Genomic DNA, 452,388 nt, shown 5'->3' with positions numbered 1-452,388 from the left:
AGCTACAAAAGAAAATTCAAAATATATAAAGAATGCGTTCTCATTGTTTAAAAAGCATTAGAAATGGGCATAGTGGTGCACGCCTTTAATTCCAGCACTTGGTAGGCCGAGACACGTAGATCTCTGAGTTCTAGGCCACCCTGGTCTACATAGTGAGTTCCAGTATAGGCAGGGTTGGATAGAGAGACCCAAAGCTGAATAGTTTTATGTCAACTCTGCGTGGAGGGAGCCTCAGCTGAGAAAAAATGCCTTCATAAAATCGGGCTGTAGACAAATCTGCCAGCATTTTCTTAATTGATTGATTAATTGATGAGGGGACGGGTCCCGACTTAATTAGTGGTTGATTGTGGGGGGGTCCCAATGAATATCCTATCATCCACATTACCTAGATAGAGCCTGTGGATTTTAATTGTTCTTAGCTTTCAACTTATTGTTGCCTTCTGTGTGCTGTTCCCCTATCAGAAATTCTTGTATTGTTTTAACTTCCAAGGACGATATCCTCCGTAAAATCTTTCCTAAATTCAACAAATCTGTATGAAAGTCAACCCAAGTATCAGGGACTCTTCAAGGCTATATAAATTGAGCAGAAAGAAAAAAAAAAAAACTTCCTGTCTTGAAGCCTGTATTCTCATGGAGGGGAAAAGCACTGAGCAGAGACACACCTTGTTGATGAGGATTAAGAACAATAATAGCTGTAAGGAGACCCAGAGCAAAGGGAGGAGGTGTGATCCTGTGTCAAATGGTACAGGCCACAGTAAGATAGGTTTAAAAAAAAAAAAGTAGATACCTGTATGGAGACAGGCAGTCAAGCCCCCTGGCTTCCTGGGAAGGAGCTACTTGACTGGAAGATTAGGAACATGCAAATGGCCAGAGACAGAAGAGTTGTAGGCACCGAGCTGCACTTAGCGTGAGGGGTGGACTGCAGATGAGCCCAGCGGCATTGGGAGAGAGGGAGGAGAGTAGAGCTAATGACAGCTTTAGACAAGCAGCTGCTTCAAAGACTGTAACTCACATTATGAGTCAGTTATCTGACTACATAGCCAGTTTCCCCAGAACCTTCAGGAGGCCACACCTTCATTTGGTTTATCCTTCACTCCCATCTATCACATAGTGCACATCACATAGTGCACAATATCTTTCTGGCCTTTGGCAAAAGAAATAAAAGGTTTGCTATCTGCTTGCTAGTACCATTGGCAGCCACCGTGGTCATCTCTATTTTCATTGTTTTGTGAGTTTATAATAAAATTGGGTGGTTTCATGAGACAGTTGATTGCCTTTGTATAGAGCAGGCTATTTTTTCTTCCAGTCTGGAAGGAGTTTGCCTTTCAGAATATTGTTTATACTAAACCATTGTTTAAACCAAAGAATTTATGAATGATGATGGACGCATTTGAATTGCCTGTGTAGCAGAGGTAGCACTTGAGCTAAGCTTTGAAATGATTTCTACAAGCAGAGAAGCCCATAAATCATTAATAATCATCCTTAAAAGGCCTCTTCCTTCCTCCCTCCCAAACAGAATTCCTTGTATGGATATGCTTAACCATATGGCTATGGTTTAGGTGTCTTTATCTATCCATTTGCCATGGGAAACTTCAAAGGTAAGTCATTTGACGATATATAGACCACCTCTCATTTCCTATATTATGGCATCATCATACTACAATATTTCATTTATCCTGAATATGTTTTCCATTTCATTATTAATATGATTTATTCTTAGCAGCAGTAATAACAAGCCTGGTAGTACACACTTGTCTGCCCAGGTGTTCTGGAGGCTCAGGCTGGAGGTTCTCACAGGCTCACAAGTTATCTGCATGGGCAGCATAGTAAGACTCCACCTCAAAATAATGCTGATAATAATGATATATTTTAACATGATACAGGCTCTTGAGAAGTGCTGAAAAGGGATGCATAATTGTAATGATTAGATAATAAATTACCATTAAGATGATGCCGAGAAGCAGGTATGGTGTCAGATGCCTTTAAACCCATCAATCGGGAGGCAAAGGAGGGTAGTGAGTTTCAGGACAGCCCAGGCTATGTAGAGACAGACCCCATCTAAAACAAACAAACAAGATGATGCCAAGAGTTAAAATTAAATTTAAAAGTCATGTTCAGTAACTAGTCTGTGGAAGTAGTACCATGTTTATACAGGTATTTTAAATGGATAAATTGCTTAGGTTCTATGTCGCTGGGGTTTTTTTTGTTTGTTTATTTGCTTGGTTTTTTGCTGATATATGTATATGTCACTTAAATAAAAACTCTGTGTTCTATAATTTACACATCAATAAATCCATATATTAATCAATGTTTTTATATCCACTTATTGAAAGGATAGCAGAGAAAACGGAGGTCTCAAACATGAAAACATTTGATTAGGGATTGGGGCGATGGTTCAGTGGTTATAGTAATTGTCATGTGAGTGTGAAGGCTAGAGCCCAGATGCCCAGAACCCACATTAATGCTGGCTGAACTTGTCAGTCCACCTATATATATAATTATAGCCTCAGGTCTGGGGTCCCCAGAACAAACTTACTAGTAAGACTAGACATACTGTCAAGTTCTGGGTTTGGTTGAGAGACCCTAAATCAGTGAATAAAGTGAAAGAACAATTCAGAATTATTCCCAACATTGACTTCAGGCCTCCACATGCTTATGCACATATATGTGCTCGCACACCTACCTGAATGCACACATGTAGGATACAATTTCATGGAAAATGGACAAAGAAAACATTTGACTAGATAGAGGCAGGCTGGGGTCCTTCTGTGCACTCAGCCTTGTCTCCTTGAGTAACTACACCCACTTTAAAAAGAACTTTTCTCTTAAAGACACTGTTTTGAGGAATTAAGCCCCAGTTACTGCCCTACTCCCTGCATCTTAGCAGCTTTTTTTTTTTTTTTTTTTTTTTTTTTTTTGGTTTTTCGAGGCAGGGTTTCTCTGTAGCTTTGGAGCCTGTCCTGGAACTCCCTTTGTAGACCAGGCTGGCCTCGAACTCACAGAGATCCGCCTGCCTCTGCCTCCCGAGTGCTGGGATTAAAGGCGTGCGCCACCACCGCCCGGCCTATCTTAGCAGCTTTTGACAAGAAGTTTTCGATTGCTACTTGTTTCTGGAATGTTGCGTCATTTCCCATTCACTTCTCTGTGGCTGTGTGCCTACACCTTTGAATGATAAGAAGGCGGTGGTGGCGCACTTGGGAGGCAGAGGCAGGCGGATCTCTGTGAGTTGGAGACCAGCCTGGTCTACAAGAGCTAGTTCCAGGACAGGCTCCAAAACCACAGAGAAACCCTGTCTCGAAAAACCAAAAAAAAAAAAAAAAAAAAAAAAAAAGGAACCATTCTTATCTTTGTCCTCCCGGATCCTGGATCCTCATGTCATTGTGTGGGAAACCAGCACTGCATCCTATACCTAAGCTCTGACCACACCTACAGAGGATATAGACATGATTTTTATAAAGGATGAGACTTAACGGCCATTTCTGGATAGAAGTAAAGAGACTGCTTTACTCTCAGATCTTCAGGCAATCTTTATATTTATTAAAATACAATTGAAATGCCACTACACCTATGCCTATAAAATCCACTGCCAACATCTGTTAGGACCTCCTACAAACTGTACACCAAATCTGCCCACTTTTCGATACCTCCACAGCCACCCAACAGTTCCAGGCTCACAGATTTCAATGGCTGTTTCTGAATGTAAATAGAAAGCTAAGCTTCCTTACTCCTGGCCTACTGGCTACATGTACAGCATGGACCACCCAAGATTTATACTGCGCATGGTTTAGAGTTTTAAAATATGTTAGTTGGCCATATTACTACTATGGACCGATTGTGCCCCAAAGCCCCTACCCCCAATTTCTATGCTGAAACCTTACATCTACTGTGTGATGGTATTTAGAGAATGGCCTTTAGAAAAAAATTAGCTCCTTGTTAATGGAACGGAGATTACTGACCTCATAAGAAGAGATAGGAGAGCTAGCTGTGGAGTCTGAGATAACATTGCCAATTCTTTGGCCCTTTGTAGGCCATCACCAGGGCTTTGTGGGTGCTGGGATTAAAGGCGTGCACCACCACCGCCCGACTCTGTCAAGTCTTCTTACGTGGGTTCAAATCCAATAGATTCTTTTTTACTGGCCTTTCCCTTCTCTGGCACTGATCACCGTTGGCCACTCTGTACTCGAAATGTATTTCCCCTGAGACTTCTCACGTGGGTTCCTCTTCTGCATCCTTCCCCCAAGATTGCTCTGAACTTTCTTCATCACATGCTTATCTTCTATATTCTCCTTACTCTCTTAAAGGAGCCTCAGTACCCCTATACTAATGATTCCCAAATCGCCAGACGTCTCTCCTGTAAGATAGAATTATATATACAACAAGTGGTACTCATTTCTAACTGGATGTCTGTAGCACAATAATAAAAACCCAGAGACAGATATTGGGGTTCAACCTGAAGATCAGAAGAGCAAAGCAGCCAGCCTCTGGCTCTTACCTCTACCTCAGACCAAAATGGCTATCCTGCCTCCACTAATCCTCAGAATGAGACTGAGCTGTCTCCTTCCTTCTGACATTCCTTTCCAGTGCTGGGATTAAAGCTGTGCACCACTACAGTCCCGCTTCTTTGGAGAACTAGTGTGACTACTGAGATTAAAGGTGTGTCACCACTGCCTCGTCTATATGGCTGACCAGTGCAACTGTTTTACTCTCTGATCTTCAGACAAGCTTTAGTTATTAAAATACAAATGAAATTTCACTACAGATGTCTCCAAGTATTTTTTCAATAATTCACATCTTCACCTATTAGATGGCTTTTTTTTTTTCTTTTTTGGTTTTTCGAGACAGGGTTTCCGTCCCAGAACTAGCTCTTGTAGACCAGGCTGGCCTCGAACTCCCAGAGATCCGCCTGCCTCTGCCTCTCGAGTGCTGGGATTAAAGGCATGCGCCACCACCGCCCGGCCTAGATGGCTTCTTGAAAGAGATTTCGAAAGCATGTAGAAAAGCTAGAATCCTTGGGCATTGCCAGTGGGAATATAAATGTAACACCTACTGTGAAGAACAGAAGTTCCTTAGAAAACCTAAAAATATTTACTACTTGATTCAGAAAACCTAAAAATATTTACCACATGATTCAATCAAAATGATGGAAAACAAAATCTGTAGACTATCTGAGCACCTATGTATAGAGCAGTATTGTTCATAAAGGCCCCAAACTGGAAAAGCTCAAATCTCCATTGATGGATTAATGACTAGACATAATGTACTCTATGCATACTACAAAATATTATTAAGCATTTATAACAAAAATTAAAGCAAAAACTGGGGCTAGAGAGATGTCTCAATAATTTAGAGTGTTCAATGGTCTTGCAGCAGGTCCAGAGTTTAGAGTTCAGCATCTACATTTGGTGACTCACAATCCTCTATGATTACAGCTCTGAGGGCAAGTGTATTTACACACACACACACACACACACACACACAAGCGCATACACACTTAAAAATAAAAGACTTTAAAATGAACCCAAAGGCACGTGTCACAATTAGATGAACATGAGGATGTTAAGTGCAATAAGTCAATCAAAATCAAGCAGACAGTAAATGAACCCACATACATAACCTACAGTTATCAACCCAAAGAAAACAGAATTAAAGCAGAGGCTGCAAAAGGGTATGGGGGTGTGGGAGATGGAGGCTGTGGGTGACAATGGGAATCATTATTTATAGGGTATGGTTTTGAAGCTATTTTAATTTTGCAAAATAAAAAATTCCAGATATTGGTTGTATGTAAGCAGAAGTTTCTGTCCCACTAGGTCCTACTGTCATTTAGTCTCAAAGAAACACATAGTTTATAAACTGTTTGACCAATAGCTAAGGGTTATTATTAACTAGCTCTTATATCTTATATTAACCCATAATTCTTATCTGTGTTTAGCCATGTGGCTTGGTTCCTGTTCTCAGTAAGGCATTCTCATCTTGCTTCCTCTTCATGGGACTAGTGACTGCATCTCTGTCTTTGCTCTTCCCAGAATTCTCTTAGTCTAGTTGCCCTGCCTATACTTCCTGCCTGGCTACTGGAAAATCAGTATTTTATTAAGCCAATACAAGTGACAAATCTTTACAGGGTACAACAGCATCATCCCACAGCAGTCCCTCCTTCTTCTTTTCAAAACAAGACCCTGAATCTAATCTTTTTTGTTTAGATTTTTTCCTGACCATTCTCCATAACAACTTGTAATCAACAAACTAAACAAAGACAAACATCCATACTCCATTTTTTTGGGGAATGTGGGTGTAGATTTCTAGGCTACTTCTTGCTGATTGACGGTGCTTGTAATCTTATGGGGACACAAAAAATTTAGGATTATGATTAAGTCCTGACTGGAGTATTCTAAGGGGCCATATCATCTCAGTCAGCAGCCTTGAAGTTGTTATGGATGCAGAACCCAGAAGAAACTGCAATAGAGGTGCTCTGAAATGTTGGATCATCTGGGCCATTCATTCCCATTGGAGATTTTTCAGGATGTCTTCTTTGATCAAACCTTAGTTTTCTTAACCCAGAATGAATCCACAGCCTCTTATTTCTTGTGGAAATAAAAACAGAACTTCTATACTTTCTGCCTGGCTACTGACCAATTAGCACTTTATTAAACCAATACAAGTGACAAATCTTTCAGTGCACAAGAAATACAAGAGCATTTTCCCATAGCAGTTTCCCCCTTTTTCCTTTTTCAATCTTGTATGAGCAGCATAAATATTTTTAATATTATTGAACTATAAATTTAAAAATGATTAAGAATGGTATTCTGGTTGACTTTCTGTGTCAACTTGATAAAAGCTAGAGTCATCTGAGTGAAAAGAGCTTTAGCTGAGCAAACTTATAGAAGATCTAGCCTTAAGGCATTTTCTCCTCAGTGATCAATGGGGGAGGCTTCAGCCCATGATGGGTGATGCCATTCCTGGGCTTGTGATCCTAGATTCTACAAGGAAGCAGCCTGAGCAAGCCATATGAAGCAAGCAGTAAGCAGCTTCCCTTCGTGATCTCTACATCAGCTCCTGCTTCCAGGACCCTGCATTGTTTGAATTCCTGTCCTGACTATGGGTTTGCAGTCAACTTGGTCTACATAGAGAGTTCCAGGATAGACAGAGCTGCATAGTGAGATCCTGTCTACAAACACACACACACACACACACACACACACTCAATCAATCAATCAATAAATGTGTTTTAAATAGTTAATTATCTTATGCATACTTCCACAATTCAATAAAACAGGTTCCAAATAGAGATCAATATAGTTACTCCTCAATCTTGCTACGTTTGCTAAACTTTACTAGTTGTGAAATGAGCAAAAAGACCTTTGGATTGTGTGTGTGTGTGTGTGTGTGTGTGTGTGTAAAACATTTCAAATTAGTTTTTCACATAATAATCTGGAGCCCCTTTTCAAAAAACCCACAGGGTAATAGATTATTTTTGTTCCTTAAAACCAATTAAAGGTTCCTACTACTTTAAACCAAAAGTAAAGACTGGCTCTATTCTTGTGTGGTTTTATTTTCAAGTTCCTTGTCCATGTTTCTTCTGAGAACTTTTCTTCATATATCTCAACTATAATAGTTCAGGTTTGGGGTGTTTCCAGTCCTGTAGTGTACATCCTAGTGATAAATATGTTAAGAAAACAGCTATATAAGAACTTTAGCTCATTGATGTGATAAGCACTTTTAGTAAACGACTTAACTATGTGCTATATGCCAGTCAATTCTGACAACAGTCTAATAGAGGCGATGATGAGTTAGGAAATACCTTCAGCCAAAAGGTAGACTTGGAATTTGTTTTGAGAGAGCAAGATTTATGCGGTGTAAATTTTTGAGCATAAGGAAGTGGTTTCAATTGGTCATTGGATCTTTGATGTTTGGCGAGCAGAAATGGTGGGGAATCATCGTAGCTGTCCAGAGGTATGATGATATTGGCTAGGGGGATAGCAAGGAGAAAGAACTAGAAAGTAGAAGTTTTGAAGCAGATGAAGATTTAGATGTAGGAGGAAAGATTGAGAAAAGAGAAAATTTTCATTATGTTTGTGTATGTGTGTGTGTGTGTATTTGTGTGTTGTGTTGGTTGCGGGGGGGGGGGAGATTATGTGCTTGCCATAGGGAGATCGTGGGGACCGCAGAAGGAAACCTTTCTTAGAGTCCTTTCTGAGAGGGGCCTTGGAGTCAGCATAGAACACACCCAGACACCAAATTCTCAGGACATAGATTTTGCTACCCCCACCCTGGCCACCCTGTATAGTGCAAAAAACAAACAAACAAACAAACCCACCCTGTATAGGTGTTTCTTCTGCAGGAGTGTTTTTGTTTTTGTTGTTTTGTTTTTGTTTTTTTCGATACAGGGTTTCTCTGTAGCTTTGGAACCTGTCCTTGAACTAGCTCTTGTAGACCAGGCTGGGTTCTCACTCACGAAGATCCACCTGCCACTGCCTCCTGAGTGCTGGGGTTAAAGGCGTGCGCTACCACTTTCCGGCTGCAGGAGTGGTTTTTTAGAAGAAAAAGAAGTTTGTGTTGGGACGAGTTGGTGACATGTTAGCTAGTGTAGGTAAATAATGAATTTTCATTGCTGGACCTTGGTGTTTTGATAGGTGGACCTTGGAGTTTTAGTCAGGCATAAGGAAGTGGTCACAGAAGAGAACAGACCTTGATGGCTAGCTTTAGGAATATAATGTAACGGTGTACCAAGGAAGAGGGAAGGGGAGAGGGCAAGAACTGTGGACTCCAGGTTTTTCATTTTCTCTTTTTCTACATTGAGTTCCAAGGATTGAACACAGGTCATCAGGCTTGTGTTGCAAGAGCTCTCACACGCTAAGCCATCCTGCTGGTCCTAGCAGGTATTTCACGAGGCTTGTGTGCGGAAGATAACTTGAACACAGAAAACTACGATGTAGCAGCAATTTCATTATTTTCTCTGGCTGCTCAAAGTTGGAATGGGGAAGTGCCTGTGTTAAGGATAGTAAAGTTCAGGATAGATTTTTATTATTCCTAAGAATCCTTAACCGAGAAGAAAAGGTGGCGTGAGCTGACAGTGAGGAACAAACAACCCCTTTCAATTCCTTCCTAGAAAGCAGAAGGCCCCAACCTTTCAGGATGACTGATCTCTACGTACAGCGGGTTTCCACGCCCAACATAGAGATTCCTCCCGCCAGCCCGCGCGCCTGGCCAGCCAATCAACGCCTGTTACGTCATCACCGCGCGCGCGCCCTTGGCGAGTCACTGACTGGCCCACGTGGACTGTGTTGACTGTCAAAGTCTCAAGGTACTCAGTGTCCGGAAGCTCCGAGTTCGGACTGAAGTTCTGCCCACCACCCTGCAGATCCCCCGGCCCGCCGGTGAGTCCCGAACCATGAGCGCCGCGGGCGTCCTGTCCTTTGCCCAGCAAGGCTGGGAGCAGGTGCTGGCCAAAGTGAAGTGGTCCGTGGTCTACCTGGACGCCGCCTGCGCCGAGAGCCTGCACTGGAGCTGCGGCTCGAGCAGGCTCCTGGAGGCGGTGCAGGGCCCTGCATGCTCCCTGAGGGAATTTGAACCCGGGGCCATCGGCGGTGGAGCCGAGCAGCCCCGGGCGGTGTTCGTGTTGAGCTGTCTGCTGAAAGGCCGGACGGTGGACACTCTCCGAGACATCGTTCGCCGCAGTCACTTTCAGTACTGTGTGGTGGTCACGGCCGTGAGCCACGCCGTCCACCTCACTGCTAACCACGTACCAGCGGCCGCAGCGGCCGAGCTGGAGGGGCAGCAGCCGGTGTTCGAGCAGCTGGAGGAGAGGTTATGTGACTGGATGGGCAACGTGAACTACACGGCCGAGGTGCTGCACGTCCCTCTGTTGCTCGCCCCTGCTGCTCCCCACCTTGCCTTCACTCCCGCCTTTGCTACCCTTTTCCCGCTACTACCTGGGGATGTGCATGTCCTTAATAGTGCCAGACAGGATAAGAGGAAGCTGAGCAGCTTGGGGGAAGTGGATGCCGCTGCCCTGACCCCCGAGCTGCTGCTGCACATCAGATGCCTGGTGTCAGGCCTCAGTTCGCTGTGTGAGCATCTTGGGGTACGAGAGGAGTGTTTCGCTGTGGGGTCCCTCAGTCGGGTCATCGCTACGGATCTGGCAAATTATGCCCCTGCCAAGAATAGGAAGAAGACCTCTACCGGCCGGGCTTCCGTGGTCTTTGTGGATCGAACTCTGGATCTCACAGGTAAGTGGAATTTCTGGTTCTTCTTCTTGGCATTCCCAGATACAGGACCCTTGCATTGATCCAGCCTTATTGGCCTCATATTGAGCTTGACAGTATAAAGATGAACTAAATGAATCAGCTCCTAATTTGACAGCGTCTGGAGTTATTTTGTCTGGTGGAGGAGGGGTGGACATAGACAGAGTATGGTATAATTTGTTAAATGCTTTAACGGGGCAAATATGGCCGTAGTGTGCATTGTTGAAAATATTATTACCTCATCTTTTCCAGTAAACATTTGTTGGATATCCACTGTGTTCAGCACTGTTTCAGGTGCTAGCAAGACAGTGATGATTACGTTACATAGTTTCTTGCCCTTTAGAGGCAGTTGATAAGCTCCAAGGTTTTTAAAAAAATGTAGAATATTTGCAGTTGTTTGAGAATTAAGCGCGTTCACTTTCAAGAGAGACCTTACTGGATCCAAGTTGTAATTTGAATAGAACAGCTATTGTTTAAATAATCATAATAATTCACACTTAAAGATTTGTTGTTATAATTAACCGCAAATTATAAATTAGAAGTACACGGGATAGAATTTGATACATGGTACATCGGGAGCCCTGGGTAGGTAGTAGTTACTGCCATGAGCGGGTTGATGATGGTGATGATGATTCCTTGATTCCTGAGGGCCTTCCTGTTTAGTCCTTCTGTCCCATTATTATGACATGGCAAAACAGAGAGACAGAGAGGCACTGGGAAGTAGCATGTGAGCAGACTGGAAGTGACTGAAACTCGTATTCATAGAAAAAGCATCGACTATATCTTTGTCTTCACTTTCAGTTAAAGTACATTTATTGTTAAAATTTTGATATTACTATTCAGATAGGATCTCAAGTATGTAGTCCTGGCTGGCCTCAAAATCACTGTGTGGCTGAATTTGATCTTGAACTTCTGAATGTCTTGCCTCCATCTCCCAAATTCTAGGATAACAGGTATGGGCCACCACCACTCTTGTTTTATCTGGTACTGGAAACCACCAGGCTTCACACATGCTAGGCAAATGAGGTACCACTTAAGCTGCATCCTCTGTCCGTTGTTTACCCTTATCCCTGGAGTTGATACATACAATGACAGATCTTGATATACAGAAAGCGTTCAATAAATGTTGGTGAATGTTTTTTATTATAAGCTGTTACCATGTGTTTACTTACTCTCCCTCTTATTCAACAAATATTTAGTGAAAGTCTGCTGGTTGCCTTTCTATGCTAGAGCTTGTGAATACCAGGTAAACTAGAGGAAGGGTACCTTTGTCATCACAGAGATAAGGCTGTAGTGGCAGGAAAATCGGTCATTCCTACTTGACCTGCAAGCTTTTCCTGGTCGTTGTGTATATTTTTAATTTATTATTATGTATATAGTGTTCTGGGCACCAGATCTTATAATAGATGGATGTGTGTCATCATGAGGTTGCCGGGAATTGAACTCATGACCTCTGAAACAACAGTCAGTTCTCTTAACCTCTGAGCCAGCTCTCCAGCCCAGGCCATTGTGTATTTGTCATCAAAATAAAAATAGAATTCAGCTTCAGAATTTCAGGATAGCATCACCTATGACAGTAGCGAACTGACTGACTACATGCTGATACTTTACTTAGCAGACTGTTATTGATGCTACAGGTCTGCTTACTGTACTAGGTTCTGGAGATATAGCAGTAACCAAGGCATATGAGAAACCCATCTTCATGAACATTGCATTCAATCCATGAGGCACACATTGACTGGGTAGTTGAGAATATGACTTACATGACAAACAGCATAATTCTAAGTTGTTGTTATTAAGCATCAGTTGTTTTATTTTTGGTAGAAGAGACATCGTAAAGCATGCATCCAGTCAACGTTTTTCTGTCCGCTTTGAGTTTATGTTTGCTTGTGTGGTTCACAGGAGCGGTTGGACATCATGGAGACAACTTAGTAGAGAAGATCATTTCAGTGCTTCCACAGCTTCCGGGCCACACCAACGATGTGATGGTCAACATGGCAGAGCTCACCGCTGTCCAGGCCACGGAGGAAAATCAGAACGTGATTGCACCAGGCTGCCTTGCACAATCCAAGTAAGACATGTGGCTTTGCTTTGTTTTTCTCTCATTCTCTTCCTCTTCCTTTTTTCTTATCTAAGACAGAAAATCTCTATAGAGAAGAAATGAAATGATAATCCTGGCACTTGGAAGATCAAGGCAGCAGAGTCAGGAGTTAAGGTCATCTTTGCCTAGTTAGCCAATTCCAGGCCATCCTGGCCTACATGAGATCCTGTTTTTAAAAGAAGAGAAAAAGAATGAATGCATGAAACAATACTCAAGTAGAAAAGTCACAATGGGTAATATTTAGGAAAATGCCACTTTTAAATATATAATTAATCTTACCTACTAAATATACTAAGCGATAGAGCATGGCATTTTATAGGAGTGCCATCAGATATAATATTAAGATTTTTCCAACATCTGAGAAGTGAGTCCATGTATTGATTTCTATTTAATAGATAGTTTTATAGGAATTAAGTCTGGGGTTCTATAGTTTCTCTTCATACATGGCTTTCTCAGATGATTAAATGCAACCCAAATAGGTATGAGTCAGAGCCATGTTTTATATTTAAATAATATGCTTTTGGGCACCACTGGATGATGTTTTTGTTTCAAGGTATATATCTTTTTTTTCACACCCTTCGAGAAATCAAACAAAGAACATGTGTACTTGAAGTCACGCAGTGTTTCAAAAATACAAATTTTCTATAGACCTGACAATAAAAACATACATGGCCACACTTTTTCAACTCTGTTCTTCATTCACATTCTTAGAAGAATTATTGTTGTTTTGTATATTTACTTATTATTTTTGTGTGTGTGTGTGAGTGTTTTGCCTGAGTGGATGTCTGTGTCCATGTGTGATGCCCATGGAGGTTAGAAGAAGGTGTCAGAGCTCCTGGAACTGGAGTTACGGACAGCTGTGAGCTGACATATGAGTGCTCGTGGGTCCTCTCCAAAAGCACTCAGTGCTCTTGAACAGCTGAGCCAGCTCTTCAGCCCGCTAGTTTTTAAATGCATTAGAAGTGAAATAAGAGTATTTATTTTCTTTATCTATCTTGTATTTTTAAACAAAACAGGTTTTTTTTTGGGGGGGGGGAAGAAAATTGGGAAGTTTTGTTTTTGTCTTCTTGCTGCTTAAATAAATAATGAGGAACTAGAGCAAGAGCTTGCTGTTCTTCCCAAGGTCCTTATGATGGCGGTGGGGTTCTCAGAAACTAACAGTTAAGTACTTTCTGTGAGCTGAGAAATCGGAGGACACAAAAGAAGGCAAACCAGCATTCCTGTCTTCATGCAACACTGTTCTTGTTGTGGTGTCACGGGAAGAGCTCAGATCTGACCTGACCAGAGCGGAGCTGCTACCCGTGACCACTCCTACAGACAGGTGTCAGGTAAATGCAGTTAGGTTGACCACACCTACAGACAGGTGTCAGGTAAATGCAGTTAGGTTGACCTCATGGAAGAGTGGGCCTTAAGGTGATTGTGTCTCAAAGATTGGAAATAAGGTCCACATGGACAGGGTGCTACTCGGCCTGACGTGATGCCGTGAAGAAGAGACATCCTTACGGGGAGGGCACCACTGTCATCAGCTCTGTAACATTGTCCAGAACCTACTATTGTGTCAGGCTCATTCCCAAGCATCTTGTGGCTGGGAAGTCATTTTAAGTTTTACAGTATATCAACTAGGATCATTTCCCCATTTTCCAGGTAAGGAAATTGAGATAATAAGACAGTAAATACATAGATGTGGAGCTAGAAATGCCCCCAGAATGTCTGATTTCAGAGCCAGTGTCTTCCCTTCTGTGCTGCCATATGGGACCCAGAGGAGAGACAAGCTCTTGACCAGACTCAGGGACTCAAAAAGACACAAAATCAAGTCACTTCAGTATTTAGTATAGGAAGTCCTGTTTGTTCATGATGGGTTTTTATAGAATAATAGAAAAAAATTGTAAATTTCAGTAAAACAGGGGAGTGGTAAAAGGTGTTTAACAGCTAATGAAATCAAAGGAAGAATGTTGATCAAACTTTTGAAAGTAGAAATAGTTGGAGTTTAAGGAGCAAGAACTCAGGAAAAGCCTCTTCAAGGCTTTGACATCAGAGACACTTAGTTTTAACAGCTTCCTTTCTTTTAGTTCCTCTGCTTAGAATGGGCCTATCTTGACATTTATCCCCATTTTGCCTGGTGGGGGTTGGGAGCAGTTCGTAGGAAGAACTATGTTGAGATCATTGCATGGCAGGGAGGTAGATATCTATAGACAACTAGAGAACATAAGAGACTAGACAGGAGATACCATTAGGACATAGAGCACATTTAAGAGAGGACTTGGCATGTCTCTTCTGAACACTTAAGATATGTTAACTGATTTCATGTCTCTCAAATCTGTGAGACAGATTCTGTCATCCCTCATTCTAACCCTGTCAGTTTCGTCATGTGACTTAAGGTGTCATGTGCAGTTGGAGAGGTGGAGGTCTGGTTCTATGTCAGTGCTTCCCATACTCCTTTTCTCTTTTGTAGAAGCCTAAAGGCAAAGGACAAGAAGGATCCTGAGAAAAGGTTGTAAAATAAGAGGAATTGGGGTTGATTAGAGGACAAGAAAACATGCGAACCCTTACACATTCAACAGCACAGCTAGGAGTGGAAGCAGCCTCAGACCCTTAATAGATGTTTTGATTTGGCAGTGTATTTAGTCTTTCCAGCATCCATTCTACGTCAGACTTACTTCAGGACTACAACTGGACCTTTCCTAAAGTGCCTTTTCCCTTGCCAGCGATTGTTTAAGAAATGGGTATAACACCTGAGACCATGCTGGTGTCTGAGGGCCTTGCTACCACCGGGGTCATACTGATCTGCATGGTCTGTGCTGCCACTGGGGCCATGGTGACATCTGGGTCAAGCTGCTGCCGAGGACCATGTCTGAGTCTGTGTTCCTGCTGTAACTGGGGTCTGTGATGATGTCTATGGCTTGTGTTACCATGTGGGGTGACTCATAGGAGCCTTGAGATCCAAGGGCCATTCAGAGCTGGCCCCACCCCCTCACTGGCCCTGGGATAGCTGGCCCTGCCTCTCTCTGGATAATGTAACAGGAGAACTGGCCCCATCCCATAGATGGACTTTTCTTTTTGGGCGGCCAACTCAAAAAAAATGACATGGACTTTTAATAATAATATTTTTAATATTTAATAATTAACTTATTAAAATGAGATTTATTCTAAGGCTCATCCTTAGCTTAGTTTGTTTCTAAGTAGCTCTTATAGCTTAAATTAACTCCTATTTTTAATCTACATTCTTCCACATGCTCCTTACCTCATATCCATTATGCCCTTTCTGACTATTCCATGTCTGACTGGTGACTCTGACTCTGCCTTTCTTCTTCCCAGAGGTCTCTCTGTTTAGAAGTTTTGCCTATACCTTCTGCCTAGCTATTGGCTATTAAGCTTTTTATTAAACCAATCACAGTGACACATCTTCACACAGTATAAAGTGTGTGAATAAAAAAAATAAAAAATAAAAAAAAATATTCTACAACACTGCCCAACCACAGAAGAGCTGCCCCCCCCGCAATCAGTATGACTTCCACCCCTCAACAAAGGCGGGTGACTGCAGTGGCCCCAACCTACCAGCTCAGCTACCACCCAGACCCACATCCTGGACCTCGAGTTGACCCACTGTAACATCTACCCCATCTATGACCTGCTGGAGCACGTGAAGAGTGTGGTCCTTCAGAGTGATATCTGCAGGATCTCCATGACTGTGAGCAACAGCAGGATATGAGAGGAGCTTTGGTGAGGGTCCAGTGATGATGGTGTGCCAGAGGTCTTGAACCAGACAAATGACTCATTGCAATGAACATTTTGCGGGTGGGGCTGATTGGTCAAAAGGGTACACTGTGTGACCCACATAGCTCCCAGTGCCACTAGGATGGATGAAGAGGTGTTGGAAAGATGAGGAGGGAGGTAGGGTTTTTTGTTTTGTTTTTTAATTAATTTTTGGAAGGGTTCTTTTGCGGGGACATGCTGCAGGGGTGGGGGCAGTTATGGAGGGACTGGAACGTGAGTGGAATTGGAGTGTATGATATAGAATTCCCAAAAAATCAATAAAGAATTATGTGATTGGTTTTCTTTTTCACTCTTTTCTCTTTGGGAGCCCACCGCCCAGCTTCCAAATAAATACACTGAAACCTATTCTTAACTTACAAATGCCCAACCTTAGCTTGACTTGTTCTAGCCAGCTTTTTTTTTTTTTTAAATTACTCAATCTACCTTTTGCCTCTGAGACATTTACTTTTCTCTATTCTACATCTCTTTCTTCCCTTCTTACTCTGTGACTTGCTGTGTAGCTGGGTGGCTGGCCTCTGGTGTCATCCTCTCCTTCTCTCCTCCTATTTATTCTCTCTGCATGGCAGCCCCACTTGTCTCTCTCTCCTGCTTTGCTATTGCTGTTCAGCTCTTCATTAGACCAATCAGGTGTTTTAGACAGCAAAGTAACACACTCTCAGAATTAAACAAATGCAGCATAAAAGAATGCAACACATCTTTGCATCATTAAACAACTGTCCCATAGCATAAATAAATCCAACACATCTTCACCTAATATTCCACAACAGAATTAAGTTTAAAGAGTGGGTATGAGGCAAGTGGGACTGTCAGATCTTTGTTTCCTGAAGTGACTCAAACATAGCCCTAGCTCCTTCTTACTACTCTTCTCCCTAACTCCCAGGACTCCTTAAACTGCTGCAACAGGGAAGGTCAGTGACTCAGATTGTTGTAAATAAGAGCAATTCTTGGGTTCTCACCTACTGTTTGAGTCTCAAAATATGGGATAAAATATACTTCTTCATTGTTTAAGCTAAATTAAATTGCTGTTTTTAGGCAATCACAACCAAAGTCATGCTGACACATTTTCTGTACCTAATTTCATCTATAAAATGAGGGCATTGCTCTAAATGCTATCTGTGCCTCTTGTATTTTAAACAAAAGTCATCCTACCTAAGCTTCTGCTGTGATCTAGCCCCACCACTGAGCAAGTACTTAGACTGTGTCCATTTATATTGGCTTTGCGTTCATTGGTGCTCTTTTCTTCTTATTAGACTCTGAAAGAATGCCACAGAAAACGAGTTTAAGTGCCACCCAAAGATGAGAGTGTGACTACAAATGTCAAAGATGAGGTCTAGAGAGGTCTGAGTAAAGCAGAAGGCTTCAGTGGGGCAGGACTGGAGAAACAATGGCAGTGGTAGTGTGAAGGGGAACGTGCCAGATGAAGGGAAATGCACAAGATGAAGTAATCCCACACTAGCTCCAAATAGGGTATAATAAGGGGTTCTTTATTTAACGGGAGGACTCACAGATCACAACAGGGAACAGTAAGAGCATCCAGATATCAGAGCAGAAGTGAGAGAGAGTGCGTGGGTGGGCCCGCATCTTTTTGGTACCCAAGGCCATGCCCAATCTGGTTCAGTCTCTCAAAGGCCATTGACTGAAGGAGGTTCTCCATCCTTTTGTCTAAATAAGAGATTTCTAAACCTAATACAAAACTATATACGATAAGAATATATGTCAAGTATAAAAATTAGAATTACAACCAGCATTAACAATATTAAGCAAGAAACATATGATAAATGTTTTAATAATTATTCTATATTAAGGGAGTCCAAGTCTTGATTTAGAAATGGCTTGGCTAAGTTATAAGAGGAAAGTAACTACGACTATCTAGTCTTCAACCCCATTGAAGACCCGAGAAGGCAGATAATATTACTTGAGTAGGCAGGAAATGCAATCAAGCAGTTTCCAAAATGTGCAGTAGATGACAGAGACAACTGGCTACCTGGGCAATCACCCAAAGTCTCATTTGCAACATTGGAGCAACCAACTTTGGCTAAGGCCTAGAGTAACTGACAGACTATTTTTCAGAGGCAGGAAAAAATTTAAAACCATCTTACCCTGTCTTGGCAAGGTTTGACAGTCTTTTTCCTTGTGTCCTGCTTGTGCATTTTGTCACTGTGCACTTTGTCAGTGGTCAAGGCAGGGGCAGTTCCTTGCTCAAAGGCCAGTTTTGCCAAGAAGAAAATAAGCTCCAAGTGGAGTGTCTTCAGTGTTCAACATTCTCTTGGGAATAGATTGGTGCTGCCAGGAGTAATCGTGTCTCATGTCAACAGAACTCTAAGTTATTTAAATGCCATATTCTACAGTTGTTGAAGATTACCTACCTATGCAGTCTCTATACATCAAAATAACCTGATTAGTCTAACTATAAGTATGACAAACATGGATGACTATTGACCTATAATTCTTAATACCTATATAGCTGAAACACTAAAACTTTATATTAGACAATCTTTTTTTAATTTTTTTTATATTAGACAATCTTTAAACAACTGTGCAGCAATTAAGGACAATGGTCTCAAAATGTAAACAGTGTATAAGTATCTTGATCAGAGGTAAATGTGTAATATAATATGATAAATATATCCTAAAATTGTATCCACATGCAAAATGTCTTTAACAGAGGTAGAAACATGCATGCATACAATATGACAAAATAACTTTGCATATGTGTACAAATATTTTAAACAGAAATAGGAGCATACTCAATATAACAAATATAATTTGAATTTGTGTCAATATATAAGAATCTATACCAATGTAAATTGTCTATAAATAATATCTCACAAGTATTCACTCTACTATTATTATTATTATTGTAAGCTAACACTAATCTACCTATTTTTTTATTTAAAACACTGCTTGAGTAATAGCTTAAGCGTATTGCTAGCTAACTCTTATATCTTAAATTAACCCATCTCTATTAATCTGTTGTAGTAGGGGCTGCGGGCCTCTTCCCACAGCCCGGCTCATGGTTGCCTGGCTAGCTTATGCCCCAAAATAACGACACACAAACTCTATTCTTTTAAACACTGCTTGGCCCATTTCTGTTCATGTGTGTAGCACCCCAAGGAGCGCTTACCGGGAAGATTCTAGCCTACGTCCATCCTGGGTCAGAGCTTTATCGCGTCTGCCGGGGAGAGGGGAGCATGGCGCATGGCGTCTGCTCCAGAGAGCAGAGCTGTCGAGTCTGAGCTCACTTCCTCTTCCTCCCAGCATTCTATTCTGTTCACTCCACCCACCTAAGGGGTAGCCTATCAAATGGGCCAAGGCAGTTTGTTTATTGACAAATGACCTTCCTGCATCATTTCCCTTTTTTCTGTTTAAACAAAAAAAAAAAAAAGGAAGGCTTTAACATTAACATAGCAAAATTACATATAACAAAACAGTTATCAAGTAAAAATTACAATATTTACATCTATTTTATCTTTATCATAACTAAGGAAAACTATAACTATAACTATCTATCTATTATTCAACTCCATCAAAGACTCCAGAAGAATACAATATTACCTAAGCAAACAAAAAGTAAGCAACTTCTAAACTCTAGAAATGACAGAGACATCTCACTGCCTGGACAGTCACCCAAAGTTCCTCTGTACCGTTGGGGCATCCATCTTCGGCCTAAAGGCCCATAGTATCCAGAGACGTTTCCATGAAGCAGGAAATTTAAAGGCAGTTCAGTCACTATCTGCTGTGTCCTGCAGAATGTCTCGCAGACTCTTTCATGAATCAGGAACCCCGAAAGATCATCTCACCTTTAGGCAAGTTCAGCAGTCCTCTCTCTGCGGGTTCTTTGTGTCCAGTTTATAAAATAGTCCCGGCAAGAGCAGTTTCTTGCCCAAATGGCTATCAAACTCCATAAGGATCCTCTTCGATGCCCATCTCCTTCTTGAAGTAGATTGGTGCTGCCAGGAGCAGAGTGTCTCATTGTCATGAAAAACCCTAAGTTATTAAAACATTTAAAATACCATATTCTCTAGCCTTTGAAAGATATGATGAATGCCTATCTGAAATATATGCATGCACATCTAGAAAATCTAACTAACATGACTACAAACTTGACTATTATTGATAATTATCCATTAACAACCTATACACATTACATTTTTAAGTGAACTACACAATCACAATACCTTAATCAATATCAGAAATACATATACATATAATAAAATTGACCTTAAATTAATATCAGTAAACCAAGATTCATATCAATGCAAATTATTCACATCTATATCATCTCCCTCTTGAAATGTAAAAGAACATTTATAAACAATATATGGGAATATGGGCGCAGTTATTTCTCTCCAAACTGCTTCCTGCTGAATGGGGGCGCTGTTAATCAGATATTTCAGGGTATAACCTGTGTGCTAGGTTCATCTCAGTTGGCAGTTGAGCGAAGCAATTTTTTAAGGGTGTTCACAGCAACCCTTCAGGAGGGCGTGGTCTATCATACCATATCGTGATCAAAGAAGCAATCCACAGTGTCTCATCTGTGAAAACAAAAGAAGAAACTCTTTTCCAAAGTATCATATCCTTAGATCCAAATTCTGAAGTCAAGGTATTTTGAAAATATCTATCTTGGATTAGTTCAGCAGCATTTATAAACAAATATCTTTTAGCAGATGTTGCTCTTTCCTCAGCATTCAAACAATTCAAAGAGAGCATAATAGCATACAGTATCAAGATTTTCTGTGTACTTTCCATCTTTGTGCGGCTTTATTTTAACTCTATTTTGTTTATTTTTACTTTTGTTTTATATTTTCTGTATATCTTTGTCCTGGAATAACTCTTTAGACCAGGCTGTCCTTGAACTCTCAGAGATCTGTCTGTCTCTGCCTCCCAGGCATTGGGATTAAAGGCGTGTGCTACCACACCTTGAAGTCACAGAGGTCAATCTCCCTCTGTCTCCTAAGTGTTGGGATTAAAGGTGTGTACTACCACACCCAACTACTCTCTTTCTTCCTTATTTTACTTTTAAGAACTTTATCTTTCAGCCTGCATATATTTTTAAACACACTGTAAATCATTTAAAGTTTTCTTTGTCTTTGAATCTCTCTTTACTGTATATCTCTCTTTTTCTGACCACATGAGTCTTTAATTTACCAAGCAATATCAGTAGGATGAAAGCCGTGGCTTTGACGGCTGGATCCAGCACATTCCTTAGCTTTCCAGCCTCATGGCTGAGGTACTGGCTGTAGCCATGTTTATCACCACAACTCTGTGGCGTTTCAAGGTCCTTGTCAGCAAACAAGCTGCAATACTATATCCACAGACAACATTCAAGTCCTCTCTCTGTAGTCAGCCCTCCTGCCTCAAACAGTCAGAGTTTGCCCTGGCAGGATGGCCCAGAAAGCCGGCATTTTAAAACAGCACAACTTTTTTCCTGCTACGGCTGAAAACCGAAAAGCATGCCTTCAGCTTTTCACCAACACCGTTTTAAGTGTTTCATGGCAGGACCTCTTAAATGAGCTGCAAGTTTTCACAGCTGAAGCTGAGTCAGGAAGCCTCTCTTAGATGAGAGCACTTGCTTGCCTCTAGCAAGCAGAGCAGACCCGAGAAATTGCTGCTACCAAGAAAACACGCTTTACTCTATTCTTTCCCAAGCTTTCTCAGGCTTTCTGTGGATGCAGTTATCCACGTGGGCACCATCTGTAGTAGGGGCTGCGGGCCTCTTCCCACAGCCCGGCTCATGGTTGCCTGGCTAGCTTATGCCCCAAAATAACGACACACAAACTCTATTCTTTTAAACACTGCTTGGCCCATTTCTGTTCATGTGTGTAGCACCCCAAGGAGCGCTTACCGGGAAGATTCTAGCCTACGTCCATCCTGGGTCGGAGCTTTATCGCGTCTGCCGGGGAGAGGGGAGCATGGCGCATGGCGTCTGCTCCAGAGAGCAGAGCTGTCGAGTCTGAGCTCACTTCCTCTTCCTCCCAGCATTCTATTCTGTTCACTCCACCCACCTAAGGGGTAGCCTATCAAATGGGCCAAGGCAGTTTGTTTATTGACAAATGACCTTCCTGCATCAATCTGTGCATCACCATGAGGTTGTGACTGACCAGCAGGGTTTCATCCAGTGTCTGTTTCCTGCAGGGGCTACATGGTGTCTCATTGACTCTGCATTCTTTCCTTCTCTATCTGATTGGAATTCCCACCTTGTTCTATTCTGCTAAGCCACTGCCTGAAACAGCTTTATTCATTAACCAATAAAAGCAACACAAACAGAAGGACTTCCCACACCATATCTTCTTTTCTGTTCAAATAAAAAGGAAGGTTTTAACTTTGATATAGTAAAATTACATATAACAAAACAGGTATCAAGTAAGAATTACAGTTACAATATTTATATCTATTTTATCTTTTATCATAAATAAGGAAAACCATAATTATAACTATCTTCTTCAACTTCATCAAAGACCCCAGAAGTATATAATATTACCTAAGTTATCAGGAAGTGCCTTGTAAGCAATTTCTAAAACTCTAGAATTGACAAGACATCTCGCTACCTGGACAGTCACCCAAAGTTCTTCTGTAACATTGGGGCATCCATTTTCAGCCTAATAGTATCCAGCAGACTTTTCCATGAAGCAGGAAATTTGAAGATCTGGTCATGGCAAAGCCCATCAGTTTCTTTCTTCTGTGTCCTGCAGAATGTCTGGCAGACCATTTCATGAAGGAGGAACCCCAAAGGATGGTCTCACTTTTAGGCAAGTTCAGTAGTTATTTCTCTGTGGGTCCTGCATGTCCAGTTCATACAGTATAACATCAAGAAGTCCAGGCAAGAGCAGTTTCTTGTCCAAATGGCTAACCAACTCCATAAGGAGCCTCTTCGATGCCCATCAAAAGTGCATCATAAAAGACACAGATATATACTGAGGAAATTGTAAGCAATAATTAGGGGGAATATGTTAGCTTCGATTCAGTTGCTTGGACGAATGAAGGATTTAACATAGAATGATTTGTCCACAAAGAAGGAATTGAAATACATCTCAGTTTTCTGAGCACATACCATCTGTCCATCACAATAGCAACAACTACTACTACCTGACAGCTCTGTAGAAGCTTCTCGGTGAGAGCAGTGAGGATCAAATGCAGAACAGATGTGTACTTGGCAAAAAATGTGCCTGCAATGGAATAGCATTTAAAAAGCAAGTTTCTAAGTATGATATAAGCTTTTATAATAACAATTTATTGCTAATACAGTTTTTATAATAGGCTGTTTGCAATTACAGCCATTGAAGTCCCTGCCAATGCAAATGAGAAACCGAGAACATAAATACATTACAGCATGGCATGGCCATCCCTGTCCACCTTTCCCTGGATTTTGTAAAATAATTTTGGCAGGAAGAAGGCAGAATCCTCTTTCATATTGAAATGGGTTTCTGTTCTTGGCCCCGAGCCCCACTCTTTCTAATCTCTTAGACTTTCAGTGTCTTCAATTTTTACCTGATTGTCAATTGCATGTACTCCAACTGATTATGGTCCAGGGCTGCTGAGTTTTCTGGTTACAGTACCCATTTCTCCTGTTCTTCCTACACTCTTCCTTGTGAAAACCAAGGACTTACAGTGGATTTCAAGATGGAGAGCTACCTGGCTTCCTAGGACCTTTCTTTCTCACCTCCTTGTCTGCCCCTTTCCAGTTGAGCTGGTCTTACTATCCTCTGCATAGGCCCTGCGGTGTCCTCCCTCCTGTCCTTGACTCCTGATGGTCTTTGCTTTGTTGTAAAATGGAGCTGTGGGCCACTTCCCGCCGCCCAGCTCCCAGCCCTTGGCTAGCTTATACCCCGAAATAACAACAGACAAATAATATTCATTTAAACACTGCCTGGCCCATTATTTCTGGCGTCATATTGGCTAACTCTCACATCTTAATTAACCCATCTCTATTAATGTGTATCGCCACTTGTCTGTGGCTTACCTGCATGAGTCTAACCAGTGTCCGTCTCGGAGAGGAGATCCATGGCGTCTGCCTCACTGCCTTCTTCCTTCCAGAATTCTGTTCTGTCTATTCCACCCACCTAAGGGCTGTCCTATCAAAAGGTCAAGGCAGCTTCTTTATTTACCAATGAAGGTACCACATAGACAGAAGACCCTCCTACACCATTGCTCCTGGATCCTTCTCACATACTTGCCCCAAGTTTTTCCTCATTTTCAGCAAGTCCTTTCCTACTGTGGTGTAGGTGGAGCTCAGGCTTGTTACTTGCTAACTCTTACATTTTAAATTAACCCGTTTCTATTCCTTTCTTGCTCCTCTTGGCTCATGGCTTGTTACCTCATTTTGTGCATGTCCTGCTTCCTTTGTGTCTGCATGGAAACTCCTCTAACTCTGCCCCTCCTCTTCCCAGCATTCACTCTGTCCTGAAAATTCTTCCAGCTATTTGCCAATCAATTTTTTTATTAACAATGAGAGAAACACATTTTCACAGTGTACAGAAGGATTATTTCTGTTCACAGCACCATGGTCCTGTCACAGCCTGGGTTCAGATCCTGAGATGGGGAAGGGATGTAGGCATAAAGAAATGAATTGTCTGACTACCAGATGAATTTCTTACAAGTAGCTGGCTTCAAATATCTCCAGCTGTCTTTATTTATACATCAAAAAAACAAGCATGTTTTTCCATACTAACAGACAAGTTTTTTTCCCATCCTCCAAACTTAACCTCCAGCAAAAACAAATATGTCAAATATGTTTTTCCCAACTTTTTTATATCAAAACATCTTTAGACCAAAACCAAAACTTATCACTTTGCTGGTTGCCCAAATATTGAGCCAGGTACATCCTGTCTTTTCAAAACTAAAAAGTGATAAACATAGGCACATATTTTTGAGAACAACAATAATGTTCAAAACTTTCTGTTTCTATCTGCTCTGAATCAGAACAGCTCTCAGGGTCCAGAGTGACTATTGTCATACCAAGACAAGAAACCTGAGAAGCATCATCTCCCAAATGATTTTTAGAAGATAATCGAGAAAAAAATGGGTTTGCAGGAATGTCACGTCTGTTTCATGCATGACTGACAAATGACACTAAAACCGCCTTTAATATTACAAGAGAGAAGAGTGCATGCTGACTACATAGTCCCAGCTGTATTCTATGCTGTCCTGAAGTCCACTGGTCCTTTTAGCATGAGACTGTCCATGTGGCCTTTGCCTCATCTGGAGTCCTGTTGGACAAACGCTCATGTATTGGTTGGAAATGAGGCCGCATGGCTCCCAAGACTTTCCCGTCCACCTTAGCACTTATTTGCTGTTTAACTTGCATTTTTCCCTCAGCACTTCTCTTTCTATTATAGCTGTCTATGCTCTATTTTTGATTATTTCTTTCTGGTAGAGAGAGTCATGATAGTAGAGATACTTATCAGTTTCATACGCCACTTTATCCCATACCTGGAATAGGTCCTGGCCCTTGAGATATTGAATGAAAAACCAAATGAGTGACTGAATGAATGAATGGTTGTGGGTGCTCCTTTTATACATCCAGAACAGCATCTGGAGATGGGATGAATTATGGACTTAGAGAAGGTTAAGCCAATGAACAACGTGGGCTTTCTAGATTATACTTATTGAATAGTTAAAAAAAATAGTCATTGTGTTAATAAAATATTGTGACAAGGAGGGGCAGAGAGATGGGCAGAGAGATTGGAAAGGTGCTTGCCACCAAACCTGACAACTTCAATTAGATCCCATGCGGTAGAAGTAGAAAATGAATTCCTGAAACTGTCTTCTGACCTCCACATAAGTGCCATGGCATGCATGTGTGTGTGAACACGTGCACACACCCATTGTGGGATATTTTACTCTTTTGACTTTTGGGGGGCCTGTCACCCAGCTCCCAGATAAATCACACACAAAGGCTTATTCTTAGTTATGAATGCCTAGCCTTAGCTTGGCTTCTTTTTTGCCAACTAAATTTACCTGACTACTTTTTGCCTCTGGCTTTTATATTTCTCTATTTCTGTATACCTTTCTTTGCTTTTTTCTCCGTGACTTGTTGTGTAGCTGGGTAGCTGTCTCCTGATGTCCTCTCCTTGTCTCCTTTGCTCCTTCTTCTCCTCATATCTCCATTTATACTCTGCCTGCTGGCCCCCTCCTGTTCTTGCTTTTGCCTCACAATTGGCCATTCATCTCTTTATTAGGATCATCAGGTGTTTTAGATAGACAAAGAATCACAACTTCACAGTTAGTCAAATGCAACATAAACAAAAGTCACACGCCTGAAAATAATATTCTACAACATTCCCTCTCTCTTTCTGTGTCTCTCTCTCTGTCTCTGTCTGTCTGTCTGTCTCTCTATCTCTCTTTCTCTGTGACAGGATAACAAAATAAGGTATACAGCCTAAAATAATAAAAGTAAATTCAGTGCGTACATCAACCCACTAACAGTTGTTGACTGAGTTTTTTGCCATTTGTTGTCAGGGTTCCCGCAATCATTAAGTCCCAAAGAAATCACACAGAGGTCTACGTTAGTTATAAACTGATTGGCCTAGTATCTCAGGCTTCTTATTAACTCTTATAACTTATATTAGCCCATTATTCTTATCTGTGTTAGCCACATGGCTCAGTACCCTTTTCAGCGAGGCAGTCACATCTTGCCTCTTCTGTGGCTGGGCTAGTACTGCCGAGGAATGGCCTTCCTTCTTTCCAGAATTCTCCTGTTCTCCTTGACCCGCCTCTACTTCCTGTCTGGTTGTCCCACTTATGCTTCCTGCCTGGCTACTGGCCAATCAGCGTTTATTTAAAATATAATTGACAGAATTCAGATCATTCTCCCACACCAAACAGTATTTACTGTGATCATCAAGAATCAGATATGGTGTATAATTGCATGCACTATACTCGTCTAGAATGTCAGCACAGTATGGTTGACTGAAATAGCACTGTATGTTGTGGGATTGTCTTATGTCTATTTGATTGGTCTCATAAAACTCCTGATAAGACCATTTTGTTGTTTTGATGCTAAGGGTTGACATAATGCATGGTGCATGCTAGGACTTGACCACTGAGCAATGTCCCAGCTCTGGACTGATGTGTGTGTGTGTGTGTGTGCACGTGCATGCCTGTATGTTTCTTGATTTGTTGGGGCTTTGTTTGTTTTGCTTCTAACAACTATTCTTCCTTCCTCCAAATGCATTTTGTTGACATGTCACTTTGAAAGAAAAAAAAAAAAAGAATCACTCCATATCAGAGTTTTGTTTTAAGATATATTGTCACAATTTATTCAAAAGCAACTCTATAAGGCAGGTCATATTCTTTTGTTTATCTACTTTTGTAGAAGTTGAAAAAAAGATAAAGACCTGGAGGTGCTCTGGGCTCAGCTACAATTTTAGAAAGCAGAATTTATGAATAATTTATGGATTCTTCTCTAAAACTTAAAGAATAGAAGTGCCCACTGTGAAGTATTAAAAAATTGAAGATAACAGAACCATTATAGGCTGTTTTTTTGTGATGGAGAATTGTGTTTAACATATATACTTTTTTAGAATTCTGTTTGAATTACATGTTAAGCAGAGGGGTTTGCAGGTAGATTTGTCTTTAATTGCTAACATACTGTCCCATTGACATAAGGAATGCGTAATCAACCTCCTAAACCTCTTCCATATTGAAGAATTCCGAATAGCTTGTGATCTCTGTGTCGTGAGAAGACTGAACTCTTGGTCAGTGTAACTTTGGTATTTATAATTTAAATGGAAATTATGGTTCCTTTAAATAATATCAGGAACCCTCTGAAGTTAGCCACATTGGAAAAAGGAGAAATGGAAAGACTTACTGCAGTTGAATGACAAGTAAGTAATTGATGTTCCTAATTGTCTGTGTTCACTGCCAAGGAAGAAATAGGTACCAACTCTGAAAATGAAACTCTTGGGGACTTAACAAATTTCAGGCTGTATTGGGTTCTGTCTAAATTTCATGCTTTAGAGATGGGGGTTATTCAGCACAATGCCCAGATTGCCCTTCAACTGTCTTAGCACTTGCTGGCATTCTTGCTAGAGAGGGCCTTTTCCTGTATATAAAATCAAAGTTTAATATAAAAAATGGGTGTGTGTGAGAGAGACATTTATAGGTGGCTACAGAGGCCCAAGGACTGTTAAATCCTCTGAAGCAGGAGGCACTGGTGATTTCTGGGTGAGCAGCAAATGCTCTTAAACAGAGCACCACCTGGCCAGCCACCTCCTTTTTTTTTTTTTTTAAAAGTATGTATGTGAGTGGACACAGATTGCTTACAATGATCTTTTCAGTTACTGAGCCCACATGAGAGGTTGTGTGTGTTGCTATGAGTGTGTGTTTTTGTTTGATTTTGGTTGTGCTTTTTTTCTATTCTTGAGCAGCTTTGGAGTTCTTGTCTTCTAAAGCATAGTGACTTCAATGAAACCTTTATGACTTGACCAAGGTTTGTTTTTGTTTTTGTGTTTTTGAGACAAGGTCTCTCTGTGTGGCACTGCTGTCTGGGAACTTGCAACATAGATCAGGCTGGCCATGAACTCAAAAGTCACAGACCCCTCTTCCTTTGCCTCCTGGGAGCTGGGGGTTAAAGGCTCGTCACCACATTTGGCTTGACAACGGTATTTTTGATATATCAATATTATAGTAAAGAAAGTATAGGAAATGACTTCTAAGGAATGGTTTAAGATCCTTAGTCTAAAGTAGAGTGCCTGGTACATAGTAGACACCCAAAATAATATGTTGGTTAAATAAAGCGCAAAATGAGAACATTCAATAGGAAGAAATGACTATTCATTATTCTCTAATATGATGATACATACAGACAAGGAAGCACATTTCTTCTGTGTGCAGTTAGTGCTTGGTCTGAGTCCAATACCCTGGGAAGGTCTCTGTGGCTCTCCTCTGCCCTTTGGGAAAACACTTAACTTCGAGTTTGAGGAAGTCTATGGATCTGCTCTGTCCTTACTGTTTCAGCTCTCTCTCCATCTTCTTCGTTTCTTCCCTCCCACATCCTGGTGCTTTTGACTGCAGTTGTATTTAATGCCTTTTAGGTGCTCAGTGTGCTTCACCTGTGGCCTTCCTACGTGCTGCTGCTTCCTTTGTGGCTGCCTTTATATTTGCTTCTAGTAAATAGTGCCGTCTCTTTTCTGTGTTAGTTCAGACTGGATGACTCGTTCCTCTCTCTCTCTCTCTCTCTCTCTCTCTCTCTCAAATCTATCTATCATCTCTCTCTCTCTCTCTCTCTCTCTCTCTCTACCTACCTACCTACCTACCTACCTACCTACCTATCTATCTATCTATCTATCTATCTATCTATCTATCTATCTATCTATCTATCTACTTATCTATCTAATCTATTGAGGCAGGGTCTCACTATGTAGACCAGGTAGGCCTGGAACGCATAGCGACCTGCCTGTCTTCAGAGTGTTGGAGTTAAAGGCAGATGGCCTCATACTGGATGACTTTATCATCCCTAGTTTATTGTGACTGGACTTTAAATGCTTGTGAGAGAAACTCTATACCCAACCTTTCTACTTTCTATTCTTTTTTTTTTTATTGAAAAAAAAATTTTCCGCCTCCTCCCCGCCTCCCATTTCCCTCCTCCTCCTCCCACCCCTCTCCCCCTCCCCCCACTCCTCTTCTCCTCCCTCTCCAGTCCCAGGAGCAGTCAGGGTTCCCTGCCCTGTGGAAAGTCCAAGGTCTTCCCCCCTCCATCCAGATCTAGGAAGTTGAACATCCAAACTGTCTAGGCTCCCACAAAGCCAGAACCTGAAGTAGGATCAAAACCCCGTGCCATTGTCCTTGGCCTCTCGTCAGCTCTCATTGTCCGCCATGTTCAGAGAGTCCGGTTTTATCCCATGCTTTTTCAGTCACAGTCCAGCTGGCCTTGGTGAGCTCCCAATAGATCGGCCCCACTGTCTCAGTGGGTGGGTGCACCCCTCGTGGTCCTGACTTCGTTGTACATGTTCTCCCTCCTTCTGCTCCTCATTAAGACCTTGGGAGCTCAGTCCGGTGCTCCAGTGTGGGTCTCTGTCTCTATCTCCATCCATCGCTAGATGAAGGTTCTATGGTGATATGCAAGATATTCATCAGTATGGCTATAGGATAGGTTCATTTCTGGTTCCCTATCCTCAGGTGCCCAAGGAACTAACTGGGGACATTTCCCTGGGCATCTGGTAGCCACCCCAAGTTCAAGTCTCTTGCCAACCCTTAGGTGGTTCCCTTAACTAAGATATGAGTTTCCCTGCTCCCCTATCCAACATTCCTATATCCCCAATCATCCCGTTTCCCCAAGTTCCCCTCATCCTCTGGAAGCATCCTAGGTGTCCTTCAATGGAAGAATGGATGAAGAAAGTGTGGAATATATACATATTAGAGTACTACTCTGCAATAAAAAACAATGACTTCTCGAATTTTGCATGCAAATGGATGGAAATAGAAAATACTATCCTGAGTGAGGTAACCCAGACCCAAAAAGAAGATCATGGGATGTACTCACTCATAATTGGTTTCTAGCCATGGATAGGGGGCCACTGAGTCTATAATTTGTGGTCCTAAAGAAGCTAAACAAGAGGGCAAACCCAAGGAAAAACATATAGTTATCCTCCTGGCTATGGGAAATAGACAAGATTGCTGGGCAAAAAATTGGAATCTTGGGGGTAGGGTGGGATGGGGGTAAGGGGAGATGGAGAGAGAAAAGTGTGAACAACCTTTCTATTCTTGTATGCTATCAAGCTATAATGCAGAGCCCATAAGGTGTTGGTGACAGACTATGACTATCCATGCACCCAGGATGGTGACATTCAGTTAAAGCCAGAGTGCTCTGTTCCATTGCTACCTTTATCCCAAAATTTACTGAGATAACTTCCTGTTAGTGACAAATATTAGAAATATAAAATAGGAAGAGAGATTTGGAACAGGGTCACATTTGCTAGGGGTCTAGGAGGAAATCCATTTATCTGTCTCTAGAACATTATATTATAGGTTATTAATAAACACTGAAGCTAGACCTAGTGATGGTGTCTTCTACTCCAAGAAACTCATAAGGTTCAGTTAAGAGGACTGCAAATTTCAAGACCTGCCCGGGCTACCAAGTGAATTCAGTCTAGACAGCTTAGTGAGACCCTGTCTCAAAGTAAAGTCAAAAGAGGGAGAGATGTATCTCAGTGGCAGAGGACAGCTTCCAACTCAGTCCTCAGATCCATTTGGCAACTGTATTCCAAGTGTATTCCAAGTGACAATGCAGTCAGTTGTTAAAGACCCTTCTGTTGCCCTCAGTAGAAGTCAGCTATCTCTGATGTGAGTCAGCGGGCCTGGAGTGACTTGATATTTGCTCAGGGAGCTGTCAAAGTGGATCAGTTGGCTGCACCACAGTTCTTTCAGCTCCGTGCAAGGATTTCTCAGGCCACTTACCCCAGCTTCTCTAGCTCAATCTACTCTAGTTCCATTCTGTCTCTCTACTTCCTGCCTGCATGGCAGTTCCTGTACTACATCCTCATCTTCCTTCTGACCTTTACTCATCACTTAGACCACTGTTTTGTCTTCCCCGAACCACTGTTTGTGTCTCCTGTAGGAACACGCTCTCTTCTGGTTTCTCTGTTAGATCTAGCTCCAGAGGCTAGAGTTGCTTGCTCCATGAATGTTTAGCTGCAGGAAGTGCTGACATTTTGAAAGAATGATGAAGGGAAGACTGGTTTCTAGTTCAAGGATCTACTTCATGTCTCCTATATTGTAATTCTTTCACTTTTATTGAGATGAAGATTGAAGGATATATTTCTTAAAGCTGAATTGTTAAAATAGCAGTCAAGAGTAAATGACTACTGAGGTCTGAGTGATTTATTTAGCTCATCAAGTTTACACAGATGGAAGCCATTATTCCTCCAAGTAACAAACTATGATTCAGCTTGCTCTATTTAAGACTAGTTAAAATATTTGCCCAGTTTATCACTGCTATTGTTGTTATTGTGTTTCTGTTGGAATACTGACACTGGTGACACAGATCCCGTGAGTAAGCTTAGCTTCCCTGCACACCATGAAGAAACCATTTCCCCAAGGTTAGTCATGAGATGACAGTGTGCATTCATAATTCAACCTCAGCCTCTTAATTACATGCCTTCTACTTGATCGAGTAGTTCTATGACTCAACATTCAAGCACCTTTTAACAATTAATGCTGCTGTGTTTGGGTTTTATTTGGTGGTGAATATTTCCTGTTTATTTCTAGTAGACTGAATCTGACATTTCATACTTGCCAAACCAAGTCAACTTCTAAAATTCCATTATGAGCCTGAGCAGTCATGGTGAATAAAGAGCCAGGAATGAATGGAAAGTACCATATCTTCATGCAAGAAGTCTCTTGGAAGATTTTAAGATGGTATCTGTAACAGGTTGTTAGCTTGTAGTCTTCAAATGTGGTCATCTGTCAAAATAGTGTTAGTTTTAGGGATACAAGATAGCTTAAAAAAATATACGTTTGAATGTATTTGGCATTTTACATAGTTACTCATGATATATAAACTAATTACATTATATAGCAACACAGTGGATCTTTTCATAAGACAAACATATATTTTACCATATACTTCAAAGAATAAATTGTAACAAAATTCTACTTTAGTAACCACAATGAATTAAAACTTATGTCTGGAAAATATGATTTTAAAAGCAGAGGAGATGGCAGAAAAGTGCTTAATTCATATTCTACAAATTCGTGGGATATCTTTTTGTTGTTTCTTTCTGTTACTGTCACTAGATTAGAGAAAGGGAAAATACTTTTTTATTGTTTTTATTGAGCTGTAAATTTTTCTCTGCTCTCCTACTCTGTCCAATGATCTCTATGCTCCCAATTTGCTCAGGAGATCTTGTCTTTTTCTACTTCTCATGTAGATTAGATCCATGTATGTCTCTCTTAGGGTCCTCTTTGTTGTCTAAGGGTTGTGAACTGTAGGCTGTTTTTTCTTTGCTTTATGTCTAAAAGCCACTTATGAGTGAGTGCATATTTGTCTTTCTGGGTCTGGGTTACCTCACTCGATATGGCGTTTTCTAGATCCTTCCATTTGCCCACAAGTTTCAAGATGTAATTTATTTTTTTCCCCTGTGTAGTACCCCATTGTGTAAATGTACCACATTTTCGTTATCCATTCTTCGGCTGAGGGGCATTTAGGTTGTTTCCAGGTTCTGACTGTTACAAATGCTGCTCTGAACATTGTTCAGATGTCTGTAGCCTGCACTATGGGATGGTGCGCGAGCCAGGCAAGGGGCTGGGTATTCACACACACACACACACACACACACACAGAGACAGAGAGACAGACAGAGAGACAGACAGAGAGACAGAGACAGAGACACAGTTCATCTTTGAAACAAGAATGCCAACTTTATTGTGTTCCAGGGCAACTTATTTAGTGCCTTCCCTGACCAATGGCCACATTCTAACCACCAGAAACCACACCCCTGCCATCAGGATCTCATGCTCAGTGCAGCGGCAAGCACAGGAAAACAAGTTGTTTTGCTCAGAGCAGCTGCAAGCATAACAGGTTGTTTACTCTGGCAGGCAAGGGGGGGATCACAAAATTTAGGGTCTGGGGTCTGTAGTCCCCAACACATGTTCTTGTGGTATGGTTGAGCATCCTTTGGGTGTATATCCAAAAGTGGTATTGCTGGGTCTTGAGGAATGTTGTTTCCTAATTTTTTGAGAAATCACCACACTGACGTCCAAAGGGGCTGTATTAGCTTATACTCCCATGAGCAATGGAGGAGTGTTCCCTTTACCCCACATCATCTCCAGCATAAGTTGTCATCAGGGTTTTTGATCTTGGCCATTCTTAAAGGTGTAAGATGGAATTTCAGAGCTGTTTTGATTTGCATTTCTCTAATGGCTAAGGATTTGAACATTTCCTTAAGTGCCTTTCAGCCATTTTAGATTTCTCTGTTGAGAGTTCTCTGTTTGGGTCTGTACCCCATCCATTTTTTTAATTGGATTATTTGTTCTTTTAATGTCAAGTTTCTTGAGTTATTTGTATATTTTGGAGGGAAAATACTTTTAATACTTTTAATAAAAGAAATAACATTATTGGACAATCACCCATCAGTTGATGTACTTTGGGGAATAAATCAAATTAACATGTGAATCTGGAATAACATGTGGTTATTTATCTTCAGATACTGGCATTTTAGCTTCTTTTCTTTTGCAGAATTATATACAAGAAAGCTTAATATATGGAGTTTACAGGGACATGTATTCAAATAACAATGTATTGAATATAACTTGTGTTTTTTTGTTTTGTCTTTTAAGCTCAAGGACAGTTTTATTAGACTTAATTTAAAAGAAAAACTCCCCGAATAGACAAGCTGTCAATCAAAGCAGCTGCTCAGAGGAGGAAGGTGGCGAACAGAAAGAGGGAAAGCCATGGCATTTGAGTTAGAGGCTTGAAAATCAGCCACAGGACAAAAACGCAGGAGGAGATCTTTAGAGAAAGAGTAAGAAAGCCCAAAGTACCATAAAAAGCATACGCAGGCTCTAGCCAGCATCCAGAATCAAGAGACGGGAAAGATGAAAAGGATCCCTTTTGAGGCAGAGATGAGAAAGGCGGGCAGACCCAACAGAATCTTGTGGTGGCTTGGAGGGACTCCACTTAATCTTCTTAAAGAATCTGCTTCTTCATTTATGAAATGGGGTTATGATACCCTGGAGAATTGTTATTCAATGAGATAGTTATATTACTTATGACGTAGTTCTTAATAAATGGAAATAATGTTGTAACTCTTAGAAATATAACATCCCAGGGAGATCAAGTGAATTGTTCAGCAGCACTGATAGCTCCTTGGTACTTTGGAGTGTTAGAATTGTGTTCTAATGCTCCTTAAACTATTTTTATTATGGAGAGACTATATATGGTATATATAGTATGTAGAGCCCAGCTTTGCCTGTCTAAGATCAGAGATTACAATCCTCATCACTTAAAAATAATTACTAAAACCAGACTGTTAGGTAAGCGGTATCACTATGTCAATTTTAGGAATCAGAAAATAACGAAAGGATACGTTTTCTATCCTTTCAGTGAACACAAAGTAAGAACAGAATTAGAAGTGACCTCTCTCGGCAACCTAGACTGTGATATTTTGGCTTTTCATTTTTAAAAATTATATAATTTGAAAATTCAGAAAGTTAAAAAAATTTTCTCTGATGTACATGTGTAACAGTACAGTGCATATATCCATGGCATGCATGCAGATTTCAGAGGACAACACCAAGTGTTGGCCCTTACCTTCTATCCTGTTGAGACATGTTCTCTGTTTGTCACTCTGTATACCAGGCTAGCTGGTTCACAGTTTTCTGGGATTCTCTTGTCTCTGCCTCCTACCTTGCCACAGGAACACCAGGATTACAGGTATATGTTACTGGGTCCCATTCTCTTCATGGCTTCACACTTCTCTGGCAGGTGTTTACCCCTGGATCATTCTCTTCATCCTTAGAAAGTTGGGTTTTTTTTTTTTTGGTTTTTGTTTGTTTATTGTTTTTTAATATATTTATTATGTACACAACATTCTGCCTCCGTGTATGCCCACACGCCAGAGGAGGGCGCCAGATCTCATTACAGATGATTGTGAGCCACCATGTGGTTGTTGGGAATTGAACTTAGGACCTCTGGAAGAGCAAGCAGTGCTCTTAACCACTGAGCCATCTCTCTAGCCTGAAAGTTGTTTTTTCGGGGAGGCATTTACACAGTAAACTTGAAGTGGAAAATAATTAGCATTGTGAAACAGCATGACTGTTAGTGACTAAGGATGACTGTGAGGGGAAAATATGATATGATATAAAACAAGACAAAAGACTATAAAGCTTGAGACAGTCTTACCTTTTCTATATGTTTATGTAACAATAGAAGAAGAGAGTGTGAGAAGAGAGGAGCTGAATTTAGTTGCTCTTCCAGCATGAGATTGATTAGCCAGTAGACAGGCCGCACAGCACAGTGATGGGGATTTATGGCAGGGGCTTATGTGTGACACACATGTGATGGTAATCATGGAGCATTCGGGCATTTGGATGTGTCCTTTTCTTGCTCCCAGCCCTCATTGCTTAGGGCCTGGTTTTCTGGAGGGCCCGTGCTTTCTGACATGTTGGTCTCCTTCACTATTTGTTCTTGTATTCTATCCTGTCTGAGGCCCATTATGTCAATTTAAAGGCAGAATTGTGGCTATTAAGGAAATTAAGGATGGAAAAGAACCCAATCTAAAGTGTCGAAGTAGCCAGCATTCTCCTAATTGATCCTCTTGATCATTTGTTCACTGAACTTAAAAGTTTCTTATCTGAATATGATCTCCAGTTTTGCCCTCTTCAGGCCGCGTGTACGCCAGTTAGTTGCTTGTCTTCTCTGAGGATCTTTAGATTGAGTCAGTGATCATGACATAGAGCCTGAGGAAAGGGTCAAAGCAGTATGTTTTATAAATTCCAAAGTGCTTTGAAAACAGAGTGTGATGAAAGTATTTGAAAATATTCTTTAAAACTGGTTTATTTATCTTTCAAAAGTCCTTAAAAGAGTTAAGGTATTTTTTTGATTGATTTTTATTGTGCTCTACATTTTTCTCTGCTCCTCTCCCTGCCTCTCCCAAGGTCCCCACTTTCCCAATTTACTCAGGAGATCTTGAAAAGAGTTAAGTTTTAAGTGTGTGTGTGTGGGGGGGTCTGTAAAGGCTAGGAAGCAGCTAGAGTTACATACAGTTGTGAGCTCACATACAGGTGCTGGAAATGAATGTGGGTCTTCTGTAAGAGCATCAAGTGCTCTTAACTGATGAGACATCTTTCCAGCCCACAGAAATCTTATGTAGCAATAGGGGGAAAAGCTGTTTCAGGCTAGACGGATTAAAAGGATGTTGATCAGCTATTCCCAAACTTAAGAAAAGAGATTGAGCAAGTTGAAGTAGATTTAAAAAGGGTGTTGATTAGGTGTAAGTTTTATTTGAGGTTGTAGTAGCAGGTCTTAAAGGGACATTCTTATGGGAATGTGGCAGTGGAGGTTTGGCTCATCAGGTTCCAGAAGGGAAGAAGAACTCTGTTGGGAACCACACCAGAGACCATTTGTGTTGCTTTCTGATGAATGAGCTAGTTATATTCTGTTTTTGCCGTTAAAATCTGTGTGAGATTGAGTTAAAAGCTAACAAACACATTTGCTTTTATGAGGACCTTTTAAGATAACCTAATGTCCATGTTGCAACATGATTACTGTTCGCTATTCTTAGTTCTACTGCAAGAGACAGCAGGTGAACATTGTGCAGCTTGTTTGATGAAAGGAACTTGGATGAGTGTAAAGTTCCTAAGAAGGCTATTGCAGAGAAAGCAGCTATAATTGTTAAAGACTCATGCCAGTGACCAGTGTCTTAGTTAGAGCTTCTATTGCTGTGAGGAGACACCATGACCACAGCAACTCTTATATAGGAAAACATTTAATTGAGGTGGCTTATAGTTCAGAGGTTTAGTCCATTATCATACTGGTGGGACATGGCTGTGTGCAATCAGACATGGTGCTAGAGAAGGAGCTGAGAGTTCTACATCTTATCCATAGGCAACAGGAAGTTAACTGGGACAATGGGCATAGACAGAGCATAGGAAACTTCAAAACCTATCCTCAAAGTGACACACTTCCTCCAACAAGGTCATACCTACCTACTAATAATTCCATGCCCTAACTTATGGGGACCAGTTACATTCAAATCACCACATTCTACTCCATGGCCCCCATAAGCTTTTAATAGTATCATAATACAGAATGCATTTAGTCCAACATCAAAAGTTCTCATAGTCCATCACAGTCTCAACAATATTTAAAAGTCCAGAGTTCAAAGTCTCTTCTGATACTTCATGCAATCTCTTAAATGTAATCCTCTATAAAATCAAAATTGAAGGGCAGATCACATACTTCTTACATATAATAGTACAGGATATACACTACCATCTCAGAACATAGGGAAGGGAGCATAGTGAGGAAGTACTATACTAAAGCAAGAGAGAAAACCAGCTCTGCAAACTCCAAACCCTGGATCTCCATGTCTGATGTCAAAATGTTCTTCATTTCTCCAACTCCTTTCAGCTTTGTTGACTGTAACATACTTGTTTATCTTGGCCTGGTTCTACCCCCTGTTAGCAGTTCTCCTCAACAGATATCCCACAACTCTGGCATGTCTATCATTTTGGGGTCTCCAAGGCAATCCAGGCTTCAACTTCACAGCTTCATATAATGGCCTAGCTAGGCCTCCATTCAGAGGCACCCATAACACATGCCTGACCTAAATTGTGGAGGGAGATTCCATAACTTCTTTATTCTATCTTTGACTCTAAAACCAGAACCACATGGCCAAAGTTGCCAAATTCTACTACTTGCTTGTGGCTGGAACATAGCCCCTTTGTTCAATTACATTCTCACCAACCTTCTGTTTTTGATGGTTTCCTTCACTGCCTAAGCTTGGCTGTCCTGAAACTAGCTCTGTAGACCAGGCTGGTCTCAAACTCAAGAGATCCGCCTGCCTCTGCCTCTGGAGTGCTGGAATTAAAGGCGTGCCCACCATACCCGGCTCTAAACCTTTCTTTAGTCCTCTTCACAAGTTGGAAATTTATTTGGGTAGGATCTTGCTCTGAGGTTCACTCCCTTGATTACATTTCTTACTTTATCTTCTAAAACACAGGACTTAACTCCATTCCATTTCCTGGTGTTCCTTTTCTTCTCAAATTATACATTTTGTATTATTGTTTGCTCAGCTTCCTCTTTTCATTAGAGTGAACGCTAATAACCACATAACATACTAGGCTATTCTAAAGCTTCCTCTACTGATTGAATTAATCAGGATTCTTCACTTTATCCTCAGCCAATTTTTCAGACAGGGCACAAAGCAGCCCTTCTACCCTCTCCCATGATGCTCATGCTCCCAATTTACTCAGGAGATCTTGTCTTTCTCTGCTTCCTATGTAGATTACGTCCATGTATGTCTCTCTTAGGGTCCTCTTTGTTGTCTAGGTTCTTTGGGGCTGTGAATTATAGGCTGATTTTTCTTTATGACTAAAAACCACTTATGAGTGAGTACATATTGTATTTGTCTCTCTGGGTCTGGGTTATACTGATTATTTTTTAGTTAATCTTGTATTCTGCCACTTTGCTGAAAGCGTTTATCAGCTATAGGAGTTCCCTGTAGAATTTTTGGAATCATTTATGTACAATGTCATATAATCTACAAATAGCGATGTTTTGACTTCTTTTTTTTCAATTTATTTCCCCTTGATCTCCTTTAGTTGTTTTATTGCTCTAGCTAGAACTTCAAGTATATTGAATAGATATGGAGAGCGTGGACAGCCTTGTCTTGTTCCTGATTTTAATGGAATTGCTTTGAGTTTCTTTCCATTTAATTTGATGTTGGCTACCAGATTGCTGTAAATTGCCTTTATTATGTTTAGGTTATGTATTTATTATCCCTATCTGTTCAAGACATTTATTAGGAACGGGCATGGGATTTTGTCAAAGGTTTTTTTCAGCATTTAGTAAGACGATCATTTTTTTCAGTTTGTTTTTGTGATGGTGGATTACATTGTCTGATTTTTTTTTTAATGTTTTTTATGATGAACCATCCTCGCATCTCTGGAATGAAGCCTACTTGATTATGGTGGATGATCTTTTTGATGTGTTCTTGAATTCGGTTTGAGAACATTTGATTGAGTATTTTTGCATCTATGTTTATGAGGGAAACTGGTCCGTAATTCTCTTTCTTTATTGAATATTTGTGTAGCTTTGGGTGTCAGGGTGATTGTGGTCTCATAACATGAATTTGTCCATGTTCCTTATGTTTCTATTTTGTAGAGTGATTTGAGGCATATTGGTATTAGTTCTACCCAGAGCCCCAAATATTGGACATTGTAGCCTACATTCTGGTCAAGTCTACCCTGCCCAGCTCACTGAGTCTCAGGAAACATGCTCACAGAACTGTGAAATGTGCTTTACTGATTTCTGTGTATCAGTCAGTTCACCAAGTTGTAGCCAAGATAAGCATCAGAGGAGTTCTAGTTTTGAGTATTTAAAGATGTTTCTTCACTATGGGAAAGTAGGTAGTAATAAGAGCTACCACTCTATTGAGAGGTTAGTGTGTGAGTTAGGGGGCTTTAAGTGGAGAAAGGACAGAAATCATCCTTGTTTCCTTTGTATGGAGTTTTGAAAACGTTACTACAAATGTGTATACTTGGCTTTGTGGCAGCGGCCTTCCGGAAAGAACACTGCCCTCATTTATAGTGGGAACACAGCATTGCGGATGAGACAGAGAGCTACTGGGAAGTGAACCCAGATGAGACCCTGCATAATGCAGTGCTTGGGGCTGCTATCAACAGAGAATTGTAAAGGCCTCCATAAGTGCCATCCTTCAAACTGAAGGCCTGGAGTGGAATACTTCAGAGCCTGCTACTGGGTGCAAGTCCTCATTCTTATTCCGTAGGAAGTTTGCTGATGAGGAGGTCTATTGAGAATTCACACAAGGATTCTCTTTAAGGATTTCTCTGTGCTTCTCAGACAGTATGCTATCTCAAGTTCACAACAGTGTTTATCACTATCGTTAAGTCATTTTGAGCCTTACATTTAATTTTGGCTTATATGACATTCATGTTTCTTTAGCAATGAAACATGTGAACTGTGAACTGATTTTAATTAAAAAAATCTCAAAATAATCTAACATAGTTTTCTCACATTTTCATGGATCAATGTAGTCTTTCTTCTCCCCTATGTTTTGATTTTGTTGTCCCCTGAATTCCTCAATATTCTGCCCATTAAATGAATTTGCTATCTTGTATCAAGTTAATACTTGCCAGTGGTAATGACTGTATCAGTGCTTATAAGATAATGCTGGCTTTTTTCTTTTCTTCTAGTTTTTCCCTTTCCCCAATAAGAATTTATTCTGAGCTGTTTTGTGCTTCCACTGTAGTGACACCTCAGCCAAGGCCCTGTGGGAAGCCTTACTGAACACCAAGCACAAAGAGGCAGTGATGGAAGTTCGGAGACATCTAGTGGAAGCGGCCAGCAGAGAAAACCTGCCCATCAAGATGAGTATGGGTAAGCCTCTCTGTCCACTCCTAGGGGAGCCATGGCAGTCTGAGGAAACGTCTCTAACCTTCTCCTGAACTGTGGCCGCCCTAGCCAAAATGGAATTTAGATAAAAGTATTGACTATTTGTGAACCATTGACAAGGAGAAGGAATATGTGCACACTGTTCCTGGGGCTCAGCACTAACTGCTTTTCTAAGTTTCAACTTGAAAAGTCCAGGAGAGTCTTTGAATATGTGGAATAATTTTTTTGTTGTTGTTGTTTTGAGACAGGGTTTCTCTATGTAGCTTTGGAGCCTGTCCTGGAACTCACTCTGAAGACCAGGCTGGTCTCAAACTCACAGAGACCTGTCTGCCTCTGCCTCCCAAATGTTGGGATTAAATGTGCACGCTGCCACCACCTGGCTGGAATAATTCTTTTACTTTCCTAATTGATGATTGTTCAGAACCACTGTCAGCAAATTCTATTTTATATCTACTTTCTCTCCCTCTTATGATAGATAAATGTGCTTTCATCAATTCTGAATCAATGTTTAACTATTATAAAAATCAGTAATTGAATGGGCAGACAGGCTGTCCTGTCCCTTGTCCTCCATGGTCATCCGGCTGATTGTCCATGCACATGATGGGTGGTTGAGCCTTGTTCACCAAGAGAATACATTGCTTTTTTTTCTCCTTTGTCCCCATTCAGCTTTGATGTTTGTCTTATACAATGGAATTTATATCTTAAATATAAATAACTTTTTGTTTTGATCAAAAAGAGAATAACACAGCAATACTTTGATTTAGAAAAAAAAATTCCCTTTTATTTCCTGTTTTAGTATGTGTGCTGCCAAAGTAAGCACCCAGTTTTTGTTGTTGATGGGTGCTGAGATCTGAACTCAGGTCCTCGTACTTACACAGCTTACCCACTGAGCATCTCTCAAGCTCTACCCCGCTTTTACAGTTTTTGTTTTCTTAAATAAGACAATGATTTAAAATATAGAAATATTTTAATATGGATATTAGATAATAGGTAGAATTTACTTTTAGAAACATGAAAATGTATTCCTCTTTTAGTGATAAAGTTTCCTTCTCTCTTGTGGTGTGCTCTCTGCTAGCTTGTAAGTATTAGTGTGCCCTTATGGATGGGAGTGAGGGCTGGTCTGAGTGTCTGCTTGTTGGGATGCGGACTCAACAGGAAACAGCCTCCGGTGCTTTAAGTTAATTGATGTGGGAGGATCCATTCTAATGTGGGAGGCCTTCCTTGGGTCGAGGGGCCTAGACTGGACAGAGAAGAAAGAAAGGAGAAAGCAGGCCGAGTCTCAACCTTCCTTTCTGTCTGCTTCCTGGCTGCAGATTTCCTGTGACCCTGACCAGTCACCATGTTGAACTGCATCCTGAAACCATCAGCCAAAATGACCCCTTCCTTGTTTCTGTCAGAAAGTGAATAAGAAACTAACATACGCTGGGGGGTGGTGGCGCACACCTTTAATCCCAGCACTCGGGAGGCAGAGGCAGATGGGACTCTGTGAGTTCAAGGCCAGTCTGGTCTACAAGAGCTAGTTCCAGGACAGACTCCAAAGCTACAGAGAAACCCTGTCTCAAAAAACAAAACAAAAATAACAACAAAAGCAAACAAACTAACACAATGTCTAAATTCTTGATTAATTATGGGTACAAGTATCATCAACTATCAGGATGAAATAAATTTTGAAAGTAGAAGAATGTAAATGAAGCTAGGAGGAAACCAATTAGAGACCATGACATGAAAATTCTAAAACAAATAACTTTTAGTGTTTGGTGACTGTAGTCTGGAAAGATGGAAAGTAAAAGAACTGATGTTTACTGAGCTCCTAGAAGATGTCCGGTCTTCGGGTTATAGTGCCATCCTGTGAATCGTTATAGCACTTGTAGAAGTTAGCCACCAGTCACTCTGTGTAACCATTGTTTTCCACACAAGGACCAATGTTCGCCTTCAGTTGCCCGTCTCTGAGGAGTAGGGCTGGAATTCAGATGCAGACATCTCCTGTCAGAGAAGATGCACTCTGTCCTCAGCTGCGCTAACTCCTTGTAGACAATGCACAGCCTGTTTTGAGTACAAGTTGTTCCTTTAAAACCATTTTGGTGTTTGACTATTAATTCTAGTTCCTGCAGTTCTCCTTTTCTAGCTTCCCTTTTATTCTCTAACATATGTACTGTGAGGTGTGTGTATATGTAGTGCATGCATGTTTGACTGTATATGAGTACTTGTATTTCTCAGTATGCTACATATGAAGACTTGAGGCTGACATCATTGGGTATCTTGCTCCATAACTTCCCATATTATTTACAAAGTCAGGTCGTGCAGGCATCTCTTATCTCTACTTCTTGAGCATGGCAATTACATGTCAGACTTTTAATGGGGGTTCTAGGGATCCAATCTTGACTCCGTATGACTCTAATTCATCTAGTGGATACCCCATACCTGCCCCCCAGTTGCATGCCTTGGAAAGAATCCTCCTTTCTTAGCTTCCCCAGTGTTGGGGTGCACCACCACCATGCTGGCTGGCCTCTTTGCCTCACTTTCCTTTCCACAGTCCCGTATGTGATACTACCAAGTGTGCTTCGTTTGGAGTTCTTACTCATAAGTACAGTGACACAAGAACTAATTCATACTGTGAACTAAGAAGAGCCAGAGTGCACAGACGATCTGCCTGACGACTTATACTGTGTTTTTTTGTGATATCGTAGAGCATAAATCAACTTTTATAGCTCAACACTGGACTCTTTAAAAATCAATAAACTTTACTTTTCCAAAGAGCTCTATCTGTGAAAAATAGCTAAAGCCAGAAATTAAAAACAAACAAACAAACAAAAACAAACCCATGAGTAACTCCATGAAGAACTCAAATTAAATGTTTGATTTTTTTCCTATCAACTCCCCCCACCCTAAAAGACATAAAGTGGTTTTCTTTATCCCAGAACTCCAGACAGGGAGGTGGGGTGAGGGAGGGAAGAAACAGTCGCCTGTGAGCAGGGCCAGCTCATGCTTTATCCCCGTGCCAACTTCAGTTAGTGAAAGATAACACAGCGTGGCTACCCATCTCTGCGTGTGCCACTAGCCAGAGTTTCTCGTGGGTCTCATTCCCATATACAGATCCATAACCATGAGAAGTAAGAAAAAGAAGAGGACGTTTTAAATACACCGAGACATCAGTATTTGAAAGCTGCCTGCCATCCAGCTAAACAGTCACATGTCTGTTGCCTGGGGTCTCAAGTGGCTGGGATGCTGAAAGCAGCAGTCAGGACTTCAGAATGTTCTCTGAACTCCTCAGGACTCCCCGGCCCTCTGCTGTAAATTTACTAAAGTATGAATTTTCTGCCTGTAATCGAGGCTTCTGGTGTTTTTGAGACATTAAACAGATTTGATTCTAGACCGAGGATTTGCTTGTGTTTAAATTTATGAGAGGGTTTTTCCTGCTGGAAACCTCAGATCTTCAGTATAAAATCTCTCAGCATTATGAGCACCAATAGAAATAAACTTCGTTCTCTTAAATGATAAAAGTAATTGCTGCAACAAAGAAAAAACTTTATTTTATCATAGTATATCTAAACATCTGTCATCTTACTGAGAGTTTGTTATGAAATTGTCAGTTAAGTAGATACGTTCCAGAAAAGTGATTTTTAAAACCCTGGAAAGTGAATTGTTTTTTCTCACTGACTTTCACAAAAGGAAAAATGTATTCTGAAAGTAAAAAAACAAATAGGCCCCAAGAAATACATTTGTTTCCACCCTAGAAGGCCAAGCAGAGGAGACAGGAATAGAAATTCCTAGCTCAGGTTCTGCTCCGTTTCCAGCACTCCCCTCTCTGGAGTTCCATCACGTTGAGAGGTCTTCAGGGCTTGGCATTTTGCTCTCTGCAGAAGGACATTCTGGTGCTGGCCTTGTGGCAGTGAAATATTGTTGTCCTTTCTTTCCCCTAGATGTCTTGAAAGACTGTTCTATGCTTGAGAACTCTGTTTATTATTTCAGTGCTTTTTTATTTAAATAAAAGAAAGCATTTAGTTGGTGCTTGCTTTTAGTTTCAGAGAGTGAGTCTGTGATCATCACAGCCAGGAGCACGGCAGCAGACAGCAGGCATATTTTAGTGGTGAGGACGGTGCTCTCAGCCATTGTCCTTCTCTGCTTTACGAGACATCGTGTGCCTGTAACCTTCGTTTCTTCAGACTGTGAAGGACACAGTTATGTTTGAGGGCGGGCCACACTTGTGTTCTTATTAGCCCAATTTCAGTTTACCACAAAACGGGGGAAATGTCCGCTCCCTGGAGTTTGAGAATGGAAGCTCTGCGCAGCATGAGAGGACCCTGCTGTCTGGTGTTGGCCCTGAATTCACTCTGTTTTGACTGGGTACCAGCCATGCTTCTGTCGCATTTGGATTTTTTCTTTATTATGAAGAATTTTGTGATGAAGAGAAGAGAGGGGAGAGGGGGGGACAGTATTTGTGTGTGTGGATATGTATGTGTGTATGAAAGAGAAAGCAAGAACAAGAGAATGAGAGAGCACAGCTCAAAGGGAGGAAGAGGGGGATTGGAAAAGTTTGCAAGAGGAGAGATTAAACACTAATTAATACCAATACATCATGCAATAAGAGTAATTTACAAAATATAAGAAAATCTAGGCATGTCCTGGGCTCCATATACTGACTGAGTCTCACATTGTTTTATGTTTTACTTGTTATTAATTTTTGGAAAGGACAAGAGAAGTAACCTTTGCTGTGTGTTACTGAATTTTTAGATAGTTCGGTTATTTCATGCTCCCAATAATCATGTGAGTTTGCCATCCATTTTCACACTCATTTTACAGACCCAGTAAACTGAGACCTAGGAAGGTTGAGTTTCATTTGCAGGACTACTGTGCCATTGTGTTGTCTCTCAGATTAGGGCTCCACGTCTGTTTGATGCCGCAGGTGCTGGGACTCTGCAGAGCACAATTCTCTTCCCTCTGGCTCCCTGATAGGCTATGCTAAAAAGTAGTACTGAGGAGACCGTGGGGCTGAAGGGCAAAGAAGGTACTTGCTCCTTGTCTCTTCCCAGGAACGTCTGTTCTGCCCGTGTTGTGTCAGCAGTACTCCCTCCACAGGGTTGTCCCTTCCTGTGCTCCCCAGTGCAGCTTGCCCAGCGCTTGGAGAAGCAGTGCTGTTTCCACTCCTGAGAGGGACCAACAGCTGAGGAGTGCCCCGTTCTCGGGGGTCTAAGGTCCACCCGTAGGTCTCTTAACCTTTTGTTTTCTCCACTATGGTGTTGTAAACTGCATCTTCCCATGATACCCTTAGGTTCCTCTTATTCTTTTATTTTAGACAATTAACAACTGTATATGTTAAGTTTCTATGTTCAAATAGCTGATCTGCTTTGTGTCTACTGCAATGGTTCTCAACCTTCCTAACGCTGCAACCCTTTAATACGGTTCCTCATTTGTGGTCACCCCCAGCCATAAAATTATTTTCTTTGCTACTTCATAACTGTAATTTTGCTACTGTTATGAATCATACTGTAAATATCTGACATTCAACCCCTCTGGAAAGGGTTGCCGCCCATAGGCTGAGAACTGGGCTGTGACACTGTGACACAGAGACTAAGTTACAAGCCTGGGTCTGTCTAACTCCCTTCTGCAGTCTCTTTCTAGAAAGCGGGTGTGTGCACTGCTGCAGGTGCCGCTATGACAGTGCCATTCCCTTGCTTAAAGCCCTCCGAGGGCCACTGCCTCAGGAAGTCCCACACCTATGGGACTTTCTAAACCACCCTATGTCTTCAGGCCCTACGGGGCACCCACACCCACAGCCTCCTCTTTTGTTCTATGCCTTCAGGCCCTTGGGACACCCACACCTACAGCCTGCTCTTTCTGAACCGCCCTATGTCTCCAGGCCCTGTGGGGCACCCACTTCTCCCCTGCTTTCTCCCTCTACACCTTGCTCATCTATGTGAGCCTTCTCGGAGGAGGCAGGTCTCTGCTGTCTGCAGTATTTCATTTATCTGCTCTTCCAGTTCTGCTTTCTCCCCTTCTCTTCTCACCCCTGGAGGCTGACCTCCAGGACTGCCTTCAGTACCCTGCAGTCAGGTGCTAACAAGAGAGAGAAAAGTGTGCCCAGGGCAGTCTGTGAGTCCAGGACACATACAGTTAGGGTTATTTATTTGCCTGGCTTCTTTCAGGTGAATGTGCAGTTCTTTCCATTTTTATTAACACTCAGGGTTTTCTCAGCTTATGTTCTAGTAAGAAGTCCCTTCTTTAAGGGTTGCGTATTTTCCTGTTGTGTGCTGTCATTTTCCTGCCACCACCTTGATTCGTCTAAGTACTCACTTCCCAACACGCAGTCCCAAGCACATGTCTACTTAATCTTACTCCTTTGTCTTTTGTTGTAAAACCTGTGTTATTTTTCATGACCTAACCTGGGTGTTGCTTTCTTTGTGGAGTTAGTGAGTTATTTCCATCTTCCCCGCTTCCCACCCCTTCCTTGGTAACTCTGGTTCTATGGAACCACCACTCTTTTCTTAGCCCTTGCCACGGTGTAATGTGCATTAATCTAAAGCCTTTCCAGACAGTGTCTTCGTCTGTCTTCCCTGGTCATTCGGAGAACTGGTACATGGTAGTGTGTAGCACTTGGTTCAGTGAATGGGTTCTCCTGAGTATGGGCGTGATAGAAAGGAACCTTCAGTATTTCTGCTCTAGCATGATGTGTGACTGCTTATGTTTCCAGATTTCCTTTCTGATGCTTTTGTTCCACTTGAAGTCTCTGGGGCATCTGTCATTTCTTTCTCCTTGGAACTTCCCCCATTGTCCGCACATCATCTGCCTTTTTGATCCCTTTCTCTTTCTAATAGGTTCATGCCTTCTGTTCTTTACTTCCAGTTTGCTGCTGTCTAGATCTGTCATTTGTGGTTATGCCTTGCATGGAGTTCAGCTAATGCGTTTTATGGACCTTAGAGTCTTAGCCTCTCATCCTATTTCCACTTCACTTTCCAAAAGAAGACCATGTATTCCCTGCACTTCAATTCTGGATTCTGGAGACACAGTGCTGTGCTAGGTTTCTCGGGTCCTGGTGACTTGAGCTAAGGTCTTCACTTTGCATTGTAAGTGCTTTGCTTACTGAGCCATCCCAGCCCTCTATATGCTTTCTAGTTTCCCTCTTTCTCTTTTGTAGACTTCTAACTTGTCCTTGCATTCACTGTACAGAATGCAGTTTCTCCTTGTTGCCCCGACCCTGGTAGAGGGGCACAAAGGATGTTTCTGTTCTGCCCCCTTACCACCTCCTCTCTGATTGCTTCCCAAGATTGTAATGTGCCAAATGAATAACATTTGCATCATGGCCATTCTGAAATGAAGCTGACTGCTTGTATAATTTGATGCCACTATCTTGATTGGTATTAAGGCCCAACACTTTTGACCACAATCATTTTTATGCCAAAAGTACAAAAACAGTACAGTAGCAGAACTTCAATATTATCAGCATAGTTTTGACTTTGCCTGGAAGTGTGTCAGGAACATGGGTTCATGGGACATCTTTGAGAGTCATTATTGAAAAGATTGCCATAGTCTATGTGATTTAAAATTGACACAATTCCATAGAGTTCAGTGGAGTCACTGTTAGATGTGAAAAAGAGACAGTCCTGTCTGGTCATCCAATCCCAAGTGGTCAGCCTCAAACACATGAGCATATGAGCAACAGATGGACTCAGGAGAGAGAGGGAGAGAGAGAGAACACTTGTAACAATGGTAAAGAAGATATCTTGAATTTGAGAGGGAGTGCATGTAAACAGGAGAAGTTGAGGAAGAAATGATACTAATACAGCCCTCATGCATGAAATTTTTGAAAAAGTAAAATGTAAAACATATACATTAAAAAAAGAGTTATAACTCATGGCATTTTTTCTAGAGACTAAGCTGAGGCAGGAGGAGGAAGAGTTGGAGGATAGCCTGGGCTAAGTAGAGAGTTCCAAGCCAGTATGGCATGATAAGCTAGACCTTGTCTCAGTTACTATTTGAATTTTTTATCTATTAGATTCTTATAGGGTATGGACGTCCAGGTTGCAGACTACTTAAAATTATTCTATATCATATAAAATTTCAGCTTTCAGGCTGACTTTTTTTTTTTAAGGAAATGTTACAGCTTTTTATTTGATTTGGTACTTAATAACAATTGTGAGTACAATGGCAAACACAGAAAAAAACTAGTAGAAATGAAAAGGACATTTAAAATCAGGTTTTGTCAAAGGATGTTACAAGTGCAACATTATCTATTAAGCATTCCTCTTAAGGCATTTTTATTGTCCAAATAGCTTAACGTGTACGTCAAGGTTTATATTATAAAATGGGCTCTTTTTGTGATATTGATATTCAAGACCTAAAGAAAAACATATATCTCAGGACAAATAGCTGTAAAGAAAACAATTCACTTTTCTCATAAAGAGTAACTTAAAGTACAAAAGTAATTTAGAATACATAATTCCCATTATAATTCCAGGTTTGGTACAGTATTGATTCACTTCCTGACATGACCTCTTTATACTACTATCCTAAAGCGGAGCCTGCTGGTTAACCAGCAGGACCACTTCAGCTGAAAGTGATGCATTGAAGTGGAGTAGGCCGACCCTGAGAAGAAGAGAAAACCAAGTGAATACAATGAAACTATTACAGTGTTCATAATTCATTACCTTCCTCATACTGTTTCAAGAAAGGACTAAACAATAACCACAAGAACTTTTTTTCTAGAAAATCTAGTTCAGAAGCAGATTTCGTAGGAAGCTAAGCCAAATGGAAATGAACCAGAACTGATTTTCTAAACAGGCTTAAACCTGCCTTTAGTTGTCTGGTTCTTTCTATTCCTTAACCAACCCCTAAACCTCTAAGAACACTTAAAAAAAAAAAAGCAGAATACCAGCACCAGCCCAGAACTGTAATAATATGCCTCCTGGCTGGCCATGGCAATATTTTGACCCAAGTTTTTTGAGTTGGTGGTTACCAAAGAGTTCACAAGACAGGTTCATGTGTAGCACCTTTCATACAAGGCATGTCAAAAGCCTATTTAAAAATCACTGTGTGTATTATAGAATTGTAGCCACCTCACAAATGGAGCACTACAGGCTGACTTTTGAATGACTGAATGGGTTTGTGTAAGTAAACACTCATTGTGTCCAGCACAAACAGCGAGCCATAGACTGATAAAGGAGTTATTTACACAAGCAAATCATTACTACCTATACCAAATTAAACCAATACCACAGAGACACATGAATATCAAAATTATATCAGAAAGCCAGGCCTGGGAACTCATTGAGCACAAAATACTAATGAGTGATTCAGCCAACTACCTGGGTCATATAAAAAGAGGGTTCTGTTTTCAGACCATCTAGAGTAGGTAGTCATCACAGGATAGCAGATGATGAACTTCCAACCTGGTGGTCTTTGGGTCTTGAGTTCAGCACAAGCCTCCTGCTTAACAGAGCCGCTTTGCGTTGCTCTTTATCCAGGCCCAGCTTTGTGTGGTTTCAAGCTCTGTACCTTCTCCTGAACCAGACCCGTGTGCCTCGAAGAGTGCATGGGTGCTCTTTCTCTGTCTTTCTTGTTGAATGTTTGGTTTTGTTTACAAGAAACCAAGGCAGGTTTCACTTTGTGTGTGTGTGTGTTTTCTATTTTTTATTGGACTTACTTTGTTCTTCTGATCTACGTTATTTTCTTCCTTATGCTAAATTAAGGTTTGCTGTTTTTCTAGTTCCTTGGGGTTCAGTGTTAGACTATTTAGAATCTATAAGTTTTTATTGGTGTAAATTTACCATTTAGATTATGATCAGTTGGGCTTGTTTCTTAAGAATTTTTTATTTTTATTGTGTTTGTATTGCAGAGAGAGAGGAAAGAAAGGAGGGAGAGACAGAGAGGGAGAGAGAGACAGAGAGAGACAGAGGGATACACACTGGGAATGGTACCAGGCTTTGAAACCTCACCCCCCTGCCCCAAGCTCTACTTCCTCTAACAAGGCTACACCTCCTAGGCCTTCCCAGACAGCACTGTCAGCTGAGTACCAAGTGTTAAATGTTAGAGCCTATAGGTGATATTTCTTCAAGCTAAGCTACCATAGTGTGTGTGTGTGTGAGAGAGAGAGAGAAAGAGAGAGAGAGAGAGAGAGAGAGAGAGAGAGAGAGAGAGAGAGTCAGTCCCTGAGGCCAGAGGTAAGGAGGTTGTGAAGCAAACTCTGGTAACTGCTGAACCATCTTGCCAACCCTGTTTCCTTTTCTTGTTTTTTTTTTTTTTTCCTTTTTGTCTCAAATCACTTCTCAATTTCCCTTTGGGGTTTATGTTATATATTGGTTTCTCAAGTGGAGTATTTTGTTTAATTCTGAATGTTTGTGAACTTTCTAAGATTCCTCCTGTTGTTGATCCTAACTTCTCACTGTTGTGGTTGGGAAGCATTTACCAAACTATTTCAATCTTGAATTCATTAAGACTTGTTTTGTGATGTAATATTCTATCTCTCTTAGAGAATGTTCCTTCCTACAGTGTTCCTTGAGTGCTAGAGCAACATGCATACTTCACTTCTACTGGATGGATGGTTTCATACATGTCTGTTAGGTCTAATTGGGCTAAGTAGGGCATTGAAGTCTCCTGTTATTGAACTAGAGCCTAATTCTCTTTCTAGATTTATTAATACTTGGTTTACCTATTTAATGCTTTGATATATATTCATACATGAAATCTAAAGATTTCTTTAACTCATAAACACAAGTTTTTTGCCTGCATATGTGTGTACCACTGCATGTGCCTGGTACCTGTGAAGTCAGAAGGTGGATCCCCTTGTACTGGAGTTAGTTGCTGTGAGCCCCCTGTGGGTGCAGGGAACCAAACCCAGGTCCTCTCCAAGAACAAAAAGTGCCCTTAACCCTTGAGCCATCCTTCATCTCCTTGACATATTCACACTATGTATACTTACTTCCTGCAGCAGTCTTAGATTGAATACTGTTTTGTCTCATAAAGTTTAGACCACTGTTTGTTTTCTTTTGTCCAGTGTGTGTATGAGCTATCTTCATCTTTTCCTTTCAGTCTATGTGTGTCTTTTAAGCTAAAGGGTCCCTGCTGTAGACAGCATACACTTAGGTCTTGTTTTCCACCAGTTCAGCTGTTTTGTATTCTTTGGATGATCACTTGAACTCTTTGTATTTCAAGCTCTTTTTTTTTTTTTTTTTTTTTTTTTTTTTGGTTTTTCGAGACAGGGTTTCTCTGTGGTTTTGGAGCCTGTCCTGGAACTAGCTCTTGTAGACCAGGCTGGTCTCGAACTCACAGAGATCCGCCTGCCTCTGCCTCCCAAGTGCTGGGATTAAAGGCGTGCGCCAGTATTTCAAGCTCTTAACTTGTTTTCAGGGCTTGTTCTTCTCGTTTGGTTGTTTTCTGGTTGTTTATCTGTTACCCTTTGCTTGTTGTTTACCTTTGTGCTGTGGTGTTTGTTCTGCAGTGTGAAGCTCTAATTCCTGTCGTTTTTCTGTTTGAGCATCTGCTGCAGTTTTCAGCTGTGTGCTCACCACGAGCTTACAGAAGACATATTGTTATAATAGACTATTTTAAGCTCACAACAACTTTGATCACAAACAAATGCCTAGGCTTTTATCCTATTCCCCAAATGTATATTTTTGTGTTTACAATCAACTTATTGTTTTTATATTCTTTAAACTTACTCTAACTGCAGTTGTTCTTGAAAATTTCCACTTTTGACTTCATACTAGAGACTTAACGGCTTCCACGCTGCCATTGCAATAACAAAGTATTTTGAATTAGACTATGTATTCATCTCTACTAATAATGAGTTTTATAGTTTTGGAGACTTTCCTGATAGTAATTAACATCATTTCCTTTCTAAACGAAGACTTTCCTTGAGGATTTCTAATGAGGACTGGGCTGTAGCAGAGTTTTGCCTAGTGAGCATGAAACCCTAGGTTCAGTCCTCAGCACTGCATAAAACTTGGCATGGTGCTTAAGAGCTCAGACCGTTGCTCCAAATTGAGACTCTGTCTCTACCTCGATCCATCGCCAGATGAAGGTTCTAAGGTGATATGCAAGATATTCATCAGTATAGGATAGGGTCATTTCAGGTTCCCTCTCCTTAGTTGCCCAAGGTACCAGCTGGGGACATATTCCTGGACACCTGCGAACCCCTCAAGAGTCAAGTCTCTTGCCAACCCTAAGATGGCTCCCTTAGATAGGATATATACTTCGCTGCTCCCGTATCCATCCTTCATGAACTGGCTTTGTGGGAGCTTAGCCTGTTTGGACGCTCACCTTTCTGGACGTAGATAGAAGGACCTTGGTCTTCCCGCAGGGCAGGGAATTTGGACTGCTCTTCAGTATCGAGAGGGAGGGGGAATGGAGTGGGGGAGGAGAAGAGGAGTGGGGATAGGGGGAGGGAAGTGGGGGGAGGGCAATATTTGGGAGGAGGGGAGGGAAATGGGAAATGGGGAGCAGGTGGAAATTTTAATTAAAAAAGAATAAAAATAAATAAATAAGTAAAAAAAAAAAACTTGGCATGGTGGTATGTGCTTGTTGTGATCTCAGGCCTCAGTAGGTAGAGGCAGGAGGATCAAAAGTTCTCGTAGGTTGGACTATATGAGTACCTGACTGTAGCAAAAAAAAGAATTTCTTATAAGACAGGTCAATTTGGAGACTGGATTGCTATGATTCTGAGGCTAACCTGGTCTATCTAGTAAGTTTTAAACCAGCTTGGGCTATAGAGTCTTTTCTGAGGCTGACTTATTTCACGCAATATAATGTTCTTTTGTTCTTTTCATTTTGCCCATGATTTAGCATTTTTCTGCCATGGTTTTATTTTTCTTTATAGCTGAATAAGAATCCATTGTGTGTTTGTACATTTTCTTTATCCATCTTCTGTTGGTAGATAGGTAGGCTTAGTTCCGTTTCTTAGATGTTGCTATTATTATAGCAGTAAGTGTGGATGCAGTAGGATCTCTGTTGACTTAGTGATGTGGGAGGTCCTTCTGTCGGGGTGTTGCTTTTATTTATTTATTTATTTAATTTTTTTTTAAATATCAGTGTCTTTTGATTTTTTTATTTAAGTATACAGTGGTCTGCCTGCCTGCATGCCTACAGGTCAGAAGAGGGTACTAGATCTCATTACAGTTTTCCTAAATATAATAATCTTGGATGATAGTTACTCAGTTTCATGACTTAAAATAAACTGTTTTCTGCTCTCCTGCCATTTAGGATTGCTGGTGAGATCTCATATTATTCTGACATGTTTTTCTCTGCAGATGAGTTTATGTTTTTCTTTTACAGTGTGTGTTTTTTTTTTTTTTTTGCTTTGTATTTTGACATGTTGTGGTCATACCTACTTGAGTTTCTGAATGCTTCTTTTCTAGATTTGGGGAAATTTATACTATGATTTCATCTGATATATATTTTATATCTTTAGTTTTTATATAGGCTCCTTCTTGTATCCTGGGTTCTCTTAGGCCTGGTTTCTAGATTGCTCCCATAGTTCTTGGACATTCTGTTCATGTTTATCTTTTCTTTCTTCTTATTGTTTGAGTATTCTCTTGGCTTTGTCTTCCATTTCTGATTTTTTTTGGTCTTGTCTATTAGTTTTTCTTTTCACTGTATTTTCTGTTTGACTTCTTAACTCATTTCCAAAATTTGTATTTATTCTCCAAAATCTCAATTTTATTGCTGTTTTTTCCCTCCACACTGGCAGTTTTTTAATTCATGTGCTGATTTTCTTACCCACTTTGCTGGATCCCTCAAGCCCCAGGCTGCTGTTTTTCTTTTCTCTCCATGGTCTAGATTGGATTCATTTGCTTGTTTGTACTCTCTTTGAGGTGACTGATTATTTTTACTAGTTAATGTCAAAGTCTTCGCACAGCATTTTATCCATTTTATTGTCTATTATTTCCAGCAGTTGGATAATTATGATCTTTTAAAGAGATTGTGTTGACCATCACTTTTATTCTTTTTTTGTTTTTACAATGCAACATGCACATCTGTTTAGTATATCCTAGGATTTATTTAGAGATCTTATCTAGGGATTGAACTATCAATCCCTAGAATCACTCAGTGAAGACTAAGTAACAGCACCACCACCATGTATTCGATACAACAAGACTGTGTTGTTGACGCATACTAGTATGCCATCAAGTACTATAGGTCAGACAACAGGATAGGTAATGTAAAATTTTCTATGAGGTTAAACCTTATTTATGGAAATGTGGAAGTAATAGATTGATATGGGAGTCCCCTCTGTGTGCTATGATTACCATTAATGAATAAAGAAACTGCTTTGGACTTATAGCAAGGCAGAACTTAGGTAGGCAGGGAAAGCTAGGTTGTATTCTGGGAGGAAGAAGGGCGGGATCAAGGGGACGCTACAGAGCCACCAGAGTCAGACATGCCGAAACTTTGCTGGTAAGACACTGTCTCGTGGTGATGCACAGATGAAAAGAAATGTGTTAAATTTATATGTAAGTTAGCCAATAAGAAGCTAGAGCTAATGGGCCAAGCAGTGATTTAATTGATACAGTTTCTGTGTGATTATTTTGGGTCTACGCTAGCCAGGCAGCCAGGACAAACAAGCAGCACCTTCCTGTTACAGTAGATGGATGAAGGAAAGAAAAGGAGGTACAGAAAAAGAAAAACACAAGGGAGGGCTGGAGAGATGGCTCAGTGGTTATGAGCACTGCCTGCTCTTCCAAAGGTCCTGAGTTCAACTCCCAGCAACCACATGGTGGCTCACAGCCATCTGTAATGAGATCTGGTGACCTCTTCTGGCCTGCAGGAATGCATACAGGCAGAACACTGTATACTTAATAAATAAATAAATCTTAAAAGACAAAAAAAAAAGAAAAAACACAAGGGAAGCGAGGTTATATGAATGAAAAGGAGAGAAGTATGGAGGAATATTATGGGGGAAGAAAAGAGAAAGAGGTTAGAAAAGAAGAAAAATCAAAACAAAATTCCAATCATGGGAAAGATTGAAAGCAAAATTAGAAGGAGCAGGAAAGATGTTCATCAGTTAAATGGCCTGCTGCTCTTACAGGGGATCTGGTTCATTCCCAGTACCCACATGATGGCTCATAACCATCTGTACCTCCAGTTCCAGGGTATCTAATGCCTCCTCAGGAATACATACAGGTAAAATATATACATAAAATAACTTTAAAAAAGTATGTTCCCACCTCCCAAATTAGATAAATGTAAGAAGGAGAATAAAAGCCGGGCGGTGGTGGCGCACGCCTTTAATCCCAGCACTCGGGAGCCAGAGGCAGGCGGATCTCTGTGAGTTCGAGGCCAGCCTGGTCTACAAGAGCTAGTTCCAGGAAAGCTATGGAGAAACGCTGTCTCAAAAATAAAAAAAAAAATAAAATTAAAAAAAAAAGGAGAATAAAAAAGATGCAAATTTCTTTCTCTCTCTCTCTCTCTCTCTCTCTCTCTCTCTCTCTCTCTCTTTCTTTCTTTCTTTCTTTCTTTCTTTCTTCTTATTTAAGATAGAGTTTCTTTGTGTAGCTTTGGTGCCTCTCCTGGAACATGCTCTGTAGCCCAGGCTGACCTCTAACTCACAGAGATCCATCTGCCTCCGTCTTCCAAGTGCTGGGATTAAATGAATGCACCACCTACTCCCAGAAAAAAAGGATGCAAGTTTAAAATGTAAAGTAGTAGCAACAATAAAAACAACCAGTGAGATAAAGTTCAAGTACTACAGTAAGTGCACTGTGCAGTGGAGTGCATCACGACACACTGTGAGCTCCTTCTCTGGAATCACGAGGTGACTCTCACTGTAGTCAGCTCAAGACTGCTCCCTGAGCTGAGGTCAGGACCTGTGCCCTGCATGATTCTATAGGGGTAAAGACTGTAGAGGTCTGCAGCAGTAATGTGGACCATAGGAGCCCTGTGCAACTCCATTAGGAAGGTGTCCCAACTGCAGGGTTTGTTGTTGTTTTTTGTTTGTTTTTTTAAAACAGGATTTATTTCTAAAGCTGTGTAGCTTTAGAGCCTGTCCTGGAACTCTCTCTGTAGACCAGACTGGCCTCTAACTCACAGAGATCCGCCTGCCCCTGCCTCCTGATTGCTGGAATTAAAGGCATGTGCCACCATAACTGGCCTTTTTTTTTTCTGTTTTACTGGAAGCAGGGACAGCAGAAGAGGAGTTTTCTTTGCATGGCCATCCTGAGGTGTTGATGCAACACACTCAGAGCTCTTCTTCCCTTGGCCTCTTTTAAAGGGAGTTGTTTGTTTATTGGAGAGCTCCTTTATCTGGAGGTGGAAGGTGGGCGTGGGTGTTCGGCAGCTGCAGTTAGCCATCTTGATTATACAAAGGGATTCTGAAGAACGGAATTTGGGGCCAGAGTTAGAAAACAAACCTAAGAGCATGGAATAGCAGGAGGCTCCTGCTCCTGAGTGGGGCTGTCTTTGTTTAGAGGTTCTTTTTAAGAGCAGAACTTCTTTGCACCAGAGGGGACTCAACAAGAAAGAGTTCCTCTGGCACCTGGTGTTCTGTCCCTGGCTAGCCAGGGAGTTTCGTTCTTGCTATCCACTGAGTTTGTAATTACTGCAGCAGTGTTAGCCCTAGGAAGGCGGGAGTTTGTAGAAAGACAAGCCATAACTGTTTCTGGTGGTTTTATATTTCACCGTTTTGTGTAACTTTAGTGAGGGCTGTTTATTTTCTCTCTGAGACTGTGATTCTGTGATGGTTGTACTTTATTCCAGAGCAGCCTCAGAAAGGATTCCCTGGCAGATTTCTTTGGCTCCATTGAGTTGATTTGCCGCATAGAACTAAATGCTATTTTCACATTAATTTCTTCTTCTCTGATTATGTATACTGCGACCAGAGCTAAAAAGCATGTGCAACAAGAACATATACTATCAAAGCATATCCCCCACGCCTCCCTGAGTATTTATGGTGTTATAAAGTGCTCATTAGTGCACAGCTGTCCTTTGTCCAAGCTTCACTATACAGATGGCTGTATAGACCGCCCTTCATATCCCTGTGGAGGAAGATTTATGTGGTCTTCTCGCCCTCTGTCTCTTCCTTTTAATAATTTGTTTCTGTGTCATATAGTCATCATGACCAGGAAATGTTTTTCTCATGTGTTACCTAAATCTCTCCATCTGTACCTTAACCATATTTCTTTACCCTTTGACCTCAGTTGAGGTGGGAAGCAGGTAGTTATTATTACTCCTCAGTTTCTGAGGCTGTTGAAAGACAGAGCTTTACCCATTGTACAAATCAGTGCTAGTAATAAAGTCAGATTTCCCAGGGAAAAATAAACATGTCTGTTCTACATGAAACAGACATTACTTTGTTTCAGAATCAAGAAAGTATTAAAGAAGGGCTAGTAGGACAAGCTACAGGAAACCCACGTGACCACACGCATAAAATAGAGCACTAGTGTACAATCCTCCACCCCTGCCTTCACCATCGGCTTCCCTATGTTACCTGTGAATAAGCCAGTGTGACTACAGTATAGTTGAGCTTTGCTGTGAACAGTTCCATAGTTTACATTGATGTAAAAACAGTGTTGATTGCTTTTGAACATTTAGATATGACCTATAGAAAAAGCTCATAATACTAAAACTATGCTTGTGAAATGAAATATTACTACTAATAAATTCTGACCAGGCCAAAACAAAGAGACAGATGATTTGAAAGGCAGGAAACGGAGAAGTAAAGTGAAGGAAAAAAGTCTTAATATCTTTTTAGGACTTGAACAACTGATACCTTTTGTAGATGATCGCAGATAAAGCAGCTTAAGCATATAATGCAAGCTATGATAGACAACAGGTGCGGGTATGGACTGCTTTTTGTCTGTTTGTAGATTGCATCATGATCTCTTTTGTTGCCTCGCTTCATTCCTGGGGTTCCCCTGAGAAACCCATGTATTCAGGGTAGACATTCAGCCTTTTTTTTTTTTTTTTTTTGGGTTTTTCGAGACAGGGTTTCTCTGTGGTTTTGGAGCCTGTCCTGGAACTAGCTCTTGTAGACCAGGCTGGTCTGGAACTCACAGAGATCCGCCTGCTTCTGCCTCCCAAGTGCTGGGATTAAAGGCGTGCGCCACCACCGCCCGGCTCAGCCGTCCTTTTTTAAAATTGCCTTTATTCTTTCATACTTAAAGTGTACTCTGATTATATCCTCCCCATCATCCTCTCTTATCTCCTAGTTGAAACCCTTTTCCCAATAAGTCCACTTTCTACGTTATGAATATATAACATTTTGGCTCTTCATGTTGTCCATTAATCAACATTTTGTTTGCTCTAATAGTGCTGTCTGCTATGATGAGTTACATTTAGCAGAGTTGCCTCCTGGTCTATATGTTTTTTATCTGTAGTTCTGAAAAAAACTTGCATTTTGAAAGAAATCACTTTAGGTTAAAAGAGAATTTACCTTCAGTAACAGCCCATTACTTACACACACACACACTCACACGCATACACACCCTTGTAACCAGAGCATTAACAAAAAACAATAAAAATCTTAATAGAAAATTGGTACAGTTAAAAAGACATATTTAATTTCTACACATTAATCTTCTAGCGAATACAGGATTTGATAGAAAGTGTTGAAGGTGGCTCCCTGGGAAGTGATAGGGAAGTGGTGGCTGTTTAGCACTGGAGACAAAGTCAAACATACTGAAGGCAGTGGCCATTGAAGAGGTTGCAAGGCAGGACAGCATGGCCAGCAGAGCCGAGTGGCAGACTGGCGATGGGTACGGCTTCTCTAACACTCAGCTCTTTTGTAGCTTGCGCTGCTCAGCACTGTCCATTTACCTTGTATTTCCCCAAGAGATAGCTGTATTTTAGTGAGTTATATTTAATGTACTGAATTAGTAGTTTAAAGACTTAAAAGCCACGTGTCACTTGTCAAAAAGTTGCAGTATAACATTGTGGTCTTGATATAAAGTAACCTTTTTTATGGTCCTTAAAATTGTCTTGCAAAGCCTCTGAGTTGGCATTTTGAATTTACCATATAAATCTGTCCAACAGTTCCCCTTTCCTTTCATAAAGTGAAGTATGGCCGACTAGTCCATTACCTCTTCCATGCCTGGTTCTTATTGCTTTCTCTTTAGTCCATGGGAACTGGGGAGCTTTATTTAATTTCCCATGGTAGCATTTTGAGGGGGTGGGTTGGATGACTTTACTTGACATGACATCGATACAAAATTACTTCTGTTGCCGGGCGGTGGTGGCGCACGCCTTTAATCCCAGCACTTGGGAGGCAGAGGCAGGCGGATCTCTGTGAGTTTGAGGCCAGCCTGGTCTACAAGAGCTAGTTCCAGGACAGGCTCCAAAAGCTACAGAGAAACCCTGTCTCGAAAAACCAAAAAAAAAAAAAAAAAATTACTTCTGTTTAGTTACTTGGAACTTTTATTACAAACATGAAAAATAGAATATTTACAGCATTTTAATTTGGAAATGCAATGCTTTAAAACTCATAAAGCACCATAGTAAGAATGGTTTGCAGATAAAAGGTACAGAAGTGGGGAAATCCTACCTATAGCACAGTTCTCTGATGGAGTCATCTTGGGAAATCACCAAGGCATGATCATGGAAGCAATTTTGTTGGTTAGCTGGTTGGTTTACATTTTTTATAAGGTTGTGGTTTAATTCCAAAAATATCACAACTCATTTTAAAGCATCTGTGTGAAATACTTTTCTGCCAACTTCTAGTTTGTATGTTATCCTGGTTAGAAAAATGACCTACTGTCAGGGCATAGCTAATGACATGTTGGTGGCTTCGGTAAGGAAGACGGGCCTGTACTGTGGACCAGAGCAGTGATGCTTAGTGATTATTAGCTCATGGTGTGGGCTTTGGTTGACAATTCTTGAAGACATATTTTGTTTCTTTAGATCACCTACATGCCTTATGTGAGAAGGAGGCATTGCCTAAATACTGTGGCTTAGTAGCACTGCTAACAGTAAAAGTTCTGTCTTCTACTTGAAGACACCCTTATTTTTAAAATGAACCTAGGTCGAGGCTAGGGCATGGCTCAGTAGTAGATCGCTTGCCTAGAGTAGGTGAGGCAAAACTAGAACATAGAATTATTATAGTAAAAATCTGAAGAGATCATTTGGCAAGTTCTTTGCTGATTATCCTTTCCTGTAGCCTCTTTAAAACAGAGGCACATGACACACATGGATCCTGTCGCACTCTGGAGACATCTTTTTCTTTATTGTTACAATCATGTTGAATAAGATGATTGCTGTATGGATCACCCCATTCTACTCCACCCCTCACTCTCCTGTGGTGCTGGAGAATGAACCCAAGGTTTTCTGCATTCTAGGAAGCCCTCTAGCAGAGAGCTATATCCTAAGCTCATTCCACCCTTGCCCCAGCACCAAGATTGAATTTAGAGCCTTGCTCATGCTAGGAAAGCATGGATGTCTCTTTCAATGGATTGAAGTCTGCCTTTCAGTAGCCACACTGCCACCATCTGCAGTGCAGCACACAAATAAATGCATCTAGAAGGCTAAGGGTGTAGTCCAGCATGATTTGGGAAACAGTGGGCTAATATACAGAGTTCATGCCAATCTTGGAATCTAAACACTTTAGAACAATGTTTGTTTTCACATATATAAGTGTCAGCATATTGTGCCACAAAATTACAATCATTTATGCAAAAAGTATGTAGCATTACATGTAAATCATGAGAAAGGCTGAATTAATCAAAAGAACATCAAGGAGACATTTGTCCAAAGTTTATTTCCAATAGCAATGTGTTTATTTCTGTGCCTGGCATGAAAATATATATCGAATTAATGGATAGTTGAAAGTTAGTGGTACAAACCAATAAGAAAAATAATTAAGACAGGGAAAGGTTTGAATGGACAGTTTACTTGAAAAGTGTTGGATGTCATATGGACCCTGAGAAGATGCTCAACTTCACTCTAGTCCTTAGAAAAATGCAAATTCAATCCACAAAGAGCTGTTAGTCCACACACGTTAGAATAGCTAAAACAGATGTAGCTGACACTATTTCATGCTGGTGAGGGTATGAGGTGACTTGAGCTTTCATACATTACATTGATGAGGGATACCCATTTTGCCTTAGGTTGCCAGTTTTTTATAATAAGTGTACAATTAGCATACGATCCTAAATCTTGGAAATTTACCGAAGAAATATGAAAACATAGGTACATGTACACACATGAAAACCTGTACTCAGATGTTGGTGAAGGCTCTATTTACAGTTTTAAGAACGAAGATAAGTCCAATGATTATTTACTTGTGGAAAGATAAATAAATGTGTAAGCTATAATAAATCTTTTACAATGAAGTAATAGTTAATAGTCAGCAAGTAAAAGGAGAAAGCTATTATTATATTCAAGAACATGGATGAATCTCAACTACACTATGTTGATGTTAAAATAGCCAGACACAAATAGCTACATTTGTGTGGTCCCATTTATAGGATATTCTAGAAAGGAAAAACTAGCAAACAGAAATCAGAAAAAGTAACATGAAATATCTTGGAATAACTCTAACTATACAAGTGAAAGACCTGTATGACAAGAACTTTAAGTCTTTGAAGAAAGAAATCCAAGAAGACACCAGAAAATGGAGAGATCTCCCATGCTCTTGGTTAGGTAGAATTAACACAGTAAAAATGGTAATCTTACCAAAGCAATCAACAGATTCAATGCAATGCCCATCAAAATCCCAGCAAAATTCTTCACAGAAGAACAATACTCAACTTCATATGGAAAACAAAAAACCCAGGATAACCAAAGCTATCCTGTGCAATAAAGGAACTTCAGGAGGCATCATCATCCCTGACTTCTAACTCTACTATAGGGCTACAGTAATGAAAATAGCTCGGTATTGGCACAAAAATAGACAGGAGGACTGTAGAAGTTAGCTCGATTCGGGAAATAACCAGGCTAGCTTAAAGATAGACAATTATATTTTTACTTATTATAAGGGGGAAACTTACACCACAAGAATGGAAAGTCCAAGTTCCGCTGTGTCCGAATAGGAATCACCCAGAGAGAGCAAGCACCTGGTCCATCCCAGTTTTTCTCCTGGGCTCCAGGAAGCCACACCTTAACTAGGTTCCACTTTTTTTTTTTTTTTTTTTTTTTTTAAATTTTCGAGACAGGGTTTCTCCGTAGCTTTTGGTTCCTGTCCTGGAACTAGCTCTTGTAGACCAGGCTGGCCTCAAACTCACAGAGATCCGCCTGCCTCTGTCTCCCAAGTGCTGGGATTAAAGGCATGCGCCACCACCTCCCGGCTAGGTTTCACTTCTTAAAAATGATTGGTTAACAAAGCTTTCTCCATCACCTTTCCCTTTTGTCTAAACAAGATCCATCCAAACCCAATACAACTATATACAATAGGAACAGATACCAAGTATAAAATTACAAACAACATAAGCAATATTAAGCAAGGAACACATGACAAATGTTTTAATAAACATTCTATTTTAAGGAGTCTAAATCTTACATCGGAAATAAGCTTGGGTAAATCATGAGGAAGATAACTACGATTATCTAATCTTCGACCCCATCGAAGGCCGAGAAGGGAAATAATTTTACTTGAGCAGGCAGGAAGTGCAATCAAGCAGCTTCCAAAGTGAGCAATATATGACGGAGACAATTGGCTACCTGAGCAATCAACCCAAGTCTCATCTGCAAGATTACTGTCTAGCATAGTTGTAAACGATTTCCAATCAGTTGGTAGGGTTTTTACCAAAGTTTTTATTTGGAGTTCTGTCCAGAATGTCATGAGAAGGTGCACCATGTCAGCAGCTAGTACCTAAAAACCGGTCTTATAGTAATGTTACCAGTATCATGATGTCATCTCAAACAGGTGGAATTATTGCTGTAGGGGAGGACCAATGGAATAGAATCAAAGACCAGGATATCAATCTATACACCTACGAACACCTGATTTTTGACAAAGAAGCTAAAAATATCAAATGGAAAAAGAAGCCATATTCAACAAATGATGCTGGCATAACTGGATATCAACATGTAGAAGAACACAAATAGATCCATGTCTATCACCATGCAGAAAATTCAAGTCCAAATGGATCAAAGACTTCAACAGAAAACTAACCACACTGAACTTCATAGAAGAGAAAGTGGGAAGTATACATGAATGCACTGGTACAGGAGACCACTTCCTAAATATAACCCTAGTAGCACAGACTCTGAGAGAAACCATTAAATGGGACCTTCTGAAACTGAGAAGTTTCTGTAAAGCAAATGACATGATCAACAAGATAAAATGGCAGCCTACAGAGTGGGAAAAGATCTTCACCAACCCCACATTGGACAGAGGACTAATCTCCAAAATATACAAACAACTCAAGAAACTTGACATCAAAATAACAAATAATCAAATAAAAAAGGGGGTACACACCTAAACAAAGAATTCTCAACAGACGAATCTCAAATGGCTAAATGACACTGAAGGAAATGCTCAACATTCTTAGCCATCAGAGAAATGAAAATCAAAATAACCCTGAGATTCCATCTTACTCCTGTAAGAATGGTCAAGATCAGAAACATTGATGACAGCTTATGCTGGAGAGGATGTGGATAAAGGGAAACACTCATATATTGCTGATGGGAGTGCAAACTTGTAGAGCCGCTTTGGAAATCAGTATGGAGATTTCTGAGAAAATTAGGAAACAACCTTCCTCATGACCCAACAATACCACTTTTGGGTATATACCCAAAGGATGCTCAATCATACCACAAGGGCATGTGCTCAACTATGTTCATAGCAGCATTCATTAGTGTCATAGCCAGAAACTGGAAACAACCTAGGTGCCCCTCAACTGAAGAATGGACAAGGAAAATGTGGGCTATCTTGAAATTTTCAGGCAAATGGATGGATCTAGAAAAAGCCATATCAAATGAGGTAACCCAAGACAAATATAATATGTACTCACTCATAAACCAAAGAAAAACCAGCCTACAATTTACAATCCCATAGAACCTAGACAACAAAGAGGACCCTAAGAGAGACATACATGAATCTAAGCAGGAAGTAGAAAAAGACAAGATCTCCTTGGGAATGTGAGGGTCACGGGAGAGGATAGAAGGGGTAGCGGAGGAAAAGAGGGGAGTGGAGAAAAATATATAGCACAATAAAAAATAAAAAATGCAACACACAAAAAAGTCAGAGAAAGACATTTTAATGTTCATCAAGGATTAGAGTTGGAGAGGTGAAGTTGACTGCAAAGAGGGAGAGTGTGTTAGAATGATAGAAAAGTTCTACAGCTAGGTTGTGGGTAACCAACACAAATACTGTCTGTATTTATCACAACTTGTAGAACTCCATCCCAGAAAAGGATGGAGTTTAACTATATATAAACAATATTTTAGTAAACCTGATGAAGAGAACAAGGGAAGAAATAGATGGTGAAATTTTTCTTTTTCATTTAGTACATGTGTAAGTAAATTGGAAGGCTGCACTTTGAGAACGAGGAACAGGAAAGAGTAGTCCAGGAGGAGAATGAAAGCAAAATTCAATGATATATGATATGAAGATGTCATAAATGAAACCTGTTATTTGGTATACTAACTGGAGAGATACACAGAGATAGCTATAGATGAATGGATGGATGGATATCAAGATGAGTCTGTCCTCAGGAGGTATAGTCATTTCCTCTTCTTTTTCTTTTCTTTTTTCTTAAAGATTTACTTATTTATGCACAGTGGTGTTTTGCCTGAGTATATGTCTGTATGAGGGTGTTGAATCCTCTGGAACTGGAATTACAGACAGCTGTGAGCTGCCGTATGGGTGCTGGGAATTGAACCCATGTACTCTGGAAGAGCAACCATTGCCCTTAACCACCGAGCCATCTCTCCACCCCCTGTTCTTTTTTTTTTTTTTTAATACGTTTGCCATGATACATAGATAAGAAGGAACTAAAGTAGTCTTTGTAATCTTTTCACAAAAATTTGTTTTAAAAAGCAGATCTGATTTGGGCTTTTAAGTTTCTCATGGCTGGGTCTGTTTTGTGTGTCATAATCTTCAGCAACAGCTACTTATTAGGTGGTATCTGCTAGCTAACACTGTGGCAGACTTAGCTCCGAGCCCTTGGGTGAGGTTAATAGATGCTGTCTCATGTAGTCGCTGAGAATCAGAAGAGGGCATGTTTCTTTAAGTTCCTGCATGTGCTGCGTCAATGCAGGTGGGTTTTTATGACTAATTAAGGAAAAACTGTAAATATAACTTTTCAATAACAAGTTGAAATTCAGTTTCAGAAAACAGGTTATAAGCATGCCATTGGCGATGTCTACAGGAATGATCTCTTGACTTACAGTTGGGTTTGCCTCAGTGTCTTCTTTTTGTCTGATGAGGAGAATTTGGTGTATAGGAAGGATCCTTGTGTAAAGCATTGATGACTATTAGCTATGTAATGTAACAAACCAGAGAGTGGGAGATGAGTCCAACAAAGGACTCTGAAGGAGTGGATTGGTTCCCTGTGTGCATGTGATTACATGCACTTTGTACATTCACTTTCAGTTTACCCTCATTTGCCATACACTCTTGTGCCATGTAACAGGCAGCCTTGAACCTCCTGAATACAGTTATGAAGTGATACCAGTGATAAAGGTTTTAGCCATGATTGTAATGTGCTTTTTATACATGCACACAACTAAGAAACTTTCCATTTGCCTCTTAGATTCTTGTGTCATATACCATTCATAGATACTCTATGTTGAGATGAACAAATATTTGTGTGCCTTTGTTTGAAAACTTCAGGATATTAGGAAAGTATAACATGAGTTCTACTAGCAATATGACTTTTGCCAGTTGACTTAATTATTTTCTTTCTTGCAAAAGCTGCAAATATGATCAGTTTTGATGTTGTCCTTGTGTTGCTGGAAGAATCTTAATAGTTTCAGAATTATTGATCAGCTCTGGAATTGTCTGTGCATCTAAGACAGTGTTTTTTTCCCAGCCTCCTTGTCGTTATTTAGTAAAAGCGAAGACAGTGCTCTGATAAATTTGTATGTTCCTCCAGGGAGAGTCACACCAGGGCAGCTCATGTCCTATATTCAGCTCTTCAAGAACAACCTCAAAGCTCTTACAAATCATTGTGGGCTCCTACAGCTTGGGATGGCCACAGTTGAAACTCTGAAGCACCCACAGACTGCCAAGTGGGATAACTTTCTGGCATTTGAAAGGCTTCTTCTACAGGTATGTTCCTATGTGAACTTACTAATATGTTACTGATTGAAGTTTTGACTTCCAGGAAAACACTTTGACATCTGTTATTATCTGAGTAATCATATTGTTGACCTGTGCAAATTTGATTTGAATGAGAATGTTCCACCGAGGGTCAGATGTTAGAATATTTGGTCCCTGGTTGGTGGTGTTGCTTAGATAGGTTTAGGAGATGTGGCCTGGATAGGAGTGCACCACTGTGGACAGACCTTGAGGACTGAAAGTCGCATGCAATTCCCAGTTTGCTTTCTCCACTTCGTGCTTGTGGGTTAAGTTGTGAACTTTCAACTTGCTGCTCCAGCCACCATGGCTGCCTGCTGCCACTCTTCCCTATTGCAGTGGCGATGGATGCTTATTATTTAAGCCCAAATAAAGCCTTATGTAAGTTGCATTGGCCGTAGAGTTTTATCATGGCGATAGGAAAGTAACTGATGCATGTGCCCTGCACCCATCCTCGATGTACCACCCACTTAACACTCAACCGAAAGCTTCCACGTTATTATACAAATTAGCATTGTTACCTTTGACTTCTTGAGCATAGGAAAAATCTGACCATTTTGCTACCTTCTGAAAACCTCGTTTAGTTGTATGCACTCTGGATCTTTATACATCTTCATAGTCTTTATTAATTCTCACTACTTTTCCTGTGAGAACCTCCAGCCATTTAGATTTCCTTTGTCATTACCTAGTCTGTAATCTTTAAACATCATAGACCACATGCCTTAAAATAATGCTTGGTGGCATATGAAGGGAGGGAAAATTCTATTTGTAGTGTTTAGCAAGATATCTGTTTGTAGGGGAGGACTTTCCATGTTTTATGAAATACCTTCATAGGAAGCTTCTAAAAATGTGTAATTTTATATTATAGGGCATAAATTTAGGGCATTTACACATTATATGTATTTTTAAAGTATAGTACTATAAAAGATAAACTTAACATAATATAGTTTACATCTATTAACTTTCCATTCAGGTACAATATAATTTACCATTTTTCTCATAATTACCCTTTTAATTAAAGAAATAAAAGTAGAGATAAATGAAGCATCTTTGATAGATATTTTTCCCTAATCTGGTTCTTTTTTCCCCTCTAGAGTAGTCCTAGCTCTGTTTCTTGCTTTTTTATTTTCTCTAAATATTTATTTTTCTATATAAATAGTAGACTACAATTACCATGGGCTTTAATTTTTGCACAAGTTACATTATATTGTAAATATTATTTAACAATTGATTTTGTCTCTGAACTTCTTATTTTCAAGACACCCCAAAGTGATGTATATATTATGCTCATTTAAACCATACCATGAGTATAGCAGTGATATATATAGCCACAGTGCTGCTCAGTAGGGCTGCTTCCCTTAAGAGTGTGTGTGAGAGCGGGTGGATGAGTACCTAGTCCATGTCTTCAGAAACCCTTGGGAAAGAGTTCCTCTAGGGCGTCCACTTTGGAGAGGATTGTGAGGTTATGGACTGTTCACATTATTGATGTCACTAAGTATCATCACATTGCAGTAGGTGGTGTTTATGCAAAAGATGCCTGTTTGCTTCTCACTGTGGTGGCCAGAATTTTAGCATTATCCAAATTATTCTTATCTTATAGCAGTCTGTCACTACCTTCTGTATAAATTTACAATTGTAGGCAATAAGCCTGAGCAGCTTATATTTATTGGCTATTCATTTTTCCTCTTGTTTGAATTGGTGTTTTTTTTTAAAATCATTTTGCCCACTTTTTATATATTGAGTAACAAAGAATTTTTTTTTCTTTTTTGGATTTTTGAGACAGGGTTTCTCTGTGTAACCTTGGAACTCCCTCTGTAGACCAGGCTGGACTCAAACTTGCAGAGATCCACTTGCCTCTGCCTCCTGAGTACTGGGATTAAAGGTGTGTGCCATTACTACCCTGTGGTAGACATTAGGCTTTAAAAGTTATATAGTATAAATATTTCACCCAGTTCATAGCTTGTCTACTGACTTTAATTCCTGTTTACATAGTCTAGTTAATAAATATTACCCTATATAGCTTGTGTGTATTTTAATCCCTTTCTATCCTCAATTTCTAAACATGTTTTTTTTTTCCACTAAAAATTAACTTTTATTTTAACATTTGAATTTTGAATCCATCTAGAATTTATTTTTACACATGGTCTGGTTAGATCTAATTTTCTCTTTGTGTGTGTGTGTGTGTGTGCATGTATACACACACACACATATGTAACAGTGTCAGGCTTTTTCTTTTAGGTCACCAACCAGGTCCCAAATCATGACACAGAGACTTAATATTAGTTATGAATGTTCAGTCTAGCTTAAGCTCTTTTCTGGCTAGCTCCTTTAACTTAGCCTGTTTCTCTTTACTTTTTGCCTCAGGGCTTTTTACCTTTATTTCTGCATGTCCTATTCTGTGTTTGTTGGCCTGGACTATTCCTGCTCTTTCTCCTTGGTTCTCTCTTCCTCATTCTCTCTTGAGTCTAGATTTCTCCTCCTATTTATTCTCTCTGCCTGCCATCCCCTCCTGTCCTTACTCTTAGACCAATCAGGCGCCTGAAGCAGCAAGGTGAAACAGATGCAGCACATCTTTATGTAGTAGGGAGCTGCGGGCCTCTTCCCACAGCCCGGCTCATGGTTGCCTGGCTAGCTTATGCCCCAAAATAACGACACACAAACTCTATTATTTTAAACACTGCTTGGCCCATTTCTGTTCATGTATGTAGCACTCCAAGATGCGCTTACCAGGAAGATTCTAGCCTACGTCCATCCTGGGTCAGAGCTTCATCGCGTCTGCTCTGGAGAGGAGAGCATGGCGTCTGCTCCAGAGAGCAGAGCTGTCGAGTCTGAGCTCACTTCCTCTTCCTCCCAGCATTCTATTCTGTTTACTCCACCCACCTAAAGGCTGGCCAATCAAATGGGCCAAGGCAGTTTCTTTATTAGCCAATGACCTTCCTCCATCATCTTTACACAATTAGACACACATCCTTACATCATTAAACAAATGTAACACACCTTTACACCATTAAATATTTCACAGCATAAACATATGCAACACATCTTTGCCTAGTTAAAATATTTCACTACACATGACACACATTTTTTTTTTCAGTTTTTGTTTGCTGCTGGCCGAGAGGAATTGTTCAGCTTTGAATACTGATCTTATATCAGTGACATAGTTGCCTTATCTTGCTTTTTTTTTTTTTTCCTGCAATAACATTAATATATTTAGTGTCTCTGCTGTGTGGGAGTTATAGATCTGGGTGTTGAAGATACAGTATAGAACAGTGAGAAAGCTCTGTGTTCATGGAGCTTGTTCTCTCTGTGTTAAGAAAGATGTCTTTTTTTTTTTTTTGCTGTATTATTCTTTTCTTTTTTTTTTCTTTTTTTTTATTCTTTTTTAATTAAAATTTCCAACTGCTCCCCGTTTCCCATTTCCCTCCCCTCCTCCCACACATTGCCCCCTCCCCCCACTCCCCTCCCCCATCCCCACTCCTCTTCTCCTCCCCCCAGTCCATTCCCCCTCCCTCTCGATACTGAAGAGCAGTCCAAATTCCCTGCCCTACAGGAAGACCAAGGTCCTCCCACTTCCATCCAGGCCCAGGAAGGTGAGCATCAAAACAGGCTAAGCTCCCACAAAGCCAGTTCATGTATTAGGATCGAAACCTAGTGCCATTGTCCTTGGCTTCTCATCAGCCTTCATTGTCCGCCATGTTCAGAGAGTCCAGTTTCAACCCATGCTTATTCAGTCCCAGTCCAGCCTTGAAGAGCTCCCAATAGATCAGTTCCACTGTCACAGTGGGTGGGTGCACGCCTCGTGGTCCTGATTTCCTTGCTCATGTTCTCCCTCCTTCTGCTCCTCATTTGGACCTTAAGAGCTCAGACCGTTGCTCCAATTTGGGTCTCTGTCTCTCTCTCGATCTATCGCCAGTTGAAAGTTCCTGTGCCATTCTCCTTGGCCTCTCGTCAGCTCTCATTGTCCGCCACATTCCGAGAGTCCGGTTTTATCCCATGTTTTTTCAGTAGCAGTCCAGCTGACCTTGGTGAGCTCCCAATAGATCGGCCCCACTGTCTCAGTGGTTGGGTGCACCCCTCATGGTCCTGACTTCCTTGTTCATGTTCTCTCTCCTTCTGCTCCTCATTATAACCTTGGGAGCTCAGTCCGGTGCTCCAGTGTGGGTCTCTGGCTCTATCTCCATCCATCACTAGATGAAGGTTCTATGGCGATATGCAAGATATTCATCAGTATGATTATAGGATAGGTTCATTTCAGGTTCCCTATCCTCAGGTGCCCCAATGAACTAACTGGGGACATTGCCCTGGGCATCTGGTAGCCATTCCAAGTTCAAGTCTCTTGCCACCCCTTAGGTGGCTCCCTTACCTAAGGTATGAGTTTCCCTGCTCCCCTATCCAACCTTCCTTTATCCCCAATCACCCCGATTCCCCCAGTTCCCCTCATCCTCTCCTTCACACTTTTCTCTCCCCCTCACCCCTCATCCCCATCCCACCCCACCCCCAAGATTCCAATTTTTTGCCCATCAGTCATGTCTATTTCCCATAGCTGGGAGGATATCTATATGTTTTTCCTTGGGTTTACCCTCTTGTTTAGCTTCTTTAGGATCACAAATTATAGACTCAGTGGCCCCTATCCATGGCTAGAAACCAATTATGAGTGAGTACATCCCATGTTCTTCTATTTGGGTCTGGGTTACCTCACTAAGGATCGTATTTTCTATTTCCATCCATTTGCATGCAAAATTCGAGAAGTCATTGTTTTTTACCGCAGAGTAGTACTCTAATGTGTATATATTCCACACTTTCTTCATCCATTCTTCCATTGAAGGGCATCTAGGTTGCTTCCAGGTTCTGGCTATTACAAATAATGCTGCTATGAACATAGTTGGACAAATGCTTTTGTCATATGATAGGGCATCTCTTGGGTTTCTTTTTTTTTTTTTTTTTTTTTTTTGGTTTTTCGAGACAGGGTTTCTCTGTGGCTTTGGAGCCTGTCCTGGAACTAGCTCTGTAGACCAGGCTGGTCTCGAACTCACAGAGATCCACCTGCCTCTGCCTCCCGAGTGCTGGGTTTTCTTGGGTTTCTAAGCATAAGTAACAGCGAATGTGTGGTTGGAACAGTTGTTTTTTGTTTCTGATCCCACTTCCATCTGTGTTGCTGCCAGCTCCCAGGACTGCCCTCTCTCCACCTCGTTCTCTTCCTAGTCAAGGCGGTGGCCAAGTCCACACAGATGTTCCTTTAGGTCTAGAAACCCCTGGTGACACTTTCCCAGTAAGTGCTTGCCTTTCTTTGCTGGAGCTCAGACATCTGTCGCTGTTCTGGCCTTGTTTCTAACTGGTACATGGCATTCTCCTCTCGCTCCAACTCTAGCTCCCATTGCAAGCTCCACTGCTCTTCCAAGATGAAACTTCTGGTACTCCATGCCAGACCTCTGCCATTGCCTCCATATCCTCATCTACTCAGGATCTAATGCTCTGTTCAGGGATGTTGTGGCTCCCAGCCTCTTGTCAGATCCCTTTTCATCATAGTCACCCTTGAGTGTCTGTATCCGCCTCCCTTTCTTCCTCAGACCCTCCCTCTACTCCTCTTCATTACCATGTTTATGCACATCAACCCTTCCTCTGCTTGCTGTGGTTCCAGTACCCAGCACTGGGATGTTCCTGTTTCCGTCGTCCACACGGATGTCCCTTCATCCCCATGGTAGGCCTAACTACCCCTTGTGCTTAGATGACCTCCTTAACAGGCTGGGCTCCAACAGCCTGTGCTGGGCTAGTGCCGCCTCTCCCGGGGCTCATCATCTTCACCTGGTAACTAGCTCTAGGTCACTGGGGCAGCCTGTCTTGTGATCCGTGCTATGCCATGGGCGCAGACTCTGCTCCTGTATACCAGTCATGTCTGCTGGATTAGCCTAGGCTTCAGAATGAATAGAAGTATCTCAAAACAAGATTCGATAGAGATTTTATCCTCAGGATAATAATAATCTGTCAACGTACTACAGGTTCCCGAGGAAACTTGAAAGTGTGGGTTCTGTGTCTTCTCATTCGTAATGAACTATTTGAGTCCTTCATTGCGTATTAAACTATTAGATGGCTGGTGACATCAGTGTGTTCCTTCAACAATTGGAAAATGAGCAAAAAGACAAAAGAATAAAACACTGAACTTGTCAAAATTCTGCTACGGTTCTAGTTGCATATCGCTCTTGCTGGTGCCGTGTGCTCAAGGTTTTAGCCTAGGCGGACCTGTAAATGAACCATTATAATTGCTTTTTGTTTATGAACATTCTTATTTTATATAGCTCACACTCATCCATTCATGGAACAAGTAAAAATATATGCTCAGTGTCCTTTTATAGATTTTGAATAGAAAGTAGAGCATTTGAGTTTATTTTGAGCACAGGGGCAACATTTATCTTTTCCCAAAAGTTTGAGAAGTCTCAGTCAGGGTTGAGAGTTGCTTACTTGGTTGGAGACTCATTTCCACCACTGCCCACCAGGCTTCCGTCACTGCAACCTTCAGCTTTGACTTAATGGCCTAAGTCACCCAAGAGACAACCCTGGGGAAGAAAAGGATTTTCTTGGAAAAGTGGCACTTGGCACACTCTCTCCCCACTGATTGGTTTCAGAGCTGCTGTGAACACCTCCCTCAGGCTCTGGAATACAAATCTACTGAATCAGGCTTTTAATTAAGAAAGACAATTATATGTATTCAAAAACAAACTCTCTGGGGGAAGATCTCATATTTACCAGCAGTAATTATATTTCAAAAAATTGGAGCTAAAAGGTCTTCATAACTCTTTCTTTCCTTCTTACCCCCATGGCCCACAGCAGTGTTTTGTATATTAAGCATATGTGTAGTAATTACCAATTAATTCTGTTTACACACAGAACAGGTGAACCCCGACACTCAGAGACTTCGATGCTAGTCATGGGTTTGATCACAAAGCAACTTCCTTTTCGTAACAAGTTATATTATTTTCAATTCTTTTTCATTTTGTAACTGGAGCACTGATTTTTAAAAAATTTACTTTATTACTTTATATTCTATGTGTGGGTTTTTTGCCTTCATATTTGTGCTCATGGAATCGAGAAGAGAGTATTGGGTCCCCAAGTTACACATGGTTTGTTGGTGTTGGGAATCGAGCCCCGGTCATGTGAAGGAGCAGCCCGTGCTCTTAACTGCTGAGCCACCTCTCTAGCACCCACACTGATTTTTTTTTAATGTGTTAAAAATGTGCATATGCATAGAATAAATGTTGTTTTGCCTTATGTGTACATTGTATAGTGTTCAACTCAGACTACATGTAGCTCTGACATTATTTTTCATGATAAAAACCTTGCAGGTCCTTCGACAGGTCCCCTGAAATGTGTGATCTGGTCTGCCGCTGCTGTTATGTAGAGCCGCGTGCTGAACAGCAGCAGCACACTAGGACTATAGGGCTCTTAAATCAAAATCTAGATTTACTTAACTTAGCATTAAGGACGTGGAAATTTCCATTTTTATAGTATACCTAGAAAGTTTAGATGAGAAAGTAAAACCAGAATACAAATGCAGTATCTTCTTCGCGTTGTTTTAAGGCTGAATGAGAGTGTGTGTACTCAGTTCAGTGCTGGGCACATAGCAAGTGCTCAACAAGTGGGAATAATTATCATTTGTTCTTTCAGATGAGCAAAATGTTTAAAATATCAATCTATTTTATGCAAGTAATAACTTTAATACATTCTCCTCTGCACTTTATTTTCCTATATTAAAATTTATTGAACAAAAATGAGTGCCACTTAGAAAAAAGTTGTATTTTAAAAGTTACTGTTTGATAATGCTCAGCACTACTTTCCTTTATATCTGTAGTATCTAGCTGATGTTTTTATGCTAATTGTCACCGGAAAAAGCTTTTATTAGGTGTAATGTAATTTATGGTGGTTATAAAATGCTAGCAAGCTATGGAGTAGAGGAAGCAGCTGTGTTTATACTTCTTATAGCACACGTTTTGTAAATATATATGTATTATCCTTCTTTTGCTGTTGCTGATCCAACTTGGAAAATCAGTTTTAAATGAAAAACTAAATGAATTATAAGTCAATTCAAGTTTTTACAGGTATAATATTGCTGTAGTTTAAATTTTATCTGTCTTTGCATCAATTAGCATGTTTTTTTTAAGTTTCTTTTTTTTTTTTTGCTTTTTCAAGACAGGGTTTTTTAAAGTTTCTAAAGTACTTTTTAAAGGGTAAGATGTGTTTCTTTAGTCTATTAAATTTAGATTAGATTACTCTTTTCCAAAACAAACTACATTTAGTAAACTAAATAGTAGTGTGCGTGCTAGTCCTGTAACATTGGTGGCTGTACCTTCTGAATTCCCTGTTGCTCGTATTAGCTTTCAAACCACAAGGCTTGGCTCAGAAATATAATGGTCATTATTGCACTGTTCCTGATTGGCCATCGCCTTGGGAGGTCCTGTTTTATTATGCCTGTTTTCAGCCATTTATAATAATTAAGATTGAATTTTTCTGGGAAGGCAGTTGACCAGTCTGCTTTTCTTTGGCCAGAATAGCGGAGTCACTGTGTCCCACAGATCTGTTGCCATTTTCAAACCGAGATGATAACATTTGAGTAAAGACTGAACAAAGTAGAAAACAATGACCCCTTAACTTGGGCCTGGGTGCTGTTCCAGAGAAGTAAGGAATTACGATATGATTTTTTTTCCTGAGGACAATTGTATAGTATGCTTTTCACAAAAATACACAGAAAAATAATCCCAAAGTTGGAGAGATGACTTAGCAGGTAAAAGCATCTGGCTGTTCTTCTGGGGGACCCAGGTTCGAGTCCCAGTGCCCACGTGATTGTTCACAGCACTCTCCAGTCTTAGGGGTTCTGATGCTCTCTTCTGGCCCCCACAGGCATTGTATGCATGTGGTGTTCAGACATACATGCTGGCAGAACACCCATACACATAAAAATAGTACATAGATAAATTTTTTTTTTTTAAAAAGAAAATATTCCTAGAGAGAAGCAGCAAAGACCCCATCCTCAAAGGGTATTCTTAGCACACTCATGGCCTTTCTCATCATCCACGTGGTCTCCTAGTAACAGTGGTGTTTCACCTCATTAGTAATCTGGGTAACCCACTGGGTTTAGCCCTACCTGTTTTCCTCTTGGAAGGGCCCTGCCCCCAAGGGTACAGCAGTGCTTTGTGCTCCTCTCTAAGATTAGGATCTGCTGTCATGGGTGCTGTTGGCTTTCTTCTCCTCTCTTCTTTGGAGCCAGCTGTCTGTGTTCAGCTGCTGTCCTGCCCTGTGTTTTCATAGTACTGCACTAGGCTTCCAGCTTTGACCTTCTGCCACCAAGGCTGCTCCTCAACTGTGTATTCATACAGTATACACATGTGTCTTCATGCTACATGAAATTTGCTTATCCAGATTGATGGTATTAAGATGTTTTCAAAATCCTGATGAGTTAGGAATTGAAGAGGTCTAGATATCGTAGCATTTGGGCTCCTCGGGTGCTCATATGATGACATTCTTGATGATTAACATAACCTCTGACGAACATCTGGTTTGGTGAAGGACACTCTCGCTTTTAAGTAGGCGAATTAATAAGCTTTAAAATTTACCAATTTGAAATTTTTTTTCTCCATCACTTCCTCATCTCTCCATAGAAGCCCTTGACTTCTCATCTTTTGCCAAGAGATGTGACACTTCCAAATCAGAGAAGGAAAAACCAACCTAAAAAGTTGTTCCCAAAAGAATTGTTTCATTCCATGTAATAACCATTTCTTGAGTAAATGCAGTCTGCAGACAGGGAAGCTGTGAAAGCAGAAACCCCTGTGGCCTCTTGACTATGCCTGCTCTTCCCTCTGCAGCAGGCATTAGATGTCAGGGTTAGCAGCACTGTGGTGGGATCTGTAGGGACACTCTGTGTCTCAGTGCTGTGTCAGTAGTCCCCTAATAAAAACAAGTCCTAGATTCCAGTCAACCCATTTTTAAATGAACTTCATGAACTGTTTTGAATTAATCATGTACTTGAGAATGAATAAGTTATGAGTTTGACCTTGATCTCATTGCTAGTGCATATGGAAGCTAAATTGCAAGCCAGCCTGTCCAATGCTGAAACCCTTTCTAGCTATATATTCCTGGAGCATTTGTACTGGGTAGGTATAGAATGACTATTGGTCCCTTTTTATTGTATGCTTCTACATATTTATTCTCAAGAATGAAGATAAGAAGTTGTCAGAATGTGATAGTCTTTGTAATCTGTTAATTAAATGATTAGTTTATATAAGTCAGTAATTTTTCCTACTAATATTAGGATCACTAAAGTCCAACATTTCCAACTAGTTTTTCTTTGATACTTGGTGTATTTTGTGTGTGTGTGTGTGGGGGGGGGGTGGATATGTGCATGTGGAGGCCAAATGTCAATCTTGAGTGTTTTCCTCTATTAACTCCATCTTACTTTTGGGAACACCATCTCTCACTGAATCTGAGCTCAGCATTGTGCTAGGCTTGCTGGTGTGAGAGCCTGTTGGGATGAACCTGTCTCTGTCTCTCAGGTCTCGGGTGTGTGTTACAGACCTCCACTACACCTGGCTTTCCCATGGGCTCTGGGATCTGAATCCAGTCCTTGTGCTTGTCTGGCAAACCCTTTACCCATGGAGACATCTCTTTAACCTCCCTCACTTATGCTTCTACCTTAGGTTTTATTCCTTAGCCAGCCTTGGATTGGACCTCATGAGACGTAACACATTGGCCATAAAGATATTAACCATCTCATTTTCAGCTGTTTTTACAGAATATTTTATTTTAATGCTCCTCTTTCCCAGCATATCAACTCATTAAGGCATTATAATTTTGAATAATGAGGGAAGAGGGGGGAGACATAAAAAATCTGAAATAAGAAACAATGTCCATGAACTTCTTGTTCTTTTGCTGAGTGTGGAGGTATTGCTAAGTTAGGAGCAGGCAAATCTGTGCCAAGCGCCTGATTAGAAAGGGACTCAGAATGTAGGTCATGTAAACTATTGCTCTTAAACTGGGCTTGTCTCTGATGATATCATGTGTTATTCCAGCTGGGAGCCAGAGCTAGTAATCAGGCAAAGGTAATTTAAGACTGACAGTTTTGTTTCTAGTGTGTTGTGGGTCAACCAAAAATGTTGATGTACAGACTTTGCTAGTAGTTGAAGGTGCATACATGTAGGTGGGTCTTCATTTAGTGAAAAAGAGTAGCATAGCCTTTCTATTTTGCTTGACCAAAAGAGAAAATAACTATGTGTGTTCCCCTACACTGAACCTTCTGTTCTCAGCCTTTACTCCTGGCGCCACGCTGGCAACACCAGTGACGGATAAGATTATTATTTTCTTTTTCCTTGTTAAACATCTATAGGTTTTTAGGAGCTCGATGAGTCTAATTCAATGCCTTGCACATGCTAACCAAGGACTTTACCACTGAGCCACACTCTCAGCTAAATGTCTAAGAATGAAAGGAAATAACACTGTATAATGGTGTTTCTTTTGACATTATTTTCCCTTGGAGAAAATGCCTTGCTTATGTCCATGTATAGAACGTCTTAGATATAATCTAAAGGCATGGTTTTATTTTTAAATATTGCTTATTCTTTGACCGTTCCATATATGTGTACACTCTATTGATCATATCATCCATGTTATTATCATCCTCTAATTGCTGCCAGTGCCTCTTTCCCCATCTCCCTTTAAGAGTCATGTATTTTTGTGTTGTTGTTAATAACCCTCTGAGTTTAATTTCTGCTGCCCATATACACATGGATGTGTGATGATCCACTGGGGCATGAGCAACCTACCAGCAGCCACATCCTCAAAGGATAACTCTCCCTCCCTCAGCAGTCATCAGCTGTCGGTACCTCCTCTGGTCGGGGCTGAGCTTCAGGGACTTCTCCCAATCTGTGCTTGAATTTTGACTGCTTTGATCTGGTGCAAGTTACCGTAGCTGCTGTGAGCCGATGAAAACAACAGTGATGTCATGCGCAGACGTCAGCACTGCCCTGCACTCTGTCTGATTCAACTCTTAACATTGTTCCTAAGCCTTCTTCCATGAAGTTCCTTGAGCCCTGGATGGTGGAAGGCTGTATGGATGACCATCCACAGCTAAGCACTCAGAGTTATTTATACTTAGTACTTTGATCAGATGAGTCCCCACAATAACCACTACAAAAGAAACCTTATTGACCAAAGTTGAGAGAAGCAAAAAAAAAAAAAAAAAAAAAAAAAGTGTTGAGTATAAATATAAGTATTTAGGATGCAGTCTGAATGACCATTTCACAAAACAACAGTAGGCTGTTCCCTATGGCTTATGGTCTCCCTAGTCATTGGTTTTTTGTGAGGTTTGTTGTTTTGAAATATTAAATTGTGTTGCATTCATTTATGCTGTGGAATATTTGTTTAACTATGTAAAGATGTGTTACATTTGTTTGATCAAATAAAATTAACCTGAGGTTAGGAGGTTGAGATAGCAACTAGCTGGCAGGAAGTGGTAGGGAGGAACCATGTGTAGCTAGGGTTCTTAAGTGGGGACTGAACAGAAGGACACCATGATTTTCAGGAGATGCAAGCTGGGAGAGAAGGTTATCTACTTGATATTCAGCCTCTCTGAGTGAGCAGATTTTCGTTGCGACCTTTGAATCCAGAGTTCTATAGAGGAATAGAGCTCTAACTAAAGTTTCCTTTAATGGCTGTGATAGAGCCGGTGCCTGAGGGAAGAGAATTTCTACCAAGCTACATCAGTGTTGCCGAACTGTTACTGGGTGCAATTGCTGATTAGGACAGCAGTTGTTTAAGAGGCAGCTACTGAATTTAATGAAAAACAACAGTTTGGAGTACGAGACAAATCGATTCTGTGGAACAGTCTCATATCTAATCAGAAGCAGTTGGTTACTCCACAACTGCTGTGCCACTATTGTATCATGGGCACATAAGGGCATTAATATCTTTTCTCTTCCAACAGTGCATAATACATTCTAACATTAAGAAAACTATCCAGTAGGGAGAAAGATTCCTAGTTAATTTGTGACTGATTTCTTGGTCTTGCATCCAAAGTAAGTTGTGTCTTTAGCAATAGGGTCTTATCATCCAGTTATGGTGGGCAACCAAGAACAATGACAATAGCTTGTGTTGCTTTGACTGCTTCTGAGGCCTCATAGGGAGATATCCTGCACTTAGCACTAAGATTTACATTTAATTCCTTAGGGGAGGAGCATTGTTTACTTAGAGAACATCTACTCAAACTCCCCTTTCCCAAAAATTAGATATAGAACTAATGTATAACTCATAGTGTGTGCGCACACACACACACACACTCACATACACGCATGTATATCTTAACAATTTGTTTTCGTTAACTCACCTTCCCAGTTGCTGTATCCCCACTTAAACATTTAACATCTCCTTTCATATTCTCTTTTCCCTCTTGCAGTTTTCTTGGGTTGGAGGATCATAGGCTTCCATGTAGCCTTGTCATGCAGCCTTTGTTTTGGTTTCACATTGACCAGTACCTCATTTCCCCCTTCCACACCTCATCTGTGCTTGAATTTTCTGCCCCTAGTCTTCCCTCTCTCTAGTTTGTCTCACCTGCATTTTGTTATTCCTGTCCCCTTAAGGTCTCCACCCCCAGTGGCTCATTTCTGTACTCCAGGATAAACACACAAAAGATTCAAAGTTATGATCCATGTATGAAAGAAAACATGTGTTATTGGTTTTTCTGGGCCTGGGTGACCTCACTCAGTATAATTTTGTTCAGATCCATCCATTCACCTGAAATTTTCATTTTTCTTTACAGCTGAGTAATATTCCATTGTGTATATGTACCCCATATTCATCAGTTAATGAACATCTTCATTGATTATATTTCCTATTTATTATGACCTTAGCCACAGTGAACATGTAAAATATAAAGTGTTTTGTGGTTTGAAAGAAAATGGCCACCAAAGAGAATGGCACTCTTAGGAGTGTGGCCTTGTCGGAGGAAGTGTGTCACTGTGGAGGCAGACTTTGAGGTCTCATGTATGCTCAAGCTACACCCAGTGAAACAGACCACTTCCTGTTGCCTGCACAAGATGTAGAACTCTTAGCTATCATTCCAGCACCATGTCTGCCTGCACACCACCATGACCTACCATGTCGATAATGGGCTGAACATCTATAAGCAATAACTATAACAACTGTAAACTACCCAATTAAATGTTTTCTTTTATAAGAGTTGTCATGGCAATGGCATCTCTTCACAGCAATAGAACACTGAATAAGACAAAGTGTTTGGATGTATGCTCAGGAACGAAACTGCTGGATCATATAGTTGTACTGCTTCTACTTTTGAGAACCTCTAAACTGATTTCCAAAGTGGCTACAGTAGTTTACACTCCCACCAACTGTGTTTAAGGGTTCACCTTTTCCCACATCCATGCAACTACTTGTTGTCTTTGTGTTCCTAATCTTGGCCATTCTGACTACATAGATGGGATCGTAAAGTAGTTTTAATCTGCATTTCCCTATTATCTAAGTGTGCTGAACACATCTTAAAGTATTTGTTGGCTATTTTTACTTCTTGTCTTGAGAACTTTTCTTTCAGTCCCATAGCCCATTTTTAATTGGTTTGTTTGTTTTCTTGATGATCAGGTTATATGTTCTTTGTGCATTCTAGATACTAATCTCCTGTCTAATGGACAGCTGGTAAAGATTCTTTCCCATTTTGTAGGCAGCCTCTTCATTCTGTTGACAGTTTCCCTTGCTGGGCAAATGCTTTGAAATTCATGAGATCCTAATGAATTGCTGGTTTTACTTGTGTTTTTGGAATCCTATTCAAAAGTCCGTACTTATGCTTTTAGTTGAAACATGCTCCCTACTTTATCCTCTAGTAGTTTGAGACTATTTGACTTACATTGAGTTCATTGAACCATTTGCAGTTGAGTTTTGTGCATGAAGAATGATAAATGTCCAGTTTCATTATTCTGCATGTTGAATATCTAGAATACGCTGCCTTACTGGTTCTGAGAGAGCTGGAGTTAGCTTAAAGTTGGTGAGGATCTGAAACTAGACAGCCTGATTGGGTATCTATGTGTATTCCTCCTCTGTTTTCTCCTTTTTCCTATCCTCAAAGAGCTGGAATTACAGGTGGGCTGCCCCACTTGCCCAGCATTTCCATGGGTTCTAGAGATCCAAACTCCAGTCTTCTTGCTTGCGTGCTGAGCACTTTAGCTGCTGTGTCCTGTGCCGGCCCTTTTGTTTTAAGTCACCAACGAGCTCCCAAATCATTTCTCGGAGACTTCTTATTAGTTATGAATGCTCAGCCTAGCTTAGGCTCATTTCTGACTAGCTTTTTTCCCCCTTTAAATTAGCCTGTTTCTCTTCATCTATGATTTGCCTCAAGGATTTTAACCTTTTCTTTTTATATATCTTACTTTTCTGCTGTCTCTATGTCTGTCTGTCAGGTGGCTGCCTGACTTCTGGCCCTGGTTGTCTCCTTCATTTTCTCCTGTCTTCTTCTCTCTCATTCCTAGATTTCTCCTACTACTTATCTCTTTGCCCCCAGCCATGCCTATCCTTTCTCTGCCTAGCTATTGGCTGTTCAGCTCTTTGTTAGACAGATCAGTTACCTTAGGCAGGCAAGGTAAAACAAATGCAACTCATCTTTACATAATTAAGCACACATCCTTGCATTGTTAAACAAATGCAGAATAAACAAATGTAATACACCTTTATATGGTTAAAGTAATATTCCACCCCATAAACAAATGTATCACATCTTTGCCCAGTTAAAATGATATTCCACAGCAGAGCCCTCTCTCCAACTCTATTTTTATACATTTTAAGTGTAGTTATATTTTGGGCCCATAATTATGAATGAGATTTTCTTAAGGAGTTAATGTGGTATTCAGCATAGAGCCCCAGATATGTTAGCTGTCATCAGTATTATATTAGAATAGGAATATGTTGGTGAATTCAGTACTAGGGAAGCAGCTCAAGGGTAGAACACTGAACTAGCATATACAGGACCCTGGGCTTGATTTCCAGCTTACGAAATGTATTGATGGATTTATATGCAGCAGTTCATCTTAAAACACATACTTTGGGGACTGAAGAGATGGCTCAGCTGGTAAAGTGCTTGCTCTGGGCATGAGGATTTGAGTCTGACCCTCAGAACCCACATAAAAAGGCCAGACATGGTGGGGTAGGCTTGTGATTCCAGTGCTGGGGATTAGAGACAGCTCATTGGCCAACCCTCCTGCCACTAGATACACAGACATGAGCATACACACACACATGTGCGTATACATACAAATATACAAAGACATAATTTTTAAAGATTTATTTTTACTTTTGTATCTGTGTATCCATGTGCATGTATGCTGTATCTGTACCTATGGAGGTCACAAGAGGGTATTAGATCTCCTCGATCTGGAGTTAAAGATACCCTAGAGCTGGAGTTAAAGACAGCTGTGAGTCACCTGATGTGGATGCTGGGAACTGAATTTAGGTCTCCTGGAAGAGCATCAAGCACTCTCAACAACTGAGCCATCCAACCCATAAAGACATACTTTTGACAGTGCTATCCAAAAGATTTTCTCACAAGCAATTGACATTTAAACTGTGTTTTGAAGGAAGGATACTCAACAGGTAGAAAGGGTGAGAGATTGGTGAGGCAGTTCTAATAGGTGAAATATCATTTTATTGGAATGGGCCGGATATTGGGTACATATTTGGAGAAAGGGATGATACTCAGGGAGGAAGGACAATGTTCAAAGGATGACACGGACACAGAGTGCACAGGCTTTGGTGGCTAATTTGCTGTAACAGTTAAGAGCTAAGGCGAGCAGCTTCATTGGCCCAGCTAAAGCAATCTCAAGTCATTTTCCTTTCTTTAAGTGCCCACATGAACATTGTTTTAATTCAGACCAAGTAATGAACTACATGTGGGTACATTTCTTCTTGCAGTAAAAGTTTCAAAAATGAAGGATTTTTTTCTTTAAAAATGAAAGATTTGTAGAAAACAACTGACCAAGTCATATTTCTGGTTTTAAATAGTGATTTATGTATTTTTTCGCAAGACAGTCAGTCAACAGCATCAAACATTTGTCAGTCATCTCAGTTCCTCCTGCCTGCTGTTCTTATTAACTCCGTTCTTATTGTTCCAGGGCTCTTGTGTGCTTGTGCCACATGGGCCTCACATCTGGTGACCAGTCCGTGTTCTTCTCGGGGGTGGGGACCCAGTACTCCCTTTGAGGAACAGCACAGATACAGCTCTGGAGAATTCAGTGCTGCCCTTGTCTGCAAATATCGGGCCCCACATTAAATGCATAGCACTGAAGTTATATTCCTCTTCCGAGCTCTTGGTAACTAAACAAGACACAGTACAAATTAGGGCTTTAAACTATTGGGTACCAGTTTTCTCCCAGTACATTACTTTCGATATCTCTTTGATGTCTTGACATATCTCTGAAATCATGATTAAATATGGTTACCAGAGCTAGTTCTGACCTGCACTGGGAAAGTCATTTGGAATCAATACTAAAAGGGAAATGCTTCTTGGAATAGGTCTTTTAGCTTTAATGAGTTTAAGTGGTATTGAAGTTTCAAGTCTTTTTTCCTCACTTCCTCCAGAGTTGTCATTAGAAAAGTTATCATGATCTGTTATTAAACTAAATCTGCACTTCAAATAAAACAGTAAGTCCAAGATATTATTAGCAAATGTTTGTCACTCAATGTTTTTCAGATTTATCTTAGACATTCATGGTCCCATTTTTTAAAATGACCAGCTTTTTGGCAGGCACGCTTAGCAGTCTGTTTGCAGTCATTTGAAAAAAATGTCTTCAGTCATAGCCTTGAAGAGTGTCAGAACATATACATGTTCTCGGCAGGTGCCGAATATTGTCTTGGCAGTTTTAATACAATTATGTGTTTCACCACTGAGATTCTTATTCTTAACCCCAGTCGTCGTTGCTTCTCTCACTGTTTTAAAACACAATTACGAACTGTGTTAGGTTCGTAACAGAGAGGGACTAAAGGGAAAGACACAATCCAGATGATAAGGTTGTGTTGGAACATATTTCCCAAATGTTCCATGGTGTGAAAATCTGCTTTAGTAATGAGCTTGATCGGAAAACAACATGGCCAGGGAACTCACTGATACTGGAATTTGACTCCTTCAAAGTAATGTCTGGTACACCAGGAACAGAGGATGCAGCGTGCACAATCACTTCCACCTGTTGCTAAGTTGTTTTCTTTGTTGTTCCTGTGATGCCTCTTCTGGGAGCCTTCCCAGTGTGTGGTAGCATCCAAGGCCTGTAGGTATCCCTAGGCTTCTTGCTTCTCATCTTCTCCTCACCATCTACCAGCAAAACCAGTCTATTCTTCGTCCCATTGGCCTCCTGGAAATACATTTAACCATAACCAGTTCTTCTCTCCTAGTACAACACGTCTTGATTTGAAATGTGTATTGTTAGTGGCTTGGGGAGAGAGAGCAATCACTGCAATAACATCAGAATCTTAAGCCTGGAGAGTAGTCATTGGATGCGGTTCCTGTCACAACTCACTTTTGGAGGGGTTAGAGGTGAGGAGACATTGCCACTTAAGATTACAGTAGCATTGCTGTGACTGGATTATTAGCAAATTCTTTTAATAGATAAGATTTGTTTTGAAGGACTGGGGATATGGGTGCATTGGTATAGTTTCTACTTTGTAAGTATGAAGACCCAAGTTGGGAACCAGTGCCCAGTAAAAGCTCTGTAGCTTCAGCACAGGGTGGGGAGAGAAAGACAGAGCCCTGAGCCCATTAGTTAGTCAGCCCAGTCAGCTGCTGAGCGCCAGGCTCAGTAGACAAGGACTCGGCAAACAAGAATTGAAGGGCGTGTGTGTGTGTGTGTGTGTTTGACTTTGCTGCCAAGTTATCAGGAGAAGAAGAATCCCTCTCAGAAAATAAATATGCTTTACTGAAAAGCAATTAATTCCAGATTTAAATTACATTACAGGGTATAAGAAATGCTTTATCTGTCCTTTCAATAAAGTGAAACAAAGTTTCCTGTGAAGAATGTGGTAGAAATTCATTGCAGTGGTAAAGGTGTTTATTTCAATGACAGAAACATCTAGCATTATTAACATACTGGCTAAAAAGGAGGTGGTATCTTAATTTTTGAGAGTGTGTTTTTACTGAAACCAGACCTTTTGTTTTTACGTAGGCTAGCTGGCCAGTGCTGTTTCTGCATACTGTCACACCTGGCCTTTTTACTTTACATGTGTGCTAGACATTGGACACAGGTCCTCAGCTTGTTCTGCAAGGCACTTTACCAACTGAGCCGTATTCCCAGTCTCTTGAAGTATATTATCTTCAATTGTTAAATACTTTTATCCATAGTATTTTTCATTTAATGAAATAAGATGTTGTTTGCACTTTTTATTTTCTTGAGGACAGTCTGAATGGTCAGGATTATCTCACTCATGGAACTCCAAGGCGAGGTGCTTGACCTTTGAAAGCCATCTCCCCATGTGTGGAATCGAGGTGACTTTGTGTGGTTTTAGGGAAGGTAGTACATGCTGCTGGTTTTAGGTGCTTAGAGATGTAGTTATGGCAGTAACTGCTATCTGTTTTGCTCCTAGATTGTCTACTACCTCCTTTTTAGCCAGTATGTTAATAATGCTAGATGTTTCTGTCATTGAAATAAACACCTTTACCACTGCAATGAATTTCTACCACATTCTTCACAGGAAACTTTATTTCACTTTATTGAAAGGACAGATAAAGCATTTCTTATACCCTGTAATGTAATTTAAATCTGGAATTAATTGCTTTTCAGTAAAGCATATTTATTTTCTGAGAGGGATTCTTCTTCTCCTGATAACTTGGCAGCAGAGTCAATCAGAACTGGAGTCCTTGGGGTCCTCATCATGCATGTGAAGGCTTCTTTATAGGCCTTTAATATATTAAAACCATTAATACATTGAAATATTGTTAGTGGAGTGTTATTAATGTACAAAGTCTATAAGACCACATTGCATATGAGTTTATATGATCCAAATAACACAAAACTTGGCCACATTTCACATTAGAATACTTCTTGAGTTTCTCATGAGTTATTAGAGCATTTTAACATACAGGCACCCACAAAAGCTCAGGTCAATGCTATTAGCACTTACCGTGCGACTGGTAACCATTGTTCATGTGGTTGGGATAGAGCAGTGTCACAGGTTTCCTGCCTCCACAGAACCTACATTCTGAGCAAGGGAATAGACGGTAGATGAACCCACAAATGTGTGAATTGTGTCACAGGAGTAAGGACACGTGACCATTAGCTTAGAGGTTTCATTGGTTGGTGCCCTTGCTGTACTGGCCCTTATAGTACTTGATGCCATTGGTGAGATGTGCAATGATGGAAGGCAAAGCTGGAAATAACAAGGAGCAAGGGTTGGAAAAACATTATATGTATGACATTAGTCAGGCTTTTTGTCACCTTGGCAAAATACTTGAGAAAGCAGCTTTCAGGAAGGGAAAACTTGCTCATGGTTTCAGAGGGATCAGTTCAGAGTCATTTGGCCCCATTCACTTGGGGTAGGGACATGTGGAAGAGAAGGTTCTTTGTCCTGTGTTGGGGAGGAAGGAGAGGGGGGAGTGGAGGACAGGGAGAGAGATCCACAACTAAGATATAGTCCCCAAGAATACTCAACAGTATACTTTCTCCAGCTAATGCCTAACCTTGAAAGTTCCCAGAACTTCCTAAAATAATGTCACTAGTTGGGGACCAAACACTTAATAAATACATGATCCTTTTGAGGGGACACTTCCTATCCAGTCTGTGATTTGTGATAGATTTTGAATGACGTATTTCTGAAGGAGTGACATTTGAGTGAAACCTGAATGCAGGGAGGGAGTGGGACATAAGCTCTCTAGACAGAAGCACCAGGAAGGCAAGAGGCTGTGGCAGGTAGGAGTCCCTCGCTGTTGTAGAGTTTTGGACTGGAGGAGGTGTGTCCAGCTGTGTGGTGGTGGGGTACTTTGACCAATTTGAGGACTTGTGGGCTGAAGGGGTGCTGATTGTGGTTGCAGTGTTAAAAATCATTATTATTGCTACGTATATGTTGTTCTTAGTATATATTAAAATAATAGTAAGCAGTGGAGACCATATGGCATTCTTAGTTTAATGAGTAGGAAAGTCTGAAGAACTTGTGGTCTAAAATCTCTCCGAGACTCTTTATGATGTTATCCGACTGTACATCTTGATTCTGTAGCCTGACTTAGCATGAAGCTTTTGTGTATGGACTCAAGTTTTTCTATTTTTTCTGTTAGCAGGGCCTGACTGAAAACAGGTAGGGCTTTGGAGTCTGGTTTTAATTTCAAACCCCTCTTTGTCAAATGTCACATTTCTGAAGGAGAATGAATTAACTCTGAGGCAGATTTTTTTTTCTCTATCCCAAAGAAGGTTTTGGAGTTTTTATTTTGGCACTGTACATCTCCAGGGGAATTTTTTCTTATACACCTGCAGCAATAAAATATAAAAGCTAGTGATCATGAGTTCTGTCTTCACTAATCTCTTTTTGCTTATGCTTGAGACAGAGTTTTATATGAAGTTGGGTTGTCTTTAGATGTCGACTCCATAAAAGAAAAAGTGCATTTTGCACAAAGCCTACTAAATAATTTTAGTGTAATCGCCATAGCTGGAAAGTTTTTATTGGGACCATATGTGTTTACACACACCTCATCTATCATTATTACTGAAGTGTTTCTGTATTTTAATAACTAGACGAGCTATGATAATATACACAGACTGAGTGCATGCCTTGGTCACCTGCCTACCTGCACCAGCTTAACTATTTAGTTTTTTCTTGTGTGCAGACTTGTTTTAATTTTTTATTTTTTTAAATTAACTCTTGTTTTCTTTCTCTCTTCTTCTTCTATTTTTTTAAACGTGTACAGATGTTTTGCCTGTGTGCAGCATGTGTGTGCTTGGTGCCCTGAAAAACCAGAGAAGGGAGTCAGATCCTCTAGAACTGGAATTGTAGACAGTTATATTAGTGCTGAGAATTGGGCCCGCAACCTCTGGAAAAGTAGCCAGTGCCCTTAATTGTTGAGCTATCTTTCTAGCCCCTATTTTTTTTTTTTTTAACTTTTGAGATAAAGGAGGCAGCCTCCAGCTCACAGAAGTCCACCTGCCTCTGTTTTGAGAGTGAGGAAAGTAAGATGTGCGCCACACCTGACTTAGCTCTATTTTGAACAAGACAGAACAAGTAAACAGGGCGTCTGAAGAGTACGGATGGGTCTTTGAGAAGAATTAAGTTCACCTGGGAAGCAAAATTTGATCCATTTGCCTTTCCTTTTAAAACTACAATCATGTCAAGAAAAAAGATGATTCTAGGTGATTGTTGAAAGCAACTACCCTAAAACCCCATTTATAATATGAACGGTCCTTCCTATATTTTAATGTTAGTCATTTGTCTGTAATTCTAAATGATCTCTATCTTTCCCCATTCCCTCCCACAACACTTCATTGTGCAGTTTTCTCTTCCTGTATATTCTCTACTTACGGAACACTCTCCCTGCCCTGAACTGTGTTCTTGGTTTGGGCTGTGAGATACGCAGATAATTACTATCGGTTAATTGTTTTTATTATGATTATAGCGGCCTGGGGGTGCTAGAGGTGACACCAACCTGAATGGACTCCCTACCTTGTGTCCCTTAACTCTTGCAAGATCCTGATACTGTGATTAACCTCATAGCTTTGGGAGGGAAAGGAACACTTGTTTTCAAGGGGCAGTGTTTCATGACAGTGAATTCTATTAAGTTTTGAACAAAAAAGATGCTTTTCCTGCATCTTTAAAACCTAGCTGGAGGAACTGTTGCTGAGGAGAACACAGTACTGTATGACAACTGAAGAGGGAAGGAAAGCAAGCAGGAAGCAGCAAACCAAAGGAGGCATGGTCTTGTAAGCCTGGCCTTCAGACTCCCTGGCTATGCCGATGGTTTTAACACATATGGTCTAACCCAATGGATTGCAGTCATTTTCATCAAAGTACTCTTTTGCATTCTTGAATATTTTCATGAATGTCAAGGGAGCTTTTGCTTTAATAGATTAATGATATTTATTGATACTAGCCACCTTAGAAATTAAAACAGCACATTGAAAAGTACTTATTAAGTATTAAAAGAATAATCATTATTTGTTCAAATAATTGTATGTATATTAACATGAATACATTTTCTCATGAAAATAATTCAGTTTTCTCAAATCAGAATTATTTAGTAAGAAGAATAACATTATTTTGCATCTTGAAAATGCCTTTAATGTCTGACTTAATAGAAGACAGCTGCATTCCCCTGTACACTTCTGCATTCAATCTGTTGTCAGGTCACACATCACACGGCTTCTGGAAAACTTCACTGGGAACTCCAGAGAACGAGAGTGGAAAAGGCAGATAATGTATTCATATAATTATGAAAATAATTTTGACCTCATGGACCTCTGGAAAAGTCTTGTAAGATTTCCCTGACCGCAGAAATCTTTGCCTCACCCAATATTCAGAGTCACCCATTTCCATGCACTTCCTCACAGTCTCTCTGGGCAGCACCAGCTCCCTCTCCCATTGCTTTCCCAGCTGCCTGCCATTTAGGGAGCGGAGTCTTTTTTTTTTTTTTTTTTTGGTTTTTTTTTTGGTTTTTTTGAGACAGTGTTTCTCTGTAGCTTTGGGGCCTGTCTGGAACTAGCTCTTGTAGACCAGGCTGGCCTCGAACTCTTGTAGACCAGGCTGGCCTCGAACTCCCAGAGATCCGCCTGCCTCTGCTTCCCGAGTGCTGGGATTAAAGGCGTGTGCCACCACTGCCCGGCAGGGAGCGGAGTCTTAAGCATGGAGTCAAGTATGGTCTACAGGACAGATGTCGATCACTGGAGGGGCATTCACTCTTTCCTTTAAGCAAGGGATTAATTCAGAACAAATGGGCTCACTTTTTACAGTTAAAAGCTACAGTTGAAATCCTTTCTACAGTGACCAGGGCATGGAGGTGATTGGCTAACTGAACAGTAGTTCAAAGGAGAATCATAAAAAGATGCATATATTAACATTTAGAAATTATAAAGTATAATTTGTTGCCACTATGGGAATATTTTGATACAGATCTCAAGTCTAATGTTTGCTGACTGGAGTTTTTCCTTTTCTTTGTATGAGCCACATTAAGCCTGGAATTTGTGGTGCATGCTTTTATTTATTTATTTATTTATTTATTTATTTATTTATTTATTTATTTATTTTTTGGTTTTTTGAGAGCTAGCTTATGCCTGGCTAGCTTATGCCCCGAAATAACAACACACAAACTATTCTTTTAAACACTGCCTGGCCCATTATATCTAGCCTCTTCTAGGCTAATTCTCACGTATTAATTTAGCCCATTTCTAATAATCTGTGTAGCACCCCAAGGTGCACTTACTGGGAAGATTCTAGCCTACGTCCATCCTGGGTCGGAGCTTCATCGTGTCTGCTCCAGAGAGCAGAGCTAAGGCATATGAGCTTACTTCCTCTTCCTCCCAGCATTCTGTTCTGTTTACTCCACCCACCTATGTTCTAACCTATGAGGCCAAGCAGTTTTTTTTATTAATTAACCAATGACCTTCCTCCATCATTTCCCCTTTTTCTGTTTAAACAAAAAGGAAAGGCATTCACTTTAACATAGCAAAATTACATATAACAAAACAGTTATCAAGTAAGAATTACAGTTACAATATTTATATCTATTTTATCTTTTTTCATAACAAAGGAAAACTATAACTATAACTATCTATCTATTCTTCAACTCCACCAAAAACTCCAGAAGGATATAATACTACCTAAGTAAACAAGAAATAAGCAACTTCTAAAACTCTAGAAATGACAGAAACATCTCGCTGCCTGAACAGTCACCCAAAGTTCCTCTGTACCGTTGGGGCATCCATCTTCGGCCTACAGGTCCATAGTATCCAGAGACATTTCCATGAAGCAGGAAATTTCAAAGGCAGTTCAGTCACTATCTGCTGTGTCCTGCAGAATGTCTCGCAGACTCTTTCATGAATCAGGAACCCCGAAAGATCATCTCACTTTTAGGCAAGTTCAGCAGTCCTCTTTCTGCAGGTTCTTTGTGTCCAGTTTATGCAGCAGTCCAGGCAAGAGCAGTTTCTTGCCCAAATGTCTAACAAACTCCATAAGGTGCCTCTTTGATGCCCATCTTCTTGAAGTAGATTGGTGCTGCCAGGAGCAGACATGTCTCATTGTCATGAAAAACCTAAGTTACTAAAACATTTAAAATGCCATATTCTATAATCTTTGAAAGATATAAAGAATGCCTACCTAAAATATATCTATGTACACCTAGAAAATCTTAACTAACATGACTACAAGCTTGACTATTATTGATTATCCATTAACAACCTATATACATTACGTTTTTACATAAACTACACAATCACATTACCTTAATCAAGAACAGAAATACATCCATACCAATGCAAATTATTCATATCTATATCATATCTCCCTTTAAATGTAAAAGAACGTTTATAAACAATATTTGGGAACATGGGTGCAGTTTTTTCTCTCCAACCTGCTTCCTGCGGAATGGGGGCGCTGTTATTCAGATCTTTCATGGTGTAACCTGTGTGCCAGGGTCATCTCAGTCGGCAGTTGAGTGAAGTAATTTTTTGAAGGTGTTCACTGCAACCTTTGAGGAGGGCGTGGTCCATCATACCATATTGGGATGGGAAACAATCCACAGACTCCCATTGTCTGTGAAAACAAAAGAAGAAACTCTTTTCCAAAGTATCGTATCCTTAGATCCAAATTCTGAAGTCAAGGTATTCTCAAAATATCTATGTTGGATTAGTTCAGCAGCATTTATAAACAAATATCTTTTAGCATCTGTTGCTCCTTCCTCAGCATTCAAACTATTCAAAGAGCATAATAGCATACAGTGTCAAAATTCTCTGTGTATTTTCCATCTTTGTGCAGCTTTGTTTTAACCTCTATTTCATTCATTTTTACTTTTAACTTTTTGCTTTTTGAGACAGGTTCTCTGTATATCTTTGACCAGGAATAACTCTGTAGACCAGGCTGTCCTTGAACTCTCAGAGATCCACCTGTCTCTGCCTCCCAGGCATTGGGATTAAAGGCGTGTGCTACCACACCTTGAAGTCACAGAGGTCAATTTCCCTCTGCCTCCCAAGTGTTGGGATTAAAGGTGTGTACTACCACACCCAACTACTTTCTTTCTTTCTTTTATTTACTTTTAAGAACTTTAACTTTTAGCCTGCATATATTTTTAAACACACCGTAAATCATTTAAAGGTTTCCTTGTCTTTGAATCTCTCTTTACTGTATATCTCTCTTTTTCTGACCACACGAGCCCTTAAATTACTGAGCAATATGGGTAGGATTAAAGCCGTGACTTTGCCGGCTAGATCCAGCCCATTCCTTAGCTTTCCAGCCTCATGGCGGAGATACCGGCTGTAGCCATGTTTATTGCCACAAGTCTAAGTCTATGGTGTTTCAAGGTCCCTGCCAGCAAGCAAGCTGCAACAGACAACACTCAAGTCCTCTCTCTGTAGTCGGCCCTCATGCCTCAAACAGTCAGTTTGCCCTGGCCAGAAGGCCCAGAAAGCCGGCATTTTTAAACGGCGTAGCTTTTTTCCTGCTATGGCTGAAAACTGAAAAGCATGCATTCAGCTTTTATCAATACCATTTAAGTGTTTCGTGGCAGGTTATGTGTTTGTGTGTTGTTATTTCGGGGTGTAAGCTAGCCATTTAAGTGTTTCTCTGTGGTTTTGGAGCCTGTCCTGGAACTAGCTCTGTAGACCAGGCTGGTCTCAAACTCACAAGAGATCCGCCTGCCTCTGCCTCCCGAGTGCTGGGATGCTTGGGAGGCAGAGACAGGTGTATCTATGTGAGATCGAGGCCAGTCTCATTTATAGAGCAAGTTTCAGGACAGACTCCAAAGCTATACAGAGGTACCCTATCTTAAAAAACAAAAACAAGCAAAACAAAACAAAAATCAAAAATGTTTTTCCAGTTTTTTTTTTTTTTTAAGAAATGAGGTATGATTTTCAAATCATGTTCAAGACTATCTGGGTTCTGAAAGCAATGCTTTGCTACTTATTCATGCTGTAGTTTCTTTAGAACAAAGACCAAGTATTGCCCTCTCTTTCTAGTCCTGACACTGTGGCTGGTCATAACTGACAGAGTTGATATGTGTGAGAGTTTGTTAGTTCAACAGGTATGCATGCATGAGGGAATAGAGCAGAGCTTATATGACAAAAGTCTTTCTTTACACATAATATCTTTTTTTTTTTTTTTTTTTTTTTTTTTTTTATTTTTTATTCTTTTTTTAATTAAAATTTCCACCTGCTCCCCGTTTCCCATTTCCCTCCCCTCCTCCCAAATATTGCCCCCTCCCCCCACTCCCCTCCCCCTATCCCCACTCCTCTTCTCCTCCCCCCACACCATTCCCCCTCCCTCTCGATACTGAAGAGCAGTCCAAATTCTCTGCCCTGCGGGAAGACGAAGGTCTTCTATCTACGTCCAGGAAGGTGAGCTTCTAAACAGGCTAAGCTCCCACAAAGCCAGTTCATGTATTAGGATTGAAACCTAGTGCCATTGTCCTTGGCTTCTCATCAGTCTTCGTTGACCGCCATGCTCAGAGAGTCCGTAATCAACCCATGCTTATTCAGTCCCAGACCAGCTGGCCTTGGTGGGCTCCTAATAAATCAGTTCCACTGTCACAGTGGGTGGGTGCATCCCTCGTGGTCCTGATTTTTTGCTCTTGTTCTCCCTCCTTCTGCTCCTCATTTGGACCTTAAGAGCTCAGACCGTTGCTCCAAATTGAGACTCTGTCTCTACCTTGATCCATCGCCAGATGAAGGTTCTAAGGTGATATGCAAGATATTCATCAGTATAGGATAGGGTCATTTCAGGTTCCCTCTCCTTAGTTGCCCAAGGTACCAGCTGGGGACATATTCCTGGACACCTGCGAACCCCTCTAGAGTCAAGTCTCTTGCCAACCCTAAGATGGCTCCCTTAGATAGGATATATACTTCGCTGCTCCCGTATCCATCCTTCCTATATCCCAACCATCCCAATCCCCCGAGCTCCTCCCATCCTCCCCTTCTCATATTTCTCATCCCATTTCCCCTTTGCCCCATGCCACCTCACCCGCAAGTTCCCAGTTTTTGCCCTGCAATCTTGTCTACTTCCCCCTCTCCATGCGGATGACTATATGATTTTCTTTGGGTTCACTTTCTTATTTAACTTCTATAGGATCACACATTATATGCTTAATGTCTTTTACTTATGGCTAGAAACCGATTATGAGTGAGTACATCCCATGTTCCTCTTTTTGGGTCTGGGATACCTCACTCAGGATAGTGTTTTCTATTTCCATCCATTTGCACGCAAAATTCGAGAAGTCATTGTTTTTTACTGCTGAGTAGTACTCTAATATGTATATATTCCACACTTTCTTCATCCATTCCTCCATTGAAGGGCATCTAGGTTGTTTCCAGGTTTTGGCTATTACAAACAATGCTGCTATGAACATAGTTGAACAGATACTTTTGTCATTTGATGTGGCATCTCTTGGGTATATTCCCAATAGTGGTATTACTGGATCTTGGGGTAGGTTGATCCCAAATTTCCTGAGAAATCGCCACACTGATTTCCAAAGTGGTTGCACAAGTTTGCATTCCCACCAGCAATGAATGAGTGTGCCTCTTTCTCCACAACCTCTCCAGCAAAGGCTATCATTGGTGTTTTTGATTTTAGCCATTCTGACAGGTGTAAGATGGTATCTCAAAGTTGTTTTAATTTGCATTTCCCTTATCGCTAAGGAGGTTGAGCATGACCTTAGGTGTCTTTTGGCCATTTGAATTTCTTCTGTTGAGAATTCTCTGTTCAGATCAGTGCCCCATTTTTTTATTGGGTTCATTAGCATTTTAAAGTTTAGTTTCTTGAGTTCTTTATATATTTTGGTGATCAGACCTTTGTCTGTTGCAGGGTTGGTGAAGATCTTCTCCCAGTCAGTGGGTTGCCTTTTTGTCTTAGTGACAGTGTCCTTTGCTTTACAGAAGCTACTCAGTTTCAGGAGGTCCCATTTATTCAATGTTGCCCTTAATGTCTGTGCTGCTGGGGATAAACGTAGGAAGTGATCTCCTGTACCCATATGTTGTAGAGTACTTCCAACTTTTTCTTCTATCAGGTTCAGTGTGTTCAGACTAATATTGAGGTCTTTAATCCATTTGGACTTGAGTTTTGTGCATGGTGATAGATATGGATCTATTTTCATTCTTCTACACGTTGACAACCAGTTCTGCCAGCACCATTTGTTGAAGATGCTCTCTTTTTTCCATTGAATACTTTTAGCTCCTTTATCAAAAATTAGGTGTTCATAAGTTTGTGGGTTAAAATCAGGGTCTTCTACTCGGTTCCATTGATCGACTTCTCTGTTTTTATGCCAATACCAAGCTGTTTTCAATACTGAGGCTCTGTAATAGAGTTTGAGGTCAGGGATGGTAATGCCTCCAGACGCTCCTTTATTATATAAGATTGTTTTGGCTATCCTGGGTTTTTTGTTTCTCCATATAAAGTTGATTATTGTCCTCTCAAGATCTGTGAAGAATTTTGATGGGATTTTAATGGGGATTGCATTGAATCTATAAATTGCCCTTGGTAGAATTGCCATTTTTACTATGTTGATCCTCCCTATCCAAGAGCAAGGGAGATCCTTCCATTTTCTGGTATCCTCCTCAATTTCTTTCTTCATTGACTTAAAGTTCTTGTCAAATAGATCCTTTACTTCCTTGGTTAGGGTTACCCCAAGATATTTTATGCTATTTGTGGCTATCGTGAAGGGTGATGCTTCTCTGATTTCCATCTCTGCTTCCTTATCCTTTGTGTATAGGAGGGCAACTGATTTTTTGGAATTGATCTTGTATCCTGCAACGCTACTAAAGGTGTTTATCAGCTGAAGGAGTTCTTTGCTGGAGTTTTTGGGGTCGCTTATGTACACTATCATATCGTCTGCAAATAATGAAAGTTTAACTTCTTCCTTTCCGATTTGAATCCCTTTGATCCCCTTATGTTGTCTTATTGCTATTGCTAGAATTTCAAGCACTATATTAAAGAGGTATGGAGAGAGTGGACAACCTTGTCGTGTTCCTGATTTTAGTGGAATAGCTTTGAGTTTCTCTCCATTTAATTTGATGTTAGCTGACGGCTTGCTATAAATAGCTTTTATTATATTTAGGAACGACCCTTGTATTCCTAATCTCTCTAAGACCTTTATCATAAAGGGATGTTGAATTTTGTCAAATGCTTTTTCCGCATCTAATGAAATGATCATATGGTTTTTTTCTTTCAGATTATTTATATGATGGATTACATTGATAGATTTTCGTATGTTGAACCAGCCCTGCATCTCTGGGATGAAGCCTACTTGATCATAATGGATAATTTTTCTAATGTGTTCTTGGATTCGGTTTGCCAGTATTTTATTGAGTATTTTTGCGTCGATGTTCATGAGTGAGATTGGCCTGTAGTTCTCTTTCTTGGTTGTGTCTTTGTGTGGTTTTGGTATCAGAGTAACTTCAGCTTCATAAAAGGAATTTGGCAATGACTTCTCTGTTTCAATATTGTGAAATACATTAAGGAGTATAGGTATTAGGTCTTCTTGGAAGTTCTGGTAGAATTCTGCATTAAAGCCGTCTGGACCTGGGCTTTTTTTGGTGGGAAGGTTTTTTATAACAACTTCTAATTCTTCGCGACTAACGGGTCTATTTAGATTGTTCACCTGGTCCTGGTTTAACTTTGGTATATGGTACTTATCTAAAAAAGTGTCCATTTCTTTTACATTTTCCAATTTTGTGGCATACAGGTTTTTGTAGTAAGATCTAATGATTCTCTGAATTTCGTCTGTGTCTGTGGTTATGTCTCCCTTTTCGTTTCTGATTTTGTTAATTTGCGTATTCTCTCTCCGCCGTTTGATTAGTTTGGATAGGGGTTTATCAATCTTATTGATTTTCTCCAAGAACCAGCTTTTTGTTTCATTGATTCTTTGGATTGTTTTCTGTGTTTCTATTTTGTTGATTTCAGCCCTCAATTTGATTATTTCCAGTCTTCTACTTCTCCTAGGTGAGTCTGCTTCTTTTCTTTCTAAAGCTTTAAGGTGGGCTATTAGGTCTCCAATGTGTGCTTTCTCCGTTTTCTTTATGTGGGCACTTAATGCTATGAACTTTCCTCTTAGCACTGCTTTCATAGTGTCCCATAGGTTTGAGTATGATGAGTCTTCGTTTTCATTGAATTCAAGAAAGACTTTAATTTCTTTCTTTATTTCTTCCTTGATCCAGGTGTGGTTCAGTAGTTGACTGTCCAATTTCCATGAGTTCATAGGCTTTCTGGGGATAGCATTGTTGTTGAATTCTAACTTTAATCCATGGTGATCTGATAAGACACAGGTGGTTACCGATATTTTTTTGTAACTGTGTAAGTTTGCTTTGTTACCGAGTATGTGGTCTATTTTCGAGAAGGTTCCATGAGCTGCAGAGAAGAAGGTATATTCTTTCTTATTTGAGTGGAATGTTCTATAGATGTCTGTTAAGTCCATTTGATTCATTACCTCCCTCAATCCTCTTATTTCTCTGTTAGGTTTCTGTCTGATTGACCTGTCCATTGGTGAGAGAGGAGTGTTGAAATCTCCTACTATTAGTGTGTGTGGTTTGATGACTGCCTTGAGTTTTAGTAACGTTTCTTTTACATAAGTGGGTGCTTTTATATTAGGGGCATAGATATTCAGGATTGAGACTTCATCCTGGTGAATTGTTCCTGTTATGAGTAAAAAATGTCCATCTCCATCTCTTTTGATTGATTTTAGTTTGAAGTCAACTTTCTTAGAAATTAGTATGGCCACACCTGCTTGTTTCTTAGGTCCGTTTGCTTGATAAACCTTTTCCCAGCCCTTTACTCTGAGTAGATGTCTGTCTTTGTGGTTGAGGTGTGTTTCTTGTAAGCAGCAGAATGTTGGATCCTGTTTTCGTATCCAATCTCTTAGCCTGTGCCTCTTTATAGGTGAGTTGAGTCCATTGATATTAAGTGATATTAATGACCAGTGGTTGTTAACTCCAGTCATTTTTCCTTTCTTTCCTTCTTTCCTTTGGTAGTAGAGTTTGTGTGTTTCCCTTCTTCAAGTTGTGCTGGTGAAGGGTCATTAGATGTCTGAGTTATTGTGGGCATTGTTGGACTCCTTGGTTTGTGATTTTCCTTCAATTACTTTCTGAAGGGCTGGATTTGTGGCTACGTATTGTTTAAATTTGTTTTTATCCTGGAAAATTTTGTTTTCTCCATTTATAGTGAACGAAAGCTTGGCTGGGTATAGAAGTCTGGGCTTGCATCCATGGTCTCGTAGTTTCTGCAGTATATCTATCCAGGACCTTCTGGCTTTCATGGTTTCCATAGAGAAATCAGGTGTAAGTCTGATAGGTTTACCTTTATAGGTAACTTGACCTTTTTCCTTTGCAGCTCTTAATATTCTTTCTTTATTCTGTATGTTTTGTGTTTTGATTATTATATGACGAGGAGATGTTTTTTTCTGATCCAGTCGATTTGGTGTTCTGTATGCTTCTTGGACCTTCAAAGGAATATCTTTCTTAAGGTTGGGAAAGTTTTCTTCTATAATTTTATTAAATATATTTTCTGGACCATTGAGCTGTAGATCTTCTCCTTCTTCTATCCCTATTATTCTTAGGTTTGGTCTTTTTATTGTGTCCCAGATTTCCTGAATGTTTTGTGATGAGAATTTGTTGGTTATGCTGTTTTCTTTGATGAGAGTGTTTATTTTCTCTATGGTATCTTCAGTGTCTGAGATTCTTTCTTCTATCTCTTGTAATCTGTTGGTGGTACTTGTCTCTGTAGTTCCTGTTCGTTTATTCAAATTTTCCATCTCCATCCTTCCCTCGGTTTGTGTTTTCTTTATTACTTCCACTTCATTCTTCAAGTCTTGAACCGTTTCCCTTACCTGTTTGATTACTTTTTCTTGTTTCTCTTGGTTTTCTTGGGTATCTTTGAGAGATTTATTCATTTCCTCTACCTTTTTGTTTGTAATCTCTAATTGGTTGTGGCAGTTTTTCACCTCCTGTTTAAGGTCCTCTATTATTTTCATAAAATTCACTTTTGAGTCGAATTCTTCTAATTCTTCTGGATTAGGGTGTACACTTCTCATTTCGGGATTCCTGGATCCTGGTGATGTCACGTTGCCTTTCAAGTTGTTGGGGGAATTCTTGCATTGGCGCCTGCCCATCTTTTCCTTCAAATGGAGCCAGGAGAGGCCTGATGTCTTGGACCAGTCTTTGCTGTGACTAACTCTCTAGGTGTATCTCCTCAGTGTAGGGGCAGGAACCGTTCCCTTCCAGGTGAACTCCTCAACACCAAAACATGGATGCGTGGTATTCCAATGACCCGCGTAAAGAAGGCCGAATGCACGGGGTCGGGCGGGGTCGAGTAGAACACAGGCGACACTGCAGTACAAGCTGGAGGTGCCTGCGCTCCCTTTCGGGGGTTGCTGAGGCCTGCCCGCTAGGCAGGCACTCACTGCTCTGGTTGGGTATCCTTAGTGTAGGGGCGTTTGTGCTCTCTACCGGGACCGTCCGCCCCAGGATAGTACACACTCACCCGTCCCGATGAAACTTCTGGCACCTACACAGGAACTCCTGGATGCCCCAATGAGCCAGGGACTAAGGGAAGTAGGGCGCAGGCAGAGCAGGTCCAGGAGATCACAGCAGAGACTGCAGCCCCAGCAGCAGGGGCCCGTTTTCCCTGGCGGGGACCTTGAGGCCTGCCCTCTAGTCAGGCACTCACTGGTCTGGGCTGGTAGCCTTAGTGAAAGGGCAGGAAACTGTTCCACAGCTAAGGACCTTGCAGACAAGGCAGGCTTGGGGGTGGGGGTGGGGGCGGGTGTGTAGGAGAGAAAGCCTTGCAGCAGGAGCTGGGGGAGGGGCGTTTGTGCTCTCTACCGGGACCGTCTGCCCCAGGATAGCACACACTCACCCGTCCCGATGAAACTTCTCGGCACCTACACAGGAACTCCTGGATGCCCCAATGAGCCAGGGACAAAGGGAAGTAGGGCGCAGGCAGAGCAGGTCCAGGAGATCACAGCAGAGACTGCAGCCCCAGCAGCGGGGGCCCGCTTTCCCTGGCGGGGACCTTGAGGCCTGCCCTCTAGTCAGGCCCTCACTACTCTGGGTTGGTAGCCTCAGTGAAAGGGCAGGAAACTGTTCCACAGTAAAGGACCTTGCAGACAAGGCAGGCTTGGGGGTGGGGGTGGGGGGCGGGTGTGTAGGAAAGAAAGCCTTGCAGCAGGAGCTGGGGGGGGGGGGGCGTTTGTGCTCTCTACCGGGACAGTGCGCCCCAGGATAGCACACACTCACCCATCCAGATGGGACTTCTCAGCACCTATGCAGGGATTCCTGGTGGCCCCAATGAGCCAGGGACCAAGGGAAATAGGGGGCAGGGAGAGCAGGTCCAGGAGATCACAAGCAGAGACTGCAACCCCAGCAGCAGGGGCCTGCTTCCCCTGGCGGGGACCTTGAGGCCTGCCCTCTAGTCAGGCACTCACTGGTCTGGGCTGGTAGCCTTAGTGAAAGGGCAGGAAACTGTTCCACAGCTAAGGACCTTGCAGACAAGGCAGGCTTGGGGGTGGGGGTGGGGGCGGGTGTGTAGGAGATAAAGCTTTGCAGCAGGAGCTGGGGGAGGGGCGTTTGTGCTCTCTACCGGGACCGTCTGCCCCAGGATAGCACACACTCACCCGTCCCGATGAAACTTCTCGGCACCTACACAGGAACTCCTGGATGCCCCAATGAGCCAGGGACAAAGGGAAGTAGGGCGCAGGCAGAGCAGGTCCAGGAGATCTACACATAATATCTTATGACTCTATTAGCAGTACACGGAATAGTCAAGTAGACATTCTTTTATACATAAGATGAACAGCTTTTAGTTTGTTAGAGACAAAATAAATACATCATTCCTCTGTACATGAAATAAATATCTTCTCGTTTGTATTATAAATGAAATGAATGCAATACTAACCAAAAGTTTGACTGTTACTAAGAGTTCAAACCATGTTGGCTGCCATCACTTCATCTAGAGTATGCCATTCCTTTCTATCCATTAAGGATTGTCTCTAAGTCTCCTCCCCTCCAGCCCTGGGAAGTAAGTCATTGAGTACTCAAGTCATTATATAAAATAGCATGGCATTTGCATATAACCTCATACATTCTCATGCAGTTTTTAAATCATCTCTGACTTATGTCTAATGAGCACTACTGTTGCTATGAAAACAGTTGTTTTGCTGTAGTTTTAGAGAATAATATAAGAAAGGAAAGACTGTGTGTTCAATTCAGATGCAAGCATCTTTGGCCTAACTACTTTGTACATGAACAATAGGCTAGGCATTCATTGCTCAAACTAATGCTAACGAGACTTGAGATCTGTGAAATGGTGGGCTGCCACCACAGGCTGCCAACGCATAGCTTTATTGGTATGGATTCTTCTTTGTGAAGCATGTAGCAATTTCAGATCTTCACTTTTGGGACTTTCTAGAATTGTTTTCTGAATATTTTTCATCTAAAATTGGTTGAATTCAGAATGTGTGGATATGGAGAGCTGGCCATATTATGGCAAACCCACAAAGTTGTTCTGATTATGAGCATATATAACTTGTCCTAAATGTATGGTACACAATGAGTTTTTCAAGTAAATATTTTCAGAGTCATTTCTGATTATAAATGCATTACCCAGTCATCACTCCCCTGATAGACTAGTTTATTGTTCCATTGTCAAGTTTTTTAGTTCTTTGCAAATGTAAGCATGTAAGGTTGCTAATACTGATTTTCCCCCCAAACTACTCAGACTTGGTCTTTTCTTCTTTTCTTGATTCATGATCTTTATAGATTTGATTTTTCTGGATATTAAGAATTACTAGTTTGGTCTGGAGATGGCTCAGCAATTAAGAGCCCTGGTTGTTGCTCTCCCAGAAGACAGGATTCAATTCCTACATGACAGTGTTCAACCATCTGTAACTCCAGTTCCAAGGGGTCTGACATCCTCTTCTGGTCTCCTTGTGCAACACCTACATGTAGTGCGTAGACATACATGTAGTGCATAGACATACATGTAGGCAAAGCACTCATACACATAAAATAAAGAAAAACATTGTAAAAAGAATTATTAGTTTTGGTAATACAACACTGTAAAAACTGTGGGGCTGGGAAGGTGGCTCAAGGGGCATAAAGCTGCTTGTTGCTCATGCCCAAGTCTGATCTTCAGAATTCATGTTGTAAGAGAAGCAGTGGCTCCCAGTTGTTCTCTGACCTCTACAAATATGATGTGTCTGCCCATACTCATATAACTGTCCGTATATTCTCTCTCTCTCTCTCTCTCTCTCTCTCTCTCTCTCTCTCTCTCTCTCTCTCTCTCTTTCTCACACACACATTTCATCATAAAATAATAAGATAGAATAATAAGAAGAAAAATGTGAAGTTTTTCATGATTCTTTTTTAAATAATACTTTTTTCCCTTAAAGGCATTTAGAACATTGATTTTAGAAGGTAATACATGTAGAAATTTCATAGTCAAATATAAGTAGTTCTCACTGGCTATACTAGAGGACAGTAAAAGTAATTCTAATCCTTGGGGAAAATTACAGTTATTCCATGACCTCTGACGTATTTTGTCTAAACTTTGAAATCTCGTTTACCCTGTTATACTTCTATAGGGAAGCTAACATTTGTTTAGTATGTTGTTGTAGAGTGCTGTCTTCTGAGCACAACAGCTGTTACCATGCTCATCAGAGCAGTGTGACTACTTGCACAGGACCTTCTAGATCAGGCTTGTTGATGATGTTCCTTTGAAGAAGAGGCTCGAAACTCAATGGACTGTCACCTGAGATTCCAGCTACTGCCTGTGTACCACCCCCCTCCCCGTGCCAACAGTGTTATTCTTTCCTAATTGCACATGGCCTTGTGGTCTGAGAAAATGCTGGAGCACATAGAGGGTGGAAAGTTAACTGAAGGAGTCCTCTGTCTGTGCAGAGAGGGGATGTTGTCATCCTTGCTGGGGTCACCCAAAGAAAACACCCCCCCCATACTCTGTAAACAGCCTGTTAAACTCTTTGGTTTGCCCGTTAAACTTTTCTGTTTGCTAGAATCACTTGGATCTGTGATTTGTGCCCTTTCAGGGGTGAGTAGTAGTTCACATCTCTTCAGGAGAAGGTCACACAGACACCATATGATTTCAAGCAGCTAACATGATCTCATCTTCCTCCCATTTATACAGTGATGACCAAAGGCTATCTGATATCTGAGTATTACTTGCTCTTTGTGTAACTTCTAGCATGGACCATGCATCTTTTCTATGACTTGATGGCTTGCCATTATCCTTTCTCATTTTAGCACAACTTATAATTTTGTTTTGAAAGTTGTTCTATTCTTCATCTTGCATGTTAAAAGCTTTTTCAGACGTAGATTCCTCCTAGTTGTAAGAGCTAAGAGCAGAGATCTAATGTAGCTGGTTGAACACGATGAGGTTTTAGTGGGCTTGTTGGTTTGTGGTTGTTCAGAGATGCATACATACATGGGCGTCAGGTGGATGATCTGTTGTCGAACCTTTTGGATCAGTATAGACTTTCCTCCTGAACTAGGCATATTTCTCTATAGAGTGCCCTTCTGATATCTGACATGGAATAGAAAAGTGTGGATGTCTGTGTTGAACTTTACAACCATACTGTTACCTCAGCACCTTCCCCTTGTAGAGGACCTTCCACCTGCTGTGCCTGATTCTCATGAGGCTGCTCGAGTGCCAGCAGGCCTGTTCTTAACTTCCAGCAGCTGCAATTGGCTCTTTTCTTTCTTGTGACTGCTTTAACATGTATCTATCTGGTTTTAGTTTCAGAAATTGTCCTGGTATCATCTCTCTACACTTTGTAATCATAGAATGGCTTACATAAATAAATAAATAAATAAATAAATAAATAAATAGACTAAAACCTGGATTTTCTTTTCTTTTTTTTTTCTTTCTTTCTTTTTTTTTTTGTTTTTTTTTTTTTTTGTTTGTTTTGTTTTTCGAGACAGGGTTTCTCTGTGGTTTTGGAGCCTGTCCTGGAACTAGCTCTTGTAGACCAGGCTGGTCTCGAACTCACAGAGATCCGCCTGCCTCTGCCTCCCAAGTGCTGGGATTAAAGGCGTGCGCCACCCACCGCTGGATTTTCTTTTTTGCTATTCTTAGTGGAGTTTGTGAGGTAATATGCTTATATGCATATTCAATTTGTCATCACCAACCCAAATTCCTATGATCTTTCTAAAACTGACATAGCAGGTAAAATCTTCAGTTAGTCCTAGTTATTTCATTGGAGTAAAGTCCCACTTAAAGGACTATCTGACCACACTGACTCTAAGAAATGAGCTCCTAGTAATTGTAAATGATGGTAAAAGTTTTATTTTCTAGTGAAAACTTTACTCAAAACTTTACTGGATTTAAAAGTTTTGACATAGAGGGTGAATTGACATGGTTTGGGTTGAGTTATCAGTGGAAAAATTAAATATACCAAGGACTGAGTGAGGTCATTAAGCATTTGGAGATGCGCATGTGCCTTCGTTTGTTGTTTGGGGGAATGGGTGATTGAGTGTTAGAAGCTATACCAGAAATAATGTAAATTAATGTCCATTTATCTTTCAATAATAAATATATTGTCAAGGTTTGGTTTGAACACACTTAGACTAAAGCAGACTCTGCCTGTGATGGAGGCACACTCCTTTGGTTATTAGCAGAGTGCTTGCCCTGTCTTCTCCCTTTCCATACAGGAAACTGCAGGCTTTTTTTCCCAGGAAAAGATTAGTGCTTTCCCTGTGAGTGGAGGAGCTCCGCTGTCAGTCATGTAGACAGTGCATGCGCCTTTGTTCCAACTCTGATTAAATCAGAGTGCCACAGCTCCTTTTCTTTTCCATTTGCAATCCACTTCAATAGTTTGTAATGTTCATGTTCCTCTTTTAGCACTTTAGTTTTTGTTGAGGTTTTTTGTTGAATTTAGAGCTGCAAGATCATAAGAGGGTAGACTTTGAATAGAGAGTAAAGCCTGCATGCATCATAAGAACCCGGGTTCACGGGCTTACTAATAGTCTGTCAACAAGCATTCAGGTACAGAAGGATTACCCATCCCCAGGAGGGAGGGTCAACCCTCACTTTGAGCAGAAGTTTTGATTTTGTCCAGTGATCACCATGCTGTGATCTGACCTGTGCCTACCAAATCTACTGTGCTTAGGTCCTTGTGATAGCATGAGGCCTGTGAGAGGTCATTAAGTTTAGATGAGGTCATGACATGAATGTTGTTGTGTCAAGATTAGTGCTCCTCTCAAAGGAGGCAGCAGTTCTTCCTCTCTTCTCCATGTGGGAACACACAAAACTCAGTCACCTCCAGGCAAAGAACTCTCTGTCACACCTGACTCGCTGAAAATCTACAATTCCTGTGTCTAGAACTGTGAGAAAAATATAGTTTGTGTTGTCAAAGCCACCTGACCCGCAGTATTTTTGGTGTGACAGCCACAGCTGATTATTCAGATATCCTGTCACTGATAATTGGGAGACATCTGGCTTAAGATTCTCCATGCTCTGGAAATGTATGTTGGGGGATTTTTTTCACCCTAAGCTTGGCTCTGGTTCTCTGGATACCGACTGCTGTTTCTAGCTGGCCTTCGTGTCAGAGCTGACAACTTACAAGGCTCAGCCCACAGAGCGATCCCCTTTCCAGATATCTGTGACAAGCCTGGGCCACTGTTTCTTTTGACCAGCTGGGTTCATGCTCAATAATTTGTTGGTATTAATTTTAGATGATAAGAAAATATGTATGTTTATTAACTGTTATAAAGAATATACATCATAGCCAGCCAAAGGAAGACAGGGAAAAGGGCAGAATATTTCCTAGTCATTTACCTGCCCCAGCAAGTCCTTGTGTTCAAGCAATACGGTCACAAGATCTTGTTAAAGAGCTCTTGCAGAGCCGGTCTCCAGCTCCACATGTTCCCTTTGATTGGTGGGTGAAGACGAGAGTTCTAGGACCTTAGTTACTTGGTCTTTCTGGTGATCGACCTCATCATGATATTATCTAGGGGTCCTACAGTAGGTCCTGCATTAGTGTAAGCTTCTGTTCAGTCAAAGGGGCTTATAGGAGTAAATGAAGACACTTTAAAACATTTGATTTATTTATTTTGTGTATGATGATTCTTGCATGTATGTATGTACACCATATGTGTGCCTGGTGTCCATGGAGGTCATAGGAAGGCTTATATATGGAGCTCGAGTTACAGATTCTTGTTAACTACCATGTGATGCTGGGCCCTGAACTTAACCCTCTGCAAGAGCAGCAAGTGCTCTTAACCGCTAAGCTGTCTCGCTTGCCCCTGAAGGTGTTTCTGTTTCAGGAGATCTTAAGGGGTTTTAGGAGCTCTTTGTTAGGAGTTAGGGACAAATCCAAAATACATTTCCTACTATTTCCTACAATGCCCAGCTTATACCGTGTTGTTCCCATTCGTCTCCTCATTCATCATAAGATGTGTGAAAAGGAAGAGAGATGAGAACGTAAGCATCTGTGTAGTCTGCAAAGGCTCCTTTTGACGGGGAAATGAGGGAAGTAATAGGTAAAACATGCTCTTCTTAGGAGAAAGCCCTCCGTTTTTTCCATCTCAGGACCATTATTGGGAGATGAAGTAAGTATATGCTTTTAGAGGGGCGGAGTGCTTGCATCAGCTTGACTACAGAAGAACCTTGACCCCTCACCTGACTCAAAGCAGCCTTGGCAGTGATACTGTGGTTGGTGAGAAACTAATTAGAAGATGGGACTTTTTCGGGTTTCAGACAGATGTTTTGGGGAAATGCATACCTGGGGAAGTGCTCTTCCATTAGCCAATTACTTCGTTGCAACTGTCACAGGCCCCCTTTTCCAATAATTATGAAGAATTATGTCCCATCTGGCAGCTGAAATTTTGAGCTCAATTTGAAGGAAATTTAGTGGTAATTATAGGGCCAGTGTTTCTGTTAAGTCTTGAAAAGAAACCTATCCCAACTGCAGAAACTTTGGTGAAGAAGTGCAGCACATATGGAGGCTGGACTCACAGAAACAATAAGCAAATGTGATGTCCTCACAGACACCCCTGGAAGTAGAAAAGAAAGAAACTCACAAGAATGTAACAAACCACAGTAACAAAGTACTAAACTTAAAAGCTATAGTATTTAAATATGACTCTATGGATTCTTGCTGACTTACGATATTTCATTAATATTTTTGTATTCTTAGAATCCCTTTATATATTTTAAGACATTAGCTTATATGTCTCTACAGTCATGGTTTTAATGTTTTTTCCTAGTGGAATTATGAAATTAAAAAATTAATTTTTGTTTAAATTCAACCTTATTTCTTAATGTGAGTGAAAAACAAAACTTAAAAGTGGAAATTGAAGAAAAAGATAAGTAATCACTTGCTAAGATTGTGGAATGTTTGACGAGTATTTCTATATCACATAGTGGAGGAGGAGTAGATGGGGTGGGAGGTGAAAGGGAGGGTGGGAGGATGACCTGGGAAGAGGGAAGGGAGGGGAAACTTTGACTGGGATGTAAAAAAAAATAAACAAATAAATACAAACAAATTTCTGTGTCTGTGTGTAGTCTGCATGAGTTTATGTGTCCCACATGCTTGCAGTTATCTGAAAAGGCCAGAAGAGGGCATCAAACCTGTCCTTAAAACTAGAGTTACAGGTGGTTGTGAGGTATCTGATGTGAATGCAGAGAAGTGAATTTGGGACCTCTGTAAGAGCAGTCAGTACTCTTAACTGTTGAGCCATGTTTCCAGCCGCTAGACTTTTTTTCCTTAAAGTCAAATAAATGAATTTTTGTTTTATTCATTAACTTTTAGGTTTTCAAATATTACATAAAAGTTTTATTCAAGTTAGTAGTGTATTGAGATATATTTCAAGTACTGCTATGTAAGGTAAATAAAATTATTGTGACGTATGTGCAAGTTTTATTCTTGGAACCTGAGAAAGGCTTTGCCCCTCCTCCCTCCCACTCAAAACTCCAAATACTATTGGGAAGCAAGCATGCAGTACAAAGTATCAGTTTCCATACTTTCTAGCAGAGTCATCTAGGCAGATGGAAAGAAAAAGTTTATTTCTGGAAGATATGAAGACATTTTTGTACATGTAAATATATTTTTCCCCATATCTTAAAAATTAACATCTAATTAGCATAATTGGTCTTATAAACCAACTCTGCATTTCATTTTAGACCAAGATAAAATATTCATTCATTTTTTAACCCTCTCTCAATGTGATAGTATATTTACAATAAAGACCATCTGGATATTTTCCAGTGGAATAGTCTTTGTGTTTTTGAAATAGAACCTCCAACAAATAGTTCTTCTCCTGGTGAAGAGCAATCATCATGTCTTGGATATTTGGTTAGATTTGCCTTTGTTATTAAAGTATTTGTTTTTGTATCGCTTAAAACATCTTAATATGGCATGTAGGTGGTGAAAAGGCAGGTTGGGCTACAAGGGAAAAGTCTGAAATTTTATAATAAATTAGGGTAATTATTCTAGGATGGTTAGCTTTAATGAAGAATAATGGCCATTTATTTATTTATTTATTTTTTCTGCCTTTGGTTTGGCATTGATTCAAATGAGAGCAAGGCGGTGCAACACTGCCCCCTACTGTAAAACTTGGCCCTGCCCTTTGAAAGGAACCTCACGGGAGCAGGGGAAGGAAGAAACCATCAACTTGGGGACAAGTTTATCCTATTACATTTGCTATTTTACCAGCGCATTCTGGAGAGTAGTCTAGTCTCCCTTAGTACAGAAACCCAGAACAATAGTATAATCCAGGCGTTTGTGTTCCTGTTTGCTTTCTTAAGTCAAGCCCGTTGCTGAGTGAAACAGAGAAAACATTCTTTCCCCAACGGATGGTACTGGAGGGTTTGTGAATGTGTTTTTGTTTCAATTAGTGCTTTTGTCAAGGAATGCTGCATCTTTGAAGAAAGCACACAGAACATCTTTGAGGCTGGAAAGAACAGGGCTTTTGTCCATTTCATGGTGGCTCTAGTGTTTTTAATAATAGGAGCAAACCTTGTGGTATAGTATATCAGCTTAACCAATCACGTCTTGGAACTCATCCAGGCTTAACTGTCTATAAACGATTTTTGTCTTATTTTGCATAGTAGAACCCTTAAATTTATTTGCATGAGCCTTCTGCATGAGTAACATTTAGATTTTTATTTTGATGAAAAGTTGAATTCTTTTTCTTTTTTTAGTGGGTATTTACTTTGTTATTTAATGGGTATTATTTTGATGACATGTCCTTTGCAAATGCATATTTTTGGACATTAAAAAACAAATCTAAAGCCACTTATCATATGAATCATTGTTAAAGTCAGCTGTAATCCACTGTGCAAAATCCCCCTGTAAAGGCACACAGGCTGGGGGCTTAAACCTGGAGCACATTAAATTAGTTCCAGTCTCTGGCGAGTGGATTTTGCCTGCCCTGCTTAGGCAGGCAAAACGGAAACAGGCAGTTTATAACAAGAAGTCGGCTTTGGAAACATGGGGTCTATTGGAGGAAGATTTATAACCCCCACTTACATAAACATTACAAATGTGGGCTCCGAGTAGGAGGGGAACTGTTATCGAACTCTCCCGAAGAGCATTTTCATTGTGAGTGAAACGGACAGTGTGCACTGTTGTTTGAAGATACGCCAGCCTTTCCACAGCCGTCCCCTCCACTGCTTTGCCTGATTAAAAATGTAGCGTTGTGAAGACTAACCAGACCACCTACTTCTAATTTGTTTTCACAGTGAGACTCCATTGGCATCAGACGTGGAGCCAAAGAAACTCTGTGCCAAAGGAGAAAATTATCATTTTAGAGTTAAAGAAAAAGCAATATAATTATATGAAATCTAGGGGTAGTAGAGTCTGGACATAAGTTTATACCATTGACTGATTTTAAATGAATTTTACATATAAACCCTTTTCTAGATATCATGTTGTCTTTGAGATTGTAATAGAATCCAGATGACGCTTGAAATATTTGGCCCCATAAAATGAGGAAGGCTGAAAGGAGAGATTAGCATTTGCGATTGGAGTAGCTATTTATTTGATACTTCACATATGGTGAGCTGAGGTCCATGAGCTGCACCACTCTTTTCTTCTTGTTTGGCTTTATCTCATTTATAATGTCTTGAAACTTTCCACATAAATACACGTTCCTTTGCCCCAAATATGTCTAACAGGGCACTAAAATCAAATCCTCTTTCTTCTTCTGGGCTTGTTAATAGTAGCTACTGTTTTATGGGTACTAGCCTCAATCCAGGTGGTACTGAGTCCACTTTCCTTAGGTTCTCTCCACTCTTCATGGAAGATAGCACATCTGTTTTTAGCATTTTTAACTTGGTCCAAACAAAGTTATTTGAAATGCACCTTTAAGTTAGGACCACTGTAAGAAGGAACATGCTGTGAGGATGTAATTGACAAACATGAAGCCAGGACCCCCAAGAAGGGTGTGGAGTTGAATGTGGTAGACTGTACAGCCTCCAGAATGGTCACATGTTCTCTACCAGGTCTATTTGTTTGCTTTGAGGGCAAGAAAAGCCACTCCTCTGACGACAGCAGGTGTGCTGAATGAACGATCTGGTGAGGGCTACTGATGAAGAATAGATAAAATCAAACTTGGGCTTTTTGACTGGTACCATACTACTAACACTAATGATAGCCCCGCTGGGTCTCTAAACTTTTATTATTTTCATTAATTTTTGAGAATTTCATATACACATGCTGTGTATTTTGATCATATTATGGGCCTCACATATCAAGGTCTACATCCAAAAGTAATTGCTCCTGGTTTTGTTTAGTCTCTAAAGTTCCCTTTGTGGGTTAGGTGAGGGTTTCCAGAAAAGACATCCTTCATAGTCCACTCGGCTAATTAGGCCAGCTTTTCTTGATGACTAAATAAACCTGACCAATGACCTGTGGACCATTTTGATTAATCTTCAATCCCAGGTTACTGAGCTCCATAGATTTAAATGATGGATGTAGCGACACAAGGCCTCAAGCACTTCTTAGATTATGTTTGTCTTTTTGTTTTGCTGCCATGATGTGCCCGTACCCTGTAGGTCTGTTTCTTTGTAACAGATAAGCGCACACCAGTTTTGACTGTCTGGAATTTTCAAGCTGGTAAACACTTAGTGAAAACTTGTGAGTTCTCTTTGGAGTAGTGGTAATCCCAGCCCACCACATGCCTCTCAACATCAGCATTTCTCTTAGTCTCCTTCGCAGACTGTCTTTAGCTCATTTCTTCATTGCTGTTCCTAGATAGGCTTTTTTGGTCATGTCTATTTTTCCTAGAAACCTATTTGGCTGAATTTATTTGACCTAAAACTTATCTTTACTTCTCAAGAATTTCAGTCACCTTCCAGTTCAGCACTGAGACAAGTTAGATATTATTTATACTCATGGTTTCTTTCAAAAAAAGAGATCATTTTCAACATGTATATTTTTTTTAGTTCCCTGGGTGTGTAATCATAGGCTTAGTTTGTTTTATGCTAGTAAACATTCTCGGTGCATCACCCTTAAATTTTCTCATAGATTGCCGTATTTTAATGTAATTTCTTTTTTGATTCTTTGGGAATTTCACATCATGCACCCTAATTTTGCTCACCTCCTAGTTCCCCAATATCTTCCCCTCACCCCTGCCGTGCCCCTCCAAAAGAAAATTGTAAAAAACAAACCAAAGCAAGCAAGCAAACAAACAAAAATAAGAACAAAACAAACACAAAGTAACAAAACCCTCACCCCTTTATTTCTTCTTTCCCAACTCTCTAACACCTCTTCATTAGTCCTGTGGCACTGGGAGCGGTGTCACATAGTGGCCCCTTTGTCCAATCAGCTCTACTAGCACATGTTCTTTGCAGTGAGTCACTGCTCTGGCTCAAGGCCTCTGGTTTCTGGTCCACCATCCTCGCTGGATACTCCCCGGAATTCCTCTGGGATATCCTGCAGCCGCCTGCAATCATGGAGACCCTGCTGATATTGTTCCACAGGACCAGTCCCTTCATGAGCTAATGTGATTTTCACTTGCGTAAGCTAATCATATCTAAAATGACCTAACTTCCTTAGACACTCCCCTCAGTAGGCTTAAAAGAAGCCCCTACCTCCCTCTGGGACTGCTGCCATCTTGCCTTTGTCGGCCCCAGCATGCTGGAATAATAATAATAAAAAATCTTTTTGCTTTTGCATCAGATCTGATCTCTTGGTGGTCTTTGGGGGTCTGGGCTCTGGGTACAACAGGTGGAAGCACCGACCACTTAGATTGGGATTCTTCTGGAAGCAGCATGCTTCCCCATATCCCCAAGGCCCCAGATTGTGGCTCCAACACTGGGGTTCTATGTGACCTTTGGTGGTAATATGGAACTTGGACTTCAGCACAGACCCCACCTGTATTAGGACCATGGACCTAGACATGGTCCTCAGGTGCACCTCTGGGCTGGACATCAACATGGGACTGGGTAGCAGCATAGGCCACTCAGATTTGCATGGCCCTCAGACGCTAACATGAACAGGAGCCACATACGTCCACCCTAACCCTAACCACTGTAGAGACACAGACATGACCTTCAACAGCAGCCTGGGCCCAGATGACACTATGACCCCAGGTGGCAGCACAGGCCTCCCAGATCTATATGACCCTGGCTACAGCATGGCCCTCAGACCCCAACAAGGCCACAGGTTGCGACCCAAACCCTGGACCTCTATGTGGGCTCTAGTGGCCAGCTGAGCTGTAGACTTCTACACAAATTCCAGCTCCAGCTAGACCAAGGACCCACACATGGCCTGGCCCGGATATCACCATGGCCCCAGGTGGCAATCAGGTGTCCCATATCAGCCTACTCCTCACCGCCTTCATTTTTGCCTTTCTGCCTCTTTCCACAGCACATGAACCCTTCTGCTTCTCTTTCTCTCCCATTGCTTCCCCACATATTTGCTCATCATGATGGGACCCACCTGCCTGGTGTCGAGGACCCTGACTGGCTACCCCTCCCCCGCAGCTGAACTGCATCTGTGATTACTGTTGTTTTACAATGTTTTCGTGATGTTGGGACTCAAACCTGTAGTCTCACATTTAGCAAGTCAGTTGTTTTATCACTGAACTATACTACCAGCCTTTATAATATTTTAGAGATATTCAGTCATATTAAAAGGTAAGCATTTACTGGGTGCTAATACATTTTTAAATATCCATTATCCTTTTTCTCATCACAGAATAACTTTGAGGAGAGTGAGCAGGCTCCATAGGCCCAGTTATAGATAAGGGAGAGCGATGGGTGACTTGGGTAGTCACTCTGTCCCCTGGCCTTGCTTTCATGCTAACCTGCAATAGGATTGGAATCTCCTGCTGAGTAGACAAAAGCATAATGAAACATGGTGTTTAGACGCAGCAATACTGCCCCTAAGACAAGTTGGTACTAATGTGGTTGGATGTTGCAGTGACAGACCTGACCATGTTTTGGGGAGGTTTGTGCAAGAACTTTGAAATTTTGGGCTAGAAAAGCCATTGGATGTTGAGAACGTGATGTTCTGTAGGAGCTTGGAAGATGAGAATGTTGAAAGCAGTGCAGAGGACAGAGGCCTGACTTGTGATGTTTCAGAGGCAACTTTAAAGACTGTCAGAGTCGGTCAGGCGGAGGTGGCGGACGCCTTTCATCTCAGCACTCGGGAGGCAGAGGCAGATGGATCTCTGTGAGTTCGAGGCCAGCCTGGTCTACCAAAGCTAGTTCCAGGACAGGCTTCAAAGCTATAGAGAAACCTTGTCTCAAAAAAACAAAAACCAAAAAAACAAAACAAAACAAAAACGACTGTCAGAGCCATTTGCTATTTTGAATTAAGATTCTGTGTTCTGGTCAGCTGGGGCTGAAGAGTCAGCAGTGAGTAACAGGAGACTAGCACTATTGAAGTGAAACCATTGAGTTACTGGGACAATTAATGTTGTATAGCTGGAGCTAAGAAATTCACGGTGATTAGGAAGAGACCAGCATCACTGAGGTGACATCTTCTGGGCAGTGTTTCCTCAGAACCAGCACACAGAGGCTGTGTCCTGGAGATGGCCAGCGTTGCACCTCATGCTGGCAGCTGGACTTGGTAATTAAGAGACACCCAGCTAGTACTGGTTTTGAAGACATGAAGGGGGTCTTGGAGAGCAACTGATGCTGGGTATTGAGAAGCCAGGAGAGGCCACTGGTGAAGGTGCAGCGGCAGAAGACCCCAGTGTTTTGGAGATGCCAGCACCATGGGATGATGATCATCAAGAACATCAGTAGCAGTGGAGTGGGGCCTGCTGGAGCCTAGACGACAAGCTGTGTGTGCTGCAGAGGGCAGAGTAGAGAAGTGACCCTTTGGAGGATCCCAGAAGGTCAGACTGAATCCCAGGCATTGGACATTGGAATTTGGATTTGCTCAGATTGTAGCTGTGCCCTGGTTCTTCCCTCTTGAAGTAAAGAAGTATTTATTTTTTATTTTCCAGGAGCTCATTTATAGGAGACTGAATTTTAAAAGAGATTTTAGGTTTTAAAAGGGACTTTGAATTTTAAAAAGACTGAATTTTAAAGTGTTTGAATTTTTGAAGACTGGACTTTTTAAGTTTGTAAAATGTTTTATACTGTGATATTGATATTAATGCATTGGGGATGAACAAGAAAGGAAAGGTTATGGCTTAATAGTGATGTGTATGTCAAGTGGTCAGTTGTACTGGCTAGGTTTTTTTGTTTTGTTTTGATTTAATTTTTGTTTTGTTTTGTTTTTGAGACAGGTTCTCTCTGTGTAATATGGCTGTCCTGGAACTTGCTCTGCAGACCAGGCTGACCCCTCAAACTCACAGAGATTGGTCTGCCTCTTCCTCTCAAGTGTTGGGGTTAAAAGTGTGTACCACTACAACCTGGCTTGTTTTTTTTTTTTGTTTTTTTTGTTTTTTGTTTTGTTTTATGTTAACTTGACACGAGCTAGAGTCATCAAAGAGTAGAGAGCCTCGATTGAGAAAAATGCTTTCCTAAGACCAGGCTATAAGGCATTTCTTAATTAGTGATTAATGGGGGAGCGCCCAGCCCATTGTAGGTAGTACTATCCCAGGGCTGGTGGTCCTGTGTTTTTATAGAAAGCAGGCTGAATGGGCCATGGGGAGCAAGCCAGTAAGCAGAGTCCCTCCATGGTCTCTGCATCAGCTCCTGCCTTCAGGTTCCTGCCCTGCTTGAGTTCCTGTTCTGACTTCCTTTGATGAAAAACTTGTTATATGGAAGCATAAGATGAATAAACCCTTTCCTCCCCAAGTTGCGTGGGTCATGGTGTTTCATCACAGTGATAAGTACTTGAAGACATCTTCTATCATTCTTAAAGCTAGTCAACAAAGTGTAATTTTTCAGGTTACTCCCAACTTGATTTTTCTATATCCCACAACCAAGTACCTTCAGAATAGGGTCTTACGTGGAGTTAAGGTATGCACCTAAGAACAATAATAGCCTGTGTTGTTTTGAGGGCTTTGGTGGGACTCTCTGAAGAATCACTTATGGAGGGGTATCCTATGCCCAGCACTGAGATTTTCATTTAACAACCCGTGTCTTCTATGCCTTGTCCATAAAAGGCACCTCCATTCAAACTCCTTAATCTCTCTCTCTCTCTCTCTCTCTCTCTCTCTCTCTCTTTATCTCTCCCCATTTTAAATTTTGTTTATTCAACATGTATGCATTTTGTCTGCATGTATGTCTGTGCATTACAGGCATGCCATGCCCATGGAGGTTCTGCAGTTACTGATGCTTTGTGAGCTACCATGTGGGTACTGGAAATTGAACCTGAGACCTATGAAATAGCAACCAGTGTTCTTAAGAGCCAAGCTCTCTTTCCAACCCCAAACTCCTTTTTTGTAATGTTAGTTTATAAATTATAATTTTATAAATTTAGTTTATAAAGTAGTGGGTTTCCATCATGCTTCTTACCACTTCCTTAGTTTTGGCTAACCCACTGTTCCTGCCACCCGTGTGTTTGATAAGCCTGGTTCCTCCAACGCTTTCTTTAAGCTGAGTACCCTACACTGTCTCATCTTTGTTTAAACCTTTAGCCCCAGCATAACCCTTTCCTTCATGTTGCATGTGTTTTGCTGCCCTTCCCCCAGTCAGTTCCTCTCCCACAGACCCTTTATAGCTTCCTGACTCCTACAAGCACTCCAAGTTAAACATAAAAAGAAAATTTAAATTCCAAAGCAGGCTCTAATATGAGAGAACATGCAGTGTTTGTCTTTCTGGGTGTGTGTTACCTCACTTAGTGTAATTTTTTCTGGTTCAATCTGTTTTCCTTCAGATTTCATTTTTCTTTAGAGCTAGACAAATAAAGTTGCATTGTGCATATGCACCGTACTTTCATTATGCATTCATTAGTCGATGCACATCTAGGCGGACTCCATTTCCTAGTATGCACAGAGCAGCAAGGAATATGGGGTGCAAGTTCTCTCTAGGAGGTGACGGAGTGCTCTCAGCGTATGCCCAGCACTTGTGTAGCTGTGTTATATATTGAGCTTTTGGAGAAACCTCCACACTGATTTCTGTTGGAATTGCAGCAGGTTAGCAGATAGTCTTGCGGATTTTCCCTGTGGCTCGTCCTTCACCTTTGGCACTGTAGAATCCTCTTCATCTTTCTTTGAGGCATGGGGTAGGGGATGCAGTGGTTCATGTTATTGGTTAGTTAGCAGAGGTTTTTGCCACCATTGCTGCTGCTCCTCCCTTCTCCCCTTCTCCCCTCCTCCCCTCGCTCCTCCTCTCCTTCTTACTGCTCTGCAGATCTTTACTGAATGATGTTCTATTCCAGCACTAAGCTGATCTTTGACGTAAGCAAAGGTATGTGTCTATGGATGTAGCCAACAATCTAGTGACATGTGCCAGCACAGTGACAAGTGCACAGATATGCTTGGAGGACCACAGCATGACCAACTCCAGTCCATGTTTTGTGTTGAAAAGCAGTTTAGGGACTGTTAATGGACTGGACGTGTAAATTCCTGTGTTGAATACCTACTTCTCTATTTGATGCTATTTAGAGGAAATGAAAAGTTATGGTTCATAAGTAAACCAGAGGCTTTTGAGAAGTAATTACATTTAGATGAGGTCATCAGGGTGGGAACCCCATACTGGGATTAGTGTCTTTATGAAAAAAAAACCAGGGTGTCTCTCTCCTCTTCCTCCTCCTCCCCTCTCTATGTATGTATGTATGTATGTATGTATGTATGTATGTATGTATGATTTCACTCTACCTCTGTCTCTATTTCTTTTTCCATTTTATACACTTAAATTCCTGAGGACACAGAAAGCATCAATGTCTTGGGGGTCTAACTAGAACCTGTTTTGCTGGCACCTTAATCTCAGATTCCCCTAGACTCTTGTACTATGAGAACACATGTCTATTGTCTGGAGCATTTTGTTATAGCATCCAATGGTTACTCAACTGAGGAAAGGAGGCAGCCATCTAGCCTCCAAATCCCCCATATTTATCAACTCCTTTTGGCTTCCTATGACAAAAGGTTGTGATTTATGGTTGCAGGCATGGTTAAGTCTGGCTTCTGAAGTGGCTTATCAGAAGTGTCTTTCTTAGTTCCACCCTCCTCTTTAGTGCCTTTCTTTAGGGGGAGAGGCTCTTTCCAAGTAGAGGTGAAGGTGCCAGTAACAGTGAAAAGTTTGGATGAGCCACAGGGAAAATTCCCAAGAACTTAAGGGGAAGTGAAAGGCCCCCGGTCCCTGTCTCCGTCCGGTAGTCTGCCTGATGCAGATCATTCCATCAAGGGAGGGAACTTCCTATGTGGCCATTGCTGGGCTACTTGTCATTTAATAAAATTGGAAAATGAACTGAAAGCTTCCATAGGAGCTGACATGATCAGTAGCCACCCAAGAGAAAACTGAGTGCCATTATGTAGCGGATGGGCAGTCAATAAACAACTTAAACTGGTATTTAATTGATCCCTCTTTAATATTTTCAGGTTTAATTTGCTAGATGATATGGAGTCTTCAACTGGGTCTCCTCATTGGTTTAAAAGTACAAGTCTGGGCTGCCCTCTCCACACTAGTGCGCCAGCTCTCACCCCCTTTGCCTTTTGGACTTTGGAAAGGATTGTCAGGAAGAATGAATGTGCACTCTAGTAGCACCATGCTCTACTTGCTTCTTTGTCAGCTGAGGAGGACAGGACTGCCTGCATCTGATTGCGTATTGGCTTTGTTATGAAATTAGACCATTTTGATTATGCAGCTGGAAAGCCACAAAATATGCTCACATACTGACATACACACTAGCACATACTCACACATATTTAGTGACACACAAACATATATACATATATCCTCTTCCAAGTTTTTAAGCATGGACTAAATTTTTTCTTTGCTGTGACCAAGTATTTGCACCGAGGGCCAAAGGACTTTCTTCAAATGTGCAGAAAGCAATGAGTTATAGCCTAGATAAACACAATGGAAGTATTTCTACAATGTGACCATACAGAACACTAACTCTTCCATAATTAATGTTTGTTTTTGTTTTTGCTGCTGAGTAAGCACGAGAGTATGACTTTAGTTTTATCCACTATTATTTAGTTTTCTTTTCTTTCTCTTGCCAATCTGAGCCTTAAGCATGGGCTATTCCCTTAGCTGCTTTAGTATTTAGTGGGACTTTATCACTGTATGGTTTCTATGGTTTCCATAGCCAGAGGGAGCTCAGCATTATATTCTTTTCCTGAGGAGCACAGTGCAGCAACTATCAAGGGCATATTTTATTGTCAGAGCCTCTGAGGGGAAAGATTACAATTTTCTTAATTATGAAAATATGCTTATCAAACAAAATTAAGGCATTTCAGCTTGCCAAAGTGACCTACAGTTTCTGTATCTAGTGATCCTGTTAGTTATGTTGATATGTTTCTATTCAGATCCTGTCTACACATACGCACAGTTCATTATTGTTTTAATGAAGACAGAACCATTCAGCAATGCCCATCTTTAGTTTTCTCTGTATTCATGCCATTATATGTCTCATGATCATACCCTTTAATTACTAAAATTATTTATTTAATTATTATATTGGATCAGTAGTTCATGCCTAGGTTTTACCTTATAAATAAGGGTGAAGTTTATGCCTTTGTAATATTAATAATTATGTCTTTAACATAAATACCTACTTTCTGTATGTTACGAGGCATTTTAAGCATTTCAGTGATGGCAAATGTCCAACAGCAATATACCAACTTAAGTGCTATACAAAGTTCCAGAAGTTGCTGAGTCACTGTACCATCATTAATACTGCCAACTTATAAGCAAAATCTAAAACTAAATCAGCCCTCTCTAATACATTGTAACCCATTGTCAGGTGCGATTTTTCATGTCTGCTTATCCCAGCTGCCTACATTAACATTCTTTGAAATGCTAAACTCTTCTTTTTCTTGAGGAGGTGGGGTCTTCTTTTTATCTTATCTTTTTTCCCTATTGAAGTTTTCCTCTAACTTGTGAATGATATTCATGTACATGTACTAGCAATATTCTATTATGTCTCATTTGATATTGTTTAACTATTGATGATATTTTTATGCAGCCAAATCTGTTTCTTCTTTCCTTAGTTTGTTTTTTGAAATTTCATGGGAGACATTGTGCAATGCCTTGTGTCATCCATTTATCCCTGCACCTATGTGCAGCGGCTGTTGTTGCCCTTACTTTCCAGGTAAGTAAGACAGACTATTTCAGTAGCAAGATGGGAGTTGAGGTCCTGAAGCCTCACGTTGAGCTGGCTCTCTCCAACTTAGTTCCACTTGGTTCTGCTTTTTTGGTGTTATGTTGAAGTTTTCTACCTCTCGAGATGATGTCATTTACCTGCCTTTTCTTTCAGTATAATTATGACGTAAGGCTTACCTCATATTTATGTTTATACCATAGTTCCCGAGATCACTTTTGTTTTCTCATCTACAGACACAGAATAATTGCTTGTTGCTTCTTATTCAAGACTCTTCCTTTGTTCTCAAAGCTGTTGCTAAATTTCTTTCTTCTTTTCCCTCATATTAATACTGTTAGTTCAACAAACTTTTGTTTGTTTTGTTCCTTGTGCAAGAATCTCTGCTAGGCACTGTAGGGATGCACACATGAGTGACAGAGAGTCCATCTTTGGTGAGGAAATATAAGAGAAACACGCAGAGGGAACGTCAGGGTGAGCTATGATGATTATGAAAGAGCCACATAGGATAGAGTGGGGCCACAGGAGGCAGAAAACAGAGTTGATGCAGAGGGTGAGAGGCATTGAGGAAGGACTTGTAGGGGAGTGAAATTGAAAGACAGATTTTGAAGGACGGGGAAACTTAGCCTGTCAAGTGGGAATAAGCATAGAGCCATCATCTCACAGGGCTGCAGTAAAAGTCAAAAGAATGCATGTGCACGTGTGTGCCTGTGTGTATGCATGCATGTGTGTATGTTTAATATGTCTGGTATACAGTCAATGCTAAGTTAAACGCTTCTCATAATTATTACTGAGTAAAGTATGGGGAAAATGCTAACTGTGGAATGAGTTCCACCTTGAACTTAATTGCCTAGCAGAGTCTCCCTCTTGACGATTTTGTGTTAGTAGCTGGCTTACAGTTTCTGTGCTTTCCCAAAGCTGTTCATACTGTGTTTGAAGGAGGTCAGGATATCACAGAAGGAAAATAAACTTAATTAACTTGGAGCCAGTTTTATTGAATTATATATATAATGATTTTATTTTGAAAATTGTCCATTTATTGTGAATTAACCTTAGAAAGAAGTTAATTAAGAAAGGCTAATAGTCTCAGTTATAGATTGTAATCACAGTTAAATTGAAATAATTCAAATGGTGTGTGTGTGTGTGCGCGTGCGCGCGTGTGCATGCGTGCACTCTCGCTCACGTATGTGTCTTCCATTTTTCTAAACAGTGACTGAAAATAATATTTGGGGTTATTGCATTTTATTTCAGAATGTGAATGAACGTTTTAAGAAGCATTCTTGATGGTTTGTCATTGCTGATTTGTATGTGGAGGATTTTCCTGAGTGGAGGCAGCCTCACCATCCACTCCTCCTGGAGAGATGCAGTAGGCATTTTGAACTCCATAGTTCTTGTGCAGGATTGTGTTGCACACTGAAGGACATTTTGTGCAATGGACCCACCTTCTACCTCCAATGCTAGTAATTTTTGTAAGGCTCACAATTTTCTATGTCACTTCCAAAATCACTTCCCCAAAGGTCAATGTCACCCAATAGGAAAGCTCTGTTTTAACATCCCAGTATCAATCTTCTTGAAGGTTCAGCATATAAAGTCTCATCCTTGAAGACCTAAGCTCTCTCCACATTACCTCCTTTCCAAAGACTTTGGCTTCCATCTGGACCCCGTTCCTCCTTCTGTGTCACTGCATAGCACCTGTTAACAGACCACACACTGCATTGTGGGTACCTTTGAGAGCTGTCTCCTGTGTCCCTTCACCTGGATTTTGGTGCTGTCAGTTACCCACTAAGAAGTCTCTGTCATCCTAACAGCCAGGCTGTGCACAAGGTGGGCACTCACACGGGCTAACTGTCCAGCTTTGTTCTTCTTGCTAAATGACAGTTTTCATTTCTCATGTTTCAGAATCTTTTTTTTTTTTTTGGTTTTTCCGAAAAGAAAAACTTGGTGCATCTCCTACCTCACTTTTAGCTGTCCCAAGCTTCTGCATGGCCTTGGTTTCCACTAGGAGGCTTTCGTAATCTGACATTGCAACCTGCATGGTTTGCCCCAGACTCTGGGACTCTGGGGATGCTGTCTGCTGTTTCCAGACTAATTTTATGTTTTGTGACTGTTTATGGGTCACTATCTGGCACTAGTCTCTTAACTGTGTAAGGTGATGGACAGTGTTCCTTCACCAATTTATCCTCTCTCCAGTGCACAGCACCTGGATATACACTTGTTAAATAAACAAATGTGAGAATTAATGGGTGTAGTTAAAGGAAAGAAAAGCTAACAAGAAGGACACAGGAAAGTTGAGAGAGATTGCAAGAGCCAGTAATCATAGACACTTGAGAGGGTGAGGCAGGAGGATTGCTGAAGTCTAGTATTTCAAGGGATAGCTAGGCAAAACCTGTTCTGAAAAGAAAGCAGTGCTGTCTCGGACAAATAAGAGAAAGAAGTCCATTTGATTTCGTTAAATTGATCTCTTTGTAATTCTGTCTGACCCATCCAAATGGCAGAACCTTCAGAATTGTGTTTTTTGTTTTTTGGTTTTTTAAGACAGGGTTTCTCTGTGGAGAATTGTGGTCTTGAAGGCCTTGTCTCTTCAGTACCTACTTGCTTACCATGGTCATTCCTTGTGCATGTTCAAGTCCCCACAAGCTTATGGTAGGAAGCAGAGGACACCAGGGCATGGTGGATGTGATCACAGTTCTGTATTGGGTAGCTAGCTGGCTAAGGTAACAGTCCCATTTCTTCCCTAAGATGCCTCATTAGTTCAAAAATGACCTGGAGAGTTCCAAGAGGCTTAAGGAGAAATTGAGCAATGCTTTAGCTAGCTGCTATATTCTATCATTTCACAAAACTAAATTTCCAGGATATTATCTGAACCTGTGAACATTGCTAATTAAACAAAACAACAACAACAACAACACTATCCAGGCCAGGCATGGTGGCCCACTTCTTTAATTCCAGCATTGGGAGGCAGAGGCAGAGAGAGGCAAATGGATCTTCGTGAGTTCAAGGGCAGCCTGGTGTATATAGTGAGTTCCAGTACAGCTAGAGATATGTAGAGAGATATTATATATGATATTTGTGCCTTAAGTTGTAGGTTTCAAAAGATGTTTATAAGTAAGCATGTTTTTATTTGACTGTTATTGAATTTAAATTTAAGTATTAAATGACACTTTTTTAAGATTTAGATTTTTTTATTGTTTTTATTGAGCCATACATCTCTCCTCCCTTCCTCCCTTCTTCCCTTCTATTCCCTCCTGTGACCTCCACATTCCCAATTTACAGAATTTTTAAGTAATCATTGTTTAAGAATGCGAAGTGATGCTTGAAATTAACTAAGGATTTAGATCTCTTTTTTTATGTGTATGCATGTGTGTCTCTGTGTGGATTTGTGCCCATGTGTACAGGTACTTAAGGAGGTCAGAGCCATTGGATCTCCCTCGAACTGGAGCTATAGGTTGGTATGAGCCACCCAAGCATGGATTCTGGGGACTGAACTTGGGTGCTTTGTAAGAACAGTATGTGTCCCTAACTTCTGAGTCATCTGTCCTGCCCCAAGATAACACATTTTTATTATGGTGTATTTCGTTATTATCTTCAGCACTGATGGTTCGTTCCCAACTGAGTGATCCTGCTCTCTAAAGAAAGTGAAGATAGCATTTTGGTGGATGGAAGGCTCGGAAGGGGGCAGGTCTACACTGTATAGAGAGATGGGACAGAGGACAGCAGAAAAAACAGCAGTGTTATAATCCACAGTTTCACACTTAGATACTTCATGACTAAAGAAAGATGTCTCGGTTAGAAGCTAAAGGAGTTCCATGTTTGCCGCAGGACTATAAAACAAGACCTAGAGGCCTTTAAACCCTCCTGAGCCGTGCTCCCCTTTAATAGATGAGAAAGCCTAAGGGACGAGTCCCAGGTCCCCTTGAGTGGCATGTGTCTCACATGCTGGCTACGTGCTCCCACAGACTGTAAGTGTGCCACCCATGGAGGCAGACTGAAAGATGGCAGTGTTCTGAACCAATCATTGACCTCTTTATAGGTGTTCTGAGAGGGAAAGACAAATCTCATCCATGGCATGGCACATTCAGTCAGCGTAGGACTGATTTCCACAGAGAAAATGAAAAGATTCACAAGTTATAAAACTTGTTATAAAAACTCAACAAATGATTTGCACATTAAAACACTGTTTAGTCTTATTACATGAACAGGGAAAATTAAATTTAGTATTTTAGTTATAGTTGATCAATTTGGAAAACATTACCCTTTTTGTATTAAGTGGATTTGTACATCCAATGTTTTTCATCTCTAAAGACAGGAAACTCTAAAACTTGAAGCAGGCTATAATGTATCTTATTACGTGGTTTTAAGAAAGTGTATTTTCTAATAATATTTGCTCTTAAGTGGAAAAGTTTTTAACTCTAAAAGTGATTTAAATGTTTCTTGGTTAGTTAAGGCAACTTTTGAGTTTCTATATTTCAGTTTAAACTCCTCTGGAATCCCATGGAGATGGCTAAAATATGCAGCCGTTGTTGTTGGGAGGTTTTATCTGCGGTCAGCAGAATATGAAACCCCAGAGTAAACTGAAATTGGAGCTAAGCCTGTCTGTAGTCAACATGGGCTGCGGCAAATATGCACAGCGGTTGTGTGTGCTGGGCTGCATGGGCAGCAACATTTGCATGGCTGATAGGAATCTTTATTATGCACAAAACTCGCCATGCTAACTTTACCGAATAAAAGGCATTTCTTTTGACTGGGGACACAGGGAAGGACAGGGCTGTGGGGACTCTCTATTTCATGTCAGCAGATGTTTCTAACTTTGTGGTGAATTTACTACACACCCCCTCTAAATCCCAGAACTCTGACAAAATGAGAAAATAAACCAATTTCAGACATCATTAATGTGTGTCTCATTTTATTCTTCCAAATGTCTGATTTAATCGTTTGATTGAAGTAAAGATGGGCAATACAGTTGATTTATTCCATCAGCATTTTCAGTGTATGTTAGCGTACATTTAGCATTATAGTGAAGGCTAAGTGCTCAAAGATAACAAGTGCTTGGACATTTTCCTGTGTGTGTGTGTGTGTGTGTGTGTGATGCTATGGCACATATGTGAAAGTCAGAGGACAAGCTTGGGTGTTAGCCCACCTTCCACCTTGTTTGAGCCAGGTTCTCCCATTGTTTACCACTATGTACAGCAAACCAGCTGGCTCGTATGCTGTCATGGATCTGCCTGTGTCCACCCATCACGTTACAGGGGTCAGGGATTACAGATAAATGCTACCACATCTGCCTTCGCATGGGTTTAGGGATCAGAGCTTTGGTCCTCATGCTCAGCACCTGCTTTATCCACTGTGTTGTCTTCCCAGCCCATTACTTTGTGTCCGTCTACTGTTGTTCAGACATCTGTAACTGTTAGAATATTATTTCTTTGTATGTGATTTATATTTTAAATTGCTTTTCCCACGTTTGAGAGTATGGTACTTCCCTCCTCTTCTTCCCTCTCTTTATTTTCATATTTTTTAGTTTTATAATGTTTAATTCTGAATGTTTTTTTTAACGGTCACCCTGCTTGGTATATATTGCACATCCTATATCTGGTATTTTATGCTTTTAACCAGTCCTGGAAATTTACATCTATTACTTTATCCAGTGTGTTTCTTCTCTATTTTTTTAAATTCTGGAACTCCTACTAGAATATATTATAGGGTTGGCATGCTGGCTCAGCTGGATAAGTCACTTAAAAGGCCACAAAAATATCTAAATAAAATTTAAAAGATTGAAGTCACAATGGCATGAAAATCAATAACAGAAGACATTTCAGAAAATTAACAAATATGTGGAAATTAGACAACTTGCTCGGGTAAAAAAAATATTTTGAGACAAATAAAATTGGGCAAACACCATTATAAAATTTGTAAGATACAGCAAAAGTAGTTTTATGAGGAAATTTCATAACAATAAACACCTGTAAATTCAATAGTTCGGGGGTCCTGGCATTCTTCTTCTTATGTAATTACGTTTGTGGCTTCTTAGTGTCTTTTTCTCATTTTCTTAGGAAATAGAGTCTATGGCAGTATTTATATGGAACTACTTTAAAGAAAATCAGACATAATTCCAATGTCACAAGAGCGAGGGAAAAGGAAAGTCACAGAGGAAGGGACAAAGCAAATCTAAAGGCTTGCATCTCTGAGCTTTCATTGTTGCACAAGGAACATCACACACTGTTGAGCCTTGCAGGAAACCTGAGGGAATCTACATGTTGTAGCTGCTCCTGCCAGTTCACAGGGGCAGAGCTGTGTTTGTCGTCCAGATCATGCCTCTGTCCCCAGGGTCTCATTGTTTTTAAAGTTTGTCACAAGAGCTGTTACCCACCTTTACTGGGAGCTGGATCCTCTAGTGTCTCTACATGGCCATGTAGAAAGCCAGAGGCTCCCTGGGATGGGCTGGGTTGGACGTAGTCATCAGGTTCTTGGTTTGTGTTGTGGTGGATGGTATACATCCGTGTCACAAGTTGTTCCCCGGGCAGCCTGAGGGAGTTGCCAGAGGTCGGATTTGGCAGCGCAGCACCTTATTCCATTAACCAATGCCCAGGTCTTGGTGTGGGTGTGGGTAGTGGTGGTGGAGGGTAGTGGGCCAGTAAATCCCCAGGGGTGTGTAAATGCATCCAGTTCACCAGCCCTCTCTAAATAGAAGCCTCCCTTTGGAGAGCAAGGCAATGAAATAGTAATAATGCTAGTGCTAAAGAAACCACACACACTTGAAAGTTGAGGGCTCATCTTTTTTATTGTCCACAAGAGCCTGGTGTGGGGTACAGTGCAGGAATTTGAGACCCTGAGATTCAAATGCATTGCAATAGCTTAAATTATAGCCTTTGGTACTGTTCCTTTGCAGAAATAGGAAATATACCTTCTAAATTTTCCCAGTGCACTTTAAAAATAGGAGAACAATACTAAGAGCCCTTCAGTTAATTTCTGTTAAATCTAATTTGAGGAATCCCAGAAATATTTTCTATGCCAAAATGCTTCCCAGCCACCATTAAATCAGAAATTCAGCCACCGAGGAGTCATCTCGCTTCCTCTCAGGTTGCCTTTCCTCTTTTTAAATGTAGTTTTGTTTTGGAAGAGGCCAGCCTTCTAGACATCTTTGTCTTAGAGGAGGAACTGCTTGATTTGCTGAGTCCAGGAGGGAGCTGATTAGCTCTGAGTGGAGACCAGAAAGAGGCAAAGTCAGGATGGCGAGCAGGGAGTACAGGCAACCTGCTGACCTCATGCTTTGTCCCATCATTCAGTAGAGAGTGTTGAGGGAGCTGCGGGCCGCTTCCCTGCCGCCCCAGCTCCTGGCCGCCTGGCTAGTTTATGCCCCAAATAACAACACACAAACTGTATTCTTTTAAACATTGCTTGGCCCATTATATCTAGCCTCTTTTTGGCTAATTCTCACATATTAATTTAGCCCATTTCTAATAATCTGTGTAGCACCCCAAGGTGTGCTTACCGGGAAGATTCTAGCCTACGTTCATCCTGGGTTGGAGCTTCATCGCATCTGCCCTGGTGAGCAGCTGCATGGCATCTAAGCTCACTTCCTCTTCCTCCCAGCATTCTGTTCTGTTTACTCCACCCACCTATGTTCTAACCTATGAGGGCCAAGCAGTTTCTTTATTAATTAACCAATGACCTTCCTCCATCAAGAGAGGATTCCAAAACCATTTCTGAAGCTGAGCTAGTCTGCAGCGCTGCTCACTGCACCGTTGCTGGAAGACACGAAGACCTTGTCCTGTGCCTGAGCTGGAGGTCGTGAATGTGAAGAGCAGTTCTGTTACTAAGAAGTCTCTCTCCTAAGGGAGCCCAAGGCCTTGCCCACTAAAGGGCCGTTCTCCTCTCTTCCAATGTGGGGTGTGAAAATCACTGAAACAGTTCTCAAGGTAGCATCTTTCCCATTGGCCCTTTCTCTCCAGCCAGTTTCCCATCCTCCCCAAGCATTTGATCTCTTAGCTTTGCCCTGAATCCTGGAAGTCAGTTTCTGCACAGGCTGAAGAATTTGTTATCACATTCTTCATGGAGATAACGAACGTCTATATTTTTGTGTTTTCAAATATCTTTTAGGTTGTTAAAACTAAAACTCATATCATTTTTGCTGCTGGCTAAGCGTTGTAGGATTGTTGCTTGGCCATATTAAAAAGCAAGGAAGAGGAGTGAGAGATGGCTCAGCAGTCAGGAGCACTGGCTGCAATTCTGAAGGACCTGGGTTTGATTCCCAACACCTACATGGTGGCTTACATCCATTGCTAACTCCAGTTCCAGCCCGTCCAACAGCCTCCATACACATGATATATAGACATGCATGCAAACAAAACAACCATACACATAAAATTAAAAATAAAAGAAAAAAATTGAAAGACAAGCAAGGAAATAATGAAATAAAACAGGTTTTAAGCTAATGTTCTCATATTGTGGGATGTTTTGTGATCGGTACAGAATCTACCGATAGTTCAAGCCAAAAATGGGCCCACTGAGCTGGTACCGATTAGAAGGGTGTGGTTTAGTTTTTCTTAGTGAGGCTTTGGAAGGCCAGACACTGGCCTGTTTTTATTATTTATATTGATTCCCGTGGTGATGATAGACAAACAGGCCCAGACCTGGGGCTGACAGGACCAGCAGGAAATTTAGGTCACGGATAGTTGCATTTTAAAAACTTCAGTTCTGAGACCTGCTCCATCATGGTAATAGATTGATGATAACAGGACGCAGAGCTCTTAAATCATTAAAGGTGGCCAGATAGAGACAAATGGCTGGCGGTTTTGTTGGATGAACACTTTCCAAATCCCCATGGTGCTCTGTGGTGCTCTCAGAAGTCACCTGCCCCTCATTTCATGCAACTTAAGGCTCTGCTGGCCTGTTTACAGAAGACAGCTGCTTAACCGGACAGCTCTGTCTGAAGGGCAGCTTCACACCATTTCCCAAGAGACGGAGAAAACATTCCAAAAACATACCTAGCCCCCCCTGAAACATCTGCGTGTTTTGAACTGAACAGCCATTGAAGCTGTTCTTTTCCTCTTCCCCTCAAATCAGGGCCTTTCCCTATCCCCTTAGCCAAAGGTACAAGTGTCCCAGGGAGATTGCTTGCTGAAACCTGTAAACGTTTTATGTTTTCCTGCCTTTGCTTTGGAGAAATGCTAATTTGTAATAAGAACTCTAAGCGGATGGCTCTGTTCTTCCTGGGATGCAGGAAGCATGGCCTGGTGTAGTGGCATTTTAAAAACATATTGAGGTAAAATATAATATTGAAATGTACAGCTTGATGAATTTTGACTAAGCAAAGACAGCTGTGTAATCACTACCCAGATCATCCTGGAAGATTATCAGCAGTCCTGGAAGGCCTGCCTTCCTCTACCCCACCACTCCTTCTTATCACAGGGCAGGGATTGCTAAAATCAGATTATTTTTCCATGGTTTCTATAATTTACATAAAGGGGATAATACAATGTTATTTTTCTAAGTTTTTTTATGCAGTGTTATATTTGGAGATTGATCCTTGCCCTTGCTTTATAATATAGACCATTCATTCTCACTGTGATGTTATATTCCATTGGATGACTATCTTAGATTTCCCTCAGGGCCATTTTCTGTGGTGAGTTGTTTTATTTTTTGAGATAGGGTCTCACTGTGTGTTCCTGACTGGCCTAGAACTCACTGTTTAGACCCGGGTAGCCTCAAACTCACAGGGACCCTCCTGCATCTGCCTCTGTAGCACAGGGATTGAATGTGTATGGCACCATGCTCGTGATGGGCATCTTTAATAGGAGAGAAAACTTGGTGGAGCCTGTTTTCATAACTACGAGGATATCGCTATCTCTCATCCATTCTGCAGGCACAGAAAACCAATTAGTTCCAGATCCCCCAAGCAGAGAGTACACTAGGCAAACCCTTGTGCTGTGAGATCACCCTCCCCCAGTCTGCTTTCCATCGGTTGCAGCTTCTGTGTGCTGCTCTTGACTTTCTGTTCCTCATGCCATTATTTTATTACTCTATTACACTATTACTTCTGTGCTTCAACAGCTCCCTTTCTAAACGTTCTGTCCTGTCTGGCGTTCCTCTGAACCACCCCCTTCTGATCCTTTGAGTAAAACCTTCTCTACTCTCAGCCTGTCAGCACACTGTACTGGCATGAACATCAAGGTACTTCCCAGTCCAACGGTGACAGTACCTTCCATGCTCCTGCCTTGGCTCCAGCCTCAGCATTTGTCACTTGCAGTGTTGAATTTGTTCTTATCTTCCTGCTTCTACCCCATCTCTCCGTGCTCTGTTTTCTTCCTTACACCCCGAGCGATCATCTTTAAAATAGATCAGATCACAGCAATTCTCTGCTCAAAATCCCTGTGAATTCTATCGCAGAAGAAAAGCAAAAGTTCTAGCAACCAGCCGCCTAAGCAGTCCTGGGCCTCTGCTCTTTCTGCCTCGTCCCTCACCATCCTTCTACTCCCCTGCCTAAGAGCACTTCTTGTCCAGACAGCTTTTACCTCGTTGGTATGACTCGTCCTGCTTTTTCCTGTCTTAGGCTCATGTCATAGTACCAGTCTCCCACACTTCAGAACACCTCTATTGCAGTTTCTTCTCAGTTCTGCCTCCACAACAGCTACAGGCTGCTCTCTGAGATGATGCAGCCTTGCAGAATATTCCAGAGGATTGTGAGTCACTAAATGTAGATGCTACGCTCTAAACTCTGGTCCTGCTGCAAGAGTATCGAACCCTCTGAATCACTGAGACATCTCTCTAGCCTCAGCTTTTGCTTTTATTTTTCATTCTATATATAATATAATGCTGAATAACATTTGTAGTATGCATAGAGCACATTATGTCTATTTATTCATCCATCCGTGGAGACTTAAATGAGCTGCTTTTAGAGACCATTGCTATCCTGTGTTCAGACTTGAGATTGGGTTCCTTTTGATGCATATCTCTTCAGTTCATTACATTCCTTTCCACATAGAGGCAAGCACACGGTAAACATTGTGCGTTTATTCATTCTTTTATTTTGTTCATTCATTTTGTGTCGGGGGAGGAAGAGAGAGAGCATGTGCCACGACACCCTTGTAGAGGACAGAGTACAACTTACAGGAATCAGTTTTCTCATTTCGCTCGGTTTGGTTCAAGGATTCAAATGTGGACCATCTAGTTTGGTAGCAAGTGTTTTCCCATACTGAATTATCACACTGATTTGACAGATAGAATTTTGTGCTGTTTATACAGCACAGATCGGTTACTGCTGTATGATAGAACGCGGGACCAGTTCTATCTTCTGTCTGAGTCACTTTTGAATGAGTCTAGCTGCCTGTAACTAGGGCTTAGGAGTGAGGTGAACATGGCATAGTTACAGTCTACTTTAATGTTTATGTCTGGAACTACCTTAAGGGTTTACAGCTAGTTATGTACCTTGCCAAGGGGCTTTAAGGAACTGTAGATATACTGTGGGTCAGGATATCCCCTCCGGTGGGTTACATTTGCCTACTGCTGCTCTTATCTTTAAGATTTATCTATTGTCTAGTGAGTTGGACTCCCTTGACTGTTTTAGCTCAAATCATTGGAACAACTTTCCTTTCCCAAGGGTTTAGATTCCCCTTTCCCGTGAACATAGCTCTTTCTCTGACTGGAGTACACTGGAGAAGAAATGTGTGCCGGACAATGGTGGGCTACACCCCAGTTCAGGGCCGGGAGGATGGTCCAGGCAGTAAAGCGCTTGCTACATCAGCATGAGGATCTGAGTTTGGACCCCTAGGACCCATGTGAAAAGCTACCCTTCCTTCTGATTTCACTATGCGGGGAGGCAGAAACAGTAGCATCCCTGGAACTGTGCTTGTCACAATCTGGCCAATCAGCAAGCTCCAAGTTAAGTGAGAGACCCTGCTTCAAGAAAAAAAATAATTAAAAAGGTGTCGGGGGTGGAGAGTGACTGAGGCAGGAAATGTCTACTTCTTGCTTCTGAGTACACACACAGCAGCACACAATGTGCACACATAAAAGTACACACACATGGATCTGCCATACACAAGTCTACCAGCTCATCCATTTACCACCTGACATCCTGGGAAACTCAACCTGAATTTCTTCTGACGTAATAGTATCTATATCTAGGGCAATTAGGACGAGTGAGAGTCTACAATTGTATGCTTATCTTATTTTTTTTTCTCTCAAAAGGGAACTAGAGATGGGTAATAAAGTTCAGGATAAAAGGACCTAAGAAGACATACAAGTTTCTCTAGGATCATAAATTGAACACACTTAACTCAAAACCAGAGGTTAGAAAAGATAATATTTGAGTTGAAACTTCAGACTAAATGAAGAAAGGGGAAAAGTACATTCTATACAAAGAGATAAGCATTGTAAACACAGAGAGGCAAGCGGAAATGAATCAGAGGGATAAACCACAATCTGTGAGGAAAAGATTCATGATGGATGGGGCTCAGCAGTTAGTTAAGGCCAAGAAGGTAAAAGGCATGCATAGTATTAAATAATTCTAAGAACTTTGTGTTTTTATTCTAGAATGAGTCCCATCGTGGCTCGAAGTAATGCTAGTTGTAACATAGACAGTGAGAGAAGGAATGGAGGAGGCAGGATACCTACATACAATCCCCAGGCTTCACTGACTGACTCAATGTGGCAAAGACAAGGGAGAACTCCAGTGCAGTCTAAATTTCTTACGTGGTCAACTGGGAAAGTGATGGCTCTGTACAACAGCCATGGGTACGGAGCATGGGTACGGAGCATGGGTGCGGAGCATGGGTACGGAGCATGGGTACGGAGCATGGGTGCGGAGCATGGGTATGGAGCATGGGTACGGAGCATGGGTACGGAGCTTGGGTACGGAGCATGGGTGCGGAGCATGGGTACGGAGCATGGGTACGGAGCTTGGGTGCGGAGCATGGGTGCGGAGCATGGGTGCGGAGCATGGGTACGGAGCATGGGTACGGAGCTTGGGTACGGAGCATGGGTACGGAGCATGGGTGCGGAGCATGGGTACGGAGCATGGGTACGGAGCTTGGGTGCGGAGCATGGGTACGGAGCTTGGGTACGGAGCATGGGTATGGAGCTTGAGGGTACAGGGAACTCAAAATCAGAGGTTAGAGAAGGCAGAACTTGAGACCAAATGAAGAAAAGGGGAAAGTACATTCTATCCAAAGAGATAAGCACATGCAAACACACATTGACAAAAAAAAAAAAAATGGTTCAGAAGATTAAACCACAGTGTATGAGCGAAAGATTATAGCTGTAGATCTGTTGAATTAATTTTCCTGGTTACATGTCGAGAAGGAGAAGTCCAGTAGGCTGTTGATTGGGTTTGGAGTGGGCGGAGGATTAGAATAGAGCTGATGCATTCAACTATCAATGTACAGCTGATGCATCTGTCAATTTTATAGTTAGCAGTTAAGGATAGATCACTGAGCTAGGAGATGCCATACAGTGACTTGATTAGGATTCTTTGTTTCACTTTTATGCTGTAGTCTAGAAGGAGTTAAGTGTCCCATTCTAGAATAAGAGGATTCATGGATGAACAAATGACATTGAAACCACCCTAGAAACTTGTTCGAGAGACACCCTTACCAGCCTCCGTCTCAGATTTGATGAATTTAGCAGGAATCCCAAGCTGTTTATGTACACATTATATTTGAGAAACTGACTCAGGGAATCCATTTTCTTTTTATCTTATTGCTTGGCCCTCTTCTCTAAAAGCATGGTGACAGTTATGAGGAAGGGAAGAAGAATAGAAAAGATAAATTTCCTTTAGAATGTTACTCAAATTATTAAATATAATATCTACTGTGTCATTAAAACAGAAAATTTAAAAATTTCATATGTTACTTTAAAATGAGAAGTTCAACCACCCATTTGTGGTAGTGCACGCCTTTAATCCCAGCACTTGGGAGGCAGAGGCAGGTGGTCTCTTGGAGTTCAAGGCTGGTCTGCTCTACACAGTTCTAAGACAGCTGTAACTATTTTTTTAAAAACAAAAAAAGATTAAGTGAGAGTGTCATTGGTTTGTGTTATGTTTTTGAATTTTAAATCTCTGTTGATAGAAACCAGGCAGACATATTTGTCCCCGTTTACTGGCTGCCAGATGCCGCTTTGGAGAGAATGTAGGAACAGAGTCCTTGGAAAAGGAGGGCTTTGACAGCTCTTCCAGATGTTTGTGGATATTAGTTTTGATACCATATTTCAACTCTGAAAATACTTATTTCTTGAAATTTTAATGTAGAATTGGAAAACATTTCAGTGAGTTCAATGGTTAAGAGCATCGTCTGTTGTTCCAGAGAACCCTGGGTTCAGTTCCCAGCACCCACATGGTAGTTCACAACTGTCTGTAACAGTAGTTCCAGGGGATCCAACACCCTTACTACAGACATGAATGCAGGCAATGCACCAATGCACATAAAATAAAATTAAATAAATAAAATTAAACCACTGTTCTATATTTTGGATAAACTTTTTTTTAATATATCTGATTTTAGAAGCTTTGGTTCACTAAAAGTTATAGACATTACAATACATTTTATTGTGTATTTTTTAAAACAAAATCCACATTTCTTTTTTTTTTTTTTGGTTTTTCGAGACAGGGTTTCTCTGTGGCTTTGGAGCCTGTCCTGGAACTAGCTCTTGTAGACCAGGCTGGTCTCGAACTCACAGAGATCCACCTGCCTCTGCCTCCCAAATGCTGGGATTAAAGGCGTGCGCCACCACTGCCCGGATCAAAACCCACATTTCAATGTCTCTACTGATCAGAAAAAAAATGTAAGAGTAGAGAATTTGGCAATAACAGATAGATCTTTTTTCATAATTTAAAGTTTTGCTCACAAGCTAAGATTCTTACCAACTGTATTCCTTTTGTTGGTGTTGTTTTTCTCCTTGATTCAGGGTCTTGCTGTGTAGCCCACACTTGCCTCATGCTTGCTGTGTATTGCAGGCTAGGTTTAGATTTGCATTCCTCCTGCCTCAGCTTCACAGGCGCTGGAATTATGGGTGTCTGCCACCATAGGCAACACGTCACTTGATCATTTGTCATTAGTCAAGAATAATGGGTTTACACAAAACCAGAAGTTAGTTCAGTTCCCACCTCATTCTTTGCAAAATGCTTTTCCGAGAGAAAAGTCACTGTACAGAAGAAGGGCCAGCTTATGCATCATTTCCATTTTGTCGCATACACTATTAAAAATATGGTTGAAGTCTCTCCTCTTCCTTTTCCACTTCCTGCTCAAATCTCTAAAGGACTGAGATTATTACTCTGCCCATTAATCAATTTTAACTCTCTGTACGTTCATGCTGTTAGTGCCATTGTGCGCCCAAAGAATATGGTAAGAACTGCCTTGGTATTGTTATGAAAGTACTTTTGAACTCCTAGTCCTCTCAAAGAGTCTCTGGATCCCGCTTAGAAGGCCACTGCCTTGTAAAATCACATAGCTGATGAATGTTCCAAGACATGATTCAGGGCTGACAGGTAACAGTGCATTTGAATTCTGGTCACTCTATGCCTTTTCTTTCTATCATTTTCCTAAAGACCCTCACTGACCCCCTAAGGACAGAGATGAAATGAATGCCACTGAGCTCTCTATTCATGCTGGCTCTTGCTCGTTTGTCTAATCATTTGACAATCATTTTATCGATTCCCATGTTTTAGTTCATTCTGTGCTAACACAATGGAATAATTAACTCCGGATAACATAGTGAATAGAATTTGGTACAGGTTCAAAGTTATGGAGTCTGCAAAGTCTGGTCCCAGGGTATTAGCATCTGTGAAGAACCTCCTTGCTGCGCCACGCCATGATGAAAGTTGCAAGAGCCAGGAGTGAGCCTTTTAAACGGCGTCAGTATCATTCCTGAGGACTAGCCTTACAACACAACCTCTTAAAGACCTCACTACCTAGTACTAATATACTGACAATTAGGTTCCAGCTTGAGTTTTAAGAGGATAAACATTTCAACTAACAGCAAGCAGGTTTCTCTGTGAGTGCTACGTGCTCTAATGTGGGGCTTCTCATTTTCTACTCCACAGACCTCTTACATTAATTCATCATGACCTCGAACTTCAAAACACACATTTATTGATTTGTAATTCTGGAGATCTTACTGAAGTAGCATTAACTCTAATCAGGGGTCTCTTTCTCTAGAGGTGTAGCGGAGAGCTTGTTTCTTTGCCCTTTCCAGTTTCCGTGGGCCTCTGTGTTCTTGGCTTGTGCTTTCTCTACTCAGTCTTCAGGGACAGTGTTGTTGCATCTGTGAATCATCTCATCTCTGGCCAGAGCTGGGAAAAGCCCTCATCTTTAGAAGTCCTGAGATTAGGTTGGATCTACTCAAATAATGTAGGATCAGTGATTGCCTCATCTCAAGATCTGCAGTGTTAGAGCTTGACCTTCCAGTGCCCTCCAGGCTCTTGTTTTTCATGACGAGGCCTTAGCTTGTGGTGCTGTTCTGAAAGTTGTGGACCCTTTGGGACATAAAGCCTGGTTGGAAGAAGGCACTAGGACTGAGCCTCTGAGGGTTCTAACTACTACAGATTCCAATCTGCCTTTGCAGCTTCCCATCTGTTTAGTGTGACTGGTCTATAACACAAGTTCCTGCTGTGGTGTTCCTGCTGTGGTAAACATGACCGCACAAGCAGTTCCAGTTAGGCCTTTGACCTGGTTTTCAGAAGTGTGGAGGAGTTTGTAGATGTAGGCTAGAGAAGCTCCAAGATGATATAAAATTTTTTCCTTTTGTTGAGATTTGTTTGTGTGTGTGTATGAGAGAGAGTTGTATATATATGTGAGGGTGTGCTTGTGTGTCTGTACCAGAGGAAGCCATAGATGATACTGCATTCCTTAGAGCTGTAGTTACAGGTGATCTGGTTGCTGGAAACCAATATCAGGTTCTCTAGAAAAGTAGTAAATGCTCTTAAACCACAGCCATTTCTCCAGCCCCTGAAAGCTTTTCGTAGTGGGGTGTTCTGATGGGCTCCCACAAGACCAGACTTTCAATAGAAATGAAGAATATAAAGATTGCTCATGAAGTTTCAGGTGGGAATATGGATCCTATTGGGATTTGGACCTTCTGGAAAATAATCTGACTAGATTTTTGCCATAGTTTGAAAAACTGAATGTAACCACATTAAAAAAATATTGGACTAATTTTTTTGGCAGATAAAGATTTCAAAGCACAATATCCATGCTGTGACATGGTAATTCTTTGCTAATTTTTGCCTGGCTTATAGTGAGGGTCTAAAGCAAAAGCAGAACAGAAAGATTTAAAACACATGGCACCTGTCAAGCAAAAGAACAGTTGTGGGCAGAGTGGGCGCAGGTACGGCAGATATAACTGTGAGGCTCTAGCGAATTAGAGAGAAGTGTATATTTTGCACTGGGAAAATAGGAAATGTTTCTTAAGGGCAAGACCTCACATATAGAAAGCCCCAGACTGTTGAGCGCTTGTGCATCTGGACCTTGGAAAATGTTTCCTTGGAAGTCATTTTCTTTTTTGAAGCAGGCATAGAAGTTATGGTTTGACTAGAGTATCCGAGCAGACTCATGCTTCAGCGTATGGGACTGTTTGGAAGGCAGTCCAGCTAGTATTAGCAGAAGTGGGTCACTAGGAATGGGTTATACCTGCCCTGGTCCAGCCTAAGTCCTTTCTTTCCGTCTGCCACGATGTGAACAGCCTTTCCTCAGGCTGCTGCCATGAACTGAGCTGCTCCTGCTGTCATGCTTTCTCAGACACTGTACATCAAAACTGTCCTCTTTTATGCTACTTCTGGGTGGCATTTTGATTGTAGTGATGAAAGTAACTAACACATAGTCTTCATCACATCTGGAAGGCCTCTGGCCACATGTGGTAACTAGTCACTGACTCCAGGAAATGGGGCATTATCCCACCTATCCTACCTTCTTGGTAGATGTACATGAAATATTTACGGAAGGGAGGGTCTTACCCTATAATTCATTTCTTAGAGCTTTGTTCCTCCCTCATATTGGATGTTGGATCTTTAAAACCCATTTGGCATGCGCCCCATCAGGATTTGGGTGTTTCCAAAGCAAATGCAGATGCCTCTGTTGAGAACTTTCTTATGAGCTGGCGGCTGTTCAGTCCTCCTCCCACTCATCTGAGTCCCATGTAACCTGTGTCTCACTTTGTTGTGTAAAGTTATTTTTACAGTTAATTAAATTATGTACTTATTTGGTGTGTATCTGTGTGCACAATGTTGGGCATATCGGTGAATTATTTTACATTTTTACATTCTGCCTGGGGTGTACAAAAGGAAATTCAGATTCCTTCAGAATTATCCAAAATAACAGATTGATTTTAATTTTGGCAGGTACTCTTTGGAGACAAGATATTTGAGCATCCATTGTCATATCTCAGCAGCCTGCACACACTGGCTGAGGGAAGCCCATTGTCATATCTTAGCAGCCTGATCATACTGGCTGAGGGAAGTCCATTGTCATATCTCAGCAGCCTGCACACACTGGCTGAGGATTGCTGAGAAGTGCTCTCTGCTAGTAGTTCAGAGTGTCTACAGGTTCTGCTCTCAGAGGAGCAGGTGTGGGGCCAGCGTGGACCAGCCTGCCACCATATGCAGTATATTCCTAATGCCAAAATGGAGACCAGCTCTTGACTTCACAGTCAGCCTTTCTAAGTACATGGCTTTTAAAGAGGGCCTTTGTATGGAGTTGCTGGGGACTGATTCAAGAATAACAAGAACCCAGACTGCAGAAATAACAAAGTACTTTGTCACCCTAGTCACAGCTCAGGCCCTCTTCTCCCCACTAGTAGGCCTGCTTGTGTGAAGGTGAATAGGAAACTTAATCCCAGCTGCTTTACAAAGAAACCATTTTTAAAACCCTCCACTTCAGCTAGGGTTTGCTGTGCTTGTGTCTTTCAATAGCAGCATTTAGTAATATTTGATTTTTCCTTGGCCTTTCACTGGCTGTTGAAATGAAGTCCCACGATAGAGTTTTACACCCAGAGTTTGTAGACTGTCCCTCCTTCCTCTGAGGCTGCCAATGTCCTTTCCTAGAATACATGCCATTCCCATACCAGTGTTCTTAACTAGTCCTTCTGGGTGGAGGAGATCCTAGGGCACTGGGTAGTGGTAACAGAATAAGTGCCAGGTGCTGCCGTGTGACCTACTTTCATTATGAAGTTCATAGAACAACCTGGTGAAGAGTAGCCATGGTTGTATCTTCCTAAATGATATCAAATGTGTTCTACAAAATTAGCCCTCAGAAAACGAGTTAAGTTTGAGTCTATACGAACACTATCTTGTTGTGGGGATTACTTCATTTTTAAAGCAGAGGGGCTGACACAATTTGTGTCAGTGTTGTATAAATGGATACCTGTGTAATGGGGCTAGCTAATATTTAGGCGTTTTTATTTCCTTTCCCCAAGGTCATACAGCCTATGACACAGGTCCCCTCCAACACCACCTTATTCACACATCCTGTTACTCCTGCTGAAATGAATGTCTTTTGATCTTTTCTTGTTGTTAAGAAAAGCATACATCAGAAAATGACCAACAAGGTAGAAGAGATGGCCATTGGTTAAGAGTGCAGACTCCTTTTTTGGAGGACATAAATTCTGTTCCTAACACCTACATCAGATGGTTCAGTCGCCTCTAACTTCAGCTTCAGGGAATCCACCACCCTCTTTAAATAGGTTCTGGGGATTGAACTTGGGACCTTATATTTGAAAGGCAAGAACTTTATTGACTGAGCCATCTTTCTAGCCTTAGTTCAGTCACAATTATGTCAATATGAACAGATGGATACTTTTTTTGTATTCTTTAGGTTATTTGAAAATACTACTTCATGTTGTTTTTAAAATTATTCTGGCTGTGGTCAACTGGGAAGTCTTGCTGTTGACTGTTGGGTCCTTTTGACATATCCTTAATCTCTTTATGGGGGTGGGGGACACTATAAGATCTTCCAGGCTTTTCCTGTGTTTTCCTTCCATTTCCTAGGGTCAGTCATCTCTTTGGAGACCCCTGGTTTCTTTTACCAAAGAAAGACAGCAGAGACTAGGATCTGGGTGTGTTCATTGCCACTGAGGTGTCAAGGTTTTCAGATCACCCCAGGGGAAAGAGCTGGAATACATCAGCCTACCTATTTTACACACATTCTCATTGGTGTTTCTGAACTTCTCTGCCTGTCTATGGTAAAGCTAATTTTTTTTGAGTAGTCTATATTTTGCTGAGTAGGGAACAGTAATAATATGACTAGCTGCCTTCTTCTGTCAGTAATGAAGTAAATGGAATGCCTGGAATAATGTGGCTTCCTGCTCTGCCATCCTATGGTCCAATGGTTCTCAGCCTTCCTAACGATGTAACCCTTTAACACAGTTCCTCATGTTGTGGTGACCCCAAATAAAAATTTTTTTGTTGCTACTTCGTAACTGTACTTTTGCTATTGTGATGAATCATAATGTAAGTATTTTTAGAGATAGAGGTTTGCCAAAGGGGTCATGAGCCACAAGTTGAGTATCACTGCTCTAATCAGGTCATATTATTTAGACATGAAGAGATCCCACGATGTTAAGGAACAACACAATGGGACAGTCAGAACTGGAATTAGGTTTTCAAAATGGGTTATTTTTATTTTCCCATAATTCTTACATCTTTGTAACTGCCCACTGTTTTTGGCTTTGTATCAAAGACATCTATTGGCTGCTTGGGATGCTTAAAGCATATTTTGAATGTCGTTTTGCTGCTGTGAACAATGGAGGTCATGCTTGTACCTCTACTGAAGGATTTCTCTCTTTATCATGTATCATAAACCAAAGACTTGAAAATGCAGGCTCAAGAGGCAGATGCTAGCACGTACATCTTTAAATGAGTCTCCTGCCCTGACATACTCTTCAGACCCATCTTTTAAAAGGCTTTCTTCTCTGAGGGTACAGGGCTCCTGCAGGTAGACACATTGTATATAACCCTGGCTGTCAGGATATGGGATGGGAGGCAATGCAGGAATCATCTCGTAGTCCAAGAAGTTGGCAATGGAATAAGAAACAAATAGGCAAGCTGCAGCCTCTGTGAACCTCTGTGGTCAGGCCAACCACATGGCTCCTTTCTTTAAGGGACTTTGGCACCTGGAGTAGCAGGGAACCCTCTGCTCCGGGTGCTCTGAGGGTGAATTTGCTTTTATTTTCTAAACCACATCTTGTTAACATATGCCAGTAAAATCTCTACTCTTTCCATTCCTATCTACTCCAAAGACTTAGCACTTTATTTTTTGTGTAATATGCCATAAGCATGTAATTATATTAGAAATAAATGGTAGCTGGGTAGTGGTGGCACACACCTTTTATCTCAGCACTTGGGAGGCAGAGGCAGATGGATAGATCTCTTTGAGTTCGAGGCCAGCCTGGTTTACAAGAGCTAGTTCCAGGACAGCTAGGGCTGTTACACAGAGAAACCCTATCTTGATCTGTCTGAATTTGAGTGGAAATGGCTGGAAGAGCTCTTTTGGGGTGGCCTCTCCTTGAGCGGAAATGGATAGAAGAACTCTTTTGAGGTGGCCCACTCTTTGCAATAACCTTCAGCTGTTTGCATCTTTCTATTTAAAGAGCATCTTTGCAGGGTTGTTCTGTCCCTGTGTCCTCTTGCTTTGACTTCTCCCATATAAAGCGTGAGAAGCCTCTGAAGTCCTGCCTCTCCATCTCCCTTTCCTGCTCCCCTTTTCCCCGGTAACACTTACCACCATCTGCTGCACCACAGCATTTACTCTCTGTTTTCCAATCGTGTTTTCCCCTTGACATGAACTATGAGAGTAGAGAATGTGTCTGCTCTGCTTCTCAGGCCTACAATAATGCAACATAGTAGGTGTTCAGGTGTTGAAGGAGGCCGCTTGTTGGTTTCCGACTGCTCAGCTCCAAAATAATCACACACAGAGACTGTATTAATTAAATCACTGATTAGCCCATTAGCTCTAGCTTCGTATTGGCTAACTCTTACATCTTATTTTAACCCATTTCTATTAATCTGTGTATTGCCACATGGCTGTGGCTTACCAGTTAAAGTTTCAGCATCTGTCTCCTAAGGGACTACATGGCTTCTCTCTAACTCCACCTCTTTTCTCCCATCATTCAGTTTAGTCTTTCCCACCTACCTAAGTTCTGCCCTATCAACAGACCCAAAGCAGCTTCTTTATTAACCGATGGTATTCACAGCATCCAGAGGGGAATCCTGCATCACTCAGGGAACACATGAGTGATGGAAGTTTCAGGTTCTGATAATTTGGATTTTAATTTGTTCAAGTTTTCAAGTTTTTGAAATGCTTACATTTTCTTACAGAGCTGGGGATCAAACCTGGCGCCTTGTGTGTGCTAGGTAAACATTCTGCCACTGAGCTACATCCCTTGCCTTTGAACCACTTACATTTTATTTTCAAAAAATTTCCATCTCATTTGCTCAAACCACAGTAGGATCATTATCAAAGGGCCTGCAACTTTACTTGTCATTTTATCAAATATTTTTCAGAATAAAATTTCTAATGCCAGACTTCTTGCAGTGTTCTCATCAGGATTAATAAACACAGACCTGAAAGACTGTGGTCAATGAGTACCATAAGGATTTCACAAGCATCTTTGATCTAATGTTCTGTCTTTGTGGAAGGCTGATGTACCCTCCTGACCTTGCTTCTGTTTCAGAGCCTTGGCGATTCAACCATGGCTGTTGTGCTTAATCAACTGCTGCCTATGATTAAGTCCCCAAGCCAGAGGACCAGCGAGGACTACAGCCCTGAGGAGCTGCTAATCCTCCTCATCTACATTTACTCTGTCACTGGAGAGTTCACCCTGGACAACGACCTGAGAGAAGCTGAAGAAAGGGTGAAGACAGCATTGGCCCACGTCTTCTCTGAGGAGTCCCAGTTGTCACCGTTGCTGCAGAAGATCACAGGTGAGTGTGAGCACCATTGTAGACCTCAGATCCTGTATGTACAGAAACTAGGGTTCTGAGTAGAGACTGTAACGGGAAGAGCGGACCATCTCCAGCCTCCTGCAGGGTCAGCCTGTCTCTCCCACAGTGTCCTTTTCCACTAGTGGTGGTGGAACGGTTTGCTAAGTCCCTCTCAGAATTTATGTTTGTTGGTGTCAAAGCCTTGGTCAAACAACAAAATCCTCAGAGAAAAATTGTTTTGTAAGGTGCTAGACAGGGTTTTGGGATTAGAAATCGCCATTTTCAGGAGTTTGAGCCTGCAATACTTCATTTGAATTTTAATTAATTAGTACTATTCTAAATGACACACTAGCTTCCCAGTAAAGTAGACTGTGCTAGTTTGGGGAGAATCTACAATTACCAGAGACTGTAATGATCCACCTCCACATGTAGTATGTTGACTCCTCTAATAGCTTATATTTGTATAGTGCTGATTTCAGTGGTATCAGTTATGCCTAGAAGCTACTGAAGCCTGTACATAAAGCATGGATACTTTAAAGCAGTCCAGGTTTCCTTTCAGTAACTTGAATGTGCGTGTACGTACATGTTTACATGTGTGTAGACATCCCTGCTCAGATAAGTTCGAGTGAGGCAGATTATGTATGTTTTAGACCCCTGGGGGCCTCATTGGGGGAAGGATGGAGACATCTCGATATAGGCCATGGTGCTGGAGATCTTAGTGTCCCATGCATGTGTGTTTTGTTTTATTCTGACCTTTCCTGTGGCTGGTTATGAACAACAAAACCCTGATGAGATGGAAACTTCATTCAGTTTCCACAGACGGGAAGCATTTTCTTGCCTGGCATGGAACCTGCTTGCCAGTTTATAATCTACTTAAGTAGAACTTGTGGAATTCGTTGCCATTTCGTTAAGTACAACACTATCTGCCATTACGTGTGTTTGTTTGGTTGGAAATAAATATTGACTTAGAATGGCTTAATATGGTTTATACAATGCTTAGAAAAGAGCTTTGATTTAAAGTAAATTTGGATGCTTGGAGAATTTCATTGGAAATTATGTTTAAATGAGCAAGTCCCAAGACAGACAGCAAGGCCAGTATGCATGTTCTAATTACATTTGTTTGGGTAGGCTTTATAATGTTTGTATGTTGACAGTTTATTGTTGGAACTGAAGTAATGCTCTAGGAATATTCTCTTAATATTCACTCAAGGTGTTCATTGACCCTGCAGTTCATTTTTTATTAGTTTCTTTACACTTGCTCAGGATATTGCATTTTCTTGCTTTGAAAACATTTCTGTGAATTCATGTTTGTATAGGAAAAAATTGTTAGCTCATAATTTAAAAATTAAAAAATAATAAGTTGTGGAATTTTTGAAGTTTTGTTTAAACCTTTATTTTACAATATTAATCATGCATTTTTTCCAATATTAACTTTGGGTATTTAGTGTAAGTAGTTAAATGGTACAGAGGTGTTTTTTGACATATGTGAACTAGTCACTTGAAAACATACATATGAATGCCCACACACATTCCTTCCCTCCCTTCCTCCCTCCCTCCTTACCTCCCCCCCCCTTTTTTCTTTTTCTTTCTGCTTCTGAATACACCAAAAGGACTATATTCCTCAAGCTAAATTTGTGGTCGATTAGTATGGACGTGTCTTTATTAATTATGTTGAGAACTCAAATGTCCTAAAGAAGGGTTTATATTCATAGATGCTGCTAAGGAAAATGTGACATTTGGGTATTGGGGTGAAAACTTAATCACATAGTATTGGAGTCATTGTGACTCAGTTCTATTAGGAACAGATACTTCAACCTGTATCTGAAAACTGCATTGTCTTCCAGATATACATAGTGCCCTGTATCAAGGTTAATGGCTTTCCCAGGGAGCCTGTGATCAGTACTGTTCTTTCTTTTTTAAATTTTTTAATTGATTTTATTGAGCTATAAATTTTTCTCTGCTCTCCTCCCTTCTTCTCCCCTCACCTTCAACCCTTTTCCATGATCCCCATGTTCCCAATTTACTCAGGAGATCTTGTGTTTTTCTACTTCCCAGGTAGATTAGATCCATGTATGTCTCTCTCAGGGTCTTCATTGTTGTCTAGGTTTTCTGGGATTGTGGTTTGTAGACTGATTTTCTTTGCTTTATGTTTAAAAACCACTTATGAGTGAGTACATGTGATAATTGTTTTTCTGTGTCTTGGTTACCTCACTCAATATGATGTTTTCTAGATCCATCCATTTGCCTGCATATTTCAAGATGTCATTATTTTTTTTCTGGAGTAGTAGTACTCCATTGTGTAAATGTACCACATTTTCCTTATCCATTCTTCAGTCAAGGAACATTTAGGTTGTTTTCAGGTTCTGGCTGTGACAAATAATGCTGCTATGAACATGGTTGAGCACATGTCTTTGTGGTATGATTGAGCATCCTTTGGGTATATACCCAAAAGTGGTATTATTGGGTCTTGAGGAAGGTCGCTTCCTAATTTTCTGAGAGATTGCCACATTGACATCCAAAGGGACTGTACCAGCTTGCATTCCCACCAGCAGTGTAGGAGTGTTCCCTTTTCCCCACAACCTCTCCAGCATAAGTTATCATCAGTGTTTTTGATCTTGGCCATTCTTATAAGTGTAAGATGGAATCTCAGAGTTGTTTTGATTTGCATTTCTCTGATGACTAAGTATGCTGGGCATTTCCTTAAGTGTCTTTCAGCCATTTTAGATTCCTCTGTTGAGAGTTCTCTGTTTAGGTCTGTACTCCATTTTTTTTTATTTGAATTATTTGTTCTTTGATGACCAATTTCTTGAGTTCTTTGTATATTTTGGAGATCAGTCCTCTGTCTGATGTGGGGTTAGTGAAGATCTTTCCCCATTCTGTTTTGTTTTATCAACTGTGTCCTTTGCTTTACAGATGCTTTTCAGTTTCAGGAGGTCCCATTTATTAATTGTTTCTCTGAGTGTCTGTGCTGCTCTGGGCTAATATTCAGGAAGTGGTCTCCTGTGCCAGTGGTCAGTACTGTTCTTATTTTACTTCAAGGCATAGACTTGACTTTCTTGACTCTGAGTAGCAGAATTTATTTGATTTCTTATGTATATTCTTTGGTTAATGAAAATATTTTAAAAAATAATTTTGAAAATAAGTAGTCAATAAAAGAATTATGCATCAACTATTTTACTTTACAGGATAACAAAATGCCCTGTTTTATCTGTTGAAAACTTCATCAAACTGTCTTTTCTCAGTTGCTAAGTGGTAGAACCAGCATTTGACTCTGGACTTTGTGGATATGAAGCCCATGTCTTTAGACATGCGATACAAAACTGCTTCAAGCCCATGTCACTGCTACATCCACTGCATGCCACAGCTCAGGCTTACTCACCCACACTCTTTCATGCCATGCATGCCCAGCCATTCCATTAGTATCTGGAGAGAAAACCAACCTGTGGTTGAAATTTTAGATATTGCCTTTGTTTTTTATCTGTTACCATTATATAGTTGTATATGTGTGCCATACCCCCCCCATTTTTACGAATGCATCCTCTTTTCTCTGCAATTGTAATAAATTACAATATTATTTATAGCCATAGAAGTCTATTGGTTGCCTGACTTTTAGAAGCAAGAGTAACAAACTTTAATTCTGCTTATTTCAAAAATATCTTTTGACAGCAATTGCCCATGTTTAAAATCCATATTTTTTTTTATCTATTCATTATGTAATTTATTTTTTGACAGTTGCTTTTGTGTCTCTGTATTCTTCCTTTGTATAGGAAGGATAATAGGAAAGTGTGATTAGTAAAACAGAACAAAAGCTGAACATGTCGGTCAGTGGCAGCACACTATTTTCTTTTTAATCTGCACTCTTTAAATGGATACTTCCCAGGCACGTTTCTAGAGCGGTGGGTGATTCTTTTCTATTCATGCAAAGTAACTAGGATTGGCTTTGGGGGTTGTGGGTGGGAACCTGGAAGGAGAAAACTGGCCTGGCCTGCTTATGCTGGTTGGTGTCCTCAGTCCTGCTAAGTTCAAAGAGAATATGAGTTTCTGTATACTTCAGTGTTCGCCTGCCAGCCACAAGAAAAATAAATCCATCTGAACTGTCTTCAGAGAATGAAATTTAATGCAGATTTTGAAGTGCATGCTTGGAATGTCGTCCTGCAGAGAGGTGTACCGGAAAAAGCTGAAGGTTTGAATACAGAAAACCATGATTTAAAAGTTCTGGCCTGCCGCTTCCTAGCAGTGTGATGTTAGCTCCCTGGCCTCGAGCCTCGGTACTGATTATCACTGTCCTTATTGATCACCTGTGATTGCTGAGCATAAAATAGGAACTGGTTTTGGGTCCATTTGGGATTATAATTAAAGAATTATTTTGCTAGTGTGTGTCACAGAGGGTTGAGCTCCTCAAACGTTTACAGCTGATGCACGTAGGCAGAGAGATGTTTGCATGGCTTGCTGACTAATTTTTTTTTTTTTTTTGCCAACTTTACACAAGCTAGAGTGTCGAGTTTAGAAAGGAGGAACCTTAATTGAGAAAAATTCCTCTACCAGATTGGCCTGTGGAGATGTTCTTTTTGAGTGTCCTGGAGCTGTAGTCTTGAGATAGAAGTTTCTCCAGAGACCGCCTGTCTAGGGTTTGGATAAGACGAAGGGAAAGAAAAAGGGAAAAGGCAGTTATTGGTTGTGTCTCTACCCCACCACCATTTTTATTAGGGAAACAGCAGTTCTCATGAAAGCTTCATCCAGAAACAACAAGGTGTTTTGTTAGAAGAAGGACTGAGGGGATGGACAGTTGGTAGGAACTTATGTTTGCCACGGTTAGCACTCTAGACATTCTTGGCAGGGAATTCTAAAGCAAGATGAAGTACTTGAAGGTTAAACAATAACCTACATGCCCTTATTTTATTCTTAGAATATTGGAATTGTTTTTATTTAAAATGCTAAAAAGATATATTGTCATGTACTGGCAGCATTGGGCTTATATCACACTTTCAATTTATCAGCATTGACTGGAACACACCTTTTCATTTAGCATTATTCTAAATTCTTCAAGCATAGAAACTCTGGGGCAGCAGCAGCATTAAGTGTTACAGCTCTGAACAAGGACTTGGTGCAGATAGGTCTAGCTTCTGATACTCAGTAGTTGTGGATCATTTACTATCATAGATTCTCAGCTTCTTCATAAATAAAATACATCCACATGAGCTAAGATGGACAAAGTGCCTGGCACACAGCCTAATGCATAATGTGTCATCGTTGTTGTGTATCAATAATGCACTTTATTGTTGCGTTAAGTCTGACTAAATAGGATTCCTTAGAGACAGAATTTGGGTGCAATACCAGGCAATGATGCCTGACAGTCCTAGCTAATAAAACTGTAGTGTTAAAAGCATACTTTGATATATTCCCAGGGATAGCAACAAATACAAACAAGAGTCTATAAACTCATGTGTCTAATAAACATATCATTGACATCTCAGCTCCAGTGAAGTGTACTGAAATGCTAACTTCTTTCCCTCTGTGATAATCTCTTCACAACGCACTACTAGGTTTTGAACATGTTTTGGGACAGAAGGCAAAATTATATCTAAAACAAAAACAGTAGAGTTTTAGTTTTGACCATGTTTTCATTTTTCAGTGACAGTGTTTGTGGGGGTTTGAATGTGAATGTCTTCCATAGGCTCATGTGCTGGAACCCTTGGTCCCCAGTTGGTGGTACTGTTAAGGGAAGGCCTTACTGGAGGAAACATATGCCTGGGAAGGCCTTTGAGGTTTCAAAGCCTCATGGGGCGCTCAGCATTCTGCTCCACCTGCCATGTCTACTTGCTGCCTTGCCTCCTCTCCCTCCAAACAAGCCCTTCCTTCTATAAGTTGCTTTGGTCATGGTGTTTTACCACAACAGTGGAAAAGGAATACAGTTGCTTTCTCTGATAAATCTAGGCACACTCTTTGGTGGTTTTGTATTTGCCTAGATTTTTACGCCTAGGATTCATGAGGCACAGTATTGCTATGCTTTGATAGAGGAACTGTTCTCAGCAGTTATCCATGTATTCACTTTACATACAAAGAAATCAAGACAACCAACAGTAACTGCCTTTCCTCAAACCACCAACCAGATATCCTGTTGAGTGAAGGAACTGGACTAAATCCTGTCTCTGGATTTTCAGTCTAGACTTCTTAGTAGGCCAGTGGTTCTCAGCGTGGCTTTGGATTTCCTGCAGAAACTCAGGACTTGCAACTGAGGTCCATCAAATAGAGTACTTCAGGAATCATCTAGAAACAGAGTTACTTCTTGCATATGAACACACAAATATTTGCAGGTCTATTGTGATTTATTAAGCCTTTTCCTCAGGTTTGTAGAAGGTAATTCTTATAAAATGTGAAACATTTTCAAGCAGAGAGTTGTAAAAGAAAAACTAAAAGAGGAGGTAATATGAGTTTCTCCTTTGAGATTTCTTTTACCATCACGTCTGCATCCTTTTCTCGTCTCAGGGGTTTCTCTTAGTAATACATCAAATTTCAGATGATGCATTTCTCTATATTTTCGTTCATCTGGATACCATTCCAATTTAGAAAAACAACAACTCTGCACATCTTTCTCTTGAGCATTTCTTCTGGCTTGGTAATAACAAAGGATTCCTATGGTAACCCTAAGAGTGATTCTGCAAGTCTGTCAATGGCCTTTGCATTATATACAAGAATGGTAATGCTTTATTGTAGGTGATAGTGTACCAATCCATGACCGCAGAGTCAAGACACACAGCTAAAGAAACTCATTGGGATTAATAGAAAATTCCATGCAAGCTTTTACCTCATCCCTTAGGTCTAACCTATGGATTCTCATGTATTATGGCATGCAGGTATCAGACATTTCCACGAAAGACTGTACTTTTCTCTCTTGTCTCGGGCCTTCCAGAGCAAAACAGAGACATTATCAAGTTATTTTCTATAGTGGCTTGCAATCCTGTTTCTCTGTCTGGGTCCTTACTTTTCTTGATTTCTAAGATTTCTGCTGCAAACTCTGATGAAGAACATATGTCTGCTCCCCAATCACTCCCCTGAGAAATGTTGGAACTGTTACATTTGGTTTTACTCTCCAGCATATTAAAACAGTTAACCACAGCACATATTACTAAATAGCCATATCAAGTGAAGTTGAAAATGTTTACTACATATTTAAAATACATCACGAGCTGTGCAGAAAGAAATGCAGAGCTGCCTGTGGCGCTAACCAGCAAAGCAGGCTCCCTAACGCAAGGGATCCGTACAAATTACTTTTTAAGCACTTCATTTTTCCCTGACAAATCATATAAAGCAATCATTCTTAATTGTAACACTAGGACATATCTTCTTGTGCTGATATTTATGTGTATATAAATGCATGAAGTATAATGTCTTTGCCACCACTTTTTGTATCTGTAAACAGTACAAACTGTATTGCTGTCATGTACCAAATAATAATGATGTTTCAGTTAGCCATGGACAGCATATGTGACAGTGGGTTCACAAGGGTCTCATGCTTACTGTCTCTTGATTGCAGCAGAAGCCATATAGAGTATAACCTACACCATCTAAATGTGTGTTGTCAACTCTGGTGTTCACATTATGATGTAATCACCTGATGATGTATTTCTTGGAACACACCCCATTGTTAAGCAGCTAATGACTAGATGAATGCATATATGGTATAAATTTCCAAATAATAAAAGATGTGTAATATACAAGGGTAGTTGTTTTGAAAACATGGCTATATTTTCAAAACAGGTATGGCCAAAAATACCACAATGGGGAGAAAACCCGCTCCCCTAGTATGTATGCCCATTGGAAAACAACCTGAATTTTTCAATGTTCAGTGGTTCTCAATCTTCATAAATCTGTGACCCTTTAATATGTTCCTTATGTTGTGGTGACCCCTAATTGTAAAATTATTTCATTGCTACTTTGTAGCTGTAATTTTGCTATTGTTATGAGTAGTAATATAAACATCTGATGTACAGAATATCTGATATGTGACCGCAAAGGAATCACAATCCACATTTGGAACCCGCTGCTCTAGTGTCTTATAAAATAGCATCAGAGTAGGCATTGACTGAAATGATATCTGAAACAAATGCCAGGCATTGTGGCATGGGCTTATGATCCCAGCACTCAGGGGCCTGAGGCAGGAAGATCAAGGTTAGCCTGGGCTACACAGTGAGTTCCAGGCATAGGAAAAGAAAGAGGATGGACAAAGGATTAAAGCTTCTCGAACCTTGTAATTGTCCCTCCACATTCAATTAACTATAATAATTGTGATTGTCATGTAATTATTTATAATTCTTTGGCTATAAGTTTTTGAAGAACAGGGATTGTTACTTGGATGAAATTTCATCTCTGCTCTATTTACATTTCCTTAAGATGATTTATAATTGGACTTTCTTGAATACTAAAGTCATACTCATTTTGCTCCCTGATTATCATAATAGAACTTAAAATCACTTGTAAACTCACTCTCCAGAGAAAGCGTCCTATAATTTTGATATGTACTGGTGCAAAATCAATCAGTAAATAGATATGTGATAAATGTCAGGTGATAGTGTCAGAAAATATTTTGTTTTACATGTTTTGGAGTTGGTCTGTTGTAGCCATGGTGCCTTGGATAAAATCACAGGTATGTAGCATGATAAATGTATTAAAAAGTAATGTTGTGAAGGAAGATCTTGAGAATGTTGGTTTCTTAATATTTATGGAGAGTGAAGAAAAACATTGTGGTACAAACATTTCAGCCTAAATTTATATCAAAGTTGGAAGATAGATAGATAGATAGATAGATAGATAGATAGATAGATAGATAGAGGCAAAGATGGATGGATGGGTGTGGCTGGGTGGATGATAAGAAAGAGATACAAAGCCGGGCGGTGGTGGCGCACGCCTTTAATCCCAGCACTCAGGAGGCAGAAACAGTCAGATCTCTGTGAGTTCTAGTCCAGCCTGGTCTACAAGAGCTAGTTCCAGGACATGCTCCTAAAGCTACAGGGAAACCCTGTCTCAAAAAATCAAAAGAAAGAAAGAAAGAAAGAAAGAGAGAGAGAGAGAGAGAGAGAGAGAGAGAGAGAGAGAGAGAGAAAGAAAAGAAAAAGAAAGAAAAGAGAGAGAGGGAGAGAGAGAGAGAGAGAGAGAGAGAGAGAGAGAGAGAGAGAGAGAGAGAGAGATACAACAGACTTTAGGCTGGACTTCTTGGATGATGGGAGAATGAAAGACCTACATGTAGAATGCTGAAAAGGGGCATGTATGTGTGCAAGCACAGTGAAACTGACTTGTGTTTTGAAACGTAACTATAAATGTAGTCAGAAATGTAATTCTCATAGAAGCTGACTGTCTTCATGTGTTGCCCGTTTACTCTATCCTTAGCACCTGGACTGAATTGGTCCCAAGCAGAGTGGTGATTTTCACTGAAGCAAATATAAAATGAAGCCCCTCCTTTTTCTTACTCCTTTCATTTTTTAAAGCAAAACACATGGCTGCACCTTTTCTTCAGGCTCTTGGTTTGTTGCCAAGCTGACAGAGCCAACTGGAACAGGAAACTGATATGGTGCAGTGCTCATTAGCAATTTCCATTTTCTAGTGCACAAGAGTTAGTGTGTTAGGTTTGAGAGGCTGTGGCTCTATCCAAACCATTCACCAAAATGAGTGGACTCTTTCTTTCTCTGTGTCATTCTGGTGAAGATCGCTTAACCTGAGCAGTTCTTTTCACAGTGGTGTAGGATGTGAGGTTCCTCCCTGTGTATTCAGCACCATCCAAGAAATTCAGTCACTGGCCAAGAAAGCTTTCTTTCTAATTAAACGTGTTTGGATACTCTTCTGGTCTGGAATGCACACCCTTTTGTGAGTGTGGAAACCAAACACTGGAATAACTGTAGTTACAGCTGCTAGTGTTTCTTCACCTGCGTGTTTTCTAGGAAGCGAAGCAGCACACTTGTCTTTACACTGTGTTCCCAGAAACTGGTTTCCATATAGTGTATAATTGTATTTTTATTAATTTTAAAACTTAATCTCTGTCCTGCCATCGCCTTCATCCTTTCTGTTCCTCATCTCATACCTCTCTGAGAGAAATCAGAAAGCAGCCACAGAGCACCTTGGTGACTGGGAGCTTAGGGGGTTAGTGCACTTCACCTCGGTGACTGGGAGCTTAGGGGGTTAGTGCACTTCACCTCGGTGACTGGGAGCTTAGGGGGTTAGTGCACTTCACCTCGGTGACTGGGAGCTTAGGGAGTTAGTGCACTTCACCTCGGTGACTGGGAGCTTAGGGAGTTAGTGCACTTCACTTGATTTTTTTCTAATTATTCTCCTAGGGAACAGGAATCCAGACAAGAATGACATCATCGGCCTCTTTAGAAACAGGCATTTGTAATCACTTTTGACTCGGGGTGATTATAGCATTTCAGAGGAGCAGCCCTGCTAGGTACAGGCTGGAAGTGTGGGAGCTGTTATATGTCTGGGAAGCCATCCTCAGAGTCTCCTGCAGAACAAAAGCCAGCCAGGGGTGTGTGCCGAAGGGGTTTGTGGATGGTTCATGCGCAAGGAAAACTAGCATTAGCTATTCTTATTGTTATTATCTTGGCAGTTTCTGCTTGAGCCAAATCATGCCTAAATTTATTTTAAACACATATTTCACATGTAAAAAAAAGTCAGGAAAATATTTCTGAGGAAAAAAGTATCTGTGTCCTCCCTATGTTTGCCTCTCCCAGTGTGGGGATTAAGCGTAGGACCTTGATGGTGCCAGGCAACATTCCAGTGCTGAGCTATACACCCAGCACCATGTTTTGTGTTTTTGATCGGTTCTTGTTTTTCTTTCTATTTGACAGTGGGGAAAAAAAAAACAATATTTTTTCCTAAAATAATAGAATAGTAAAAGTACACATGATCAGGCTGAAAAAAATCTGGGCTGTTAATCCTCAGGGTAGGGAGGAGCCCCACACAAAGAGGGCGTCCTCTGTGTCTGGGTTCAGCAGCACACCCTCCATACTGGGCCTTGCAGGGCAGTGGAGTTTCATTTTCCATAGTCACCTTTCCCTGGGGGCCATTTTCTTCTCTCAGTGCCTTTGTTCCTACCAGAGTCTTGTGCTTAAATGTATTATACTCCCTCGGTACAGAGGTTCTCCAGCTGCTTCCCCAGAGCAGTACAGTTAGCCCCTTTAGAGTTCCAAACCACAGCCTGCAGTCAGCCCCCCTCCCTCCATACTACTGCACTGCACCCCCATCCCACTGTGCGTTTTATTATTATTATTATTATTATTATTATTATTATTATTATTATTTTGGTTTTTCGAGACAGGGTTTCTCTGTGGTTTTGGAGCCTGTCCTGGAACTAGCTTTTGTAGACCAGGCTGGTCTCGAACTCACAGAGATCCGCCTGCCTCTGCCTCCCAAGTGCTGGGATTAAAGGCCCCACTGTGTGTTTTAAAGTGAACGTGGTTCATTATATAGTTGTGCAATAATTTCATCTGTGTTTGGCCTTCCCTTCTGGACAACCAACCCCCTGGGTTTTGCACACCACTGTACCTCAACTGTTAATCTTGTCTACAGGCACATAGTAGGCTCTTGCTGAGTATTAACTGAGCAATAAATGCTAATGAAAAAGGAAGCTGTGATTCTGTTTTAAAGTTTCCTGTGACTCTTTGCAAGAACACAGATGTGGGGCAAGTTCTGGTGGGCCTGATCTGGACAACAGAATGGTGTCTGAAGAAGAACATGGACCACCAAGAGGAACGGGAGTCTGGACATCGAGGGGAATGGGAGTCTGGACATTGAGGGGAACGGGAGTCTGGACACCGAGGAGAACGGAAGTCTGGACATGTCACAGTGGAAATACTGTCAGGAAAGCATTCTGTGTAGTGAGAGCAGAGAATGGCAAATGTTGGGGCAAATCCTGTCCTGCATTTTGTTGTTTTCATACATCCAAACCTTTTGCATTCTGGGGACTTTTGGTTCAGTTAGCTGTGTCCCCCCCTCCCCCCATTTCTCCTGACTTTTCTTTTTTTTCTTTTTTTCTTGCCTTGCTGGCCTTGCCTTCTGTCCCATTATCTAGTTTTCCTGGCTAGACTTGGAACACACTACTCAACACCTCCCATCTAAACATTACTAAGTCCATCTTATAACCTCCTGGTCTTCTCCAGTCTGATCGTTGTGGGAATGGAACTGGTCAAGGAAATGTGGGAAGGAACTTCGCTCATGATGTGTTGAGAATGCTGGCTGGAGAATGGTCAATAGAGTACTCCGTCTATAGGAGTTAAAGACAGACAGCACAATGGTGGCCAATAGAGTACTCCGTCTATAGCAGTTAAAGACAGACAGCACAATGGTGGCCAATGGAGTACTCCGTCTATAGCAGTTAAAGACAGACAGCACAATGGTGGCCAATAGAGTACTCCATCTATAGCAGTTAAAGACAGACAGCACAATGGTGGACATGAATTAGAGCATTTACAACTTTTTCACAGCTCAGAAAGGTTTTATTTGAATGAATAAGATACACTTTTAATATTAAAAATGAGTGCAGCTACCATTTATTAAGAACCTTCCCTACATTTGGTCCTCACTGAAAACCCTTACCCAGTCTCACAGAGGAGAAAATGGGGTTAGCCAAGCAAGCTAACTTTTGTTGTTGTTGTTGTTGTTTTGTGTTTTCGAGACAGGGTTTCTTGGTAGCTTTAGAGCTTGTCCTGGAACTAGCTCTTGTAGTTCTTGTAGCTTTCGTAGCTGACCTCGAACTCACAAAGATCTGCCTGCCTTTGCCTCCCAAGTGTTGGAATTAAAGGTGTGTCACCCCCCCCCCCCCCGCCATGGCTTGCAAGCTCTCTTATTTAAAACACTGTTAGTAGCGGAGCAGAAGTCAAACATTGCCCATGTGGGGCCAAAGCCAAGGTTCTCTGCCTCCGGTAGTGTTGCCTACTAACTGGACTGAGCTCCTCCACCGCTCCCCTCCCCCTTGTGTGCTGTTTCCTAATGTTGATTGTCACACAGCTGTTCCGTTCCATTTAGTAGCTGAAGTTCTTGGCAGGACAAGAACTCTTCCTTCCCTTTCACACAGAGAGGGCTAGAGCTTGTCAGGGTTAGAGGCTGAGCCCAGGATTGGTTTCCTCTCAATCTTTCTTTTAGTACATGAAGCTTAGAAAATTATTCCATGGATGTGGTCTTACTGGGTCTGTTAAAGGTTTATATGGATGGTGTGATATGATGATGGGAGCTGAAATACTTAACCCATTTTGGAAATGAAGGCCAGAAAAATAAGATCTTGGTAGGCACTTAGATTAGTGGGTACTGATTGATAATATTTGCTTTAAAATAACAGTAACTCTGGCAGTGAAATAATCATTGAACCAGCCACAACCAGTTAGTGAGAGAGCATGCAGTCAGGATGGCGGGAATGATACTTTGCCCCACCACAGGTGTCAAGAATCACATTCTCTGCAGCTTCTCCCCATCGCTGTCTTCTCAGTGCACTCCCGCTGAGTACATGCATGGCCCTCAGCTGGTTTCCCAGTAACTCACGGGCTCACTTGTTTATTGTACTGGAAAGGACCTGAAGGAATTGTATATGACAGCATCTACTGGTCCCATCCCTCCTTCCCTTTCCTATCAGAGGTAAACTGGATTGTAGACACACAGTCATAAAGCCTTCATGTTCAGTTGGCCTACTCGGTGTTTGTGAGAACTTTGGTTCCAAAGTCAACTTGAAAAATAGACTTTATGTGACTAGATAGTTAGTAGATTGGTTGGTTGGTATTATTTTTATGTTTGAAAAAAAATATTAAGCCGGGCGGTGGTGGCACACGCCTTTAATCCCAGCACTTGGGAGGCAGAGGCAGGCGGATCTCTGTGAGTTCGAGACGAGCCTGGTCTACAAGAGCTAGTTCCAGGACAGACTCCAAAAACCACAGAGAAACCCTGTCTTGAAAAACCAAAAAAAAAAATGTTAAAAATGCAAGGAGTGGCCGGGCGGTGGTGGTGCACGCCTTTAATCCCAGCACTTGGGAGGCAGAGGCAGGCGGATCTCTGGGAGTTCGAGGCCAGCCTGGTCTGCAAGAGCTAGTTCCAGGACAGGCTCTAAAGCTACAGAGAAACCCTGTGTCGAAAAACAAAACAAAAAATGCAAGGAGTGGTTGGAACTGAGTGGTAGCTGCATCTTAGGAACCTACGCTCCTCCAAAATCTGTTCGTTGCTTCATTTTGTAAGATTGCCTATCGCCCACAAATGCCATGGAGCATGCGCTTTGGCTGAACCCTCGCTGAAGTGCTCGTGGCCACCTCACTGTCAGTGGAATGATAGTGACACACGGTTGGGATCTACTTGGAAATGGTCCACTGGTTTTGTCATGTTACTGTAAACAGGAACTTGAGACCCTCACAGGCATAAGTGTCCTCACAAATTCAGAAATGCATCCAGCGCTGTATGTGGCACGTGAACCACTTGGCAAACATTTGTTAACTGTGTAAATCTGCCACTGGAATCCCGAGTGTTTGGGGATTCAGGGACATTTGCTTAGTTGGAAGATGACATGAAGAAGCAGCTTGGGAATATTAATTACATCCTTAAATACCTGCAGACTTTGGATGGTGACCAGTAATTTTCCATTTACAGAAAATCCGGGCTTTTGTTTTTATTTGTGAAAGGTTACCTTGGCTACTGTCTGTCAAAAACCATTTGGGGAATATTGAACTTTGGTGACCTTACAAATTTCAACACACTTTCTTTTCATTCAAGAAAATGTCCTCTTGAGTTCAATCAGGCCTGACCATCTCTAACCTAGTACTTTTTCTGAATTAACAAGGAGTACTTGTTTCGTTAACACCCAGGCTCTGCCTTTCCAGACAAAGTACAGGTTAGCTATCTCTTCCACTGTCTTAGGAGGAGGGTTCTCAAATCCTTGGCTTTCCATACTGGTTGTGTTAATTGTCAGTGCTCTCAAGCAATTTATGACACCTTTTTGGGGTAGTTTTCTTAATTAGTAGTGCCTGGATCATGACATCAACAATATGTGGTATGTGAGTATCTGAGCTCATTTTTGGGTTTTTTTGTTTGTTTGTTTGTTTTTTAAAGATTTATTTATTATGTATACAACATTCTGGCTCCATGTATGCTGACACACCAGAAGAGGGCGCCAGATCTCATTACAGATGGTTGTGACCCATCATGCGGTTGCTGGGAATTGAACTCACGACCTGTGGAAGAACAGCCAGTCCTCTTAACCACTGAGCCATCTCTCCAGTCCCCTGAGCTCATTTTTGAAATTTAGTTTTGTCTCCCATTTTCCTGGCTTTAATGAGGTATAGTTGGCAAACTGAGCTGTGCACGCATGTGTGTGTGTGTGTGTTTAAGGTATCTTTTTTCTTAAATGAATCTATTGATTTAAGAATTGCTACCTCTTGTCATCATATTGTAAAAATGTTGTATGTTTTCTTTTTATTTATTTACTTTTCCAATGCTGGTGATCAAACCAAGGCCCTTATGCAGATTAGGCAAGCACTCTACCACTGGGCTATAACCCCAGCCTATTTTATCTTTTCTCCTTCAACTATGATCAAGCTTGGTATTTGTGATGAATAGTTTTATTTCAACTTGACACAAGCTAGAGGTGTCAAAGTGGAGGGAACCTCAATTGAGAAAATGCCTCCATAAAATCGGGCTGTAAGCCAACTTCTGGGAAATTTTCTTAATTAGTGATTGATATGGGAGGCCCCAGCCCATTCTGTGTGAGGCCACTGGTGGACTGGTGGTCCTGGGTTCATAAGAAAGCAGGCTGAATACGGACTGAGATGTAGAAGTATAAGCCCAACAAAACCTTTTCTCCTCAGACTGTCTTTGGTCATGGGGTTTCATTACAACAATATAACCCTAACTAGGATAGTATTGTAAAGCAAGAACTTTTCAGTACATAATTCACGGTGCCCATTTCCTTCCTGGTTATAAAAGACAGAATAGGCAGTTTCTTTATTCATTAACCAAGAAAAGCAACACACAGACAGAAGTACCTCCTACACCATTTTATCACTGCTTCTTACTATTGAATACCTCCTGTGTGCCAGGCAAGAGTAGGTTCTGGGGATGCTGTCGACAAGGTGGAAAAGGCCCATGTCCTCAAAGAACTTATGTCTTAATGGTAACATCCTTTGTTATTCATGTTTATGTTCCTCTCATATGGTATAGTACGTGGTATGCAGTAAGTCCTTCGAGTGGGTTTGGTTTGGTATACACTGAGTATAACTCAATTGAAATGGAAATCCAATGAGCTCTGAAGGGAAGAAGAATAATCTAAGCTTTCTCCACTTGCAGGCTCTCTTGTCTTGTTGTTTTATTTGTTTATAGTTTTTTCATTATAAAAGCATTTCTTTATTAAATTTCATCTTAATCAACCCTGAATGAAAATGAGGACATGATCACTCCTAGGTATGGTTGATGAGAAGGTTTATACTTTAGGTATGAGGGAGAGGCATCTGGAGGAGTCCTGACTGCACCTGGCTAGAAGAATAGACTGAGAGGAGAGGAAAGGGGAAGAGAGGGAGAGAAGAAGAGGAGAGAGGGCAAATGGGCAAAGAGAAGAGCAGAGGACTAAGAACACCAAGAGGCCCAGAGCAGAACTAAGAGAGAGCGCATAGCCAAAATAGCCAAATTATATAGGAAAGAGAATCTAGGGAAAGGAAAGCAAGGCAGAAGCTGGAGGGGTTTAGGGTATGGGCCCGTGGGAAGTTCTGAGAGGAGCCAGGACTCTATCACTGGTACTTGTGATGCTGAGAACTGGCAGACTGGTGGCCAGGGCCCGCTATGGAATTTTAATAGGCTCCTCAGTTAGCCATTCACCCAGGTTTCCTAGGGACCTTTGTTCATTTTGAAGCTCTTTTTTTTTTTTTTTTTTTTTTGTATTGGTTTAAACAGAGCTTAGTTTTAAAAAGGAACTACTAATAAAACTTAAAATCAGTGCTTAAACTCTAAATTGTGGCAGATTCACTTATATATTAGCAAGTGACATAGGTCAGTACGACCTCAATAGATAGACATCCCATCAGTATACCTTCTTGAGATCATAATATAATTACATAACTTCCCTTTCCCTCCCTTCCCTTCAAACCTTCCCAAATGCTCCTCATTGCTATCTTTTAAATTAATGCATTCCCTATTTTCTATTAAGTGTGTGTGTTTCTAAATGCATAAATATAATCTTCTCAGTCTATATTATGTTACTTGTATAGGTTTTCAGTGCTGACCATTTGATATTAGATAATCATTTGGTTTGCTTTTCCCTGGGAAGACTATTTCTTCCAATCCCACGATAGTTGACTGAAGTTCTTTGTGTAGGGTTTAGGCCTCATGGACTTTCTCCAACCACGTTAGCTTATCTTGGTGGTCTCGTTCAGCCATGGTTAGGCAGTCAATTTGGTGAGACTTCATGGGTACAGTTTTTGACATTCTTAGGAGACACACTCTCAAAGCAAGTTTCCTGTCCTCTGGTGTAGAGACTTATTTTAATATTAAGCATTGCCAATGCCCCTGCACAGCCATCACTGTCTGCTGTCTACTAGTCCTCTGTGAAAGAGTGTTTTCTTTACATCTCGCCAATATACCACAGTATTAAGCTTCTGAATTTTTGCCACTCTGTTGGGCTATTTTGGTATCAGATATCATTCCAACATGATTTTTTTCTTTTAAGTAAGTGAAGTTGATCATATTTTCATATTTTAAATTACTTTTTCATCTTTGTGTGAATTAAAAATTAAAAATTGTTATTTTTTATGTCTTTTAAATCAAATTTTAAAAGTTGTTTATAAATTAGAAGCATTAGTTCTCCATGAGCTATCTGCATATAATTTGACTATGACTTTATATATAGTGTTTGGTTCCTTAATATGCAAACATACTGATTTTTATTTTAAATTCTGTCTGAATGTTGAGTCATGATTGCAAAGTCTTTTCTACCTTCAAATACAGAAGAACTTTCCCAGTCAGAATGTAATTGTGTAAATTTCTTTTTGTTTTTATTGGATCACTTTGGAATTTTTTTTTATAATTGACATGAGGAGTAAGTCAAACTTTCTTTTGATAAATTACTGTCTAGTTTTCCTATCATTGTCTGCTAAAAGGTCTAATTTGGGAGCCAATGGGATGGCTTAGATGGTAAGTATACCTGATGCCAAGAGTTCAGTTAACCTGAGTTCAATCCCCAGAACCGAAAGGTGGAAGAGAATCAGCTCCATAAAATTGCCCTTTGACCCTAACCCCCAACAAATAAATGTGATAAGTGGACAGATGATAGATGGGTAGGTAGGTATGTGGGTAGATGGATGGATGGGTAGGTGGCTGGCTGGATGGGTAGATGAATGGGTGGGTGGATTTTAAAGCTATATTTTTGGTCTCAGAGCTGACACACCTGTTTTCATGTATTAGAATTTCCCCTTTGGTCAGGTCTCCTTGTGGGTTTGCTGTTCCATTTCACTGGTATGCATGTCTCTTTGTGCTTCTGGGCTCATAGTTAGCTGTAGAGATTTCCAGGAAGGTCTCAATATCCCTGCCTGGCCATTCCTCCTCATGGGTCTTCTTTGTCACCTGATAGTCTTTGGTTACTTTCTCATATGAAATTCTATGTAGTGAAGTCAGTTTATCTATTTCCAGGAGAAAAATAATTTAAACTATGATTTAAAAATTATTTACTGATATGCCGGGCAGTGGTGGCGCACACCTTTAATCCCAGCACTCGGGAGGCAGAGGCAGGCGGATCTCTGGGAGTTCGAGGCCAGCCTGGTCTACAAGAGCTAGTTCCGGGACAGGCACCAAAGCTACAGAGAAACCCTGTCTCGAAAAACCAAAAAAAAAAAAAAAATCACCAGAAAAATTATTTACTGGCTCAATTAGAGGAACCATTTTGACGGCACAGAAACATCCTTAACAAGCATTGGGTCATTGCTCCATTGTTCACATCTGCATTTTTCTTTGTTCCTGAATGTATCAATTCCTTAAGTTTGTATTCCTAAGAATTAAATCTTCCTCTGTAATTACTGCCAGAGGAGCTTTCTCTATCACTATATGTTCTTAAAATTTTAGTCTAAAAGTTTGCTTTTTGTGGTATTTTTATTTCTGTTTTTGTTTTATTTCAAACAACCATCACAGCATGGTCAGCCTATGTTCAAGGGTCAAAGAAACTTCTTCCATGAGTATAACTTCCTCAGTATCAATGGAAAAGCGTAAACTCTCACATGTGTCCTGTGAACTAGGATCTAATGGAACCCTGCTCTATGGAACTGTAAAAGAAAAGTATTGCTAAGTGAGAATAGCGTGCTGCAAACTGGCTTTGCCTTAGATCCGTGCCACAGGAGCGTAGTGAGAAGAGTCGAGTGAGGGAAGGACTAAAGGAGGTCCCGGTGTCCTCATAACCACACCAGCACTTGGAAGCACAGCTCTTCCCTGGTGCAGGAGTGACTTGTGTGACCCCACAAAGCCACTGGTCCTGAGTTCCCATTAGCTGGGCTTTCTTATAATGTACCAGAGGTGAGTGTGTTAAGTACGTTAGCACATGGGAAACATTGGTAGTTTCTTTCTGCCCATGGGAGCTGCAGTGCTTCAATGTAATCTTTGTGTTTGACATTTTCTGTCTTCCTTGAGGCATTTGAAGTTGTGCCAGAACTGGGGATTTTTCTCTTCTGTACTTAATCTCACAGCTGTGGGTTTGCATGATTTATTCTGAAGTACAGTTTAGAAGTAGTGATTACATATGTAAGAGTTATGAATGGTTACATGCTCATGAAAATATTACTGAAACTTGCAATTATTTTTATTATAATTACTTTCAGCTTTGGGATATCTTGCATGCACTTATAAAGATAAACACTAAAAACTGCATTTTAAAAAAATTAAAATTTTAAGACCCAGAAAAATGCTGGAGTAAACCCAGAGACTCACTCTAGCTACCTACTGAGTTTGGCCTGGTCATATGAATATGTTCACTCATTCCTCATCCAGACAGTATTCTCATTGAATACTTTGCCAGAATCCCAATAAGCCATCCTTTAAAGCATGGGAATATGTAATGTAATCCTAATAACTTTTCAACACTTAGTTTGACAAAGGCTACTAAATATTGCTATCAAGCAGGGATGGGAAAATGGTTTCGTGAATAAATGATCATTTTAAGAACCTATTCCTTTGGCACAGAAATGAGACAGTGTATATGTCATAAAAGCTTAAGGACCTGAATTCAGATTGCCAGTACTCATATAAAACCAGTCACAGTGGCACACTTAAGCATGGAGGAACATGGAAGTGTTGGGGGCAGGCAGGATGGTCCCAGTGTGGCTGAAAAGGTGAGCTCTCAATAGAGTAAACAACTCTGCCTCAAAAAATAAGATAGAGAGCAATAGAGGAAGATACTTGACATTGACCTCTGACCTCCATATGTGCATGCACAAGCCAACATGCCTGCACACACACACACACACACACACACACACACACCATTTCTCTTCCATGGAGGACCCTATGAGGGCTGTGGGATAATGCTCGTGTACCCTATAAAGATTTGTTACATGTATTGGTTTAATAAAATGCTGATTGGTCAGTAGCCAGGAAGGAAGTATTGGTAGCATGACCTGACTAGGAGAATTCTGGGAAGAAGAAAGGCTTAGTCTGCAGTGGCCACCCAGACACAGGAGAAGCAAGATAAAAATGCTGCACTAAGAAAAGGTACCAAGCCACATGGCTAAACATAGGTAAGAATTATGGGTTAATTTTAGTTGAAAGAGCTAGTTAATAACAAGCCTGATCTAATACACTGAAGTAAGTTTCTAAGTAATAAAAGCCTTTGTGTGCTTCTTTGGGACTGAATGGCTGTGATACCAGGCAGGACAGAAAACTTGCATCTACATAAGAGGGAAACATAGATTTTCCTGGGAAGGGGAATTAGATGAGATCCCCTGGGTAAACTGGGGATGAAGCTGGGGCAGTAAAGGGGAGGAGATGGTGGATGAGAACATGAGGGAATGGGATGGTGGGGGGGGGGTGGAGTAGGAGAGCAATGAAAGGGATATCTTGATAGAGCCAGTAAGGAGGGAGAAACCTGGTGCTAGGGAAATTCCCAAGAATCTCTGCTAAGACTCATAGCAGTAGTGGAAGAGTGAGCCTGAACTGGCCTTCCCCTGAACCAGATTGGTGAATACCCTGTCATCATAGCTTCTTTATCCAGTAACTGATGGAACCCGATGTGGAGATCTACAACCAAGCACCAGGCTACGCTCCAGGGATCCAGTCAAAAAGAGGGAGGAAGGACTATATGAGCGAGGGAGGCCAAGATCATGGTGGAGAAATCTACAGAGACAGCTGAACCAAGATGGTGCAGACTCCTGAACTCTAGACCAACAGCTGTGGAGCCCCCATGGGAAAAAACTAGGCCCTCTGTATGTGAGAGACAGTGGTGAAGCTTGGCTACCTGAGGGGCTAGACACTCTGAGGGGCCCCTGGCAGAAGGACCAGGATCCCCCGGTACATGAACTTGCTTATGGAGTTCATTTCCTATGATGGATGCTATACTCAGCCTTAATGCAGGCAGAAGGGGCTTGGTCCTGCCTCAACTTAATGTGCAAGACTTGTTGACTCCCCATGGCATTCCTTAACCATTGGGAGAGGAGAATGGGGAGTGGACTGGAGTGGGGAGAAGAACTGTGGTTGGAATGTAACATGAAATTTTTTAAAAAATCTCCCTTTTAAGATACTGAAAAAATGGGAGCTCTTTGATGTCATGCATTTCATCATGAATTTTGTGTTGTAAATTCAGCAAAGATTGATGTAGTTTTGTCACTATATGTTTTTCTAGTACAGATCCTTCTACAGCCTGCAGATATTGGTTACATGAAGCACAAGTGTGTTACAATTTCATTAACATGCCATCTTCTAATTTTTAGTTTAGCTTTTACTCAATGGGATTATTTTTATAATGTGATAATTTCGGTGTCTGCTTTCCAGCCACACTTTTGTAAGACCCTCCAGTGATGCTTGACTTGACTTTGGAAGAGCATTCCTTTTCTTTCCTTCTCCCCAAACTCTCACTCTTTCCTTCCTTCCTTGAACCCAGAGCCTTTTGCTTGCTGGCCATATAAGGGGCCAGCCCCTCACATGTTCATATTTGTCAAATCATTACAACTGAAAGAACTACTTTAAGAGAAAAACTGCATTATAAGAGGTAAATGAATGTAACCCAAAGCGTCTCAGTGATGAGGCAAAGTTGAACTTAGTGCCAGACTCTATAGTCCTGTGCTTGGTAGGACATTCCTTCTCGGGAAATCCTCTTGGCAGCTTGTGAATATAGGTCACCTAAGTGCTTTTATAAACCTTATATTGTAGGATTCAGGAAGGACCTCTTTATATATTGAAAATTTGGACTGTTAAGACTTAAACTTAATTTGGCATTTTATGGAACAGTAAGTGGTAGTCAAATTTACTTAGCAATAATATTTATGTCAATTCTGGAAGATTGTGCAAATGCCTTGTAAGGTATTTGCCAGAATCTGAATTAGGGGAAGGCATCATTGGCAAGAGTGTATATTCATATGACTTTTTTAGTCTTTGCATTTTGAATATCTTTTAAAAATAATCTCTTGGCATTGCCCATGCCACCCAGTATTCCTCTTACGTCTGCGTTCTGAATTTTCCCTTGTGGGAGAGAATTCCTTCCATCCTAAAAATGCTCCTACTCTGTTCCTGTTCCATTCTGAGCATCTGTTATGACTGCTCCTAATTCTCCTCTCCTTCCTGTGGAGCAGTCACCAGAAGGACAAAGTTGCCTTTCTGGAGACAGTGCATTTACACTTCACAAACCTAAGATCTTTCCCCCTCATCTCTGAATGAGTGGAATGATATAATACAGGACTATATGGCATAACACTAATTTGCATAATTATTGCCCCAAACTAAACAGTATATCACAGTGATTATAAAAGTAAGGTCACATGACGAAGTGGTGATGAAACTGTGCAGATGAAGCTGCACATGGTGGCTAGGCAAACCTGTGTTTATGTCACCGATTCCTAGATCATGACATATCCCTACCTGCACTAAACTCATTTCTGTCCGATAAAAATCTCAGGGCTCTCTGCTAGTCACTCCTTATATGTATTTAGCCAGCACTGAAGTCCTAAGAGTGCAGAATAAACACACAGTTTGCTCTGAAAGAGCTTCTGTCTTCTGAGATAAAGCCAACAGTTGCTCCTGATGAGGCTCCCTCCCTGGCTACTCTTCCTTCTCCATTGTATCTCAGCATGTTCAGTGAGCTGAGCCTGTGCGTTTGCTAAAGCAGCGCCATGCCTGATTGATCCAACAGAAAGCTCAACTGTTTGTTGGAAGATGTTTGTTCTGAGTTCCTTATTTTTTGTTTGGCTGCCAAAATATTTTCACTTGTCATTTTTTCTTTTTCTTTGGATTGGCTTCCAGAAGAATTGTAGATACAAGACAACAGATGGCGGGGGGTGGGGGGGTTGCAATGTCCCCTGGGCCCAGTGAAATCCCTCTAGCCACCAGCCTTCAAAACCCCCCTAGTTTATTTTCCATTGCAAAACTATATGGTGCTTGGAAATCACCACAGCGTGTTTCATTATTACCAAGGAGAAGTGCTGGCTGCTGGAGCACTGTCTAAAAGAAGTAAATATATCAAGTATTTTGGCATGGATGTCTGAAAGTTAATTTCATTTTAATGACTGAGCATGTTTTGAAATGTTGTGGAGCAAATATGTTTTTATATCTTCACAACTTTAGATGGCACAGATTTTCTGGGGATTAGTACTAGTATTTAGTTCATATGTAGATTCTAAAACAGTTTTTAAACAATTATTTTATGTATATGGATCTTATGCTTGCATATTTGTCACGGCACCATGTTTGTATCTGATTCAGGCCAGATACAAGCACTGATTCCAGGCATTGATCCCCTGGAACTGGAGTTACAGATGGTTTTGAGTTACCATATGGGTTCTGGGAATCAAACCCAAGTTCTCTAGAAGAGCAATCAGTGCTCTTAACTACTAAGCCATCTTTCCAGCCCCTCAAGAGAAAATTTAAGTATGGAATTCTGTGAGCAGACAGGCTATCTAGGCACAGTTATAACTTAAACTGCCTAGATTACTCAGTTCTTTTCCTAGGCAGTTTCCCTGAAATTCTATTGCAAATATAAAAGCTACTATTATACACGTATCTTGACAGAGTGGACTTGTAGCTTCTGTGACATCTTAAATCCATCTGCTTCATAGATGTGTCTCTTTTGTGACTCTAGAAGAAAAAGAAATTCTGATTTCTGTGCTAGTAGAGGGGGCTATAAGATGATTTCTGATTTTGTTATTTGTCAAATGAATAAAGTAAAACAAGTAACTCCATTTTAGTCACTGTTATCACAGTGGTCAATTTCACTACAAATTTCATATTTAAAAAACTCAATTTGACCCCATCAGAGTAACATACTTTGCTTCATAGGACACTAACAATAGCAAGAAAGACAATTCAAAGAAATCAGAAAAATACTGCAAATCATATGTCTGATAATAGTCTAGTGTTAAGTTTACATGAAAAATTGCTCATAACTCAAGTGAAAAATACCAATGAATGAATCTATTTAAATAATTATTTTACAACATCTTCATCTTGGTCTCTTCAGTTGCTAATACAAAGTGCCGTAGGTAGGGTGGCTTATCAGTGAGAACTTTTGTCTCAGTTCCAAGGGCTTGGAACCAAGTGCCGGCATGTTCAGTGTCTGCCTGGGGCCTACTTTTAGTTCATAGATGGCACATTCTTGTTGTGTCCTCACGGTATGAGGGAGCTTTCTGGAGCTTTAGTCCTACTTCCCAACCTATTTCCCTCCCGAAGCCCACCTCCAGCCACCACACTACCTATTTCCCTCCCGAAGCCCACCTCCAATGCCACCACACTACCTATTTCCCTACCGAAGCCCACCTTCTAAGGCCATAACACTGGGGTTAAAATCTACCTCATGGATTTGAGGGATGCATAGAGTCATAATGATTTTTTTTATCAACTTATCCCTTGGTCATTTAATTGTCTCAGAGTTTTGAATAACGTGTGGCTCAGGAGTTTATATACTTTAGCTGTCATTCTGTTTCCTTTGGCTTAAAATTGGTCTAAAATTGCCCACCACTAGTACCTTCCTTCACTTTATGTTCTTACATGCAAAAAGTATTCATTTTATCATACCTGTACCCCCAAAGCCATCAGTCATTCCTGTATCAAATCTGGAGCCTAAAATTCAAAGTGTAACTAAATATGACTCATCTCAGTTATGGAGAGCAATCAGAATATGGTTATTCTGGAGGTAACTACTCTCTAGTTATAAACTAAGAAACTAAGCAGACTATATGCTTCTAAAACATAATAGTAGGATTCATCTATAGTAAGGGAAAAATGGGAAGAAAGATGGGGATAATAGAGCCTAAATAAATTCAGAATGGAAGATGAATTCCAGGAGCTCTTAAGGGTTAAGAATCATTTTTCTTTACTTTTGTGCCTTGCTTTCGGTGCCCATGAAGCAGGGATCCTGTTCTAGACCTACCAAATTAGTGGAGGTTCTGCCTCTGCAGCTTTCTTTGCCAGACAGAGCTTGAGCCAAAGATTTTAGGTGGGCTTGCTTCCATGGTTGCAGGCTTTTGGCAGAATTTTCCTTATAGCTCTGTATGGAAGTCATTAGGCTGTTGAAAATGGATGATAATCATCCATTCTGAAATTCAGGACTCCACCAGCAGTGTCATTCTTCTGTTGTCCAGAATTCTCCCTTTCCTGTGGCGGTAACTGGTCGGGAATGTCCTTATCAACTTCTTTCTTGAACAAACCCTTCATTTTATTTCATTAACATAGAATGAGCTTTTTGTAAATTTTAAATTAATACTCTATCTCCTTTTGTCTTAAAAAGTCAATGATTTAGGATTCTTCTCATCTCTGGTTTTGTTCTAAATGATGAGAAATAATCAAAACTTACATTCAGCATTTTGCTTTGAAGTAACTTTAGGTAAACAGAAGCACTTAGGAGATGATACAGGTTGAGTTCTAGACAGAACAAATACTACAGAGAGGTGAGCATATGTGTGTGTGTGTGCTTCTCCCAGGGCTTACAAAAACTTTATTTTATATATTATTTTATTAAATATTCAATAACACCAGTTCTTTAACAATGTCTCTGTCTTAATTAAAGATAATTTATTGTAAAATGCTAATGATCACCTGGCCCTTTGCTTAGTTATATTCTCTTCACAGGTGTTGAGTCTGACTTCAATGATAATAACTGCTGAAAGTTGAGGTGGCTGTGGGACATTTTGAATTTTTTTCTTTATTTTGTGAAAATTTCATGTAAAAATTAAAGTATGATCATAGCTTAAAATCGTGACGGTGTTTGATGCACCCACTAGCCCTTCCTTTCATGAAAGATTTCTCAGTAGCATTAGGTGCTACTTGGTAGTGTTTTATACACAGCAGGATTGTTTTCAAAACTGAAGTCGATCTTTTCAAACTCATTGCCATTATTCCAGCAGTGGCTGCAGGATCTGTAGCAATAGCAGATCCTTTCTCAAAGAGCCATATTCTGTGCCCATCCCTGAAAAACAACTTGGTCTCCACGAATGTTTTGCATGTGGTTTCAGAAGTTCAGATACGTCTTCAGTCCACTGCTAATTCTACTGTTAATTCTTTTACTGTTTCCAACACGGTTGCATTTTAGTTCCCTCACTGAAGTCTACTGCTCCTCAGAATCATTCATAACAATTGGAATCCACTTTTCCAAATCACCTGTTACTGGTGATGTATTTTGACATCCTCTTATCAATTACCAGCATTTTTAATGGCATCTAGAATAAGTTTTTTCTTTTTTTTAATATTTATTTATTATGTATACAATATTCTGTCTGCGTGTATGCCTGCAGGACAGAAGAGGGTACCAGATCTTATTCATTACCGATGGTTGTGAGCCACCATGTGGTTGCTGGGAATTGAACTCAGGACCTTTGGAAGAGCAGGCAATGCTCTTAACCACTGAGCCATCTCTCCAGCCCGATAAGTTTTTTCTAGAAGATTTTCAATGTACTGTGCTCCAATCCATCAAAAGAATCATTACCTGTGGTAGCTCTAGCCCTATGAAGTGTATGTCTTAAATAATAAGACTTGAAAGCAAAAAACACTCCTTGATCCATGAACTACACTGTGGAAGCAATGCGAATCTCCCTGTATGTCTCCATTAGAGGTCCTGGGGGACCAGATGCATTGGCAGGACCAGTAAGACTTTGAAAAGACACCCCCCTCCAGTAGGAGCTTAAAATATCAAGTAAGCCATGTTGTGAGCAGATGTGCTACTGCCATGGAGGCTTTGTTGTTCCACTCTCAAAGCAGGGAGCAAACTTAACATCTTTTTTAAGGACCCTAGGATTTTTGCAAATGGAAAGAAGCACTCAATTCTGTTTATTAGATTCTAATAACAGAAAGTTTTGAATACAGGCATTGACTTCTCTCTTACTATGAAAATCTTTGATGCGATTGTCTTCAGGAATAATAATGATTGATTGAAAAAAATCTGTTGATGGAAAAGTGGTTACTTGTGTTAGAACTAAGTTCAGGATGGCAAAAAAAGAGAATTTAGTTGTAGTGTCTGGACTTGGGAAAACTTGACCCTTGGTCAAGAAGGTGGTCTGAGAAGAGGGAGTTACCAGGGAAACTGAAGTTTTCTTTTCTTTTCTTTTCTTTTCTTTTCTTTTCTTTTCTTTTCGTTCTTAGTCTCATTAATAAAAGAATTTATTTTTACTCACAGAGATCTGCCTGCCTCTACCTCCTGAATGCTGGGACTAAAGGTATGTGTCACCACTGCCCAGCCACATTAATAAAGGAATTTAAAAACAGACTCAGCAGAAACTCAGGGACAGTTTTAGTAGAATTTGAGAGAAAAACCACAAAGCAGAGTCACAGAGGTGGGATGGAGAAAGAGGGTAAGAAAGTGGGCTCCAGAGAAAGAGCGAAAAGATCCAGAGTGCGAAGGACAGCATGCTTAGACATTTGTCTAATAACCAGCATAAAAATCTTTTTAAAAAAAGAAAAAGGGAAAGCAATGCTTTTCTGACAGACATGCATCCTGTGTTGGAAGGGCTGTGGCCAGCTGCACACAGGGAGGGACTTCCAAGAAATATAAGTACATCACCCATAAGGGGATACTCAGTCCTCCTTTCTCCTTAGCACATTTTCAGATAAACTTCTTAAAAAGTTAGGTGAGTGTGTGTGTGTGTGTGTGTGTGTGTGTGTGTGTGTGTGTGTGTACTCCTGGCCAGGTGACCGACAGTCCCAACTGGATTAATGCATAAAAGGAAGAGACAATAGTACATCATGTTTTGGAAATTTAGAATGACAGGTCACCCAGAGCCAGGGGTGGAACTTGGATAGTACTTTTTGACCAAGAGAAAGTAGATTCCCTTAGTGGGGTCAGCAAGCTGAGGTATCCCCATCTTTTCACATGGTAGTTGAAATCCTAAGGAAGGACTTTTTAGTGTTACCAAAGAAACAGGAAGTGGGATCCGAAGTTGAGGAGAAGGTCTAGCCTTGTGGCTTCCAAACCCTCTAAGACCTGTCTAGCTACTTAATTCTATGAGTAACACTTTTCTTTTCCTTTAAAAACTTTTCTTTTCCCTGTTGACTTGGTCATATTTCTACACAAGAGGCCCAACTTTCAGCCTGTCGGCTTTTAATAAACTTTCTTCATTACATTACTCATATCTAGTTTTTATTTAAGGGGAGTCGTGTTCAGCTCTCCTTTTTTTGGCAGAAAATCATAACAGGATTTATAACTCAAATTGTCCTCTTTTCCTTCACTCTTAAACAACAATACATTTAGAATTTGAAAAGAAGGCAATAGTTTATGGATGTAATGTTCAACTCATCTTGTTTAAGCATCAGTGAGATGGCTCAGTGTGAAATGTCTGTGGTGTGCACACTGGAGCCTGACCATGGTCACCATCTGAAGATGGCCAAAAGATCCCACAGAGTTGTCTTCTAGTCTCCACACATCTGCCATGGCCTACAAACCCAGAGTCACATTACAGACACATACAAAAGAATTTTTTAAAATAAATCTCATTGCTGTTATATTATCTGTCATCTATGGATAATCTGCTTAGAAGGCAGTAATTCAAGATGAAGTGACAAATGGAAAAGTAATGGGGGCATGAAGAAGAAAATAGAACACTAAATAATATATACATATCCATAGCATATCAAGCTATGTTATTAGATATAGAGTTTATTGCTGATTATCCTACTGTAGTACATATCAACCAAAGAAAATCCTGCTTTGAATATGCATACGAAGTATTTACTGTTCATTAGATTCTCTAGTCTTAAGTATTTTAACGTTAATATTATTAAACCATGTTATATCACAACAACAGAAAAGACACAAATACACACTGATAAACTTTTACAGGTAGATTAGATATTTAATGCAATTGATAAGCAGTGTGAAATCCAAAAGGGTTACATAATTATTTAAATTTGCAGGGCTTTCCTTCATATGAGTTACACAGGAGTTTTGATTCTGGAGAAAAAATTCTGACAATATCAGCAATCTGTGATATTTATAGCGTCCTTTATGTTATTTGTACCAGCTCCCTTCTTCTGGAGTATTTAAAGGCCGTGGAGGCTAATTTTAAGACTTGTGTGTCTTGGAAGATAGAGAGATCTAAGAAGAGATGAGGGAGTGGCTGATTGGAAGAATAGGCAAAACACACTTTATCAATAAGATATTTTATTTTATGTGGGCATGGTCTAAACAATTACAGTAATAACATCAGTGATTATCATAGATATGTAATAATAGTGTAAAAATGATTATTATAAGAATTACGAACATATACCACAAAATGGGCACATACTGTTGCGAAAGCAGCATTGACAAGCGTACTCAGTAGAGCTCCCACAAAGGTGTGAATGAAGAAAGAGCAGTGTCTAGAAAGTGCCATCTAGTGAGTACAGTCAGTGTGGGCATGCTGCACATTGCTTCAGAGTTTCTGCCTATGAAGTTCATTCTCATTTTACAACAGAGATGATGTTCCTACAGTCATCAGTAACATCCTCATTTTAGTCTAAGCCACACCCATCGTGTTGCTACCAACATTCTGTACATGATCACTTAGGTCTTTTTTAAGATACTGGGTTTTTCTCCATGTTTCTTCTCTTCTGAGCCCTAACCAAAGTCACTTTTCAAATTTTGTTTACAACAATCTATATTTTTCTAGCATGCACCTCGAAATTTTTTCCAGTCTTCATCCTTTAGCCAGCTCTAAAACTACTTCAATATTTTAGGCATCTGTTATGGTAACACCCCATTCTCAGTTCAAAATCTGTATTTGTCAGGGTTCTCCAGAAAAATAGAACCAGTAAGAGATATGAATCAAGAGATATGGAGGCTTGTTTAGGTTTGGCTTATGTGTCTGTAGAGGTTGAAGAAATGTACATTCTGCTCTCTGAAAGTTGAAGACTCACGATAGCCAGTGGTGACTTCTTAAGGCCATGAACCTCACTATGGACAGAAGATGGAAGTCCCAACTAAAGCAGAATGTGTATGTGGTATTGCCCAGGCTTTTGTTCTGTTCAGGCTTACAGTGGATTGATCTTTGTTACTCAGTCTACCTACTCCCTGCTAATCTCTTTTGCAAGCAACCTTACTTGCACGCATACAAGATACAAATAATGTTTAATGTTTACCTGCTCTCAGGGCATCCTTTCGTTCGGTAACATATAAGATTAAGCATTCATCTTCCAAAGAGGGTAACCAGGAAACATAACAGATACTAAGCCAAATTAACTTTTGGAGGACTGCAAATGAAAACACAAACTAATTATTTAGGCCTACTACAATGACCTACAATAATAAAAAGAAAAGTATTGACACGGAGATGTTTGAATCTTTTCTGTTACTGGTAGCAATGTAAAATAGTAACATTTGTAAAAAAAAAAAAAAATGGTTTAGCAGCCTGAGGAAGTTGAACCTAAAGCCTAAAGTACCCGTATCATCTACCAATAATCTATCAGTTCCACTCCATCCCCAAGGATGTACACACAAAACTGATCCATCAGTGTTTAGCTATTATTGAGTTATTCAAACCTCAAATTAGAAACAGTGTCGCCACAGCCAACAGTTTAGCACGACGTATATTCATTGTCTTCAGTCCTGAAAACAGATGAAAGTACTGACATATGCCACCATATGGATGGGGCTTGAAAAGAAAAGCAAAACACAGACACAGAAGCCACACGTTATGTGAGATCACTTATATTTAAAGATACATAAATATGAGTATTTTCCAGGGGTTTGCTAAGGGATACAGGAGAGAGCAAGAAAGAGAGAGGGAGATGAGGAATGAGGTCAAATAGATCTGAATTTCCTTAAAGAGTTGATGTAAATGTTCTGGAATTAGATAGTACTGACCATTGTATATGTCATGTCAGTGATAATGCTAAAGTCCACTGAATTGCATATTTTATAAAGTAGTGAGTTTTATTGTGGTAAAGTGGAATTAGATAGTACTGACCATTGTATATGTCATGTCAGTGATAATGCTAAAGTCCACTGAATTGCATATTTTATAAAGTAGTGAGTTTTATTGTGGTAAAGTGCCTTAATTTTTAAAAATCATGACAAGACAAACAGAATAAAATCAAAAAAGAAAAAAATACTTAGAAAAAGGAAATCAAAGAAAAAAGAAAATTCAACACAGAAAACCTGAAAATCAACTGTCATATAGCCATCCGAATGTGACGATTCTCTCTAGAGTCCTGATTCTCACCTAAGATCTTATTTAAAAAGGTAAATACTTAAGAATATGAATTACATATACAAACCATTCCCACAATACTGAGATCGTAGAGGCAGTGCTTCAGATGCTCTCCAACACAGGCTTATCCATGTGCTGCCTTTATGGGGCAGTTGGAAGTAGGTCATAATTTAGTTTCTGAGCTGCAGCTTCACATGTGTATTCATCTACATGGATGGAGTTTGCATTTTTTGTTTGTTTATTTTTAATCTTAGTGTTTTTGGTTTTGAGTGATTCTTCGGTGTGATGAAGCAGGATAGTTACTTGTTGCGTGGGTTGTTTTATATACCTTTGGAGAGTGGTTAGCCATGTCAGGTTAACGTTGTAGTCCCTGATGGGCCTTTTGTATTCCCTAGCATTGCCAGTGCACACTCCTCAGTGGTGTGTTTGTTTTAAGGCTTTACAACTGGTGGTTGATATATCTCCTAATTGCATAAAAATAGTTCTCTGGGGTCAGTAAAAGATTCCCGCACTCCCTCCCTGTCATTTTATGCTGTGAACATGAAGAATGACAGCCTTTCCGTATAGGAAATGATGGCCTTTCCGTATAGGAAATTGCACAAAAAGTGAAGGCTCCTGAGTTTCAGCCTGAGGGCCTGAGCTCAAGTAGGGAGCTGACTGTTTAACTTGTCCTCTGACTTCCATCCTTAAGCTGTGTATAGAGAAATTTAAATTAACGACGGCCTTTCTTCATTTTTGTTGAGCAGAAAGAGAAAGGTCTGTGATGTGTCCCACTGGCAATTCAAAGAGAAAAATAGAACCTTAATCAGATCGTCCAAAATCTTGTTTCTGCTGGTTATGGTCACACAGACTTGTAGTTCCAGGACTTGAATGGCTACAGGATTTGGTATTCAGTACTGGCCTGAGTAGCATAAGAAACTGTCCTCTGTGTGTGTGCTTCTGCATTTCATTTTCATTAGAAATGTTGAGCTTAGTAATTGTATTGATATAACATTGTAGTGATACTAAAATAGCCTATAATGCAGTTAACTTCAAAGTTTACCCGTGGCTTCTCTAAGGCATTTAAACCAGAGAGTTGAAGGTTCTTGGCTAGAAACTAGGACTATATTATAAATCATAACTTTCAAAAATGTTTGTTTTACCCTCAAATACAGACTGAGCATGGTTATTGCGAGTATTGTGCTTCTAAAAAGTCTAAAGGTGCCATGAGAACTCAGCAAACTTATACCAAGAAGCAACCAGAGAGGAAAGGGGTATTGTCCTTCTTAGGATACCTGGTCTGTGTGATGGCACCCTTCCTTCGCAAGGCAGCGTCATTGTTTTTAACACAGTGTGCTAATCCTTATTGTCCCACTCTTTCTATGTGGAGAAAGGAATTCCTACATGTATATGCTGAAATGTATGTTCATACTTGTAAGTTTTCTTATATGTGTGTTCTTTATAATATAGATAAGCTGTGCAGCCATCAGACACTCCCTGGGGATTTTTAGCACATTGATGATTTGTAATATGGAGAGCAATTCTCATTCTCTCCCAGCCAGCCCTGTGATTTGAATTTAGATTAATTCAAGTGGCACAGCACATGTAAACAAAACATAAGCATCAGGAAGAGCCTGATAGTCAATGTGCCAGAACCATATCATAATAATTACTGAATGCTTTGAATACCAGAGCTTTTTAGTTTGAATTAATATTACTAAAAACATTAAAAAGATCACAACACAGAGTATGTTGATGGTGTATGAAAGATTCATTGCACACTAATTTCTCTCATGGGGACAGAAGCAGATAGCACACCAAGGCACACCGAGGCTTCTGGGAAGAAGCTACATTTCACATAGTGAACACAGCAGTTATAAGCACTAAGGGATGTGTGCTTGCTGTACTGAGTATGTTCGTGGGGGATGAGTGCTGTATCACACAATAACTTCAGGTGTCACATTCTCTTGTTTCTGTACGTTTCCTTTTTTGAAGGCACTAGCAAGGCACTACGGTGACCACATGCATCGGGCAGTTTCTTATCTGTCACTTTCTTTCCAGGGTCAGCCACAAGGAGGAGAATAAACTCTAGTGCTGCCTTTACCTAGTTCCCTCTGTCTAGGACATACAGTCTAGGAGAGTACATGAAGAGTAATTGCAGGATGACCCATTAGAACCTATCTCGGAACCAAGAGAATGTTGTCTTCTGTTCTTCCTTACTTTAACCCAGAGTGATAATTAATTTCATGTGTCAAATTTACTGGATGAGGGATGCCTAGAGAAGTGACAAAGCATTATTTTTGGTTATGTCTCTGAGGTTGTTTGCAGATCAGATGTTAGATGCACAAGGCAGACCATCGTTGCCCTCACTAGTAGAGGCAGATGTCCACCGATGGCATCAGGGCCTGAATAGAACAAGATTGCTCTCTGAGGTGGATGTTCCAGCTTCTGACTCCTATTTTAAGATCTGTTTACTTTTATGCATATTAGTGGTTGCCTGGATTTATGTCTGTGCACCACGTGTATGCCTGTGCCCAAGGAGGTCAGAAGAAGGCTTTGGGGTCTGTGGAACTGGAGTTACAGACAAGTTGTCAAACCTTTGGCTTCTGCTTTTGGGATTTCAGTTTCAGACCCATACTATGTGGTCAATACTGTCGGTTCCCGTTCTCAGCCCTCTCTCTCTCTCTCTCTCTCTCTCTCTCTCTCTCTCTCTCTCTCTCACACACACACACACACACACACACACACACTGAGTTCTTTTATTTTGGAGAACTGACATATATGAATATAACTATCGAAATCCTTTGGGGTTCAGCCCTATGATTGTCTTCAGGGTTCAGATTGGACACAACAGCAAATGAAAAAGAATATTTTTACTTTGATTATCTGAGGGGAAATTAATGAGCCCTCTCACTGTGTGCTTTTCTGAATCAGTCTCTTTATTCTTTTGCTTCTATTCTAATTATACTGTCCTAATTCCGATTCTTCCTAGCTTCTCCTCTTCTTTTCTTCTCTAAAAAAAACTCTTCTTCTTACAGGAGCCTGAGGTTACAAAAAAAAAAAAAAATACAAGAGTTACCTCTCATTGGTCAAAAGCACATATCTAGGGTAAGCGATAGAGAGCTGAGCCATGGAAACACAAGGTTCCAAGGTTATAGGAGTAACCCATGACCAGACAGGGCAGGCAGAGTGTCCAGTGCCAAACTTTGAGACATGGTTTTATTGTCATCAGACAGGCAAGTGAAGAATTGGCATGCTTTTCTTAGGGTGCTTTGTGTAGCAACCTTGATTGGACATCTGCACCTCTGACCTTGTACATAGCTGTAAGGTTTTAAACTTATGATCTATTTATAAAATGTCTTTAGTCTAGTTTGAACTTACTCTGAGGTCAATGTGTGCAGTTAGTCTGAGCAAAAGGACAAAGCAGGCTTTTAAGTGTGTAAAAGTCCTCATTAGACAATAGATATACTTATGAATCATGTCCAAGCACATATTCCATACACCAAAATTATATAGCTAAATGAAAAGTCCTCTTCCTAACCAGCTACAGTTATATGTGCCCATAAGATGGAGATACAATCATGAGACTACATATACACATCCCATGAGATTACACACTACAGTACAGGTATTGAGGAGACACCAAGCTGCTTTGGCAAAAGTGAGCAACAGTTTCCAGAGCTGATGGTCCTGAGGGCCTTGCCTGGACAGAATTAGCCTCCATCAGAGTCGCTACTCGGGTGGGTTGGCATGTGAATTATCAATTGCCATATGCTGTACATTTCCATGGCCTCTGACATATAACTAAAATGCAGGTAATAGCCAATTGGCAGATAACCTTCTGTGTTAATTTGTATCAATAAGTGCAGCATTTAGATAATACTATGGATACTGGAATCAGATTACATGGGCTCATCTAGTGCTTATTAGTTGTGTGCCCTAGGGCAAGGTGGTTAACCTTCCTGTGCCTCAGCTCTTTATCTGTAGTGTGGAGTTAGCTGTTGGACCTGATTTGAGCATTATTCCCATAAATGAATGTTTATACATGAACCATTTAGAATATTAGCAGTGCACAGAATAAATGAGCAAGGGAATGATTCGTGGTTTGCTATAGAAAATAGTCCTTCTAATTTAGACTCTTGTTATAAGAGCATATGACACACAAAACAAAAATGGGAATGCTGAGTTATTTTCACTCAAATAAAAAAGAATTATGAATTGAATGTCAAAATAAACCTTAGAATAGGGCTTTGCTCCCAATCATTAATTAATTAGTTAGTTATGATGGCTCCTTTTCCACTTTTAGAACTAAAGTGGATTTCTGGCTAATGAATGCCTCTTCTGAATTATTTACAATAAAAAAGGGGAAACCAAGGACCAGCAAGATGGCTCGGCAGGTAATAGTGCTTGTTGTGTAAGCCCAGCCCACAGTAGAAGATTGATTCCCCAGAGCTGGCTTATGACCCCCACACATGTGCATCCATGCACTTCCACATGTGCATACAGCATACACATACATAAACATCATGTTATATACACTGATAAAAAGTAAGGAAATAAAAAGATCAAATTTAGGTTTAAAGAAGCTCAATGTAGAAGAAATAGTTTGAGAGTTATATATAGTCCTGATTTGAAATTCATTCCATCATTTACTGCTTTCTGATTTCAGGTAGATAGTTACTTCTTTTGAGCCTCACATGTATAACATGAGAGGAAGCCAGCAATTGACCTGCCACAGTAGAAAGCAAATGATGGTGTTCCCAGCTGATCTCTGTAATTTAACAATGCTACTTCAATACAAGCTGTGAGGAAATCCCCGATATACAGCTGTGGAGGATAAGCTTATTTTGGCTCACATCTTCATAGGTTTCAGGGCCTTGATTGAAGGAGAATAGTTGAACAGCCAGGAGCTGTTATATAACAGTTGTGAACAGGGAAGGGTCAAGGGAACAGTATGTACTCAGTTACTTATTTCCTTCAACCAGACTCCACCTCCTGCCTTCCACTATCTTCACTATCCAATAAGGATACCATATTATAAATCTAGCATGAGATTAATGCATTTTCTATATCAGAGCCGTTGAGAGCCATTCAGTTCCCAGGAGACTATCATCAGGCAACTAAGTCCATGCCACATGAGACTTTTTCAGGGCACTTTATATCCAAACCACAGCAAACATGGTTCTACTAGTCCTGGTCTTATGATGGTCTTTAAAAAGCTAGAACTTAAAAATGATCATGGCATACCAAGCTGTCCTGTAGAATTTTAGACTCAAACCAAGACAGTTTATTACAAAAAGTCATATACATTTTCTTTGTAAAACCTAGCAAACTAGTAACAAAGCTATGTTTACTTGTTTAAGCTGTCATTTCGCTGTCCTGTGTCTTGTCCTTAACCTTGAGGACTGACCAAGGTGACCACATAAATGTTGATTCATATCTAGAAAGAAATGTTAATGAGTCTAAGAAAGAAAATGGCTTGCAATGCGTGGAGACAGTTGAATACCTGTCAAAGCAGGGTATTACTGAGCTTTCCCATGATTTGTTGAGAAAGCTCATGGGTAGGAGAAGTAAAAAATAGATCCTAAAAGAGAGAGATGACCTGTCCAACACACTCAAACACTTAACAGAATCACTAATGAACTTTGAAAAACACTGACCTGCTCCCTTCCCACTCTGAAACAACTACACATAGAAAACTTCTACTTTTTTGTTACGTTCTCTGACATACTCTGAGATTTTCAAATTAAACATGGTCATACTCAGGCTGAATATGCATGCATGCATGCATGTATTATTCATATAAATGTATTCCTATTCTAACGCTTGATTCTCTCAGAAAAGCAGAGGAAATTCTTTCTTAGGAAGAAATGGTGTAAGTTCGACGAAGATGCCTTTGGGTGCTGAAGTGATGATGCACCATCCAGCTGAGCCACATTCCTAGAATCTTTTCAGCATACATTGATCAAGATACAAGGTCACTTCTGATGCTTAAATTGGTGTGTGCTGCACTGCTGCTGGTGAAGAAATAATTTGTTTTCCAAAGTTAAAAGAAAGAGACAGAGAGAGAAGGAGGAAAAGGAGGAAAGGGAAAAAGCATTGGATAGAAACAACTGTGACCAGACACCTCTTCTGGGCCAATGTAGAAAATTGGTGCCAAGGGGCCCCCTCCCCTTGCTCATCACCATTTAAAGGTTCATTAAGTTTGATGGAGAGTCATGTTTAAATGTTTGGCGCTGGCAGGTCCTTCTTTCCTCACAGCTTTTTCAGTTCCTCCTCCTGCCCCCGATTGGTTGGTGCGCCACATTTTCCTCCTCACATGTCACTAGCACCTCTGCTCCTGACAGCTCTGAGGACACCAGGCCAGGCAGATATCAGCACGCCCGCTGAGCCCGCCAGTGGCTTGGGAACGAGTCTGACAAGAGCCAGGGAGCAGAGGCTTTTCATAAATAATGGTGTGTTCTTGTCAGCGGTTTTGGCCCTCGAAGGATGGTAACGTGTTTCCATACAGATGGGTCAGCTCTTGCCTGCCATTCTGTCTTTTGAATTTCCTGTTCAAGGGTATGGTTTTCATCAACCTTCATACTGTAGAGAACACCTACTTTATAAGATAGGATTTTTTTTTTCAGTCAAAAGAAAATAACTAAAGGGTTTTGTATATAAAAGGTTTCTTTATAAAAGACTAGCAGGGAGTTGAGTAAGCAGCCAGACGTGCGTGTACAAAGCTGTACTGTGATGGGTGCTTTCTCCTCTAATGCATGGGAATCAAGGCTGAGGAGAGTAATGCCTTCCAGGCCCTGGGGTCATCCAGTGCCATTAGGAAACTACACCTTTGCTGGAAAGCTGCTTCTCTTGTGGTTTTTGAAACAATCCCTACGCATAGACGTCATTTTGCCCACTTAACATCTACAAATCTTTTGGCAAAAAAAAAAAAGTAATGTCTTCTGCCTTTTTAGAATCTTGATCTTATTTTCAGAAGGAGCCAAATGCTGCTGTTGGGTAAGCGGGCCTTGGATGCTTGTCTGTTAGCCTCGTTCAAGACTGTACTGCAGGATGCAAAAACATGGCACAGTTAATCACAGGGCCTCGAGCAACCTCCTTAGACCCATGGAGTTGACTTAATCCAAGAAAACTAAGTAACTTCCAAATACTTATGGCTTTCTAGTGGGGAAAGAAATGCTTTTATTTTAAGGTTTGTATAGATTTAAATTCTTCTTAACATGGGAGATAATATAAATCAATAGATGGGAATATGATTATAGACATCTAACACCAATAATTTTTTAACTGTGGCTTCATGCACTACAAGGATTCATACCCAGTATTAACTTTTGCCATTCAGCTTATGTAACTGGTTCTGAGTTTTACATAGCTTTAATTTTTCTATTATAGAACCACTGTAAGATCATTAAATGTATTCCATTTAATTATTCCCCTTCAGCTGCTTTTCCAAATTTCTAATGTTTCTGCAATAATCAGTGTATCCTTTTGTACTTTTTCTCAGTTTTCGTATGAATACTGACAAGCATATGACAAGGCTTTGATGTTTGATTTGATTTTCAAAATCAGTGTTTCTCGCCCTTCACTTACTTTCTTGAAAGTTGTCATACTGCCAACTCATTCTTAAAGAAGCTGCACTATTTGATTTTAATAAAATTATTTTCTATTGTGGGATATAATGTTCTAAATATAGCTGTGCACTTCAGGTTCTGTATCTAACCCCACCCCCAATAAAACAAATTCAAGGTAAAAAATAGCTTTATTAGATTCAGTTGTCTATGTATTGATAAGGATTTAGGTTCTTTAACAAGGGCTTAAGCTAGCACGGAGACTGTTTTTCCATGTAACAGTTCAGGCATCCAAATTCAAAGGTTGCATCCATCTCTGTGGACTAGGATATCTCAGTCACATCACATTTGAGCGAATGGGAAGGAACCACAGCAGATTCAGGGGGAGGCACGGTTGCATTTCTACTATAGATGCCCGAAGTTACAGACATGTTCTTCATTCTCCTATGTCTAAGGACCTTAGAAATGACATTCAGATTATTTCTAGTTTCTTTCCCCCCCCCCACTACAAATTAACATTTTTGTGCTATTGTTTTTTTAGGCTAATCCCCAAGTGGATTGTTACACATCAAGCATTTAAAACTTTGAGTAGTTTGATCTCATAGTTGGATTCAGTTTTGAGTTGGTAAAGACCTTTAGCTACTTTCTTCTTTCCTTTCATGTTTCTATGACAACACAACCTAACATAAACAATTGAAGGGAAGAAGGATTTATTTCAGCTTACAGTTCAAGTTCTTACATGAGGTACATATAGTTATTCTTCTTGCATGTTTTAGGAAGGATTTTTGTAAGTGGACCATACCTGTGCATGTACTATGGTTACAGGAAGTGAACGAAATGAGATCTGAATCACAGTTTTTACTCCCTTTTTTATTTTGGGCATGGGAGGTACCTTAAGCTTCAAGATTGTATTTGTTTATATTTAAATCAACAATATTTACCATATAGGTGATTGTGAAGATCACAAAGACTAATGGACATAAAAATTGTAGCGTATAAACATTAAGTGCTTATAATTACACCCTCTATATTTATAATATGATAGTATAAATTTGAGACCTATAGATACCTCTCCCCATGAATGACATGCTAACTTACATCAATCAATGCTCGGTTCAGCTATGAGAACAGAACAGCTGTGATGTGGGATTCCCTGTATGCTGTATGTTTTATTACCATTGATTAATAAAGAAACTGCTTTGGGGGGCTGGAGAGATGGTTCAGAGATTAAGAGCATTGCCTGCTCTTCCAAAGGTCCTGAGTTCAATTCCCAGCAACCATATGGTGGCTCACAACCATCTGTAATGGGGTCTGGTGCCCTCTTCTGGCCTGCAGGCATACATGGAAGGAATGCTCTGTATACATAATAAATAAATATTTAAAAAAAAAAAAGAAAGAAACTGCTTTGGCCTATGACAGGGCAGAATGTGGGTAGATAGGAAAACTAAACTGAATACAAAGAGTAAGAAGGTGGAGTCGCCATGTAGCTGCTGAAGGAAAAAGAAGCCAGAATCTTACTGGTAAGCCACAGCCTTGTGGCAATACACAGATTAATAGAAATGGTTTAATTTAAGATGTAAGAGCTAGCTAGAAATACGCCTGAGCCATCAGCCAAACAGTGCTGTAATTAATATAGTTTTTGTGTGACTATTCGGGTCAGGGTGTCCAGGAAACCAAAGCATAGTCTCTGTTTATACAACTTTGTATCTGGTTTAACAAGTCTCATTTCTTTAAGTGCAACAGAGAAGCCATCCAGAACAAGTGTGGTAGTTCCTTAGTTACCAGGAGCCCAGGCCCCTTCTTTGTTATTTTTGTTTACAGGGCTTCTTTTTCGTATTGCAAATTAGCTCAAAATCCAAGTTTCCTGTCTATTTACAACTTACCAATAAAGGTGAAGGAGAGGAAAGGATAGAAGGCCACACTACCTAGCTTTGAGAACAGGTCTTGTCTAGAGATCATCCTGATAAGTGAAATACACCAGAACTAGAAACACAAACATTGTGTGTCCCACATATGGAAGGGACATAGTTTTTTTTTTCTTAAAAAAAAAAAGCAACAAGAAAGTAAACAAGGGATTATTTGTTATGAGGATGGGACCAGATGAATGTGGGGAGGGGAGGCAAGAGAGAATAAAGTGGTGCTTAACGTGGATGTGAAGCAGCTGAACAAGTCTGTGGGCCATATCGGAGCATGGTGAGATGAGGTGATGGCAGATAGGCACCCATGCTGATTGTTGATCAGTGACTCCTTCATTAGCTTCTGTTCCAAGAAGCAACACATTCCAGCTTCACCATCATAGTTCAAGTGAGGCCTGGAACTTCTGGTGGGCGACCCTGCTTCCTGCATGAACTAGAGCTGTCTGGTGGTATGGATGACAAGTTCTATCTCAGTTGGATCCCTTTCTACTGGGAGTGTACCATGGGTGATGGCTGCCACATCCTTGTCACAGACCAGCAACCAAGCCTGGAGAGTATGAGGACATGTCTCAGGTGGAGAAATATCACAAGAAGCCTGTGACCAAATGCAAAATGCAGTTCACTCCTTCATGGAAAGCAGCAAACTAGGCCCATACAATGCAGAGCATAGGCATAGCAAGAGGCCAAGTCTACCCAGAGCCTCAATGAGAAGGCTCCAGCCAGTGCCATTTCTGGGTACAGCTGCTGTGAGTTATGGGCACCTGGACTATTCCCTTACCATAGTACTGTTATGAATATGGGACTCATGGATTTCAAGCCTGCCTATGGGATTATTCTTGCCTCTGGAGAACAGTGAGGGGAAATGATGGCTTTGCAAATGCTAATTACTACTTTGAATACCAGGTCAGGTACAGTGTCCTTGTCAGTTGCTGGGGAATTCCCTGTCGAGAGGGTGGGGCATGAAGGAGGAAGGGCATTTCTCTTCTCTAGCCCTGGTGCACTCCCTCATTGCCCCTCTGCCTGTACACCTGTGGCCCACTTCTTTTGACCCCATTTTAATTTTATTCACTCTTTGAGATTCATGAATTAAATTAATAACAAAACAAAACAAAATATGATGGAAGTGCATTGGATGTATGAAAATGGCATAATGAAAGTCATTATTTTATATAGGTCATGTACTCTAATTTTAAAGCAAAGCCTACTTCTTGGGGGTGGAACATAGTACATATATTTATTGTCCTTATTGACCAAAATTTGCCCACATGACTTCTCTAACTAAAAGAACAAAATATGTAGTCTTTATTCTAAGCATTTGTAACTAAACAAGAAGGGAGAACAGTTAATGGGAGAATCATGCATGTCTATAATAGTATGATTATTTGTATAAAGATACATTTTTAAAGGCATCACACTACTCCAAAGCTTGATGTTGCTATGGAAACCTATAGAGTGCAAGCATCTTTCTAGTCTTCGTGTCTATGTTGTGAACATATAACTAGCCAGTCCGGAGCAGATTAGGTGCTGTCATTTGATAGTGACTGTTTACACATCAGAAAACAATAGCCTTTTGATCATGCACTCTCCTTAAAATGTGAAGAGATTCTCAAACAAGCTAGCTGACACCCTTTTCTTTCATCATTTAGATTCTAATCAAGATTCCTTTTGAGAATTAATGACTTGCTTTTTCATAATTTAATTTCTGATTCACAAAGTCTAGTAAACAGCTTTCTTAGTCTAATTCAATTTTTGCCTTTAATGTTTTTGCTTTGTACAAATCATCTGAGCTTTTTATTTTCACATTTTAAGTAACACATGTTGAGCAACACATAAAATGTCAAAAATTATAATTTAATTGGGTTTGAGAGTAAACAAGTGATAAAGCCAGCCCTAAAAATGCAAACTGTTCTGCAGACATTTTAATGGTTTTGTTTCTGTTTTTATTGTGCATACTCTCTGTGCTTATTCTGAACTTTGTAGCTATAAATGGTTAGGTTATTTAATTAATGTCTACTAAGAAGTTTCCCTCTTTCAAAAGAAGCCACATGTCAACATTGAAACACATTATCCCATTGGTCTTACTAATTTAATTGTCAAAGTAAAATTATGTCAGGACTTTAAAAGTTTTAAAAATACTTAATTATCCAGCTGTAAAAACAGTATGAATCAACACAAAGATATATATGTACATTTGTCAAATAGAGAGGTTACACAGCAGGCATGCCTAATGTGTCTACAAATATTTATGTACCAGGGAGAAGATAATCTCTAATACTAAGCATCACCTACCAAACTATTTAATAACACTTGTCTCTGTACTATGGGATTAATAGAAAATTTTTGCTTTTGAGAGTTTCTTTCCTATAGTTCATGGATTTTTTTTTATAATAGTGTTCTATTTTATTTCTATTGCTAGGAGGCAGGTTGATGGGGCATGACTACCAGTGAGCTATTTATTTCCATTTCGGAGAAAAATTAAGTTTCCAGAAAATCAATTAGCAAAGTAGCCACCCCCTCTGAGCTCTCGTCTGTAGAAATAGCCACTTAGCAGGTAAGATTGTGTGCTTTAGGACCGGTCGTTGTGATTCTGAAGTGCAGCGTCTGAGAAATGTGATTGTGGCTTTGTCTGTTGATGCGCCTGGCTTTGCCTGGAGTGGGCTGAATTGCAGTTACTACACTGAATTGCAGTAAGATGTGGAAAATGTCATAAATCAATGTGGATTTAGAAATCCAGTCTCTTGAGTATCCTTCCCATCAGAATGGAGGATTCAGTGTTAATAAAGATGTGTGTGTTGCTTATCCTAAGGTGTGAGATTAGTGGACGACTGTGGGGCAGATCAGTAAAGCTTTTGTGCACTGTGAAAGCAGAATAAACCAGCTATTTGAGCGCAAGCCCAGGCATTCCCTTTTGCTGGGTTCCCTGTGAGTCTTTCATCTGAATCTGAGCCTTAAAAAATAAAGCCACTGTCTGTGCTTCTCTGTTCCTGCTGAGCATCCTGCCAAAGCCTTCTATGAGGTATCTGTGAATTTACCCTGGGAGAACACCACATAGTGTCCCTGGCTTCCTGTTCTAAATGACCCACTCCAATGACACACTGTAGAGCTACTCAAGGTAGGGAGAATGAGCTGCCAAAACCTATTTATCACTTTGCTGCCCTTGGACCATACACATCCGTCCCCAGTTAAATAAGGGTCATAGGCGGAGCTCTTCTCCCCACTTCCCAGCAACACTAGGATCCTGTGTGGGGATGAAAATAAATTGTCTAGTGTTTTGCTGCATTCATTTTCCCACCCTACCAAGTACTGCTCTTGAAGGATGCGTTAGAGAATGAATTGGGGGAAAAGATACTTGCAGTTTCACAAATAAATATTGGTTGTCCAGAAATAGGAGATACTGATTAAATAGATGGTAGTTTTTTAAACAATGGCATATTATTCTACCTCTAAAAGCAGTTGTGTGGAATATTTAATAAGGTGCAAAGTTGACTACAATATTCCATTACTTGAATACTTTCCAACTACTTAACCAAAATTTTTGTAGTTAAATTTCAATAAAGGATTACATGTGAATTTACCATCTTTCTTTTCCTCTCTCCATCAGTATTTATTATATCTTCCAATTTTGAGAAAATTAAAATGATTTAAAATAATTAGTGTTGAAGCTTCACTAAACTGCAAGGTTTCCCAGTTGATTGGGAGCTAAAGGGGTAGATTTCAGAACACTTTCTTTCTGAGTTGTATTTATACCGTTTAGAGCATGCTGTATGTAGAACTCAAGGAGTTGACTTTTCTGTCTGCCCAAACCAGCTCTGAAAATAGTGCGTATGAAAGTTCCTAAAGATCCTCTGCATGCGCTCACACTGCTCTATCAGGCAAAACATGTCATTCTTGAGTTGTGACAACTCGCAGGGGCAGTGCTTGAGAGCAGACACTCTGGTTGTCATCTAGAAAGAAGTACTCACTGAGCTCTCTGGACACTGTTCCTCCTCTGGCTGGCTCCTCTAGGCCTCTTGAGCTCAGGCGCCAGCAGCCTCATCCCCCTCCTGAGCATAATCCAGGCAGACTCTGCCTCCTTGGTGCATGTGTTGGAGGACCCTGGTTCTCAGGGCATGTGTTCCGTGCACACGTTCTTTCTGAAAGGTTGTCACAGTGCCATGGTGACCACTTTTCTGATTATGCCTCTGCCCACAGAGGGCCCTTATTGAAAGCTGAATATAAATCCTAACCGTATTGCCCCTAGCAGGGTGTGAGGTCCAGGATTATGAAACATGCGTGAGCTAAGTGCAGGAACTCTTGGCTCAAACTGCAGGACTAGGTACCCATGCCATCCTCCCTGCCTCACTCCATTTGTGTTCTCTGCAGCAAGAGATTGTAGGGAGGAGAGGGAGGGCAGACTGCTCAGTAAAATGTGTGGATGGTATGCTACCCTGCGGTGCCTGTCCTGGAGTATATTCCTAACCATTACTATTGTCTAGTAGTAGCCCATAACCAGTTAACCAATTAACTGTCATTACTCCAGTAACCAGTTAATCAGCTAACTATCATTATTCAGTCTTACTCATTTTCTCTTTCATCTTTTCCTAATCACAAGTTAAATGTGCGCCTTGCTTTGCTCTCAGATCTGGGACTATAATGATAGGAACAGACACCTGTAAGTCCATGCCCTCGGAAACTTGCAGTCTAATGGGAGAGAACTGATCAAATAATGACACATAATAATATAAAATTGCAGCTGTGACAAGGGCTATGTGTGAACTACACAAACAATAGAGAGCTCAAAACTGGCAGTCAGGAAAGAGTTCCCCCCAAAAATGGCACTTTAACTAAGCCCTGAAGGACAATTTGGCATGAGCTGGGGAGAATGACAGCTTTTCCAGGTGGAGGAACACATTGCTGCAGCTCTCGGTGACACTGATTCCTGGATGACTGCTCCTGAGTCATCACGGTTACCCTCCAGGTTTTCATATTGCAACCTCTAAACCCCACGGAACACACCAGCTAGAAGGGAGCACTCTTGTGAACCTATTATGCTGGCTTTCAGTATTTTCTCCCCACAGGCTATAAGATTTATTTTTGCAGCTGTACTGCTTGGTACAAAATTGAATGCATATCATAAAGCAATCCGGAGGAAGGAACACACACGGTGGATGTTCTGATCCTGTTTACTAAATTCATACTGTCATTCAGCCATTATTTCATCACCCTGATAACTGTAAACGAAGGACAAAAGGTCAGACTCTTAAATTCCGGCTCTCTTAATGACACGTTCTTATATACCTTCTCATTTTGCTCAAGGATCCCGCTTTGATCTTTAGATACACACTCCACAGGATTGGACCTTGCCCACAGTTGTTTTCTTTGTTACTTTGTGATAAGGTAAAGAGTTTTGTCGAGCACTCTTTTGAATGCTTGAACTTGGAGTACTTCAAAGATAATTAGTCCTGGTCAGAGCATTCATCTGTGATTATTTTCGTGGTGAAATGGTAGTATTAAATCTCCTGATGGTAAGGGAATGATTTTACTTAAAGGACAGTTCCTGAATATTCTGCCTGGTCTTGCCACAACCTAATGTTCCTTTAAGTCTTGTTCACTGTCTACAGTAGCAAGAAAATGGACAGGAAACACGTGGTGCTGCTGGTCAGGGCTAAGTTAATAATTTCCTTTTGAAAACTTCACGTATTGATCATATTCATTCCCCATGGTGTCGGAGCAGCTGTGCATGAATGGAAATGGTTGGGAAATGGTGATTGTATGGTAGTAAAAGGACGTAGCAAGTGTTATAAGTGTTTAATTTTAAGTTAAAAAGAAACCAAATTTTTCCTTTGATAAAGTGTGAAAATAGAAACCTAAATATAAAGAAAGTCATTGTGATTTTTTGTCTCATATAAAACTTTTTGGGAGTAGAATATTAATGCATGTTGAATAATGTTGACCTAAAAGATACTATGACATACTTTGAAGTATGATATTGTTAATGTAAAAACAGAGTGGTATTTGTCTTTAAAAAATGAATGTGACTTAAGAAGTGTAATAAATATTATCAAATGAACCAGACTGCTATTGGCAGTTTGCTGTGACAGCCTCAGCAGGATTGTAGAGGTCACCGTGCTTTCTCCCAATCCGATGGCTCACTTTGTATTTTAGGTGTTCTTACAACAGAAGTATTCATTTTCTCCCCTGATTTCCTTCCAAATTTATACCCGCATCTGTGCCCTTTTCCAAGATTACTCCTGCTCTCTACCTTTGAAGTAATTTGCATGTGGTAGAAATGTCCTTCACTTCCTTTGTGTTTACTATGCTGACGGGTCTAGGTGGCCTGTGACCGCTGCTAGGTAAATGCCTGCCATTTCCGCAGCAGTTTTCTACTGAGACAAACTCCTCTTAAAAGTACCACCAGCATCCTTGAGATACTTCCTGCATTTTCAGTAATTAAAGTTATCCTTTTACCCTTTTATAGCTGTTGGAAAAAAGTAACTGGCTTTTTTCTAAAACATAGCATGTTTTTCCATAAATACACTTCTAGAAATATGTTGTTGGGAAATTAAGAATGTCCCTAAATGAAATACTAATAGCATTGTTGTAAGTTGTGGTTGACTGAGTTCCTTCAGTCCTCAACTGAGTCCTCCCTCTGAGTTCCCATTGAGGCCCCTGACATCAATGGCTTTGTGCATGTTTTCAGATAAGGAAGTTCAGGGCAGTGAAATTTATTAGAAGGTAAATAGTATATTTTGGGTAAGGTGTGATTATTTACATTTATTATTTTGTTTTCCTATCACTGTGTGTTGTGGGATGTTTTACTCCTTTGACTTTTTGAGGGACCCACCACCCTGCTCCCAAGTAAATTACACACAAAGTCTTATTCTTAATTATGAATGCCCAGCCTTAGCTGGCTTGTTTCTCGCTAGCTTTTAAAAAATTATTCCAACAACCTTTTGCTTTTGGGCTTTTATCTTTCTCTATTTCTGTATCCCTATCTTTACTTCTTTCTCTGAGGCTTGCTGTGTAGCTAGGTGGCAGATCCCTGATGTCCTCCTCTCCTTGTTCTCCTCAGTCCTCCTTCAATTTATACTCTGCCTGCCAGCCCTGCCAATCCTTTCTCCTGACTCGCTATTTTCATTCAGCTCTTTATTAGGACCATCAGGTGTTTTAGACAGGCAAAGAATCATAGCTTTACAGAGTTAAACAAATGCAGCCTAAACAAAAGTCACACACCTTAAAATAAGACTCCCCAGCAACTGTGTATCTATTAAATGCTGTGAGTTCCATGTAATAACACCAGCTTTGTTACAAAAGAGACTAAATCCCAGGAAGCTACATACAATCAAACTGCAAGTATGATTTGCTTTTCTCTCACTTGATCTGAAAATTTTTAGTTTTCTGTCAGCCACCAAGAATTCATATTTGTATCTCAATATTATATTTATATCATGATTGGTAAGTTGTAGGTTTGAGTAAATTGTTAAAAATTTACATCAGTAGGGAGGGCTCATTTTGGTCTCTTGACTCTTGAGTTTTTCAGTTGATGAGAAACAGTGTTCTTGCTTGTAGATATGTGTGCCATGCCACTCTTGTGTCTGTTACTTGTAGGTATGTGTGCCATGCCACTCTTGTGTCTGTTACTTGTAGGTATGTGTGCCATGCCACTCTTGCATATGTTACTTTTCTCATTGTTGTGACAAAGTAACCGGCAAACATGACTTAAGAGGGAAAGACCAAGACCTTGGAGAGTTTGGTTCCCAGCATGAATACTGGGCTTCAAGGGATCTCTGGCCTCTGGAAGAAAGAAGGAAAGTTTATTTTGTCTTTCAGTTTGAGGGCATACTAGCATCATGGCAGGGAAGACATAGCAACAAAAGCACGAGGGAGCAAGTCACATGATATCTAAGGTCAGGAGGCCAAGATAGGTGAATATTGGTGTGTTCTCTGGTTTTCTCTTTTTTCCATCCAGGATGCCAACCCATGGGATGGGGCTACCACATTCAAGACAGATCTCCCAAGATAGGTGAATATTGGTGTGTTCTCTGGTTTTCTCTTTTTTCCATCCAGGATGCCAACCCATGGGATGGGGCTACCACATTCAAGACAGATCTCTCTCCCCAGTTAAACCTCTCCTCAGCTAGTTTCATAGGTGTGTCTTCTAAGTGACCTTAAGTCCGTCAAGTGCTTAGTGAAGATTAACTGTCACAATACTTACATAAAAACACCTGTGATTGCTTGTTTGTTTCAGCAGAAATGCAGAGGAAAATGTCCCAGTCAGCTGCTGTCTTCAAGGGAGCAGGGAACTTGCTGAGAGTGGATGTAGGTCTTCCAGGGCAGACACGACAGTTGCTATTAGTACCCTCATTACAGTGCTGCCTCGCTTACAGTTCAATGATAGTGGGATGTGTATTTCACATCACTGTGTATTTCAAATCACTGAAAAGCATGTTGCTCCCTTTCTGGACTAAAGGCTAGTTCTGTACGTAACTAGAACATCAGTCCAGCCTCTCATCCCTTCTATACTAACTTACATACTAGCGCCCTATTTCTTTATAAGCTGATGGAAGAGGACTAAGTCAGCAGCTGTATTTGCATAATGAAAATAGGGAACATACTGCCTTTATGAGAATTTCATGCAACATACTTCCCAAGGGGAAAAATCCTTTAAAACTGCCATCTGATTGCCTAGCCCTGAAGCATTTCACACATAGGGTGTTATTTTCCAAATGAATAGATAACACAAGGACAGAAGCAGAACTCTGCCCTGAGGGAAAACACTGTGTAGAAGGAACAGAAGGCAGATGGGGGACCTCATCCACATTTGGGGCCTCTTTAGAGCCTGCCTGATTTGTATGCCTTCTCCTCTCATCTTCACTTTCAGTGTCTTCTACTCTGGCAAGTAGGAGGGGAGGGTTCTGAAGGCTGGGGAGTGCTGCATGAGTTTGGAGTCAGAGTGCTGGGGATCAAATCCTGACCTTCCCACTTATCAACATTCCCACCATGGAAAGTCCCAAGTGCTGGGATTAAAGGTGTGCAACACCACTGCCTGGCTTGATTTTTAAGAAAATTCTTGGCATATTTTAAATAAAGAAATATTCACACAAATTCATAAAAATTATCAATATTTTAAAGTGTATTAAATAGAACTTCATGGTTAATACTTTTAACCAAAAATATAGTGCAGAATATTTTCAAAGAATAATTACAAGATGAATTCTGAATTCACAATCCCTTGTGGGTGTTATGACCAAGTATAGCAGTAATTCTTAGAACATATGAGGATTGGGACTTTCTTTTTATTTGTTTGTTTGTTGGTGGTTTTGGTTTTTGGTTTTTTGAAACAGGGTTTATTTGCGTAACACCTTAGCTGTCCTGGAACTTGCTCTGTAGACCAGGCTGGCCTCGAACTCAAAAATGTCTGCCTTTCTCTGCCTGCTGGGTGCTGGGATCAAAGATGTGCACCACTACCACCCCGTTGATCGGGACTTTCTTGAACTCATAAGGAATGAGAACCTCCAGAGACTTTTGTCTATAAGGGTCTTAGCTGTTGCTCTTTATCAATTATAACTTAAGCCTGAAAATAATAAACTCATTACATAGTGATATAGCAATATGTCATTAGTTTTTAAAAATTCTATTTTCAATAGTGACAAAGCATACATATTTATATTGCTTGATTTTTAAAATTTTAACAAATTCTTTGTATGCTCAACAGAACACAGGCAGGTCCTCTTCTCCTTTTGACTCAGTAGACTGCAGTAGTGTGACACCTCAGGTGAGCACTGTGAGAAGAAGGGTGAGAAGAGAAAAGGCAGGCAGCACACAGTCGTGCCTTACTGACGATGGGACACATTCTCAAATGTGTGCTTAGGAAAGTATGTCATTGTGTGAACATCCAAGTATACTCTGCAGCCCTGGGCGGTGTGGTCAGTTTCTTCACTTGACCTTCAAGAGTCTCTGTAAGCGTGGTTGGATGAGGTTGCTGCCCTGTAGCATGGCCTGCTGTCTCATAGAGAAAAGGCATTGCCACACTGAGCCCACGGAAGTCCTGAATGCAAACCCAGCTCCTTCCCCTGCTCTCTGCCCCTGCAAATTGATTCTCATGGAGTTCTCATAGACAGTGGTGAGAGTTTTAATAGCCCAGGCCTTTGCTGCTTCTGCTGCCTTTGATTTGGGATAGGAGGGGGGTGTTTCTGTTGCTCTTTAGCCAGGATTTACTGCTTTTTTATTGGGGTAAGGGGAAGATCTAGCATTCTAAACTGCTGCTCAGACAAACTTCACCCCAGTCCGTGTGCTGGCCACAGCCCTGGCTGCTGGGCACTTATGGACACTGCGGGGAATGCTCTAGTGTGTTTTCTCTACTATGAGTCCTGTGCCACTTGTCTGTGTGCTTCCCACCTTCTAGAATCCTCTTTCTCTTGAGTTCAGTTGGTGCCTGTCCTGTTTGCTCTGTCCTTGTGGGTTTATTCCTCAGTTACCACCTTACTGTCCATTCTGGAAGTTGGAGTAAACACATCGAGCATCCACACTTAGCTGAAAGTTACCACCATTTTTTCTTAAGCAATTGATAAAGCTCCAGATTCAAAGATCCAAACCCAGACATTAGGTAAGGGAGGTAGTTGGGACAATATTACTTTCCAAAGTTTTCAAACTTGACTATAAATTGGAACCACTGGAGTGCTGCATGGTCTTGATGCCAGGTAACCCTTCACCAGGACCGTGACTGTCATTGGCCATAAGTGTGACTTGGTGCTGGAGGTTTGGTTTAACTTCATGGCTGACACCATGTGTCAGGACTACACGAGTCGTTACTATAAAGAGTTTGCATCTTTTTTGAAACAGCCAATTTTGCTGGGACACTGTGTATATTTGAACTAAAGGTAGTCAAAACTCTCTATGAAGTTATCTGATTGGTATATTAAAACATATTATTTTTGTCTTGATAAATTTAACATTAATTTATATTTTGACATGAATCTCCTATTGTGCCTTCACAATTATTTGTAAGTATATTGGTAAGGTGTTGCTTATGAATGAAAAAGGATTCTTATTCAAATAATCTCTATAGTAGCATTTCTTCTTGCTAGAGTTTGCCCTGCCCTGTTGCTGCTCGGTGTTAGCATGGGTAACGTTGCTTTCTGACTGCTAACACAGCCTAAGACTATCACATTTGAGAAACGAGCTAAGGTCTCTAGTTGATGGAGGAGGTTCACCTGTCTATGTGTTACTTTCATTGGTTAATAAAGAAACTGCTTGGCCTGATAGGTCAGAACATAGGTGGGTGGAGTAGACAGAACAGAATGCTGGGAGGAAGAAGGCAGAGAGTCAGACGATATAGCTCTCCTCTCCAAGATGGATGCAGGTTAAGATCTTTTCCAGTAAGTCACCACCTCGTGGTGCTACACAGATTATTAGAAATGGGTTAATCAAGATGTGAGAGTTAGCCAGTAAGAGGCTAGAGCTAATGGGCCAAGCAGTGTTTAAAAGAATACAGTTTCCGTGTAATTATTTCGGGTGTAAAGCTAGCCAGGTGGGGGGATGCAGCCCGCCGCTCCTTCAACATCTAGTGTTCCTGCTTCTAAACCTCAAATAGCACATGAGGCTAGCCCTGCTGTAATGAGCCAGCACCCTGCTCCTGATGTTGCGGGTCAGCTGACTCGACATTCATCTCTCTTCTAGGATTTCCTTCCGTATCCTCCCACTCTTCTCATCTTGTATACTTTCCTCACTCAGTGCCCTTTCTTCTCGCCCTTTCATACAGTGTTACAATATATAAATACCATAAAACTATGCGAGATGGAGCCCAAACTTTGGTAGCTATGAAGGAAGCTGCACAGTATACAATTATTATATATAAAACCTAGTCTAGGTTCTAGCATGACGTGGCAGTTTATACTATTTAAAACAAATTGCCCAATGTTCTTTTTCCCCTATTTATATTATTTTTTTCTTTTTTCTTTTTCCTTTTTTTTTTCTTTTTTTTTTTTTGGTTTTTTTTTTTTTTTGGTTTTTCGAGACAGGGTTTCTCTGTGGCTTTGGAGCCTGTCCTGGAACTAGCTCTTGTAGACCAGGCTGGTCTCGAACTCACAGAGATTCACCTGCCTCTGCCTCCCAAGTGCTGGGCTTAAAGGCGTGCGCCACCACCGCCCGGCCCGTATTATTTTTTTTCATTTTACATGCCAACCCCAGTTCTCCCTCCCTCCCTCCCTCCCTCCCTCCCTCCCTCCCTCCCTCTCTCCCTATCTCCTGTCCCCCCTCTTCCCCCCATCCCACCCCCCAGCCACTCCTCAGAGGGAGTAATTACCCAACATTCTTAATTCTGTTATCTAATTGCATGATACTTAAAAATATACAGATGCCAACCTGTTTGTTGAGAATGAAACAGAATTAACATTTCTGTGCAAAATGTACCCTAAGTGTAAGAGTTGTCCTTTCTTTAGAAGAAAAAGCACACACATTTCATTAATATTGTAGAGATGTCAGAGGGGCCCAGTGTTAAACTGTGGCTGACATCGAAGGGTAGGGACTTGCTTTAAGATTGAACAGCCCTGGGGTCCTCATCTGAGGTCATTAAATTGATTTAGTTTAGGTCCACTGGCTGTATTTTAATGCAGTTTAGCTGTAAAAATACAAGGGCCCATTATATAGCACAGGCAATGCATTGTTACTTTTTAGGCCTGTCAATGTAAAAGAAAAAAAAATGTGTCTATTTGCCTTCTCTTATGACCTGGAAAAAAATTAGCTGCATTACTACAGAGCACCAGGACACCCTGGAGATGTTAGCTTTGGAAGGAACCCCGAGGAGTGGCATGAAAGTCTGGGCCACATACTTTGGCTCCAGTGCCAGGGATGTACATGCTCTTTGGGGTACTTCAGCTCTCCTCCTTCTTAGGAAAGTGCCGGGAATGGGAGAACCACATGAAGCAGTCACAGGGCTGGTGGGTATATCAAGGGTGGTCTGCTCTGGGCAGAGTAGTGACTGATGCTGAAGCCAGTGGAAGAGATGCCAAGCTAATGGGTATACACTCAATGCCAAAACCTTAGGAAGCCACTAAGTATACTGTATCCAAGTTTCGCTCAAAATAATTCAGAAGACATATGGTGTACAGGGCGCTTACTAGAACAACGTGTTTGTTGTAGTTGCTGCAGGACTTATATGTCTGTCAACAGGCTGGTGAGACCTGGCACCCACCCTCCCTCCCTCCCTCCCTCCCTCCCTCCCTCCCTCCCTCCCTCCCTCCCTCCTCTCTTTCTCTTTCTTCTTCTCTCTCTCTTCCTCCCTTCTCCCTCCCTTTCCCTCTCCCTCCCTCCCTCTCTAAGCTATGGTAGCTGTTTTAGCTATTTTTTCAAATCTGTTAGCCTGTGGGTTCTGGGTGGTTCTATTCATTTTAGTGGGTGATGATGAATATCTTACAGGAAATCACCACAACCACCACACAGCACCATATGTCCTTGTATTAGGCCTGTTTGAGGCTGCTTTTCAAACCCCTAGCACCCGCAGCTCCTCTTTCCCAAGAACAGCCCCCAGCAGCTATGAAGTTGACATGCTGAAGGGTAGACCCAGAGATGCCAGCCCAGAGTGCTTCTGCCTCTAACCCTCCACGGTGTGAGTTTCCAAGGAGGCCTTTGGGACTTTGGCCCCAGTCTTACTGCCTCAGGCTCTGGAGTCTCATAGGCCTGGGTTAGAATCTGGTCATGGCCAGGCTCGGCAATCTCACAGACCCAGCTTGGGGTTTGAAGACGGCCGCATCCTGTGGTTGCGACTTCTCTCATGTACCCTTTGGAGCACCAGTTTCCCCGCATGTAAATGAATGATGGCAGGCCCTCAGGGCGCAGCTGTGAAGGTGAAGTTGGATAATGGCTCCAAATTGCCTCAGCAGCAGGAAGTGCTGAAGAAGTGTTAGGTGCAGCCTGACTTTCTTGTCAGACTGTCTTTGGGACTGCCAGCTTCCCCAGTAACGACACAGAGACTCATTATTAATTATGAAAGCTTGCCTTTAGAGTAGACTTGTTCCCAACTAGCTCTTATAACTTTAATTAACCTATTTTTTTTTAAATATATGTTAATGATGGAGGAAGGTCATTGGTTAACTAATAAAGAAACTGCCTTGGCCCATTTGATGGCCAACCCTTAGGTGGGTGGAGTAAACAGAACAGAATGCTGGGAGAAAGAAGCCGAGTAAGGAATCGCCATGATTCTCCCACTCCAGACAGACGCAGGTTAAGATCTTTCCTGGTAAGCCAGCTCGTGGTACTACACAGAATATTAGAAATGGGTTAGATCAATATGTAAGAGCTAGCCAATAAGAGGCTGGAACTAATGGGCCAGGCAGTGTTTAAAAGAATACAGTTTCCGTGTAATTATTTCGGGGCATAAGCTAGCAGTTTGGAGAGAAAAAAACTGCGCCCATATTCCCAAATATTGTTTATGAATATTCTTTTACATTTAAAGGGGGATATGATATAGATATGAATAATTTGCATTGGTATAGATTTTAAGGTCAATTTTGTTATATATATATGCATATTTCTAATCTTGATTAAGGTATTGTGATTGTATAGTTCATTTAAAAATGTAATGTATATAGGTTGTTAATGGATAATCATTGATAATTGTCAAGCTTTTAGTCATGTTAGTTAGATTTTCTAGATGTGCATAGATATATTTCAGCTAGATAGGCATTCTTCATATCTTTCAAAGACTGCAGAATATGGCATTTAATGTTTTAATAACTTAGGGCTTTTCATGATAATGAGACACATCTGCTCCTGGAAGCACCAATCTACTTCAAGAGGAAGATGGGCATCGAAGAGGCTCCTTATGGAGTTTGATAGCCATTTGGGCATGAAACTGCTCATGCCTGGACTGATGCATAAACTGGACACAGAGAACCCACAGAGAGAGGACTGCTGAACTTGCCTAAAGGTGAGATGATCTTTCGGGGTTCCTGATTTATAAAAGAGTCTACGAGACATTCTGCAGGACACAGCAGATACTGACTGAACTGTCTTTGAAATGTCCTGCTTCATGGAAATGTCTGGTGAATACTATGGCCTGTAGGCTGAAGATGGATGCCCCAATGGTACAAAAGAACTTTGGGTGACTGTCAGGCAATGAGATGTCTCTGTCATTTCTAGAACTTTGGATTTCTTGTTTACTTAGGTAATATTATATCCTTCTGGAGTCTTTGATGGAGTTGAAGAATGTTTAGTTATAGTTATAATTTTCATTAGTTATGATAAAAGATAAAATAGATATAAATATTGTAACTGTAATTCTTGCTTGATAACCGTTTTGTTATATGTAATTTTATTATGTTAAAGTTAAAGCCTTTCTTTTTTGTTTAAACAAAAAAAGGGAAAATGATGGAGGAAGGTCATTGGTTAACTAATAAAGAAACTGCCTTGGCCCATTTGATTGGCCAACCCTTAGGTGGGTGGAGTAAACAGAACAGAATGCTGGGAGAAAGAAGCCGAGTAAGGAGTCGCCATGATTCTCCCACTCCAGACAGACGCAGGTTAAGATCTTTCCTGGTAAGCCAGCTCGTGGTACTACACAGAATATTAGAAATGGGTTAGATCAATATGTAAGAGCTAGCTAATAAGAGGCTGGAACTAATGGGCCAGGCAGTGTTTAAAAGAATACAGTTTCCGTGTAATTATTTCGGGGCATAAGCTAGCCATGCAGGCGGCCGGGTGCCGGAGACACAGCCCTGCCGCTCTTATTACAACATGTTCTTCCACGTGGTTCTTTGCCTCTCCTCCATTCTGCATGTTTGATCCCTTCACTTCTCACTGGCGTCTCCCTCCTGGGCCTAGATTCGTCCTGAGTTCTCTCTCTGCCCAGAACTCCTACCTAGCTATCGGCAGGTACTGTAATTGACTTTTATTGTTTCGGGTGTGCATGCCCCAGCTTACACACTACACCTGCAAGTGAAAACCCTCCAATGAGGTGCTGGAGAGGTGACTCAGAGGTTAAAAACTGCTCTTCCAGAGGTCCTAAGTTCTCAGCAACCTTATGGTGCCGCACAACCATCTATAGTGGGATCTGATGCCCTCTTCCGGCATAAGGCTGTACATTCAGATAGAGCACTGGTACATAAGATAGATAAATCTTTAAAAACCCTGTCTCGAAAAATCCAAAAAAAAAAAGTTACAAAAAAAGAAAATCCTCTAATGATTGGCATTGCTTTTTTTTTTCATGTTAACCTGTTAAACTTTTTCTTCTTTAAAGTTTTAACTTTAAAACAAGACTTAGTTTTGATTCTTTCTTTAGGTTTATATATGTGCATGAGTGTTTTGTCTGCATGTATGTATGTATGTATGTATGTATGTATGTATGTATGTGACTCACATGTGTGCTGTGCCTGCAGAGATCAGAAAAGGGTGTTGTATCCACTGGAACTGGAGTTACAAACAATTGTGAGCCACCATGTAGGTCCTGGGAACTGCACCCAAGTTTCCTGCAAGAGTAGCCAGTGTTCATAATCATTGAGCCTTCTGTCCATCAATCTAGGACATTCATTTTGATGTTTGCTTTGCCCGTGTTTGACTTCTTATGCTCCAAAAGCAGTTAGCTTCCTTATGGTAGACACACATTAATGTCCTCTTGTTACCTATTATGTGCAGTGCTGTGGGGATTTGAAAGTGCAGCCAATGCTATGAATACCATGCAAGGCACTAAGTTAATCCTGTATTAAATTAACTGCTGGATAATGCAAGATTCCGTTCTTATGAACCTTTTAGTCTATTGGGAAAGCAAGCTCATAAAGCCACCAAAACCACTAAATGCTGTTTGTCATGAATTTTGTGAATGATGAAAATACCCAGGGGAACAGATGGACTCCTGGCTCAGCCTGGGGAAGCAGGAGAGACTTCACTAAAGGGGCACAGAGTCGCTGTTCTCCAGTGCTGTAGTGTCCCCCTGAGATCTAGTCCGCAGTCTGTGACACTGTTAACACAGAAGTAGGCAGGTTTCAGAGGGACCAAGCAGGGGCACCACAGTTAAAGCAATTAAAGGAAGCGTGGCTAAATCCCAGAAGGCAGAAAGGACAAAATCAGATGGGCAGGGTCTGCTAGGCCACAGAAATAAAAGAATTAGGTTTGTCAGCTCAGCCATGATGCATGTTTTATAAAAGCCCAACTTCAAGGTGGAGAGTAGATGTGTGGTCACGCAGCTTTTTCCCGGGTTCTGTTCTTCCCCGTAGTCTCCCACACTATGTGCAAAGCTCCCGGGCTCTAAGTACTAGTGTCTTTTCAGTTCCAAACAGAGATGCTATCTATGCTGTTGAAAAAAAATATTTTTAAAAATCCAGTTCTGCGTTCTTTGTCATGGTGAAGTGTTCCTCATGGCCTCTGTGCTATCTGCTTGGTTCAGTTAATCACGTCAGCTGGTTGGCCGGACTGTGGCAGTGAAGTTGGGCTGCTACTTCATCAGAGCTAATAGGACACAGTGCCTCTGCCTCCCACTTATGTCATTCTAAAAACATTTAATCAGCGCCCCGTTTCTCCTGCATTATCAGGGGGGATAAGATGTCTCCTCTATATGATCTTACTTCTCAGGACTGAGCATGTCACTCAGTACTAGGGCAACTTGTGTGAGGTGTGCAAGACCGTGGGTCTGATTCCCATATTGAAAAGGAAAGTCGAGATTCTTTTCAGTACTCAGAAGGGCTTTGATGGGCTATGTTCTTTTTCAGAAATGTTCATGAAAACAATACTAACCCAGACTTAGAGACCGTGGCTTCCCTCATCATCCAGCTGTGGGCGCAGGGCATGTTGTACGTAGGTCCGTCCATGTGTCTGAGTAACTTTGAAGTTTTCCTTTCTGTCCACCGTAAACTATAGAAGTAAATAAATATTTGCTGAATTAGTGAATGTCCAAAAGAATTCTCATCAACTGAAGAATAATTTTTAAAAATTTAAAATCCTAAAGGAAAATTTCAGAGAGCTGAAAGAAAATGTAACAATGAAGTAACCCATTCCCCACCACTGGCAGGGCGTTTGGCTGGGAATTGCTGTGAACAAACCATTTTGCATGCTATTTTTCTCCCCTCCCTCCCACTCCTCCTGACCCTCTTCTCCCACCCTCCTACTTCCTTTTTTTTTTTTTTTTAACATACTGCATTTAATTAGAGTTGCTTACATAAGCACAGGCAGGCAGTTATTTGCTGGAGCATGGGAAACCTACCAGTGGGCACACCACTGAAGAAAAGACAATCCCCACCCCATGGAAATCATTAGCTGCCCATAGCCAATAGAGGGGAGGGTCATCTCAAGCCCGGTCCCCATCCATAGAAGAAAGACTCAGTCTTGGGAAGGACTTGTGGAATATACACAGCTGCTGTGTGTTCATGTTCCAGCTGTGGAAAGTGCATAGCCCAGCATGTGGCACATGTCATAACTGCTGTCGTTGCTGTGACTGCTGATAATCTGTGCCCAGGATCAGTGAGTACTCCTTCTCAGGCACCCCTGTGAAGGCCCGAGTGTACCTGCCAGGGTTCCGCTGTTCACACTGGACAGAACTTAGCATCATGTTCACGTCATTGTCCCTTTCTGACAAATCAGGCTCACAGGTTAAGTTTGTTTTCCAGAAGAAAATGCTTTCCACGTGGAAATAAACCTATGGCACTTTTTTGTGTCCAATTAAACAGACTAGGTTTAATTGTCTATTAGTCTATTGTGCATAGTTTCTAATTTTCAGTCTTTACCTGATTTACTATTCAAACTGAAAAATAATCTCTAAGATGAATGTCCTTTTTATTGAAGTTTTTCATACAGTATATTCTGATCATGTCTTCTCCTCCCCCATTTCCATCCAGATCTTTCTTACCTTCGTACTCATCCAACTTTATGTTCTTTTCTCTCTCTTGTTTAAAAAAGAAACAAACAAAAAACAAGAAACACAAAAATCCCACAAAACAAAAATCAAAATAAAGAAGCAAAATACCAATAAGACAAAAAAATTGAAAATTAAACAAAATGAAAAAAGTTAACAAAAAAGCTGGAAGTGTGGCTAATATATCCATTGAGACTTCATTGGAAAGAGATTCTTGGTTAGGGGTGAGAGCCCACATTCACTTCCCCCTCTAGTGCTAGAACCTTGTTTGACTTGAACCTGTGCAGGCCCCATGCATTCTGCCATAGTCTCTGAGTTCATTTATATGTCAGTGATGTTGAATCTAGAAGACACTGTTCTAGGGAGTGACCCATCCGCTCTGACCCTTATAATCTTTCTATCTTCTCTTCTGGGTGGATACTTGAACCGTAAGAGAAGGAATTTGATACAAACAACAACAGCATTCTATTAAGCACTGAGTACTTCATAATCTCTCACTCTCTTCATATTATCCAATTATGGGTCTCTGTGTTAATTTCCTGCTACTTCAGGAAAGAAGCTTCTCTGACGTGGGTTTGGTCAGGCACTGATCTATGGATAGAGCAGTGTGTTATTAGGAGTCATTTTATTGCTTTAGCAGAGTAATAGTAATAGGTTTTCCCCTGGACCCACAGTCTGCATGGTCTCAGGATCCTGACCACCTCAGCAGTGTCAAGTATGAGTTCCACCTCACGAAGCAGGCCTCAGACCCAATCAGAAAGTGTTCGGTCGCTCCTGTAACACTTGTGCCACTATTGCACTAGTGTATGTTTGCTCCTATTCTGGGTCTCTGACTTATCCAGCCAGTGGTGCTCTGGGCAGTGTCAGGAAGGGCTTATTCTCCCAACATGGGTTTTAGGTTAGACCAGTTTGGCCACTCTCTCAATCTCTAGTTCATCCTTACCCCAGCACATCCAAAGGCAGGACAGACTGTAGGTCAAAGGTTATGTGGCTGGGTTGGTGTCCCAGTCCCTAACTAAAACTGTTTTAACTCCACTTGAAGTTTTGCCTGGTCACAGAAGATAGCGAGTTCAGGCTACATATCTGCCACGGCTAGGAGTCTTGACTGTGGTCATCCTTGCAGATTCCTGTGAGGTTCCCTTGTGCCAGGTTTCTGTCTGACCCCGAGGTGCCTCCCTTTCCAGTAGTCTCTTTCAGTACTCTCCCTCCATCCCTCCCAACCTGACTCATGGTCCCATTCCCACCTGCTCACAATCCACTCATGAAATCTATTTCCCCTTTCCATAGAGATCGGGTGTCCTGGAACTTTCTCTTGTAGACCAGTCTGGCCTCAAACTCCCGGAGATCCGCCTGCCTCTGCCTCCCAAGTGCTGGGATTAAAGGCGTGCGCCACCACGGCCTGACTACTAAAACTGTTTTAACTGTGGATGGATCCTTAGCCTCTTTATAGGAGAAAAGTACAAACTGAACTGGAAATCAAGAGGCCTATTTGCCTGTCTAGTGGCTGGGTATGAACTTCGGATTGGGGTGTTACATTTTTGCTCGTCTTTAAAATGTAGTGGTCCACTAAATGACCTCTGAGAGACACCCCAGCTCTAAACAGCTGTGAATTTTTTAAACATTCTTTGGATAGTTAGTAAACATTTGTACTTTAAGAAGTTAGATAACTATGAGAACATCTTTCTTAGTTAATGGAACTTAAGTTACAAACTAATATGACCCTCCAAGTTCAAGTATAAAAACATTAATTTATGTGGTCATCCAATAAACATTTGGAACATTCACTATATATGAGCTGTGTGCACAAAGAACAATAGGTTGTTTGGCAGAATATAAGAAGCCATCTAGTTTTATAAGAAAATTTTAGAAATAATGTAATTCTAAGTTTGTTTCATCATACAGAAAGTGAGAACTATATTCTGGATATATAGTAATGCTACAAACCATCCAAATGAAACTTTGACGATTTATTATTTATTTACATATACTTGTGTATATATGACAAGTTCATGTGTTTGTGTGATGTGCAGGTGTATATGTGGTTGCCATGGTACATGTATCAAGGTCAGGGAATAACTCCTTGAGTCGGTTCTCTCCTCCCACCTATATATGTATCCCAGCAATCAAATTCAAATTGTCAGCCTTGCACAACAAGTGCTCTACCCACAGGGTGATCTTGCCAGCCCCAAATTATGCTTTGAAAACTGGATTTCATGTCTGTTAAGAGACATATTATCTGCCATGTGATGGCGAATTGCAAGTAACAAAATGCAAGTGGCGTTGATAAGTGAAGTGTCCTTACCCACAAGGTCCCATGGACTGGGAAAGCAAATACCACTACTATATTTCATTAAATGTCAATAAGTGAAAGGCTACGGTATAAAACAAAAGGTAATGATGCCCAGGGGAGGAGCTGCTATCAATGATAAGTCATGGCCTTGTAAACCTCGGTACAGCGAGTATTTGCGGGGCTTGTGCTTTTTCTGTGAGGTGTGGTTGCGCTTTCACACTGCTGCAAGAGCACAGGCTCTTCCTGCCGTTGTCCCCTGACGCAGAAAACAGGCATATTATTTGACCTCGTATTGCATGGCGTTGTCTATGTGTAGCCTAATACTGGTCAAATATTCGGGGCTATAAGTTGTGGGGTAACAGGTTTACCACAGACCCGAGGCAACACTTGCTCTTCAGGAAGCAGAGGTGGGTGCTAGGGTGACGAGTCGATTGAGCACAGCTTCTGAGCTGTCAAAAAGGAAAGCAGAGCACTAAGAAATACCCTGAACTCCCAATAGACTCACTGTGGGCAGCCAGACTAGCGGCATGTACGACAGTCCCTTGTGATATTAGTCCTAGGTGTCCCTGAGGGCGCTTTGTTAAAGTTGGAAAGTATATTCAAGAAGGAAAAGTAAGACTAAGACTTTTTCTACCACTCTTGCTATACTGAAGGAATTAATCACTAACTTCCAGGGTGGAGGTGGAGATCAATGGCTAGAGGAAGAAGAGGGCTTATGGCATTTGTAGACATCCAAAGACCTTTGTCTGTGTTGCTTGGGTCCCTAGGGAGTGTACCGGGACAGAACTGGAAGGACAAAAACTTCCTTAGGTCCTTGATGGTAAAAGAGGAGAGACCCTTCTCCTGTGACATCATTCTGACCCCTGGGACAAGACAGTAAAAAACCAGGATTGGGATGAAGGGAGAGCCTCCATGCTGATAGACTCCAAGCAAGGAGAAGCCCTAGGCACAGTGAAGGAGGGAGAGTGGCCTGCTGGGGAGCCTGCATTTGGAGGAGATGCACAAGACTAGTACTCTCCCTGCCTTAGCCATTGGCTGCCACTCTGACGGACTGTGCCCAGGGCTGAGAAGCTGAGGATGGCGCAGTGGCTTGACCCGTGGAGGCTCTCCACTAACTGTGCTTCTTGAAAACAGTCAAGGACAATTCCTTTCTCAAAGGAGTTTGGACAGAACTGCCACTTTGTAATTTATTTTGAAATATTTTGCTTATCAATACAGTGTATGTAATCAGCATGTCAGTGTCCAAAAATAAGAGACATTCTGTGCTTTGCAAATGTTTTTGGAAATTTTTATCATTTTGGAACATGTCTCAATTCTCTTTTTTTGAAGTATTTTCAAAAGAAATTCAAGTTTTAAGAAGCACAAATAATGTTTTTATTAAAAGGACCCAAATGATTCCTTTTCACTCCAAATTACCACTGAAAATTTGGGCATGTGCCCTATGAAAGCCTTTTCTTTTTTATTTTATTTTGTACATATATAATATATGTAATACTCAAACATGGAAGGATACTGAAAATAATGGTGCCGTGCTCATTGCTTTTTGTTTATTCAGCACGGTAAGGCTCAGTGCGGTGACATCCTTCTCCTGCCCCAGTCCTCGCGTTCTGTTATAATTAGCTAGGCATTTCCTTCCAGATGCTTATTATAGTTTCATTTTCTGTTTGACTTAATTTTTATTTACACAGGCATGAAGTTCGGCAGCAGTCATTTAGAGCTGTGCATGGCTGCCTTCTTCTCTCAACGCTCAGTCCTCCTGATGCATTTATATTTGCTAGTTGACAGCCACCTGAGATCTCTAGCCTAATCGTGACACTTTAATTTGGCTGCCATCTGCTTCCTGAGTTCCTTTGGCTGGAAGCCATCCCTCTGACTTCACTCTTCACTGACGGGGGCTTCGTTTGATGGCTCCTCGTGGTGCCTTGCTTGGTTTCATCTGATCAGCGGCTGCCACCAGCGTTTTGAAGTAAAGTCCTACTGAGGTGGTTCCCTAGCCGCCTTTCCTCATTTAACAACAAGTCACTGGGCTAATGCATGATATCATAGTGTTTATTGATAGTCACGTATGCTGCCTTGGTTACAAATAGTGAAGTGATCAGGTTTCTTTCAGAAAGGGTCCCCGTGGCCCCACAACTGTTCTAACTTATGATGTCCAGATGACCAAAAGCTGGAGGAAGCCCCTATCCCTCTCGCTGTGACAAACCAGGGGTCTCATTTTGAAAGCAAGCATTGAGTCCCTAAAGGAAACCTAGGCGGCTGCTCTGAGAACAAAGGTCGGCGGAGTGATCGAGGGCCCCTGTTGGCCCTGTTTGGAGGAACATAGCATTTGCACAAATAGAGGAGCGTGGGATAAAATCAAAACATTCTGCTAGGGAAAGTGGGCTGGGACAAAATAAAGGTGAAACTGACTTCATAAATGAAGGTGTTTTTACAGGGTATTTATCTGAAGCCAGAACTTTTCTATGTATGTTTCTCTGGATATATTACTTTGCTTATTTAGATACTGGGTCTTGCCTTAAAATCCTAGTTTCAGGGAAGCCTAGTGTTCATTTCTCTTCTTTCTCGATTTAAGAAAGCTAAAGAGCATGACTTATTGGACCAAGATGAGTCAGACCCAAGATCCAGCCCCACTATTTAGCTTTAGCTGAGTTTAGCCACAGAAATGAAGACCTCGAATTGTGAGAGCATGTGATTTGACGTTTTAAGAAGAAGCTGTGTGTTTCCCACATGGAAATGAAGTCTGTGACACTGAATTCTTGAGGCCAGAGTAGTGAGTTTATGCACTTCCGGATCCGGGCTGGGGAATTAGGGCTTTCATAACACAGAGTGGGAAGAAAATCATCTAAGCGACCCATCAAGAATGGCTTTGTCAGCCCAGCAGAGCTGGATATGTTTGATTCTGACCCACAAGACTAGCTCTTGACTCCCGAGTGTACCTGACACGTGCTTTATCTCCACACACAGCCTTTTTGTCCCTCCACTTGTCTTAACAAAGTGGAATATTTATGAGCCACATTGTACTAAAATGGAGGACAAGCCATAGATCCTTCATCCAGAAACTGATGGAAGCAGAGGCAGAGATCCATAGCAGAGCACTGGGCTGAGCTCCCAAAGCCCAGTTGAAGAGTGGGAGGAGTGAGAATATGAGCAGAGGGGTCAAGGCCACGATGGGGACACCCACTGAAACAGCTTACCTGAGCTAATGAAAGCCCACCAATTCTGGCCTGATAGCGAAGGAACCAGCATAGGACAAAACTAGACCCTCTGAATGTGAGTGACAGTTATATGGCTGGGGTAGTCTGTGGGGCTACTGGCACTGAGAGCAGGAGTTATCCCTACTGCTTGTATTGGATTTTTGGAACCCATTCTCTTTGGAGAGATATCTTGCTCAGTCTAGATATAGTGGGGATGGCATTGGTCAAAGCAATGTGCTAGACTTTGTTGACTTTCCATGGGAAGTCTCTGAGGAGTAGATGGGGGCAGGATGGGGAGGAACGTGAAGGGAATGGGAGGGAATGGGAGGGAGTGGGAACTGGGATTGGTATGTGAAATGAGAAAAGATAGTTTTTAAAAAAATAAATTAATATTAAAAATGAGGACAAATATAAAAATAAAATTAATAGGAATAGCAAATAATAAAATGAAGAGCCTGTAAGCCCTGGAAAATAGGGCTGGATAAAGAGCAAACTCTTAGTACCCACAATGATGAATAAGTATTTGAAGCATCCGTTCACGTATTTCCTGAAGCCAACATCAAACTAGCCCTCACCCACAGGTACAGAGGCAGCAACAATGGGGTTCATTTGTTGCATGTGTTCTCACCCAATGCTATTTTTATAATGCCCTCAACTTTGGTACTTGGATATACAAACTACTCTCTTGGTGGTTCACACCATATGTTTTATCTCCTGATTTAAATGTCATTTTACTGTGCTCACAGGTGATATATCTATAAATGTAGCAAGGTAGTGAGTGATGTAACTTGCAGAGAATTGTTACAGAAATTTGACCATAAAGCTGAGTCTACCAAGTTATGCAGTGATTGCAAATCCCTACCAAGCCTAAAACACATTGTGAACAGAGCAGATTTGCCCCCCTCCCCGCTTTCCCCAGTACCAACAATGGTAATTTCTCAGGCACTCATACATATAATATATTATATAGGGTGCAGCCACACTGAAGGTCTAGAAATAAGCCTTTGCCATTGGGGGTCTCACAGATGGTAGCATAAGCCCTTTTAATTAGCATACTACTGACCCAATAATAGCTTCTTCTGAGATGTGTCTTATATTCCAGTTCACCCATCTGGCATGAATATGCTGCTTAAGGACCAACATAATAAAAGTCTTTATGAAAATACACAAAGCATATGTCTGGTAGCCGACTTATAGATTGAATAGTCCCCATGGTTTTCTGCACCCCACTTCCCAAATAGGAAAGCGAGCAAACATCTAAAACCTGCGCAGTTGTCTAATTTAGCAAGGCTTTGTCTAGGTTGCAAAAGATTTTTTTTTTTTTTTTTTTTAGGGGTGCAATGAACTTTATTGATGGTATTCAAGAGAGTAGGGCTCCCTAAGCCCCTCCTGCTATTCTGGGGGTCTGGGATGGAAACTGTGAGGGAGATGCTCAGTGTCAAGGGTTAGTTAGGACAGGGACTGCTCAGCAGCCGAGGGCCTCTCTTGCTGTGTCCTTGCTGGGATGGGTGGTCCAGGGTGGGCTTCTTACTCCTTGGAGGCCATGTAGGCCATGAGGTCCACCACTCTGTTGCTGTAGCCAAATTCATTGTCGTACCAGGAAATGAGCTTTACAAAGTTGTCATTGAGAGCAATGCCAGCCCCAGCATCGAAGGTGGAAGAGTGGGAGTCACTGTTAAAGTCACAGGAGACAACCTGGTCCTCAGTGTAGCCCAGGATGCCCTTAAGATTTTATAGCAACAATTTTAGAATTTTTCAACCGCTTTCAAGGTTAGGTCTCATTTCATTGCTGGTAGAACTCTTCTCAAAATTGTTAAGATTTGAGCTGGGCGATGGTGGCGCACGCCTTTAATCCCAGCACTCGGGAGGCAGAGGCAAGCGGATCTCTGTGAGTTCGAGACCAGCCTGGTCTACAGAGCTAGTTTCAGGACAGGCTCCAAAGCCACAGAGAAACCCTGTCTCGAAAAACCAAAAAAAAAAAAAAAAAAAAAAAAAAAGTTAAGATTTCAGACTAAACAAGGACAGCCACTGGCCATGTGAGGCCTATGGACCTGGCACTGCTGGGAAGTGAGAGGTAGACAGAAGATCAGAGACCTGAAGACTAGAGGTGCTGAGCGCCCTGCAGCTTCAAACCCTCGCAGACATCTTTCAGTCAGATCCTAGGCCAAAGCAGCCAGTATGTTTCTGTGTTTTCTGTATCGATATACTTCTCAAGAGCGCAAAACTCTCAGCATGAAACCAGAGAGTTACAGGTCATGCATTGCATTTTTTACTTTGTTGCATTCTAGGAAATTAAATTGGTTTGAAGGAACCCCTTCTTATGAAGTTGAGGTATAGAAGGAAGAATAGTTGAATTTCAATCACAGTACCTTGAGAATCTATAGGATTTTCTCTTACCATTAAAATGGTGGGTGGAGGTGCATTGCACATGTGGGTGAAGTGCATAGGAGGATGTGTGTGTGTGTGTGTGTGCGCGCGCGCGCAAGTACATGTGTATGTGGTGTGTGTGTATGTGGGGATAATGGGGAGAATGTGTTGTGTGTGTGTCTGCGTGTGTATGTGGTATTATCACCTTGCTGTTATCATCCTCACCCAATACTCTTGCAGTTACACACAGTAACATATACTGTGTGTGTGTGTGTGTGTGTGTGTGTGTGTGTGTGTGTGTGTGTTTCTCACTGTCCTATCATGCATGCATGCACTGAATTCCAAGTGGGAGGGCTCATGGGCATCAGAGAGGCTTCACTGCTATGCAAACTCTCCTTGTAAATCTACTTTTCATCAAAACCAGACTGTTACAGTGAGAGTGACTGAGAATGAGCCCTTCTGAAAATGCTTGAACATCTGTAAAGTAATATACAGGAGCCCAGTTATCAATCTGAAAATATCTGAGAAAATGCTGTTGCCTTTACAGTCAAGGCTGAGCCAAGGTAAGGCGAAGTCATCTATGGAGACGGGGGCTCCGTGTAGTCCTCTTCAGTTCATGGAAGGATGTGCCTATGGCACAGATAGAGACTCCAGCGGGTGCCAGTCAATAACTTAGTGAATCAGGAAATCCTGCTTTTCTAGACTTGTATTCATTTTCTCTTCAGAAGTATCTTCTACACATATTGTTCTTATTAAGGAAAATTCTGGGAACCATGCGGATCTTCTAGAGTCAGTTTATGTTTCCAATTAATTTTCAAAAAGTATTACATTTACAGTCTAATGTTGGCCAGCACTCTTTCAAAAATCCATGGCAAAACCATTTTATTTTCACTGAATGCAATCTTCATAAAATTTCTATATTCTGGCTTATGGTGAGGTGTAATGTTCCAAGAAAATATCCAAGGTCTGTGTTTCCCAGGGTTTACTTGGGCGGTGACAGCCTCCTGCTGGATTGCTGTCGTGTTGTCCCGGACCTCTTCCCTTAGCCTGGCCTACAGCGGACATGTGTGCTTTACAGTGAGCAGACACTTCTCTGTGAAAAGACAGCCTAGTGTAAAACTGGAGGCTTCTAGAAGCTGAGCCTTTCCGTGAGCCATGCATACAGGCGCGTTTCACACTGGTTTGGATTTTTCATTTGCTGTGTAGAACATTATTTTATATTTTTAGTTTCCAGTCTTTCAGCATATTGTTAGGATTTAATGATGTCAAAATTTTTTTGTAGATAACTTGTAATGATTAGTGTAGTATTTTAATGCATTGTGCCTTCTTTACTGTTATAATCACACATTTGATTTGCTCTGAAATAAAAATTAACTTGTTTTCATTCATTAACTTCTAAAATATAGGCTTTCTTAAACTTTCTTTTAATCTACACATAAGGATTCTTGTGTAAAATGGCCCATTATTGCACTGGTAATAGAAGAACGTTCTTTTTAACTTTGCAGACACTTACTGATTGGCCACCTCAAATTCCTCTATAATGTGCTGCTGGACTGGCTTCATAAATGACATGCAAATGCTAGCATATAAGGGAACACACCCAAGCCTCACTCTCAAATCTGACCCTAAGTCAAAGTCGTCTTCTGTGTCAAATTATTGCTAAAACCCATTTTTAAGTGCTAACATTAAATAATTTAAATTTTTTTGCTTTAATTGGAAAATACATGCATGTCTTTTAGTTTGACATATATTACATCATACTTTTTGTTATGAAAGCAATTACACAGTCATAAAAAATAAAATCCCTATCATTCAACTTCTTAGAAAAAAAAATCCCTTTCTATTCTGTGGTATATTTATCCATATTTTTCCCGTATTATTACTAATATATATGTCCACATATTTGTGTGTGCATGCTTGTGTATGTGCAGGAGTGCACACTTACTGTGATCAGGAGACAAGCTCTGATGTCATTCTTTATTCCTTATCCACCTTTATTGATTTGTTGATTAACTGATTGTCTTTAAGACAGGGCCTCTCATAAAACCTGCCAATAGCCCCGAAGTGTCTGTGTCCGTCTGTGTGATAGTTCCACTTCTGAATATCTTAACGCATCTGGCGCTGTCAGGCTTTTCATCATCATCGTCTTCTTCTTTTTTAACATTTTTATAGATGTCCAATAGTATCTCATTATTGTTTTAGTATGTGTTTCCATAGTAATGGATGATGTTGAGTCTCTCTTCACATATTTATTTGCACTGGCACACATTTTAAACTAGCATGTATGTTCAAGTCTTATTTTCTTTTTCAGTCGTTCTCTTATTACTCAGTTTTGAGAATTATCTGTAATTTGTTTTGAGAATTATTTCTAGCTTGTGGATACCAGTACATTATCTGGCGTTGTTTTTTTTTAATATTTTCTTTCAGACTGTGATTGTCATTTTGTTCTTTCAATTCTCTTTAAAAATCAGAAGTTTTAAACTTTGATGATAAAACTATTATTTTTAGACAGAATATAAATTTTGTGTCATATCTAAATTATCTTTGCCTAACATAAAGCCTCAAAAACACTCCCTTGTAGGGTTTTCTTTAAAATTTAATTTTAACTTTTATACTCAAGTCTATTTCCCATTTAGTTATTTTTATTCAAGGTATCATTTAAGATTTAGTTCCTTTTGATTATTCATTTCCAATCATATCAGCACCATTCCTTGAAAAGCTTGTTATTTCTCCACTGACCTGCCTTTAAGTACCCGTCACCATCATATATGTTCACATGTATCTCACCTTGGTGTGTTCCAGAGTTATAAAGACCTATCGCAGTGCTGAAGTTTTTCCAAGTACAGCTACTTTTAGACTGTGCTATTGTTTGTGAATTAATAAAGTCAGGATGAGTACATTTTATTGTTGAGGAGTAGGTGTCTAAAATAGAGCACAGGCACAAGATATTCCAAAGGGGTATGTAAGAAAATCTTACGGGGTCTTTCTGTTCGATCCCATTAACTCCGTTAGGGCAGTTGAATAGGTTGTGTGCTCCCCAGGGCTGGACAGAGTGAGAAGAATAACATTAATGAGACACAATGTGTGCACTCTTGGGCTTGAATTCTTTTGGTAGGATTTTTCCAAAGATGAAAATTGATGTTAAACTTTTCCAGATTCTTCCTAATAGGGAAAGTGTGAAATCACAGAATGGTTTTTCCTTCCATACACACACACATACACACACCACATCAGAAGAAAAATATTATAGCTCAGAAATGTTTGATATTTGCTTAAGCCAAAAATAATTGGGTTCTTTTTTTTTTTTTACTAAGAACTTTCCTTTCTTTTTGTGTGAGAACAAAGTATTAAAAACTGCTGCCTTTTAAAAAAAATCTCAGCCCAAAGGATCTCACAGTAAGTGTACAGCATGTGCAGCACACAGCCATCAATGGAGCAGTTCTAGAAATCACATACCTTCTCACCTCTAGTCCCCTACTATCTGCCAGCTTACTATACTCTGGCCTACAAACTCTCCAGACCCTGGAGACATTTTATAAGTAACTCAATCGTAGAAGAATTCAGAGAAAAGTCTTTTCCCCAAACTTGAAAAGAGCCGTGCAGTTACTTCCCCCTTTGCAGTAACTCGCAGAATGCCTGACCAGGAAAAGAGGGTGTGTGAGAAGCTTCCTACTCCTGCCCTCATCCCTTCCTCCCTCTCCTCCTTGCCCTTCTTTCTTTCCCCCATGGCCCATCCTTGTTACAGAGGTGGAGACGAGCAGAGACTCACAGAAAGGAAACGATGGTGGTCCCTGTTTGTGAGACAGAGAACGTCTACCATCCAGGCCTAAAATAATATTATAGCATGACTCACAAAGAACTATGCTGGGAAACCTATCTTTGCTGGGGTGTGCTTTTAAAAATCAATAACACATAGTAGTTTTGTCTGATTTGACAAAAATGTTAGTACATAAAACTTTTAAGCATTTCTTTCATACATTTTTCTGAAAACTTGAGAACTTGCCAGGCCTGGTGGCACACACCTTTAGTTCTACAACTAGGGAGAAAGATATGAGTCTCCATGAGTTTGAGGCTAGCCTGAATTATATAGTAAATTTCAGTACAGCTTTTTTTTTAAGTACTTTAATACTCACTATCACTAATCTGACCCAGAAAGAAGAAAATAATGAAATTTGTATTAACATAAAAATGCTCTTGTATTTCTCTCTCTCCTCTCTTCTCTTCTCTCTCTCTCTCTCTCTCTCTCTCTCCCTCCTTCCCTCCCTCCCTCCCTCCCTCTTTCTCTCTCTCTCTCTCTGAAAATTGTTGCTACTCATTTGCAAATTGCCAGCAGATTTTCAGGAAAGGAGTTTGCCTTGTCACAGTAGTGACAGATGGTGAGCTATATGAAATTATAGACAATGGGGCTGGGGGGTCCTCTTTAATCACCCTGTCTGTGCCTGTCAGGAAAGCAAGGACACTGCCCAGGGCACTTCAGAGCTAGACCATTTTCCCAGCCCTTCTTCCCAGTTTTCTGAGACAGGGTCTTACTGTGTACCTCAGGCTGTCCTCACCTTTTCAATTGCTGAGGTTACAAGTGCGTGCTACCACGCCGAGCTCAGGACCATCTCTCTCTTGTCAATAGCTTCTGAGATTGTTTCATGGACTGAGTAAGCAAGAAGCAGCAGTGAGCAAAGCCGAAGGGCCCTGGAGGTTGGGAAAATGTGAACCGCTTGAGAGGATGCACATGGAGCTCTTGAGTTTCCAGCATGCAGGGAAGCAAGCCTGTAACTTTTCTTCATAGGGTACAGGTCCTTCTCGTAATACAGCCAGCTGGGAACTGAAGAAATCTATTCTAGCAGAGTAACATCCATCAGATGTTTAGATTGACAGTTAATTCACTGCTATTTTTAACAGCAGAACTTGCTCGGCTCAGGCTCACTTGACCAGCAGAATAGCTTCCCACTTTTACTGGTAGGAAGAATCTGGAAGACTGGAATCTGTCATTCTTCATTCCTTGCTTGTAGTTGCCCAGTGGTTTAAGTTTCAGAGTTTACATCTCATTGAATCCCTTCTATCCTTCCTGCTGCACACCCGGCAGTATCAGTGGTTGTCACTGCTCTAAGCATCTGAGTAATGGAGTTTTCCAGGCATCTGGAAGGTTCTGGCTCCCACTGTGATAGGTAGAGGTACTTTCGGGTAGCAATGTGATAAAAATCTAATGGAGCTTTGTCGCATTCTCTATCCTTTTACTTGAATCAAAGATGAATGGAAATGGGTCCTGGTGTCTTGTTTCCCCTTTCACTTCATCACTGTCCTGGAGCCTTCCATCATGCTATTAGAAGGTCAGGACTGAAACCCAGCTATAGTAATAGAGTGGTATTTTATTTATGCTTTAATAAATAAAGCTTGACTGAAGATCAGAAGGGCAAAGCTAAGCCACTAAGACGTCAGGCAGTGGTGGTGCACACCTTTAATCCCAGGATTTGGGAGACAGAGGCGGACGGATCTCTGTGAATTCAAGGCCATCTTGGGCTACACAAGATCAGTGCAGAAACAAATCCAGGTGGTTGTGGCTCACACCTTTAATCCCAGCACTAGGGAGTCGTACATATGTCTTTGATCCCAGCACTACAGGAAATATAAAATGAGGGGAGAGAGCTGCTTTGTCTGCTTCGTCTATGGTTGCCCAGCCTTGGTAGAGGTGAGACTTCTCTAGTGGCTGGCTGCTTTACTTTTCTGGTTTTCAGATTGAACCCCAATATCTGCCTCTGGGTTTTTATTATTCTTGCTACATCCAGCCACATTTTGAGTTCATGCTAAGCAATCTGCATATCCAACAGACATTCACTGATGTCTTCTGTACATTAGGCCTTGTGCTAGCTCCTGCCCTGGAAGAGCTACAGTTGTCTCTAGCTCTGAGCAACTCTTCCTTTACAAAAAAAAAAAAAAAAAAGCCCTTATGAGTGGCAAACTCTGATGCTGAAAGCTGGAAGGTGCCTGGTATCTCAAAGAAAACCTGGGGGCAAGCAAGCCATATGGGGGGGGATCAGCAATGTTTTTTTTTTTCTCCTAATAATGTTAGCTTCCTTAGGGAGGAAAGTGTTATGAATGAGACATGGTCCTTGTGTTTAAGAAGAGTACAACATGGTAGTTTTTCTGCACGAATTGAGTGGCTTTCTATTTAAATTTGACCGTCTGTGTTAGCATTTCTAATGGAAATACGTTGCTCTTGAATAGTGAGTGACATCCTGATGGAATATACTGAGAAGATGCGAAGGTAAAAGTTGCTGTGTGTTGGCCGTGAGAAGTTGTGCTTTAGCTGACGCGATGGCGATTGGGAAGGAGCTCTCTGCCCATTGTGGGCTTCTTCCCACAAGCTGTGCTTCCTAGACACTCCGGCAGTGCAGAGCATGCTCACTGCTTTGATGTGTTCTTGGATTGGAAGTATCTATGCTATTTGGTATCAATTAAAGTAAAAATGTTTTTATGGACTAGCAGAAATGTTTGCTTTAGTGTTGATTTTCTCATTTTGTTATAAAATGGATGGCCCCATCTGTGCTTCATCTTCACTTGGAAATAAAGATATTTTCAGTGCACAAATATGATTTGAGGATTTGGCTAACTTAGTGTAGTATTTATATGTGCAAGTATAGATTTCCCTTAAGAGGTGGCCACCCAGAAGGGCTCTGCCACCTTCCCTTCTGTTCTGTCCCCTTTCTTTTTCTCATTCTATTTCTTTTATTCCTACAATAATAGACACTTCCCAAAGAGTCACCCAGCAGGGCTGAGGAGGAGCTCACAGGTTGGGTTAATCATATGTGCCACATTCACTGTGACCAAATAAGATACAGTGGAACCTGTGGCCACATGAAGTGGGATTACAGAGTCCAAGCTGATATTCTTGAGGGTGGGGGGGGTGAGTTAGAACCTGTTAGTGATGCCAACTTCTAACTGCCCCTGCCTTGCAGTTATCTAGACCAAAGTGTGGCCATTGAAATGAGGATAGTCAGTTAAAGCAACAGTAAACCTCTGACAGTAATGCCTTCATATGGGTCAGGTGAAAACCTCTTTTGGAGGGACTGAACCCAAGGGCGATGTCTAGAGGTCTGAAGACAGCCTTTTAACAACTCACTCCCATGACTGCTGCAGAACTGCACAGGCTATTCTAGTTTAGAGAGTCTGCTAACAGTATCAGCCCCAACTCAGTATATACAGCAGTCTTCAAATCAGTCAGTGTCTTAGCCTCCTGCCCGTGCATGCAGTCTTCATTCATCATGTATGTAATAGCTACCTCCTTCCTGTTGCTGCCCCCAGCCTTTGTCTGTTTTAAAGAGGACTTTAAATCTTGTTTCCATGAAACAAGTTAGAGGAACAGGAGGCAGAGGGTTGCTGAGGACTAAGGCGCATCCCTGTATTGGTTACTCTTTTCATTTCCTGACAGGGGAAAGGCTTATTTTGCATTATATTTCAAGGGCACACAGTTAATGATATTGGGGAAGGCATGCATGTCAGGCATCATGGCAGGAGATGGAAGCAGATGATCGCATCAAATCCACACTCAGGAAGCAAAGGAAGATGAATGCTGGTGCTCAGTGCAGGTTCGCATTTTATTCGGTCTGGACCCCAGCCGTGAACTGGCACAGCCAGCGTTTATTCAGTTTGGCAAACAACCGAAATCCATCTAGTTATCCATCAACAATCGAGTATGGGCGATGAAGTTTTGGTGTGTGTGTATGAATACTATTCAGCTCTAGAGAGAATGGTAATCACAAAGTTTGCATGAAAATGAACGGACTTAGAATGTATGCTGTTAAGTGAGGTCATACAATCTCAGAAAGAAAAGAACTGCATGTCGCCCTCATATGCAACACAAAGCCAATAATGTGTATATACTTGAAAATAAATTTCCAAGGGAGTACATTATAGCATGTAGAAAAGGAATAAGAAAATAAATGTCCAAGGGAGTACATTATAGCATGTAGAAAAGGAATAAGAAAATAAATGTCCAAGGGAGTACATTACAGCATGTGGAAAAGGAATAAAATAGTTTAAATACTAGACAATGAGGAAGAATTTAGGGCTGGCAATTAACAAGTTATGAAAGATGAAACAAAGATAGTTGTTTTTCTAGCTCTAACATGTCATGGGTTTTTCATTTTGGTGGCAGATGATGATAATGATGCATAAGAATAATTTGTATAGTAAGCATGTAAAATCCAAGGTGAAGTTCCACAGATTCAGAATGGATCTTCTAACTATATAAATGTTCATTGAGATTTTGGATCTAGATAATTTTTGGTGTGTGATTTTTTTTTATTCACATTTTTCAAAATAAAGTTTTAAATAAAAGTTTTAAAAGTACATGAAGATAGGGGTTAAGGAGGGGATTCGAGGAATGCTAAGATAAGGAGTTGGAGTTGAATATGATCAAAATTCACTATATGAAATTCTCAAAGAATTAATAAAAATTATTTTTAAAAAGGAATCCATCATAAAGTGGCAGAAAATAAATATTAAATTCATAAATTTAAAATCCCATTTCTAAACTACAAGTATAAGGACTAAATTACAGTGCAAGCTTTTCAATATTTCAAACTGAATGACAGTACCATACTCTGTACTACCTGCAAAACTTGTGAAGTGTTAGACCAGGCATAGTGGTGCACGCCTTTAATCCCAGCACTCAGAAGGCAGAGGCAGACAGTTCTCTGTGAGTTCTAGGCCAGCCTGGGATTCATAGTGAGACTCTGTCTCAAAAAACAAATAAACAAACAAAAAAGCAAAAAACCCCAACCAAAACAACACCCTTGTGAAATGCCATCTAACTGTGACACATAGGAAATACTAAGTTGTGCGTGCATAGGGAATAGTTTCAGAACTCTGCTTGCTTTGGGCTCTGAACACACCGTCTTCTGGTAATGCAGTTAGCAGCCTAGGTGTGGCACTCATCTGCACAGACTGTCCGCATACACCCTTTCTGAACAGTGCACCTAACAACCTGTTGTCGGTCTAGCTGCACGCCCACCCCATCTTGAACAATAATAGGATTACAAGTTTCTCCTCCCCCTAAGGACATTTATTTTCTGCTACCCTACTTATGTCCAGGTAGAGAGTGGGAAGGCTGATCTGGCCTGAACTGGTTTGGGGTAGAGAGATAGAGACCCAATTTGGAGCAACCGTCTGAGCTCTTAAGGTCCAAATGAGGAGCAGAAGGAGGGAGAACATGAGCAAGGAAATCAGGACCACGAGGCGTGCACCCACCCACTGTGACAGTGGAACTGATCTATTGGGAGCTCTCCAAGGCCAGCTGGACTGGGACTGAATAAGCATGGGTTGAAACTGGACTCTCTGAACATGGCGGACAATGAAGGCTGATGAGAAGCCAAGGACAATGGCACTAGGTTTCGATCCTAATACATGAACTGGCTTTGTGGGAGCTTAGCCTGTTTGGATGCTCACCTTCCTGGGCCTGGATGGAAGTGGGAGGACCTTGGTCTTCCTGTAGGGCAGGGAATTTGGACTGCTCTTCAGTATTGAGAGGGAGGGGGAATGGACTGGGGGGAGGAGAAGAGGAGTGGGGATGGGGGAGGGGAGTGGGGGGAGGGGGCAATGTGTGGGAGGAGGGGGAGGGAAATGGGAAACGGGGAGCAGTTGGAAATTTTAATTAAAAAAGAATAAAAAAAAAAGAAAGAAATTAGACAAACTGTGTCCTCAAAGTCAACTTCTAGGAAGAATCCTGTTTACCTCTTTATGTCTATGAAATCATGTGTATTATGTGAAGGGACGTGTAAGCAGAGACTTGCTCTATCCAAGCCTGTCAATTAAAACACTGCCCAAAACACAACCCTAGTAACCAGATTCCTCCTTCCTTTTGACCCTACTAAGAAAGCCCTAAGCAGCTGGGCAGTGGTGGCACACGCCTTTAATCCCAGCACTTGGGAGGCAGAGACAGGTATTTTTTTGTGAGTTCAAGACCAGGACAGGCTCCAAAACTCAAAGAAACCCTGTCTCGAGAAGAAAAAAGAAAGCAAGCCCTAAGCAATGACCTGGGGCTCTCTGGTACCTTCACTCATGTGACCCCACTGTCAACTATGACTGTATTTCTTTCTGATCTTTAAAACTACTTCACTGTGATAAAATTACTTTGATTCTTTCAGGGGCAGGAGAAGATTGCCAAACACATCAGTGTGGTGCATCTGTACCCCCAGTGCTGGGAGAGGGCAGAAATAAAAGATCACTAGAGTTTGCTGACTGACTTGCCAGCCTAGCCAGCCTGAGAGCACAGGGGTCATTGAGATTCTGTCCCCAGAATCGTGTAGAATGACTGCCGGAAGACACCCAGCATTGACCCCTGACCTTAACTTGCAGCCCATACACACACGAACTTAGAAACACACATATGCAGGTCTGCTTTGTTTGTTTGTTTTTGTGTTTTAAATGCACTACCAGAACAAACAGTAAGTTAGAAGAGGTGAAGGTGAAGACATACTAAAGAAATGCACTGAACGTGGTTATGAATACACAAGAAAAGATAAAAGTCACAAGATCCTTTAAGGTTATTGATCTTGAGTTGGCAAAACAACTGCCTAGAAACCCCCCACAAGAAAAAAAAACACACAAAAGAGAAACTAAGATTAATTAATAAATTAGAATTTGGACTGAAGGGAAGGGAGAAGGGACTCATGGCATAGCCCCATGTCCACTCATACAGCACCCTCCAAGTACGGCCTGAGCTTCCCAGATTCTTGGAACCTCCGAAAGTGTCACAGTATTTTCAGGGCTCACGTCTGTTCACTATTTCTTTTCCTGAAGCATGTTGGACTTCACTTGCCTTTGTATAGTGTTGAAATCCAGGACTCGTTGAATTGGACTGAGAACGTAGCTCAGTGATAGGGTCCTTGTCTGGTATGCACAAGATTGCAGGCTTATTCCTCAGTATCCCCAAAATTTCATTGAGGAGTCACAAATCAATGAGAGATTTCAATTTCTCATCTTACACACTCATTTGGGGCGGGGCACTTTCAAATCGGAAGGAAGAGACATGGAGAAGTGAACTGGTTCAAAATCAGATAGAGAGTCATTGGAAAGGCTTTTCCTCCCTAGAGTCTACTTCAGCATTTTTACCATGAACCATAAACCCGTGTGTCTAAATGGTTGTCGAGCTCTCTGTGCACAGAGGTTTCAAGATAATAAAACTTACATTATAAATTCAGTCTGTTGCCTATGATATACTAAGGAGGTGTGGGGTGGCTTTTGTCTTTTGGATTACTTCCAACCTTCTTTAAGAACTTGATCTATAGTTTTACCTAGACTCATTCCTTCAATTATCTAATAAATAATGTTCACAGTTCAGCATGGCCAGACACTAGAAATAAAACAATAAGATTACCAAAGTTTCTACACAAACAGTTTGTAATTGTTATTTTGTTGTTGCCTAATGGTAAGAAGGAAAACAACTTTTTTTTTAAAGCTAAACATTTCTTACATACTATGTTCCTTTTGCTCATCTCTGACTTCTCCTATGAGAAGTTTGGCATGAATGAATACCTCTGAAGGGACAAAGAAAAGCTTTAAATGTACCAAAGGTTCTTCAGAGCTAAGACTTAGAACCAGGTCTCCTAACTCCAGTGCTTACCCTTGTCTCTATGAGATTGCTCTCCCAGCTAGTATTTATGTTCTTTTCTTGCCTTAAGTTTGCTGTCTGGAAAACTTCAGCAGCTTTTATGATACTAAAAGTGCAAATATACAGACAGTATGTTATTGACTTCTTCTCACAAACTCGTTACAGGTGGAGACGTTTGTTTGGGATCGCAGCTTAGAGGATATAGTCTCTTGTGGTAGGAAGACATGGCAGCTGGGGCCTCGTTAGCCACCATGGTGGGAGTGTGGGGAGACAGGACTTCACATGGTGTAGGTGAGAAAGCTGAGGCTAGAATGTAACCCAGGCTTGCAGATCCATCTTCAGGGCCTGTCCCTGGCAGCCTAGATCTCATGTCTGAAACATCCCTCAGCCTTCTAAAACAGTGCCACCAGCTAGGAGCCAAGCATTCAAACATGTAACCCTGTGCAACTAGAGAGGAATCATCTAAACAGAGGGTTTTTTGTTTGGTTAGTTTTTGTACCCTCCCCCTACACACACTTCTGATTTAATGCTGGCTTCAAATAGCCTTAAAGGACCTGAACTTACAGATCTGGGCATATTTTCAAGGTTGGCTTATAGACACAGAACAGAACACCCTGTTCTTAATCCTTGTCACTAACAACTTTTATACATTCTGATCACTCAGTAAGAAGGAAAACCGTATTTTTCTGTTTCTTCCATTTCCCATGCAGCTTTCTCTCAATAGCTAGCTTTCACTTGCTATCCTTTTGTAGGTCAATTCCTTTTCCAAACCTAAGATAGTATTTTTCTCACTCTCAATAACAAGAAACTAGGGAGAAGGGTTTCTGAAAGCCATACAAATCACTTGACCACATCCCCAGTGGCACTAGCCATCATGTTCTGCAATACATGGACCTGTGACCCACTCCTCATTTTTCACAGGGATGCTGGCATCCTGTCATTGGCGTAGACTTGTCTCAGTGATGTTTTCCATCTGCTGGCTTGGCCCAAGTCATCATAGAGTATCACCTGGATTTTGTCTTAATGGTCTCCAGGGCCAAGGTGAAGGCTCCACAGAATGACTACCGTATTCATCTGCCTGCTCAATTTACTTTTTAAAAAACAAAACAAAATTTTGCTATATAAGAGAAATTTGCTGGGAAATTTTCTAGGCAAAAAGTCCAGAAAAAAGGTAGTCCTACTACCTCTCCTCCTCCGTCCCTACATCTTCAAATCCTGAGAAAGCTCAAATGTCACCTTTTCTAAGGAGGCTTCCCAATACTTTCAGTTCTCTGGAAGCCCCTCGGGAGCCCAGTTCACAAGGTGGTGTGCTGCTATTATTCATTTGAGTCGCGTTTCTCCCACTGAACTATAAACTCTTCAAAGGAAAAGAGGCATTGTATCTTTTAAAGATCATAACATACAGTGTGTTTCCCTTCAGGAAATGATTTGCAAGTTTAGAGAACATTAATAATCTCTGTTCATTGTAAACTAAACCTACAGGACTCAAACACATTGGAAGTTGCTGTAATTTAAACATAGTGGTTAAAAGTGGCTTCTCTTTTATAAGAAGTTAGGAGTGGAAAATTTAGTGTTTGAGAGACTCATACCTTTTTCTAAGAAAAAAAAGTAACAATTTAATATCTTTTATTTAAAACTGACAAGTTATTTGAAACTATTCAATATCATTTAAAACTGACCTCAGACATTAATTGCTGAGGTTCATCAATTAAATGGTTTAAGTTCATGCTTATTCTTTTTTTTCTAATAACTTATCCCTATATTTAAACATAGCTCTGGGTGGTGGGTATAATTTTATAATCATTTTTTAATTGTTTCTATTGAGCTATATATTTTTCTCTGCTCCCTTCCTCTCCCCTCACCTTCTACCCTGTCCCATGACCCCATGATCCCAATTTACTCAAATCTTGTCTTTTTCTACTTCCCATGTAGATTAGATCCATGTAAGTTCATGCTTACTCTAAAATGGATTTCTGCTTTAATTGAAGTTGCATATTATTTGTTCATCATCATCCTTTTAAAAACTCTGTCGTGGGACTGGAGATGTGGCATAGTTGTTAAGAGCATACACTGCTCTTTTGGAGGGCCTGACTTTGGTTTCCAACGTGCGCATCAGCATGGAGCTCCAGTGAGCTTCCTTTGGCCTCCAGGGCACTTGTCCACATGTGCACATGCCCACTCACAAGCACACACATGCACGTGTTTGCAATTATCTCTCTTCATGTGTGTGAGTATTTTATCTGTTTGTCTGCCTGTGTACCACATGTGTGCCTATTGCCTTTAGAAGTCAGAAGAGGCTGCTAGCTGTCCTGGGACTGGAGTTATAGAGAGTCGTGAGCTACCATGTGGGTCTGGGAATTGAACTTAGGACACCTGGAAGAGCAGTCAGTGCTCTTAACTCCAGCCCATACATATAATTTTAATTTTTATTTTTAAAATTAAAATATAGTTACATTATTTCTCCCATTCCCTTTCCTCTTTCCAATCCCTCCCGTGTTTCTCACATACTTGCTCCATTTCAGTTCATGCCCTCTTTCCTTTAATTGTTATTGTTACATATATATGTATATACATGAATACAAACCTGCTCCTTGCTCAGTCCATTTAGTGTTACTTGTGTATATATATGATTTCAGGACTGACCTCTTTTTTTGTATAACCATGTAGGGGCTCATCCCTTGGGAAGTCTATCCTGTTCTTAGTATTTATTCCTTAGTTACCTCTAGTTCTTTGTTAACATCTGAGGCCTTGCCCCAGGATTTCCCCCGCTTCCACATTAGCATGTGTCTTGGTGTTGTACTTCTTCCACTCTTGTTTAGGCAGCCATATTGTTGAGGTATCATGGGTAAAGCTTCCCTGTCATTTCTAGACGTCACAAACTCACAGCTTCTCTCTTTTACAGCCCCCCCCCCATGTGTTTCCTGAGACTTAGGTGCAGCAGCCAGGTTGTACATGTATCAATTGGGGCTGGGCACCCCTTGATCAGTTGTTCTCTGTATTTTGTCCAGTCGTGGTTATCTGCAATGGTCTCTGTTACACAAAGAAATTTATTTTGTGATGAGTGAGACCTATACTAATGTCTACATAAAAGACTATTATTTAAAATGCAGTTAGGACTTGTAGTGGTTTAGTAAAGTGGCAGGGGTAGGTTCTCCTCAAAGTTCCATGACCTCACTAGCCCTGGATATATGTCTAGGTTTCTAGTACCAGACATGATCCCTCCTGTTGAGTGGGCATTAAGAACAATTAGACAGTTATTGGTTACCTCCCTGATATAGGTGCCTTTGGGATACCTTGCCATCCTGGTTATTGTAGTGGCTCATAGAAGCCATAGTAGACTCCAATAGATAGGACTATTGGTTGCTTCCATCCCTTGGAGGCATTCATAGCACTTTCTGGTACTACAGAACCTACTCTTCAGGGAAGGAGCTCTCAAGTCAGATCCAGTTTGGATTCTGCATCTGAAGTGCGTGGTGTATTCTATCTTCAACTATTGGGAGGCAACCAAAAGCAACAGTAATAGCCTATATTGTTTTGAGAGTTTCTTGGACTCCCTTGACGAATAATACTACATACACTAAGGATGTCGGTGGGAAAAGCCATAAGAAATCATATTACTTTTTATTCATTTCAAATTATATCTAATACATATAAGTTTATATATATATATATGTACATATATATGTACATATATAGTGGAAACAAAGTGATCCCACTTTCACTAGTTTGTAGCCATAGATTAGTTTGTAGGCTTCCCAAATTATCACACAGAGGCTTATATTAATTATAAATGCTTGTCCAGTAGCTCAGGCTTATTACTAACTAGCTCTTACACTTAAATTAACCCATAATTCTTATCTCTATTTAGCCACATGGATTGGTATCTTTTCTCAGTATAGCATTCTCATCTTGCTTCCTCTGCATCTGCCTGGCAACACCTGTCTCTACCCTTCCTCTTCCCAGCATTCTCAGTTTGGTTGCCCTGTCTATACTTCCTGCCTGGATACTGGCCAGGCAGTGTTTTGTTCAATTGACAAATATTTACAGTGAACAAGAGGATTGTTACACAGCATTAGTTAACACAGTTTTAAAAAGAGAAAGTCTATTTAAAAATAAGAGGTCTGCCTCTTAGAGTCGAGCATGGACAGTATAGGGAGAAATGGCAATGTGACACAGCAACAGTCCCAAAATGAGGAATAGCTGGGCAAAGTTGGACTTTTTTTTTTTCTTGGCATTAAAACTTACCACACCAAATTTTCCTCAAAAGACAGGTTTTTCACACTGGCTCAAACCAAGCATACCTTACCCAGATGCCATCTTTAATCATAGCTTCTACTATTGAGATTGAGTGGTCATGTGCCCCCTCCTCCCAGCAGGGAGACTGGGATCTGTGGTGTCTTAGGGGTCCAGGAGAAAGAGGACATTAGAGCCCTTGTGAACAGCTATCTGGTTTCAAGAGAGCTGGGAACATCTCCAGACAGCCTTGTTTCAGGACTGGAACTATGGGGAAGTACTGCAAGACACACACAAAGCCATTTAGACTTTGTTTTCTTCTTTTATAGTGCTAGGAATTGAGTCCTGATCCTTGTACATGCTCACAAGCACTTCACCACCCCCAGCCTGCCGAGGGTATTGAAACCAGCAGATTTAGGTGCTTATAGATGGGAAATTAAAAAGACAGAGGGTAGTGCTGACCGTTTCCTAACCTTTCCCTGTGTCTGAAGACATTTCTAAAATGTCACCGAGCAAGGCTTGGAATGGTTTGCCTGTTGCCTGAAACAGGGACCTATTAAGACACCAGATGTGTATAAACTGGCTTCCACATCCACTCTAGACCTCATGACTTTCAGGGGATCACAGTCTGATTTCAAAGAGGGTATCATCTAATTAATGTGAATTAGCACTAACAAGCTCGGTACTGTTACAGATACATGAAAGGCCTTTACAGTAAAGACAAGTCATGAAATGACATGCTAATTTAGTGTGTGGGCACCGGAAGAGCCATTACCTATTCAAAACAGAGCTTGAACAGGAGGAGCTGGTTGCTAATGGTTTTAGCGGGGGAGGAGAAGGCTACACTGCAATTCTTGGCTCTGAGGTAGGGTCAGCAAGATCAGTAGCCCAGCATTGACCTCTGTGTTTGGAGCCTCTGTGTTGACTCACCAGACTTTTACAGTTCCATGAGCCAAATAACAGAGAGGCAGACAGAGCTGTCTGTGCTGAACCTTAAGCCCTTTGAGTCCTTGTTCCTTATGACCGTAGAGAGCATGGGATCCCACGTGGAGACTACCATATTCATCCAGATTAAATTAGAGTAACCACCAGAAAACCCACTGGGAAGACAGGGACTTGTGCCTAGTGGCACACCTGGGTGCTATTATATATTCTTTAAGACTGACTATTGATAAAAACTCTATGCCTAGTCAAAAGAGGATTTTGGTGACTTTTATCAAACAGCAAGGTTATGCAACCCCATTGAGTCCAATGGGATTTTGAACCCTGATCTTCTGCTGATTCTGTGATGTGTCCCGCTTATAATCAAACCAAAACAACTCTTCCATATTATGGAATACCTAATAATGATAGAAAATTATGGAGATAAACTTTTAATCAACTTTAACTTTTAAATCCCATCACCCAAAGATAATCACTATAAATATTTTGGTAAGTATATATAAAAATATATATACACACATATACATATATGGTTTCAGATACAAATTAACCTTCATATCCGGGACTTGTTTACAAATCTTACTGTAATATATGAATTATATTCTAAGATCTATTACTATTTATTTAGGCATTTTTCTATTTTTGTTCATTTAGTTGCTTCCAGATTTTGAACATCCTTGCACATAAATCTTTGTCCTTATCTTTGATTACTTCCTTAGGAAAAAGGCCTAGAAATGGAATCACTAGGTCAAAGGTTACAATCACTCTTCAGGCTCCTGATGACTTTAGGTCACACTGTACCCCCAGGAAATTTGTGCAGTATATTCCCTCCAACCAGGAAAGAGGGCCTGCCTCCCTGAAGTCATCCTAGCCTTGGGCATTGCTCTTTACTTACCAAACAGAAATAGGATGTGCCTTGGCCTTTATAGCTTTATGCTCTGCTCTGCTTACTACTGGGTCACCCCTAGTTCATTTACAACAAAGCTTATTGCTGCTGTCCTCACATGAAGGCTAATGAGAGAAGACACGGCCACTTAAGATTTGACCCACAGCGGCACGTACCGACATTGTTCCTCATAAACAAGACTGCTCTGGTGTGAGTTTTCTTAGAGTTGTGTGTCCTCAGCATCTTTTTGGAAGATTGTATTTGGTCTCCAGGGTCGGTATGCTGGGTCTCTTTCCCATAATTGTCCAGCAGTGAATGGACCCCCCAAGCGTGAAAACTGCACTTCATGGGCCCACTGGAGTTGTCCTGCTGACAGAAAACTGATTGACTGAATCTAAATCACCATGACTTGTGTGATTCTGCCCACTCAGGATGAATAGGGAGAAATCACCGGAAGGAAATTGGCCTCTGAAGTGTAAGAGCATTGGATTATTGCCGTCAGGGCCAATGCCTGTCAGGAACACAGCATCTCTGTCGGACTTCAGTTTGCTCTACGTTTCTCTGGGCATGCATGTGCCACTTATTATTTTTTTTTTCTACTTAGCCATCCACAACTGGCAAGCATACACTATCTATATTTATAATGCTTCGATTGTCTGCAACAGTACCAAATTCTCTCCAACTTTAATTTCTTAAATGGTTAACATTGGTGAAATGAATCAGAACATTGAATAAATATGAGTGCCTACACCTGTCAGAGACCCCAGGTTGACTGAAGTAGTGCACAGAGCCAAGAGAGCCCCACCGTTGTGGAACTTACAGTATAGTGTGGATGGCACTGAGCCAATAGGTGGTCTCACCCAGGTTGATAATAGCTTTGGAGAATGGGGCGAGGTGGGCTAAAGAGAGTGTAGCATGGTTTGCAGATGTGCTGTTTGTATGACAAGGCTCTTGGAAGGAGATTCTCAGCAGACCTGAATGGAGCAAAGCAGTGCATCGTGGGATGCACCAGCCACACATGATATCACAGCCAAGGCCCTGATGCTGTGGCTTGCTGAGTCTCTTTCCAGATCACAGCTAGGAGAGCCAGAAGGAACAAGGAAAACTGGTTAACTGGGGTGCGGGGAGAAAGTGGACCTCGATGACTCCCATAGGGACTTTGAACTTTGTCCCTGTGTGGAAAGAGGGTCATGGGGGAATTGAGCAGAGAAGTGGCATTATTTGATGGTGATCTGGGTTGGCAGTAGAGGCATGTTGTCTACTGACATGGAGGAAAGGAGTGTGTTGGCACAGGGGCAGAATTCGGGAGAGGAGAGGGGAGAAATCAGGAAGGCTCCACCTGATGGGTCTGCACGTTGCAGAGCAAAGGCTGGGCAGCTAGCTAGAATGAGGCCAGAGGACTGAAGACAGAATAAGTAATGCGGGAGAGCAGGAGGCTGGTGGGACCAGAGAAATGCAGGAGGAGGAAGAATCTGTGTGGTCATGAACACTGTGGTTACACAAGGAAGGGACTAGTGCCATGGAACTTAGTGCCACAGAAGTCCTTAAGGCTTCAGGCCGCGGCCTGCGCCGCCTTCCACCTGCAGTCATGGTGTGGGTGAGGTTCTCTCAGGACTGGTGCAACCTAAGAGTTCACTAGGAACAATAAAGTCCTGAACTGGTGGCTCCACACGAGGCGTTAGAGGCCATCTGGCTCTACCCGGTAGTCTGGGTACAGGTGAGTCTGGCGCTCCCCACTGCACAGTCCTGGTTGTAGAGCAGTTTTAAGTACTGCCTCCTCATCCTGATCTCGTGCCCTGTGTGTTACAGCGCGTAGTTCCATATTTTCCCCAAAATTGATTTTAAAATAACTTACTGTTTCTACCATCGGATATTTTTAGGCCTCATATTTGGTGAAATCCAAATGGCTTTAATTTAAAAGATACAAGTTAACAACATTTCTTAAAAGATTTTATTTAGGGACCAGGCATAGTAGTACATGCTTGTAACCTCAGTGCTTGGGAGGGAGAGGTAGGAGGATATTAAGTTCAAAGCCAGCCTGGACTACATATTAAGCACTTGTCTCAAAACATTTTTGTTTTCTTCCTTTTATTCCTATGCAAATTTGCATGGCACTTGCTGTTCTTCATGACGAACTGACACAGAATAGATCACACCGGCATCACTGGAAGTTTGGACAAGTTATGTCACTCCCATGGCATGTTTCTATTTAACTTGTTTTTCTTCATCCTCTCTCTCTGCTTTTCATGTGATTGAAATGTTTTCCACGTTTATTTCTTGTGGGTGTCATGTGGTCCATGTGGTGCCCTTACACAACCATTCCCAGCACTCGATGAGTTTTCCCTTATTTTTAGGAAGCTGAAAATAGTCCATTGTATTATAATTAGCCAGTGGTGCCCACCCAAATATGATTATTATGGCAAGGATGGTTGCTTCTTCTCTCTTCTAGGGGAGAGGATGTGGGTGGGAGGAAAAGACTGGGTAATATTTTGAGCGTTTTTTAATGCTGTCAAATATTTAAGAAGCCTTAAGAAATATTTGTGTTTTCAGGTCCTCTAGGAGACTTTTGAAAAATACTTACACAGCTAGTTTCAGACTGAACATTCTGGACTCTGGGAAGCTGAATCTCTTTCACTTTTATCCTAATTGGAGCCACTTACATCGATAGCCCGGCCTTAATTTGTCTAGTACAAAGAAAATGAGAAGCCTGCTCATGACAGTGAGTTGTAGAGTGGATAGGTGGAAATTTTACTTCCAAAATTCTGTACAAGTATTTAGAAGATTTTTTAAAAAAATTATAGCAATTTTGTCCAGTTTTTCTGAGTCTCACTAAGCCCTGAATAGAACATACTAGCACATAAAAGATACCATTTGCCTGAGTGCTTTTGCCTGTGTGATCCAGTAGTGGTAACCTAAACGATGTCTGCGACAGGAGATTACATCCCATGGCAACTGACTATAATGTCACAAACATGCAATGCTGGCCAGTTCCGCCTGAAGGTGAAGAACGATGCCAAGGGTGACATTATCAGGGCTGCTTCCAGCATGCGTCCTTTCAAAGAGATGTTCTCATCATTCCCAGAGCTTCATTTTAGCTTGTAAGGACTTTTCTTGTCTGTTGTTGTTTAATGTTTTGTCTTTCAATTTCCCCACCAGGTGAGCACGGAGAAAGCAGTTATTTTTAGCTTTAGAAACCTCTGTAAGAAACAGCCTCTGCGTTCAGACCGTACTCTATAAGAAAGATTTATTTTGGAAATTGGGTCAAAAAAACATCTGTACTCTGTGCTGGACAAACATCTGTCTTCCTGTAAGAAGTGCTGGCCTTCTGGTGTTAGATTAGCAGCATTTGCTCCTGAGAGCAAATGAGTGTGCACAGATTGGTGCACACTCATTTGTTAATCCATAGTGCCTCTTGGTGGCCCACATAGGTTACTACAGAAAGAAAATGAAGTGTCCTTGCCTCCCCAAGCTTAGTAAGTTCTTAGAGACAGAGGTGGGTTTTAATATAGGCACAGCTCCAGGATGTACTCTGAACAAACTATTGAGAGCACCAGAACTGGGCCACTAGAACACGGCCATGCTGGAGGCCTCCACAGAGCTACTGCACCAGTGGTGATGGGAGGCACACACAGACCAGTTTTCAGCCTTTTCTGAACTGCCCGGGATGTTCCTGGCAAGTCCGTACCAACTCCCCTGTTTTTTCTTCCATACATGGGGATAAAATTATAGCTGGGATTTTGGTCATTCACACTCTTGCATCTCTTACTTCCAATTCCTTCAGAGGAGAGCTATTGTCTTCCTCACGTCTGTATACCAGACATGCAGCCCAAAGTCTAGCTCACTGATGGGTGACTAGGAAATGCCTAAGGACCAATTGTGATGCATTCGAGACATGGAATCCATAATTGTGGCATTCCCCTAGCCAGCCAGGCATATTCTTAGTTTTTATTACTGTGTTTCTCTGTATTTACTCTTGTTAAATTGCCTTAAATATAGTGATCTTTGCTTAATGAGAAACTGAGGTAGAAAATAGTAGCCCTGTAACAAAGCTAGGCATTTGAATGTCATCCCACACTTCTTCCCTTTGACTTTATAGCTTTTAGTTATCTGCTAAACCATTATCTTGCAATGTCAAATTTTTATTCAAAACATCTACCAGCTGTACTTCATCAATAACATTTTCTAGTGAATGCTAGCTTAGAGTAAATGTAGTCCTCTATTTCCTAACAGCAGGGAATGCTGAATTATGCTGGCTTTCACAGATTAGGGATCCCTAACTATGTCTAAGTGTCCCCTGACCAATTGTATCAGAACGTGCTATGTAGGCTTTTTTAAAAGTGTATTTGAATATGTTTGAGAATTGAACTGTATCCCACTAAACTCATGGATTTGTTTAACAGCTGATTATTGATATCCTACCATGTGCATTGTGTGGGGTATGAATGTAGATAAGGGTGCCTTCCCCCAACCTTGCGAGAAGCCCCAGGCATCCTGATACAGTATGCCTGCCCTGGGCTATTATGAATCATGCAAACCCAGCTGGCTAAGGCAGCACCGTGGCATGTATGCAATTGAGGTGCACACTAATGCTGCATGCATTGTATCTAGGGCCTTCTCAGGGCAAGTGGGTCACCTCTGTGTACTGTATATTCCGCCTGGGAATAGTGAGAATAGCCACACAAATAGTGCTGCATTCCACTCGCAGACTGTGCACTTGGGCAAGGCAAGGAAGGAACGTGTGGATTGTAGGTGTGGTGGGTGAAAAACAGACTCCGCCTGTCATCCCTCCGATTCCTGCCCCCAGCATGTCTGCTGATGTTGACTTTACAAAACTTAGAAGCTCTGGGTACCAGGTCTCAATGCAAGGCAGTCTTCGTGTCTGGAACATCACAGCCACCAGACCTGCCCTCCTTCCATCCTGCAGGAAGCCTGTTCTTTCCAGGAGCCTGCACATCCTCCTCACAGTGCCTACCCCACTGCTGCATGGCACAGGGCGTCCTCATCTCCGCCATACACAGGAAGAGTGGCGTGTCTGTTTTTCATCGGTACTTTCAGGGCTTGATAAAGATGCACTGGTAAAATCAGATAATTAATTCCTAATGGCTCTCTGGTGTCACATATCTGTGTAACCTCAGGATCCTAGATTTTGTGAGTTTGCCCCTTTTATTTGTTGTTAAATGAGAGGAACGCAAAAGCCCTCCCTATATCGGATTCAAGCAATCATGTCCTTTCTACAGTAGTAAAAATGGGAGGTTTGGATGACCATAAGAAATATATTTCTTGAGAGACCTTGGAATACTTGGCCCTAAATGGGATGTCTTTATCAAATATCTTCCCTCAGGGTTCAGAAAACTCTGTGGAAGAGGAGGTGGAAAAGTGTTAATAGCCGCACGTGGGGTGTGTGTGTGTGTGTGTGTGTGTGTAAGACACCAAGTAAACAAGACCCTCTAAATCGATGCTATGAGAGTTCACGTGAACTCATAGAGACTGAGGCAGCATGTATAGGGCCTGCACGGGTCTGCACCAGGTCATCTTCAGGTCAGTGTGTTTACTGGAATCCTGAGAATGCCAATGAAGGGGTTTCTGAGTTCCGTGCCTTCTCTTGCTCTCTTTTCCTTCTGTCTGTCCAGTTCTGATGTGTTAGTTTTTATTTTATCTTATTATAAAAGAATAAGCATATTCTTTTTATTATTGCTACATTTATTTATTTTATATGTGTTGTGTATATGTGTGTAGGTACATACATGCATGATGGAGGTCAGTGTACAACTTCCCTCCTTCCTTCTTGTGGCTTCCAGAGATCAAACTCAGGTTGTCAGGCTTGGTGGCAAAGTGCCTTTGCCTGCTAAGCCATTTTGCTGCCCCAAAGAAATATATCCTTGAAAATAAAAAGAAGCATATAATCTAGGGTCTGCTCTCAAACCTATGTCCTCATCACATCAAGGGCAGGTCTAAGATGGTAGACATTTGCTGTGGCAAATGTTGCTCTTGGGAGCTCCAACTTAAATACTAAAAAAGTATTGCATTACTGCCAAGAAACCACATAATAGTAATGAGACTTCTGTAGAGTCCTTGTGAGTGGTCTAGGAGAAAAAGTGCTGACTGTCTCCCAAATCACTTTTTGCACACCAGAACAAAGTGACTTCTGTTGTCTGTATAAAAGAATGAAAATCGTAAAAAGCAACTAAAAAGATCCAAATAGTAGAAAAAGAAATGTCCTCCCTAACACTGAACTTTTCAGAAAGGAAGGGATGATTGTCTAAAGGGCACAAGTGGCATTCTCTGTTGTAAAGGGGTAATTTAAGCATTTACAGTAATTATTTACACAAAAAAAGGTCCCATGGCTCTATAGTAAAATGCGTGTCTGTGGGGAAATTAAGGCCATGAATGTAACATAGCTTTATTTTGGCCAATACTGGATAAATGTCAAAGACCAGTAATTTGATGCAGCAGTACTGTTTGAAGGATTTGTGAAAAAGGCTTTTCTTTCCTTGTGTGCGAGGTGGCTCTTCTTTGAACATGGAAGTGTTCCGGGCTTGTTGGTGGGGTTAGTGAGGGACTCTGTTCTGTGTGAGTGTGGCACAGTTAGCCCAGTGGGGCCATTCCTGTCGTAAATAAGACCCTCCCTTCATTTCACTTGTGCAGTGTGCTGCTCCTCAGAGCCCGGAATTTCCAGTGTGCCTTTGAGCACACAAGCATGGTTTGCATTAGCTTTCTCTCTCCTTAAAAAAATAATAAAGTGGCTAGAAAAGAGAAGCTCAGCAAATTAACAAGATGTCCTTTAGCTCCATAAATGCAGATGCATTTTTGCTCAGTTGACTAGAGTAGATGATGGTGCATTGTGGAAAGGCACGGAGTTACCTCTTTTGAAAGATGAAAGGCCCTGGAGTGGAGAGAGATGGGTTTTACCCTATGTGTACCAAGCAATGAAAGAGAAAGAACTTTCTGCTCAAATCTTAGTTTCAAGGCAACTGCATCAATAAGCTCATATGTGCCCTCCTGACCAAATGAGAAGCCCAGGTGCTTCTGAGACTGTGGAGAACATCACAGGGGCAGCCTACCTGCCAGTCCACACACACTGATAAAGCATCAACAGCCTTTCTCAATCTGCTCTAGTCCATACGGCAGGCAGTGCAGGGGCTTGGATGTGGAGTTTCCTCTGAACGACAGGAGCTCTTGCTATGGAGTGACTCAGATAACCGGGCTGGACTTCTTGTCAGTGTCAAAAGCATATCCAGTCCTGAAGCTGCTTATGATGCCTGACTTCTGCCAGGCTTTTTAATTATCCTTTGTTGTTGTTGTTTGGTTTTAGGTTGTTGTGGGGGCGGGGTTACTATATTTCTTGGTATAAAAAGATGGACTTTACTCAAATTACTCAAAGTCACTTTTTCTCTACAGATATGCAGGTTATTTCCAAAACCATTCTTTCTATATCTCAAATCAGTGTCCATTTTAGGCTCTAATTCATAGCCTATAATGCACTTATTTATACTTCTAGAGAGAGAAAAAATAAGTTTGAAAGCATCAAAGAATTTTCAGGCCACAGGTTGTCCCTGACAATTCAGTGTGGGCCAAACTTAGAGAGCTGAGAAAGAAGCTTGCAGTGTCACAAGGAGGCGTCTTCCAGCACAGCCTCGACCTCTTAGATAGGTATCCTCATTGCAGTGTGGAGGGCAGCTGGTTTCCATTTGAAGCAAGGACAGAGTTAGTTAAGGTGCCAACACATCTCCTAGGCGCAGACTACTTCCCGAAATGTGCACACCACACAACAACAGCCTAAAAACAAGCTTCCATTTCACGTAGCTGCAGAACAGGAAATTGTTTTTGGCTTGTTTTTGTTGCGAACAGAGCAACTATTGCATATTAAAAATCCCCTGCCGTTTAATATTTGCTTGGTAATGTGCTGGACCCTAATCAAGTCCTTCTTCTCGCTAAATCATGTCAGCTCTGGCACTGTTTGGATTGGAAGCACGCATTGTAACATTGAAAATCTCTCAGGACGTAAGCCTCTGCAGCTGTGGAAGGCTGGAGAATTTGCTTCTACAGGGAATGGAACCTGAGTGACTTCTTTGGGGGGAAAGCTAAGATGGAGTGAAATTCATAAGGTGTGCAGAGATTTCAGATGGAGGTTTTATTGTGATCACAGCCGGGTAACAATATCCTCATTGAAACAGATACAGAATAGTAACAATTGCTCCATAAGTTGGCAGACAGCATTCTGCTGTCTTTTTTGCCTGTTTTTCTAGGGAGAAAATCAAGTCCAAATGTAAAATATGAAATCAGCCATCTCTAGCACTGCGAGTGTTTGAGCTGAGTGTTTTCTCAAGATGCGCTATAGAAATCTTCATTTCTTGAGTGCATTATGCAGGGTTTCTCATTAATGTCTTATGACATTAATTATTCTTGGAACAAAAGAGGTGAAAAAGTTGTGAATTTTCATTTTTCTAAGGATGTGGCTGACTAGACTACCCCCTGCTGTTTTGTGCTGGAGCAGTGTCTGCAGAGTATAAAAACACGTGTGGGAAGGGCTGGATCCCAGGACACGGAAAGCAAGTTCTGGGAGCTAAAGCCTGGTTTGGGAGCCAAGCTTGTGCCTGCAATAGTTTGTCTTCATGTTGTCTCTTTGTTCTCTTGTCCATTCCTTCATCCAGTCAATAGTCTGGTAAAACATGTTTACTGAGCATCTACTGAGCCCAGCACACTGTGCCAGGTACCGGGGGTCTGGTTTAAAGGCAACTTGCCCACAAGGACGGGGGCTCCAGCCAAGAATGTTCCATCCTCATTACTATAGTGGAGGGAGCAGCTCCACTCCCAGTCAGCCTTGACACTCAGCAGAAGTCAGAGTCTGCATCTCCAAGCACAAACCTATTTGCGCCCAGCTGTTCTTCTCCTGCCAGCATCTTTGCTGTTGTGCAGAAGCCACCATCTGCCTGTCTTCTGATTAGATATAAATCTCTGCGACACCTTAGAAAGTGGTGCTAGGCCCCAAACCAGTATATGGAGAATGATTTTTAAGTAACCTAAAGAAAGAAACTATAAATTTGAAGTAAGTCTAAAGATAACTGTCAGATATAAACACCGAGCTATTGCAAAGACTGCAGAAATGTGGCAAATATATTCTCCTGAAGGTCAGAACATGATAATAATTAGGAAAGAAACCTCCAAAATATCAACTTGGCCAAGCAAGAAGTCCTAATCTCAGTGGAGGCTGTGGACACCATGGGAGATATGAGGCCAGAACAGATTGTCTCCAGCCTAAACCAGCAGAGGAAATGAACCTCAGCCCTGGACTTATAAGATGGTATGCTTCCAGCTCTCAACACAGTGAGCAGTGAGGTCCTGCATGCCAGAGGCTGGGAAAGGCACAGCACACGAACACAGCCGCCCTGTGTCCACCTGGAGTGCGCATGCTGTTCCTGGCCTCATTCCTCAAGAAGATGGCTTGGAATTGTTATATGTTAGATCTGAAGTGTGCCCCAGAGGCTCATTTGTTGGAACATATGATCCCCAGATGGTGATGCTATTTGGGGTGCCTTTTTCAGCGTAGGTGTCAGAAGTGGGTCACTGGGGGCCTTTGAGTGTTTGTAGTCTGACTGTTTTCAATTTGATCTTTGGCTTCCTGATATGAGACATTCTACCACATTTTCCCACCACCACGGAGCTGAGCTGCCATGCCTTCTCCACGATGAACCTAACCCCTCTAAACCAGAGGCAAAATAAATCCTTTCGTTACATTGCTTCTGTCAGTATTTCACACAGTGACCAGAAAAGTCACTAGCAAAGTTCAGAAGTGAAGTCAGATCCCGTGTTAAGAAACAACATACTGGTTGAGACCCTTCAGTTTGTAGAAATGGAGGTGAGGCAATGCATATCTATTGAAAAGATTCTATGTGAGGTCAGCATTAAATTTCAATGTTACAGACCCAGGAAAAGCCATAATCAGGTCTGAAGTCTCAAGGAAGTTATTTATCGCAGTTCATTAGACCCTAGTATCCAACATTGCCCCTGTCTTACAATGTGCTTATTGCAGAAAGATATTCCCACCATGTGAGTGTGAAAATCTCTGTGTAGCATATTCACTCACTGTTCACATTTAATAGCAAAAACTCTCTAAATGCCATTTTTAAGGACAACTCATTAAATTGTGCAACCAGGACTTCCCTGGGTTGTCCAGCCATGGAATCCTTTGTTCATTTGGTTCCTTTGAGGATTTTGAACATTTCTCAGGGAAAACTGGCCTCGGTCTTTTTAAAGTCCCTGGAAGAAAGTTAATCCAAGACTGAGAAAATACTGCCTGACAGCTCCGAAATGTCACTGCTATAGCCGGTGCTGGGAGAAAATGATGGTTTCCAGGAGTAGACTTTGCCCGCCATTTATGGCTGGTGACTGTAAGTGGGAGGACAGGATGGCAGTGCAGAGGGAACAAGCTGAGGTTCCATCAGGATCACGCATCTCTTTTCTCCACCAAGAGACAAGTACACAGAGAAAACTTGGTTAACTTTTGATAACATCAGTAGACCGTTCTGCATGAGTATTCAAGATGGAACTGAAAAATATTCTCTTGGACTTTGAAGACAGTTATATTCCATTGAGTTCACGCCCATTGCAGTAATATCAGCTGTTTTCTATATCTCATCTCCCCAAAAAATTTTGCTAGGCATTCAAGTTGAGCATTTTTATAGACTAGTCTTATTCCCCACATCTAGACACCTTACACTGTTTGGAAAAACATGTTTTATATGAGCATCCATTAACTCTCTTCTTCATCCTTCCCTGCCTTGCCCACCTCCCTCAGGTGTTTACAGAGCACTCTCCAGTGTCTTCAGCTTTGCTCGATGTTGTTGTTAGAGTTTAGAGAGAGCAGTGGCTAGGCTAGCGGCAGTCTCATGAACCAACACATTTCCATTTGTTCTTTTGTTGTCGCTTCTTCCCGTGTTCCGTGCCCCTTCTTACACTCCCCCATTGTGCTGTTGGAGAGAAAAGTAAGGGGACAGGAAAAAGGCTGCCATCCTGTGTGGGCTGCACACATGCTGTCCCTGGCCCTGTGGCTTCTGCTTGGGATTCCAAGTAATCCTTACTTGTAGGTACCAGCCATAGATTGTAGTAAGGAACAAGGCCACTATTTCCACTAACTCCTTTGTAACTTGGATACCCCTTCATTGCTCATTCAGGCAGAAGCTAGTCTGTGACTAGCCCTGGAGTACTAGACATCCTCTTGTTAGTTTCCATCTACCCTGACCATAAGCAGGAGCACCACCCCCACCATTAAACTCTTTTGAAACTGGTGCGCCTTTGTTTCCTGCCCAGACTTTGACTCCCATTCTCATAACCTTCTCTGTTCTTCTGCTGCTTGGCCAATAGTATCGTCCAATAGAGGGTGGATCAAGTTCACCTTAAGGAAGTCTATGTTCTACATGACTCTGTTCTGGAGATTCCCCAGATCCTACCCTCTGCCCCTCTTATCTGGGCAAAAATGCCCTTGTGACTTAAGTGCACTGATATCAATGTTCTGTACTCGGAGTGGTTTCTTAAGACAGGCTTGCCAGGGTCAGCCTGACTAATGGCAAGCCACTGGCTCTTATCAGACTTTTGTGGAAGGCCTCCCTCTACTGACATACAAGTTGTAGACTTGGGAATGGGAGCTCATCATTTCCATTGTGCAGTTACAGATTCTGACAATAGGAACATTATATGGATTGGCCTGGGATACAACTGCAGGAAGCACAAGAGCAAGGGTTTGGCCCTAGACAGGCTAGTTGCGAAAGCCATAGTCTCAGCACAGTACCAAGTCACCAGTAACCATGTTTTCAAGTTACCATTTCAACTTATCATTAAGAATTCTTATTTTATTTAAAAATTCTCATTTTGAGCAAGCATCTCCTGGAGAACTATGGAGATATGCTGCTGCCACCCTTCACTCATGGCAACCATTGGCCAAACCTGAGTAGTAACTGGTCTCTTCTAATGTGGTACGTGCATGCCACATCTGAGGGTGACTAGCCTGTCCCTGTCCCTGTGTCTCTGCACTCCCTAGCTGCCCATCAGCAAGTTTGGGGCTTGTACATGAGAGTGGCTTTTGTGGGGTTTTTGGAAGCACTTGCTTGTCCTTAGTCATTTCATTTTGTGCACTCAAGACCAGGTTGTAAATTTACAGTCAATCCCCACAACAGTGTAGCGTATTCTAGAAGAGACAGTGGACTTGCCAAAGCAGCTCGGGTTTCTGAGTAACTGCGCCCAGACATGAGCTGCATCCTTGTTCCTGGGCCATGCTTATGTTATCCTTTCAAACAGCTTCTAAAGCCCCTGTCTACAATCTGGGAGTTTCCGGCAACATCACTACTAATGAAGACTGTCTCCTTCCTCCAGTCTCAGCAGTAGAAGGTTTTGGGGAGAAAACACAGCCATTGTGGGAATAAGAGAGAAGAGGGCCTGCTTTTAGGTAGAGTCTGAAAATGCAAAGGATATTAGAGAAATTGAGACCAAAGAGGCTGCTGGTAAACATGAATCCCGGAAGGCACAGAGATCTGGAGAGCTGGACTGGAGGCAAAGAGAACCAGAGCTGGCATGTTTGGAAATAAATTGAGAGCAGGAGTGATGAGAAATGGCCAGGAACCTCGGGTGGCAGGTCTGCAAAAGGCCCATGCACTGAAGGAGAGGCGTGGATGGTGAGTTCCCTCTGACTGCTTCCTGTCTTCACTTGGAGTGTATGTAGAGTACCGAGCATACGGTAGTGTGTGTTCCGAGACAGGTGCTTCAGTTGTTCCTGTGAGGTGCATAGCCAATGCTCTCATGTCGAATAGTGCCCTTGACGCTTGTGAATTTACACCTCGTAGAAGATTTCAGTAGAATTTCGAGGCTTCTGTAATCATAACTGGAAGGCTTGCTTCATCCCTGTTAAGTGCACACACAAGCCTCTTTGTAAGTGTGACCTTATTTGGGTTTCTGATTAGAAGTTTTCTTGTTTATCTTATTATACCTTGATCTTTATGGAAACAAAGGGCTTCTGGGTATAGATGAAATTAAGAAAATGAATCATCTTTCCTAACAGAAAGGGCTGGTGTGTTTATATCCCATAATCCTGCAGGTGAAGAGCTTTCTAACGCTTCATGAATGAGAAGGAGGAAAGCGCCTCTTTTTTATTTTAATTTTCTTATTTATTTTACATACCAACCACAGTTCCCCCCTTCCTCCCCTCCTCCCACACTCCACAGACACCTCTTTAGGAAAGACGCAGTAGCTGCAGGGTCAGAGTTGGCCAAACTATGGGTCCTTGTTGATCAGGATCAGATGCTTGACCTCCAGCAGTCCAGCCAGGGGCTTTCCCATCTTCAGATATCAGCAGTTGTGGGCAACTGACGTTCATTCCTTGTAGAGTTTTGGAAAAGTACAGAATTTGCAGATCTCTTCAACTTGTATGGCCTTAGACGAGAGTAAAATTCCCCATCTTGCTCAAGACTGTGTTGGTTAGTCAGGGAGGGAGATGCTTCACCCTGAAATACCCCCCAGCTGTGAGTGGGCTCCCTGACTCTCTACTCCCTCCTTCCAGTGGTACAAGGCGTATCCTCAGAGGCTTGCCCTGGGGGGCTCACCCTGCAAAGTGTCCAGAATGCCTTCTCCAATGGTCTATGTAGATGTTGAATTCTGCCACCATCCTGCCCCCCTCTGTCTCATTCTTCCTGGCTCCTTCCTGCTTAACTCTGTGACCCCCAGCAAGTTACCCTCTGTAACAGTTTTCTCATTTGTCAGAAGGAATCAGAATGCACCCTACCTTGTAGGGTGGCATTCAAGTGATAGTTATAGGATATATTCTGATGACAGTGGCAGTGGGTGGTGTCAGCTCACCCACCAGGTCCTCTTTCTGCAGAGTAATTACCTCCTATTTCCCTGCTCAGCAGACACTGGTCCCTGGTGTTTCTGCCACACTTGTTTATGTCTCCTCTGCTCATTCTCCAATCTTCTAAAGTTCTCGGGTTGCTAGGTGCCCAGCAGATTGGACAAGAGCTATTCGGAACCAGATCCCAAAGATCTGCCTCACTGACCGCATAGCGTGTGCATGTTGTTATTCAGTTTCCTTCTGTGGCTGAGGAATGGACACCTAAGTACTGCTTCTTTTTATAGCTGGCTCTGACGAGCATGCACGCTGATTAGAAGGCAGGCCTCCTGGAGCATTCATTTTGAAGGGCATACTGATATTTAGGAACCAGGACTATTTCAGACATTTATTGCAAACTCTTATTTTCCAAAATAAGAGCATGCTTCTTGTTTACTTCCTGCTAATGAGAATTCCCCAGGGGCAGCTGCTCATGTGCCCCTTTCTAGAAGTGTGTTCACTTTTCAGATTATCCATGCAGAAGATCTGAATTGTGCTGTCATTAAGTTGTCATTTAACTTTGAGAAGGACTTTTCCTGTCCTTAGGCTGCAGCAGGCTTTCTCTTCCAGCTAAATGTACCTTACAACTTCTATTCTCACTTCAAATCTTTCATTAGAACTTCAGAGGTATTGCAAAATGTATTCGTATATAATAGAAACACAATATAAATACATATAGAATAGAGATTAGACTCTCAACTGTGAATTGCTAGAATGCAAAGTACTGGGGAGGACATGCCTGTCTTCAAGGGACTGACACACCAGAGCAAGGGGCCAGCAAATGCTCTGGAGACTTGCGCCCGCCCGGCCTCCTTACAGTCAGTGGTGCTGCCTCCAGTGAGTAGGCTTGAGAAGTGAATGCAGTTTTTCAGATGAACAAGAAATGGAGAAACCAGAGAACAAAGCACATTCGGACTACAAGTTGCTACAGAGAGGGAGAGGGAAATAGAGGAGATAGATACACACACAGAGAGAGAGAGAGAGAGAGAGAGATAGAGAGAGAGAGAGAATGAGAATATGTTCGAGTCCGGAAGTATGTACTCAGAAGGTTGGTTTGGTTTGGGTTGATCTCAAAAGACCTTATCTCCCAAATTGAGAACTTGATCCGGAAGCGGGGGAGGGGGGAGCTGCAGATGGCTTCCCACCAGAGGAATATTCTAACCAGATCCTGGAGACTAGCAGATAGCACAGCTTTTCTTTTCAGCACTCTTGTAATTTAATTTTTAAAAGTCTTCAATCTTGCAAATCAGGAGTTGTCTTGTCTCTTCAGATATAGGATCTCCAGTTTTCCTTTCTCTGGTGTACAACTTGATTAAATCTCAGAGTTATTGTCCTAATACAGCATCTCTCTTGTTGATCGAGTTAGTGATCTATACATAGTTTTATTTTAGTATACAAGGAAATTGTTTAGCAAATCATATGGGTAGTTTGATTTGTGAGATAGGGCCTCGCCATGTAGCCCAGTCTGACCTCCTGCCTCTGCTCTGGAGTATCAGGGTTCTGTGCACACTGTCATGCCAGTCTCCAGAAACATATGTGAATGCTACGTTTGCGCTTTGTCCTGAGACCTGGGAGACTCGGGGCTCACACTGGAGTTCCCCTGGCTCCTTTGTCCACAGTGTGTCTGGATTTCTAACCAGTGTTCCAGTGACCAGGGGTCACTCACAGGGCTAGTAGTCACGTGAGTATAAAAGAGCAATTGCTATTCTAGCCAGTGCCAAGTTGGAATGCAGACCTAAGGTTGCAAGATGGGATTTTTCAAGAGTCATTAGAAATATCTGTTCTTGTATGAAATCATCTTGATATTTAGCTATTGGGAAAAAAGCAATGCAGGGACTCTGACAGAGCTCAGCTGTAGGCTGTAACCCCTGTAAGCCTTCCCAGTGTAAGAGTGGCTTCCCTTGGGCTCTCAACTGCCTGATGACCAAACGAAACCACCGTGAAAGCACATGGCCCCAAGAGCCCTTGTCCTCCACCTGCCGTGGACACTAACTGTGCATGTGTGCTCAGTATACTCCGAGTTCTGTGCATAGTGCTGGAGAATGCAGCCCCAGCCAGCTCCAAGATTCCAGGCTCCAGCTCAGAGCATTCCAGGAAGGCTCAAAGAGAACAAGGCAGACACGTCCTCTTAGATACTTCTTGAGACTTCATAGGAACCTGAAGGGCCTTATCAGGTGACTTCAGAAAGTCATAGCTTGCCCAAGAAAGACCTGAGTATAAACTTAAAAATCAAAATGACACGAATATGGTATGGAGACTTCCAGAATTAGATAACGGTGAAATAAACCAGAAGCCATGTTTGCATACCTGCTGCCTCAGGGAAAAGATCTTCCCCTCCTCCTATGTGTGTAGGTTGTGGATGAGAAAACACTGTGCTGTTGTCTCAAGGCCTCCGCAGTCATCTAAGTGGCAGGCTCTTCAGAGCATGTCTTCTGGCCTCTTTGATTTGCACAGGTGGACACCAGATTGAGCAGCAGCAGGCCTGGTGGCCCAGATGAAGCATGTCGCTAGCTGAACTGTCCACCAACAGTGAAGCACGCTGGGCAGAGACATCAAGGGCAGTTTACTTAGCGAACATCCAAGTGTGCCAGTCTGAAAAATAGCCCTTTTGCATCTTATTGGTTTGTACTCCCTGATGAGCATCAGTGTGTGTGGTTCTGGGAACAGCCCTGGCCCCTCTCAGGCCTTCCCCAGCAAGATCAAAATCCAGGACATATGGTGGAGAAGACTCATCAGTGAAACTGCAGTTGCTTTGTCTGATGCGTGTGGGAAAAGTACAAACTATGGTTCAGATTTTTCACAGGGGCTCAGTGGGGTTCAAAATTCACAACTAAACCTCATGGGAGGCTTCCTGGAGGAAGTGGTACCCAAGGGTGAGTCCAATAGGTAAGGAGGAGTTAGCAAGACAGGCTAGGAGAAAGAATGTTCTAGGTAGTGGAAATAGCTCATTCAAAGGCCCCAGACGTCACCCAGCTGCGGTGCACAGGAGAGAGAGTGGGAGTGAAGCTGGATGGGTGACAGGGAACAGATTGTCAAGGATCACAGTGACACTCTGGTCTTGCCTAAGGCTGCCTGTCTTCCCTGTCACCAGGGCACAATGCTACGCTTAACAGATGCTGGCAAGGAAGCATGACCCATCATATTTTATAGCATGGTGTTTACACACATGTGCACACACACACACACACTCTCCGGAATTCAGAGAGAAAACTGTTTTCTTGCTGTCAGACACACATCAGCTGTTCAGTGTGAGCTAAGTCTTTAGTTTTGTTTTCACATTTTTTTCAAGTAAGAAACCAAAACAAAAATAATGCCCCCATTTATGTAGACGTCACCCACAATTTCTTGAGGTTGCTGTCACCTCTCACTTCCATTTTATTTATGCAAGAGGACACAATCATATCCTGCTGTCTGGCGAGAATGTGTTCTGCGAGTACTGCCCATCCGCAGGATGCAGTGATTCTGGCTCTCGGTGAGGATCTGTCCGTCTGTCATCTTATTGTGACAATGAGACTGAGCTAGGTCACAGCGCCCAGAGAATGGGTGGAAGCCCCAGTCCCTTGCCCATCTCCACTGAGCGGTCCTGCCATACACATTCCTTTATGGCTCTTATTTTCTATTCCCAGGAAGGCAAAAGGACTTCTTTCTCCAGGCCAAACCCATCCTCTTGAGCCTTTTGAGACAGGATCTCAACGGGTGACCCAGGATACTCTTGAACTTCCAATGTTCCTGCCTCAGCTTGCTACATGCTCGAATTAAAGGCATGCACCAGCACACCCAGCTAAGTTGTTCTTTTGGATGTTTTATATTCCTAAGGTCCACAAGCAATTGAAAAGCATCTCCTGGTCTCTGAAGGCTGGAGCAGCGCTTGCTTGACACGCACGCAGTCGGCCTCCAGTGCCCAGTTCCACTCTGAAGTGGGTAGCCCGTCAGCAGGGCTCTCTCTGCACCTGCCCCTGGGGAGGATGAGAGAACCCACACTAAAGGCTTTTTGCCTCTTACTCCTACCACAGAAAGCCTTAATGGCCGAGGCCACCTGTGTTTTCCCAAGAGCTCTTTTAAGCCCTTGATCTATTCTAGAGGGCCTCTCTTTAGATGGCCAAGGGAGAGGAAAGCATCCTGGAGCTCCTTTCAAAAGCTACCCATGGAGCCAAGAATAACAGCTCATTGCACACAGGCAGGGGCCTGCAGTGGGCGGGGGTGTGGGGGGGTGGAGGGGTGGGACACGACCAACTCATTCAACCCTGAGGATCCCAGGGAGGGACCCTGGGTTTGGGGCCAGCAGGTCAAGTTTCCTGGAAGCAAACCTAGTCTGCAGCCTGTGTGACGTTGGGGCGCCCCCAAAGCAAGATGAAAATTTAACATTTGAAAACTGCCTGATACTGCTGCCATTCTGAGTATCTTAAACTTGCGAGTGCATTTGAGCCTTCATCTTAGGTTTTGAGACAAGATTAGCTTGGGCTCCAGTGAGTCATTTCAGGGCAGGCCTGGAGTGCAGTCTTCCCTGTTTCCTCTCTCTGGCTGACCTTGCTTCTTCCCCACGTGAGGTTGTTTTCTGTACTGGGAGGAGCCCTGGCCGCAGACCACACACGTGTAGCTCTGAGGCAGAGAGCCATACACAGTGCAGCTCTGCTTTTCTGAGAGGTGATGAGCTAAGTAGGGTAGGCTCATGCTCTCCTTCATCTTCCATAAACTCCTACAGCTGCTTGTCCTCATCGAATATTCCTTCCATTTCTCAAAAGGGAGGGAGGGAAAGCTCTGGCCATGGGAATATGGACCTTTTGAGACGGTATGTGAAGATGCTGGGCTGCAGAATCAGGGATGTCTTGAAAGCTCAAGGAAACGTAAAGCACATTTTTGAGGAGAACGACTCCAGTGCGTTTGCACGTGCACCGCATAGGAAGCAGGGTTCAGAGAGGCTCAGTACCCACTCCAGCTGCACACCACAAATCTCCAAGTCTCTGTTGCAGCCGGAGACAGTGGGCCCTAATGGTTAGGCTCGGGATGTCATCACGACCCTCCTTCAGCATTTAAGATTTCAAGTGAGTCTTGTCCTCTTCTGACCTGGGTAGGAAAGTGGTAACTTGTGCTCTCACTGTCAAGTTGAGTTTTCATTTGCCCTGCGCTCTTTTAAACTAGGTACACGGGGAGAGAGGGATTCAAAGGCAGCCCCAAGACCTCAGTCATTGGTTCAATGCTGTTTAGACACAGTGTCCCCCTCCTGGATCTGACATTGAGAGGGAGCTCAGCTAAATATGCTCACTGCCTCACATGCAGGAGTGGGTAACCACTGAGCATGGAGAAGATGCACTGGAAGGCGTGTGGAATTCCATCGTGGTCCACTAACAGCACCTGCCACCTGGTGGAGACTTTTCAAGCCCCATCTCTCTCTCTGCTCTTCCCTTATGTCTTCCCTTAGGGGTGGTTTTGAGAGGTATTATGTCACCAGAACCAAACAGCACATCGGTACATAGCAGCTTTCAACAGAGACCAGCAGCTTTGAGAGTATGGATTAGTTACTTTTCTCAACACTCTGATCAGAGGCCTGACAAGAAGTAAATAACTAGGGAGAAGGATTTATTTGGGCTCATAGTTTGAGAAGGAGACAGTCTGTCATGGCAGGGAAGGTGTGGCAGCTGGCGGTCTCTCTGTCACAGCAGGAGATTACAACCGCCTTTCTGCATAGCACAACCAGGAAGCGGGGCTTCACTGTAGCCTTCAGGTGCCAACAGACCCCACCTAAAGGTTTCAGAACTTCCCAAGACACTGCCACCAGCCAGAGACTAGATGTTCAAACACAAGAGCAGTTTAGGGGAACAGTTCATCTTGAAACCATACCAAATAATCTGTAGACTTTATTTTCCTGGACCAGACATCATGATGCTGGGAACTGGCTTCCAGAGCCACCCCTGTCCCAGCTGTAGTTGTCTGTTACCAGCCTCAGGAGGATGCCTGAGGTAAGGTGTCTCTGCACTTTCTGATACGCCACCTAGGCCTGCACTTCAGGACAACCCCCCTACCCCATCATTCGTTCGACACCCCTAGACTTCCACACTTCCTGTCTCCAGCTCTTTTCTTCTGAGCCTAAGAATCTTGGTCTCAGTAAGAAAGGACCTGCCCATTTCAGAGCCACACAGATTTCTGTTGGACCCGTGGCTGCTTTTCTCATCACAGTTTGAAAGCTTGGGGGCGGAACTCCAGGATGCTGCCAGCTTTCCCCTGGCACCCACCACAGACTCTGTGTGCCAGCGCCTTGCCACTGTCTGTTCCTTTCATCTTTAAGTAGTCATTTGGAGGAGAGAAATGGCACATGTAAAAAATTACATGGAGCCTCCGAACTCTGAAGACCAAAACATGGAGCTGCTCGTGTCCACACTGAGCACACAGAAGGCATGCGGACCGCTCGTCTCAGCCCATAAGCACAGCATCCAGTTAACGAAAATAGACTTTGTAAGGCCTAGGGGAGATAATCTGTTTTACAGACATGTACATGTTTTACATTTATACCCCCACCTCATTCCAAAAGAACCCGAGATAGCTTTAGGAGAAATGTTGGCATATACAATCAGAGCTCAGGCTTTATTGTCAGAATGGCTTTTGCCTATACAGTGTCCTGCCCTGTCCAGTGATGGTCCTGCCTGAGGCTCCAGAATCAATGCTTTTCTTAGGGTTAAAGGTATTTCCCTTTGCTCAGCAGTTGATAAACAGCTAGAGGTTGTTTGACTCAGAGGAGACTCTAGAGGGGGCTCTAGGATGCAGCCTGTCTCTGGGGTCACCTCCTTGCCCCAGCCTCATCCCTGAGTCAGGCTTGCTCCCAAACTAGAACCCATCCTCAAAACGTGTATTTCCCAGCTCTTTCAGGCCCTGTGACCTTCGGTCTTCACCCTGGTCCTCTTGATAGCAGCGAGTCTCACTTTCCACTCTAATTCCTCCTCCTACAGTAGAAGGACAAGAATGGGAATTTTGAGCTCAGTAGATCTGGGATGTCCACCTTTTACCGTCCTTGAAACCTGAAAGCTTGATAACTTACTTAGCTGCTGTTTCCTTATCTTAAATGGGGGGTGTAGCTGCTGTAGCGGCCTCAGAGATCCACGTGCATAAGGGTGGGATAATGCAGTGCCCACAGAGTACTTCAGATAGAATCTAGCACACGAATCCTGCAAGGTTACCATCTTCTCTAAACAGTACGCTCCTGGAGCTCACTGCACACCATCATTCAGCTCCCAAGACCTGTAAACAAACATCCTTTCAGACAAGCTCTGCTCAGTGCTTCTATCCCAGGAACTCTCCGTGTTGTTCACTAGACACACCCCTCAGCTGCCCTCCTTCCTGCTCTCTGCCCACTCTCCTGATTCTTCACAAAACAGTCCATTTGCTGTCGCCCAGCTGCAGCCCAGGCTGCTGCAGGCTCCTATGTGTCTCCTAAGCTTACCTGTCCCTCCCTCGGCCCTGGTTCTGACAGAAGTGATCATGAAACTCAGGCTGAAGAGCTACAACAATGGGTGCTTTCTTCTAGATTGCCATATTTCTCTTCATGGAGGGGTGGGGGGCGGGGGAATCAATCCTTTAGGTGTGTGATGACTATTCTTGGTTGCCAACTTGACCTGTACCTGGAGTTAACTAAAACCCAAGCAACTGGATAGAGGGATTTTCCTTGATTGAATCATTTGAAGTGGGAAGACCCACCTTTAATTGGGATCTTTTGAGGTGGAAAGATCCATCTTTAACCTGGGCCACACCTTTTGGTGGCAGCTTGTGGAGGTGGAAGAAGGAAGCGCATGCTCTGTCCCCGTTTGCCTCACTTTCACTGACAAGTTCATTCCTTCACTGGCTTTAGAGTCCACTTCTTCAGGAGTCTCACATGTAGTGAAGACCAGCTGAGACATCCAGCCTTGTGGACTAAGGAACTAGTGCATTCTTGGACTCTCCATTGAGAGACAGTCGTTGTTGGAATAGTTAGTTGAAACATAACCTATAGGACACTCTAAAAAATCCCATTTAGATAGATAGATGATAGATAGATAGATAGATAGATAGATAGATAGATAGATGATAGATAGATAGATAGAGGCAGACAGACAGACAGACAGATTCATTCCATCAGTTCTGTTTCTCTCTAGGGAGCCCTGATACAAAATGTTCCATGACTCTTCTGTCATCTATTCTAACACTGTTCCGTCACTCATTCTAAATACTCTTGATAATAAGGACAAACCAGATAAACATGTTTAGGACAGGCTGAGATAGTCCTGCTAATTGTTTGCTTTAGAGGGGGAATTTGGAGACTGGTAGGATTGTTCATCCATTAGAGACTAGGCTGATAATCAAAAATAAAAAAGGGAAATTTTGTGCTGTGTGATAGATTATATATTTGTCATCACCATTTGACCTGAATCTGTAATTCTTCCATATAGCTCAACTATGCTTCCATAACTCATCTCTGCCTCATTTTAGCGCCCACAAAAATGGGAATAAAGTTATTTCTACCTGTGGACTTGTAGGCATCCTCGCCTTTTCACCTCATCTGAACTTTATGGTACAATGCACAAGTTAGGCAACCATATGAAGACTCTTCAGTAAGGCAATTAGCTCCAAATGCATCAGTAGGGACATTCAGGGGTATCACACTGATAGTGTGCAGTGGCAAATTAGTACTCATTGTAACAGAAAGCAAAGCTAATGCAAATGCACTGGGCGTGGTGGTGCTCATAATGTTCAGGGCCTACAAACTCGTGGCACATTTGTCTCATTAAACACATGTGCAATCTAACTTCCCATTAAGGAGACAGCTTTCCTACTAGGGTCAGATCACCCTTCATGAACCGCTGAATCATGTAAGCTGTCGTTTCCTTTTTACCCGCTTCTGCACTTTAAGAGGATACTAAATGAGCATGTTAAATTTGCCTGCTGACATTAACTGTTCATATGATGCTATGGTGGATTACCTGAGAGCATTCATCTGAATGACAGATCACCTTCCACCAACTTAGACGTGCAGCGGAGATGAGGGGAGGGGAAGGAGGTGTGAGGGTGAGATCAGAATGTGGACCATGAAAGCAGGAGAAGGGAAGGCCAGCTTGGAGATGTGTGGAGGAGCAATGAGGGTGGAGAGAAGAGGTGCAGCAAGAGGGCAGATGTTATCATTACTCAACCGAAGAGTAATAACCCAGATTGAGAAGAATTTTTTTAATTTTAAATAAGAAAATACGTAAAAATTTAACACCAAATTACAAGATTATGTCTAGCAAAAGAGAAAATTAGTCGGAGCAAAAATTCCTGTGCTCTTCTAGAGGCATTTCTGGAAGTGTACTGTGGCAGTTTTATCCATTTTCCACATTGTATTTCAAACAAACAAAGCAGGGTTTTACAAAGTGCCCTACTGTACGTTAAAGTTCTAAATGAGAACAGTTATGTGCTAAAATACTATAGTATGATATCATATTGTATTGTGTTATACATGATATATATTATACTGGAAATTATAGCACGGGTAAAGACAAAACTCAAATTATGCTGTGAATCATAATATTTCTTTAAATAACCTCCCAGTGTGATTCATCTATATAAATCACGTTATCTATAGTGATCCCTTTAGGATCAATAAATGGGTGTTTATTTCTCCAAAGAACATTAAAGTACTGCTGTATACCAATCACACCATCCAGTTTTCCTGCTCACATAAATAATTGCCACCTCTCTTCACCACATAGGAAAGAAGCAGGCACCAAGGTTAAAAGAGAATTTCCTCCTGTGTTAACCAGTTAACTAGAACCAATACATTGGCTTCCCAGAGGCTTCAGGTTCTCATGTAGAATGGGAGTGCTGCTCTGTTCCTCCCCATATCAGTGTGGGTACTAGAAATGAAATGTATGAGACATGGGTGCTCTTCAGCTTACAACAGGTTACAGCCCGAGAAGCACATCATAATTGAAAATGTGTTAATATGAAAAGGCATTTAAGATGAACAAGCCATGTTATAGAAAGAAGACCCATAGTGATGAAACTGCATTTACTACACCTAGCCCACTGTCACCTTCTGTGGACCACACACCGCATGCATCATAGAGCCTCGGTTGTTTCCCTGCATGAGTCTGTGACTGCCTGGGTGCCACGTTTGCCGCCACGACCCAGCATCACACGAGAGTGCACTGCTGCGGATGCCTAGCATGGGAAAGAGGCAAAAACAAGCACAGTTTCTGAGTTGATCTCACTCTTGCTCCATTGTTCTCATTCTTTGTAAAGTTAGAAACCAGTAAATCAAATGAAGCAAGTCAGAGGACATCTATATTCAAAGTAAGAAGGGGACTAATAACCATTGTGGCACAAAATAATGCTAAACATCTTTATAATCAAAAAACACAGGCTGGGCATGGTAGTACACACCTTTAATCCCAGCACTAGCGAGGCAGAGGCATGTGAATCTCTGTGAGTTTGTGTCTAGCCTGGTCTACATAGTGTCAGGTAGAGCTACATAATAGAGAGACCCTGTCAAAGAAGAAAGAAGGAAGAGGAGGAGGAAGAAAGATTACAAAGAAAGAAAAACATCAGTGCATCATCCAAAATGGGGAAAGGGAAGTGATGAAATTAAATCAGGGAAAACAACCAAATAAATCACTCTGGGGTGCATTTATCCTATGGGAACATGGAAGCAGAGACTTCATTGTCTCCAAGTTGTTGTATAGGAGAGAAACTGGTGCAGAAATGGAATAAATTCTACCACACACTTTATGAAATGCTATGGCTCCCTCAGAGGATGAAATTTCTACTTCCGAGTTCTGCTGGTTAGGAGGAAACTAAAATCACAGACAGTGGGCTGTGTTGATTGAAGCCTGTTTGGGTTTTATGATTTTTTAAAATACTTAGAAATCTGAGTAACAGGTGCAGCCATCCTCCTGGAGACCACCCTCCAATCTCAAATCTTTTCTCTGACCCCAAAGACATTAGACAAAGATGGCTCAGGAGATAAAACTAGAGCACATTTATCGCTCACTATGACTTAGACAGCTCAGTGATTCTGGCCCTTGCCTTCCACCTGCAAGGGACACTTGAACAAGACCACAGCTGCCTAGCCACACCCAGAATTCACCAACAGTTTCAGTTCACTCGTTTCTCTGTCTGTCCGCCAGTCACCAAAGCTGTGAGCATCACTGAAAATGAAGGCATGCTGTTTCCCAGCATTGCCTGCTGCAGTCCAAGGGAAGGTGTGGCCATGCCTCCTGTCTTCCCCTCATAGGCAGGTCCTCTTCCACGCAACTGAGACCCTCTGTGGGTCTTGGGAAGGTTGGCAAGGCTCATCTCTGGCACTTGTCATAGGTTGATGTCTCACTCCCTGGTCTCAGCAGGTCCTTCAAGCTGAATCTTCCTCTCTTGTACCTTGGAGGGGTCTTCGGAGCTGCCCCTCCCCTAGCTGCTGAGATCTCTCTTGCTGTTCCCTCTGCTGGAGGGACATTATTCCGTCTCTCCCAGGCACCATGAGGTACTCCAGTTCAGTGGCGTTTCTCAGTTACTCTGGCTTTGGAGGGTATGTGAGGATGGAGGCAGCGCCCCCCTTCAAGGAGGATTCACCTGTCTGCAAGCCTTGTTAAAAGAGAAACGAGCTAGGAACCTCCTCTAGGGACTTCAAGAAAAGGATGGGAAAAGGAAATGGAACCTACAAAAAAACCTTCCTGCTCCATGGCTCAGTGGCTAGAGGGTTGTGGGCGTGGAGAAGCATCCTGAAGAGAAAGAGTCTTGTGGAAAAGAAAGGTCAACAGAAGATCGGAGTGTGTTCAGCAATGGATTTAAAACACCAGCCTCAGAAATCATGGAGGAGACCGACACAGTGATTGCTCATTTCAGACCCTCTCCTACCTAACACCTGGCTTTCTACAGAGTATCACCCAATATCACATCCAGACCTCTGCCCTCTCACAGAGGGTTAGGTGAATCTTCTGCATGAAATTTCCACTAGAAACATTAAAAGCTGCTCATGTAACCTTTCCTGTAGTTTAGACTTGTTTTATCTTCTCATCACAACCTCTTCCTTGTAGTCTAGAAACTTTACATTTGAATATAGGTGTTTTCTCGGTGCATCTAGATAGATGCTCATTTTGTGGGATGAGGGATATGCATCCCCATCGCGTGCAGAGCATGGTAGCTGCTCAGGATGCGAACCCCTCACCTCTCAGATAGCACCAGGCTGGAACTTGACCCTTCATTGTCAGCTGCAAGTTTGTGGAATACGATTCTCTTTGATACACAAAGCAGTAAGTTTAAAAAAAAAAAAAAAAAAAAAAAAAACCACAAAAGTCCAAAGCCTTACACACAATCAACAGCTTTAAGAAGACCTGGTAGGATTTTTCTTTCTAATCACTCAGGAAAGGGAGCGTGGCGGGAGGGTGTTGCCGACTGTAGAGACAAGAGTGGGCGCACTTCAGCCCCCAACACCTACCAAACTCAAGAGAGGCTGGAAGATTAGATGACCTGTGGCTCTCCACCCCTGTCAGGGCAGACAGAACACAAGCAGAGTTGGCAAAGAATGGCCTGCCCCTTCTGTCCCTTCAGTGCCGGAGGAGAAGTGATGTCCTGGCAGCTTCTGCACACTCGTCAACAGCCCCAGCCTCGCTGCTGCTTTCCTTATCTGAGGACATGCCCCAGTGGCTGAGGGCTGCTTCCAGGATGGGTGAACATAACTGGAATTGCAGTGGCATCTGCTGCATATTTGAAAAAACATTTTTAAGCCCAAGTCGACCCTAAGTGCTGTCTTTGACCCAGAATTCCACACACACAGATACTGCATCTTCTAAAATCATAAGCACTGAGTATTTGTGTTTCTAGGCTAATTTTTTAATAGAAAAAAATTCACATCTGGCATTTTGAGATCTTCTAAGGAATTTTTCAGACACCTTTGGGAGTGTGAGTTACTAATAAAACTTCCATTGCTTTGTATGGTGTTTCTGTATGGCACTAGACACCCATCCAGTATCAGGGCTCAAATCGCCAAAGTCCCCAGGTGATATTAGCATACCACGGAAAAGGCTTCTGGGATCCTGAGGAACTTGAAAGGCTTCTATTTTAGTATTTAGGATGAAGCATACGGCTAATTAATAAAACATGGCACTAAGCTCTGTGCCAAATGAAATAAATATTTATTGGAAATAATAAAAATGACTTTGCTGCAGGAGGAAGGGCTTTCTCCAGACCCTCTGAAGAATGCCTAGTATGCTCATGTGTTTTCACTAATGCATGCTGACTGCTCTGCCCAGCTTTCCAGAGCTGGGGAAGCTTGGCAAGGCTGCCCTTTACCAGGGCGCAGTCTTGCAGTCAGACAGTATTAAATAAGCGTGTTATGATCAATACTCTCTAAGACACAAGAGAAATTGGAAAGCATACATTGTCTGAGTCTTAGCTCTGTGGATCCCAAATAAGTGAGTGTGTTCTATGTTTAATGCTCATGTCTTGCTCAAAACTCTCCATAGCTTTTGTGTTTGTTTGTTTAGTTATTTTTAAAAATGTGCTCTAGGCTTACAGAATTCAGTTTAATAGGTTTAGAAGATTTTGTCCTTGTTCACACATGGGTTTATAAAAGTGTGGGTAGGTAAACAGAATCATTTTCTCCTATTTGCCATTCAGTCTGTCCCATCTCAGTCACTTGTAGGTCACATATACTCACCCACCTTCCCAAAGGACCTGGTCTCAGGGAAACGTAAACTTTATGAGCTCTTTTCCAAGTTCATTCCCTCTGGGAAATATTCGATGCCAGTGTCAGTTAGCTTGGGGCACTTTTTGTTGCCCTGATAAAGAATTAAAGAGCAGCTTGGGCTTTCAGAGCAGTGTTCCCAGAGCGCCTCTGTCTATGATGTCTTCCTGGCCCAGTGTTGAAGTAGATAGTTTATAGATCAGTAGAAAAGATCTCTCTTAAAGATATACTGTCCTCAATTTCCCCAACTTTTTGCTAATGATCTGAATATTGTTATTGTATGTCTTCCTTTTGTTTCAACATGAATCTACCTGACACAGAGTACCTTGGGATTAATTCCCCTACTGGGCTCAGTGGCATAAATAACTTCCTGTTTGAGAAACAGACTACAACATGAGTAAGAGCTGCTTTGGGGACAGTCCTCTGTCCGTCCATGTTTTCTCTCCTGGTATTGTGTGGTATGAAGGCATACATAGTAACTGTGGGTGGTATATGTTCAGAACCAAGGCTACAGTGCAGTTGCTTAAAAATGCAGTACGGGCAAGTGCTGTCAGAAACACCCAGGACTCGTACATGGGTTTGAATTAGTTCTTGCATATCCAGAACCCTTTTGCTGCTGCCAGCTCCCGCACAAGCCACACCTTCAGTCCATGTTCCTCAGCTGAAGAGGCTGGGCTCCAGATAATAAGAACCTTCTCTGTGATTTGGCTCCCTAGGTCAGCAGAAGTCACCATTTTCTCCATCTGAATGGGTCTCTAGTCTTAAATCTAGGAACCCATTGATTCTATAAATTAAGACCTGTAGTGGGAGCTGCGGGCTGAGTTCCTGCTGCCCCAGCTCCTGGTCGCCTGGCTAGCTTATGCCCCGAAATAACAACACACACATTGTATTCTTTTAAACACTGCTTGGCCCATTAGCTCTAGCCCTTACTGGCTAATTCTCATATCCCGATCAACCCATCTCTAATAATTTGTGTAGCACCAGTCTTACCGGGAAAGATTCAGCATGTCTGGCCTGGCGGCTGGCTGCATCACGTCTGCCCCAGAGAGGAGAGCTATCGCGTCTGAGCTCACTTCCTCTTCCTCCCAGCATTCTGTTCTGTTTACTCCACCCACCTATGTTCTAACCTATGAGGGCCAAGCAGTTTCTTTATTATTTAACCAATGACCTTCCTCCATCAAAAACCCTCAGACAATTGATGAATCCGGGAAGCCGGCCATTCAGCTGCCAAAACTGAGAAGAGACCCTCTGTGGGCCACGTGATTCTACACAAAGAAGCTTGCAGTTGTTAGTGAAACATCTTAGTGACATTGGGATTTTGTTACACACTTGCAGAGAAAAAGTAAATGCCCTTCTTTAAACTCAACCACAATCATAAAATTATTGTCTGCTTTAAAATGTGGCTTCTCTTTCTATGTAGCAGAAAGAGGAGCCATAGGTGCTGTGACTTATGTAATATGTAGCGCTCATTGCAAGGCACAGCAGTGAGGTAGGTAGCTGTGCGGATCCACCATGGACACCAAGTCTATAGCAGTGGGAAATGACCAGAACATTTCAATTTGGTTTGCGAGTCTGCTGTCCTTCTCATGTCCACTTAGTCATTTGTTTTTGAAGACTCTTGTCTGGCAGCATTTAGGTTGCGGGGTGAAGTCACATACCTGTGTAAGCTGAACTGTGCCGTTGTTAAAGCCACCACAGTAAAGTAAGGGACCAAGTAGTCCACACTGGAACCCAATCAAAACAGGCTGGAAGGGAAAGCAAGGAATGGCAGTCGTAAATTATGTCCTCAGGAAAACCTTGACAGTGGATTCTCTCTGTTTGTTTCCCCATATGTATGGCTCCTTTAACTATGCCTGTCGTGTCTGTCTCCCTGAAATAAATGTGGATGAAGCAGACAGAGACCACCAAGCCTCCTGCATCCCCAGTGCTGGCTACGCTACAGCCTCAGCTGGCTGCTGACTCTTCTTGAACAGTAGAGAGCAGCAGAGGAGCAAGAGAGCACACTGCCCAGCTAAAGTCAAGATGAGCTCAGCTCGCTTAAGAAGACACCGTCCCCTGGAAGCTAAAGAGGCTTTCTCCTGTGGTCACTGAGTCCATCTACGGCATGACTATCCTGATAGAAAGTGCTCTAGGAGGATTGCTGCTCTTGGCACTGATAAGCTGTGTGCTTGTTTATTCCGAGTTAAAGCTCTCTGCTTTGGAAGAATGGAAACATTCAGTAACAGTTCTGTGTCGTCCCAAAGCAGGCCTCCATGAAGTTACAGAGAGAGCCATCAAAACCAGTGTCACATCAGTGAATGCCAGTCTGCTGTCAACGTTCATGGCATTTGAACCAATTTACCAATAAATGTGTCTGATACTACCATGTAGGCAAACCGGCCCTAATACAAGCATCTGTGCAGGCTAAGTATGGTGGCACATGCTTGTAATCCCAGCATGTGGGAGGTAGAGGCAGGAGGATCAGGATTTTAAAGTTATCTGCAGCTACATAGCAAGTTCAAGGTCAGCCTGGGCTGAGCAGGACCTACCCTCAAAAGACGGGGGGGGGGGGGGGGTAGGTGGAGAGATGGCCCTGTAGTTAAGAGCAGTCGTTGGCCTTACTAGGATCAGGATTTGATTCCTACCACCCATATTCTGTGCACATACACCACTCCAACTCCAGAGGATCCAGCGCCCTCTTATGAGCTCCATGAGCACTGCACACATGTGGTGCGCCTACGTACGCACAGGCAAAACCCTCATACACATAAAATAAATGAATTAAAATTTTAAACATTTTGCAAACCTAAAATAAAATGAAAGGTAGATCTGAAACCCATTATTTCTTTCCCCTGAACTGCCAACCGGGGACCCTGTGCTCTTTAGCCTGCACCTGGCTGTGAGCCTTCACTTGCTGTCCTCCTAGCTCCTGTGACACCTGTGTCTCACTGCTCCTTTTTAATCTCGGGGCACTACTGGAGGTGCTGATGGTGGTCCCCCAAGCCTGAGCATGTAGCTGCCTCGCCCTGTTCCCGCTTCATGCTCTTGCTGACTCGGAACTTTCCTCTGTGCTTCTGCCTCATCCGAGGGCGATACGATTCGATGTTGTTGAACCTTCTGGACCTTACATTTTGCCTGTGTGCTTAGAGAAGTGTGTTTCTTTCTAGTTAAGGCCTTCTTGTTTCCTTTGGAAAGACAATGGATCTCTTGGATTTTTCTCTCAATAAATCTCCACCAGAGCTGATCCTGAAATAACATGAGAGGTTAGCCGCAGGCCTGCTGGAAAATATTTCCTAAGACAGGAATATGCAAGCTTTGAAATGAGATGTATATGCTAGCAGCAATGGTCTCAATTAATGCAGGGATTTTTGTGCTTTGTGAGATATCTTCAAGCAGGGGTTCTCAGCCTGTGGTTGAGACCAGTGACCCTTTCACAGGGGACACCTAAGACCATCTGCATATCCAATATTTACATTATAAGTACATCATGTTCATAACAGTAGTGAAATTATAAAATAGCTGTGGAAATAACTTTATGGTTGGGAGTCACCACAACATGAGGAGCTGTATTAAGGGGTTGCAGTGTTGGGAAGGTTGAGGACCACTGCAAAACTTGTCATCCCCACAGGGCAGGAGAGGATGAACGTCACAGAAAGCAAACTCACTGATCCCTCACCAGTTTCTGTCTGGATGCACCATTTTCTTGTGGCTTCGCATCTGGGTTGGAATTCTAAAGTCTTTGATGCTGTTCTCACCAGCACAGCAGAGGCTCCAAGTTTCCAGTTAGACTGTCAGGCACCCAAACCAGAATTCTTCCATTGCCTATTAGATGCCCTTAAACCAACATGCCATAGGAAATGGAGGCAAATTTTATGGTTCAGTTCTTTATTTTTTCACAACCTGGTCTCAGTTTCCCCTCCCTTCTCTCCTCCCAGTCCCTCCCCCAGTCCACCCTCTGTTCCCACCCACCCCCAATTCATTCCTCCTCTGTTTCTGTTTAGAAAAGGGTGGATCTCCTATGAGTATCAACAAAACATGGCATATCAAGTTGCAGTAAGACTAAGCACCTCCCCATGTAGTAAGACTGGGCAAGGTGACCCAGCATGAGGAGTAGGGTCCCAAAAGCCTGAAAAGGAGTCGGAGACAGCCCCTGTTCCCACTGTTAGGAGTCCCACAAGAGGACTGAGCTACACAGCTGTCACATACATGCAGAGTTCTAGGTCAGTCTCATGCAGGCTGTTGTTAATTCAGTCTCTGTGAGTCCCTACGAACCCAGGTTAGTTGACTCTGGGTTTTCTTGTGGTGTCCTTGACCTCTCTGGCTCCTACAATTCTTTTTCCTCCTCTTCTGTAGAATTCCCCAAACTCCACCTAGTGTTTATCTGAGTCTGTATCTGTTTCCATCAAGTTTCTGGACGAAGCCTCTCTGATGACAGTTGGTCTAGGCAACAATCTGGTCACAAGAGATGGCCAGTCTGAGCTATGTATCTGCTATTGCTAGGAGTCTAAGCTGTTGTCATCCTTGCAGATTCCTGGGAGATTTCCTTTGCCAGGTTTTTACCTGTCCTTGAAATGCCCCCCCATTTCCAATAGTCTATTTCAGTACTCTGCCCCCCCCCGGCCCCCCCAACCTGATCACACATGTTCCCATCCCCATTCGCCCTCAGTCCACTCGTGAAATCTCTTCTATTCCCCCTTACCAGGGAAATCTGGGTGTTCTCCTACAAACCCTCCTTGTTACCTAGTCTCTCTGGGTCTGGATTTTAACCTGGTTGTCCTTAATTTTACAGCTAATATCCAATATCCACTTCTAAGTGAGTGCGTACCATGTTTGTCTTTCTGGGTCTAGGATTCTTCACTCAAGATGATTTTTTTTCTAGTTCTGTCCATTTGCCTCAAAATTTCCTGGTGTCTTTGTTTTTTAACAGCTGAGTAATACTCCATTGTGTAAATGTACCACATTTTCTGTATCCATTCCTTGGTTGAGGAACATCTAGGCTATGTCCAGGATTTGGCTATTATGAATAAAGCTGCTATGAATATAATTGAGCAAGTGATTGAGCATCCTTTGGGTATATGCCCAAGATCAGTATAGCTGGATCTCTTGTGGTAGACTGACTCCCAATTTTCTGAGAAACCACCACACTGACTTCCAACATGTAAGTTTGCCCCCCCCCCCCAGCAGTGGAGGAGCGCTCCACCTCTCCACACCCACTCCAGCATGAGCTGTCACTGTGTTTCTGATGTCAGCCATCCCGACAGGTGTAAAATGGTGTCTCAGAGTCATTTTAATTTGCATTTCCCTGATGACTAAGGGTGTTGAACATCTTTTTAAGTGTTTCTCAGCCATTTGAGATTCTTCTGTTGAGAGTCCTTTGGTTAGTTTGTGCCCCATTTTTAATTGGATTATTCGGTTTGTTGATACTTAGTCTCTTGAGTTCCTTATGTATTTTGGAAATCATCCTTCTGTTGGATGTGGGGTTGGTGAAGGTCTCTTCCCATTCTGTAGGCTGCCATTTTCTCCTATTGACAGTGTCCTTTGCCTCACAGAAACTTTTCAGTTTTATGAGGTCCTGTGTATTGTCAGTCTTGGTACCTGTGCTATTGGTGTTCTGTTCAAGAAGTTGTCTCTTGTGCCAGTGCGTTCAAGACTATCTTCCACTTTCTCTTCTGTCAGGTTCAATGTATCTGGATTTATGTTGGCGTCTTTGATCCACTTGGACTTGAGTTTTGTGCAGGGTGATAGATATGGATCTATTTGCATTCTTCTACATGCTGACATTTAGTTAGATCAGCACCATTTGTTGACGATGCTTTCTATTTTACATTGTATAATTTGGTTTCTTTGTCAAAAATCAGGTGTCTTTAAATGTGTGGATTTACATTGGGGTCTTCAATTTGATTCCAGTGATCCACGTGTCTGTTTTTATGCCAAATACCGTACAGGTTTTTTTTTTTATTACTATAGCTCTGTAGTAATCAGGAATGGTGATACCTCCAGCATTTCTTTTATTGTACAGGATTCTTTTAGCTATCCTGAGTTTTTGTTTTTCCATATGAAGTTGAGTATTGTTCTTTCAAGATCTGTAAAGAATTATGCTGGGATTTTAATGGGGATTGCATTGAATCTGTAGATTGCTTTTGTAAAATGGCCGTTTTTACTATGTTAATCCTTATCCATGAGCATGGGAGATCTTTCCTCCCTCTGGTATCTTCGTCAGTTTCTTTCTTCAGAGACTTGAAGTTCTTGTCATATAGGTCTTTCACTTTTAAGCCCCTTTAAATGTCCTGTAAGAATCTAGCCTTCTCAACCATTGAATACAATGTGATGGGCACTTAACAATGTTAGGAAGGGTATCCCAATCCCTCAGCAAATATTCCATTTCATAATTGGTGCTGCAGTCTATCCTGTGGAGTCTAGTCATGTGTAAAGAGCCCCTTCAGACCCTTAGTGATGCTCTTAACTCACTGAATATAGAAGCTGAGTGTCTCTCGACAGGCATCTGCTGCATACAACCTTCCCAAGACTCCACCCCATACCCCACCTTGGCGAAGCTAAGGGATTTTGGAAGAATGAAAACAGCCATGGAAGTAGCCTGTACGAGGCTCCATGGTAAGAGCTTTTTACCGCAGACTCTACTGATCAGAGGTCATACTTGCTACCGTCACTCCTTTTTTCCCAGTGAGAAAATGAAAGCACATGATAACTTGCTGTGGTTACCCAGCTCAGCATCCCCAGAGTTCATGCTAAAACCTCCCTGTACCCTCCAGGAGGGCATGGATAGTGATGCTGCTGGGAGCTGAGAGCTGGGCAGCTGGAGAGGCCCACACATTGTGAATGCTGCTGTCACCACTGATGGCCACAGGGAAACCTGCTGCCTGCGGAGGATGTTTACACCCCCAGGCGTCTACTGGCTCTGGCTTGGCCAAGCCCAGCTCTGTTGTGGGCCCTTGGGCTACCAGTGTGTCCAGTATGTCCTGCAGATGCCCTTCCCTGGCTGAATTTGTCAGTATGTCAGGGGTTGCTGTGGCCTGGGCAGCAGTGTCCCATGTTTGGAGATGCTGCCTCTCACTAAAGAGAGGAGCAAAGGACCGTCACAGTTGCCTATGATTTTCCTGTGGCTACTTCCCCCGCTGCTAACCTTTGGAGTCTGTTAACAGGGCATGGCAGGCGTCTGAGTGTAAGGAGACTAGTGCCCCCTGTGCTCTCCCCTGCGGCTTTCTCGGCAGTGCCTCTGTGGAAGTCAGATCGCACCCAAATGTAACCTGAGAAACTCTACCACCATTCCTAGTCCCTTTCTCTTTCGCATATTGTCTTTAGTCTCAGGTTCCCAACTCCTCCTATTTTCTGGAATTGTGGTCATGTCCCATGTTGTCATTAGAAGCTAGGTTTTGCTCTGGGAACACAGCCCTCTAATGAAGGGCCTTAAGAAACCTGCCAGACCAGTTGTGTAGCTTGGTCTGTTTGTGGGAATCCCAGCACTGGGATCAGGGCCTGGCCCTAACGCTTGAGCTGGCTTTTGGGAACCTTTTCCCCATCCTGGGTTGCCTCACCCAGCCTTAATACAAGGGAGGAGCTTGGTCCTGCCTCAACTTGATATGCCGTGCTTTGTTGATATTCATGGGAGGCCTGCCCCTTTCTGAACAGAAACAGAGGAGGGATAAAAAGAGGGGAGGCAGGGGGACTGGAGGAGAGGAGGGAAGGGAAAATGTGATCAGGATGTAAAATAAATGAGAATAAAATTTAATTTTTAAAAAGCGCTAGTGAAAGAAACCTGTCAGGCTTCCCTCCCTGTAATCCTGACTCTCGCCAGCTGAGGGCTCTGCTCACCATAGTCTCCCCTGGACTCAAAAGGTCAGGCGGGGCAGGCCATCTGAAATTGCTGCAGCTGGGGGAGAAGAGCCACAAATTACAGAGTGGCTGTTAAATGCTCTTCCTGGAAGGAGTGCCTGTGACCTCAGCTAGCTTTCCACCCCAGAGGCAGTCAGAGCACAAGCCAAATCCAGAGGAGTGGGGTTATAATACGTCTAGTAGCTGTGTGCCTGAAAGACAAGATGGAATACTTGAGAATGGCCTATATAACTCCAAAATTCTATCATGAAGTATAATTTACCAAGCCATTTTCCTGCTCTTGAACAGAAGCAGTGAGAGATGGGATTTTAGAACTTATATTTGTAAGTAGCAGTTGGCTGTGTGAACGTGCGATACCTAGTGTGCGCAGTTCCCACCTCTCTCTTACACAGACATGCACGCACACACCCACACACAGCCTGTTGCCAGTCCCCACAGCAGCTGCTGCCTCCTCACACTGTCTACTTCTGTCTCACAGCGAAGGGACTGCAAGTCAGGGATCCTGTCGCATCGCTCCGGGTCCTCACCACTTTTGTGGGAGCCTCCTGCTTCCCTGTGAAGAATTTATAAGAGCAGCTGCCTTCTAAGGCAGCCAGCCACTAAACACACTAAACACACACACACACACACAAAAAAACCACATACACACACATACATAAACACATACATACATGCTACACACACACACACACACACACACACTCCTGTTTGCCCCGCAGCGGCAATGGAAGATCAGATGCAAAAGCCCAACTGTAGGATACAAGCAAAGGATTTGCACGCTTTTCAGTTGAGGCTGTCATCCTCGGCACCTGGCTCCTCCTACCGCAGCCATCCACTAAGAGTCCACCATGCCTTTCACGAAGAATGCCGTTAGCACCCAACACCGAAAACGTCAGCAGTTCCCTTTGCACAGCCAAGTGAGAGCCCCCACACCCCGTGCCTGGCACGCAGTACCCCAGGTCGGACTGAGGACAGAGCTGGCTGTAGAAGCGCACAGAGGACACTGACATCTGTGCTGCTCTTCTAGCAGTGGTGGTGGCTCCGCTCTAAAGCTCTTCTGCTAACCAAGTCGGAGGAAGATGGTGGATGTCTAATTGTGTGCTTCAGTCTTCCAATAAAGTAAGATGTTAGTGCGCTCTGAAAGCCACTCGAGCTGCCTTGGATAGTTGTGTTTAACTGAAACATGCAGGACTGGGAAGACTAGCTGAAGTTAAGCTGGAACTGAAAAATAGATCACTACTGGTGTATGATGGAGGGAAGAGGGGAAGGGGAAGGTTGACTCATGTCAACCAGGGCAAGGAACAGGGGCTCCTGAGCCTACGTGGTCAGTAGGTCAGGAACAGGAGCCTCCAAGCTCAGGCATGGCTCAGAGATGCTGGCACCATGAGGCCCAGGCTGACAAACAGTGCTGGGGAGAGAGAGGCCAAGAGGAAATAGCCACAGCTGTAGTTCAGTGAATCTGTGTGTTTATTTGTGGGTGTATTAGGAGGAGAGAACTGAACAGCTACCCCATGGAAGGAGAGCCAGGACTGGCAGGAACTGAGAGACACCTCCGGATGTTTGGGACTGCCTTGTGCTAACTGAATTCCTTTTGAGAGCCGCTGCTCCTCCCTATGCTGTGCTGCTCAGCAAAGTGGAGCCACATAAGCTAGTCCCTGCCTCGCCAGGAAGTCAGGAAGCCAAATAAGATTTATCAAATTGCTCCGGAAAAGAACTGCCGTTAGTTAGTGTTTTTAAAATGTCTCTTAAGGGGTCTTAGATTTCAGGTGCTGAGGATTTGATGGGGAAAGTCTCAGGACTAGAAACAGGCTGGACTGAGGATATGGGGAAATGGAGAGTCTCTGAGAAGGAAGAATGAAGCACAGTAGGCCGGAATGTAAGGCCTGTTCCTTTGCAAGCTGGCTGAGGGTGCCAACTACGGACAACACAAGGAGTCTCGAACACTATGCCAATTACAGGAGGACAAAATACCCTATGATTGCACTTCCACCGGGTATTCGGAGTACTCAGACTCATGGAGGCAGAAATTAAAGCACTGATTGGCAGGAGCTTGGAGTAGGAGGGCTGGGGAGTTCTGGTTCAATGGGTAGAAAGTAGTAGTGAGCTGTGATTACTGCAGTGAGCCACATACTCATTCCTTTCCCTGCTCTGGGAGTTCATACAAGACCTCCTCCACATGCTAGCCCTCAACCACTGAGCTACACCCAACCCTTAAACTAAAACATTTTCACATGGTTACTTTCAATTTTTTAAAAGGAAATATTTTAAAAGGTGTATAGTAACAGCATTCCACACTGATGTCAGATATGAACAGTAGGGAAAATTACATACAGAAATATATGATAAATCTCTGTAACATCTTCATAACTCGGCAGTCCTGTCCAGACATTGAAGAAGCAGGTACTGCCCCGCTGAAAAAGGTACTGAGCCATGTGGCTAACATAGATAAGAATAATGGGCTAATGTAAGTTATAAGAGCTAATACGAAGCCTGAGCTAATGGGCCAATCAGTTTATAACTCAAAAAAACCTAACTCTTGACAAATAAAATTGTATTTACAGTGGACAGCATTGTAAACAGAGAATGCTCATTTGTTTCCCAGCCGCTCAGACCAGAATCAATATTAATTACAACACTGTTGGCCAATAGCTTAGGTATATTTCTAGCTAGCTCTCACATCTTAAATTAACCCATTCCTATTAATCTGTGTATCATCACAAGGCTGTGACCTACCTGTAAGATTCTAGCATCCTTCTCCTTTGGCAGCTATATGGCGTCTCTCTGACTCTGCTCTCTCTATATATATTTATTTCTGTTTGGATTTCCTGCCTGGCTTTATTCTGCCCTGCCATAGGCCAAAGCAGCTTCTTTATTAACCAGTGGTAATAAAATATATTCACAGCATACAAAGGGGAATCCACATCCCAGCATGCAGCTGTTCTCTGTGTAGTGAGTGCTTATGAATGATTACATCAGACTGGCATATCCATTAACTTCTCATAGTCAGATACAATTTGGAATCTATGCCAGCAGCTCTTTCTAAATGTACAATACTTTGTTATTAATAACTGTGTTCTCCATCTTTTACAGGGATCTCTTTATTCCATGTGTCTGTCTATGTTTACTTTAGCCAACTCTTGGAATCCTCCCATTGACGATTTTCCTCAGTAGTTCTAAACCTGTACTCTAAAGGTTAATTTTTTTTTTTTTTTAAGATACAGGAAGAGAGAAGAACTGGGTAGAATAAGGAGTGGTTTACATTGCTGGAAAGATCATTATTAGCCTGAAATCTACAAATGTGGCCTGGACAGTCATATGGGAGGGAAGAGGGGGACGTAAAACCCTAGATGATTGGTCACAGTGACGGGTGCATGGTGCACATTGGTCCCGGCTGGAAGAGGCCCAGGTCCTTACCATTATTTTCACTCTGCACCTGTGTAGCAGGGAGCCACAAGAGCAGATGCAGGAATCAGTCATGTGCCTCATATTCCAGACGGGAGGGGGCTACTAAACCCACACCCTGGCACACGTTCTTAGAACTCAGCAGAACACTGGTAGTGAGCGCGGACAGGATGGCGCGGAACAGAGCATGGGGTGGAAGCTGCAAGCTAGGTGGTCTGGTGCAGACCCAGACATGTCAGGGCTCAGCTGCCAAGTATTGATAAAGCGAGCCAACCAGCTGTCAGTTTTATAGGACCGTGCATCTTAAGTCTCATCTTGTTCCTGTTCCTTAAAGGCCTTAGAAAATCTTTGTGAGTCAGATTCAAATATGATACATTTTACCTCCCAGGAAACTCTGGTTTGGGTATATTTGCATGATGCTTTAATTCTTACAATAATTAAATTATTGTTGCAGGATCATAGAGAGAAAATCAATCACGTGCGTAATAGTGACCACAGAAGGAGTCAAGATGTGGTCTTTCTGCCATAGCTATGGAAGGATGAACTGTGACGTTTAAAGCTCCTCTTATAATAACTGTCCAATCAGATGTAATAAAGTCACACAGGTTTGGGCCAAGTGTATGGTGGTGAGGTGACTGTGGCCTAGCCCAGCCAGCCATGCTATTTAGAGGAGAAGGAGCTAACAGGAGCTAACAGGACCAGCCTTGCCACATCCTCTGCTCATTCCTGCTGGGTGCCCAAGCTGGTAGCAATATGGGCACCATTTAGAATATCTTCATAGTACTGTAACGAGGCACATATAGAGTCTGACGGTTGGCACGGGAGAGGGTGAGGAAGCTGTGACAAGGCAGGAACACATGAGGGGGGACAGGGTGACTATCCGTGTGGCAGGGGCATGACTATTAAGGAAACACATATTTCACGGTAGAGGAAAGTGGGTGCCAGCGCGGGATATCTCAGGGGCCATGTGACCTGGGCTGTGTCAGGAAATCGATGGCCAGTGTCTGTTCTCTAAGGTGATAAATCATGTGCTGAGAAAAATAGCAGCAGCAGACTCTCACATGTGGGGCCTTCCGGAACCTACTTAATTTCCAGAGTACTTCCAATATGGAGTCCAGAAAAAGGGGAGATTAATGCGAAAACCTGATATTCTTCAGCTTAGCCTCTACCAAATGATGGCTGTGGCACACAGGTTCAATGAATCATGGAATAGATATTCTTGCATGTGTATCTGTCTGTGTGTCCACATCTGTGTGTGTGCATCACTGTGTGTCTGCATCCATGTGTCCATGTGAGTGTGTGTCCATGTGTGTGTGTTACTTTGGTTATTACATAAGCCTTTTGTTTTTTTTTTGTATCTATCACACATTCTGCTTTGAATCAATAATTAATGTCATTTTTGTGACTCTTCACGGGTTCTGGAAGGCTTTTCCATTGTGGGATAGTCTAAAGTATGGTACAGTTTTCTAAAGTTACCATGGTGCTGCTATTTTATTTAAGACGCCTGTATAACCAGCTCGTTGCATGCTGGGCCGTCCTTAGAAGTATTCTAACAAACGATGAACAATCAACTGCAATGGCTGAGAGTTTGTGATTAGGGTCCAGGGTCCCTGCTGACTCTGAGTCCATTTATTGGTAACCTCCAATTCTCTTGGCGATTGATGTGGATTATAGTAACTGTGTGTTGTCTTCACATTGTGAGCTAATTTTGTTGAGTAGAGTGAAAACTCAGGCAGTTAGCTTGCAGCTCTAATGAAGCATGCCTAGACATATGGATGGAGACAGAGCTCTTTCAGGGGCCGCTAAAGAAGACGCTGTTTCCTGAAAACGGAGGCCATTTGTACTATAACCAAATGTCTTTCTTTCCTAATTTGGAAAATTTGGACATGTTGGATAAAGCAATTAGCTGTTACTACTAACTAATGACTTAACAGTGACCCAGATCCAATCTGTCTTCACCTTCTGCTCTGCTCCTGTACCCTCAACCAGTGCTGAACTTAACTAGTGGGCAGAGGGGGACCTGACCTAGTTTTTGAATCCTTACATGATGCATAGATAAAAATAATTTCTCTGTACTAATTAATCTAAAGTCTTGGAATATAGTAACTTGGAGGCGTACCATCTCTAAAATTGGTACCCAAATCATTAGACAGTAGCTTATTCTAAGAAAGAGATGTTGATTTTTATTAATCTACAGTTGAGCTTTTCAATGGAAATAGTTCAGTAAGTCTGTGTGAGTCTTTCAGTCACAGCAGAATAATGCAGTGCAGGAAGGACAGCTGTGTGACTAATCCTTCACTCCCAGGTCCAATTTATCTTAAGCATCTCTTGGTTTTCCTGTATTTGATTAGCCATTTACAAAGCAACTTAGTATAGAACTCCAAAGTCTCATAGTTACCTGCATACCATAGTTACCTGCATCTTGCCTTATTCAACGGATGGGGAAATTAGGAAGCTTTCTCCTGGACCCCCATCTCTTGGTTGTTAATGGTGTGGCTTGTGGTGGGAAAACTGAGGCTGAGAGAGAACTAGAAGAGAGAGGGAAGGGTAACTGAATGCATTTGATGGGAAGCTTTTTCCCCTTCTGTTGCTGAAGATTAAACCTAGAACCTCGAGCACACAAAACAAGGGCTTGCCACCAACTGTATCCCCTCAGGTGCCGGAGAGTCTTTAGAAGGTGGTTGAATTTGTAACTATGCCTTAAGACACTTATATTTGAAGTAGAGTTATTTTGGATAATGAGCATGAAGGAAGATTTTTTTAAAATATCAACAAGAACATAGTTTCTCTCAGAAAGTTGGATTGCCTTTGAACCTGGCTCCTAGGAATAGAAAAGTCAATGAGGAATTCTTAATGCAAAAGAATTAAGTACATGTAAACATTTTCAGAGCTGTTCCTCCAATCCCAAACTGCCTCAGAAAAAAAAAAGTGGTAGAAACAATAACAACAGAGTAAACTAATTTTTTCAATAAAAAATAGAACTTAGTCTCAATATTAATCTCACTTGTGTTATTGTTACTGTTTTTGCTTAACTAATGACCAGACTATTTCTGATAACAATTTACAAACATAGGAAGTTACATTTGTTCCTTTTAATAGAGGGTAATTAAAATGCCTTCCTGGTAATAGAGTTCTTCTGGAGACATCAGCTCTGTAAAACTGTGTTTGTTTAGGAACTTCTTGAGTAAAACAAAGCCAGTGTTTGTGTGTTGGGCTGGGGGAGGAGAAAGAGGCCATCGGTGAACTGTACATAAACAAGTCTCCTTTGTGTGGTTTTCAGGCTGTGGCCATTCTTTCTCTTCTGTCCCTTTGGGCTCTCAGCCAAGCGCAGAGCTTTAGCTGTCTCATCCATGGAGATAACGTTATGTGGAAAAGCTTCAGAATGGCCATGATAGTAAAATACTGGATAAGCTGTCCCGGACAAAGGGATTAGACTTCTCCAAATCCCGCCAGGAGAGCCTGGGGTGAGGCTGCTTTCCTACACTGATGGGGGTGGGGTACAGCTGAGACAGGCAGCAGGCTATCTTGTGGGCTTGCTGTGTCCCCTAAACTGTTCTCATCATAGCATTAGAGCAGCTGTCGCTTGACGCATTGCTTCAGCTCCTGAGACTGTGCTTAAAGAAAATGACCTCCACCATACTTCCCAGCCCAGCTAGGAGAAGATGCTCTAACATGTAGATTGAGTTCTGGGGAAAACTGCCTCACCTCTACAAAAGGGAATCCTTTATGTTAGCACTGCCGGAGGACACGGCTGGTGGCATGAGGAGCTGTGGGGTACAGGGGATGAATAGCATTCGGCTGAAAGGGATCATCAGGCAAGGTCATTTCTGCCATAGGTTCATCTTTGTGTTAGGTATCTTCTTAGCTCACTTATTAATATGATTTTTTTAATGCTCAGGTCTTCCTTTGCAGCCTGACTTGCTCCTGAACCAAAAAGTTCTAGAATTGGAGAGGACCTCAAGACCCTGTCCAACCTACCCACCCCTTCAGAAGTCTCAGGGGAAAAAAAATCCATCTTCTCCCAAACCTGTTCCACATTTCATTTCCATTAGTGGAGCCATCATCCTCTTCGTTCTGAGCTACAGAAACTCAGCATCACCTGCTTTCTTCCTGCGTTCCTTATGTCCATTCATCAACACGGTGCCAATTCTTTGTCTGCTTCATTCCCAGCTCCCTTCCTCATTCTCACCAGGACCCCTACATCGTTGGCCCAGCCTGTCATTATTTTTCAGTCTCATCCCCAGCTCATGCTCTCTGTGCAAAGCCTCAGGTAGAGAGAAGCCCGTGAGTTATCTCTCTCAGCCTTCCATCACACTCGCGTCTCCTCTCCCATCTGTACCTTTTTACTTAAAAACTGCTTCTCAGCTTTCCAGCACCTGGTCCCATCTCACTTCTGATCTTCAACAGCAGCAGATGTCTGGTTCCCCACTCTTCTGTGAATACCCTTACTGATTTTCCACCTCCAAATTACAAACCGCTCCTACTAGCTCAGTAAAATAAACTAACATGACTGGCTCATATTAAATAAAGGACTAGGGTCAGATTTCATTCCCTTTGTCTCTGTCCTCAGGAGTCTGACTTTGTTGTCTTGGTTCTGCTTTCCTATGCTGCCTTCACCCTCAGCTTCTCCATCCATGTGGCACCAAAACCAGCCACCGTAGCACCAGTTCTGTCCTTGAGTGTGCAACTCCAGAAAAAGGAGAGCGTTCCTTTGGTGATTGCTCCAGCAGTCTGACTAGATTGGTCTAGATCAATGGCCTGTTTACAAACCCTCACAGTCACCAAATGGGCAGTGGATCAAAAGAAACGGGAATGAAGGTACAGCTGTTCCCTCTACCCAAAGGCCCAGCCAGCCCTCATCCTCTCCTCCAAGGCCTGGGTCGCATCCACTTCCCCGAGGAAGTGCCATTTTTTTTTTTTTATTCCAACCCCTTGCTATTGTTATGCTTTTTTTTTTCCTGCCTACGGGACTCCTGGTTGCTAAACCTAGATGCTAAAATTGTCACCATTCCAACTTACATCTTTGTTTTCCACTGAACATCTGAGATGGTGCTTTATATAGTCAGCACTTAGTGAGTTGTTTGCTGGTGAAAGAGTGTGTGTGTGTGTGTGTGTGTGTGTAAGTGTGTAAGAAAGGGTGGTAACTAAATGAAAAGGGGGAAAGAGATCTTAGTGTTTTGTTTTTTGTTGTTGTGGTTTTTGTGTTGTTTTTTTATCCTGGGGAGTAAGATAATGAAATTCTCTGTTACCCAGAATTCAGGTCATTTTATCACTCTGACTTCAGTTTCAGCAAGAAAGGACAAAAATCAGTGAGTCAAAATGAAAGAATAGGGACAAGGGGGCATTTTTAAAGGAAAGTAATGGCGTAAATTAATAGGAAAACTCAAGTCAAATCTGTCACCAAAGGTGACGAGACATTCTTGTTCTGAGTGAAAATGAGCCTGTTTGCTCTCCTGTTGTTGCGTAGCTAAATTCCTGCTGTTTTCTCCTGAGTGTCAGCTAGGAATCTCCTCTGTCCGCTCTGTGCTCTAACTGCTCTCTATCTATTACCCTCTCCGGAGTAACTAGTTCCATATGCTTGCTCGCTTCTGTTTATAAAAGAGCTTTAAGAAAGTCCTCTTAACCAAGGTCATGTCATCTTGCTTTGGCACTCCTTCCAGATGGCAGGAATTTGTTTGGAATCTGTTTTAGAGAACGAAGCATTTGCTTGTCATCAGAAGCAAGATCATGCTGTTGGGGAAGGCTGATCTAAAAAGAAGGTATTTGGGGTTTCAAGGGTTAACTTTGGATCCAGTGAAAGAGAAAACCTTGCATTCCTGGGGAGTTTCTTACTGAAGAAAACCATGGGCCATTCTGAGAGCTACATGAGACTTAGGAATCACATGTGTTGGTCTCTCAGATTTGAACACACTTTAGAATCGGCTTGGGTCCCTGTTAGCAAGTAAGTCTCTGGGTCTTGTCCCCAGGAATTTGGGTTTTGTAGATCTGGAATGGTGCCCAGAGAGTTCCACTGGTGAGAGACTCTACTCACCCAACTGCTTGATGCAGAGAACCTGCACGTGGTAACTGTAAGGGACCTGTTGAAACTCATGGAGCAGGTCTGTCCCTGTGCCTCTCCTAGAAGAGGCTTCGAAAGACCTTTTCCAGAGAGGTGAGAGTCAGCCCATCCCGTGCCGGCTGTCCACCTCCAGAGAGACCTCAGACAGGCTTCCTAGTAAAGCTGAAGTAACCGTGTAACCTGATGTTGAGGAGCACAGAGAGGATTCCTATGCCAATACACGTAAACCACTTCAGCCTACTGAAGGTAAGCTTAGGCTCATAGCTTAAGGATGATTTTAGCTTATGATTATCATTTATGGTAAATCAGCTCCCAGGCTAAACTGTTCCTTCCCGTAGAGTTTTCTAGAAGATACAGATGCCTTTGGGAGCAAGAGTCCTCCAAAGCTGTGTAAAGACCATTGTTTTCTTAGCCCTGACCTGATATCCCTCCTGATGTTTTGGCAGCCAGTGACTGATGGGTGAGACTTAAATGCCCCCTGCTAGGAACTTTGCTTCTGTCCTGGTGCCTATCCTGGGGGTGAGTAAATCTGGCTGGCTGTGGACATGGGGATATTGGATTATGGTAAACAGACTAACGTCAGCTTTGGGGGTTGGAGGAGGGAACCATAACGGAAGGTCAACAATCAGATTCCTGAATTGTGTAAAAACCATCGCTATGTGGAGAACACTAGGGCTGGAGGGAACCTCAAGTCCTGCGGCCTGTGCCCTCCCTCCCACCGTGCAGAAGTGAGAGGAGGACCCAGCAGAGACCGGGCTGGGATAGGAGCCCAGTTAATTCCCTTCCTGGTCAGAAATAAACAAACATGCAGAGTCTGCCTTATAATATTAACAAAGGGCCTCAGAAACCAGGTGGATTTTAATATGTAAGCCCAAGTTCGTGACCTTGCAACAAAAAGGAGGATCAAGTGTGTACACATAGGTGTACTTCATAATTGGATTTAAAAATGTCATTGTTTTCCTCCCACCTTGGGGAGTAAAAATAGCCCTGCCTGGTCTGAAGGAACAATTTGGATGTAATAAGAGAAAATGAGCCTTGTTTCTTTGTGTCTAACTTGATTCCTCATATACAATGAGCCTGTGTTCTAAGGGGGCCTGGTGATGGCCACTGGCTCATAATCACCTCTACTGTTGAGCTGGCTGCACAAGGAGACTCAATGTCAAGTTTAATGGAGCACCCTTTAAAACAGTGCCTACTGGCTGGCTAATTAAAAACAGCCATTGCCGAGTGCTGCTAGTGTAGGTTCACACTAACAAATGACAGTGTGAGGATAGCCGTGGTCTGCTGTGAAGGTGAGGACAGTGGCCCAGCACCTAAAACTGTAGGCTCCAAGTCAAGATAGACTCAAACGGAGACTGAGGAAGAGAAAGTAAGTGGACACAGGACAACCTTTTTGCCGATGGATCTCTCCAGGGTAGCCTCCCCGCTCTTTTTCTCTGGTTTTGGAGTCCAGTGCGTGCTTGCCATTGTAAGGCTATGGATGGAATAGAAACAAAGCCTTGCAAATGTGCATGGTGAGGGGTGGCTGCTGGAGCCTGTGGTAGCCAGGGGCTTTGTGAAGGGTCACCCGGGATTTGGAAGAGCCCGTAAAGTGCTATGTCAGGAAAAAACACTGCTGGGCTCAGCTGCTGATGGCTACCAGCAGCTGCCAATAGTTTTTGTTGCTTTTAAACTCAGACCACATAGGGCTCCTCTTCTGCGGCCTCTCGAAACAACCTCTCAGAGTGGCAGATGTTCTCTAGATGTTGCCACTTTAGTGTTTATCTGATGCTTACGTGGTATGTCAGGGTTACTGATGTAAATGGAATTGCCCAGCAGTGCTGGCCACCTCTGCCGTGCCTGGCCTGGGCCGGCTGTCACAGTAGCTCTGCCCAGTTCAGGTGAGGCAGCTCGTGTTCCCCAACCCTTATGTGGACAAGCCCCTCCTCCGGAATGCCACATTTTAAAGCTCAGGGAAGTTTCTAGAATTATGGCATGTCTTGACCCCCTCCCTTGTAGGACCTTAGTCTGCTCTTTCATAGAATTTCCCAAAACACAGAAGATCTGGGTTCTGAAAAACATTTCCCCCTGACACAGTTTTCAACAACTCCCTGTCCTGATCCCATTGGTGGCCTCTGTGGCCACTCCCCCGGGGCAGGGCTCCACTCTGCTGCAGAGAGTGGAAGGTCTTTGGGGACAGACAGTCCCTCTTCCAGTCCTTCTGAGAATCCTCATGGAAAGCCACTCTTCACAACCTACTAGATTTTAGGGGGATCATCGATCACAGTGCCTCACCTTTCTGGCCACAATAATAGGCCTTGTGGATTTCTTGTCTAGGTTTTTACTAACAAAAGCAAAAGGGGTATATTTCTTCTTAACCATATGTAACACAAGTAATAAAAACCCAGAGACAGATACTGAGGTTCAAACTGAAGATCAGAAAAGCAAAATAGCCAACAACTAGAGAGACCTTTTACCTCCGCCACATCTCCAGACCAAAAGGACGAGATTCTGTCTCCACGAGTCCGTAGACTACAGACTGAGACTGCACTGAACCCCTGCCTTATGGTCCTTGTGTGGCCGCTGGGATTAAAGGTGTGTGTCACCACTGCCTGGCCTGTATGGCTGACTAGTGTGGCTGCTGGGATTAAAGGTGTGTGTCACCACTGCCTGGCCTGTATGGATTAAAGGTGTGTGTCACCACTGCCTGGCCTGTATGGCTGACTAGTGTGGCTGATGGGATTAAAGGTGTGTGTCACCACTGCCTGGCCTGTATGGCTGACTAGTGTGGCTAGCTTTGCACTCCGATCTTCAGACGAGCTTTATTTATTAAAACACAAAATATTATAACCATACGCTGTGATGGTGGTCTCATGATTGATGTTTTATGTTGCACAGGAGACAGCAGACTTCAAGAAAATCAAGCTGTTCTTTCATGTCCCAGGTTGACTAGCTTACATGAGCCAACACATTCCCCTCTTGGCCTTAAGGTTACATGAACAATATTTCTATAACTCGTGACAAGTCCCCATGACCTCCGTGCTGTCTCTGTTATAAAGCCATGCCACACCCCTCTGGTCCTTCAGCCACACACCACATCCTGGTCCCCTGGAGGAGGAGGATTTCCTTTCAGTGATCATGAGTGATGTTCCAGCCATAGAGAGGCAGCTCCAGAGCTCTTCTTTAAATTTTACCAAGTGGTCCTGAGTTCATGCTGTGGAGAACTTCATGCGAGGACCCTTGTGTGGCCTCTCAGTGTAGTGATAAGAGCGGCGGGCTACGTTCCTGGCACCCGGCCGCCCGCATGGCTAGCTTTATCCGAAATAATTATATGGAAACTGTATTCTTTTAAACACTGTCTGGCCCATTAGTTTTAGCCTCTCATTGACTAGCTCTTACATATTGATCTAGCCCATTTTTAATATTTTGTGTAGCACCATGAGCTGGCTTACCAGAAAAGATCTTAACCTGCGTCTGTCTGGAGTGGGAGAATCATGGCAACTCACTGACTCGGCTTCTTTTTCCCAGCATTCTGTTTTGTCTACTCCGCCTACCTAATTTTTTGTCCTATCAGGGCCAAGCAGTTTTTTTTATTAATTAACTAATGAAAGCAACAGATAAATACAAGACCCACCTCCATCATTTCCCCTTTTTCTGTTTAAACAAAAAAGAAAGGCTTTAACTTTAACATAGTAAAATTACATATAACAAAACAGTTATTAAGTAAGAATTACAGTTACAATATTTATATCTATTTTATCTCTTATAACTAAGGAAAACTATAATTATCCATTTTTTAACTCCATTAAAGACTCCAGAAGGATATAATATTACCTAAGTAAACAAGAAATCCAAAACTCTAGAAATGACAGAGACATCTCGCTGCCTGTACAGTCATCCAAAGTTCCTCTGTACCATTGGGGCATCTATCTTTGGCCTTCAGGCCCGTAGTATCCAGCAAACTCTTTTATGAAGCAGGAAATTTTTAAAGACAGTTTAGTTATTTTTTGCTGTGTCCTGCAGAATGTCTCGTAGACTCTTTCATGAATCAGGAACCCCGAAAGATCATCTCACCTTTAGGCAAGTTCAGCAGTCCTCTCTCAGAGGGTTCTCTGTGTCCAGTTTATGTAACAGTCCAGGCAAGTGTAGTTTCTTGTCCAAATGGCTATCAAACTCCATAAGGAGCCTCTTTGATGCCCATCTTCCTCTTGAAGTAGATTGATGCTGCCAGGAGCAGACGTGTCTCATTGTCATGAAAAACCCTAAGTTATTAAAATATTTAAAATGCCATATTTTGTAGTCTTTGAAAGATATGAAGAATGCCTATCTAACTGAAATATATCTCTCTATATATAGAAAATCTAACTAACATGACTACAAGCTTGAGTATTATTGATGATTATCCATTAACAACCTATATATATTACATTTTTAAATGAACTATACAATCACAATACCTTAATCAATATCAGAAATATATATACATATAACAAAATTAACCTTAAAATCCATACCAATGCAAATTATTCATATCTATATCATTTCCCCCTTTAAATGTAAAAGAACATTTATAAACAAAACAGTATTTAAAAGAATACAGTTTCTGTGTAATTATTTCGGGGCGTATGCTAGCCAATGTGGGAGCCGGGGTGGCGGGACACAGCCCGCCACTCCACACAACATCTCAGAAATCCTGAAACCGGGAATGGGGTGGGCACTCATCATGTAAAGTCTCTGTAGCCACAGCTCCCAGCTCTGTGTCCCACAGAACTGACTGTGGGCCCCAGGTGAGTATAAACAGTTCTTTCCTGCTCTTGAGAAATAGCCCGTAGCTCTTTCTTGACTGGCCATGGTCTGCCGCAGCCAGTGCTCAGGATCGTCTTCTTGGCCTCCAGTTGTTACAGGTGACCACTGGCCACTGCTTGTCCTGCAGTCACCCTTGTGGGAAAGCTTGTTTTCCTCTATTTCTTTTAATAAATATATTGGATTTTTTCCGTTTCTAATTGCTGAGGTAGAATGTACTGCCAGAATCTTTTTATGGCTGTCCTGCACTATTGTGGAAACATGGAATGATCTGGAGGGTGGTTTACTGGAAGGCTAAGTGCCCGTGCTCTAGACCTGCCTGGCTAACTGGATTTCTAGTTTTGTCACCCCCTGAGCTAAGTCCTGGAGCCCCTTCATACTTAGGTACATTGTATGTGGATAATAATAGTTCCTGCCTCATAGAGCTATTGTGAAGACCGAAATTTAGAAAATACACAAAGACCTTAGCACATGTCTATCATGCTAATGACCCTTTATTAAATATTAATAATTAATAATTGTTCCACATGGGTCTGGTTTCTTATATTAGGATAATTAGTTTTTCTTCTGGGAAATGAGACTCAAATTGGCATAAAGAAGACCATCGGAATGCAGGAAGGAAAGGATGCCAGTGTGGTTCCTTCTCATGGTCCCAAGCAGAGCACAGAGCTGAGTGCCCACTGCACGACACCCTACTTCCAACCTAAGGCTAGTGGAACACCAACCACCCACATGGGAAGTTATGCCACCGACTGCCCTCCACAGCCTTTGTAAGAAAGGGACCTAAAGGTGACCCTCAAAGTGTGGAGAAACGTTGCTACCAAACAGAGCAAGGACAGGCAGAGCAGGGCCCAGTGAGAGGAGGCCTGGCACTGGGAGGCAGGGTAGGCAAGGTTCTTTCTTGGAGCAAGGAGATCAAGGGAGGAAAGCCACAGATGAAAAAAGGGTATGCATCCCTGCAGATAGGAGCTGGCCCCTGGAAAGGATGGCCCCAAAGAGTACTCCCCTCTTCCTACTCCTTGGCCAGATGCTTACCTCTGCGGTCCCACCAGCCTTAGGGTGAATGTTTGTGTTTGGAGGCCAATCCTGGGCTTAGTTTATGTATCCCTCTGATATGGATGCAGCTGTGTAAGCCATGGTTATTTTGTTTGTTCTTCAGACTCTTGATGGGCCTTGCCAAACCGCTTGTTCCTCTCTCTTGCTGCATTTCTAAGCTTTGCCTTGTGTGTTTGAGTATATGTATTTTCTGATTTCCCAAACAGCAATTTCATTCCGTTCAAATGAATATTTCCAAGTTCAGCTATTGATAAACTGTCTAGAGATGGAACCATAGCTACTTCCTAAGTCTTAGCCACCAAAGGGTAAACTGATGGTCCCAGAAATCTGGCTGTTGGGAAGGAGTGATTGGAAAAGCACGTCCTGTCTAGGTCACAGTACTCTGTGCCCGCCCCTACTCTGATTTCTCCACATGCCCACTGATGGCAGAGAGACTTGGGACGTCGTGAGGGAGCCAAAGAGTAAATAAGTTAACCACAGCTTACACAGCCCTCTTCACATCAAAGAAACAGATGGCTCAAGACTGGAGAGGGCGGTGGAGTGGAGGGTGGCAGAGCTGTACAGACACAGGACCCAGAGTAGGGTTCAGATGTCTGGCTAGAAAGAGAAGGCTGGATGGAAAGCAAGAACGTCATTTTTTTGGTCTCCCTTCCTTGCCATGACCCTGCTGCAGATGGGGTCCGTGTGGTGAGCCGAGAGTGTCACACGCCAGTTTGGGATCTCTTTTGGAACAATCTCAGACAGCTGTTGTCCTCTGTTACCCCAGCAATCCACTTAAAGGGGATGTACACTCTAAGACCCAGCATTGGAAAAGCTGACAAATCCTGAGAGAAAGGAAGTTAAACAAGGCCAGTTTAGCTTTATTCTACAACTAGGTTTATCTTCTCCTTCTCACCAATACTAAACAGACTTTAAAGGCATTCCATTATTACTGCAATGGCTTGCTAACAATGCCTTTTGAAATGGGCAGCAAGCACATGTACGCAACATCATGTGAGCAGACACCCTAGAGACTTGCCAGTCTCAGATCAGCAAGTGTGCCTCTGCCCGGGGCCTTGCTATTCCTGCTGCCTCCCTCTGCCTTTACCTCCCTAGGTAAACTTGTATAGTTCGAGGACAGGAAACTGGGGTTTCTGCTCTTGCTTTGTGTGATGTTGCTATACTCGGCAGAGGACCTGCTCTCTGCTAAGTCTGAGAGGAATATAAGCCAGGAAAGAGAAGGGGAGAAAGGGGAGGGAGGACAGATAGGCCAGGGCCCCTCTTGAGACAGGTGAGTCAAAACCGGATTCATCTGGTAGACTTTTACTGTCTTAGTGGGCTCCAACCTCAGAACAAAGATTCAGGGATGCAACAACTTGTGTTGGTCACCTCCTTGGTGCTGGGACAAAATACCAGAATAAACGCTATAAAGGGGAGATTGGTTTAGGCTCATGTGTTCATCAGCTTGGGCCTGTGGTTCGGCACAACATTGTGGCAGATGGGCATGGCAAAGGAAAGGTGCTTGCTTGATACTAACAAAGAGGCGGAAGAGGAGAGGGTGGGACTGGGCCCGGTTATACCCCCTAGAGGTGCACCCCAATGACCTCTCTCCTCAGCGGTGCACTGTCCATCCATGAATTCTATGTACTGGCCCACTGTTGAGTTAGAGCCCTCATGCTCCAGTGACCTCCCGAGGCCACACCTCTGAAGCCTTGAAGACCAAGCCTTCATAAGTCAGGAGCCATTTCATATTCAAACCACAGTTCACATGCCACTTACAAACCACCGTTCACCTTTTTTAGTTTTTATGTGTGTGCACACACAAATATGTTGAGTCAAGGAACTGAAGAAGCTATGCATTTTGTTTGCAAATGCCCTTTGTTTCTCAAGGAATTCACCTATTGTCCTGCCTTCCTCCACTCTCAAACCCCAGAGTCCTGACAGGCAGATTTGGTTCTTATTTGGAAGGCATCTTTGAGGCCAGAACACACACATGCGCACGCACATACATTCTCTCTGTGTGTGTGTATTATTGTTTTTAAACCCCATTAGGCTCTTTGGCCCTTAATCAAGAGGAGCTCAGAGTCCTCAGACTCAGTTCTGGGTCCTACTAGCCATTCTGGGCCAGAGGCAGCACTGACCACTCTGTAGTATGGTCTGTCACATGACACAAACATTTCTTCTCAGCTAGTCGTTTTCATGGATCCCACTCCAAGGTGAAGCAAATAAAGAGCATAGAGCCCCTTTGTCCTGTATGCCTGTGTACGTCTAAGGGTCACGCACACGCACACACATACCTAGTGTTTCTGTGTGGATGAGTAGGGAGCAGACTACGCATGTCTGAGGGGTACACACATGCACGCGCACACACATGCCTAGCATTTCTGTGTGGATGAGTAGGGAGCAGACTACGTACGTCTGAGGGGTACACACATGCACACGCACACACATGCCTAGCGTTTCTGTGTGGATGAGTAGGGAGCAGACTACGCATGTCTGAGGGGTACACACATGCACACACATGCCTAGCGTTTCTGTGTGGATGAGTAGGGAGCAGACTACGTACGTCTGAGGGGTACACACATGCACACGCACACACATGCCTAGCGTTTCTGTGTGGATGAGTAGGGAGCACACTTGCCCTTTTGGGGGATGCAGATTTGCTGACAGCTTTCCCCTCCCTGGACAGCGCCCAGTGCCACACCACCCATCATCCAGGGACCTGGCTCTAGTCAGGTCTCTTAACTCTTCTAACCTCCCTATTTTCTCAGGACCCAGTTGAACAGTTCATTCTAACAGAGGAGATGGGGTTTAAAGTCAGAAGAAATGTGACTCAGCTCTCTGTTTGTATTTTAAAATATTTTCCTGCTTGGGCTAGAGAGATGGCTCAGTGGTTAAGAGCACTGGCTGTTCCTTCAGAAGGCCTGGTTTTGATGCCCAGCACTAAATAGTGGGTCATAACTGTCTGTAACTATAGTCCTAGGTCTATTGCCCTCTGGCCTCTGCAGTCACTGCACACACATGGTACACAGACATGCACATGCAAGCAATACACATAAAAAGTGATTTTTTTTTTTTAGAATAAAACAATTTAAAAAAATATCCTGCCATGTTGCTGCCACCCTCGGGGTAACTAACCTTCTTTCGTCCCCAGGTTTAAACTGTGGGCAGCAGCATCGACCATGACTTCTGTTACTAATATCTGCAGTTCTGGTGGGTATCCAGACCTGTTTGCTGGTGCTACCGCCCGTGCTCTCTGCCCAGAGCAGCCCCGTAGAAGCTCTACACACACAGTCGACAGACACACTGCCACGCCCGGTTTCTGTGCATCGGACTCCGTGCCCAGAGGCAATGTCTCCCTAAGCTCTCTTTGTTTCCGAACCAAGGGGCATAACTGCTTGGCCCATTCCAACGTCCTGTTGGTATAATGATGACCCTTTCCTCTGTCAAAGAATAAGTGATTCCGACTGTCATTATTTTTGTGGCGCATTCCTGTCTCGCCATGCTATGGTTCTCCCAGTAGCTATGCATATTCCATGAAGTGGAGAAGGAGGCGACCTCAGGGTGGGCACCACAGACTCCAGTTGTGAATGGGCCTCTGGCCAGGGGCTCTGTCTCTGTGTTGCCTGCTGGGAACCTGGAGGGAAGACAGCTGGTATAGAGGAGAGCTGGTGAGGGAACACCTGTTGGCCAAGTCAAAGCTGAAAGTGCTGACGCCGACATCAAAGGGGAGTAGTTGCTTTCAGGGACAGCTGCAGCTGGAAACACAGCTCAGAACCAAATGGGTAGAAAGTGCCCACAAAGAGGCCGCTGAACCAGCCCTGAGCTCTGAACCCACAGTGTGTGTACTGGAAAAGATCCCACCATTGCAGGACGAACATGGAAGTGTGTGTGTAGGAAACATGTGTTCTAAGGCTGTTTTATTGTCCTTGAAGAACGTATGCTGAGCCCCACAGAGAGAAGGGGACCCATCTTCTGACTGCTCACACTGCTTTTCTTCTCCAGCAACCTTCATGCTCAGAACAGTAACTCAGTCTGATGAGGCAAGAGGCCTTTTAGTCTGCCTCTTAAAGTCCTACTTCTTCTAGTCAGTATTTAAAGTGCCTGTGGAGGGAGAGGAAAATAGAAAGCAGGATGTGGGAGAGAGCGAATATACATTACAGCCCTAGAAACAGATACAGAAAAAGACTCGTCCCACCCGTTGGTTTCCATGCAGCCTGTCCACCCCCCTGACACTCCACCCTGGCAGGGGAAAGAGAGGCCCTGCCTGTTCCTTACATTGGTGTCACGTCCTCCGAGGTTCACACTTCTCACAGGGAGTGAGGACTTTGAGCTTCCTCACATCCTTCATGCCAGAACCATCGGATACAGTCGGGCGCCTTTGCAAGCCTTCACTAGGAGCTGAACTTGATTTGGGCAGGTCTGTACCTTCCCAGCACTCTCACTGGCTCATAGGCCCTGTGGTCCTCTCTGTCTTCGTGGAAACTGAGATTCAGAGTTCACAGAGCTATCCAGCCCCTCAGCGAGTGCACCCAGGCCCTCGGATTCAAAACACTGTGTCTTCCTACGGCACACGGCTGCATCGCTGGTGCCTGAGTCTTGGGAGGTTGACAGGCCTTAGTGGAAGAACTGGAACCCAGTGACTGCTAATGTGAAAACTGTACCAGGAGACATAGGATGGAGGCCATGGCACATTTGGGGAACTCTTGCTAGGGTCCTGACAAACCCACCCGACTCCTCTTATGTTTTGTCCCCGTTTTGTTCTCGAGGCTGCACCATCTTACCTGCTGTGTCTCTGGGCGGGGGCGGGGGCGGGGGCGGGGGCGAATCTGATTTCTAAATATGCATCCTTCTTATTTCCATGATTCAAAGTCCCTTCCTGTACCATCCTGCCTGTCTCCCACAGGACGGTTCGCAAGTTGGGCAAGGAGCTGGAGATTGAAACACAGAGGGGGGAGAGGGAAAGACAGACAGACACACGGGTCATCCTTGAAACAAGAATGCCCCCTTTATTGTGTTCCAGGGCAACTTATATAGGGCTCTCCTTGACTAATGGCCACACCTTAGCTCTCAGGAATTTTCAGCTGCAAGCCCACCAGAAACCACTCCCCTGCCATCAGGAACTCATGAGGTCTTGTGCCCAGAGGAGCTGCAAGCACAGGAAAACAAGCTGTTTACTCCGCAGGCAAGGGGTCATAGAAAATCCAGAGCCTGAGGGTCCGCAGTCCCCAACCCTTTCTGCATGTGTTGTTCACGGGAGCCCTTCTCTGATCTCTGTGTTTGTATTCTGTGCTGAGTTTTCACCTTAGATGTTTGACATTTTCCTATTGATTTTCTCACTGATTTCTTCACTGCTAGCTAATCTTCTGCTGACTCTTTTGTTACAGTGTCATATAGGAGGTTAAGGCTAGTCTGTTCACATTATTTATGGTATCTTTATTTTTTAAAAATTTTCAAAGAGTTGGATGTTTTTCACATTTTTTGGTCTTAATACAGCTTTATTCCCCTCATACTTTGTAATATGAGGGTAGGTAAAATTTTGTATTGGGTTTGTAAATACCACTTATTACATACTTCACACTTTCCCATGGAATTCCGGTGCCATCTCAGCCACGTATTGTTTCCATATGTGCCTGGAACTGATAAGACTGTGTCTGCCTTTGTGCATCTGTTTGTCTCTTTGTCAGTCCCACACTGTCTTAATTACAAGATAGGCACAGTGAGCCCGCTCATGTTCAAGTTTCTCTTGACCATTCTTAGCCCCATGCTCACCTATAGACGTTAGGATCGTTTCTGTTGCACACACACACACACACACACACACACACACAGCGCTTTGTGATTTCTGTTGAGATTGTACCTGATTTATAGGTTGCGTTGGAGAGTGATAAACTTGAATTCCGTGTGCCATGAGTGTATGAAGGTCAAGGCTCAATCTCAGTCATGAGTGTGAAAAGTCAGCGGCTTCTGTCTGGCAACTTCTCCGGAATGGAAGCTTCTCTGAATGGCCATCCGTGACTGAACCTCGGGTTCATTACAGCAGATGGTTTTCTCAATGGCGAGCTGAAGAGGGAAATGATTACTGTAGCATGATTTGCCAAGATGTTTTTCTAGCTGAGTGATCAAATACATGTAATTAGGGAGAAGAAGCCTGCAGGAACAGTGCAGGGGCCAGCACAGCTCTGCCAGCTGGAACCCTAGGGTGGCAAGGATAAGAGCACTCTGGGAGCAGTGTCTGGGGTGGACGCTGCAGCAAGCCAGAGTCAGAAGACAGCAGTGTATGCTAACCTGCTGAGTGTCACAGGACCAGCCCACTCCATTCACAAGATCACCTTTCTTCTGACGTGTACCAGTCTGTTCCAGTGCTCCTACCATAAATGCCTACAAGTCAAAGAGAAGTAGTCCCTGGATGCCAAGTGGTGATTAATAACACTCATTGTCTATTCAGACAGACTTGAGTGCTGAAAAACCAGTGTCTAAAAGGTGAGGGCCTACTTCTTTTGCCTTATAAAATTTTCTGGAACCTAAAAGCAATAGCAGTATTATGGAAAACTACAGAAATGTGAATGATGCTTTTGGTTGGAGAGATTAAAACCTTTAGTGATTGTTCATGGACTTAATCACAGCCATTGTCATAGTAAAATCATTCCTACCTCCAATTTTAGAAGACCGATGTAAATTATAATACTTGTCTTTGTTCAGGAAGGAATAATGAATTTTAACTGAACACATCAGAAGATGGCTTTACACAAAGGAGGTAAGACAACTGACAAACAACCACAGCAGCCATGGGCACCCTCCCACAGACTCTGGCCATCTACGTAGGACATTTTTCTGTGCTTTTGAATCAAGCATCTTGTTTTATCCTTTTTATTGGTAGCTTATTTCATTTTAGCACCATTATGAATCATTCTAAGGCTCCAAGCTTTTATTTTCTCCTCAAACTATAAGAGCAAGACAACAGTTTTAAAAGGTTATGGTGTGCCTTTAAAATTAGCTGATATAAAAATAGAAGACTAAGAACCCCCCTGAGGTTTGTCATACAAATCTCACATTCAGTTTTCTTCAGAAAGAGAAGGGGATTCGCAATTTTCATGAGTGCTTTCAAAACTGAAAGGATGGAGAACAGACTAAAACAAACAACAGCCCCAACAACAATTACAGTCTTTAATTTGAGGTCAGTAAAAGAATCTCCCCAAGCGAGGCATATGGGACTCTGCAATAATCTCATTTCTTGGGAAGCAAAGACAGTAAGTTCAGGAGTTTTAGGCCAGCCTTTAGCTAAATAGTGAGTCCTTGTCTCAAAAAAAATCAAAAAATAAAATAAAAACAAGGTTTAAAATACAGTTTTAAAAAGCTAGAACAGTACAGCTATGATTACTTTTGTCCTGGGGTCTCCCCCGCTGATGCTTAGCCCTACTGGTCAGGGTGCTTCTCAAGTCCCAGGTTTCTGGGCACAAGAAGGAACTGAACATTTCTGGTCTTATTATGTTAGGGAAAGCTATAACATTTCCAATGTCCCTTCCTCAGCTGCAGACCCGTATCACATTCCCAGTGCCCCTTCCCCAGCCGCAGACCCATGTCACATTCCCAGTGCCCCTTCCCCAGCCGCAGACCCATGTCACATTCCCAGTGCCCCTTCCCCAGCCGCAGACCCATGTCACATTCCCAGTGCTCCTTCCACAGCCGCAGACCTGTGTCACATTTCCAGTGCCCCTTTCTGTTGCTATAGGCCTGTGTAATGTTGCTACAACATGAAGATTTTTTAAAGTAATATGTTATTTGTAGGAACAAAGAAATCAAAGAATTGTCACTCTTGTTCTGCATTGACCTTAGTGTTACGCTGTAATGCTATAATTGTATTAATCACAACTAAATAAGACAGATGGGATCAAAATTACATGTATTATCTATCATTCAGTAAGGCCCACAGGGAATATTTCTAATGCTTATTATCCTTGTCCATGACTAAGGGCTTATCTGCTGTGCCATTGACATTTGGACATTTTGGGGTGCTAGGCTTTCATCTCATTAGTTTGTTTGATAAATGAAATGTTCTCAGTGAGCTAAAAATAAAAGGATCCCATGTGTCTAAGTGCCGCCTCCCACATTGTTCTATTTTGGATCACTGGGGGTTGGGAGGAGAACAAGGAAGAAGATATGGGTCACACGGCTCCGCTGCACTGCACCGCAGGCCTGGAGCTTTGTTTCCCACACTACTGTGGGCAGATTGACTGTGCCCCTCCACACTGCGACAGTTACCCGTACATCTTAGTATTGAGAGCTGGGGCCTCAGAGAGGGAACATCGGAGGCCTTGAGGCCTTCTCTGTCATGAACTAGGATTAAGGTCCTCATGAAGGGGCCTGGGGGCAGTTAGTTCTTTCTGCGGGAGCATCGCAAGACAGCCATTCCAGATGCTGTCCTGCTGAGCTTCGGCTTCCAGGCTCCAGAACTGGAAGGGAGGAAGTTTCTTGTCTTCATAAATAGCACTCTCAACTGTAAAAGCGGCCTCCATTGAAGCTGTGCAGAATGGATTGAGCCATACAATTGGCTATGATCTGTTGGAGACCAACTTTGACAAAAATACAATCAAAAAGTTTAGAGTCAAAAGATGCATAATATTTTTTTATTGATTTTTATTGAGCTCTACATTTTTCTCTGCTCCTCTCCTTCCTCTCCCCTCCCCTTCAACGCTCTCCTAAGGTTTCCGTGCTCCCAATTTACTCAGGATATCTTGTCTTTTTCTACTTCTTGTGTAGATTAGATCTATGTATGTCTCTCTTAGGGTCCTCATTTTTGTCTAAGTTCTCTGTGATTGTGATTTGTAGGTTTGTTTTCTTTGCTTTATGTTTAAAAATCACTTACAAATGAGTACATGTGATAATTGTCTTTCTGGGTCTGGGTTACCTCACTCAAAATGATGTTTTCTAGCTCCATCCATTTGCCTGCAAAATTCAAGATGTCGTTATTTTTTTCTGCTGTGTAGTACTTCATTGTGTAAATGTACCACATTTTCCTTATCCATTCTTCAGTCACGGGGCATTTAAGCTGTTTCCAGGAAAGGTGCATGATTTAAAGCGTTTTGTAGTGACTGATGGGATAATCCTCCTTCATTATTTATTTTTTGAAGTTGTATAGTATGGGCACGTTAATTGCATGCCTTCTTAGAGACAACATTTTGGTTAGCAGAGTTCATGAGCTGCCTGCGGGATTTAGAATTATTACTCCCCTTAATAATCTCATGGAGGGACTAAGGTACCCCATAAATAACAATAGAAGAACTATAGCCATTGGATTTTTTTTTTTTCCGAGACAGGGTTTCTCTGTAGCCTTGGAGCCTGTCCTAGAACTAGCTCTTGTAGACCAGGCTGGTCTCCAACTCACAGAGATCCACCTGGCTCTGCCTCCCAAGTGCTGGGATTAAAGGCGTGCACCACCACCGCCCTGCGCCATCGGATATTTTATTAAAAGTTTGCCAACTGTCTTTCTAATCCAAATTGCAAGTCTGCCTAGCTGAGCCTTTAACTTGCTCACTAACATTTTCACAAACACTTGCCTGACCCTGGAGCTGCAGTTCCCTGAGGCTACTTTTTTGCAGCCTGACTGTCAGGCTGGGGAGCCAGGATCTAGGCTGAAGCTGGCCCTGCAGCTCTCTCCGCTGCATGGTGACCCTATGGGGTACTTGGGACCACGAGGTAGGTCCTCCTGTGGGCACAGGTCATGCTTTCTAACAGTCCCATCAGAGGCCAGGGTTGGGGGCGGCTGACAGATTTACAGGCTTTCAGGTGTCCGCCATTGCAGCAGCTCTGAGATCACCGCATGCACAAGCTTGGGTGGATATATATTACCTCAGCATTTTTATTTCAAACTTAGAAGAATTCCTGAATCCTCTCCTCTGTTAAAAGCCACAGATTTATCCATATAGGCTAGCCTCCTGCATCAGCCACACAAACTGACTCACTGAAAAATTCACACATCTTTTAATTGTTTGTACCATTTTAAAAGATTTCCTTAGTATATTTAGATAATGCCAAGTTTCCTTCTGCTTTTCTTCCTCCCTCCTCTCTTGCATTGTGGCTTTATGAAATGGATCATTTCCTTAGCTGTCTGTAAAGCTTGGTGGTATCGACAAGTCCCGCTCAGTGAAGGGTATTCTCATTTCCAGATACTCAGCATAGCTAACACAGTTCCGAGATTGGCATCCTACCCCCTAGTTTTGAGCCCTGTTCATTAGAATGAAACGGTCTTGCCTAGGTTCTCGGTCTCCCACGCCTCTGTTCTCCCAACCTGAAGTGTGGCTCTGGCAGTTACCTCTAGGTAATTCTGTGTTCACTACGGAAGAATGTTATCTTGTTTATAGTTTTAACCCTAAGAAGCTGTATCTGGTACATGGTGGAGACTCAATTAATACATTTTAACTCAGCCAGAGAAAGCTTTTCTGAAACTGTATTGAGAAGGGCGCATTAGCCAATTTTCCTTTGCTGTCACAAAACACTGGATGCTGGATAATGTACAAAGAAAGGAGTTTTATTAGCTCACGGTTCTAATGTCAGGACTTACAGCCCCGCTCTGCTTAGATCTGACAAGAGCTTTGTAGCAGACATGGTTACAGTCACAAACATACAGCAGACATGGTTACAGTCACAAGCATACAGCAGACATGGTTACAGTCACAAGCATACAGCAGCAGTCACAAAGCAAGATTGGAAGCCTTGTGTATGCTGCTTCTTGAGACACCTTGGCCATAAGTAACCAGTTCACTCCACACATTGGTATTTATCCCTTCAGAAGGCAATGACCCCAGTGCCCTCATTACCCACTAAGACCCCACCACTTAAAGGTTCCACCGCCTACCACCATTGGCACCCTAGAAACCAAACCTCCACCACATGACCCTTTGACACTCGGATGCCATGCCCAACCAATAGCGAGCAGAGTGAGGCTGCTTCTTCCTCTAAAGGAGAGCTCCAGATTTGTAGTATTCCTTGTGTGCTTTGAGAGGGGAGCGAGCACCAAGCCTGCTCTCGTCCGGAGCCTGAGAGACTGGAGAAAACTTCATGAGGAAAGTGACATCTGAGCTGGATTAGCAAGGAGAAGAGCATTTCCAGGAACAGGAGCCTAGAGCCCGGTCTTGACCACTCCCTTCAAGAGAGCCTGCCTGCAGAGAACCGTGGACTCTTCCTATGACTGCATTGCCCTTCTGCCCCTGTCTTCTCAGCCCACATCTGCTCTTTACTCCTCTAGGAAGTCCCTCTTCCTGGTGCCACAGCACTGACCACATCCTGCCTAAGCCTCCACTTAGGGACTCTGGGCGTCTCCTCTGAGATCGGAACTCTAGAGCAGTGCTTCCTGTTTCGTGCTGTTCCAGCTGCACATCTCTTTCTAGCTGCAGTTAGGAACCCTGGGTCACGGGAGCCCTTCCAGGTCATCTTCAGATCAACTTGAAGCTTCCCTGTGTCTACACTGATCATCAAACTGCTGGCTTGCAGGGCTTGGCTTCCCTGTCAAGATTCCATGGACCAAGATAGGGGCCTTGTAGCCCCTGCCCAGAGACTGCCACTCCAGAAAGCTACCTATCTCTGTTCACGTGGAGGCCAGAGCTTGGTGTTAGGCGTCTTCCTTTAATGTTCCCCACATTGGTTTCGGGGACAAAGTCTTTTACTAAACCCAAAGCTCAGTGATACAAGACTGGCTGAATCCTCCTGGCTCCACCTTCCAAGGACCAGGATTACAGGTGTACACTGTTTTTCATATGGGTGCTGAGCATCTGAACTCAGCTTCCCATGCTACATGGCAAGCACTTTACCAGCCAGCCGGCTCACTAGCCGAGAACTACCCATTTCTTAATCTGCAAGTAGGTGGGCTCTATCTCTGAAGCTTCGGATTCAGGGTATGGGGCTGAGTGTAAGGAGGATGAGCGGGAGCCATTCTGGAGTCCATTACTGGGCTGATCAGCTGAATAGCCTTAAGCTTCCTTCCACAGCATGTTAACTCCACTGCCACTCACTCTCTGCCCAGTGACTTGGGTTGGGATGTGCACTGCCTGCTCAAGTTTGAATTCCTGGGCCAGCTGGGCTGGGGGCTGCTGTTACAGGGGTGGAATGGCCTCTTTTTTGGCTTCTGGGGGTGGCTTTGATGCCATCCGCCAGTGGCAGCATGCCTCAGTGGCCGTGTGTGCCTGGGTGAGACATATGGTGTATTCTTACCGAATGTGCGCAGATCTGGGCAGGAAGGGAAGCTCACCATTGGCGCCTCCTTATTTGGCCATTCTTCCTTGCTGCTTTCCCAGCCTCCCTTTCTGTGCCCATTTTTCTTTCTTCCTTCCATGCCTTTGAGTAGACTCCTGAATCCTGCCCCATCCCTGTCCTAGCTGGAAACTCTAACCATACAGTATTAGAATTGCGACTTTGGATGACTATAACCTTCATCACCAGAACTGTCCTGGGACCCCTGTTTGGTCCATAGAGTAATATAGATGTCTAGGCTTCTTACAGACATCATCATATAACCACAAAATCCAGAAACTCCTCCCTTTGTTAGCATTCTGACTTCAAGTCTCCTGCCCTCTCTGACCTCAGTTTCCATGTATATAAATGGAAGAGAATACCTGTTTCTCACCTTAGGTGACTGTCCAGTGACGGCAAAGCTGTCATTTTCCTCTAGTTGACGATATAGAGTCTTTATTTGTTTTCTTTTTTCTAATCTAGAAGTTGGAGGGCTGAGATTTCTATCATTTGGGGGAAATGAATAACAAACAGCCATAGAATCACAGAAGCCTCAAGATACAAACTCTCAAATGCCCAATTAACTGTCTTATATAAACTGATGCACTGCCTGCATACAGCCTACACACAGCCAGTTGCCTGTACATTTTAAGTCATCTCTAGATTATTTTTAATACTCAAGATAATGTAAATGCTGTGCAGACGGTTGTTACGCTATACTTTTAGGGAGTAAAAACAGCCTACACATGTTCAGTATGGATGCAGTGTTTTCTAGAAAACTTCCTATCCATAATTTGTTGAATCCATGGATGTAGAACCTTTGGATGTAGGGACTTGATTGCAATACACAACAATGACGATTAGTGTCTTCTCTGGGCTGTGTCCCCTCAGGTCTGTGGGCCTCTGGCCAGACAACCCATGCCTCCAAGCCTCCATGGTCACAGAGGTAGGTACAAGGCTTCTAGAAGCCTCCATTTACTAGGCAGTCCTGTGGTCCCACCTCACTCAGGGAATCATGAAATCTGGCACATGCCAGAAAGAAGAGAATAGGGGTGTTGTCAGCCACCTGTGACTGCCCAGCGGTGCCGACGGTGAGGTCTAAAAGGGGAGTTCTAGTTCTTACAATGGAATCTTGCTAATTTAAGTCACTGTCAGCTGAACTATGAGTAAAGAGAGCCGAGCAGAAGAGTCAAGCTGATAAAGTGCTATCTCCTTGGTCCCACCTGTACCGTAAGGATGCTAAGTGCTGGTATGAGCCGCCTGCCCCTGCTGCAATCTAGCCTAAACTGTGCCTGGCTGTTTAGCATCCGACAGATTAGCCCCCATCAGTGTGTGCTTGCAGGTCATAAAGACGTATAACTTTCCAATTAGCATGTCATTTAGGCTTAGATGGGTCTTCTCCAGCTACTTGTGTAAGTTCCAACTGTTCACCATGCTTGTCCTGAGCTTGTTATCATAACCCTCACATGCTCACTGACCGCCTATAGAATCATACCGTTTGAGAGTCTGTGCTTTGGGTCTAGACTGCCTACCTTAACTAATGGTTTTGCCATTAATGGCTGTGTGACCTTGGGAGAGTCACTCGCCTTCTCTGAGTCTCATTTGTGTGAGGAGGAGGAAGGAAGCTCTGCTGTCTGTGACAGTTCTGAGGGGTCAATGAATGACCCTTTGGGGAGTTCAGAGCAGCGCCTGTGAGTCTGTGGAGCCGGCCTAGGCACCTGGGGGCTGCAAAGAGAGTCCTTGCAGGCAGCGGTGTTGGGTTGCTTTTGTTTGGTTCTGTTTTTCCCAGAACCATGCCCCAGTGCAAGGGCTGAGTAAATATTTGCATGGGGTTTACCATCCTGAAATTTAACCAGCAGCTTAACCCTTAATTTCCTCCTGAAGTAATAAGAACTCGTCCTTCCCAGAGACTTGGCCAACTTTGAATTCTCAGAGTCCGAGTGGAAATCAGCCATTGATCTCGGGAGTGGGGAGGTGGAGGTAGGTTCAAGCCCCTCCCCTTTCTGGTGCTTTCTGGAGCCTGACTTCTGCTCTCTGTTCAGATTCCTGGCAGAATCAAGCTCAGTAGAGGTGGTGACAATACAGTCATGTAAATGTGCCAGCTCCCCTCTAGGGTTTTGGATGAGCAGGGCTTTTGCTTCCCTGTATCTCACTGTGTTTCTGCTGTCAGGAAGGGGCCAGAGGACTGAGAGATGCCAAAAAATATGTGAAATTCAGAGCTATTCAGCACCCAGTCTGGGTGAACGGCTGCTTTCCAGCCCACACATTCCAGGGCCTTCCACTCACTGCACAGGCAGCAAGACTGTGGAGTTCTCCTCCCTGCATGCTCTGCTCTTCCCTTTCACCCCTTCCAGGGACTCTGTACCCGGCCCTCGCTGCCTCTGTCCCTCTCAGCCAGCCCCTTAGGCTGTTGTTCCCCTGGAACCGCCAAACCCCATCTTACCTTACACATGCTGCCTGTCTGCCTAGCAGCCTTTTTGTTGGGTATCTGCAGTGTGTGCCTACTAACTTCAACAGAGATCCCTGCCAACATTCCTCTTCTTCCAGGACACAGTGGAGGCCTTCCCTGCACTGTCTTCTAGCTCTACCCCTAGATGCAAGCTTCCCGTGACGTGTTATGATTTACTTGTTTACCGAAATGTCTCTTCCTCGTCCCCGCCGGTCCACAGGAGTGCAGAAACTATGCCTTCAGTGCCTAGAACAGTTTGTACTCCATAAATAGTACTGAAAAGAAGGGATCAACTTACAACTGTGTCAAGCCTTCAGGGCAGGAGTCCACCAGAACTGCAGGAAAGGAAGTGGAGGGGGACAGCGATGCTCCGGACACGGATGCAGCAGGCAGTGCCCGGGAGCTGAAAGAGGAGAGCAGTGGGTGCCCACAAGTTGGGTGTGTAGCCTGTGGGTGTGGAAGAAGAGCCCAGAGGGTGAGAGTCAAGGGCTGGCCTGACGCTGAAGTCACACAGTGGCATTCTCCACCCTGAGGCAGGGAGCTGTAGGCAGGGGCAGGACTCAGGTTAGCAAACACCATACAGAAGTGCAGGCAGAGAGGAGAGGGCCATACCACTGAGGCCCAGCTAACTCCTGGGGTGGTCCAGCAGAGCTGTGGCTTGGCAGCCTTTAGAGATGGAAACAGCATCTCCTCTGGAGCACCCTGTGCTACTGCCTTCACTAGAGCTATGGAAACCCTGAGTGTACACTGAAGAATAAAGAATGAAGTTTCCACTGTGACTTCTGCCAGAGGGCAGCAGGGTGTGTGGGGTGTGGGAAGGCTGTGTAAGTGGTTTGTGGCTTCCACGAGTGTGCATCTGGAGAGGTCAACTCGAATACCCAGGAATGAGCCTGCCCCAGATCATCCTCCTCCCCACCAGCCAAGCAGAAAGCAACTTTGAGCAGACATGGGAAAAGTTTGAAGGGCGGATGGGAAGGGCACAAAGTGGTGCAATAATGTATGAAATTCTCAAGTATTTTTTAAGAGAATGAGATTGACATGTTGCTTTCAAAATTGAACATTTAATTTAGGCATTCACTAAATGCTTAAATTATATGCTTAATGAAACATTTCTGACAGTTGACTTTCAAAATGGTGTCCTTGAGTCCTCAGGTGGAAGCCTCCCGTAATTCCAGACAAGCAGTCCTGGACAGGTAGATGTCTGTGTCATACAGACAAGCAGTCCTGGACAGGTAGATGTCTGTGTCATACAGACAAGCAGTTCTGGACAGGTAGATGTCTGTGTCATACAGACAAGCAGTTCTGGACAGGTAGTTGTCTGTTTCACTGTGCTGGAACGTTCTAATGCATCAGTCATTAAAATAAGCCTTGGTCCTCCCTGCTATACCCTGTTACTGCTGTGCAACACCAGCCACAGAATCCTCAGCCACAGCGGCAGTGTTTGCGGAGCTTATAGTAAAGTCCTATTGGACAGTGACGTTCTAGAGCAATGGTTCTCACCCTTCCTAGCTGCGACCCTTTAGTACAGTTCCCATGTTGTACTGACCCCCCCCCCAACTGGTAAATTATTTCACTGCTACTCCATAACTAATTTTGCTGCTCTTATGAATTGTGTTATAGATATCTGATATGCTACCTTCATCAGCCCCTTTCACCACCTACAGGAGGCTTTTAGAAAAGTGGGTCCCCAAAGCCACAGCCATCCACTCTAAGGAGAGTGGTTTCAGGTTTGTTTGTTTGCTTGTTTGTGCCATCCCCCCAAATAAACACACATCTACTCACACACCTGTGCACACACATGTGTGCATGCGCCCAGGCAGCCTGTTTTGTATTCAGGCTCATGATCATTTTATTGGAGGCCTCCTGGATACCTGGCTTTCAGAAGGCACCATGTCTAGTTTTGTGAGTGCACAATGGAACCCTTGTGACCTGGGAGGAGGGGCAAGGGACACATGGGTGTCATTAAGCCTGGTCCCCAGCTCTGGAAATGGTGTTTCCCTGGGAAGGAGGCATGGAGTCTGCAGAAATGAAGGCAGTTGTGCACTGGTGTGTGAAGAGAATTCAAGTGGTATCAATGGCCCATCAGGGTTGATTGTTTTTCCCTCCGTAATGGAGGCCCAAAAGGAATTCTAGTCATCGTGATGTCTTTATTCTAAACAAACTCAGTCCTCTCCTCTGGGCCCCTGCTGCCCTTCTCAGCCTGCAGGGTGCAGAGCTAGCTCTGATTCCTGGTTTGGATGCCCCTCTTGCAAAGGGAGGAAATCTGAGTCCCATGCCTTCATTCAGTCACTCTCCATGACAGCAGGGACAGAGGGGAATTCTGAAAACAGCTGCTGGTTTAAAAATTACCCTGCTCTAGCCGGGCAGTGGTGGCTGGCACACGCCTTTAATCCCAGCACTCAGGAGGCAGAGGTAGGCGGATCTCTCTGAGTTTGAGGCCCTGCTTCTAGAAAACTGCATCCACCCTCCAGTGCAGGAGGTCCTCCCTCTACTGCATCCTGGAGTTTCTGTGTCCTGCCTCTTCTCCATCCCAGCTCCCCTTGGAGCAAGATCAGAATACACTTGGAACCTGGATTTTTGGGCTTTGGAGTCAGACTCTTGCCCGAAGGCTTGCTGAATTTCTCTGCCCTCCGCCTTGGCACTCCTGCATCACAAAAAGGGATAGGAGCAGGGCGCTATTTTTACCCTTCTCTTTCTTGCCCCAGGCCCATTAGCAGCCTTTCTGGCCCACATCCCATCTCTGAATCAGGGTTGACCAACCCACACATGAATCCACACTGCCTCCAGAATAAAGCACAGAAAAGCAATAGATAAGGAGCCTCGTTTAGTAGAAGCTTAAATTTCAAGCATAGCGATGCTGGCTCAGGTCAATGGAGATTTACAACAGCAGGTGCAGGGGGCCGGGAGGGGCAGAGAGTGATTTGTGTGCATGTTGGGGGGAGGGCAGAGGCCTGGGCACATTTGATCTGTCTGCTACTGGAAGAAAAATAAACTCCATTTGCACTTCTGTTCTTTAAAGAAACAAAAGGGTTGAAAGAAACTTTAAGCCAACCAGCTTCCCGTCTATTCTTCCCCTTCTCTCCAATATACGAGAAGATGGTTCCAGGTTATTAACCACCTTTCCTTGCCCCCAAATACGGTGTGGGAAGCACTAATACCCCTCCCAGCCCGCACTCCACCCCGTGCTCACAGAGCCTTCTGTCAGTCAGCCCAGCAACTCTGGAGTCAAGAAACACAATGGGAAAGAAAGTTTCAAAGCCGTCTTCTAAGTGGCCGTGAGAACATGAGGCCGAAGGGCCAGACGGCCTGTGAAAGGCTTTTAAATATGTCTTGTTTTGAACATCTGATTTCATCCTTTCTACACACGAACAGTTAGCTGCAGCGCAGGGTTATGTAACTACTGGACTTGCACTTCTCTATGACAAGTACGCATTCAGTGAAACCCAGATAAGAACAGTATCCCAGGGCACCTCGCAGCTAGACAGGGCACTGCCCAGCCCTCCAGTCTTCCCTCCCACATTAGTTCATTGCCATTGCTGTAATAAGTACAGCCTTATCTCCTGGGGGGAATTTCAGAGCATTGTTGAAACCAGCAAACGTTTGGGTGCAGGCTGAGGTTCAGAATGAAGGAGAAGGTGCTTCCGCAACTCTTTATGGCCACAACCCCAGGAAGCCTTCGGGCTGTCTTCCTGGTGAGGGGATCCTGGCATCTCTTCTGTAGTGTCAGACCCATCAAGCCCCATCACACACTCCCCTGTGCATAGCCTGCAATGGAGAATAGGGAAGAACAGCATATGGAGGCAAACATGGTTCAGGACCCATCAAAGACAGTGGCCATAGGGCACCCCACCCCAGGAGGGCATGTGGGATCCCCTTGGAGCAAGTTAGGGAAAGAGCTATCTGCAGAAGGAACCTCTGGACTTCTCTTTTCTACCCTCTGACTCGCTGGCCTGGAACACTGGTTCTGAACTGCTGCACTGAGAGCATCATCATCATTTATGCCCTGGAAATGCTTAAGAATGCATGGGCAGCCCGTTTATGGGGGTTCTCCAGTTGTTCCTAACCTGGGCAGTCCTAGATGCTCGTGTTATTGTCATACCCACGGTTCCACAGTCTTCCTTTGTGCTGTCTATCCAACGTTTTTTGGGCCTTCCTCTTCGCCTTATCCCCTGCACTCCTCCAAGCAGTGCTATGTTCGAGTATCTGCCGTCATTCATTCTCGTGACATGACGCCCTTGTCGTATCCTGTAGTTTACTTCCTTCTGTACATGGAGACATTTCATAATGTCATTGTTGCACAGCCTGTCTCTCTGTGCGACACCTAGAATCCTCCTGAGACATGCCGTCTCAGACACATTCAGCCACTCCTCTGAGGAGCATTTCATTGTTTGGGAGTTGTAAAGAAGGCAGCTCAAGACAGGTGTCTCATGTACTTGTAATTTTGTTGTTGTCGTTATGTCTCTTGTTGACCAAACCTTTCCGACTGCCTGGAATGCAGACCTCACTGTCCCTATCCACCTCTTGATTCTGAAATAGTTCCCTCCTTTGAACTAAGGCTTCCTCCCAGATAGACAAAGCTGACTGTTTGCTTGAGGTTCTGATTCTTTATTACAATGTTAAAATCTTTGTGCACCCTTCCCATGTGTTGAATCTGAGTCTTCTCTATGTTTACTTTCAAACCAAGGTTTTCACTGACTTCCATCACTCTATTTACGATGGCCTGCAGCACAAGTGAGCTACACTGAGAGCATCTTCTCTCTGCAATCCAGCAACGGCAAGCTCTTTTCAAGCCAGGGAAACACATGTAGGCAAGCCCCATCCACAGGTTTACGTCCATCCAGTGTTATCTTTACTGTTCACTTTTATACACATCCTGCCTCACCCATCCCACCCTACCCCCGAAGTAAGCAAGCTGCAATGCAAAACTGCTAACTATGCCTCATTCATGGGCGGGTTATGGTGAGGCCTTTCCGGGCCTTGGCCCCCTACAGTAGTGCACAAAGTGAAACCAACAGAATTGTCATAGTGTTCATGAAGAAGGTGCAGCCTCCCCCCAGTTCCCTACACCTGACTACAGCTGGTAGGGAGCATCTCCAAGTCAGCTCTGAGAGGCCGCAAACCATTTGGTGCTCTTCAGAGCCACCAGGAATGTCCACCCAGTTTGGAAGGGGACTTAATAGAGTGAAAACAGCTAGTTTTTAATTCAATAAAATCAACTCAGCATAATAAAAACCAGCGACCTCTTAGGAAGGTTCACTGTGAGAGTCGCCAGTATGAACCCTTGGCTGGGATTGCGGTGGGAGCCCTTGTGCCAGCTGCTTGTGGGGATGCCAGAGTTGGTGGCCATGAGCTCTGGGGTCAGCAGGTGCGTGGGCATTTTCCCACTTACAGAGAGTTTCTATGACTGGGAAAGGGGCCAAGTCGACATGATATGAAAGAGACCTGACTTTGCCGTGGTGCCAGCATGACGGATGATCATGTGACATGGGTCATGTGAACGATGCTCACCTTAAGCACATGGACTCAATGTTGCAGTGTTTCACTCACTCCGAGTGGAGAGCTCCAGGTAGCTTGTTTGGGTGATTTCACAATGTAACAACCAATATGTGACATTGTATGCATGGCACTGTCTCAGTGATCTGTGGGTTTCTCACAGCTTCCCTAATTCAGCCACATAAAATCTTGATAACTGGCTTGGCACAGTTATGGCTTCAATAGAGCCGCTCTGGAGAGACTCCTCAGAGGCATCTTGGAGGCAAGGTTTAGAAACAGCTTAGGCTACTTCACTGTTGTTGTGATAATCTAGAATTCTCTGTTTTGCTCTGACCTGGATATTTCCTGAAGCATTATGGAAGTCAGGGTGCCAATCCCTCTGCCTACATGGGATAGGAAATTTGCTTTCTGAGCCTCTCCAGCAATTTGACTCTGTTTCCTGCTAGAAGAAGTTATCTCTAAAATGTAAGGGCTGGCCCAATGGCTCTTTGCTGAAGTGCTTGCTGTGTGAGCCTGAAGACCTGATATTTGGATCCCCATATTAAAGTACCATGTGCCTGGGACCCCAGGGGTGGATAGGGGGGCCATGCTGATCCTTGGAGCTCTCCATGTACCAAGTGTAGCCAATACAAGTTCAGTGAACAGCCCTATCTCAGAATCTAAAGTGGAGCATGGTAGCAGACACCCAGTATCAACTACCTCTGGCTCTTGGTGTGCACACATGAGAAAACACACCACGCACACACACATACATACACACATACACGCTAAAAAATTTTTTTCAAATATGCAGTTCTGCAAAATATTGCTACTGGTTGTCCTTCCCTACCATATGGTAAGAACATCAAAACTGAGACAAGAATTCTGGGAAGCCATGTGCAACTATTCCATGTTCTCATCTGAATAGACCAGTCTTCCCTTGTCTCCCAGCATCCCAGACCTGCCTGATAATAACAAATTTCAGCTGCTACTCATCCCTCTAATCAGCTGTTTTAAAAACTGAATCTGCTGGAGGCTTAGAAGGTAGGCAAACTGGTTTTCGTTGTACTTTTAAAGATGATAGTTGGTACATACAAATGTTTACGTGATATATATTGATATATAATATGCATATTATATAGTGTTGTGTGTATGTATATATAAACTCATCCTAGAAAACATAATTAAATAGAAGTGCTCACTGCCCCTTTTATCCTGTTCCTTTGCTTACCACCCACCTCCCCACCCACCCTCACCCTCTCCAGAGGTAACCAGTTCTCCGAGATCCATATTTATCATTCCCTCTGCTTTTTAAAACACTTTTGTCAGATATATGTATATACTTAAGGGAAATGTAGTTTAGTTTTTCATGTTGCACAGACAAACAGAATTTCTCCATCATCTGAATTTGCTCTTCTGCAGTAACTTTTTTGGGAGTTGCTCCACCTCCCCTGGTACGCTGCAGTTGCTCAGAACCAGGCTGGAGCTCTTTGTTTGAAATTTCCTGCAGGGACAATTCATCATCTGCCCAAGGAAATCAGTACTGTTGCTTTCTGGCATGCTTGGTCCAATTCAAAACGTTCCCCGCCAGTCTCTCTGCCTTCCACAGTCATTTATTCCAGAGATGTCTGTCTTCTTTGAGTCAGGCACTAGGCTAGACCAGCAGGGAAAAAAGACAGCTGATCATCCCCATTCCTGAGGGAGCTTGTCTCCAGACCTCCACTGTCAGTTGAGTACCAATAACGGTCTAAGAGATTGAGGACAATGGACAAGGTTCAGTGATAGAGGACTTTGGATTGGTGTATAGCAGAGCCAGAGGGAGAGGTTGCAGAAGGTCTTCTAGAAGGCCAGCCTTTGGGGTTATCTAGTTATACTCCGAGCCCCTAGTGACCTGGACATTTGTATTTCTGGCTTGAGCTTTATTAGGGCAGCCTTATTTGCTCATACGAACACGATGCCATTGCCACCACACTTATACAGGGTCTTCTGCCACACGTGTAGCTCCAGGACTTGACAATGAAGGAGAAAAGTGGCCGTGCAAGGCCTGAAACCTGACAGCCCAGATTACAACTTTATATATAGGAGCTTTAAAGCCATCCTAAATCATTAACCATGAGATTGATGACACAGATAGCACTCCTGGGTAGTATAAACGCAGAGCCTTGGAAATATATATGTATTATAAATATCTATATGACTTTATGTGTGTATACATATATTTCTCACATTCTTAACCAGCCTCCATATGACCCCATCACGAGAATGACTAACGTTCTTTAATCCCTTATAAAATATAATAGAAGCCAAGACTCCACCACCCGCCCCTTCTCAAACCACATCCATGTGTCTGCACGGGGCTGCTGTTTGTGGTGGAACTGTGTCCTTCTGGAAAGTCATACTATGCATGTCTTTAAAGCCCACTTCTGTCAGTTGTACTTGTTACTAAATCGCAATATTTAATTAAATGTTTTCACATACTGATGAAATATAAATAAAAAAACCTGTCTTCAGTGACAAACCTAATTGAATGCTTTCAAAGGTCTCTAAAGATGAGTCACTCTTAAACAGTGCTTTTGAAGTTGGAACAATGCAACTGCAAAAGGTCTGGGGAGGGGAGTAAGACATTAAAATCCACAAGAATTCTGCCCCCTGACTGTGCTGTGGGCTTCTTTAACTTTTGGGTCCACTGAAGTAGACTACATGGTAGTCAGAATCCCTAGGAAGACGTAACAGATTGTGAGAACAGAACTCTGCAGCGGATGGTGGCCAAAGAAAGAGCATTGAAAGAGCAGGGAGTGCACACAGCTAGATGTTAATTCAAACAAAATTATACTTGTCTGTGCGGGTAGGTTAACATATGGGTATAATATCTGAGTATATGTATTTGGGGATGTATGTGGATATGTATGCATACACAGTTGTATTTGGGTGAGTGGATATGGATGTATGTGTGCACACATTTGTATTAGGAGGATGGATGTAGATATTATATTTGTATTTGGGTGGATAGATATTGATATATGTATGTACACATTTGTATTTGGGTGGATGGATGTGGATATGTGTGTGTATGTGTACTGGTGGATGGATGTGGATATGTGTGTGTATGTGTACTGGGGGATGGATGTGGATGTGTGTGTGTGTGTGTGTATTGGGGGATGGATGTGGATATGTGTGTGTGTGTGTGTATTGGGGGATGGATGTGGATATGTGTGTGTATGTGTACTGGGGGATGGATGTGGATATGTGTGTGTGTGTGTATGTGTACTGGGGGATGGATGTGGATATGTGTGTGTATGTGTACTGGGGATGGATGTGGATATGTGTGTATGTGTGTATTGGGGGATGGATGTGGATATGTGTGTGTATGTGTACTGGGGGATGGATGTGGATATGTGTGTGTGTGTGTGTGTGTATTGGGGGATGGATGTGGATATGTGTGTGTGTGTGTATGTGTACTGGGGGATGGATGTGGATATGTGTGTGTATGTGTACTGGGGATGGATGTGGATATGTGTGTGTGTGTGTGTATTGGGGGATGGATGTGGATATGTGTGTGTATGTGTACTGGGGATGGATGTGGATATGTGTGTGTGTATGTGTACTGGGGATGGATGTGGATATGTGTGTATGTGTGTATTGGGGGATGGATGTGGATATGTGTGTGTGTGTGTACTGGGGATGGATGTGGATATGTGTGTGTGTGTACTGGGGGATGGATGTGGATATGTGTGTGTGTGTGTACTGGGGGATGGATGCTTGGGTGGATAGATGAATGGCTACAGATATGTGTTCAAGAAATCCGGTTGCATGATTCTCGTTTTAAACAATTTCCATTCTCCTGTCCATCCTAAGCAGTCTTGGAGAGAGGACTCGGGCTGTCCCTTGCCTCACCTGCTCAGGTGGGACCGCCCTCCTCAGCGGTTGTTTTATCCAGTTCAACTTTAGAAGATTTCAGATGTCGTCCCATTTTCAAAGTTTATTTGGTTTTTCATTTTTTAAAGTTTTATTTTCTTTTTTTTTTTTTTTTTTTTTTTTTGGTTTTTCGAGACAGGGTTTCTCTGTGGTTTTGGAGCCTGTCCTGGAACTAGCTCTTGTAGACCAGGCTGGTCTCGAACTCACAGAGATCCGCCTGCCTCTGCCTCCCAAGTGCTGGGATTAAAGGCGTGCGCCACCACCGCCCGGCCTTAAAGTTTTATTTTCATTTACCAAGAATTATAGTGAGAACCCCAAGAAAAGGCTCCATGTTAAAAAGCAATCATTTCAAAAGGAAGAAAAGGGAATGTCAGCCTGCTGGATGGATGAGGGAGGTCACGACCTCTCAGTGGTCTGACCCCTTTGGCCGTGTCAGACCTGAGATGACCTTTCCTCTCATACCTCCTAGAGGCAGGCACTGCTGTTTGGAGCCCGCTGAGAGCCGGGACACAACAAGAAAGTGGGCTGGTGTTCAAAACTCCCAGGCAGAACAGGGATGGGGATGCCAGCTTAGACCCGGAAGAGAACATTTGGTCAGGCTGAACGTCAGTTTTTCACTCCATTGTTTTCCAGATAGATTTCGAGGGCCTGGGGGAATTTTAGACCTTTAAGGAGAATAGTATCCGTAAATAGAGCCGTTTCTAATCCAGTTGTGGCCGTTCCCCTTCTCTTCAGCAGGTCCAGTTGCAGAAGTGCCCATGCTGATGTTTGATCAGCACAAGTGCGTGTGCACACAGGTGTGCGAGGGTATGCTGAGGGGTTCCATAAGGGCCATTCAACTCCAGCCAAGCTTGGCACAACCTCCTGTCTGAGGTGCTTCACTTTCTTGAATACTTGAGAAATCAGGAGAAGCATGTGAAAAGCCACAAGCTTATGAAGAGCCAGGGAGCTCCAAGTCTGGTCCCTGGGAAAACTAGGGAGAATTCAGCCACCCCAAACAAGGAGGGACGAGCCATTTCAGCCATCCCTGGGGACTACTAAACTATCCAAGCCTCCCTCGATTTGAACAGTGTAATGGCTGGAAAGGGCCGTCCCTCCAGGGTTCAGAGCTATGGAAACCACTGGTCTCCCATTGCTGAGGTAAAGAGCCTTGAGTAGATGAGAAGGGTGGGAGGAGGGCAATACAGGAGCTTTGTGTGGTTACTCCAGGGAGTAACTAGACACTGCCCAAGAGACCCACAAGCCCTCCACAGAAAGGTATTGCGGGGACATGAGCCACTCCCATTTTAGAAGAGTACAGTTGTGCCCTAGGGGTTTGGGAGCCTCCCTTTTCAAAAGGCAGGTCTCTGGAGTGTACGGGCCATGCTCCGCTAAAGGCTGGCATCTGCCTCTGCTTTATTATCTATTTAACTAAGGGGCTTAAATGAGAATTGCCTGGATTCATACACTTGAGTTGCCTTTAAAAAAAAAAAACAGACTGTTATCGAGTGAGCTGGCTTAATGGAGCAGGCTGTTCAAGGAGCCTTAGAAGTAACTGAATATGGCACGCGACAGAGCACAGATTCAAAGGAGACTGTGCAGCAAGGCTCACACCTTACATGGCCAGAAAGGACCTGGGTCTAACTGCAAGCCAGCCCATAATGTCTACTCCTGGGACAGTCCTAGTTCTTCCCAGTAAGAAAAGCATTTACCAGACCATTCATTGTAAAAGAATGTCTTTAGGGGGCTGGAGAGATGGCTCAGCGGTTAAAAGCTCTGAGTGCTCTTCCAGAGGACTTGGGTTCAATTCTCAGCACCCACATGGCAGCCAACAACTGCCTCTAACGCCAGGATCTGACACCCTCACACAGACATACATGGAGGCACAATACTAATAATGCAAATGAAGTAGAAGTAAATAAATTATTTTTTTTAAAGAATGTCTTTAGTATAAAGATGAGCTGAGTGTATTTTTAATTTTTCATGTATACACATGCTCTTAACATGTATGGAATCATGCATGGTGAGTAAGCCACCTTTGAAGTGAGACGGCAAGAGCTTAACTCTTAGCTTTGCCACTGGTTGCTGAGCTGGTCTTGTGTTACTTTTCAGTGGCTTCCTTGCTCCGTCTGCCAAGTGAAGATGGTAATATTGTCTACCATGTTACCACACTGGCTTTCTGTGGAGATCATATTGGGCTAATGTGCATGAACTTCTTAGTGTGGTTACCGACTAGAACAGCAGTTCTCAACCTGTGGGTCACACTCCCTTTAATGGCTTACTATCCCTTTCACAGAGATCATCTAAGACCATTGAACACACAGATAATTACATTACAAGTCACAACAGTAGCAAAGAAAATAATTTTATGGTTGGGGGTCACCACAACATGAGGAACTGTGTTAGAGGGATGCAGCATTAGGAAGATTGGGGACCATTGAACTAGAAGGGACATCAGAGAACATAGAGATGGCTAATACAGTACGAAACTACTCATCCCGTGTTGTACCTTTTGTGCCCATGTCCCCTCTTTTCCATTGACTGCAATAAGAATATGGGATCAACAGCATCCCCAAATGTGCCTTTGGATGCTGGCAGTCCTGGTGTCTACAGGAAAAGATGCCTCGAACCCTGTCTCTATCAGGGACATTAATGGGTATCTTGTATTAGTCACTGATATTTCTGATCTGTGTTTCTTTTTCTGTTGTTTTATCATTTCTTTGTTTGGATTTTTGAGACAGAATGTTGCTCTGTAGCCCAGGCTGGTCTTGAACTTGCAATTCTCCTTCCTTAGCCATTTAAGACCATAAATTATGAGTGTAGCCACCATACTTAGCAACAAACTTTTATTTGGAAAGAATTTTTTTACTTTGAAAATTGAAAATTTAATTGAAAATCAGTTTTTTCATATAATATATTATGATTAGTTTCCCCTCTCATAAGTCCTCTCCACTTCCCCACTCACCCAGATCCACACCCTTTCTTTCTCTTTCTTTCATTACAATACAACCAGATCTAAAAATAATAATGATAATGAGGATAGCAACAAAAATAAAAATAAAAGGCTCCTTTTTTTTCTGTTGTTGGTGTTGTCCCATTCTGGCTTTGTTTTTTTTTTTTTTTTTTTACCTTTTTGGGAAAGATTTTATATATGCAAGTTTTACTATATGACTTGAGTACGTCAGTGTAAAACAGTGAAATTTAAGTAAATTGTGAAAAATGGTTAAAGACCAATTAGAAGTGAATCCCCTTCAACTGCTCTCCCCGAAACATTTGCGTCTCAGGACACTTGCTTTGAAGAAAACAGAAAAGTTGGAGAGGGTTGGCAGTTTGAACTGAAGTTATCCTTACGGGTCGTTTGAACAGCACACCTTCTTAAAGAAGATCTTTGCTTTATCAGTCAAGTTTGGCCTTTGCCTTCCTTCCAGCAGTTTCTGTTGCTCAGCTGGGTTACTTGAGTTGAGTTGAACAGTAACCCATACACACTTCTGTCATAAGCCTGCTCTGTAGTTGACCTTAACCCATGTGAGTCCCCAGCTTCTGCCTTAACTTTGATGTAGCATGCACAGTTCCCCGAGTAGTCTAGACTTTTCACTAAATCATCTTCCGTCTAGTAATGATGTCATACTAAACTCTGCCTAATGGATAAATGTGTTCCTTCGTATACTTCTCCCAAATTAAAATGGCCATGTGGGAAACTGAATGACTTTTTCTGTTCTCTAGAATATAAGTTACTTTACATAAAATGCTAGTCTACTAGTCTTTTAGCGGAATTAAAAATATGTTGTGTGGTATTAGAACTAGGGATGTTTCTGCTTGTTTTCATGTCTTTGTTTCTTGACAAGGTAATGAATAATCTAAACGGATAGATTAGGTGATAGAGAGAGGGAGAGAGAGAGAGAGAGAGAGAGATAGATGATAGACAGATTTCCTTACATGAGTTTACAGAAAGAACCCTCATTAGTGAACGAAAAGCCACGCCTTGGCCTTCCTCCTTTTGTTGATAATAAGGCACAGGCTGTGTTGTCTCGGTTGAGCTTCAGTGCAAATAGCAGCCAGGATGTGAGGCTGTTCCACACTCCGGCCTTTTGCAGTCCAGCTTTTCCTAGTTTTGAACCTTTTCAGAATGCAAGAAGAAATTATAGGCATGTATGTCAGAAAGCTACAGGTTTCCCCTTTCCACAAGGTTTGACATGGGATTGTTCCAAGGATTTGTGTGGTTTTGGTTTCTCTCCATCAGCTCCCTTCTACACCCCACTGGAGTCCTCCATGCAGAGTCTGCTGAACACAGAGAGGTTTCCCCACTCTGATCCTCACCTCTGCACAGGTGAGGTGTGGGTTGTCCCCAAAGGTTCCTGTGCTGGAAGATCATCCCCCAGGGTGCTGATATGACAGGGTGGTACATCATAAAGAGGTGAGACGGGACGGTCAACAGGTCACTGACATTCCCCAGAAGGGATCAGTTCTGATTCTGCAGAAAGAATTATTAAAAGGGTGAATTGTGTAAAGAATAATACTGGTTGGTCTCTGTGCCCTTGCTTCTTTTCTCACCATGTGATCTGTCCCCTCACATTCTCTCCTCATGATGCCGTGCTGTGACAATACCAAGTCTCCTCACTAGAGGCCAAATAGATCTCAGCTTTTCAGTCTCTAAGATTATCATGGAAACTTTTTACCTTTATAAGGTACCCAGCCTCTAGTGTTTTAATATAACAACACTAGTAAAACTATATGTATTAGTTACTTGTCTGTGCTATGATAAAATACCATGACCGAAATCAACTCAGGGAGGAAGGGGTTTGTTTTAGCTTCTGGTTCCAAAAGGATAGAGTCTGTAATGGCAGGAAGCATTTGACAGCAGGCAGGCATGGTGGCAGGAATAGGAGCTAGCTGACCACACTTTATCAAGACAGCTCCCCGCCCCAGTGACATGCTTCCTCCAGCAAGGCTCTACCCTGAAAGTCCCATCTCTCCCCCAAGCAGTGCCACTAACGAAGGACCAAGGGTCCAAATGCCTGAGCGTATGGGGGACATTTCTCATTCAAACCACTATGCCATAGTTCAATTTCTTTTTCTTTTTCCTTTTTAATGACAAGTCAGACATTTGTGGAAACCAGGAAACTTTGCCTACCCAAGAGTTACTACACAGTGTCACATCAATGAAGAGTATGGGCTCATCCACACACATACCATCTCTCTGTATGGGGGCATCCGGGGTCCTCTGAATGCTTCTGTGTATGCCAGATACATCCTCTGTTAGTTTAAGCTTAGTTGACTCCACCTCTTCCTTCCCAAAACAGTTTCCTTGATTATCAAAATTGACAAGTATCTCCTTATTTCACAGGTGTTTGCACAGCTATGGTCAAGAAAATAGATATTAGTAAAAGTTGACAAAGATGTAGAGAAACTGAAACCCTCTTAAGAGTTTTGGTGGGAGTGTCAAGCAGTGCGTCATTTGGGACACTGAGGATCTGGCGTTCTTCAGACGGTTAACACAGAGCTGCCAGTGCGTGCACGCAGGAGAAATGAACATGTATGTCCACACCAAAGCTTGTCCGGGCAGAACTACCAGCATTAGATGTTAACTGAGACACAGAGACTTCCCAAGGGCCTGCTAACCAAGAAACTTTATTTTCTCTCTAAAGTTTCCTACCATGGGTGTTCTGGATGCCTGTGCAGACACATGGAATGTCGTGCACTGATACCGTAGAATGCATGTAACCATGCAATAAAAAGAAGCAATGAAGTGGTGGTGTGTACCACAGCCTGAATGAGCCCTGAAAACAAGGCAGATACAGGAAGCCAACTGCAAAAGCCGGGCATTCTATAGTCTGTTTATATGAAATGTCCTGTCAGTGACTCCATAGGGTCAGAAGACAGGCTCGTGGATTCAAGGGGAAGAATCAAGAGTGTCTGCTGACAGATTTGGGGTTCCCTGTTGGGGTGAGATGGGTGTTCAGAACTTGACTGCTGGCTAATGGTTGTGTGAATCTGTAAATATACAGAAATCTATGGGATGTGGACACTTTAAGTGGAGAATTACATGGCATGTGAATTAGGTGTAAAGTTACAGTCGAGGTCAGGGTGGGACTCGGGCTGCCTGCGTCTGATCATTGACTACTCTGGTGAAGAAAGGAAGACAGCATTAATGAACAAATTCTTGAGGGGAAGCTGGGGGCCTGCTGAGCCCCCTCAGAATGGCAGTGGAGGCCATCACTCAGAATAATCCCCATGAGGGAAAAGAAAACAGGGGTTGTTTCTGTGGATATATAGTGCCCAACGCTGCTAACCTGCCCACGTAAAGGCCCACCAAACTGCTACAACCAGAGAAAGCCCAGGCAGGACAAGACAGAGACAGGCAGGTGGGCGGGCAGGTGGGCAAGAAGGCCCGTGTTTAGCTGGACAGCAGAGCACACGGCACTACTCTACAAGTGAGGCCTGGATGACTGAGTGGACATAGCAAGGCCATGGCAGTGCCTAGCCACAGGATAACCTAAACCTGCATCTCAATGTCCTTATGTTCTAAAGGGGAGAAATTGTACCTGTGACCTCAGGGGTCACATGAGAGGTGATGAGTTGACCCAACTGGTGTATCTGTGAATTGAGGATGAATGTTCTCAGTGTATCTCGTTTTGTTAACTTCTGTCTTATCCTTGATTGTTTCTCTTCTGAGTCATCAGCGAGTGTGATTGCCACTTTTGCATTTTTATTAGCTTAGGCTGCTCCCCTTTAAATGTTCCCAGCACCTGGGTTAGCACATTCAACCACTTTGCACGTACCTGCTTCAGCTAGTTCCACTCTTGGTGTGGCTCTGTAACCTTTCTCCATCTTGCTGTCAGACCTTCTGGAAACTGTCAGTGGCGTCCAGACGAAGGTTTCATCACAGCGCTCTCGTCCATTTTCCTTGTGTTCCTCTTGGTTTCCAGTGTCTGGGAATCCAAGCCTCTCGGGAGCCTGTCCTCCGTGAAGCCCCTGCAGTCTAGTGACCGAGACCAGTGGCTGTGGTGCCAGGCGATTCCGAAGCCCGCTTCTGTCAAGAGTGTTCATGCTCATCGTGTCTCATTATTCATGTTCGTGAACAGCAAGAGCGAACTAGGGTTGAAGGCATTCCAGACTGTTATATTGAGCTCAAGATGTCATGAGGCAAACTTAATTTAAGGATTTGCTCACTTACGAAAATATCTCTGGACTGTTTCAGGCTGTGACTCTGCAATTAACCTGACATTTCCCAAATCCCAAAACTCTGTGAATGATGTCTTCACGTCTCTCCAGGAGATTGCCAGAGCGAGGACTCTCATGAGACAGTTTAAGTCTGTGTATGTTCCTGGAAATCATACCCATCAGGTGAGTGTGCATGATCTCAGTACCTGTCTGCAGCTGTGTTTTAGGGCACAGAGACCATGGCCACAGGGAAGGTTCCCCTCAGCCCATCATTCTAGATGGACTCCCGAGTTCCCTTTTAATGGACCCTTTGGGACTCCACTAAGTCTGAAAGCCTCTCAACTCATTTGTGCCCTAGACTTAAAGTAACTGGTGAAAACTGGATTGGACGATAGCCTGAGGCAAGGCCTTTCCTCTGTGTCCCGCTGTTCTTGGTTCCAAAGGATGGACTGACTTCACATGGTCCCAGTTCCCTAGCTCCAGCAGCTCATCGGTATTAAAGCAATCAGAGGAAAGCAAGGGTTTAACTGATTATGGACAGGACAGGGGACATTTAGGACAAGGAAGCGGTTGTTAGTAAAATGACCTGCAGCTTTCTAAGGGGAACCTACAAAGAATGGTTTGACTGACCATTGAGTTAAAAGATGATGTTGGGACAAGTGGGGGGGGAACCTCTGCGAAGCCCTGAGTGGGAGACCACGCAGGAATTCCCAAGGGAAGTACATAGAGTCAAGACACCCGGTGCTCGGGAGTCCGGAAGTCAGATCTAAGGATCCCGGTGGCAAACATGCACTCCATGGAAGAACAAGTGTTTCTGATGGGAAAGATCACTGGGTATGGCTGTGGAAATCTTCTCCTCCGCTTCTCCACGATGTCTCTGGTGAAATCTTCTTACCATTAGTGAGTTCCATGTGTCATGGTAGGAGACTGTGGCCGTGAGGCGTGCGTCTCAGGGTGGTGGCGGTTTAAGTGCGTGTAGCGGTAAGCTGTCGTCTCATGACAACCCAGCAGAATCTCAGTGCTGCCTCCTGTGTGTTCCTACAGTAGCTGACACTTGAGCACCCCTGGCCTTGGTCACCCCCTTGCTTTCCACAGCATGGAGGCCAGAGAAGCATTGGCCTGAGTTCCAAAAGGGAGTGCATCGCCACATACACTCAGCAGCCACGGCAGGGCAGTCTTTGTAGCCAGCATTCTATGTACCTTGGTTCTCAGCGAAGTTCTTAAAGTATTGACTAATGGTTCTGAAAGCCATCCCAAATCCCCCACCAAGATATCAAGACCACAGAATTTGGCACTTCCAGAATTTCCCATCCTTTAAAAAGAAAAAATCTGGGCACATCCGCACCACAGAATTTGAACTTGTCACTCAGATCACCAAATGTGTAATTTATCAGTTCAAAAAGAATCAGCAATTCTAGATACTGTGTTGTGGACCAGGTCCAAAAGACATGCCGAGACTGATGATATATGACAAAAAAAACTTTAACCCAGAGAATGTCAGAAGGGAAATGGCGACAACAGTTGGCAGAGAAAATGAACCACAAAAAAAAAAAAAAAAGTCTTTTCCATTTTATGATCATCACGGGGCACTGATTTGGCCAACTTCACACACCTCAGCTATGAATCATGGGTATGATAAGGACACTGACTCTGTCCCCCCACCCCATCACTTCCAGGAATGCAGTTTTCCAATGTTGTGTACACTTGCCCACATAGTAAGCCAGTGACATCAGCATGTGCAGTAGAACTCCCCAGCACTGACGATGATGGTTGGGGACACATGGGTCCAGAGTGCACACTGTGAAGATGGCATTATTCGTGATGTAGCGGAGTGAAATGCGCCGTGGCAGTAGAAAGAGAGATAAGTGCAACAGGCAGGCTGCTGATGCAGCTGCCCTTTGAGTTCTTTCCTCAGCCTCTTCTTCTTGGGGAGCCCCAGGTTTGGGGGAGAAAAAACATGGCTCTCTCTGTGGAAGATTGTTCTCATTTTGTAAAAGCTATAGCATAAAATAAAGAGTATATAGACATATATGTTTAGTAGATCTTTAAAAGTTTAGGGGGGAATGTAATAAACAGATTTGGGGAGATAGGAAGAGACTGGAGGGCAAGACATTGTGTGACCTTGGGCAAGTCCCTTCACCTCTCTGAGATAGTATCCTCCTCTCTTTACCTGAAGCAAACCCTTTAGACAGGATTACCGACCATTTCATCGGTTTTTAGTTTTCCAAGTTGTTAAGGAATTTTATAGCGACAGCTGTGGGTGCCGTGAGAGCAAGAGACTCTGATGTGTTTGGTCCATGGTTACATCCTCGGGGTCTAGAGGCATGGGGGTACTCACTAAACATTTGTGGAGTGCATCTTCAGTGTTACTCAGGTGAGAGGTGGTACCCGAATACAAGTTAGGTGAGTGGGAAGGTGTATAGACTGGAGCCCAAGGCAAACCGTGCTGGCCCTGAAGATAGTACTCTGCTGGGTTTATGGTTTGGCCGTCAGTGGCCCTGAATGCACGTGTGTTGTAGATTGGTCCTCTCCTGCTGGTGCTACTGTGAGGTGAAAGCTTTAGGGGATGATGTCTCACTGAAGGAAGCAGTCATTAGGAGAGTGCCCATGAAAGAGATGTCAAAGCCATGAGCCCCCACCCCACCCTCACTTCCTGGCCACCAGAAAGTAAGCATCTCTGCCACCACACACATCTGGCATAATGAACCACCTCCTCACTAGCCAGACAACAGCCACCGCCCTCAGAAACTGTGTGCCAAACTCATGTTTCCCTCCTATGGGTTGACTTCCTCAGGTATTTTTCACAGCAGCAGGAAGCTGTGATCCACATTAGGCAGATTTCTATCCATTGCTTCTTCCAGTTTGGTCTTTGGTCCCTAGCTTTAGGGAAAATCTGTGCTTTCCACCAGGAACATGTTATCACCTCACAGAATCTAGCTGAGATGTCCCAACACACCCAGGACAGGACAAACCCTGATCTTGCCCTGGTTCCTGTCATCATCCACCCTGCACTGTGCTCTGGCCTCTCTGCCCTGAGTCTTGAAATTCTGCATCACCAGGCTCCTTCCCCGTGCCTTCTTTCTGGCTCACATGCACGTGTGCTCACTCTCTGAGGCTCTCATTTCCCCGCTGGCACTGGAGTACTTTTGACTTCTTTACCCACTTCCCCGAGGTCAGGTGTGGTGCATATACAAAGTGCAGGCAGCACACCTCTCATTGGAAGGGAGCGTGATTTATAAAAAAGAAATGATCAAATCTCTGGAAGGGACAGAGGAAGACTGGACATCCAGAAGTGATCCACTCAGGCCCTGGGGGGATGGGGACAAGGAGGCTGTCGCTGAAGGTCCTGATGGGAAGAACATAGCACATGACCAGAAGCAGCTCTTCTGCTCCCTGTGGACCTGTGGGCATTGCTTGCATTTGCCCCTTCTGGGTTAATAGGCAGGCAGCTGGGTAGATGCCAGTGCCTGGGTTCATGGCCTAGCGATGCCTCTTCCTCAAAGACACATCACTTTACCTCTCTGTGGCCAATTCCTCCTCTGAAGAAGGACATTCTCTCACAAAGATGCTCTGAGAATTTGGAGAATTAATGCCAGTCCAACTCCTGTGATAGCAGGACACATAAACAGGACTTACTGATCTTTCTCTATGAGAGAAAGGACTTGGAGTGTAAGTACTTGTAGTAACATCAGAAAAGCCAAAGAGCCACCCAGAAAAGGCACCATTTTTAGGTCAAAAATGAGCTATAAGCTCTTTTTTCCTCCTGTTGCAAAACAAAGCAAAACAAGAACAACAACAAAAAACACTAAGACCTTTCTCATGGGTCTCTAAAAGCAACATGGGCCTATGACATTATCTGTCTGCCGCCTAAGGGACACACCAGCTCTCCAGCCATAGACTGCTAACACCAGCCTGCACAGGACAGGGCCATGGCCTCCCGTGAGGAGAGCTACTACTGACGTCTGCTTGTATGATAAGGTTGGGTTTAGGGATTGTCCCTGTAAACTGGAAGCCTACGGCCCCCAGTGCCTGGGCCTGGGTCTTCATTACCCCCCCCCCATTTCTCACTGCCTGTAGCCCAGGTTCCTTCCCCTGTGTTTGATGTGCCATATGCCTCATCAGGAGGATATTAGCCGTGTCTCCGGGGCACGGAGCTCATAGGCCTTCCAGTAAGTGTCATCTGGCTCCAGAAGGATGACAATTATTGGTGCACAAGTCTTCAGGACAGAGGTGCTGGAGCCGATGCAGCACAGATGTGGGCCTTCTTCCATGCCCCTGGCAACTGAATAAGAAAGTCTAGGGCCTCAGTGCCCACAGAAGCTTGATTCATCTCATGCCCAGGGAAATAAGGCTCTCTGAGCAGACGTGGGGCCCATCTCTTTTGTCAACACTCCCCAGCTTTGGCCAACAGCTGCCCATATCCTAAGCTGACCTCTATTCTCTCCCCTAATTGTATTAATGTCTACCCAAACCCAGACCTGCTCAGTTCCTTATGGGCAGGGGGGCGGGGGGATAATTGGCACCAAACAGAGCTAAACTAAGGACCAGGAAGCTTGGCATTGTCTCAAAGACACTTCTAACTGGAGTGTGAATTCAAGGGAATTCTTTAGTAAGCTTGGCTTTCATTTCTTCATATTGAACTTGGAAAAAAAAACTGCATTTAGTGTTTTAAGGAACAGTTTGCTTCTGGATATAAGGAAAGATGGATGGATGGATGGATGGATGGATGGATGGATGGATGGATTGAAACACTTTTTTATCTTCAAAGAAACCATTTCCTTTAAAAAGATGAAAGGAGAGAAAGATCATAGTCTCACAGAAAGCAAGATAAATAAGCATGGAATTGTCTCATAGAGCCACCAGCATTTCAGAACAGATGTTTCCCTGTGCCGTGTTGGGTGGGAACAAGCTGGACACCCTCCATGAGGCCAGTTTTTCTAAGGTGCTGGTGCGTGAAGTCATGTGTAGAAAAGAGAGAAGCATGCTTCTTCAGAGGCAGAACCAAGGACTTCCAGCTCCCCCAGCATCAGCCAGCAGAGCAAAGTCAGCAGCCAACCCTTGCTGGATTGAAGCTGGGCACCAGTTCAGGTCTCCTTGACAGCAGATACCTAATCCCTAAGGCACTGGAGTTAGACGGTAATATTTAATGTTAGAAAAACTGTGCACCTGGTCCCCTTCTGCAGGAGCTAGGCTCTGGCTTCCAGACACAGCCGCACCTTATCTCTACGCAGAGCTACCAAGAGACACACACTAGTATTTTGCTTACCCACACTAGTGTTTTGTTTTTCATTCTTTCTTTGAGTATAATATTTTTAAGCCCAGTTTGTTCTTGAAAACATACTGCAGGAGATACAAAGTCCCACCCCAATTGATAACCTGCTGGGAGAGGGGAAATCATCCACTGGGGAGAAAACTGATTCCAATTTTTATGCTTACTTTTTATTATATATATATATTTTTCATTTTTATATATTTATATATTTATTCCCCAGAATTGGTATAAAGGCAAATATACTAATATTTCAAACCAAAATGTTATTCTGACCTCAGTGTTCTTTTTCCCACCTGATATTTTTATAAATGAAGGCATCTTCACAAGCCCCTAATCATTACATGGGTATTGTATATTCTGGGCCTAACAGCAGAGCTAGCCCTGTGGTTACAGCCACCCTGGTGCCAGCCTGCCCAGAACCAGAAAACAGTCCGAGAGCAGTGATCATTTTACTTCCCTGGGACAGTCCTTGTGAGCACCATGAGGTGTGGTGCAGTCCACACAGTGACAGGGGAACTGTTTGACTTGGTGTTGAGGTTTCCCTTGGCTCGGAACCTTCATACTCTGTAGGAGGTGATTTCTCAGTCACAATTCTGTAGCTCCAGCATTCCCCAAAGGGACACTCCCAATTATTATTCAAGCGTCGTCAGACTTGGAGAAACCCCAAATTCTAGCTGTCTATCAAATATCTGTAGTTCCCCCAGTCTACAGCAGTGCACCATGCAGGGGTCATTCTTGCCATTAGTAGTCTTGCCTGTCTCCTAGTTTGACATTCTTTCTCTATCAGGTTGCCAGGGAAACAGCTGGAAAGCTAAGCAGAAGTCAAATTCCTATGCAGAGGGCACAAAGGGTTTAATAATCCTCTGCCCACACAGACAAGTGAGGAAACAGGGAAATTACTGCTTCATCTCATCCTTAATGTGCCCTCGGCTGAGACAGTGCTGTGTTCTTGAACCCCATCTCCTCTTCCTCCTGGGAACAAGCGAGACCACATTTTCTGTAAATGTGGACAACTCTAGTCAGTGAGTTATGGATGGGAGTGCTGCGTTCTCATGCCACACCTGTGACATCTTTCCATGCATCCTGTCCCCTTCTCTTCAACCTACCATCGGCTGAAAACACAGTCTCCAGCACAGGGCTGCAATGCCCTGGAAGTCCTGAAACCACTCCCATGTGGGACATAGGTGAGGGATTGCCAAGCACACAACCACCGCACCCCAGAGCTCTTGGGGGTTGAGACAGAGCAAAGAGTCAATGACAAGTGAGGACCTGCTTGGCACTAGAGCAGACCACACAGCTCTGCCCTCTGTAACTCTGTATGACACCTCAAAAATGATGTGGGTGGCACTCCAGAGACGCCCCACCTGTCACCTTCTGCTGGTCCTTGCCTGAGAAGCAAGCGCATGGTGCTTCACAAAGGGAACCACGACAGTGGCTGGGGGAGGGGCAGGTTCTCATCAGCGTTGGGAGACTTTAAGCGGACTTTCCAGGCAGGTGAAGGACAAGTACCACTTTCCTCCCAAAGTCATGGTTCTTCACCCGTGCCTTAGTTCTTAGTCCATTGTTTTCATAGACAGTTTGAGAATTTTCCTACCCGTGTGGCAAAGCTTACGAGTTTATTTTTAAAATAACTAATACTTCTATTATTTACTATGCTTTGGCTATAAATAAAAATGGAAAAAGGGAGAACACTACAAATGGCTTAACTGGAAAGGTAATTTGTTGAATCCACAACAAAAGTCTGGAAGTCAACCTAAAGGCGAGAGAAGCTATTAGCATTAGTAGCGCCCCAAGGTGGAGCAGGTCCCTGCTGGTCCCCCTGCCTTGCCAGCCGCTTCTGTCACTCCTATGGCAGAGTCGGGCTCAGATGGCAAGGCACAAGCGTAGCTGCCAGGGTCACGGGCCAGCCTTCCACAGCTGCGTATAGGAGAAAGGGCTTACAGCTCAAGTGTCACATCTTAAAGACACAGAGTATTGTCATATGAGAATAGAATCTGAGAGGTTGTGGCCAAAAAAGTGTGAGAGATTCGTGTCACACGAGCGTATCAGATCGGAGAGAAAGGTGTATATATAGCTCTTCTGGATTTGTGTGATGTCTTAGTGATCTTGTACTTTTAATTATGGTTATTTCCACATTCTAAGTAATTGCCCACCTTCTGCTGGCCCATGACTGAGAAGTGCATGGTGCTTTATTTGTTTTAAAATAAATAAGAAAGATTTTTAAGCTTCCCAGGAATACATGGCAATTACAAAGACTCAAGAATGAAGGTGGTGCCTTCAAATCCTTGCTCCAAGCGAGCCCAGGCCAACTGGCAAGCACAGCTAGTGCTTAGCCTCACAGGAGAGCAGGAGGGAGACCATGGATAGAAGAGAGAGGGGAGAGCAATCAATCCGTCTAATGAGCGTCCGTACTTTCTCTAAGCCCTCTGTGGTTCCTACCAATCCCCCACCCATGCTAGGGTCTCTACAGTACTGAGAACAATCCCATCACTCCTAGTACAAAATGGCTTGGAGAGAGGGGCACAGTACAGTGCTTCTGCTTGGGCTCAGAACCACCCTGACCAGGGTCTGACCGCCCCTCCCCCAAACCATTGCTCTTTACCATGGATGGCATCAACCTTAGGTTGTTTACGTATAGGTCATGTTGTTTTGTATAGGTCATGGAGTATGCATCTATAGCTCTCTGTTTTTTGAGACAGGGTTTCTGTCTGACTGTCCTGGAACTCTCTCTGTAGACCATGCTGACCTCGAACTCAGAGATCTACCTGCCTCTGCCTCGTGAGTTCTGCCTCAGCCCAGCTTCTTCTCTCTCTTAATGTGCCGCCTGTATGTATTTCTCTGTTGTCCTGGTTGAAGCTGTTCTATATAGCCAGTTTAATATAAACCAAGCAAACAAATAACTACTAGCTGTTCAAAGGAAGGGATGGCCCTTTCTGTCTTATTCCCCTCATGCTTTGTATCAGCATTTCACTCAGTTACAAGTAGCAGTGATCTGGAGATTAATTACTTAGACATCCAAGGTTTATTTCTCGTGTGAAGTGGCTGGTCCTTGCTAGATTGTCTGTGTCACAGTTATAGCAGCCCTGGCTCTAGAAACCAGTTTCTCCTGTCTCTGCTCTGTGGCCTTAGGAATATCCCTGTGTTCCATGCAGCAGACCAGAGAAGTCGAAGACAAGGACATGATTCCATTTTGAAAGACATGTTTCTAAAAGTCCCATGGGATCCTTCTGCTTATGTCTCTATCCAGAAACTGGAAATATAGCTACCCCCAGCAATATAGGAAGCTGGAGGATGGTCTCTTAGCTTGTTGATAATGTACCTGACTGAAAACTGAGTCTGTTACTCTAATGGTTAAGAAAAATATGGCAGACAACTTGATTGGCTTAGTTAGCTTTGGGGCGTTAGTGCGGCACATCTATGGGTGTTTTTGTGAGGGCATTTCCAAGGAGCTAAGGAAGTAGGGAAGACCGCCTGAGTGTAGGGGCATGATCCTGCGGACTAAGATCCCAGGTGGAATGAAGGTGGGGAAGGAGCAGCCAGCCCAGCTCTAATCAGCTGGCTCGCACTCCACGCCGTTTACTTGAGGAAGAACATCAATGGAACTGAAGGTCTGTTGTTTTCTTTACTTAAAATTTTTATTAGATTATTATTATACAAATCCATAAGTAAAATTTTAATTTGGAAGATGGAGAAAGAAAAGAAAACAAATACCTGCTGAGCCCAGGACTCAGATTTGAGTGTATGTCACCCCAATCTCATTTCCATGCCTGAGTAATTTATTAACTTTTAACAGCAGAACAGGGTCTGTTTGTACTGATGGTTTGCTTTAGAAAAACAAAAAGCACACAACCCAAAGTTCTACCTGTCTCTATCCCTGGCCAGCACCCGCCCTTCAGTTGCCGCTGGAGACAGACGTTTCTATCACACATTTGGTCCAGATTCAGCAGCTCCAAGCTGCCGTGTCCTCCCTGCCCACTTTGTGTAACCTCTAGCCCATGACACACGTGCCCCTCACTTGGCACCTTTCACTCGCATGCCAGTCTGTCACCACGGAGGCTCCCTTGTCATGTTCCTAACCCTCCTTGCTATAGGCATTCCTCACTGATTAGACAGCTCCCTGTTGTCCGGCACTTGAGTGCCTGTGGTGGTTTGGACAGGAGCAGCCCGCGTGGGGATGAATCAGTGGTGCATAGATTCAAATGCTTGGTCACTAGGGAGTAACCTCTACTCCCAAATGCCAGGAATGAAGAGGCCTGGCCCTGTTGGAGGAAATGTCTCTGGAGGTGGGCTGAGGGGCTTCAAATGCTCACACCAGGGACCAGTGGCTCTCTCTTCTTGCTTCTTGTGGATCCGGATGTAGAACTCTTAGCTACCAGGTCTGACCATGTGCTGACATGCCCCCCATCATAATAATGATCTAAACTTCTGAACCTGAAAGCCAGCCCCAGTTGAATGCCTTTTCATCAGAGTTGTCATGGTCGTAGTGTCTCTTTACAGCCGTACAACAGTGACGACAGTGGCTTCTAATCATTTCTCCTTCAGATAATAAATGGTGGTTTCTGAATGCATTTCCATGCATGAACATAGCTTGAAAAATTAATTCCTAGGAGTAGAATTGCTGTGTCAGATGCATTTTGAGCTTTGATGGGTACTACCAATTTACATTCTGCTTTGATTAAAACCATTTCCTTTCCAACCAACCTGAGAGTGCCTGATAGCCCCTGGCCAAGGCAAAAGTATATGATTTCAGACTTTCAGGTTTTGTTCAGTCTGAGCCTTTAAAAATCCATCTTAGTCAGGCAACTCACAAATGCCTCTTACTCCGGGGAATCACACACACACCCTACTCTGGCCTCTGAAGGCACATACTCGTAAATAAAATAAATCTTAAAAGAAAACTTATCTTGGTGTAACTATAATCTGATTTCCTCTAGTCATAAGCAAGGTTGGCCCATAGCTCTATCCCTGCCTTATCAGTGTTCCTGCCCAGTGCTCACTCAGCATGACTGCTAACCATGAAATTTCTCTGTACAATGGTCTCCCTGACCAGTCAGTATCAAGGGACTTGGATCTTCCACTGAGCCAACACTAGCCCTCCCAAATGTGTGGCAAGACTTGGTGTTGCTAGTCTACACACTGCTTCATTTCTGAGCTATTTTAAGGACTTAGAATTGGGAAAGATAGCTCAGGATCTGTTAGAAAAGCAAGAACAAGCTGGAGACAGGGCAGTACATTGCATGCCTGTAACCATGGCTACGGCGCCTCATGTTTGCCCCGTGTAAAGAGCTTCCCAGAGCTCAAGGCAGGCTGCCTCTCAGTAGTATCCTGTTCGAAGCTGCTTTCCTAGGGTGACTGTGGGTCAGAGCGTGTGGGGAGGGAGACACCGCTGTGCCTGTGTGTCGGACATCTCAGATGCATTGCCAGATGAGTGTGGGACGGCCGTGGGATTGGAAGAAGGTGGCGCAGTCTGGGATAGGGAGATTCAGGAAGCACTTTCCAGCAAGAAGTCAGGAAAGAGTTCAGCAAGGCAGCCGCCTCCAGGCAGAGCTAAATATGGGCCTGCAGGGTATTTAGGTCACAGAAAAGGAAAGTGCTCAGCGCCATTCATCAAAACAGAGGTGTTGTAATCCAGTGTCACCTTTATCTTCAGGGACGGCTGCAGTGCTCTGTGACCCAGTGCCACCCTGACCCGAGTCAGATTCCGTCTGTCTTCTCAGCTCCTCTGTCTGACATAGTCATACATAGAGTTGAGCTCTGCGGAGGAAGGAGGATTAGCTTGGATGTTGACAGCCATTGCAAATAAACATTCACATTCCAAGCAGAGGGATGAGTCTAGGAATGTCTAGAGACTATCTTCATGTTTATGAAATGACAAGACTTTCTACCGTACTTCCTACATAAAGCCGTCACTTTAAATCAGGATTGAGCATTTAGTCCTACTGCTATAGCCCTGCTGAGGGACATTTGGCTACAGAAGAGACCAGAGAGCCAGGGCAGTACTGGAGAACTGCATGAACACAAGCTGGGATCCCTGTGGTATTAAATTAATAAAAATAAAAAGGGTAGGGGGCACAAAATTAGAGAAGTAGGGAGAGGAGGGCAGATCTGGAAGAAATTAAAGGGAGGAGTTGGAGTAAATATGATCAAAATACATTGTATGAAATTCTCAAAGAATTAATGAAAATGTTTTTAAAGACTCAAGGTTGTTTTATAACCTGGCACTCAAAAAATCACAACTATTGCTCAGTATCAAACTGAACTCACTTTAATTTCTTTGATGCAGGTGAAACTGTCTCCAGACACAGAAAAAGAAAAGTGCTTTTGCTCATAGCACAGTGTTCTGTCTTTCCAGGCATCCTACAAGCCATTGTTGAAGCAGGTTGTGGAGGAAATATTTAATCCTGAGAAGCCAGATCCCGTTGACATTGAACATACATCCTCAGGCCTTACTGATCTCCTTAAAACTGGATTCAGCATGTTCATGAAGGTAAGTAACCATGAAGGGGCCATCCTCAGTGTCACAGTGTCCCCTTGACTGAGTATGGGAATGCTGGCACACAGTTAGCCCCGCCCAGCGCCAGGGAGACAATGGTCTACAATCAGGGAAACCCCCATTGACCATTTGATGGGGTGCAGTGTGAGCTCCTTGGACCTGAGTCCTTTCATCTTTCCCTAGCACACGTGCACCTGTGGTGGCTGTCACAGGGCATCCTCAAGAGCACCGCTGGACAGCTTTTACCCTCATGAGCCACTTGTCACCAACAGGAATACATGTACTACTGTTCACTGGGCTTAGTGACATCCTCTGCCCTTACTTCTAGAACTTGCTCTGCCTGGTAATGAGCAACTTTGCATACTCCTGTGACTAATATCATCACCCCACGACTCATTAGAGAGATTTGTGATGGTCCAGCAGACTCCTTGAGTTTCTCTGGCTCCAGTCTGGGGTGGGTCAGAATGACTGAGCAACTCTTGGAGTAGGGATGAAGGAGGAGAAAGCACACAAATGGGATCTATTTTTAAGCCACTGTAAAGTTTCTAAATTTAAAAGGATCTAAACAAGATTGCAGACTGCCCTCCCAGGCTATGCCCGTATTTCAGCAGTAATAACTCTTGGAAATAATAGAATGTTTTGCCAACTTCAAAGAGTCTTTGAAATCATGAATTAATCTGCATGAAAACATCCAGCCTTTTGGAGTTCAATAAAAGCATATTCCAGGAAAACTGGCCCATCCCAAAACCCAGAGAGAACCGAAGGCTGCCATCGGACTGGAAACCAGCAGTAAAGGCTGGAGTGGCCTTCCACCCTTTGTTCTCCTCTTCCCTTACCAGCAGCTTCTGACACAAGGCCTGGCTGCTCAATTTCTTTTTCTTTCTTTCTTAATAAAGCAGAGCAGCTGAACTTCTGTAATGTGTCCGGAGCTCTTGTGCTGACTCTAAGCCCAGAGTTGGATCACTCTCTGCTCCTCTATCCCGAGGAGCTCTTCCTGGTGGCCATTTTCTTTAAAAAAAAATTAAAAAGGAAAGAAGGAAGGAAGGAGGGAGGGAGAAGAGAAAATTAAAACCAGCAATAACTTCTGGGACAGACATTTCCAGCCCTCTCGACTTAAGTCCTTCCTCTACAAGCCTGGACCTCCGGTGGTGACCGTGGACTGTGTCAGGATGTTAGCTGTGAGTGATTCCCCGAGTGTGTTTTCTTTCACTGTCCCATGAATCGAGAGCTGTCACACTTGGAAGTCACCCCTGTACACTCTGTACAGTGTTTTCGCCCTCTTGTCCTGTGTTAAGCCATTCCACCATCCTGTGTGACCTTGCCTAGGGAGCTTGGGATCCTGAAAGGGCAGCATGGGAAGTGAGGTATTTAACCCCATTATTGGAGCTCCTGGAGGCTTCAGCAGCCAGCTGACCTCGGAGGGAAGGCTCCTGGGAGTAGATTAAAGGAGAATTTTGTTCTCCCAGCTGCTATATAGCTTCTCAAAAAGCCATGTTGAGAAGGAGGCAAAACTAGACAGAAGGACTTCCACTCTACCCCAATGCGTGTTGAGATGGGAGGAGGTAGAATACAGATAGACCCACAGGTAGTGTGAACAGTGTCCAGGCCTCCCACCCACACGCATAAGGACAATCCATGTGAACCAGTGAGCCGGAGTGTTTCCGTCCACCCTCCTGTCTATCCTTATGACAGCCTCAGCAGCAGGTCCTATCCTTATCCCTTTGTTGTTGTTATTTGTTGTTGTTTGTTTTGTTTTGTTTTTGTGGTTTTCGAGACAGGGTTTCATTTCTCTGTGCAGTTTTGAAGCCTGTCCTGGCACTCACTCTGTAGACTAGGCTGGCCTTGGAACTCACAGAGATCCACCAGCCTCTTCCTGCTGAGTGTTGGGATTAAAGGCTGTGCCACCACCTCTTATCCCTCTTTTGCCCAGCAAGGAAACTGAAGTCCTACATGGCTAAGCAGTGAATGCAAATTTCCCAAAGCCTGGGATTTCATCTCCTTCTCCCCATTCTGACGTGATTTCCACAGAGCACACAGCAAATGGCAACTCCAGGGAGTGTCCTCTAGTCCAGAGCACTTGCCTGGAGTGGGGGGCCTAGAGGACACACAGCATCCCCAGTCCCATGGTGCTGCTAGGCATGTTCTCGAAAGTAAATATTCTGTGTTATTAATTCTGGTTCTCTTTGGTATTACTCAGCTGCCTTCCCTTCCCTGAATCAGTACAGCCTGATGTGGGAAGTCCTTCTGTATTTGTGTTACTTTTATTGGTTAATGAATAACGAAGCTACTTGGGCCTATGACAGGGCACAATAGAGCTAGGTGGGGAAAACTAAACTGAATGCTGGGAGAAAGCAGGCAGAGTCAGGGAGATGCCATATAGCTGATGGAGGAGAAAGACACCCACAGGAGCCTGCAGGAGCCTTGCTAGTAGGCCACAACCTTGTGGTCATGCACAGATTAATAGAGATGGGTTAACTTAAGATAATAGAGCTTGCTAGCAATACACCTAAGTGACTAGCCAAACAGTGTTTTAATTAACACAGTTTCTGTGTGATTATTTTGGGTCTGGGCAGCCAGAGAACAAACAAGCAGCCTCTGCCTACAGCAGCCCATAAAGAAGATCTCTGCCTGGATTGGTCATGGGGTCACTGGTGTGAGTGAGGTCACACAGGGTTCAGGGGCACCTGCCATTCCTCCCACTGCTTTTCTGGGACTTGGGCCCAGGGCTCAAGGGAAGAATGAACCTAAGATTGCAGATGTCTCCCTATAGGCTACATCTTCATCCTGAACCCTCAGAGGCAGTTACTGCCTCTCTCTCTGGTCACTCACTGCCCTGTTCTGTGCCCCTGGAATGTGTTCCCTGCTTTCTCACTCGAGACTTGTAGTGCTGAGCCAGAAAGAAACAAGGAGGCAGAACCTGATGAAATAAAGTCTGCTGCATGGCTACTATTGTACAAATGGGAACATTCTCCACATGTAACTTGAACTGGAAGGGAGATGCTGGTCTGTCCCTGGTGAGTCCTTTCTCTGCACTCAGTGTCATTTCCTGGTTGACTTGGGGTGACAAGAGGCAGTCTACCCGTGATGTAGAAAATGGAAGATGAGAGGAGATTGGAGATGTGACAAGATATGCTTGGAGGGACAGGGCCACAGTCACATTGCAGGAATACGGCATGAGGCTCATCGCATGTGACAGAAAGAATGCAGGAAAGGTGGTCCTGGCCTCGTGTGGCTCTCTCAGGGCTCTCTATATCTTTTGTGCATACCCTGTGGCTGTATTTATAAATTATTTAATGGTTGCCATTCTCCAGGCTGATGTTTTTCAGAATAATATTTTTCTGAACATACAACATAACGCACTACACCAGCAGGTCGAGACAGTTTGAATAACTGTAACGAGCACCGCGTAGGGGAACAGACTAGACTCGTTATGTCTGGTTAGGTAAAATGGCCCGGCCTAGCCTCACACATCTACATGTGTGTGACTTGAAGGTTTTTCTCAGTTCAAATTCCACCGAAAAGATTGTGAGAACTATGGCTAGAGCCTGGAGGACTGGTCTAGGACTTTATCTTCAGGGTCCTCAGCACTTGGCATTCTGCATACAGCAGGTACTAACTGATGGGGAGCAGTGTGGTCAGAGAAGATGGGTTACAAAGCTCACTCAGCATAGCCTGAAGCCATTAGTTTCTCCTTCCAACTACACTGGTCCCACTAATTGGAGGGAACTCTTTCCATGACCGCCATGAAGACCTGAAACCACAGTATAAGCCCCGTGGACACACAAATGCAGCGCCTTTTCTCACTAAGCACATGACATGTGTTGTGGTCTCAGTGTGTGCAGTTTGCAAGTGTGACAGTGAGCCTAGCCCTTCCTTTCCCTTCTTCACACTTCCAGTGGTTGAAGGCTTGTTCTTAACGTACATCTTAGCAACCTCTGCGGACAATTATGTATTTCCTCATCAAGTCAAGAACTTTCATCTTCCTACTTACGTACTTTACAGCTTTTCTTTGGCTTATCAGATTTGCCAGCACCCTATTTCTGGGAGATAATTTGCACTTTGGGGCCATAATCAGGTAAATTAAGGGGTACTTAAACCAACACTTTGATGCTGCTGAGGTCGGTTGATAACCCAGGTGACTTTTTGGTGACTAAAGAGGGGGTGCGTGTGTGGTATGGGCACTCCAGACAGGGATGTCTCTCGGTGACTAAAGAAGGGGTATATGTGTGGTACTGGCACTCTGGACAGGAATGTCTCTCAGTGACTAAAGAGGGGGTACATTACAGTACAGGCACTCTGGACAGGATTGTCTCTCATTGACTAAAGAGGGGGTACATTACAGTACAGGGCACTGGATTGTCTCTCAGTGACTAAAGAGGGGGTGCATGTGTGGTATGGGCACTCTGGACAGGGATGTCTCTCGGTGACTAAAGAGGGGGTGCATATGTGGTATGGGCACTCTGGACAGAGATGTCTCTCAGTGGCTAAAGAGGGGGTGCATGTGTGGTATGGGTACTCTGGACAAAGGGATGTTTCATGTTCAGGCTGGAGAGAGCAGGGCAAGATTTCATCATGCTTCTCAGAGCTGTTTGCAACTTAAAATGTAAGAGATTGATTTCATACTATAAATAACCAAGTGTGGAACACAAAACCTCAGATAAGGAAAACCGCTGCCTGGTCCTTAAGCCTGAAGCTTCATCCAAACTTTCACAAGTGAGCGGCACTATCGGTAGACTCCAGTGAGCCTCATCAGCTGCCCTCATCCTCCTGTCTGACTGAGATGGAGGCCACCTCACTCCATTTCCACCTCACACCACAGCGCTGAAGTCTGCTTCCCCCACTGCTTCCCCTCCCTGGAGAACAGAGCAGAAGCAAAGGTGCTGATGTTGCAGAATGGAAGACCTGTTCCAGCAGAGTGGCGGATGGTGGAGCAGATGCTGGGGTGGTTTGGGGTCTCTTCTCCATGTTATGTTTATTCTGTAGTTTGATTCATTGAACAGTAGGTAGTTCTCTTAATCTATATCCCCCAACCCCATGCTCTGTAAACTTCCTTCCAGGGTCTGCAGCAGTGGAGGTGGTAGAGACTGGAGCCATATACCTGCAGTCTGACTGGGTGAGAACCACTCAGCCTCTCTGTACCTTCATTTTCTCATACATAAAATTGGATAACATGGAGCTCTTGTGAGAAATGTAACGGCATGCTTGGAACTCAGCACCAGGACTGACTATAGTCAGCACTGTCCCTCCATGCCAGACGAGAGAGAGAGAGAGAGAGAGAGAGAGAGAGAGAGAGAGAGAGAGAGAGAGAGAGAGAGAGAGAGAGAGAGAGAGAAAGCCATGTTTGGTATCTTTATACCCTATACATATATTGGGTGTGCACACAGGTAAGGCAGAAAGATTATGAGTTTGAGACTATCCTGGGCTACTAGCAAGAGCCTTTTTGAGAAAGAGGAGGAAGGAAGAAGTCAGGTACGGTGGTATATGCCTGTAATCCTAGAATTCAGGAGATAAAAGTGGGAAAATTTTGAATTCAAAGTCAACCTGGGCTACATAGTGAGCTTCAGTCCAGACTGAGCTGCACAGTAAGACCCTGTCTCAAAAAATTAAAATAACAAAAGAAAGTAGAAGGAAAAATAAGAAAGGATAGAAAACCTGTTTTTAAGATGAAGACAAAGAAGAGACTGCACATACTGCCTGCAAAAAGAAACCTGTAAATCCCCAGTGGTTCCCACTTGCCAGAAGACAAGCAGTTGGGTGACCTTGTGGCATGTCCCTGGAGCCTTGCTCTTGGGCTGCAGTGTTCTCTTCTAGACCCTGTCTCTACGCTGTGAGCCCGAGTCGTTGATCTCCACAGTCTCAGTGACATAAACTTAACCTCTCTTGAGCAAACTGTAGGCAGCCAGTAAAATATGCATGCCTTGGCCCCCCAAACACTGAGGCTGAACCCATGCTGTCTCACATCCTGACTGTCCTGAAGCCTGTCTGCATTATCACCACTTTCTGAAAGACAGAGCTCTGTGGTTTGCTGCTGCCTCGGTGCTGTGGCCAATGCTAGCTCCCTGCAGACATTTGGGCATGGCTCTCTAACTCAGTTCTACCTGTGTTCATGCATTTCTGTAGGCCAGAACAGTTAAGAAAAAAGTGGTCTGTCTAATATTCTCTACTGGAGTGAGACAAACTCCATGGGTAGGGAAGTCCTGGCAGCAAAGTCTTGCCTCCCTGGAGTCAGAACTTCATTTGTGTTGTAGTATGGGCAGTTAAAACACTTTCCTTGCATGTCTCTGCTCTAAAAATCCAGGGCCATGGAAGTCTTTCATTCCCACTGGTTCTGTTCATCCAGTACCATGGTATGAGCCATGAACACCACGGCTCATAATAATACTAACCGTTCATTTGGCTCAGAAGGGTGCACTCAGGCTCTGCCTCCCATCAGTGAGTGAGCCGCTGCTGAGCATCTGCTGGGAACTCCGAAGGGCCTGTGGCCCAGGACCTCAGCTCCTCTGTGTGGTGTCAGTGCTCTAAGAGGGACAGCCAGGGGAAAGACCTTGGGTGTCATGGCCTGAAAGTTCACTAACGTCACCTGCACAGCACCCCACGTGTCAGGGCGGTCGCTTTAAGGAAATAAAACATGCATACTTCCTCTCGAAAAGGGATCAAGAGCCAGAGGGCAGGAAGTATCGTCATGGCCACTTTTGAAAAATATAGTCTGTATATGGGTAAATCCACCACACATGGCTGCCCAGGGCAATAAGGGCAACACTTACTGTTCCTAGGTGTCCTTCCCTCATGGAAGACATTGAAATCATTTACACTTCTGACCTGACTTCAAAATCAGTGAGACCAGAATGACTGTACTGGAATAAAGAAATACCACTTGCTATTTGTACATTTTTTTAACTATCTATTAAAAGGCAACTTCCTAGATTAGAAGCTGAGGGAAGCAAGCATGCCCTATTATCTGAGGAAGACTTTCAGGTCAGCATGATCACTTCTCAGCCAGAGGGAAGGCTTGTGACCAGCCGCTAGGCTGTCATCCTCCAGGGGCATACAACCCAGTGAGGGTGGTCCACTGGGGTGGGGGACCACCGTGGGCTGCAGCTGGCATGGAAAGCCAGCTGCCTGGTAGACTCCTGCACAGAGCACCTTGAGGTCCTCTGGGTAAAGCTTGCTCTCAACCTAATGAATCCATCACAACACACTTTCCCGTCTCCTGGAATGGGAATTTAATTTAAAACTAGCATGTCTAATAGGCAGCACTTTGAAAGTGCATTTCTGGAATCTGCGGCTTGGGTTTCAGTCTCCCGAGAGTAATAGACTTTATATCTACTCCATGTGTTTGGCCCTTGGTTTGTTTTGACTAAAGGACATGGTCTGTCAAGATGTTTTCTCTGCTGGACTTGGTATAAGAGGGTGGGCTTTATCCCACAAAATGGCACGAGGCCCTTCCCCTCCTTCTCCTTGTGTTTTAAATGGTTTTGTTGCTGTAGTTGTTCCATTTCTTATGTGGCCATGCTTAATTAGAAAAAGTTCATAACAAAGATTCAAGTCCCAGTGCCTGCCTCTGGGCCCTGTGTCTGAGTTGATGGCCACAGCCTCATGGCCTGGAAACAGGAAAAAGTCCACGTGAAGGAATGGTGTTCACATGGGCCATAAAAGCTGTCAAAATTGGGCTGTCAAATACCAACAAGTCATGGCAACTTAATCAAAGGAAGGCTAATTTACTTTAAGGACCAGAGGATATCCAGGAACCCCAAAGACAGCAGTGCAGGATTAGACCAAGAACTGGAAAGCCTGCCTGGAAGATAAGCAGTATTCCAGACTCTGCACTCTGCAGAAGAGGCTGGGTGATGCCCAGCGGGGCATAGGTGCTCAGCAGAGGTGAGAGTCCAGCCATAGCTTTGGGTTCTCCTCAACTCTCTGCACTCTGCAGAAGAGTCTAGATGATGTTCAGCATGACGTAGGTGCTCAGTTGATAGTAGGTGAATGCATCAGTGAGTGTCCAGCCATAGCTTTGGGTTCTCCTTGATAGCCTTGTGTTCACAGAGTCTCATCTGTCTTAGAATGACTGGATTACCAGGACCTCATTCCATGACCAGAAAACCATGTTTGGACAGCGGGGTCACACTATAACCACATGACTACCAGCAGCCCACTCCGAGGGCCAATGATTGGATTGCCGATAGGACAGTCACCCAAAGGATGCGTTGTGATGGGGGTGGAGCAAATGCCGGCCTTCATGTGAGGGCTGATGTCAGATCCTTCAGCTGCGAGAGCTGAGCATACCTTAGAGGTCATCTAGACCCACCCTCTATTACTCATCTAAGGAAAGCAAGATTCGGAGAGAGAACTGTCGGATGGGGTCCATGGTGCTTAATGGCATTTCTGATTAGATGAAACTATGTCAGCACTGAGCTTCTTGGTTAAGTGAGTGCAAGTCCTGTGACTCCTCTTTGCAACCATGTGTAACCATTGTTCAAATTCTTCTGAATTATGTATGATGCATGCTATGAGGCAGGGTTTGATTTATATCTAATGTTAGTGCAATCTATTCCAAGAGTTCTATGAAGTGGACTTTGGCATGAGTTCCTTAGCAGAAGCAGAAACTGGACTGTGGCAGTCTTCGTACTCCATCTGACGGAGCAGTGACTGCTGTGGGTAAGGGAGACATCGATGGATGAGACACCTGCCTACTGTAGCATAGCTTGCCTTGTGTGGTTCTCAGGATGCTGAGGATCCGTGGAGGGAGAGAGAGAGGTGATGTGGGGGATGAGGGGGGAGCACAGCGGAGATCTGATGGCATCAGAGCGTGTTCGGTCCTGTCAGACCCGTGCGCGTCAGCGCTCAGTGCCAGCGGAGAGGAAGAGAAGACAATGGTAGAGATAAGCAGAAGTGGAGTTAGATCAACAGGAGTTGGAAATGTAAATTTTTACCAAATTTTACCAAAAACCAAGAGTTAACCTGTGCTTCTTAGTTTTTGTCAAATTGACACAAACTAGAGACTCCTGGGAAGAGAGAACTGCAGGAAGAATTGTTCCTGTCGGATTGGTAATGACTTATATAGTGGTCCCCAGCATACTGTAGGAGGTGCCACTCCTAGGCAGATGGTCCTGGTTGTCTGAGAAAGCCAGCTGAGAAAACCATGGAGAACTATGGTTTCTGCCTCTGCTCCTGTTTGAGTTCCTGCCCTGACTTCTCAGAGTGATGGCCTGTGATCAGGACTTCCAAGCCGCATAAACCCTTTTAGGCTTTGGTCAGTGTTTTATCAGGCAGCAAACAGCAAGCTAGAACGGAAACCGCTGAGTGATATTCGGGAATGTTTAACAGATTCCCCTGTGCTCTGTGAGGCTTGTCCTGGTAGCACTGAGAGGGCAAACCAGAGTGAGCTTGGAACTACGTGAGCTGAGAGAGACAAATGATGGGACTCTGAACTTAGGTAGGGCTGAGGGAATGGGGGTGGGGCAGGAAGAGTCACTGTGGCTTCCATAGGATGGTTATGGGTTGCATATGCTAGTAAGAAGTTGTCCAGGATCTCTGTGTGTTCTGGGTACCTAGGTGGATGGGCTAATGTTGTCCTGATTAGGCAGAAGAAATAAAGAAAAGGGTGATTTGCTTTGGGGACTTGTTAAGTGTAGGGGGTTGTGAGATTCTTCCTCCCTCCTTCTTCCCCTCCCTCCCCCTCCTTCTCTCTCCTCTGCACTCTCCACCATCTGCACTCACCAGTTTCCTTTTCCTTTTCTCCATCTCCTCCCTCTGCACACACACGAGAACCCACACTGTGTGCAGCAGAGACCTCCTCCGTTCCGTGCACTGCTGAGTCCCTGGCGCCTTTAGCATGCTTCCCATGCCTCATCATCATTGTTCAATAATATTTGTTGAATGGATGACTAGAAAAATAAATAGAGGAGTGTTTGGTGGCGGTGCCAATGCTATTAATGATTCCTGATGGCCAATGTCAGAGTCTTTGCAGGGCCTGGTCTCCTTAAAACTTGAGCCTCTCTCGCTGCCTCTGTAAGGTTCTGATGGCTAACAGAGAATGGGGAACTTGATTGTACCTATTCTAGGATAAGTGAGTCACAGATGGAGGGAAACTGAGTAAAGTAAAGGAGCAATATGCAGGAGAGACTCAGCAGCAAGAGTCCCAGAATTCTTGAGTAGTTCCAAACACGGGAAGGGGTAGGATCCTCACCTTGGCATTCCCTTCCTGGAAGCCAATCCAGATATCAGAGTGTTCGCCAAGAGCACACCTGCAGAGGCCCCATAGCCTGCACTGAAAAGCTGGGTGTGGGGCAGAGAAAGAAGCCATCTTCCCTTACCAGAGCCAATGTCCTCAAAGCCCAGCCCTCCGCTGCTCATCAAGTGACAAAGAGCAGAGATCCCACCTGCTTTATTACACCCTGCATGTGCAGTGACAGATGCTATGTCAAACCATCACCTTCAGATTGTCACCCCTCGGCCGAGCACAGACAGGACATCATCATATATGGCTGCTTATAAGGAATGCGGGATTGGGATGGGGACGGCGCCACCTCCTAGCAGCCTGCTGGCCTGACGTGCTCTGAAGAGAAAGTCTGGTATCAACACACAAATCTAAACTGAAACCGAAATAGCAAACACCAACGTGCATTAATTGGACCCATGTATTTGTGCCTAGACCAACATTCCCTCCACTTAGCCCCAGGGAACTGCTCTTTGTTGTTGCCTTGTGTTTCATTTCTTTCCCTTTTCATCTTCTACTGTGTCCTTCCAAGATCCTCGGCATGTGCTTCAGATTCCAAACTCTCTATGGAAAGCATATGTCTTGAAGAACACACTGTGCCATGCTCAAGTTCCAGAGCCAGTTGTATTTCTGTCCCAGGATTAAGTGAGAGACAACAGTTGTTTGTGGGCTGGAGGCTTCTCAGGGTCTGGTTACTGAGAAAGCAGAGTTTATGCTGTTCTTACAGAAGACTAGAATCTGAGTGCCAGCACCCGTGTTGGGTACCTCCCATAACTTCAGGGAATCCTATACCTCTGGCCTCCATAGAAACCTGTACTGATGTACATAGACACACACATACACATAATTTTAAAAATAATTTTTAAAGTCTTTTAAAAATAAGAAAGATTATAAGGCAAAATAAGAGTACGTAGGGAATGACAATACCAGAGATGGAAGACACAGTAAGATGTCACAGTGATCTGATAGCGCAGAAATGGCGGTGTCAGGAAGATGCCAGCGATAGCCATGGGCACAACTTGATCTAGAGCAGGTAGGTTTCAACCTGTGGGTCGTGACCCCTGGGTCACATATCAGCTATCCTGCATGCCCGATATTTATATGACAGTTCATAACAGTAACAAAATTACAGTTATGAAGTGGCAACAAAATAATTTTATGGTTGGGGTGGCCACAACATGCAGAGCTGTATTCAAGGGTCCCAGCTCTAGGACACTGAGAACCACTGGTCTAGAGGATGAAGGGGGCAGTGGAGGTTAAGAGAACTCTGGTGTGTGACTCGGGCAGTTGTGCTGTCAGTCACTCAAGAGAACAGAATTAGAGGAGCACGGAGCCCACTGAATCAGGGGATGTGGGATTATCCAGGAGGTGATATCCAGAGAGCTCACTGTGGGACATACATGCAGACGAGACGGTCCTTCAGGGGCGGTGGAGTGAGTGAGAAGACTGGGGAGTCACGGGCAGAGCCTCAGCAATATCAGTATTTAAAGAGACATACTAATAGCAAGAGTTGATGAAGCTCTCTGAGAAGAAATGACAAAGACGGAGGAACAACCAGCAGCATCAACACAGAAGTCAGAGGAGGTATTACCAACTGACAGACTCCACAAAAAGATCCTGCTAGGGGAAAACCAAAGAGTGTCCATGACTCTTAATGCTGTCATTAAGTGGCTTATGCAAGTGACCCCAGCAATTTCAGGAGAGCGTGGGCTAGCAGCAAGGTTGCTGAAAAGCGTGTGGTGTGTGGATTAGAAGAGAACAGAGAACAAACACAGTGAGGGCAATGGACGATCCAGAGGCTAAGCTGGAGGCCAGGGAGGTGTGCAGGCCTCCTGAGCTCTGTAACTGACCAGGACTCGCTAGGACTTACCCTTTAACTTTTCCTCCTTCCTTCTCCCTTTCCTCTTCCTTTTTCCATCACTTCTTCTCTCCTTCCTTCTAGTGTCCTCCTGGCCCACTGGTCTAGCCTTCTGCTTTTGGGATGATCCAAGGCCCTTAAATGGCATGTGCATCTGTGATTGGAAGCTGTCACTCTGTTAAAGCCCTGTCTTGCTGGAGGGGAAGCCTATGGCTTCACCTCTCCCATGACTTTGGTAGCCATTCAGGCAGCTGACAGCACCTTTCTAAGTAATGCCATTTGCACCTGCTTGGTCCTGGCTAGGTCTTGAGCTGCTCCATATGGTTGCCTCCTGGTAATCTGTAGAGCTTAGCCCGTGACGTGTGATCTGATCGCTCCTCAGGAAAACATCTGACCAACACATTCTGCTGCGGCGCACCACGCCCATCTGTGCTCTATGCGCCACCATACAGTTCGTGAACCGGGCAAGGGGCTGGAGACTGAAACACACAAAAAAGACTCACAGACAGAGAGACAGAGACACGGGTCATCCTTGATGCCAGAATGCCCCCTTTATTGTGTTCAGGGGCAGCTTATATAGGGATCCTTAACTGATAGCCACGCCCCAGCCAAACCCACCAGAAACCACTCTCCTGCCATCAGGAACTCCTGAGGGTCTCGTGCTCAGAGCAGCTGCAAGAATTACAAGTTGTTTACCAGAAATTCAGGACCTGGGTGGTTCACAGCTCCCACCATTCTGCCTTCAGGAGCCCTCTCTCATTCTCTTAATGTCTTCATCACTAGATCAATTTGTGGGTCATTTTGCATTTCCCAAACATGCTTCTCATTCTACTATATAATAAAACCTTTGTCTTGTGGGTAAAATTGCAAAATCAGGGAAGAAAAAATCTCTAGAAATTAATGTAGCATGATTAATCAAAACTCAGAAAGAGAAATTGGGGATCAGCCTGAAGATCTGAAAGCAAAGCAGCCAGCCACTGGCTCTTACCTCGACCTCAGCTCGAAATGGCGATCCTGCTTCCAGGAATCTCAGAATGAGACTGTGTCTAAGAGCTGTCTCCTCCTGTCTTATAATCCTTTCTAGGGCTGGGATTAAAGGCATGAACGACTGAGATTAAAAGCGTGACCGACTAGGATTAAAATCATGTACCACCTGGTTTCTATGGCAACCAATGTGGCCACTGAGATTAAAGGTGTGTGTTGCCACTTCCTGGTGTAAGGCTGATCAGTGGGGCTGTTTTACTCTCTGACCTTCAGGCAAGCTTTATTTATTAAAATACAAGTGAGATGCCACTACAGGCTATCGCTGCTATGATGAAGTGTCTGGTTCAAATCATGCCAGACTGTGATCCCTGGGAAGGTGACCTTTATATCCGTCTGTATCTCTGTAAACCCCCATCCCACCCACCTGAACTGACTGGGTTCCTCCTGCAGACAGTGATAGAAACCAATTCTGTGCTTTACAAAAGTGGAACAGTCAGCAGAGGTCTAGGCAGGCACACCTGCCTGGGAAAGCCTACCTTAGTAGAGAAGCAACAAGCACATAAAGGCCATAATGGCAGCTGTGGCCGAGCTATGGGACAAAGGAGGACAAGTGTGTACTGAGTCCTGAGCAAAGGGGAGCAGTAAGGCGTCTCTCCGCCCTTCTCTTCTGTAATGGCTCCAGCACAGTAACTAAGTCTTTATAGAAGGATGTGCTAAGGTGCCGCGCTGTGCATTTTCCTAGCCAGTGGAGTCACAAGGCATCAGCACCTCTGACTGTTAATAAGCCATTGTCGCTCTGAAGTTCCTCTGTCCCATCCGCAGGAGGAAAGCAGTAGCCATCACTGCTGTCTGATTTGATGTTGTTCTGTCTTGCAGGTGAGCCGGCCCCATCCCAGTGACCATCCCCTCTTGATCCTCTTTGTGGTGGGCGGCGTCACAGTCTCTGAAGCCAAAATGGTCAAAGACCTCGTAGCATCTCTGAAGCCAGGAACCCAGGTACTGAGTCATGGGTGACACAATCCAGGGGCAGTGTGAAGGGTGGCGAGGGCTTCAGTGTTCCTCTTCTGGCCTGCTCGCTTCTCCATCCGCTCCTCCTCAGCACGTCCTATTTCCTGTCATGGTCTCCTTCTGGCTGTTTCCCCAAAGTCCTCCTCCTGGCCAGACCAACCCCACCCACACCTCCCCAGAGAGGGTTCTTTTTTTTTTTTTTAAGGACCTACCACTTTTGCAAAATCCATCATAACTGGTTAAATTCTCATTCCAAGCAAAGAGATCCCTGTTGTTTGCACAATAAATGGTGCCAACCAGGAAGTAGAGAGAGTACTGGTCCAGAAGCAGGGCAAGGCTACAACCATCAAAACCCTGTAACTTCCAGTTCTCAGCATCCTCCACCCCCAGCATCCATGTCCTCCAGCTAGCCCCACCTGCTAAGCATTCTACAGCCTTCCAAAACAGCCTCCAGCTGAGGTCAAATACTGAATTGCATGGGTCTATGGAGGCATTATACTTCCAAACTCTAACACTGAGGGACTCCAGAGACCTCAGCCCATCCGTGCTGGTCAGGGGGAAGAGTGCTGGCAAGAGCTTCAAGACTTCACTGAGACACTAGCAAATACTAAAGACTGTCCACACAGCTGCACAGAAAACTGCTGGGTGGAGATGGTAGCGTTCTAGCCCAGATCTGCCCTACTGGGATGGTGATGTGGCTTCCTCTTAGTTCCACATGCTCTGTGCACTCAGCCAGCATTCTCTGCTTCTGTGACATCCTGCCAGTTGTTCCAGACTCTTCCTGAGTCTGTGCTGCCATTCCAACCCACGCCATGCAGTAAAGTTCCTGCCGGTTCACTGACTACTCCATGTTTGCCAGCATAGGCTCCGCCACTGCTCCTTGAGGACAAAGGCTGGGCCTAGGCCTCAGCAGGTGGCAGGAGCTCGGTAAGCCTGCCTTTGGGAGGGTATACTGACTCCAAAGGATCTGGTAGAAATAGTCTGTGGTACTGAGTGCCTGAGCTTTGCTGGTGAAATCAAGTCCTGATCTCTGTTTACATCCCAGCTTACAACTAGGAAAGAGAAGCTGAGTATTTAGGGACGGATCAGGTCTGGGAATGGCCAGCCCTTGTCTGTGATTCTTTCTGCTATTATCACCTAATATGTCAGAGCTGGTGAAACTTCTGGAAAATGAATCATTCTGGCCTCATTTTTGTTCCCTATGCCCACAGTGTTAGAAATCTGTTTATTGAGACTTTTTTTTTAATAAGTCGGCACCTTCTTGCTGTCCCTAACATGGGAAGCACATCCTAATTCCTAGAACAACTGTGCATTGAGACAGCCTGCCAGACACTGTAATCCCTGCTCTGAAAGGACAGCGTGTGCATGCTTTCAAAGGCTGCGGACAGTATGGCGTCAAAAGGCAGAATCAGCAGTGGCTTTACTAGTCTGGCCCTGTGCCCACTGCACATCTGCAGACAGAGCATCTCAGAGTGTTGGAGGCTTGAGGAACAGGCTTGACCACTCCTGTCCTTTGTGTAAAAACTCCCTGAGGTGTTATCAGACCCTGAGAGGATTCTGAGGCAGCAGGGAAAGCCTGGACGGCTATTCGCCACCCTGCTTTTGGTCCCTCGGCTTGGGAAAGTAGGGAGAGCACCTGAGTGCTGCTGGAGTGACATTCGCCGAGGCCCATGTCCCCACCCCTTCACCTGGCAGGTAGCACCCTGGAAATCTGGCCTTGCTGTGAGCTGTGTCTGAATGTTACATGCATCCGCTCCATTCTCTGCTTGTGCTCACACTGCTGTGGGGAGAGTATGCGAGCCCCGCTGAAGGAGGAGTTCCATGGTAGCCATGTACCAGGAGGCTATCAAAGACAGAGCTGTCCTGACCGTGTGTGAGCAGCACCCATCTACACAGGGGGAAGAAAGTTTTACCATCCCACCCAGGGATAGCTGACCAGAGGAAATACAAGTCTTCCCTTGACTTGACTAAGGAGGGAAAGTCTCCCAACCCACCCCAGACAGCTACAAGACCAGGTCAGGACTCCCCTTAGGTTTCCTCAAGCCCTTTCGCCTGGGTACCAGCCCTGTCTCCTCACTCAGCTATGCGGCAGGGCGCCCTGTGGCCAGCTGAGCTCTGTTGCTGCTGCATGGTGGCCGTGAGGCCCACAGAAGCCTGTGATTGTGAGAAGGTAATAGCAAGGAGGTATCCTCACAGACAACAGCCATGTCAGGAAGAGAGAAAGGCCAACCATGCCAGCTACCAGTTCTCAGCTGCTTTTCAGAGATGGGTGTGGACGCCATACCTCCATGTACCTAAAGTACAGTGTTCAATGAGTCACAAGCATTTAAAAATAAAAACTAAGTCCAGAAATCTGACCATACACAACTCTGCATACATCTTTAGGGGTTCAGAATGACCTAGGTAATGGCCTGCTCTAAATCACTGTTAAATGGATGGGGAGCCCCAAGGAGGCTGAGATCTGTGGCACTAACAAAGACACCCAACCCAGAAGGGACACAGCACAAAGGTGACCTGGACTCTCACAGTGCAGGCTTGCTGCAGGAGAGCTGACCTCTGGCACTGATGTCTGGGACCAGGTAGACAGCAGGCCAATAGGTCACAGGTCTTCTGAAAAGGATAGCTGTCTCCCTAGAGTAACCACTGAGCATTTGATGTCTTGGTACTAGTGGGTGGGTGTGTACAGCATAGCACGGGTACAAGCAGGATTAGATTGCACCTCCAATATCTGTGTGCAAAAACCATTGCTCCTGATGGATGGATAAAGGGTCATATGGGTACCTGTGCTGTGTGGTCACTTGGTGGGGGGCAGAATTGGGTTTAGAGGAAAGGGAAAGAGAAAATACCACCTACTCTTTTTGATTCTAAATATTGGAAACCAGAGGGTTCTGATACCCAAATCCTAGATTTTACGGGCATGTCTGCATTCAGCAGAAACAGGACAGAAAGATGTTAGCACCTGCAAATCACGGGTGGCTAGAGAAGAGGAATGCCAGCCAGCCAACAGGCCCCCCAGGACTAGGCCTCCCCAGCTGAGTGCAGAACATACCAAGCAAAGGGCTGCTGGGGAGACTTGGTGCCTTGACCCTGGGGACACTAAAGTTGTCCATGCTGTCCCATTGTCAGCCAGCATGTGAGTAAGCACCACCTCCATCTTTTAGACAGTCTGATGGAACCTCCACCATTAGCCACGCTTGCTAATGCCGGAACACAGTTGCCTGTGGCTCTGCTGTGACGGGCTCTTCACAGAACAATGATTTGTCTCTGCTGAATGCTGTTTCTCTGTGAGATCTGTGGACAGTCAGCAATCCCTCTCCCTGCAAGGGTGGTTCTTGTAGGAGGTGTTCTGGCCAGTGAACAGTGCGTGGGGATGTCCCAGGCTGCATTGTGTGTCCTGGTGAAGAAGCTTCTGAGTGCCATACATGACAGGTGACATCAGAGTGAAATGCTGTTCAAACTTGAATGATACCGAGCCCAAGCTGAGAGCGGGGAAAGCAACAGCAACCAAGAGAAGAATTAAGAGGAGAGGGGGAGAGTTGGAGAGGAGAGAGAGGGAAGCTGCAGATAGGAAGAAAGAGAACCAGAAATACAGAGAACAAGGACCCTTTGTGGTGAGGAGTGAAGTGGTCCCTGGAGTTTGTTGCCCAGGTCTCCTGTGAAAGGCCAGCTCTCTGGAAGGTATTCTCCAATGTCAAATCAACCTCCAGACTGGCTGTATTTAAAGCATTTCATCTGCTAGGCCAGTTTCATGCCCTTCCAGGCTTTTTTTTCCCCTCCCATTTGGAGCCAAGTTTTTAGAAGGACAATTTTAGCCAAATAATGCAGACACGGTCTTATTTGAATTAACTTGGAAAAAACCAGAAATGTTCTAAAGCAGTCTAATTGTCAAATATGCCGAGTTTCTCCAAGTGCTGATCATGGGTTAGAAAGATGTCCCGGCAGCTAAGAGCTCTTGTTGCTCTAGCAGAGGACACAGATTCAATTCCCAGCTCTTACATGGCAGCCCACAGCCATCTGTAACTCCAGTTCCAGGGGATCTGACAATCTCTTCTGACCCCAGGGTCACACACACACACACACACACACACACACACACACACATATACATGCAGGCAAAATCTTCATACACGTGAAATGAAAATCACTTTAGATGCCTAAGAATTACTGGTAACCTGGTAGGTTGTATGTAAACCCTGGCCATGTGACCTAACCCGCTTGTAAGCAGCAGCCTCCAGCAGCAGGTTTCAGTGAGCTGATAGAGAGTGAATGTAGGCAGTCAGCGACCTGTCTCTTCTGAGGCCTTCCGAGATGAAAAGCTTCCCACTGTCCAGGGCTGGGGGCCTTGCCTCTTTCACTGTGTGCCTGTTCCGCCCATGCAGTTCTTTTCCTCAGGTTTTTTCTGAACTCACTAATGCAGGTCCTGCTCTGCACCCGGCACTGTGCTGAAGAAAATAAGACAGCCGCAGGGCACACTCAGGCTGGAGGATGTAAAGACAGACAGCCACAGGGCACACTCTGGCTGGAGGGTGGGAAGCCTGCTCCAGGAAGGCTTGCTGGAGGCTAGGACGTCTTAGCAGATTGAAAGGCCACAACTAGAGTAGGGGAACTCTGCCTAGATAAAGGAGCATCCCCAAAGCGCCAATTGTGAAGCTGCAGACACTTGATGGTAGCTGACACATGGGACTGACCATACAGAGAGCTATGGAGGAAAGAGCTGGTGAGAATCCAGTGGGAAGCGGATACTGAGGCCTGGGACGCTGTCCTGAGGGCTGGGCTTATCAAACAGCGGTGAAAAGAGAGTAAGGGTTTGGATCCTGTAAGTAGCAGGTTCACACTGAGAGCGCACACTCTGGCAACTTCTCCATCACATAAGGACTGCAGTGAGCTGCAAGGAGGGAAGATGGCAGAGGGAGCTAGTGACAGCAGCCACCACCAGAAGCCCCTCTGGAGCCTACGCTGTGCGAAATGATCTGCAGTGTTCATCTGGGGCAGACAGTGTTAGTCATGCCTCAAAGATGAGGAAGTGGGACTCGGAGTGACTAAGCAGCTGCCCGGGGTAGCAGCCTTAGCTAGGGTCCAGCTCACACTGGACACGCCTGAGCCTAGCTCTCCATCTCAGGCCTCTGGAAAAGTCAGGACTCAGCCCTGCTCTCTCCTTTCCTCACAGGCCCCCTAACCTACTTCACAAACCGCTTCTGTTTCCCGTTGCTTTCACCTGATCCAGAGCCCAGACACCCTCAGCGGTGATGCTCAACAGGCTGCGGGCCTCACCTCGTGGGCCTACTTGTTTGGCTGAGAGGAGCCTGATCTTTGTGTTCTCACTCAGAGGAAAACCAATCCTGACTGTCAGCCATGGCCATGAGCCCAGCACAGGGACTGAGCAGGACTGAGCAGGGCAGGTGTTTTAGGCTTGTTTGCTGCTCTCCGCTTTGACATTGACTGAATCTATAGCAGTGCACTCCCAGGTTCGTCAACCTGACAACAAGAGTTGATCTCTGAAGAAACTCTCCACCCTCTTCCTGCCCCTAACCTCAGCTGGAGAGGAGTTCACTAGCTTTAGACTGGGCTGAGGACTGTGGGGGGGGATACAATATATTAACCACTACTGGTCTCTTGTAGCTTACAGGGTCTACATCCAGAGGCTGGGGAAAGTGTGTGTGTGTGTGTGTGTGTGTGTGTGTGTGTGTGTGTGTGTGCGCGCGTGCGCAGTGTGCATGCATGCAGGCAGATAGAAGCCATAGGACAGACTCAGCTGTCCTACCTCAGGACCTGTCTACATTGTTTTTTGAAACAAAGTCTCTCAATTGAACTAGAGCTCATCAAGTAGCTCTTGGGGTTCCTCTGGCCAGGGAACCCCAAGAATCTGTCTGCCTCTGCTTTCCCAGTCCCTGGGTTACGGGCGCACACTCCACACCCAGATCTCTCGTGTAGATTCTGGGAGTTGCACACAGGTTTTCGTGCTTACAAGGCGTGCACTTTGCCCACTAAACCATCTCCTCGGCCCTATGCATACATTTTAAGTGGGCTTCCTAATGAATCCCATAAGGGTCCCTTTAAACTGTATGAACCTATATGTGTTTCTCTAGAAAATTCTGTGCTTCCAAAATTCTATGATTCTGAAGGAAATTTGCAAACCCATCAGCAGATCACAGTAGTCAGGCACTTCCTGGGCTCTCGGGAGAGGAGCTTACATAACCCTGGTGGCAATGCTGCAAGCTCTTCTTTTCTTTCTGGGACAGATGAGGTGGGAGAGGGAGGCTCCAAGTAAAGTCACTTTCCAGAGGGAATCCAGCCAACCAACAGCAGAGCTGAGATATCCCCAGCCTCTGCTGGCAGCTCTGACCTGGAAGCCCCCTTGCCACGTGCCTACCTGGTTTGTGCAGCACGCACGTTTGGGTCACGAGGGCACGCTGCGTGCACCCCTGTCTTCAGAGTCTCTTTGCATAGATGTCAGGGAAGTAAGAAGTTCAGGTCTCGGTGCTTTTTTTTCACTGCTAAAAATATGGGTTGGTTGGCACTAGCCATGTATCTCTTGAGATAGAACAAGTGCTTCAAAGGCAGCGCTCTGGGAAAAGAGGGAGAGCTCTTCAACAAGGTCGTTAAAAGTTATTTTCAAGAAGGAAAACAAAGTTCTAAATGTTTCTCTTCCACTCCCTCCCTTGGCCATGACCCTCTCCTGTTAGGCCTCAAGTTGGAATGTGGCCTGTTTTGCACCAATGAACTAGTTGAATTTGGAGTTGATTACTTCACTGATTTCATTACACCTGGGATAACCTTGGGGGCAGGCGAGCAGACAGGGAGGTGTCCTCCCTGCACCTGTCCAGTGTCGCACGGCCGGGTGCCGCCTGGTTATGCCACACTCTGGTGCTGGCCTGTGGAATTCCTTCTGGATCACCGTCCTGATTTCCCGTAGGAACTTTCTCATGGAAAGGCACTAGTGCCTGTGTGGGCAGACCCTCACTTGGCCCTTACAGAGCTTACTATGCCCCCAGGCAAGTCCTGCAACAAGCTGTCTTGGTGTGGAGAGAAAACAGCCTCACACTGAAGGCCAGGCTGAGGGAAGAGTCACCCAGCCTCAGCCACGTGGGCCCAAAGGTCCACATGGACCCAGTGAGCAAAGCCTGAGCCATCTTAGCAGCAGGCTGTAGATGAGGGACCCTGTGCCATGGCTGCTCACCCTGTGCCTCCTTTCTTAGCCCCTGATAACTATGCCCTCCTTAACTATGCCATGCCTGTCCCTCCGGTCACAGGTGATGGTGCTGTCCACAAGACTCCTGAAGCCACTTAACATTCCTGAGCTGCTCTTTGCCACTGACCGGCTGCACCCAGACCTTGGCTTCTGACATCTAAGAGGAAGATAAGACCGGTTTGAGCTGTAAATACCAATACCCATCTGTCACCATACCAGATATGTCTCCAAAGCCAGTGTCCATGTCACTAATTATAGGTGTATGACTTCATTCTGCCGGAGAGGGCCTCATGGCCAGCAGAAGACAGTATGTTTGGACTGCTCCTGTTCTTCAAAAGCAAAATAAAGACTTGCGTGTTCATTTCTCTTCTATAGGTGTCAAGCTGTCTTTAGCTGACTTCACCTCAGTCCCTCTGATCTCTCGTCACCTTTACTGTAGTCTTCCTGGAGTCACCTATGAGTCCCTTAGCTCTGAGTAAAGTCTGTCTGCAAGTGGTGGCAGGGACAAGCATTATGGTTCTAAGTTAGTCAAGGAAGGTTAAATGTCCTTAGAATTCCCTGCGTGAGGAAAGCTAGGTTGTTCTTGTGTATGGAAGTGAGGAAGGGATGTCACAGACAGAGCCTGAGACTTTGTTTCTCTCTGACTCCAAAACATTTCTGAAAGACAAGAAAGGAAGGGGTAGACCCGCCTGGGCAGGACTAGCCTGGTGGCCTCCGTGAATGGTAAATCACCCCAAGAGTGACAAAGGGCTGCTTTGTTCCAGCTGGTTCAAGGATGAGGGCAGACCCACTACTTGGAGCAGCAGTGGGAGAGACAAAGAGAGGGTGGCCGGAGGGCCGTCCTTGCTGCACATGGTTTCTCTGGCCCAGAGGAAGCCCCGTGTGGAAGAGGCTCCCACCCAAGGAGTCTAGACTGGAAACACAACTCCCACATGGCCTTTGTGATTTCAAATTCCTACTGAAATCGAAAGCCTCCTTCTGGGATTTTATATTTTCTTTCTGGTCATAGCAGAAAAACCCAGACGCATCTAGTGAAATTATATGAGAACTCTAGGGGAAAGGAAGAAAGAACTGCTTGGAACCCAGACACCGCTCACGGGGACATGGCCGGTGGGAGCTCCTGGCGTGAGTAATGGATGTCTGAAATGAGACGTCGAAAAACAGTTTCTCGTGTGGATTAAGAAGGAAGACAAAATAAAATGTAAGCCAACACATGGCTATACGTTTTATTTCTCTATTAAATGCTGTCCTTTTAAGGAAATAGAGAAAAAACTGCAAATTTAGAATCATTTTTGAGGTGAATGAAGCTGATTTTTGAAACAACACGTTCGTTTTCCACCCAAGTGTGCTTCCTACCTTCCCTGCTCTTTGATGGTGCTCAACTATAAGGCAACTCTTTTTTAAATCCCGCTAAGCTAAAAGTCTTACATTTGAATGAGAAAAAATGGCATTAGCCTCAAAGAAATAATATGTATGCAGGGATAAGTGCTTTCTAAAATAAAGAAATTTAAAGTAACCTGCCATGTGGCCCAGAACTGTATTCATCCATCCATCCATCCCCAAATGTTGAATCGGAACCTGTGGAGAACATTCCAGATACTCTGAGAAGTTCTGAGCCAAGTTTATCACAAACCAGGTACCACCCTGACTCCATGGCACTCACAGGATGAGAAGCTGATGCTGTGTCTCATGTCTGGGTGCCCGGTGGGTTTCTCCTCAGGGTTCAGGTGCACACCATATGTCTGCATGCAAAGGGAGGCTGAAAATACCAAACCAAACTGCTAGCCAGTGTTTACATCTGGAAGGCACATCAAGGGGAACATAGGAAAGGGGGAGTCACCCCCCCCCCATTACTTCTGTACTGTTTCAGGTTTTGACACCAAATATGTATTTGTGTGTTGCTTTTGTGGGTTCAATAGTTCATCTTGGCAAGTTATCTCTTAGCTAGTAAAAGAATATTGAGAAACTCCTACTCCTCTACTAGGAGAAAAGTACCAGTTACATTAGCATTCTAGATGCTCTAACACTAAAGTGAGTATGGCCATGGCTAGTGTTGGTGCGAAAAGTGTGAAAAGTTTAGCTTGGAGTTGTCCTCTTCATCTCAGTGATCACTGGCTGGAAGAACTGGGCCAGGAGAGCAATCGGTGATCGAGGCTTTGGAGGCAGGCAAGCTGGAAGAAGTTGGTGATTACTGGAGTCTGGTTTGAATAAGGAAACTGGAGGAACGGGGGGAGGTGGTCATAGTGTCTCTTCACAGGAATAGGAACCCGAAGACACTACTAGTGATAAGTGTCGGATGATTGCCTCTGCAGATCCATGTTTCCAGGAGAAACTTTCCGTCACTAATGTTGGCCAGAAAGCTAACATTGTAGCTGTGCAGTCTGGGGTTGAAAGCCTCGTTTGCCATTTCCATATTATTCAAATGTATGAATTTTAAAGGGACCTCCCCCACATGCCTTATGGTAGCCACATGAAGGTGATACAAACAGCCCAGCTCTCAGACCTGGGTGTGTTTATCACCTAAACCATGCTGGCCAAAGCAAGCATGCACAGGCCGATCTCCTACCAAGGGCCTTGCAGCCACATTTTATATACACAATTAAATCCCGGTAAATGCTGTGTGGCGACTGAGGTCTGCTCCTTTTTGGAGCTCTGTCCCCACAAGCATAGGGCATAAGCCAAGTGTTTGGCAGTACTCCCGCAGAGCAGCAGGCCCTGTGTGGATAACTGTTTGTGCCAGGTCCCTACAGTTACACTGATATTTCCATAGCAAATAATTCCATCCCCTACCAAGACCACTATTGTTTCTTCTTACCCTAGTTACCAGAAACAGCACGTCAACAACAAATAATCCACTATTACAAATGTTGTCTGTTGGCTTGCCCAGGAAACATCAAAAACCTCCATCTCTGCTTTGAAAGGAACTTCAGACAGCCAGATGGTGGAGGGATGGAGCAGGGGAGTGGTAGGGTCTCCCCACCCTCGCTCATACCCCATTCTCTTCTGCAATTTAGGAACTGATGAAGACAATAAGAACCTGCTGAAACCGCCTCTCTAGATTTCCAGAAGGAGTGCCCAGACTCCTTTCTGGGTTCTGTATTGTAAGCGGGCAGTGCCTCCCTGCTGGGCTCTTACCCGGAGGTTCTAGGAGCTCTCCACAGCTGGGCAGCTGGGCCTTTGCCATCTCCTTTCTCCTAAGCAAAACCACAGTGAGCCAACTGCTCCATTGTGGGAATCTGCCCACAACGTGTTCCCTTACCCAGAAAATAGATTTGTTTTTACCTTCTTCGGGTAAATGATTAATGCTGAAATCCCATTTTTTTTCTCTCTCATAAATAAGGGGCTCTCTATAAACACAGCCATAGCCCCCAACACTCTGGTTCTGGGCTGCCAGACAGGCAAACCTTCTGGAGCTGGATGAGGATAGAAGACAATTTCACAACCTCCCTCCCAGCCTCCCCTGCCACTGTACAGTGGGGCCAGGCCCAGCCAGGGCTGCAAGTGGTTTTGATTTGAGGCTGGAAGGAAACTAGAAAGCCAGACATCATGACAGACATGGGTTGGGCTCTGAGACAGACTGGCTGGGAGGCAGCTCCTCCAACCTGGACGTCTTTACTACTGAGGGGACTGGAGGCCAAGGCAGCCAGCAGCCTCTGGCTAATGGCAACAGCAGATGTGGTCCAATTGCCAGGAGCCCCAGGCCCAGGCAGTAACCAAGCTGGTAGCAGAAGGGAGGTGGAGGGGGCTGGGGAAGCGGAGCCAGGATGGTAGGCTGGTCAGGAGAAGGCTCAGAGCCACAACTGTCTGGGGGGTAAAGGGGTGGGAACGATGTGAGCTTCGGTATCAGAATGGTTTAGGGTAGGGTTCAGATCAGCTTCCTGAGCCCAGCCTGTTGCTTCCTTTCCTTTGTAGGATACTAAAGAGAGATAAATTAATGTGTAGCATGTCCTTGTTACAGACATCTCCCATTGCTGGTGCCCAGACAGTCCGTAAGTGAAGTAGAGTGCTCTTACCATCTGGCCCTAAGCTAACATAATCTCTAGGCCTTGGTGTTCTCATCTTAAACTAGTGAGTGACCCTCGGGGGTCTCCCAAAGATTAGAGAGCATGTGCAATTTGGCATGTAATAAATACTCAATAAACTCTCATTCCCCTCCTCTGCACCAGACTCAGGAACCCCTGCCTGGTGGGGGGCGGGGGGGGCTGTTTCTCAGCCAGAGTTTGTAGAGGGTAAGCAGGGGAGGTAGGTGGAGAGATGCTAGTGTGGAAACAGATGAGACTGTTGAAGTACTGAACACTGTGCCAAACATATGCTGAGAGCACAGTTGTCTAGAACTGTGGAAAGCCCAGTCCAGCTGAGACAGCAGCCTGGACTAGGTCTTGGGTGGTTCCCATCAGAGATTCGTTCTTATTCTCATTTTCTCTCTCCACTTCATCCTTCTGTAGCCAAGGACCCCTCGTAGCTGAAAGACCCGCCTAGGCCAAGTGAGAGGCTGAGTATGCATGGGGTAAGGAGTGAGGGGGTGAGGGCAGTCGTCCGTGCCAAGAGCAGGAGACGAGAAGGTGCAGGGCAGCTAAACTGCGAGAGACCAGCCAGAGCCCTACGGAGATGGAAGAGTGGAGAGGAGACAGGTAAGTGGTAGAGGGCTGGCTCCATTCAGCATAAAAATCTACCCTCTGCGAAGCTCTGTGTCTCCCCTTTCAGAACATGGGGGAGCCCAGGGACAATGTGCAAAGATGACCTGCTCGCTCACTGGGCATTGCTAACAATCACACCAGAGGAAGACTGGGTAGAATATAGATCTTGTCTCTGCCCTTGTACTGTCTCTGTCTTCTGTGGGAACCATGCTCCACCCTGCTGTCAACACACACCCTTCCCAGAGGTGAGGTGAGGGTAGGTTCGAAGAGTTTTGTTTTTTTTTTTAATAACAAGTTCTACGTATAACAAAACATAAATGTCAGAATGTCACTGTCAAGAGCAGTCAGATGTTCCCCAGGGAAAATGAGCTTAAATAACCCAGCCCTGTATCACAGCAGACTGCCAACACATCTCACTTCCACACTCTGTGGCATGCATCTTACATATGAAGCATGACAGAGGAATTTCATGGACTAATTGGAAGATACTGGCTGAACTCCATTATGTGAGCTTCAGGACATGGCTCGATGGTGCAATCGTGATAGCCGCTCCCCAGCCCGTCCTCACAGGCTTCTCCGGAGGGTCAACCCAGACCACTATGGAACGTGCTGCCGGATGGAAGGATAGTGCCCTGCCCACTGTGATGGGGAGTTGTTGAGCTTGCGTGAAAGGCTTTCCAAGCTCAAATGGCAACACAAGAGAGAGGCCCGGCAGCTGTGGCACACGTGTGACAATAGCTCCATGGGGGAGCTGCTCCTGAATAGCTCCAAATCAATGGTTGTGAGCTCTTCCTGTGGGACAGAGTGTAGTCTGGAGACACGGCATGCCCGGAAAACCTCCGCTAAGCGTCACACATGAAGCAGCACTGATCTGTGGAGAAACACGCTTGCCCCCAGAGGCTCGGTTAAGATGCGCACACAGACAGCTGTCTTAGGCCTACCCAGAGGACCACGAAGAAAATGAGTAGGAGACATGCAACTCTAGAATAGAAAGACCAAGTTACACTCGATGGTGCTCAAGGGTTGGAGCCCTCACGTTACTGAACTTGTTCTGCAAGGATATTTTGCAATGTGTAAAATCAGGATAATAAAATGTACCTCACTGGTCACATGTTGTGAGGCATAAGAGATCGAGCCTGGAAGACACATTCCCTGACTCAACATGCTCAGTCAACACGGGGTTCCAAACAACAATTTCTGCAGGACAAAAGGCAAACATTTCAAACGGCTGCTCTTATCAAATGAGAGATTTATTGTACATAAAATAAATTACAGTTTGAGCCAAAGCATAGTTGGCCTCTTAAAGTGCATCGGTGTAGGGGGTTTGGCAGTGAGGCCGCATCTGGCACTCAACAAGACAGCATTGCAATATCTCAGCCACCAATAGCCACGACTCAGCCAGGCCCAGGAAGCGACCCAACGTCATTGCCATGAGTCATTCACACAAACCACGCCACCATCAATTAACACTTTTTTCTGTACCTGATGCCACAGTTAAAAAACAAACAAAAAAAGCAAACAAACAACTATACACTGTCACAGTTGGGCAGTCCGGGGTTGAGTTTTTCACAGCTACTCAGTATGTATACCCATCCTGCACCAGGAGATCTAGCACCTTCCTGTAGACCACAGCTCACAGGAGTCTGTACACAGAATATTTTGCCCTACAATATGACCTTTATGGGGTGGGGAGGGTCCCTCCTTGTTTGTAAAGAAATCTGGGTATCCTTCAAGTCAGAAAGGCATCCCATAAAGATAGCATGTTGGAGACACTGAGAAAAGCAACCTTTCCTCTTGGGAGAGAAAAAAAAATAGAGACGGGAGAGAAAGCTTGTGAATGCTTCTCAGGTTCTTTCGTGTCCGCCCTTATTCACGTCAATGTATTTAGCAAAACTAACCACCATTTTATAAGGTAGTGAGGAACAGAAACATGCCCCATCCTCATGGTAAAGGACCAGGCAGAAAAGTCACATAGCCGTCCATCTGTCCTCGGGCTCCAAACACTTGGTTTTTGCAGAATTCCACAGGCCCCTTAGGCCCCTCTGCTGCAGCCCTTTCCGGAACAATGAACTGCCATCCACCTGCAGTGGTCCTGCCTAAGAACCTCAGGCCCTCTGCCCAGAAGACCAAACACCCTCAAGGAGTCACGCTTCAGACAGACGTGACAGTTCTCACTTTGGCAGACAGAGCTTGCTTGAACCTCCTTTTCAGGTCCTGCATGTTGGGTGACTTGGGTCTGGGAATGAGGGACGTTCTGCGCTTCTCAGGCATGCTGTTGGGCTGCTGTTTGTGGCTCACTTCTTTGCAGAGGATGTGGAAAGCATTGTAGACGTCGTTGTAATTTTCACTGACAGATACTTCATAGAAGGAGCAACCCAGCATGCTGGCCAGTTGCAGTCCAAGCTGAGGGTCCACCTGCTTGATGTGTAACAGGTCAGCTTTGTTGGCCACAACCACCACAGGCAGCCGAGTGCCCGGGTGAAGCTGCTGGACATGCTGGTGGAGCTGGCCAATGAGTTCATAGCTCTTGTGGTCGGTGATAGAGAAGACAATGACCACGGCATCTGCCCAGCGGATGCAGCGATTAAGCTGCTCGTTGCAGCTCAAGCCATTCTCATGCACCTGAAGGGACCGGGAGAGCAAGGTGAATGGTGAGCGCTGCACAGAGTTCGGGCTCAGAGGAATCTGAATTCTAAAGAACCCCGCGTGGTGACGATGGCAGGCTAGGGTCATAAACAAGTCCTATCCCCACACACTTCGGCTTCCTCGACAAAATGTTGATCCAGCTGCTCGGAGTTGGGATAAATAACAGGGCAGCTCACCACACTCAAGTGGAAAATGGACTGCAGAGAACTCCACGCAGGGAGACTTTGTAGTTGCACAGAATGGGAAATTAACTGGCTAGACAGTGAGTCTGGGGAAGCAAAGATAGGAGCGGGAAGCATTTAAACCTGGATAACTGCCCAGTGCAGGACGGGGAAGGGGAAAAACACTAGCAGAGCTCTTTTGTCTACAGAGAAACTTCCCACCACATAGAACGTGATTCCGGGCATGGAGACTGGACCCACATGTTTGGTTTTTAATGCCAAGGCACGTATATAAAAACCCAAGCAAGGAAACGCTGTTGATTCCAAGTGTTGGCTTGCCCACACCCCACGCCCCGTGAGGTTACTCCTCCTACAGGAGGCTCTGCCTTTCCCCAGTCTCCCAAATTAAACCAGGCCAAGGCTGACCGCAGGTCAGGTACAGTTAAACTGTCAAACACCATGTAAAGGTCTGGGCCTCGCTCCCCACGGCATGTCTTCCTTCAGCTGATGAACCAGTCTCCCCTTTGACCCACTCAGCATCACGATTCCTCACCTGGACGCCTGGAGTGTCCTGGACTTGTATGGCCAGGGTTTCGCCTTCTATCTGGACCTGCCTGGTATAGAGATTACCTACAAAGGCAAAGAAAAGAGATCATGTTATGAAATGTGGGTTTTCTTTTTTTTTTAATGCCATATAGCCTACACCAATATACACAGGGGAAAAAAAGTAGTTCCCGTCTACTTAATGAGTTTACTTCAGATCTGCTTTAAAGGCCAGCTGCAAGTTTAGCCCCCATGCTAGTAGATTTATCAAAAGTAGGTCAAAGTTTGTGGGTTTTTAGAAACTTGCTGATCTAATTTTAATCTGAGTTTCCATATTTAGAATATTTCCTTGAAGCAAATATTTTCTGGCCCGCCATGTGCAGAGCTTCTGTTTTTATTTTAGTATGTTATCATTCTCTAAACAGTCATATTTTGTCCACTGGATAGAAGAGACTCCTAGGCAAATGTGGTTAGTAAATACAGTTAACTGCCATGACGACGAGCGACCGTATCAAAGCAGAAGGCTGCCTCGTCTCAGCTTGGGGTGGCTTCTATGGCTCATTTCACTCAATCCCCAGCAGGTACTCCACACAGTCTGCCCACTCAAACACTTTGCTAACAGGTCATCGTCAGAAAGTACTGAAACCTCCTGGGACAGTGGCTGCTTTCAACCATTGGAAATGAAGTGTTTGTCTTCTCAGTTTTCAGGAGCTCTGGCCTCTAAAATCCTTAGTGAGTTCTTTCTCTTTGTTAAGGAAAGAACTTTAGGTTTACAGCTACCCTTCTTTGGCCTTTGCTTTGAAAGGTCACCCCTGAAAGGCAGCCAGCAGAGGGAGAGGGTGGGGGAGGAGCTGGTCAGTGGGTTTTTGGGTTTGGTTGGTTTTTGTTTGTTTTTTTATGACTTTTGCAGGCATGTTTGAAAGGAAAAGCCCCTGGAGTACAAAGGGTGCTTCCAACTGGGGACCCTATAGTTAAAACATACCACTGGGAATACTTTCGGGCACTTGATAAAATGATGAATGGGCCTGGAATGGAATGGGGCCAGATGGCAGCTGGAGGTGGGGGGTGGCGTGCAGAATTGGAAGTGGCAGAATCCTGATGCTCACACTGTCACTCCGAAGGAAGTGTCCTTGAAGGCACTGAGCAATGAGAGTAGCAAGCCCAACAGACTTTTCCTCAATGTATTTCCTCACCTGCGTTGCGTTCATAGTCTCCGATGAATCGCTTGGTGAGGAACCGAACCACCAAAGCTGCAATTGAGAAAGGAGAACAAGTTAACCCACTAAGTTACATGGGTCTCCACCCTACCCCCATCAGGAACACAACTCTTCCAAAGAAAGTCACAGCCGGCCACCGAGAGAAATTCCTGCCCTGTAGCTCCTTGACCCTTCTGCCAGACACTGGGGGGTCGAAGCCGGGTGAATTATGGCTCTGCCAGTGGGGAGGGAGGGTGTGTGGCCCAGCCCCACCTTTGAGCCCAGCTGGCAAATGTCTACCTAACCTTATAGAATTCAAGGAGGGTCTGTAGACAACTTTCTGTTCTGCCCCAGACCCTGCCAGAGGCTCAAAGCCCTAAACTTCTACTCTAACCTGAAAGTCGGCGGGCCACTGTGACCCCCAGTGGCACCCTTAAATTGAAGCAGGGGCATGAAGGGGTGGACGATTCTGCTGCAACGCCCACCTCTCCCGTCTCCAGTCCGGGCGGGGGTCTCCCACGTCCCGTCCCACAACCAAGCGGGTTCCTCGCTTGGACTCACCGGTCTTGCCCACGCCGCTGGCCCCCACCACGGCGATCTTGACCAGTCGGCGGCCCGCAGCCCCCAGACAGTAGTCGGCAGCGGCGCTGCCCGGGGCGGGGTACTCTGCGATGGTGCACATGTTCTGGATGAGGCGCATCGCCGCTGCGGCCGGGCTGACCCGCGCGGAAAGGGAAGTGAGGACAGGAGCGGCTCGCACTGCGCGGAGAGGGTAAGCAGGTCCGACGCCGTGCGGCCGGGGACGGTAGAAAGTACCAGGGAGAACGACGGGACACCGGTCTCAGCGGTTCCGGCTCGCAGCTGGGGAGGCAGGCGGCCGGGCGCCGATTTTCCCTGGCCCAGGCCCCACCCACGCCCAGGGCAGCCAATCCCTGGGCGCCCTGCTAGAGGCCCCGCCTTCGGCCTGCGCAGAGAAGCTACGCCCACAAAGGAGCGCAGAGCCAGTGCTGCGCCCCGTGAGACTGGAGGAAAGCAGGGCGGCGGGCGCGAGGGGGGCAACGTGAGGGATCCAGCCGGCTCCCGCTGCGCTAGCACGCGGCCCCACCGGTGGCTGCAGGGTCACCGGGTCTCAGATCCGCGTGAAAGGATCTACCGAGCCTTAAATCCGCGTGAGAGACAGCCGTGTCTTCTGGGTCTTGGGTCCCCGTGGTGAATCTGTCTGTGCCTATGAAGTCTCAAATCCTCGTGAGAGACCTGTTATATCTGAGGGGTCTCAAATCCGCGGATGGGTTTACAGGCACCCATCTTTGTCTGCCCACCTCGCCACCGGGCCTCCCTGGGGCAGTCCTTAGAGGCATTCTCTGTGTTGGGTCCAGGGTTCCCTAACCACGCTGACCGCTGCCTGCATCTAACTGGCTTCTCCACCTCTGACCCTAAGGAACCTGACAGGGAACGGGACAGGTCCATAGCCACTACCCTAAGGTCCGGCTTTGTATTCTGCTCCTGCACTGGAGACGTTGATTTCTCTTACTTGGCTACATCCAAAAGTATTGTGCTGGGTTATATCTGTAAACAAGGACACCCCTTCCTGCCATAAAGTGTGGCATTTGTCTTTGGAGCAAAATATCCATTTTGCTCTAGTTCTTGCGGACAGTGCAAGCTCACGAGAACACACACACCGCAGAAAGCAAGTGTTGCACCCCCAAGTCACTAAAACAAGCTTGTACCTCTCAGCCAGTCCCAGAACCAGAAATGGTAAGAAAACAGTCACTGTAGCTTGGCTGGAACTCTCTGGGAGGCAGAAGGGCCCCGCGTTTAGTCTAGTCATAAGGCTAGAATAAACGTGACTAGTTAAAAGTGGCTTGACGCCAAGAAGATGTGGGGCCCAGCACTTATAAAATGCCTACCACCCCACCAGTGCTGTCATCAGAGAAAAGCACCGTCAAAGGCTGGCCGAATGCCAACTTCAGCAACCTTCTAGACCTTATCGCTGCCACCACCACCTTACAACCCTCAGGCCCTGATATCTTGGCGCCTAAGAGAGCGAAGCCAGTGACTTTTTGTATGCCCCTATTACAGGTAGAAATGTAAAAGGTGCTGATGCCAGTACCAACAGTTTCTCATTGAATCATCTTCTGTTCTGGACTTTATTCACCAGTATCTGAGTAGAATTTACCCCTACCCTGGACAGACTGTGATGAACCCCGTATCTGTTAACAGTTTGAAGGGCTGAAGGAATTGGAAAGGAAATAGAACTTGTTGAACTGCCTTGGGAAGTCTTCTGGGATGAACAGCCCAATCAGCGGGCACGCAGGATGAGTGATAACTGTACAAGGCTGCCTTCTACGGAGAAGGCCGGAATGAAGTAAGGTCAGCTGGCTGAGTCAGGGAGAAAAGGGCATGTCCAATTTGCATCATGTCTTTCTGTGTGGTTTAAATCAAACTTGAGTTTTGCCAGTCTATAAAATGAAGCTTAGCAAAGCTATAATTGCAGGTAGCAGGCCCCTTTCAACCCTCGGCTCCCCTAGCCTGCAATTCTGTAGTGTTTACATGGGAAATAATTACGCAGTCTACAGTGTTTGTTAGGCTGCTTTTTGCACACACACAGACATGTTAAAAGTTCTCAGAGGGAATTTTGCTTTGAATGGTTTTAGCTTCTGATGTTTCATTTTCATTACCATGAGACTAACCAAACCTGTGATTTTTCTGTCTGCATCATGGAGACTGAATTTAGTATTTTTACTTTAAGTCAAAATGAACTGGCTGTACTTGAAACACAGGAGAGAGAGAAAAGAAAGTTGAGGAAAATGGCAAAAAGGAAGGCGTGTTAGTTAACACGTCTCCCCAGTAGCTGCCACCTGTGTCTGATCAACCTCAGATAATAGCACTTAGTTATCACTTTCTGGAAATCCAAATTATTGGTGGGTGCGGGGGACACGAAGAGACAGGGCAGGAGACATATCTATTGAGGGTTTACTGTAATCCAGACTATAGGAAAGGAGTTTCACTTTTTACCTCTAAGTTTAGAAAGGGAAGTGACCATGCCTGTAATCCCGTCACCCCGAAGCCTGAAGGAAACAGGGGGATCCTATGACGTAACCCACTGCTGCCCCATAAGCCACTCCAAACCAGTTCACAGTCCTTTCCAGACACCCTGCACAATTCTTTCCTGGAGTCTCGCACAGTAACGCCATCAGATGACAGCCGAGTCAGGTATCATCCGAAGGTTCTGACTGGGCATCCAGGATGGCATCTTCATTCACTTCATTCATTTCAACTAGACAGATGGGAAGCGCTAACCCTAGCTCAAGCTGCCTCGGAACATGTAATTTCTCATAAGTGGGCACTCGAGACAGAAAATAGAAAACAATCTCTTAAAGCTTATATAAGAATCTGGCAAAGTGTTACTCTATTGCTAATGTCTGAGCACACACAGAACCCATCCAAACCAAAGTGGGAAGAGGAAGAACATTGGTCCCACCTTTAGGTGGAAATAGTGCCAAAGAATCTTCCTTTAAAAGCAAGAGAACAAAGTTTCACATACATCTTCACGAAGATCACACAGCCCATAATGGACAGTATCACAAGTCTGCAGATGATCGGTGAAATTTAAAACCAATTAAATGAGGGCTGGGGAGGTCGCTCAGTTGGTAAAGTGTTTTGTGAGCAAGCATGAAGATCCGAATTTAATCCCCAGAAACCACGTAAAAACAAAAACAAGCAAAGAAACAAACCCTGGCACCATGGCACACACCTACAATCCAGGCCATGGAGAAATGAAGACAGGAAGAGATCCATCTTGGGGTGTGCTGCCCAGACAGACTAACATAATCAGCTCTATGTTCAGTGAGAAATAATGTCTCAAAAAATGTGATGGTAGGTTATTGAGGTAGACACCCAACATAGACTTCTGACCTCCATGGGGTTGCTCAAACAGATGCGCGTGCACCCACCCACATGTAGCCGAACATAAATCCATGCATACGTGCACTCACCCACATGCAGCCGAACATAAATCTATGCATACATGCACCTACCTACATTCACCAAACATAAATCCATTCATACATGCACTCACCCACATGCAGCCGAACATAAATCCATGCATACATGCACTCACCCACATGCAGCCGAACATAAATCCATGCATACATGCACTCATCCACATGCACTGAACATAAATCCATGCATGCGTGCACTCACCCACATGCACTGAACATAAATCCATGCATGCGTGTACTCACCCACATGCACCCAAACATAAATTCATGCATATGTGCACTCACCCACATGCACCCAAACAAACACATGCGTACGTGCACTCACCCACATGCACCCGAATATAAACACATGAGTACGTGCAGCCACCCCCATGCACCGGAATATAAACACATGCATACACAAATAGCCAGAAAATGGTATGTTGCCAAGTGATAAGTTCACTCTCCCTCTCCGTCTCTCTCTCTGTTTCTGTCTCTCTTTGTCTCTTTCTGTCTCTCTCCCTCTGCCCCCTCTCTCTTTCTTAAATAAAAATAAGAGGATGGGAGATTAAAATATGAAGGATTTGGAGGAGTAAAGAGAAATATTTTGCTAAGTTTTGATTTTGCCTCAGTATCTGGAATTCTTTGATCTTTAAAGTCAATCTTTGATCTGAGAGCTTCCAGAGATAATGTGCTGTCTGGAAGTCCTTAGAATCCCAGAATGTAAATTTAATAAACATTTATTTAACATCTGGGCCATGAGTATAGCAGGCACAGGGCTGGGGCCTCTACTGGTGACTCCAGTTACAGTTAGCATGAGAAACTGAAATGTGACAGAGACATTCCAATACAGTGTGAGAAAATGACTCGATGAAAGAGACTCAGGCGTTATAGAAGCACATAATAGGACTAGGGCTCTGGTTAAGAAATAGCAGGGCTGGATAGCCACACAGCTGTGTGTTGGGTGTGTGCACGTATGTATATATGTGGAAGGTTCAGGGCAGCTAACTTAGAAGCAGCATTCGCCCCTAGACAGAGGAAGCCAGGAAATGTCTGTCAGCTATGAAATAAAGGAACAAGAGCGGAAGACAAAGGCTCAGTCCCGGTGAGGAGAACTGATCGTGGAACAGAGAGACTCGGGGGACAGAGAGCCGAGCACAGGAGGCTCTAAGAACAAACACATCGTTAGAATCAGAGAGGCTGATGTGGTCCCCTTCTCCTGTGGGAACATGTCCACGGGAGCCAGATGAGTGCTCCTCTGCCCCACCCCCAAGGGTGGCTTCCAAACCGGCGTGTGTCAAAGTACGTGGGCTTTTGCAAAGAGTTGGATTTTTATTTATTTTTGAGGTTTATTTCAATCCCACCACCTATGTGGATCCAACAAACAGACACATCTTTGGCTATTGTAAGCAAATCATGATTCAACAAATGAGAGAGAGAGAGTAGGGCCACAGTCAGGCACTTAGGGGCTAAGCCCACAGTATCTTTCCTCTCTCTTCCTAGCTTGCTCTCCTTCCTTCCCCTCTCGCGCTCTTATTGTAAATCTAAAGTTACTTTAAAAAAAGAAACTCCAGGGAAGATATGGAGGAAATACAGTGAAAGTACAGGTTATCTGGGAATAAAAATGCCCTTATGACCTCATCACTGTGTACATTGGAGTAGAGCCAATATAAAATAAATAAATAAATAGATAGATAGATAAATAGATAAATAAATAAATAAATAAATAAATAAATAAATAAATAAATAAATAAAACGAAAAGTAAGGAACCCAGAAAGTCCATTTTCTCTTATTAGGGGAAAGATGTAGAGCGTCAGTCCAGCTTCTGGCTGAGGTTTGGAACACTTTCCCATTGTATGATGTCCCCTCTAAGAAATTTTCCAACTGCATCTCTAGAGTTCTACGTCTCCCTGACACCCACAGCGGCATGTCCACACTGACTGGTACCTTCTCTCCTGTAGCCTTCTCCTAGAAAGACAGTTTGGCATGCTCACCAACTTTCCAAATGACTGGGCTCTCACTTCCACATTCTTTGGGAAGGCTGCAACCCAGGAATGGTGACGAAGCACCAGACTGAGACTGCGTGGTTCGCCACTAGAGTTTCTATATTCAAATGCTTAAACTGAAGCGCACATGGCTCAGAAACAGGCCCGGGATTAATGAGGTCAAGAAGTTTATTCTGCAACATTGGATCCTCTGGGAGATGTTTGGGTACGGAAACAGGGACAGGGGGCTTTCACCCCATGAGGCCACCTGGCCTGTGCAGTCCTCCCTGGAAATCCATGCTGGCACACGGTGAGATATTAATAGGGATTTTCCCCCTTTAAAACCCCAACCTTCTTTTTGATTTAATCACAACTGAAAGACAGCCAAACTCCCTAGAGTGAAAAAACCCAGTGGAGACAAAGGCAGAGGGAGATTCGGTTACATAAAAGAAGACACGCCCCTACAGGCGTGCACACAAGCACACACGTGTGCATCTTGTCTTAGAAAACTGCAACTTTGCAAAAAACAAAAACTAAAAGTCTTAAATTCTAGGCAGTAGGACTGGCCTCCCCCCCCCCCGCCCCCCAGACCTTGGTTGGTTTCCATGGCAGCAGAATGAGCCACGATTTCCTCTTTAAAGTGTGTTTGATTGCTCCAGTCTCTGGATACACTGTCAGACTTTGGGTCTCTTCTGGAGATTCTCTCTCTCTCCTCTCTCTCTCTCTCTCTCTCTCTCTCTCTCTCTCTCTCTCTCCAATGCACAAATGGAAAGTAGAAGTAATTCTTTTCATTTAGAGATCTGAAATTTGTCTTCCACTCTCTGTGATTTGTCTGCCATCACAGCCCAAGTCATTTTTTTCTGGGAACAGACAACATTCATTTGACAAGCAGTCAGTGGAAAATAAACTCCAGTTTTCAACCTTTCTGGGGACAGTGCATCCCCACTGTGTTCCCTGGAGGAGAGGAATGAGCGCCAGGGCTGTAGGAGGATTGGACACTGGGAACTGACGTGATGACAGGATTAGCAGGGGCAGTTTTAGGAGTTCCTCCAGTGAAACGAGAAGCCTGGTAACACTGCACACAGAAGCAGCAGCGTCTTTTAGACCACGGCCTTCGCTTCTCTAGCAGGAAGAATCCTCTGAGAAGGTCCATCCTCCCCTGTCTCATGAACACATCAGTTATTTAGAAGATTACAAAGCAAAAAGAAATGAGTGTCTGCCTTGGGTCCTCAGGAACAAGAACTTCAAGATACTTGGCAAGATTTTATGATCAGAAGATACACACAGGCAGGAAAATCAGACTCAGACAAGTGAGGTGATTGTTAAACATACTCTGTTGGCTTCAAATTCATTTGCCTCCTTCTTGTCCCTGGGAGTGCAGGACCACCTCAGGCCATTTTGGAGATCCATATTGTCTTTGCACAGGAGCCAACGACCTCTCACCAAACCCTGAGCATCTGAGCAGGAGCCTGCTAAGCTGAAAGGAAATGGAAGAATTTTGCATCTGCCTGCAAACCAGGGCAATAGTGAGCATCCTGCCCTCGCTCCTCATCTCATCTGGAGAATGAAATATTAAGTTGTGTCTGGGGCCCAAGCCACTGGCTCTCATTGCATCGTCAAGATTACAGTACCTACCAAATGCTACCCAGTCCCTCATAAATGCCATGACCTCAGTCTATTCCAACGTTCCTGAACTCTCACGGGTCATCGTATGAGGTCATAGTATCCAAACTATAGCCAAACTAACTGGGACACAGAAATTGCAATGCAAATGGAGATGTAACGAGCTTCTTAAATAAGCTTGGCTTAGAATCGGTCACCGCAAGGAGACCTCTTCCTCCTACCTAGGCCATGAGCGTTTAGGCATCTCACCAAGGTGTTCTCATTATTAATGCATTTTTCTCCTGATTACAAAAGAAAATGGATAGCATCTGAGAAGAATGTGACGGGAAGATTTTTAGGAAGTGCACAATGACTCATGTTCTTGATTTAACAAAGGCACTGGCTTCTATATAAAGAAACAACTTAGACCCAAGATAGAAGCTGTGCACAGCAGAAGGGAGCTGCTAGAAGAACTGTACATTCCAAGGAGTTTGAAGGTTGCTACGCTGGGTCACCTCTGCTGGGACCTTTGTGTGCAGGTCATTGTTAGTTATTATTAATTCACTGGGAATGTAAAGCTATCTACCCCGAACCTTACGTACTACAAGGTAGAAAAAGTCCAGGATTGTTCAAGCTGATTCTTAGCTGACCTCCAAAGCATGCAACAACAAAATGTTTGTTTCCAAATAGAAGTTACTCCTCACGCAACTGGAAGATGCATTTGTAACTGGACGGTAGCTAAGATGCAGCTGATTTGAGTATGTCGAATATCTAATGAGACCCATTGTATAAAAGGGATTGACAGAGCTGAAGGGGTGGTTCAGAGATTAAGAGCACTGGCTGTTCTTCCAGAGGACCCAGGTTCAATTCCCAGAATCCACAACAGTTGTGGCGGCTCACAACTGTCTGTAACTGTAGGTCCAGGGGATCTGGCATCCTCACACAGACATACGTGCAGGCAAAATACCAATCAATGCGCATAAAATTAAAGTAAATATTTTTTTTAAAAAAAGTACTGTACAAACTCTACAAGTTTAATATTCTTGTATCTTCATAATGAGAGAGAAACGGACAGCAGTTTCTCAAGCCCACGCTTCCTCTTATCGGCGGTTGAGAGGTGGTTATTTATGACTTCTCGGATCCTCTCCCTGATTCCTCATTTTGCCTGCACTTAGATGAAGAGATAGAAGGAAAGCCTGCCTGTATTTATTGGCCAAGGCTGCAGTGCAGCCAGGAGTCAAGACATTCCTCTGTCCCCTGTCCCCAGGCGAAAGATGGGATGATCACCTTGGAATGACTCTTACGTCGGACTCTCAAGCAGACCCTTTGTGACTCTGGGCCTGGCTTCTTGCAGACACAGCACATGCCAGCCCCAGAACACTAGGGAGAACAATGTCAGGATTGTTAGACTGTCTAGTAGGGGCCCTAGAAATTTCTTAACAGCATGTTCCAACTCGGGAACCCTCGGCAGCTTCTCCCTCACGTAGCGAAATAACTTAAACTATAAGTCGTCCCTGCCCATGGCCTGATTTACCTTCCTCCACCCTTCATCCACAGTTCAGTTCCAGGCCCGGCACCACTTAGATCCATGGTCCAGACTCGTCTCTCTGGTCTTCAGCATCTGCAGTTCCAGGACACCCCACAGATTTCTCATTCCTTAGTCTCCTCAAGTGTCCTTAGTAAAATGGTGTAGCATTTGCACATAGCTGGCATGCATCTCCTCACAGACTTCCAGTCCTCTCTGGATTACTTAGAATCCCTAAGAGAATATAAATGCAGTGTGAGTACTTGCTTAGTAGCTGCATTATTATTTAGGCAATTGTAACCTCCTCCCCTCAGAAAAACCTGCAGATCTTCAGCACAGGCCATTTTTTTTTTCCTGAGTATTTTCAATTCTTAGTTACTTGGCCCCTCGATTGGGCCGGATTCCACTCAGTTCTTCACCATGTACCATGTTCTTGTCAAAAGCTCATAGCTCCAGAATATAAGCCCTGTGGGTTCACTACTCTGTCCTCAAAACTAGGGACATGCTTCCCATCCCACAGAGCCCGTGCTATCACACAGTGTGTGTACGTGTGGGTGGATGGGTGGAGGGTCTACACATCTGAGAACACTGAGTAAAGGGGGCATCAGATGGGGTCAGAGGAAGTGAGGCTGGTGAGAATGGGGGAAGGATGTGGGACAGGTGGGACCAGACTGGCTTTGAAAGTGAGTCAGGCCCCTAGACTGGTCCAGTCAATTACCCGGCTTGGCTCCCTCTGCCCTGATTCCAGAAGGAGGAAGAGGGTGTTTTGAAGTCTGTAGAGATTACAGAAGATCGAGAGAATCCTGAGGAGGGCCAGCTCTGGGACCTGGGAGGGGAATCAAGGTCATTGGAGCAGAATGGAAGAAGAAAGAAGAGAATGGCAGGGCCGTTGGGGATGAGGGAAGCAGGCAGGCAAACAGTGTCGCTAATAACTCTGCAGCAAAACACCGAAGAGTCATGTGAGGGAGAGGACGGATGCACAGGGCACGCTGTGGGAAAATCGCTCGGAAAGGAGGGCACTCCAGAGAGCCAAAGGGTGAACTGGTCGAGGATTTGAGTGAGTAGCTGAGATAGAATTAAAGTAAGTGGTGAATCAAGAATTCCACGAGGCAGCTGGAGAGATGGCTCAGAGGTTTCTCTTCCAGAGGATCCTGGTTCAATTCCCAGCACCCACATGGCAGCCCACAAGTGTCTGAAACTCCAGTTCCAGGAGATCTGATACTCTCTTCTGGCTTCATGGGCACCAGGCATGCATGTAGTACACTTACATGCATGCAAGAAAATCATACACAAAATAAAAATAAATCTTTTAAAAAAATGCCAGGCGGTGGTGGCTCATGCCTTTAATCCCAGCACTTAGGAGGCAGGTGGATCTCTGTGAGTCTGAGGCCAGCCTGGTCTAAAAGTGAGTTCCAGGACAGCCAGGACTGTTACATAGAGAAACTCTGTCTCGAAAATCAAAACAAAACCAAAACAAAAGTTCAGTGAGGAGCCTACCAAAAGAGTCACCATAGTAACTAGTGCCTTCCCGCAGGCTAGGGTCTGTGGCTGCAGGGGAAGGGCATTTCATACAAGGCGAGGTTAGAAACAGACGGTCTTGCTGGACTGCAAGCTCACGGGACAGGGATTATACTGGGCTGATGCATCTGCAGTCTCAGCTCCTAGCAGCTGCCTGATATGGAAGACCCTCAATCAACAACGGCCGGTGAAAAGTGCTCACCCTTTATGACTTCCTGTCCGGTACTTCCTCCAGGGTATCCTATCCTGAGCCCAAGCATGTCTTACCCCACCTCTACCTGCAGCAGCAACTGACCACCCACTGATCACCAGCTGACCACAGGTCACGTGCCACACCGCTCCAGAGACTCCAGGTGTATTGACTCAGTACACCAGCACAACAGAACCCACATGACAAGGTCAATGCTAGTAAGAGGGTCTCCCTGTGAGCAGATGTGAGATCTCGGCCAGAAGAGCTGGGCAGTCTACCCAAGGTGACCAAGGTGACTCAGCTAGGACGCAGGAAAAGCTGCAGCTTTCGAGTTCAGACAGTCTGGCTCCAGAGACTCACAGCTCAGAATGCGTGGCCCACCTCTCAATAGACCACACTGTCTAGCTTCCCAGGGCAAAGTGCCCTTTATCCTCGGTCTTTATCTCCCCTTTTAATCTTTTCTTCAGCTCAGGGGTTGGAGAAGATATGTATTTGGAATGGAATGTGTGAAATGCAAGGATGAAAAGCGCAGGTTAGGAAAAAGGCTGGAGACTCTCTCTCTCTCTCTCTCTCTCTCTCTCTGTGTGTGTGTGTGTGTGTGTGTGTGTCCAAATTAGAGTACTGAGCCATGTTGCTATTTCTGCTGTCCAAGGCTCACAGTATACACACTTTAGCACAGGATAGATAGAGCTGGGGAGATGGAGCAGTTAACGGAGTGTTTGCCTGCAAGCAGGAAGGTCTACCTAGAGAAGCTGCGAGTTCCAGGCCAGTGTGGGCCTCTGCCCCAAACAAGACGGACAGGTCTCCTGAGGAATGACCCCACCATTGACTTTTCACGTCCACACACATATGTAAACACACATGCAAACACATACACCAAGGTCAGCACAGGCTTCATAAAGTGTATAATTTCTTGTATATAACTGAAGTGCTTGCTGGTTCTTCCTTTTGTGCTGAAATCCCAAGGTCTGAAAAGGCGGCCAGCCATTCAGAGCTGAGTCTGAGGAATGGAATTCAATTTAATCCAACTCTTAGCCAGGCACTCAACAAGGTGCTTAAAAAGGGAAAGGTGGCATTAATCTATTTCTTGTTTAGCCATTTTGCACCTTCTGTCCTGTTACATAACGCCAATCCCATTCAGAACAGAAAGAATGCTTCACAATGGGCTGGTACCCAATGACGTGGGGCACATTTGCTGAACACTGGTGGCTATTGACAAATGCCACAGCTCCTCTCGAGTGTTTAATCATCAGCAGAACCTTTGGTGGCTTCATATGTCCTGCCCATGTGACAAGCAGGTATAGGCAACAGGCTCCAGCAGAGGTGTGGAAGACAGAATTCTATTCTGGTCCTTAGGTAGCCTGTTTTCTACTGTTTGAGGCAGAAACTTCATTCCCGGGCAAGCATGTTAGCCTCAAGTGTCCTCGCCAATGTGATCCTCCAAACTTGAAAGGTTACTGATTTATTTTTCAAGTATTAAAAAAAAGATTAATTTATCAGAATACTATGTATTTAACTATGATGGAGTCAGTACAGCTTTTGAATTTAAATCACCATGTGCATGGTATGCCCAGTATGCAGGTCACTGAAAACAAACAAACGAACTTCACAGGCTGTCTGTCCTAGGGAATTTACAGTCTGAGGAAGGCACAACTTCCGTAGCGAAGAATCGATGAAGGGCAGTAAGTGCTGGAGAGGCCATAAGGTGCTTCTTCGTGGAGCTAGAATGTGAACTGAGAGCTGGAAAGATGGCTCAGTGGTCAAGCGCAGGGACTACTCTTCAGGGATTGGACTTTGATTCCCAGTACCATGTTAGAGAGTTCACAACCACCTCTAACTCCTGCTTCAGGGGTTTGATGCTCCATCCATAGACATCTGAATATGTGTGGCATACAGTCACACAGACACACACATAGGCATAAATAAAAACAAATCTTCTTTAAAAAATATCAAATTGACCCCTGAAGGGCTGCTAAGGTTTGGATGGAAGGCTGTATGTGAAGGTTGGGCGGGTGAGGCATTTTGATCACATGTGGCAGAGATTGCATGGACAGAGGAACTGTGTTAGATAGAGTGGGATCTTGGACCCAGCGCCTATGATGTTACTCAGTTCTGGAAGGACCTGGAGGCAGGCAGTTCAGAATTGAGCCCAGACACTCCCTAAGTATCCAGACACTGTTGGAAACCCCAAGATTCCAACACATGGGAGAGGCCTCACCCTTCTGGAGCCAACAGGGAGGACAGATCCATTCCAGAAAATGCTAGAAGTACTAGGCATGGTGGTACATGCCTTTAATCCCAGTACTCAGGAGACAGAGGTAAGCTCATCTCTATGGATTCAAAGCCAGTCAGGTCTACATAGTGAGTTCTAGGTCAGCCAGAACTACATCTGATACTATCTCCAAAATAAACCAAAACAGAAGATGTCTGCTACAAGCAGAGGGTGTGAAGGGCCAAATAAAGTCAGAAAGGAAACAATGTGGCCTTGACTAGCATTGTGTTTCTAGAAAGACATAAAATAACATTTATTCATCGCAGATAGGGCATCAATGACAGGCCAAAGAAATGATCTCACCCAAGTCTGAGAAGTTTAAGGGTGTGGTGTAGCATTTTGCAAGGGTCTCATGCTGCATCATAGCGGAAAAACAGAAACTCAAGCAGGTATGTGCATAAGAGCTCAAAGGAGAGTGTGAGATCTCTACTTCATACACTGCCATCAGCATTACTAATGGATCCAATGAGACAGACACTCTTCATTGGGGGTTTATTGACTACAGCAACTCTTATCAAAATTTAATGGGTGTGGCTTATGATTTCAGAAGTTTAGTTCATAATCAACATGGTGGGCCATGGTGGCTGCAGACAGACATGGTGCTAGAGAAGGAGTTGAGAGCTCTACTTCTTGATCCATAGGCAACAGGAAGTGAACTACTATCACAATGAGTGTAGCTTGAGCATAGGAGACATCAAAACCCACCCCCACAATGACACACTTCCTTCAACAAGGCCACACCTACTCCAACAAAGCCACACCTCCTAACAGTGCCACTCTCTTTCGGGGCCATTTTCTTTCAGACCACCAAAGTATGAGTCTCTGGGGGCCACTTCATTCAGGTCACCACAGATACCCATCCCTCGTTTACTGTCCTTTTCTCTCTTCAAATTTCCACCTCTTCCAAGTTCTCGATGCCATCTGGGAATGCAATCAGCAAGAGTTTCAAAAGGCACAATGCACAGCAGTGTTCCAGAAACTGAAGTCCCATGTGTGATCCAGAAGGAGCAAGGAGAGATGGGGTGAGAAGAACCAAGCCTAGGCAACCACAAATCTGAAGGAAAGGGAGGAGAGGAGGAACACTAAAGAACTGTGTATATTTCAGCAGATTGTATCCGCAAACTAAAATCTGTTTAAAATTTGCCCAGATAGGAAGTAGACATGGGGATAGGATGGACCCAGAGGCCAGTACAAGTTCAGGCAATATCTGTGGCGTGCCAGTCCTGAAGAGACAGGCTGGAACAAACAGCTCTCAGAAGGGAGCTATCTGAATTACATGGAGAGAGAGCACATTCATTCAGGCTCTCCTTGATTGACTCACTCATTCCATCTGTCATTCTTTCCTGTGCTCATCTATTCATAAAATCACCAAGTTGCCCAATCCCAGGTGCCATCATTTGCACTGTTTTCTATATAAAGAGCCACTCCAGCACATCAGGTAGAATAGACATGAGCAGGACTTTAGGAGCTGTGCTTCAGAATGGTCCAGAGTACATACCAGGTGCTCAAGGTACTGTTGTGATACAATTGAATGTAGGTTCAGTGCAGTCCAAGGCTGAGGGACAGCCAGCAGACAAAGTGGGGAGGTGGAAGAATAGAGAAAAACCAAAGAATGAGATGTGAATGCACAAAGTCCCCAAAATTGGTAGCTCTTCTGGGTACAGTTCATCTCCATCCCTCAACTCAGAACAGACATGATGAAAAGTGCAGAATGTTCTTATATTGGCAAGGAACTAGAAACTGAAGCCTTCTTCGAGACAAAGAGCGGGCTCACAAAGCACTCTGTAAACTCCCCGAGTGGGTAAGAGGCCATGCATGAGACAGGTTTGTCCCTTTTGGAGGCAGGCTGGACATCTGAAGTGGCTGAGATTCAGAACTCTGGTGTGGGGGGGAGGGATATGTAAATAAGTTGCTGTGCTCCCTCTAGAAGGCTGTAAGTGGAGAATAATTTCAAAACGGGGACGGCACCTTCCTCTTGCCCTCATTCAACACTTACTTGAGTGAGAAAGGTGAGATCAGTGAAAATTTATAGACTGCCTTGTTCTAATTTCTGCACTATTTTGTATTTCCTTTCTCATTGTGTACATGGGATACAATCTAACAGTTACAACCCTGACACCCAGTGAGCATAAGATGCTTTGGGGAAGTCAACATCAACATCACATCAGTGGCTCTATGGCACTGGGCTGTCCATGAGGTCACAGAAGATGTCTGACTGCTTAAGAACATGAATGGAAGTTTCCCGGGAAAGGCTGATTTGTGGCCCTCTGCCCACTGCTGTCCCTCACTCCTTGGTCATTGTTGGAGGTGGTGCTGGGCACGGTGTCAGCCTTTGATGCTGGACACTAAAGCATGGAGCATTCACTAAGGCTTACTGGACCTATTTTCCTTTTACCCAGTAGACAAATGGATTCCTAGGCAAGACAAGAACAGAACCTCTTTTCAAATGAAATGTGATACTTCTGGGGGTGGGATGGGAGTGACAGATGCCTAATTAGAGTTGACTTAAGGATCAAGATGATGAATCTGTGGGCTTGTTTAATGGGAAAAATTAAATGTAGATTTGTTGGGTTCGGACATTAACATCCACATGTCCAGAGGCCTTGGGCCTGCTCATTTCTTCTCTGTCTTTTTCTCTGGTCACATAATTTCTCTGGAAGCTACAGAATTATATCAGCCTCAGAGGTGCAAACCCCAACCCAAAGAGAAGGCAAACCCCCTTTCCCAGTCATAGACCAAAAGTTCCTAAATTGAGTCTGGTTAGCCCTGCTTGAGTGGTATGTACATTCCCAAACCAAGTCAATTCTCTTGGCCAAAAGGAAAGAAAACTTCTGTTGGCTGGGCCTAGGTCACATGCCCAGTCTTAGAGCAGAGAAGGGGAGGGCTACTCTACTGAGGCACTTGGAGTAAGAATGAGAACAAGACAGATATAAATGGAAAATGGATGTCAGGCAAGTAAAAGAACAGATCCCCAATGTATATCCCCTGCACATGTAGATGAATGCTGTGGTTTAAATGTGAAATGTCCTCTGTAGGATTCTGTATTTTAACATGTGGTCCCCAAAAGGTGGAGCCTTGCTGGAGGAAGTAAGCCATGAGCTACATATGGTAGAATGTAGATAAAAAATATGGGTTAATTGAAAATGTAAGAGTTAGCTAGTAATAAGCCTGAGCTATTGGTTAAGCATTTATAATTAATATTAAGCCTCCATGTCGGTTATTTGGGAATCAGCAGGTGGGAAAGAAAAACCCTTCTACACTTTATAGTCCAACTCAATATCCTTCTGGTCTTTGCTTCTTGTTCCCAGGGATGTGAGGAGACAATGAGTCCAAACTCCAACACGCTTTCACCGCCATGATAGACTGTATCTTCTCAAACCGTGAGCACAGATAAATCCTTCCTTTGTTTATTTTTGTTTCTGCAACTAGAAAAGCAACTGAAATAATTAATAATCTCTTTGTAGGACAGGGCTGAGCTCAGAATGTTGAAATACATCAGGGTACCCAGTACTGGAGGATTTAGGGGCTCTCTTCACTTCTCATGTTCATATTTACCGTATTTTTCTGGAAGGAAGGGGAGCAATGGAATTTAGTAGGCATTCCTTTAAGTGTTAGCACTTGCAATGCTTGTGCACGACACTTTCTGGAGAGGTGGAGTAGGGTGGAGATGATTGTGCCTTTAGGTCTCAGGTCCACCTCTACCACTTGCTTCTCATATGAGCTTAGCATCAGCTTATTTTCCTGAGATTCTGTTTCCCTCCTGGAGAGACAAAAATACCTCCATGAATGTGGAAGCTGTGAATACTGGGAATGATGAGAAAGACTTGATTTCCAGCCACCACCACTTGTATCTGAGACAAATACAATGTCCCTGGAGTACCTGGTGCTTGTGCTTCCCTTACCTGATAGTTGGTGAGCAGTCCCTGGTGACCCGGCAGCCTCCAGCTGGTCATCTCTAATTGCAGGGATCCATCCAATGATCAGCCTTCCCAGACATTTGATTTCTACATGGTGGCATCCATTGCAGATTTATAAACAAAGAATAATCTCTGTGATGTGCAAAGCAACACATAAACAAAGCAAAAGAAATCAGCTAGGCAATTTCTTTTTTGTGCAAGAATCAAAACTAGGCTAGCAAGCACACCTTGCTAGCAGGCAGTTCACCTGGGTTTTAGTCTAACTCAGGCGATGACTGTTTCTTTGCTCCATTGACTGGGTTCTAACCTCACAGTCTGTCCAGACTGGCTAGTTTTAAAAGAAATGAAGGAAAGGGGAAAGGGTTGGCTGTTCTGGGTTATCAAGTTCAGGAGGAGGGAGCTTTGTGTAAACAAAAGTTTTGCAAGGTCAGGGAGGTTTATAGAATTCAGTCCTTAGAGCGTAGGTAACTTCAATAAAAAAACAAAGTGCGTGTCTCAACGTGCTATCACAGAACGGAGGTAACCACAACCAAGATCCTAAAGTTGCCTAGTTTATGCTCCAGGTCAAGGGACTGGCGAAACATTCTCCCGTTCTTTCCCACCAGTCCCACATGGTAGCAGCAACTCTTCTGTGGTTGCGACAACGCACCATGACCAAAGCAACCTACAGAAGAAAGTGCTGCTTCGGACGTATGTTTCCAGGCCATTAGAATCCATGACAGATGAACAAAGGCCTGGCGGCTGGAGAAGCAGCTGAGAGTTCCCAAGAAGAAGAGAGATCAGTCTTAAAATGGCATTAAGTCTTTAAAGTTGTAAAGTCTGCTTCTGGTGCTATAATTCCTCCAACGAGGCCACACCTCCTGAGCCTGCCCAAACAGCGCTACCAACTGGGGACCGAGCGTTCCCACGCCTGTGACTGTGGGGGCTATTTCTCATTCAAACGGACACACACACACACACACACACACACACACACACATGCCATCTCTTGCATCCAGGATTTATGCCTCACTGACTGGGCATGCCTTAGCTTGCCTACCTGGAATGTCTATTTCACATGCAACACTAAGCCTTTGTTTTTGTTTTTGATCATTTTTAGTGTTCAGTTTCACTACAACTGATTCTAAGCCAGTCCCAATTCCCAATGAGAATATAATATAAATGAGGGACTGAGGCAACTTTATTAAAATTTATTAAACTTTTTATAAAGAGGAAATATCTACAAATTCTAGGGAAAGAAAATATTAACCTACAACCACACTGCCATGCCTAGGTTACAGAGTTGAGTCTGATCCCTTCACTAAAGTGATAGTGTTAAGACTAAGGGTTAAGAGGGTGGGATCCTGGGTTGTAGCTCAGCAGGTAAAATATTTGCCTAGCATGAAGGAAACCTGTTGCGGGAGGTCCTTCGGCTCCTCCAGCCAATAGCCGCTGAGATACCAGCCCATTGGGGCGTGGTCTCTCTCCCTTTAAAAAAGCGGCTACTTTCCTCCTCGCTCTCTTTACTTCCTGCTCCGGTTCTGGCGACTAGACTTCTTCCTGATTGTGCAGAGGGCTGTTGTCTGGGACGGTGATCTGTAAGTTTTTTCCCCTTTAAATAAATACCACCCTATTAATCATAATTCCAAACTGGTGTGGGATTATTTATGACTTACGCCTTCAGAAACCCTGGGTTTAATCTCCAGCACTACATAAAACCAGGCATGGTGGCTCAAACCTATACCTCCATTATTTGGGAGGTGGAGGCAGGAGGATCAGAAGTTCAAGATCAAACATGAGGAGTTCAGTGCCAGCCTGGGGATAGGAGGTAGAGGTGGGAAGGAGTCAAAAGAACAACTGCATCCTTCTTCACAGATTCACTAAAAATATCTCCAAGACAATGGCTCCATACTTGGCCATGGGCGGGAACCCCGGGGTCACCACATAGAAGTAGGAAACCAGACTATTGACATGAATATTTGTGGCAGACACCACTACCTGCCTGACCCAACAGCCGACCAGCTCCCTGGTCTTGATGTACACCATCTAAGCGAGTTCTCCCTTCCTAGTCTCAACTCCCAGGAAGTAGCTGAAAACATGTTTCTAGCTAACAAGACAGAGCAAGTAACCACGCGTTGAGGGAAGGCTTGGGGGTCTAGAGCCGGTGGCGCCGCGCTAAGAGAGGAAGTCCGCATGGGTGCAGGGAGGCAAGGAGGGATGTGGGCATACTGGGAAGCTGTGGCAGTTCTCACCCAATGGCTTTGTTCACTTGGGCCAGCAGCTGAGCTGGGGACAGGAAAGAACATTAAGGACACACCCTGAGATCACAAGGCCTGTTCACAACTGACTGGAGAGTCGTCAAGAGCAGGGTAGGGTTTGTGTCCTCTTCATCAGCCTGCAGGCTTACACAGAAAGGGATGAATAACTTTGAGTTCTCTCTGGAAAGCATTCTTCAGAGGAAGATAGATAAGCAGGTGGAAGTTCTTCTCAAAAAAGAGATTCTAGACTCTTATGGTCCTTGTAGTCACAGGGTTGGGTCAGAAGGAGCGCTAGTCTTGATGGCCTTTCCTGCCAGGGCTGAAGGACGACCTTATTTGAGCTACTAAAGTTAGAAAAGCCTAAAGGTACTACGGTGGGGGAGGAGGTGTGACGCTTAGTGTAAATAGGAATGCAGATGTTGACTGTAGTTATCACGTGGATTATCATAATAGTTATCAGTTTATAATGAGACTACAAAGACACAGTAGACAGCAGAGACCAAAGAGTCTGCTACTTGAACCGAGATAGCAGACCTAAGGCCAGAACCACCAACATTCCATCCTTCTATGGCCTCTGCCCCCCCCCACTGGAGCTACCTAAGCCTCACGGCTTAGGTGTGTGTGTCTTCCTTCCCATCCCTAGGGGCAGACTCCCTGTAGGAAATCTCAAGGAAACCAGAGAAGTCAGACAAGAAGGCAGAAGAGTCACTTGAAATGGTGACTTCCAGGCTTAGTAAGGAAACTAGTGGCTGTCTGGCTCTGGGGGACTGTGATCTGAGACTGAGCTCCTTCAGTCCCTTCCTTTGCTTGGACGGAGGAAAGCCCCAGTGGAGGTAAAAGAGAAAGGTTACAAGGCCAACGTTTGAAAGCCCTGCAAGATGCTGTTTATGTCAAGATTTCACACTGTCCAGACAGGGCTGGACCGACCACTCATTAATGTTAGACACAGCTTCGCACCACAGTCTTGATGTGGATGTCTAAGCCTGTGGTCAGGGTAGATGCCACAGTGTGGTCCAGACCTGGCCCTGTTTACATGCCGTGTCGCAGCCCCAAGCGTGACTCCTGTTCTAGAAATGCTATCTGGCTCATGCTTCACCTTAGCGGGAGTGGTTTGCACCTATAATCCCAGTACTTAGAAAGCCGAGGACAGAGGATGGGGAGTTCTAATTCAGACTGGCTATACAGTAAGAACCGAGTTCAAAACAAAACACAACTAAAAATGTGTTTAACCTTTACGGGGTGGGGTTTCCGGGTTTGAAGAAGGGGGTAGTTATAACATTTACTTCTTAAGGCAAACGAGCTGATGAATTGATGAACATCTTACGTGAATACTGATGTGATAGTCTTCAGCTGCTGTTGTTTGCTTGGTTCGGGAATAGAATAACGCTAGGTACGTGGTAGGCTCTCAAGAAACAGCTGTCGGGGGCTGGAGAGATGGCTCAGTGGTTAAGAGCACCGCCTGCTCTTTCAAAGGTCCTGAGTTCAATTCCTGGCAACCACATGGTGGCTCACAACCATCTGTAATGAGGTCTGGTGCCCTCTTCTGGCCTGCAGGCATACACACAGACAGAATATTGTATACATAATAAATAAATATTTAAAAAAAAAAAAGAAACAGCTGTCAAATTAAAGTTAATTTTCCTCAGGCTGAGAAGATAACAACACTAAGTGGGCACAGTGGGCATTGTATTTGAAAAGAGGGAGAGAACCTGAGGCTGGGAGGAGAAGTACAAGGAGATGGGTGAGGAACTGGAGGGGTCTGAATGGAGGTGAACTGGACCTGAAGACCTTATATTCGTGTATAACTAAATATTAAATAAAATACCTTAGAAAGGTGGACCGTGAGTAACAGCATCCTGAGGTTGTTCTCTGATCTCCACGTGTATGCGCATTCACACACACATGTACATGAATGTAATTCAATAAACAAATTATCATTATCGCTGCAGCTACAAGATATACTCAGATTCCACCCAAAGCCCACTCTGTTTGTGCAACACCTAGAAAGAACCTCTTTGTCTGACCCGTCTTTGTTTCTGGCCAGCTGAACCGGTGAGTACTTGTTGGGGGCAGTAATAGAAGGATCAACCCACGCAGGCTTCCCAGAGCCTGTGGACTACAAATGCTACCACCTACTCCAGACGAGACGCTGCTAATGGCTTTTGTTCATCTGCCAAATTCTTCTGCCTGCCTGTCCTCCTTTGGGGAGAGAGCTCAGACATGACTGAGTCCTCTGGAAGCCAGAACATACCAGAAGCTGGAAGCCTCGGAAGGCAAGCAAGGAGGTGGCGACCGGAGGGGACATTTCTCAGGGATCCTGCACAGCCCCAGAGATATTTTGATTTCTCTGTGCCCCTGTTGCCTCTGCAATGACAGCCCTGGCCTTCAGACTGCCTGCACTTCCTTCCCTCCAGAGGAATAGTTGCAGAGAAAGCTCACAGGAGTCAAAACAAGCCAGATGATATGAAAACCATATGTAAACTTGGCAGGATTGCCTTTAGCCTAATGGGCCTCCCAGACATTGCTGGCCTACAGACACTGGCCTTTTGTGAGGCTGGAGACTTGGCTCCCTCCCTCTCTCCCATTCTGTGAAGACAAAATGAAAACGGGGGGGGGGGGGAGGGGGGGGAGACAAGGAAGGTAGCCAGCCCTTTTCCCGTCAGTCGTGTGTTTCCACGGGCTCAGGACTGAGTGGAGTTAGACACCGCGAGGGCATGCATCGGGCCTCTGCTGCCGGCATGTTACCAGGATCATCATTTCCATCACTTGCTCTGCATGGCAACACCTTACTCCCATTTCAGAGGTACAGTCACTAAGGCTGATGGAGGTCAAGCAGGCTTTGTGTCACTACTGATAACTGGTATTTCTGGCAGTGAGGCTTCAAATGGAAGAGGATATAAATGAACATCTTGATCTTTATTTTTGCAAAGCTGCCTCCCAGTTGACCTTTGGATCATTTCAAACAAATTTAGCAACATTCAAAACTTTGCCTGCAGGCTTAATTTCCCATTATAGAGAGAAATTGAGACATAATTCTCTCTTTGTGACATTGCTGGAATGTTAGATAATATTGTAGCATGCCATTGTGGTTTCTACCTGAAATTACTATAGGTCAAGGCCTGTTGGGTGTGGAAGATGACTATATTCCAGAATGATCATCACTGTGATGCTAAAAGTCAACATTTTTATAGAGTAGCTTTCAAAAAAAAAAGAAGCCCAGTGTGGTGGTGGTGCTTACCTTTAATCCCAGCACTTGGGAGGCAAAGGTAGGTGGATCTCTGTGAGTTCAAGGCCAGCCTGGTCTACAGAGTAGGGCAGCCAGGGCTACATAGTGAAACTCTGTCTTGAAAAACCAAAATTAATCATCATTATCATAATAATAATAATAAAGAAAAAAGAAAAAGTCAGATGAATGATATATACTACCTTGCACTTTTAATGCCCTACCCTGTGTGTTTTTGGAAACACTGAAAAAAAAAATAGAAAAAGCATGCTTAATAGGGAAATACTTCTACCAACTAGCCTGTGTCTGCAACCTATGCATTGAAATTTACCTGCCTGGAATGATTTCTAAAAAATGCCCAAGGATTCTTGAAGGGCATATGCAAATTAAATAAGCTGAGCCCTCTCCCACAGGCTCAAGTGTGCTGACGTGAGTTCCTCTCTCCTGGACTTCAGGAATGCTTCATGGTTCGCTCTCTGAATCAGCTGTCTGCTGATGAGTCCTGAGAGGAGGGCTCTCCCCCTTGCAGAGGGCTCCATGAAACATTAGTATCCCTTAGATAAAAGTGTGGCAGATAGGGGAAGGCAGCCCAGGGGGCAGGGAGCGAAGTCCTCTCATAGACTGTGGCAGGAGTAAAATGCATGAATTATCTATTTGGGGGACTTTTTTTCATTTAATGTTTTTAGACTGAAGTTGACCGTGGGAAACAGAAACTGTGGAAATGAGAACTACAGATGGGGGTAGCAACTGTGTCATATGCGCGCACTACTCTTTCCGAATACGCTGACCTGATTCCCAATGGTGCGGCAGGCCACAGAACATGGGGTGGGCAACAGAACATGGGGGTGAGGTAGGAACAGAAAGATCTCTGTCACCAGTGACCAGGCTCCCCAACTCCTCTGACAGTCTTTGAGTCCTATTATTTTGCTGCTCATTTTTAAAAAAATATACAAACATTCCTTTAAACCTCTTTGATATGGCTTTGCAACCCTTGATAGATATAGCCAAGCGCAGACAGAAACCAAGCAATAAGCGGTCCCATCTCCAATCGATGGACTAGAACCATCTTCACCCCATTTTCCACACCAGATTAAGGCAGTACGTTGTGTTGTCAAAATATTGTCCTCTCCAAAGTCACCAGACCCATAAACGAAGGTCAGCTCTCTGACCTAACAGCCACAAAGCCCATAGTACTCTCTTTCCACTCAGAGCAGAGCTAACTGCCCCGTGAACAGAGAGCTGCTCTTGAGAGAATGAAATTCAAGCGGAGGAATATCCAAACGTGATTTGAAGAGAATCGAGTTGATCCAGGAGCTGATAGCATTTCCAGAGCCAAGTCTCAGAAGGGCGGTGGAGCAAATAGAAAGATTTCAATGGCATCGGCGGAGGATGTGGCTTGTCAGGACAGATTTGCTAGCAGGAAAGGGAGCAGAGGCCGGTCTTGTCTAGACGTCTGATTAGTGGGGACTGCAGGATTAGGAGAGTGTGGAGTTTTCTGGCTGCGGTTCTAAGGAGGCTGGGCTTTCTGCGAAGAGGCCTAGATGAGAGTAACATTTGTTTCCACTGAAATCGCTGACTGGCCCTGATCCTGCTGGGGGGGGGGGGGCACATACCCTGCCATACCCACTGTGCCGCCTTTTGTGCATAAATGAGTGACGCGTGCACTTTGGATCGCCTTCATATAGGGTGTGAGGTTTTTTACTCATTTTCAAGGTTTTTAATAATAAAGTTTACTAAAAAAAAAAATTTTAAAGAAATTTAACGAGTGATGGACCCTGAGGGTCATGGCCTCAGAGATGGAAGTGTCCCTATCTGGGCCGGCCCTTTCCTTCTCAGCTCCTCCCATTTCAGGCCCAGCTTGCTACACGAGCACTCTGCCGCCCGTCCTCTAGTTTAGAAAATCCGCTTTACTGTTGGAACAGTTCACCTGTGTCTCCTCAGCCCACCTAGGGCTCTCCGGAAAGGCGCATCGCTTCAGGGATGGAAGCCACGATGGAGGGGCGGAAGCAGATCTTCTTGCTAGGCTGTTCCTGAAGGAAGGTGAGCTTCAAGTAGGGGACTCCGAGGGCTCTGGTAATGGGTGGGATGACAGGCCGTCGCCGAAAGGAAATGAGCTCAGAATCTGAAACATGAGGTTCTTGGAGAAAATCTCTCTCAAACCTCTCCGCGTCACTCTACCTGCTGAGACCCTTGTGGTTCAAGCCGGCAGCCACTGCTGCCGGCAGCCTTAGGCTGCATATTTTTGCCATGACCTAAGACAGGAATCAGCCAGACACTGTCTGATAGGAACTCACAGCCCGGCTCAGTCACAGCAACAAGCCACCAGCAAAGGCAGTGGTTGGGCGTGAAAACGCAAAGGGTGATTACGGTCATCCAAGACCAGCTAGTGAAACCCAGCACACTGTATTCAAAATAGGGAATCCAGTCCCGGGACTGTGACCAGATGATGGAAGAACTGGGACAACAAGATGGTGGGACAAGCTGGAACGGGTCACATTAGTAACCGCCACTAACCCAAGGCTGGAGAGACAAAGGAGGAACCGAAACAACCGAGTCTCAGGCCATCCAAAGCTGGGAAGGTGGGGGAACACGCTGGCCTGTGTTTTTCTCCTTTTGCCCCACCCTCCAGTGACCAGTCAACAGTTCTCATTGGCTGAGTCCCCTAGGTAGACCCAAGTGACTGCTCCTAGGAAGAACCTAGGAAATGGGGGGCGGGGTGGGGGTGTCTGTGTGCCTGCCTGGACAAGCTAGGGCAAGTGAGTGAGAGAGATGAGTCCACGTGGTCTAGAAAACTCTCTCCTGGCACCCCACATGTATCCCTCAACAACAACGAGAGTCACATCGCAGGATGAACTCTGCTTCGAATGACTGTTTAATGTTTCTTTCGCAGTCCCCAATTATCTCCTCAGTCCTGAAAACTCTTAGGTTCCACGAGGGCAGGGGTGTAGTCTGCTTGTTTATTGATGATTCTTTAGAACTGTTTGTTTAAAGGACTGAGGGCAGAACTCAACTTGCCAAACGTGTGCCAAGCCCTGGGCTCCATCCCCGGTACAGTGCAAAAAGAAGAATGTAGACATGGGTAGAAATATTTGGTGAAAATAATCGAATACAGGGGCCCGGGATGGCTCAGTGGGCAAACCCTTGCCATGCAAGTGTGAAGATCCGAGTTTGAATTCCTAGAACCTATATAAAAAGCCAGGAGTGGCCACAAACTTATCTAATTCTAATGTTACGGGTGTGTGGAGCCTGGGCCAGGTGTTTCCAGGTTCTTAGCCTCTTCTTCAAGGAACAGAAACAAAGTCTCACACAGGTTTGCAAAAGTAGCAAAGGAACTGTTCAAAGCAAAGCTGTCTAACAGTACGAGCTGCTAAAGAACAGTGGAGCGCATGGCTGAAGATGCCCGCACACCCCAGTCATTCGTGGAGCTCAAGAGAAGGAGTTCGGTTACTAGGGGACATAGTAAAAATGGTTGTGTGTGTTTATTTTTTAGCATTCTATTGGGGGAAGGAAGTGGGAAAAGGGGGAACTGGCCTCTAGAGACAGAAGAGGTAGAAGAGAGAGCTGCTTAAACTTTTTTTCCTCGTTATGTCTGTGTTGATTGATAAATTATATGAGATTATATGATCCTTTATTTGCTAGGCACACTTTTTCCTGTAATGTGAGAGCAAATAGGAGAGTCCTCCTAAAATTGCACGTGGGGATATGATTTTCTCTTACTGCTCATGCACCCCAAACCAGCTCAGACAAGATCAGCCCTCCCGCCCTCTGATCAGAATATACTGAGAACTTGTTTGAGTAGAAATCATCTAAGTTTGGTTGTCCTTCAGGGGAAGAGAAATTTATCCCACTGTTCAGAGGAGAGTGTGGGTGCAGTCCAATGCAGGGGAAGTTCTGGGGCAGTTAACAGGTTGCTAGGTGCGATGTTCTGAAAGAGATGTGTGCACAGCCCAAGCCAAGTGGAGTCCCGAGTTGCTAAGCTATTCCCTATGCTCCAGGTTCACTGAGACTCAATGCCCTGCTGTAAGGGAATAAGATGGAAAGCGATAGAGCAGGTCACCTGACCTTCTCTGGCCTACACAGGCAAGCACATGGGTGCTTAGACCCACGTACTTACATGCATGTACACAACACACACAGGAAAAAAATTGGATAACTGTGTACTGTCTTTCTTGCCAGCAACTGATTCTTAGAGTGAGACATCTTGAAGTTTAGATTGAGGGAGGACAAGAGATAAGCCACAGTAGCATCTTAGAACTTAAACAGGTTTTACCTGTTCATGAAGCAACTTTGGAAGCTAAAAGAAAGAAATTAAGATTGCAGATCAGAGAACTAAAAGGAGCTTCGTTTCCTGGTGAATTTATAGAGATACTCTGAATTCTTTGGGGGAGAATTGGGAGAATAAATCTCCCACTGAAGATTCTGCCCCTTGGAAAAATATGAAACTCTTTTGTCAACTGCGAAATGATGCGTTAATGTTAGGGATTATGGTAGTGGTTATTATACTTTCCTCTGATGAGCTCGTCTTCTGCATCTTGGGGTTCCCTCTTTCCCATGACCTGTTTACACTTGGCACAGGTAAAATTTCCAGATGACAGTGTAAGCTGCTGAATTGCAGGAAGACAAAAGTGAAGATGACAAAGAGTCACACAGAGGAGAGAAAAGACATCAAGAGGCAGCTGATGAATCCTCAGGAAAGAGGGAGCAGAAGAGGACAGGCCAGAGCAGGACAGTGGGGAGAATTGGGGACAGCTGATCAGGAGCCAGCAAAGGGCATTTGGAACTCGCCTGGATGGCACTAGCGAGTTAGTAACTATAGTAGACAACCCCAACAGTTCAGCATCTGTTTCTTGCTTATGATGGGAAATGTCTAGCCAGGACAACCCTGTAAAGCAGACAGTTCTCTCTCTCTCTCTCTCTCTCTCTCTCTCTCTCTCTCTTTCCCCCCCCCCCGTGTGTGTGTGTGTGTGTGTGTGTGTTTGTGCACATGCGCACTCACGTGCCCAGCTACTTTCTGAGTTCATTTTGGGGAATGTGGAGAATATTGGGGTTCTAAGACAGACCGCGATGAACATCTGTTTTACAGCCCTATCCACATAAAATAGGAATGACCTAGATAACAAAAAGAAATTGGGGGATTAAGGGCATATATCATTAAAGCGAAGGCAATGTCCACCTGCCCTCCTTTGGACTGCTCACCCTGAGGAGCAAGCTACCCCATAGAAGGATCTCAAGAGACCGAAGCAGAAGCTGAGCCGAGGCTCTGGCTGGCAGCCAGCAGCGATTTGCCAGCCCCATAGGTGAATCTTAAAGCATACTCTGCTGGAGAAGATGACGGGGAGGAGACCAGTCAAGCCTTCGGGTGACCCTCTAAAGTGAGCAGTCTGTGACCTCACAGGAGACTCAAGCCCAGAAACGTTCAGCCAAGCTGTTCCAAGTCCCTGAGCCACGGAAGCCATCAGATAAGAATTCAATTTCTTCTTATGAAACTAAGTTTTGGGGTATTTTGTTATACAGAAATAGAGAATTACCAGGAGTTACTTTTTTCTTCTCCTGGCTTGCCAGGAGACATGTGACCCGCGCTGAGCCAATCGAGAATGCACGATCTTGTCCATCCCAGACATGGCTCCCAGGTCTGCTGAAGACTAAAAGCTGCTGTTCTCAGTGAGGACTGCTACCCGCCTGTGTTGGAGTCTAGTGTTCCTGGATCCCCAGAAGTGGAAAAGCAGCAAGTGAAGGTTCCCTTCACTGAAGCACACATTTGGAGTAGATCCACCAGCGAGTAGCTTTGTGGTCCTGGGAAAGTTGTTAAAGGCGCCTGTCCCTTTCTTTCCTCCTTCGTGGAAGTCTGTATGTATGACTTGGCAGGATGCGTGAGGTCATAGCCATCAAGTCCTCCCAGAGAAGTTGAGTTTAGCATTTAAAATGCAGTATTAAAAGTTGGCTGTTATTGGCAGGTGATGGTGCTTTAATCCCAGCACTGGGGAGGCAGAGGCAGGTAGATCTCTGTGAGTTTGAGGTCAGCCTGGTCTAGAGAGTGAATTCCAGGACAGGCTCCAAGTTACACAGATAAACAATGTTTCAAAAAAAAATGGCTCTTATTGAGTGACAGCCTATGTACAGAGGTCAGAGGAGAACTTTGGGGGGTCTGCTCTCTCCCTCCACTGTGGGTTCCAGTGGGGGAGCTCAGATACAGCATCATACAGCAAGTCCATCTACATGAGCCATCTCACCAGCCCTCAATAACCCACAGGATTGGGCTCTGTCCACGTGTGAATTGACCCCCCATCTCCATTCCCAGATCACCCCTAGATGATGGTGGTCCAGCCCTGCTGGAGGCAGACCAAAGGTACACAGTGAATTCTGGGCAAAGCCAGCCTTGAATATGAGTCAGGCAATAGCTCTCTTTTTGGTGTCTTAGGGTACAATGAAGAAAAACGGACTTTCCCTGCCTGTGGCCATTCCTGTCTCTGTCATATACGTGGATCTCTCTCAGCACCAGCTGGAAAGAACAGCCTCCTGGTGCATTAGATCCTTTACTCTTCCTCGTTGGCACATCATACCCAAATAAAGCCGGAGTCCGCTGCTCATCTTACCACGTCACTGAGCAAAGAAACCGACCTTGGATGCTTCCTTGCCTTTCAGACTCTGGAGTGTGCGCAGAAGGGAATATGATTTCCCAAATGGGCAGTGCTTCTAAGTCAGGGGCCATTCTCCAAGGAAGTGGGGCATTTGGGGGGTAGATAGCAGACAGTCACAGGAATTGGAGTGGGCACACTGCCTGGATTAAAAGGTCACCAGCCACATCTGCCTTGGGAGGAAAGGGTCTAACATGCTGGCAGAAAACGACATTTTGGTTGGAGTGGCCAGGGAGACTTCACTGGGGATGGGACTCTTCAGAAATCCTGTAAAGGAAGGGAGGGGCTGTTTGGGTGACTAAGAGGACATGGGGTGGGGAGAGGAAGTGAAAGTGGCAGGTGTACAATCTCAGTTATGGCACAGGTCCGATAAGTATGAGAGAAGCAAGGAGGAGGACTGGGGAGATGGCTCAGTGGTTAGGAGCCTGGTTGTTTTGCAAAGGACCAGGTTCAGTGCCTGGTACCTACACAGCAGCTCACAACTATCTGTAACTCCAGTTCTAGGAAGCCCAATGCCCTCTCCTGACCTCTGTGGACATCAGGTACATACATAATGCATAAAAATACGTGCAAACAAAACATACATGCACATAGCATAAACACTTGGGTTTTTTTTTTTCCTAGGTAAAAGAAGCAAAAAGGCTGGTGTGGGCAGGTTGTGGAGTTTTCCGGGAAACAGAAGGTGAGATCAGCAGTGCGAAGGTAGGGATGATGTAAATCACATAGGCACTGCTAAGCAGAGCTGCGAAGAAGCCCCGGGAAGGTTCCAAGCAGAGAGCTGGCATAGCCCATAATCCCACTTAGGTTTTGCATGTGTGTTCATGCTAGCTGCCACGTCACTGTAGACCAACATGGTCTTGTAGCCCAAAAAGTGGGTTTGAGCGATCAGTGCCATGACAAGGAAATGACCCAGTTGCCGGGTTGATGGTGACGATTGAGTCCACCGGATTTCCTGAGTGTCTAATGTTGAGTATGAGAGAGAGAAGTCATGGACAGCTCTCCTGTGGGTGACAAGGGTGGTGACAAGAAAGCTGGAGGCGTGGGGGTCCTTGGACGTCCCACTTGGATCTGGTAAACTCGGCACACGCATTGAGCATCCGAGTGAGATGCCAAGGGGCATCTGAACCTAAGTGTGGGCTAATAGACGGGTTCCACTTGAGCATCTGAGAACATGCAGCGAGTGGGTAGAGACTATAAAAGAGAGGATTCGGTGGGGCATAGCTGGGCCTGGACCCACCCACTATCCGTGGAGCCATCTTCCTATTGATCTGTCCCGATCCTCTGAGGTGCTTCGGTCAAACCACATTGGGTGAGGAGAGTGCCTTTTCTGCCTCTGACGCCAAGAAGGGGCACAATTCTGCAGGAGCACGTTCAGGAGGCCACTGCCTTTGATAACAGACAAGGTCACACAATGGAAGGCCGCGCAGTACAGCCAGAAGTAGAATGTTGGCGGTGGGAACTGGCCCCTGCTTCTTCTGCCCTGTGTTCTCCAAGAAAGAACGCTACCCAGATCCTGGGAGAGCTGTCCAGAGCGCTCTGAACACCCTATGCTGCTGGTGTCTGTGGGTGTAATTTCAAGAAAACCATCACGTTTTGTTACCTTATTCCAGGAAGAGGCTCCAGACCAAGCACAAGCGCCCACACTTCTGAGAAGGAGCATCCGAGAACACAGCACTAGTAGGGTCTTGCTTAGCTTTGAACTCCCTGTACCAATTGATGTTTGGGCAGGACTGGGTACATCTTGTCCACATGGGCAGCTCGCAGGGGGCATTGAGTGCCCTGGCAGAGCTAATGTGGGAAGATAAAAACTGAGAAAAAGGGAGGGGAACAAGAGTCCTGGCCCAAGGATCAGGAGCAGACGCCGCTGTGGCACTATGGACCCCAGGCAGGCTATGCCTTGGCCCTAGATTTGGGAGCTGTATTTAGCTGCTAGTACAATAATTCGACCTCTGGTACCTTCAGTGGGAGATTTATTCTCCCAATTCTCCCCAAAGAATTCAGAGTATCTCTATAAATTCACCAGGGAATGAAGCTCCTTTTAGTTCTCTGATCTGCAATCTTAATTTCTTTCTTTTAGTTTCCAAAGTGGCTTCATGAGCCAGGGTGGCTGTCAGGAGCTCTGCCCACTACATTCGCGTTCTGGGAAGCAGGAAAGTGGTGTAAAGGAAATGCAGAAGAGGTTTATGCCCTTTATCCTCCGGAGAGTTTCCTTAGAAGCCCATATTTCTGTGACACAAGCTCCGACACACAGCCACATGTGTCTATAGAGAAGGGTGGGCAAACACGGAGGTGCCGAGAGATTTGAGAGAAGTGAGGGGTGGGGACTATCTGCAGCAGTATGGGCTCCATGTTACTGTCCTGAACAAGTCTGCTCTGATCCTAAACCACACTCTCTAGAAAAAGAAATGCCTTGTACAGCTATGTGCTTCTTACCTTCTGTTGCTCAAATGTTCCCACAGAGCGTCGAAGATCTCCCCTTATTTTCTTTAACTGGCGGTTGCCCATGCTCCTCTAGATACACCCTCACCCATGTTCAAGCAAATAATCCTAATTAAACTCAGCATGCCACAAAAAAAGAAGAACAGAAAAAAAGACGCAAAAGTGTGAGAGGGCTTGTTGGGGAGAGGTGGGGCTTCATCCGAAGTCAGAGGGGATAAAAGAGGGTAATGGGGCGTGAATATGATCAAATATATCCCCCACAATGGTCTACCATGTCCCCTTAGGGGGTATTCTGGCAGAATGCCATGCTGGCACGTTTCCAAGTGTGTGCTACCGTCACAGCAGAATCTGGTCTCCTAGCAGCTGGTGGCCTGAGCACTTCCTGTCTGAACTGCTCACGTTTGCCTCTGACTTTAGGACCTAGGTTCTATCCTTGCAGTGACACTGTCTGTCAGACCCTTTATTCATTCAGCAAGAACTTGTCCCACATCTGGCCTGCCCAACACTGCGCTCACTTGTCACCATCCCAAGGACCACGCCCATCAGTGGCTAGGAAAGAGTATAGGAACTGCATCTTCACAGTGGGAGGATGAGAACGGGCCAAGCCTGGGGCTCCCCATCAGTCCGTGTCCTCACGCTGAGGGCTGAACATCCGGTGGAAGTTACTCCGATATGCATAATGAAGAAATTCAAGATCACTCTGGTTCCACTAGAGAGCATGTGCTGTAGATGGGGGTGGGCAAGAAGGCAGAGAGGTCCCCCAGGAAGCTGATGCTTTCCCCAGGAGAGCAGAGGATAGTCTGTGTTGGGAGCAGGAAACGCATACAGGGTTAACAGAGATCATAAGCAAACCCAGTGACTAAGTAGTGAAGATGAAGACTCTGAAGATGGTGGTGACTTTCAGTTTTATAACTGTGGTGAGGTAGCATGGAGAAGGATCTGGCCGAAGGATAGGCCACAGCCTGAGACTTTGACACCGAGAGAGGCCAGTTAGTTCAAAGCCAAGCCTTCTGCATGAGCCACAAAGAGCCTGGCACAGGGCCTACACAAGGACCTCTGCCATGTGGTGGTAGTGTCCTATAAAGGGTTTCTGGATAGATAGTAGAGGCATGGAATTCCGGGTCCTGGGACAGAAGCCTGGTCACTGTGACATCATGGGCATTGGATGAGCTGCCACTATGGGGAGAGCCAGAGTTCAAAAGAATAGGAGTGGGGCTCTCCAGTTAGCCCAACAAGGATAGAACTAAGAGCAGTACTGTAGGACAGGGCGGAATCAGGATGTATGGTCTGAGATGCTATTCGGGGCTTGGGAAAATCAGTGACGTCACATTGCGTAGCGAGGGCGAAATGAAGTAAACTGATATTGCATGATTCCGGCCGCAAGCTTCTTCCTGCTCCAGAGCTCTCTGTACTACGAACTCTTCCACATCATCACAGGGTCCTCAGCTAGTGCACCAAGGGGCAGCGAAGCCAGCGGAGGGCTCTCCCAAACCCAGCCTAGCCCAAGTGCCGAAGTCTTGTAATCAGTTTAGTTACAACGACAAAATCCAGATCAGAAAGAGGATTAGGATATGTGGTTTGTGAACCGCTGCTTTGAACTTCACTGTGGAAGCCCCTCCCCAAGCGAACAAAGAATGCCCGAGGTATTCACCGTGACACAAATACATCATCACTACCCCAGCCTCCCTGAAGCGAGGAGACCCTCAGCCGGCTGGGTGACCAGTTGGCATCCCAAATTGCCTCCCTGTGGCGTTCCACTCAGGTCTCCCAGGGGAGAAATGGACCATGTCGCAGCCTGCTGCTCCTGGAATGGCAAGCATCTGAGAGGCTGCCCCGCTCAGCGGTCCCCAGGATTCAGGAGAGGCGAAGCTCCTTCCTTGTGCTCCCTCTCACGGTGTTGGAGAGTCGGGGGCGGGGAAGGGTTGGGGGGAGCACAGCCCCTGCCCGGCCCTGCGTGCAGTTTGGGTTATTGTTCCCAGATGGGGACTGTCAACCCCTGTCAGCTTCAGATACGCACTGAGAGGCCTACATCCGCATTCCTGGGATGCGTGGCGGCCCAGAGTTCACCTTCTGCACCCGGATTCAATAACATGTCAAATCCCTTCAGTCTCACCCAGAGCCGAAACCCTCTCAACCCACTGGCTGCCTCTGCACACATGCCTTACGCCTGTCTAAATATTGAAACTGGGCCGAGTGGAGCTATGCTCAGTCCGGGCCTACGGGGCCCCACCTGCCAATGCCAGCTCCATGGTGAGAGCCAAGAGCCCTTGAATGTATGCACTGGGCCTTGGAACTTGTTCAGAGTACCGTCCCAGGGTGTGGTAGCTTGGGGAGCTGGGAGAAAGAATTGGGCAATCCGTCTGGCTGTTCTTAGGTCTGTCTATAGATTAGCTATTGCCAATGTCAGGGTCTGCCTCTAACTCCGGTGTTGCGGGACTAAGGCAGGAGAGTATAGAAATGTATAGTGAGTTCAAGGTTAACCTGGGCTACTTATCCAAAGTTTTTCTCCCAAAGCAAAGCCAGAAAAAAAAAAAAAAGTCTTTTTAGGACTTCTCTCACACAGCCCCTCCTGGCTGGCCCCTACACTGCCTCTCAGAGTAGGGAGGGTACTCTCAATCGGACTACTAAGCCTTTCCAAGGAGTCAGTCAGTCCCAGTATTCCAGAGACTAAGTAGATGGGAACAGCATTGGACCTGAAGACCATGAAGTTTTCTGTGAGGACAGTGGAGGGGACCTGGGGTTCAGTGTTGATAAATGGATGGAGAACACACAGCATCAGTGAAACACTTGGATATATGATTCCAGATGTTTCCCCCACATTTTTTTAAAAAGATCTCACTACATAGCCCTAACCAACCTGGAGATTGCTCTGTTGACCAGGCCATTCTCAAACTCACAGCGATCTGCCTACCTCTGCCTCCACAGCACTAGGATTAAAGAAATGCCATCGTGCCTAACCGATTCAAAAAAAATTTACTCTCTAATTATGTTTCATTGTGTCACCTCCTAAAATATAAGAAATTCCTACCTCTAACCCTCACAAACACGACCAGTAACTGCTATCGTGACGTTGAGATGAGGTCATCGGCATGGGCCATGATCCGGAAGGACGTCAGGAGCGTGAGGAGACAGAGATCGGTACCGGGGCCCAAACAACAAAACCCTCCTCACCTCAAGAACTAGTTAGGGCTGACTGCAAATGCCTTGATGTCACATTTCTACCCTCAAGAACCCAGAGAAGGGTCTGTTGTTTGGTGCCACCCACATTGTGTGACCACAATCTTAGGAACCTCATATGTCACCCAATAATGTTCCTGATAAAAGCCTGGGATCCTGGGAGGAACTGATAGAAATGTTTTGGGGGGCCGTGATGAGAGGCAGCCTGGGGATTCAGGGCTATGTCCCATCTCCTCTTACTCTAAGAAAAACCCTCTACCAATGACATGGGCTCCTTACCCACTTCTATAATTTGCAGCTGATAAAAACCCAGAACATCTCCACTTTACTCTTCCTTAGGTGGTCCCCAACCTTGCATGAAAGTGGCCTTTTCACACAGCGAGGCTTTACAGCACTGAAATTCTACTACCCTTCTGAGTAGCCCCTGGAGTTAGGAATTCCTACTTACCATCTGCCCTGTGACCTCACCCTGTTGCCATGGTTCCATTAAACTGAGCCATTTAGTTTAAGTGAGTCCACTCAGTGCAGATGATAAGAGCTGGCAGAAACAGCACCCACTCACACTCTGGGTAGACTGTGGGCTGTGGGTTTGGGCAAATGGGTGCTTTGCAATTGACCTCTGTGTTTATCCCGATTCTCAAGAGAAGGAGATTGTGCACAAGCCATTTTCTGGGAATTCTATTAAGCAACTCCTGAGTGTGTGATGGTGTTTCTTACAAGGCCGTTAGGTGGTTTTTACATCTAGAAATGGCCACGTTTGTGTCCTAACACCCAATAAGATCAGTCCACAGGACAAAGCCCTCCGCCACCACCTATGCACGCTCGTGCGCGCGCGCGCGCACACACACACACACACACACACACACGCACACACTTGTTTTCTTCTGTCGGCCTCACACGTCAGTGGAGGTTGGTTTCTGTAACCCAAGTCTCTTGCTTGTAGAGTAACTGTGCCTGTAGCTATGCTCCACTTTCTCTTGCCCCACAACTCTTGCTAATGCTTGTTTACTATGTGGAGGGACAGCTCTTCCTGCCCCGCCCCCAGGCATGGGCTGAACTAAATAGAACCATACCCTAGCTGTCTTTCCAAACCAACCACGGGGAAGCAATTTCCAGCCTTGATGATGGCGACACGGTGCATGTACAGAAACGTCCCTGCATGTCTTCATGTTCCCACCGTGAAGGATATACTGTTCTTGCCTGTGTTCTATCTTCCAAGGACAGTCGATCTAAACAACTGGCCATCGTCGAGCCCCTACAGAACAGCCATACAATACACCCTGTGTAGCCTTAGAATGTCATGTTTGAGAAGCGAATTTCACAACATGGGAAAGTGTTTAAGGTTTGCTATTAAGTAGGGAAATAAAGCTGCTTGCAAAACTGAGAGTCCCATATGAAAACAATTATGCAAAAATTATGTATATATCCGTGGAAAATATGGAAGGCTTTTCTCCAAAATGTAAACACGGAGGGAAGCCTCGGGGGACTGAGCATACAATGCCCGATTTGTGCACAGCACATGGGCATCCCCTGGAGAGAAGAGTAGTGGCAGGCACCTTGGCACAGGCTGCCCTCCTGAAACAAGCCTTTTCTTTTCCTCTGTTTATGAAATGGCACCATATAGGCTGGCGATAGCCCCAACAGTCGTGGCTGACTCTAATTTCTTTTCTGTGAGTTTTCCTGCATTTTCCAAACAGTGGGTACTGTGTTTGCATTGCTATTTTAAAGGACTCATAAAATGATCAATTTTCAGAAGGTAAGTGCTAGAAAATTGGGTAGGACTTTATCTTTGATGATATTAGGGAATCGGCTTTACTGCTAAGTGTGCTAATGGTCTTTGGTTATGTTTGGAAGTCATTACCATTTAGAGATGCACACTGAAATCCATCTGGACGAAATAGTGGAATGTCTAGGGTTGTCTTAAAAATAATACAGGAGGTAATTAAGTGGGTAGACATATAAAAATTAAAGTTCACAGGTTAATCATCATCGAAGCTAAGTGCTTGGAATGTGAGGGTTTATATTACATTGTCTGTTTCAGTATCACTTACAATTTGTCATTTACGAAGTCTTAAAAAACATAAGATTGGTTTATATCATTGTAATTGTCAAGATTTTCCAGAGAAACAAAAATATGCACACAGCAGACTCTCTTATTCATGATTTGATTATCCTTTTCCAAAGATTGATTTACCCACAAGTCAACTATGGTACAAAAATATTAAATGGAAAATTCCAAAAATAAGTAACTCATAAGTTTAAAATTGTACACTGCCTGAGATCCCATGCCATTGCTCTCTATCTAGCCCAGAGGATGAATCGTCTCACAGTCTGGCGTAACCATAGTGTGTGTGCTATCCACCAGCCAGCTGTCCAACATGAGCCACCTCGGTTGTCAGAGCCATTGTCACAGTGCTGCAGTCAAGCAATCCAAGCAATTTTATGGACTCGCCGACTGCTTCTCACGCTAGCCCCATCATTCACCTCGCTCTACCTCACGATGAAGGTATTACATTGTCACACAGCATCAACAGAAGGAAAAAGGTGACCACACCATAGAAAGATACTTTTAGAGAAAGACCATATTCATATAACTCCTACTGTAGTTTACTATAATTATACTGTTTGTTATCTTAATACCTTACTGTGCTTTTATATAAACTAAACTTTATTATATACATACACACACATATAAAACCATCTGGCATTTCTTTTTCAATTGGCTCTTTATATTAATGAGTCCCACATCCAACTAGAGACTTAAAATATTTCGGGGGGAAATGATGTCTGTACTGAACTTTTTTCTTGACGCTATTTCCTACATAATATAACAACTATTCACACAGAATTTACTTTGAGCATTAAAAGTATTTTAGAGGTGATTTAAACTACAGAGGAAGATGTACATAGGTTGTATGTAAATTGTAATCAGAGGCAGAGCTTTTGTGTCCTGCCCTCATGGTCCCAAATAATCACACAGAAACTTCCATTAATTGCAAAATGCTTGGCCTACAGCTCAGGCTTATGATTAAGTACCTCTTACAACTGAAAGTAACTCATTTCTATTAATCTATGCATTGCCACATAGTCTGTGACTTTACCTGTGGTCTAGTATATCTTGCTGCTCCCGTGGCTGGTTGGCACCCCCACACACACTCTGCCTCCTTTCATCTGAGTTCTCAGGTCGATTGTTCTGCCTAGACTTATCCTGCCTGGCTATTGGTCAAACAGCTTTTATTATCAACCAATGAGAGGAATGCATGTTCACAGCATACAGAAAGACATCCCACAGCCGTAAATGGCATCATTTATATCAAGGACACAGAATCTTCAGGGTTTGGTGTCCATGAGGGTCCTGGAAGGAATCCCCTGTAGGTACTGAGGCATGAATGGGTATATAATGTTTGGTACTCTCCAAGGTTTCCTGCCTCCAAATGGGAGTCTTGAGATGCATCCTCGATAGGTAAAGGGGTGGGAGGTACGCATGTATGGGAGGGGAGATGATCGGCTCACACAGTTACCCAGATTGGGCATTCCCAATCTATAGAATGGACCAGCAACCTGGACCATCAGGAAGAAACCAAACACACAGTTCAAGTTTGAAGGCCATCAGGTAGAGAACTCCCTCTTGTTTGACAGGGACCACTCTTTTCTTTTATTCAAGCTTCAAGTGAATGGTGAGGCCCGCATTAGGGAGTGCCAAGTACTTTATCAAAAGTCCACTGACTAATCTCAGCCCAGAACACCCACACAGAAACTCCCAGAATGATATTTACCCACATTATCTAGGCAGAGTCGTTGTGGCTAAGGTGACTGTGTTTCCACCTTTGCTTCTGGAGGAATTGCGCAATGGCACAAGTTGCCTGAGTGTCCCCTATGTGGCAATGTGGTAACTAGTGGGGCGTGGTTGATGTTCTGCTCAGCAAGATAAATGGGAGTCACAGATCTCTGTGAGTTCCAGGCTAGCCGGGGATACACAGAGAGACTCTAACAATAGATAGATAGATGATAGATAGATAGATAGATAGATAGATAGATAGATAGATAGATAGATAGATAGATGATAGATAGAGATAATAGATAGATAGATAGATGATAGATAGATAGATAGATAGATAGATAGATAGATAGATAGATAGATAAAATTTGACCAGCAAGGCACGTGTTATCTGTCCACTTCCTCCAGTGACAGCTGCTAAGTCTTCTCGGTACCTGGAGACCACACAAAGCCACCAGAACTTGGTAAGGAGTAGTAATATTGCTACCACTACAGTTAGTGACCAGCAAATGTGTCCCCTAAGATGAGGGGGAGCCAAAGTTGGACAAGAGCCACCAATCTCATAGCAAGAAGAATAGGATTTTAGCTTCTGGGAAAATTCAGAATAGCGAGGGACTCAAATACAGAATGATTGTGTTGCCTAGGAATACTTCAAGCTATGAATAATTTTAAAATCTACCCTCCCCTAGCTGAGTGGTGGTGCACGCCTTTAATCCCAGCACAGACAGGGGAGGCAGATGCAGGCAGATCTCTGTGAGTTTAAAGCCAGCCTGGTCTACAGAATGAGTTTCAGGGTGGTCAGGGCTACACAGAGAAACCCTATCTCAGAAAAAAACAAAAAGCAAAAACCCTGGCCTCCCCCATCTCCTGCCTTTGATGGTTGCTAGTGAGTATATCCAATCTGCTGTTGCTCTCAGTAATGTCCTTTACTGACATCAGAATCCAGCCTGTTCAGCCTTCCAATGTGAACTAGAGGCCAGAGACCCTCCAGGGATTCAGTCAAAGACTGGGATTGGCTGAGGTACCCAGTTTCATGAACTGAGTAGCTACCAGGTTTTCAGCATCTCCAGTGTGCAGACAGCAATGTGCCCTACTACATAAGATACAAGACAATCAAACATCACACACACACACACACACATGTGCACACACACACACACACAATATCTAATGTGATGGTGCAGGTCTTTAACACCAGCACTCAGGAAGCAGAAGCAGGTGGATTTCTACTGAGTTTGAGGCCAGCCTGGTGTACATAGTGAATTCCAGGCCAGTCAAGACTACAGGGTGAGGCCCAGTCTCAATCAATCAAACAGAAAAACAAATCTAACATTGATTTCATCCATAACACATCTAAAACTAAGTTATTTTTTATCATAATACCATCTGAAGTAACTGTACACATGCATAGCTATGATGTGGTATTTCAGCACATACGTGTGCATCAGACCAGGGGACGTAGCATTTCCCTTTTGTTAGGGTGGAACTCTCTGGTAAGAATGTTTAAGGACTGAGCCTGCAACTCTCCTGTGGATTGTGTTAGAGTTAAAAGAATCTAAGCAAGAGCTGCAGGTCACATGACACCCATAGTCAGGAAACAGAGCGATGAATGATGGAGCTTAGCTCTTTACTTCAGTCTGGGACCCCATGGGATTGCCACTCACATCCAGGAAGAGCTTTTGTTAAACCTGTCTAGAAACCCTTTAGACACACCCAAAGATGTGTCTAGTAGGTGACTCTAAATCCTGTCAAGGTGACAATGAAGATTAACTTATTGTGTTACCATCCTGCAATGCCCTGGAAGGCAATGCACTTCTCTGTCATTGATATCTTACATGGCAGACATAAAATTCAGGTCTACGCCGTTTGAGTGGAAGGTCCTTATGCTGTCTTCGCCATCATCAGCACCTCTGTGCTGAGCTCACTTTCGTGAGCAAAGAGATTCCCTGTGGTCTGACTGGGACCCAGGTTACTGCAGGCCTGTGGGAACAGATGAACGAGCGTGCAGAACTCACATAGCTTCTACATCTGTGTGTGTGTTTGTGAGTTCGCACAAGTGTGCGCCTGCACGCTCCCCTCCATGTGTGCATCATCTTCTGTCTGCCTGTGCACTCTCCTGTATCTTTTCTGTTTTTGGACGTATTTCTCCTTTTTCGAGATTGTGTTTTAACTTCTAAACGTGTGTGCGCATGTGCACATGAGTGCAGGGTCTGTGGAGGCCAGAAGAGGGCGTCAGATGGATCCCCTGGAGCTGGAGTTACACTTGGTTGTGGGCACCCAACATGGGTCTCCTGCAAGAGCTGCAAGAGTCGCTCTTCGCTGCCGGACCATTTCCCTAGCCTAGAAGCATTTCTCCTTTAAACCCACAAGAATGTGTTCTTAGATTCTATCTGGACTTGAGGAATTAGACACTTTAAAAGTCACTTTAGGACCATTAATCTAGGAACGCTAACCTTTTAGAATCTGTCTAGCTGTTCTACGGGCAAAGTTAAATGTGTCCTGTTCTTTCTTTGTTTAGTAAGGTAACTAATCTTTCTGGCATTGTCCTTATTTTGGATGTGGAGAGAAACCCCCACAGTATTTACTTGTGCTACATGGGTTTCTGACAGTTCTCAGAAAGGCTTACAATCAGGGCTTTTTTTATTAAAAAAAAAAAAAAAAAAAAAAAAAAAAGATGTTTTTCAAGTCAAGAAGCTAAGTCTCCAGGACCGGAGTTAAAAGAGCAGCTTAATGTAAGTAACTCTGCTTAGGAATGTACCACTTAGCCGAGTGGCTTCTCAGTGCCATGACACAGGGTAAATGTATCTTATTTGCTGTGCTCTTCAAACAACTTCTGGGGTACTCTGTGCTGTGGAATGAGGTATTTGCTCCCTCATTAAGAGAACCAAACATAAAGTGCTCCTAACAGAAGTAGAACTTAACAGCTACTTTGGGCTTATCCAGGACCTTCGTCTGTTGAATGTGCCGCCCACACTCAGAGCCAATCTGCCCCCTCAGTTGTGGCTCCTGTGTCAATCACCTCTGCAAAAACCTTCACAGACACACTCAGAATTGTGCTTGAGGAGTCTCGCAGACATAATTCAACCTGACGATGAAGACTAAGCCACAAGCCAGGCACAGTGGCACATGCCTGGGACCCCACTTTTTGGAGTGGCAGCCTGAGGCATGCCTGGGTAACTAAGCTAGACCATTCAAATCACAAATTTAAAATAGGTTGAGGGTGTTTCTCAGTGATACAGAACTTGCTAGAAAGAATATAAGGCTATGGTCTCTCCCCTAAGTACCACAATGACAAAAAAGCAAACAGCAAAGATGGTCTTGACAGCTCTTTACGCATTTCCACCTTAGTTTCTCTGAAATAAAGAGAATGAACACATCTATCTACAAAACTCCTCTTACACTGACCAGTCACCCTCCAAAACCAGGTGAATTCATCAACTCTAACAACTTCAGAGATGATTGGGAAGTTGAGCATATAGCTTGGGTTCAAATCTTGGCTCTGTCAACTTCCAATCATGCGAGGTAGGACACATTACAGAAACTTTCATGCCTCAGACTTCCCACCGGGAAGATAGGGAAATATGTGTGTTTACACCACTTGGCTGTTTCGTAGATTCAATGAGATGATGTGGTAGACCTGTACCTGGCATACTGTAGGTGCCAAGTAAATGCCTGGCATACTGTAGGTGCCAAGTAAATGCTGGATGCTGTCATCACCACCAGAATTAGAACGAGGTTCTTCTGCCCATTAACTTGATTCATTGCAAATACATTAACTGAGTGTCCTGTGATGTGCCAGACTCTGGACTCAGCGTTGGAGTTGGGGACATTAGTGAACAAATGTGAAATCCTGGTCTTCCTGGAACTCCCAAAGGGTGAGGGACGAGACAGACGTGATGATCGCTGCTAAAAGCAGGAACTGCATGCAGATGGGAAAGAGATGCAACAGAGCAGAGGATTCCCAAGAACTCAGGGGGCACAGGGTGGACTCTGAGAAGGGCAATCAGAAGAGGCGCCAGTGCCAAGGGGCAAAAGAGTGGGACACCTGGTAGGCGGAGGACAGTGAGGCAGGCAGGGACAGTGGGGCCGGAGCAAGGGTGCCGGGAGAGGGGAGAGAGGCGGTGAGCCTCTGGGGGTCACAAGGACTTTGCAGGTAGGGGAGAGAACAGAACACAGAGCGAACAGAATGCTCCTCCGCTGTGTGGAGTGTCGGGCTCCCATAGGGGCCAAAGCAGGCGAGTAACAAGACCTGACCTGTCCTATGAGACTCCTTCTGGCCTGCATGCTAAGGCAGACTGCAGGAAGCAAGGGTAGAAACTGAGAGCCTGACCAAGGACCTCCATAGGGGATGGGGCTGGTGACGAAAGCAGCCTCTGCCAGATGTGTTCTGAAGCAGCTTCAGTAGAGTTTCTGTGGACCTGAAGCCAATGAAGGTGGGAGAGGATCAGGGCTCCAGCAGCAGCCCCCCACCCCCACCCCTCACCCGAAACAGGACCTCATGATGTAGTCCTGACTGGCCTCAAAATCGCAGAGACAGGCCTGCCCTCTCCTCCTTAGTGCTGGGACTAACACTGCCACCACTGAGTCCCGCTCACTTCGGACGGAGTTGCCTTTGACTAAAGTGAGAAGTCGCGGTTTGGCTGTGACACATTCCCCACCCGTTCAAGGGTTCGGAACACCTGATCCCCAATCGTTAGCACCACTGTGAGAGGTTATGGAGTCTCTTGAAGATGAGTTTCAGCTACAGAACGTGGGGAGTAGGTCACGGGGTGGGCGGAGTCATTCCAGTCTCTACCCTCTGAGAGTACTTCTCCTACTTCCGTTTCTATGCATCCAGTCATCCTGTGTCCTCAGTACCCACGACTTTATACCAGAGTGTACTGTCTCCCCTGCACCGAGTGCTGCAGCCAACCATTCCTCAGATTGTTTCTGTCACAGCGTGAGAAAAGTAACCAATCCAGGGACCATGAGGAAGGCCCCGTGTGTCGACCAGACACTCGCACGGACAGAGCCGGGAGGTGATCTGGTAGATGACCAATCTCCCAGGGTCTGAGCTGAGTCTTGTCACCGGCAGTCACTGTCTCATCAGGTTGCTATGGTAAAATGCCTCACCATGGGTAGATCAGAAACCACGTGATGCTGTTTTCAGCCTTGCCGCCAATGGGAGTTCAAGATTAAGATGCCAGCGGCTTTAACGTCTGCTGCCTTCACAGACATTTTCCCACGTCTTGTACAGCAGAAAGAAACTGGAGAGCCATTGATTAGGTTTGGATTGGGTCGCCCTGAGGATTGTGAGTTGGAACTTTTGTTCCCCGTATGGTGGTGATGGAACCTCTAAGAGGCAGGGCCTAACGTAAGGTGACTAGGTCATGCAGCTCTCATACCGGGAAGGGACTAACGCTGCCCTTGCAAAGTTCACTTGTTCCTGTAAGAGTGGGTAGTTAAGGCGTTGGGTGGGAGGCAACTCAGTCCCTCTTGGGTTTTTTGCTTCCTCTCTCATCACGTGAAGTCTCCTGTTTACAAGCTGCTGCTCTAATGTCACCCACCCGAGACCCTCACCAGAGCCAATCAGAATCTGGTATCATGCTAGGTTAAGATGTGGCTTCAGATACCAGCACGCGGCAGATGTGGTAAGGGAGGCTGCAAATATCTTCCAGCTGTCAGGTGTGTTCATGTGCGCTGAGCTGCCCTTGAGCCCATGACGTCTCCTGCCTTTCAGATGACTTTGCTTGTCCGGGGCAACTGTAACTCAGCTGCTTATACGAGTGACAGGTTTCAAGTGACAGGAGAAATGGTACCGTGGACGCCTGGAGGGAAACAGCTCTCCGAAGAACTCTCAGAGTGTGCGGGCCCTTCCCAGGGTCAAGAATGTGAAGCAGTTGCCCCATCTATTCCTGAACACTGGGAGAATTTTGTGCTAAAAATAGCTCATCTAAAAATAAAAAAGTCCTGTACTTATCTGAGATTTGTCGGCTAAGCTGACATCTACAGCTACATATTTGGACACATCTGTACAAGCACTCAGACCTTTGGAGATGCAGGGAACCTTGGTTCCCTTTGGCTTTATGTAGAGTATTTATAGGGGTATTTGGTTTTGTGTGGACGCAATCAGGCAGCGTGTGAATGGCATGTCTGAAACACAGCCTTCGAGTATAGAGTTCTGATCCAGTTCCCACACAGACACTGAGGGAAAGAACTCAGAGAGCATGAGCCATGAGAAACCAAGAATTACTACCTTTAGATTATTCCAAGCAGCTAAGTTATTTTGATTTTGCTGGTAATTACAAGTCTTTTTCCTCCCATCTTCTGGGATCTGGGATCTTTGTTTGCTTATGTGATTTTTTCTTTTTCTTCCCTTCCCTTCCCTTCCCTTCCCTTCCCTTTCCTTTCCTTTTCTTTTCTTTTCTTTTTAGAAATAGTGTCATTTTATAGCCCAGGCTGTCTTGGAACTTGCTATGTAGCTCAATCAGGCCTTAACTTTGTGACTCTTCTGCCTTGGTCTCCCCCTTGCTCAAGTTACAGGTGTATACTCTATATACTAAGTCCCGCCCCAATAAGGCTGTTGCACATGCTTCCAGGTTCTTATCAAGTCTCAAGGTTTGATACGGCCCATAAAAACACGAGGCTCCAGGAAGCGACAGCTGATTAAAGCTTATTCGGTACCCTAACTAGAGTAGAGGCCAGGGGCTTCCAGATAAACTTTAGTACTTTGTGTTCTCCAGAAAAATTACTCCACATCACACGAGTTTTCAAACAGCCAGCAAAGGTGTGCCTTTGTTCATAGACCGCAGCCAGCCTATGAACCACTTTTTCCCTACAGGAAAGTGTGAACAGTGTACCCTGTACTGGTCCTGCCTCTTCTGTTGGCCCTGCCCTTGACCAACGCTGATGTTGCTCTATCAGGGGTAGGCTAGTTACCTCGAGGGTGGCTCTCTGATGCTAAGGGGGAGGTCAGCCTCATTTCTTCTACGTGTGTCTTACATGTCCTTAATTGTCCCTCTGCCCAGTTATGATGCAACATGAAGGCTCTTGCCAGATATTTGTGCCCCGTTCCTGGACTTTTCAGCCTCAAAAACCACAAGCCAGATAAACATGTCTGAGTTCTAAGTCACCCAGGCTGTGACATTCTGTCATGGCCGCATAAAAATGAGTGAAGACCTCAGTCAGCCTCCCTTATAGACATATACGCAAACAGACGAAACGACGTGTGAGCTTATGGATGGAGTGGTTGATTTTTTAATTGTAGAAGCAAAATGATGTCATAACTGGATGACAGCCACTAGCCACTGCTGTCTCATACGCTATTTCTCATCACATCATCTTACATAAAAATGAAACAAAACCCAAGAATCTACAGTGTCCTTGAATCTCTGTTATTATGTTCCAGCCTTAAAATTCTACATGAGAAAATCTCATTAGCTAAACCGACAGAATATTCCCCTGTCTTATACACTCAGGCTGGCAGACAACAATGTTTCCTCATTCACTGTAATGGAACACAGGCTCTGCTTTGGGCCAAGAATCATAAAATAAGGAATTCCCCAAACAGGAAGGTGGTTTAGATTCTGGACAATAAAACACAGAACGGAATCTACCACAAGCTATAGATACTGAAAGAGTTTTTAAAACCCCTCTTCTGGGGCAGAGAGATGGCCCAGCAGTTGTGAGCACTGTCCCAGCACCCACGTGGTCCTTCACAACCTTCTTTAACCGATTCCAGAGGAACAGATGCCCTAGTCTGGCCTTCATGAACACCGGATATCCTCACACTGTGCAGAGACACACAAGCATGTAAAGCACTCATACACATCCGCAAAATAGGTAAATAGTTTCTAAAAGTTTAAAATTTCTCCTTTCCACAAAAAAATCATGTTCAGATGTTTTTATGGGTAACTTTTGCCAAAACATTAATTGTAACGTTGTTCTGAGGATCTCTGTTCTCTATATTAATCTATACATTCAATATCATCTCAATGTCACTACCAGTAAGGGGTTCTGGGGAACCTGGCAGACAGTTCACACACACACACTCACACACACACATACGCACGCACACACATACATGCACACACGCACACACATGCACACACGCACGCACACGCTCACACACACACGCACACACACACGTGTTGGGGATGTAACTCATTGGTGGAGCTCTTGCCTAGCATGCATAATAGCCTGGATCGATCTCTATCAATAAATCAATATTCTAAAGATTGCTTTCTAGAAGGAAAGATGCCCGAGAAGACCCCTCTGGGCTATGCGTACATCACTGGGAACAATGAATGAGGGAGTCTGCTACAGAAATCCATGCTTCTCTAGAAATGCAGAGTAGGAGGCTGTCTGTCTACCCTTTTGTGAGAAACCCAAGAAGAAGGCGTTTGATGACCTGACTGTAGAAGATTTAAAGTATGAGGGAGGGGGCGTCAGGGGCTCAGTAGGTGAACGCACCTGCCGAGAAGGCTGAAAACCTGAGTTTGATCCTGGGAACCCACATGGTGGAAGGAGAAAACCAGTCAGGTAAGTTGTCCTCTGGCCTTCACACACATGTACCCACATGCACATATGCCTACATATATATACACACGTGTACACCCATTTATGTATACACATACATGCACACACATTTACGCATGTGCACACATATACACACTTGCATACACATATATACATGTACCCACACAGATACACAACTGCTCCCCCACAGATGTCCCCCCCACATGTGCACACACATACACACACTTGCATACACACATACACATGTGCCCCCACACATACATATGCACACACAAACACATGTGCCCACAACATACATGTGCACGCACACATACACACATACCCACATACATACACGTGTACACAAAGAAAAAATAATCAAACACATTTTATACAGTGCCTCAAAGCCAAAAGTTACCTCTAAGCCTGCATGCTTATAATCCCAGCACCTGAGCCAGGAGAATTGTTTCAAGTTCAAGGTTAGCCTGGGCACATAGGGGTTACAAGTCAGCCTAGGTGACATGGGAAACTGTCCTTTACAAAAAGAGAGAGAGAGAGATACTTTTAACATGACTTCCCTAAGCTTTTGTAGAAAATTCTTCCCTTAGAATATATATTGTTTGAAAGAATAACTGACATTTTTCCTGTTAAATAGAGTTTCGTGTATACCTATATACATATATATATATATATGTATATAGGTATAGTACAAAACTCTAGTTATTTGCTTGACCGCATAAGCAGAAAGCAAAAATAGGCCAATTGTGGAGTGTGGTGGCACACACCTTTAATCCTAACATGCAAGAGGCAGAAGCAGGAGGATCTCTGTTAGTTCAAGGCCAACCCGGTCTATATAATGAATTCTCTCTCTCTCTCTCTCTCTCTCTCTCTCTCTCTCTCTCTCTCTCTCACACACACACACACACACACACACAGTAAAAACACCTAAGTAAAAGTGAATAACAATTCAATAATGCCCTAGCGGAAGTGTGTATCATAGACGGACTGACTTATGACCTCACTAGAACACACTAAGTACTTGGTGACAGTATCAACATGGAGTAAAGAAAATTAACGGTTCCCATAAAACAAGGGAGGTCAGGACGAGTGCCAAGTTCTTAAACTTTAGAGCCAAGGAACATAGATGTAGATCAGAGCTCTGATTCGACTTAGGAACCTATCCAATGACTTCACAGGGAAATCCTATTAAGGAAAATTTTGCCTTTGGCAGCTCTTTAGTAAATGACAGGCATTGTTTCATGAAGGACTGGAAGTGAGTTCACGACACCAGAAAAAGACATTTTCCACACTGACATTCAAGCAGTCTCCACTAGTAAATACCACAGCAGTAGCCTTGCATTTTCATGTTCTCCTAGACGGATTCGAAGGCAGAGGCTTTCCTTACACCTTGTTATCCAGCTCACATTTGGGGGCTGGGAATGTAGCTCAGTTGGTAGGGTGCTTGCCTGAAGTATGGGAGGCTCACCCTAAGTTCAACCTCCAGTGCCACAAAAAGAGATAAGTACAAAATTAAAGCAATGTTCTGCTAAAGTAGTCATGATAAAACAAAAAAAATGCTAATAAGGATGGCTACATCTTAAATGATCACACCAATGGGGACAGGCTTTCTTTAAAGCTGTTTACATCCATTTGTCCATTCTGGGGTGGGAAGGTGAGGCATAGAGGCCAAAGCTCAGTCTTTGAAGTTGGGGTTCATAGGGCTTGAACTCAGGCTGTCAGTCTTGGCAGCAAGCGCCCTTACCTACGGCGACATCTCACTAGCCCCAAAGGATGGTATTTTGTGAGATATTTAGCCTGGATGATCTCATTCCCCAATCCTGTCAGCTGCTCCATGGTTCTTCCTCAGCTCCTAAAAAGCAACACTCCCGACTGCCTCCTATGAAAGGAAGAGCTCAATTCAGAACAGAAGCAATATCACCAAATCGATTTTTAAAATGCACTCTGTATGTCTTAGCTGGGGTTTCTATTGCTGTGAAGAGACATGGTGACCACAGCGAATCTTAGAAGAAAACATTAAATTGGGGTGTCTTACAGTTTTAAGGTTTGGTCCATTATCATCACAGCAGAACATGGTGGCTTGCAGGCAGACATGGTGCTGGAGCTGTAGTGGAGAATCCTGCATCTTGCAGGCAACAGGAAGTCAACTGAGACACTGGGCTGTACCCTGAGCATAGAAAGTCTCAAAGCTTGCCCTCCCAGTGACACACTTCCTCCAACAATGCCATACCTGCTCCAACAAAGCCACTCCTCCTGATGGTGTTGCTCCCTATGAGCTTATGGGGCCAATTACATTCAAACTACCACATCATATGTACTAAGTTTCTAAGGCTTTGAGATCATATGTTGTCATAGGTTTTGGTTGTTGCTATTATTGTTGCTGTTGTTTCCATGTTGCTGTGATGAAAACACACTGAAGAAAGCAACTTGAGAGAGAAAAAGCTTATTTGGCTTACAATTCCAATTACAGTCCGTTATAGGGACGCCAAAGTGGCTGGGACCTGACGTGGTTGGTCATATTATATCCATAGCCAAGAGCAGAGGACAGTGGGTCAGTCCATGAAAATGAGTAACCAGCTCACTCTCTCCTTTCTGTTCAGCCCAGCGCCAGCCCATGAAATGGTGCTATCCACATGTAGAGTGGGTCTTTCAACCTCAGGTACTGTAGTAGGAGCTGCAGGCTGCGTTTCTGCCACCCAGCTCCCGGCCGCCTGGCTAGCTTATGCTCTGAAATAATAACACAAAAACTTGCCGGGCGGTGGTGGCGCACGCCTTTAATCCCAGCACTTGGGAGGCAGAGGCAGGCAGATCTCTGAATTCGAGGACAGCCTGGTCTACAAAGGGAGTTCCAGGACAGGCTCCAAAACCACAGAGAAACCCTGTCTCGAAAAAAAAACCAAAAAAAAAAAAAAAAAAAAAAAAAACCCCACAAAAACTGTATTCTTTTAAACACTGCTTGGTCCATTAGCTCTAGCCCTTACTGGCTAATTCTCATATCCCGATCAACCCATCTCTAATAATCTGTGTAGCACCAGTCTTACCGGGAAAGATTCAGCATGTCTGACCTGGCGGCTTGCTTCATTGCATCTGCCCTGAGAGGAGCTGCCCTGCATCTGAGCTCACTTCCTCTTCCTCCCAGCATTCTGTTCTGTTTACTCCACCCACCTATGTTCTAACCCATGAGGCCAAGCAGTTTTTTTATTAATTAACCAATGACCTTCCTCCATCAAGGTATGCCCAATTAAAATCCCTCACAGTCATGCCCACAGGCCAACCTAACCTATCCATCTCCTCACTGAAACATCCTTCCCTGGGTGATTTGAGCGCATGCCAAGTTGCCAATCAAAACCATCACACAAGCCAAGAAAGTCTTATGCTACCGTCATGATAAAAGCTTCATATTTTTTGACTGGTAATGGAGAACTGTATCATGCTCCAAATGCCTTCCGTGTAATCCAGGCCATAGATTTAGTGTTACATGTCCCATTAAGGGATGTGTCTGCCGTTCTCCCCACTCCATAGAGGGACAGCAGGAGCCATGTAGGGTTAGTGGAACCTTCCCAGATCCATGAGCATCATAAACCTGGAGCTTCTGGCGATATTATTTGTGAAGCCGCAATCCTGGGAGAGCAACTTGGATTCCGGCTGTTACTGATAGTTTTATGTCAGCTTGACATAAGCGAGAGTCATCTGAGAGCAGAAAATGCCTCTGTAAGATTGGACGGTAGAAAAGACTGTAGGGCGTTTTCTTCAACAGTGACTGATGGGGAAGGGTCCAGCCCACTGTGGGTGGTCCCATTCCCGGGCAGGTGGTCCTGGGCTCGCTCTTTAAGAAAGTAGGCTGAGCAAGCCATGTGGCGCCCACTAAGCAGCACCCCTCCTTGGCCTCTGCATCAGCTCCTGCCTCCAGGTTCCTGCTCTGCTTGAGTTCCTATCCTGAGTCCCTTTGATGAGGAACTGTAGAAGCATATGCCAAATAAAGCCTTTCCTCCCCAGGTTGCTGTGGTCATGGCGTCCATCGCAGCAATAGGAACCCTAGCTAGAAGGTTGCCTGCTGGGGTAAGACAGGCCCAACTCAGTGTCGATGGTAAAATAAAGTTTAAGCTCAACTAGATCAATTAGGAAGTCTCCACCTTGAGCAATTAAATGTTTTCTTTCTTTCGATTCCACAAAGTTCTTGTCACTTACCCCTCCCCTCTGCGTATGCTCCACTGGGCGGAGCCCTGCCGCTCCTCTGCCCCAGCTGCCCCATACACTAATCTTTTATCTCCTCACATACATTCTTTCAGTTTCTAACACAGCCCCGACAATCTGGTTTACTGAGCTAACAGATTTGTCTAAGTTCATGAACTTGGCATTTGTCCAAGTTCAAAGACCTAGATATGGTGGATAAACATGAAAAGAACATTAAGATATGGCTCTCTCCTTAAGAGCCCTTGCTGCTCTTGCAGAGGACCAAAGTTCAATGCCCAGCACCCAAGGCAGGTGACCCAGAGCTGCCTATAATTCCAGCTCCTGAGGGGCCAGTACACACACACACACACAGACACTCACGATAAAAAAACAAACAAATAAACAAAAATCTTTTAAAGTAAGGTAATGATGAAAGAAAGAAAGAAAGAAAGAAAGAAGAAGAAGAAGAAGAAGAAGAAGAAGAAGAAGAAGAAGAAGAAGAAGAAGAAGAAGAAGGAAGGAAGGAAGGAAGGAAGAAAGGAATAAAGGAAGGAAAAGGAAAAAGAAATCTAAAACAAACAAAACAAATCTGGGAGCTAATAGTCCCCACGTCTACCATACTACCCATGTGGTGCTTGTCCCAGCAATAGCCTGCATTACACTACAAAACCCATAACCCTTTCAATGAGAGCTAATTACATGGTCACTCACCCATCAGCCCTAGCTCATACCAGTAGCGACACCAAGAGCAAGCACTTAGAAACATGATGCAGTTTGAGACTGCTGTGACATCTCTGTGGACAAAGCTTGTTGATCAGGGTCTGGACCAGTTCAAAAGTTGTCAGACCTGCTTGGTAAGCCAAGTGCAAAATTCGATACTGGGTGTGCACCACAGGTGGGACCGAGGGTACGTGAGGTTTTAAAGTTACTCAGCTATAATATGACCGTAATACAAGCCTGCGTTTCTTTGATTACACTTATGTGTGACATGTGTGCCCATGCCATGGACAGCTCTCAGGAGCTGATCCTCCCCTACCCTGTGTGTCCTGAGGATCAAACAAACCCAGGTCATCAGGGGCTGTCTCATCGGCACTCATTTGTTTTAATGGCACTTTGAGGCCTGCTTTTTGATTTATTTTTAAATTTCTAAAAATGTAATGTGTGTGTGTGTGTGTGTGTGTGTATACTCACACATGTTCCATAGCACACATGTGGAGGTCAGAAGACAGTCTGTAGGAATCAGTCATCTCCTTCCACCATGTGGATAAACAAGATTCCAAAGAAAAGAAATTCACTTCAGTTTTCTTGTGGAGGGGGTGGAGTTTTCCTGTGCTAGGGAATGGAGACTCTGGGATTTGGTTCTTCAGAACTTGAAGGAGCTTGATGAGGAGGGACTAAAGGTAGAGATGGTGACTAAAAGAAGTCCCTAGTGGCTCTTCTGACTGGGTGGATGGGTGGAGGGGTGGATAGGTAGGTAGGTAGAGGGGTGGAGGGGTAAATGGGTGGGTGGGTGGATGGAGGGGGAATGGGTTGGTGGATGGGTGGAGGGGTAGATGGCTAGGTGGCTAAATGGATGGGTGAGTGGAGGGGAGGATGACTGGGTGGAGGGGGGGAATGGGTGGGTGGATGGGTTGGTGGGTGAATGGGTGGGTGGAGGGCTGGATGGTTGGATTGGTGGGTGGAGGGCTGTAAATGAGCGGAGTGATGAGTGGGCTTTGAAGGACTAGGAGTTAGACAGATTCCTAATAGGCAGCAAGATAAAAAGAAGGGCCACAGATAGACAATAAAGATGGCAAACTTGTGACATCTTCCTCACACCCCTGACCCAAGATAAAAGCTTAGCAGGCATTCTCTCCTGTCAGTAGGCCCCTTGCCAGCCAGTGGTCCCAGCACACAAGTTCAAGGCCAGATCAGCATATAATTACCACAAAGCTGTGGGCCTATTAACCTCCTTGTCTCTGTGCAGACTGTCCAAAGATCCCTCAAAGACCTTTAAAACACCCAATCCTAGCCGGGCATGGTGGCACACACCTTTAATCCCGGCACTCGGAGGCAGAGGCTGGCAGATCTCTGTGAGTTCAAGGCCAATCTGGTCTACAGAGTGGGTTCCAGGACAAGTTCCAAAGCTACAGAGAAACCCTGCCTTAAAAAAAAAAAAAGCAAAACAAATAAACAAACAAAAAACAAAACCAAAAAAGAAAAAACCACCCAGTCCTGGAGGAGAGACTGGACTCTGGGCTCCTGAGTCCACCACTCCGCTTCCAGAGGGTCCTTCTCTCTGTGTGTGTTTCCTTGTCTCTCACAAAAGCCCTTCTTCACCATTTAATTCTGTTTTCTGTGTCTGAGATGTTTTTCCTGATGATACTTGTGACACATAAAGACTTATCCTGAGTTTTAATTCTTTAACTGGCAAAAACCACAAAAATAATCAGGATCCCTATACTATAATAGATGGGTGGTTGGATGGAGGGGTGGATAGGTGGATAGATAGGTGGATGATGGACCTGGATGTGCAAGCAGGCCAGTGGGCCTTCCCCACGTCATTGTTCACCATTCTTTTTTTTTTTTTTTTTTTTTTTTTTTTTTTTTTGTTCACCATTCTTTTTAAAGAAGCTTCATGGCATAGTAGGATTTCTCACAGGTTGGAGGTTATACCACTGATTAAATTATAGCACTAGTTTTGCGTCCTTGTATGCATAGTATGTTATATAAATTATGACACATGGCCAACCATAGCCATAGATAGCTGTATTCATATAAATAGAAGACCTGTAGCTGTGGATGGAACGCCTAGGCTTTTCCTCTACTTACCCGTCATAGCTCATGTGTGTCCTTCGGTAAGGTCAACTTCTGGTACCTTTGTCAACCAGAAAAACAGAGACCAGTAACACACCAAAAAGATCTGGACAAGGTAAAATAGCTGGTCCTGAAAAAAAAAAAAATAGCTGGTCCTGGAAGTGTAGGGCTATAGTCCCAGCTACTCGTGAGACTAAAGCAGGGGAATCAACTCAAGTCCTGTTTGGGCTACAGAGTGAATTCATGGCCAGACTGGTCAACTTGGTGAATCACTCTCAAAAAAAAAAAAAAAGTTTGAAGTGAACCAAGCTGGGGACATTTTAGCAGTAGAGAGCTTGAAAGCCCTCAGTTCCATCTCCAATAAACAAACACAGAAATAGATATTAATAAGCAAAGCAACACTGACCCTTTCCATTTGACACTTCACAGTGATCTTAAGAAGTGACAGTTTGGGGCACCTTAAAAGTGTAACCGTGTCTAACCTTACTGAGAATATTACTAAACTCTTGTTATTTGTGAAGATCCTTGAAAAGATAAAGTGTGCTTCAAGGCCCACAGCCAGTCAGTGCCAAAGTCAGGATTCAAAGTTGAGCCCATGCAGCCCCAAACCCCAGGCTTAACTGTGCTCCCCCTCCAGCCTAAGGCAAGTGCTTTCCTTGGCTGTAGGATGCATTTACAGTCTTTTACCAGATGCTTCCACCCAGGAATCCCACGGGCATTTCAAAGTCACAGCTAAACATTCACAAATTGCATTCTCCTGAACAAACCTCCCCCCCATCATGGAAAGATGGGGCATGTTGCATGTGTGTGCTGCCTTTACCCCTTGGCTGTGAACGGTAGCTGCAGGAATACATCAAAGTTTTGGGGGTGACAAAGAAGCACCTCTGATCTTCACTTCAAAGCCAGCAAACAAAAACACCTTCCCAGCCATAGTTTGGAATTAACGTCAATCAGCCTTTTTCCTCAACCTGTCTAAACAGGTGTGTGCCTTGTGATGCTGAAAATCTGCAGAGAAACCACAAGCTTTCCCGAAAGTGACACAAAAATGCTTGCAGCACAAACACCTACCGCTTCTGTCCTGGTGTGTGATAGGAAATTTCAGCTAATGAACCCCCCTCCCCTCCTCCATCCCCACCCCTCGCCCCCAATCAGGGTTTCCTCAGACCGATTTTGAAGGGTGGCTGACTCCTGACCACAAATACGTCTGAAAGATGTTTCTCTGCCTGACATCACTTTCTCTGTGATGTCTGGAGAACTCTCCTTCCTCTCCAGAACCTCTCCACCTACCCCACCCCACCCCTGCCTTTCCCAGGAATGGGTCATCTAAGCAAAGTCTGAGTCTCAGAGTTGTTGATATTCCCCTCGAACCCAGGAACCTGGGGAAGGCAGCCTTTCTCCTAGACCTGTCACAGGCTGGACCAATTCCTCATTTCTGTGTCCCACAGTGCTTGGGGCTTCCTTACTGTGAAAGCAGGGTCAGCAGACACAGGTTTTCTGGGAGCTGGGACTCTGCCACTGCCATCTAATTAAAGGCACAAGGAAAGGCGTTAAAAGGACTTGTAAGTCCGTGTGGTGGTGCACGCCTTTAACCCCAGCACTTAAGAGGCAAAAGCAGGCAGATCTCTGAGTCTGAGGTCAGCCTGGACTATGGAAAGAATTCCAGCACAGCCGGGGCTACACAGAGAAACCCTGTCTCAAAAAATTAATAATAGTAATAATAATAATAATAAAAGTATGGGAGAGCATAAGCAAGAGCAAAAGACAGATATTTGCTTTTCTAATGTCATCTGAATTCTAGCAAACAAAAAAAAGGGTGATTTCCCTTCTGTGTTAGTAAACAAAAGTGTGTTGATTTGAGGAACTGTATGATCAGAGATCATCTTCATTCTTTTTAGAAATGTCTATTATGTGTGTGCTGTATGGACACCACAGGCATTCTTGGTGCCCTTGAAGGTAAGCAGAGGGTATGAGATCCCCTGGAACTGGAATCATGGGTAGTTGTGAGCCACCACATGGGTGCTGGGAAACAAACCCATTCTCTGTAAGAGCAATGAGTCCAGTTAACTATTGTGTCATCTCCAGAGCCCCCATGTTTATTTCTTATAAACCTCATCCCAGGGTCCAGATAATGAATGCTAACAGCACCGTGGCCAGGGCATCAAGCAGGTACATGAACACGCTCTCTCTGCTGCAGAGAACAGTTCCCACTGGCTCTCACAGGTTAGCGCTCTCAGAAACAGGAAAGAGGCTGCTGCCCCCTGCTCTGTTCCTTTTTCAGACTCCTGTGTGAAGCTCTCCTCCTTCCCAGGAAGAAGCTGGACGAGTGCAGAAGCAGACTCGTTACCCACCAGGAATCCCTCTTGAAACCCACAGAGTTGGGGAAAGTGGCACTACCCACTTACCATCTCAAATTCTTAAAATTTCTTTAGACTTATTTATTTTGCTGTATGTGTATGAGTGTTTTGCCTGCTTCTATGTGTGTGTATCATGTACACGGCTGGACCCCCTGGACCAGAGTTGTGGGTAGTTTAGACCCACCATGTAGATCCTGGGAACAGAACCCACATCCTCTGGAAGAGCAACAAGCTCTCTTAGCCACGGCACCGTCTCTCCAGCCCTGCAGTTCAATATTTTAAAGTACTTTATGTCACCCCTTTTGATTCTGACCTAAATTGTCTTTCAAAACACAAGTAAACTTACTATTTATATTACACAGGTGACATTAGGTGGAGCTCTCCTTGCCAAGAGGGCCTGTCAGTCACTCAGAATGATTCTGCTTGAACTCTGCCATACTCTTGTGGAAAATGGACTCTCCATTGATAGTAATCTTTGGGTGGTCTGGTCAGGGGCAACACTCATGTTTTAGACAAAGATTAAGGTCTTTATCTAAAGAAGGCTGACTTGGAGCCGGTTGTGATGGCACACACCTCTAATCCCAGCATCCTGAAAGCAGAGGGAAATGGATCTCTGGAAGTTTGAGGCCAACCTGGTCTGCATAGCAAGTTCCAAGCCAGGATGGAGAAAAGGCTCAGGGGAGAGACATGCTCTCACATCAGGAAGGTCACATATCACAGAGGTAAAAGTAATAGAAGCTTTAAAGAAAGAGACTGGGTTAGCTATCTCCAAAGCATAGCAGGCGTTCCGGAAATGTGGATGCCCTCCCCGCGTACACCGCCTTCCCTTTGGTTATAGTTGCTTTCTGGCACCTGTTTCCCTCCACCACAAAGGAAGCAGTGCGGTGCCCTCACCAGAAGCTGAGCAGACCTTGGTGCCTGTCCAGACTCCAGAACCAAGAACCAACCGAGCCTCTTTCTGTACAAACTCCCTAGTCTTAGGCATTTATTATAACCCGTGGAAAACAGAGTACAACTGATAAAAAGACCTTCTGGCTGCTGGAGGCCCTGAAAAATGACTCAATTTAAGAGCAGTTCTCATAAGCCAGGTGGTGGTGCACGCCTTTAATCCCAGCACTCAGAAGGCAGAGGAGGCCAGCCTGGTCTACAAGAGCTAGTTCCTGGATAGGCTTCAAAACTACAGAGAAACCCTGTCTCGAAAAACAAAAACAAATCAAAAAAAAAAAAAAAAAAAGCAGTTCTTAGTTCGCACTTCCTCTACCTAGAACCTCAGCATTGGAATTTTGGAATTAAGGTAGCTTTATTTTTCAGAGTTGATGTCATTAAAAGACATATTTAGGCAAATTTAATAAGAAGAAGGTGTGGTTACACATGCTTTTAATTCCAGCACTGGGAGACAGAGGCAGGCAGATCTCTGGATTCCAGGCCAGCCTAGTTTACATAGTGAGTTATAGGACAACCAGAGCTCTGTAAAGAGACCCTGACGAGAGACAAATACATACAAATACACACACAACAACAACAACAACAACAAACAGCCTGGGGAGGGGGTTGAGAGGTACTCCAGGAAATAATGAGACATACCCAAGGATGGGTATGGTCTTCTCAAGGGAGATGGCCATTTTGTTGCTGTGGTTGTTTTGCTCAGGCAATCTCACTCCATAGCCCAGGCTAGACTGGAAACCACTCTAAAGCTCAGACTAGGTCAGAACTCATGGTGTTCCTCCTGCTACAGCCTCCAAGAACTGAGATTGTAGACATCACTACCCACTTCAGGACTGAGATTGATAGATCTCAGAGGAATCAAGCCATCCTAAAACACATTACTACAGATTTCTCAACTAGTTTGCTTTGTTTCTGATACAGGTCTCTCTATATAGTCTGTCTGGCCTGGAACTTGCTCTGTAGACTAGGCTGGCTTCACACTCACAGAGATCTGCCTGCCTCTGCCTCCCAAGTGCTAGGATTAGAGACTAACTTCCTAAACTCCTGTGTACATCTCCATAGACACAGAAATTCACTTTGACATTACTTTTTTTCAACAAGGCAGCCTCATTTGACTTAAGACTTAATAATGTATTTCAGATGTTCTTACGTTTCCAACTGAAAATAGAATTCGTCCCCAAACAAGCTGACCCGAGTTAGAAGGCATCGTTTTACTTCCCTCTCAGTTTCATTACTTGAAAGATATATTTATCTTCTTCTTATTCAGATTTGGAAAGTGGAATTTTAAAGAGCAGCTGGTCTAGATTTTAAAGATTTCGCTTTGTATTAACTTGTCAGCCCCGCCTCCATGAGATGAATTTCATTTCTCATGAAATTACAGCAATAAAGATGCATTTGCAGTTACAAACTAGGTCAAGGTCGTTCATGGTGCTCATTTATCCTGTTTCTCCATGAGGAAGGCAAAAAGCATTGGCCTACGTTTTGCAGATAGAAAAGAACTAACAGGTCCCATCTTGCTCCGGGTAGAACAGCAAAATCTGCGGTAGAGCCAGAAATAGAACCCCGGGGGATTTGTGTTCCTTGTTTGATGTAGAACAGCTCTCAATTCAAGCATCCTCATTAAACCATGTTAGAGGGGAATCAGATCTCTCCTGCCACTCAATCTTCTTGACTAGAATGAATCAGTTTGGCCAGGTGTGGTGATGCATGCCTCTGATCCCAGCACTCGGCGGAAGAAGGAAGATCAGGAGTTCAAGGCCATCCTCAGCCATGTAGTGAGCTCCAGGTCTACCTAGATATGAGACCCCCCCCTTCTCAACACAATAACAAAAAATGCCTTATTTCAAATCAAACAGTTATCTTATGCTAATTAGTCTAACTGATCAGGCAAGCAGTATTCATAATATCGTTGAGTACATTGGACACTAAGCATAATGGATAGTCTGTAATAATTTTAAGGAAAATCTTTAAAAACATAAACAAGATTTAAATCCAACATAATTGGACACTCTAAGAGAGGAAGCTGTGTGACTTAAGTCCATGTGGTCAACAGGCAACTTCCAACATGTCTACACTATAGAATTTTGGATTTTAGGGGAGTCTAGTTTCTATTTATAATCACCTTTAGGAAAAGCACCTTCAAAGACGTGGTGATTTAAATGAGATCACACACACACACACACACACACACGTTTTAGGCATTTGAATATTTGTTTCCCAGTTGATGGCTGTTTGGGTAAGCTTAGGAAGTGTCCTTGCTGGAGGAGGTGTGTATGTCACTGAGGGACAAGCTTCGAGGTTTCAAAGGACTCAGCTATTCTGAATGTCCTCTCTCTGTTTGCTGCTTGTAGTCCAAGATGTGACTCTCAGCTTCTATTCCAGCCGCCATGCCTGCTACCTCCACTTTGTCATTGTGGACTCTAACCTTCTGGATCTATAAGTCCCAGATAAACTCCTTTTTCTATAAATTGTTTTGGTCATTGTAACGAGAGTCTTTCTCTGTCCTGCCAGCCAGAGCCCAAATAACAACACAGAGACTTCTTACTAATTACAAAAGCGCAACCTTAGCTTAAGGTTATTTCTAACTAGCTCTTATAGCTTAAATTAACCATTCCTATTCATCTATGTGCCCCCCTCCTACACGTCCTGCTTCCTCTGTGTCCAGTTGGCGACTCCCCCTTTCTTCTTCCCAGAGCTCTCTCAGTCCAGAAGTCTCACCTATACCTCATGCTTAGTTATTAGCCACTTAGCTTTTCAGAAAACCAATCACAATGACATATCTTTGTGCAGTGTAATCAAATATCTCTCAATGGGTCACGGCGTTTGATCGCATCCACAGGAAAGTAATAGCATATACCAATGCAGATGGTAAAAGAACAGAATTTTCCATGCTCTCTACCTTCCACCTTGTGTCCACCTTCTCATCACTGCAGAGCCCCTAAGTCCATGTTTGTGGACGTAAGTGTGCCAGTGTGAGGTTGGAGCTAGAGTGGCCAGCTGCTTCACTGATGTTTGTGTTTGGAGTCCCTAATGTGTTTATGTCACCTACTAAACCAGCTCGTCAAATAGCTTTCCCAAAATATTAACAATACAAGAGTCCTCAGTTACAATACGTTCAATGACCCTGCTAGGAAGAGTAATAAGTGAAATAAATGGGACCAAGGTTGGGGTTTTGCTCTTATTTTGTTTTGAGACGAGGTCTCTTGTAGCACAGGCAGACTTTAAACTCACTTTGTGGTGGGAGATGACTTTGAATTCCAGCCCCCAATTCCATCTATCAGGTGTTGGGATTACATGTGTGTGCACTGCACATGATTTATTTTCATTGTTGATAGAGACAAATTTTCATCAAGGAGCCCAGAGGGGCCTGGAACTCTCCATTCTCTCCAGCCAGTCTTTTAAGAGATGACTGGCATTTGACAGCAGGCGCAGGTCGAGGTGATCGGCAGAGCGCAGCTAAAGGGAGTACAATAAATTTGCGCAAAAGATGGGCTACTATTATCTAACACACTTGACTGAACGTAAGCTGGTTATGTAAATGCCAATGTTCTATTGACCTGCATTTATGCCCTATGCTATTACTGAACATCATTTAAGGGCATTTTGTTGTTTTGTTTGAAGTAGAGCCTCAGTATGTAGCGCTGGCTGGCCAGGAACTCCTTGTAGCCCAGGCTGGCCTGAACTTGCATCTCTCCTACTGCCGCAGTCTCTCAAGTGATGGGATTACATGTAGAGGTGTTCTGCCACACCCAGCTTTGTTTCTGAAGATTTATAAATATACTCAGCCACATGGGGTACGGCCTGGCAGCCCCAGCATCTCCGGGGGCACCGGCACCTATCCCTGCAGCCTCGCTGATATCCTCACACCACATCACACCTGCTACCCTAGCCACTGGCTGTTTGTGCGGAAGTTCTCGAGAATGCACGGAGCTCCCTCCTGGAGCACGCTCTGTGTTGGTCTCCCCTCTCCTGGAAATGAGACTCCCAGGTGCTTGTCCTTTGCTTCGCAGACCCATCTTCTGTTTTCCACCTCGTTATCCCTCCTCAGCCTCGTGGAGTGTCACTGACCCTCGTCATGATACCTCTTAAAATATATCTATTTGGGGGGCTGGAGAGATGGCTCAGAGGTTAAGAGCATTGCCTGCTCTACCAAAGGTCCTGAGTTCAATTCCCAGCAACCACATGGTGGCTCACAACCATCTGTTATGGGGTCTGGTGCCCTCTTCTGGCCAGCAGGCATACACACAGACAGAATATTGTATACATAATAAATAAATAAATTATATATATATATATATATATATATATATATATATATATATATATATATATATATAGTGTATGAGTGTTTTGCCTGCATGTATGTCTGTGCACTACACGAGTGCCTGGTGCCTGAGGAGGCCAGGAGAGGGCGTCAGATCCTAGGACTAGAGTTATGGATGGTTGTGAGCCGCCAGGCGGGTGCTGGGAAAGGAGCCAGGTTCTCTGAAAGAACAACCCAGTGCTCCTAACTACTGAATCATCTCTCCACGCCCCCGGAACACCTCTTAGGTGACAGTTTTACATGCTTCAAATGGTTCTTGTATTCATGTCTGTCTGCTAAGCTTGCAGTTCCACAGTCCGGGGTCAATGTGTTTGACTTCAGTTTCACTGTTTACTCTCGGGCTGATTGGCGGTGTTCCCCACACGCCCTCTGATTGTGTAACGGACTGACATCCCAACACAAGGCCGTCTCTTCTACAGAAAGAGAATTGATTTTATTTCATAATCGCATGTTCCTCATCTCTGGCCTGACTCCATTTTTTTTTTTTTTTGGCTTGTAATGTGTGGTGTGTGTTCATGTTCACATGCGTGTGGGCTCACCTATGCACATGTGTACACAAGCCAGAGGTTGATAATTGTATTTCTTCTTTGATAACGCTCTACCTTATACATTGCGATGCGGGAAAGGAGGTTGGCGCATGCAGAGATGGCTCAGCAGTTAAAGCTAGTCTTACAAACAAAAAGACAAGAGACAGCATCTCTCCAATGAATTCAGAGCTCACTGATTCAGATAGTCCAGCCTGCCAGTTTGCCCTGAGGATCCTGTCTCCAAAACTGGTTCCTAATCATTAACTCACTGAATCTTCCTCTCTTCTCTCTCCCTCCTTTCGCTCCCTCTCTCTGTCTTGCCTGGCTTACGTATACTGACTGATCTCAACTAGCTAGGTAGGCAAAGATAACCATGAACTCAGGATCTCCCTGCCTCCGCCCACTGCATGCTGGGATTACAGGCTTGCACCACTACTAGTTTAAAAGATATTGGGGATGGAGCCCAGAGCTTTGTGGCTTAAGAAACAGCCACTCCGGAAGCCAGGAGGCCGGGACTCGAAGCCTCCCCTGCGAACAGAGGTGTGGACAGAACAATCGTGAAGACCTTTCGAGAGCGCCGGAACTACGAGCACCAACGCTTGGTGGAAGCCTGATGAATCCGGCTTGAAAGTCCGGCATCCAGACTTCTCCCTCCACACCCAGGGCCGGAAAAGGAGAGGCGGGCTGAACATCTTCAGCAGCCAATGGTCAGACCCGGGAACTGCCTACAACATGCACAGGCCCCGCCCGAGTCTTCGCTGGGATTGGCCGGCTGCTCGCTGCACTCTACTTTGGATTGACTGCTGGTCTACGGTCCCGCCCTGACACGCGCTGATAGGTTTCTGGTCCCGCTTTGGCTCCGGTCTTGGCTTTAGGCGGACGCACAGGTAAAGCATCAGGGCGGCCTCCCCATCTTCCCTCGAGCTCTTTGAATTTGAGGCCAGTCTGGTCTACAGAGTGAGTTCCAGGATAGCCAGGGCTATACAGATGAATACTGTCTCAGATGTGCCCCACCCCCTGATGGAGGAATTACTTTCATTTAATAAAGAAACTGCCTTGGCCCATTTATAGGCCAGCCCTTAGGTGGGTGGAGTAAACAGACAGAATGCTGGGAGAAAGAAGCTGAGTGAGGAGTCGCCATGATTCTCCCACTCCAGACAGACGCAGGTTAAGATCTTTCCTGGTAAGCCAGCTCGTGGTACTACACAGAATATTAGAAATGGGTTAGATCAATATGTAAGAGCTAGCCAATAAGAGGCCGGAACTAATGGGCCAGACAGTGATTAAAAGAATACAGTTTCCGTGTAATTATTTTGGGGCATAAGCTAGCCATGCGGGCGGCTGGGTGCCGGGGACGCAGCCCCGCCGCTCATATTTCAACAGAGTGGCACCCAACGTGCTAATAAACTCCACATAAAACCTGAGAGGACTTAAAAAGGACACAGAGAAAATTTAAGACAGCTTTTTGCTGTTTGTGGGTTGTGTGCGGCAAAGAAATTGTCCTGACTCAGCAACAGGAAAAAACTGGCTGTTTTAAAATGCCGGCTTTCTGGACTGTGCCGCCATTGCGATCTCTGTCTGGCTCCTGCTGGAGACAGAGTTTTTAAACGGAACATTTGGAGTAAAATGCTACGGCTTGCTTGATGGCAATGTGGACTACTGTGTGCCTGGAACTGTGTGTGACCCAGGGGCACCAAATGGTTCTGATGCAGGAGCAGCTCAGCTCTGCCATGATGAACTGTGCTGGTCTCAGGCAGGAACTACCGTAATTACCATAATAACAGTGCAGTTAAGGTTTAGACTGGGCAGGACACAGACAGTACCATAATACCTCTAAATGGTACAACTTAAGTTTTTAAGAAGTGCTTAACATTTTAAGAAATGCTCCTGGATAGTAAAAAAATTACAGATTCACAATAGAACTGATTCAGACACTGTTAGATAAATGTACGTAGACTTGAGAGAGAGAAAAAAATATATATAAAAAATAAAGTTAATGTCTTAAAAAAAGGGTAAAGTCTTTAAAGAGACAGAGTAAATAAAGAAAAATAAGCCACGTAAAAATAAAAAATTCACAGAGAATCTGGATTCTTTATATTATTATGTTTTCTTTAAAATTTTTGACTGTAAAGGAGCTAAGTACAAAAAGACATTTCATTATATGGGCTGCCAAGCTAAACCAAAATGGATATAAGGGTATTATGATTTCAAAATATGGGTCTAAGGATATGATGCTTTGGAGAGGGTCTTCTTTTGTTTTCACAGAGGATGAGACTCTGTGGATTGCATCTATCCCAATGTGGTATGATAGACCACGCCCTCCTAAAAGGTTGCTGTGAACACCTTCAAAAAATTACTTCACTCAACTGCCAATGAGATGACCCTGGCACACAGGTTATCCCATAAAAGACCTAATTAACGACACCCCCATTCAGCAGGAAGCAGTCTGGAGAAAAAAAACTGCGCCCATGTTCCCAAATATGGTTTATAAATGTTCTTTTACATTTAAAGGGGGATATGATATAGATATAAATAATTTACATTGATGTAAATTTAAAGGTCAATTTTGTTATATGTATATACATATTTCTAATCTTGATTAAGGTATTATAATTGTATAGTTCATTTAAAAATATAATGTATATAGGTTGTTAATGGATAATCATCAATAATTGTCAAGCTTTTAGTCATGTTAATTAGATTTTCTAGATGTGCATAGATATATTTCAGCTAGATAGACATTCTTCATATCTTTCAAAGACTACAAAATATGGCATTTAAATGTTTTAATAACTTAGGACTGTTATAATGAGATACGTCTGCTCCTGGCAGTACCAATCTACTTCAAGAAGAAGATGGACATCAAAGAGGGTTCTTATGGAGTTGGTTAGCCATTTGGGCAAGAAACTACTCTTGCCTGGACTGATGCATAAACTGGACACAGAGAACCCACAGAGAGAGGACTGCTAAACTTGCCTAAAGGTAAGATGGTCTTTCAGGGTTCCTGACTCATGAAAGAGTCTACGAGACATTCTACAGGACACAGCAGAAAATGACTAAACTGTCTTTAAAATTTCCTGCTTGATAAAAATGTCTGCTGGATACTATGGGCCTGTAGGCTGAAGATGGATGCCCCAATAGTACAAAAGAACTTTGGGTGACTGTCCAGGCAATAAGATTTCTCTGTCATTTCTAGAGTTTTGGATCTCTTGTTTGCTTAGGTAATATTATATCCTTCTGGAGTCTTTGATGGAGTTAAAAAATGGTTAGTTATAGTTATAGTTCTCCTTACTTATAATAAAAGATAAAATAGATATAAATATTGTAACTGTAATTCTTGCTTGATAACCGTTTTGTTATATGTAATTTTACTATGTTAAAGTTAAAGCCTTTCTTTTTTGTTTAAACAAAAAAAGGGGAAATGATGGAGGAATTACTTTCATTTAATAAAGAAACTGCCTTGGCCCATTTATAGGCCAGCCCTTAGGTGGGTGGAGTAAACAGACAGAATGCTGGGAGAAAGAAGCTGAGTGAGGAGTCGCCATGATTCTCCCACTCCAGACAGACGCAGGTTAAGATCTTTCCTGGTAAGCCAGCTCGTGGTACTACACAGAATATTAGAAATGGGTTAGATCAATATGTAAGAGCTAGCCAATAAGAGGCCGGAACTAATGGGCCAGACAGTGATTAAAAGAATACAGTTTCCGTGTAATTATTTTGGGGCATAAGCTAGCCATGCGGGCGGCCGGGTGCCGGGGACGCAGCCCCGCCGCTCTTATTACAACAACCCCCCTCAAAAAAATCTAGACTTTTCCCATAGAAACAATGATCTTTGTTTTTTGTTTGCCATTTGTTTCTCAGTCAGGGTCTTATATAGCCCAGGCTGGCCTTGAACTTCTAACCCTTTTGCCTTCATCTCTCCAGTGCTGGGATTGTAGGCATTTACCACCACACCTAGCAGAGCATAACCTTTTAAAGTAAGTTTTGGAAGCCAAGAGTGATAACATATGCTTGTGATTCCAGCACTGAGGAAACTCAGGAGAGGAGATTGCTGCGAATCTGAGACTGACCTGGGCTACATGTGGATGAGGAAGCAGTTCCATACAGTAGCTTGTTATATGCAGGGATTGTGCTGAGGATGTGGCTCGGTGGCAGAGTAGTTGCTTAACCTGTGTAAGCTAGCCCTGAGTGTGGCTCCCAGCACTGAAAAAGCCATAAAGAGTTGTTATTCTTGGAGCATGTCGCCAATGTATGGTCTTCACTGACTGACCCTGCCATCTGTTTCATCCAAATGCTCAAGCATCCGTCTCTGTCACATACCAGGGAGGAGTCCTACAAGGTACTGCTAGCCATCTACACTGCCATCAAAATGAGATCGCTGGACTCAGGGTGGCCAAGTAGATCCAGGTCATCCTATGATAATCAGAAGGTACACCCTGTGGTTTACCTCAAGCTGAAACATTCTGGAGCCTTCTCACAGACCCCAGTAGTAAACTCCACCATGAAATAATCTTTATCTTGGACCAAGAACTATTTAAAGGAACTCCCTTCCCTAACCGTGACATTTCTTTGACATCTTTTTCTAGAGCTATGTCTTAGTTAGGGTTTTTATTGCTGTGAAGAGACACCATGACCAAGACAATTGTTATTAAGAAAAACACTTAATTATAGCTAGCTTACAGTTCAGCGGTTTAGTCCATTCATTATCTTCATGGTGGGTGGCATGTAGGCTGACATGGTGCTGGAGAAGGAGCTGAGAGTTCTACACCTTGATCCACAAGCAACAGGAAGTGAACTGAGTACCACTGAGCATAGGAGGCCTCAAAGCCCACCCCCACAGTGAGACACTTCCTCCAACAAAGTCACACCTCCTAATAGTTTCATTCCCTATAGGTATCATTTTTTTCCCCAAACTTCCACAAGCTTAAGTGTTAGTTTTTTGTCAACTTGACATCTGGGAAAAGGGATGTCAACCTCAAATGAGAAAAATACCTCTATCAGATTGCCCGTGGACAAGTCTGTGAGGCATTTTCTTGATTAATGATCCATGTGAGAGGGCCCATCCCATAGTGGGTGGTGCTATTCCTAGGCCCTTGGTTGTCTTAGTTTTTTATTGCTGTGAAGAAACACCATAACCAAAGCAACTTAGTTAGAATGAGTTTTTGGAGTTGCTTACGGTTTCAGAGGTTAGCTCACAACTATCGAATCAGGGAGCATGGCAGTAGGCAGGCAGGCATGGTGCTACAGCAGTAGCTAAGAGCTTACATCCTGTTCTTCAAGTTAGAGAGGCGGGAGGGGACACTAACTGGGAATGGCATGGGCTTTTGAAACCTCAAAGCCCACCCCCAGTGACACACCTCCTCCAACAAGGCCATATCTTAATCCTTCTCAGACTGTTCCACCAACTTCGGAACAAGCATTCACACATCTGAGCCTATAGGGCCCGTTCTCAGTCAAACCACCACAATTGTACTTAAAATTATAACGAAAATGTGGGACATTTACAGAATGGATTACACAGCAGGAAAAAATAATGCCATCTTGAAATTTACAGGCAAATGGATGGATCTAGAAAGCATCATATGGAATTAGGTAACCCAGACCCAGAAAGACAAAAATAATACGTACTCATTCATAAGTGCCTTTTAGACATAAAGCAAAGAAAAACCAGCCTACAATTCACAATCCCAGAGAACCTAGACAACAAAGAGGACCCTAAGAGAGACATACATGGATCTAATCTACATGGGAAGTAGAAAAAGACAAGATCTAAGTAAATTGGGAGCATGGAGATCATGGGAAAGGGTAGAAGGGGAGAGGAGAGGAAGGGAGGGGAGTGTAGAAAAATATATAGCTCAATAAAAGCAATTTAAATATAATAAAATAATAATAGTAAGCAACAATAATAATAACAGCATCAAGCTGATTGAGCCATAGGAAGCAAGTCAGTAATCAGTATTCCACCATGGTCTCTGCTTCTGTTCTTTCCTCTCCAGATTCCTGCCTTTCTTTAGTTCCTGTTTCCCTCAGTGATGAACTATGATAGGGTGGGTAAGCCAAATAAGCCCTTTCTCCCCAAGTTACTCTTGGTCATGGTTTTTAATCACAGTAGCAGCAAACCAGGACAGCCAACTTTACCCTGTATTTTGCCTGGTTTTGATCTGAGAGCCCACCAGAGGCACATGGAAAATAGAGATGTGTAAAGTCCAACATAGCTAGTAATAAAGGTCACAGGGGACCAGATTTCAACTGTGTGTCTCACGGGCACCATTCTGACCTTGTCGGAAAATGGCCCTGGTCTCTATAATTTATGTATAAAAAGTTATATAAAGATCTTAGATGATCAAGATAATGTGAACTTGGCTATCTGTCACCTCCCTAGCAACTACCCCTGTAGGGGAAAGTTCAGGCATCACCTGGCGGCCAGCCTATCTGGCACACTGTGCTTCTAAGAAGCATGGCACGTCGTGCTCCTGGGTCTTCCCAGAAGTCAGATATTGAATTCTGAAGTAGCGTGAGTAGCTGGTAGCCGGCCTGTGGATAAGTCTGTACGCTCCACGTCTTCTTTAGTGTGCCTCTTCCTCATAGAGCCCCTGGTGGCGTGCGCGCTCCCTGTCCAATCCGAGGTAACCGCTACCGAATCACAGTCGATAGCTTCCTCTGGATACACAGCCGCTGATGCGCAGTACTCTAGAGTGCTTCACCCGCACCCTTCACCGACCCGCGAGCCTTGCAGTGTTGTCAGGGGATGCCCCGGAAATGGCTGCAGGGACATATCCCACTTCAGCTGTGTGGCAGATTGCAAACCTGAGGTCCTTCCTGAAGCGCCCTTTAGATGCAGCCAACAACTCATAGACAGTCTACCCACATACCACAAACTCACTGAGCCATGTGGGCCCTTTTTCCACGTTCGAAAACTTACTATCTAGAAAAGGCAGATCTGAATATTTCCCTGGGATGGCACTGCCTGAGACTATGAAGCGCCACTCCTGTATCCCTAAACTGTGTCCTGGACACACTGAGCAGACAACTGCAAGTGCTTCTGCAGTTGTCTCGCGGCACTGCCCCTATGTAAACAAGAAGTCACGTCTGATCCACGGTGTAGAAATGAACGGGTCAATACCCCACATCAAATAATGGCTGTGCCGCCATGTAATTGGACTGACCTGCTCCGGGAGTGGAAGCTTGTTTTAGTGGAACATGGGGCTGTGCGGTTCCCTTTGATCTTGTGAGCCTTTTCAACCTTGTTCTAATCTGTGTTCCTGCCGTCCATGGAGCTGTAACTCCCGACCTCTCACCTGAGTCTTGTCTGCAGCAATCGAGCTGGCTGTTTGCAAGGGAAACCTCATGTCAGTTTGCCAGTGGGCCAGGGCAGGGCCTGACAGCCCATCAGGATGACCGAAAAACTACCGAGTCGGAACATCTGAGCAAACAGCAGCTGCAGGGAAAAGCATCTACCCTGACCTTTGATGAGTCGGGCAGACCTTTCTGCGGAGTCAGCTGTCACAACCCCCTGCAAGGGAGCCTCCTGGAAGCCAGGAGACCGAGAGCTAAGGCATCCCAAGGGACTGAGTTGCATAAATAGACCTTATCAGACCTTCCCTCTGAAGCCTTATACCACACACATGCACACACGCATGCATGCACACACACATATACGCACCGCTCTTACCTTGACCTGGCTTTTGAAAGGGTTCCTCATAGAATGAGTGCGTGCATATACAATATGCCATTTTCTTATTGATCAGTTAAGCTTTAGAAAACCAACCATGAAGTCAGGTTGTAAACTTGCTGGGAGGTAAGTTTTCCTCTCAGGGACACACTAGACTTTACCAAATAGGCCACATTATGTTAATAAGAGAACATTGATTTTGTCTAAAGGTAGAAAATTCAAATGTATGCATGTGTCCTTGGCTTTTCTTCTTTTGAATGCACCCCGGAGAGAGTAAACTGCCTAGTCATCTTGTACATTTGAGGACTGGCTGAAATCTATTTCCTTTAGGGGAAAGTTATAAAGCATTTAAACCAAATGGCCTCTGCCCACACAAGTCCTGAAGGGATTTACTCTAGAGCAGCAGTTCTCAACCTGTGGGTCACGACTCCTTTGGCAAACCTCTATTTCTAAAAGTATTTATATTACAGTTCATAACAGTAGCAAGAGTTACAGTTATAAAGTATCAATGAACATAATTTTGTGGTTGGGGTCACCACAACAGGAGGAACTAACTGTACTGAAGGGTCGCAGCTTTCGGGAGGTTGAGAATCACTGCGAGTCTCTGGGGTGTCCTTTGCTATGAAGGCAGCCATCTTAACACCCTGGGCACTGGATGAGATTAGGACTGTACGGATGTTGTAAAGGAAGTATTTATTGTATCAAATGCTTCGTTTTTCCTAGTCTTGGAGTAAGCGCCTAGGAAGAGGAGGAAATAAAAAACACTATGTATTCATACATGCACTTGTAGAGAAAAGTGGAGCAGCGCTGGAGAGATGGCTCAGCGGTTAAGAGCATTGCCTGCTCTTCCAAAGGTCCTGAGTTCAATTCCCAGCAACTACATGGTGGCTCACAACCATCTGTAAAGAGGTCTGGTGCCCTCTTCTGGCCTTCAGGCATACACAGACAGAATATTGTATACATAATAAATAAATAAATATTTAAAAAAAAGAAAAAAAAGTGGAGCAGTAAGTCAAGAACTCATGAAAGGGGGGCTGGAGAGATGGCTCAGAGGTTAAGAGCATCGCCTGCTCTCCCAAAGGTCCTGAGTTCAATTCCCAGCAACCACATGGTGGCTCACAACCATCTGTAATAGGGTCTGGTGCCCTCTTCCGGCCGGCAGGTATGCACACAGACATAATAAATAAATAAATATTTAAAAAAAAAAAAAAACTCATGAAAGACTCCAAAGGAAGGTGTTCCAGTTTCCTCTTGGTTGCTTTAAAAAACACCATGACCAAAAGCTACATAGGCAAGGAAAGGGATTTATTTTATTTGGCTAATAATTCCAGGTCACAAATGATCAGTGAAGGCAGCCAGTGCAGGAACTCAAATGGGGCAGGAATCTGAACCAGCGGCTTCGAGAAGAACCATACTTGATGCCTTGATCGCAGGCTCATGCTTTGCTGGTTTTCTTACACAGTCGAGAGCCACCTGCCCAGGGGTACTGCGGCTCATAGTGAGCTGGGAGCGCAATTAATAATCAGCGCACCCCCTTTTCCAGATACATCCATAGGTCAGTCTTACCTAGGCAAGCTCAATCAGGGCTTTCATCTCAGATATCTGCAGGCGGTGTCAAGTAAAACTAACCAGGACAAAGGAGGTAAACACTTTAAACGCTGAATATAGGGCCGGCTGTAGTGGTGCACACATTTCATCCCAGCACTCCAGAGTCAGAGGCATGCAGACCTCTGTGAGTTTGAAGTTAACCTGGTCTACATGGCAAGTAAAAGGCCAGCCAAGGCTAGATCTTGTCACAAAAAGAAGTTGAATATAAACAAACTGATGGACATTGAACCAAACTCGTACTTTATTAGTGTAGAATCACAAATTATGAATATAGCCTGGGCAGATCCTTAGTAGGAGGTTTCTTCATTCTAATATGGTTATTGTCAAAGGAGGGTGTCTTAGTGTTTCCATTGCTGTGAAGAGACCATGACCACAGCAACTCTCTTTTTTTAAAAAATATTTATTTATTATGTATACAATATTCTGTGTGTATGCCTGCAGGCCAGAAGAGGGCACCAGACCCTATTACAGATGGTTGTGAGCCACCATGTGGTTGCCGGGAATTGAACTCAGGACCTTTGGAAGAGCAGGCAATGCTCTTAACCGCTGAGCCATCTCTCCAGCCCCACGCAGCAATTCTTATAAAGAAAACATTTCATTGAAGTGGCGATTTACGGTTTCAGAAGTTTAGTACATTATCATCATGGCAGGGAGCATGGTGGTGTGGGCAGACATGGTGCTGGCTACATCTTGATATGCAGGCAACAAGAAGTGAACTATGTATCACACACAAGGCTACACCTCCTAATAGTGCCACTCTCTTCTGGGGCTGTTTTCTTTCAAACCACAACAGAGGGTAAGAAACAAAGTCTCACAGTAGGATGGAGCATAAAAGGAAAAGGCCCAGGTCTGAAGGATATAGTATGCCAGCTTACACTGAAGAACCACTAAACAAAGTTGCAACTTTAGTGCTGGGTGCCAGTGATGTGTATTTAAGCAAAGTTACAATATCAAATTCTGAGCTCAGAGAAGAGCCCTAAAATGGGGATGCTATCATTGGAAGGTTAAAAATGCCTACTGGGAGGGTAGGAAATGCTCATCAAATATCTCCAGTGTTTTTGAGACAGAGAAAGCCACAGAGTGCTAGGTCTATTGTTTCTTCTGTTTGTATGGCTTTGCAGCCTGTGGGAGATAGTCCCAGAATCACTACAGATGGACATAAAATCATCTTTAATATTTGAAACTCAACTTTTGTAAACAGTTTAAGTTACAGGAAAGAGATTCTATTTTTATGTGTCTTTAAGTGCCCACATGCATGTGGTGTCCACAGAGGTCAGGAGAAGGCACTGAATTCCTGGAACTTGAGTGACAGACCATTATGAGTTGCCTTGTGGGTGCCAGGAACCAAACCCAGGTCCTCTGCAACAGCAGCGGTGCTCTTGACCACTAAACTCTCTCTCCGGTCCCAGCTCTCAGCTTTCATGATGGGGCGGGGACTCTTTTCACACCTACGGTTCAGAAGAAACTCAAGGAGCACTGATTGGCTGAAGTTTGTTAGCCAGCTCCCAGGTGGCAGACACTTTAGCTTTCTGCTCCCATCTGCCTAGGGAAGATCTGTTATTCAGTTTCTATGAGGATGGACTCCTAGAGGTGTGTGTGTGTGTGTGTGTGTGTGTTCCAACTTTGGCCCAAATTCTTCAAAGTTTACTCCTTGGTGTTTATGACATGCCTTTGACCCTTTGACCTTTTTGGGTTTGTTTTTGGGGTTCAGCACACATTTTATAGTTCTTCCAGGCTTATCATGTACTCTTTCTGCCCATCACCCCACCCTCAGGAAACCATGGTCCTTGCCCTTTTAAAAAAATGGTTTTAAGAATCAAGATCTGAGTCAGAGAGATGGCTAAGCAGTTAAGAGCACTAACTGTTCTCACAGAGGATCTTGGTTCAATTCCTAGCACCCACATGGCAGCTCACAGTTGTCTGCAACTCTAGCTCCAAGGAACCTGATACCATAGCAAAATACCAAAGTGCATAAAATTAAAAAAATAAATAATTTTTAGACAGTCAGTGCTGGTGCACACCTTTTTTTTTAAAATATTTATTTATTATTTATTACGTATACAATAGTCTATCTGTGTGTATCCCGAAGGCCAGAAGAGGGCACCAGACCTCATTACAGATGGTTGTGAGCCACCATGTGGTTGCTGGGAATTGAACTCAGGACCTTTGGAAGAGCAGGCAATGCTCTTAACCACTGAGCCATCTCTCCAGCCCGCTGGTGCACACCTTTAATACCAGCACTTGAGAGGCAGAGGCAGGTGGATCTCAGTGAGTTGGAGGCCAGCCTGGTCTATAAAGTAAGTTCCAGAACAGCCAGTACTGTTACACAGAGAAACCCAGTCTCAAAAAACCAAGATAGATAGATAGATAGATAGATAGATAGATAGATAGATAGATAGATAGATAGATGGAGGGAGAGAAAGAGGGAGGGAGGGTGTCGCGATCCCCCTCGGCCAGCAAGAAGGACGCACAACACCGGAGCTCTTCTTGCTAAGCAGTTTATTCGGGACCTTTTTATAGTTTCTTTCTCTCTCTCTCTTCCTCTCTCTCTCTCTCTCTCTCTCTCTCTCTCTCTCTCTCTCTCACTCATTCACTCTCACTCTCTCCCTCTCTCCTCGGGCAAAACCTCCCAGCCCTTAAGTAGGCATGGGCAACCAACCCCAGATTGCCAGGTGGGCACTGCCCATAGGTCCACGCATATGCAAGCAGCTGACAATCATTGCGTGATCACAGCATAAGTCAGGTCTTAGCCATAATTAGGAGCTGATTATCAGATGTGGCTTCACGCAGCTCGCTACAGGAGGGAGAGAGAGAGACAGACAGAGACAGAGAGAGACAGAGATAATAAACAAACCAAGATCTGGGCATGAGATACACTCAGTATCTGCACTAGTTGAGCATCCATGTATCTCTGCATTGTCTCCCTCGGGGACATAGCTAGGCCACAGACGTATATATATATATTAATCCTTGTATCCACAGATACTGCATATCTAGAATGCTTTAAGTTAGGATGTTCATATTGATTTCCCCAGTGCTGATATCAGCACAGTAACCTTCATTTGCATCCCTTTATTGTTTATAGCAATCAACCGTGCTTCCTATCACTTGAAATTTGCTAACTTCAGCTGTGCTTGGAATTCTATGCGGTGCAGACTGCTAAGCTATATCCCTATGAGAAATCAATTCCCAGCTCAAATACAGAATTTTCCTTTCTCGTCAGCTTAACAGTATCTAGTCTAAGGATTGTTCTCAAAAGTTAAGGATACTGAGGGAGGATTGTTATGAATCCTAGGCCCATCTGGCTTACAGAGTGAGACTGGGTCTCAAAAAGCAGAAACAAGAGTTAGAGCAAGGTCTGAAACCCTTACATGTCAGTGCAAGGCTGTTATCTGTGCTGCTTGAGAGACCACGCAGGAGGGTGCAAAGTTCAAAGCCTGGCAGTAAAGAATCAGCTCAAAGGTAGCCTGTGCAACTTGGTGAGACTTTTGTCTCCAAAAACTAAGAAGAGAGATGAAGAAAGAGCTCGCGTGTCTGGATTCTGTCCCTAACACCACAAAAGAATAAAAGTTAAGCTGCTGTCGGATTTACAGATATGCATACATAGTCACCTCTTCTAAAGCTGATTCGTTATTGCTGGTATTCAGATGATCTTGGTACAAAGTAGAAGCAAAGAAACAAAAGGAAACTATTCACCTTGAGACAGTTTCCTCCTTTAAATTTTTTTAAATTTTGTTTTTATGTGTGTGGGTGTTTTGTCTGTGTGCAATGTAGGTGCCTGGTGCCCAGGACAGCCAGAAGAGGGTGTCGAATCCACTGAGTGAGGGTACAGTTGCCAGCTGCCACGAGAGCTGGGAATTAAACCTGGGTCCTCTGGAAGAGCAACCAGGGCTTGTCTTGTTTTGTTTTTATCACTGAACCATTTCTCCAGGCCCGCTCCTTGCTCAGCTTTAATGCTACATAGATGGACTACTGGAGAATAGGTAAGTGTGTATTTTCTGGCTACTTCCTCTCTACTTTATAAAATAATACTTGGGTGTAGCAATCTTGACCGTCAGGAAGAGCAGGTTCATTGTTTCCTCATAACAACTTTCTAACTCCTGATTGACTAACTACACCTTGAGGTCTGGAAAATAAAAGATGAAGGAAGTGAGCCGGTCACAAAAGCAGTCGTCATTCAGCCCCCTAAAGAGGTCTTAGCTGAAGTATTGCCCCATTCTGCACAGTGGCCATTCTCTCCAGCTGCCTGCCCGCATCTCACGGAGGGTATTTCATGTGTTCTTTGACTGGGTTTGGGAGTACCCAAGATATGGTTCAAGCAGTATGGTTGTCCCTGTAAGGACAGTTTTTAGCTGAGATTCAGATTTAAATCTGCAGACAACACTTCTAATTAAAGCTGGTTTCTTTCTCGTGTGGGTAGACCTCAGCTGAGGGTCTGAACAGAACAATGGCACTCACAGAGCCCTTGGCGTATGCTACAGCGATGCTAGGTGCTAGACACAGACCGCAGACAAAACACCGTCTCTATGTCTGTCAAGAAGGGATCATTATCAAAGAAATAGCACCTTGCCACGCGCTAGAGTGAAAATCAGCAAATCTGTGTGATGGGGTACTAGCAAGTTGTCTTGTAGACAGCAGGGCAGAAAATCCCATGACAGCTCTGTTAAGTCACTGTCTTGCCGCCTGCTGGAGCTTTACCCAATTCTTGGGATTCAGTGAACTTGCTAAAGATGCCTATGATAATAATAGAGCCTTGTCTCCTTGGGTTCTGAGACCGTGTACTGAATAGCAAGTGTTGGTGGCTGCCATACAGAAGAACACTGAATAGCTTTTTCTGATTTAAACGTGGAGCTTGCATATGGCTTCTACAAGAAGGAACCATTTAAGCTGAGATCTAAAAGATAAAAAGGATCCAGGCTTGTGAAGTGGATTGAGGACGAATATTGGCAGCCGAGGACGGCCCAAAGAGTGATGCTGGCTCTGGGGATGCAGAACTCCTTGGGGATTTGGATTTTATTGACATGGGATGCGAAAATCATTTGGAGTGTGACGTGATGTGTTATGAAGATCTCTAGAAAGACCTCACCATACCAGGCTGCAGGATGGGCTTACAGGGAAGACCTCACCATACCAGGCTGCAGGATGGGCTTACAGGGAAGCAATACAGCAGGTAGAGGCCTGGTTAGGAAGTTTGGAGACTTTACCAGGATATTTGGGAGTTTGGTTTGTTTGTTTTATTTTGGGGGGCATTGGGTTTCTATTTGATGTATGTGAGTGTGCTTGTGTGTGTGGTGTGTGTGTGTGGTGTGTGTGTGTGTGTGTGTGGTGTGGTGAAGGTAAGAGGCAGTCTTCGGATACCCTTCTCTGAGTCCCTTGAAACAGAAGGCTCTCCCTGCACCTAGCACTCACCATTTTGGTTGTAATTTGGGGAGACTGGACACCCACAAGCCCCAGCTCCCTGTTCCCACTCCCCTGCCAGCACTGGGGCTATGGAAGCATACAGCGATTCCTGGTTTGGGGTGGTGGGATTAGAACTCAGGTCCTCACAAGCGTGTGGCAAGTGCTCTGAACCTACCAAGTCATCTCCTAGAGCTTATCTTGATGTGCTCTTTAAGAATTGTTTTTGGGGGCTGGAGAGATAGCTCAGAGGCTAAGAGCACTGGTAGCTCTTCCCAAGGTCCTGAGTTCAATTCTCAGTATCCACATGGTGGCTCACAACCATCTGTAATGAGACCTGGTGCCCTCTTCTGGCGCGCAGGCACACATGCAGACAGAACAGAAAAGAGAATTGTTTTTAATTACATTTATTTGTTTGTGTTTGTGCATGTGCAGAGATCAGAGGACCAATGATGGCCAATTTTCCCCTTTCACTATGTGAGTGCCGGGGTCAAACTCAGGTCTTTGGGCTTGAGGGCAAGTGCCTTCCCCAGCTGAGCCACCTCAACACCCCCTCATGTGCTCTTGGTTATTTTGTTCCCATTTACAGTAATTAAAATCATAAGGTGCCTACTCAGGTCCTCCAGTGTCTTTCAATTGAATTACTCACAGTGGATAGAAAGTTACTTTCTTCCAACTGTGTTATAAATATTGTTTTTGTTAGGTATGTGGCACACACCTTTAACCCCATCACTTGAGGCAGGGGCAGGCAGATCTCTGTGAGTTCCTGGCCAGCCAGGAACCTGGATTGAAACAAGCAAGCAAGCAAGCAAACAAGCAATCTTAAAATAATCATTCCCTAATAATTTCCACTAATCTAAGTTTTGTTTTACTCTCTTTTAAAGCTTGGAACAATATAGCAATGCATGTTTCTGTATTTTAATTCACTGTAGTAAAATTTTATGAAACCACTGAAATTCCCTAATTGCCACATAATTGACTCTAAAATTATTAATAGCCTTTCTTTTTCACATGCTCTTTTATACTCAAATTCACTTACTTTACATGGGATAGCTTCCCTCTACAGTGCAGTAGTGCAGACCCAGGACCTACTGTACACTGTGCAAGCCTTCTAGCCAAACTGCATGTCTCGTCCCTTATTGTAAATCTTTATAAACATCTTCTCTACATTTTGCATTTAGCAATCTTGAACTAACACACCAATTTTATATGCATCCATGTAATTATATATATATATAATTATAATTATAATTATAATTATATATATATATATATATATATATATATATATATATATATATAAGTTAAACAGGCGTATAAGATACTGGGTCTTGGGCTCCAGAACTTCATATGCATCAAGCCACTCAAAGACACTCTCTTTCTCTCTCCCTCCCTCCCTTCCTCCCTCCCCCCTTCATCTTTTGTGTGATAGTCTCACCGTGCTGAAGAACATGCTCTTCATATATTCACATTGGATCTTAGCCAAAAGCTAATAAGCAATATCCCATATATGTGTTTCCCTCTTAAAGACTCCATCAACGAGTCTAGAAGCGAGCACTAAAATGGCGTTTGCTGTCTGCCCTGTTCTGAATACTTCACATATTCTAAAGCAGGAGTAAACACTGTGTTAGAATTAGGTGGGGGTTTTTTTTTGTTTTGTTTTTGGTTTTTTTTTTTGTCCTGAAATTAACATGACTAGAGTCTCCTTCCTGAAGTTCGTTCAGGACCCATCACACCTCGGGAGCACCGCTATTTCCTTCATCATTAGCTCCAGGCTGCTTGCTCAGAGACTTGCTACTTGGTTCTTCTTTGTTGCAGGTTTTGCTAGACATGGTCTTACTGTGTACCCCAGGCTGATCTTGGACTCATGGCGATCCTGCCTCAGCTCCCAGGCATGTACCACCATGTCGACTTTTCTGAAGGTCTTAAAAGTATGAAAGTGAATTTGATCTGACTGACTTGAATGAGAAGGTCTGGGAGCTGTCGGGATACTATGGAATGTGCAGGCAAAGAGAAGAGCATCAGGTGGAACCAAGCATGCTAGCTACTTCTGCATTCCAGTGACCGGAACCCCAAGAGGACAACCTGAGGAGGAAAGGTCTGTTTAGCTCATAGATTCAGAGGGGTCTGTCTACGATTTAGTACCATATATTTGGACAGAACATTCTGGTACCTGGAGCTAGAGACAGGAGAGCAGCTTTACCTCTTGGGTGACAGGAAGCAGAAAGGGGGGTGAGGGGAAGGAGAGCGACAGGAAGAAAGTGGGAGAGGGGAGGGGGGAGACACTGGGATAAGATTCCCCCAGGGGCTACCCAGGGACTTGCTCTATCTAGCCCCACCACCTAAAATATTCAGAACTCTCTAGAACAGTGCCAACAGCTGGGACCAAGCATTCAGCAAATGAGCCTGTGGGGAACATTTTATATTTCAACCATAACAAGTGTTCACTAGTTAACTTTTAGGCCGTAATTCTCAAAGATGGTTGCGCGCTGGAATCACTTGGTAAGATTTACAGCTGACACTAATGCCTGCGTCCCACTTCCGAGGCCTCTGACGTAACTGATCTGGAGCGAGCGAGACATCGGCTGTGTGAAACTTTCAAAACTCGGGTTATTAGCTGGGTGGTGGTGGCGCACGCCTTTAATCCCAGCACTTGGAAGGCAGAGGTAGGCGGATCTCTGTCAGTTCAAGGCCAGCCTGGTCTACAAGAGCTAGTTCCAGGACAGGCACCAAATCTACAGAGAAACCCAGTCTCAAAAAACAACAACAACAAAAAATAACTCGGGTTAAAGGGATGACTTTTATATCCAGGAATTTAAAGGAGTGTCAAAGCTATTTCCTTTTAGGTGTGGTTGTACACACCTTTAATCCCAAGGCACTTTGGTGGTGTAAGTAAGCATATCTCAGTGAGTTCTAGGCCAGCCTTGTACACAAAGTGAGTTCCAGAACAGTCAGAGCAACACAGTTAGACCCTGTCTCAAAGAAAAATAAAGAAATAAACTCAAAAGCCAACCTATTGCTTATATTATACAAATTCCAGATTCGAGGTTTGTGTAACCTATGGTAAACAAGTATGTGTTAAGTAAGTGTGTACAAAACATTCATCACAACACCGTTCAATAGCCCAAAGGAGGAAACCCCAATATCTACCAATAAATATGTGGGTAGCCAAAGTGTGGTGTGTACCATACAGGGAGATATTATCCAGCTTTAAAAAGGAAGAAAATTCTGACCCATGCGACAATATAGGTAAACCTTGACTGAGTGAAATAAGGCAAACAAGAAAAAAATGTATGATCCTGCTTACAGGAGTGGGCATAGTCAAAGTCTTGGGGACAGGAAGTAAGTAGATTAGGTGGGTTAAGGGGACCTGGGGAGTTTTTCATTTAATGGGTACAGAGTTTTCTATTTTGTGGGTTTTTGAGACAGGGTTTCTTTGTAGCTCTGAAGCCTGACCTGGTAGCTCTTGTAGACCAGGCTGGCCTCGAACTCACAGAGATCTGTCTGCCTCTGCCTCTTGAGTACTGGGATTAAAGGTGTACGCCACCACCACCCGGCAGGTACAGAGTTTTCTATATGGAGTGTTGAGAATCTTATGGAAATGGGTAGTGGTTGCATGATATTGTGTATGAATTTAATGCCACAGAACTGTATGCTTATAATGGTAAAAAGGATACATGTTATGACCCATATAATTTATTTGTTTGATGAAACCCAGGCTAGCCTCAAACTCCCTAGGTAGTCAACAATGTCTTTGAACCTTTGCTCCTCCATCTCCAAAGTGCCAGGATTGCATATATTTTAACACAAGGAAAACACATGTGTGTGTGCACACACACACAGAGAGAACACACATGTACACATATACACAGAGCCACTGGGTATGAGCAAGTTTCCTTTCCCAACTAGATTCAGAGTGTCAGGGAGCCTAACATGGGATGTTTTATTTTAGGAAAGACTTAATAGTTTGTTTAGTGGTGATTGTTTTCCTTCTAACACTATAATGTATTCTTAGTCAGAGTTCTGTTGCTGTGAAGAGACATGTTGACCACAGCAACACTTATAAAGGAAAATATTTAATTGGGGCTGACTTACAATTCAGAGGTTTATTCCATTATCATAATGGTGGGGAGCATGGCAGCATGCCGCAGACATAGTGCTAGAGAGGAGCTGAGTGTTCTACATCTGGATCTTCAGGACCCCAAAGCCTCATGGGTACTGGGCACCAAACTCAAGTCCTCTGGAAGAAGAGCTAGTGATCCCAACTGTTAAGCCATTTCTCCAGTCCCTACTTGCATTTCAAAAGTTGTTTGTATATTTGTTTGTTTGTGTCTTTTATGGTGTGGGACCATGGTCTATATTCTGTCAGTATGTCTGTATTTTAAATAAACGCTGATTGGCCAGTAGCCAGGCAGGAAGTATAGGCAGGACAACCAGACAGGAAGTAGAGGTGGGTCAATGAGAACAGGAGAATTCTGGGAAGGAGGAAATCCCTTCCTCCCTGCAGTCCTGTCCAGACATGGAAGAAGCAAGATGTGACCTGCCCTGCTGAAAAAGGTACTGAGCCATGTGGCTAGCATAGACAAGAATAATGGGTTAATATAAGTTATAAGAGTTAACAAGAAGTCTGAGCTAATAGGCCAATCAGTTTATCATTAATATAGATCTCTGTGTGATTTCTTTGGGGCTAAACAGCTGTGGGACCTGGTGGGAGGACAGAAACCAGGCAGGACAGAAAACTCAGTCAAAACTTTTAGAGATAGGATCTCACTGTGTGCCCTAAGCTGGCCTTGAACTCACTATGTAGCCCAGGCTGCCCTCAGACCTATAGCAAGCATCACCCTTTCTCAGCCATCGGACCATCATAGTTCTGGGATTGTAAATGTGCTGGGATTAACGGCACACGGCCACTCCCAGTTCCTCATACCAGTTTCAAGGGAAGCAGTTCTTACACCTGGCTGAGAACTGCTAGCTGCTCTTACCCCTCACACGTGTGTAGACAAGCAGGGCCTGGAGCCGAAATCTGCAGAGCTCTGCTGTGAAGACCATTGTGTGTGGAGCCTTTTGAAGCCAAGATTAAAGGTGTCTCAATCACCCTCACACCTTTGATGCAAGCCTGCCTGGAATGCACACGGACGTAAACAAAGTTGAGCCATCTCTCCACTCTTTCTTTCCTGTTTCGAATGCCCAGTGAGATTTAATGAGTGGCAGCAGCTGCTCCTGCTTGAATTCTACACTGAGAGGAGGCCAGGAAGAATGACTTGTCATTATCTCCTAGTCACTACTTCCTAAGCGACACAAGTTATCAAGAGAAGTGTGAGCTTCATCTAACTTGATGTTTCTGGAGTTCAAAAAGAAAAAAAAAGATGAGTTGAACTGAAACATCTCTCTATGGTATCAGATTTTGTGATAAAAAATGAGGCCATTCATGTATGGTCTTGACTGATGGGAAGCAACGGATGACGTTGTCAAGGGAGCCCCTCAGCTACTGTTGTCCTGGGGTCCTGCTATAACAGATGCTGTTAGCAACCTGTCCAGGCATGATTGTCCATCACAAAGTACTCTATGATGAGTTGATGTTGGACACATGTAGGAATGCCTGCACCAGACAATACAGAGTTCATGAGATTCGCTACAAACACCTCCTTGGCCAAACGACTAAACAGCACGGAGTTGAGGTGTTCCATACCAGCGTGGCTGCTGTTACAGACTGTTCTAATTCCCAGGCTGCTGTAACAACAGTGTGGATGTATTATACAGTTCTGGAAGTCTGGAGACTAGGAATCAGAAGTCGGTTTCACTGAGTCAACAGCATCTGGGTGGGCTCCACATACCCGGGGAGGCCCTAGAGGATAATGCTTCTTTACCTGCCTCAGTTTCAAGAGTCACGGTCTTTGCGTTTCTTAATTAGGGTCCCCTCCTTCCACTTTCAAAGCCAGCAGCATAGCCCATAGTGCCCCCACATCCACTTGGGTTGCTGAATTGTGCTACCTTCTATCCTGTGGTCAGATCGTCCGTCCTCCTTGTAGGTGGCCCAAGACAACTGTCCCGTCTCAAGCTCCTGAGTCAAACTGCATCTGCCTGTTTGCCCCTTTTGCCATATAAGGTTCCAGGATTAGAGTGTGAACCTATTTACACACCATTATCCAATACCCCACTTGAACTAACCGAACAGTTAGCCCTTGCCTAGTAACCGCTGTATTTCAACAGGAATCCTTTTATGGTTTGATGCTACATATTTCAGCCTGCATGATCAAAGAAACCCATTATATATTTTCGCTTCCAAAAGTACATGTGCAAAAGAACTTGGTATCTTATGTATCTATCCAAAACCATAAAATAATCCCTACACATTGCTTCCAGGCACACACACGTTACATGAGACGTGTAGACTTGCTACTGTTTATGGCAGGAGCCACATTGGCATGGCACACCTCCAATCTGCACGGCTCAAGGGTCTTCTGCTTGCCAAGAAACCGTGTTCTGAGTTTCTTGTAAAAAAGGTTTAACATAAATATTTTGATATTTAAAAATTTGTGTATTTTATTTCATATGACTGTTTTGCCTACATGTATATATGTGTACTACACGCATGTGTGTGCCATGGAAGTCAGAAGAGGGTGTTGGATACCCCATAGCTGGAGTTACAGATGGTTGTGAGCCACACTGTGTGGGCTCTCTTCACTGCTGAGCCATCTCCCCAGTCCCACCCCCAGACAAATATTTTGAAGACTATCAAATCACTAGGTTTCCATTGCTGTCATGAAACACCACAAACAAAAGCAACTTGAGACGTATCTTACAGTTTCTATTGCTGTGAAGAGACATCATGGCCACAGAAACGCGTATAAAGGAGAACATTTAATTGGGGTGGCTGGCTTACAGTTCAGAGGTTTAGTCCATTGTCATCATGGTGGAAAACATGGCAGCAGGCAGGCAGACGTGGTGCTGGAGAAGGGGCTGAGAGTTCTTTCATCTTGACTGGAACACAACAGGAAGTGGTCCAAAGTACAGGACGTGGCTTGAGCATATGTGAGACCTCAAAGCCCACCCCCACTGTGACACACTTCCTCCAACAAAGTCACAGTCCCTAAATTAGTGCCACTCCCTATGAGTTTAGGATTCAGAATACCACAAGGAGGAAAGTTTTTTTTGTTTTTTTGTTTTTTTGTTTTTTTTTTTTTTTGGTTTTTGGAGACAGGATTTCTCTGTGGTTTTGGAGCCTGTCCTGGAACTAGCTCTTGTAGACCAGGCTGGTCTCGAACTCACAGAGATCCACCTGCCTCTGCCTCCCAAGTGCTGGGATTAAAGGCGTGCGCCACCACCACCCGGCGAGGAAAGGGTTTATTTGGCCTACATTTCCCAGTCATATTCCACTGACAGAAGCCAAGACAGGAACTCAAACCAGGCAGGAAGCTGGAGGCAGGAGCTGATGAAGAGGCCATTGAAGGGTGTTGCTTACTGGCTTTTCTGCTTTCTAATAGAACCCAGGACCACTAGCCCAGGGTCGATCCCAACCACAATCGGATGAGCCCTCACCCATGAGTCACTAATTAAGAAAATACCCTACAACAGGTGGTTCTCAATGTTCCTAGTGCTGAAACCCTTTAATACAGTTCCTCATGCTGTAATGACCCCCAACCATAAAATTATTTTTGATGCTACTTCATAACTGTAATCTTGCTGTTATGAATTGTAATGTGAATAGCAGATTTTTTTCAATGGTTTCACAGGCAACCCCTGTGAAAGGGCATTTGACCCCACAAAGGGATTGCAACCCACAGGCTGAGCCTCTGGCCTCCAGGCTGGCTTACAGCCTGTTCTTACGGAAGCTTTGCTTCCGCTTGAGGTTCCCTCCGCTCAGATGACTTTAGTTTGTGTGAAACTGGATCAAACTAGCCAGGACACCCATGCTCCAGTCAGGGATGGAGATGATGAATAAACTAAACCTGGAGCAGGCAGATACTCCTCACATAAAAACAAACACCTCGCCCCTAAAATAAAATTAGACTCTTTTAATGTCAAGAATATTTTTCTTCAAAGGACATCGTTAAAAGAATCAAAAGGAAATTGGAATGAGAAAGACTATTTTCAATATAGACCAATATTGAGAATATTAAAAACAAAAACATTAACACTTTTCTATTTTTTGAAACAGGGTCTAACTATGTATCTCTGACTGTTCTGGAACTCACTATGTAGACCAAGTTGGCCTCAAAGTCACAGAAATTTCCGAGTGCTAGGATTAAAGGTGTGCACTACCATACCTGTCTCAGCACTTTTTAAAACATTATTTTAATTACATTGTTTATTCATTTATTTAGTGTGTGTACACATGCATGCCTGTACACATGTGTGCTTGTACCTGCACACAATAATAGAGTTAAGGAGGAGTCTGAGGACACCTTTCAGGAGTTGGCTCTCCTTTCACCATGTGGGTCCCCAGGATCAAACTTGGATTATCAGTCTCGGCACCAAGCCCCTGACCTGCTGTGCCAGGTCATCGCCCCCTTGGGTGTTTTCAGACAGGTTTTCAGTCTGAAGCTGCAGTGTATCCCACTCTGGATTCAGATTTGAGATCTCCCTTCTTCAACCATCCAGCACTGTGGTTCCAAGTTCAGACCACTGTAACAACATCACATCCATGTTATAAAAGCATTACAGAACCAGGCAAGATAGTCCACACCTGGGATGCCAGCACTCAAAGGCAGATCTCTGAGTTCAAAGCCAGCCTAGTCTACGTAGTGAGTTCCAGGACAGCCAAGCTACACAGAAACCCTACCTCAAAAAGGTGGAAGATATCATAAAGTCAGTTCCATAAAGTAGCAACAGAATTATATGGTAGGTATAAGGGATTTAATTTTATAAAATTATTTAAAATTTGTTGAATACTCAAAGATACTTCATAGTCAAATGCCAGGAAGATACAAAACATTCAGGAAAAAATGGGGAGGGGCACAAAAAAATAACATTAGCAGAAACTTCTCAAAGTTTGCTCTGGGTAGCTCAACAGGCGTGCATGGCAGTGAATGTCTCTACCTCCATCCACTCTTCATCAAGGCCAAGACCACTCCCAGCATGTGGGTAGATGGCTCAGCAGAAAAAACCCTTGCTGCCAAGCCTGATAGCCTGAATCCCAGCCCACAACCCATAGGACGGAAGGAGAGAGCGAACCTCCGGGTCCTCTGACCTCCACATGTTCACCACGGCACAACTTGCCCTCCCCACATAAAAAAGTGGTTTCTTAAAATAGTCATCCTCAGCTATATGATGCGTCCCAGGCCAGCCTGGGCTATAGTAGACACTGTCTCAGAATAAAAACAAACAAAATGAAAGCACTTATCACAGATGCAAACTAAAAACATGGGCAACCCAATTATCACCCACCAAAATGAAAAAAGGCATTGATGGGAACTTTGAACTCCTATATGTTGCTGATGGGAGTGTAAATTAACACAAACACTTCAGAAAACTTAAAAAAAAATCCATTAAATCTGAAAATGACCATAACTTTGATCCAAGACTTCTGCTTGTTGGCCTATGACCAAGAGATACACATACCATGCATTGTGCTTCAAAAGATGTCATCACTACATCCATAGAAGCAGTGTTTTAATAGCCTCAAAATGTAGTCGCCATCGCCATTTGCCTGGATACATTTTATTGCATTCACACAAAGGAATGCAATGCAACTTCATGAATAAGCTACAAAAAATATGGGTGAACCTCACGAAAGCAAGTTAAAGAAACCAGAAACAAAATGCATGTTGATGTGCCTCAGTCTTGTCAACACAAAGCTAATTCTCTATCCTGAAGGCAGGATATGGTCCCCAGGATGGAGAAGAGTGGTTAAGAGTCCGAGGGGAAACATTTCAGGATGCTGGCTGCGTTCATGCCCGAGTGTGATTTCTTTGTGAAATTTCAACAAACTCCATTACTTTTCCATGCATTGACCTGCGGTCTGTCATAGTGGAATAAAGTGTCTGCCAGAACCTGTAAGGAACAAGGGATCACAGGATTTGACATTTGTGAGACTCGGGCGGATTTGAGGAACCTGATCAGATTTGCATTAGGGAGAGATAAACAGAGGATCAGCAGGAGAGAGGCTTCAGTAGACTGCTCCTCGCAGGGCTAATCCGGCTGGATACAAAGCAAGCGCGACCCGGAAGAAAAGGAAGACTACTGTGGATGGAGACAGCAGACAGGATGGGACTTGTTTTACTGTCTCCGAGGTCTTTCTTGAAAATGAATAACTATCTGTTGGTTGCTACTTTGATGATTTAGTGTTTAGTTGTAATTGCCATATTCCTCCCGCCCACGAGATCTATACCCCTTGTATAACTATACAGAGCAAGATCTAGCTAAGAAGCTTCAAGAGAAATGAGTTGACAAAGTCTAGGCGACCCATCTTCCCCCAAGCACAGGTAAAACCACCCTGCTTGGGACTGCGTGACGGTAGGACACAGGACAGAAGGCCGACGTTAGGAAAGAGACGACAACAGGACCCGTCAGATCGGCGTGAAATGGGTCTAAGGAACCGGGACCTGCGACCTGAAATCCAACAGCCAGGTCAGGTCACGGGCACTTTCTTCTCCCGGGTTCCGCAGAGGGCCCGTACTTTGGCGGGGCGGGGATTCAGGCAGAAGGGGTGGAGTTGCGGCTTAGGCTTAACTTCTTACAGGTACCCAGAACCAACCAATCGGTGATTTTTCGGCGTCCCACGAACCTAGCTGCTTTGGCCAGGTCCCCGAGGTGTTCCACTTCTCTGAGTCACTCGGGTTAACCAAAGGCTCCTAGCTAGGGGAACCTAAAGGTACTGTCATCTCCCCCAGCCCTGAAAAGGGAGCTTCTTTGGGACTAATGGAGCATTCTTTAGTGCCTGAGGCAGGGCTTGGTATCCTGGGTAAGGGAATTAACGGCTCCTAATGATGTTCCCACTCATTCCCTAGGTGAGGTTTTCTTTCTGAAGTGAGATAAGGCGACATTTATAGTTTGAAGTGCCCTCCCGTGCAAACACTTATTACAGCCCTTATCCCCGCCGCCAAAGGTAACGCAACCCCTCCAGTAAAGAACTGTCAGTGTAGATCAAATTCCTTCGCTTAACAAGTAACTTCAAGCCGGGCGGTGGTGGCGCACGCCTTTAATCCCAGCACTCGGGAGGCAGAGGCAGGCGGATCTCTGTGAGTTTGAGACCAGCCTGGTCTACAAGAGCTAGTTCCAGGACAGGCTCCAAAACCACAGAGAAACCCTGTCTCGAAAAACCAAAACAAAAAACAAAAAACAAAAAAAAAAAAACAAAAACAAGTAACTTCAAAATATCTTACACTTAATATTGTAAACCCCGAGTGAGAAGGTTCATAAAACACTGTTTCGATGTACTTATGCACTCCTGGTGAGAAAGTGGGGTAGCTGCTGTGGAGAAAGTCGAATGGTTCCTTAGAAATTGAAAGCAGAAATACCATGTAATCTAACAATTACTTCTCAGTAAATACAGATACTTGTACATCAGTGTGTAGATTGAACATTCACAATGGCCAAAAGGAGAAATTAGTCCAAATGTCCATCAACAGATAAGCAGAATTTCAAACAATATTCATCTGTTGTTCATGCACACAATAAAGCATTATTCATTCTTTGGACATTATTGCCGTACAGATGAATTGTAAAAACATGTTCCGTGGGCGGCTTGGGCTCAGCTGATGAGCACCTAGCATGCAAGAAGCCCTAGGTTTGTTCCCAAAGCATCCCGGAAAAAACTGAGAGGCAAGCAAGAGGATCAGTTCAAGGTCACTCTCAGTTACAGAGTGAGTTCTAAGCCCACCAGGGGAACATGAGGTTGTCTCAAAATCAGACAAAAACCAACCAAATAACAAAAAAGGTGTGGGGGCTGGAGATAGCTCAATGGCTATGTGTTTGCTGCTCTCAAAGAGGATGCTGATTGGTTACAGCACCCACAAGGCAGCCTCTGTTTCCCAGGAGACCCAGAGCCCTCAGGCAAGCACAAGGTACACTCACTCGCAGAGAAAACACTCATACAATAAAAACAACTCAACCTACTTTGACCTGAAAACCAAGTAAGACGTTCAAAGTTTACAAAATGTTCCTTTTCAGTGTGGTACATTCACCTCCAAATGTGAGTAGCATTTGCAGTGTGGGTTCCAAAGACAAGAACTCAAGATACCCAGGCACACACGTCTATTATTCAGACTGGAGACATCAGCAGCCACTTTATTATGTACTTGAAAATTGACTATATTGATTTTTTTTTTTTTACCCGTGAGTACCCATAGAAAACCTCAGCTTCAAACTAGCTCATTCTTTTGCTGCTGTTGTTTTTTGAGATAGGGTTTGTCATGTAACAGATCTAGCTGTTCTGGAACTAGAGATCTGCCTAAACCTTTAATTCCCCATAGGTTATTTGCCTTTTTTGGTTCTTCAGGACTGTCTTGGCACTCACTCTGTAGATCAGGCCAGCCTCAACCTCATAGAGATCCACATGCCTCTGCCTCCTGAGTGCTGGGATTAAAGGCGTGCACCATTGCTACCTGGCTTGTGTTTTACTGCTTTAATACTTCATGAAGAGCTTGTGAAATTAACCATAGCAGCTATCGCTATATTGGCTGTAACCTGGTTCATCTAACATAGGTTCTCAACTTGTGGGTCTGTCTTGATCCCCTTGGGTGGGGGTCCACATATTAGATACTTATATTACCATTCATAACAGCAGCAAAATTAGTTACAAAGTAACAACAAAAATAATTTGGAGCCGGGCGGTGGTGGCGCACGCCTTTAATCCCAGCACTCGGGAGGCAGAGGCAAGCGGATCTCTGGGAGTTCGAGGCCAGCCTGGTCTACAAGAGCTAGTTCCGGGAGAGGCACCAAAGCTACAGAGAAACCCTGTCTCGAAAAACCAAAAAAAAAAAAAATAATAATTTGGAGTTGGGCAGTGGTGGTGAACACCTTTAATCCCAGCACTCAGGAGGCAGAGACAAGCTGATCTCCATGAGTTTGAGGCCAACCAGATCTACAAGAGCTAGTTCTAGGTCAAGCTCCAAAGCTACAGAGAAATTCTGTGTCGAAAAAATAAATGATAGCCGGGCAGTAGTGGCGCACGCCTTTAATCCCAGCACTCGGGAGGCAGAGGCAGGCGGATCTCTGTGAGTTCGAGACCAGCCTGGTCTACAAGAGCTAGTTCCAGGACAGGCTCCAAAACCACAGAGAAACCCTGTCTCGAAAAACCAAAAAAAAAAAAAAAAAAGAAAAAGAAAAAATAAATGATAGTATTAATTTTGTGTTTGGGGGTTACCACATGAGAAACTATTAACAGGTCACAGCATTAGAAAGGTTGAGAAACACCAAAAGTACCAAATTACCGATAACTTTGTTAAATCTGAAGACACCTCATCCTGTCAGCCACAGAATTGAGAAAATAACTTGAGGGAGACCCGAGGTGCACCAACAGCCAGTCAGTTATGAGAAAAGCAGCTGCAGTTGGCTCACTCTGAGAGAAAACTTGCACACGAGCAAAACTTCTGCAGAGACTTTCTCATTGTTACCTTTGTTGACCCTGGCAGACCAGGCAAAGGAAACCAGAGCCTGTAGCTTGAGTATACACTCAGGATACGGAGGTTTTCCCGTTGGTCTTGGGGAAATGTCAGCATGTAATAATCATGGCTAACACCTTCCATTGGCTTCATGGGTGCATCACACAGCCCGTGAAAGCGGGAATGGTCATTTTGTATTCTGTATATCTTAAATTTCTATTTTAAGTGGACTCAACAAGTACATACTCAGAAACCAATTAGTCTGTTTTCCTTCCTTATTTGTGTGGTCTCATATTTGTAACATTACAACCTAAATACATGAAAGCCTACAACGAAGTACTTTGGATACATTTTTAGATTTTGAGTGTTTGCCTACAAACATTTGAGTCTCGAGCCTGCCTCCTAGAGCTAGAGTTGGTAGTGAGCCTCCACAGGGGTGCCGGGAACCAAACCCAGTCCTCTGCCAGTGAGTCAGCTCTCCAGTCTGCTTTGCTACACTTTCAGAAAAGGTTTTCAGGGCTTTACAGGGATTCCAACTTAAACTGCTGTTAAAGACAACCAAACAAACCAAGTGGTGGGGCACACACCTTTAATCCCACTATTCAGGGAGGTAGAGGCAGACCTCAGATCTCTACATTTGAGGCCAGCCTGGTCTACAGAGTTCCAAATTTGAGATACAGAGAAACTGTCTTTAAAAACCAGAACAAAAATCCCCACCAAATTACCTAATTTTGCTTGAGTTAGCCCAAACTACATATCCTATATACATATGACGTATATGTACCTATATATATGGCAAAAATGTTCTATTAATTTCAGTTCAATTTTTGTAAATTTTACCTTTCCCTTAAAAGCATTTTCCTTGTCCTTGATATCACATTATCAGGAGATATTTGGCAATAGTTTTAGCATCATGCTCATCTTATTGATTAGTCAGTTTCACTGGACCAATGGCGAGAGGGTTGCCCTACAGCTTCCTGACTCTCCCTATAAAGTCTAGTGCTTTTATTGAAGCTGTTGTGTAAAAAAAACAATATTCAAAACAGAATTGTTAAAGTTCCATATTCAGCCACCTTTGTATCCTCAATGCCAGACTCCTCTACAATGAGACCTTGAAAAATCAAAAGGCAGACAACTGCCAGGCAGCCGAATAACAAGTTGAATGATGGCACTTGTCTGTCTTCGCAGGGACCCTGCCCAACAAAATGGAAGTCAAGGGTTCAACACTGACAGCCTTCTCTATAAGAGCAGACCCAACCCCCGACCCTGAACTCTACACAGCCTAGGGCCTGAGCTGCTCTACTATGTCCAGACATTTTGGTTGCCCACCCTTCAGCCTCTTGGCTTCTGCACCTAGTTCCCACCCTAGACTCAAATCAGATGACCCTGCCTCTACCCAGGCTCCATTTTATCCACAATAAATGTTCCCCCAGGAGCAGCCGTGCTCTTGCTTCCTTTTTATTCCTTTTTGGTTTTTCAAGACAAGGTTTCTTAGTGGTTTTGAAGCCCGTCTTGTAGACCAGGCTGGCCTTGAACTCATAAAGAACCGCCTGCCTCTGCGTGCACCACCACCAGGCTTCCTTTTCATTTTTCTCACTCAATATAGAATTACATTTGGAAAGGCCAAAATGGCTAAAAGTCCCAGACACCAAGTCTGACACCCAAAGTTTGAGCCTAAGCACTACAGACTTCCACATGTCCAGTGTTAAGGACAAACGATTATTTTTTTAAAAAAGAAAAAGACCATCATAAATTGGCACAGAAAAAGCTTTTATTTAAGATTCTGGAAAGTGATACACAGCAATTTACAGGTTAATAACATCAGGACTACTGGCAGACTGGGCTAACAAAGAACTTGTCCTAGCAGGCAAGGGGACACAAGCACCACCTTCTAGACAAGCAAATCCCAATGACCTAGCCTGTCCTTTACTTATTGTTTGCAGTTTTTCTTTTTGGTTTGAGACAGGGTTTCTCTGTGGTTTTGGAGCCTGTCCTGGCACTAGCTCTTGTAGACCAGGCTGGCCTCGAACTCACAGAGATCCACCTGCCTCTGCCTCCCAAGAGCTCTGAGATTAAAGGTGTGTGCCACCACTGTCCAGCTTTGCTTAATTTTAAAGTCCCTAACATATCATAACCAAGCATGGTGGCATAGGCTTTTAATTCCAGCACTCAGAGGCAGAGGAAGGCTAATGTCTGAGTTCCACGATAGACAGGCATAGAAAAACCCTGTCTCGAACCTCCCCCACCAGAACAAAATAAATAAATAAAAAAGAACAGAATCAAAAACATATTTTGGGCCGGGCAATAGTGGCGCACGCCTTTAATCCCAGCACTCGGGAGGCAGAGGCAGGCGGATCTCTGTGAGTTCGAGACCAGCCTGGTCTACAAGAGCTAGTTCCAGGACAGGCTCCAAAACCACAGAGAAACTCTGTCTCGAAAATCAAAAAAAAAACAAAACCCCACAGATTTTGGGGGGCTACCTTCAGTGCAATCAATTACTACAAGTCTATACACTCAGTCTCCTTTCCTGTAAAATGGGGCTTCAGCACCTATCTCAGCAATCAAGTGGGTGACACCAGCTGCTACAACGGCGATAATCCTAAAACACAGGCGAGCCGTGTCACCGCACGGGAGACTACTTCACCTTGGAACATTACCCCCTTCGACTTCCTGGCATTCAGCTCACGAGTTTCTTTCTTGTAGTTTTCCTCCTATAAAAGTGAATAAAAATGTTTCAGAATAGAAAATACAATATTATATTATTCTCAGTCGATCTCAAACTTCACTTATAGCTAAGTAAATGTATTCTTCTGTACTTCTTTCTCAATCAAAGTGGCCCACTTCTTTTTAAATTTTAAGTCGTAAATTTGCCAGAAGCTATACAATTATTTCGGTTCATCTGTCACTCCAGACAGGATCCAAAGAGGAGGTGTACAGTCTCCTCCATGGGTTTTATGGAGAGTTCCTTTACCCTTCTGTGTTAGCCTCTTAAAGTACGGCGACAACCTTAAAAGGGCACAGGAAAGGGTGATTCGGGAGGACCTATGCCGCGAACACGCGGTCGCCTGGGCCACGTGGCCTGGGCCTTCCTTCCACCAACGCCGGGACGTACCTGCGCTCGGGTCCGAAGCAGCCGCACGACTGAGAGCACTGGGGACCTGGCTGCGGGAGGATCGGTTTGAGAGCACTGGGGTCCTGGCTGCGGAGAAAAAGGGCGGCGGTGAGGGCGCCATGGCCCGAGAGCGAAGGGGACATTGTGTCTCGAGCGGCCCCGGGCTGGGCACGGCCGCCCGCCCCCCCAGGCCGCCGAGAACTGCTCTACCCCTCCGTTCTGGCCGCCGGGAGCAGCTGAGCTCAAGGCGGGCAAAGCTCGAGGGGACACGGGACGATGCTCCCGCAGGACGCCCTCCCGCAGGACACTCACCTCCGAGCCGGGGACGGAAAGACCGGCGCGCTGCACTCTGCGCGGGTACTAGCGCCAGGAAACGGGGCGGGGCTGGCCAGAGAGCCGTAGCCAATCAGAGGGCCGTTCGGAGGGGGCAGGACAGGAAGAAGCAGGCAGCCAATCCTCAGAAAGAATGTGGGTGGGGCTAGTAGGGCTGTCAATCACGCGGACGTTTCGGACCCGGCAGGCAGGCGGGGCTATCGGCTGCCCCCGGCAGGTCCTCTTCCAGGACGGTGTTGCTGGCGACCCGGTGCTTAAGCAAAATCCTCCTCGCAGAGGTATGGTGGTCCCAGGAGCGGTTCCGAGATCTCCGAGGCTGCTCCAGGTCAAGAACATTCCTTTCCTAAAGCTGTGCCGGTGCTCGAAGTGTTTCGACTTAGATCCGGTCTTGTTCAGCTGGTTCGCTCCCAGGGCCTCTTCCTAACCTTGGAAGGACCGGCTGGTTTTCCTTGTTCATTTTCTATGTTCGTAGAGAATAATCACCAAGAAGTAGGGTTGGGGGAGAGGTGAGGTGGACCACCATCAGTGTAGTCAAGGTGACAGGCTTGAACTTGGCAAACAGTAGATGAACGGTGTAATGGGAGTATCGCTAAAGTGATAACTAATTTCCCACATGCTTTCCAATCTGTTGGCAAGTTAAATTTTCAGAATCATTTTAATCACCCTCAAGGGGTAGATGAGCTACTTACTCGGGCCAGAGAGCAGTCTAGCAAGGGTGATTCTGGGGTTTGAATCCAGATCATCTGAACGCAGACTGAGTGGGGCAGGAAAAGGGAAATCAACAGCCGCTATTTCATTGGAGATGTCATTCTATAGAGATGAAGATATATAGGCCCAAAGAACAGCTTGCTCTTGACCCAGAGGTAGAAAAGGAAAGTGCTTGCCCACTTGAGGGCCCCAAAGTGTAAATGGAACTGAAAAAGATACAGGGGCAGTGTGGCTTGCAGCAAGTGCTTGTGGTGACAGCATTCAGAGGGCCCCCTTAGTTTATGTTATATCGAGAAAAACCAAAAGCCGTACCAGTGTTTCTGCAGAGGAGAATTCTAAGATAGATCTGGTGTCGGGCTTGGTTAAGGTTTGACTAAGGTGATTTGCGTAGAAGAGGAAAGTAAACAGATTTTAGGAATAAGTATTAGCAGCCAGGCACTATCATGTTGAAATGACAGACTACCCGCCCAGCTACAAACGAAGTCTCTTGGAACTGATAAAGAAATCTTAGGACACGAATTCAGTCATTCGGTGGCAACCTGGAAGGATAGGTATGCGATTCTGCCCAGCTGTAGCCTGACCTCAGTGCCCTGTGCACATTTCATCGGCTAAGCTATGATTGCTAAAGGCGCTCCCAGTTTATGGTATTTTCAGTTCTAGGTGGATCTATAGTTGTCCAAAGAGACAGTAAGAGCAGACTCAGATTTGACTGTCGTTTCAGACTGAGATAGAAAAGATGAAGGGACGGATTGGAGAGGTGTTTCAATGGTTAAGAGCACTGACTCTTCTTCCAGAAGACCCAGGTCCTGATCCCAGCACACACATGGTGGTTCACAACCATCTGTAACTCAAGTTCCAGGGGATCCCGATGCATTCCTCTGACCTGTGAAGACACCAGGCACAAAGTGGTACAGACATACACCCATACACATTAAAAAAATTGAGTGAATAAAATTTTAAAAGAGAAAAGATGGGTAATAAGCTGTTTAGTGTGTGTGTGTGTGTGTGTGTGCATCAGAACTTTAAGACAAACCAATCTAAAAGGATTATAAAGTAAAATTGTGTTCTAAAAGCAATGTATCATCATAGAAAACTCCAACAACAAAAACATTTAACACAGAAATACAAGGGCATGTTAGCTAATTGTTCAGATCAGCTAGGTATTTAACTAGCAATGGATTCCATCTTTGCAGACCAGAATTTCAAGTAGTGTTTGAGCAGAGATTGAATGTTCTTTCTCTTTAAGTAACTAAGAGACTTTGAGCCTTTCCTATTTAATTTCTCTACTTAATGCAGGTGTTGGGTTCCATGTTCTTTGCTCTAGCATTTTTATTCTGAAAAACTCAGAAGCAACAACCCACTTATGATGGTTTCCTCCCATCCCCTTTACCACTGTCGATATTCAACTGCACAACAAGAATTTCTGGAATCAAGACAAACGAAGGCTGTCTTAGTTACTTTCCCGTTGCTGAGACCAAACAACACAACCAAGGGAATTTCCAAAAGAAAGCATCTAACTGGACTTCCAGTTTCAGAGGGTTAGCGTCCATGATGGCAGAGCAAACACATGGTGGCCTGAGCTGACAAGGTCTTGCATCTTGATTCATAAGCAGAGAGAGCCTACTGGGAATGGCCAGTCTTTGGAAATTCCAAAGCCTGCCCCTAGTGACACACCTTCTTCAATAAGACCACACCTCCTTATCCTTCCCAAACAGTTCCACCAACTGGGGCCCAAGTATTCAAACACATGAGCCTGGAAGAACAAATTTTATTCAAACTATCACAAGGATGGTCAGAAAATGCTATTTCTGTGATTTCTATAGTTTTGGAAGTTACTTGCTCTGCACTTCCTGTTTACTCAGGTAATATTATACCCTCAGGTTTCTGATGGAGTTGAGGACAATTAGTTATAGTTACAGTTTTCCTTGTTACCAAATTCAAAACAGAAACTTACATAAGAACTGTAAAGTATAAGGTTTAGAAACATAAAAGAATGTTTTAAGGCCTAAAAAGATATTTTTTAGGATGGTAATACTGAAAGTTTCATGGCTACACGACCCTGTTGGGAGGTGGGAGACCATGGCAGTTGGGAGACAGACAAATACACCACGTGCCATGCAGAGAGAGCTTGGTTGTAGAGTTTATTTACCAGATATTGGGAAGTTGGGAAGGATATAAGGGTAAGGGGGTTATGGAGGAAGAAATAAATAAAGAGAGAGATGGAGAGAGAGGAGAGAGAGAGAAGGGGGAAGAAAGTGGCAATGGTTACCTCTTTAGAAGAAGGAGAGAGAGAGAGAGAGAGAGAATTTCCTTTTTACTTAGACAAAAGGGAGAAATGTGGGATATTTGTACCCTGTATGAAACTATATTGTAGTTATTGGTTTAATAAAGAGCTGAACAGCTGGTAGCTTGTGTAGCTCAGGAATGCTTCTTCAGCTCTGAGGCGCTGGGATTATAGGCATGCGTACCTCTCTACACCCAGGCTGTTCTTTTTGTGGTTTTTGGGTTTTGGTGGTCCTAGGCATTAATCTTTAGGCCTAGCCTGCTCATGCTCTATCCCTCCCAAATCCTCTTTTATTACTTTGAAACAGTGTCTCACTAAGGTACCCAGGCAATTTTATTTTAAAGAAAATTTCTAGGGTGTGAGATGATTTTAGTTGCAAGTTTTCTTTGAAGGATAAAATGTATTTTTATAAATTTTGGGAGAAAGAAAGTTTCCAAACATGCACAAAAGAGAGTGCAAGGAACCACACCTGTGACGTCTTCGCCCCTGGGTTGGGAAGGCATGACACCCTTTGCCCTGGAACACTTGCTTTGTAAACTCATTCTAGCTGTCTTCTCCCCCCCCCCAAGTATTTTAAAACAAATCTCAAGCTTTGTTTATTTCACCTCTAAATACTTCAGTCTTTATTTTGAAAGAAAAGACACAGTCATGCTTGAGGACAATGTTATTGTAACTGCACAAACAACCCAGGGCTCCAAGTTCACACCCAGATTCTCTATTGTCATACAATGTTACTTTACAGTGTGTTCCTTTCAATAAGGACTCAGATGAGGTCTATTCATTGTGCTTACTTGTGTTTCTTTTAAGCCTCTTTTAGTCTAGAAAAACAATGACCTTCTTTGTAATGTCTCTGGCTTTTTTTTTTTTTTTTTTTTTGGTTTTTCGAGACAGGGTTTCTCTGTGGTTTTGGAGCCTGTCCTGGAACTAGCTCTTGTAGACCAGGCTGGTCTCGAACTCACAGAGATCCGCCTGCCTCTGCCTCCCGAGTGCTGGGATTAAAGGCGTGCACCACCTCTGGCTTTTTAGATAACTTTTTGAGATTGAATGCAAATATTCTAAGGCACCCCTTTAAGTGAGCAAATCAGTATTTTTAATATTCCTGTAGGTTTTATAATCACCACTGTTGTCTACTCCCACATCGTTTGCAGTGTTTTATGGGAAAAACAAGCCCAGTGGGCCTGGAGAGATGGCTCAGCATCTAAGCACACTTGCTTGCTCCTCTTGCCGGGGAACAGAGTTCGGATCCTAGCACCCACTTCAGGTGGTTTACACCTGCCTGTAACTCCAGCTCCAGAGGATCTGAAGTCCTCCCCTGGCATCTTTGGACACCCACAAGTTCACACACAGATTCACATGTATCCACATAAAAAATAAGCAATAAAAATTTAAAAACCCGAAAACTTCCCTAGCCCTTGGAAAACATTCTCTATGGATTTTTCTTTTATATATTTTTTCATAGAAATGGAGTCACAGAGGTGACCTTTTGAAACTAGGCTTCCTTCGTTTATAGCTGTTCTCAAGCTTTCTCTGGAATAGTGGAAACCACACATCAATTTAGTTTATGGTTGAGCAGTAATTGCCTTAGAAGGGACAGCATTTTGTTTGGCTATTCCTCAGAGTTTGTGTGGTCAGTTTGTTCCCCCCCTGCAGTTCTCATTGACCTTGAATTCCCAGTTAGGTAGCCACTAGCCACAGCCAGTCTTGACCTGATCTTGTTTCCTGGGATTACAGAAGGCCTGGGCCACCACACTCTACTAGTTTTTACCTCTAGAGATCAGGTCAGTGTCCTGAAGTTTGCTGTTTGTAGGGCTTGACTGATTGTTTATTTCTGGTGTTATTATTTCTGTTTAGCTCATAAACTTGAGAGAAATTTTACGCTCTTGAAGGTTTGGTTGT

At 43.5% G+C, this 452,388-nt stretch overlaps 2 protein-coding genes and 1 non-coding gene across 3 annotated transcripts; 1 reads left to right on the top strand and 2 right to left on the bottom strand.

Annotated features, from left to right (window-relative positions):
- The first annotated feature begins 9,273 nt into the window (after nucleotides 1-9,273).
- Scfd2 (sec1 family domain containing 2) lies at nucleotides 9,274-346,023 on the top strand. The gene is made up of 9 exons (XM_057773027.1): nucleotides 9,274-10,223; nucleotides 12,141-12,309; nucleotides 41,046-41,173; nucleotides 67,144-67,319; nucleotides 143,809-144,058; nucleotides 311,557-311,702; nucleotides 323,144-323,278; nucleotides 337,219-337,338; nucleotides 344,601-346,023. The coding sequence occupies exons 1-9, from the start codon at nucleotides 9,386-9,388 to the stop codon at nucleotides 344,691-344,693; spliced, it is 2,055 nt and encodes a 684-aa protein (XP_057629010.1). The 5' UTR covers nucleotides 9,274-9,385; the 3' UTR covers nucleotides 344,694-346,023.
- A 4,385-nt stretch (nucleotides 346,024-350,408) lies between these two features.
- On the bottom strand, nucleotides 350,409-354,610 carry Rasl11b (RAS like family 11 member B). The gene is made up of 4 exons (XM_057772196.1): nucleotides 354,284-354,610; nucleotides 353,720-353,776; nucleotides 352,537-352,613; nucleotides 350,409-351,798 (listed from the first exon to the last, which is right to left on the bottom strand). Exons 1-4 carry the CDS (start codon nucleotides 354,420-354,422, stop codon nucleotides 351,328-351,330), a joined length of 744 nt encoding a protein of 247 aa, XP_057628179.1. The 5' UTR covers nucleotides 354,423-354,610; the 3' UTR covers nucleotides 350,409-351,327.
- Nucleotides 354,611-446,952: 92,342 nt separating this feature from the next.
- On the bottom strand, nucleotides 446,953-447,074 carry LOC130876652 (small nucleolar RNA SNORA26). Its single transcript, XR_009057311.1, has one exon. It is a non-coding gene; the product is annotated as a small nucleolar RNA SNORA26 (small nucleolar RNA).
- Between the last annotated feature and the right edge of the window lie 5,314 nt (nucleotides 447,075-452,388).

Source organism: Chionomys nivalis, chromosome 6 (genome assembly GCF_950005125.1).
Source record: "Chionomys nivalis chromosome 6, mChiNiv1.1, whole genome shotgun sequence".
Classification (NCBI taxonomy): Eukaryota; Metazoa; Chordata; class Mammalia; order Rodentia; family Cricetidae; genus Chionomys; species Chionomys nivalis.
This window is presented reverse-complemented; position numbering and strand designations above follow the sequence as displayed.

Excerpts from the sequence above, each read along its gene's own strand:
- Scfd2 (XM_057773027.1), top strand. The coding sequence starts at position 9,386 with ATGAGCGCCGCGGGCGTCCTGTCCTTTGCCCAGCAAGGCTGGGAGCAG. Across the intron at positions 41,174-67,143 it reads GCCCATCAAGATGAGTATGG|GGAGAGTCACACCAGGGCAG; the intron begins GTAAGCCTCTCT and ends ATGTTCCTCCAG. Across the intron at positions 144,059-311,556 it reads GTTGCTGCAGAAGATCACAG|GCTGTGACTCTGCAATTAAC; the intron begins GTGAGTGTGAGC and ends GGACTGTTTCAG.
- Rasl11b (XM_057772196.1), bottom strand. The coding sequence starts at position 354,422 with ATGCGCCTCATCCAGAACATGTGCACCATCGCAGAGTACCCCGCCCCG. Across the intron at positions 353,777-354,283 it reads CAGCGGCGTGGGCAAGACCG|CTTTGGTGGTTCGGTTCCTC; the intron begins GTGAGTCCAAGC and ends TCTCAATTGCAG. Across the intron at positions 351,799-352,536 it reads AGGACACTCCAGGCGTCCAG|GTGCATGAGAATGGCTTGAG; the intron begins GTGAGGAATCGT and ends CGGTCCCTTCAG.